Source organism: Leptinotarsa decemlineata, unplaced genomic scaffold (assembly GCF_025532065.1).
Source record: "Leptinotarsa decemlineata unplaced genomic scaffold, Ldec_3_MD MMD2_tig00000008_RagTag_RagTag, whole genome shotgun sequence".
Lineage (NCBI taxonomy): Eukaryota > Metazoa > Arthropoda > Insecta > Coleoptera > Chrysomelidae > Leptinotarsa > Leptinotarsa decemlineata.
In genome coordinates this window covers 1,833,757-2,373,799 of record NW_027412537.1, presented here as the reverse complement: position 1 = coordinate 2,373,799, position 540,043 = coordinate 1,833,757, and the positions used below count along the sequence as shown (strand labels likewise).

Here is a 540,043-nt window from a genome sequence, read left to right as displayed (position 1 = left end):
CAGTGTTTCAATAAAATTATATGGTTAGCCACCAGACGAAAAAACCCTAAAACTCACTTACCAATAGCTCTATTCCTCCGTTCAGCTATAGAACGCGGCTAATCCTTTTATGGTTCACTGAATCTAACACCAATTCCGAATTTCACTCGTCGAATTTGCAACCCGAAAGAAGGAAAGGAAAATCGGGTTTTTCCCAAACTTCCAAAAGTACCTTGAATATCACCCTTTTCGAATAACTCGCGACTGAACTCTCGGTTACCCCTTTCTTTCTACTACTTAATTAGTTTTCCGACTTTATCTCAAAAAAAATTCTCCTCTAATTGATTTTGCTCAAATCGACCCTTCGACGACCCAAAATCACCGACGGACACCTCACGACTCCCCGAACTTAAACCCTCTAATTATTTTCTCTCAAATCGATCCTTCGACGACCCAATATCACCGACGGACACCTCACGACCTCCCAAACTAAAAAAAAAAGAAACCCCGCGTTCCATCTCTCGCGACAAAATTTTTTCTGAGTCAGCGGATATTTCCCTTCTCAAAATTGAATGGCAAAGTTACGGCCCATACATCCAATCAGAGAATTCAATTCTATCATTTAGTTCTTTCAGTCGCTTCGTGATTCGTTAAGTATTTAAGTGGTTTTTAGCATAACGTTCCCAGCTTATCGCTGACTTTTCAAAAGACCCAGCTGCGTTTCATAAACAAAGTGTCTCCAGCTATCAATAATAATGAGTTTTTTCGTCTGGCCCTTACAAAGTAACTATGAATAAACCCACTGTATTTTGTGGTTAAGAAATATGCCTTTAGCACGTACAAATCCTATATACATCCGTTCAGTAAGATATCGTATCCCCATGAACTTCAATTTTTCCTATTCAGATAAATATGTGAGACCACAAAATTAAAAATAAAATACAGGGCGTCTTCTCATAAGGCGAACTGTTACAATACTCCCTCCTTTGAAAAAAAGTCCAAGGCTACATCTTGCCTTGACTTTTTCCCAAAATAAGTGATTGGGACCTGTATTTAATAAAATGATAAAATATAAAACCAAAAATTTTAACTGCCCACAATCCTCTAGGGCCCTACACTAAAGTTAAGTCCGGTCCTGTTCACTATATGGAGGTTCCTCTTACCTCTGAGAGACTCTTATCTTTCTATGACCTAATTAAACACTATGTTTATATTATCGGACGCGGGTATCGGCATTTTAAGAATTGACTTTTTCACTTGACATTCCCGAGCTTTCGACGCACTTTTGCTGAAAACACTGGCGTTGTCTCGTTGCTGGAATGCTGTGTTATAAGGCGACCTTTTCTGACTTTTCGCTGATATTTAGTCGATTTAATTCCGATTCGTTCGAACCGCACTAAATTGCCGTTTGACATTACTAAATTAAGAGTTCATTGTTTATTTTGCCTCGTTTCGTTTCGTCCAGTGGGGTTCGACGGATAAGTCCGGATAGACTTTTGTTCGCGGTATGGGACTTCCCATAGGGGTTTTCCCGTTTTCATTATCTATGTTTTCCGCATTAGAATTTTCACCCGGATTAGTTGGCGGTGTTGATTCTCGTTGGCGATACATGATCCACATCGTAAGATTGCTCCATAAGCTTGCTAGTAGGGTGATGCCACAACCTACTGTTTTATATAAATGTAGTCCGTTCAGGGTTACTCCAACTGCATATTTAATTACTTTGAATATGGTATAGAATCCTATGAGACCACTCATAAACATCCCGACGTCGGTAAACCATCCCCATATTTGTTTCATTGTCGAATGGGCTAATTCCTTCATTTCTTCCGAATTGAATATGTTCAACGTTGAAAATCCTTGCCCTGTCGTCTCGAGTCCCACAACTCGCCTGGAGATTATATTTTCCACTGCTTTCCTTTCGGATCCAAATGTTAGTATTTTCTGCGCTTTATGGACTTCGTCTTGGGTATATAACCCTGCTGAACCTATTGGTAATATAGGAGAAAAATTCAACTTGGGCGATGTCTCTACTTCTAGTTCCTTTGGCGCCCTTTTAATCGTGGGGTATGGCGCTAGGCCAATCCATTCATTGTCTATAAAATACAAGGGGGGAATAAGTCCGTTACAGTCTATTTCCTCCGCGTGATCTTGAATGATCCGCGTCACTGGGGCTATAAACTTGGATTGGTTATTTACTTCTATGGGTAATTCGTGGTAACATTTGTCGGTTCGCCTAATACTTGCGGATTTTGGTACACACCTCATAATGTAGAGTACTTCCCCTAGTACACGTCCAACATGTCCTCCATCCTCTTGGACTATCTGACTAATCAAGGTTGGTATCAGGGGTGCCATTAACAAACGGTTTCTGAGTACTTCTCGATGTACCAGACATCTCCGATGAATTGTATCTAAATGGAGTTTTTCCAGATTCCTCTTATACGCTTGCTCTACGTATAGGAATTTACTGTTTACATAGGTCATCAGGTCCGTATTGTATGGTAGTATTTCCATATGTGGGTCTAATACGTTTCCTGTTTCTTTCATCCAGATTACTATCCTAGGGTGCTCGGTTTGCCAGATTTCGGCATGACACATTATTCCCTTTTTCAGTAAAGTAAGAGCAAATATCTTGTCTTCACTTTCCACTACTACGTAGCGTTCCCTATTGCTCTCATTGGTTACCACTTCCGCTTTTCCTTGATAAAGTAAGCTCAATTTATCCTCACACGGGATTTGGGTGTTATTTCTCCAGACGTTCTCTCCTAGCGTCGTGTCGAAACAGTATCCTGTTAGAAATGAACAGGTTACTCCTCCTACCAGCTGTATCTGGTTTTCGTCCATTTTGATTCTTGCCCAATAATCACTCGCTTGAATTTTTATAGAAGCGGTAATGATTACATCTTCCCAGGTGCGCCCTCCTTCGTGGTAGGTAGTGCCTTTACAGGTACCCTCAGCATTCACCGTCCCAGCGATGGTCAGCGAAGCTGTGGTAGTCCCGTTCATCGCTATACCTCCTATATCCTGGTGATACAACCGTATGCTTCGATAACGATGTAAGGATAAACATTCGTCTGCCCCGATTCGGTGCACAAAATTTGAAAGTCCGCCGGCCACTACCGAACTATGGCTATGCATTCCGCAATGGGTGATTAACCGAGTTATTTCGATTAAACAAGTCCAGACCTGTATGATGTTTATTTCGTTTCGCTGAATCACTTTAATTTGGGCCTCGACACTCGAGTATTCAGATTCCGGTTCCGGGCATTGCGCCACGTCCCTAATTGATACCTTTATAATGTCTGTATTGTAGTCATTACAGTCGTACACAATTATTCCGCGACACTCCAGAATTAGCAGAAAGGTCAGAATAAAGGTAATCGCCTTATAGTTGTTCCCGTTGCTGCTATCAGTTGCTGCTCTACGGAGTTGACTCATGATGTGGCACTGTTTGTTTAATTGGTTTCTTTCCCGATTCGCGCACCACCTAAGAATAGATTACAATAATGATTATTCAGCGTACAATGAGTCCTTATATAATTGTTCTAAGGCTATTCATACATGATGTTGCAGGCTGTCCCTACAACTTGATGTCTTTGAGCAAAATTGTCCTTTTCATTATGAAGGATATCAACCCGTACCTCCACACGAGAGCCTATAATTGCTATTATAATATCGTTACGCAAGCAAAATCAAAAATACAAGTAAGAATATCAGTTCTTCAGTTACAATTAACACAAAATATCGACATATTAAATATAACAATGGCCAAACTTCTTCCATAGAAAAATCAAAACAATCATTCCTTACCTAAAACTTTGTCAAAACAGTTTTTCTAACGTTTTTATACCTAGCCTATTGCCTACCCGTGGTCTGATCAGGTAGCCATTAGGGTCTCCATTGAAGCTTAAAGGGGCTTCTCCCTCTTTAAAAGAAATTCGCTACACGCGATATTTTGAAGTGTTACTTACTTTGAGATTTTTTTTTTTTTTCCATCAGACAATGTCGGCCCTGGTAGATATATTCTTGGCCCCCTCCACGGCGGTAGTTTTTTTTTCTTTTTTCTTAACTTTGTCTCTAGGGTGTATACCTCTCCGGAGGTTTGCGAATTCTTGTGGATCGCCTTAGAACCGGTTCAGGTTCCTCCAGTAAATTTTCTTCGGAGCCTTCTTCTGATGATCCCTCATCACTACTTGTATTGGGGTTGCTCTCTCCTCTTAGTAGGCCAGGGGCCCAAAACTGTGGAATTACTGCAGGTGACCATTTTGAAGTTTCCTCTTCCTTGTCCTCTTCTTCCTCTTCTTCCATCACTCTTTCCTCTTTCTTTCGTCTAAGAGGTGTTTCCGCTTCCTCTGGGTCCTCTTCTACTTTCCCGTGAAATGCTTTCAGTCTATTTACATGTACAATTTGATTTTGTCTTGTTCCCACCTTCCTAAGTTCGTATGTTACGGGACCTATTCTTGTCATAATTCGGTATGGTCCTATCCATGGTTTACTCAGCTTCTTTGACGTCCCAATTTTCGTGGCCATATTTTTAAGGTACACTAAGTCTCCCAATTCAAATGCTCTCTCTTCCGATTTCTTATTGCCATGAATTCCGAGACATAATTTTCGTCATAATCATACTTCAATCTCTGGGATCGAATGAAGCTATCCATAGGAAGTACCTGATCTCGGCCATGTAAAAGAAAGTATGGGCTATAACCGGTTGAACTGTGAATACTCCCCCGATAAGCCATCAAAACAAAGGGTATCCAATTATCCCAATCTCGTTGACTTTCACAAATATATTGCGACAACATATCCTTAAAAACACGGTGCATTCTTTCAATCTGCCCGTTTGACGTAGGAGCGTAACTAGAAGTTTGAATTTTTTCAATATTTAATACTTCACACACCTCTTTAAATAGGTTGGACATAAAATTTGCTCCTCGGTCTGTCAGTAGCCTTTTAGGTGTTCCATGTCTCACAATGATGTGCTCTACGAATATCCTTGCTATTGTTTCCGCTTTTTGATCCGGTATAGGTATAGCTTCAGGGTATTTAATACTTCACACACCTCTTTAAATAGGTTGGACATAAAATTTGCTCCTCGGTCTGTCAGTAGCCTTTTAGGTGTTCCATGTCTCACAATGATGTGCTCTACGAATATCCTTGCTATTGTTTCCGCTTTTTGATCCGGTATAGGTATAGCTTCAGGGTATTTCGTAAAATAGTCTTGGAATGTTAATAAATACCTATTCCCATTCATTGAAGTAACTAGGGGTCCCACGATATCCATTGATGTTAATTCCCAAGGTTCTCGTGTAGGAGTAAAGTGCTGTAGGGGAGCTTTCTTCTGATGTGCTGAAGTTTTTCTCCGATTGCACGCATCGCATCTCGTACAATAATTAATAATGTCCGTCCTCATGCCTATCCAATAAAATCTTTTCCTTATATTCCACAAAGTTTTTTGTTGTCCCTGATGTCCAGCGAGTGGTGAGTCGTGAAAATCTTCTAAGACTTTCTTAACATATATCTTGGGTACTATTAATTTATCTGTATTATCCTCTATTCGATATAATATTCCGTCCTTTGAGAGATAGTACACATCGTCCATCCTTTCCTCTGTTTGTCCTAGTTGTTCTTTTATAGCTTTGCAGAATGGGTCTTGTGATTGCGCTTTCTTCAGTAGTTCTCTATCCCACTCTGGTTCGATAATTTCTTCTTCAATTCGTAAAATTGCTCCACTTTCTTTCGGCAACGTATAAATAAACACTTCTATGTCTGTATTATAAAAAATGAATTCAATCATTGCTTGTATTTTTTCCCAATTCAATCCGTCTAGTCCGCATGCTATTTTTGGCATTGCTAATTTCTTATCTTGATTATCTTCGCATGTCTTCTTCAAATTCCGCAGAGCATTCCACACCGTTCGATATGATGGTTTATCATGATATTTAAATTTCGTTATTAAGTAATACACGTTTCTCTCGGGGAGTTTCAACTCCGCCACTTCTCCTACCATTTTCTTCTGTTCTAGTAGAACATTCACTGATCCAAATGATTCTCTGAATTGTACTGCGATTCCTTGTCCCATAGCGAAATCTTGTGATACGCAGTGCGCGAGGGCACACGATTCGGGAGCTGAAAATAAGTCTCCTTGTTTCAAGATTAAATTCTTCGTCTTCAGCGGCTGATGAACTGTTAAGTATTCTTCATACTCTTCGAATTCTATATCGAAGTAATGATCATCTTTAGCATACATCCTACTAAGTGCGTCCGCATTCCCATGAAGTCTTCCTCGTCTATGTATGATCTCAAAATCGTATTCTGCTAATGTCAAGGCCCATCTGGTCAATCTCGACCCTGGGTCGTTCATCGAAAGTAGCCATTTAAGTGGTCTGTGATCCGAAATTACGGTAAATTTTCTCCCATAAAGATAGCATCTGAACGTTTGAATCCCAAATATTACTCCTAACAGTTCTTTTTCTGTTGTTGAATAATTCAATTCTGCTTTTTTAAATTTTCGACTTGCATAGGCGACTGGTTTTTCATAACCATCCCTCATTTGACTCAGAATAGCCCCCACTCCTAGTCCTGAAGCGTCTGTGGATACAATAAATGATTGCTCGAAATCTGGAAAGATTAAGACAGACTCTGCCGTCAAACTTTGTTTTAATTTATCTATTGCTTCCAACACTTCTAGGGAAATTTCAAATTTCACATCCTTTTTCGTTAAATTCACTAAAGGTGCTGATATCTCTGCGACGTTCGGTATAAATCTTCTATACCAATTCACGAGTCCCATGAATGCTCGGACTCCTCTGACATTTCGGGGTATTGGGAATTTTTTAATGGCCTCAATTTTCTCCGGATCAGGAAGAACTCCTTCTTGTGTAATCATATGTCCCAAGTATTTCACCTTTTTTAATAGAAAATTACATTTTTTCGGTTTCAATTTGATGTTTACTTCTCTTAGTTTCTCAAAGACCTGTGCTATTTTTGCTAAATGATCTTCTTCTCCTTTGGCGTTGAATATAATGATGTCATCCAAATATACCATGCAACTTTGTCCTGTAAGTCCGGAAAGCGTCATATTCATAAAACGCTGAAAGGTACTGGGCGCATTGACTAATCCAAATGGCATTTTGGAGTACTCGTAATGACCTTGAAAGGTACTGAACCCAGTCAAAGGTATATCTTTTTCCTCCATATCTATCTGATGATATGCTTCTGCAACGTCAATCACCGAAAATAAGACCTTATTGCCTGAACTATATCCTTGAATTAAATCTGATATATTTGGTAAAGGGTAATATTCCTTCTTCGTGACGCTGTTGAGTTTTCTGTAATCAATACACATCCTCACTTTTTCTTCCCCAGTCGGTGATTTTCGTGTCACTAATACCACTGGTGCCGACCATGGGCTGTAAGATGGTCTAATGATTTTTTGTTTCAACAGCCTATCAATCTCCTGTTGCAACACCTCCCTTTGTCCATACGGTATGCGATATGGCGCTTGGCATATGGGTTGTGCTCCGGGTTCTAGAGTTATGCTGTGTTTCACTTTCGTAGTACTAGTAAGTTCGTCGTCATCGTCTCTGAACAAATCCTTGTATTGTCTCAGTAATTTGATTAAGTTTTCCTTATCTCCCTTTTTTAGATGCTCTAGTTCAAATCCGTCTTCGATCCATTTGTCATTTGAAAAATCAAATCCTTGAATTTTCAACCTCTCTCCTTCGTTTCTCTCCTCTTCTTCTTCACACGTCACTGCATGCGCAATTTTTTGATTTCTTCTTATATCAACATTTTTCCACGACAAGTTTATCAGTCTTATCGGTACTTGACTACCATTTTCCGTCAAGGTTTTTGCGGTAATTACGTGAGAGTTTCCTACTTCCACCGATTCGCATACTAGAAATTTTCCTGTTAGATTTTTCTTCAAGTTCCCCATTATCACCACTTCTGACCTGGCCGGAATATCCAAGTCATACCCTGCTACTACGTCCGTTTCCCATCTGTGGAGTTCCTCCCCTACTATCAGCTCCTCCATTTGTTTAACCGCTCTTTCTTCTCCTGTTCCCTCCTTTTCCATTTTCCATAAAATTTTCTTCCTTGCTTTGTCTCCTTCAAGATCGTTTTTCCTGGGCTCTCGGATTTCCTTTTGTTCCCGTTGCAACTGTTCTTTTTTCTTTCTTTCCTCTCGCTGGGGGTTTTCCCTCTTTTTCTTCATTGTGAATCTTGGTCGGGTCATATTTTCATCGTACCCCTCGTAATCTGAGTCGTCTTCACTCCGTTCTCCATATTCTTGAATGATTACTTCCACCTTGTTCAGATGTTCTCTTTCCCGGCTCAATTTTTCATCCGATTCCCGGACTTCCTCTTCTGTTTCGGTTTGGGTTTGTGTCCCCATTTCCTGGACTAATCTCTTCTCCATTTTTTTAGTTTTCTCTACCAAAACTGTAGGTTCCAGTAGTCGTTGTTTTTCTTCCGAAGTCTTCACCTCGTTCCATTTTGACATTTTATAAAATTGTCGAACTTGCCCAAGCCACTCGGTCCAACCATTTGATGTTCTCCGCCCATCTTCTTGTATATTTTGATTTTTTCCTTCAATGTTTCTTTTTCCATAAGTTTTTCCCTGCGAATCCTCGCGTATCCCATTCCAGAAACAGTGTCTGACTTGTTTCTCAATTCCACAGATTCCGTCCTCTACTTCATTTCTCGAGCGGAAACGTACAGTACGTTCCCATAGACGCATTACAGGCTTTGGTCCATAGATCAGATGTACATTATTTGCAACAAAAAAATCTCTTCCTAAAATAACAGGCGTAATTCCCGCAGTTTCGTCTTCGCATACATATGCTTCAAAGTTCGTCTCTTCCATCCCTGGTTTGATCCCAAGAGCTAAGGTCGTTGTTCCAAAAATTTTCAGCTGATGTCCGGTAACGCTAATGAGATGAATATCTCTTCTTCGCTTGTAATTAATATCGATTTCTGGCACCAGACTTCTTCTTACCAATGTGACCGCCGCTCCAGTGTCCACTAAACAATTACAGGATTCCCCATTTACCTGAAGAATCACTATATAGGGTATCTCCTGTCGTTCCACCTGGGGTATTTGCAAAGACTTTTGTTTGCTGCCCATCCTTTGGCTTCTTTCTCTTCCACGAGGGTTTCGTTTTCTTCCATTCTCGCCTTTCCAATTCCTTTCTCCTGCATCCCAACATCTTCTTGCCGTTTCTAGTTTTCCCCTATAAAAATACCTACTTTGGCCGCTTTCTTGGGGTTGAAAAGTCGGCCTACTTAGTTTAAAGCGTTCTTATTTTCTTCGCTTCTCGCTGAAAAGCGTCCATCAGGTCTCGATTGTCTTGGAATCGCCCCGGTATGTCGACCATTTTCAAAGTTCCTGAAATCGACCGGCCTCTTTCCGGTTTCTTCGGTTTGTGGATTTAATACCTTCCTTGTATTCTCTCTTCGCCCTTTTTCATAAGAGTCATATCGTCTCCGTGGGCTCAAATTTCCGGGTGGATTCCGTTTTTCTGGACATACATTCGCGTAATGTCCTACTTTGTTACAGTGGTAACAAGTCACCTTCCTTACTGTTTCTTCGCTGCCACATTCTCTTGACAAATGCCCTATTTTTCCACACTTGTAGCAACTAAAACTCTTGCTCGGCATTCTTTCTCGTCCACTTCGACAAACTGTAGATAGATGTCCCATTTTCCCACAATTGAAACAGATCTTTTCCTGATCGATTTGCGAAACATTCGAAGAGTTTCTTTTCCCTTGAATCATCATAAGTGTAGTCTCTTGTAGCCTCACAAGTGTTTCTGCCTTATCCAGGTCCAAATCTGGTTCCCTTAGCAACAAAATTCCAACTTCTCTCAATAAATCCTTCCGTAGTCCTATCTTAAATTGATTCATTATAATTTCCTTATTCTTTTTCTTCAATCCCGCAATTTCTGTGGCTTCAGCTCTTTCCAAATCTTCGTTTAACAGCTTGGCCCCTAAGGCGCGTAACCTCGTACAATAAGTTGAGACATCTTCTTCGTACCTTTGATAACACCTACTCAACATCAATTGGTTCTCCCCTGGTAATTTAATCGGTCTAAATTTTCCAATAAATCGTGCTTTAAGATCGCTGTAAGACAATGTATCCAAATTTGGATCGGCTTTAAAAAAATTGTAAGCTTCACCTACTAATTTAAATTTCAATAACTTGACAGTTTGGTCCTCAGACCATCCGTCTAAGCTAGACCTTTGCTCTAGTTTTTCAAAATATTTAATAACCTCCTTTCCGGAAAAAACATCCAGGGTTGACGCAATCATTCCCAATGAGTACGCCATTGGCATCATCATTTCGGCCCTCGTATATATCGGTGAAGTACATGTGGTACTAGTTGTTCCTGTGGTTGTAATCATTTTTATGGGTTAGTATAAGTGGGTGAACTTTACATGCATCAAAAATTATAGCTAGAAAGCGATACTACCTTTATTTTTATTTTTTATTTTTTTTTTTGGCTTCTCTCCGACGAACCTACTCTGAAAATCCCTACTTGATTACCCGATTGAAATCAACTTTTTATTTACTATTTCTGATTTCAACTTCTTACTTCCATTTTTTCACTCTTTATTTTAAAGGAATCGGCTTTATTTTTTCTTTAGGGTGTCCCTTCAACTGTTTCTGTCATCCGACTTAACCCCAATTACTTCAAAAGAGAATGCAAAACAATGGGTTCAAATCAGGTTTTTTCATTCAATAACAATCATCCAACTTACTTTTTCACACAACAGTAAAACAAAAAAAATTATATTCAATTCAACTTTTTATTCAATTAATTTCGTTCAAAAAAAAAATCCCAAATTATTCATTTCAATGTGTTATTTCCTCGAGTTCCTTCAACTTTTGCTTTCGCTCCAAAATTAAAAAAAAATAATTGATTCAACTTTTTATTTCGACGTTATTCGAAAAGAACACTTTCCAAACCTAATTCAATTCATTTTTCGTTCAATAAAATTCTTGATGCTTTGTTTCGATATCATTTCATACTTAAAAAGGTTTGTTTCCCAAATGTTTTCAATTAAATTTTTTCTTCATTAAATAACGTTTTTTTTTTATTTTTATTAAACCCTATTCAATTCGTTTCGACACATTCAACAGGACATTCTCTTCAAACCCCCAACAATTCTACAAAAAGAAACTTTTTCATGTGATCTGACAAGGTACCATGTAAATTTTTACTTTGTCAATTCCACAAAATTCACTTCCACCAGTTCGATCAACATCATTCAACTACACTTCCTCAATCTATGGATCTTTATTTCGTCCTATCTTTCTGAACCATTCACGTTCTAACGAAAATTCCTGTTCTTTCTCAAAATATTATTCAATATTTAGTTCCCTCACCCAATATTCTTTTCCCTTCAAATTTCCTTTGAAAAAATAATCTCAACACGGCTCAGTCGATTGCATAACTTCACCTATTGATTTATAAGAAAAATAATTTTGTTTTCAACAAAAACTTCGACAATCCAACGTCTTGAGAAAAATAATAACCGTTTCGTCTCCACCTTCTGAAAAGAAAAATCCCCAAATACAAAAAATCAACAGAAAATCTCCCCGTCGACAAATTCAAAATATCTCCTTCAATAGAAAAATTCAAAGTGTCTCTCCCTAGGAAAAATTCAACATAAATCCCACCGCTGTCACCATTTGTAACCCCTATGATGGGTTTGAACTCTGTATTTAAAGCGGAAGATACTTTTTGCTAGGGAAAACTATAGCCAAACTTAAAATTAGAGCAGCCGCTGTCACCATTTGAAATTTAGAAACGAAGAATGATACTTACCAGAGAACTATCTTAGATGTTGTCTGCAGAAGTAATCACCCTCCAAAGGTTTGGCTTAGCTTCTCCTATCAAATAGGCACTGTTTTAGTATAGAAAACTTCTTCACTTAAGTCCTTCCAGGCGCTTTGTCGGGATATGCCATTGATACCTCTTATGAACTTTTCCTAGTGAGTTCTCTCATGTATTGTGAGATATAAATATACTCTATGTTCCCCTTTTTCCCCTGCTCTCCTACCAGTATAATTACCGGCAATAATACACCGCTTTCAAAGTTGATAAGTATAATAAAAAAATTATATAAGAAATTCGAAACTTACAAATTAATATAATATTAACGACAAAAATAAGCAAAAAGAAACCAGACCATCAAATTAACAACCAGACCATAAGAGCATGCTCAACCGGCATTCGATTTAATATTCATAAGCATACCCTTTATTCGGTAACTCTATATGAGACAAACTATTTAAATAAATATTCACCCACAGTGTTTCAATAAAATTATATGGTTAGCCACCAGACGAAAAAACCCTAAAACTTACTTACCAATAGCTCTATTCCTCCGTTCAGCTATAGAACGCGGCTAATCCTTTTATGGTTCACTGAATCTAACACCAATTCCGAATTTCACTCGTCGAATTTTCAACCCGAAAGAAGGAAAGGAAAATCGGGTTTTTCCCGAACTCCCAAAAGTACCTTGAATATCACCCTTTTCGAATAACTCGCGACTGAACTCTCGGTTACCCCTTTCTTCCTACTACTTAATTAGTTTTCCGACTTTATCTCAAAAAAATTCTCCTCTAATTGATTTTTCTCAAATCGACCCTTCGACGACCCAAAATCACCGACGGACACCTCACGACTCCCCAAACTTAAACCCTCTAATTATTTTCTCTCAAATCGCCCTTCGACGACCCAAAATCACCGACGGACACCTCACGACTTCCCAAACTTAAACCCTCTAATTATTTTCTCTCAAATCGACCCTTCGACGACCCAAAATCACCGACGGACACCTCACGACTTCCCAGCAAAACCCACTCTCTCGCGTTCCATTTCCCGCGACAAAATTTTTCCTGAGTCAGCGGATATTTCCCTTCTCAAAATTGAATGGCAAAGTTACGGCCCATACATCCAATCAGAGAATTCAATTCTATCATTTAGTTCTTTCAGTCGCTTCGTGATTCGTTAAGTATTTAAGTGGTTTTTAGCATAACGTTCCCAGCTTATCGCTGACTTTTCAAAAGACCCAGCTGCGTTTCATAAACAAAGTGTCTCCAGCTATCAATAATAATGAGTTTTTTCGTCTGGCCCTTACAAAGTAACTATGAATAAACCCACTGTATTTTGTGGTTAAGAAATATGCCTTTAGCACGTACAAATCCTATATACATCCGTTCAGTAAGATATCGTATCCCCATGAACTTCAATTTTTCCTATTCAGATAAATATGTGAGACCACAAAATTAAAAATAAAATACAGGGCGTCTTCTCATAAGGCGAACTGTTACACTATTTCATACATAATACAGAACAACTCAGGTGTCCGGAACAGTTTGTCCACGCGAGTTTTCGATTATACAAACAAGAGACTTTACTTATAAACAGATTACAGATCATACATAAAAACATCTAAAAGCAATAATAACAAGCGGTTTGATGAAATATAAAATCTGAAAATACGCATGCATACATAAAATATAAAATCAGTTAAAATCTGTGTCTGCCAAATACTCACTTATAGAGTAGTAAGCTTTTTTTAATAATATATTTTTGACTACTATTTTGAATTTATTCGAAGGAAGATCTTTGTAGCAGTTTGGTAGATGATTAAACAAAGTTATTGCCATGTATTTTGGGCAACGTTCTGTTTTTTGGAGACGGTGATTCGGCACTTCCAGGATTGCTGCATTTCTTGTGTGATATCCACCGTTTCCAGCGCTTTGAATGAGGCCAACTCTGTTTTGGCATGTATCAGTATATGCATGACATATGCAGCTGTACAAATATATTCTTGCAGCTCACTCTCCTGGCCACTCCAACGATATTTCTAACGGCTCTTTTCTGGAGTTTGAGTCCCCTATCGGCCTCCTGTGATACTCCCCATACTATGATTCCATATGTCATTACTGACTGAAAGTGTGCAAAATATATTATCATCAGTACTAATTTTTCGACGGTCTTCCTGAGTTGGTACAGGAGATAACACTTTGGAGCTAGTTTTTTGCACACTTCATTTATATGGGTAGTCCATGTACAGCTTTCATTCACATACAGCCCAAGGAACTTCTTAGAAGGTGCTTGAGTGATAGATCTCCCGTTACATTTCAGCAACAACTTGTGGTCGAGTTTATTATTTGAGTGACTAAATATTATGAACGTTGTCTTCTCCATGTTGAAAAGTAATTCATTTGAAGAGAACCATTCCTCAGATATTTTGATTTCTTCATTGGCCTTCAGGACTGTTTGCTCTACATGGCTCCCTGTAGCTATGAGGGAGGTGTCGTCTGCATACATTATACAACTTTCATCAGAAAGGTCATTCACGTATATCAAATTTAACAGAGGATCTAAAACAGAACCCTGGATAACCCCTACATCATTTGTTGTTTTCAGCGAAGTGTGATTGTTTGCTTGAACATACTGCATCCTGTTTATCAGATAACTTTTTAGCCAATCATGTACTACTCCTCTGAAACCGTACAGTTCTAGTTTTGTTAAAAGAATTTCATGGTTGACAAGATCGAATGCCTTGCTTGAATCCAAAAAGGTGCAAACCACTATGTTACCTTTGTCTAACTCCTCCGAAAGTCTATTTACAAGCGTCACCATTGCATTTGAGGTTGATTCGCCTTTTTGGAACCCATACTGATTCGTGTTCATTAAATCAAACCTATCCATGAATTCTGTTATTCCATTGGCAACATATTTTTCAAAAACCTTTGCAAAGGGACCCAATAACGCAATTGGTCTGAAATTTTGAAAATCTGTGAATGTTCCTGATTTGTGAATCGGAATAATTTTTGCCATTTTGAGGCATGATGGATAAATACCTTCTTCAGGAGAACAATTTAATAGATAAGTTAATGGTTGCGTCAACAGATTTGCACACTTTTTTATTAGATTGGTTGTTATATGATCATCTCCCTGTGAGTAAGAGCTCTTTAGATTCAGGATAATGTTAAAGATTTCTGATTCAGTTGCTGGAATATAGAAGAATGTTTCAGGATGTCTATTTTTCAGTGTCTTTCGAATGGGTTTGTTTGTTCGGTTGATTAAAAGGCGTGGAATATTTTGGAAATAGTTATTGCATTGATTAGAAACTATTTCTGGGTCATTGGTCAAATCATCATTTATTTCAAGTGTTATATTCGTTTTTGAAAAATGGTTGTTACTTGTAGTTGGCTTAACTATTTTCCAAGCTGCTTTCGTTTTATTTTTTGACGTTTTTATTAATTGAGTATTGTTTAGTAGAGTAGAAGCTCGCCTGTTGATCTTTGTTTCCGAAAGCCATATTGCATAGTAATTTTGAGTTTTATCTTCGAATGAGATAATGTGAGTGCCTTCTCGTGTTCAGAGGGACGGGTACCTACACTCCTTTTCGTGGTTCCATTGTAGACCAACCGGTATACCCTGAGTATTGCTAAAGGTTCTCTGGGATGCTTAGCTGATCTTAGACTCAGTCTGATAATTCTTGTTGGCCTAAATATTGGTTTTACGTCGTGTTTCTCTAAGATTCTCACAATCCGGTCTGTAACATTTTAACATAGGGAAGGGATGCTTGTTCCTCGATAAAACTTGAAATTACTATCCAAGGTTATATATAAAGGCAATGGAAATTCAAAAATACAGGGATAATTACGATAGAAACGAAGAGGCAATGAACATCAATGAAGTCTGGCTACTTGAGGTACACAAATCATCACACACAGATCATTTAATCCAATGAAGAAAAACCAAGCCATGCCCACTTATGAGAATATAGAATCAGAGTCAAATACTGGCATCATAGTAAATGTGTTCGTAATAACGGAAGCACCAATGCGGGCACTACGACCATTATCATTACGCCTTTGGTAATGTCTACTGCAGTAGTAGACGAAACGTGCAGAACACGGACTGAAAAAACACGAAAAATAGCATTCACATAGTTATTTCCTGCCGTGACTGTTTACATTCTTTATGCAGACTCCTAAAAACGGACAAAGCTTCCAAACAACTTAATATTTGTCCCAAACTGGGAATACTAATTATGATCTAGAAGACGAAGTTCGCCCCTTACAAAAAAAAAGAGATAGAGATATACTACCCATACATTATTGCGTTAATGATATAATATTCAAGTTGAGATCATGAACTTTAATACGAACATGACGAGACATATCAAAATATGTGCCTCTTTATATATAATTCGATTTCTCTACTGAAAAGTACTCCAGAGCGTATATAGTGTCCTGGAAAGGATATACTTCGTTTCGTTTCCATATACGTTTCTAATCTGTGGTAGAAGTCCATATCTCAAAGTGGAGTGCAGTAGGTTTGCGAAAAATTAAAACTCAAAGTCGTCTTCACAATTTATTATTACCCTCGGATGTTAGAATGGTAAAATCATAAATTAGTACATGTTTCGAATCTATATAAGTTCATCATCAGCTAATTATTCAAAATTATGAAGAAGAAAATATTTTATAATGGAGAAAAGAAAATAGTCAATTGTTACGAATGAATAAATGGGCATAATGACATGTTGATAATAATGAAAAACATTTTTTTTTCGATGTTTTGTAATGTTATAAACTTCCGTCGTTTACTAAATTTGAAATATATATTTTTCATCATTATTAACATGTCATTGTGACAATTCATTCATTGGTAACATGTGACAATTTTCTTTTCTCCATTATGAAATATTTTCTTCTCCATAATTTTAAATAATTAGCTGATGATAAACCTATATAGGTTCGAAACATGTACTGATTGATGGTTTTACCGTTCTGACATCTGAGGGTGATAATACATTGTGGAGACGGCTTTGAGTTTTTATTCTTCGCAAATATACGTTTCTGTACTTATTTATTATTCAGAAATCACAAATTACTAATTTAAACTTGGAAAAAAAGTAGTTTTGATACAGAATATTTTGATGAGGCTTATTTTTCACTCTACTTAGACAATTCATTTTGTTTATGCTAAAAAAAAATTGAATTTTATATCATACCGACTATTTCAAAGTTCTCGTGATATTGTTTGAGCCATCAAAAATTGATGTGAAAATTAAAACGATATTAATGAATTTCCTGAATACACCATAATATCCACCATTCTGTATATTCATTTATATAAAAAAAGTCATAAATTGCATTACAAACAATCTCGAATGGTAAAATGAAAAAAATTATTTATTTCCACTTGAACTATCCAAATGGTTCAGGGATCTCGCTTGTTCAACCAATTTATGAAAACATCCATTTTTATCCCTCTGCAGGATCGCTGGTTCTCCAAATTCAATAATTCCACCGCCATCTAGGACCATCACCTCATCAAATTCCAGAAAAGGTTGCACTTTGTGAGAAATCATCAATATTGTACAATCTTGAAAATTTTCATTTATGATATTTTGCACAATGACCTGCGTCTCGTAGTCCAGATATTCTAGTGGCTCGTCCATAATAATAATTTTTTTCTTTCTGAGGAGAACTCTGGCTAAGGAGATGAGTTGTTTCTGACCAGAACTGAAGTTCAACTCACTCGTGATTTTCAGATCCAACTTTGAAACGAAATCTTTCATTTTTACTTTCTCAAGAGCTTCTGCCAGATCTATGTCAACGAATTCACCATATGGGTCAATATTAGAGCGAACTGTTCCAGAAAATCTCAGTGGATCATGTGGTATTACAGCAAGATTTTCCCTGAGAAATTTCAAGGGGAGCTTTTTTATATCAACTCCATCAATACATATTTTTCCCTGATGATCGTACAATCGGAACAATAATGAAATAATCGAAGATTTTCCTGCTCCTGTTCTTCCCATCACTCCAAGCTTCTGTTTCGGTTCTGTTTTGAAAGATATATCTTTCAGAATAGTTTCTTTGCTGTACGAAAGTGAAACATTTTCAAACGTCACATTTCCCTCCACTGGCCAGTTATTTTGTACTTCCCCCTCACACGTCTCCAAAGGAACTTCTGTGTACTCCAGGATCCTCTCTACAGACGTCATAGAGTTTTCTAATACTGACAATTTTCGAATTGCGTACTGAATGGTACTTCCAAGCATTGAAGCTTGCGTCAATGCAAGACCCACGTTACCAGAACTCGCACCTATAAAAAATTATGAAATGAAATACTTGTTAGATGAAATATAAAGAAATATTTTGCAAAATCTGATTAAAGTAACTTTCTGCAACACCGTAAATATAAATTGATCAAGACACTGAGAAGTAGAGTGTAGGTATCAACTCGACGTGAAGACCCATAAAATGATACATCTCCATAGGAGTTTGGATTCCAAATCATCCGTTCCACGGTCATACTTCCCTTGTCCACATGAAGGCTGTGGACTTTTGAGTTTGGAGTATCTACATCACAGAATGGTACTGGATGGAGCCTGTAAAGTCATCAAGAGTTCGGTCTCTCTTGGTCCGCGACCATGAGAGAGCAGGAGTTAGAGTATTCATCTTTGTGACAGCTGCCCGAGCGGCTAATGAATTCGGTTTAGTTTTCGACACTGAACGAGGTTTTCACAACCGAGTTGGAACCCGTCCAGCGGAAGGTCTATATAAAAACCGCAGAGATCACTTCACCCCTGCGGCAACATAAAGATGAGGTCTTCTTTAACAACATTGAAGACTTCAACTCTTCAAAGCTTCGCTTCGCTTTCCTCAGGTCGAGTGGGGTAAAGTTGGAAACCGAGGGGTTCATCTTGGGCTATCAGACTGTTTTTTTCAACACCGCAGTCGCGTAACAGGTATACAGGTTCCAGGCACACAGTGCATGGCTTGCCGCGAGGCACCTGGAACACCAATGCACTTGCGGTCAAACATGTACAGCAAATGCGGTCCCAGACTATTTTCTTTGACATAATGTAGCCCTCAGAGTGATTTACTAGCTTCAACGGAACTTTTACGGTATTGACGAGGCACCGGTGTTGCCCTACGCTCCACGGGATATTGAATCCGTTGTGGGGAACGAGAAGTGCTGCATTTATAGAAACAATTCGTTTCCCACCCTCAGGCTCATACAAGCTAATATGCCTGATAAATGTTGATTCATAATAATGTTTATTCATTTATATAGATTCGGAATAAATACAATAAATTTCACAAATCTCAATGACTTGAATGAACTCAGGTAGCCCACAGAAGCATTAGCAAGAACAGTAGTACTGGTATGTGTGAGTAGTTCAAGCATGTTTCGAGAGATAAAGTAATTACGAATCGATAAAAACAGACAGTTTTTTTTCTAGTTAGATGTGACAAAATACTACTGAATAACATGAAATACATTTAATAGGGCTGGAGAATAAAACAAAGGAACATATCCATAAATACATAAAGTAAACTATAACATTCATGCATGAAATACCTACTTAATATGATTCATAAATTGAAGCCTTATATTGAATCATTGATTGAAAAAAATGAAATTCGGCTTAGCAAGTACATAAAATGTACTAGGATGATAGTAATCAGGAAATGAGAAACTAAGAATGAGGTGAGCAATTTTTTAATCATTTGGATTCGAGGACAGATAAAAGCCCAGGATTTCACATATTTCTTCTCGAAATAAGATTTCGAAAAAAATTATGCTTCTTTCCATGTATAATTTTTAATACGCTCTTATGGAGCGTTTCGAAGTTATATAGAAAGGTTTTTCCAACACCACTCCACCCGATGATGCCATAACACAGATGTGACTGCATAAGTGAGCAATACAATAAAGCAAGATGTTTCAACCCTTCATATTCCTTGAGGTAATTTATTTTGGTAAAGACATTGTGACTTTTTCATAACATTATCTTTTTGGAGAGTTCATTTGAGGTGTTTATCGACTATAGTGCCAAGGTATTTTATACTGTCCGCTACTATTCTCCATATTGGTATTATCAATATTTTCACCCATTTTCGAAGAGAAAAAGTTAGGTTAGTTACACTGACAGGAGATGTTTCGTTTTGTTAGCACTCACTGTTAACAGCTTTTGGTCAAACCATTTTTTTATTCATTTGAAATCATCTTTAGCAACTACTTTGACATCATCTTATGAGTGTGAGGCGAAGCTGACCATAGTACGCCTGGTGATGATTTCAAAAATATCATTCAGGTTGGAAAGGATTGGCCTCGGTACGGTACCCTGTGGGACACCAAATTCCATAATAGTTGGTTTATTGGTAACGTTGTCTATTTCTACGTATTGCGTTCTTTCCTCAAGATAGCTCTTAATAAGGTCGAATGACTTCCTCTGCAATCCCATTTTTTACAGCAATTTAGAATGACTAATTGTGTAGAGAGCTTTCTCTAAGTCTTTGGCTGATTATTGTCTAGTTACCGATACATATAATCAATCACATGAGCTACAGCGACCTGAGTTGAATTTCCACTAATGACATCAAATTAACTACTCACGAGTATATTATTTTTTACAAAGTAGATATCTTCTTTGATATCTTTTATGCTATTGGTTTGAAGAGATCACACATTAAACTTGTCATTGTTTAAGTGCATCTACGACTGTGGTAGGAAAAAAGGAAAGCTTTTTATTTTGTGCTTTCGTTTTTCCATCGTAATGTTGAAGCTGCGTGGTTTTTCAGCCAGTTTGATGCCAACCGCAGAAACTGAAGAAAGGTAGGTATCCGCGATCGTTTCTTCAGTAGGTACTTTTTTTTACCATCTTTATAAAATTTTTCAACAGATTCCCAGAGGATTTTATTACATGAGCTGCTTTTTTCTATGATATATTGGTAGAGATTGGTTTTTGCTTTTTTCAATAATAAATTCAGTTCATTTTTATATATTCGAAATTCTGTTTTTTGTTCTGTTTTCTGGGTCTGTTTTGTTTTCCTTAAGAGTCTATTTCTTACGAGTCCCTGCGTTATCCATTCCTTTTTTTAAATTCTTTGTTGAACCTATTTTTTTTTTGTATTTTCATTCATTTTTTCAACTTACCTACATATGAGTAAATTATTATCTTTATCTGCATTATCGGCTATGTAAATGTCTTGCCAGTCTTCTTTGTTCAATTTTTTTCGCAATAAATCATTTTCAGTGATTCAAGTTTGTTGATGGCACTTTGTTACTTTGTGCTTATTTGATACTATTATTGAATGATGATCAGTTATTGCGGTTAAATATACTCTCAGCGTGTCGCTCAATATCAATCATCAATATTATTAGGTTTCTGGAAATGTAATAAACAGAACCAAATCATATAGATACGCAACATATGGAAACCTATAGGTAATCAAGCGAAACACGTCCAACTACCGCCAAACGGTCAGCTCCCGCTAAATCCAATGAAGCGGTGAGAGGGAAGAGGCGATAGGTGGAAGCACTCGAATGACCTATAAATAGTCAGATCTCGAAGGAATAAGTCCAGTTATCACCCGAAGATGATTATGGATACCAACAATCGAAACGTCGTGAAGTATTTGTCTTGGAATCTTTTGATTTTTTATTTTTATTTCTTGTTAACAATTTTTAATTTTCATCTCGTGTTGTTAGTTCATTTTTTTGATTTTTGATTGTTGCTTGTATTTTGTTTTATTGTAATTTCAGTTTTGTTACTATAACTATAATTGTTATTTTTCAGCTTTAGTTTTATAGATTTTTTCAGGAATTTCAAATCAATTTATATCATATTAGACAATGAAAGTTCGAACCAATGAAATGCACCACGAAAGATTGTCAACCACCTTCAAATAAACCACCTTCAAATAAATAGTCTACATTGAACTACTTCTGTCTATGAATTGAGCTTGGGCAGATAGAGAATGATGATATGATTCATGGTATCGAAGCTAGTTCCAAATTATGATTACAGTTACTTGATACAAATTGATAACACTATCCATGATAATAGTAATGATAGAATTTTCACAGTAATTTGCATTCAAGACGCGTTTCGCTACACGGTATTTTCGTCAGTTGGGCGGGTGAAGCTTGCGAGGGTATCGGTTTTGATAATGGTTGAATAAATGCTTTCGACAGGTATTCTTACTAGGTAGGTAGCGGGGCAGGCACAAAGTATATGCTCTGCTGTTTTATCATTCTCCAGACAGAGGCGACACATACTGTCTTCCGACAGTCCAAGTCTCTTCATATGATGATTCAAATGACAATGACCTGTGAGAAGGCCTGTTAGACATCGTAGTTCATCCCTACTTTAGTCCAACAACTGTTTGGTAACAAACTTTGAAGGGTGAATAAACGCCTTGGAGTGAGCCAATCCTAGAAGATTCTGCCAGAAGTCCATAAATCTTCTTGCCATCCAGGTGTTCAATTTTTGTTTGGCAAAGCCTAAAGCGATGACAATGATAGGTGCTGGTCCGATGAAGCTGATTGCAGTACCCTCCCTTGCAAGGGAGACAGCAGCCTCATTGCCTTTCAAGACAGTATGGCCAGAAATCCAGACCAGAGACAATCTGTTAAGTCTTCCTATCGAGGAGAGTCGTTTTCGGCAGTATGCTACCAATTTAGACGTTGCTCGGTAGTAGCCAAGAGCTTCCAACGCCGCTTGATTGTCCGAGAATATTTTTATTGACTTGTGTGTGAGGTTAGATTCATCCAATCTCTCCGCACACAATTCAATAGCGTAAATATCTGCTTGAAATACAGTCGCATAAGTTCCTAGGAAGGTAGATAGCTCTGTTCTGGGTCTGCGACTGAAAACACCAGAACCGGAAGGTATTTTTGATCCATCTGTGAACCAACAACTATCTGCTCTTAATATTTCCTTCTCCCGGAGGATCCAGTCCTCTCTACTCGGGAATAGTACTTTATAAGGCAGTTCGTAGTTGACAGTTGGAGGCATAAAGTCAGAGGTTATTTCCAGAATGCTGTGACTTCCATTATCAACCAACAGTCTGTTCTTACTAAACAAAGAACGACAACGATCGGAAAATCATTCAATGAAGTATTTTACTGGATATCTTACCTGTGTCTATGAAGAGAAAATGGATAACCACAACTATAATCAGAACGCAACTAGCTAAATCCATGAAGAAGGTGAATGCGCTCATTGCGCAAATTGATGTGTATAAGGCTGATGTATATAGATTTTGATGACGATCAAACTCGTTCTTGAGGATATCTTCTGCCTTCGAAGCTCTGATAGTTTTCAAGCCTTCCAAAGAAGCATTCAGATGGCCAACCATAGGACTTCGAGCTAGAAAACAAAATATTCGTTATTCAACCTGAATATTTCCAAAATTGAAGTTCGAGATGTATAACTGAAGGTATACAGGGCTACAAATTACTTTTACACGATACTCGTGGTTCCATTTCGTGGTTCTCTCCCCATCTTTGAATGGCAGTACATCATGTACGATATACTACCAGCTGAGAGATTCCATCAAGTAAAATATCATTACGAAACTTCAGATCATCCCAAGAGCACATTTTATGTTTCATTGAAGATGAACTACGAATATATCCGAAACGGGTGGGTTTAGGAGATGATTTCCATTTCATTAATTCGGACTTCCATCGTCTAATATAATATAAATTTATTTGAAATCCCTGAAAGAATCTGTAAAAATTTAAAAAGTTTAGCTGAAAAATAACAATTATATTAAGCAAAGAACTGAAATTACAACCAAGCAACATACCAAGTAACAACCAAACAAAAAAAATTGAACTATTAACACGAGCTGATAATTGAAAAATTATTAACAAGAAATGAAAATCAAAAGATTCCAAACCAAGTGACTTCACGACTTCGGGTGACAACTGGACTTATTCCTCCAAGATCTGACTATTTATAGGTCATTAGAGTGCTTTCACCTATCCCCTCTCTCCTCTTCATCGCTTTCAGCGGGAGCTGACCGTTTGGCGGAAGTTGGTCGTATTCCGCTTGATTAGAGGTTTCCATGTGTTACGTATCTACACGCTGGCTTGGCTAAATGCGTTGTTGGACAACATTTATGCGACTTCTTTGAATTTTCTCCTGAACCAGTGTTCCTCCTTGTGAATAATTTCAGCTTGAGCCCACTTGATATTATGTTGATGAGTCCAAACATGCTCTGCTATTCCGGATTTGCTGATTTCTCCTCGCTGTGTGTGTTTCTTGTTCTCGTCAATACGATCTTTCGATGGCCTCTTAGTTTCACCGATGTATGATTCTCCGCACTCGCAGTGTATTCGGTAAATGCAATTCTTGGAATCGCATTCCTCGTTTTGTGGCCTGGTTTTCGTGAGGCTGCTACGGATAGTGTTCCCAGATCTGAAGCAGGTTTTGATGTTATACTTGGACCCAATCCTTCCTATCCTTTCCGACAATCTTCTAATATAGGGAAGTACAAGTACTGATTGTGACGACATCTCTTCCTTGTGGGAGCTTTTGCTGTCTTTTAGCTGAAGCCTGTTCCACCATCACTTTGGAGTATTTTTCAGCTAATCTTTTTAGTTTTTCATAGATTCTTTCAGGGATTTCAAATCAATTTATATCATATTAGACAATGGAAGTCCAAATTAATGAAATGCACTACGAAACATTGTCAATCACCTTCAAACAAAAGATGATATTCCATTTTGTAATTGGTTGAATTCATTTGATATTTAAAATATTTTGTACCTATGTGAGTTTATGTTTTGTACATTTGTGTCAATCATATTTCAACTTTCTCATAGCAACCTTCGTTGCTAACAATTGATAATTGTTAACAATTGACAGCACAAAATATAGTGGTGTATTTTTACCAAGAACACTTATAAATGAATTATTGCTGGTCTTTCGACCGGATCTGATTAGATATATCCTTTTTCAGATAAGACAAAGTGTACAATCACACCAGCTTGAAATTCAAAAATAACATAAACGATTATCTAAAGAGAGAGCCCAGCTCTTTCTTTGATTATTCAAAAGGCAACATACCATTTGCAATATAACATTTGGAGGTCTTATCGTAATATTTCAAATCATGGACCAATGTCATTGTATTTGCAAAAATATAATTTATTGATAAACAATTTCATTTGAAGAAATATGGAAATTTCGTCTTCAGCTAGGTCACATTCGTCTCATCTCATCTACCAACTGATGAGTCATGTCCTGTAGGTAAATAAAAGACTCAAAGTTTGAAGCACAATCTAAATGACTGCATATCATAGGAGAAAAATTGTGATGGTAACAATTTGATGAAAAAATAGAAAACACTAAATGGATTTTTCGAATTCTCTTCTTTGGTACCAACAACAACCAGATGTTTGTACCACCAATAGATAATGATAACCCGTAGCATGTCTCTAGGAACCCTGTAAATGTTACGGTTAAAGTATTCACTTGGCTATTATATAAACTTGTTGGATAGTATAGAAACTATCCAACTGCCTGGTTATTTTGATGAAAAATCATATTTTCACTAAAATAGCTACGAGTAATGGCTGGTTTGTATACTATCCAGCTAGTTTATGATATAAACTATACAAAATTTATCGCTAACACACAAACCACAAGGAAATTACACAAATTAGCTAGCATTTTTGGCTAGTTTGTAAACTATCCACATTAGTTGAATAAAGTGTGGACCTGATATTGGTAGTAATACATAATAACCAACGAGTTGGTTAGTATGTAAACCAACCAACGCGAGTTGGTTATCATGTAAACCAACCAATTCTCTTTGGGTAATTTAGTGGGGTTGTGTTTCAAGTTTTGTGTGTTGTGACGGTGTACAGTTGTGTCTCATGAAATTTGTTTAAGAATAGGTAAAAATGAATCAACAGCAACAGTTTGAAAACCTATTAATTATTAGAAGTTTACGACCAAAACTCGCGAAAGTTAAAATTGATGAATTATTTCGAATATAGTAAACTTTTGTAACGCATCAAGAGAATACGTGAAACTGGACCTGACAGTAGTAACAAGAGTGATTATCATGTGATAAATATTTATGATTCACAAAGAATCGAATCATCTTATGTAATTCCACATAGAAGATCTGGAAATATTATTTTACGTTTGAGTGAATGTTATGATGCGATTAAAGCTGCCCATCAGGAAACTGGGCATGAAGGGCGTCAAGCAACAACAAAATTATTAAACGAAAAGTATTACAACTAAACACAGGAAATGGTAAAATTGTTCATTGAAACGTGTGAATGATGTCAGCCTTAACGGAACAAAACTAAAAAGGGAATTGTTGTTAAACCAATTGTTTCAAATCATTTAAACTCTCGATGCCAAATAATAATAATAATAATAATATTTATTTGTAGTTCCATATAAATACGATAAATATACAATCTATAAAAATGATAAAAAAAAAACAAATAAAGCTAGAAACAACATGTACCGGAAGGGTACTGTTGATCTAGTAAATGATTGGAAAGTTCGACCGTGGTGCTTCAAAAGACGTGTATAAAATCGTGACAGGTGACGAATCATGAATATATGGAAACAAAACAGTAATCGACTATGTATGTGAGTTCCGTAGTGGCCGTGGTAGTAGACAGACGTGCTGATAACGTCCGCCCACAAAGAAGGTACGCGGATACCATGTGCTATCGTGGGGCTCCGTTTTGTGTTGTGCTAGTCCATTGTGTTAAATACGGAAATGTTAGAGTGTCTTTAAAAAAGTAATGAATAAAGGGCCCTCTTTATTCACGCCGGTATCCAGGCCGGGGTGGTTCGGATAACCACGTAAAGGGGGCTGTATATGTGAAAAAATAAACCAAAAGGTCTCCCAAGCAGGAGGCGACTTCATAAAAACCAAATTGTTTGTATCATTCAAAGAATTGTTTTTATAATAAAAAAGAAAGTTCGAAAAAAAATGAGTGGCAGCATTGCTTCGTCTAAGACCGCTGCGCCCCCCAACGAAGATCCTGTTAACCAACAGGAGTAGCATTGGTCTTATGCGCCTGAAGGTACGAAGCAACGACCATCCAAAATAGAGAGAGAGAGAGGTACTATGTAAGTATTCCAAGACGAGCTGAATTCAACAGAAGTTGTTCGTGGAAGAAGCACAGCGGAGCAAATGGTCCTCTGTTTCTTCGGCCCAATGAGTCATGTGGTCACTGTTCCTCTTGAGCAACGTAGAACGGTCACGACCATTTGTTTGCCGGAAGTCTCCAGAGAAATTCGTCAAAACTAACCACAGAAGACGAATTATTCTCCATCAAGACAATGCGAGCTCGCACACATGTCATCAAACAGGTGAATTTTTGAACAGTCAAAACATCGAATTGATCACTCATCCTTCGTACAGTCCTGATTTGGCACACAATGACTTCTTCTTGTTCCCGAATATTGAAGGTAAACTGCGTGATCAACGATTTCGAGCGCCGAAGAAGCAGTTGAAGCGTTCAAAAACCATGTTTTGGAGGTGTCCCATGAGAAATGGAAGAACTGCTTTGACAAGGAGTTTGAGCAAATGCAAAAGTGTATTGATCATCAAGGGAAATATTTCGAGAAACAATAAAGCCATTTTCATTAAAAAATGTTTGTTATTATTTGCTATACCCGAAATTTATTTATTTATACACTGTTCTACAGGTTACACCTGTAATAATGCATCATGGGGAAATCCAAATGATGGATAGATATTATCTGATCTGTAGGAGAGAAGTTTTAGGAAACGACGTTGTACTGATCCAACTTCCTCTGTATACAACTGATGAGATGGATTCCAGATTATGGATGCATATTCTAATTTTGATCTGACGAAAGCATGGTATAACGTTTTTGATGTAGATGGATCCAAGAAATCTCTGGACATCCGTGCAATAAATCAATACATTCTGTTTGCAGCAGTGAGTATGGCTTCAATGTGTGGTACGACGTAAAGTTTTGTGTCGAAGGTAACACCTAGATCGGTGAATGTGAGAGGCCGTTGAAGTGGAATACCGTTTATTAAATATTGATATGAAAATGGACGATTGTTTAGTGTGTACGTTATTACATTACATTTACTCGCGTTTGAAGAAAGAGTATTGCGAAATCACCATTGCTCAACACGTTTCAAATTGAGGGAGAGTTGAAAGCAGTCCTCGATGCCATTGATCTCACAATATAATTTCAGGTCATCCGCGTATATCAAACAGTTGATGTCAATGACCTCAACTATTTCGTTTATGAAGGCGTTAAAGAGAAGTGGACTTAGGTTGCTTTTTTGTGGAACACCCGAGATAGCTGCATATTCCACGGACTTGAAGCCATTGAATATTAAAGTTTGAGAAAAAATCAGCAAAGCTCTCAAGAATATCTAAAGGAGTATCTGAAAATTGTCCTCGGTAGGACATTTTGTCCGTAATACTAGTAGAACCTTTTTTGTTATTTATATATGTTATTTATATATTTATTTGTATTGTCTTTGATGTCATGTTCAGCGGATTTGACAAATTTTTTGTACACGTTGTCCACGTCCGACTTAATCTTTATATAAACAATACACCTCTATACTCAATCAATTGAGCTGAAATTTTCCATACACGTATTTTTGCACATCCATTGTGGCGGACTGCCTAAGATAGTGGAATATTTTTTATAGGAATGAAAGATATGGAAAAATTGTTTTCAAAAATGTTTTTTTACTATTATCAATTTATTATTGGTGCATTATTCTTCATTCCTCAAATTCAATATATTCCGACTAACCCTGTATGCTATTTGATTCAAAGCCATTCTAAGTGCATTACAGAAAGTTATCGAAACTTCCATTTAATGGACCACTCTGTATACCATAATTTCTTAAGATTTTACGTTTGATTTTTGGGGTTATTTTTTGATTTGAGCAAAGCTTTTGACCTCGTTGACCATGACATACTGCTACACAAATTGCAGTTTTATGGTATACGTGGTCCTGCATTGAATTGGGTTAGATCTTACCTAACTGGCCGTAGTCAGCTGGTCTGTGTGAATGGAATTAACTCTGTAAGTAAATGTATAGTGAGAGGGGTACCTCAAGGCTCTGTTTTAGGACCTCTTTTATTTTTGGTTTTTATTAACGATCTTCCGAAATTTTGTTCGAAAGCTTCCATTATTATAATTTTTGCGGATGACACTAATATCTTGGTATCTGCGGAAACTATGTCCGAAGTAATTGTCAATGCTAATGAAGTAACTGATCAAATTGAGGAGTGGTGTTCTACAAATGGTCTGCTGCTAAATTCTGCCAAATCTCAAATGCTCAACTTTGTTACTAAAAATATAACTATTGATAAAAGCTATTTGGTAAGATTAAATAATGAAACTTTACATCAAGTTAATTGTACTAAATTCTTGGGTGTTGATATTGATAATAAACTTACCTGGAGTTTCCATGTTGATAGTGTCAAACTGAAGCTCAGTAAACATATATATTTACTTCGTAGGTTGAAACAAACAATCTCTTTTGATGTTCTCATGCTTTTATACCACAGTTTAATTCAGTCAGTGATTTCCTATGGTCTTGAACAGTGGGGCTTATCAACTAAAGCTGATGAAGTGTTTGTTATTCAGAAAAAGGTAATCAGAATTCTGGCTGGGGCATCTTCAAGTGCAAACTGCAGGCCATTATTCATTCGTTATAGTGTATTAACAATGCCTAGTTTGTATATCTACCAAACTCTGATATATATATATAAGAAAAAATATTTCAATTATTTCTAGAAATGAGCAAATCCATGAACATTTCACCAGAAATAACCTTCAACTTTATCAGCCTTATAGTAGATTGACAGTATCGAAGAATCACCCCATGTGCTGTGGGATTAAACTATATAATAAGCTTAGTAATGACATTAAGTCCTCAAACATCAATGTCTTTAAAAGGAAGCTTAAGGTTTTTCTATTGCAAAAAGCATACTACTCTGTGGATGAGTTTCTCCTTGAGTCATAATCTAAATTTGATTGTAGCTTAGTGATTTTATTTTTATTTAAGTTATGCTTTGTATTTGTTTTTCTATAATAGTTTGACCTGTTGTATCAGCCAGTATTTTATGATGATGTTTGCCTAATGTGATTGTAAATGAACACTGATTCAATAAATGTTCGATTGATTGATTGATTGATTGTTAACACTCAATAACTCACTTGATGCTTCCAGCCTCTTCAAACTCCGCCCAGAAGGAATATACACTTTCCCTAGCATAAGAAGCACAATGAATGCGATGGAAATATACCCTAGGAAATATTTATCAACAGTTAGTACCAGACTTATCTGACCTATGATTGAAAACATGTCCTAAAACGGAAAAATGTGTATATTATTTTCATCCTTCAAGTTTCTCAACGCACCTCCAGTAATTCCCGGAAAATGAAAGGAAAGTTTTCATCTAGTTGTGCCAAATCCTCTGAAAATCTGTTCAATATATTACCAATATAACAAGAATCGAAGAAGGAAGGAAATGCTCTCATAATGCTGCGAACCAGAACTTGGTGAATTTTAATGGATGCTCGTCTACAAAAATCGAAATTCACGTACGTAGTTATCAGTACCAGGACAGTAGCTGTGAAAAGTAGAATAGAATATAGTCTCAAAGTGTGATTCTCTTGTGCTTCAGCTTGTACTAATGTCTGATTGATAGTGATATTCTCGGTGGAAAAATTTGAAAACTGGTTTCTCAACGTCAAAATTTTCTGTTTATCGTCCACCCTGAAAAAATAATCCAATAAAATCAGTTACTTTCCATGCATCTATATTGATAGTTTGATTATCAAAAACCAACAGCAATTAAAACCTATCTGGACTCACCACATGGTCAGAAACTTATCAGCGAAACTTCCAGAAATCTGTGTAAGTCCTCCTAACGCTAAATTCATCAGAAGTAAGATATATCCTCCTCCAAAAATAACATACTTGTGGTATACATCGATCAATACCTTCCCCTCTTTTTTCTCTTCCCTATAAATTAGATTTTTTCTTGAGTCATCTATTTCTATCAATAATGCAGTTTCATCTAATTCGTCCTCAATACTTTCATCACTTGCTATTTTCTTTACATTTTGTTCCTCATAACGAACTTCTTCATCTTGTGACGCTTTTCTATTAAATCTTTTAATTTCTTTTATTTTTCCTTCGTCCATAATAATGACAGTATCTGCTTTGTTGACATGAGCCATATTTTGGCTGACAAGGATACATATTTTATCCTTCAGAAAAGTTTTGATACATTTGTTGAAGACATAATCTTGGACACAAGAATCTAAAGAACTCAAAGAATCATCCAGTAGATAAATATTACTATCGTTATAAATTGCTCTGGCCAAATTTATTCTGGTTCTTTGTCCCTTACTCAAATTTGCTCCATTATCAGTTAAAATAGTTTCATCTGATTTATCCAGCAGATCAAAGTCATACTGTAGAGCACATGTTTGGATTACTCGTCGATATCTGTTAAAAAAATACCAGAATTATCTCTATTCAAAATTGTATTGGAACTGAAATGTTGTCCATCTGAACAATTTCTCTCTGTCTCCTTGATTATGTTACAAATCAAAAAGAATCTGAAACTTCAGTAAGGTAAAACAATCCCAAAGAAACGAAATGTCATAATGAATCATAAGTGATCTGAATTGCCAACAGTTGCTTGAAATTACTGTATTCATATTAAGTTTCATTATTCATTCATTCACTCATTCATTCATTAAATTTTTTTGTCACTGTTTACCAACTTTTGGAATGAAAAATTTAGTCAACTTCTTAATATAATGCATAATATGATTGTAATACGAATATTTCTATGTTCAGCAATAAACACTATGAATCTATCATTATTCTTACCGGTTCTCATCAATTTTTTTTCCAAACAAAATATTTTGCCTGATCGTAGAGGGAAACAACCATGGATCTTGTGATGCATAAGAAATACTACCACGTATGTGGACTTTCCCTGAACTCAACAGGTTCTTTTCCAGGATAGTATTTAAAAGAGTACTCTTGCCAGATCCAATCTTCCCAGTAACTATTGTTAATCCTGCACCGACCTCAAAGGAAATGTCTTTCAATATTTCCAGTCCTCCTACATGAACTGTAACTCTCTTCAGTTCCACAATTGGATTGTCAACATGAAAACATGAACTGCAATGCGACTCGTCTGCAGACAGTACCTTGTTTATTCTAGATGCTGCAGAAACCATTTCTGCAGCCCTTCCTATATTCCGAGGTAGATCAACACCAATAGTTCTCTTCAATTCTTTGAAATTAGTGACGAGGTAAACCACAATTGATGTATCTGCTGAGGAACCCATCCAGATATAGGCTATTATCAGAATGTATAACCCAATATTCGAGGACAGAACACCGACCACAATCAGGAGAGATCTCATGTAGAACTCTAGAAGCATCCTAGTTAGTTCTTTCCTGAAAATGGTATATGGAGTGGTGAAACTATAAACTCGTGGCAAATTTATTGATTTCAATTCATTATATATATATATATATATATATATATATATATATATATATATATATATATATATATATATATATATATATATATATATATATATATATATATATATATAAACAATCATATTTCGTATGAAGCAGAAAGTTACATGGAACGCCATCTATTGAATAGAATAGAAAGTGTTTTAATGTAACAATCGGTTTAAACAGTGAAAACTGAAGATAGAATAGAATAGAATAGAATAGAATGGGATGAAATGGAATGGAATGGAATGGAATGGAATGGAATGTAATGTAATGTAATGTAATGGAATGGAATGGAATGGAATGGAATAGAATGGAATGGAATGGAATGGAATGTAATGTAATGGAATGGAATGGAATGGAATGGAATGGAATGGAATGGAATGGAATGGAATAGAATGGAATGGAATGGAATGGAATGGAATGGGATGGGATGGGATGGGATGGGATGGGATGGGGTGGGGTGGGGTGGGGTGGGGTGGGGTGGGGTGGGGTGGGGTGGGGTGGGGTGGGGTGGGGTGGGGTGGGGTGGGGTAGGGTAGGGTAGGGTAGGGTAGGGTAGGGTAGGGTAGGGTAGGGTAGGGTAGGGTAGGGTAGGGTAGGGTAGGGTAGGGTAGGGTAGGGTAGAGTAGAGTAGAGTAGAATAGAATGGAATGGAATGGAATGGAATGGAATGGAATGGAATGGAATGGAATGGAATGGAATGGAATGGAATGGAATGGAATGGAATGGAATGGAATGGAATGGAATGGAATGGAATGGAATGGAATGGAATGGAATGGAATGGAATGGAATGGAATGGAATGGAATGGAATGGAATGGAATGGAATGGAATGGAATGGAATGGAATGGAATGGAATGGAATGGAATGGAATGGAATGGAATGGAATGGAATGGAATGGAATGGAATGGAATGGAATGGAATGGAATGGAATGGAATGGAATGGAATGGAATGGAATGGAATGGAATGGAATGGAATGGAATGGAATGGAATGGAATGGAATGGAATGGAATGGAATGGAATGGAATGGAATGGAATGGAATGGAATGGAATGGAATGGAATGGAATGGAATGGAATGGAATGGAATGGAATGGAATGGAATGGAATGGAATGGAATGGAATGGAATGGAATGGAATGGAATGGAATGGAATGGAATGGAATGGAATGGAATGGAATGGAATGGAATGGAATGGAATGGAATGGAATGGAATGGAATGGAATGGAATGGAATGGAATGGAATGGAATGGAATGGAATGGAATGGAATAGAATAGAATAGAATAGAATAGAATAGAATAGAATAGAATAGAATAGAATAGAATAGAATAGAATAGAATAGAATAGAATAGAATAGTTACATCCTAGTTACAAATATTTGTAACAAGTTATAAATATATCGTCATATATACAAATAATAAAGAAATATCACAATGCTTGTATAACAGAACAATGTACACAATAACAAATGAATACAATCAAACATCAAACGACTAATGTTAAATATGAGATAATCAAATGGTCTAGGAGCAAGGTACAAATTTGGTCAATTATTTCATTTCGAGTGAAACTTCGTAAAATGCATTCGGGATTTGAATTAGTTAATAATGAAAAAATCAACTAGCTGTTAGTCGAAGTAGTCGTCTGCTGATAAGATTCAGTAAGTGATAGATGCTGCTGCGGTTCACCTTTCAAGGTACCATCTGACAAACTTTGCACTGAGATGTAGCAAGCTGACATTAATTTTCTTTGACAGTAGCATATGAAGAAATCATTGAAAAATTTTTTTCTTCATGTTCAAGCAGATAGCAAAAATGTTAATCCACCATGTTATAATCGGCTGACTTTGTTTTTAAAATATGTTTAAATTATGTTCAAATATGTTCAAAATATGTTTTTTCCGTTAACCAGCTATCGCACCCCTACGAACGATAACCCTCAGAAGTCGAAACTTGTGCAAGCCATGGACTAACGAGGTCTTACCTTTAAACGTGTGATTCCTAACACGGGTTGGACGATAGCAAGTGAAAATCGAGCGTTCAGTCTGGGGCTTGAACCATCGACTCACACATCGGCCGATTGACTGAATGAACAAAGCACCCACGTTGAACCGCCCGGCTACCTACCTACCGACAATCAAGACATTGAATAAACTGAAATCCGAAAAATTTTAAAATAGGAGGAAATGACAGAAACCTTTTTTTTTTCATGCGTCGGAGGCTGCCACTGGCCGCCCCACCCACGGAGTCGCAGCTGACGGACGCGAATATTCATAATATAAATACCTAATGCATTTTACGAAGTTTCGAGTGGAAGGGAATTGTCACTGGCTCCCACTCTGAAAGGTGAAGTTCAGATTGAAAATTATTGGAATGTCAGCGGCCAGAGAATAGAGTTTCATTAGTATTGTCACGACGTGGTCCTTGTATATCCCACTGGTACTGACACTGGCAAGTCTGACAATGTATTCTGACATCACATTGCTACGCATATGCGTAGCAATATTTGCTACGTAAAAATACCCGAATGCGAATGAATGACGAATAGTCTCGAGAAATTATTGAACATACGAAAGTGTTCGAATAGGATGCAATGGAACTCGTCAGCCGCCAATATCTTATTTATTCTAGCCCCACTGGATACGGGAATGACAGAATCACTTCTGGTTCGGTTATTTCCTAACGGAATGGCATCCCAACGATGGCTTAATCCTAAGGTGTGTGTATCCGTACCGAGAGGATGAATGACACTGAGCCTATCAGCTGCCTCTACGGAACCTTCAAAATACCGGGCGCCCTCTTGTCATAGCATCGCCTTGTCACGGTAATGCGTGGCTCTGCCGTGATTGACCTTCTTTTCCTAGCTACTCGTGGGACTTTTATGGACAGAGTAAACTCAAAAATTATTTCTGACGCTGAATTCATAGAAGAGATGGATGTCGAGTTTACGGCTCCAACTGACCTCCCTGTAAATTTAATTCTGGAGCGAATCTACAGAGGAGATGGATGCCGAGTTTATGGCTCCAACTGACGTCCCTGTAAATTCAATTCTGGAGCGAGTCTACAGAGGAGATGGATGTCGAGTTCACGACTCCAACTGACCTCCCTGTAAATTCAGTTCAGGAGCGAGTCTACAGAGGAGATGGATTTCGAGTTTACAACTACAACGGACCTCCCTGTAAGTTTAGTTCAGAAGCGAGTATGCAGAGGAGATGAATGTCGAGTTTACGACTCCAACTGACCTTCCTGTAAATTTAGTTCAGGAGCGAGTCTACAGAGGAGATGGATGTCGAGTTTACGACTCCACCTAACCTCCCTATAAATTTAGTTCAGGAGTGAGAGCTTCTCAACTCTCCAACTCCTGATCCAACAACTGAACCTTGAAAAAAAGGTTTGGTGGTGCAGCCAGGAAACCACTGAGTCGTCTCCTCAAGAGCGGGGTACCTTATAAAACCGCCTTGCACCAAATTCTTGAGCGGCGTACGCATAATCTGTCTCAGGCGGAGGAACAAACTCCCCATGAACAGGTTAGCAAACGTTTGCACTCAAGAGTTGATTCACCAAAGCCAGAGGCCAAAAAGCCCTATACGGTTGAATCTAGGGCATCATCAGGTGTAGCTGACGTGCAAAAACCCTCATATGGGAAGGTTGTCGCGGGTATCAAGATGAGAATCTTGCACCTTCACAATCCGACTACCTCATTAACGATGGAAAAGCAGATCATGTACTTTGTGCCTGCCCCGCTGGGGACCGAATCAGGTTTTCATAGAGTTCGGCAGAGCCGTACTCTTACCATCTAACCTGAAATACCATACAAACTAATCGGCTATGTTAAAAAGCTGGGTTTATTTGCTCGAGTGTGAATAGGTGTGAGCCACAATAAACCCTTTCGGGTTGAAGTGGAGGCTCGAATAGGCCCACTCACTTTGGACCTAACCTAACCTAACCTATTGACAAATAAAACATTTTTCTTTGTGAAAAATACTATGAATTTACACAGTATTCACTAAAAACCTACCCATAAGATTCATTTTGATCATCAATAGCTTTTTCAAGTAGAATTTTATAGCGAAACACGTGTGGTTTGTAAACCTCTCATTGTGAAAATTGAAATGAATCTTATCAGTAAGTTTACTTCATGAAATATTTATATCACCAAATGCAAAATATGAATAATTTGTTTATTATCAAACAACTCCACTCAACTCAAATATTCGACCTATAATCCGACCTTGACCACCAATATCTATACTTATAAATGTGTAAAGTCACCTAACACTCATTCATCTGTTGTTTCTCCGTACGGGTGAGTCCTAGGAAATTAAAATTTGATCTATAGGCGCTTCTTAGATCTTAGATGCGCATTAAGAAACGATTTTTGAATATTCCAACTGGAGCACCTCTAGCGATAAAAGGGGCGCGTTCACATATAAAAATTACCTGTTCATCACTGTTTCTCCGTAGCGCTATATTTTCGGAGGTTGAAATTCTGTATGTGAATTCGTTTCATGATTTTGATGTGCAATAAGAAAAGATTTTTGAATATTCCAACTGGGGAGTCCTTCCTGGAGGGTTACATATTGAAATAACCTTTTCATCACTCTTTCTCTCTACCTAACGCTATATTTTTGGAGGCTGAAATTTTGTATGTAGGTTTGTTTTATGTTGTAGATGTGCAATAAAAATACTTTCTGAATATTTCAACTGAGAATCCCTCCTTATGGATAGGAAAAAGGCCTTTATGAAAATCAATTTTGATCACTGTTTTTCCGTACCGCTATATTTTTGGAGGCTGAAATTATTCATTTCATAATGTAAATGTGCAATGAAAAAGAATTTTTGAATATTTCCTGGGGAGTCCTTCCTGGGGAAGGACTTCCCCAGTTGAAATATTCATATGAAAATTACTTTTTTCATCACTGTTTCTCCGTATCGCTATATTTTCGAAGGCTGAACTTTTGTAAGTGGGATTGTTTTATGTTGTAGATGTGCACTAAGAAAGGATTTTTGGATATTGCAACTGGGACGCCAGTCGCAACGGAAGAAGGAACGTTCATAAAATAAAGGTACTTTTTCACTGTTTCTCCATACCGGTATATTTTCGGAGGTGGAAATTTTGTATGTGAGTTCGTTTTATATCGTAAATGTGTAATAGAGAAGGACAGCCACGGAGTAAAAAGGCGCGTCCATAAAACAAAATTATCGAACTAATAAGTACAGTTTATTGTATGATTTTTACTTTTTCCAGTGAAAATCATACAATAAACTGTATTGATTATTTTTTCAATATGGATTTTCATCGATTATTTATCGGCCAGTTCTATTCAACAAAATTATCTTTTCATCACTGTTTCTAGCCCGGTCAAATTAGACCTGGTGTAATTGTACAAAACATAGTTGAAAATGAGATTTTGAGATTCCGAATGATTGCGATGCCTGGGAAAAAATTTATTCGAGGTCAAAGGTTAAAAATCTCGAAAAAAAATGGTTTTTCACGATTTTCAGGAAAACGGTGAGTTTTATCATAAAATAATTCCAAGTAAAAATTGTAGATCATAAAATTCTCTACAAAAAAAGTATCAATACTTTTTTTTATTAGAGTCACCGTTTCTGAGATACGACGAGTCAAAAAGTTGTAAAAGTTGTAATCGTCATTATATGCATGAGTATGCCACGTATATACATCTCTGAAGTTGTAATTTGGAATGAATACGTTCAGTATGTACCTAGACGTAGACATGTGCGTGCCAGAATTACGGTCGTATTTGATGGCTATGATGATTGCACGAGAAATATTAAAGCTGCAGAACAACGTCGTCGAACTTTAGCAACATCTTCATCTTCCGATATTCTATTTGATGAACTTATGACAGTTTCTACCAGTCAACAAAAATTTCTTGCAAATACTCACAACAAATCTCGGTTCATTTCAATGTTGAAGGATAAGTTTATTGGCGAAAATATATTGGTTAAACAGGCTAATAAGGATGCCGACGTACTGATTATTGAAACAGCTACAGAGCAATTTAATTTGCTTACTGCTCAAACTCCACCTGAAAAAACTATTTTCTTTCTAAAGCCAGGAAAAGCTCAAAGTCAAACCGAAATACATTTGTCAAAAATTTTATCTACTTTTGCAAAGAGTCAAAATCATGTACTATTTTTACACGCAATAACTGGCTGTGATACGATGTCTGCATTTTACAGGATGGGTAAAGCAACAGTCTTTAAAATCTTTGAAAAACAAAATTTAGTTCAATGTGCTGAAGTTTTCAAATAAAGTAATTCGACTCAACAAGAAATTATCACCGACGGGATTCAGTTTCTTCTTTCTATGTATAAAGCTCCGAAAAAAAAACACCTGATTAGATAAGTATCAATATGCATGTTTCGTGAAAAACACTAAAAATAAGACACAGGTGCAATTAGCTTTCTTCCTCCAACCTCAGTTGCTGTTCATCAACATCTTTTCCGGGTATATTACCAAGTTCAAGTGTGGCTTGGTTATTAGCTAGACCCAAAAGACTGGTGTTGGAAGTTGGTCGACAATGCATTAGAACATATTCAGACTTTACTCCCACCTGCGCCGGAAAAACTGCTAAACACAATTTTTTGCAACTGTAAAAAGGGATGCAGCGCTAAATGTGGTTGTGAAAAAGTTGGACTATTGTGTTCTCTGGCATGTATACATTGTCAAGGCCAGTCATGTTTTAATGCTGAATCACCAATAGTGGAGGATTAATTTGATACCAACGAGGAAATATACGATACATCAGTTTACCTACACCCAGGATGAACATCAAGAAGAAAAAGAAGATCAAGAAGAAGAAGACCAAGAAGAAGAACGACAAGAAGAAGAACGACAAGAAGAAGTATTTGAAGGTAATGACTCAGATGAATACATTTTTACATTTTTTTTATTTCAATCGCTTTTATAATTTCCAACCCTTCCTGATATATTTTATTATGCAAGTTTTCAATTTGACAGAATCACAACAGACATGTGGAATAGGCCTACTAGGGAAACCACGTTAAAAAAAACCCGCTAAGTACACTACCTCATAGGTGGCGTGGAAACGTGTGCATATAATAACGATTACAACTTTTACAACTTTTTGACTCGTCGTATCTCAGAAACGGTGGCTCTAAGAAAAAAAAGTATTCCTGAAAATCGCGAAAAAACAGTTTTTTTCGAGATTTTTAACCTTTGACCTCAAATAATTTTTTTCCAGGCATCGCAATCATTCGGAATTCCAAAATTTTATTTTCAACTATGTTTTAAACAATTACACGCGTTTGCAGCTTGTTGTGAATTTATGTACCTTCCAATGTCTAGATTTACCGGATTATTCTCCATGCCCTTGAATTTTCGGTGGGTGAATCTATATTTAATATCAGCATTGCACCCGTGGGGAGCCGAGGCGGGTCGCTAGTCTCGCTATACGAGAGAGTTGGACTTTAGCAAATTTGGCGGCAATATAAAATTCCATATATTAATATCCTGATCTTTCCATGAAAAATATATATGTATGAGCAAGTGACTTGACAGTGACTCACCTTCTAGCACTATTAATTCTCTTTTCAAAAAATGTTTCCCATGCATACATTTTGATTATTTTGATTGCCGACAGCGCTTCTTGAGTCACTTGAAGTCGTTCATCTGTTTTTTTCCCAGTCTTGAGTCTCAGATTCTCAACCCACTTTCCAATGAAAACTAAAAAAGAAAATGAATATATTTCATAATCAAGTAGGTTGGAAATCGAATGATGACAGTTCGCTAAAATACAGTTGAGCAGTGGAAAAAAGTGGATCAAAATGTGTCTGAAAACTGTATCGAGGAGAGATACATACGTATAAGAAAATACAAATTTTGAAGTAAATTTTCCTTTTTAACAACGAGTTATACAAATACTACGCTGGATATTGAATTATATCCAAAAGATATTTATGCAAAATGCCTCACAGGGGTTACTCTCGCAGATGTTTGTCGTTCATATATGAAACCTTCGTCTAGAACGGGGGTCTCCAAACTACGGCCCACGGGCCAAATCTGGCCCGCCAGTGTCATCAGTCCGCGTATATGTTGTCCAACAACGCATTTAGTCAAGCTAGCATAGAGATACGTAACATATGGAAACCTCTAATCAAGCGAAAAACGACCAACTCCCGCCAAACGGTCATCTCCCGCCAAAACCAATGAAGCGGAGAGAGGGAAGAGGGGATGTGTGAAATCACTCGAATGATCTATAAATAGTCAGATCTCGGAGGAATAAGTCCAGTTATCACCCGGAGACGATTGTGGATACTAACAATCGAAACGTTGTTTGTTTTTTCATTTTTTGTTGATAATATTTCTAATATTTTTTTTGAATTTTTTCAGCTTTTATTATTACTTCAATTTTTATTTGTTTGGTTGTTGTTGTATGTTATTTCTTTGTAATTTCAGTTTTTTGGTTAATAAAATTGTTATTTTCGGTTGATCTTTTTTATTTTTTTCAGGGATTTCAAATCAATTTATATTATATTAGATAATGAAAGTCCGAACTGATGAAATACAGCTAGTAATGATAGCTAAGCAATAGCTAATTTCGCAAAACTAACACAACCGTTAACGTCATCTGCCCTCAAGCGTCTGCCCGCGTTCTCGGCGATGGCGTTTCATTACTCAGACCGCCCCCTACCCGGCGCTTCATCCCCCGTCGTCTTACAGTAGACGCAACGCGTAATGGCTTACTCCGTTGCGTCAAGTTAATCTTGTCGTGATATATTGGAGCCCATTTTAGAGCCATTTTCAAGAATTTGATGTGACTTGACGCCAGGGCCTCTACCTGCCTACTCCTTAGATTGAACTGAGGTGTCCATGTGTGTTCGGAGATATTTATATCGGCGGAAGCTACTGAAGTGGAAATGTGGGGGCGGGGCTTCAGGTGATTACCACCACAGGACGTCTTGGTGGGGGAGTGAGCATCGGAAAATTAGGGGTTTCCAGGCAGTAGGCGATACAACTGCCGCAGTAGATTTTCAATTATTGGAACACACGGTTACGGACTGTTTGGCTACTCGTCAGTTCCAGGTAGGGTCTATCATCAACATAAAGTCGATGATATAGTCAGTGGGCACACTTGAAGACTGGCTATAAATCAACGAATTGTTCTTTTAGATGATTGCCAACAGCATATGCAGAAATAACTTCAGTGAAGAATCCTGCACTGACACCTGTTGGATATAATTCAACGCCCTTCGTGGTATTGGCCAGGGGAGTAGTTGTTTTCTGATAGGCGTCAGTCCATTCAACCTTCCGTTTAGTTATATTCGAGGCTGGCCTGAACGAATTATTCTTTTAGATGATTTGATTTATAGCCAGTCTTTAAGTAAGGCCACTAACTGAGAAGTTCAATCCAAGAGCGACAGGTAGACAGCTGTTTCAGGCTATTGGGCATCGTCACTACCGGGCAAAATAAGTATCCGAATATATGAAAAAATCGTAAAGAACATTTCACCAACTCCTGATCCATCCGCCAGTAAAATTTTGTCTTCATTGTTTTTGATGAATTTGCTTCAATTATTATTTTTCCGATAAGCCACGTCCAAGTCAGGTGATGCATATATATGGAAAAATACGTACCTTGTAGAGGCATTGCAGCAATCAATATTCCGATTCCATAAAAAGATGCCAGTCCAATTTTTCTGAATAGCAAATAGCATATTACGCATACTTGCACCAATCCACTTGCCATGCTGCTGACTATGTAAACAGATTCTTTCAGCATTTGTACATCTTTGGTAATCAAGGTCACCATATTACCTTTCGCAACTTCTGATATTGAAAAAGTTGTGAGTTTCAGTGATTTTCGATATAGTAAAGAAGTAAATGATGCCTTTATTTCAACCCCCAGTTTCTCCAACCAGAGTAAAAAATTGTTGAAATAAAAACGATGGCCTAGATTCACAGCAATCACCAAAGCACCATAATAATATGCATCGTATATTGTCATTTTGGTTTGTCCTTGACTGAAGAAGGAAATGAAGTTTGTTAATGCATATGGCTGGATGACGCTGAAAATTCGAATTAATTCTTTATTAGTCATGACTAATTTCTAATATAGCCCACGACAAAAAAAATATTTTCCCAAAATTACTAATTGGCATTTTTGACAGGTTGAACAAGACCTTGACCAGTGTTACTATTTTCATTCGGGTTTGAAGGCCGTCATAGTTTGGAACTGCATCATAAAGTTTTGCCAGCACGAGTGGCTAGCTTCTTCAGAGGTCTATTCATCTTGATGATTCTGGTTCGTCGGTTGTATTTATGTTAACTCAGGGAATTTGCCTCTCTTGTTGATGTGTTGCTATTGGCCGAAGTGTTATTACCTGTTAATGACGTATCTACCAATAAAAACCCGCCGTATCTGTTAGCGGGTTGTTATTGGTTAAGGTATCAATATCTGACTTACGGAGTGAGCCGTAACATTGCATTGCGCCACTTTAGCATCTTTGAGTATGGGATTCCAAAACCGGTTAAGCATTACCACCTCCTCTTTTCTGTTGTGGTTTTCCATAAGTTTATAAATTTTTATAGATTCTCGTACAAGCCGACTGTGGTATTCATGATCGGGGGCAACTAATTTCACATCTTCATATAGTGTCGTGGGATCTTCTTCAGTAAGCGCGTGTTCCGCTACTGCCTATTTGTCCATTTGACCTAATCTACAGTTTCTTCGATGAATATCACTGGAGTTTTTTCCCAACATCAAATCGTTATTTTTACACCTCGACACGTGTTTCGATCACCAAGTGATCATCTTCAAGAGGAAGATAAAACTAAAAACTACTCAAAACTAAAGCTACTTATACTAATCAGGTACATCATACAGGTAGGTAATCAGTAATACCACCCATACAAGTGTACCTTATGTCCTTATGTATGTTTAAATGTTACAGCTATATATAGAACAATTTTCAGCTATATAAAATTAGTTTCACAATATTGCCTATCTAAATATATTTACAATGTGTCTTTTTGTAGTAATCAGTAAACCCAACAATATTATTTCAACAAGCTATATAGTATGCTATTTGGTATTGGTCCATTATCGTTATTCATTATATTATTATGTTTACTTATTTCTACACTCTCATAGGCATCTAGTTGCCTGTTGTTGTTAACTTGTCTAACTAATCTTCAAGAACTAAAGTCTATGGAATGGTTTCGTTGCAAAATATGATGGGCGACTGCTGATTTTTCAGGTCTTCCATATTTTAAGTGTGCTATGTGTTCCTTATATCTCACTTCAATAGATCTTTTTGTCTGTCCATAATATTTTGCATCGCAGTCCTTACATTCAATTTCGTAAAGTCCAGACTTTTCCGAATTCTCGACTTTGTCTTTTGGACTTCCCAAAAGGCTCTGCAGTGTATGACTTGTTTTAAAAACCACCTTCATACCTAGTTCCTTGAAAATCTTTCCAAAGTTCTTCGTATATTGGTGGTATGGAACTGAGATGTATTTATCTTGGTTTTTGTCCTTTCTGAAAGTCGAGATTTCGTTGATTCTTAACCTAAACTTCTTTTTCCTAATTATGTCATCTACAATATCCCTCGGGAAACCGTTAGTGGCTGCTATTTCCTGTATTGCACGTTTTTCTTTTGTGAACCTATCATGTGTTAGAGGGAAAATAAGGTAGTTGTCCCTTATTTTCTAATTCATACTTGAATTTTATTGATGGGCATCTATTATTTAAAAAGGAAACAAAGTCCTCGATATTCGATTTTTTGGTATCGAATACCGCGAAAATATCATGCACATACCTTAGCCAAATCCTAGGAAAATATTTTGACTTTTTTTTAGTTTCCATTTCGAATCTGCTCATGAACAGGTCTGCCAGGTAGGGGGACAAAGGATTTCCCATGGCCGTTCCTTCCTGTTGTTCATAAAAGCAACCTTCTACCTGGAAACGATTTTGTTTCATACACAAATTGGTAAGAGAAACGAATTCATCGATTTCGTTGCTATTGAAATTATTTTTCTCTAGTAGTTCCCTGAGGTATTGCAAGGTCTGTGGAATTGGGACGCTAGGAAATAATGAACTAACATCAAAAGAAACCAAAATCTCACCTTCTTGCAGAACCATGTTTTTTGTATGTTGTATGAACTCTAAAGAGTTTTTTATACTAAAACCTGGTTCCGCAATAGACAAGGTTTCAAATTCCTTAGTGAGCCATTTCGCTATTTGGTAGGTAGGAGCTCCAATAGCTGACACGATGGGGCGCATTGATTTTCCCGGTTTATGGATTTTTGGGAGGCAATATAGTTTTGACACCGTTGGGTTGGAAACTTGTAACTTCCGTTTCAGTTGAGGGGTAAGTATGTTGTCACAGAAGTAAAAAACGTCCTAAAGAAATGCGACAACATACTTACCCCTCAACTGAAACGGAAGTTACAAGTTTCCAACCCAACGGTGTCAAAACTATATTGCCTCCCAAAAATCCATAAACCGGGAAAATCAATGCGCCCCATCGTGTCAGCTATTGGAGCTCCTACCTATCAAATAGCGAAGTGGCTCACTAAGGAATTTGAAACCTTGTCTATTGCGGAACCAGGTTTTAGTATAAAAAACTCTTTAGAGTTCATACAACATACAAAAAACATGGTTCTGCAAGAAGGTGAGATTTTGGTTTCTTTTGATGTTAGTTCATTATTTCCGAGCGTCCCAATTCCATAGACCTTGCAATACCTCAGGGAACTACTAGAGAAAAATAATTTCAATAACAACGAAATCCATGAATTCGTTTCTCTTACCAATTTGTGTATGAAACAAAATCGTTTCCAGTTAGAAGGTTGCTTTTTAATGAACAACAGGAAGGAACGGCCATGGGGAATCCCTTGTCCCCCTACCTGGCAGACCTGTTCATGAGCAGATTCGAAATAGAAACTAAAGAAAAGTTAAAATATTTTCCTAGGATTTGGCTAAGGTATGTGCATGATATTTTCGCGGTATTCGATACCAAAAAATCGAATATCAAGGACTTTGTTTCCTTTTTAAATAATAGATGCCCATCAATAAAATTCACGTATGAATTAGAAAATAAGGGACAACTACCATTTCTTGACGTTTTGGTAATGAGGAGCAAAGATGGAGAAAACGATATATTTAGAAAAGAAACAAGCACGTACAGGTATATTCCTGACAGTTCACATCACTGTGGACAGCACAAACGTGCTGGGTTGAATTTTTTGGTGCATCGTCTTTTGACTTTCCCTCTAACACATGATAGGTTCACAAAAGAAAAACGTACAATACAGGAAATAGCAGCCACTAACGGTTTCCCGAGGGGTATTGTAGATGACATAATTAGGAAAAAGAAGTTTAGGTTAAGAATCAACGAAATCTCGACTTTCAGAAAAGACAAAAACCAAGATAAATACATCTCAGTTCCATACCACCAATATACGAAGAACTTTGGAAAGATTTTCAAGGAACTAGGTATGAAGGTGGTTTTTAAAACAAGTCATACACTGCAGAGCCTTTTGGTAAGTCCAAAAGACAAAGTCGAGAATTCGGAAAAGTCTGGAATTTACGAAATTGAATGTAAGGACTGCGATGCAAAATATTATGGACAGACAAAAAGATCTATTAAACACGTGTCGAGATGTAAAAATACGATTTGGTGTTGGGAAAAAACTCCAGTAATATTCATTACTACACCAAAGGTTCCAAACAGTACATCACAAGTTTCTCCGATGTTCGTTTAGCCTTGTACCCATGAATCTTTTGGTGGTACCGTTACAAACTTTTCCGCAGGTGCATGTTATACGATATACTCTCGCAGCTGATAGTGGGTCTCTTTTGTCTTCCCCAGATGTAAGGCATTTTCCGGGTAGGCTTGAACACTGTTTTTATTTTATGCTTTCCTAAAATTTTTTCGATTCTGTCTGTATCCATTCTATCTCAAAGCCAATTGAAAATGCTCCAATTTTGTTCCTGTTCACATATTCTACGTCTTTCAACGAGTACATCTACAAAAGCAACCCGTTGTTCCCGTTCAATCTCCATGGTGAACTTGATACTAGGGTGTTGAGCATTTATGTTTATGTGGTCTAGAAATCTGCCATCTGCCATGTCTCCAGATGACGAAGGTGTCATTCACGTATCGTAGCCAAATGGTTGCTTCGAAATCGAAAACGTTGATTGCCTATCACCGGTCTGAGTGGACTTCCCATTGCTACGCCTTATGATTGATCATAGAAATTTTCTTTACATTGGAAGTAACTTGCCCGTGAGGCAGGTCTTGAAGAGTCCGACAATATCACAAGGAATCAGGTTGACTATCTCTATCAAAGAGCTATTCAGCGTGAACAAGGACACAACGTCGAAACTGTCAAGAATATCACTTGGCTCCAAGGTTATATTCCCAATTTTTTCCACAAAGTATGTCGAATCCTTGACGTACTAAGTTGTTTTTCGAATATGAGGCTGGAGGAGCGATGCTAGGTATTTTGATACCTGCGAAAAAGTTTGTATCGGTACCACCAAAAGATCGTGGATACAAGGCTGAATAAACATTGGAGAAACTGTAGATTAGTTCAAATAGACAAATCGGCAGTAGCGAAACACGCGCTTAGTGAGGGAGATCACATGATACTGTTTGAAGATGTGAAACTATTTGCCCCCGATCAGACATACCACTGTCGGCTTGTACGGGGAGTCATAGAAATCCATAAACATACGGAAAACTAAAACAGAAAAGAGTAGGCGGTAACATTTAACCGGATGTGTAATCCCATACTTGAAGATGTTGAAGTGGCAACAGCGCAATGCTATGTTACGGCTCTTAGAGACAACAGGTCATTCAATCAGGTATTAATACCTGGTCGGTCGGTAGCCAAGCGGTTCGGCTTGGGTGATTTGTTCACTCACTCGAATTGACTGCCGTGTTGGTCGGTGGTTCAAGCCCTAGTCTGAACGATCGATCTCCACTTGCTATCGTCCAACCCGTGTTAGGAATCACACGTTAAAAGGTAAGACCTCGTTAATCCTTAGCTCGCACAAGTTTCGACTTCTGAGGGTTGTCGTTCGTAGGGGTGCGACAGTTGGTTAACGGAAAAACATATTTTAAACAGATTTTAACAGATTAATACCGTAACCAAAAACAACCTGTTAACAGGTACGGCGTGAATAGATACGTTATCAATAGGTAATAACACTTTGGCTAATAGCAACACATCAACAAGAGAGAAGAACTACAACATAAATACAACCTACGAACTATAAATCACCAGTCGTCGGTGTATCATCAAGGTGAATAAACCTCTGAAGAAGCCAGCCAGATACGGCGGGTTTTTATTGGTAGATACGTCATTAATAGGTAATAACACTTCGGCCAATAGCAACACATCAACAAGAGAGGCAAACTCCCTGAGTTAACATAAATACAACCGACGAACCAGAATCATCAAGATGAATAGACCTCTGAATAGCACGAGAATAGACTCGTGCTGGCGAAACATTAGGATGCAGTTCCAAACTACGACAACCTTCAAACCCGAATGAAAATAACTGAAAATCTCGGACGCGAAAACCTTAACTAATGTATAAGACCTTGATTGTTCACCTTCGAGATGTTTTATAAACCACGTTTATGGAACACATCCATAAATATCTCCAACCAAATCTTCTCCATAACAATGCAACAATGGATGAATTTATTCGTTTTCCGGTCTTTATCCATAGCTTTTCAAGTTTTTCCCCACATCTTTTTGAGTTACAACTGTGAATAACTTCGTATAAATCTTCCTGTTGAAGATCATTTTTAAACGCTTTCTTCAGGAGAGGTATTATGTATCTGAAATAATTTATTAAGATAGTTTTGAACTGACAGGAAGAGAATGTATGATTGTAGAGTGTTGGGATATCAACACAGTTTCGATATTTGGTACTTTATTCATGCAAATGATGGAGTATCAAGAATTAACGATCATCAGGGCCGTGATAAAAAACAGTAATTTTCCTGCTGATCCTCAAATTGCCGAAACTTTCAGAAATATCAATATGATCAATTTCGAATCGAAATTATCGTTTAAAAAATGGCTACCAAAAATAAAAGTTTGTGTTTAAAACTTGAGTATTGAGGGTAGCAGGACATCATGTGTGAAAGTTATGATAATATTAATGAGTGATAGTCCGATGAGTTTCCTCAACAAAGGGCTTATATATTTTCAACAGCTCTGCGAAAGAAGATGCTAAGAGTGTAAACTTTTACAGCTGGAGATAATTGTTTCGAAGCTATTTTTCGGGTTTATTGGCCGTAGTCATCAGATTTTTATGCCTGACATTTCGTCTACCACTGCGAAAGACATCGGAAGCGATGAGGCAACGGTCAAAATATTCAATTAATACTGCATTGTGAGATTTTCACTGGACAGTTTACAAAGTCGCTACAAGTGTTTCGTCGCTGTACAATAGCTGCTTCAAGCGTCTTTATACTCAATGTTTGAAAACTAAACATAAATAAGTCGGTATTGGTTATAAAACTTCATCATAATCCTTCGAAACAGCGATTTTTTATAAGTTCGATATTTGTGTCGAATCTTGGTACCACTTGGTCTTGAGCATTCACAATAAATAACTTATCGAAGTAAACTCTAATTCGACACTGATGAAGTTCAAGCGTGATTTAAAACTGGTTTCAATCAAAAATATTAATTAAATGAATATTCCTCGATTCAAAATTATCTCATTGTTTTAATTGTGTATTTATTTCTAATTCATAAGTAAATAATAATCTGAATGATTTCATTTGTTCTCTCTACATCCCGGATATAACGATTATCATTATTATTTTCTAAGGTTGCTGGTCGAGCCCTATTTCTGGAGCCTCTACATATTCAGAGAGCGCGCCAGCATCATCAACCAATGATCATTCCCCACACCGTAAGGTAAGAGATCATGTGTCCTAAGAAAACGCATGGAGCCAAGAATGGCAAGCCTGGCAAGGATATTCCGGCCAGATATCTACCTTAGTACGGCAAGTCGGCATGATCTTGTGATTCGAGAAAAAGTAAGTGAACATTCCACCAAGGACTACAATGATCAGAGCAACCATCGTAACAAAGTCTGAGGAGTTCGAAGAGAAAATGTTCCTGGTTATATTCGTCTCACCCGGAGCTTAAAACTCCACGTCGAAGTGGAGTTGCCACAGCCTGATTGCGGAACCAGCCAAATGTTACACTCATGCTCAATCCCCAAAGAGATGGGATGGAATCAAAGGATCCAATCTTACCAGGATCAACTTGGCGATCCTGGGAAGCTGGTGCCGAAGAAATATCTGACGATGACCAGGAAAAATCTACGCTTAACAGTAGGATTTCTGACTGGCCACTGTCAACTAAGGAAACACCTTCATAATATGGGTCTAGAGGACACACCTCTATGCAGGATGAGTAAACAGGAAGATGAAACTGTCAGGCATGTCCTATGCGAATGTCCGGAGTTATCGTCAATAAGAGAGTGTGTGTTCGGCGAGTCTTGACCTACACGTGCCGATATAAAGGAGATGTCTCCCAGAGACCTGTCCACCTTCCTGGAAAGGACAGGATGGACGATGATCTAGGAGGACAACTCCTCGAGAAGATGTACAATGGGTCACATGTGGCCCAAGTGCTGTGGGCTTACACTCACCCTCCCTACTCTACAGATACAGATCATCCCACCCCGATGGTCGAAAAAAATATCAAGCTCATCAACTTATATGAGCCTGAGGATAGACGATCGATAGTCCCAAAGAATACCTTACTTTATATCCTCACAACGAATTGAATATCCCTCGGAGCGTGAAGCACCACAGATTCCTCGTTGATACCGGTAGGAGTGTCAAGGATGATAATGTAACTGGTAATACTTCGTTATCGATGAATATGCCGAGAGCAAGTACAGTGAGGTTTCAAGCGCCTCGTGGCAGGCCTTGCCCTTGGTGACAGAACCTATATTATCCATCACGCAAGTGCGGCAGATTAAAGAATTGAAATTATGATCCTGGAAGGCCATGATGAACTTCCCAGTTTCCAACGTTATGCTACACTTACTGAGAAAAGCAAAGGTTAGAGTCTTTAATAAACCGAGATCTTCAATGATGTTGAAGAAGACCCCATACATCCGTCTATCTCTGTGTAGCCTCATAAGTGAAATGATCTCTGCGGATTTGATGTTGGCCTATTTCTGAACTGGGTTTCAACTGGGTGATAAAGCTGGGATCACCTCGTTCTGTAAATTTTTTGAGGAAATCAAGTTTTAACCTCTGTCGAGGACGTTTGAAAATGAAGCGAATCAAAGAAAAACTGCAAGCATCATTGCATCTTTTCGAATTCTGAAAATAAAGTCAGATTTCAGTCTCCAAAACGTTAATATAGGTATTCTTTTGTAAGACAGTAGCTTCAAACACGACAAGTTACTCGTAAAAGGAACATTATATTTGTGAAGAATACTTCAAATCACCGTAGCAAATGAAATCAAAAGTTCACCCCTTCTCCATTTTTATGAAATTCTCCATTATAATTTTGTTTTTTTAGATAATGAAAAGCGAAAATTCCCTAAAAAGGTTGGTAAAAACTAAATCAAGTTCAACGGCCACTCGAGCAACTGCCTTAAAAAAGGATGTTTCCATTTCTGCTTCCTCATAATTGCAGAACATGTAAAAAAAATCCGAACTCTTGACGACTGGTACCAATCTGTCACGTAGACTCTCAAAAGTCCATAGTCTCCGAGTTGTGAGGAATATTATAACCACTCCAAAGGAGTAGAGTGAGATCGAGAGAGCAAGCATATTTTTTTAACCTGATTAGGCTCTATATCCCGAAACCCCGATACATTCGGGAGGGCGCGCCAACATTATCAACCAACGATCACACCCCACACCGTGGGGTAAATGATCATTGGGTCCGAGAATCATGTGTCCTGAGTAAGCGCAGTGAGTCAAGAATGACAGCCTTCTGCATCTATCGAGAGAAGAGAGGGCATCATTCCACCAAGGACCCCAATAATCAGAACAAACATTATGACATCCGTTTTCCCTCCACTTTGCTGACGATATACGTCTCGCCAGGAGCTGAAAACTCCACGACAAATATCGTTTTGCTCTGATGGTCGAGAAGGACTACATCAGGCTTATTAGCTTGTATGGGCCTGAAGGTGAGGAACGAATAGTTCTAATGAATTCGGCACTTCTTGTTCCCCACAACGGATTCAATATCCCCCGGAGCGTAGGGCAATACCGGTGTCTCGTCAATACCGTAAGAGTGCCGTAGATGGTAATATAGCACTCTCAGGGCCGCGTTATATCGATGGATACACGACGAGACTGCATATGATGAACATGCTGACAGCATGTGTCAGGAACCTCTATACCCATCACACGACTGCGGTAGACTAAGGTTTTGAAGACATCCTGGCAAGCCATGATGAACCCCTCAGTTTCCGACTTCAGTCCACTCGACCTGAGAAAAGCAAACGTCAGGCGCTTTTATGAGCCAAGATCTCCAATGTTCTTGAAGAAGACCCCATACATTGGCTTATCCTTATCTTATCCTTATCCGCAGAAGTGAGGTGATCTGTGCGGCTTTTATCTGAGCTTTCAACTGAACGAGTTCCAACTCGGTGACAGAGTTGTGGTCACCTCGTTCAGTGTCTGAAAAACAAAACCGAGTTCATCAGCTGCTTGGGCAGCTACCCTAAAGAGAAATGCTCCAATTCCTGCTCTCATTATTATTATTACTATTTATTTTTTCTGATCACAAAATGAAATAAGGGGAAATTACGCTGACATACGATGTGACAAAGTGGTTTTTTGGGTTGTCTTTTCAGATCCATGACATACCGTGAGATATCCTTGATGAAAAATATTCTCTCCTTCAGGATAAGTTCGAAAAATCAATTTTGTAAGGGTGGAAGTTAACAATCACAGTGTGACAGACATCTTATATCACAAAATTTGAAATGAAAATTATTTGAATACTCACGAAAAAGTAACCAAGGAAAAAATGTTTGCCGTTTCTCTAGGATTTTTTTTCCTTTCCTCGTTCTCACAGTGATCCATTTTTCTTAGCCACAACAATACTAGTTATACGTCACCGAATGATTCATTTTCATAAACTGCAATGTTTGATTTCCGTGCCTAATTACATTAGAACATTATGAAATATGACAACTTGTAAAAGGATAATTATGATTTTTTTCAACTTCACTTATACGTGGTTACAATAATTCGGAATGAATACTGTATTTCGTTCATTAGTGGTGGCTTATCTGCATACCATGATAAAGCTAGTGAAAACTTCTCGCAGTTAATTGATAATTGTTTTTTAAAACGTGGTCATTTGAATAATGAATACCCACCAAAACCCACTTTTCACAATTGAATTTTTCTTCAGGGCCTTGTAACAATGAATTTTCATGAAACTTATATGACTATTATCGTTTCAATTCTACAAGTAATAATGAGTTCTTAATTAAATTATCCACCGAAAAGTAGTTTCTTCTGTTTATAATATTACTATTTTAAAAACTATTAGACATTTTAGATACATATCAAAAAATAAAAAACATTGCAACAGACAAACTTCCGAGACAACACCGACACAAAACGACATGAAACAAACGAATGGCTTTATCTGTGATGAGGTGGTGTCTGTTTTTTTATTAATGACAAATGGAAAAAGAATGAAAAAAAGTAAATATTTAGGTATTTTACTTATTGAATTGAAATATGCAGTATTGAGGCCATCAACATATCTTCTATTGTTACCACTATCGCATTTGAGGATATGTAACATTTCACTTAAAAGTATTTTGGATAAATATGGTTGAACATCTAGAATAGTTGAATGATTAAAATAAAAAATGTGTCCATATTCTTTTTTATGTTCAACGAGGGGTGTGGGGTTTCTTAGAGTCTCTCATGTGTTCTAAAACTTGTGTTTTAATGTATCGTCCGGTTTGACCAACATAGCATTTGTGACAGCTTCCGCAGTTCAATTTGTTCATTATATTGGTTTGTATCACCACCAGAGATACAATTCAATAATCCAAATTGATCGTGTGGCCCAACCAACCTTTCTTCAGAAAAATTATTGAATTACTAAACTAGTTAACTGAATAATTCTTTTATCGATAGAAATTACGTTATCGATATCATTATCATTATTTTTATAAGGAAATTATCATGTAACCTGAACGTTCCGACCCTTGCAAAGAATATTTCAATAACCTAGGAATTTTAACTCCATCTTATTTTGCTGTGATGAGAGCCCTATATTTTGTTCCCAAAAAACAATATCTCTTCAATTTCACTTCATCACCAGCAACGTCATTGAATGATGATACTTCTTCATCACACAATTTCTTGAACACAGCGTTATGAATATGAATCATAAAAGTATTTCGATGATAATCAACAATTGCAACTACATTCTTGAAGTACCTAAGTTTGGTTTCATTTGTGTTCCTCATATAGGGTGTTTCATCAAGCGCTTCCTATCTTTAAATTTAAATGAAACAAAGTGTGTGTGATATATCATCGAAATGTTTTTATCGTTTGAAAGACCTATTGATGCCATTATCTGTGGCATACAACATCGTTCAAATGTCTGTCACGGCTTCTATGGATGGAGCGCATCCGAAACGTCCAATTTTCCGAGACTCTGGCTGAATTTGACCAATGACCAATAGGTTATGTTGGCTTTGAGGACCGCTATGGTTCGTGGCTCATTCGCATACACCCGCTTTTCAAGGAACCCCCACAAAAAAAGTCTAATGAGGTCAAATCACACAATTTCGGATGCCAGTTCACATCATCTCCATGTGAGAGGTCCATGCTCTCAAATCGCTCGTGCAGGTTATCCAATGTGGACACGTAGAGTTGTACTGTTGAAACCACATGTCGTTAGTGTCCATATCATCCAGTTCAAGCCAAAAAAAGTTGGTGATCATCAACCAATAGTGCTCGCCGTTGACAGTGATGGCCTGGCCAACGTTGTCCTCAAAGAAATATAGACCGATGACGCCGTCAGCCCCAAATTCACACCAAACTGTATTTTTTTCGGGATGCGTTGTATGCTTTTTGGTCTTTTGTTTATTCACGTACCCATTCAGCCAGAAATAGGGTTCATCGCAGATTATTTTTCGATGAAAATTAGGGTCAGATGCCAACTGCTCCGGAGCTCATTCAGCTCAAACGGCGTAGCCTTCAGTCGTTTACCTTCAGTTCCTGGGTCAGTTGAATTTTGTACGGGTGCAGGCCCAAGTCACGTTGTAAAATTCGCCAGGTTGTGGTCTGCAAAAGGCCTTGTTTTTTATTTTTATGAATTTATCACCAGTTCGAAACATCAATTTGATGCTTTCAATGAAAAAATTTGGAGGCTAGGCCACCAAAACAGTTTTACATCGATAAAACGCTTCTCATCAACAGCGATAAAACTAACAGCCTTAAATATAACATCCAGGTGTTTTTAGAAAAATTAGAATCGGGGCAGCCCTTAGGCTCCGATGAATATGACATATCTATATGAGCATGGATTTTCCTGAGTCAGGAGGGTAGCTTTGTAGTGGTTGAAATCATATAAGAAAAATTAGCAAAAGTTGGCACCTGAATGAAACATTTCATAAACAACAATATAACTGATTACAACTCGAATGATACAGAAACTTCCACAAGGTTCTAGTTTGGGGCCAACACTTTTTCTCATCTATGTCAATTATATTGCCTGTAACTATAACTCATGTATGATATTGTAGTGTATTAGGGAAAACTTTAGAGTACGCTCCTTAAAGAAAAAAAATGTTCTTTTTTTCAAGACAAGGTCATGTATCTTGGGCACATTATTGATAAAAACGGGTTGAGAACTTCTGAAGAAAAGACACAGGCCATTGAAAAGGCAAACATTCCAAAAAATGTCACAGAGTTGAAATCGTTTTTGGGAATGTTTAATTTTTATTGTAAATTTATTCCGAATGCCTCAGATGTGATGCAACCTCTATATGAATTATTAAAAAAGAACACCGAACGGAACTGGTCAAAAAAGTGTCAGAACAGTTTTGAAAATATGACTTGCTCATTTTGACCCCGATAAAACAGTAAAATTGACAGTTGACGCTGGTAAATTTGCCATCTCAGCCGTGATTAGTCACGTGTATGAAGATAAAAGAGAGAGACCATTTGCTTTCGCGTCGCGTTTACTAAACTGAGCGGAATTAAAAGAACTATGTGCTATAATTTTCGGAGTAAAAAAAATTCTTCCAGTACTTGTTTGGCAGAAAATTTCAGCTTTTCACAGACCATAACACATACCACTACTAACATTATTTAGTCACAAATTCGGAATTCCAGTATTTGCCGCCAACAGACTGCAAAGGTGGGCACACATACTTTCTGCTTTTGACTATGAAATACACTTTGTTAATTCTGAAAATAATCAGGCAGATTTTCTTTCACGATCACCAGTTAGTGGTGAGTGCGAAAGAATCGCAAAAATATCATATTCACATTGTCTTGAAAATCACGATAGTATTTCATATTTAGATTTGGTATCAAATCAAAATATACCTCTAAAGTTTAACGAAATAAAACTGGGCACACAAAAGGACCCAATTTCGAGTAAAATAATGGCCAACAAAATGTACGGAGTCACATATGCAACAATATTGTTTGCGAAAAAACGAGCTCAACGTCGAGCAAGATTGTATACTTTGGGGATACAGATTAGTCATTCCTGGGAAATTTCAAAATTATATCATTAGACAATTACACGAATGTCATATAGGTATAGTAAAAATGAATGCGCTAGCTCGATCTTACTTTTGGTGGCAAGGCATTGACAAAGATATAGAGAATATCGCAAATTCTTGCGAAATTTGTGCTAAATTTTCAAGTTCTCCACCAAAATCAAGTTTAACCGTTTGGGAATGGCTTAAAGATGTTTGGACAAGGCTCCATCTTGATTTTTTCGGACCTTGTTTAAGCAAATACTTTCTAGTTTTAGAAGATGCAACATCAAAATGGATCGAGTGTAGCGAAGTAGATAATATGACCGCTTATGCCACGATACGAATTTTACGGGACGCATTCGCAAGGTTTGGATTACCAAAGGAAATATGTACAAATAATGCTCCAACATTTTGCTCTGATGAGTTTCAAAAATTTCTGAAAGAGTGTGGCATTGCACATTTAACAGGACCACCCTACAGTCCCCAACGGTCAGGCCGAAAGCGCTGTTAAAATCATGATGAAAGCAATTTTGAAGGGCCATAGCGAAGGTACAACCGATGTAAATTTTGTAATAAATAGGTTTCTTTTCCAGTATCGAAACACTCATCACTCTACTACGGGTGAAGCACCTTCAAAATTACTTTTGGGCCGACGGCTACCATCGAAATTTGATCTATTACTCATATCAGTTAAAAACACAGTATATAAAAATCAAGATAATCAAGAGAAAAATTATAAAGGAATATTAAGGCCATTCTTTGAAATTTCCGATAAAGTGTGGATGAAGGACTATAGATCAAATTCTCAAAGATGGGAAAAAGGGCATATAAAAAAAAGATCGAATCTAGAACATATTAAGTGTCTTTGGACGATGGAGAAATTACTTGGAAAAGGCATATCAATCAGTTAAGACCGAGAATCGAAAGAAAATCGTTCCAAGTTATTCCGACTACTACAGAATATGGGGAACAAGTCCTTTCTCAATCATCCGAAGAAAATGATCAAATTCTGAAAAGTCAAGACAGTTAAAATTGTCCTGACCATTTGAACGACGGTATTTCACCACCAAGGCCAGAAAACGCTAATTTAGAGATAGAGTCAAGTTACCGTCAAACTGACATTTCAGAAAATGACCAGAGTAATAGCGACAGATGTCTGCGAAGACGGAGTAAGTTGAAACCTTCAGAACGATTTACTCCATTGTAAAAAATACATTTATACATTTATACATTTTAACGTGTATTTTCTGATTTTCTGTGAGGAAGAGATGTGTAGTGTATTAGGGAAAACTTTAGACTACGCTCCTGCACTTCGCCAGGTGAAAAAAGGCTCTCGGGCCTGAATGTATCGCAGACCGAATATATGGCTAGTAAGTAATAAACGAGAAGCATTAAACACTTGTTTGATTATAACCTTAAACACAACATCAGGAATTGTAATGGAATGAAACAGTTTACACCGGAAAAACATTTATTTTTCTTTCTCATTATCAAACATATATTCACCTTGATTGGCCAGTTTCACCATTTTGAAAAAAAATCCGCCTCTATTCCTGAGTAACGTAGATGGAGCGTCATATTCCAAAATAACACCTTTACTCAAAATCATTACTCTCTGACATTTCAAAACTGAATGTAATCTGTGTGCAATAATAAATATCGTACAGTTTTGAAAATGCTGTGTGATAGTATTATGCAACATTACATCTGTAGTATAATCCATATTTGCTGTGGCTTCATCCAGAATGACGATTTTGTTTTTTCGTAGAATAGCCCTAGCTAAACAGAAAAGTTGCTTTTGCCCGGCACTCAAATTTATTTCACTTATCATATCCAGAGTCAAACTTGGAACCAAATATTTCAAGTTCACTTTTTCTAAGGCATTCCATAAATCCACTTCTTCAAATTCTCCGAATGGATCGAGATTGAAACGAACAGAACCATGGAATATTACTGGGTCTTGGGGAATTATAGAAATATTTTTGCGAAAAAATTTCATGGACACCGTTTTAATGTCAACACCATCAATTATAATTTTGCCCTGAATATCGTATAATCTGAAAATTGTCGATATCAATGATGACTTTCCAGCGCCTGTTCTTCCCACTATGCCAATCATTTGCTTTGGCTCTACTTCAAACGACAAATTCTTCAGGACAGTGGATTTGCCATAAGTGAGTGAAACATTTTCAAAATTCATGCAACCTTGATTCGGCCAATCATCCAATACCATTCCTGCCTCTGATTCTGGCGTAACTTTTGTATATTCTAACAGCCTTTCTACGGATGTCATATAATTCTCCATTACTGACCACTTTCGAAGTCCCCATTGAATGGTGTCCCCTAGCAATGATACCTGTGTTAGAGCTAGACCAACATCACCTGCACTTGCCTCTGAAAAATTACGTTCAATAGTTAACAGCCACAAAATTTTATTGTTGAAGTAACAGTAATTAGGTAGAAGAAAATACTGATGAGATTGGTATACAATGTGGTGTGAAAAAGTAACAGTCATACCTTTCATGGACGGTTTGGAGTAATTTAGATGGAGGGCAAAAAGTGATGGACTTGAGAAATCGAAGTTAAATGTGATTTTGGTGAGACATGCTTTCCTGTGATTAGAGTTCCCTGACTAAAACTTTCATAACAGCTATGGAAGTCCCTCTAGATCTACCTCCTCTCCACGTATTCTTGAAGAGAAAGGCTAGATGTGCATACAGAAGTGTGCATATTGCCAATTGTAGGAAATAGGATTAGGCAGAACTTAGCTTCTGACAGCGAAAGTCACATAATTCGGGAAACGACCTCCAACTCCTCAACAACGATTCGCTCTATATTTTCCTAATCCCAAGTAGAGAACACAGGTTTTCCAAAGAGGAGGACTCACTGAGAGCAGATAATTTGAAAACACCTTCAGATTCTAGTGCCGGTGCATACAGTCTCAGATCCAGAGTAGATATAATAACCTCTCTATGGAACTTTGTGCCTGTGTTTCAAGTTGTATGTGGGAAGATTGGCAGAAACGAAACTAACACATGAATCAATAAAAAGATTCTCGGACAGCCGAGCGGTTTTGAAGAATTTGGCTTCCACCGAGCAACATGCTAATTGGTAGTGAACTGCTAGAATTCCAAAATAAAGAATCAACACATTGTCTCTGGTCTGGTTTCTTCGCCACAGTGGTGTTAGAGATTATGAATCTGCTGACACAAGGAAGGGCGCTACCATCTGACATGATTTCATTGAGAATATGTTTTGTATGATAACAATATAACAGAATTCGGATTAAACTGATGGAAAATTCACATTGTTAATTCACCATCTCATCAAATAATCAACTTCCACATCAGAAAACAGATTCGAAAGAGGGAAAGAATTCAATTATATTTGGTAATTTTTTCAAAGTTCTCAAATCCAATAATTTTCAAGCATTCCAGATTTGATACTTCATAGTCGTGTTTGAACTCGTGCCCCTTTACCAAAATATGGTTCTCAAATGTGGAATTGATTTTCATAATCTAGAAACTATTCTTATGTTCTTTTACTCTTCGTGTGAAGGTTTTCTTCGTTTGGTCAATATAAAGTTTCGGGTAAGAACTACAAGGCCACTTATATATGAGTACTTCTGATCTATCTGATACCGGAATATTTTCTATTGTTTCTGTTAAATATGCTTGAATTATTTTTTGTTCTATAGGTCACGTCTAAGTCTTTCATCTTTGAATAACGAGCGATGTGATTGGTAGGTTTACCAAAGTGTGATAATGTCCTATGACGCCTATTGTCGTGTCATGAAGTAGGTAGATCTACAATTTCCTGTATTCCGGGATTGATCGAGTTTAAATAAGTGGGTTGCAAATAGGAGAAACAGGCCCACTTTCAGAGCATCATTCAAAATAACTCTAATGAATAATAAGATTATTTTTCCATGAAAATTCGGGTCAGTTGCCAACTGCTCCAGTGCCCATTCAGCGAACACACGTCGTTGTCTCCAGTCGTTTACCTTCAAGACCACTTTTATTTGCAACTAACGTTACTGCAGGTCCGTCCTATAAGGACATTTTTAAACCCATATCAATGTATAAAAACATAGAAATTTCCAATTCCATTTTTTTCAATTTGATGCTTTCAATGAAAAAATTGAAGGCTTGGCCACCAAAACAGTTTACATCAATAAAACGCTTCTCGCCATCAGCGATAAAAATGACAGCCTTGAAAATAACATTTAGGTGTCTTCACAGAAAATAAGAATCGAGCAGCACCTATCGAAGGCTTTTGTCTCCGGTATATATGACATTCTTCAATATATGCTCGGATTTTACTGAGTCAGGAGGGTTTTAGAGTGGTTGAAATCATATATGAAAAATCGAAAAATTTCAACCAGAATGAAACATTACATAAACAACAATATAACTGATTACATATCAACTGATACTGAAACTTCCACAAGGTTCTAGTTTGGGGCCAACAATTTTTCTCATTTATGTTAATGATATCGTCTGTAACTATGATTCACTATTCTTAGCTTCAGAGGATGATAAGATAATGAGTTGAAAGTGAACTTAGGAACAGTAACGGGATGACACAATGAGTTTTACGGTAGAGCTGACTTTCTTAGAGCAAAGTGATGATCATAGTACAAAAACATTTACTGACAATATTCTTCCGAAAACACGGTTTTTCACCCCAAATATTTATTTTCACATCGCTATTTGTAACCTGCTCTGTGGAAATATCGTAATTAAGTGGTACTTGAATACGTTATATATTTTCATCAAGTATCGGCATTTACATCACATATCATCCGGTCAGATTCATTCTGGTAGATTTTTCGAATAACTCACCTGTATCAAAAAAGATGAACTTTATTACTACAGCAATAATCAAGGTACATCCCGTACAATCCATAAAAAAGGTAAATGCTCTCATAGTGCAAATTGACGTATAATATGCTGATGTGTATAAATCTTGATGACGATCAAACTCGTCTATAAGTATCTTTTCTGCATTATGAGCTCTGATAGTTGTCAAGCCTTCCAGTGATGCATTGAGATAGCCTATCATAGGACTTCGAACTAAAATGTAAGGCAGATATGTAGTAACAATCAATGAAATATCAACCCGCATCAGTTGCGTTGGGTAAAATTCTTGAGAAAATTTCCTATCGATCCGGATTCATTTATTTTTTAAACCTGAAAACATTAGACATTTACTTCTACACAGAAATGTCTTCCAAAGGAAATATATCAGAACTTTCAAATTTATTGAGAATTTCTATCCATATTTCATTTCCTAATTTATTCACAATACTACTAATGAGAATCTACGTATAAGATTCAGTTTAAGGTAGAGCCATTCAACAAAAGGACTTCTCCTGCACTGTAGAATTGTAACTCTCCTTCAATTCATAGGATGTTTTCGTAAATCTTCGGAAAATCCATGAATCAAAGATTATTACCATTCGATGTGAACCAGGATCCACTATTGGTGTTGATCGAATTTTAAAAAAGTAGCTTTCGAAGCTGATTGTTCACTCCACGAGCCCAGTGAAGCGAGATGTTTAATGGCCAAACCATTCAATACCAACTCTATTGGCCATTTCTTCTAATGTGACTACAGTTCAACTGCAGATTTGAAATGTAATTCGTTATCTCTTGCTCCAAGCCAGTGTGTGATGTTAGATTTACCGATACCTATCCCTGTTATCAGTATCTAGCTGTAACAGTTCACCGTGCTGTGAATCGCACGTTGAAAAATAAGACCTAATTGGTTAGGTTAGGTTGGGTTAGTTCCAAAGTATGTGTTTCTATTTAACCCTCCACCGCAACCCGCAAGGGTTTATTGTAGCTCACACCTATTCACACTCTACCAAATACACCCAGCTCCTTGACGAAGCCGATTAGTTTGTATGGTGAGTGATCTTTCAGGTCAGGTGATAAGAGTACGGCTCTGACGAACTCTGAGCACCTGATTCGGTTCCCAGCGGGGCAGACACAAAGTATGTGCTCTACTGTTTCATCGTTTTCCATCAGAGGCGACACACACTGTCTTCCGAAAGTCCTAATATCTGCATATGATGATTCAAATGACAGTGACCTGTAAGAATGCCTGTCATCGTCCAACAACTGTTTGGTATCAGGCTTGGAAGGGTAAATAAACGCCTTGGAGTGGGCCAATCCTGGAAGATTCTGCCAGAAGTCCATAAATCTTTTTGCCATCCAGGTCTTCAATCTTTGTTTGGCAAAGCCTGAAGCAATGCCAATGACAGTCTCTGGTCCGATGAAACTGCTTGCAGCAGTTAGCATTTCAGGCCAGTATAGCCGGGAATCCAGACTAAAGATAATCTGTTAAGTCTTCCTATCGAGAAGAGCCGTTTTTGTAAATTTTCTACCAATTTAGACATTGCTCGGTAGAAGCCAAGAGCTTCCATCGCCGCTTGACTATCCGAGAATATTTTTATTGACTCGTGCATGAGGTTGAATTATTCCAATATCTCCGCACACAATTCAGTAGCGTAAATTTTCGCTTGAAATACAGTCGCATAGGTTCCTAGGTAGGTTGATATCTCTGTCCTGGGTCTGCGACTGAAAACACCTGCACTAGGTCTGGGCCGTTTTCTGTAAAGCCTTCGACCGCTAGGCAATTGCACCATAAGTGATTATTGGTCTGACAATCATCACATAAACCATAGATTTGTTTCGGATCTAAACCCCAAATTTCATCACAAATCCTTCAACATGTCCATAGGGACAGTCTGGCTTTGTGTAAAACTTTTCCAAAGTGAGCGTTCTAGGTTATTTTTTTATCAAGGACAATGCCAAGATATTTCACCTCCGTTCAATTTTCTCCTCCTGGTGAAAGGTATTATCACAGTTTTGCTAGGGTTGACAGACATCTGCTTTCTCTGGCACCAACTGTGAACAACGTCCATCGTGCTTTGGAGGATATTACAAGCTTCCCTTATCAAAACAGTAGATAAATTTCACAAAAATTTTCCTGAAAAATCATTAATGTCTGACCAAAAGTAAAAATGTGGTTTTATCGCCTTGGAAACGAGTAGGGTGAATAATTATTCAGGTACGTACATCCTCCAACAGTCTTTGAGCCATGTGAACGCCCTCTCATACAGGAAGCTTCACGTATCTCGTTCCCGAGAGAGAGGGGGGCTCTTAGCGCGAAAATGCAACGAGTCCAATGGAGCTTTCAGACAAAGAGCGGGATCCGCCACATCTCGGGAGACGAGAGCTCTCACTTCTCCTGCACCTTGATCAGGGGAGCAACATCTCCTCCTCGAAATGCAAAAGGACGAGTCGGGGCTTCCACATGATGAGTGAAAACGGCTCTTCCTATTTCACGCTTCACACTATCATGGCAGATTATACGATGTGCTGTCTGCAACCGATCAGCTCTTTGGAATAAAAGTCTCGATATTTATAAGGACCCAAATGAAGTCGTAAAAAGTTGGGTGGAAGTCTGCAAGGTGCTCAACTCAGATTTCGCAATTTCAAATATCCTATTCTTGATCGTTGACGTTTCTGTAGTCGAGATTTGTGTCGACGGTAGAGAAGGTATAGGCGACAGCTCGCGTGCGATCCATTTTACGGCTGACCTCAAGGAGCCAGGAACTAAAAAGGCTCCCGGTGTAAACGGGCGGTAGGTAGGAGTGATAAACGATCCCGTATTGAGTTTCTGATACCTCATACTCACAAGAAGCTTCTAATCTTTTCAAACTCCTTCCAGCAGGCATATATATTCTTCCAAGAAATATCAGTATCATAAAAACTATGATGATGAATAGTATAAAGCTTTTGTCTACTGTTAAGACAAGACCAATCTGACCTATTGTAGAAAACATTACCTGAAACGCAAAACATGATAAATCAAGAAGTATGAACTGATATTCAAGCTGAACTCACTTTCAAACATTCTCGAAAGATGAATGGCAAATTCTCATCGATTTGGGCCAAATCTTCAGAAAATCGGTTCAACACATTACCAATGAAGTGCGTGTCAAAGAAGGACATAGTCGCTTTTGTAATACTGGCAACTACGGCTTTGTGGATATTTATAGATGACCTTCTGCAGAAGTCGAAATTGGCGTAAGTTGTTATCAAAATCAAAACAGTGGCAACAAGAAGCATAATAGAGTACGTCGTAAAAGTTCGTCGTTCTTTGGATTCAGCTTCCAATAGAATTGTCTGATTGAAAACAATATTAGGCACAGTGGAATCCCGAGGCAGTAGTGTTTGATGTTGAATGAAATCTTCCTTCATGTTGAGAACTTCCTGCTTCTCATCTACCCTAAGTAAAATCATTTTCAATTATTTGAGGTTTTCCTAACTCCACAATAAACATTCCATAAAATAATAAAATATAAAATGTGCTGTCATGTGCTGCTATGTTCGAAAAACATATTTATACTTTTCTATAACAAAATAGCATCGCATCTACTGAACCTTAGAAAATAAAAAATTTATGGAACTTTGAAAAATTATGAACAGATGCATACGAGGTCTGATCAAAAAACAAGGTGAATTTTCATTTTTCTCGAAAAATAGGTATTTATTCATCAATTTATATTCTGTCCCCTTCCAAATAATCCTTGTGCTAGCGTTTTTTTTTTTTCGATTTTCGAAGCATCGATAATATGCACTTTTTGGTAAGTCTTTGAGATATCTCTTCAACTCAGTTTTCATATCCTCAATCGTTGCAAAACGCCGTACTTTCATGAGTCCCTTCAATTTTGGAAAAAGTCGCAGGGCGACAAATCTGGTGAATACGGTGGCTGAGACACATTAATGGTGTTGTTTTGGCCAAGAAATTACGAACAAGCCATGAACGGGTGCATTATCGTGATACAAAAGTCATGAATGGTTTTTCGACAATACAGGACGTTTTCCTCGTGTTTATTTTCATAAACAGCGCATAACTTAAGATAATACTCTTTATTGATCCTAAGACCATATGGTCAAAACCCCTGGTGCATTACGCTACGGTAATCGAAGAGATGAGTGAGCAAAAACTTGAATATTTCAAGTATTTTTGAGCACTTGATCCCATTTCTTACACAAAATTTTTTGCAAATCCTCTGATCCATTTTTTTAGATAGCAGAGAATCGCCAAATACGTAAAACAGTTCTAACTTTTATGACACTCACCGAAAAACTAAACATCCTGAACATTCGGAAATTTGAATATTCACCTGATTTTTTGAACAGACCTTGTATGTGAAAAGACGATTCTGAATTTGATTGCAGTTTAAACAATGTGAATCGTTTCAGTAGCTTTGGTTTTCCCACGTTTTCTACACAATACTCAGGAAAATACATCGTTTTTCACTTTATTTCAGAATACAGGTGTTTTTTTCTCAATATTTTTGACATAACTCACCATCGGGTTAGTAGTTTATCAGAATAACTTTCCGAAGTCTGAGCTAGACCTCCCAAAGCTAAGTTGATAATTAGTACGATGAATCCACCGCCAAATATCAAATATTTATGATAAACACGGAGATTGACCTTTCCTTCTTCTTTTACCTCCTTGTACATTCTATTGTTCTTTGTTTCTTCTTTATCTATAAGCCTTTCATTTTCTTCAGATTCATCATAGTCAGCAACTACTTCTTCGCCAATTTCCTTTTCGAAAACGATCTTCTCAACCTCTTGTAATATTATTCTGGTAGGCTTTCCGGAATATTTTATTCTGCCTTCATTCACCATTACAACAGTGTCCGCTTCGTTTATATGATTGGGTGCTTGACTAACAAGGACACAAATTTTACCTTTCAAATATGTTCTGATACATTCTTTGAATATATAGTCTTGAACACGACCATCTAAATCAGTCAATGAATCGTCTAGTAGGTATATATCGCTGTTTTTGTAAACAGCTCTTGCCAGATTTATCCTTGTTCGTTGCCCTTTACTCAAATTCAACCCTCCGTCAATGACAATAGTGTCATCTGATTTTTCTAATAGGTTGAAGTCTACTTGAAGGGCACATACTCGTATAACTTCGTTATACCTGTGAATTCACGAGACATAATAATTAAAAAATATATTCGTGGTATAGTGATGATGTAGAAAACTATTCAATTTTTAAAATAATAATGTCGAAAGCAATCAATGCAAAAAGCAAAAAATTAGAACAATTAGATATCTACCGAGAAAGTTCAATACTAGTACAGTATAGGTGAGTGCAAAACAAAACATAAATGCGAAGAGTCGTAAACAAAAGGTAACCCAATATTTGCATATTTGTAGTTGAGTGGAAAAAATACCTGCTATCAACAGGATGATATTTCGCCTCAAACCACAATAAGTGTCGATAGAATTCAAGAAAACATTATCTTTGTCCACCTTGTTGTCCAGACTTGATACGCCTAGATTGTATTTTTTAATTTTTTTTCAAATCATATACATCAAGTAACTATCGAATGACACGAAACGAAGTAGTAAAATCACTGTGAATTGTTTATCATCTTAACAGATACAGCGAGCAACTATCGATTACCTTTTATTTCAAGAATGCCATTGAATGTTCAGTAGGAAATGAAAGCATATTCAGGTACCTGCTGTATTGGGATTCCTATCTATTTCAAAGATGTTTTATGGTAGACACAAACAATTTTGAGTTCAATATTCGATACTTCTTTTTTGACTTTACTGAACGTATAAAACTTCTTTTTTAATATTTTCGTACAGAAAAATGGAAAAGCCATAAAATAGGTAAAATTTGAAAACAGAATTTCGTTTCATATCACTCCGATATCACTCCGTAGTACAAAACAAAGTTGCTTCCTACTGTCTGTCCCTATGTATGCTTAGGTTTTTTAAAGCTACGCAACTGATTTTGATGCGAGTTTTTTAATAGATACCTAATAGAGTGGTCCAAGGGGATGGTTTATATGTATACATATAGCATCCATAATACAATAGAGAAACACTGATAATTTCAGCGGTTTCTTATGTGATGTCGTGAATAAACACATTTTTTTGCGCTTACATTGCAAACGCTGGCAGAAACCTACGAGATAAAAATAGTGTACTGCAGTATTGTACACCATAAAAAGGTCTACAAAAAACTCTGCGATGGTACTTTACTTTTTTACGAAGCGAAGCAATACAGCATTAATCCTTATCCATTTAACCCTTTCACTCCTGTAGGGACACATATGTCCCAACAGTTGTTCATAAATTTCTAAAACGGGATCCTCATATCGAAAACACGTTGCGCTGGGACACATCAGTGCTTTATGGTGTTGCGTAAATATCCTGCGATGTGGCAACCTCGGCAAATAAAACGACGACCAGTCGAGCACGTTCTGCGAGTCTGTTTACATGTAAACTAGCGTCCAACTTACTATTATTTACATTTACTGTAGTTTATTTCCATTATTTTGTGCTGATTTGTAGAAATTCGGTAACGCAAAGCGCATAGGTAAGTAATTTTACAAGATTTTGAATCAAATAATGGTTTAGAGTGTTTTATCGCATGTATTATCTCTGGGTTATATATGTCCCAACAGGTACTTATACTGGGACATATATATCCCATTAGGTTAGTATGCATTCCTAACCTCTTCTTATATTGCAGCATGAGTGCCAGAAGAAAAGCCCTCACAGAGGACGAACTAGCATACTTTGTTGAAAACTTGGATAAGATAGAGAGTGAGGAAGATTCAGATCGCTCCGAGCCATATCGTAGTGACGACAGTGTGCAAGATAGAAATTTTTCTCCATCATCTGGGTCAGAAGAGAGTGAAAGTGACTCTTCTGATGACGACAACGAAGACATATAGATTCCGAATGCTGCCGCAGACACTGAAGATAATCAACAGCTACCCAATGGGAATATCTGGTGGACTACAGTTAACAACAATTTTGTTCCTAGGAAAACTATACCGCCTACAGTAAAACCAATTATCCAGTGTGGTCTGAATCGTAGCAGTACGGAATTAGATTGCTTTCTAAAGGTCTTTCCAAAAAGTTTGTTTCTTTATATAGCCCACTGCACAAATCAAAGACTAGAGATTCTTGAAAAATCTACAAAAAAAAAGTATGAAAAAACCAATGCCAGAGAAATTATGCTAGTTACTGGTGTCTGTTTGATTATGCATTATAATAGAGTTCCGACATTTTCCATGTATTGGTCAAATAATGCATCTCTTGGTAACGAAGCGATAAAAAATTACATATCTAGGGATAGATGTCAACTACTTTTATCAAAATTATATTTCAACGAACCTGAAAAGCCTGACAATTCGTCAAAGACCTACTATATGGATGAAGTTTTATCGTGCTTCAAAAAGACATTTCCTCAAGCAAGAAGCGACTCAACGTTCCAGAGTATCGACGAATCCATGGCAAAATTCAAAGGCAGATCGTCTCTGAAACAATACATGCCCCTAAAGCCAATAAAACGTGGAATAAAAATATGGACAAGATGCGACTCGTTAAAAGGCTATGTGTATGATCTAAACATATATAGTGGTAAGGAGACTGAATACTCTGAAGGAACTCTGGGTGAACGGGTGGTAAAAAAGTTGACCTCTTTTCAATTTGCCAAACAAAAAATGTAGTTCTCTGTTTTGACAGGTTTTTTACATCAGTCAAGTTGATGAATGACATTGAATTTGCTGCAGTGGGCACTTGCATGAAAAGTCGCAAAGATGTTCCGAAATTTGAAGGAAAGCTAGAAAGAGGGGAATCCCAAATAAGATGTAGTAATCAGGGCACTTTAGCTATTAGATGGCAAGATACTAAAGACTTTATTGTGATCTCCAACTGTCATAACCCTGTAATAACATCAGTTTCAAGAAAAATGAAAGACGGATCAACGTCACAAATTCCCTGTCCTGAAGCAATAGAGTTTTATAATAAATACATGGGCAGCGTGGACCATGCCGATCAAATGGCTTCTCTATATGATATCAATAGAAAATCTGCCAAATGGTGGCGAAAATTTTATTACAAAACTCTTATGATGGCTGTTCATAACTCTTTTATTATGTTCAAAGAAACAAATTACGAAAAGTCTACCTTTATTTAGTATGTTGTCAAACTAGCTGAATCAATGATCGCATATGGCAGAACTGGTTTCAAACGTAAAAGAACCAGAAAAGTTGGCCGACACTCGCAAGCATGGACGGATCAAACCAATGTAGGTGATCATTTACCTGAAAGCGGTCCCACAAGAAGAAGATGCTATCGTTGCTCTCAAAAAAAAATTGAAAAGAGAACCAAACTCTTGTGTAGAATGTGTAATTTACCATTGTGTTTAGATTGTTTTACACCATACCATACTTAAATAAATCACTGTTGGGACAAATATATCCCAGCAAAAAACCCTGTTGGGACACTAGCGTCCCATACTTTAAAAAAAACTATTTATAATAAAAATAAATAACGACATTTTTCTGTTATTTAACCCACTTTTACACATTTTTGCCAAATTTCAATAAAAAACCATTATGAAATCAAATCCGTATTGAAAGGGTTAAATACGTTAAACACATTGTGCATTCAATATAGATCAATATGACCCTTCACAGAATGTAATTTTAATAAATATTTTCGAAGATATTACAGATTTAAAATTCAGGAACATATCGGTTGCGGCGGTACCGGCAGGGGGCCGGCGGCGCGTGCCCCTGCCGGTACTGCCCCTGGCGTCGAAGGCCGAATTTTATATAAAAACCTTATTGAAAATATTAGAATATTTTTATTCTTTCTTTTTTTATAAACAATTCAAAGTATGAAAAATCAAATCAAATTGATATCTGGATTTTTATTGTCTGAACAGCAGAATGCAATATGAATAAAAAATTTATGTTTTCACACCCATTGTAATGAGGAAATGATTCATTCGTATATGAATTATTCAAATGTTTGTCTCAAAATTCAAATATTGGTGTAAATTTTTAAGAAAAAAAAATAATTTTCAAAAATGTTTTCATTATTTGAAGACGCATTTGTTGATTGATACTGGTTTTTCGTATTTTTCAATAATTTTCGGCTAGTATTTTCTAACTGAAAAAAACAAAAACAACCATGTATGTCACTTTAATTTTTTAATTTTTCTATTTTGGTGAGAAGTAATGATTTTTTTATATAAAGTTTTTACTCTTTGAAAATCCTTTGAATTTTTGCATCAATAATTTTTTTTCATAAACTCAGGTAAAATGATTAGTCATTACGTAGGTAGAAGGGTACCTATATGATTCAAAATTTTATTTTAAAGAGCACAAATTCATTCAGAAATTAAACTTCTGCTCATATTGTTGAAGGTAGCTTTCCGATCTTCAAGAATAGAATCAGAATACCGTAAGTTTGCATAACATTGCAACTCTCTTAGATTCTCAAAAAAAAAACTTGTGATGCACTGTTTGGAACCGTTAGTGTAGTGATGAATATTACTGGAGTTTCATCCCAACACCAAACCATTATTTTAACATCTCAACACGTGTTTCGATCACCAAATGATCATCTTCAAGAGGAAGATCAAACTCACGCACCCATATTGAGTCGTAAGGCGCAAATTCTTTCGGAGTTTTTTACAAGTCTCTTATTGTGACTATAGTATAAACTTTATTTTTCATTTGATGAGAAACATGGAAAATCAAATTCAGTAGACATCCGATGCACTCTCAATGAAGAAAAAAGTTGTGAGATACTCTTTCTCACAGAGTACATCACTTATTCAACATATTGTTTTTCAATTTTGTAAATTTTGGTTTCTAGGATTCGATACTACATATAGTAAGTAGGATGAATATCAAACAACAACTCAATGATGTTGAAAAATACGGAAGTCTCTGTGAACTAAAAAAAATTATTTAAAAATGAGCTTATATTTTACACTTCCTAATATCACTAGAGAGCGGCTAGACTTCTTTAAATAATGACAAAAGTTCAACTCACTTTTTTGCGTCAAATGTTTCTCCAAATATAATATTTTGTCTTATGGTTGAAGGAAAGAGCCACGGTTCTTGCGATGCATACGAAATGCAACCATTCAAGTTTATTTTTCCTCCTGTCAAAGGGTAATCCTGTAATATCACCTTCAGAAGTGAACTTTTTCCAGACCCGACCGGTCCAGTTACTACTGTCAATCCAGAATCCAATTTAAGAGACACATCACTCAGTATTATTTCATTCCCCATTTCAACTGTCACCTCCAATAATTCCAAGAATGGATTGCATTCCGCGGCATCTTTGAAAGTATATGGATGGAATTCTTCAGCTCTGATTATTTTATTTATTCTGGTTGCTGCAGAAACCAATTCTGCAAACCGACCTATATTCCAAGGTATGTCATTTCCAAGAATTTTCCTCAAAGTTTTGAAGTTGGTCAACAAGTAAAACACCATCGTAGTGTCTGTTGGAAACCCCATCCAAATGTGGGAAGTTATTAGAATATACAGTCCAAAGTTACTGGAAAGTACACCAATCAAAAGTAAAATGGCTCTCAGATAAAAACCCAGAAGCATTTTGTTGACTTCTTTCCTAGAAGAGTTAAAAAGTATTTATTATATCGGAGTCAACCTTAAAGTCCAGATTTCTGAATAGAAAACCAAAATATTCGAACAAAAAACAATCCAGATGCAATTGAAAATTGATATTCTCTAAGGATAAAGATAGAATCAAGCACCTATATTGAGTCGTAAGTCGCAAATCGTAAGTAATGAGATGTAACAAGTCGAAACATTGATTTTCAATAGAAACTTTCATGCACGGATCAAGAATCAAGTGTGCTAACATGATTCCTTACAACTGAAAACTCTCGACCTTCAACTGAAGAGTGGTGCAGTCATCTGTTGAAAGTCAATCACAGCAGGATGGACTGAATATCACCTCATAATTAGTGTGATTTTCAATCTCTAAGAGAGGTCACGTTCAGCATAAAAAAGATGTATGCATTGATGGTTGGATTAAGGTAACTTTGGACATGATGTAAAAGAAGAAATATTCAATCATTCATGAATAGTTTAAGATATTTTCGAGTAACGAACAAAATGTAGAAAAGATCAAATTTCCTCTGTCAAACCCGATAAATTTTGGGTTCAACAAAATAATTGAACCAGGGAAGTCAAAAATGAACGACGGTGACCCGCTGGAAACACAAGTACCAATAAGGAGATCTGTGACAAATCGAAACAAAGCTTCTCTTATCGGATGATGGATGTAACGCTTTCAGGCTCAGAAGGAGGATTCGGAACTACTAAAAGAGCACTGGAAATTTTGACCTTAAGTGAATCCAACAGAAATTCTGCTCCGAGTACCAGAATTGCAAAATTCTCTTTGAGGTGCGTAAAACGCCTAAGCTAGGTTAGGTTAGGTAAGGTTCAAAGTGAGTGGGTCTGTTCGACCCTCTACCGCAACCCGCAAGGGTTTATTGTGGCTCACACCTATTCACGCTCGGCCAAATAAACCCAGCTTCTCCACGAAGTCGATTAGTTTGTGTGGTGAGTGATCTTTTAGGTCGATAGTAAGGCTCTGCTGAACTCTTAAGAACCTGATTCGGTCCCCAGTGGGGCAGACACAAATTATGTGCTCTGCTGTTTCATCATATTCTAAACAAAGGCGACACACACTCTCTTCCGATCTTCCGACAGTCTAAGTCCCTGCATTCGATGATTCAAATGACAATGACCTGTAAGAAGGCCGGTTAGACATCGTAGTTCATCCCTACGGTAGTCCAGCATCTGTTTGGTATCAAGCTTCGAAAGGTGAATAAACGCTTTGGAGTGAGCCAATCCTGGAAGATTCTGCCAGAAGTCCTAACCTAACCCAACTACATATCTAACTTAACCTGATGGTTAGGTTAGGTTAGGTGGCGTCGGATTTGTTAATTCAAGATTCAAAAATGAAACAAGAAGGAACATTTCACAATTCAAAAATTTTCGAATAACTATTTCAGAAAGCATAATGGTATATGTGAAAGGAGACGATTGATTCTGAGCCTTAAGCACATTCTCATTTGGAAATGTTAGTTCTCAAGAGGGATATGGATCATGGGGTAATACTTGAGTCGCATTCTGGTCATATTCTTGAAAATTGGGTGCATTCATTTCTGAAAAATGGAAAAATCGCCCATAACTATTAATTTTTGAAAATATCTGTTCAAAGTTCAAGAGCAACTATGAATATCGGTCTTTGATGAAATATGTAAGTTGAAAGTGGCTACTTTAGAATATTAAATAATTTCAAAGGAATGGGAAGGACACAAACTGTTGAATATCTTACTGTCTAGCCTCATTGATTCTATCGCCAAAAATTTTCTCCCATGTGTACATTTTGATTATTCTAATTGCTGACAACGCTTCTTGAGTTACTTGCAGTCGTTCGTCAGTTTTTGCTCCAGTTTTTTGCCTGAGGGTATTGATCCATCTTCCAATGATTGCTGAAACGTATATTCGAAGGTTGAAGTGCAATTAAATAGCATCGAGATTCAGTCAATCATCCAAATTTATTTCAAATCATAATCTTTAATTCTAAGAAGTAGACAATAAATAATCAATTCATTCAATTCTTGTGTGTGGATTTCCTAATAAAACTAAAAAAATCAAAACCGAGTGACTTTTCCTGAATTTTCGATAACGAAGATTATGAAAAAGTGAACTGTAGAAAATTATTGTCAATCAAGTTGCTAGATACTGAAACCTCCAACTACTTCAAATACTGCTATAATACCAAGCCAATGTTTTGATTGGCTTCCGGGTTTTGCCGTAGTCTTCTTTGGTTATAATCTCGTTTCAACTGCAACTGCGGCAGTCATCTTCAGTGGCGTGATCGAAATACTATCCTTGATGTATCAACTGAAACTCAAGAAGACTCAGTAGCCGGGCGGTTCGACATGGGTGCTTTGTTCACTAACTCAAATCAATCGCCGTGTTGGTCGCTAGTTCAAGCCCCAGGCTGAACGATCGATTTTAACTTGCTACCATCTGACACGTGTTAGGAATCACACGTTAAAAAGTAAGACCTCGCTAGTCTTCAACTCGCACAAGTTTCGACTTCTGAGGGTTGTCGTTCGTAGGAGTGCGACAGTTAACGGAAAAACAGATTTTGAACAGATTTTGAACTTCTCTATATTGTTTTCGTCATAAGGAGGGAATCGTGGACATGACACTCAAGAAATATGGAGGCAAACCGCGGACACGTGTTTCTGGCTATTGGCCTCATCAGCGCGGTGCAGCCAATTGCAAAGGTGGACAACAACTGGTTACCAAAAATGGAAAAAAAAACATCACATATACACGGTGTCACCAACAGGAGCCAACCGCACATTTGTGGTTTCAATTAGAAGACCCAGCATTCCCAGGCATCATCTAACATCACCACGTAGGCAGCTATAGCTACCTGCGTGACTTCCGGATCCAGGATATAGATACAGAGATATATATATTATTGAGTGTGTATGATATAAATCAAAAGGAGGAAATCGTGGACATGACACTCAAGAAATATGGAGGCAAACCGCGGACACGTGTTTCTGGCTATTGGCCTCATCAGCGCGGTGCAGCCAATTGAAACCACAAATGTGCGGTTGGCTCCTGTTGGTGACACCGTGTATATGTGATGTTTTTTTTTTCCATTTTTGGTAACCAGTTGTTGTCCACCTTTGCAATTGGCTGCACCGCGCTGATGAGGCCAATAGCCAGAAACACGTGTCCGCGGTTTGCCTCCATATTTCTTGAGTGTCATGTCCACGATTTCCTCCTTTTGATTTATATCATACACACTCAATAATATATATATCTCTATATATATATATATATATATATATATATATATATATATATATATATATAAATCGAGAAAGGTTAATGCAATCAAGCTGCTGGAAAATAATTCCATAAAAATCAAAATATGAATAGATAAGTACTCTATGATCATTCCCATATTGATTTCAATTCAAGAGCCACCGGTCCTCGATTGAAGACACAATGTGAAAAACCAGAAAAGTACTTGATAAAAATAGCTGCGTAAACGCAAGCGAAACATAAGTGGAACCACCTATTGGTGTGACAGCCAAGTCAACTGCCCGATACTGACGATGACCAATAGGCTGAAACAGCTGTCTACCGGTGGCTCTTGAATTGAAATCAATATGGGAATGATCAGAGAGTACTTATTTCTGTGTAGCTTCTATTGCAGGAAGGCAGCTAGATGATACCAGAGATGAAAGAGTTGCATCCATGATCTCTTCAGTATCATGATGGTATAGTGGAATTATTTCATCTCATTCGGCTGTCATTGTCGAAAATTAGTTTTGCAATATACCGTCTTGAAACGTTCGTTTATTTTTGATATCAGAAGAGTTCGAACATAGCACCCATGATAAATCCCAATACTACTGATGTGATATATGGAATTTCCAAAAAGGATTGTCTGGTTACTACGCTCTCAGGCTTTTGTGTATCAAAAAATTTCCTTTCTTTCACTTTTGTTATTCGTGGATTCAGTGTCAATCGATCTCAAAGCTGGTGTCTTCAAAAAAGAGTCATCGTGGTTACAGCTTACTTTTGCATATTTTTCCAAGTCATAACAAATCACTGAATGTTTGTCTCTTAGTTTGTTTCGTGTTTTACGATTCACTTTCTCCTTCATCGTTGAAGCAATAAAAGCCATTGTTTCATGTTGTTCAAGACGAAGATTCTGTTGGATTCCGATATTGCTCGATATTTTTTTTAACTCTGCACTCCGATTCGTTCCATAAACTTCTTAGATAAAACTCGCGCTTCGTCAATCAAAAATTTTCAAATTTGTTTGAACTCCTGGATCTCGTTCTTAGATTGAATTCGGTAGATCCAACTCCAAAGTTTTTACAGTTTTGATTTGTAACTGAAATTTGATGACAACTCAATTCTTTCATATTCAACTTTATCTGAAGAGCGTCAGGTGAATTTACCTATTGTTCAAGACGGTACTTTCAGGGTTTTGGAATTAATTTGGAGAATGTCGAAACTCAAAACACTAATGAAATGCACTACGAAACATTGTTAAACACCTTCAAACAAATGTTGAATACCCGGTACGGACCCGGAACCAGCGACTTATTCCGAAGATATGAGAATACTATGGTCAAGCTTATCAAAGAAGAAACTCACCTCAGCTTCTTGTGCAGAGCTAGAGACAGTAACATCATACCCAAAATTTTTTTGATGAAATCGCCAATCCCAAGCGAGAGCCAAACGCATATTGGAACGCGCCCGCCGAGCACTGATAATGTCTCAAATCAATTACCACCGTTGGAAGATACCACAGAACGATTCGAAGAAATGAGAAGAGAGACCTTGGAAGAGGATCGTTGACCAATCTTTGCCAAGATTGAAAGCACGTGCTTGAAGATCCGACAAGACATGGAGAATACCCACAACAAGAAGTGGGGAAAGTTGGTGAGAAAACACTAAACAAATAGACCGAAAACAGGACATATAGGAATCCTTGTTGAGGAAAGGTCTGAACTTCGCTATTGCACAAACATCTGTGCCCACTTTGGAAATAATAACTGCAGTGGAATCCACCAGGAAGAGAAGCCGTAACAACTACTACTTGTACTTCCCTACATCAGAGGATTGTCGGAAAGGATAAAAAGGATGATGTCCAAATATAACATCAGAACCTGTTTCAGATCTGGGAACACTATCCGTATCAGCCTCATGAAAACCAGGCCACCTAACTCTAACTGCGATTCCAAGAATTGCATTTACCGGATACCCTGCGAGTGCGGAGAATCATACATCGGTGAAACTGAGAGACCACTGAAAGTTCGCATTGCCAAGCACAAGAAACAAACACATCGAGGAGAAACCAGCAAATCAGGAATAGCAGAGCATGTTTGGACTCATCAACATTACATTAAGTGGGCTCAAGCTGAAGTCATCTACAAGGAGGAATACTGGTTTAGGAGAAAATTCAAAGAAGCCGCATATATGTTGTCCAACAACGCATTTAGCCAAGCTAACGTAGAGATACGCAACATATGGAAACCTCTAATCAAGGGGAACAGGAGCAACTCCTTCCAAACGGTCAGCTTCCCCTAAAACCGATGAAGCGGAGAGAGGGAAGAGGGGATAGGTGAAAGCACTCGAATGACCTATAAATAGTCAGATTTCGAAGGAATAAATCCAGTTATCACCCGAAGACGATTGTGGATACTAACAATTAAGTAACTTGATTTGGAATCTTTTAATTTTTATTTTTCATCTCGTGTTCAATTATTTTGATTTTTTGTTTGTTGCTTGTATTTTACCTCATTGTGATTTCAGTTTGTTTGCTGAATATAATTTTCAGCTATAATTTTCAGATAATTTTTTTTAATTTTTTAACTTTTTTAATTTTTTACAGATTATTTCAGGTATTTCAAATCAGTGTATATCATATTAGATAATGGAAGTCCAAACTAATGAAATGCAACACGAAACATTGTCAAACACTTTCAATCAAGACACAATTTCAAAATCATATTGATAAAAGCAAATTCATCCAGTGACATGATTTGTGATAAACAATAGAAATTAGTACTCACCTTGAATAGGCAATGCAGCAATCAATATTCCTATACCAAATAATGAAGTAATCCCGACTTTTGCAAATATCAAATAGGAAATTAGACTTATCTGAACCAAACCGCTACTAACATCGCTGATGATCCAAACGGATTCCTTGAATGTTTGAACATCTTTCGTAATCAAGGTTACAATATTACCTACCGTTGTTTGTGATAAAGTGCTAGATGTAAGTTTCAATGATTTTCTGTAGAGTAACGAGGTGAAAGAAGTCTTTATTTCTACTCCCAGCTGTTGAACGCACAATATGTAATTGTGAAGGTAGAGGCGCTGGCACAACTTCAAAGATATCATCATTACAGCATAAAAGTATGCATCATATATTGTCATCTCGGTCTGTCCTGGTTTGAAATACGAGATAAGATTGGTGATTACATATGGTTCACAAATGCTGAAAATTGTTATACAATTATTCAAATCATCATATACAGTAGTGGTGCTTATATTTGAATCCTAGTTCAGGATTAAACCTTAATGCACGAAAATTCATCTCTGTCAACTTTACTGAAATGTCTATACACTTCATGTAGTGTATTTAATGTGTTTGAAACAGTTACGATAATTCAGAGACGAGTAATGTTCTCGAAAACTATACACTATAAAATAATATACATTGGCGGGTAGTTGTTGAATAACATTTCAGTTAGTTATTGAACATATGTACAAAGAACAAAAAAAAATCAGAAACAATTAGTATTTACATAGCACAATACATTACTTGCACGAATATAACCAATAAGAGTTTATTTGGAAAGTTTTCAATATTAATTACATGAAACGAGTCAGTCACAAGTCGAATCAAAAAGTATCTTGATAAGATGTCAGCCTCACAGCATAAGACCCTGAGGATAACTTTGATTTGAGACTCTTGATATGGTTTTCAAATTTCAAATCAGTGCCAATGGATAGTCCCAGAAATTTGTTTGATGGTTAATTCTCAACAAAGATGTTGTCAATTTGTAAATTGCTGATGGAACATTTGAAGCAAAGTACGTTCGTTTCAGAGATATTAAAGGCCATCTTTTTATATTGCTAATATCATGAATTATTACTGTTTCAAGTTCAGAGGGATTTTGATCATGCCATAAAATTGTAGTGTCGTCACCGAACAGTGTGAACTCTCCTTTAATATCAATAGATGTCAGATCATTCATATACAAAAGAAATAATAGTGGACCTAGGACTGAGCCTTGTGGAACTCCACAGTTTATTTTTCCTTTCTCAGAATAATTAGTCGTTTTAACAATTTGACTACGCTCAGATAAATAAGATTCAAACCAATGGAGACTTACACTTCTTATACCATACTGTTGTAATTTCCGAAGCAGTGTATCATGACTAACACAGTCAAACGCTTTCGAAATGTCACAGAGCACAGCAGCTGCAATCTCTCCATCATTTAATTTGTTATATAGACTGTATATAGACGTAGACAATCTCCCCCACTCAACTTTCGTACAGGACAGAATATCAGAGTCGGACAAAATGTTTGTGAAAATGAATCATTTTCAGTACTTTTTGATAAAAAATGCCAATAGAGTGAGTTGTCGCCGAGAGGATGCTATATCGTAGACCGGTCGCACATCAGCAGCGAGTCTTTTCCAGGTAAATATTACTGAAGTTTTTTCCCAACACCAAACCGTTATTTTAACACCTGGCACGTGTTTCGATCACCAAGTGATCATCTTCAAGAGAAAGATTACTTGGTGATCGAAACACGTTATTTTAACACCTCGACACGTGTTTTGATCACCAAGTGGTCATCTTCAAGAGAAAGATTACTTGGTGATCGAAACACGTATCGAGGTGTTGAAATAACGGTTTGGTATTGTAAAAAAAACTTCAGTAATATTCATTACTACACCAAATTTTCCAAACAGTGCATCACAAGAACATCAAAGTTAACAAACTGATAATTATTTGCTTGTGGTTTTTAAAGCTCAAACTTTCCTTTGGAAAGTCATTGTTTGTGCCTGCGATTATTTTAGGTAGGTACTTAACATATTATTCTTAACCCAATGCTAATGACGCCAAGTGCGGCATCCGGCCATATCACTTTGTGTGAATGAAATGTATCACTGTAAATATTCGAAAATTGTACACTTGCTGAAAGACTTCGGTTGATGGCCTTTTGGTATTCACCAATAAATGTCTTTTATTATTATTATTATTTTTGTGTTAGTATTCAGTCCGCACTAGACAGAAGTGGTTGAATTGCAGTCCGCACATTTAAATAACATTGTTCAAGGAGAAGGCCATAATAAAAAATACATGAATTTTGTGGAATTAGTGTTGATGTTCATTGACCTCTCAGCAAGCACTGCGTTTTGTAAACCAACTCTGCTCAACGTAGTTTGGGGAACTCTTTGACACTTTGTTGTAAAAAAAGTATAATTTCGTGTTTTAAATGAAAGAACCGTTTCTTTGCTTAACCATCTGACGGTCGTTTTTGCAAGAAAGTTTTTGAATTTTCGATGAATATGTTGGCGCGAATGCGCGACGACAGTTTCCCGGCATAATAAACAAATAGCAGTACCTTCCTAATATCCACTTATAAAACAAAATGTTTCCTTCCATTTTTCTTAAAAGTCATGAAATTTATTTATGACAAATTGATTGAGATAATTTACATTCTCTCTCTGATTGTTTACTATTCTATGGCGTGATGTTGTTTTTATTTCATATATAAACTCATACATACGATATGGTTGTCACAAGAAAAGGTTATTGTGATAGCAAAGGCACAAAAAAGTTGAAAATCAGAATTGTCACTTCTGAGACTGAAAAATCTGTTCAAGACGAATTTCCCATTTATGAAGGATGGTAGGGAGAACCATCTCCAGTGTGGATGTAGCCGAAAAAGTGTCCACTAGTGAACGATAAATTACACAACACAACAAAAAAATATTTTTCGAATGTTTCCTACACTAAATTAGTCAATTTCTACTAATTTTGGGGTGATAAAAACGAAAATAACAATGAAAAATTTTTATTAGCTCTGGTTTTTGAGATACACAGTACTTAATCTTAAAGAGTAGTTATACTATACGTGAAAAGTGAAAGTACATAAAACAATATTGTTATGTTTCTTTTAGAATATTTTAAGTACAAAATTAATAAAAAAACATTATTCTTAGTGTTTTGACAAATAAAAGAAGTTTGTACCACCAAATTTCAATTAAGTCCATCCGATTCATTGTAAGATCGCTGTCGTTTAGCTTGTCTTTTATAAAACACTTCTGGAGCATCCCTACACACAGACCAGCAGTAGTCTGCAAGCATTGCTTCATTCCAACGGTCCTAATATCTCTGTTCCATTAAGGCAATGTCTTGATGGAATCTTTCTCCATGTTCGTCACTCACAGCTCCACAGTTTTGTGGGAAGAAATTAAGATGAGAGTGAAGAAAATGAATTTTTAAGGACATGTTGCATCCAAGTTGGTGGTAAGCTTGAAGAAGCTCTTTAACCAATGCTGTGAAGTTATCATCTCTTTTGTTACCTAAAAACCCATGTACAACCCCCTTAAAGGCTTCCCAGGCTCTTTTTTCATTTCCTGTTAAAATCATGTCAAAAGCAGGATCATTTACGATTTCACGGATTTGAGGCCCAATAAAGATGCCTTCCTTGACTTTAGCATCACTCAACCTGGGAAACTTTGCTCTCAAGTACTTAAAAGCTTGTCCTTCCTGGTCCATGGCCTTCACAAAGTTTTTCATCAGTCCCAACTTAATATGTAATGGGGGAAGGAGAACATCCTTAGGATCTACAAGAGGCTCGTAAACTACATTTTTCTCATCAGGGTTTAGGTCTCGTGTAGGCCACTTCATTTTTTTATAGTGAGATTTTCTATCTCGACTGTCCCACAGACACAAAAAACAACAGTACTTGATGAACCCTAATTGCATTCCTAGGAGTATAGCAATGACTTTCAGATCACCACAGATGTGCTACTCGTGTTGTTCATATTTGATTGATTGGAGAAGTGTTTTCATATTTATATACGTTTCCTTCATGTGAACTGCATGACCTATAGGAATAGAGGGTAGCTGATTTCCATTATGCAGAAGTACAGCTTTTAAGCTTAGTTTTGAAGAGTCTATAAACAGTTTCCATTCAGATGGAGTGTGATCCAAATTCAAGCAGTCCATCAAACCATTAACATCAGAACAAACTACGAGGTTTTCTTTTTTCTCAAAAAAAGGAAGCAAATCTTTTTGCGCTGTCTGTACTGAGATATTTTCACATCATGTTTTAGAAGATTCCACTGTTGTAGTCTTGACCCTAACAGCTCAGCCTTTTCCTTAGACAAGCGAAGATCTCTTATAAGGTCACTCAACTCTGCTTGACTAATTCTGTGCGGATCACTAGACCTATCGCTTACCTCAAAATCAGGGTCATAGGATGTAGAAGGATGGGTTGCTCCTTCTAAACAGTCTTCATCACCTTCCTCTAAAATTTCATAGTTTTGGGGTGGAGAAGGGACTGGCAAATTGTCTGAGTGTGGTACAGGCCGAAGAGCAGATGGGAGATTAGGGTATTTAACCGTTCCTCTTTTCTTCATAGATAAACCTTGCTTAATGGGAGGAGTTAAGCAGAAATAACAGTCGTCTGTATGATTGGTAGGCTCACGCCAAACCATAGGTACTGCAAAAGCCATTGCCCGGTTTTTATTTTTCAGCCACTCTCGCAATATGACGGAACAAGAATTACAACATATATGAGGAGCCCATGATTTATCTTGGTCCCTTGGTCCCCAACTTTCACACCAAAATAATGTTCATAGGCTGTCTTAACGATAGGTGTCATTTTACGTTTCTGAGCCTTAAATGTTATTTCTCCACATGCAGGGTGTCCCTGGACTTCCCCTTTTCCTCTCGGGAATGTATAGATGGGGTCAAAATATCACCAGTACTTCATATAACTTTTTTTCCTAAAATCCTTCGTTACCAAGTAACGGGCCCTCGAAGTTACAAAATGAAAAATGTTTTTCTTTGATAACTTTTCAAGTGAATATTCAAAATCATCCAAATTTTGGTAATTGACTAAACAAATGAATTCCTTCGATGAGCTTTCATGCAGGAGTCAGTTGTTTTGCTACAAAGTCAGGAACGGACTACCCCCGATGGTCCACATCCCAAAACCTTGAAATGACAGATATTTTTCAATATTTTTCAACAAATTGAGGTTACTTGGACAATTTTATGAATAAAAGTACTCGTGTGGAAAGTCGATCGGAGCAACGAGTCTTGATAAAAATGTAGTTTCACTCGACGACATCAAACCCGCTCGTCCACCATTATTTGAAATGAATAATTATCAAAGCAGAAATAATAATGATAACGTTGATTCAACAACATTTATCCTGAGATGTCTACCATTATTCGAAAATATTAGTTTTTGAGGAAAATGGAAATGATAGGTAAAATGTTCATAACGAATTTTTATAATGCAAACACGTTTAACTAACGAAACTCAAGAGCCTCAAGAGCAAACAGAAATGCTCGATATGACCACCTTCTCTCTCTATACATTTGCTTAGTCTGCGAAGACACCCTCTCTGTACTTGAAATAGCATTCCAGGGTCGTTTCGTATGGCTTCACAATGTAATGTTATTCTATTCAACAATGCATCTCTTGTGTGAATAGGTGTAGCGTAAACAAGGCTTTTTAGATGCCCCCACAGAAAGAAATCCAATGGATTTAAATCCGGAGACCGCGATGGCCATGAATATGGCCCACCTCTACCAATCCATCTATTGTGGAAAATATGGTTCAGATGGTCACGCACAATCAAACTAAAATGAGGAGGAGCGCCATCATGCATAAACCACATATCTCTTCGGGTTTGCAATGGAACATGTTCCAAAAGTCCATTCAAATCGTTCTGAATGAACTCCAAATAACGTTCTCCATTCAATCGGTCCTGTAGAACGAATGGTCCTATAAGATGGTTTCCTATGATACCAGCCCAAACATTCACGTTGAATTTCCGTTGGTGTTTGGTTTGCAATATCCCATGGGGATTTTCTTCGGCCCATATATGGAGACTATGAGAGTTGATAACTCCATCTCTACTGAAACCTGCTTCATCAGTGAATAAAACTCGATTAATAAAAGTCATATCCTCTCTTTGCCTATCCATGAACCAATTGGCATATTCCAGTCGTGCTGGAAAATCTTGAGGTGTCATGGCATGTACCTTCTGGATGTGAAATGGGTGGAGCAGTTGTTCCCTAATTATTCTATGAATAGTGGACTTGGATGTATGGAACTGTTCTGATAGATTTCTGATGCTCATTGAAGGATCATCAGCGACGGCTTCCAAAATATTTTCCTCCAATACAACGGTACGTACAGTCCTAGGAGCGCCCTCACCACCTCGTTTTGGCAAAACTGTACCTACAATAATATCGAAATGAAACAAAGTGCTCAAATTAATTATCAATTATTACATACCTGTCTCCCTCAAGCTGCGATCGACACGCTCGAATGTTTCTCTTGACGGTACCGTTCGATTGGGAAAATGCTCGGAATACAGACGACGAGCTTCTGCAGCATTACAAAATGCTCGTCCATAAAATACATGCATATCTGCATATTCATTGAATGTAAACTGTTCGGCCATATCAAAAAAATTCAAAATAGCCTATAGAATATTGACAATACAATGATAGTCATATGACAACGCACCACTCAACAAAACAAAATCGCATTCCAGTTTCTCATTTTTTATCAAAACTTTCTAAAAGGTTTTTTTGTCAACATCTGTGAAAGAAATGGAACATAATTATTCCCTGGATATTTTTCACCTGATCATGTGCAGCCGTTTTTGTAGTTCATTCGTTTGCTTTTTATTAGTATAGTAAATATTTTTTCCGATGTGCGTTTTTTCAGCTAAATTTAGATTCGTGTTAAAGAATTTCTCCCATAAAATTATAATTATCAGTGAAACTCCTCAACAGTTTAGCTGTGAAGAAGAATTTGAAACATTCGAATGTTGAGTTTCATGAGATTCAGATAACTGATCAAAACGCAACGTGATTATTCCACACGTATTATGTACATACAAAATATGGAATGAATTCGATATTTCATAGTAGAGTAGCTTGTTAGTTTAAAAACACCACGAATCTACAGAACTTGATATTTCTTTTGAAAAAATATCTGCTATCACAATTAAACTTCCATATAGGTACTGTACTTTTTGTTTACGACTTCATTTTAGCATGCTTTGTATTATTCCTGTTATAAATGTTGTTGAATTAACGTTATCATCATTATTTCTGCTTTGATAATTATTCATTTCAAATAATGGTGGACGAGCGGGTTTGATGTCGTCGAGTAGAACTACATTTTTATCAAGACTCGTTGCTCCGATCGACTTTCCACACGAGTACTTTTATTCATAAAATTGTCCAAGTAACCTTATTTTGTTGAAAAATATTGAAAAATATCTGTCATTTCAAAGTTTTGGGGTGTGGACCATCGGGGGTAGTCCGTTCCAGACTTTGTAGCAAAACAACTGACTCCTGCATGAAAGCTCATCGACGGAATTCATTTGTTTAGTCAATTACCAAAATTTGGATGATTTTGAATATTCACTTGAAAAGTTATCAAAGAAAAATATTTTTCATTTTGTAACTTCGAGGGCCCGTAACTTGGTTACGAAGACTTTTAGGAAAAAAAGTTATATGAAGTACTGGTGATATTTTGACCCCATCTATACATTCCCGAGAGGAAAAGAGGAAGTCCAGGGACACCCTGTATATAGCAAAAGCTATCGACAGAATTCACACACTTTCGAGGCATTTCAGATCAGCACTTAAATTAATTTAAAAATCAACTTCACACGATAATTTCAATAGCAACCACGTGCGTACAATTGACAAACTCACATAGGTTATGTTTACTACTTAAGAACAGCTGATGAGAGGGGTGTTATGTAAACAAACATGTGTACCAACTGTTGGTGATGAAATATTTCATTTGTTGAAAACTCAATATACATATATATATAATATAATGATATTATATCTTGAAAACAAGAGCTAATATATAATTTTTATGGTCACTTTCGGTTTTAACACGTGGAAATACATTAAAATCATCTAATTTCAACCCCGAAACAAAAACTTTGTTGTGTTGTGTTATAGTTCAAAATTAGACCAAAATGGCGCTAATATCAAGAGCAAATATTGATATTTTTAATGATTTGAGTTGTTAATGATATTGACGCTTATAGGAACGTATCTAATTCTTTGACTTTTAACGCTACATTTGAAATTTACACTCTTGTACACTCCTTAATTTAATGGCTTTGGACGAACACTGATACACAGAGATGGTTCTCTTTTCATCTACCCTCCATATTCTCATTTATTGAAGCAGATTAAAAATTCTGGCCACAATTGGACAATGGAAGTCCGAACTGATGAAATACTTTATTTTTGAACTCATTTCAAACATTTCGTAATGTTTCTAGGTAATTCTAATATAAATTTTGATGATTCTATTTCAAAAAAAAATCAAGAGAAGTCAAATCTGACGAATGAGCAGGCTGTTTTAACGGGCCGCAACCACCAACCCATTTTTGAAGATTTAAACGAAGCGAACTTTGGACCTGTTTTTATCCTGTTTCCGTTGCAAAATGTCCGATTCATACTCCGCAACCGGAATTGCAGAGTTATATAGAGAATTGAGATACCTGTCGAGCGAAGGATCACAAGGGCCCTTTTCTGTTTGGAACCATTGAGTTGACAAAATCCTCTCTGAAGCGAGTTATCACACACTATTGGATTTTGTATCGGAAAATACTAAAAATGATTCTTTCACGTCTACGTTACTGTTTTTATCAAAGATCAGTTAACTCTATGGAATCTTGGAATAGTGACTTACGTTCGAAATATTTTCCAACATATATTTATAGTACATATGCGCATATATCTCCAACCAAACCTCTTCCACACCATTTTAGCTAGAGATGCTTCATTATTATTTTTAGTTTCGTCTCTCCATTTGTCTTCTATTTTATCTCCGCATCTTTTCGAACCGCATCTACTGAGTACTTCATACAAGTCTTCCTCTTCAAGGTCATGTTTGAAAGATTTCTTAAACAGGCTTACTACATACCTAAAAAGTACATCATCATGTACATGTTCATCAATTCTCTATTTGGTGGTTATTTTTGAAACGAATTGCAAGCTAAGCTATTATTGTCAAAGGGAATCAAATAAAATGGGAGTTTCATATCTACATGGATTTTTAAAGACAATTGATGAATGTTTATGCGCTATTTAGACTTTTGTCATTTGATACCATCAATCATAAACTGCTTCTGAAAATTTTCAAACATGTAAGGTTAGTTTTCTCGTAATGCTGTAAACTCAGGTTCTAACACATGGGCTCAAAAGTTCCGGGCGTAAGAAAGAAAACGCGTTTTTTTTTGTTAAAAATCTCCATTAAAAACAACACAATTATTTCAGTATCGCTCTAACATTTCAATACCATTTTTGTAGACCGATTTATCGTTTGCCTCAAAATGGGCCTCTGTTTCAGCAATAACCTCTTTATTCGAGGAAAGTTTCTTTAGGGTGAGCATTTTTTGAGGTCTGCGAACAACCAGTAGTTAATGGCTGCTAAATCTAGCGAATACGATGGATGTGGGAGCAATTCGAAGTTCGATTCTTGTAGTTTCGTCATTGTTTTGATTGACTTGTGACACGGTGCGTTGTCTTGATGAAACAAACTTTTTTTCTTTACCATATGCGGTCGTTCCTTTACAATTTCGGTCTTCAAAGGCTCCAATAATGATACATGATATTAACTGTTGATGGTATTTCCCTTCTCAAGATGGTAGATGGATATTAAACCACGCACATCCCAAAATACCGAGACCATAACCTTTCCAGGCGATTGTTGTGCTTTCGGACGCTTTGGACGAGGTTCACCAGTTGCTCTCCACTCAGATGACGATCGTTTTAATTCCGGGGTACAGTGATGGATCTATGTTTCATCCATTGTCACATATCGATACAAAAATTTCTATTTGGTATGTTTAAACATGACCAAAAACTGGTTAGAATCATCAAGACGTATCACTTAGATAAAAGACACTTCGGGACATTGCTCGACATTGTAAATATGAACTGATATAAAATTGAAAAGTGTGAAGCTTTATTATCTAGCATATTCAATTTCCTCTAATGCCTATGCATGAGTGTTTTTGATTATGTTTTTGAGTAAATACGTAATGGTAGTTGCTTTCTTCAGAATATTTTATACATTGGTACAGTCTATTTTGAAAATGAATTTGTAAAAATCACTTCAGAATTAATTAAGCAGATAAGTAATATTTAAAAACCATTTTTCGATAATTTATGCAGTGAGAACAACAAAACCTAACAGTGAAATACTCACGAAAAAGTAAGCAAGGAACAGATATTAGCTGTTTCTCTGGGATTTGTTTTTCTCTTCAGTTTCTCACAATGATCCATTCTCCACCAAGTCTTCACTGCACTGTTTACCATTATACCAAATCAATTGTAATGATATCTAATCGACAATGCATTCCTTGAAAACAAATAATCTCCTTTGTTTACAAAATTCCATTATATTCTGCCTTTTTCAAACTGATTACAGAGAAACATAAGATCAGTTTAATCAACCAGGTTTTAGAAAAAAATGAAGCCAAAAATTAATTCAGTTGCAAATACTGTTTCTTTTCGTTATGAATCTTAGAACATAATTGAGTTTCAATATGAAGAGATCAGATACAGAAATTCCTATTTATGAATAGACAGCGAGTAATATTGGGATTATGCTTTGATAATGTCATAAAAATCAAGTAATATCAATGCGTTCCTAATTATTGATCTCATTAGTTACCTTTTCTACTTTTTGTCTATGGTGTCGAAAGCAATTCATTAAAAATAATTTTGTTGTCTTGGTTCAAGGCACAAACATATCTAATTGTGAATACTTATCTGCCATTGAGTAAACCAAGGTTTATGAGTCACTACCTTGTATTTTGTAGATACAAAGGCACTTTTTTGATTTTCTGATTGATTCAACCGTTACTTAATGAAGATCCATAGTAATTTCATAAACTACAATTCACGATTTGATCTCCACAAACTTTGTGATATCAAATCGTAGTTTATGAAAGCACTTTTTGGCTGAAAAGTTCGTAGGCTAACATGGAAAAAATGTTTTGATTGAATTTTATTTTATTATTCGATATAGTTACCTTCGAAGACGATACAACGATTATAGTGGTCATACAATTTTTCAATAGCTCTTTAGCCTCAACATAGGGCTCAGTTTCGACGAATACATCTTCATCGGCGCTAAATTTCTTTCCAGCAAGCATTTTCTTAAGGTCTGACAAGAAAAAGTCACTGGGGGCCATATCCGGAGAATATGGTGGATGCGGAAGCAATTGGATGCCCAATTCAGGCAACTATGCCATCATTTTCATTGATTTGAGACACGGTGAATTGTCTTGATGAAACAGCATTTTCTTTTTCTTCAAATTGGCCATTTTACTTCGATTTCGTGCTTCAAATGCTCCAATAACGATATGTAAAAGTCGCTGTTGATAGTTTTTCCCTTTTCAAGATAGTCGATGAATATTATACCATGCGCAGCCCAAAATACTGATACCATAACTTCGTCATCCGACTGTGGTGTCGGTTTCCAACGTGCAGTCCACTCAGAGGCCTCAGTTTCAGTAATAACCTCTTCATTCGAGCAAAATTTCTTACTGGTAAGCATTTTTTTGAGGTCTGCTATAGCAGACTAATAGCTGATAAAGGATAATGAATCTGTCACCTGTTTACCTGTAAATGAGACAAACAAAGATGACATATTTCAGAGGCGTGCTGTTCTGTTTACTTATGTTCCGAGACATTCTGTGACATATGACATTTTGTGCACCTAACCTATCTTCCTTGATATAAATAAATAACAAAACAACTGTTGTTTATGTGGCTTGTGGAGGTGGCATTGAAATATAATTTATATTTTGCCTCAATTGTTGATTTATAAAGATAATTTTCCTTTTTTAAAGTAGAATATCTAGGTACGTATAGATTATTTCAACTTGATATAGGCGCTGTTGCCAATGCGTGAATTAGAAACAAATTCCTTTAAAAATTAAAACCCAACATTTGAAACATCAATTTGAATACTTTTCGAAGTGAATTTGGAAAACTCATAAATCAAACTCAACTTTATTTTGTTCAAACTTGCATTTGATGTAATAACCCAAATTGAGGAACATCCCCCATTGGGACTACCTCCGTCACCTTACCTAAACCTCTACAATTCTTATATACCTGAGGTACCTTTTCAAATAGGATTACCTGTAGCATATTACCTCTCTTTTACATTAATAATAATCCTTCTTCGGTTTTTTTAAGAAAACAAGTTCAATAATGGTGATCTATTCAAATCCAGTTGGTCATTCATTAGATCGTTTGAATTTTTCAGTTTATTAATTTCCATTGCTTCCAAATAATTCAGTTTCAATCCTTTATTTTCTATGTGTAAAATTTCGAACTCTTCGTTAAAGATATGATTTTCTACTAAAAGATGATTTGAATATGTTGAATTGTTTTCTCATTTAGATAGCTCATATGATGCTCCTGGATTCGATTCCTGAATGTTCTGTCAGTTTGACCAATATATACCTTAGGAGACGTTCCACACTCTAATTTATATACTCCTGAATTCTCGAATATTGATATTTTGTCTTTATTATTTTTTGACTATTTCTTCTAACGTATTACTTGTTCTATATACAATTTTAATTTCTCGTTTCCTCAAAAATTAAGCCACTTTTTTCGTTGTTTGTCCAAAATACGTAAAACCTCTATAATTTTGATTATCTAATTTATCAATAGGAAAAACGTCTCGAATTGCTTTTGCGTAGACTTATTTGGAAAGTATTTTGTTTATTAATTCGACTTCAAACCCATTGTTTACTGTAGGTTGCTTGATGAAGTTCTTTATTGAAATTATCTATTAAAAGAGGAACATTGATTAATCTGTGAATCATACTATTATAAGCTGCTACTTTCTGTTAATATGGATGGGTAGAATCGTAATGTATAGTAATATCCGTATAGGACGGTTTGTGATAAATTGAAAAATCATGTTTGTTGTTCATTGAGTTGTTGAGTTGATTGAGTTGTCTGCTTCTACTTCAATAGTGAATTTAATGTTTTCATGAATTTTGTTAATATCCCTATGAAAAGTATCTAAAACATACCAAAACGTCATCCACATATCTATGCAAATACAAGAAATTCTTAATCAAAGGATGTTTAAAAATCGACTTCTCTAGGTTATCCATGAAAATTTCCGCAAGTAAGGAGCGGATTTCCCATATTTTAACCTTTTGAAAAGGAATAAATATTGCTGTGCTTTCAGGCCTTCTGAACTTTCATAATAATTTGCCCTACTCAGACCAGACAAAAAAGTTCAAATCAACTCCTATTTTCAAATCTTCACATACATTAAGTGACATATTTACAAATTCTCAATGGTTCTAGGAAAAATCGGTAACCGATCAAAAATACGAGCCAATCAACTAAGACGAATTCTTTTCAGAGCAAGATTTATAGTATACTCCTGATGTCGCCATTCATGTAAAATATTTTGTCAAAACCTCCCGAGCTACGACACTCTTTATGAAACACCAGTCATTTTGTTTCATAGCTTTTGCCAATAAACAAAAGAATTAGCAAATTGTTACAATATATGTAGGCGAGTGAACGTTAATGCTATCTATCAAATAATATTGATTCTAATCTGACAGGATAAACAACGAAAAACAAATAAAAATACCATTGTCTGAAATGATAATATATATTCCAAAAATTCAGATAAGGGAACATCATGACTTGATTTCATGATATGCAATCAGGACAATTGAGGGCAGACTTAGAAAATGATCAATAGAAACCCTGATGTCTAAACCAATTCAGTTTTGTCTTGTCAAAATCTTTTCACGCGAGTAATAAGATTGACCCAGTCAGTGTATTCGTGTTACGTGTAATTACATTGAGTACTTATAATTTTAATGCATTGCGTGTTCTTTTCGTGTAATGGAAATATGCGTGTAATTAATCGAAAGGTAGAGTAATCGTCATAAAATATAAATTTTTTCCAAGTTTCATATCGAGGTGGTCTGCACAGAACAAATTCGAAAACTAATATCACAGATACAACGATGTAACAACGAACATTATACCTGGTGGGAACAAAACCTATGTGCCATAGTGGATGTCTACTCAACTACACTCTAATAGATAAAAAAGGAAACTGTTTAATTAATAGTGAAATTTTGAGTTTTCAACAAGGATCTAGATTTATTAATTGGAAAAATCTGTTATGTTAGAATTTGCTATATTTTGAGTTGCTATTCATCATTTTCTGTCCAACAGATGATCAATTCAAAAGTTATACAACGTTCACAACTTAGTCTGGAAAAGAATTGAGGTTGTATCGTTAAAACATTGTTGATCAGAAAGGCAAGTAATAGAAAAACTACTGAAATCAGCAAAAACCAGTAAAGTATATTCTTCCATTGTGTAGTTTGGTCACTTACAATGTTACTGCCAAGAAAATCTTCTGTTTGTTTGAAAGTAGTTGACAAATTTTCGTGGTGCATTTCATTAGTTCGGACTGGAGGATGTTCCTACTCAAGGACGAACACTGGTTTAGGAGAAAATTCAAAGAAGACGCATATAAGTTGTCCAACAACGCATTTAGCCAAGCTAGCGTAGAGATACGCAACATATGGAAACCTCTAATCAAGCAGAACACGATCAACTCCTACCAAACGGTCAGCTTCCGCTAAAACCAATGACGCGGAAAAAGGGAAGAGAGGATAGGTGAAAGCACTCGAATGACCTATAAATAGTCAAATCTTGGAAAAATGAGTTCAGTTATCATCCAAAGACGATTGGGGGTACTAACAGTCGAAACGTCGTAGTAGTAAGTTGGTTTGAAATCTTTTAATTTTCATTTTTCATTTCTTGTTAATATTTTTTTCAATTTTCATCTCGTGTTAATAGTTCAATTTTTAATTTCCATTTTTTGGTTGTTGTTTGCATTTTATTTCACTGTAATTTCAATTTTTTTTGCTAAACATAATTTTCTTCTTCAACTAATCTTTTTAAATTTTTACAGATTATTTTAGGGATTTCAAATCAATTTATATAATATTAGACAATGAACTGATGAAATGTACAATCTTCTGTGTTATCAGATGTCAAAAATTATTTATTCCCTTAGTAAGAAAAACGAAAGGTTCCTACATAAAAACCAAAAACTTGGCTTCTACGGAAAAACAGCCATATAACACATGAAGGTCAATAAACAATAACAAAAACAAAACACACAACCAATTCACTGGCGACACAACACATGGATTCAAATATAAATTAATGTCAAATGACGAAACAAATTGTTTCGATTGTGCCAACTGCCATCTATTCAACAATGATAGTACAGCGCTCAAGTGGATGTATAAGGAAGTAAACAAAAAAGGCGGGAAACTGTCAAGATACTAATCTAAACGTAGTTGTTGTAATTTGTAACCAATACCAGACGTAGAACACAATCACAGAGGAACATGACATTCAACAAATGGCATATTCCTCAGGTATCATAGGTTGTTATGTATATTAATGAACTAAGTGATGAAGTAACTGGAGAATTCATTCGGCTCATACATTTCTGCGTTAAATAGAATTTTTCTCCAACGTACAGCCTATCGAATAGTGAAAAAACTTAACCTTTTGCCTCTTGATTCAGAACCATATGTATTTCATCCGTAGACTTGCAGATATCAGTCCTACAAGTATTAAATTCATTAATAAAAGCCTTTGAGACAGTTGAGGCAACGTTTCTATCTGTTCTGATTTTTAACTGTCCTCAGATGCTACAGTCTTTATATTTTGTTAGATGATATTCTGACAGAATGATCATGTGTTTTTGTAGCATTATAACTATTAGTGGTTTTGTTTACGTGTTATTTATATATGGGAGCGTGTTTCATGAAGTTCTATTCTCATTTCTTATGAGATAAAATAATAACATCTAGAACGAATAATTGACGTGGTGATCTAGAGATCGAGAGTTCGAATGCGTCTTTGATAAAATATGTTTTTTGCGTAAATTTATCTCTTCGAGGGTTGATTAACTCTGCTACGTTACATGGTGAACAGGACTTTGAATAGTCATGAGGCTCTATAGGTGCCTCGGAGAGTTTTCAACAAAACTGACCTAGTTTACGAGGCTAATGGACAGAGCATTCTATGCCATTAACATACTATGAAAAATAATGTGAAAAGAAACTTTCAGTTTCTATGATCGTCATGATCCAATTAATTTTCTATACAATATATAGAAAATATACAATATATTTTCTATATATGTCTTTTTGATGAGGTATTTGTCTTCATTCATTCCAATAAGTATCACTCAAGTTTTCATCCCAATTAAAAGATATCCTCATTAACCAATTTGATTCAATGTAAATATTACACAGGTAAGTAAAAGAAACAAAGATTCGCCACAGAAGTAATTTTTATTTCTGTATCATTTATCACTCCAGAATGAAATTGTTTAGTTGAATTTTTCATTCTCGTGATTCCAAACAGTCTATCAATTCTTTTTTCTGATCCGCATTCAGATTCGGCAATTTATAAACATGATATTTAACAAATAATAACACGTTTCCATCAAGCATGTGGTCTCCTGCTACAAACAATAGTTTCCGATAAACATCATCACTCATTTTTGTTCTGCACTTCAAGAATCTCTGGAAAAAAAAAGTTTCCTTTTGGTAGTTGACAAAAATGTACAGTTGAATATTCATTCAAACTATAGTATAGTTCAATATTGAAATTACGTATCTATTCAAAAAAAAAACTGTAATTGTCGATGTATTCTTGTGAAGCAGGCTATAACATCGTCAACATACTACGAGTTTTATGAATGAAAAAAAATATCTATGTTTAAAATACGTTTTTCCGTTAACCATCTATCGCACCCCTGCGAACAACAACCCTCAGAAGTCGAAACTTGTGCGAGCTAAGGACTAACGGGGTCTTACCTTTTAACGTGTAATTTCTAACACGGGTTGGACGATAGCAAGTGAAAATCGAGCACCCACGTCGAACCGCCTGGCTACCGACCGACCGGTCGTTATAATTTCCGAAATCAACATGCATCATTCAATCCGAAATCTTCACGAATGCTGATTTCGAAACAGACAGATTATTTTTATTACTGATAGTGATGCATCATTCACAAGAAACATTACATGTTTATGATAGAGAATTCAACAACTGGAATCTCAGGAACTATTGGGAGTATAATGCTGCTGCTTCTTCCAAAATCTTTGTTGCAGCGACCTCTCACAACCATAAAATATCGCGAAGTATCCATTCATAGAATATACATGGGTTCTACTTCAAAATTCGATCATTTCAGACCCCGAACTAACAATTGACTTTTCATGCCACAAACCGCGTGCTTTTTCGTATTGATATCTTCATTCGCTAATTGACCAATAGAAAGAGTATCCTAGAGGATTGTTTGTTTTGGTTTAGTTATCGTCGTGGTTTCCATTGTGAATCTATTTCAGTGTTTGTTTACTGTGCCTATCCCGCACATTCCATATGTTCGAGCGCTTTTCGGAGATAAAAGATGCATCAGGTCTTTATGCGAATGAGAGTAACAGTTGCCAGAAGAGTGGAGAATAATGGAATGTTGTCTGCAACTTTTGAAATATTCTGAGAAAGCCACTCGTGAAATGAGAAGCTCCCAGACACACCATCTGTAAAGCTTCTCGTCCACTAAGAGCTGAAAGCTGCGATACCTTGCGAAATCAATTCTTCAGAATTCACACGACAACGCACGAACGATTCAACCACATGGATCGGTCGGGAACCGCGTCCACTTGGCACGTATCGTTTGTCAGTTTTCGACCAACTAGATGCGAATTGCGAACCGATTCCGTTCTGCTTAGATTTCATTGCTACCTAGTGGGAAAATAGTTATAATAATGTATCAAAATGTGTCTTTCCTAATTCGAAACTAAAAAAAGTGTTGATCATCGTTGATTTGAAGATCATACCACAAATGAGAAAATTCACCGAACTCTTTTTTTGGGCAAATGGGATTCATCCACATTTCCCGACTTGGTCGATATCGCCTGTGCCTGATACGACGAAGAATCAAGATCATAATTCCAAAGCGAAAAAGTATTCATCAGAATAATTGAAAAACCTGTTCCAAAGAATCATCTCACCTACTAGGAATCCGGACGAATACCAAGGCAAAGGACGCTCCCAGTGGACGAGAGGCCTAATTACTGACATTCAAATGCTTATAGAATGTTAAAATCAGGATGTATCTACCTCGATCCGAAACGAGCACTTTTCTCAATCGCTAAAAATGCAATACTCTTCTCAACGCGCGTTTCACCAACCAACTTGGCGTCTTCAGTTCTTGCTTATCTCCTGAAGACGCCAACTTGGTTGGTGGAATTCGCGTCAAGAAGAGTATCGCATTTCTGGTGAATGGGAAAAGTACTTGTTCTGTATTCATTCTACGCCAGTTTTACTTCGAAATGAAATATCTTCAAAATGCTCCGAGTTCCGTATCCGCATTCGTATTCGCGGACACGCTACACTAAAAAAAACCGTATCCGCATCTGCGGATGTTGAAATTTTTGCAAGAGTAACAATCCTAAAACATACCTATACCATTGAAAGTCCGTATTGCTAAGTACAATAGAAATACATACAGCGAGGAGAAACCAGCAAATCAGGAATAGCAGAGCACATTTGGACTCATCAACATAATATTAAGTGGTCCCACGCTAAAATTATCCAGAGGGACGAACACTAACTCAAGTGGTAGTTTAGAGAAGCTGTATATATTTTGTCCAACGACGCATTCAGCCAAGCTAGTGTAGAGATACACAACATATGGAAACCTTTGATCAAAAAACGGTCAACTCCCAGTGGCGCAGTGGGTCAAAGCGATAGAACCACCACAACAAACCACTAGAGCTATCCCCACTCAAAATGGATTCACAGACCATCAAATTGACAGATCCATCCGTCGTCAACAAACTTCTTCGTCCAGTCCCATATATCCAAAATCCAGTAACGTTCCCCACAAAGCTTTCCTTCCTTACATTAAGGGTATAACTGACAAAATTGGCCGGATTCTCAAAAAAAACAGGACATAAAAACGATATTCACCGCCAAGAATCAAATTTCCACATATCTCCGTTCTCCCAAGGACAAACTTGTCAATGAATCTCAGGGTATATATGAAAATCCATGCTCCGATTGCAATGGAAAATTTGTAGGCCAGACCAACATATGTGTGACAAGTAGAATATACGAACATCAACTTGCTGTCTGAAAGTCAGACCCATCCTCAGCCTTGTCCAAACATCATCAAGAGACAGGACACAACATAGACTTTGCGAACACAAAGCTCGGATAATTCGAGAGACCATCGAAAAGCGACCTTTCTGCCTGAACAAACGTGATGACAGTCAGAGACTTCCAACTACCTAGAAACCCCTAATTTTCCAATGGTCACCCCCATCAAGACGTCCGCTAATGGTCATCACCCGAAGCCCCGCCCACACCTTTCCACTTCAGTAACTTCCGTCGATTTGAATAAATACTGCCGAACACCCTTCGACACCCAAGTTGTGACACTGATTCTAGGGAAAGGTCCCCCAATAGAAAACAATGGCGAAGGAATCAGGACCAACTGGGAAGCTCTCAAATCGTATTTGGAAGCAATCCCCGGCATAGAACGACCTCCGGAAACCCCCAAAACCTTAGATGCTACGGTAACACGGTTTGAGGAAAACATCAGAAATACACTCGCAGCGGTTACCACGACGTACGTGAAACCAAGGAAATCATACAACGAATTTCCTTGACGAATCAAAACTCTAATTAGAGAAAGAAACCGTCTCAGGAGAAGATACCACAGGACTCTATTTCCAGGAGATAGAGCCAATGCGAATGCGGAAGCCAGTGAAGTAAAACGCGCCATTCTAGACATCAGGAATGAACGCTGGCATGAATACCTCTTGGGACTCGAGCCCGGAGATAACTCTCTTTGCCGATTAGTCAAGAGCAGAAAAAACAAAAGAGAAGCCCCGACGCCTTTACACGACCAACGAGGTGTCTGTTTCACAACGGAAGACAAAGCCTTAGCCTTCGCGGATACTATGGAGAGCCAATTTAGGCTGAACATAGACCCAAACGATGATATCGATAGAGATATACGAATCGAGGAAGCAGTGGAAGAAACACTGTTACTCAATGACGAAGACATCATCAGACCAGTATCAAAAGAAGAACTGAACGGACTGATAAGCTACCAAGCCCAAAAATGCCCCAGGAGCTGACGCAATAACCAACAGGTTATCGAAGCAGCTGCCAGACAACCAAAAAACGACGCTCAAAAACATTATTAACAGCTCGCTGAATCTCAGATACTTCCCTAAGACCTGGAAGCACGCTGAGATTATAGTGTTACCTAAAAAAGGACAAGACCCGAGATTCCCTTAAAAATACAGACCCATAAGTCTGCTAGGTTCCATGGCCAAGGTCGCGAAGAGAGTAGTCCTGCAAAGGTTGGACGAGGAGATCGAAGACAGACAACTCCTACCGCACGAGCAGTTCGGCTTCAGGAGAGACTATTCCTGCGAACTACAAGCCCTAAGACTGGTTGAAAACTCATTCCAAGAGATGAATAGGAAAAGACACGTTCAAATCGTTAGAATCTTGAAGGCCTTCGACCGCGTCTGGCACGAAGGTCTTCTACACAAAATGATTAATTTCAACCTACTACTGGGACTAGTCAAGTGGATAGGGTCCTACCTGAAGGACAGAACTTTTTCGGTGAAGCTTAACAACATACGCTCGCCGGTAAGACAAATAGAAGCTGGAGTACCTCAGGGCGCAGTCCTCTCACCCACACTCTACAACCTATATGTCAGCGATCTCCCGAGAACCGACCACGTCAAGGTCTCTCTCTATGCAGATGACACCGCCGTGATGTCCTAGTCCATGGCGAGAGAATTCGGAGTAGCCTGCATGCAAACTGCAGTTGCAGCTCTCGAGACCTGGTTGCTGGACTGGAAAATCCGTGTGAACCCCGCAAAAACGCAAGCGATAGCATTAGCCAGGCAAAGCGCCCACCCGAATCTCAGAGTTATCATGACAGGACAAGAAATCGCCTGGAGCCCACAGGTTAAGTACCAAGGTCTAACGATAGACCGCAAGCTTACCTGGGAGAAGCATATACAATCGGTGAAGACTAAAGTGAGCGCGGGGATGGCACATCATTAGAATAAAATTCTAAGGATGGCAACAAACGCTCCGTGGTATGTACAGAACGCAAACATCAGACGGGATCTGAATCTCCCAACCATTCGGGAGAGTATACAGACTCGAAATAGAGGAGTTTTCGAAATGGCGGAAACTCACGAGAACCCCCTAGTCGGGACCGCGGTAGATTATGATATCGACGACCCTTCCTGCTTCAAAAGGCCTCGCATCTCCGCGAGGTGAGGTCACAGAGTTCAACAAAGAACACGGCGGCGAGAATTTAGTCTCGACCGTGCAACGCACCTCTCAGAGTTTTAACTAAGCCTATATCACAGGCAGATAACACGAAAGAGTCAGGGATTTGAAATCCAACTCGATTTAGCAGAAGATAGGGATTGCCGACACCCAAGTTCAATCTAAGGAGTAGGCATATTGAGACCTTAGAGAGATCTCGTGACGAGACCTGGGAAGTAGGCAGATTGAGGCCCCGGCGTCAAGCCACATCAAATTCTTGTTATGTGGTATTTATTATATCGGTGTTGGCAAATACATTATGGCTTTGTTAGAAAGATATCCTGAAATTCAATATATTAGTTTGAACGTGAATGTTATAGAGATGTTTGATTTTCTTTCCGTCTAAGACCTTGGAAAAATTTGCGCGTCGCTTCTACGCTGAAAAGCACAAAATTATTCAAGTGAAAACTGAAAATTTCTACTCAACTTATCCGTTTAATAAAACTGAAATAGTCCAGACAAAGTTTATACTGGTCGAGTTGGAGAATGGCTGAGTAGACATTATTAATATATAAGTAGATTACAGATTTGAACATTATTACAAATATTACAGTAACTGAATACAGTTCTGCTTCAAACGTTAAATTTATTTTGAGTTGTATTGACACATAGAAAGTTTCAATTCTCTTTTCTTCATTTTATCAATTAACATTTCCCATAAAAAATATCTCTTCTGTTCTATAAAAAGTATCTATAATAAATCAAAATGTGAGTGTATTTTATTTTTTTATTATGAGCGATCAGAAACAGTTTCAAAGACATTTTTTGTTACTGCTCATAATAATATTTATTATTCAACTAAACTACCTTGTAGATGAAAAACAAACTACTTCACTAAAAGATTAATCAATAACTTTTTAACAATAAAGCTTAATTGAACCAACTTGAATCGGGAACACAGTTTTCCAACGAAAAAGTCAAATAAGCTAATATAAACCGAAAATACTTACAATTTGACTGTACAATTACTATAGATGTGCGACAGGTCATTCTTCAACCATACTACAAATCAAATGCAATCGAGGAGTGCAATAGCAATAGAGGAGTGTTGAAGCGTGAATTCGTAATCTGCCCCGGTATGAGTCATAGCGGGTAAAAAATCAACAAATTTTAAAACAAGTAATCCTGTTTAAAGGACGATAAATTTCAATCACATTCTCCATACCTTCAGTTCAGGAACGGTATCAGGATTTTTGCTGTTCATACATCGATAAAAGTATGTGACAATCCTGCTATGTGATTCTTTGTAATTGAAAAGTTCTACTTCCGCCTGAAGAAGCCGAAAAAAATCCTGAGCGTTTCGACGAAGCCAAAAGTTCTGCTCAAGATCTCGCTGTATTGACTCTGTAGTACTCGCAAATAAAAAATACCAGCAGGTATCAACTTTCATCAAGTTGTTGTCATCTCCTACTTCAATATGACGGTCATCTCCAGAAACTGAAAAATCATCAATTGTTAGGATAAAGGTGTTTCCATAACATGAAATTGTAGTACAATTGCTGAGGAGCAATACCGATATAAACTCTGTCCATCCGACAAACAAATAAATTCAAACAACGATAGATGCGTCATCGCCACGAGATTACCACGTAAATTTGCATCTACTGGATGAAATAAACAAGCCTCTTCACGCTGGCCAATCAGATTTAACTGCAATCGGTTGACGGAATTCATTCAGGTATATTGCTAGAGTCGGAGTGGAAAGTTACGTTTTAACACCTTTGGCACAGTAGAATAATACAACCAATAGGCTCTCTTATTACGTGATCCACCCGAGGTGCCGGGGACCTTCAACCGCTCCTAGGATGAAATTCTCATCCAACGCGTTCAGTGCTGTAGTATCGAAGGATTCGTCGGTCCACGGGCATCGGAGTAGTTATAATTAACTGTGGGAAATTGATATTGTGTTTAGTTTATTCGCTGTTGTTATTATGGTTTTTAGTTGGTTATAAGTAAGTTTTAGTTGGTTATAAGTAACTTACCACAAAATCTTCTATAATATCCTTAAATTTCGTTTTTATATAAGCGCACGCTTATGGTAAAAGAACGAAATTGGCTCCGCACTTCGTTTCGAGGTCACCGAGAACTTTGTGAATTTATGAATGAAAGTAGTGGGAGTGGACTTACTGGTTGATTTTTACTATGCCTATGGTGTATACATATATGGTATTCTGAAGTTTAAAATTTTCTATAGTACTGTCTATAGTACTGATATGGCTGAAGAAACTGTTAATTTGTATCCCTACGCTACACCTAAAACATTATCCTATACCCAGCCGCATATCATTAGATGGACAGAGTTTAGGTACAATGCACTGAACTCAGTTATTTAAATCATTTTTAGATCGGGGTAGAGACACTCAGTCAAAATCAAAATAACCGAAAACAAATTGATCTCACAGTACAAACTAGCAGTGACAATTGAAAAATTAATAATGATATGAACTAACAGAAACGAAAACTATTTTAAAAAATTTTCAGTGAATTGGCGCAGTGGTAGTGCGCCCGACTCACGATTGAAAGGTCGTGAGTTCGATCCTCACCTCAATCAAATATTTTTTCCGAGATAATTTATCTAGTTGAAGTTGAAATATTTTTGCAATGTTACATGGCTCCTAGGTAGCTTCCTAGGTAGCTCGTGCTGTTATTACCATTGCCAACCCATAACACGAGGCTAATAACAAAGGAGTCAAAATGCCGTGAAGACTTCAAAATGAAATTGACTTAAAGTTATGAATGATTATTTTTATATACAAACGAATATATCCAACAAAACGAAACATGAGTTACTCAACAAAACAAAACATGAGTAAATAGGAAATAAATTGAAGGCCTATATTTTAAGTGCCAGCACTTAAAATAAGTATTTGTTGAATACGTAAATTGTAGTCCCTAATTTGTTTCATAATACATAGTTTTGATTTCGATTTCTTGGTAAATTTCGTGTATATCTGTTAATATTACATCATAGTTTTGAATTAATTTCATTTCAGTCATTTCATTTTTCAATCACTTTTTATTTAAAACCTCAATCTGAGGAATATGTCCGATACTAATTCATCATTCGATAAGTATTGTGGACTTACATATTTATTCCAAAAAATAAAGTATAATTTGAGTAGGAGTAGTAGAAATTTATTTATATTTATCAACTTTAAAACAGATATTCATAATTTCTGAAAACATTGGGAATATTGCTTCATGATCATAAAAAATCCTCACCTCCAAGAAACAGCGAACACGTAAAATAAACCGTGAATATTGAAATCAAATTGAAATACATGTTAAGGATTCACTGCTTTTACTAGTACTTACCTTTCCGAAATAGGTATATATATATATATATATATATATATATATATATATATATATATATATATATATATAGGTATATATATATATATATATATATATATATATAGTTATATATATATATATATATATATATATATATATATATATATATATATATATATACGTGTGCCAATTAGTAAATTCTTATCCCACTATCTCTACAATTTCGGATAAATAACTGCCATTATTCAAATGGTTGAATATTTGTTCGTGATTTTTGACCATTAACTGGTTGTTGTAAATCACACAAATATGAAGTTAAATATTACTGGAGTTTTTTACCCAACACCAAATCGTTATTTTTAACTCCAGTAATATTCATTACTACACCAAAGGTTCCAAACAGTGCATCATAAGTAAATACGAAGTTGTCATCAAGTACACTCATTCTACAGGAAAAGAACATTTAAATATGAATTTTGATTTATCTGGAATAGTTACTATACCCTCGGAAAATTAGATTAAAAGCGATAGAATGAAAAGTATAATTTTTTTAGGTGTTGAATCAGACAGATTTTGTGTTTCACATTAGAAGCCTCTGTTTAATGTCATTGAAAAAAAGCACTGTTATAGAATATAACTATGCATTGAAAACTATTTATTTCAAACGGATACTTTCGAAAAACAAGTATATGAGATCTTTTTTTGAAAAGAATTTTCGTATTCATTACAGATCGTCGATGTCACTTTATCAAACCTGTAAGTACCTATATCTCAGTTTTTGAAAAGCAACATAAAAATAGTATTACAGCAAGATTCAATTTCATATCTGATTCAACTCAAAATAATAATAATAATTTTTATTTTCCTTTAGGCAATAAGAAATTGTATAGGAATTGTCTTAAATGTAGAAAGTAGATTAACAGAAGTTAGGCATACTAACAGTACAAACCACAGTCTTATTCTAAAGATAATTAGATTACATAAAAAATAAGATATCACAAAATTTTCACACTAGAGTTAAATTACATTACATTAGCTTGCAGAAAAAACGAATCCACGTCATAAAAACACTTTTCGATCAAGTACGATTTCAAGCGAGATTTGAACAAAGGTGCAGGTACACAATTTCGAATATCATCGGGTAGAGAATTGAAGACTTTAGGCCCCATTACATTTGGCGACTTCGAACATAGCATTATTCTGCAATGGGGAATATCTAAATTATTTTTTTGTCTGGTATTAAGATGGTGAATATCAGATCTCAGTATAAATTTAGCTTCATTTTTAAATACGTATAGACAAGTTTCAAATATAAATGTAGAGGACATTGTTAAAATTCCCATATTTTTAAAACTATAGCAGCAGGATTCTCTTCTTTTCAGACCAGTCATACTCCTTATGACTCTTTTTTGAGCAATAAATACTTCATTTGCCAAGGGGGATACGCCCCAAAAACAAATTCCATAACGAAGTCTATTTTCGATTTGTGCATAATAGAGTTGTCGTAGCATATCAAGACTGAGGATATGTCTTAGGTTCCTCAGCTGGAAGGATATAGTATTCAAGTGGGAAATCAGATGTTCACATTGAATTTTCCAGGTGAGACCTTTATCAACATGTAAACCCAGGAATATTACACATTCTTCACCCGTCCTAAGATTATGAAAAAATAGTTCTTCACATTCTCTCTGTCTATTATGATACCTTATCACCTGCATTTTCTCCATGTTCATGAAAAGGAGGTTAGCAGCAAACCACTCTTCCATATTGGTTACTGTTAGTTCACATTGTTTGACTAATGTTGCATTGTCATTAGATGATAAGACAACGGACGTGTCGTCTGCATATAAGGTAAAAAAAGCGGGAACGTCCAGTTTGTCGATATCATTAATATATAATAAGAATAATACAAGTCCCAAGACGGACCCCTGTGGAACCCCTATAGGTATTTATTGTGATGTGTTTTGTGACACAAGTTATCTATATCAATATTGTTAGATTGGCTACAGTGACTGTCGGAACCTACCTGTCATATTGTAAGTCTACAGAGATGAATAAAGGCAGTTGCTCATGGACATGCGACTAGATAGTATCACGAGTTTCATTCAAAATATAACGTGGCGCAGTCGAACAGTCACATGTGGTCAGACATCTTGAAAAAATTGAAATCATATTAATAATTCTTAGTGAAAGGACATTTTGATTAATTGCTGGTGACATTTTGAGATAATTATGGACTTCAGAGGAGTTCCACCCATGCTGCACTCTGGAAATCTCTCGGAAAACTGGAATTTCTGGAAGCAACGTTTTTTAACGTATTTGAAAGCTACTGAAATTAGCAAAAAAGAAGACTCCACCAAATGTGCTCAGCTTCTAACACTAATTGGTGAACAAGGTATGAGAATTTATAACACTTTCTCATTCTCAGAAGAAGACAAAGATAAATTCGATATTCTAATAGAAAAGTTTGACTCTCATTTTCATCCGAAAAAGAACGTGACATTCCAAAGACATATATTCTTCACTTGTAAGCAAAAAGAAGGCCAATCTATTGAAGAATATACTACTGAACTGAAGAATTTATCACTCTCTTGTGAATTTTTGACATTAAGAGACAGTCTAGTTAAAGACATTCTAATATGCGGTTTGTGTTGTGAAAAAATGCGCTCAAAACTACTAGAAGATGATGCTAAAACCCTTGAAGAAGCTGTACAAGTCTGCATAAACATAGAAAATACCCGTAAACATAACCGACAAATTACAAATGGTTTGGACAACGGACAGTTCAATGCAATAGATCTCATTGCAAGCAAAAATATCAAGAAACATAACGCTGGCATTAGTCATCAACATAGGACCACCAAAGTGAATCAAGGAGTTCAGAAAAACCAATTTCACAGAAGTCAAGGTAGCAGTCAGAGACGGGGACCATTCAAATGCCTGAAGTGTGATCGAACACACAGTTACGGAAAATGTCCTGCGTTTGGTAAAATTTGTAACAATTGTGGAAATGAAAACCATTTCTCATATATGTGTAAAAATTACAGAAAACCATTATCTAACAGAAAAGTTCATGCTCTTGACAATTATGATTCTGATAATCTTAATCAGGATTATGCTTATTCTTCAGAAAATCCTTTATTTGTAGGTAGTGTTGAAAAGGCAATGAACATTATTTCAGAAGATTCGTGGATGGTAAACTTAAAAATTAATGGAGCGAAAATAAAATTTAAATTAGATACTGGCTCAATGGCAAATATAATTCCTATAGAAATATTGAAAGGTATGAATTTCAATTTCAAAAATATTTTTAAAACAAATGAAAAGCTTTCCTCTTATACACGGGACCATTTACCAGTGATAGGAAAAACCTGTATTACATGTATTCATAATAATGAACAGAAAAATATTGAATTTTATGTAGTAGACATGAATAGCTGTCCAATTCTTGGACTGCAAACTTGCATTGATTTGAATTTAATAAAAAAAATTGATTCAGTTACTTATAATGAAAACAATCCTTTAAAATATAGGGAGCTAAATGATATCTTAGAAAAAAATAAATCTTGCTTCGAAGGCATAGGTTGCTTAAAAAATTTTCATACTATAAATTTGAAAGAAAATGCTCAACCTGTTATTCACGCAGCGAGGAAAATCCCATTTGCAATATTAGACAAATTCAAACAAACTTTAAATGAGCTAGAATCTCAAAAAATAATTGAAAAATGTACTCACAGTACTGATTGGGTAATGCCTGTAGTAATAGTCAGAAAACCGAATGGGGATCTACGTTTATGTTTAGATCCAACCGATTTAAATAAAGTAATAAAGAGACACACCTATAAAATTCCAACTTCAGAAGAGTTGATTGTAAACTTCAGTGGAGATCAATATTTTAGCACACTTGATCTAACTCAAGGTTTTTCGCAAATTCAACTTGACAAAAAAAGTTCCAAAATTTGTACTTTTGCAACGCCTTTTGGACGATATTCATTCTTAAGATTACCTTATGGTCTAATAGATAGTAGTGAGGTTTTTCAACAAAGAATGGCAGAAATATTTCAAAATGTAGATGGTGTTGAAATTTACATAGATGATCTCATAGTAAGAGGTAAAACAATTGAGGAACATAATAAACGTCTAGAACAAGTTTTTGACTTAGTAAAAAAACATAATCTTAAATTCAATAAAACCAAATGTAAATTTTTAGTTACAGAAGTAAAATACATGGGACATATCATCTCCAAAGATGGTCTAAGACCAGATGATTCTAAAATAAGTGCAATAACAAACATGCCCGAACCTCAAAATTTAGGTGATGTTCAAAGATTTCTAGGACTCGTAAATTATCTCGGTAAATTTATCTCTGGGTTGTCAGAAAAAACTTCAACTCTCAGACAACTTTTAAAGAAGAACACTTTATTCTTATGGGATAGCAATCACAGCAAAGCTTTTAATGATCTTAAAGACATAGTTAGTAAAAGTCCATGCTTAAAATTTTTTGACTTGAAAAAACACTCAACAATCTCAGTAGATGCCTCCAAAAATGGAATGGCAGCAGTCTTATTACAGGATAACATGCCTTGTGCTCATGCATCCAAAGCCTTCACGGAAACACAAATCAGGTACAGTCAAATTGAAAAAGAACTCTTAGCTTGTTTGTTTGGAGCACAGAGATATTATCAATATGTTTTTGGGAAACACTTTACTATAGAAACCGATCACCGTCCACTAATTCATATTATAAAAAAACCGTTAAATTCTTGTCCTCCTAGATTACAAAGAATATTATTACAACTAAAAAAATATGATTTCTCATTGGTATATAAACCTGGAAAACAACTAATATTAGCCGATACTCTTTCACGAGCATTTGAAAAAGATTCTGTTTTTGATGAAAACCTTGATGTTGAAATCGAAGCCCAAGTATGTTTGATTTCATTTAATTTAAATGTAACTGAGAATAAACGAAAAGAACTTGTAAGAAAAACAAATGAAGACAATGAGTTAGTGACTCTGAAATCATATTTGAAAGACGGCTGGCCTAACAACATAAAACATTTAACTGAAACACAAAAATTCTATCATAGATTCAAACATGATATATCTGAAGTAAATGGTTTGGTGTATAAAGGACACAAATTCATAGTTCCAAATGCATGTAGGCAAGAAATATTGAAAAAATTACATTATAGCCATATGGGCATCAATAAAACTATAGCCAAAGCAAATTTATCATTCTACTGGCCAGGAATGAACAAACATATACAAGACATGGTGTTATCATGCCACATTTGTCAAACAAATGCAAACTCTCAAAGATCAGAACCACTCGTATCTCATGAAATAGTAGAATTGCCATTTCACAAAGTAGGTTGTGACATATTTCACTTACTGAATGAATCATATATACTCGTGATTGACTACTATTCAAAATATGTCGAAATTGCAAATTTAAATAAAAATCTTTCTAGTAATAATGTAATTTCAAAATTGAAAACAATTTTTGCTCGATTTGGAATCCCAAAAATTGTTGTTTCTGATTCAGGACCAGAATTCTCTTCTCATGAATTTAAATCATTCTCCGAGAAGTGGGAATTTCAGCATGTTAGAGTTTCACCTAGATACCCACAGTCAAATGGTCAAGTTGAGCGAGCCATACAAACTGTAAAAAACATGTTGAAAAAATGTCATTATGATGATAAAGATCCATATTTAGCTCTTTTAGAATTAAGGAATACACCTATAGACAAAGAAACGACACCAGCTAATCTATTGATGAACAGAAATTTAAGAGGAACACTTCCTCAAGCTAATATTCACTTCAAAACAAAAAATTATAATAAAAAATATAATGCTTATTTAAAAGAAACAAAAGTATATCAAAAAAGGTATCATGATAGAAAAGGTGTCAGAGCCTTAGATGATTTAATAGTGAATCAGAAAGTTAGAGTTCAGATCAAACCAAAAGGTCCTTGGAAAAATGGTAAAATTCTAGACAAAATAGGTATTAGGCAGTATAAAATTCAGTTAGAAAATGGTGCAACATATATTAGGAATAGAAAATTTATTAAAAAATTGTTCCAAAATGTAAATTTGACTAAGCCATTTCAGAGTGATCATCAACAAATTGAAAATGACTATAGGTTAATAAGAGTAGGTGAGGATGGCAACACTATTAGAAACTTATGTAATAATCAACAAGAAACATCACAAGATGTTGAAGTTTCAAACAATGACTCTTGTAACAATAGTTCACTTTCAAGTTTTCTTAACGATAACTCTAGTCAAGGAGTGTCGAATGAACTTAAAAAAGATAATTATAATGTAAACCCAGATACTATAGAGCATAATCTAGTGCCAACAATTAGCGGAAACAATTCAATACAAAATGAGCAAATCTCACGAATTGTAACTCGATCTGGCAGAATTTCGAGACCGCCCAGTAAATACGAAATTTATGATACATCTAGAAATGAATAATAATCAATGGCTAAAAAAAATGTACAATACACATTGTATATTACCTTTAAAACATATCGTAACTAGGCAATAGACAATGCTCAATAGTATTATTATTTTCAAAAAAAAAAAAAAAAAAGGATGAAAGTATGTATTTACACACACAACTTGGGCAACTTTTTATAAATGTAATGTATATAAATGTAATATGTTACTGAAACTGATTAGATGTAAATAATATTGAGACTCTGCAACTGCATTGAATTTTAGAGATATAAAATGTACATATCATTTTCTTATTGAATAGTCGAAACATCCTGTTATGAAAGATTTCACATAAGGATATCAATCATATCTCAACAAGGGGGATGTGATGTGTTTTGTGACACAAGTTATCTATATCAATATTGTTAGATTGGCTACAGTGACTGTCGGAACCTACCTGTCATATTGTAAGTCTACAGAGATGAATAAAGGCAGTTGCTCATGGACATGCGACTAGATAGTATCACGAGTTTCATTCAAAATATAACATTTATGTTTCTTATTTGAGACGATGCATTATTTACTTTAATGTACTGCTTTCCATTTTGAAAGAAGTTTGAAAGCCATTTTAGTGGTAAACCTCTTATCCCATAACGAGATAGTTTTTCTTTCAAGATATCATGATTGACACAATCAAATGCCCTGCTGAGATCGCAAAAGATCCCAACAGGACACTCGCCGGTATCAATACATTTTATGATTCTATTATAAAATGAATGAACTGCAGTCATGGTTGACCTATTATTCACAAAACTATGCTGATTTTCTGATAGGATTTTCTCTTGTTTGAGAAAATTAAGCAATCTATCTAGGTATGCATATTCAAATATTTTGGAGAATCCATAAGGGACCGTTATGGGTCTGTAGCTCTCTGGTAAAAATGAATTTTTCTTTTTAAAGATGGGATTTACTTTACCGATTTTCAATCTTTCTGGAAAGATTCCTGTATGAAATGAAAGGTTAACCAGAAATATAAGAGGTTCAACCAAAATTGTCAATGCAGTTCTAATAACAAAGAGTGGCACTTCATCATGTCCAGAAGGGAATTTGTTTTTCAATTTGCAACTGAGTAGAAGGAATATTTCATTATCAGTATAGGGATATAAACACATAGAATTGTGATGATTACCTAATTTCTTCATCAGATGGTCACAATTTACTTGAGGGGGCATAACAATTTTTGATATAGTTTCGGAAGTGACGTGTTCAAAGTATTCGCTGAATATTTCAGCAATAGATTCATCATCTTCTATCAAGTCATTATCTATTTTGAGGTTTATTTTTTTTTTTTTTTTTTTATTCAAAGAAAAATATTGCATCGACCACGCAGGGTCATTAGCAATCAACATTACAATTTCAATTTACATATAGTGATTGTTTTAACGCTACGTAACAATAATTCCATTTTCATATTTTGTCTATTAGATGAGTTTCAGTCAGAAATGCTATTAAGTCAGAAATATCCGAACGGTTTTCTAATAGGGTTTTCAGGTTGGGCTCCAATTTATATTTTCTACGGATGTCATCATATGCGGGACACTCTACTAGTATGTGCCTAACGCTTACTGGCACCGTACAGTTTACGCACATTTTTTCTGGTTCTTTTTTGAAAATATGGTCGTGAGTATATCTAGTATGCCCTATTCTTAATCTTGATATAATTACTTGATGGCTTCTTTTCGCCGGAAGATTCCTCCACGGTTCCACAGAATTTTTTATTTCTTTGAGTTTCGATAATTTACGTTGCCACTCATTTTGCCATTGTTCTTTCATTTGAGCTTTGATAAAGGATTTCACATCTCCAATCCACAAGCGATGCTCGACTGGTTTGACCCACTCATTTACTGCTTCTCTAGCCACTCTATCTGCATTTTCGTTCCCTGAGATACCCACATGTGATGGCACCCATACTATGACGACTTCTTTGTTTGATATTGTAAGTTGGTGTAGAATTTCTTTAATATCTAGTATGGTTGGGTTTTTACTGTATATTTGTTGAATGCCTTTGATGGCACTTAGTGAGTCGGTGATGATGAGAGATTTTTCTGTTTCTAGAGTGGATATATGTTTGACAGTTTGAAGTATAGCGAGAGTTTCGCCACTGAAAATGCTGGAATTTTTTGGCAGGAAAAATTTCTGGGATTCGTTTCGATGAACGAAGGCCGCTCCAACTTTGTCTTTTGTCTTAGATGCGTCGGTATAGAATTTATTATGATCAGGAAAGCGGGAGAGAAGAATCTGGAATGTCTGGGAGATAATATTGGCAGGAGTGTTGGTTTTTTGAAAACTCTGCAGAGATAAGTCGAGGTTTGGCTTAGATATTAACCAAGGAGGACTGATTGAGAGGTGTGTTTGACAAATTTTTGAAAAGTTGATTTTATGGGTTATTGGGAGGTTATTTAGGCGTTCATAGAATGGAATAGCTATTTTGTTTCGACTCGAAAAAAGGGTTTTGTATCTATTCGAAAATACATATTTCTCTGTAGGATGTTGTTTGTGCGAGGCAATAGTTGCTGCAAACGAAAGGCTAAGGTATTGACGTCTCAACTGCAATGGGGGTTCTCCTACCTCACAGTAAATACTTGGGATTGGGGAGGTGCGATGTGCTCCTAGTACGGTACGGAGCGCTGAATTGTGGATTGAATCAAGTAGTTTTAACAATCTCTTACTTGCCGAATCATATGCTACAGAGCCGTAATCTATCCTCGATCTCACAAGAGCCCTGTATAGTAGGAGTAAAAGCTTATTGTCGGAACCCCAATGATGGTTTGAAAGTACTTTCAGGAGGTTAAGACCATTTTGGGACTTTGTTATGAGTTCTTTGATGTGATGTTCCCAGGTGAGCCTATCATCAATATTCATTCCTAAATACCTTATTTTTTCCACTGTCTCTATGCTATTTCCCAGCAATTGTAATGTAGGTTTCGTTGTTTTTTTCTTTGCAAAAACTATACATTTAGTTTTATCTGTATTTATTTGAAATCCAGTGATAAATAACCAGTTTTCTATTTCGTTTATGGTCTTCTGTAAGCTAGATTGAATGGTTGTTACATCGTTTCCTTTCAAATAAATTACTAGATCATCAGCAAAGAGACTCACTTTTATAGGTTGGCTTATGTGTGTTGTCACCTCGTTTATGGCCAGAAGGAATAATGTTACGCTAATTACTGATCCTTGTGGGACTCCGTTTTCTTGTATTTTCAGTTGTGATAATTCTCCTTTGTTTCTCACTCTGAAACATCTATCCGCCAAGAAATTTTTAATAAAGCTAAGTAGATGTCCATTCACTCCTTTCGATATAAGCTGTCGAATTATATAGTGTTTCCATACCATGTCATAAGCTCTTTTGATGTCGAAAAATACTGCAATACACTTCTGTTTGTTTGCCATACCTTCATGTACGTAGCTCTCTAGGCCTACAAGGTTATCTAATGTCGATCTGCCCTGACGAAATCCGCTTTGATAGCATGATAGGTGTCCGTTACTTTCCAGATGCCATAACAGTCTCTTGTTTATGATTTTTTTCAATAAGTTTGCACATTGTGCATGTTAGAGATATCGGTCTATATGATTTTGCTAAGGTTTTTGTTTTCCCTGGTTTAGGAATTGGTATTACTATAGCCTCTTTCCATTTTGCTGGAAAACATCTTTTAGTCCATATTCTGTTAAATATTGCCAGAAGGGTTTGCTTTGCTGTAGAAGGAAGCTTACAGAGAAATATGAAAGGTATGTCATCAGGTCCAGGGCTGGAATTCTTGGTGTTGTTCAGAGCGTCCTCAAGTTCTTCCATTTTTATTTCTTTGTCGAGGGGATCTTTTTGCGTTTCACTTGATTCATTGAAGTGAAACGAAGATTCCTCTTCTTTTTTTCTGCTTAGAAATGTTTCAGTGAAATGAGTATTGCTTGAGTTATTCTTGTAAGTTTCTGCCATAATCTCTGTAATTTCTACTGGATCTAAAATGTATCTGCCTTCATATTCGAGTGCATTTATTCCGTAGTTATAGTTTGTTCCCTTGATGCGATTAATTTTATTCCATATACTGGCAATTGGAGTTTGGCTATTTATAGACGAAACGTATTTAGTCCAGGACTCTCTTTTACTTTTCTTTGTTACCCATCTAGACTTTGCCCTCAGTTCTTTAAATTTAATCCAGTTTTCTGTAGATTTGTGTCTTTTGAATCTACTCAGAGCATTTTAGTTGTTTTTATAGCGATATCACATTCCTGGTTCCACCATGGTACTGCTATCTTGTTTCTCAATGTTTTCGTTTTCCCAATTGACTTATATGCTGCCTCTGTGATGATGCTAGTGAAAGTTTTTACAGACTCGTCGATATTTTCTGATATTTGAAAATTTTTTATTTTCTCTTCAATGGTGGCTGAAAAAAGGTCCCAGTTCGCGGTTTTCAAACGCCATTTAGGAGTTACTATCTGAGCTTCATGGTTTCCGTCTATGTCAGTTATTTTAATGGGAAAATGATCACTTCCATAGGAAAAGGATAGGACTTCAAAAGCGTATTGTGATATCAATTGAGGATCACAAATACTAAGATCCAATACGCTTGAATTTCCTGAGGGGTTCAATCTCGTTATTTCACCATTATTGAGAATTATTAAGTTTTCATCTTCTATGACTTTCTTCAATATGCGGCCTTTGGTGTTTGTTGAAGTGCACCCCCATAGAATGTTGTGAGCATTGAAGTCTCCGATGATAATTCTAGGTTTTGGAATTTGTTGTAAAAGTTCTACTAAATTTGTGTTTTCAATTTCTTTGCTTGGCGGTAGGTAGATATTACAGATGTTGAGATCTTTTCTTCCCCGTATTTTTACTGCTATAGCTTCAATATCCGATGTAAGAGGGATTTGTTCTACATTCAGTGACTTTTTTGTATATATTGCAACTCCTCCGCTTGCTCTTTCCCCGTGTTCACGATTTTTGGTGTACACATTGTAATTATTAATTGAGTATGAGTTTTCATTCTTTAAATGAGTTTCTTGAAGGCACAGTATTGATGGGTTGTGTTCTGCTAATAAGATTTTTAGCATTTCTAATTGAGTGTAGAGCCCGTTTAGATTCCATTGCAGAATAGAGAACATTTGTGCGCTTATTAAAAAGGATTATTTGGATTAGTTTCCTAGAGATGATTCCTCGCTTTCCGTGTCAGACGCGGCTGATTTTGGTGTTTCTTCTGCTAGTTGTTTCAGAAGTTTTTTTTGTAATTTTGAACATCTAGTTTTGATTCCACGTTCGGTGAAAAATGGATAAACTTTAGATAGCATAATTATTAGACCGTGTATGTCTTCTGTGTATTCTTTGGCGACACTCAGTGGGTCGCTATTTCCATAAACATTTTCTAGGAAGTCTTTCAACTGGTTGTAATTCAATACAAATTTATCTGTGCCGTTTTCAATAAGTCCTTTGGATGGTAGCAGTTGTTCTTCAATTGATGATGCTAAGTGTTCCCTTGAAGCGCTGAGTCTATGTTTTTTTAACGTTTTATTTTCAGGTGTACGGAAACTATCAAATGAAATTTCTTCATTTTGTTTGAGATCGACTGGTGGGCTCAGTGTTTCTGAAATATTTCTTTTGTGAGATATTGTTTCTGGTAGAGGTTTTGTGGTTTTCTTAGATGTTTTACTTGGTTGAGGCACTTCTGGAGGGTTAGGTTGATAAGGTTGCGACGTACTTGTTTCGGTTTCTGGTTCAGTTTGTGGGGCTTCAGATGAGGATGTGGTTTGGGGGCCATGCTCACTTGAAGTTTGTAGTTCCGGGCATTGGGAGGCAATATGGCCGTCTCGTTTGCAGTTATAGCAAGTTATATTATCTTTTGATAAAAATATACGGTAGGATGTATCATCATTTTCTATTATCAGGGTTTCAGGTATTGTGACATCTTCAGGTGGGGAAATGTATACCTGTCGCCGAAAACTAAATACATGGGAATATTGGGGGTCAGACATATTAATTCTTAGGAAGGTTATGGGAGAAACTAATTTAAGTCCTGCTTGTGTGAGTTTTTGTTCTAGAGCATTGTGGGGAATACTAGGACAAACATTTGAGATGATAATTCGTTCTGACGGGGTTATAAGTCTTCTAGCTCTGAGAATTTCTTCTTGTACTATTATGTATCCATTGGTGTTTGAGAAATCATCAACTATAGAGGTATTTGCCAGGTAAATACATATTCGGTTGTTTGATATTTTCGAGGCAAATAAGATATTTTTTGGACTAATCCGTTGCCCAAGGGCGAGAATATATTCCTGAATTTTAGCGCCTTCCGTTGCGGTGAAAATAATTGCCTGCTCTCGTTTTGGAAATTTATTTATTTGTTGTAGGGTCACTGCTGATGAGTAGGAGGGTCTTGGTAGTGTGTTCTCTGAGTTAGATTGTTGTTGGAGGTTCCTGTAGTCAGAAACCTCCTCTCTAAAATTGCATCATGTTATCGTTGGTTCGACACGAACTTCATCGAGTTCTTAGTCCGGCCCTGTCGCCTATGAGAAGCGAGCAAGCGGTTTTCGATCCCGGTTCGTATTTGACGGTGAGGTGGATATAGGTTATGTTGCGAGTTAGGTGATGTTTCAATTCCACAGAATAAGAATTTCGACTTACAGTATTGGAATTATCAGCTGAATGGTTTCAGTATACTTTCACTCACTATTTTTATCAAGATAATTTGGTTTTTCGTTCAAATCTGAGACTGATAGCGATAGATATTTATATCAAGCCAGTCAGGTCAAGACTCATGATTTTGAGGTTTATGTTTCGTACATTCTTTGTTTTATTTGAGAGTTCGGATACAATATTCCATGCAGTCTTTGCTGGATTGTCCGATTTATCAATTTTCTGTTGATAGCTTCAAACAAGCAACTGGACTTGACCGCTGCCCACTGACCATAAAGGACAATTTGTTATCACCAATGAAGCTTCGGAAATTTGCAAAGAAATTCATACATTTTGTGTTACCAAAAAAAATCCGTAAAAATTTTAAATTTTGGTGTGAATTGGAGTTATCCAGATACTGAACAGGTTGGTATGAATCGTTCCTCAGGAATCCTTATACTTGTGAACTTCATTCAGATATATTTTTCTCTTAAAAGAAGTATAATTTCAAAAATAACTTGAAATTTACATGGTCTGATAATACACTTACGGAAAAAGCTTACTGAACTGCAATAGACCAAGCCAGCGACCTGTCAAAACGAAGGCAATATGGCGGCGTAGGGCAAACATTGTATTTTATCATATGCGACCATAGTAGTTATTTTTTCTTTTTCTGATTTCCTGTGCGTATTTCCGTTGTGTTTTTAAATTTTAATTAATAATTAGTGCTTTAACTAAAGGGAAATACCCATTACGTGCATTGTGGTTGACTGTGGATCTCGTAACAACAGGGATAAAGTCGGGTTTACTCTGTTCTTACTGTTTGAAAACACAAGTTCTCAACTAATAAAAATGAGTTATCCAGAAAGCGAAGAGCCCTATGGTTAGCTGCAATCAAGCGAGATGATCTTACCGATTCGAAGATCAAGTATCAGAAAGTCTGCAGCATAACAGGCGAGTCTCTGGATACTTCAGGTCTCCACTGAAAGCTATTTTGCGTTTCGTGAAAACTACTTGATAATATACATATTATTTTCAAGCTAACCTGCTTCTTTAGAGGATGGGTTCCTTCGCAGAACACGGGACATTCAACACAAAATGTTCGAAAGACTTGTAAAGATGTTGAAAGAAAAGCGAGGTTCGATAAAAGAAAATTATCTCAAGTGAGTGGTGTTGTTTCAGGTGAAATACTTATGTATTAACATGATTTTGAAATGTATTTTGTTGACAGAATGAACCCGTCTTATATGGATATTGACTTTAATAATGATGAACCTAGAGATGGACAAGAAACAGGTATTTTAACACGGACTGATTTAACGATGGAAGAAATGGCTCTAAAATTTGAACTGACTGAAAAGACTTACATAAATTGTATTTTGAGTGTTGTAATATTGAAACTCTTATTATAATATATTCTTAATAAATGTAATAATTAAAAGTCGATATTCATGGAACACAGCACATTTATTAAATAAAAACATAGACAATAAACATATCTCAAGAAAATTCAAAACAGAGATTTTCATACCAAGTTCAACAATTCAAAATATTTTCAATAGATGAAAATCCATAGTAATTTTAAACTCACAATCCATTTCATGTACCTACTGGTACAATTGGGAACGTCTGTGTCATGGATGGCATTGGCCACACAGCTTCTATATCTGTGCATAACATGTACATACGCTTCCATCTTTTGCTATGATGCACCAAACATCTAAAGGTTTCTCATTTGCTTTCTGTGAATGCTTGACCTGAAAATAAGTTATTAAAATTAGTATCTACTGTAAGAATCACTCTTGATCAACAAAGAAGACAATAAACATAACAAGTCACGGGTATAGCTGATTGTGGATGCACACAGTTTCACTTGTATCGCTTCTTAGATGAATTAACTATAGGTACCATTAGGAAATCAGAAAGTTAGCATACTGCTAGCTTAGAAAAACTCATCTGTCCAACTAAAATGTATAAATTGTTCTCAATCTATGTTCCCACCTTCACAACGAAGCCAGATTCGAAATATTTATACAATTCCAAACCTTTATATGCCTTCATCTGCACATGCGAATAAAAACTGTGGGTAAAAACCAAATACGAAGCAATATCCACACATGTAACTGGAGGAACACCATCAATTGAATAATCCAGATTAGAAACATTCAATGAGAAAGGGTCTAAACCATTATATATCTGTAACACAATGATAAAAATGTAAACCATATGATGGTGTATTTTTTCGAACATACGTTTAGCAACGTTTCTGCTGTTCAGCAATAGTGATTTCAAGTATTCACTTTCCATTTTGATTGAATTTAAACACCACAAACGCTCAAAAAGTGTGAAAAAATACTCCACAATAGTGAACGACACCAAAACCAATGATACTCTTATGACAATAATTAGATTGTTTGCCCTACGCCGCCATATTGGGTCACGTGGTTTGGATTGCTCTATGAATACGGAAGAGATGACAGGACAAAGAGTGAACGACTTTTTCTGCAGTATAGCTGAAAATACTATTGGGGTTTTTTTCTATCTGCAGAATTAGTCCCACTAGAAATACACGTCTGTTTCTGACTTACAGGGGTGTCAAGTTTTCTTTGGAACGCCCTGTATATCCCGTTTATCTTTCCAATTTCCAACGTGAACCCATTACGAAAAAACGATTTATTTTCTCCTTGTTTCCATTTTAAGATAGTAACGACTTTTGGATTTGTTTTGCGTTTCTTGTTTAACAAGTACAATAGGTATTTTTCTCCACAAACATTTCGGCTCATTTCGTTCTATTGTGAAGATTATCAATATACAATGAATGTCCTAAATTCAGTGTATCAGATCCACAGGATTCATCACTTGTTATAAATTTCTGCGCCAATCCATCAGCTTCACTTAATATGTATAGTTTTATACCATACTTATGGCGTTTATTTTTAATAAACTGCATGTCCTCGCCATAGAACCATTGATTCATCACGGGAGAGCTCTTTTCCTGGACAATAAATGAATTTCATCTTCCTATTAAAATTATCCATATTTCCTAATCGATCGTTGAAGTTATAGTCATATAGAGCAGTTATAAACGCATAGCAATGATCATGAATCCAAAACCAGTCAAACCGTATCCCCTCATTGAATTCATAAAACCAAATTTTCAATTAAACCAGTGGTGTCGTTTTTAACGGCAACACCCGTATAAATTTCGGAAATGCTCATACAATTAATTGAAACCGATACTCACTTCAAGCCGCGATTCAGTATGAATAATGAAACGTTTTATTTATGAAGCCGAAAGTTTCATGGATAACCTTCAGAATGAAATCCATAATAATCAGTTGATTAATAGTTTTTTATACCGGCACAGATATGTAGATGATGCAGATAGGCAAAGGCAGTTGGTCAAGTTTGTTGAATATGTCAATTACATCATCCATTAATTAAATTCACCACAGAAATGGCAGTAAATAATTCAATGAATTTTCTAGTTCTGAAAATTATTAATGAATATGATTTTGTGATTTTCCACAAACCATCTTATAAGGACATTATCATAGATAAGTAGCAGCAATCAATAGTACAGCATTCTACTGTGCCCCAGTTTTCTCAGAGCCCCTTAAGATTCTTGAGAAATGACCCCTCAAGCACCCTAACGACCCTGAGAGTACTTTGACCTGGCAGACCAGAGCATCCAGAGGGACACAAAGTGTTCCCAGTGGGCTCCAATGACTAATGGACCTTTTGACCCGGCAGACCAGAGCATCCAGAGGGACACAAAGTAATATGTCCAGTGGGGTCCAATGACTAATGGACCTTTGACCTGGCATCCAAAGGAACACAAAGTAATATGTCCAGTGGGGTCCAATGACCAATGAACCATTAGTCCATATCATATCACTTTGTATCCCTCTGGAGGCTAGGTCAAAGGTCCATTAGTCATTGGACCCCACTGGACTTACCACTTTGTATCCCTCTGGAGGCCAGGTCAAAGGTCCATTAGTCATTGGACCCCACTTGTCATATTAATTCATGTCCAATGACTAATGGTCGACTAGTTATTGGACCCCACAGGACATATTACTTTGTGTTCCTCTGGATGCTCTGGTCTGCCAGTGCAAAGGGTCCATTAGTCATTGGACCCCCAATCAACCTACGCTTCACAGCATCCTATTGATTGCTGCCTGAGTAAATTTTTTTTCATTAAGGTCCAATAAAGAATATTAATATAAATACCCCCATATTGTTTATATATGACTACCATCATAACAATTTATGACTAAGCAAGCAGGATATTGAAGTAATTTCAGATATCAGTCATAATGTATATTTATATTTGCACACAAGACGTTCATTCTTGTCAACATTCATTAAGTGTAACAAATATTCTAAAATAAAATATTAAAAAATCCATCCCTCCCAAGTACCTACACACTAGGTTCTGGTAAATGACTGCCGGAAAACAACTACTGTCCCGGCTAATACCACGCTGGATATTTTTACAATACAATACAACACATTTATTTCCAAAAAGACCTGTAAAGTACAAGTGTTGGATAATATAAAAAAAGATACATACATACACAAAACAATCGTTATAAAAATTCTAACAATCAAATAATCCCTTAATGGAATAAAATGCATGGTAGGTAAGGCGACTTTTTAACATAAACTTGAAGTTGTCATAACTATTATAATTTTTTAGATCGGTTGGTTGCTTGTTGAATAGTTGAGCACGTAGTACTACAGGACTATGTGAAACCAGCGTTAATCTGTGACTGGGGATTTCCAAATACTTTTGATGGAATTGATAGGGTATTGAATCGTAACTTGAAATAGAAAATCTGATAGATTCTCTCTGGCATGTAAAATATATAAACACGGCATATTCAAAAAGTTAGCATTTATAAATAAATGGTGACAAGAATATTGTTTAGTCGTAATCGAAGAAGATTGTGGACCCTAACAATCGAAACGTCGTGAAGTAACTTGGCTTGGAATCTTTTAGTATTGTTTAAGTTAAAACGACATTGTTCTTATTATACTTTTTGTATCATGAAAACTTCCTTACATCTAGTGCTGTTTCCTCAACACAGATTTACGTAGTTAAGGCATGATTGTTCGTAAGAGTAGTAATATAATTAGAGTAGCCCAAATGAAACCTGCGTACGGAGTTTCCATACGACAAAACAGCACACCAACATCAGTTTACGTAGAATATAATCTATTTGATTCAACAAGTTAAGTTGTGAGTCTAAGTAAACTCCTAAGTACTTAGGGACGCCTTTTGTGCGATTGAGTTTTCGTGAACGTGTACCAAAAGGTTGCTATTCAAGTCTTTCAATGAGAATACCATTATTTTTGTCTTTTTATCATTCAGTATTATTTTATTACTGTTGCAATAATGTTTCATGGAGTTGACGATCTCATTTAATCTTAAACTGAGCTCTGGGGGATTTATTGGAAGTGGATGATATCGAGTCACCAGCAAATAATACTAGATAATCTCTGGCAAATAGAGGAAAAATATTGATGAGTTATAAATAATAGTGGAGCCAGGAGACTGCCTTGTGGGACACCATTCAGAGAGAGTTTTTCAATGTGATTTGTAGATTTTTGAATTGATACGTGAATAATTCTGTTTTATGATGTCTGTGGATTAAGAAGGAACTGAACCAAAACAATGAAATGCCCCTGATACCAACACATTTTATGAAATGAAATACTTTATTCAAATAGGGTACATCATCCTAATAATATATAACAATTATATAACAGTTACATACTTATAAACACAATAATAAAAAAATCTACTAATATTTGTTAATAAGTACTACCTACAATAATTAAAAATCCAAAAAAAAAACACAATAATTTGGTATCACCTTAATGGTCTCTAAAATGGTTTAATAAATTACTTTTAAACAGAATGAGACTGGTATTAATGAGATAACCATTCTAGAGATATAGGGGTACTCCTGTCACATCTCAAAATAATCCATATTGCGCGATTCTGAAGATTCTGTAGTGTTCTCATTTTATTTAAATCAGTTGTGTATAGAAGAGTGAGACAATATTCGAAATGTGGTTGTATAATGTTCTCAAGTATACATTGTTATTCGTGATTGCATAGTTAAGTGTTGAGACACTCTTGCAAAGAAATATAATTTTTTCAATTTTTGTTCTGTATTTGATTAAAATGGTTACACAATGATAAATGCTTGTCCAACATAAATCCTAGATATTTAAATTTACTAATAAGCTCCATTTTGTCATTTTCTATTTTTATTTCAATTCAATTTAAATCTAATTATCTGAACTTAAACAGTGTAGTTGACATTTAGCTTCAATTTATTAGTTTTTTGATATGTAGCAATATCATTGAATGCTTTATTAATTTTTTGACTAGCTTTATCTATATATTTATCACAAATCGATACTGGAGTATCATCAGCAAAATAATGTTCATAATTACATTCATAACATTTGCTAGTATCATTTATGTAGATTAAAAATAGCAATGGCCCTAGAATACTTCCCTGCGGTACCCCATGATCTACGCTTATTGCTGTTGAAAGAAACTCATTAATTTTGGTTGCCTGCTTCCGTTGTATAAGGTAATCACTGATCCAATCAAGTACTCTTCCTTTCATGCCATATTTTTTTCAATTAATATTTCATGATTAACAGTTTCAAACGCAAGTTTCAGATCTACAATCAATTAAGGACTTACTGTTATTAATAATTCATGTAAAAGAAGGAACAAAACAATCGTGTTTATCTACTGTTTATCACTGTTCATCTAGTTTCTTCAATAGCAGATGTATATCAATCACATCAAAAGCACAACGCAAATCAGGATATGCAAGCCGTGGCTTCTATGTTATCTAAGTTTGAGAGAATTTTTTTTATAAAGAGATAATAGTCCCTGTCGAAAACAAAATTGTTTATCATCAAAGAAGTTGATAGAATCCAAGGATAGTAATCGTTTATAGAATGCTCTTTCAAATATCTTTGATAAGACGGATAAAAGAGCAATAGGTCTATAATTGTTTGAGTTATGGACGTCATCTTTTTTATGCACTGGCAGAATAATGTCCTTTTTGAAAATATCAGAAAAGGTACCTTCTGAGAAAGACAAGTTCACCAAGAAGGTGATTGGTTACACACCCCTGCGTGGGACATGCTCATTTTTCTTCTGAATGAGGTTTATGGGGCTGTATGTGTTTTTTAATATGTTATTTGTGAAAACTAATGATTAATCAGTTATATAGAAATCAGACTCAGACGCCTGCTGGCATTCTACGGAATATGCAGATGATGTGTTAGTAGGTAAAAACAAAATGAAATGAAATTACATTTGCTACATTTGGTCAAAAACGTGATGAAACTCTATTCGATTTTTCGGTGAAAATTACTAAAACATTGCTCATCATACAGACCTGGTTTTATCTGGTCGTCTTACATTCACACTCACTTATTTGTGATGTACTGCCGGAACAATAGTCTACCTCGCTACAAAACAACAGGCCTGATTATTGTCTACTTCAATCACATTTAAAGTTGCCTTGAAAAGTTTTAAAATTCACGAAATTTTGAAACACCCAAAAACCTTCTTGAACAATGCTATTTAAATGTGCAGACTGCAATACAACCACATCTGTCTATTGCGGACTTAATACTAACACATTTATTTATTTACGGCAATGCCTATTTTTTACAAAATCCCAATGAGAGAGATATACAAAGTGTAATGGCCAGATGCCGCCGCTTGGCATCTATCGCACTGAATGTCTTAACATCCTTCAACCACTGAAGTCACTCCTCAACTTCAGATGTAGTGTTCACAGTGTTGACTATAGCTGCTAAATCTCCTTCTCCACTTGATGCTCTCAACCGCTCTCTGATGAGTTCAGCAATAGCTTTTTGAGTCTTATGTTCCAGCTTCTCCAACTTTTTGGCTACGTCCCTTTTTAGATCCCAATTTGGTTTTCTAGGTGCTAATGAGGTAACATCAAGCTGATCAATAACAATTTCAGATTTTGCGGATTCTAGTTGATCTTTTACCTGGAACAGAATTGAGATACTGGAGTAGTAATCTATTCAAACTATTCACAGATATGAAAAATGAGATATAAAATTCCTTTGTTTTTTTATCACTTTTATTGGTAACTAATGTTACTGTAGTTTCATCCTACAAGGAAATTTTCCAACAATTACAATAATAGGACGAAACTGCAGTAACATTAGTTACATATTAAAGTGGTAAAAAACATAGAAAGCTTTATTTCTCAAATATCATGATGATCTGGTTACATCCATCAATTTATTCACAATTCATTTCATCACACCGATACATGTTTCAAAGAGTACCATAACTGAAGGAAAAATTTGAAGAACAATAAATATAGCCTCGAAAAATAAAGATAGCCTAGATGGAAGAGGAACGTTTTGGAAACTGTTCCATGGAAAGACAAGCAATACAATACAGTTGCAAGAAAATATTGTTGAAAATGGTGATTAGCAGTGATATATCATTGGAAACTGTAATTGAAAAAGCAAATAATGGAATGTGAGAGCATGAATTCTGCATATATGATTTAGCAACAGATTTGTCTGATTTAATTCTGAGAGAAAGACTGAGGAGCATTGTCTTGATGAGTGGAAAAATGACTGCATATTGTTGAGGATTGTTAAATTCAAGATTTTGGTGATAGAAATGAATGAGCACGAAATTTTCGTTGCATGTTGAGTGAAATAGTAAAAATACTATGATAGTTTTTACATCGAATCACATAGACAACTTTATAGTCAATACTAAGTACGATTTTCATTTGTGATTACAAGGGTGATAACATGAAGAGTAATATTTCTCATCATCGTGAAGTAGAATTAGAAGTTTCAGAGATGCCTATGTGAAGTATGTGAAGAGAACTATTTCACACCATTGAGGTGATTTGAATTTGTACACAATTATTTATAAATTTTTCAACTCTACTCATATGTACAAATTCAAATTATTCAAACATTTTAACTGATTTAATTTTCATTGACATATAAGTGATCCAAATAATACTGATATAGACTGGTTGAACACCAAAACTTATATAAAAAACTGTATGGAATCCAGATCCAACTGTATGCATCCAGGCTTCTAGAAGAGGTATCGACAATACAAGGCAGGTGGATATGCATACTAAGATTAGAATTCATATTCACATTATGCGAAACAGCAGTAAATATCATGTAATGATCTATGCAGATGACTTAGTCATTCTGAATCAGGCCAAATATAGTAAGGGAAGGCACATGATTGAGTGACCGACTTTTGCGGCCGACTTAACTGATTTATCAGACGCCTATACAGAATGGAAACACTAAGTAAGAAAGGTTCAACATAAATCAATCCAAATCAACTACATTAACATTCACTAAGAGATCCAAGACAGAAGGACCATGCACTCTGCCACTCAGAGGTTGAGAGATACAACTTTCAGGAGCTAGACATTATATAATGGATTTGGGTTCCTTTTCTTACAACATACCTCTGATGTAACATCTCCAGGTTTAGTGGGATCCAAAACAAATTCTTGCAATGTTTCATGTGTCGGTTTGTAACTCCTGAAATGAGGTTTTGGTAAAGATAAACCATCTGCATTTGAGTTTTCAGAATTACTTTCAGATCTCATTTCCCGTTTTCTTTTAAGAGCTATCAATTTTTCTTTTCGTTTCAAGGCTTCATCTTCAGCATTTCCAATATTTGATTGTGCCGTTGACATCTTGAGTTTTTCTACCGTTTTATAACAATAAAAGTATTCCAAGCACTAACTAGACCCGACACATAAACATAAATAAATATAAATAGGTTATGTATGTCTTGCAGTGCTGCTAACGATGCGAATAAAAAATCAGTACTGTCAACGATGTAAACGCAAAATGAATCCAGACCTCAGAGCAATAAAATACCAAACCACTGAAAAAAGAAATTAGCTAATTTCGTTGACTTTTGCCAATTTGTTTCGATGGAACATTGCGTTGTCGATATCGAAGGAACGAGACAGGTCCAGAGAACAAAATAGTTTAACTGAGAATATATTGACTCTTCCTGTGCCACAGACAGACAGTATTCAATTTGTGACGCAGACTTAAATATTATCCTTGTTTTGTGGCCAGAATTTCCAATCTGCCTCAATAAATGAAAATATGGAAGGTAGAGGAAAGGAGCCATTTAATAGACCTTTCCATAATACGTAGAACAGAGTTGGAAAATATGAACTGAGTTGGTCTGAGAGATAAAATAAACAGGTATATTTCATGCGCCACTTGTGTGCAGCTTTAAAAGATGCGCAAACGTTAGTGCGCATCGAGAAAGGGCACGAGAGGGCACATCGAAGCATTTTGTTCCTTGGAGTATATTTTTTATTACTCTGAATTTTGTTCTGTGATGTTGTCCATCCTGGTTTGGAACAGTGTTGTCAACTGTAGCAGAATTCCGTTACCATAGCGGAATTTACACGACGGTAGTGGCGTAGCGGATTTGAACATAAAGTAGTTGAATTTTCTACAAATAACCAATATGGAAAAAAATATTGAAGAAAAAGAGGCAGTAGACAACACCCGAAGCTGACAGCTGACAATTGAATGCACAGTCAATACAGAGTTGGCAACCGTAGCGGAATTCCGCTACCGTAGCGGTCGAGACGACAGCTTTAAAAAATTAACTGCTGTAAATTTAGAATATCAAGTACCATCTACTGAGTTCCGCGGTTGAAAGTTAGCATGATCCTGATTCCTGACATTAGTGACAGTTCAGTTTTGTGGTACACAAACTACAAACTGTAAGTTGTGTGGTATTTAATTATGAATAGGGCGCATGCGCGAACTGATTGCGTCAGATATACAAGCGTAGCGGAATATGAACTAATGTGAAGCAGTGTGGCGGAATTTTGGTTCATGTGTAGCGACTTTATAGTTCATCCAGTTGGCAACATTGAGTCAATACGTCTTAATAGCTGAGGCCATTACACGATGAAAAAAGCGTTTTGAATATTTTTAATTTATATTTCAATATTTTGAAAGAAAATGTGTCGGATATTATACATTATATGGAACAAATTACAGTGGAAATGAAAGATGAAGATAGTTTATTCGATTATAGCTCAAGCGAAGAGCTACCGCAGGATTTATTTTTACTCATATAAAACAAATAAGTATATACATATTCTTTTGATCTCTTATAAGTACCTGATCATAATAAAATTGTGATGTGATGCAGTTTGTTCAGTTTTCGTTGATTTTGAGGTAATGCTCTTCTGTGATGAATCTAATCCAACATGAGATAGAATCAACAACATTAGAACATTTAAGAGAGAATATCATGAGGCATTGCAGAGAAACCACTCCCGAGATTCTCAACCATGTGAGGCCGGCAATGGAAGCTTGTTTGTACCATTATATGGAAGTTATTAGAAACATTTTTGAACATTTACTATAGAAAATTTTTTTCTTCTCATTGTCCAGTCATCAGATTAATTTATTAATTAATTAAATAATCTCCTTTTCTGATTTATTGCTTCCATATTTGTCTCTAGAACGATTATTTCAAAATTTGGCCTCCGGTGTAATTGTGGACCTGTTTTTATTTTTCCTGCAAATCATTGTTTCAAAAGTTATTCAGAGTGTTTCGTTTTCAATTCAAATAATTTGTAGCTCCAGAACCATAAGGTTCAGGCTATATGTTTTATACTTTATTGAAATCTGCTCATCATGTAGCATCTGATAATGCGAAACAATATAGGGTGATCTATTTTTAAAAAAATGGTGACATGCTCTGGGCATTATCAAGACGAGTCACTGCTTCGCTTCGCTTCGCTTGATAATGGCATCTGAAATGATGGCGAAACGTCGACTATCGAATAGTACACAACGGATGAACACCCGAAAAACAACACATCATATTCTACCATACGTGAAAACCTACATTGTAATATATATATATATATATATATATATATATATATATATATATATATATATATATATGTTAACTCGAAGATTCTCACGGATAAAGTATGATGAGCTGTTTTCTCGGGTTTCGCTCCGTGTTCTGTGTATTTTCTCCCCATAAGGATTATTTTCACAACGTTTCGGCAAAGTCTCATTTGCCATCTTCTGGTGATGTCTAGTTGAAAAAACCAGACATCACCAGAAGATGGCAAATGAGACTTTGCCGAAACGTTGTGAAAATAATCCTTATGGGGAGAAAATACACAGAACACGGAGCGAAACCCGAGAAAACAGCTCATCATATATATATATATATATATATATATATATATATATATATATATATATATATTTACTGGCAGTAAACAAATCTAAGAAATGTTCAAGCCAGTCTCAAATTTACCTACATAGTAGGTTGAATGGACTGACAGAAAACAACTACTCCCCTGGCTAATACCGCGAAGGGCGTTGGATTATATCCGGCTGGCGTCAGTGAAGGAATCTTTACAGAAAATTTCCTGCATATGCAATTGGCAATACAACTGAAAGAGTCGACCATCAATTTTGGAACAGGCACACTTGCAGACCGGTTTCGGGCTCATTAGCCACTCATCAGTGCAAGATAGTGGCCATCATCAACCTAAAGTCAATGATATTCCATAATTGAAAATTGGAATTCTTTCAGAGTATTTCATTCCTCTTCCTAAGTTGGAGCGAACAACAAAATGTCATTCCATCTAGTGGACGAGGTGCTAGGCAACTGCATATCCGAAATTTGCCCGATTCCTTTGAATAAGGAAGAAAAACTTTCTTATTAGTCAGTGGGCTATACTTGAAGACTGGCAGTAAACAAATCTAAAGAAACCAACTTTCGAGTCAGTCTCGAATATACCTACACAGTAGGTTGAATGGACTGACGCCTATCAGAAAACAACTTCTCCCCTGGCTAATACCACGAAGGGCGTTGGATTATATCCGACAGGCGTCAGTCCTGATTACCGATAAAAAATTACTTGATACATCAGGTCCGTATTCAAATTTTCGAAGTTGTGGATGTCCAAGTCTTACCTCAGCCTGTATAAAGATTATATGATCATATTCTTTACTAACCAAAAATATTTTAACAGATTCACCAGGTTTCTTGGTATTATTCTGTAGCACCTAAAACCTAGAAAGTTCACCTCAATTCAACCTGCTTTCTGTCTTTTACCGTTTACGAGATCCCCTTCCAAATAGCAACATTATCAATAGGGTCCAGAACCGGTTCTCGGTCTTTTTTGCTTGGTTGGATTTTGCTACCTCAACGATACATCTGGAAAAAAGTTGAAAAATTCGGGAATTGGGTACGAAAAGAGACTTTTCATAATTTGAATTTAAAGTTTCAAAACAAATTTCGAATTCTAAAGTGGTAAGGCTAGCTGAACAGGGATTAACAAATAGGTAAAATACGTGTTTATAAACATGCCAAATCAAAGAAATTTAAAAAAATGTAATCATTCAATATCATTAAAACCAAGAAAATATCCAAATAGGTAAATTATTTTCTTCGAGTTACGTGGAAACAAGCATAGCGTTGTTTGAATTTTCTGAGTTTTAATGAGGGGTAGAGGATATATACTCGAATTCCGAAAGTAATATTTAATTTTACCTGTTGCATAAACGTGAAATTTAATATATTTCATGTCCGAATTTGTTTCTAAATTGGGTTCAGAAAAAATGTCTTCAAATTGTAATTTGTTTTATATAAAAAATATTCGTTCATGTGATGTCAACAGCATTAAAAACTTATTTTCTTGTTACTTCAAGTATTTCAGAAAAGAAACTCAAAAACTGAACAGAATGTAGTATTTCTGGTTCTCAGCTACACCTCACAATTCTATGTTATTTTTATACTGGTTCTCGGCCATCCAAAATTCTATGAATCAAGAATAACTATTGTAATTCTTCGTAATGAAAACAATTCGTGAAAAAAATTGTTATTACCATTACTTTTATAATAAATTTTGGTTGAACACAAAAATAATTTTCACTGAAGTATATCAAATATATTTTTGAGATCAATAAACGAATAATGAATTACACAACTTGAGTCAAATTTTAAAAAATGAATAAAATTCACCAGAGCCTATTGTCGGTCGGTAGCCAAGCGGTTCGGCGTGGGTGATTTGTTCACTCACTCGAATTGACTGCCGTGTTGGTCGGTGGTTCAAGCCCTAGCCTGAACGATCGATCTTCACTTGCTATCGTCCAACCCGTGTTAGGAATCACACGTTAAAAGGTAAGACCTTGTTAATCCTTGGCTCGCACAAGTTTCGACTTCTGAGGGTTGTCGTTCGTAGGGGTGCGACAGCTGGTTAACGGAAAAACAGATTTTAAACAGATTTTTTATTGTCAAATACCTAATGAAAGATTTAAGTCGAATCCTAATTTGGTAATCCAATTAATATTGATTTTTGTATATTTGCATTGTATGTCATACAATTCTATACAATTTGCTACCCAAACAGTTTTTTGCTACTCTGATTTCAATCGAGCGACTGAACAAATTCACATCAGCTGGTTGCAATACTTGATTCGTATTAGATTCGTAAATCATATAAGATTATTCGATAATTAATAATAATAATAATAATAGTATCGTCTTTATTATCTTCTAATACATTTAAAGCAAATTAATCATGTACAGTTCATTTATTTTATAAGAAGATAAAAGACGAAGTTCAATTTACATGATGACAATAGTCATCATTCAATTGCTCTTCCACTTAACCTCAAAAATGTCGGCTAGTACGCAAAGGAATAAACAAAAAAGATTTTTAAATATCTTAAAACATTATGACTATTTATAGATTTGTAATAGGTAGTTAACTAATGGTCGTTAATAGTTTGAAGATAATAAGAATCATTTGAAATTGATATTAAAATGATTGAAGTCATCTCGTTTCCTGGGCCCGGGAATGTCATTATAAATTGCACTGATCTGGTAACTGAAACTCCTTCTAAAGAACTCTGTGCGGAAGGATGGCGGAGTTAGTCGGCCTTTATACCTTACATTAATATTATGCACATCAGTTCTAAAAGTAATTTTCTGGTGTAAGTAAGACGGCACTTTACTATTAATTATTTTATGAAACAAAGTTGCAGCCTGTAGGTAACACTCTCCTGTCGTTCATATTCAACCAGTCGGTATCCTTCAGTTTATGTGATATTCTTTCTCTTCTTCTAATACCAAGAATTAACCGTAAGCAGGAATTCTGAACTTTTTGTATCTTTTCCTTGAATTGGTTGGTTAAACATGGACCATACAAAACATCAGCATAATTGAATATAGATAAAACTAATGATTCGCCTTCACCTTCATGGGTAGGAAATTTCGGTGTGCATATATAATTTTAAGCGAATAATATGCACCCCTAATAAACTAATTAACCTGACTTTCGAATTTCAAGTCCTTATCTAAAATGATGCCCAGGCTTTTGGCTTCTGCGACAACCCCAAGTACATGATCATTTACTACTACTTTGACAGATTTGCAAATATCATTTCTAGGGCATTTTGGATTTACTACAATTTATATTTGAACAGTGATCAAAAACATTTTTCACAAATAATTTTAAGTCACTATTGATTTGAGTACGCGCATTATCTATCATTTCAGGCGAGAAGCTATAATACAACTGGGTATCGTCTGCATACAAATGTATATTACAAAATTTTAAACATTTTGCAAGTTGAGATGTATAGATAGCAAACAAAAGTGGTCCCACAATAGAGCCCTGTGGACTCCACATATCAGCTTCAAATATTGTGAGCTGTTTCCTTCTATGGTAACCTTTTGTTGACGGCTGGTGAGATACGATCTGATTAGTGATATAGCATTTTTAGAGAGTCCTAATAGCCAAGAATCAATAACATAACTACTAAAATCAAGAAGTACCAATACTGTATTATTTTTTGCGCCACGTGCTCTTATAATATCGTCCACTATATGGATCAAAGCAGTTGTACAACTATGTCCTACTTGTTTCATCTTGATTTCTTTCAGGTTGGAGCCTAGCTTTCTTACCCTTCACACTATGTCCTTTACGAAATTATGACACCACTCACTTGTTGCCATTGTAAAGTGGGATTTATGCCAATCTACAAAGAGAATAACATATTTTAGGATACTTTTTCACACGCTTTATATTAGTTTCACCTGTATGTACCTATGTATATTTGTTTGTTTGTAACTCTCAAGCTCGAGATCTTTATTTGACAGAATTATCGACATTATTGCTTGATCTATTCGCGGGCAGATGGCGCTGTACGTAACCTCTTTGATATATCGACATTATTGCTTGATCTATTCGCGGGCAGATGGCGCTGTACGTAACATCCTTGATATAATTCGAACTCACTGTACATATATTTCTTCATTTGAAAAAGTATTTTTTTTATTAACACGCGCGCCTGCTGCCTTACTTGTAACCCTCTTTTGCGCGCCTGCTGCCTTGGGCTTGGTAGCTGATTTTCAGGCTCCCTCTCTCCGGATTCGGAAAATATCAATGGTCATTTATCTAAACAATATACGGCTGATTGATCCCAAAGTTTAGATGAAATAAAGTTTAAAAAGACTAAAAATCACGCTTTCATAGTATACGAAACTAAAAAATTAAAAGTAAATGTAGTTTAAAAAACTAAAAAACACGAACTAAACAGTTAAAAATATTTTTTTAAATAAGCTTGAAACAATAACGAACGAAAAATTCTAGTATTATTGTGAAAAAAGCGCTTTGTGCCACCTTTTTGTATATCAAGCGCCCGTCACTTTTTTCACAAAAATACTAGTATTTTTCGTTCGTTATTGTTTGGAGCTTATTTTTTTCAAAAATAACTTTTTAGTTCGATGTTCTTTAAAAGCGTGTTTTTCAGTTTTTTGAACTATATTATTATCGACCAGATATTGAAGACGTTTCTCAGGAACTCAAAAATCAAATCGGATGTCATCGATCCTTTATCTGATTTTCTCAAAATCCAGCCACTTGGCATCTTATCCATGGCAGATCGAGAATACCTAACATAAGGAAATAAAACTAGGAAAGAGGTAAATTTTTATTCTGCGTTGAACATAATTTGAATTGTTATTTTACCTTTCCGTTTTCTTCTAGGTTCCCTAGGCTTCTAAAACCTTTCGGGACCAAAACAGACAGAGAGCGAAACCTGACTCATCTCCATTAAATATCCTTCTAGGATATTCTAGTATATGAGATAATTCATTGTCTTTCAGAAATTGTTCAAATTCCTCAAACCACTTCCTTATAAACCGTTCTGTAACTGCTGCTAGAGATTTATTCATCTCTTCTGGATGCCTTTTCATGAAGTTCATGTACCACGTTTGTTTTGGTGCTCCACTTTTAAATTAATTCAGACCAGAATCTGCATTCATTTTAGAAATTGTATCCAATGGCATTTGTTCTCTTATCGGAAACCTACATTTAGCCAGGACAAATACCCATTTTTAATTTGTTCCTTTCAACGGTTAATAGAGGTAGTGGTCCTGGTCGTCTATATTTATCTTGGTACTCTTCTTGTCAGTCTATCGTGAACGGTTGCCGTTGGGACATTGAGTCTACTGCTTTAGCTTCTTTTATTTTATTTTCAACTCTAACTTCATGCAAGGCATTTCTTCAATCTTCTTCCAAATATTGATACTTTAATTTTATCGTTTTTGGTCTAGATGGAATCACCACGGCGTCTTCAGTTCTTGTTCTGTTTTTCTCAGCTCTAACCACTGAAAATTTAATGGAATCTCAATCAAAAAATATTTCAAATCTTACTCAATGACTATTATAATACGTCCATGTTCAAGGCTGACAAATGAAGTCACTATATATTTAATTTTTTGGCCGAATACCTAAAGCTAGTTCTTGGCCCCTGGGCCAAATTATTTAAGATCTAAATAAATCGGATGATGGAAATCAATTGCCGGCCAAATAAGTAGAAAGAGCTCATGCAAGTATACAAAAATTAAAATTTTTGACTATATTTGGTGAACCTACTCAAACAAGTTGATTGAATTTTGAATTGATTTTTTAACCAATTCTCAGCCCATTTGGCTGAGAACTAAAAAGTATTTTTTTTCATACCAGTCCGCGGCCACCGAAAATTTCATATCACAAACCACTGTTTGCTCAGTTATGAATAGACTCGAGATGCCGAAAACAAGTAAAACTGTTGTAATAGGCCAGGAAGAGTCATTTATCTCAATATTTGACTCTGAATGCCAAAAAGGTCGAGATTTTGTGCTGACCAGATAACCAGTTCACTCATCTTATATTGAGCAAATACGCAGTGTTGGGACACCCGGTAGATTATCGGAATTTGATAACAGGGTATCATAAATAAAGTCAGTTTTCTTTTTCATTATGTCTGATGTTGAGCGGGAGATCAAGTAGAAGGTAATCTGAGTGGGAAATTCTTTACATTTCTAAACACTCTTCGATTTTTCAAATTGGTTGCATTTCCAGTTAGAAGTCGCGTTGTTCACGTGCCGATTGGCAGTTAAAAAATACATAAACAGACAAAGTAAGTGGGCGCAAAGTGTGTCATGCGTACGAATGTCTTATCTTGAGGAACATGTGTGAAGGAAATGACTCATTCAATCTCAGATACACACCAGGACGCCTGCTGCCTGCAATCTTCGCTGGCGAAAGATAAAACACTTTTATTTATTCACTTGTTTCTCATTTCTCAGTGTACGTCTGGTTGTGCGACTTGACGGTTGTTTGTTTTTATCAAGATCCACCGTTGATTGTGACTTTCACCAGTGAACCTAGGTTTCTTTGTTTATTTGCAGGTGGATACCGGTTTGGGTCTCGTTTTCGACGAGTTGCAGGTAAGTTGAATTTTAGCGGTTTTGAGATTTATTGACGATTTTATAGGTCGAAGAAACATTGCTTCGTCTTCTTTCTCTAAAATAAAGAGGATGTTGCTTTTTATCCATATTCGCCGTAGAAACTGCATTTCCTGTGGTATCGTGAATATTTAATGAGGAGATTTGAATTGATTTGATCATGACCCAAAACTGACATTTGCGATGAAATAAAATATCAAGGGATTCTCGATATTTGAATCAAACGTAATTATAAATTGTTCAAAAGATGAGTACTTACTTATTATTTTTCAATTACCTATTAAAGGAACCAAATTTTTTTGCAATTCAACAATGAATGTTAGTTATTAAACTGAATTGATTTTATAGTTTTTTTTTGGATTATAACCCACAATCGGAAAAAATAAGACATAAATTAACATTAAATCTTCTGAAGTGTTTGAGGCAGGATTTTTTTTCATAGCGAGTACAGGTTTTGAAAACGGAAAAGGATTGTTTTCCGAAACGTTAACCATTATTTATGAATACGACAAGTTACTGACTAATTGGACTTTCCAGTAGTTTATATTAGACAGTAACTTTTCAGGGTGTACTTTTCAGTTTGCCCTTTTCCTACTATACTTCAGCTGATTGTGGAAGGTTATTTACCCAAAAAAACACTATAAAATATTGAGTCCCCCACAAAAAAGTGTCGTTTAAAAAATATATACTGAAATGAATTTAGAAAGAATTTTCTGAACTATAATTTTGAACAAATCGGTTTTTTGTCTTGATGGCAACATATTTTTTATGGAAATGCTCAAACACTGCAGGAAAATCCTGAGAGTACTGTGAAAGCAAAGCCTGTGCAAAAATGCCTATTTGGGTATGATGAATTCAAATCGCTGTAGATTAGCAAAATCATTTGGAAAATAATGCAAAAATTGTTTCTTGTTTTGTTTTTGGAAAGTTTATTCTACAAGGTCGCCGTCCTCGATGAAAAAGTTTCTAAAAAGTTAGGTACTGCTTTTTTACTTTATAACCTTCCACCTGGAAAACAAGCAAAGCTAAATCAACAGCGAATATACTAAACTGTAATAAAGGATAAACCGAATAGTTCACCCCGAAAAGTTACTACGTAATATAAATCACTGAAGATTTCAATTATTCAGTAACTTGTATAGGTCCTATGTTTGTTTCAGTTCTCGATTTTTTGTTGGGACTGGTGATAGGTGAATTATTAATCAGTCGAACACAGCGTTTACAAATAATAAAATTTATTAATAACACCAACAAAACGACAAAAAAAAAGTGTGACCTCGTGGCGAGGAGAATCAAAATTAGTATTAGTTTCCGGCCGAAATCTCGGAACAGAATGAATGAATGCCTCGGCTAAAAATTGTACTCGAAGTAACTTTCTCACTGACAATGGTCGAGTCTTAAATATCGTCAAGAAAGGTCAACCACTTGGACCCTTGTCTTAATCCATAAAAGTGTTAACAATGAGTACTTTCTCGAAACAATAAACTCTCGTTTATTGCCGACAATTTAAAAAAAAATAACATAAGAAACCCAAGCGCATGGATATTTTGGACGACTGCTCGATAATAGAGTTATGAGAAGTTAATTTCTTTATAAGAATTTATGATACAGAAATTAAAATCAATAACAAAATGAAATGTTTCAAAACTAAATAGTTGTAGAAAAAACCCTACAAGTTGATTAAGCACTTTCCTTCCTAAAACTAAGGTTAATTTTATTGTGGTATCTCTTATATTCAGATAAATCAAAACAGTGTTGATGTACCTAAGCTGGGATATGGTCCCTGATAGCGAATACGCAAAATAGTATGCGCAGGAAATTTGTGTCCAATCATTCAATGTCATGTATCTATTCATTCTAGGACACTTTATATATATATATATATATATATATATATATATATATATATATATATATGTATATATATATATATATATATATATATATATATGTATATATATATATATATATATATTTCCGAACAAATCGAGATCCTTTTAAGATATAAAACATACAAGTAGAGATCCATTTTTCAAGGCGAGATCCGATTTCGGATCTCGTCTTGTATCCCTGTGTATATAGAGTTCATCAGGTGTAGGAAGGGTGGGGAAAGGCACGATTGAATTTTTGTTGGGATCTCACATTGGACCCATTTTATGCAATTTTATACTTCAGAAGTTCCTCGATGTTGCCTACAGAGGGTGTGGCAGTAACATACACCGGTATCAGCTCAATATGCATTTTACGGTAAACCTGAGATCCGGTAATTTTGACGTTATTGTGGATCTCGTATCACCTTGCATTCCTCAAGACATATGTTAACATTACATCCTAATCTTTTGTGTTCATTATAATTTGTTTCGCAATTGTGCTTTTGCTAAATGGTGAAATATGTCATTCTACGTTGTCGAACGAGAATGCTGAAAAGGACATGTCTCTTGATACATGCAATTCTGTAGGTCGTCAGATTTCCTAAATTTTTAGATATAGGTATTATTTCAGTGATCAAGAAAAACAATTTTAGTTCGTAGAAGTTTTTTGTAACTGGACAGGGCGAGCCACAAAAAGCATTAAATGTCTAATATATATCAAGAAATTTGTCTACACATGCGTATTTTCTGTTGATTTTTGGATTTTATTTTCTTCAGACAAATCTGATCGAACTTTTTAGAAGAATTATTTCGTTGAATTTCTAGTTCGGACTTCCATTGTCTACTATATAAAATGATTTGAAATCCCTGAAACAACTAAAAAAGGAGAATTGAAAATGAATAACTGAAAATAACAATTATATTAACCAAAATAAACCTGAAATGAAATAATAGTGAAATAAAATATAAGTAAAAATAGAACAATTGAATGAATAAAATGAAAATAAAGAAATGAAAAAAGAAAATAAAAATAAAAAGTGGAGAGATTCCAAGTCACGTTAGTTCACGACGTTTCGATTGTTAGTATCTACAATCGTCTTCGGGTGATGACTGGACTGATTCCTCCGAGAGATGACTATTTATAGGTCGTTCGAATACTTTCACTTATCCCCACTTTCCATTTTCCGCTTCACTGGTTCCGTGGGAGATGACCGTTTTGGCGGGAGATGGCCATTTTTCGCTTGATGATGGGTTTCCATATGTTGCGTATTTCTACGCTGGCTTGGCTGAATACGTTGTTGGACAACATGTATACGGCTTCCTTGAATTTTCTCCTAAACCAATGTTCCTCTCTGTGCAAGATCTCAGCTTGGGACCACTCGATGTTGTGTTGATGGATCCAAACATGGTCTGCTATTCCTGATTTGCTGGTTTCCCCTCGCTGTGTGTGTTTCTTGTGCTCGGCAATGCGAACATTCAATGGCCTCTTAGTTTCACCAATATAGGATTTTCCACACTCACAGGGTATCCGATAAATCCAATTCTTGGAATCGCAGTCCGCGTTTGGTGGCCTGGTTTTCGTGAGGCTGCTACGGATAGCGTTACCGGATCTGAAGCAGGTTCTGATGTTGTACTTGGAACCAATTCTTCTTATCCTCTCCGATAATCCTCTGATGTAGGGAAGTGCAAGCACTGGTTGTGACGGCTTCTCTTCCTTGCGAGGCTCCTGCTGTCTTCTAGCCAAAGTCTTTTCTACCATCGCTTTGGAGTAGCCATCCCGTTGAAGATCATTTTTTATAATGTCTAGTTCCTTCTCGAGACCTTCCTTCGTGCTTTTGGGCTTTGTAATACGAAGGAAGGTCTCGAGAAGGAACTAGACATCATCAAAAATGATCTTCAACGGAATAGCAAATCAGGAATAGCAGACCATGTTTGGACCCATCAACACAACATCGAGTGGTCCCAAGCTGAGATCTTGCACAGAGAGGAACATTGGTTAAGGAGAAAATTCAAGGAAGCCGCATACATGTTGTCCAACAACGTATTCAGCCAAGCCAGCGTAGAAATACGCAACATATGGAAACCCATCATCAAGCGAAAAATGGCCAACTCCCGCCAAAACGGTCATCTCCCACGGAACCAGTGAAGCAGAAAATGGAAAGCGTGGATAAGTGAAAGTACTCGAACGACCTATAAATAGTCATCTCTCGGAGGAATCAGGTTTATTTTGGTTAATATAATTGTTATTTTCAGCTATTCATTTTCAATTCTCCTTTTTTAGTTGTTTCAGGGATTTCAAATCATTTCATATAGTAGACAATGGAAGTCCGAACTAGTGAAATTCATCATGAAACATTGTCAATCACCTTCAAAAAATTTATTTCGTTCGTGTGTCTACAGGGTTGGCCAAAAAAGTTGTTGAATGTCGATCACCTCTTATGAGAAATTCTGTCTATGTTCCTGTGGATTGTTTATTGAATTATCGATATGATTTTTTTGTGCAATTGACAGAATTTTTGTTCAGTGTATCAGAATGTATTATTCGTTGGTAAAATTTGTATGCCCATATACAGGGTGTCCCACAATAAAGGGGACAAACTTTGATGGTAGGGATTTTAGGGATAAAAGTTCCAATAAACATATACCCTAAGATGAATAATAACCGAGTTACTGGGTGTTGAAAGCGACAAAAAATATATTTTTTCAGATTGACTCCATAACGGCTCAACTTCTCTTAATGAAATTTGGTATGTCACATGATAGCATTCAGTTCCAAATTTCAATGCAAATCATGTGTTCGTAACTTCAAACAGGAGCGTACGGCAGGTGGGTGCCCCTAATCGCCCCTCCCCAAATTTCACAACACTGGATTAATATCGATTTCGTCTTCTTTTTCTTAATCCCAAATATTTCCTACACAAAAAAGGGATGGGTTTTGTTTCACAAATATCAACGCTTTTCAAGATATTTTAAGTTGAATAAGTGCGTGCGTATCAAAATCTCCTGATTTTTTAAAGGAATGTGTGGGTTACTATTTATAACATTATAACCAACAGATTTCGTACCTTGCAATGAGTATGACTTCAAGTATATAGAAAATTGTTGGCATTTTTGAGGGATTTTGTTTACAAAAATTTCCCGATATAGAAAAACTTACATAGCAACTAATGAGTATCCCTATAACATACGCATACACTTATTCAACTTCAAATATCTGGAAATTCTTATACTTTCATTGGTCTTTGAAATGTGTGCCAAATTTTAGATTATTCGGAGGATGAGATATGGCTAAAAATCAAATTTCAAAATTCTCAACATTATTATTACATTAATAATAATGAATTTTTGTACTGTCGTCGGTCCTTGATGTGTAAGCCGAATTTTAGATTATTCGGAAGATTGGAAGCAGGTGGAATTTATAATTAATAAATTCACATCATTATTATTTTTTTCCATAAAAGGATGTCCCAGTCAGGCCCTAGCTCCGGAGCCCCGATACTTCCGGAGGCCGCACTGGATCATTTACTCTGATAACCACTCCCCACGTCCGTGGGGTGAGTGATTACTGGGCCCGAGTATCATGTGCCCTGAGTAGCCGTAGTGAACCAAGGATGACGGCCTTCTGCATTCTTCCGGCTAAGATTTCTGCCGTATCACGGCAAACCAGTATGATTTATAGATTGGAGAGCAGCGTGTCCATCATTCCACCAAGAACCCCTATGATCAGAACCACCATTTTTACAGAATGGTTTGGGTAGAGCCTGCGGAGTTCAAAGAGCAAGTCTCGATATTTTGTCCGTTTTTCCTCCTCTTTTCGGACGATGCGATGTTCGATTCGCCAGGAGACGAAAACTCTATGACGAACATCGTCTTACTTTGATGGTCGAGGACATCATTATTATTATTATAATTATTATAATTATCATTATTACATTCTCATCACGAAATTCTTGTATTGTCATTGGTTCTTGATATGTGTGCCAAATTTTATATTCTTCAGACGATTGGAAGTAGGTGAAAATTAACTTCCAAGATTTTATCACATTATTTGTTAGTTACAGGTGAATCAAATAAAAGCGTGTTAAAAAAAGAAATAATTTTTTGCCACCTAGCATGGGTTGATAATGAGTAGCACATCGTCAACAGGAAAATGTGATTATATTACTGCAGTCATAATTAAACTTTTTCTTGAATGTTAGAAATCCTTATTTAGACACATTTCATATTATTGCTCGTGTTCTCTTGTAAAAGTAGAGTAGAAAGGTTAAGTCTTTTAGTCGATGATGAAATGGTAATAATTCTCTAGACTGTAACGGAGTAACAATGTCCTTGGTGAAAAGGAATAACAAAATTATAGAAACTATCAATTTCCTTATTTGTTTCCACTTGTAATTCCACCAACTTCACTATATACTTTTCCCGCGACATTTCGCATTTGTCTTCAATATATCTTTAAATTCAATTGTGTGTTTAAGGGCAACTAAAATTGACCTGTTCCGATGCGAACTAATGTCTAGCACGTGGTCTTTTTATCAAGCATCTGCTAAGGGTTCGCATTTTAGTGCCAAATTCAACAATGGCTGCGCACTACCGACGGATCTCACGTTGGTGTGAGTTTACAGAACATACAAAACTAATACAACACGTGGATAACTCTTTCTATGGATCTCGTTTCGAAACTTTTTTAACAAAAACCCAAAATTCAAATCTGTTTCCCCTCTCAAGGGATAGAGGTTTGATGAGTCATTATAATGCTACTAATTATAAATATACTTCAGAATTTACACTCTTTCAGGTAGATCTCGGGTTGTCTTAATTTTAATAAGATCTCATCTTGTAAGGAAAACGTATATATATATATATATATATATATATATATATATATATATATATATATATATATATATATATATATATATATATATATATATATATATAAAGAGAGAGAGAGAGAGAGAGAGAAAGATTTTATCGAGTGTGTATGATATACAAAACAAAAATGAAACAATTAGTGGACATAACACCCCAAAAAGGGGGGCAAACCTTGGCGGTGCAGCCAAGTGTAAAGATGGGCAACACTTGTTTGCCGAAAACAGGAAACAACACTTAGAATTCTAGGTCTTTTAACTGGAACCACAAATGTGCGGTTGGCTCCTTTTGTTGACTCCGTGCATATGTGTTGTTTCCTGCTTTCGGCAAACAAGTGTTGCCCATCTTTACACTTGGCTGCACCGCGCCGATGAGGCCAATAGCCAGAAACACGTGTCCGCGGTTTGCCCCCTTTTTTGGAGTGTTATGTCCACGAATTGTTTCATTTTTGATTTATATATATATATATATATATATATATATATATATATATATATATATATATATATATATATTTCAATATTAAATTCTACAAGAAGGATTTGAAGCTTTATATCTTCTATTAATTATCTGCGAGCGCTTTCGACAGTTGGTAGTACTGTCATCATCTGGCACTCCTCAAACAGAAAATATAGAATATCAAATAGAAGATATAAAGCTTCGAATCCTTTTTGTAGAATTTAATATTGAAATACTCAAAATAAAGGAAAATTAGTTGCATATTCTTTACTAGATATTCTTTAACTCCGAAGGTATTTTGAGTTTTCAATCAGGATTAATTAACTTGTGATGCACTGTTTGAAATCTTTGGTGAAGTAATAGATATTACTGGAGTTTTTTCCCAACACCAAATCGTTATTTTAACACCTCGACACGTGTTTCGATCACCAAGTGATCAAATTCAAGAGGACGGAAACTAACAGTTTAGTTTAATCTTCCTTTTAACACCTCGACACGTGTTTCGATCACCAAGTGACCATCTTCAAGAGGAAGATTACACTGAACTGTTAGTTTCCTTCGTCTTGAAGATGATCACTTGGTGATCGAAATACGTGTCGAGGTGTTAAAATAACGGGTTGGTGTTGAGAAAAACTCCAGTAATATTAAAGGTTAATTAATTCAATATATTTTCACTTTCTGGAATAATATATATAATCTACCATATGTACTCATTGTTCCGAAATGTTATAATCAACAAACAAATAATCTCTTTGAAAAATATTCAATAACTGATTATAAAACCACTATCAACAGTTTTCTTCGAACAATCACATTCCGTGATCGTAAAATGCAATGTTTATTAATTCAATGGCTGTGTTATAATAATCATTACTATTGTTTAGTATCCCAAGGTCACGGCAATATAAATACTGTTTCTACTTGATGGGCGTTCAATAGATTTATTGAATAATGTCATTACTCAAATAATTTCTTTTCATTATTCATCGAACCGTTTCTGAATGAACTGCGACATATCTTGCCAATGTGGATATATTACTTTTAGGCTAGCCGCACACTGGCAACTTTTCAGTCTCGGCCATATTCTAGCCGGCTGAATGTGCATTTCATTTTCCAACAACAATTGAGACTTCAAAAAGATTTAACGTTTTGGAATTTTTTAGGTGCCGCAACCGAGTGTTAGGTTAGATTAGGTTCAAAGTGAGTGGGTCTATTCGACCCTCCATAGCAACCCGCAAGGGTTTATTGTGGTTCATACCGATTCTCACTCGGTCAAACAAACCCAGCTTCTTAACGAAGCCGATTAGTTTGTATGGTTAGTGGTCTTTCAGGTCAGATGGTAAGAGTACGGCTCTGCCGAACTCTAAAGACCTGATTCGGTCCCCAGCGGGGCAGGCACAAAGTAAATGCTCTGTTAATGAGGTAGTCGGATAGTCAAGTTGCAAGATTCCCACCTTGATACCCACGACAACCTTCCCATATGAGGGTTTTTACACGTCAGCTACACCTGACGATGCATTAGATTCAGCCGTGCAGGGCTTTTTCGCCTCTGGTTTTGGTGAAACCTCACTTGAGCGCAAACGTTTGCTAACCTGCTCATGGGGGGTTAGTTCCCCCACCTGAGACAGAGTCTGAGTACGTCGCAGCACTCGCTCCTGAACTAAATTTACAGGGAGGTCAGTTGAAGTCGTAAACTTGACATCCATCTCTTCTGTAGACTCGCTCCTGAAATGAATTCACAGTGAGGTTCGTTGGAGTCGTAAACTCGACATCCAGCTCCTCTGTAGACTCGCTCCTGAACTAAATATACACGGAGGAGTTTTAGTCGTGAACTCGACATCCATCTCCTTTGTAGACTCGCTACTGAACTGAACTTACAGGGAGGTCCGTTGGAGTCGTAAACTCGACATCCATCTCTTCTGGAGACTCGCTCCTGAACTAAATTTACAGGGAGGTCAGTTGGAGTCGTAAACTCGACACCCATCTCCTCTGAAGACTCGCTCCTGAACTGAATTTACAAGGAGGTCCGTTGGAGTCGTAAACTCGACATCCATCTCCTCTGGAGACTCGCTCCTTAATTGAATATACAGGAAGGTCAGTTGGAGTCGTAAAGTCGACAACCATCTTCTCTGTAGACTTGCTCCTTCCTGAACTAAATTTACAGGGAGGTCAGTTGGAGTTGTAAACTCGACATCCATCTCCTCTGTAGACTCGCTTCTGAACTAAATTCACAGGGAGGTCAGTTTGGGTCTTAAACTCGACATCCATCTCCTCTGTAGACTCGCTCATGAACTAAATTCACAGGGAGGTCCGTTGGAGTCGTAAACTCGACATCCATCTCCTCTGTAGACTCGCTTCTGAACTAAATTTACAGGGAGGTCAGTTTGGGTCGTAAACTGGACATCTTTCTCCTCTGTAGACTCGATCCTGAACTAAATTCACAGGGAGGTCCATTGGAGTCGTAAACTCGACATCCATCTCCTCTGTAGACTCGCTCCTGAACTAAATTTACAAGGAGGTCCGTTGGAGTCGTAAACTCGACATCCATCTCCTCTGGAGACTCGCTCCTGAATTGAATTCACAGGAAGGTCAGTTGGAGTCGTAAAGTCGACATCCATCTCTGTAGACTGTAGACTCGCTCCTGAACTAAATTCATAGGGAGGTCAGTTAGAGTCGTAAACTCGACATCCATCTCCTCTGTAGACTCGCTTCTGATCTAAGTTTACAGGGAGGTCAGTTGGAGTCGTAAGCTAGACATCCATCTCCACTATAGACTCAGCATCAGAAATAATTTTTAGGTTTACTCTGTCCATAAACGTCCCACGAGTAGCTGCTAGGTAAAGAAGGTCAACCACGGCAGAGCCCCGCATTACCGTGACAAGGCGATGCTACGACGAGATTGCGCCCGGTATCTCGAAGGTTCCGTAGATACAGTTGATAGGCTCAGTGTCATTCATCCTCGGCACGGATACACACACCTTAGGATCAAGCCATCGTTGGGATGCCATTAAGTTAGGGAATAACAGAAACACAGGTGATTCTGTCATTGCCGTATCCACCGGGGCAACCAACCCGCTGCAACTGAGTGTACGGGTTCTCATAAGTAATAATATATTTCATTTTTGCAATTGAAATGTTGTTTGAATGAAATTTTCATTGTGCGGCTAGCGAAAGATATGAATAAAAATTTGTTATTGGTAATTAGGGTGTACAGGGTATTCCTAATTAAGTCTACACCATTGCCAACTCCGTTATCATTGATGCTACAAATTTGATTAAATGAGCAAACTAGTAGTATTTTTGATGGCCTTCTCGATGCCGAAAACAAAAAAATATTCCATATAATGGTATATTTTCAAATGAAACACCCTATATTTGCATTTCGATTCGTAAAAACATTTTCAACAATAAAGCTCATATCACCTTTCTTCCTAAAATTGAAATATAAATATTTATTTATTTCATGAGTACAAAACATGTCTTTGTTCTGGCAAATGAAGAGCTATAAAATGTCGAGTAAATATTCAAAAACACCACCTTCTTGTTGAACATATATTTGGGCCCTTCTCTTGACACTACGTGTTGCTTTCAAACAATTCGTCCATCTATTCTATTAATTATAGTTTCAGCATAACTTTTCACTTCATCTTTTTTATTATGTTTAATTTTGTACACCTCATTTTTCAGAAATCCCCACCATCTGGAGAACGATATCTTGAATTGTTTTTTTCCTAACACGAGACACGGAAAACTATTAAATGAGTTGCAACTACTGCCTATATAATCGTCTATTATAATTTCACATACAATAAAAATGTATGTGTAAATGATGCCTTTGGTAGTCGATCGACCATCTATATCTATATATACTTTTAAATGCGAAAGTCACTCACTTAACCTCTGGTAGGAATGGAGGATTTTGAGTTGTTATTCTTCGCCAATCACTTACTTAACTCTCACTCATTCGTATCTGTTTCTCCGTACTGGTGAGTCCTAGGAAGCTACATATGAAACTTACTTTTCATTGTTGTTTCTCCGTACCGCTATATTTTTGGAGGCTGAAATTTATTTATTTAGGTTCGTTTTATATTGTACCTAGACGTGCAATGAGAATGTATTTTAAAAAATTCCTACTGGAGCGCCCCCTCTGTGGAATAATGCATATGAAAATTAACTTTTCAACGCTGTTTCTCAGTACCCCTATATTTTCGGAGTCTGAAATTTTGTATATGTTCGTTTCATGTAGTAGATGTGCAATAAGAAATTATTTTTGAACATTCTGGAGCTGGAGCCCCAGCCACGGGAGAAAAAGAGTGTTCATAAAATGAAGTTACCTTTCATCACTGTTTCTCCATTCTGCTATATTCACGGAGGCTGACATTTTATATGTAAGATCGTTTTATGTTGTACCTAGATTGCACATAAGAAAAGAGAAATATTTCAACTGGGGCACCCCCTCTGTGGATAAAAGAGGCGCGTTTACATATGAAAATTAACTTTTCAACGCTGTTTCTCCGTACCGCTATATTTTCGGAGGCTGAAATTTCTTATGTTCGTTGTATGTAGTAGATGTGCAATAAGAAAGGATTTCTGAATATTCCAACTGGGGCTCCAGCCGCGGGAGAACAACTACTCCCCTGGCTAATACCACGAAGGGGCGATGGATTATATCCGACAGGCGTCGGTTCAGGAATCTTCACAGAACATTTCCTGCATATGCAATTGGCAATACAACTGAAAGAGTCGACTTCAATTTTGGAACGGGCACACTTGCAGACCGGTTTCGGGCTCATTAGCCACTCATCAGTGCAAGATAGTGGCAATCATGGACCTAAAGTCAATGATATTCCATAATTGAAAATCGGAATTCTTTCAGAGTATTTCATTCCTCTTCGTAAGTAAGTTCGTGGTATCAGTCAGGGGAGTAGTTGTTTTCTGATAGGCGTCAGTCCATTCAACCTACTGTGTAGGTATATTCGAGGCTGGCTTTTACGTTTAAAGTTCATTTCTTTAGATTTGTTTACTGTCAGTCTTCAAGCATAGCCCACTGACTAATAAGAAAGTTTTTCTTCCTTATTCAGAGGAATCAGGCACATTTCGGATATGCAGTTGGTTAGTTCTCTAAAAGAATTCCGATTTTCAATTATGGAATATCATTGATTTTAGGTTGATGATGGCCACTATCTTGCACTGATGAGTGGCTAATGAGCCCGAAACCGTTCTGTTAGTGTGCCCGTTCCAAAATTGAAGGTCCACTCTTTCAGTTGTATCGCCAATTGCATATGCAGGGAATTTTCTGTGAAGATTCCTGCACTGACGCTTGTCGGATATAATCCAACGCCCTTCGTGGTAGTAGCCAGGGGAGTAGTTGTTTTCTGATAGGCGTCAGTCCATTCCACCTTCTGTGTAGTTATATTCGAGGCTGGCTCGAACGTTTAAAGTTCATTTCTTCAGATTTGTTTACTGCCAGTCTTCAAGCATAGCCCACTGACTAATAAGAAAATGTATCTATTTGGTCTAAAGTCATATCGCCTTAAGCTCATTTCGTTCATAATCCATATGATGATTTTTTTTTTAATTTCACCCACTGCTCATCGCGATTTTAGTAAGTTTTTCATAGAACACAATATGAACATCTTCATTTTCTATTTCTAGATCCATTTGAATGCATTTTAATAAACATTTTCATTACTCTTCAACTGCTTTTTATTTTTTTAATTGTATTGAGTATAAAATATCTATCAATTCAGGTATTACAAAAAAAAACTTGACCAATAGTACTTTTGAATTTGATAAAGTTGTAAGAGGGAGAGAGTGGGTGGGGTATTGAGGAGGAGTACATTACCAAATGACAGTTCAAAAATTAAAATTTAAAATGAAGGTTGTCGATTTAAAAAGTTGAAATTGCACATACATCCTTTGCCTATTTCTTCATCAAAATAGGCAAATTTTCTACCATCTTTCAGATGGTAAAATTGTTATTTATTGATTTGTAATTATTATCATGAATAGTGTATTCGAATGTCACCAAATAAGTAATTGAAGATATTCCGTCCCATACCACAAGACGAATTGGAAGACAACATACATTTCAAATATTTTTGACCTGTATTCATAATTTGATTGCTTTCCGTGATGTGAGGTTGAATTGTTAAGCCTCAATCTCATCTCTCAGTATCGTCAGTGACTAATAAACTCGAAGAGAATATCAAAGTTTTTCCAGCTACATTCTAGCCACTATACATTCTCAATCAGGATCTACATCACCGAGCTGCAATCATGATTTATCCATCATTCCACAAACAATGAAAAGTACGAATAATCCTCACTCAATCTTGACATTTTCCCACGCAAAAATGTTCGAATGGAGAGGTCTCACCACCATTCTAACATGAAAAAACATTGTCAATTTTCAATCCCTACAAAAAAGTTCCATTTCATTTTCAAGAAACAATCGTCAGAAAATTTTGTCAGCATTTCGACATATGATGAGTTATCAAATGCGGTTTGCTAAAGTATAATACTATAATCTATATTTAAACATGACGGTGATTATCTTAATGTGGTTCAGAAATCAGACCACTATATGACGCGAATGGTAGATTTTCAGAAAGGCTTCAAAAGTTGAAAAAATTGCCAGTTGATTTCCCTTCCCATTTAAGATATCAAGGTATCTATACCTCCTGAGGGGGTTGAACAACAGACTAAACATTTTCTTTGAATTTGTTCTCATCGGAAATGAAAATATTCAAAGTATCTTCTTATTTTTCAATATAATGTGTGGCAACTTCTGAATTAAGTCAAAAGTGAAACATTATGAATATTGCGATGTGATGAAGATATCGGCCTATAATTCACACAGCCTTCTAATGATCAGAGACAATTTGACAAGATATTCATTAATCATAACAGAATATCATAAAAGTAGGGGTTGGAAATATATAAAAAATTTTGATAATTCTTTATAAAAGGTATTTATTCAATCAGCCAGTACAGAAATAATAAATAAATTTTTTTAATTAACCTTCTAACCTAACCTACGAAAAAGATTCAGAATCTTCCGTGAGCATTCAAAAACACACCAGCTTCAGGCTTTCCAGTTCCACCTGGTCCTCCAAAATGCCTGCCGTATTGCCCGGTTAGATCCACTCCAAAGTTTTTACTTTGGTGAATGTTATATCTCCCACCAGCAGCGACGTCTGTGCCCCAACCACGTGTTCTGTCAGCTCCTATAAAGGCAGAGGAGCCAGACGGCTTGTGGTTGTAGTCCAGCCGGCCACCGATTTGGTCAGGCCTGAGTCCATGCGACCCGAAGTTTTTGCCAGCTGATGCAGTGCCGTCCAATCGGTGACGATTGTTATCAAAGAGGGTTCCTCTGTGACTAGCGCCAAAGCCTGTGTTCGATATACCCCAGTTTGTTTGTCTGTAATAAAACATAATTGTTGCAAATAAATCAATATTATCAGCAAATGTAAATTTCAATTTCATATTGATACATAGTAATAGCTATTTTTTAAATACCATAATCGTTATATCTTCAGAGTATATAAAAGATATATTGGAGATACAGAAGTTGGGCATATAACAACCCTCAGAAGTATATATGAAGTTTCGAGATTGATGTCGAATATTCTTTAAAAATAATAAGATTCTCACCTCGTTTGAAATTTTCATTCTGAAGAATGTGAGCCGGTTTGATAAATATAGAAATGAATTTGAGTGAAACAACATAAAAAATAGCCAAAGAATATCACTCTTCCACTACCTGGTTCATCGCTAAAGAAACAATCTTTAACAGGTATATTAGATCCAACAATAGTATAACCACTTATCAAAACAAATAACAGTTATCAAAGACCTGAAGAAATTCAGAAAGTGTGTGACTGATCTCTTGGCAGAAAAAAGCTTCGAGGAGGAGAATTGAGGAATAATTTTCATTTCAGTTTTAGTCTTATCATGATATTTCTCTCGATATTTCTCAATTAATCCAATCCAATATTGTGAACATGTGATTATGATTTATAGGTGTATATTTTATTTTGTCATCAAATTTTTGATCTTTTTATAAACTTTTCACATATAATCAGTGGGCATACTTGAAGACTGGCTATAAATCAAACCATCTAAAAAAACAATTCGTTCAGGCCAGTCTCAACTTCCTACTTCCTATACCGTAGGTTAATGGACTGACACCTATTAGAAAACAACTACTCCCCTGGCTAATACCACGAAGGGCGTTGGATTATATCCGACAGGTGTCAGTGCAGGATTCTTCACTTCACAGTTATTCCTGCATATGCTGCTGGAAGTACAACTGCCGCAATAGATTTTCAATTATTGGAACACACTTGCAGACCAGTTTCGGGCTGTTTGGCTACTCGTCATTGCAAGATAGTGTCTATCATCAACATAAAGTCGATGATTTCCGATAATTGAAAATCGAATTCCTTCAGAGTATCATTCCTCGAACTAGGCTGAAGCAGACAACAATCAACACGTTTATCATTGCCCCATCTGCCTGTGAACGAGGCAACCAACCGCATATCCAAAATTTTCCCAATTCTTCGTATAAGGAATGACAACTTTTCACATATAGTCAGTTGGCATACTTGAAGACTGGCTATAAATCAATACATCTAAAAGAATAATTCGTTCAGGCCAGTCTCAACTCCCTACACTGTAGGACTGACACCTATTAGAAAACAACTACTCCCCTGGCTAATATCACGAAGGGCGTGGCATTGCTTCAATTTTTTTCATTTATGGAAAACTTATGGGCATATAACAGGTATCATCATAATATATAACCAGAGAGATTTTTTTCTCTTTGTATATCGTTCAATTTGGAAAAAAGGATTTTTTGTGTTGAGAAATGCACGATGTTTTTATATAGAGTCCTTCATTAAGCGTTTTCTATCTTCAATCTTAAATGAAACAAGAGTGTGTCAGATATCATAAAAAAATATTTTTCATTTTAAAGACCTATTGATTCCATTATGTGTGGAATATAACATCGTTTGAATGTCAGCCACAGCTTCTCTGGGTGAATGCATACGAAACGTCTAATTTTCCATGACTCTGACGCATAAATCAGGCTGAATTTGACCGATGACATAGGTTATGTTATCTTTGAGGACCGCTGTGGTTTGTAGCTTATTCCCAACCACCTGCGACTTGGGTCAAATCGCAAGGTCTCGGTGACCAGTGTGACCTCTTCATATCACCTCCACAAATCGCTTGTGCAGAATATCCAATGTGACATGAGCTGTGTGGCACGTAGCGCCGTAGTGTTGAAATCATATGTCGTTAGTGTCTGAATCATCCAATTTAGGCCAGAAGAAGTTGTTAATCATCGACCTATAGTGCTCGCCGTTGACTTTTTGTTCACGTATCCATTCATCCAGAAATGGGCCTCATCGCTGAAGATGATTTTTCGATGAAAATTAGGGTCTTTATCCAACTGTTCCAGATCCCATTCAGCCAACACACGTCGTTGTATATGATCGTTTACCGTCAGTTTCTGTATCACATCGCAAAATTCGCCACATTGTGGTCTATACGAAAGGCCGAGTTCTTGTGAGCGAAGCGGAATCGACTGCCCGGGTTATCCTGCACACTCTCACAGACATAGTCGATATTTTTGGCAGATCTTGCGTTTTGCGACGTACGAGTTTTGGTCGGTTGTTTACTGAACCAGTCAACTCAAATTTATTCACCACATTGCTAATAGCTATAACCATCCATGATGATTTGACAAAACAGACTGAATAAATGACAACTAATTTGACAGATTTAGCTTTAACAAAATGGCCATTTTCAATTGTCAAAGTTCGGAAGTTCTTGTTGGAAGACGCTATAATTATTATTTTTATTGCCGGCGGAAAAAGCTAACACTTTCACCGCTGTCGACACTAATCATCACCGTGACCGTGGTGATAATGCCTTGAATTTATAGAAAATAAACAATTTAACTTCAGGAATTATGTCTGTTTGACGAAAAAAATATTTTTCAACCATTTTATAGTTTTCATCTGAGGATTGGGTTTACAGTTATTGTACATCTATTTCGTTGAAATAGATTGTTTCTATATGGCTACTTTATCTTTGTCATTTGTTGACAATCTTCGAGTTAGGTTGCAGTTTCCACGCCAAATTTATAATCACTAAGTAACTTTCACTATATCGTATTGGAAGTGATAACACAAATATTGTTCGTGAAATTCCCATTTATTTTTTATATAGCTTTGCTACTAGCTCCACCTTCACATGGATATCATCATATTCCAACCAAAACTATAATGAATGATATGCATAAACCTTCCTTTTGAATAACTCCTTTGAAAATACTTTCGGCATTTTTTGTAAATCATTTTACGAGTATATTAAACCTAAGACGACGTGAATATTACTGGAGTTTGATCTTAACACCAAACCGTTATTTTTAGAACCTCGAAACGTGTTTCAATCACCAAGTGATCATCTTCTAGACGAAGATCAAACTAGTTCAATCTTCCTCTTAAAGATGATCACTTGGTGAACCTCTTTGAGAATGATGATTGAAACACGTGTCGAGGTGATGAAAATAACGGTTTTTCAACACCTTGACGCATGTTCCAATCACCAAGTGATCATCTTCAAGTGGAAGATTAAACTAGCTTAATCTTCCTCTTGAGGATGATCACTTGATGATTGAAACACGTGTCGAGGTGTTAAAAAATAATGGTTTGGTGTTAGGAAGATTAAACTAGTGTAATCTTCCTCTTGAAAATGGTCACTTAGTGATTGAAACACGTAATATTCAGTAATATTCATTACTACACCAACGGTTCCAAACAGGGCATCACGAGTTAAGACGACGTGATGATCGAATGTTTTTTAAAAATTACGAAAATTACTCAATATTCAATGTGAAACAATTCTTATAATAACTCACCTTTTTTCTCTACTAACTGGCACGATGTAATACTGCTCTCCATTTACATCTTCAATAAAGTCCAAGGGAATAGCTGCAGAAAGCGCCAAGCACAAAATTGTAAATACAAAACACTTCATCTTTGTTCTGAAAAAATTTACCAAGTACTTGATGTGATCATGAACAGAATCACAAAAACTATGTCCCCTTCTCGTTTGTACCCTATCTTATATGAAGTATTTTCGCGGTTCTTCCCCATTCTTTGGATCGTATGGGATTTTGTTAGTAATAACAACAAAGGAACAAAGTGACCAGTTTATGATCATTCTCGGCAGTTGAAACGCGATAAGAATGTTTTCTTTCGAAAAAATTAATTACATGTGATAATCACTAAGTGAGTAATGCTAAGTAAATTTTGGGAATACGGTGAATTACAGTTTCAGACATAATGACTTGATGTATTTTGAAAAATATTTGTGAAATTAGAAGTTATTAAGGTGATTTAATTCTAATCTATCTCACCTTGACTTGACTTGAAATTTTATCAATTTGTCCTCTAGTTGACTCTGATAAGTGAGAAGTATTCAGTATCGAATAAAGAAAACGTTTGAGTCTATTCTATCATCCTCAGTCTGTCTGTACACTATTATCCGTAAGACTTGACTTTGGTCGTGGATATTTCTCGAAAGGACACAGATATCGATTCAAAACCTTGAATAGGCGTCAGTGTCCAGATATGAAAAACGCCAGTTGATTTTCAGGAATCAAAAACTAGAAAGCTGTTTTTTTTTTCAGGAAATTTGTGAAGAGGGATATAATCTTTTTTTGTGTATTTCAAAAAATTTTTGGACAAAAGCGGTGCATATAATTTGTATCATTAACTTTGAGACTATCAAAAATTAACCTAGTTCAATATTTGATTCAGCTCGAAAATCCTCTGAAAGTTTTTTTCATAGATACGAATAGTTCGGGACATATTTGAGATAAATGGAAAGTCTAACATCACTTTGTGAATATAATATAAAGTATCAAAATGTTTGTCCTTTTTCTGCTTATAATCCCTTATATAGTAAAAAAAATGGATACCGTGGTCGTAGTATTCACATTATTGGTACTAATATATTAAGGTATCACCATATATAAGATATATAGTGTGTAACAACGAAAACTTAACAGAGCCGTTTTTGAATATAGAAAGTAAGATTTTTAAAAAAAGCTCGGACACGTCGATTTCTAATTAAAGGGGGAAACCTTTCAGAATAATCAGATTTTTTGTAGTACGCACCCCCTCGGAGGGGTGCGTTCTACGACACTTATTTAGATAGGGAAAGTATGTCGAGTGGCACCTTGTTTTGAAGGTCTTTCGAATATCTCTACATCTCTGTTGAAAGAAAATTTTTGTAACGATTAGTTTTCGAGATAATTTGAAGATTTAAAGGTATTTTTATGAGTTCAATTATTTTTAAAATAAATCAAATTGTTTTTAAGGTACAATTTACGTTCAGAAAAAAATTTATTTTTGCTTTTTATGACAACACGTATTAGCAATACGTGTCCATTTGATTTCGTAAAAAAGTAAGAATTATTTGTTTATTACGAGGAGATTTTTTCGGGGGATGGGGTTGGTTACCACCCTTACATTTTAGATAAATTGAGTGGCACCTCCTTATGCAGGTTGCCTTTTGACGTGGATATTTTATGCTTCTGATAAAAAAGTGAATCATACTAAAAACTTACCTACACAACGAATACAACCTCCTGATTTTCTTGAATGCTGATGACACAGAAAAGTTTAAAAAACTGTTTTCGGGTTAATAAATCCCAATAATTGTTTTTAAAGCACACACAAAAAAGTAACACCTAATAAGGGTAACTCACATAGGAAATTTAGAGTAAATGTTCAAAATGTGCGCCATTTTGCTCCATGCAACAATAAAGATTTTGTTCGAATTTTTCTCTTACATTATTCAACATCTCAGGAGTTATAGCTCGGCATTCATCAATGATTCTACGACGTAATTCATCCAAATTGGCTGGCTGTGTAGCATAAACTTTAGGCTTTAAATATCCCCACAAAAAGTAGTCCAGTGGTGTTAAATCTGGTGATCGTGCTGGCCATTCAATTAGACCTCTTCATCTTGACATCTTGGATCATGTTCAATTATTTCAACTATACGAGGTTGTGTTGCCTCTTCAAGAAGTTGTAAATAAGAATCACCGGTTAAATTTCCATCAATGGAAAATGGACCTGTAATATAATTGCCTAATATTCCGGCCCAGACATTCAACTTTTGGGGATGTTGGGTATGTATTTCTGCGTATTGTCTTGGGTTTTCATCCGACCAATAACGGCAATTGTAACGGTTCACGCAACCATTCAAATAAAATTACCTTTCGTCCGAAAAACATATGTTATAAAGCAGCTCGGGATTTTGCAATAATCTCTCACTCATGCCCTCACAAAACTCCTGTCTTCGGTCAAAATCATCCTCATTGAGTTCATGAACAAGTTTAATTTTTTAAGGATGGAATTTGTGGTTTTTAAGGATTCTCCATGCGCTCATATGACTTATTCCGGCCAATACCTCTGGTATTTAACCTGGGATTGGCGATGACTTGACCAATCACTCCAATCGCATTATCGTCATTCACTACCCTTCTCTGAACATTTCTTTTCTTATTTAAAACCGAACCTGTCTCCCTGAATTTTGTGACCAAATCCAGAACGTGATTTCTGCTTAGGTGTTTACCAGGGTTTTGCTCGTTGAATAAAATTGATGTTCTATTAGCATTCTGGTCGTTGCCAAAAAATAAAGCAATAACTGAAACTCTTTCAGCAGTAGTGTAAGGCATTTAAACAAATAACAATACACGACTCGTTTAAACAAAACAATCGAACGATGTACTAATGAAAACTGGAAGAAGAGGAGTGGGTATTGATTTTAAAAAAGGAATTTTATTTAACAAAAAACTGATAAGAAGAACTGCTCGAAAATTTTTTTATTTAGGCGTACAAGTTACCGAGTGGTCTGTCTAATGTATTATCAACATGGCAATTTTAACTTCAAATTATCTCGAAAACTAATCGTTACAAAAATGTTTTTTCAACAGAGTTGTAAAGGTATTCAAAAGACCTTTGAAACAAGGTGCCACTCGACCTACTTTCCCTATCTAAATAAGGGTCGTCGGACGCACCCCTCCGAGGGGGTGCGTACTACAAAAAATCTGATCAGTCTGAAAGGTGTCCCCCTTTAATTAGAAATCGACATGTCCGAGCTTTTTTTAAAAATCTTACTTTTTATATTATAAAACGGCTTTGTTAAGTTTTCGTTGTTACACGCTGTATAAGACATGCAAGATTGGTTATAGACGACTTGTTTTCTACAAACCCATGCTGATTGTCTGATATGATATTTCGGATTGTACTGTAAATATTGGAGTAAAATAATATTTCAAATAATTTGGAGAAATTGCTCAGTACTGAAATGGCCCTATAGGTTTTTATTGATGTAATATCACCCTTTTTAGAAATTGTACGTACTTGAGCTTTTTATATTACAAAATATATAATAATGAAGTATTTTTTACCGATGAAATACATTGCATATTACATTCAAAATATTTGATGGTTGTGTGTGTCATGTTTTGAATTATGATTGTTCACTATGCCTCCAATCACTTCCTGTTTCCCGTTTAACTTTTTGAATGCTCAAATTATAAACATTGGGCTACCCTGTTTCAAGTTCATCTGACGAAATAACTTTTTCTCAAAGAAAATCAAAATATTTGAGAAAACAAGTTGTTCAACTCAACCTTACTTCTAGAAAGAAACATGAATTTTTAGTAAAAAACGAACAATACAGTTTCAAAAGTGAGACAGAAGAAACTTGAACTTCCGGCTACGGAAAAAACTATCATGAGAATTTTGTGGCCTTGTATATACAGTTATTGATGGAATTGTGTGATTTTATCGTCAATTTCGGTTTTGACGAAACCTTGACATACTATTGTTATTCATATCATACTTAAATTTGATTGACGGAATGAAATATTGCGTAAATATTTGAACTTTGATTGCTCCCCTGGGTTGGTAAAATATGTCTACAAAAACGCTGACTATTTATGTCACTGACACCGATACAGTTATGGTTACCTTTTATAAACGATCAATTGATAATTCTTCACCATTGCTTCCACCTCGACCATATAGGTAAATGAATAATATTTTCACAGTGGCTGACTCAGGGGTATAAACGAGGGACAAATGTAATATAAGTAATATCTTGTTTTCACCAGGTAAATTTTTTGTAGGAGTAAGAAATTCTACAACAACAAAGTCAGAAATCTTAGATGATTATCCTAGTCCAACAAGAAAAATAGGATATATGCTCTTTCTATGTGCAAGGAAATATTTTTTTCATGAAATATAATAAATTTGTTGTAACAATATATTTTTTTTTAAATCCGCAGCAAGATGATCAGACAGTCAAGAAAGGTTCCAATACATTCAATTAATGTGAATTATCAGCTTTGTCATAACTTTTACATCACCAACTGCTTTCATTCTCGATAGCCATCTCGATTTCGAACAGGTTGGAGTCTGGCTCCCTTACCCTTTCGACTGGCGTTTGTTAGAAGGACAAATGGGTCATAACTGATCATGGGATGGCGACATGAATGTCCTCAGACATCAATACCGCCCTTCACGGTGTACCCCTACCTGGCTGTAGTGAGATGGATGAAAAATTGTTCATCTATTAACGGGAGACATGGGGGCCTCATTCGACGGAGTGTTTGGGCCTTCTATATGGGGAGGGGTCGTCTACACCATAGTCTATAGCTTCCTTAACTTACGAATCATTGTGAGTTTCCGCACAATTAAAAACTCGCCGATTCCTCGACTGAATGGACTGCTGAATGGAAGGCAGCTGAAAATATCTGTGGATGGCTTCGTTCCGCACGAACCACGGAGCATTCACAATCATCCGTATTAACTTATTTTGTAGTCTCTCCAGGGTGGAGATGTTACTCAGAGCCGCTTGTTCCCAGACCCCTGAAGCATACAAGATGACAGGCTTGAACATCGTATTATAGATTGTAATTTTGTTCTTCAAACTCATTTTGGATTTTCTATTGATCAGAGAGTACAGACTTTTGATCCAACCCTCGATCTTTGCCTTCACGGTTATGATGTGCGGGTTCCAGGTGAGCCTACGGTCTATTAGAAGGTCGAAGTACTTTACCAGTGCTTGCCTGTTGATCTCCCTTCCAGAGACCCCCACTTTCCTAGCCGGATAAGATATCGTTCTCTCCATGGTTATCGCCTGAGTCTTTTCCTTTTCTTTTCCTTTTCCTTTTTCTTTTCCTTTTCGAGGTCGTCAAATGCACGTTGCATGTAGACGACGCCGAGCTGCTAACCCATGGAAGATGAGAGGAGAGCCGTGCCATTGGCGTAAAGAGACACCTTCACACGCTCGGACCTCGGGAGGTCGCTGGTGTAGAGCGAGTATAACGTGGGAGAGAGCACAGCTTCCTGTGGCACTTCAGCGAGAATCTCAATGTTGTCAGACATGGAGCCCTCTACTCTAACCTGGAATGTTCTGTCTTTTAGGAAAGACTCAATCCACCGGACCAGGCCCTGAGGCAGGTCGTACGCGACTAGTTTGTGTAGAAGGCCTTCGTGCCATACTCGGCCGAAGGTCTTCGAGATGTCTAAAACGACAATGTGAACTTTATGGTTGCTGTTGAGCAGAACGACTTTGCAGAACGACTCTTTCGGTCAGCTTAGCCGCCGATGAAAGCAGACTGATAGGGCTATAGTTCTGTGGAAACAGCGGGTTCTGACCCGGCTTCGAGAGCATGACGACGATCGCACGCTAGGGCCAACGAACTGTTTATTATATTTAGTAGGTTCTCGACGCAGTTGTACTGTTTCCATGAACAAATGAACTCTTTATATATTTTGAAAAACTCAAAATTGGTTTGGTATGTCAAGACATGGACGTGGTTTACAAAACAAATGATAATTCAAGCAAATTTATTGAAAACAACAGAGGCAAATAGATAGATTAGGAGTATATAAATTAACTTGTAGTTCTTGCCCATAACTCTATATTGGCCAAACGGGGATCACCTTTTCCCAAAGAATAAAAGAACATTGCACTAGTTTGTTGAATGTGCCAACTCTACATTGTCAAAACTTCTTTCGGCAGGGGAGCATGAATTCAATCATGGTTCTGACCTTTTAAGTTTGGAAGAGAAAGGTTTCAAACTCAATTGTTTGGTATACCTGGAAAATGATGTCTTGAAAATTTGAAAAATCAATTATTTTTCTTCGTTGAATCTGATTTCTAATGAGTTGGTGAGAGAATTTTATATATAATGTTTAAATTTTCAATTAGTTTGTACTCTAACTCTGGTAAAGTTCTTGGTTATTAACCGGGTAGCTATTGCATATTGAAACTCGTTTTGCGGGTTTGAAAATTATGCAGTGGAAATGTCACAATACAATATCAATTGAATACGTTATGGCCAAGTATCGGCCATTTTCATCACATTACTTTTCTTCGATCTTAGTTCTGTTCGAACTCTCGATCTTTGGAATGTGAGTTAGGCATACTATTCCCTCCTCAAATACCAGCTTCCAAACAGTGGAGACGAGACTGGATATAAATAAAGAAGAAAGGAGTGAATAAATTGATAAAAGTTATGGGAAAGAGAGCGTCGGTCAAATATAAAGAAAGACAGTTGCTATTTCAACAATAATAGAAGGCCAAGAAAAATCGTATCGAGAATGGTCAGTTCTAACTTCAGGGAACAATCTACAAAAGTTGACTCATTTACAAAGAAAAATAAATGATACTAAAATGAAGGATTTTTTCACAATGATATCTTAATTTTCTTATTCAACTGATGAATTGAATTATCTACCCTCTAGTATACCATCAATTTAGTTGTTCAAAGGTAGCTGAGGAAAGGCTTTGGAATTTCAATACAACACTCTAAACTAATACAGTGCACATCATGAGTGTTACGCCCCCCCCCCCCCCCTATCTAACTGGTTACTGGACTCTTGTTAGGAAAATCGCCGAGACACGTCAATTTTTGATTTCGACAATGCACATTTTGGTATGACCAGTTCACCCCTAATTTCATCCCTTACTGAAGGGGGGCAACCCTTCAGAAACATTTAAATAGCATGGGGTGGCGAGTGACAGCTCATTTGATGGTGGGCTTTATTCTTTATTCAACCGTTCAAAGAAATTGAAATCTTCTCCATTAATTCAAGAGTTATGATTGTTTAAGAATAACGATGATTAACGTAGCGTAATCACCCTTAGAATTGAAAATTTGGCCCTGTATGATTATCGGTTTTGGTTCAGACGTTGTGAGACGTATTCGTCATTTACGTAGATAATAACTGCACGTTTTTATAGGTGTTTTTGGATGTGTTTTTGGATGTTTGAAGATAAATGGTCAATACAAGAAATTGATATCAGAACTGGCCGATACTTGTTGAAAATCCATATTGAAGGTAATTAATACAGTTCATTGTATGATTTTTACAAAAACCACGACACGTGTTTCGCTATACAATAGCTTTCTCTAGCTCAAGCTATTGTATAACGAAACACGTGTCGCGGTTTTTGTAAAACCCTTTAAAGTGAAAATCATACAGTAAATTGTATTAATTAGTTTTTTCATAGAAAAATTACTGAAGTAATTACTAACATATTTTATTATGTTATATTTAAATTCACCTGATATCGTAAAATTGCTTTATATTTCAGAGGATTGCAAATATATCTGAAATCAGTTTTTTATCTATTGTTCGTGCTTTCGTTTTCATTACTTTTTCCACTTATTTCGGATGCACAAATTGATGACACATGCGGAATCTTTTATTGCCTTAGCTGTATTTGTAGGCACTACACTTTCATTCATCTAATTTGATACAGTACAAGCTACTCGCGTAACCGTTGAAAATAAATGATGAAATACTGTCTTCTCGAAATCGTTTTTATTTTAGAAGTGAATCTGTAATAACTAGAATAATAATAGTGATAACGTTTTCATCGAATCCGACATCAGCAAAAATCCCACTGTCGTAATATTTTATCTAACGGAAGCCTAAAGTTTGAAAGACGCTATAAGTGAATATTCATTCCGTTATATAATATTTTTTCACCGACTGAGTTTGAACTGAGAACAAAATTCTTTTTGCTTGATAAACATAAACTTCAAAAGATTTGTTTTGATCACACTGTTCTCATTTCAGAGGAATGCACTACTGACATTTCCGTTTTGTATGAGATAAGCCATTCCTACGATAATCGTTCACACTTCTAGAATTGTATAAACACCCGTAGATTGTTTATTGAAGTTCTTTGCCTGGTCGAAATTCCGATGAACAGTATTTTTCCTTCGAAAAATAATATCTAATCAGCTTTAGTTTGAACCTAATTCATTCAATCTATCAATATCCCATGAACAAATATCATATCATAGTTATATCGTATCATAGTTTTTTAGTAATTTCAGAAGTGTGCGATATTATTTCATATATTTAGATTATAAATTAGTCTCCTTATCACAGGTTTTTCGTGATAAAACGAACATTTTCACAAACTCCTATCTCGTATAACAAATTTATCAGGAATATATTATTGCTTACAGACGTCACAGATGAATGTTTTTTATTTTACACATACGATATATTACTAGAGAACAACGTAATTACAGAGTTGCTTGAAAAATATTTGCACAAACCTCACTTTTTTCAGAATCACTGCATGAAAGGCACGATTATCATAATTTTCTACAGGGACTACTCGCTATCAGTAAGAAATATAAAAAGTAATAATAATGAAATATTTACTGTTTTATAAAATCAGAAAAATGCATTTTACAAAAGATTTTTTGTTTTATTAGTTAACAGTAATAAATGATTTAAGACAAAAACTTGGCAAACTGACTTGGGTGTCACACCAATAGGTGGTTCCACTTATGTCTCACTTGCGTTTACGCAGTTTTTTTATCAAGTACTTTTATTGGTTATTCACATTTTGTCTTTAATCGAGGACCGCCTGCCCGGTACTGACGATGCCCAATAGACTGAAACAGCTGTCTACCAGTGGCTATTAAATTGAAATCAATATGGGACTGATCAGAATAATTATATTCAGAGAATATATAATCTGAAATGAGCACTGAATAACTAAATTAATTAGCTCCTTGAATATATTGTTAAAGGAGAGCTGTTGGAAGGTAGGTTGCACTATATCGTTTACTTGAACTATACAGGGTGTCCCTGGACTTCCTCTTTTCCTCTCGGGAATGTAAAGATGGGGTCAAAATATCACTAGTACTTCATATAACTTTTTTTCCTAAAAGTCTTCGTAACCAAGTTACGGGCCCTCGAAGTTACAAAATGAAAAATGTTTTTCTTTGATAACTTTTCAAGTGAATATTCAAAATCATCCAAATTTTGGTAATTGACTAAACAAATGAATTCCGTCGATGAGCTTTCATGCAGGAGTCAGTTGTTTTGCTACAAAGTCAGGAACGGACTACCCCCGATGGTTCACACCCCAAAACTTTGAAATGACAGATATTTTTCAATATTTTTCAACAAAATAAGGTTACTTGGACAATTTTATGAATAAAAGTACTCGTGTGGAAAGTCGATCGGAGCAACGAGTCTTGATAAAAATGTAGTTCTACTCGACGACATCAAACCCGCTCGTCCACCATTATTTGAAATGAATAATTATCAAAGCAGAAATAATAATGATAACGTTAATTCAACAACATTTATAACAGGAATAATACAAAGTATGCTAAAATGAAGTCGTAAACAAAAAGTACAGTACCTATATGGAAGTTTAAGTCACAATTGTGATAGCAGATATTTTTTCAAAAGAAATATCAAGTTCTGTAGATTCGTGGTGTTTTTAAACTAGCAAGCTACTCTACTATGAAATATCGAATTCATTCCATATTTTGTATGTACATAATACGTGTGGAATAATCACGTTTCGTGTTGATCAGTTATCTGAATCTCATGAAACTCAACATTCGAATGTTTCAAATTCTTCTTCACAGCTAAACTGTTGAGGAGTTTCACTGATAATTATAATTTTATGGGAGAAATTCTTTAACACGAATCTAAATTTAGCTGAAAAAACGCACATCGGAAAAAATATTTACTATACTAATAAAAAGCAAACGAATGAACTACAAAAACGGCTGCACATGATCAGGTGAAAAATATCCAGGGAATAATAATGTTCCATTTCTTTCACAGATGTTGACAAAAAAACCTTTTAGAAAGTTTTGATAAAAAATGAGAAACTGGAATGCGATTTTGTTTTGTTGAGTGGTGCGTTGTCATATGACTATCATTGTTTTGTCGATATTCTATAGGATATTTTGAATTTTTTTGATATGGCCGAACAGTTTACATTCAATGAATATGCAGATATGCATGTATTTTATGGACGAGCATTTTGTAATGCTGCAGAAGCTCGTCGTCTGTATTCCGAGCATTTTCCCAATCGAACGGTACCGTCAAGAGAAACATTCGAGCGTGTCGATCGCAGCTTGAGGAAGACAGGTATGTAATAATTGATAATTAAGTTGAGCACGTTGTTTTATTTCGATATTATTGTAGGTACAGTTTTGCCAAAACGAGGTGGTGAGGGCGCTCCTAGGACTGTACGTACCGTTGTATTGGAGGAAAATATTTTGGAAGCCGTCGCTGATGATCCTTCAATGAGCATCAGAAATCTATCAGAACAGTTCCATACATCCAAGTCCACTATTCATAGAATAATTAGGGAACAACTGCTCCACCCATTTCACATCCAGAAGGTACATGCCATGACACCTCAAGATTTTCCAGCACGACTGGAATATGCCAATTGGTTCATGAATAGGCAAAGAGAGGATATGACTTTTATTAATCGAGTTTTATTCACTGATGAAGCAGGTTTCAGTAGAGATGGAGTTATCAACTCTCATAATCTCCATATATGGGCCGAAGAAAATCCCCATGGGATATTGCAAACCAAACACCAACGGAAATTCAACGTGAATGTTTGGGCTGGTATCATAGGAAACCATCTTATAGGACCATTCGTTCTACAGGACCGATTGAATGGAGAACGTTATTTGGAGTTCATTCAGAACGATTTGAATGGACTTTTGGAACATGTTCCATTGCAAACCCGAAGAGATATGTGGTTTATGCATGATGGCGCTCCTCCTCATTTTAGTTTGATTGTGCGTGACCATCTAAACCATACTTTCCACAATAGATGGATTGGTAGAGGTGGGCCATATTCATGGCCATCGCGGTCTCCGGATTTAAATCCATTGGATTTCTTTCTTTGGGGGCATCTAAAAAGCCTTGTTTACGCTACACTTATTCACACAAGAGATGCATTGTTGAATAGAATAACATTACATTGTGAAGCCATACGAAACGACCCTGGAATGCTATTTCAAGTACAGAGAGGGTGTCTTCGCAGACTAAGAAAATGTATAGAGAGAGAAGGTGGTCATATCGAGCAGTTTCTGTAGCGGATTTTTCATTTCTGTTTGCTCTTGAGGCTCTTGAGTTTCGTTAGTTAAACGTGTTTGCATTATAAAAATTCGTTATGAACATTTTACCTATCATTTCCATTTTCCTCAAAAACTAATATTTTCGAATAATGGTAGACATCTCAGGATAAATGTTGTTGAATTAACGTTATCATTATTATTTCTGCTTTGATAATTATTCATTTCAAATAATGGTGGACGAGCGGGTTTGATGTCGTCGAGTGAAACTACATTTTTATCAAGACTCGTTGCTCCGATCGACTTTCCACACGAGTACTTTTATTCATAAAATTGTCCAAGTAACCTCAATTTGTTGAAAAATATTGAAAAATATCTGTCATTTCAAAGTTTTGGGGTGTGGACCATCGGGGGTAGTCCGTTCCTGACTTTGTAGCAAAACAACTGACTCCTGCATGAAAGCTCATCGAAGGAATTCATTTGTTTAGTCAATTACCAAAATTTGGATGATTTTGAATATTCACTTGAAAAGTTATCAAAGAAAAACATTTTTCATTTTGTAACTTCGAGGGCCCGTTACTTGGTAACGAAGGATTTTAGGAAAAAAAGTTATATGAAGTACTGGTGATATTTTGACCCCATCTATACATTCCCGAGAGGAAAGAGGAAGTCCAGGGACACCCTGTATATAGATAATTCTTAGATCTTAGATGCGCACTAAGAAAGGATTTTCAAATATTCCATCTGAGGCGCCCCACGTGGGGGTAAAAGAGGAGCGTTTACATATGAACAGGGGAGCCAGAAAGAGGGGAAAGTGCATTCATAAAATAAGGTTACCTTTTCATCAGTGTTTCTCCATACCGTTATATTTTCGAAGGTCAAAATTTTGAATGTAGATTCGGTATATATTGTATAACTTTTGGAGCTTTCCTGCAGGAGTCAGTTCTTTTGCTGCAAAGTCAGGAACGGACTACCCCCGATGGTCCACACCCCAAAACTTTGAAATGACAGATATTTTCCAACAAAATCAGGTTACTTAGACTTAATGAATGAAAATACTCGTGTGGAAAATCCATCGGAGCAACGGTTTTTGATAAAAATGCAATTTTGTTCGACAACATCCAACCTGAGATGTCTACCATTATTTGAAATGAAAAATTTTCACAGTAGAAATAATTATGATAACGTTAATACACATAACATCAGGGAGAATACAAATGAAATATCAAGTTCTGTAGATTCGTGGTGTTTTTCAACTAACAAGCTACGCGAATATCGAATTCAGTCCATATTTTGTATGTACTTGTGGAATAACCTCGTTTCGTGTTTTGTTATCTGAATCTCATGAAACTCAACATTTGTTGTCATTGTATTGTCAATATTCCATAGGATATTTTGAAATTAGTTGATATGGTCTAACAGTTAATATTTAACGAATATGCAGAGATGCATGCATTTTATGGACGAGCACATTCTAATGCTGCAAAGCCTGTCGTCTGTATTCCGAGCATTTTTCCAATCGAACGGTACTGGCAAGAGAAACGGCCAAGCGTGTCGATCGCAGCTTGAGGGAGACAGACATCAGAAATCAATCAGAACAGTTCTATACATCCATCCATCCTCATTTCAGTTTGATTGTGCGGGACCATCTAAACCATACTTTTCATAATAGATGGATTTGAATCCATTGGATTCAATACATCTTCGGAGACCACGAAAATGTATTGAGAGAGAAGGGTGTCATATCGAGCAGTTTTTGGTAGCGGATTTTTCATTTCTGTTTGCTCTTGAGTCTTGCGATTGGCATTTACACCACGAATTTTGTTAAGTTGCATTTTGTTTGTGTTTGCATTATAAAAATTCGTTATGAACATTTTACCTATCATTTCTATTTTAATTCAAAATTAATGTTTTCAAATAATGGTAGACATCTCAGGTTGGATGTCGTCAAACAATAGTGTATTTTTATCAAAAATCGTTGCTTTGATCGATCTTCTACACAAGTACATTTATTAAGAAAATTGTCTAATTAATCTGATTTTGTTGTAAAATATTGAAAAAACCTGTCATTTCAAAGATGTGGAATGGGGTAGTCCGTTTCTGACTTTGTGGCACTACAACTGACTCCTACATGAAGGGTATCTCGTAAACGATAAGAGATAGAGAGTCGGGTAAATTGTGGCAAACTTGTGTATTTCAGAGACGTATTCAATGATCTGAAGGAATCCAATATACCTCTTTTGGTTCTGAAGATATACAGGAAAAACAAAAAAATCCCAAATCATTTTTTTGCCTATATATTCTTTATTTGCAGACATATTGAAAATCAGTCCACATTTTGCTATTGGCACTTGATATGCGCTTTCAGAATATATTCATGAATCTTTTATACAGGGTGTCATCTGACTTGGGCGCCACCCCCTTCTTTGAATTTTTAAATCCGGACCTGTATTTTTGTTGCAGTTTTTGGATCGTAGACGTTCACTTCATCCTGAGAAATTAAATTCACTTCTATATTTCGGGATGTTTCGGTAATATTCGATTATAATTGTGTGAATTATTCCCTTTCAAATTACGGCCCTGGAAATTGGTTGACTGAGTTGAATAAAAACATAATAGCAACTTCCACGTCTCCCTATGTATCGTAGAGTTTGTCGAGAGTTTTTTTTTCATTTTTAGATACCTATTCATATTTTTTCCATTGCTCTGAGCTTTTTCTACAATGAACTTCGAATAAGAAAACCTTCTATCAATATTTGAAACATATATATGTGTTAATATATATATATATATATATATATATATATATATATATATATATATATATATATATATATATATTATATGTGTTTTGATAAGCAGAAAAAGAAATGATAGTAATAATAACATCGGAAACGAACACTATAATTGTAATGAAAATTAAAATGAGGTAATTTATATAGGTACCCAAAAAATTATTAGCCCAATAAATGTTCGAATTGAAATCCTTCCATGTTATGTTATTATTGATCCAATTTTTTTTTGTTCATTAAAACACATATAATATATTTTTGTTGTTGATATGTTTCAGATAATCATAAAAGGTTTTCTTATTCGAAGTTCATTGTAGAAAACGCTCAGAGCAATGGAAAAAATATGAGTAGGTACCTAAAAATGAAAAAAAAACTCTCGAAAAACTCTACGGTACATAGGTAGACGTGAAAGTTTCTATTGCGTTTTATTCAACTCAGTCAAACAATTTCCAGGGCCGTAATTTAAAATGGAATAATTCACACAATTATAATCGAATTTTAACGAAAAATCCCGAAATATGAAAATGAATTTAATTTCTCAGTATGAAGTGAACGTCTACGATCCAAAAACTCCAAAAAAATACAGGTCCGTATTTAAAAATTCAAAGATGGGGTGGCCCAAGTCAGATGACACCCTCTATAAAATATTCATGGATATATTCTGAGAGCCCACATCAAGTGCCAATAGCAAAATGTGGACAGATTTTCAATATGTCTGCGAATAAAGAATATATAGATAAAAAAATAATTTCGGATTTTTTTGTTTTTTCTGTATCTCTCCAGAATCAGAACTATATTCAACATCATTGAATATGTCTCTGAAATACGCAACTTTGCCATAATTTAACCGACACTCTATCTCTTATCGTTTACGAGATCCCCATGTACAAAAACGAATTTGAATAGCCCTGTATATTTTACGAAATAAATATTATTATATGTTTTCAAGCTTTTTGTTGTTTAGTTTCCGATAATATGATAATCCTATTATCTTACATGATACATAAGAAGTTACAGCTCTGATAAAAAATCGAATAATATTGAATAATTTTCGATAGCTTTTGATACTGTACGGAAAAATGTATCGTTTTCAAATTATGGTCCTACAATTCCGTTTCAGTTGATTTGTGAAAATCGTCAACGCGACTGCTCACTTTTTTTTCGTTTGTTATATTTTCCGAACAAATTGTTATCTGAACAGAGCCTGAACATCCACTATCATGAAATCTTGTTAATCATCCGCTCAGCTCAGATGTGCCCACACTTGAAAGATATTCTTCTTCTCGGTTTGATCATTAATCATCGTGAATGTTTTCGTCAACCCGAACCTACAATTCAACTAATTCAACTCACGTTAGTGATTGTACGGAGTAAAGAGAAAGTTCATTACTTTTGTGTCGAGCACACCCATGCTAAATTCAAGTTCTCTGCCGGTGATATTTATATTATTCAACCATCTTCTTAAACATGTATTTCCATGTACTTGCCATTGACTTACTGAAATAGAAAGTTCATCCGGCCTGAAGCTTTTAAATCGCGATCTATAAGACTCTCGTATCATGGCACCTTCCGTTTTGTTGGTTTTTGTGCCACAATGAAACCGGCTATCGAAAATACTTTTACAAATCTAAAAATAACAAACGACGTACTAAAATAAACTACAGCATTTTAGAATTTTTCGGAAGAGGGTTTGTGTTGAGATATCCTTCCCTTATTCCCGTTCGAATATTTTAGGTGATAATCTGATTAGAGTCGGACAATTTCTTCAGTTGCTTCTGATGATAATGACTATACAATACATAACAGAGGGAAAGTGCCCATTTGACATGTAGAGGATTGCGAATACTAACATTCGAAACGTCGTGAGGTAGCTGGATCTGAGCCTTTCTCTTATCATATTCGTCTAAATTTCTTTAGTTTTTTGAGAATTTTCCTTCATTTTTTATTTTTATTGTTTATATAAATAAGATTCTCCTCATACTTCTGATGAAAAAACTAAATTTTCAAAACAATTTCATAAAACAAAACTGACTCTTGAAATGATTTTTCAGTGATACTGTTGATACGGTTGAATAGATCAACTTTTGAACCTTATTTTAAACCCAATACATTTAAACCTTAAACTTCCATACGACAAATTTTCTGATTACTCCACTTCTCTATCTCAAGGTCGATGTGACACCACCTTTTTTTTACCAAGTTATTAGCCTTTTCCAGTTTTTTTTACTTTTGCTTTTTTTACTAGAATACAATTCTGAAAATTCAGTATTCATTTAACATCATAACTTTAAAAATTTACACGATTAATGCACGAATACATTATTAACATGTGGTAGATATTTTAATTCTCATATTCACAATTGTCTTCGGTTAAAGTCTGACGAATTTGTTGATAAATGAATGTTTATTGGCTGACCACATTGGGTTAAACAGCGTTGACGTCAAATCTAAAGCAAACTCCGTCACACACAATGGCTAACCCGAAAGAAACTTGGTGTAAGTGATTGGTAGCACGTTTTTGGATAATTTTAATGGAGATACACAAGCACCGTACGATAATCCCCAAAACGATCAAATAGCGGTGCCCATCGAAAATAGTGATGAAAGAAAATTGAATCGCTGGACTTTAAAAAAACCTAGGGAAGTTCATTCAGCAAGCACTTCATCCTTCAAGTGAAATAATTCTCAAAAATAGTTCGAGTTATTTCAAGTTGACCCTTCAAGCGATGGCTAGTTGTTGCGTACTTCTGACATATTTTATTCTGGGTCGAACACTTTCCTTGAAGGTATATACTGAGGAGACACATCTTTAACCTTCTTTTGATGTTCTAGACTATCAAGATTGCTCGTGATGTTCAGGTGTCCAGTAAGGTGAATATTTTTTTTCAATGGAATCTAGCAGCGTCAGCGATAGTAAATTTATAGTTACTTGGAAGATTTTTCAAGTTCTTTCTGAGTATAGGCAGAACTTGAACCTTGTGAAACGAGTTGAAGAGCCTACAGAACATTGGTGCAAGTTCATTGATGCATTTTTGAAAGAACGATGATGGATATTGCATCAGGGCTAGAAGCTTTGTTAGTGATGAACTATTTTAGTATTCGTCTAATAATACGCTGTATTAATAATAATATCTTGCATTGTGCATTGTGAAACCTTGACCTCATAGCTTGTCTTACCTGACACACTTAAATCCGGCTGTTTTTCCCCAATCTAGCGCCACCACTGTCAAAGGAACCCCGACTCCTCCTCTCCACTTTCCGAATCAACAGCAAAAAAATCCGGCTTTTTCCATAATATCATAAGATATCATTATAGTTCAATAGAAAGAGAATACAAAAAAAAACTATTTCTATACCTAACTTGACAAACAGTTGCCTGGTCAGCTTAAAAGGATTGACAGGTCTGAAAATCCTACTCAAACAATCAGGAGTCAAGGTGGCCGCATCCTCAAAGTTGGTCTACCAGCCATTCATCTGTTTTCTTCGGCCCTCATTTTGTTCTATACTCATACATTTACGTATCGGATCCATTCATCCATTCGGGTCTCTGACTATAAAGTCCTCTAAGGTCCCCGCTTTCCGACTCTAGCCTCATCCAAGAAACTATTAAAGACATATTCTGCCATTTCAGGGTCTCCCAAGCTACAGGAGTACGTCAACTCTGGACCCATGTTGAACCTGAGGTATTCTGGGAAATTGCAGTGCCATGTTAGCAACTAAACAGTCGTCAAATTCGGAGACTTATGCTCGTCTGTTCCACAGTTCTTGTACAGAAGTCCTCCCATTTCCATTGACACTGATCTTCAAATCTTCTTTTTTATCCTTTCACTCCTTTCTTTTTACATTCTTTATGTGCTTTCCTCAGATGTGAACAGTCGTGCCCTCTTCTCCATACAATACTGATCTGTTCTCCCTATCCCATTCACATTGCTCTATCTGTGGATCCTGTCATTCCCCAATGTCCATTCGCCCTTAATATGTCCAGACTTTGCCTAACCTCTATCCTCACTACGGAGTCCACGTACAACTCAATCACTTCGTCACCTTTCTCGTGTGCCAACAACATACCTTGTACCCAGAGGATCTGGATCCATTCAACTCTCGCTTCAACCTTTCATCATTCATCATCTATTCTTGATACCTGATAAACATAAAAATTATTTGAAAATAAAATGAAGTAAGTTACTTTACACTCGTCTTAGGATAATAACTGAACTATTCCTATTCATAGGTCTCTGTTGAAATTCAATATTAACTTATTTCATGTAACAATATTATTCGAAAATGATACAGTTACATTCTAGTCATGTAATGTTGTCACAATAATGTTCATGAGAAGCCTTGTCACAGGTCACAGTCATAGTCACAAGTCACACAGTCACAGTCACAAGAGCGGGTTCACCCCTTTCCACTCGCCCTGCTTCTCACTTTTCCCTCTTCTCTCGGTTCCCGAATCAGTGCAATGTAGACTGTTTTTCCGCTTGATTAGAGGTTTCTATATATTACGTATTTCTCCATTAGTCTGACTGAATGTGTCGTCGTTGGTCAACATGTATGCAGCTTCTTCGAATTATCTTTCAAACCAGTGTTTCATCCCTGTGGATGATTTCAGTTTCAAACCATTTGATATTATGTTGACGAGTCTAAACATGTTTCGCTATTTCCAATTTGCTGGTTTCTTCCCGCCGGGTGTTTTTCTTGTGCTCACCAATACGGACTTTCAATTTGGTTTTGCCGATATGGTATTCAATAAATAAAATTCTTGAAGTCGCAGTCCCCTTTTGGTAGCTTAGGTTTTGGGAGGTTTCTTAAGATGCCGTTTCCGGATATGAACAGGCTCCAACAGTCTGACGTAAGAAAGGAATAGCACTTGGAGTACCCATTTTGCTGAAGATCCTGATGTGTCCTGATTCCTTGTCGATACATTCCTTCGTGTTACAGAGCCTGAATGTACGATCAATTAGGTCTTGACAATCCCGCTCTTTATTTTTTTTGAAGCCATTACTTATTTCTTCCTTATTTACAGTATTTGTTTTCATTACTAACATACGAATATTTAAATCCAGTTGTTTTGTAGTATTTCAGCATTTCATTCATTTCTATTTCATTTGTTTTTTTTTTCTTTAGATTTGAAATCTGGTAATACTTTTTTCAGAAGCTGAAATCCAAACTTCTAAAATTAACCACTTTCAAACAGAATCACTTACTTAGAAGCACAGGTTGACGGATTGAGAAGCATACATTTTGAAACCAGTAAATGCTTTACTGGTCTCAAGATCAAAATGGATTTGATTGACTATTTTCGAACAGAATATGATTCCATAGTTAGCGTTTCTTTAAGGGGAAATGTCATGGCTTTACATCCTCGTTGCTATTTTACTAGATTTCATGTACCATCTGAACTTATAACGGTTTCGGGTATTTCTACAAAATGTTACTCTCAAGTTCGACAACTTTTTAATTCACTTTCTGTATATCTTTCCGTTTACAAACGCATATGTTACCCTATTACAGTATCAAATGAACTGATGTAAGTATGTTCTGGAAAGTAATAAATTTCGATTTCTATAAACATATCATTTCCAAATCTGGATTTTTAATGGTATGTTGAGTGATTAAATGGTTGTATCACGTAAATAAGGTGCGTTGCTGGTTTTTTTCTAATGGATCTTGAACTCTGGTGAGAGTTTCATTTGTTGATGAGGTAACTGTTTCTCTCACTTGCCACAAATAGGGTTATAGAAAGAATTACCTTTAAGATTCGTCGAAGAGAATTTGTAGTATAGTTAACCTATCAAGAACTCCCTAATGTCTAATTCATAACATTGATTATACAGGGTGTCCCAAACAGAGATTTGTATTTTTTAGATAGAAAACTCCGAAATCTCTCATCACTTACATGATATAATGCGATCTTCTGTAGTTTTCTAATTCTGTATATTTGAATGTTTCTAGAAAACTCCGAAATCTAACATAATCACTTCCATGTATATTATGCGATCTTCTGTAGTTTTCTAATTATGAATATTTCAATGTTTCTGTGAGAATTTTCGGTGGGGCAAACTCACATATTTTCTAATTTTTTTAGAGAGTTTTTTATATTTTTTTGCTACACGATTCCTGTCGTTTTTCTGATTACTGTTCAACTGAGGAAATATAACAATGAACTTTAAGAAAAATGTCATATTTTTAGATATTTGAAAAGAATCATGAAGTTTCTTCAAAACAGCAGAAAGTTTTCCATGTTTCAACCAGTCTGTATAATATTTTAAAGGATTTTTTCAATATTCATCTGAGAGCAATTTTGATGCTGAATACTACTGCCATAATTTATTGATAACTGTTGAAAAGAACATCAACTTTACCGTTTCTTGTTAACTGAGTAGCTTAAATGATCCATAACTCATTATAACCAATCACAATTGACCAGATTCATAACTTACTCTCTCTAGACCAATCGCAGATGCACAAATTCATAGTTATCTTTCAACTATTTTCAATCGATAGTAAGCCTACTACAAAATATGTTCTCAAACGTCAACTTATCATTAAATTGATAGTTCACTTCAAAATATTCCTAACGAAAAACAAGAATAAAAAAATAAGATATTTGATTAATTTATAGTTTCGTTGTTACCAACTGGGTATTTTCCATCCTATCAGTTCATTTTGTATCATTGTTCGCTCATGACATCAGAAATAATGAGTTCATTGTTCGAGATATGCCAATTAAATATTTTAATGAGAAGTGGTTAATCTAATTATGGGACGGATTCTCTTCTTAAGAGATAATAGAACATAACGCCTCCGGAGCCCGAAGTCAAAGGCCTTCAACTTGATCTCGCGTTGGTGGTGGTATAGTTCATACAGGGTGTCTCGATAGACTGTAATTTGAAACAATTAGAGAATAATAAAAATAATATAACTTTATTCACAAAAGATACAAATATGTTACAATATACAATGAATGAATAAAGCGATTTCAGGACATATTTATGAATGGTATTATGTACAAAAAACATATGCATGCAACATTCAGAAAGTGGTGCCATCAGTACCACACCGACAGCGGCCATGGAGATCCTTCTAGATCTACCTCCTCTCCACATTTTTCTGGAGAGAGAGGCTAGATGGACTGCATACAGACTTGTGCACATTGCCAATTGCACAAATTAATTTAATGCAGAGTGCAATAGACTGTTGGTTGACACTAGAAGTCACAGCATTCTGGAAATGACCTCTGACTTTATGCCTCCAACTGTGAACTACTAACTGCCTGGATTGGACTGGATCCTCCGGGAGAAGGAAATATTAAGAGCAGATAGTTGTCGGTTCACATATGGATCAAAAATACCTACCGGTTCTGGTGCAGGTGTTTTTAGTCGCAGACCCAGGACAGAGATATCTATCTGCTTAGGAACTTATGCGACTGTATTTCAAGCGGAAATTTACGCTATTGAATTGTGTATGGAGAGATTGGATGAATCCAACCCCACACACAAGTCAATAAAAATATTCTCGGATAGTCAAGCGGCGTTGGTAACTCTTGGCTCCTATTGAGCAACGTCTAAATTGGTGGCAAATTGCCAAAAACAACTCTCCTCGATAGGAAGGCTTAACAGATTGTCTCTGGTCTGGATTCCTGGCCATACTGGCATGGAAGGCAATGAAGCTGCTGACTCCCTTGCAAAGGAGGGTGCTGCAAGTAGCTTCATCGGACCAGAACCTCTCATTGGCATCGCTTTAGGCTTTGCCAAGCAAACATTGAAAACCTGGATAGGAAGAAAATTTATGGACTTCTGACAGAATCTTCCAGGATTGGCTCACTCCAAGGCGTTTATTCACCCTTCGAAGTTTGATACCAAAAAGTTGTTAGACTACAGTAGAGATGAACTGCGATGTCTAACAGGCCTTCTTACAGGTCACTGTCATTTGAATCATCGTATGCAGAACTTGGACTGTCGGAAGATAGTGTGTGTCGCCTCTGTTTGGAAAATGATGAAACAGCAGAGCATATACTTTGTGCCTACTCCGCTGGGGACCGAATCAGGTTCTTAGAGTTCGGCAGAACCGTACTCTCACCATCTGACCTGAAAGACCACTCACCATACAAACTAATCGGCTTCGTTAAGAAGCTGGGTTTATTTGGCCGAGTGTGAATAGGTGTGAGCCACAATAAACCCTTGCGGGTTGCGATTGAGGGTCAAATAAACCCACTCACCTTAGACCTAATCTAACATTTAGAAAAAATGACAAAGTTAAAAATGTTATACAAAATTATGAAATGTGGAAATTGTAACAATTTAAGAATGAGTGTGTATATAAATAAAATGAGTCAAGCATCATAAAGAATGCACAATGCAATAATAATTATAATAACTTTGTTCACTTAACAGATAGCTGTACGTTTTATAATAAACATGTATTTTATCAAATATATCAAATAATGATTTCATGAGAAGTCATTATAATATGATAAAGGCAAAAAAAAATGAATACAAAGTTTATGCAAAACTGAATCTCCTTTGATTTCATGCTCCTCAAAATTACTTCACTCAATTTTTTTCAGCATTGAATAGAAAAAACTTTACTGATTTGATTAAAACGACTTTTATATATAGTTCCGCTTGGTAAGAAGTAGTGAAAGCATATATTTTTTAAGGCTCATAGTATGGTGTGCCCTTGTTTACAGAATGCTCATTTCATTAGAAAAAGCTCTACTAGGTGAATTTATGAGTAAGAGATATTTAGTGCTGAAGAAGTTGCATGGTGTAGAATGATCTCATTTTCTTCTAAAATGTATCAAAAGCATTCATCTCATTAGATGAAATATTATTCTGTTAAAATAAGAGAGAATTGTCCGAGAGTTTGTCCGATATAGAATTTGCTGCAGTCCGAGCATTGTATACTGTATATGCCGTTTTGGTTTTTGTCTTCTTCTTGTTCATAGTTGTTTATTTTTTGTGTTATTTTCGTGTTTGGCTTGTATGTGATTTCGCGTGATTGCGTTATTCTAAATATGGGTGACATACGATAGAAGGTCGCCTGTTGATCTTTGTTTCCGAAAACCATATTGATGTTCGCTGAAAATGTTGAAGCCTTTCAAATATTTAAAGATATGGGGTTAACGACTTTCTCCATGATTTTTATATCACTAGCAAAGCGACTGACACTGTAAAGTGACAATAATTATATGTTTTTGGAAATTCTGAATAGTGTCTGTGTATCTTCCAGAATGTTCACTATATGTATCTCTTCACTTCTCTATATCCATCTTTATGTTAATAAATGTTTCATTGCAGGTGAACCATAATGTCGAAAAGATATACTACAAGTATAAAACTAAATGGAAATTCAAGTATCCCTTTGAGAAGACCGCTTAGCAGACAAGTTTCGTCTCCAGTGAACTCGTCAAAGATCCCTATCAATGACCCACAGGTTCATAGATGGAAACAAAAGTACGAAGAATCGGAGGAAAGAAGAAAGCTATTATTGACTGATAAGGAAAAAGGTTCTAGTTACAAATATTCATAAATAAATATAATAAACGTCATTTTTATATTCCAGCTCTTAGAGCTTTGAATGAAGTAGAGAAGAAATATTTGAATTTACAATTGAAACATGACAAATTAGAAACGGATCTTTTCGAAAGAAATGAGGAGTTTACAAAATTGTCCACAGCCTCCAAGAATCTTTTCATGGAGTATGAAACTCTCAAAAATCAGTATGAAACGGAGTCGAGGGCGATGTCAGGGTGAGTTGATAATATTTCAGATTGGAAAAAATTACTGATTATGGCGGAATTAGATAATTTTCCATTTCAGAGGCATATTTATTGCACTAGCTTAATTGTGATTATGAAAAGCTGAATTTCAATTGTGTGTGATCCTGAAATCACAATAACTGAATCGCAGTGAAAGTTACATAAAAAGGCACAGGTCAAATCTCATTCGATGGTCGGTCGATCCTACAGATAGATTTTCATGAGGGAAGATATCATCGTCGTATGATAAAATATTTATTTATACTCATAGATAGAAAATCATTGGTCCACAATATGAGCCAAAAAGGCTGAAAATGTTTGCATGGTTTCATTAATATGAATTCATTTATGAGAACACTGTATAATCTCAATCCCTTTATATCAAGCTATTTTTAATAAATATACGTGGGTAGTCCCAGAAGTACCCCGGCCAATAAAGAAAACACATTTTTTTAAAAATGTATTTATTTTTCAACATAAACTCCCTGCAGATCTATACACTTTTCGTAGCAACGTTCAATAAGTCAGATACCATTTCTATGATAAAAACTGTCTTGCTCCTCAAAATAGCTATTAATTGCCGACATTACTCCTTCATCGTTGAAAAATCTTTGAGCACTGGAGCATTTTTTAAAATTTGGGGAGAGAAAATAATCCGAGGGGGCTAAATCTGGCGAATAGGGTGCATGAGGTAGCAATTCAAACTTTAATTCGTTAATTTTGGTCATTGTGAAAAGGTACTTTTGAGTTTTGATGAAACAGCACTTTTTCTCAGCCAACTGCGGCCGTTTTTGGTTGATTTCTTCACTCAAACGTTGCAATAAGTTCGAATAATAATCGCCGTTTTTAGTTTTACCTTTTTAAGATAGACAATGAATATTATCCCACGCGCATCCCAAAAAACCGATGCCATGACCTTGTCTGCAAATTAAAACATCTTCACGACACTGTTTTTGCCCGAGTGTGAGCAAACGCGGCACCCATCTTGCACACAGCTTTCTCATGTCAAAATTTTCAGATAATAATCGATGTACGCCCTTTCTGAAATGTCTACTAAGTCTGCTAGCTCGCGCACTTTCAGTCGACAATCATTCAGTACCGTTTTGTAGATTTTCTTCACCGTTTCTGGACTTGTCACCACATTTGGTCGACCACTGCGATGCTCGTCATGGCAGCCCAATACTTTACTGGTGTAAACGGAAAGGCAGACTCACCTAGAGTAGGATCCAGTGCAGCTTTTATACAGTGCATTTCTTTAATGACCCCCCTCCCTTTTATTTTTTGAACGGGTCAACTCAAAAAATTTAAATTTGGAATAATGAAATGAATGCATGAATACTTTATTTTAAAGTGGAATTGACAGATGAAACTTTCGAAATAGCGACTGGGCGCCATCTGGGGAAAAAATCAAATGGATAGGGGGTCTTGTGACACATGTTTTTGAAGCTCCTGACAAATGTCACAACCCTAGAATATAATGTCAATATCTTCAACTACTGCAAAATGGCGAACTTTCAATAATTGCATGAACACATTGACATTTAACTACATAATATAAAGTAATAAGCTTGAGGTCAGTTCAGAAGATGCTCGAAATGGTTGCCTTGAACTTCTCGATATATGAACAGGGTATCCGAACATTTTCGAGCACAGTAACGTCAATATCTCTACAAATATTCATTATTCTGTGTCGTATATACAATACTGAAGCAGGTTCAGTTTCGTACACCTTTTGCTTCAGGTAGCCCCATAAAAAAGTCCAAAGGTGTCAAATCTAGCGAACAGGCTGGCCATTCTGTAGGACCTCGACGGCCACTCAAAACACCGGGAAAAGTAGTATCCAAATATTTTCTTATTTGTCTGGAGTAATGTGTAGTGCTGCTCCATCTTGTTGGAATACAATATACATATCGAATTCTTCAGGATTCGCTTTGACGATTTCAGTGATGAGAGGGTCAACAGTAGTTTCCAGCATATTCAAATACAGTTCCCCTGTTGAATTTTGATCAATAAATAGAGGTCCTACAATATGGTTTTCCAATATTCCTGACCAAACGTTAATTTTTTTCTGTATCTAGGGTATGTGTTTCCCGGAAAACGTGAGGGTTAGTGTTACTTCAATAACGACAATTTTGTCTATGAACATTTCCGCTTAGAAAATGTACATTCGCCACTAAAATAAATATTGTGGAGATAGGTAGGATGCCTTGCTATGATTTCCGTCATGATTCCGCAGAATTCTGTTCTTCGATCAGGGTCATTTTCAGTTAATTGGTGTACCATTTTGATTTTGTATGCATGATACTTATTCCTCTTCAAAAGTCTCCACAGAGTAGAAGGAGACACGTCACAAATATTCACGACGGAATAAGTAGACTGTTCAGGATTTACTACCATTTCACCAATTCCGGAATGGACGGATGACCTGGGGGCTTTCTGTTATGTACACTACCGGTAGTTGTGAATTTGGATACAAGTTCCCTCACCGTAAATAAAAATTGCTTCATTTTTTTCCAGTAGACGAGAATTGACCATTTTAGAGATTGTTGACGTGGTACCGTTCTACTAGTAAAACCGAAAACTAAATGAGAATATTCAAACTGAACAATGATGTTCTTTGTCGTACTGACGTTTTTTTTATCATTTTTATTAACAAAAAATAACTTAACAAACTTAATCGGGTTGTTGGAATTGTCGTATGGCAGATAAGAAGGAATATTTCTTGAAATATCTGTTTGTCTTCAGGAAATTATTAAATGTTACGCCATTTTGTATTAGGTGAAGATATTGACTTCATATTCTAGGATTGTGAAGTATTCGTCCATTTAATTTTTATTTATTCAGATGGCGTCCAGTCGCCATTTTGAAAGTTTCATCTGTCAATTTCACTTCAAAATAAAGTATTCATGCATTAATTTCATTATCCCAAATTTCAATTTTTTGAGACGACCCATTCAAAAATTATAAGGGGGAACATTGAAGAAATGCACTTTATTGGTTGGGCTGAGGCTTTTCAAACAAACTTTTGTACCACATACCGATGACCAATTTTTTCCATTTTCAAAAATTCACCAATAACGTTCACTATTTGTGGCTGCCAAACAAATACTAAACAACGTAGCGTCTTCAAACTTGAAATGTATGCTTTATAGATTGTGTACTTTCTGATACCGTGATATTTTTCAAACAACTACTGCCATCTCTAGGTCAGGCCGGGTACTTCTGGAACCACACTTATTCACACGTTAACTTGGTAAGTAACATTGGTTTTTCTTCCTGGTATTATCCCAAATGTAAAAAAATAGAGGGGGAAATGCATAACAAGTTTCCTAACATATCTTTACATGAGTTGAGCGTGTTTTGAAGCAAATACATCTTCGAGTCGTACTGCTGAAACAGCGTAGTTTTTTATATATAGGTTCCGACAAGTTACACAAAAGAAAATTAACTAACGTGTTTAAATAATTTTTTTTAGATTTGACTGAAAATATTCATTCTCAATTTTTTGAGCTACAAAATTATCGAAAAACATCACTCATTTCTGTTGTAAAATATGTAGTTTCCTCTTATATAATTGATGATGAAATAGAAGGACTTCCGTTGGTTACAAAAGGTAACGCATTTTGTCATCAACAACAATTCTAAAAAATTCCACGTACAGGTTGAAATTCAGAAAAGTCCTTTCGTTGTACGTCTCTTATAATTTCTATTATGAAGAAATCAAAGTTGACTAATTTCAAGTAATTTTCACAACTTTCTTGAAGGTGTCCACGAAGAAATCAAAATATTCTGAAACGGGGACGTGTATGCGAGTTCCCTATTCCTCAGTAAACAAGATTGCCATGTGAATACTCAATAAAAAGTGAAATAAATGAAAACCACTTTTAGTTTTTCCATTACATTTGCCAGAATGAAATGCCATTTCGGAAGTACACCAAACAGATATGACTCAATATCATCATCAATAACTTTTTTCGCCATCCTCATGAAGATATCCTTCGATTATTATTTCAACAGGTAACAAAATGTCGATGGACATTATACAACATTGATTTGACATTCGCACAAAAATTTCACTTTTGACAGAAGATAAATTTGAAATGAAAATTTTCACCACAAAAATCAAATTATTCAGGGCTCTCAAGGATGCGGCGCAGTGGTACAAAGAAAACAAAGTGCTGAAGAGGAAAACGCTGCTACTGGACAAAGATGCCGTAGACGAAGGAGTTGACGCCGGAGACGGAGAATCAAACTCCGATACCGATATAGAAAATTTGAATAGGACCATCAAGCAGCTCAGTAGTGAAGTTGCAGAGTTGCAGACTGAAGTAGATTCTTTGAAGCAGAGTGAGTTCCAGACTTTAGAAGAAAATGTGAGATTGTCCGAGGTATGTGCATTCATTTTATTCAATCATAACAATTTTTTTTCGGAACAAATTACGGAAAAATTTTACTTTATGGGATACTTACGGATTTTCGCGATTTTTTTGTGTGATGATACTACGTGATGGTAGGAATTCAGAACACTTTTTATTTTTCTCGTACTCAATTAGTTTTCGATAGCCTGTCAAAGTTTGTATGATGTCATATTTTACCTTTTTTATTAAGCAATAAACGATTGCAATTCACATATTTTCAATTCAAAACATCTTGTTCCAGATCATCGACCTTTTTTTTATTCCTTTTCATTCACTTTTTGCCAAGTATCTCGAAATTAGATTGAAATTCCATAATTTGTCACATCCTAACTCAACCTAACCTATGTATCCTCAACATCTAACCTGACCTTCAAATTCTAAAAGGAACATATTCTTCACATTATTCTTCAAGTTGTTTCAAAATGTTTGTCCGTTTTCATGGGCTTATTTCAAACTGCGATATTATTGAATACTTCTTCATTATAATCGAAAGGAGGCGCCATTTGAATCAGTACATTTTTGCCAACGTAACACAAGTCGAACAATTCTGTCAGCATAAAAATTCTGTGCTCGGGATTCGATAAAGTCCATGAAGGCCGTTTTTGCCTGGTCCTAATTGGCGAAGGTTCTACCGGTGCGAAAGTTATCGAAGTGTTGGAAAAGTTTGTAGTCGATGTATTTTATTGCATCCCAATCTAATATGTGTAGTATTTGTCTCTCGATGGATCCTAATATTCTTAAGGCTTTGTTACAAATATTGTTCACATGATTGTTGAAGTTCAGATCCTTGTCAAAGACAATACCCAGAACACAAATATTATCTACAAGATGTAAAATATAGTCATCAATGAAACATTCCAGCTCAAAAGTTTAATGTGATTTAGAGAAACGCGGTAGGTACCTTGCATTTTTCCACATTGATGTTCAGCAGGTTTATTTTACAGTAGTTGGAAAAATTAATTATCTTTATCAGTCTGAATCATTTGACAATTTTCTATGGAGGAAACTTCCCTGAAAAATTCGAGATCGTCAACATCGAGGGAGACTTTGGAATTTTCGAAGACGTCAGTTACATCATTAACGAATAATAAAATAATATTGGGCTAATGTGCGTTCTTTGAGGGACGCCTAAGATTACTCTAATTGCATTGGATATACTGTTAGCTATTTTCACATACCGGTTACTTAGATACGAACTGATCAATGACAGTTAGCTGTCAACCACTCCGAGGCCCTCCAATTTAGAAATTAAAAGCCTGTGATTAACAGAGTCAAAAGCTTTGACGAGATCGGTGTGACATCTACCTGGAAGCCTCATCCGAGTTTATTGCAAAAAAATTTGGAAAACATTCAGGTTAGTAACAGTAAAACGCCCTTCATAGAAACCATGTTGCTCTTCAGAAATGACATGCTTGTAAATATTGAAAATTTCATCGGTCAGAATATGGGAGAGAGGAAATAATTCTTCCAAACATTCGGAAAGATCCCCTGGTCAAATGAGTTTTGAAATATTATTTTTAGTGAAAGAGGAAGTGAAATAGTTGATTAACAAGACAGGTAGGATTCTATCTGGACCAGTGTATACCACGACAGAGTAAAATGAATATTTATTGAGATATGGAGCTACAAAAATACATAACATTGAAACTGTCAAAACTTTTGAAACAACCGTAAAATGGTACCCTACTTGGTACTCTTGCCACACATTTTACCTTTATCCGCAAAAAATATATCTAGTACTACTTTTTTTGTACAATTGACAGAGTTGAGGTTAAAAATATACAACTGAAAAGTATTACTAGAAAAGTTCGTTTTATTCGCCAGTGTATCATTTTATAGCCCGTCTAATTTATTGAAACTTATTAATCATAATCACTTCTCGAAATACAGGATGAGTCAAAAAGATTCCTTCGGCCTATGGTTGTCAGGGAAAACAATTTTTCAAATTGCTCAATTTTTTTCGCTGTCATATCAGAAAATACTATCTTTAAAAATTATGTTCCCGCATACTGGGCGATTCAGCCGAGCAAGGCTAACCAAAGTAATATTTTTTTACATGGAACGCCCAGTATGTAAAGTAATTCGATTACATATTTTTTAAATTTTAAAAAAAATTGTTTTTCGAATTTCCATTGCGGCATTGCCAAGTTATCCCAGAAAAACCTACTTTGCAAACAATATTTTTTTAATTCACCACCCGTATGTCTACAGCAATTAAGTGTTTTTTTTAGGAATAGTTAGTCAACATCACTATGATAATTTTGGGAATCTCTACTTTCGGTAAAACCGGTCACGTTTCATTCATCTTCAAACAGACATAATTCAACTTTTTCAAATGGAACACCCAGTATTTTTTCATTTGTATGAAATGTTTTAACATTTCACTACATTTTTTATCAGAGGTATACTATACGAAAAACTGATATTTTACAAATTATACCCAGTTTTATTAATTGTTATAACCACGAAAAATTCATTTATTTACGAACACTTACTTTTTCAATGAGAACAATAACGCCTGAATTTTTTTATTGAATAGAGGAGTCCACAAGAAGTTCAAAATGGCGACTGGCATTATGCAATATATAATGCCAGTTTTCTTTTAAACGAATTCTCTACACGTTCCAGCATATACTCTGGGATTTCCCTGAAAGCTCTAGTGATTCTTCGTTTCATGTATTCTATAGCTGTTGGAGGAGTTTGGTAGACCATCCATTTGATATACCTCCAAAAAATCCGTTTTGGTCAAGTCAGGTGATTTGGGTGGCCACGCCACAGGCCCACCCCTACCTATCCATTTTCGATTGAAATGATCGTTAAGGTATTCCCGCACCTCAGTTCTAAAATGTGGTGGTGCATCGTCTTGTTGTAGCCCGTCCAATAAATTCGAAAACTCATGCCAGAGAAATCTTACATATTTTTTTCTAGTGAGATGCCCATCTAAAAAATACGGACCGATAACTCTTTTTCCGAGAACTCCATCCTAAACATTCAGTGACCAACGCTGTTGATGGTTCAGGCAACGAACTAAATGGGGGTTTTCCACTGCATAATTGCAGCAGTTCCATTTTTATGAAAAGTCGCTTCATCAGAAAATAACACGAAATCAACAAAATAATTTTCCTGCTTGTATTTCGTTTAAAAAATATATTATTGGTTGTCCACGCTCGGATGAATCACCCAGTACGCGAGAAAATAATTTTGAAGGATATTTTTTAGCGATATGATTGCAAAAAAATTGAGCAGTTCAAAAAATTGTTTCCTCTGACAACAATGGACCGAGGAAATCTTATTGACTCACCCTGTACACAGCCGACAAAGTTCCGACTTGAAATATGCAGCTTTATTAATGATCAGTTTAATTTCCGTGAGAACAACGTTCGCTAGCCATAATAAACAAATATATCTACTTTCGATAACCTCCTTTGAGGCGATCTATTTTTGTCCCATTAGTTTCAATAGAGGTGTGGCTCAACACTTAATTCAGATAAATGTAATGATTATTCAAATTTAATTATTGTGGTAACAGAATTCATCTCCCATTTGTCACAATCAAATATTGGTTGAAAACGGTAATTTCTGAAAAATTCTTTTGACATTCGGATGTGATCAAAGTGTGTAATCTTTCAGACATTTATTGGGATTGTTGGCAGTGCTCTGCACATTTTAATGCCTGACGGTTCGTATACAGCTGCGGCAGAAATTATCAAAGGCATTAAGGCGACGAATGGAATGTTCCAGTTTTCCTCGCAGCACATACTATTTCCATAGTAAATGAAACGTCAGGCATGGGAACCTGCAGACCATCATCAACAAACCCGCAGAATAAATTTTGCAAAACAATCGGATTTTTTGAAATGTTCTGGTGAGTGGCACATTATTGTGAGATTTTCACTGGAAAATTATTCAATAGCTTCAACAAGCATTTCCATACTGACTAAATTCTCCTTAATTTGTGTTTGATATAATTCATTCAACAAACAAACTAAATGTTCAAAAGTTCAACAAACTAAATAAATGAATAAATTCTATCTTGCACTCGAAATGTTTTGTCCTCATTGAAGAAAGAAGAGTTCAAACGTTGAAGTCATGCCCCAGACCAATATTACTAATAAGATCTGTGGCAGATTGAAACTGCGCACTGTCCGTGTTATGAATCACACGTTGAAAGGTAAGACCTCGTTAATCCTTAGCTCGCACAAGTTTCGACTACTGAGGTTTGTCGTTCGTAGAGGTGCAACACGACAGCTGGTTAACGGAAGAACAGATTTCAAAACAGATTTTTTAAATATCAATAAGGTTATGCATCCAAAAACAAACTTTTTCCCAATCACCAGAAATACAATATTTTTTCCGACGTTTCACCAACCAAGTTGGCGTCTTCAGGAGATGAACAGATCTTTCAAAGAAAGGAAGAAAACAATTAATTTCGATAAAATGAACCCTTTAGATCATCCAAAAAAGTTACTTTTACACAAACTGGAAGAAAAAGCCCTCTCTAAAAAATACTTCCATATGAAAATTGAATTATACAAAAAATACTTCTGCCTATTCAGTTTTTACTCCAAACATTCGTTGTGGAATTGAATCAGATGTCATTCATATGATTCCAACACAGTATAGTAAATAAAATACGTAAAATTTCACTTGAATGGAACACTGTCATCCTCAATGACGGACATTCGATGTTTCGGAATAAGACACCGTATTGCCTCTTCAGCACAGTACATAATGATATTCATTCGTTTTTCCGTTTGAATCCCAGCCATAGGAATTTTGTTTAAATTAAAGGGGGTATAATTTTAGAAGAGATTAATTTTTGGGAATCGAACGTTTTGGTTTTCTACTTCTCCATCTTTATCCAAAAATGGAGAAATCTTCCAGAGAAAAGAAGAACGCAATTAATTTCAAAAAATGAACTCTTCACAAAGATGTGTAGATGATGTAAAAAACTAGATTGTGTTAGGTTAGATTGGGTCTATTCGACCCTCCACCGCAACCCGCAAGGGTTTATTGTGGCTCACACCTATTCACACTCGACCAAATAAACCCAGCTTCTCAACGAAGCCGATTAGTTTTTATGGTGAGTGGTCTTTAAGGTCAGATGGTAAGAGAACGGCTTTGCCGAACTCTAAAAACCTGATCCGGTACCCAGCGGGGCAAGCACAAAGTATATGCTCTGCTGTTTCATCGTTAATGAGAGAGTCGGATAGTTAAGGTGCAAGATTCCCACCTTGATACCCGCGACAACCTTCCCATATAAGGGTTTTTGCACGTCAGCTACACCTGACGATGCCTTAGATTTAACCGTGCAGGGCTTTTTGGCCTGTGGTTTGGTGAATCATCACTTGAGCACAAACGTTTGCTAACCTGCTCATGGGGGGTTTGTTCCACTACCTGAGACAGATTCTGCGTACGCCGCTCAAGAATTTGGTACAAGGCGGTTTCATAAGGTACCCTGCTCTTGAGGAGACGACTCAGTCGTTTCCTGGCTGCACCACCAAACCTTTTTTTAGGTTCATTCATTGGATCAGGAGTTGAAAAGCTCTCGCTCCTGATCTAAATTTACAGGGAGGTCAGTTGGAGTCGTAAGCTCGACATCCATCTTCTCTGTGGACTCAGCGTCAGAAAAAAATTTTAGGGGAAGAAGGTCAATCACGTCAGAGCCCCGCATTACCGTGACAAGGCGATGCTACGACGAGAGGGCACCCGGTATCTCGAAGGTTCCGTAGAGACAGCTAGACTCAGTGTCATTCATACTCTCGGCACGGATACACACCCCTCAGTATCAAGCCATCGTTGGGATGCCATTCAGTTAGGGAATAACAGAACCACAAGTGATTCTGTCATTTCCGTATCCAGCGGGGCTACGTGGAAGCAGGCATCCGATGGCCGGTTTGCTCAACCCCCACATCCAAAACCAATGCACTCGCCAAAAATAGCATGCACAGTGGTTCAGGCAGTGAAAGATGAACAAGGACAGCCAACCCGCTATCCAAAAAACTAAAACGAGATGTCCCTTTTCTGTCTGTCTGTTTAAAATCTAATTTTCCGTTTATCAGTTGTCGCCCCCATACGACCGACAACTCTCATAAATTGACAAACTTGTGCGAACTAAGGACTAACGAGGTCTTACCGTTTAACGTGTGATTCCTAACACGGTTGCAGAATCATCCCAGCTTCAACCAGATAAATTCTCTCGAGAAAAATATCTGGTCGAGGCTGGAATCGAACCCACGGCCTTGCGATCGTGAGTCGGGCGCACTACCACCGCGGCCAATTTTGAAGATCCTAAAGTCGCCAACTTTGTTGGTGAAATGCATTAATGAAGTTTTCAGTTTTGAAATAATCTAAATACTTTTACTAATTAGATTGATGGAAACCGTATCTTGTGAAGTTGTCTCGTATGCAAATATTTTCTCGTAAAAATTCAGTTAAACCTAACGTTTTCCCTTCAAAAATCTTTTTCATAATATCTGCAATGAATGAATGTTAACTTATATGAATGTGAATATGAATTTTCAAATTCAACCACTCAGGAATTAAAAAAAATATCTAACCAATTATAATTGACAGATATAGTTCTCCTAGAGACATTTTCATCGTTCTATCGCTTTCCGTTTCTTTCAGTCAACGAAATTGCTGCACTACTGCATTCGTTTACGGATAGTCAGTCAATGGTATTATTAAAATACCAGACATGACATGAGGTTATTTTTAGAGGAAAGAGAACTCGAACGGACAATTAAAACAGCATAAATCTCAATGATAAAACAGAAATAGAAAAATGGGAATGAAGAAGTGACGAGATGACTATATTTCTCTTCGAATTAACTAAAAACCCGTTAAAAAATTTAGCCAGTGGAAAACAAAAACTTTTACTGAACATATTTACTATATACTGGGTCCTATCAGTTTCTATGTAACATTTTCTATGTGCGTTATAAATCATATTATTCACATGGAATTTTTATTGATACAATTTTATGAAATATTTCATAGTTGATGCTTGAAGAGGTTCAATAATCAAAAGAAACTACCCTCATGCTATCTCTGACAAATTTGAAAATCGGGTTGTTTTCAATAATTTTGAATAGTGAAAACTTTTATTTTCCAATCCTTCCCTCATAAGAAAATAGATATTTCGAAATAGAATCTCGAAATATTCATCTCTTCCAACTACCAACACCGTAGGTTCTGGAAAAAACGTGCTGGTAAAAACTACTTCCGTGGCTAGTACCACGCTGGATATTGAATGTAAGCAAGATACCTCACAGAGGACAGTCTCGCAGATGATTCTCGTTCATATAGCAGCATGCTGAAATCATTCGAGTGGATCACATACAGACCGGTTTCGAGATATTACCTCTCATCAGAACAGGAAACATCCGACCCAAACAGCAGTGTGTCTACCAGAACCTACGGTGTAGGTAGTTGGGAGAGGAATAATAATTTTTTATATGTATGTATCTCTTGTTTGAAGATAGTTGACAATGTTTCGTGGTGCATTTCATTAGTTTGGACTTCCATTGTCAAATATTATATAAATTGATTTGAAATCCCTGTAAAAAATTAAAAAAGAATAGCTGAAAAATTAAAATTATATTGATTAAAAGAAAACTGAAACTGCAATAAAATAAAATACAAGCAACAACTGAAAAATAAAAAAAAATGAACAATCAACACGAGATGAAAATCAAAAAGTTATCAACAAGAAATGGAAATTGAAAGATTCCAAACCAAGTTACTTCAGTTTCGATTGATAGTATCCACAATCGTCTTCGGATGATAACTAGAGATCTGAGATCTGACTATTTATAGGCCATTCGAGTGCTTTCACCAATCCCCCCTTTCCTCCCTGTGCTTCAAAGGTTTTAGCGGAAACTGATCGTTTGGCGGGAGCTGGTCGTGTTCGGCTTGATTAGAGGTTTCCATATGTTGCGTATCTCTACGCTAGCTTGACTAAAAGCATTGTTGGACAACATATATGCGGCTTCTTTGAATTTTCTCCTAAAGTAGTGTTCCTCCTTGTGGATGATTTCAGCTTGAGCTCACTTGATGTTATATTGATGAGTCTAAGCATGCTCTACTATTCCTGATTTGCTGGTTTCTCCTCGACGTGTGTGTTTCTTGTGCTCGGCAATGTGAACTTCCAATGGCCTCTTAGTTTCACCGATGTATGATTCTCCGCACTCGCAGGGTATCTGTGAATGCAATTCTTGGAATCGCAGTCCGCGTTTGGTGACATCGTTTTTGTGCTACTATGGAAAGTGTTCCCAGATCTGAAACAGGTTCTGATGTTATACTTGGATCCAATCCTATTTATCCTTTCCGACAATCCTCTGATGTAGGGAAGTACAAGTACTAGTTGTGGCGGCTACTCTTCCTTGTGGAAGCTAAAGCCTGTTCCACCATTATTTGGTAGTAACCATTCCGTTAAAGGTCATTTTTGATGATGCATAATTCCTTTTCTAGACCTTCCTTTGTATTACAGAGCCCGAAAGCACGGTATAGTAGAGTCCTAATGATTTCTCTCTTAGTCGATTGATGGTGGTTGGATTCCTGGTTCAGATACTGTCCTGTGTGAGAAGGTTTTCGATATACAGATGTTTCCCATTTAGTGTCGGTCCTCTTCACCAATACGTCTAAGAATGACAATTCATTGTGGACTTTCTTCTCCATTGTGAAAGTGATGGAAGTGATGTATCTCTTCGCGATACAGTATTCAAACTTATTTTGATTTCTATCAGAGAACTGATACATGGGATATTTCTTCCCCACCTGGGACTCCGTTCACGAGATGGAGCTAGTTAACGATCTTCCTCTTAGGCAAAGATTTCATACAAGCAGTTGAATCACCTTGATATTATTTGAATCCCAGGTACTTTGTTGTTTGGGTTGGATCTTTGCTACACTGATGAGAGGTAATACTTCGAAACCAGCACATCAACAACCGATGAAAATGTTGAGGAAGGAAGAAAATTGTTTCGGAGAACCTTCGAATCACTATTAGAGAAGTTGCTGAGGATGTCAGGCATGAATCGTGTGACAGCGAAGTTCGTTCCAAAATTGTTGAATAATGACCAGAAAAAACCGTTGCATGAGCATCCATATTTGCTTGAAAGGGTCATAACTGGTGACGAATTATGGGTATGTGGTTATGATATCGAAACCAAAGAGTCCAATTGTCCCAATGGAAGAGCCCAGGACCCGAAACCAAAAATGCGCTCCAAGTTCGATTAAAAGTCAAGGTTTTACTCACTGTTTTATTCGATTACCGTGGCGTAGTGCATCAGGAATTATTTCCACATAGTCGTACGATCAATAAGGAGTATTATCTTGAAGTTATGCGCCGCTAGCGAGAAGCAATACGAAGAAAACATCCAATAATGTGGAAAACAATTCTTGGCTTTTGCATCATGATAATGCCGCTGCTTTTTCATAATTTTCTGGTCAAAAACAACACCGTAATCACACCTTAGCCATCTTATTCACCAGATTTGGCCCCCTACGATTTTTTTTAGTTCCCAAGATTGTAGGTAACATTGAAAGGATGCCGTTTTACGACGATTGAGAAGATAAAAACCGATTCGCTTAAAAAGCGATTCGCTTTGAAAAAATGAAAATTCACCTAATATTTTCAACAGACTTCGTATCTCTCCTCGATACATTATTCGAACTTATTTTGCATTCGGCACACGTATACAAATCGATATAAAATTTCTTTCAAGTTATATTTATAATAATTCCACTCTTTTCATTTTTGAGTTATTCGTTCATTCTTTGGATTTTTCTGCAAGTTTGTCAGTATTTAGTCCAAGCCAAAAAATACCAAAAGCATAATAGTAGTAATAATAATGATAATAATAATATTTATTTGACTACGTTACATAATATGTATAATATGTTTGAAGCAAGTCATGTTTGGCTTCACATTTAAAATGTACAAGTTAACATTTACACAACATTTACAAGTTAAAATTTACACAACAATCACATATGTAAAAACTTTGAAAATCAAAAAGAAGTAGTGACTTGTATGTTACCACAAAAATGTATTCTGAAGTCATCGACAGAATAGAAGCGATGCCTCAACAAATAATTTTTCAATTTTCTCTTGTATGTGTTCAGACTGAGTTCTTTGAAATCTTGGGGCAAAATATTGTACAGAGAGTAATCTATGAAATTTTCTGACGATAAGTGAAGACGAAATCTATTTGTTCTAATGTGGTGAGCGTTTCGTGTGTTATATTCGTGGATATGACATTGTTTCGCCAAGGATGGTTTCTTCTTATGGATTTCAATCAATACATAATAAAGAAATAAAGTTGGCAATGGCATAATTCTAAATTTTTTGAAGTATTCTTGACAGTGATCCCTGTATCCAATATTAGCCAGCACTCTCAGTGCCTTCTTTTCCATCCTAAATATTTCAATGTCGTACATCTTAACTAATAGGAGAGTGAAAGAGTGAAAAATATGAGGTTTTTAATATATTTGCGCTTGTGATGTACTTCAATTGGCGAAGAACAATTAGAGAACCCGAGAGTTTTCTCTTCAGTTGAGAAATATGTGCAGACCAGTTGAGTCTATTATCTAATGTAATGCCCAGTAATTTAACTTCAATAGTTTCACAATTAGAGATGATTTGATTATTAGCAGAAATCCGGATGTATTGTGTTTTCTGTAAAATTAGTTTCAGCTTATTAGATAGAAACAACTGATTAGCACTATTAGATACCTCGTCGAGTTGAGACTGTAATATATCATTATTTTCATCAGACAGAATGAAAGTGGTGTCGTCCGCAAAGTCATTCACAGGAATGACCAATGAGAGCGGGCCCAAAACAGACCCTTGCTGAACGCCATGCTCAACAGTTTGATAAGGTATCGTTGAGCATCACTGCTTGTTGACGATTAGAAAGATATATTCCCATTAAGTGGAGCGGAATACCTCTAACTACATAATAGTTTAATTTTTCCAATAGAATTTCATGTGAGACGCAGTCGAACGCTTTCAACAGGTCACAAAGAATCAACGCAGTGTGATTGCTCTGCTCAAGTTCCTCAATCACGCCAGACACGACGTCGAACACTGCATCTATTGTTGAGCGTGACTTTCTGAAACCATATTGTGAGTTGCTGAAAAAATCATTATTCTCAAACTTCACATTTAAATTTTTGAATTCATATTAAAGTAATTGAATAGAACTGGCCGATACTTGATGAACATCCATATTAAAAAACTAATCAATACAATTTATTGTATGATTTTCACTATAAGGGTTTTACGAAAACCGCGATACGTGTTTCGCTATACAATAGCTTCTTCAAGCATAAACTTCATGAACTTGAAGCACAAGTTTATGCTTGAAGAAGCTATTGTATAGCAAGCATAAACTTGAAACACAAGTTTATGCTTGAAGAAGGTATTGTATATTGAAACACGTGTCGCGGTTTTTGTGAAACCATTATAGTGAAAGTCATACAATAAACTGTATTGATTAATTTTTTTTCATATTAAAGTAATGAAAATGATCTCAGTACCAATCTATTGTTTGTTCTGAAACATCTTCAATACAGATTTCCATTATTTAGAGACAAATTGAAACAGAATTATTTATCAATATTTTTTAATCATTCAATAAATAATACATACATAAATAATAATATATCTCACTCATTCTCATTCTTTTCATAAAAAACAATCAGAATCTTCCGTGGGCATTCAAAAATACACCAGCTTCAGGCCGTCCAGTTCCACCAGGTCCTCCAAAATGCCTTCCATATTGTCCGGTCAAATCCACTCCATAGTTTTTACCTTGGTGAATGTTATATCTCCCACCAGCGGCGACATCTGTCCCCCAACCGCGCACGTTATTAGCTCCTGCGAAGGCAGAAGAGCCGGACGGCTTGTGGTTGTAGTCCAAGCGTCCACCAACTTGGTCAGGTCTGAATCCGTGTGATCCAAAGTTTTTAAAAGCGGATGCAGTGCCGTCCAATCGGTGACGATCGTTGTTGTAGAGTGTTCCTCTGTGACTGCCTCCAAAACCCGAGTTTGATATGCCCCAATTCGTTTGTCTGCAAATAAAAATTTAGGTTTCAAATGTACGAATTCTGAATTTTGTTGAAGCTTCTATAGCATCGAATTCATTAGGGATTTATTATTACTCAATTATTATGGATAGTCAAAACATAGTAATGTTTTAGTCACGATGAACAATTTTTCATCAGAGAACACAAAGAAAATAAACTACTCAAAATGAATATAGAGACATGTCCTTAAAATGCAATAACTAAAAAAATATGTATGATTTTGTCAAACATTTATATTTATAAAATAGTTTATAGGTGCCTTTATTAAATTCAACTTACATTGTTTTCAAAATGCTGTTTGGTAATACGATTAAAAAGAAATACAGAAGAGTGTCAAAAACAAATAAAATTCATTTGAGAAAAATGTTCATTAATAGTGAGTACGTCTACCCCTTGCTCTAAGAAGTTCGGCACAACGACGAGGCATGCTTTCCACTAAATTTCTAATTATTTGTTGTGGTAACTGCTCGTAAATGGTCAAAACTTGTTTCAGATTTTGGAAGGGTTGATGATCTTTCAAACGTCTTTCCAGTTTATCCCAGAGCTGCTCAATAGGATTTAAATCCGGACTATTAGCTGCCCATCTCATGACATTAATATTGTGCTCCTGTACGACATTTCTCAAGACCCTGGCTACGTGTGGCCTGGCATTATCTTGTTGTAAAATGAACCCAGCGCCCATATTTTGGGCAAATAGGACGACATGAGGTTCCAATATCTCCTCTATGTAACGGTCAGTCGTTAAAGTCCCTTCCTGAAATACCACAAGGTCCGTGTGTCCTGTCGAAGTTATACCAGCCCATACCATTATCGATCCACCTCGAAATGGAACAATTTCTTCATCCAAATAGCGTTCACCGGAATGTCTCCATACCTGAACACGTCCGTCATTGTTGAATAATATGAATTTCTTTTCATCTGTAAACATTAAATTGGCCCATTGCTCTAAATTCCAATTACGATGCTCTTGACAAAAGTTTCTACGGTTTCCTCGATGAGTTGGAGTTAATCTAGGGGCTCTAGCAGATTGTCTTGCATGGAGTTGTACTTCGTGAAGTCGGTTTCGTATCGTTTGGTTCGAAATTCACGTTCCCGTAGCTTCTATAAGGCGATTTTGCAGTGTTCTAGCAGAATCGGTGCGACCCCTAATCGTCCAAAGTCGTAACAAATGATCCTCTCTGCGGGTTGTTGCCCTTTGTCGATTGGGATAAGGGGCTCTTTTTAGTATGCTGTGAATTTGGTAGCGATTCTAAGCTCTGGAAACCGAAGAATGACTCACATTAGGCATTTGGGCCACACGACGCTTTGAATACCCTACTTCGATCAATGCCACTGCTCTAGCAACTTGAGCTACACCCTACGTATCCTTTTACCCATTACAAAAACATTCATTCTTTAAATTTTAAAATTTAGTACCTATCACGAACTAAAGTAAAGTGAAACTAAATACAGAATTTTTCATATTAATGATTTTGTAGCTAAAAGTACAAAAAGAAGTAAAAAAAATAATAAACAACCGGATGGAACATGATAAGTGTAGTATGGACTACACACCAGGAGTTTTTATCATGAAATAATACATATTTTTTACATATTGGATTATAAGGATGTGTCCCTATATTCATTTTGAATAGTTTATATGAAAAGAGTTATCAAAATAATATCAAATGCTTCATCAATAATGTAATTATTATAATTTCAGTTTTCAAAACCATTCGTTCGAACATAGTGTAAACGTTTGGTGTGGTTTGAGTGGTTTGAGTTTGAATTTGGATAACCTAATTCCTCACCTTTTCTGTCGACTAATTGGAATAACGTAATATTGCTCTCCATCTACATCTTCCACAACATCGAAGGGCATCGCAATAGTTGCTGCCACACAACAAACTGCAAACACAAAACACTTCATTTTTATTTCGATGAATGAATGAAAATTTCGGATGTATAGTATATCTCGTTGAACTAATGAAATATCAACACTACAAGTTCTTTTATACCCTGCCTTTAACCGGTAGAAATTTTTGGAGATGGTACTTCCCCATTTTTAGATTCATTAATGATAAAAAGATGTCATTTTCGGTTAATGACGAAACATGATAAGAATGTTTCTTCTTTTGGGAACATTAATTACATGTGATAATTATAAACTAGATAAGTGTGGAGTAATAACAGGCAATATGATGAATCACATGATCTGGTGAAAAGAGGATCATGTACTCAACAGCTATTGAAAAAAAATCAGCATATTGAAAGTCGATTAACAAACTTTGTTTCTTTCTCTCTTTTTGTTCCAAATGTCATAATTTTGCTGGTATCAAGAATTTTTGTATTTTGAAGAGGATCTGAAGGAAATTTTGACTTCAGCCATCAGTGTTCGCTGAAAGAACGTGAAAGTGACCAAAATGTATGTAATAATTTTGGACACATAGTTTCTCTAGAGGCATCGATTAACTTTTTAGGAGTCAGACTGGATACTAATTTGTTTCTTTCCAGAAACAAACACATCTTAACACATCTCAAAAGAGGATTTATAACAAACGATATTATTGAAACTAAATTATATGATAATTATTGTCAACAAACCGGTTTAATATAGCTAAACTTTTCGGAAAGAGAAGAGTTTTCATTAGTAGTCTTAACACCTACGTTGAGCGGTGTAACAATTTAGTGATATGAAAATTCCCCAAAGATAGATAATTTTCTTTTAAAATAATTCCCAATTAAACCAGGTACGCGTAAAATAAGACTTCTCTGCCTGCTTGACTTGATAAGAAAAAGCAAGTATGGGATGCAATTATACGGGATAAGCTTTAGGTTGATTTAATATTTTTTCACTTAGAACCTGTGCAAGGAATTGCCAAATATATGCTAACACGTTATACCTTTTTTTGTGAGGTACTCTCTGTGCCTACGGTTTCTCAGTATTTTTTGAGAGAAAATGGGTCGCGAGTTGACAAAAAAAAATAGAAGTTGAAATTATTTCTAGTTAATGAAAGGGCACCAATTAGTTTGAGCTCATACGTGAAATTTAGACTATACATAATGTATTAACTGATAAATTATAATTATAAATAGATGGAGTATCAAGAAAAGAAAGAATATTGTTGAGACTTATAATATCTTGAAATAAAAATGTTACGTATATACAATAAAAAAATTATTGTATCATGAATGATTCGCAAGATGTCGCCAATAAATATGAGTGATGACCATAGCATTCGCGTACGTATGATTATGTTTTACACATTGCAAACCTGATGATTGAAAAATTGCGGACTTCATCCATAAACCATGTCGTAGATATTGACATTGGTACTTCAACTCGGTGGTCTCAATAACTCTGATTACATATATAATTTTTGATGGATCAATTCTCTATCCCAATCTTTTCCTTGAAGAATGTTGTGTGAAATTGAAACACAAAAAAAGAAAAGGGACCTGGAAGTGGAACGAGGATTCATAACAGATTGACTTGAATGAAGCAAATTCAACAACTTGAAATTTCTTGTATGCACTCAACAGTTTTTTGATAATTCCTTCTTCGAATCTCGGAAACAAAAATCCTCTTATCAATTCTCGTATTTCTCCAGCAGAAACAATTTGCAGAAACACCATAGGTTTAAATAAAAGATGATATACCAGTGAACCTCACAAGTTCGAATTGAATCATTCCAATGTTGGGGTATGGTTGAATGAATTATTTTATTTTTTTTATGATGGAATTGGCCGATACTTGATGAAAATTCATAACTAATGTATTTAAAAAACACTTTATTGTGAGATTTTCACTAAACGATTTTACAAAAACGCAACACGTGTTTCGTGTTGCGTTTTTGTAAAAGCAATGGCTTCTTTGGGCGAGTAAAGACACGCCCGATTCATAATATTGATATGCAAGTTCACAATCGGTTTAGAAATTTTTGTTATACTGAAAATCATATTGATTTAACCCATTTTGGGTTTGCTCTGAACCATATTCATAGATGCTCAAATTGTTTTAGCTTTGCGTTTCATATAAATGAGTACTTCTTTGGAATATTGCTACGATATACAGAGCTCCACTCCTAAGCATACTCTGAGACTGGTATCCAGAAAAAAATATCTGCTTGATTGAACCCAAAACTCAATAATTCATAAATAACTTTATTATTACGGTTTCATCACAGGCAATAAATCTGTTCAAATCTAGAAATTAAAATCAATGAGAATGAAAACACACTTTCTTTATCCAATGAATGTAAATTTTTGGGACGCTAGATAATTGTATGAACTGGAAGAGTCATTGTAATTAACTGATATTGAAACTAACTTCTGTTTCGTATGTGATACGATATCTTAAGCAATATTAACCACTGAACAGTTAGTAAATTAATACTATGCACATATAGAATCTAGAATCAGATATGGCATTTGTCTTTGGGGAAGCTCTTCAATGGCTCCAAATGTATTTATCGCCCAAAAAAAGATTATACGAATTTTAGCAGGTGTTAATCAGAGAACCTCCTGCAGAGATTTATACACACATTTGAAAATTCTAACTTTCCCGGATATTGTCATTTTTGAAATGTGTGTATTCATTCACACCAATAGGTCGAAATATGATCGCATTTCATCTTACCATAATGTAAATACAAGAAAGTGCAATGATTTTTACATAAATTCAGGTAACCGCTGACTTACCTCCTTACTTGGGGCTAAAACTTCATTACAAACTGCACGACTCATTGGAAACTACTGATAGAATTCAGGTTTTCAGAACCACCCTTAAAAGGTTTTTATTAAAACATAATTTTTATACCCATAGATGAATTTTTCAATCTTTCGTAATTTTATTTCTCTATCACATTAATTTAATAAAGCTGGGGTTGAATGAAGTTGATGTGTTTTGTCCATTATTGTATACATATGACAATTTTTCATCTATGTTTGGTTTAATTTTACTTTAAGTGTTATTTTATGTATGTACAAAATGCTTTTTGACGTATCTTATAACTTTGTAAGTTCTACAGGTTTAATAAAGTGATTTGATTTGATTTTGTCTATCCAGAAGTATTGCACCATCAAGATATTCAAGTTATTTTGAAATAATATTTTTTTTGAAAACTTCATTCGACGCGGTTTTATGTCAGATGCCTGCTAAATATAACACACACTATATGTTCAAAAAATAAGAGGAATATTCATTTTTCTCAAAAAATATTTATTTGTTCATCAATTTCTATTTTGTTCCTTCCACAGTATTCCCCTCAGATATAATACAATATAATCCTCGATGCAATTTTGGGTATGTCCTTGAGCTCTCTCAGTTATTAGCTTTTTATCTCCTCTCATGGGTCTCTTCAATCTTGGGAACGGAAAAATTACTGTGGCTGAGGCATGATGACCAACAAATTATGAACAAGTAATGACGAGTGAGCAGGTGCATTATCGTGATAAATAGTAATGAATTATTTCTCCACAATACCGGACATTTTATTCGTATTGCTTCTCGGAAGCAGCGCATAACTTCAAGACAATACTGTGTACTGACCGTACGACCATGTGACAGGAACTCCTGATGAACATCGCCACGGTTTTCTAAGATAACAGTGAGCAAAACCTTGGTATTCGATCGAACTTGGCGTGCTTTGTTTAGTCTTGGCTCTCCTCGGCTCTTCCATTGGGACGATTGGACTTTGGTTTCGATGTCATAACCATATACCCATGATTCGTCACCAGTAATGACCCTTTTAAGCAAATCTGGATCGCGGTTGACGTTATTCAACAATTCCTGAGCGATGCCCATGCGACGGTTTTTTTGGTCAAAATTGGGCAATTTTGGAAAGAACTTCGCTGCCACACGTTTCATGCTCAAAATTTACGGAAAAATTGCATGACATGAGCCAAACGATATGGCGACATCCTCAGCAACTTCTGTAATAGTGATTCGACGATTTTCCGTAAAACGTTTCTCCACTTTCTCAACATTTTCATCGGTTGTTGATGTGCTGGAACGTCCAGGGCGATCGTTGTCATTCACATTAACTCGATCTTCTGTGGAAAGCTTGTGCCATTTGTAAACATTTTTCATACTCACCGTATGCCACAGTTAACGTTTCAAGTGTGTTTGAGTTTATTTTTCACACAAAATTTGATGCAAATTCTTTGATAAATTTTTTTCGATAGCAGAAAATCGCCAAACAGATGATGGTTATTGAATAAAATTGCTTTTTGTAAATAATTAGTTTTATATAGTCATGGTTATCCAATCAAAATAAAATGAGATACAATGACAGAAATTAGTAATATGGCAATTTTAAAGAAAGGGGAAATCGGTTCTTTCAATGCAACATGTGTACAAAAGAGCTGGGCTTGTGTTATGAAAGAGCTGGGTTCCTCTTTGCAAAAAAAGTCCTTCAGCAAATAAAAATTACCTAATAAACTATTTTTCCGTTATATAAATCCTATCAAACTGTAAAATGGCTTTTTTCCGTGAAAATCAGTTATTTATCAGTCTCAAATCACAATCTTTCAACAATCTTAAGCAATATACTGTATATTTTTTTAATAATTAATTAACTAAAAACCTTGTAATGCCAAAAGTCTCTTTTTATTTTTCTTCTCTTTTTCCTATTTTTATTTTTTTCTGAAGCTGGATTAGGTCTGTCGGTCACATATGATGCAAGGAACGCATCGTCAGAAAATATGTTAGAATTTAAGGGATATATGCCAGTTTTGATGAATCATTTAGTAACATTTCTTAGGCTGAATGCTGATAAATAGGCATCTCTAACAAACTTCGCAATTTGGTATTGTGTATTGAAAGAACCGGCTCTTTCAAAGCCTCCACAAGTGGCTCTTTCAAAACATTTTGTCATTTAAGTTGTAACCTCAAAATGCAGCTATTTCGCGTAAACATGATGACATCAATATTATCGTAAAATAATGCTAAATATATGCCTAACAATACAACATATCAATTTCATGAACTCATGCTGCACTTTGTAAAACAAATGAAGTAAACGCAAACAAACATACTTTTTGGTCCTAAAATTTTTGATGTGTTCTACTGACGCCATTCGTTTTCGCAGAACTGTTAAATGTTTGTGGATGACAGCTATTCAGTGTTGCCATACAAACATTAAAATTGAATTATGGTGGGATTTTGGTAATGGGTTAGAAAATTACATCGGCTCTTTCAAAGCCTGGCTCTTTCATATACATTCTCCTGTAGCTCGTGAAATTTGAACATTCACTTTATTTTTTGAACTGTCCACTTACAATATTCCAGCTGACATGCTTATTATGGGATCCTCACAATATCTATCAGATTGATTGTCCCAGACGAATAATTGGATCCAATCAATGATGACGAGAATATCAGCTTTTATAATCGAGTTATTCACAGCTTAACTATAACTTCTCTCCAAAAAAATGGTAATTGACTACCTTCATACTTGTTGTACTATAAATGATTGAAACTCTATTCATCTAGTAATATGAATGATTGATAATAATTGATACTATGTATGTTATTCACTACGAAAAAGCTACTGTGATACCGAAACATGTCGTGATATTTTTGAAAATACAGTTTGTGAAGATCAAACCGTCTTCGGTGTAGTTTGTGAAATTACTATGGATCTTCATCAAGTAACGCCAAGTCAGTGAGAAAAATAATACAATCTAGGTATATTTGAAGAAAGGAGAATTGAAACTTTCTATGTTTTTTACCACTTTTATTTGTAACTAACGTTACTGCAGTTTCGTCTGATAAGGACATTTTCAAACTTATACATTAAGAGTTCAATATATAGGTTTGAAAATGTCCTTATAGGACGAAACTGCAGTAACGTTATTCACAAATGAAAGTGGTAAAACACAGAGAAAGTTTCAATTCTCTTCTTCATTATGATCTCCTACCACGTAGTAACGGCTACATCCGTCAACTATGTATATTTCATTATTATTCTAAACTTCCCCATTTACTCTCATCCCAAAAATCGTTTACGGCAACATAAAACTTTTAAATTTCAAGGATAATTTTCCAAAACTACTGGAAGGTGAGAAACACCTTGGTTTTCATTCAATCAGCCTATGAGAAATATATATAATTATAGAGCATAGGAGAGCCGCACTATCAAGTCGTTATTTTACATAATACCCAAACCTAACCTAACCTAACCGCCTAATCCAACCTGATCGTATTCATTTTGATTTGGCATTATTTCTAGTCCAGACTCAGAATAATGAAAAAAAATTAATTTTGGAGTGGTATGATGCTTTTATGCTTTCATATATAATATGTTCACAATTTGATAATGTTCTTCAAAAAGTACTAGGCCCCTAAAATCTACGATTCTCGAATTTCCTAGTGTCGCCTGTCGTGTTGCTTATGCTTGCCGTGTTTTCCGGTGTGGCCGATTCGGGAGTTGTCACCTATAATGGCGAAATTTGGGCCTGAACCTTGTTTGTTAGATAGTGGTGGAATGCCAGATCGCTTGTACCGGAAGATTTGTCCACCACTATTATGACCAGGTCTTAGTACGTCGGTTCGAACATTTATTCTGAAAAAAATGATATGAAAATAACATAACTGTTTCAAAGGAACATTGGGATTATCTGATCTCAATTTCCGAGATCAACTATCTTTACACAAAAAAGTGGGGAAGGGAATAAAGCCATTGAATCCAACAGGAACTCTTAATAAAGAAGTAATTTTCAGACACAAACTGAAAGAAAAAGATCCCTCAAAAAAACTACTTTCATATAGACATACTTTTATATGAACACTGAATCATACAAAAAAAACTTTTCTTTATCCAGTTTGTATTCCAAACATTCATTATGAAATTAACTTAGATATCCTTCACATTTTTATGGTATTTCGAAATATATCAGATAAAATGTTAACGAAAATTATAAATTGAACAGAATCTATAATTTGTGTCTGTTATTTCGTCAGAAGAAATATATTTTCTCGGCGGTTTTATCACTAACCATGCGTTCAAATTATTTTTCAATTCAGTTCATTACCATCAAAAAATCAAAACTTACTTTTCCTTTGGCTGAATTTGAACTAACTGTTGTTTGTCAACGGTTCCAGTGTTTCCAAAAGGCATTACAAAAACAACGACCAGGCAAAAAACTGCTAAAACGAAACACGTCATTCTGTCTTCTGAGGAATCTAGGTGCTTGTGTGCTTTGAAGATTTCACAACCAACTGTCTAATATTGATGACTTTCGACATTTTAATACCCCCAGTTTGAGATTCGGGTTTTTTTGTTTAGTGGTTCTTTTCTAATTTGAACAAAAGGAATGTTTTCATTAAAAACGGAGGTAGTAAAATCTTTTATATTTGTGAACAATAGAATCACATTAATTTCTGAATTCTCATAATACCTGGTAATTACTAATTCAATTGCTCAAGATGCCAGACCTGCGTCATTTCACGCAACTAATATTTTTACAATAAATACTATAACATGTATATTTATTTGCTAACTTGCAAAAGGGCCCCTTCACGTAAAACAGAAAATTTATCGTTCACAACTCACATTATATCTATTATGAATTACTTTGAATTTCACTAGTTCGGACTTCCATTGTCTACTATATAAAATGATTTGAAATCCCTGAAACAACTAAAAAAGAATAATTAAAAATGAATAGCTGAAAATTATATTAAGCAAAAATAAACCTGAAATGAAATAATAGTGAAATAACCTACAAGTAAAAATATAACAATTGAATAAATAAAATTAAGGAATGAAAAAAGAAAATAATAAAAAGTGTAGAGATTCCAAGTCACGTTAGTTCACGACGTTTCGATTGCTAGTATCTACAATCGTCTTCGGGTGATGACTGGACTGATTCTTCCGAGAGATGACTATTTATAGGTCGTTGAAATACTTTCACTTATCCCTGCTTTCCATTTTCCGCTTCACTGATTCCGTGAGAGGTGACCGTTTTGGCGGGAGTTGGCCATTTTTCATTTGATGATGGGTTTCCATATGTTGCGTATTTCTACGCTGGCCTGGCTGAATACGTTGTTGGACAACATGTATGCGGCTTCCTTGAATTTTCTCCTGAACCAATGTTCCTCTCTGTGCAAGATCTCAGCTTGGGACCACTCGATGTTGTGTTGATGGGTCCAAACATGGCCTGCTATTTCTGATTTGCTGGTTCCCCCTCGCTGTGTGTGCTTCTTGTGCTCGGCAATGCGAACATTCAATGGCCTCTTAGTTTCACCAATATAGGATTTTCCGCACTCACAGGGTATCCGGTAAATGCAATTTTTGGAATCGGAGTCCGCATTCGGGGGCCTGGTTTTCGTGAGGCTTCTACGGATAGTGTTACCTGATCTGAAACAGGTTCTGATGTTGTACTTGGAACCAATCTCATCCTCTCCGATAATCCTCTGATGTAGGGAAGTGCAAGCACTGGTTGTGACGGCTTCTCTTCCTTGCGAGGCTCCTGCTGTCTTTTAGCCAAAGTCTTTTCTACCATCGCTTTGGAGTAGCCATTCCGCTGAAGATCATTTTTGATGATGTCTAGTTCCTTTGTATCACAGAGCCCAAAAGCACGGTCTAATAGAGTCTTGATGATTCACATTTTTATGGTATTTCGAAATATATCAGATAAAATGTTAACGAAAATTATAAATTGAACAGAATCTATAATTTGTGTCTGTTATTTCGTCAGAAGAAATATATTTTCTCGGCGGTTTTATCACTAACCATGCGTTCAAATTATTTTTCAATTCAGTTCATTACCATTAAAAAATCAAAACTTACTTTTCCTTTGGCTGAATTTGAACTAACTGTTGTTTGTCAACGGTTCCAGTGTTTCCAAAAGGCATTACAAAAACAACGACCAGGCAAAAAACTGCTAAAACGAAACACGTCATTCTGTCTTCTGAGGAATCTAGGTGCTTGTGTGCTTTGAAGATTTCACAACCAACTGTCTAATATTGATGACTTTCGACATTTTAATACCCCCAGTTTGAGATTCGGGTTTTTTTGTTTAGTGGTTCTTTTCTAATTTGAACAAAAGGAATGTTTTCATTAAAAACGGAGGTAGTAAAATCTTTTATATTTGTGAACAATAGAATCACATTAATTTCTGAATTCCCATAATACCTGGTAATTACTAATTCAATTGCTCAAGATGCCAGACCTGCGTCATTTCACGCAACTAATATTTTTACAATAAATACTATAACATGTATATTTATTTGCTAACTTGCAAAGGGGCCCCTTCACGTAAAACAGAAAATTTATCGTTCACAACTCACATTATATCTATTATGAATTACTTTGAATTTCACTAGTTCGGACTTCCATTGTCTACTATATAAAATGATTTGAAATCCCTGAAACAACTAAAAAAGAATAATTAAAAATGAATAGCTGAAAATTATATTAAGCAAAAATAAACTTGAAATGAAATAATAGTGAAATAACCTACAAGTAAAAATATAACAATTGAATAAATAAAATTAAGGAATGAAAAAAGAAAATAATAAAAAGTGTAGAGATTCCAAGTCACGTTAGTTCACGACGTTTCGATTGCTAGTATCTACAATCGTCTTCGGGTGATGACTGGACTGATTCTTCCGAGAGATGACTATTTATAGGTCGTTGAAATACTTTCACTTATCCCTGCTTTCCATTTTCCGCTTCACTGATTCCGTGAGAGGTGACCGTTTTGGCGGGAGTTGGCCATTTTTCATTTGATGATGGGTTTCCATATGTTGCGTATTTCTACGCTGGCCTGGCTGAATACGTTGTTGGACAACATGTATGCGGCTTCCTTGAATTTTCTCCTGAACCAATGTTCCTCTCTGTGCAAGATCTCAGCTTGGGACCACTCGATGTTGTGTTGATGGGTCCAAACATGGCCTGCTATTTCTGATTTGCTGGTTCCCCCTCGCTGTGTGTGCTTCTTGTGCTCGGCAATGCGAACATTCAATGGCCTCTTAGTTTCACCAATATAGGATTTTCCGCACTCACAGGGTATCCGGTAAATGCAATTTTTGGAATCGGAGTCCGCATTCGGGGGCCTGGTTTTCGTGAGGCTTCTACGGATAGTGTTACCTGATCTGAAACAGGTTCTGATGTTGTACTTGGAACCAATCTCATCCTCTCCGATAATCCTCTGATGTAGGGAAGTGCAAGCACTGGTTGTGACGGCTTCTCTTCCTTGCGAGGCTCCTGCTGTCTTTTAGCCAAAGTCTTTTCTACCATCGCTTTGGAGTAGCCATTCCGCTGAAGATCATTTTTGATGATGTCTAGTTCCTTTGTATCACAGAGCCCAAAAGCACGGTCTAATAGAGTCTTGATGATTCCTCTTTTTGTCCACCACCATCAATCGACATTTTATATAGTAGACAATGGATGTCCGAACTAGTGAAATTCATCATGAAACATTGTCAATCACCTTCAAACAAACGATGAATTACTTTCTTATTAGTCAATGGGCTCTGCTTGAAGACTGGCAGTCAACAAATCTAAAGCAAATTAACTTCAAACGTTCAAGCCAGTTTCGATATACCTACACAGTAGTATCAATGGACTGATGCCTATCAGAAAACAACTACTACCCTGGCTGATACCACGAAGGGCGTTGGATTATATCCGACAGGCGTCAGTGCAGGAACCTTCACAAAAAATTTTCTGCATATGCAGTTGGCAATACAACTGAAAGAGTCGACCTTCAACTCTGGAACGGGCACACTTGTAGACCGATTTCGGGCTTATTAGCCACTCATCAGTGCAAGATAGTGATCATCATCGACCTAAAGTCAATGATATTCCACAATAGAAAATTGGAATTCTTTCAGAGTATTTCATTCCTCTTCCGAAGTTGGAGCGAACATCACAAAATGTCACTCCATCTAGTGGACGAGGTAGTAACCAACTGTATATCCGTAATTTGCCCGATTCCTCTGAATAAGGAAGAAAAACTTCCTTATTAGTCAATGGGCTATGCTTGAAGACTGGCACTAAACAAATCTAAAGCAAATGATTTTCAAACGTTCAAGCCCAGTCTCGATATACCTACACACCATCAGTTTAATGGACTGATGCCTATCAGAAAACAACTACTCTCCTGGCTAATACCACGAAGAAGAGTATTTCATTCCTCTTCCGAAGTTGGAGCGAACATCACAAAATGTCACTTCATTTTCAATTGTACTTTTGGCTTGAACGTTTGAAGTTCATTTGCTTTAGATTTATTATGAATTACACTGTCCTAAAAATCTGATAAAGCTAGACGTTTATGAAGCGACTGTTTAAATAAATTATCTTACACAGGTGAGACAAATTCTGATTGCTAACGAAGAAAACTCAATGTAACCGAAATTTTCTGATTTAGTTTTAATGATTTTCTCACTTTTTTTCGAATACATTTTCAAGTTCGGAAAAAAAATTAATGAAACAAAGTTGATATAATATACCATTTTTATTTGAGCAGTCAATGAAAAATAAATAAATTAATGATTTGAAAATGTAGTGACAATCTTTTTAAAAATCTGCATGAGCATTCAAAAATACACCAGCTTCAGGCTTTCCGGTTCCACCTGGTCCACCATAATGTCTGCCGTATTGTCCGGTCAGATCTACTCCATGATTTTTACCTTGATGAATGTTATACTTTAAACCAGCGGCAACATCTGTACCATAACCACGCGTGTTATCTGCTCCTATGAAGGCAGACGAGCCGGATGGTATGTGGCTGTAGTCAACTCGGCCACCAACTTGGTCAGGTCTGAGTCCGTGTGATCCAAAATTTTTACTGGCGGATGCGGTTCCATCAAATCGGTGACGATCGTTTTCGTATAGTGTCCCTGTATGACTAGCGCCATAACCTGAATTGGAAATGCCCCATTGGGTTTGTCTGCAAAGAAATGAAATTAGAAATGAAAATGAAATTCGAATTAGAATTTTTACAATTCTAGTTTTGAATAACAGGAATAATAAAACTATTTTCAGTTCGAAATAATATTTCTTCCGAATCGATTATGTGGATTAGTGCAACAACTGCGTAGTTCTTGTTCTAATTATCAAGTGATGGCTTGATACCATTTTCGGATTTAACCAAAAGTAATCAAATATATATCTCTCTATGAAGACGTCATAATATGGCGTCTTTATCGCATATATTATATGCGATCGACTAATCTTATTCATTCAAAATAAACAAGAAGCCTTACGGCTTCGTATTCGGATTTAAGTTTTCTGTCGATACCATATATTTCTCAATCATTACATTAACATTACTTTTATAGAATTGTATGATTCACGTATAAAACTTTCCAGAAAGAAAGGTGAACAACCATTTATATTGAACATATTCCAATGATGTTTTGCATGTGTATTTATGTTGAGGCCAGTGAAAAGCCAGTAAAATTACAGACGTATCCGAAGCTATTCTGACCATTTATCCTATTTTTATTCTTATTTGTGCTTTAACTGGTAAAGAGTTTGTTGTAAAGTGTTTCGTATTGTTAACACTATGCCTCGAGTGCGAAGACTTTGTCGTATTTCGCAACTTACGTGAGGCAGGTTTTTCAGTTAGAGAAATTTCAAGAAGAATAAATCGATCTTTGCGTACTATTCCAAGATGTTATCAGGCATCGACCAAGAACGTCAAGTATATGGAGCTAGGGGCACCGGTAGTCGTAAGGGAACAACAGCGCGTGAGGATCGCCGATTAAGAATTTTGGATCTTAGGGATCGGTTCATTTCTACTAGGGCAATTGCGAATCAGTTGTTTGAAGAACACGAAAGGGTTGCGCACAGTATAACGGAAATAAGAAGTTTCGGACTTTTTTCTTATCATCCCCATTGGGTGTTGCCACTGACTCTCGAGCATGGACCGACTTCACTGGTTCAGAGACAGAATAAATTAGGATCAACAGAGGAACCGCGTAGTCTTCAGTGATGAATCCCGCTTTTGTTTGGGTATACACGATAGACGAGCAAGAGTAAGAAGGCGTCGTGGTAAAAAACGAGATCCCCAGTTTGATGTGGAGAGGCATGCTCACCATACTGTTCGTTTAATGGTATGGGGTGCCATTGCATGTGGTAGCAGGACACCTTTAGTCTTTATTAGAGGCAACATGAGAGCTCTTTGTTACATTCACGAAGTAGTGGAGCCTCATGTCCTTCCATATCTTGAGACCATCGAGAACCCTATGTTTCAACAAGACAACGCTAGACCGCGTGTGACTAAAATAACTCTAGATTTCATGGATCAGCATGACATTAAGGGTTTACCATGGCCACCCAGATCGCCCGATCTTTCACCGATCGAACACGTGTGGGATATTCTTGGTCGCAGACTGCTGAATTTACAACAGCCCCCCACAGATTTTGGCAGCGCTTAGACATTAGTTAGAAGTAGGGTGGAATGATACCTCAACAGGATATAGACCACCTTATCAGGACAATACCCAAACGTATCCACAAGTGTATAAGCCATCGAGGATCTGCAACACACTACTGAACTTCACTGGTTTCACGATTATCTAATTTCTCTGAAAACTTACACATTTGTTTGCTCTTATCTGTCAAGTATGTAAGTAAATAAGTATTGAAATATTTTCAATATAAATGGGTGTTTACCTTTCTTTGTCACTCAGTATATTATTTACTATTTCTAATCACAAAGTCAAAATAAACCAATAAAGTCAGCATTCCTGCTGGACATGAGAAACCTAACTTGGGATTAGGCATTCAATTCAATTGACAATATATCTAATAGTATTATTTTCTTTCTTAAATGCTCAAAACTTACCGTTTTTCGCGATGGATTGGAACTATATAATACTGTTGTCCATCAACGTCCTCTACAACTTCGAAGGGCATTGCAGCTGCAATAGCCAGACAAAAGGTTAAAAACACAAAACACTTCATTTTATATTAGAACTACTGATGTATTGCGTATAACTTGTTTGGTTAGAAGTTAGAAGATTTCTCAACAGACTGACCGGTATCTTCATGTTTTATACGCCTCATTCGAGTTTTGGGTATTTCTTGAAGCGATCCTTCCCCTTTTTGCAAGTCGCGGGAACTTTCATATCGAAAACAAAGAAACAGCGACTCCTTGATTGGGGTCATCTTTGTTATACGATAAGAATGTTTCATTTCCATGAATAACTTTCAGTTATATACGCATACATATTTCGTTCACAAACTATATTGATTCAGATGAATGATCTGGTGTAGTGATTACTGACCTTTGCCAAACTATATCTGCTCTTTTTTTAAAACGAGTGAATAATATTAATATTAATGATTCACACGTGTCACCAATTTCACCAAAATCGCTTGTGAGTGGAGATGCATACATCCTCTTTTATGAAAAGGAGGAAACAAGTTCGCACCTTTGAGCGTTTGGAAATGTTATTTTTGTACTGTTGTTTTTAAATGTTATAATGAATTAGTTATGTAAGAAAAAAAAATGCTTTAGGTATTGACAATAAATATTGTTGACAATATTAACATTACGATGAGTTGTTACCCAAAAACTGAAATTATTCAAAATTCAACAGCCATATTTCTTTTACAATTTTTCTTTTTCGAAAGTTTGACATTTCTACTATCTTAATTCATTTCTGTCTTTCTTAAAATGCTGCGTTTTGATCTCTGATTTTTGGCGACAGATAACTTTCACTCCCAACCTTGAGGGGTAACAAACATTAATTTATAATTTATAATTCTTTATGACTACTTTTTAATTCGCTGTTCTATCTAAGGTCGGGAATATTGCATCAAAGTGTGTCCAAGTCACTAATTCGATCGATAATAACGCTTAGTGGTTCCTTCATTCACGCAGAAATTGATTTGACTTGAATACATATTCTTCTTGTCACGATTCGTAATTATAATGATCATAGTTAAATTTGAATAACACAAATATATCAAAATTCAAAATTGTCAATATTTGTTATCCAGACCAATTTAGATATTCTGAACTCTTATACACACTTGTAAGATATGAAATGACAGTCATTCTTTTTCATTCCGGTTTATGACTTGATATAATGAAATATCTTCATACGAAAAACTACAGTTAACTAGATTGATTCAGAAGAAAATAAGTTTGTATAAAACAGTGATCGTTGTGAAATTAACACACATTTTACGACTTTTTTTTCTGCTGAAATATTTCCTTTTCGTTTCACAAAATTCTGAAATAAAAAAGCATGGAAGTACGAAATTTCAAGATAATGAAATAATAACTGTTTTTCTATCATTCATGTATGTAATGTTAGTAGCTGGAGATTATAAGAGAAATTTAAGAAGAAACTAGGAAATACTCGACTTTCCAAAATTTCTCAAATTTAATATTTTAAATAAAATCAGCGACATTGCTCCTTATTTCGAAACTTTTACTTTCGATACAGGAGACATCCGGATATAAAATCCACAGAAAATTGTCTCAAACTGGTAACATTTTTTGTATCATATTGATTATTTCAAATTGAACGAAAATTTCACTTGTACAATCCAACAAACAAATCATAACACTTTAACTACAATAAAGTTGTGGAAACAGAAATTAAATCAACAATATTTCAAAATTAAAAGAGCAGTAATAAGGGAAAATGATTAATGAAAAATCCAAATTAATCGAGGGACGAGTCTGGCAAAATACCGAATACAACTAAAACCATTCCTAGGTGATGATATCGTGTTCTCAGACACGTTTAAAGTGAAATTTACTGAATAAAATCAAACTTTTCAATTATGATGACCAAGAAATTTCAAACCCATCGAAAATTTTATATTAAATGTTTCGTAGGTGAACTTCCATTATCATTCAATTTTGTACGATTCATCAGTAAGTGATATATAGGGTGTTTTATAACTACGGTTCGAACCTTCAGAGGGTGATTCGATAGGTCGTTTTAAGAATGAAAGTTCTCATGAACATGTGCATTGTTGCTACGTTTCTGAGATACAGGGCGTTGAAGTTAAAAAGAATGGTAGGTATCTATAAAATATCGTAAATATTCTTTTACAGATTTGTTTGAAATATGCTGCAGTTATTTGAAGTGCAGTGTTGCTACGTTTCTGAGATACAGGGCGTTGAAATTAAAAAAAATGGTAGGTATCTATAAAATATCGTAAATATCCTTTTACAGATTTGTTTGAAATATGCTGCAGTTATTTGAAGTGATAAGGCGCTCATTTAGCCCTAACTAGATTGAAATTATTAGGTCCAGTGGAGTCTCAGTGGGCACCATAAGTGAGAATTTTGGGAAAAAATTGTTGTTGTAGTTTTCTGTTTTTTAGATTAATCAACCAAAAATATAACTTTTTCGTGACCTGCTTTGAAGACCAGCTGACAGTGATAGTGTCGTCATATTAAGTGAGAGTTGTCGATTAACAGTGATTTCATCATGAATAGCCAGGTCGGTAGCCAGGCGGTTCGACGTGGGTGATTTGTTCACTCACTCGAATTGACTGCCGTGTTGGTCGGTGATTCAAGCCCCAGTCTGAACGATCGATTTTCGCTTGCTATCGTCCACTCCGTGTTAGGAATCACACGTTAAAAGGTAAGACCTCGTTAATACTTAGCTCGCACAAGTTTCGGCTTCTGAGGTTCGTCGTTCCTAGGGGTGCGACAGTTAGTTAACGGAAAAACAGATTTTTTAACAGAATTTTACTAACGCTGAAATGACTGACTTGCACTTAGCGAATGGAAATGCGAAAGAATCACAGAGAATTTACCAGGCTAGAGTTATTCCATGTGCTAAAACATTTAGAACGCTACATGCAAGAATATGTAAAACTGGAAGTTTTAATAAAAATGCAGGTTGTGACAGAAACTGTGACAATGCCTGAATTAGAAGAAGCTATACTTGATGTGATAGAAGATCCTCCAAATAGTACCAGGAAGATTGCACTGCAGGTGAAAGTCAGCCCAAAAACCTTGGACAGTTTTAAAAAGGAATCTCCTATACTCATATCATATACAGCGGGTCCAAGCTCTACTGCCTAGGGATTTTCACCCAAGATGAATGTTTTGCAAGTGCACTTCCACCGCGGCCAATTCCACAAGGAATGATTGGTGACTACCTGATTGGTCCATTTTTTCTTTTCTACCAGCAAGATTACCAGTTGAATCCTACACGGACTTTTTCGAGATCATATTTTGTGTCGGTACTTGTAAGAGGCAACATGTGGATTATGCACGAGGGGGCTCCAGCTCATTTTAGTGTTCATCAGCATCTCGACATGACATATCCTAATTGCTGGACTGGACATGCAGCACCTCAAAATTGTCTAGTTCGCAGTCCTGATATGAATCCTCTAGATTTCTATTCATGGGGTTTTTTTCAATTTGTCAGACAATCAATGATACTCGGGTGTAGTCGTGTATTTCATCAGATGGTGGATATTTTGCTCATTCACTTAAAGATCGAAATTGTTTATCATTTATTTTTGGTATTTCATTTTATGTTGTCCCATGGATAGTTGTGATAGAAGTGATTTTTTTTTCTAGAAAACGAAGCATGATTTTAAGAAATAAAACACAAGTGACGAAAAAGTTGTATATTTAGTTACTTAATCTGAAAAAGAAAACTACAAAAAAGTCAGTGGCATTCCTTTTTTTTCAATACTGTTGGCTGTGGTGCCGACTGGAGCGCCACTGGACCTAATAATCTCCATCTAGTTCGGGCTAAATAAGCGCCTTATTACTTCAAATAACTGTACCAAATTTCAATCAAATCGTTGCAAATATATTTATTATATTTTATAAATACCTTTTTTTTTAACTTCAACGCCCTATATCTCAAAAACGGTCTGACGGATCACCCTCTGAACTTTCGTACCGTAGTTAGGAAACACCCTGTATTTATCAAGTATTGTGAACATTTTTATCTTTCTTCAAGTATTTGACTGGAACAAAACAATTATAATAGGTGAGCCCAAGCGGGGATTTCGGGATTTACTGAAGCGCGGCAGATTAATATACAGGGGGATACCTTGTACCCGGTTAAGTACTTCCACCAAATATAACCCCATATATAAGGCCGCCCGTGAAGGATGAAGGATCAGATTAGTAAAAAAAATTGAGCATCAGAAATTGTCGAGCGCGTCAGATTAAGGTAGGGTGAGTTAATTACATGCTAAAAAGTGTATATTCCAGTAATCTGACAATTTAAGAGTGACGTAAAGAAAGAGGAGGGCAGCAAAGTTGTAAAAAAAACGTCATCTCGACATTCTCGAGCGAAGCCAATTTTTTTTTTTTGGAGGAAAATAATTCAAGGATATCGAAAAATATATAATCTGACGATTTCCGCAAGCCGAAATAGCAAAAATTCGTCGAGAAAGTTTAATGCGTGCAGCTGCGTGATGCCTATATTTCCCTTTCCGCGTTTCTATTCCTTTTTCACTTTTTCTCTATCCAGTACTCTCTCACTCCGTCCCCACTCTGAATTCTGTTGCCATGACGCCATCACAGCTGATCACACAGACTCGTTCGTGATGAAGATGATGATTAATTAATCAATTAATTGATGGATGTGGTAGGAAATCATAATGAAGAAGAGAGAAATGAAACTTTCTATGTTTTTCACCACTTTTATTTGTAACTAACGTTACTGCAGTTTCGTCCCATAAAGACATTTTCAAACTTATATATTGTATCATCAGTAACTGCTGTAACGTTAGTTACAAATGAAAGTGGTAAAAAACATAGAAAGTTTCGTTTCTCTTTTCTTCATTAATTGATCAATTGGTTATAAAAAATTAAAAATTTTTGAGCATTTTTTTTATTATTTTTTTATAAATACAAGTATTCTACTTGAAAAACATACACTTATTTATTTGCATGCTATTTCCTGAGCTTTTCAATTAATTGAGTTCAATAATTGAAAAAATGAATTAAAAAAATATTTTTGTCAGATTAGGCGAATCCCTCTAGATAATCCTCAGATTATGAGACAGCACGTCTAAAACATAAAGATGAACCATATATATCTCAACTTGACGCGCTTGAGTATTTCAAAATGACAATTTTTTTTGCACATTATAATAATGGCCGCGAGTTTGCGTCAGATCAAAATCGTCAGATTATTGAATGAGAGCTTTTTTTGGTGCAATTAACACCCCCTTAGAAAATCTGACGCGCTCGATATTATTTTTGGTTTCATTTTTAACCCTTACGTACAACCACCTACATCATGCAAACGATCAGATTAACATACCAACGTTATTTAAAATACGTAGGACATTGATGGTATCAATATCTAACGCGTTCGAGTATATCCATGCAACAGTTTTTTTACATATTCAATAATCTATGTCGCTCTCTATGACGCTCGAATAAATCCCCATTTTGCATCGTGGGCTCCCCTGCTATTACATATTAGTCAGGTTCAGTCCATTATTATTGAAAAAAAATAATTACGAAAATTTTTCAAAATTTTTGTTCTGAATCATGTCCTGAAAAATTTTCTTTTGAATATTCTCGGAAAAAAAATCACCTAAACTGGTTTGTATATAGATTAACAATACATGAATTATTCAAAATTCAGGAAATAGTTTTTTTAATTTAGTATTCAATAGACGTTAAAGATGCACACCTGCTGATGAAGTGGCAGTCAGCTGAAGTTTTGATTAAACTTTCGTTTTATCATGCAGCTTGAATAGTCTGAATATCAGAAAAGAACACCTTTTAATTTTTTTTGCTCTATCAAATTAAAAAAAGAATTGTTCTTAATATCTCTAGAATTATAAGTGATACATTAGTTATTACTTTCTTTCAATTATAAAATTATTTATGTGGAATGTACTTTGATTTGTTTAGAAAAAAGTTTCCACTTTTCAAAAGTTTGGCGTTCAAATCATGATTTTCATTAATGACATAAAAAATCTGCAACTGAGCATGAATTTACATGAATAACAGAACACAAGTTTCAAGTTTTCTTTAATATATATTTCTGTAACTTGTTCATTATCAATTTAGAATCAATTTAATTGTCACACCGGACCTAGTGTCGAACATAGCAAACTTATGTTGAAGTGAGAAAATCATCCATTCATTTGGAAAATTGCTCATGGATATTGGTTGTTAGAAATACTCAACTCTGGATAGAATTTTACAAAATTTTTTTTGCCTTTCATCTCCTATGTACTCCTGAAGATTATTGTGTACCTACCTACCTGTTTCTGGTACTTCGAGGTAAATTTAAAAGAATGGTAGTAATTTTTAAATACGTTGGTGACCCCAAAGACATATAATATGGTATCTTTTTCTTTTTCTATTTTTTTTAAATTTTTGTATTCGTTATATTTTTTTGGCAGTTCTCGTAGCTGACTGTGGATGTTAAATGTAGAACAAACCTGTAGTGTTCTACACTGCAGTTTTGAACTTCGCCTCTTGAATGTTATATTCTATTTCACCCTATAAAGACCATTGTTATTATTATTATACATACATTGTCTTCAAAAATAATCGTAGCATTTTAATCTATTTTCGAATAAGGACTTAGTTCTCTTTCAACTCTGAATAGGAACTCTGACTTCCAGAGTCAACTTCTTTTAAGAACAAAAAAAAAGAATAATAAGGCAACAGTTAATAAAATAAAATTTATTTCATCAATCAACAGAAAATAAATAAATCAATAACTTTAAATGTATTGGCAATATTTTTAAAAATCTGCATGAGCATTCAAAAATACACCAGCTTCAGGCTTTCCGGTTCCACCTGGTCCACCATAATGTCTGCCGTATTGTCCGGTTAGGTCTACTCCAGCGTTTTTACTTTCATAAATGTTATATTTGACACCAGCGGCGACATCTGTGCCATAACCGCGCGTGTTATCTGCTCCTACGAAAGCCGACGAGCCGGATGGTATATGGCTGTAGTCAACTCGGCCACCAACTTGGTCAGGTCTGAGTCCGTGTGATCCAAAATTTTTACTGGCGGATGCGGTTCCATCAAATCGGTGACGATCGTTTTCGTATAGTGTCCCTGTGTGACTAGCTCCATAACCTGAATTTGAAATGCCCCATTGGGTTTGTCTGCAAAGAAGAGAAATAATGAAAGAAAATTTTAGAATTAGTCGAAATCTGAATGTCGGTTATTAATTTGTATGAAGGATTTGTAGTGCAACTGGTAGATAAATAATTGAATTTTGTTCTACAGTTCAGAGGGCAACTTTACATTATATTTCACTACGAGTCATTATATCATTCAAACATAAAGTGTGAACGATAATGCGAAAAACGAATTTTGCGTTATCGTTCACATTCTAAAAGAATTGGAGATTCCTACTATTTTACTTTCCTTATTGTTACAATTAAATGTATTAAACAATAGAAAATGAATATAAATCAAGCAAAAAAACAATAAATGAAACCATAATGTTATTTTCTTAGTTTTTGAACAAATTCAACAAACAAGCTATATACGAACAGTAGAATTGTAAAAAATACCAAATACATTTACTGTCCGTCATAATATATTTATAAGTAAGATACTGCATTTTTCTGATACTTATTATTCAAATTATTGTTCACTCACCTTTTTTCGCGATGGATGGGAACAATATAGTATTGTTGTCCATCAACATCTTCAACAACTTCTAGGGGTACAGCAGCAGCAACAGCCAGACATAAAGTTGCAAAAACAAATCTTTTCATTTTGCTTTATTAATGAAGTGAATATTATGTGTTCTCAGACCTTCTCAGTTGTCGATGAACTGTAACTAATATTGTGATCCTGCCTCTTTTATATCCCCCGTTCTAAATTCAAGTATTTTTTAAAGTTGGTTCTTCCCCATTTTTTGACTTGCTGGAAATATCATAACATAAACAAGAAGTGGTGAATTTTCAACTGGTCCTTCTCTCATACTGCGATAAGAATGTTTATATTCGAAAGTTAAATTACATTCAAAATTGATCAAGCAAGAGTTGAGTAATACGGTGAACCACACTGTGCATCTTCCATATCTTTATTAGTATTTACGAGAATTGTGATATTGATTCGTGATTGACGTTTAATAATAAAGTATTGGAGTTTTAGTATTCTAGTGGTAGAATTGAAAAGTACAGAAATGATTGATATATTGACCTATTGATAATGGTTGTGGTAAACCGTCAGTGAAAATCTCACAAAATCTGATTTGAATAAGTTATAATGGAATTCCATTATACAGTATGTTTCCTAACTACGGTGCGAAACTTCAAAGAGTGATTCGTTAGGTTGTTTTAAGAAAAAAACGACATAATGTTCGGAGTTGCTTCGTTTCTGAGATACAGGGCGAAGTTAAAAAACCGTATTTATAAAATATCATAAACATCTTTGGGGAAATAAAGGTTTTGGCTTTCCACTACTCCATCTTGATACAAGAAACTGTGGGAATTTTCCAAAGAAAGTAAGGAAGTAATAAATACATGGATGTGTAGATCGTGCATAGAAATAACTTTCAGACCCAAACTAGACGAAAGCCCTCCTGAAACAGCTTCTTTCATATAAACATTGAATTACACGAAAGAAGAAATCTTTCGAAACAAATACTTTCATATGAACACTGAATTATACAGAAGATACTTTTCTCTACTCAGTTTGTATTCCAAACATTCGTTATGGAATAAAATCAGATATCATTCACAGGAGATCAAGATGGAGTTGTAGAAAGCCAAAATTTTTCTTTCCCAAAAATTAATCACTCCTAGAAATATAACCCCTTCAATTCAAATAAGATTCCTCTTGGCTGGAATTTAATCAAATAAGGTGAATGATTGTCATTACGATGTCATCGATGACATAAGTAGATCGAACTTATTCCGTGGCTTTAAAAATCCTAATTCATGAATTAATTGTGTGTATTTTCTATAATGTTTTCCAATTTGGTACTGAAGAGCCTTAAGGTAAGTGTCTTACGGCGAAACATCGATGTCTACCAGTGAGAATGGAAGCGTTCCATGTAAGTGAAATTTTTTGTTACCATTCATTTAAAGTAGAACTTCTGTGAATGATATCTGATTTCATTCCATAACGAATGTTTGGAATACAAACTGAGTAGAGAAAAGTATCTTCTGTATAATTCAGTTTTCATGTAAAAGTACATTAGTTATTACTTTCTTTCAATTATAAAATTATTTATGTGAAATGTACTTTGATTTGTTTAGAAAAAAGTTTCCACTTTTCAAAAGTTTGGCGTTTAAATCATGATTTTCATTAATAACATAAAAAATCTGTAACTGAGCATGAACTTACATGAATAACAGAACACAAGTTTCAAGTTTTTTTCAATATATATTTCTGTAACTTGTTCTTCATCAATTTAGAATCAATTTTATTGTCACACCGGACCCAGTGTCGAACATAGGAAACTTATGTTTCAGTGAGAAAATCATCCAATATTGGTTGTTGGAAATGCTCAACTCTGGATAGAATTTTACAGAATTTTTTTTGCCTTTTATCTCCTATGTACTCCTGACGATTATTGTGTACCTACCTACCTGTTTCTGGTACTTCGAGGAAAATTTAAAAAAATTGTAGTGATTTTAAAATACGTTGGTTACCCCAAATAAACATGGCATCTTTTTCTTTCTGTATTTTTTTTTATTTTTGTATTCGTTATATTTTTTTCCCAGTTCTCGTAGCTGGCTATGGAAGTTAAATGGTAGAACAAACCTGTAGTGTTCTACACTGCAGTTTTGAACTTCGCCTCTTGAATGTTATATTCTATTTCACCCTATAAAGACCATTGTTATTATTACATACATTGTCTTCAAAAATAATCGTAGCATTTTGATCCATTTTCGAATAAGGACTTAGTTCTCTCTCAACTCTGAATAGGAACTCTGACTTCCAGAGTGAACTTCTTTTAAGAACAAAAAAAAAGTAATAAGACAACAGTTAATAAAATAAAATTTATTTCATCAAGCAACAGAAAATAAATAAATAAATGATTTTAAATGTATTGACAATCCTTTTAAAAATCTGCATGAGCATTCAAAAATACACCAGCTTCAGGCTTTCCGGTTCCACCTGGTCCACCATAATGTCTGCCGTATTGTCCGGTTAGGTCTACTCCAGCGTTTTTACTCTCATAAATGTTGTATTTGACACCAGCGGCAACATCTGTACCATAACCACGCGTGTTATCTGCTCCTATGAAGGCAGACGAGCCGGATGGTATGTGGCTGTAGTCAACTCGGCCACCAACTTGGTCAGGTCTGAGTCCGTGTGATCCAAAATTTTTACTGGCGGATGCGGTTCCATCAAATCGGTGACGATCGTTTTCGTATAGTGTCCCTGTGTGACTAGCTCCATAACCTGAATTTGAAATGCCCCACTGGGTTTGTCTGCAAAGAAGGGAAATAATTAAAGAAAATTTTAGAATTAGTCTGATGTGAATTTTGGTTATTGTTTTGTATGAAGGATTTGTAGTGCAACTGGTAGGTAAATAATTGAATTTTGTTCTACAGTTCAGAGGGCAACTTGACATTTCATTTCACTAGGAGTCATTACATCTTTTTAACATAAAGTGTGAACGAAAATGCGAAAAACGAATTTTGCATTATCGTTCACATTTTATGAAAATTGGATATTCCTACTGTTTTACTTTTCTTATTGTTGCAATTAAATGATTTAAACAATAAAAAATTGATATAAATCAAGCAAAAAAACAATGAATGAAACCATAATGTTATTGTCTTAGTTTTTTAACAAATTCAACGAACAAGTATTTTTCTGAGACTCTCATTATTCACATTATTGTTTACTCACCTTTTTTCTCGATGGATGGGAACAATATAGTATTGTTGTCCATCAACGTCTTCAACAACGTCTAAGGGTATGGCAGCAACAACAGCCAGACATAAAGTTACAAAAACAAAACTTCTCATTTTGCTTTATTGACGAAGTGAATATTTTGTGGAGTTCTCAGACCTGTTTTTCGATGAACTGTAACTTATATTGTGATTCTGCCTCTTTTATATCCCCCGTTCTAGATACAAGTAATTTTTAAAGTTGGTTCTTCCCCATTTTTTGACTTGCTGGAAATATAACATTAACGAGAAGTGGTAAATTTTCAACTGGTCCTTCTCGCATACTGCGATAAGAATGTTTATATTCGAAAGTTAATTACATTCAAAATAGATCAAGCAAGAGTTGAGTAATACGGTGAACCACACTGTGTATGTTCCATATCTTTATTAGTATTTACGAGAATTGTGATATTGATTCGTTATTGACGTTTATTAATAAAATATTGGAGTTTTAGTATTCTAGTGGTAGAATTAAAAAGTACAGAAATGATTGATATATTGACCTATTGACAATAGTTGTGGTAAACCGTCAATGAAAATCTCACAAAATCTGATTTGAATAAGTTATAATGGAATTCCATTATACAGTGTTTCCTAACTATGGTACAAAACTTCAGAGGGTGATTCGTTAGGTTGTTTTAAGAAAAAAAGTTCCCATACATACAGGGCGTTGAAGTTAAAAAACCGTTTTTATAAAATATCATAAATATCCTTACGATTTGGTTGAAATCTAGTACAGTTACTTGAAGTAATGAGGCGCTAATTTAGCCCGAACTAGATTGAAATTATTAGGTTCGATGACGTCTCAGCCAACTATTTCGAGAAAAAAGAACGCCACTGAGTTTTTTAGTAATTTTTTATCTTTTTAGATTAAGCAACCAAAAATACAACTTTTTCGTCGCTTTTGTTTTCTTCATATCAAGCTTTGTTTTCGAGTAAAACAAATCGCTTCTAAAATCCATCCATGGACAACACAAAATAAAAACCAAAAGTAAAGTATTTCGACCTTAATGTGAATAAGCAGAATGTCCACCCCCCGATAAAATACACGACTGCAATTGAGATGTCATTGATTGTCTGACGCGTTCAAAAATGCCTGGAGTATTCCTTATGACATTGCAATTGTCAGTTATTTAATTCCTCAAGTCATTCACATCTAGCATAGAAGTTCTATAAACAAGAGTCTTTGGGTGAGCCCATAAATAGCAAACTAGAGGATTCATATCAGGACTGCGGGCTGGCCCATTTTGAGGTCCTGTACATCCAATCCAGCGATTAGGGTAGGTGATGTCGATATACTGACGAGCAAAAATTTACCTGTTGATCCTGCTGGTAGAAAAAATGGGCCATTTAGGTAGTCACCAATCATTCCTACCCAAACATTCAGCTAAAATTGTTGCTGAAAACGATTTTTTTTAATAACGCGGGAATTTTCGTCAGCCCAAAAATGATCAAATATTTGGTAAACAATCATCATTGTGTGTCATCGTAGGAATCAATCACCTGCAAAACATTATTCTTGGGTGAAAATCCCGAGGCAGTAGCGTTTGGACCCGCTGTATGTGATATGGGTATAGGAGGTTTCTTTTTAGAACTGTCTATACGGTTTTTGGGCTGATTTCTGGCTGCAGTGCAATCTTCGTGGTATTATTTGAAGGATATTTTTTATCGCATCAAGTATAGCTTTTCTAGTTCAGGCGATGTAACAGTTTCTGATCTTTCACCACCTGTATTTTTATTAAAACTCACAGCCTCACATAATCTTCCATGTAGCACATGGAATTACTCTATTAAGATACCTGTCCTGGAAAATTATTCGCATTTCCATTTGCTAATCTATAAATAAAGCACATGTCTGTCATTTCAGCGTTCGTAAAATTATTCATGATGCTATTTGACAACTCTGACTTTCACTAATATGACAACATTATCACTGTCAGCTGGCCTCCAAAGCAGATGTTCATGATATGCAAAGTGCCTTCAATTTTTATTCTCGAAATCGAAGCTAGATATGAAGAAAACACAAGTGACAAAAAAATTGTATTTTTAGTTGATTAATCTTGAAAAATAAAGAAATACAACAACAAGTCAGTGGCGTACTTTTTTCCCAATATTGCTGGCTGCGTGCCCACTGGATGAATGCTGAAGAATAAAATTAAAACCACTACTACTATACGGTTTACGTATTAGTAACATGTGAAAAATTACTTGTTTCGAGAATTTCAAGCTCTACCATTTCCACGTAGCGGTTTGTTAACATTTCTGAAGCAATAATTGCACCAATAAAGAGACGATTTCTTCAATCTAACATACGTTTATTTCCAGTCATGGATATAAAATTGAATCAATGAAAATTTTGGATACTTTTCGAACAGAAAATGTGATTTTTCAATATTTCAACCAACCGTTCCTGTAGCAAAATCATTTTGTTGTGATGATGTTTTGTTTGCCTCAATGCCTATGAGTTTTTTCGATATGTTCGATATGTTTCATTAGTTTTTTTCAATATTTTCTGTTTATATTTTCAACTTTTCTCATATTTGAAATTTAGACAAAAATTCACATTTTGTACATAATCACTAAACAATATTATAGTAATATGTTTTTTGTAGTAACTTTTGAGGCAAGCAATATAATTATGTTCCCTGTTTGGATACCTGCAGTGATGTCATAGATAAGAATGGAATTATATTTTCTAGAAATCATCGATATTTCCGATTGAAGTTAGAAAAAAATGTAACTGATTCCGATTTACTTTTTTGTAAACGGTCCTACGAAGTTTTGGCATTCGAAACGTTTGAAAAATAATAATCAGAAAATGGCCGAAAGTTCCCTATTTTTGGAGTTTTCTTGAAAATCAATGTGATCTGAGTCACATAAGACTCTATAACTTGAGAAATTTTGAATATAATTTTATTTGCAAGATAATGGATGTTCAAATTTTGATACAACAGGTGAACGGACTAATCCAGTCATTTAAGCTTAAATTAGGTAAGAATCTCGGAATTTGAGATACCCAGCTGTAAGTCTGTAAATACTTGTATATTGACACCCTAAAAGTTGTCTCGAAACCTACATATGGTAGGGTGTAAGCAATTATTAAATTTCAAGGTCAATGGTCACAAAAATCGGTTTTTTGCGCTTTTTTTGGAAATATCTCATTTCCTATGGGTTTTTTGCTATTTGTATTTATTATCAATATTTTAGAATACAAAATTCTCTACAAATTTTGTTTAAAACAATTTTTATACGGTGAACCGTTTTCGAGATAGAGGGCGGAGAGCGCGGGGTCACAGCATCACTACAGGTCAACCGGTGCCTCCGGTCGAAAACGCGCCATATATAGTTGATGAACTATCGATAAATCAATGATTATAAATATTTGTCAATTTTTATTAACTATTATATTATATTTTATCATTTTCTTTATGCATTAAATTTATATCTATTCAATAATACTGATAACCGTTTACTAAAATTAAAAAATAATTAAGAGAAAAACTTAAATCATATGTATATTATCAAGTTCAAACTTGGTAAGGACATGATTTGGAACCCCAGGTATGGGGTTGGGCAATGCGAAACGATTTTCTGAAGCCTATCATGACAATTTTACCACCTGCTCCAGATTTGCTAAATACAATTTTCTGCAACTGCAAGAGTGGTTGTGGTTCGCGATGCGGATGCAGGAAAGCGGGCTTGCAATGCTCTTTAGCTTGTGGCCAATGTAATGGGCAAGCTTGTCTCAATGCTCTACCATATCAGAGCGACATTAACGAAGATGGAACCTTTGACCCCAAAATCATGGAAGAACTTGAGACAAATGTCGTTGAAGACGATAATGAAGACCAGTTTGAAATTTACCAGCAGCTAGAAGACGACGATGAAGAGGAAGAAGATGATTAAAATTGTAAATTGTAGTTTTTGTACCCTTTATTCCATTTCTTTACTTTCAATAAAAATAAATGTATTCAATGATATTTTTTAATAAAAAAATTAATTCATAATTTATTTGATTTTCTTTCATCATGTAAGAAGTTATGAATATTAATTAGGTTAAAATTCAAATATAATTCCTATATTTTCATTAACAATTCTGCAATTACATGGGCAGGTAAGTGTTGTTAAATAAATTAATACTGAATAAAAAGTGGATAAATTAGGAAAAAAATGATAAAATATAATATAATAGTTAATAAAAATTGACAAATATTTATAATCATTGATTTATCGATAGTTCATTAACTATATATGGCGCGTTTTCGACCGGAGGCACCGGTTGACCTGAAGTGATGCTGTGACAGCGTGCTCTCCGCCCTCTATCTCGAAAACGGTTCACCGTATAAAAAATTTTTTCAAACAAAATTCGTAGAGAATGTTGTATTCTACAATATTGATAATAAATACAAATAGCAAGAAACCCATAGGAAATGAGATATTTCCAAAAAAACCGCAAAAAACCGATTTTTGTGACCTTTGACCTTGAAATTTAATAGTTGCTTACACCGTACCATATGTAGGTTTTGAGACAACTTTTAGGGTGTCAATATACAAGTATTTACAGACTTACAGCTGGGTATCTCGAATTCCGAGGTGAACTTACTATAATGACTGGACTAGACAGGCTGCCAGATGGACAGAGTTTTTCATTTTTTTCTTCGATTCTGAAAAATTTCTTCAAACTAACCATGGGGTCTATCTCGTTGAATAAGTTGAGGTCCGAAATGAGGATCGTAGTAAAGTACTTTCGAAATGTAGTATATATAAAGAGTTTTTCCTTAAGCCCAGAGAATAAAAGTGATACTAATGAGTTGAATTCTATATCAATACTTTTCAATTGATACGTTGTGTAATCAAATTGATATGTGACAAAAATATATGTAGATGATCTACATATTATCTTGAAGAGTTTTCATTAATTTGTGTTTTTCAAGCTCTCCATTTTCTTCTGAATTTCAGAAAAAATAAAAAACAATGAAGCGTTTTCTAAATGGTAATATTGCTCGTGAAATCTTTATTCGTTTGATTGTATTTGTTATCGTATAAACCTGCTTCGCTTACTTCGAAATGAGTGAAAAATAACCCAAACTTTCATCCTTTTTGATGACTCCAAACAAACTGTTGCAGCGAACAGACAATCGCTTTATACTCAATTGCCTTACTTATCTCAAGTCAAATCTGGCGAGCGGGCTGGCCATTCTGTAGGACCTCGAAGGCCAATCCAACGACCGGGAAAAGTAGTATCCAAATAGTTTCTTACTTATCTGGAGTAATGTGGTGGTGCTCCATCTTGTTGGAATATAATATCCATATCGAATTCATTAGGATTCGCTTCAACGATTTCAGTGATGAGAGGGGCAACATTGATTGAAACATATTCAAATTCAGTTCCCCTGTTGAATTTTCATCAATAAATAGAGGTTCTACAATATGATTTCCCAATATTCTTACCCAAACGTTATTTTTTTTGAATATTGGGAATGTGTTTCCCGGAAAACGTGACGGTTGGTGTCACTCCAATAACGGCAATTTCGTCTGTGAACGTTGCCGTTCAAAAAAAATGTACATTCGTCACTGAAACAAATATTGTGGAGATAGGTAGGATGCCTTGCCATGGCTTCCTTCCTGATTTCGCAGAATTCTGTTCTTCGATCAGGGTCATCTTCAGTTAATTGGTGTACCATTTTGATTTCGTATGGATGATATCTATTCCTCTTCAAAAGTCTCCACACAGTAGAAAGAGTCTCCTCTCCAAAAATCTCCTCACAAACATTCGTTCAGGATTTACTACCATCTCACCAATTATCTGCATTTGCTGTTCTTCTGGAATGAACGGATGACCTGGGGGCTTTTTGTTATGTATCTATACTACCGGTAGTTGAGAATTTAGATACAAGTTCCCTCAAATACTTTCTACAGAAAGGACGATTCTAAAAACGTTCTTTGAAAATCCTTTCGGTCTCGTAAAAGTTACGCGTCGCACCATAAATAAAAATCGCTTCAATTTTTTCTTCCAATGGACGAGAATTGACCTTATAGAGATTGTTGACGTGGTAGGTACCTTTCTATTGGTAAAACCGAAAACTAAATGTTGTTCATCGATGTTTATTGTCGTACTGACATTTTTTGTCGTTTTTATGAACAAAAAATAACATAACAAGCCTTGTCGGATTGTTGTTATTGCCATATGACAAATAAAAAGAAATATTTCTAGAAATATCGATAGTAATGTGTTTGTCTTCAGTAAATTGTTACCTAAATGTCCCGCTATTGTAGGCTTCACCTATTGTATTAGGTGAAGATATTGACTTCATATTCTGGGGTTGTGAACTATTCGTCAGGAGCTTCAAAATGATGTGTCACAAGACCCCCCTTTCTCTTCAATTTTTTTTCCAGATAGCGCCCAGTCGCCATCTTGAAAGTTTCATCTGTCAATTTCACTTCAAAATGAAATATTCATGTACTAATTTTGTTATCCCAAATTTCAGTGTTTTGAGTTGACCCGTTCAAAAAATAAAAAGGGGAGACATTAAAGAAATGTACTGTATAATCTTCAAATAGTATTCCGCTATTTGATTGGATGCATTGGCAAATTGGAAAAAAATAATAACGTGACAATATTAATAAAATATACGATTTTTATTTTATCAGTCAACAAAAGTTAATAAATTAACGATTTAAAAATTAAATGACAATGTCTTTTAAAAATCTGCATGAGCATTCAAAAATACACCAGCTTCAGGATTTCCGGTTCCACCTGGTCCCCCATAATGTCTGCCGTATTGTCCGGTTAGGTCTACTCCAGCGTTTTTACTTTCATAAATGTTATATTTGACACCAGCGGCGACATCTGTGCCATAACCGCGCGTGTTATCTGCTCCTATGAAGGCAGACGAGCCGGATGGTATGTGGCTGTAGTCAACTCGGCCACCAACTTGGTCAGGTCTGAGTCCGTGTGATCCAAAATTTTTACTGGCAGATGCGGTTCCATCAAATCGGTGTCGATCGTTTTCGTATAGTGTCCCGGTATGACTAGCGCCATAACCTGTATTCGAAATGCCCCATTGTGTTTGCCTGTAGAAGGAAATAAAGAGTAACAATTTGGGGTTCATCGATTTCCAACCCAAAAAAGATATCAGTCAGATAATGATTTCTATAAAAGTGTTGTAGTACAACAGGTGGATTATTAATTGTATTAGGTCATCACTTTGTTCTACAGCCTAGGATCCAAGTACATATTAGATTTAGCCCACATTAATTATATCATTCCCACATGTTGCAGCTGAATATTTGAAACATATAAAAATATCAAAAAATTCTATGAAATCGTTATTATCTTGGATTTTCTGAGATGAATATGGACATGTGTACTATGTACTGATCATAATATATCCATTCATAAACAAATAATTCCATAGAAAGGTTTTCTAGAGGTTTATATTATTTGTATTATCATTACAAACCCTAATTTTTGGTCTACGTTTTATTACTTCAATTTCAAACTCACCTCTTTTCTCGATGGATGGGAACCATATAATATTGTTGTCCATCAACATCTTCAACAACCTCTAAGGGCACGGCAGCAGCCGCAGCCAGACAAAAAATAGCAAACACAAAACTTCTCATTTTATTGTTGAATATTTTGTAGTATTATTCTAAGACTTATTTCATAATGAACTGTGACCTGTATTGACTACTCTACCTCTTTTATACCACCCGTCCAAGTTTTAAGTGTTTTTAAGTTGGTTCTTCCCCGTTTCATGTATCGCCAAAAAAACAAACGAGAAGTAATAAATGTTTCTAATATCATACGATAAGCATGTTTTTTTTCGAGGAATATCTTAATTACCATCAAAATTGAATAAGCAATAGTTGAGCAATACAGTGAACCACACCGTCTGTACTCCATATCTTCATTATTTTTTTAAGAATTGTGATATTGATTCATGATTCCGGCTCAACAATAAAATATTTGAGCTTAGGACTTCTGATGGCAATTTCAAAAACATGAACTATATAAATGGTAAAATAGAAAAATGCAAGAATTGATAAAAGGTAAAAGCGATAATTAAAAATGTATAAAGGAAATCAAACATGTTTCCCAATACTACAGAACAAAATAATATCTCTTGACGATAGTAATTTTTTTGTTCTGGTGTGAAAGAAGAGTTTTCAATAGATTCATTCAATACCAGAGTTTTCAGTTCTACTTATCAAGTCTTGTTGAAATGTAAACAATAATTTTTAACTTATGATGAACTGTTTGGAACCTTTGGTGTAGTAATGAATATTACTGGAGTTTATTACCAACACCAAACCGTTATTTTACCACCTCGACACGTGTTTCGATCACTCCAATAAACTCCAATAATATAAATCATTTCTAACTTTAGCTGAAAATAAATAATCAACATTCTTGATGAACTGTATTGTTTTTGGCCTTCGAGAGTGCCGACAACTTTAAGAGTGCACCATATCGTTTACTTCGACTATAAAACTGGAACCTGTGGCTTAGAATAAAACCAAAATAAGCACTTTTTCCTATCACCAGAAATGCAATCCACTTCTCGACGCGCATTTCAAGTTGGCGTATTCAGGAGATTAAGAAAACTATATTTATGATCAAAATAGTATCAAATTTTGAACTCTTGTTCATCTTATAAATGTTTTCTAACCTCTCAAAACATGGAAAGTAGATTCAACTTTCTGAGATCCAATTTTAAAAATTAATTCGTAACTATCTATTCAGTTTGGATTTGTTTTAGCAATGAGACAATATAGTTACACTAATTTCTTAATTTTTTTCAGGAGTTGGATAAACAAAAACAAGACAATGAACAGCTAGAGCATACGATATCGGAGTTAAAAAAAGAACGCGAACAAATCATGAGGGTAACGGAAATGATGAAAAAAGAATTAGAAGAATATAAACTACTTGAGGAACAACAAAAAACTAACTTAGCTAATTTGAAGTAGGTATAAATTCTCACATTACAATAAAGTGTATTAACAAAATCTAAATAACTATTTTTTTTTTCAAATAAGGAAAGAAGCTGAGGCTCACAAAAGGGAAAGAAACGTCTTAGCACATCAGAGCACTTTGATTCTACAAGGTCTCAATGAAAACTCCGATGGGGTAGAGAGCATGATGTTGCTTCAGGAAATAGAGGAGCTCAAAAGGATAATTGAAGACGAAAGAAGTAAGGCAGAAGAGGAAATCAATGCTTTACAGGTAAGCACTGTTCTAACATTATACATTCCTCTGTGATATTATTTCAACGCTTTCTCTCTGAAGCTGGATTCATAGATGAAGTCAAAACGCAAGGCAAAAGGTAATAAAGATAAATGTTCATTCTATAAGTCAAGCACCGTTACGATTCACCAAAACCAAAAAACTTTCAAGATTATTTCAGTTTTACACATGCTTATTAAAAATGAAGTCAAAGAACGGTGTTAAAAAAAGTAAGGTGAATAACCATAATATTGTAAGCTGACCAATGATTGGTGCTCTGATTGGTTGTCCATAAAGACACCTAACATAAACATCTCTTTGAAGATTAAGTAACGTAAACGTAACGTAAACTGTTCCGTAATAACACGGCTCCGTGCATGTTAACGTGCATTTATGGTTATGTTTGATCTCTTTCTGAGTTAGAACACGGAATTCCTACTTTCAATAATTGGTTGTTTGAAATCCTATGTCAGTTTTTCATTTTGAGTTCAGTTCACTTAGTATTTATTCATTTATTGTTATCAGCATGTGTGAACTTTTTCTTGTTTTGGTTAGGCGTTACGGAGCGTGATTTATGAAACCAACATTTGTCATTGTGTGTCAATGCTTACGTTACGGTACGTCTTGCGTTGCGTTACTTTATCAATTCAGATTCAGGTTACGGATACGTTGGAGGTGGCATGAAATGGCTTGAGTTTGCATTACCTAATCTATAAATGAAGCTTTATCCCTCATCAATAATCGTTACATGTCTTAAACGTTCTTCTCATTTCGTCAGTAGTAATTCATCAACAAAATTTTGAAGATGACTTGATGCTAGAAATTAGCATCACATGAGTGAAATTCACTTAGGATTCATATGAACCCCAAGGTTTTCTGTTCAACACAACACAGTCACATGAAAGTCAATTTAGTTCAATTATTGATGTATAAGTTTACCAAACATCATCAATTTGGATTCTACTCACCCTCTGCTTCGAAGATCACCTCTTACTGGAGGTTTCATTTATTCTTCTCGGAGATGAAAACATGTTTCTTTTCGGTTTTCGCAAATAACTCTATAGTATTTTTCGAAAAATAAAAATTGAGCTTATTTAAACACCAAACGAATAGTGGATGCATGGTGTCTGTTAACGCAATAGAAATGAAATAAAGGTTTGTTGAATGTTGGTTCTTATTCGTCAAATGCCGCATTGAAAGTTTTGACATGAGTTTACCAAAAACAACGCATTCTTCTAAGGAAACTCAGTTACTTCTTTGAAGTGTTTGGAAAAGTCTTCATATTTGTTTTTGTGGAGGTTTATTCGAAAAAATTAATATATTCACTCGTGAATAAGTTGAAAGATAGTAACTTTTAGAAAAATATTTACGGAGAAAAGTTTTGGAATTAGTCAGTCTCTCCATTCCCGGACTCATTTCTGTTAAAAAATATTTTTTGTTAGTGGAATTTTCCATTAGTTAATAAAGCATACTATTCAGTGGTATTGATATTGATGTGTCGAGGAATCATGCATGTTCATTATTAGTTTTAATTATAGTCAAGAATAGACCATTTATTGAGTTATTCACGCATTCTTCTAAGGAAACTCAGTTACTTCTTTGAAGTGTTTGGAAAAGTCTTCATATTTGTTTTTGTGGAGGTTTATAAAAAATTAACATATTCACTCGTGAATAAGTTGAAAGATAGTAACTTTCAGAAAAATATTTACGGAGAAAAGTTTTGGAATTAGTCAGTCTCTCCATTCCCGGACTCATTTCTGTTAAAAAATATTTTTTGTTAGTGGAATATTCAATAGTTAATGAAGCATACTATTCAGTGGTATTGATATTGATGTGTAGAGGAATCATGCATGTTCATTATTAGTTTTAATTATAGTCAAGAATAGACCATTTATTGAGTTATTCACGTTCGCTTCAGTGGTGAGGCGAATTTAATGGTCAAATAAAATTGATATTGATTAAATGAGGAGAACCTTTTTCCAAAGAATGAAAGAGCATAGGAATAGTTTCTTGAATGTGAAGACCAATTACACATTTGCAAAACATCATTTGGCATTGGAGAATGACTTCAATCCCGACTATGACATATTACATTTGGAATAAAAAGGTTTAAAATTCAATATTTTGGAATGTTTGCAAATGAATAGAATTCAGAACATTCACTGAACAACTGAGTTAAAATAATGATTTCACTTCATGGTTTTTTTTCTAATGTTTACATTGGCATTCAGTTGATACGTTAACGTAATTTTCATTTCAAAGAATGTCCATTTGAATGAGTGTGTTTGTTAAATTTGTTGTTTCAGGAAAAGTTATATAACTAATTCAAATTATTAATGTATTCAAAGCACTGAGTAAGTAGAATTCAGTTGGTATGAACACGCCTACAGAAGCTATTGTATTGTGAAACACTTGTTGAAATTCTCATCTTGAGAATTTTACTTGAATATGTTAAGGAGTCTCATTTGGTGGTTGATGAGGCATCTTACAAGGGGCTCTGATTTTGTCTACATTCACAATTTTAACCGGAATGGTCAGCTATTAATCCGGTCAATCCAGACATTGGAAGGTACATAAATTTGCAACAAGCTGCAAAAGCGTGTAATTGTTCAAAACATAGTTGAAAATAAGATTTCAAAATTCCGAATGATTGCGATGCCTGGAAAACAAATTATTCGAGGTCAAAGGTCAAAAATCTCGAAAAAAATTGGTTTTTCGCGATTTTCAGGAAAACGGTAAGTTTTATCATAAAATAATTTGAAATAAAAATTGTAGATCATAAAATTCTCTATAAAAAATGTATTAATACTTTTTTTCTTAGAGCCACTGTTTCTGAGATACGACGACTCAAAAAGTTGTAAAAGTAGTAATCGTCATTATATGCACAGGTTTCCACGTCACCTATGAGGTAGTGTACTTAGCGCGTTTTTTTAACGTGGTTTTCCCAGTATGCCTATTCCACATGTCTATTGTGATTCTGTCAAATTGAAAACTTGCATAATAAAATATATTAGGAAGGGTTGGAAATTGGAAAAGGGTTGGGATTGAAATTAAAAAAATGTAAAAATGTATTCATCTGAGTCATAACCTTCAAATACTTCTTCTTGTCGTTCTTCTTCTTGGTCTTCTTCTTCTTGATCTTCTTCTTCTTCTTGTTGTTCATCCTGGGTGTAGGTAAACTGCGTCAAGAGTGATGTATCGCATGTTTCCTCGTTGGTATCAAATGAATTCTCCACTATTGGTGATTCAGCATTAGAACATGACTGGCCTTGACAATGTGTACATGCCAGAGAACACAACAGTCCAACTTTTTTACAGCCACATTTAGCGCTGCATCCCTTTTCACAGTTGCGAAAAATTGTGTTTTTCCGGCGCAGGTGGGAGTAAAGTCTGAATAGATTCTAATGCACTGTCGACCAACTTCCAACTCCAGTCTTTTGGGTCTAGCTGATAACCAAGCCACACTTGAACTTGGTAATATACCCGGAAAAGATGTTGATGTGCAACAACTGAGGTTGGAGGAAGACAAGCTAATTGCAACTGTTTCTTATTTTTAGTGTTTTTTACGAAACATGCATATCGATACTTATCTAAGCAGGTAGTTTTATTCGGAGCTTTGTACATAGAAAGGAGAAACTGAATCCCGTTGGTGATAATTTCTTGTTGAGTCGAATTACTTTTTTTGAAAACTTCTGCACATTGAACTAAATCTTGTTTTTCAAACATTTTAAAGACTCGTGCTTTACCCCTCCTGTAAAATGCAGACGTCGTATCACAGCCAGTTATTGCGTGTAACAATAGTACATGATTTTGACTCTTTGCAAAAGTAGATAAACTTTTTGACGAATATATTTCGGTTTGACTTTGAGCTTTTCCTGGCTTTAGAAAGAAAATAGTTTGAGCAGTAAGAAGTACGAGTAAGTCTACATCTTCACCAACGACAATAGTTGTATTTGTCAAGTTAAATTGCTCTATAGCTGTTTCAATAATCAGTACGTCGGCATCGTTGTTAGCCTGTTTAACCAATATATTTTCGCCAATAAAATTATCCTTCAACATTGAAATGAACCGAGATTTGTTGAGTATTTGCAAGAAATTTCTGTTGACTCGTAGGAACTGTCATAAATTCATCAAATAGAATATCGGAAGACGAAGATGTTGCTAAAGTTCGACGACGTTGTTCTGCAGCTTTAATATTTCTCGAGCAATCATCATAGCCATCAAATACTACCGTAATTCTGGCACCAAAATGTCTACGTACATACTGAACGTATTTATCTAAAATAATGCTGAATGTTTCTTCACTATCCCACACAACACGATGTAGTAAGTATCCATCGTCAATGATGTATATACGTGGCATACTTATGCATATAATGACGATTACAGCTTTTACAACTTTTTGACTCGTCGTATCTCAGAAACGGTGGCTCTAAGAAAAAAAAGTTTTGATACATTTTTTGTAGAGAATTTTATGATCTACAATTTTTATCTGAAGTTATTTTATGATAAAACTTACCGTTTTTCTGAAAATTGAAAAATCAATTTTTTTTGAGATTTTTGACCTTGGACCTCGAATAATTTTTTTTTTATCGCAATCATTCGGAATTTTAAAATCTTATTTTTAACTATGTTTTGAATAATTACACGCATTTGCAGCTTGTTGTAAATTTATGTACCTTCACTCTAATTTTTTAGTCTAATTTAACCGGACTATATACGCCTGACAGTATTATTGACTCCAGAATATCAATATACATTTATTGAGTTAGAAGAATTTCCTTTCTTGATGTTTCAATTAGTTTTTGCCTGAATTCAGGTAAAAACACGAAACACATGCTGTGGTTTTGTAAATTGTTATGGATTTTCATAAAGTATCTGCCAATTCCCTCACATATCTGTTCCTTTATCGTATATTTTTCACATTCTATGTTTTTTATAATGATTCTAAAATAATTCGTTATGAGTATCCTTTTTCATTATACGTAACTACCGCAATTTTTTTTTATGAAGACATTACTAATCGTGGAAATATTAAAAAATCAGGTCATGTATAAATGATTCACATATTTTCTTCGAGTCTCAAAGGATGTTATTTTTCTTTCCATCTTAAAAATTTGTCACATTTTATATTTCAATAGGTATTGTGTAACCATCTAATATTCGAACCAACTTTGCCGTTAATGTATTTATTACTGTCCGATAAACACAAATTCAGAATTTCCAAGAAATACGGCAGAGTTTGGATAATCTCAAGTGTAAGTTCATTAATGGATACCAGTTGAAAATTACCCAACCTATAACTATTTTAGTACCAATAACGGCCAGATAAATATTTACTGGCTGTAAACTTACTAATGAGGTCTGGGAACATGTAATCTCTCAATGTAAAATGCCCCGTTTATTTTTAGTTTTTCAGTTACGTGTCAACATTTTGATGAGTTATTCCACAGGAAGAAAATGCCGCAAATTTTATTGGGAACCTCTGAAAATGAATTCATTATAAATACAAGTACAAGTATATTGGATATTATAATAATAATTTTCGGTAGGAAAGAAAATCAGTCTATGAAAGAAATAAAGTCTTCACCTGACTCAATACTAATGAATGAAAAGCAAAACAATGCAAAACAATGCAAACTGATTTAATTTTTATTCAGATATTCATTTTGATTGTTTTTAGCAAACTTTATTCCACCCAGAGCGGTACAAGTCAATAGTTTGTGCCAAAACAGAGTTACTTATAGCTTTGAAGTCAAACGTAATACACCTCGAACTATAACTTTTTAAGAACTCTTTCATTCGGAGAACAGGAAGGTTTTGGATTTCTATGTCTCTATCTTTCAACAAAAAAATTATCAATTGTTATTGTTGGTTTAGATAAATTGTGTGATGTGTTCCAACCAGATTAAAATAATTTAAACTAGTGTTTATAACTTTTAGATGAATAAGAATTCATTTGATGAAGAAACACAAGAATTTTTAGTGGAATAACGACTTCTTGTGAAATATGTAAAAAATAGAAATGCCGAAAAACGTAACTAAAAGAAAAGTTGGTATGGTAATTATTTCTAAGTTTGTGAATTGCTAACCAGTCCAATATATTTTTTTTTTCATCAAGGTAACAGAGTCAGAGTCAGAAATGCTCTATTGTCATAAAAGTTTAGGTTTTGTTGACAAAGAAGGCTTAAGAACTGAAACAATCTGAAACATTAACATAAAGGTCAAGAATTTAGAACAAGATATTAATATGGCTCAAACACACTTCAAAAAGTTTATGGTAAAAGTCTGTGATAAAAATTTTTATATGTTGACAAAACAGGCTTAAAAACTAAAACAATCAGAAACATTAAAATAAAGGTCAATAATTAAAATAAGATATTAATATGGCTCAAGCACACTTCAAAAAGTCTATGGATAAAAGTCTGTGATAAAAATTTTTATAAGTTGGAATTATAAGTTGCGAAGTCATCCGAAAGAAATTCCTCAATAGTATAATAAGCTTTTCTACTCTTTTTCGACTGTTTACCTGTTTGTAACATATTTGTAGCATGTTTGTACCTGTTTGTAGCATGTTTGTAACTTTCTGATTGAAAGGGGAAGATGATTGAGGTATTTTTTACAATTATAAAGAATCGAATTTCGTGCTGTACACGGGATAGGGAGAGGAATATTGAATGTGAGATGAGTGGCATAATTCTGAGTTGAGTTCGAGATGTTATCTTTGTGCATTAGGCAGACTGTTTCTAAAATAAAGAGGCAGTAGACTGTTAAGATGTGATGTGCTAAAAAAGAGGCTGACAGGAACCTTGCACTCTAGCTCCGGTAATGAATCTCACTGCTTTTTTTGTATTGTGAAAACTTGACTCAATAAGTTTTGACAGCTGCTCCCCCAGAAACAAATTCCGTACCGCAAGTGGGACTCGAAAAGTGCAAAATATGCTTTTCTAGCAGAGTGATAGTCCAAAGATTTAGAGATAGACCTTATCGCAAACAACTTGAGGATAATTTTTTGCATAGTATACTAATATGCGTTCCAAATTTTAATTTATTGTCTAACATAATCTCAGCTCATCTTTTTTTGTGCTTAATCATTCATTGTCTTTCCTTTCTTTGCTGCTGCGGAATAAAACACAATTGAGATAAAAAATTGTTGTTTAGAAGAAAGAGAATTATTTTTCCGCTTTCGCGTATCTCCATTCGGGTTTAAAGGCCATCGTAGTTTGGAACTGCATCCTAACGTTTAGAAGTTTATTCATCTTGATGATTCACGGATGACTGGTGATTTCTAGATCCGTCACCAGTCACGGATGACTGGTGACGTAACATTGCATTGCGCTATTGCCACTTTTACATCTTTCAGTATGGCATCAGCGCAATGCAATGTTTCGTCATTAACAGGTAATAACACTTCGGCCAATAGCAACGCATCAACAAGAGAGGCGGTCTACCTAAGTCAACATAAGTTACCAGTCATCGGTAAATCATCAAGATGAATAAACCTCTGAAGAAGCCAGCCACTCGCGATGGTGAAACGTTAGAACGCAGTTCCAAACTACGACGGCCTTCAAATCCGAATGGAGATAGCAACACTATTTCTCCCGGTCTTTATCAGTCCTTTTGATCCTCATCTCTTTGTTTTTTGAAATTATTTTTCTATTTTATCTTTCATTCATTTCACTTAATGGTTTTGCCTATGTGACACATCTCATTTTTTTTTTCATAATTTTTGTCAGTTCAATTTTTTTGAAGTGAAAACTTCACTTGGGGAGTAAGCTGGTGAATGGGTGACGAGAGCATTACGAAAAGTGTGATTGGGCGACGCGAACGGAAGTTGAAAGGGAGGTATAAGTTAGTGAAGATTGAAAGAGAGAGAGTTACGTTTCGTATATTACTGTAGGGGCAACAAAGAGAAGTGCGAGCACACATTTAGGCTCTGAAGAATTAGGATAAAACTATCATCATTCGTTGCCACAAATTTCAGCAAAAGATTTCATTAGAGGCTTCGCTCATTCGAAAATTCGATTTCACATATAAATGAATATTTTGTGAATAAATATAAACTTAGATGTAGAATTAATGATTTCTTTTCTTTCATTTCTGAGTTGGTGGTAACAATATTAGCATTCTGAAATTGCTTTCTATGCATTGCTACAACTTGTAATAAGTATTGTTTCTGTTTCCCATTATATGTTGAACTCCTATTTTATGATTCCATCAATTAAATTCTCGTTCAGTAGTATCATTTACGACGCGTAAATTTTTCAAAATTGTAAAGCATGTATCATATGTAATCTTTCTCATTTTAGAAATGCAGTAGGAAGTTGAAGTCGCTCAAATCGTAAAAATGTCATTAAAGAATCAATCTTGACTTTTTTTATATCAACACGTTTTATATTTGTAGTTTCGCTAGATTTTTAATTCATTGATTCGATAATTTCAATTTCGGAGCTTACATCGTCATCGAAAAGTATTAAACAAATAAGTTCTTCAAACAAATACCAGAGATGAGTACTAAATTTTTTTGTCGTTGCTTCTGAATTTTTTTTATTGATCCTTTTATATTCCAATAATTTTTTTTTAATTCTAAATCTTGTCGCAGAGCTTGAATTGACAAAGGTGTACAATGTCATGCTTATACATACAATAATGTTATAAAAATACAGATATGACGAAATCCATGGCTTTCTACTCTGCTAATTGAAAATTGTTCCTGGAACAGGAAAATTTTCAAGCAATAAATGGCTTTCGAAAGCCATCGTGCATGTTTTTTCCGCGAAACAGTTTCCCAAATACACTGACGCTAGTTCGAGTAAAACTAGAAGTTTGAAAATTGAAATTTGCCCGAAAATTGAATTTTAGATCATTGATATTTTGATTTCATAGTAATTATGGATTTAAATTTATGGACCTATACAAAATGCCGTTTCTAAAATCAACAAACAGGTACTCTGTAGAATTTATTGTAAATAATATTTAATGTAAGATCAAAAGTTCCAATTTAAAGTTCAAAAACTGTTGATCGGAGAGTGGCAAATTCAATTTCCTACAAAAACTTCATATTCATTTTTTCTAAAAAAAAAATTGATGCTGAAAAATCGAGTTGAAACCGAAAAAAATTGTCTTTTGTTATTCATGTGTTATTCATAAGGGAAATCGAATTTTTGAATGAACTGAGTCTGTATATTATTCAACTGAAGGGAGAGTCAGACCTTAACAAAGAATGAGATAGTTTCAGGAACGTAGGATTAGGAAATACCGAGAATACATCAGCTAATTTATTATTTTATAAATTTCTTTCGGATTTTTCGGAATGAAATATTTTGTTTGTTGTTTGTACTTATATGGAAATTGGTTTTTTTGTGTGGCTCTTTTTGTACATTGGTATATATACTGTGAGATTATCCAGTGATCTGGTACTATTTACAACTTCCATGGGGCGATTGAAATGATTTAGGTTATGAAACATCCATTCTAAGCATTGATAGGCATACAAGCTTCTAATATCAAGTATTTGCGACTGCTCATATAGATGTGCAGTTGAATGAAGTTTTGGTTTTTTGAATTGAAGTTTTGTTAAATTATTGCGAAATAAACCTCCCCATGCTTTTATACAATACCGTAATATGGATTCAGCTAATGAATAGTGTTTTATCATTCGGAAATTTTCTCAATTCATATATTTATCTAGTTAGCTGTCTGAGTCTGTTAGTCAAAGATACAACATGATTTTTCCACCTTAAGTTTTGGTCTATCATAATACCTGAATACTTGATACTATTATATATCTCAATTTTCGGACAATTGCATGTTAAACGATTTTGACAATCATTATCGTGTACTTATGATGCACTGTTTGGAACCTTTGATGTAGTAATGAATATTACTGGAGTTTTTTCCCCAACACCACATCGTTATTTTCAACACCTCGACACGTGTTTCGATCACCAAGTGATCATCTTCAAAGAGGAAGATTAAAACTAAGGACTAGTACGAGCTAATCCTATTTGTGATATAAAGGTAACTCATACGGGTAAACCATCCAGGCATACCAACCTAAATTAATTTTACAATCTATTATTTTACAATATATGTTTATATAAAACAATTTTCAGCTATATAAAAATTAATTTCACAATATTGCCTATCCAAATTTATTTTTTCAATGTGTCCTTATGTAGTAATCAGTAAACCCAACAACATTATTTTATTTTAACAAGCTATATAGTATGCTCTTTGGTATAGGTTCGTCATCGTTATTCATAATATTATTGTGTTTACTTATTTCTACACTCTCATAGGCATCTAGTTGCCTGTTATTTGTAACTAATATTAGGTGACAACCATGAAAAGAACACTTCTACTAACCAAATAATAACAAATAGCTTTGAATAACAAAATAATTTCGCTTCAGGAACGTTTGGAAGACCAAGATAACAACGCGCAAATAGAAATTCTTGAGGAGCGCCTCAAACTGGTAGAATCAGAGCTGCAAGCAGCTAATGAGCGAGCAAATAAAGCTGAAGAGGAACTTAAGGCCAGTTTATTACCACCGCCTCCACCACCTCCCCCACCACCACCTCTCTTGCCCCCCGTTGGTGGTGAACCCCCCACAGTGCCACTCAGAAGGAGGAGGAGTAAAGTGGCTCTGTCCGATCTTGCCGAAACCATCGGAGTTCAGGAGAGTTCTACTCCCGAGAAAAAACCAGCAGCACCTGGTGTGAACGAAGACATCATAAACGCCATAAAGTCGGGACAGTTCACGTTGAGGAAAGCAAAAAAGGATAAGGAGAAACAGGATAAAGAACCACCCAAAGCTGTGTCAGAAATGCTCAATATTTTAGGTACTTTGAGGAGAGCACCAAAAAAACGAAAGAGTTTGTTTTTTGGTGATGTTCAGTTGTAATCTTTATTTGAGGATCTCCTATTGAAACTGGAGTAATTTCATTTAACTCATACCTACAGTAGTAAGTTTAAGAAATTTTCATTTTCTTCATATTGATCCCATTACCAGTCTACCAATAAATTGGTTAGTACCACTGAGAATTCTCGTTTATTTTTTATTCTGAAGGACTACATTTTTTGTTTATTGAATTTTGATATGATTGAATAATCGATTACTTAAGTAACAGACAACATTTCATTCATGAATGCATACATGAGACCTGTGGCTTTTTGAAAGGGAGATCCTCATTTACATCAGTATTCTCAGATGTTAACCATAACTTAGTCATGTTTATTTTATGTATATTATTAATTTTCTACGAATTTTTGTTAAACTTAAACTAATTTTATATACATTTTTGTTATAATAAAAATTTAAATAAAAATACTGGTAATGTACCAAAAGCCCAAAAACAATCCAACTTCAGAACGCACTGTTTCGACCTGCCCAATATGCATAGACATTTCTCATTGATGTTCATGATGTTTCTATTTGGGAATCGAATGAAATGTGACTTATAAGGTAAGGCATAGTGTCATTAATGAAAATAATTTTTATTCTTCACTTCCACTTAACTATTAGATAAAAGTTGTTGTGATCACTTGAATCCCTTCCTCATGTAAAATATTCTGACAGAAATTTCTGACCCACATCACTTTTGATAAAGAAATAAATACAGAGATGCAATGAATTTTAGCATTTTATTCACAGAAGTGCTGAATACAACTGCATAAACAAGTGACGCAGTTTTACAGTGTCGCAGTTTGACAGTGGCAGTTGACAGTTGGCAAGTCTATTTTCAATATTGTTAATATTTGGAATTGAATCGACATTAGGTCCATGGTCCATGTCACGCGACATATTTAGATTCTCGCATTATCCGTCAATATGTATGTAGAGTTGGGACAATCTTATTTTTCGCGTCGAGAGTTTGACAAAACAAAAGCGAATCAGTTGAAACACCAGGGTTTCTATGAATATTTCTAAACTTGTTACAAATCTTAAATCACAATACGCACATCAAAAAGTATTCTGAAATTATAAAATAAGTACTAAAATCTATTGAAAATTTCGCAGATGTCGTATACAGGGCTTTTCATGATGAGCGTTAATTAGCCGTTTCTGAAAAACTATTTAACGGATCGACCTGAAAATTTCACAGTATGCATAATCAATATGACCTACACGCCTAAAATATTTTAGACGAAGCGGCGTTGTCGCTTTCACTATAAAGTAGCGGCTTCTTTGATTTTTCAAATAGAACACCCCGTATATAATATCATATTATGATTTATTATCACTTTATCAACAAATTCATATACTATTTCCCTATACCTATCTATTACCGTTTAGAAGATATAAATTAATTTCGATATTTTTTTTACCAAACCTGAACTTTTATAAATGCTGATAATCTTGAACTCTCTTGCACTAAAACGATCAAATTTGAAATAGAGTGGAGTGTTACTATGAGGATCTTCACTCCGAATCATATTTTCATTTGCCTCATACAGTGTCTTCAAAAAATGCAGATACTTTGATCTCATGAAAAAAATGGAACACCCTGTATATTTCAACATTTTTGAGCTCTACATCCAATTTTAGATTAACTTTGTTCAAATACTATTTCTATTTTGAACCGTTTTCGAGATAAACTGTTTCAAACGGAAACTGACGTGGTTTTCTTGCTCATTTTTTTGAATTCATCACTTATTTTGGATATTCAACATTTTTTTTTATACTTAGTAATATTTCTTTTTGATCCAGTTTTTTTACTGTCTCAGATTAGTCAATTCGAAATTGGTATGTACCTACCTTAGAAAAAGTTACAATTTGTATACATTGAGGTATTGGTCTCTAACGTACAACAGTACACATTAATATTTTTTAATAAATTTCTAAAATGATATAATATAATAAAATAGATTTCTTGAATTTATTAATAATTTATGGTGAGTGCAATAGAATTGCAAGTAGAACATGCCGAGTATTTCATGAAAGATATCCACAACTTCCCAAGCCGAATAATAATGTGATAAATCGACTACTAAAAACTGTAGGTTGAATGGAACCTTCCGTCCAAAAATCATTCGTAAGAAGACTAAAGTGGATGATGATGACAATGGTATAACAGTTTTGGGATACTTTCATACATTTCCTAATGCTTCTCTGCACGAGGCTGAAAGGGAGATAGATATACCCTACGTGATAATTTGTCGAATACTTAATAAGCATAAATGGCATCCCTACAAGTTCTACTGTGTCCAACATTTGAAAGAGACTGATTTACCTCGTAGAGTGGAATTCTTTGAATGGTTACTTGTCAAGACTCAAGAGGATGAACATTTCCTTGACAATATCATATGGACAGATGAAGCCAAGTTCACAAAAAATGGAGTTTTCAATAGACACAACAGTCATTATTGGGTGCCAGAAAATCCCCATGTTGTCCGCCTAATGAGTTTTCAAGAAAGATGGCAATTCAATGTATTTTGTGCCATAAAGAATGAGTCAATTTTTTATATCGAGTTTTATAATGATGATTTGAATGCATCAAAATATGAAGATTTACTGATGAATGGAATTCAAATGATTTTAAATAATATACCAGGAAGAGGACGTGTATGGTACCAAATGGATGGTGCTCCACCCCATAATTCTCATTCAGTCAGCGAAGCTTCAACCGAAGCTTTAACTGTCTTCGAAGACAGATGGATTGGTAATAACGGACCTTTTCGTTAGCCTCCTAGAACACCAGATGGCAATCCATTAGATTATTTCGTGTGAGGTTTCATTAAAAATATGGTTTACTCTACTCCAATAACAACAATGGAAGATATGAAATCGAGAGTTACAACTGCTTTCAATAGTTTGACTCCAGACTTGATCAGAAGCGCCACACATGACAATCTTTTGAAGAGATTACATATTTGTTTAAGTAGAAGTGGAGATGTGTTTGAACATATTCTGAAATACACTGACAATTAAATTAACTCATTAATTTATGGATTTATTATTTTCAGTTCGTGTTTCAGCGTTAATAAAACTATTCTTTGAAGAGAAGTTTCATTCGATGGTTGAGGAGTATTTTAATAATTATCTTTTCATTGTACCTATTATCTGTGACTAATTGAGAAACATCAAACGAAATCTGTTTTACAAAAATGAGTGATGAACAAGGAAACCATGTCAATTTCCGTTTGAAACAGTTTATCTCGAAAACGGTTCAAAATAGAAATAGTATTATCTGAACAAACTTAATCTAAAATTGGATGTAGAGCTCAAAAATGTTGAAATATAAAGGGTGTTCCATTTGAAAAAATTGAGTTCCACTCATTTTTTCATGAGATCAAAGTATCTGCATTTTTTGAAGGCCCTGTATGAGGCAAATGAAAATATGACTCGGAGTGAAGATCCTCATAGTATCACTCCACTCCACTCCACTCCACCACTCCATAGTATCAGCATCAGTTCATGTTTGGTAAAAAAAATATCGAAATTAATTCATATCTTCTAAACGGTAATAGATAGATATAGGGAAATAGTATATGAATTTGTTGAAAAAGTGATAATGAATCATAATATGATATTATATACGGGGTGTTCTATTTGAAAAATCAAAGAAGCCGCTACTTTATAGTAAAAGCGACAACGCCGCTTTGTCTAAAATATTTTAGGCGTGTAGGTCATATTGACTTATGCATACTGTGAAATTTTCAGGTTGATCCGTTGAATAGTTTGCCAAAAACGGCTAATCAACGCTCATCATGAAAAGCCCTGTATAAATAGTACCTACTGAATAGTGTACAAGTGTACACTTATTTCAGTTTTCATTTACCAGATGGCGCTTACTTATTGATTCCCATAAATTACAGTGTTTTTGACCAAGAAAATAGAAGCATTGTCTAAATCCTTAGACAATGATAGAAGTTCATATATTGGATAGGTATATACGAAGTAAAGAATAACTAAAAAAAAATTGGGATTGTATAAACTTTTTGTGGAATTTTTGTAAGCAAGTTTATTAAGCTTATTCAATAAACATTGGAGTAGTTCCTTTAGGTTGAAGGATAATGGACGTTTGTGTATAAACACTAAAAGTGCATGAAGTTTTTAAAATAGTGTTTTTCAATAAGTCGTAAAAAGATAAATGAATTTCAAACTCCTCAAATGAAAAAAAATGTAGGTAACTTAAAATTTGACAAACTTGTTAATTCAATATCTTCTTCATATGTAGGTATAATCACACTTCGAATGTTCATCAAAATGTATTCCTAAAATTTTTTTCTAACACGTTTTTCAATGCTCATCATAGAATGTTTGGACTAAACAAATAAGTTTTTAAAGGAGCATGAAAGGTTTCTTAGAAATTTAGGAGAGTTTGTAACATGTCAGCTGAAGAAACAAATTCCTTCAAGATCTTTGAACATTGTAATTTGCTCTCCTGGCTGCTACCCAGCAAATGTATCATCGTCTTCTTCTCAAAATCGATGCAGTTACAAAGCGATGCAAGTATATTAGGAATATCGCAGGGATATATGCTAAGTAAAACGTTGAGTTGCATATCATGTTACATTATACGATAGGTTTTTGGATGTAGCAATTTCCATTCAAATTGACTTTTGTCGGTGTATGTGTGGATGAGTCTGTATCGGACAAATATCCTGTTTTTTTTTTGTTCTCCTGCTAATGAAAATTTTGATGTAATGCAAATTATACAACACAGAATTCAGAGTACAGTGAGGGAAGCAGAACTTTCTTGTATTCAGATATTTTCAATGTTGAACAAAAATATTCCCAACGACATCGCAAAACTTGTCGCAACAGTGCATTGTGACATATGTCGCAGCGACGTCGCAATTTTTTTCTCAGAAAATTTGCAAATGTTGTCGCAACAATTTCGCAAATTTTGTGGCACAAGAAGGACAGAAATACGTCGCTGTAACATCTTGACCGCTTGGACGTGAAATCATACGTCACTTTGTGATATACACAGAACACTGAAATATAAATTCAGTGAACTTGGTTTCTGTAATCTGTGGTAACACAGATTATGGATTATGGAGAAGTTACCATGTTTACTGGGTGGTATTTAATTTTGTGTTATAAATTTTCCATATGATATTTGCAAATATTTCTTTTTTATATTCAAAACTAAATTGGATAGGGGACCCATGAAGATGAGTCTACGATTATGGTAAGTTTGTGCAACTCCTTATAGGTACCTGAAAATAAAACAAATGTAACCAAGAACCATCTCAGCTATATAAAATGATGTCCCTTTATGCACAGGGACAAATAAGAGGAGTTATTCAAATTTTGATATTCTCCTATAATAATTTCCATTGGCTCACTCTACAAACATAACTATTCGAACTATGCATTTTTAGCATTTGAAAAATCAAAAGTTTCATAATTTCTTCATTTATGATGACGGTTTACATACTGAAATTGACGCATGCTCGTTTCAGATTCAACTCCAATATATTCTTATACAATCAACTTATTAGGCATACATCTCAGTTGTAGTTGAGTTTTTTCAAACGTCTCCATTGATTTGACAGGTTACATTTGAGTTTCAAGGTATATTTCATTAAAATGCTATTAATGTATCCTACTTACAATCCAACATTAGAATTTGCATAAACAATATTTCTTATTTCAATCATCAAGCAAATATCTAGTTCTTGAGGTTCAAAAGTGGGTTGAGTTATCAGAGGAACTTTATGATGAAAAATGGAGTGCGAAATCTTTATATTTTTTTCAGTCAAGTAATGCATTATGTTTCAAAGAAGCGTAAAAACAATAAAATAGTGAATGAATATCAAAAAGATCAATAGATCAACTTATCTTAAGGAACAATTTGTTCAGGCCGGTCTCAACTCCCTACATTGTAGGTTAATGGACTGACACCTATCAGAATACAACTACTCCCCTAGATAATACCACGCAGGGCATAGTGGATTATATCCGACAGGTGTGAAGGATTCTTCACTGAAGTTATTTTTACATATGCTGTTGGCGATACAACTGCCGCAATTGATTTTCAATCATTGAAACACACTTGCTGACCGATTTCGGGCTGTTTAGCCACTCGTCAGTGCAAGGTAGTGTCTATCATCAACATAAAGTCGATGATTTTCGTGAATTGCAAATGGAATGGAAAGGAAAAAAACTTCACATCTAGTCAGTGTGCATACTTGAAGGCTGGCTATAAATCAATGGACTGACACCTTAATATCACGAAGGGCATTGGATTATATCCATCAGTGCAAGGTAGTGTCTATCATCAACATAAAGTCGATGATTTCCTTCAGATGATTTTATTCATAGCCAGTCTTCAAGTATGTCCACTGGCTATATGTGATGATCAATAGATAACATAAGAATTCAACATATAAAAATAATTATGCTCCAGATACTAAGAAATGGAAATTTTGTATGGATGCTTGGTACATATAAAATATATTATAGAAAGGGCCAGATGTATCGCTGAATGGGGCCCGGACCACGTATAAGATGAAAGCAGGAGCCTGAGATGTTGATGACATCACACATACCTTCAGATACGTTTCAGAATAAAATACAATGCAATATTTCGAAAACACTTTCTCCGCCAGAACAAAAATACTGTCCCTTGACACGCTTTTCGCTAACCAAGTTAGCATCATCAGAAGATGTAAGATACTAACTTGGTTAGCTAAACGCGCATGGAAATAGTGTTTTCGTTTGACAAAATTTCATGCAATCCTTTCATGTGAACTTTTCCTTTTATTAACATCGTAATGACCATGTATAACCAGTCGGCCAGATAAATAACTGGTAAAAAATCGAACCAGTCTTTGCCATCTAATTGTTCCAAGTCTTTCGCATTTAAGAAGTTAAAAACTCTTGATGAACTCATTACCTGTTCTCAAGTTTTTCACTTGTGAAATAACGAAAGTCAATTGAAATGAATCAGAAGTATTTGCAACTTTGCCCTCTCTGAAAAATATATGGTGCAGATAATCGTCACATAGAGATTTCTCAATAGAGACGAACCTGGCGTGGAAAGATAAAATCTTTTGAATTCACGTTCATTTAATTAATTTTATTTCAAAATGTACTGGTGTAAATTAGGCAAGATTCATTTTGGTTTAGCAATTATTATAATCTACATCCTTGGGATATACACTGAATTCAAAATGAATGTTTCTGATATTGAATAAGGGGATGGTGAATTTATATTTTTCATTCGTAATATAATTGAATTATTTTTCAGAAAAGGCTTCGGAAAAAATCATATACACTTGAGAGGAGACTTAACAAAAATCATATACTCTTGAGAGGAGTGACATGGCATCCCAACCAAATTTGAATGAGTTTTCAGCTTCAACTTCGCAATTCTAATAAGTTCAACAAAAATATAAATTGAAGTCACATTTTAAAGAAACTGTAGATCCTCCAAGGCATTGGCATTATCCAGTTTATCTGCATTATCTACAATGAGTCTTTCAATATTCACTTGGTCGAGAGCTTCTTGAATTTTCAACTTCAGAGGTTTCTCTAAGGCATCCAGTATTTGATATCGTAGTAAATTCGGAAGAACATTGACTCCAAACTCCACTGCATAATCTATAGTTCCTAACCCGTCGAATCTAATCTGAATATTCCCTAGTTCAACTTGTATGTCGTCCAAAGCAGGGGGTTTGCTGGTATCCATACTTTGACTAGCATTAATCTGAACCTGAAAATATCAAAACAATTATTTTAAAACTTAAGTTGAAGGATACGAAACTATCATGAAAAGTAAAAAAATTATCTGATGCTGTAATATATTGATAATATAATTTATATACAGTTACCACTAGTTAGTACCACTGAGAATTCTCGTTTTTTTTATTCTGAAGGACTACATTTTTTGGTTATTGAATTTTGATATGATTGAATAATCGACTACAGTTTGTAATGATATTGATTGAATTGGAATGAACTACATGGATTCCTTTAGAAAGAAACTCAAAATTGAACGTACAATATGGTTGTTACTGATATTCGACATATCAAACATATGAAAAATCAAAGCAGCAGTCATTGTGAATAGGATTCACAATAGAATCAACATGGATAAAGGTAATCTTCACAGATATATAATAATTATCGATTCTAGTTGCAGCTGCAAGGAAACACATCGAATTTCATCATGAACAAGATTAACAAATAGTGTAGAAATCTCAAAGACCAAGATTCAAATTGTCTAAACTCCTTAGAATAACTTCCAACATCTTTAGAGGATAATTACACGCTAGAAAGGCAGGTATGTATTCAGACAGCAAGACAATGCTTATGGCTCAAAAGTCTTACACCATCTAAACCTAACTTTAAGAAGCAAATAACCTTGATTAAGAAGCCAGATCATAAAGGAATATATTTTGCAGAATTTTTTTTAAACCCTCAAAAAATACATGGAGGAATAACTAAGAATTAGAAGATATCACAGACAATCAAAAATATATCTGTTTAAAAAATCCATACGCCCCCATACGAACGACAACTCCCATAAGTTGAGAAACTTGTGCGAGCTAAATACTAACGAGGTCTTACCCTTTAACGTGTAATCCCTAACACGATTGCAGAATCATTCCAGCTCCAACCAGATAAATTCTCTCGAAAAAATTATCCGGTCGAAGCGGGAATCGAACCCACGGCCTTCCGATCGTGAGTCGGGCGCACTACCACCGCGGCCAATTCTTCAAAGCATAATGCCTTTTGATTCGAAGATAAACAGTATAACTTTTGCCGTAGTTCTAGCATTTTTGGCATAATGGTAGACCAAGGAAGTCTTTCAATTCGAGATTTCCAAGGGCCAAAGCAAAAATACAGGGGTTTCACAAAGGGGCAGCTTCCGAAAACAAAAAAGACTTTCAGAACAAGAAATGTAGTGTAGTAACATAAAGAAATATTGAAATGGGCATTCTTATCCTTCTGTTCATTAGTATTGAGTTTGGTGTGTAATGCCTATCAGTTGCGTCAAATTGTTGAGAACATAATATATCCAGATACAGCAAAATAACATGTTGTGCAGTGAACAGTTATAATTGAAGTGTACACTTTGATAAAATAGATTCATGAAAATACTCATATGAGCGGCTCACTTGTGAATAGGATTGAAAATATAATTGTTCCTCTTCAATGATGAAAATGAGTTCAGTTTTATTTTTGAGGAGATTGAAAGTCGCGATATAAACGTAATTATTATCATAGTTTTCAATGTCAGTCATCATTAATCTGTTAATTTGACAATGACATAATTATAAACTGAAAAGGAGAATGACATCATGAGCATGTTGGCATCAAAAGTTAGTTATCTAAACTATTTAGAATCCAATCAATAAGTGATCAGAAGAGTGTTTTTCGTACTCACTTATAATGAACCAAAATTTAATGAAATAATTGGTACTTTACCCTGATATAATTGACACTAAAAGACACCGTCCCAACTTGAGACACCATTCCTGCTATCAGAGACACCTCCCAGTTACTGGTTCCTTCCAGAGTCCCAGTTCCAACCTGCACCAGCATATGTACAGTCTTATTTCGGAGTTCGAATATAATATCTTTCGTTCTGTGGAATGAAGAGAGCCCATATAACCACGTGTGAGTGAGGTAAATATCTAATAAACCCACACTGTTGTTGTAATCGGGAACATGGTAAGGATCGTAATTCATCGATATAACTTTCTTCCTGACTTCACAAATCAGTTGATCAAATGGCGAGATGGAGTTGGGAAACTTCTTGGGAAACTTTCTCAGTTCCTTGTTGATGTCGCTCCTCATATTTGTATTGGCCTCGCCTAAGACGAAGGGTTTGATAGAATCGAAGACAAAAGTTCCAACAGAGTTCATTACTCCTGAAAATAATAAATGTTCAGAAATTTACTTATGAGGATTTTTTTAAGTCACCTTAAGTTAAGAATAATTGATATTTACTTGAATTTGACAATATTCTTCATTTACAAAAATAGAGAGGATTCTCTTATAGTAATTTTGAGTCATTTGTAAAATTGCAACAAAATTATTGCCTGCACAAGATAACAATTTTGGGAATTTGGAATAGTACTGAAGATATTTGTACTAATGTATTGTTAAGAAATAAAGACTTTGATTGGATATCAAAAATGAGAATACTACAGTCACTCTTGAAAGTTTAGAAAATATTCAAGTTAGTTACTCGATTTTCTAATATTTGGCAAATAATTCCTGAACTATGTACTATGAACAAAATGTGAACAAAAACATCCCATAAAATTTTTTCGTTCTTTCTATCCTTAGAAAAGTTTGTAGGAAATTGTCGGAAAATTATCAGAAAACCTGTTTTCAGATTTCACGAATCTGAGGTGTTTTTGTTTCGATCTGAAATTATCAAAATAGTTTTTTACCCATTTCTAATTGAACCGAGTAATCAGAAATTTTACCGCAAAAAAACCTTTGAATCCCAGCCCACAATCACAAATTGTTTACCAATTAAATACATTTCCAGCTCAGCAACTGTCTTGATTTGTTTACCACAGAATAGTTTTCTCTCTCAGCCAATTGTCGCAGGCTGGCTTTCAATTGTTTACCACAAAAATAGTTTTCGTACCCGATCGACTGTCCTCAATTGTTTATCACAGAAAAAACGTACCGAGATCAGCAGACTCTCTTAAACACTCAACTATGCCAGAAAATACGTTTCTAGCTCTACCGACTGTTTTGAACTTTCTACATAAAAATGCGTTCCAAAGTTAGGCTGCCCGGAATCGTTAACAATGAAAATACGCATTTTGTGGAAAAATTCAAGACAGTCAATAAAGCTGGGCATATATTTTTCGGTCGAGATAGTTGACTTAGCTATTTTACAGAACTCGTTGAAGTGAAGAAAATTGTTTCGATAGAAATTATCGATATTCTCCACCTTCATTTGGACCAATTCAATGTTTGCCCCTTTTCAACAATATTTCCTGAACTATAACAATCAATAGATAACTATACGATGCGATTTGAGAGAACTGAAAAAGTTCGATAGAATTATTCCTTTACAAAATTTCGGTATTCAATTCAATTCAAACTATACTTTATTGTCTGAAGAATTAATTCTTATTGACAAAGCTATGTGCAAAATAAAATAACATAAATGAAATCACAAAAGTAAAATCACTAAATGTACGTGATGATATGTAAAAAACCATAAGCTAATACAAACGTTCAGGATATAAGAAAATAGTCAATAAAAAGAAATAAATCAATTCAAACTAAATGAATCAAATCAATAAAATAATGTAGATATTACAGTTAATCATACTCAATTAAAATTATCATCGCAGAATTCTGCTAAGCTATAATAGAGTCTCACAGAAAGCAAGTCTTTCAACTCTTTCTTAAGAGCGCTAAGGTCATTTATGGTTCCTATAGCTTGAGGAAGGTGATTGAACATTTTGAGACCATTGTAAATAATGGAATCTTTAACTAGGGTCGAAGAAGGCAACAGTAATTTGAAGCTGAATCTTTGCCTGGTTTGATACATTGGCTCGTCCAAGTTGTTAAACAAATTCCTATTTTTAAAGAGTAGGCAGATTGTCTCATATGTAAATAAGGAGACCACAGCTAGGATTCTGTTAGAGGCAAAAAGAGGCTGACAAGAGTCCCTACGCTTGGCTTCGCATGTACATCGTATTGAAAGTTTTTGTATCAGTAATACTGATTGAAGGCACACCCCAAAAGCAAATACCATAACGAAGATTGGATTCAAAAAGGGAATGATAAACCATTTTAGCTGCTGCAGATTCCAGCTCAAATCCAGTTACTCTTATTGCCTAACATCCAGAGGATTTCAAACTATCTACATGTTTGTTGAATTTTAAATTATTGTCAATGAACAAACCAAGTAATTAAGAAGTTGGTACGTTGTCAATTTAAATATTATTTAGATGTACGGATGGAATCTGGCAACGATAGGACATTACCTTTGTTTTTGATAAATTTAAGCTCAAGAGATTTGAGTCAAATCAGTCTTTCACTTTCGTGATGTCATCCTCAATAACTTCTTACAACGACTGGTTTTTAGGAGTATGCCATAAAATTGTGGTATCATCAGCAAATACAGTAATTTTTCTTTGGATGCTAATAGACGATAGGTCATTAATGTAAATTAGGAATGAAAGTGGGCCCAGTAGCGAACTTTGTGGGACGCCGCAAATAATTTTACCTTCATTTGAGTATAAAATGGTTTTGACCATCTGGGTACGATCTGCTAAGTATAACTCAAACTTCTTAAGACTTATTCCAGTTATACCATATCTACTGAGTTTCCGTAAAATAATTTTATGATTCACGCAATCAAATGCTTTGGCTATATCACAGAAGATCGCAGCCACCGTTCCTTTGTCATCTATGTTGGAATAGACATTGTAAAGAAATGAAAGTATGGCATCGGAAGTGATTTGTTGCTTTTGAAAACTGAACTGGCAATCACTCATTATTTTGTTTTCATTCAGAAAGCAAAGGAGTCTTGTTTCAACTAATTTTCTATCGATTTAGCCATTGCATAGATAAGAGAAATTGGACAAAGACTTGATGGACCATTGATGATTTCTCCCTTTGACAGTTCTAACACAATCGACTTCTTCAAAAAAACTGGAAAGATTCCTTCTCTAAATGAATTATTTATTAGACCAACTAATATATCAAGTATTCTTATAGGAATATTTTCTAGAATTTTATACAGATTTCATCTGAACCTGTGGAGTTTTTATTTTCAATGGAAAATAATGTTTCATGCAGTTCGGTAATATTTGTGTCATATAAAGGTGTTCGTAACTTCAATTTTCACATAGTCTAAGGTCTAGGGGGTCACCGGCTGCTTTTTAATTTTTCGTCAAGCCTTTGGCAATAGAAGTCATTAAGTGTATTAAGTGTAATATGGAGAATAGTTTTTCGAATATGAAAAATAAAATTTTCCTTAAATCCTCAATACTTGCTAAACTACTGAAGTAGTGGAAAACTTGTCTCTTGCTTGCTCTACTGTAGAACCGTTTGTGATATTTTGGAATATTCTGATAATAGAAATGTGCCTGTAGTTTCTTTATATTACCTGAACTAATGACGATATCGAAAAGTACCTTCATTATTTATTTCAAATATTGATCCTGTTAATCATTTGTCTCGATATGTTTCAATATTCCTAACCTTCAAGGAGTTATTGGCGAAATTATCAAGTATTTAATTTTTCAGAAATACGGAAATATCATTCTTACTATTATTATATTAATCGAGGAAAGTTACTTTGTCGCTTCTTAAGAGAAATTATAGTCTAGTGTCGTTTGTGAAATAATAAAAAAATGGCATTTTCATTCTCCACCATTTTTCAATTTAATAAAAAACAAACCAGATGAAAGATTTTTTATGTACATTTTCATATTTTTCTATATCCGCTATCATAAACGCCTGAAAAATAGTTTTTTCTTTTTCAACTTTTTTCATTTTCTAAACTACTCAGCTACTAAAACTTGTGAAAGTTGCAGATAGACGGACGTATGGTCAGACAGTCGGGGTCCGTTCGGAGACCCGTAGTACACTACTATCAAAGGTTGCAGTATAAAAAAATGTTCTACTTCTACTACTTACCCTGAAACATGCTCGCAAAGAACCCTAGTCCTTCGAAATTCATTGCAATTTCTTTGAATTGTATATCCATTTCCATGGCCTGAGCTTCAAGCATTCCATTAACTTCCACTTTCAAGGATGCTACGGCCACAACTCTGACCTTCTTCAAGTTAACTGTGAAAGGACCATGTGCCTTTGATAACCATGTACTCAGAGTATAATTCCCAAGAACATCTAAAACGTCGATTGTCAAAGCTGCCTGGACTTTCATCTGTGTTATGTCTACTACGACATTGTCTATTCTGAACTTTTTCAACCCGTATAATTTCACGTTTTTAAAGTTCATTCGGCCTACTGAAAATGACTGTTTCATGTCGGGAATGTCCATTGGGTCTGGTATGGGGGCTCCCGGTAACCCAATAGGATCTGGTTGTTTGTAGTGCTCCAGAATTTTCAAAACAGTCTCACTGAGTTTCTTTTCACTTTGCTGGGTAATCTCTCCAGCGTTGTCAGCTGCCAGTTGTGGGGGTGTTCCTATAAAAAGTAAAATATTTATTCAACCGCGTACTTTGGATTGTTGTTTTGCCTAAAAAATTTCGTTGTCTCATTAAATATCGTCATGTTGATATATACTATTCAATTTACAAGATATAAAAGTATGTTGAGTATAAGAGTATGTTGCAATGTAAGTGATTTCGAATTGGGGTAAAAGTAACCAGGTTCAATTCAATGCCACAAAAACCCAGGCATTGGTTTTCTCCAAGAAGATACATGTTTCAGAACCATATATAAAAATATCAGGTCAGAAAATTCCGCTTTCTGTTTCGATAAGTTTGTTGGGGTGAAAATGGACATCAATATGTCTTGGCACAATCATGTCGCTGGAATTACAAAGGCTGCTTCTCAAAAGATTGGAACACTGTTCCGAACCAGAAAACTATGCACACCTCAGCAACTTTTGATACTTTATAAAGCTCAGATCAACCCTTCTTTGTAGTATCGTTCTCATGCATGGAGCTCTGCCCCCAAACATTCCCTGAAGTTGCTGGATTCCATCCAGAAAAGAGCCATCCGCCTGATTGAAGATGCGAACATCACGTGCAACCTTGGTAGCCTGGATCATCAAAGAAAGGTTGAAGATTTGTATCCCTTCTATAGATACTTTCACGGGAGGTGTTCAAGTGACTTGGCACATTTAATTCCACCAAGAGCGGTACACATCAGAAAAACGCGACGGACTGTGGCTGCTCATCGTTTTGAGGTTCGACTCAGCACACCTCGAACTCCACTGTTTAAGAACTCTTTTATCTGGAGAACTGCGATTATGTGCAATGAACTTTCTGAGAACATTTTTCAAAATGGTTCCAACCTCCAGCCATTCAAATCCAATGTGAATTGCTACTTTCGCACAGACACCGCTCTGAGAGCGCCTTAAGGATTCTCCTGTAGTGCTTGTGTTTTGTCCTTAAAAACAGATTTAAGAAATAGCAGAATATACTCGCATATTTCAGAAACTGGATTTTCAACCGTTCGATGTTTTTGTTTTGCTATCATCGCAAATGATACACGTTTCGGTGAAGAGGACCAACACTAAGTGGGAAACACCTGTATACCGAAAACCTACTCACACGGGACAGTATCTGAACCACGAATCCAACCACCATCAATCGACCAAGAGAGGAATCATCAAGACTCTATTAGACCGTGCTTTCGGGCTCTGTAAACGAAGGAAGGTCTCGAAAAGGACATCATCAAAAATGATCTTCAACGGAATGGCTACTCCAAAGCGATGGTAGAAAAGACTTTGGCTAAAAGACACCAGGAGCCTCGCAAAGAAGAGAAGCCGTCACAACCAGTACTTGCACTTCCCTACATCAGAGGATTATCGGAGAGGATAAGAAGAATTGATTCCAAGTACAACATCAGAACCTTCTCCAGATCCGGTAACACTATCCGTAGCAGCCTCACAAAAACCAGGCCACCAAACGCGAACTGTGATTCTAGGAATTGCATTTACCGAATACCCTGTGAGTGCGGAAAACCCTATCTTGGTGAAACTAAGAGGCCATTGAATGTTCGCATTGCCGAGCACAAGAAACACACACAGCGAGGGGAAACCAGCAAATCAGGAATAGCAGACCATGTTTGGACCCATCAACACAACATCGAGTGGTCTCAAGCTGAGATCATACACAGAGAGGAACATTGGTTTAGGAGAATTCAAGGAAGTCATGTTGTCCAACAACGTATTCAGCCAAGCTAGCGTAGAGATACGCAACATATGGAAACCCATCATCAAGCGAAAAATGGCCAACTCCCGCCAAACGGTCATCTCCCACTGCACCAGTGAAGCGGAAAAAAAGGAAAGCGGGGATAATGAAAGTTCTCGAATGACCCATAAATAGTCATCTCTCGGAGGAATCAGTCCAGTCATCACTCGAAGACGATTGTAGATACTAACAATCGAAACGTCGTGAAATAACTTGGCTTGGAATCTCTTAGTATTTTATTTTATTTTCTTTTTTATGTCTTCATTTTTATGTTTTTGTTCAATTGTTCTATTTTTACTTGTATTTTATTTCACTATTGTTTTATTTCAGGTTTTTTGCTTAATATAATTGTTATTTTCAGCTCTTCATTCTTAATTCTTCTTTTTTAGTTGTTTCAGGGATTTCAAATCATTTTATATATTAGACAATGGAAGTCCGAACTAGTGAAATTCAATTCAAATTTACTTGTGATACACTATTTGGAACCTTTGGTGTAGTAATTAATATTACTGGATTTTTTCCCCAACACCAAACTGTTATTTTAACACCTCGACACGTGTTTCGATCACCAAGATGATCACTTGGTGATCGAAATACGTGTCGAGGTGTTAAAATAACGGTTTGGTGTTGGGGAAAAATACTCCAGTAATATTAAGGTGAAATTTATTCAGTATGAATACACATGAGGAAGCTCTTGTATAGAGAAACACGTGTTGCGGTTTTGTAAACTGTTTACTGAAAAACTCACAATGAACTGTTACAGTGAATGTAACAGTGAATAGCTCTGTTTCGATTTGCCATAGATATGAGTTGAAAGAAATCGAAGAAGCAGTCAACAGCCTCCAGAATACATTTTGTAGAAAAACATGAGAATTTTTTTTGCATTTGTTTCGAGTTAGCTAATTTTTTTTGTACACCTTTTCTAACTTCTTACATTTCTCGTTGGCTATTTAAAAAAGAAAATATGTTTCACAGTGATCACCCAAAGAGAGGTGATCATTTTATACTAATGATTGAATTGTGACATTTTGATTAAATCACGTTCAGACCAAACTTCAAAAATTTCACGTCAAACACAACTGGTGGTAAGCAGATATGATTTCAGTGGTATTTAATACCGAATAAATATTCAGTAGTTTGAACTATTTAATGAATATATGGGTAACTTTTCAGCTGTATCGGACTTCAGGATTACTTTCTCTAACTTGCGAATCACCAATATGAATATTGTGCGTAAATGTCTCATTCGAAAATTTTTCTAAAAATAAATATCTTACTCACCATCACTTTTCCCGGCAGCAAATAGCACACACAAAAAACATAAAGCTCCCCTCATATTCCTATATTGAAATTTAATTTAATCCTACTACCCGTACATAAAGTTGGGTTGTTGATTTCGGGACGAAAGCTTATCAACTAACTGGGTTTCACGAAGTCTGTGTCAAAGTTCATAGACTCGAAGGATTGTTATCTTAATTGACGTCTTTCATAATGCAATGAAAGCAACGAAGATGTTGTATTAAATCAGTCACACAGATATTCAACGTCGGCAAATTTTTTATTTTCCTGGCTATAAAATTGGATAGATGTGTGTTTTTCATCATGATAAATAAGTAAGAAGTTCTTTTCATCCAACTGAATCTCGATCTCAACGTACATCCTGGTTTTCGTTTAAATAAATAAAGTTAATTGCATGAACAATGAAGTCATTTAATTATATCGACAATTAAATAGTGTAGTTTGCAAACCTTCAGAGTAAAGGCCTCCTGATTTCAAATTAGAGAGTTCTCAATAAACTACTAAATTCAATATATACTTTTTACATAATCTTAAAAGAGAGGAACTATAAATAATAATAATAATAATAATAATAATGATAATAATAATAATCAGCAGAGATCACCTTACTTCTGCGGAAACACAAGGATGAGCCAATGCATGGGGTCTTTTTCAATAAAATTGGAGATCTCGGAAATCTGAGAGATCTGGAGATCTGAGAAAAGCGCCTGACGCTCGCTACCGCAGTCGCGTGATGAATATAGAGATTCCTGACACAAGGTGCAGGGCCTGCCGCGAGGCGCTCGAGACCCTAATGCACTTGATATCAGCATGTCCAGCATATGCGGTCTCGGCCTATATCCATCGACATAACGTGGCCCTAAGAGTGCTATATTACCATCTACGGCACTCTTACGTAATTGACGAGACACCGGTGTTGTCCTACGCTCCGGGGGATATTGAATTCGTTGTGGTGAACGAGAAGTGCCGAATTTATTGGAACTATTTGTTCCCTACCCTAAGGCTCATACAAGCTATTAAGCCTGATGTAATCCTTCTCGACCACCAGACCAAGACGATATTTTTCGTGGAGTTTTCAGCTCCTGGCGAGACGAATATCGTCCGAACTCTGCAGGCTCTATCCAGAACACTCTGTCAAGATGGTTGTTCTGATTATTGGAGTCCTTGATGGAATGATACCCTCTCTACTCTCGAATCTCAAAATCATACCGGCTTGCCGCACTAAGGCCGAAATCTGAGCCGGACAGATGCAGAAGGCTGTCATTCTTGGCTCACTGCGCTTGCTCAGGGCACATGAGTCTCGAATCCAATAACCACTTACCCCACGTTGTTGGGAGTGGTCGTTGGTTGACAATGCTGGCGCGCCGTCCCAAATGTATCGGGGTTTCGGGGGATAGGGCCTACCCCTCGAAGACCCCCGCAAACTTTGATTTAAAGAAATAATATTAATAATAATTGATTTACCCTGAAATAATTTTACAAATTTTACATCTAAAAGGTATAGATCGTAGATAGAAGATGAAAGCAAAATCCACAAAAACCAAGAGGGTGTCAATGGTTTCAGTATAACATATAAAAGTATGGTAAGGATATAACATATCTAAGCTAGTCTCATAAGGCCATACTGTTGGTATATTATCTTGCTGGTGGGAAAGCAAAAATGGATGTTCTCGAACAGCATATAACATTGATTTTATTAAAGGCAAGTGAATGGTCAAGGATAAGAAGAATAATTTGTGTATGATTAGTACAAAAGAAGAAATAACATTCAATTGCATGAATCACATTTCATTTCATGTTTCGCCCAATAATATAAAATAAAATTCAGATATGTCGTTAACAACATATCCAAAACATTAGCGGTTTTTGCATAAACTAGTGTTTCAACAATACTTTCAAATCATTTTAACTCACAATAACTATTAACGTGAGGTAGTTTATACATTTATTATTATATAAACATTATATATAATAAAACAAAGTCTGTCTGCATGAATGCGACGAACTCAAAAAATAACGAATAGATTTTCATCAAACGATGGCGTGTTTCAGGAGGAAAGTGCTTTTTTATAGTTCAACAATTTTTTTTTTGTTGAATTATGAAAATAATACTTAGGGTGAAGCTGGGTAGATCGATATCAATATATTATTATTACAATTATTTGAAGATGATCACCTGGTGACCGAAACACGTGTCGAGGTGTTGAAATAACGCTTTGGTGTTGGGATGAAATTCCAGTAATATTCATTACCCCACCATAGGTTCCAAACAGTGCATCATATTGAATTACTTCTACCTACTTACTTTAAAGTTGAACTATGCATTGACCCCCACAATTCCCAGATCTGAACCTCTTTGATCGGGTATGAATTACGATACAAATACATGTCATGCAGGGAATAATAATATCGACAGTGTTGTTTCACCTGCCGTAGGATTCATCAATGGTACTAGGTCGAGTCATGGATACACTGGAACGTACACTTAAATGGGTAACTATGAACATCAAATTCAAGAGAGTGAGCGTGTTGTTTTAAGTATTTATTTATCTGATCACTAGTTGAATATGTGGTTTTTCTTTTTTTAAGAATATTTTTTTAATATAGATAATTGTATCACATTAAAATCACACGAAAATGATCCCACAACCCTATATCTTTCTTTTCACGATTTCAACAAATGTAGAATATTATTGAAGTGTATTTTTGATCGGAACTTTTGAACCGGCAACACTGTCAAGGAATATAAAATGAATGAATTTAAGTAATAGGTACTCTTGTTTCCCGGTGGGTGGATACTGAAGATAAGCCATTTGTCGTTTTATATTGAGTTCAGTGTTTGATTCTATACCTAAATATGGTACTAAAACATCACATAGAAGGCTATGAAAATTTCTGTGACTTTTTCAAAAACTTTGACAGCAAAGGACAGTTGGTTTTTGTGTACTTTTCAGGTACTAAATTACCAAGTGGGGAGAGTTGGTGTGATGATTGTCAAAGAGGTAAGTTGTTTCGTTATCTTGTAGGTATTTGATGAGATTATGAAGCGTATAAATTTATAGGTTAGGTATGCGAAATGTGACATTAATTCTCATAGAATGCCAGCTAGTCAGCCGTGTTGCCAGAATTCTCACGATGACTGAAACTATAGAAACTAGATCATTGTTTTTGTGAAAACTTCCCAAGGAGGACCTTGTTCAGGGTCTAAACAAAGAGTAATGGAAAGGAGAGGAGCCAAAAAATATAAATTTGTGACGTCACTCTCAATGGTGTTTTCAATTTCCACTGGCGTTTTCAACTGTCAAAACGTGTATAGTGTGTATACAAAGTAATGCTTAGATTAACAATCAAGAAATTTACCTTTCTCAATCCACTGTAACATTTACACACGAAGTATCGTTCAAATTTTTCATAATACCAGTAAGCAAGATATTATCTTTGTTAATAAAAGAACCGTGAAAATGATGTATCAAACTTCAATTTTTTCTTCATGTTCATCATTATTCGTTTTTGTTATTTTCGAGATTCCGGAGTTCTAGTGACCGCCACTTTCATCATTTTTGGTGTCAAAATGACCACCCCAATATATGAGGGATCATCATTTTGAATCAAATTTAAAAAATATACTCCTTATTTCAGCATGGCCTGTAGTTCAAGAAGAAGTTGAGAAGGCTGATCCCAAGTCCCATTTCATCTATGTTGAAGTAGGCGATCGACCTACGTGAGTATTCCCAATCAAGTTCGGAAAAATATCAAATTATTTCCAAAATGAGGCATTAGTTAGTATCACTAATCGTATTACGTACTAATCATATTTTTTATTCCTCAAATCCAGTTCAGTAGTTTTGACAGATCCAAAATGTATTGAAAAGTGAGGGAAATAAAAAATTAAAATTTTATTTAATTTTCAAACGTTCATATCATTCATTATCCATACAGTGTCTAACATATTCCTTCGGTTTTGGCCTGACGTTTCGTCTGCTACTGCGGCAGAAATCGAAAGCGATGCGGTAGTGGTCGCGTATCACAGCAAGGCGACTATCATTTCGACATGTACATTGCATTTGATATCTACCGCAGGTGCAGACGAAACGTCGGAACTACAGCTAATAATCCCGAAAACATTAAATAATTTCATTCAAAATATTTATATTTTCAGATGGAAGGACCCAAACTGTCCGTTCAGAAAGGATCTTAAAACAAGACTTATGGTGTTGCCAACAATAATGAGATGGGGTTGTCCTCAAAAATTGGAAGGTGACCAGTGTGAGAAAGCCGAGCTTCTGTCCATGTTATTTACTGATGAAGATGACTAAAATTCGCATTCCAGAATGATGCCTTATTTTTTTATCAAGTAATTTTGCCAGTGGATGAATAAAACTCAAATTTTGTTCAATTATGTCTATCATTTGATAAAATCGGATCCTCATGTATTCTAGGTGATACGTGCAATACTTATTGTAACGCAAGACTTAATAAAAAATCAATATTCAAAGTCACTGTTGTCTGATTTACAAAATTCAGTCTATTTTAGGAAAAATGTTTTCTAGAAATATTTTCATAGATAGTTAAAAATCCATGGAATCCGTTTCATCAAGAGCAAGCGGGAATAGTAAATTATTTTTATAGTGTGTTTATGTGCAACATTATGACATCTTGAAACAAATATTACTTCAATCAATTGAAAACATTTTTCCCAAATCAGAACAAAAGAACTATCTCTCGACGCGCCAATTTAGCATCGTCAGAATAAGATGCTTCATTATGTCATTATTATTGTCAACTTACAATTTAAGAATCATTCCGATAGCATTCAGTGTTTTGTTCAAAAATAATTATTTTCTTTGGATCCTTCTTTGTATTTATAATATGGCAACAACGCTCGTCAATCCACCAATACATTATCTCAGCGGGATATACGGGGAGAAGGACTTGATTGTAGCTCCGTGGTGGTTGTTTGTATATCGTATTAGTCATTATTTTATGTTCGGTGTTATCAGACGCAGTTACTCCAAAATGGTTCAGAGGCATCTTGTGGAAGGCTATGAGCAGTTCTGTGAATTTTTCAAAACATTCGACAGTCAGGGTCAATTAGTGCACGTACTATTTTCAAGCAATAGTACGCCTGACGGAGACACTTGGTGTACTTATTGCAAGCAAGGTAAGTTGAAATTGTTTGAGGTTAAGTATTATGAACAATAATCTCTATCTTTCGGACACTGTTGACATAAAATGTAATCGAAAAACATGTTTTTTGTCATCTGTGCTTTGACTCAATGCTTCCTAATATGTAATAGGATGCTGAGACATTCTCAACAACTTTTTTATAATAAAATGTTTGTTTTTCAAGAGTATACTCAGTCATTGTTTGATGAAATAGTATCAATTTTTGAATGAAATTTTGAGCACTGTATTTGATTTGTCACATGAGTATTATTCAGTGACATGTGATTAACATTCACTGAAGGTGATCCTAATTACTGAAAACCAGTGTTGCCAATCAGAAATTGGAAAAATAGCTGTTTTCTATAGATATATCTCTTTTTCACACTAGTGTAATTTCACGTATTTTGGTTTAGAAAAACGAGCTGTGTTTGAAAACTAAAAATATGATCGAAAATCTAGATAATTACACGGTCTGATGGTTGTAATATTTTACCTATGAAACAAATATAAACTTACAATGTAAAGATCTTTATAATTCAGAAACCAATTAATTAATCTTAACAATTTTGTGTTCTACAGGAGAAAGAGGATACACGATTGTGAAATACGTCAGTGAAACGAATTCATAAAAACAGAACATGATTCGTGAACAGTAATTGGTTTAAACTTTATTCTTCGGAATGTGCGAAAACATTGACATGTAATTCAATCCGACATTCAATATGGGTGGATGGCAATTGGCAATGATTTTTAGGAAACAACCTTTGTGAGGCGTCAAGGGGAAGATTCACTATACTAATATGAGTTTTTCTTCATTTTTTATTAATATTTCCATTAAAAACGTAAAAAAACACAAAATAGAAACTCATTCATACAGTTTATTGTATGATTTTCAGTGTAAAGGGTTTTACAAAAACCGCGACACGTGTTTCGCTATACAAGAACTTTCTCTAGCGTTATTAATAAACTACTTCTGAATTAATTCAGAAGTAACTTTTTAATTTAGAAGTAACTTTTTTTTATTAACGCTTGAGAAAACTATTGTATAGTGAAACACGTGTCGCGGATTTTGTAAAAAATAATATGTTACTTCTAAATCAATTAAAAAGTAACTTATTATTAACGCTTGAGGAAGCTTTTGTATAGCGAAACACGTGTCGCGGTTTTTGTAAAAACCTTTACAGTGAAACCTTTATAGTGAAAATCATACAATAAACTGTATTAATGAGTTTTAATATGGATTTTCATCAAATATCGGCCAGTTCTATTCAATTAGTAAAAAAAAAATTTTTTATGTTGCATATGGCAAATAATTTTTCACTACCCTATCTTCCCCCTAACGCAATACCCTAATTTTTCAAAAAAGAAAATTGTATTTCTTCAGACTATCAGGTCAAAATATAATGGATAAATCTCGGAAACGAAATATTTATGATATTTCTTCACTTCATTTCCTGACATTTATGGAAAACAGTCGAAAAAATCCTACACAAGCCTATTTCATTCCTTGATAAAAAACATTAAGTTTTCTGGTAATACGCTTTTATCTCTCGTTCATTGTTGACAATCACTAACTGACAGGACTAGCTAATGGATATTGATATAACACTTGAACAAACAATTCCACATGTTGATATTGTACTCGATTATAATCATTAAATTGACTTACCAAACCATGCCAGTAAGTATCCTTATCAACAGTGAACTTTTTTATCAGTTTATTTAAAACCTAAAACTAATTGTTAATTATTGTTGAATGGTTAAATGGCGATCAAATATCATTTCCATTATTTGAATGCTCAATTCAAAAAATGTCATGTAAGTTTGCTTAAAAAGTCTCAAAACAAACAATTACCACAATGATTTCGACGAAAATTGAATGTATTTGCATTTGAATAACCTGAAGTACTTCGGTACGAGCAAGTTTGAAAAACCGAGTTGTCATCATCGTGAAATTATAAACAATATCACCTCATGATGCCCTTGTCATAAAATAGACTTATGTGTTTAGAAAAAACTAGAATATACTTAGAAAGGGCGATATAACTTAAGATACCGTAAGAAGATTTTTGAACACATCCATTTTTATTTTCTTTAAGAGTATTCAGTCATTAGTTACAGCAGTCATTTCTATAAAATATTTCCCACTTACCGTCCACTGAAGAAAAGTATAGAACAAATTAAATGCATATTTCAACTCTGTGGAGAGCGCGGAGTGTGCTACTCCCCCGACGATAAAGCGTTGACCTTTGCCGACACGATGGAACGTCAGTTTCAACTTAATGTTGACGACGACGACATCGACCGCGATATTCTGTTGGAAGACCGGGGTCACCGTATCCCCAGGGAAGATGACGACGATTACATCCGCCCCGCTTCTGTGGAAGAGCTGAAGGGTTACATTAGGGCCGCAAAGGCCAAGAAAGCTCCGGGGGTCTATTCATAGATGTTATTGAAGAGGCTCCCGGAAAACTGCGGTGAAAGCCTACTACTGATTAGAAACAGTTCGTTGGCCCTCAGAAGTTGAAAGCATGCGATCGTTGTCATGGTATCAAGATAGAACCAGCTGTTCCTACAGAACTATCGCTCGATAAGTCTGCTCTCGTTGGCGGCTGAGCTGGCTGACAAAGAAGTCGGGGACCGAAATGTTCTGTCCGACGAACAGTTCGGCTTCAGGAGACAACACTCCACTGAGTTATAGGCTCAGAGACTGGTCGAAAACACCATCGCGAAACTGAATCAAAACAAAAAAGTCCATGTCGTTTTACTAGACATCTCGTGCGTATTGCTCTGTCTGACAACAGAGACATCTTCGTTTGAGTGCCACACCCACGCTATACTCCCTTTACACCAGCGACCTTTCGAGGTCTGAGCGTGTAAAGATACGACATGGCTCTTCTCTCATCTTCCATGGGTCGGGAGCTCGGCGTCGTCTACATGCAACGTGCATTGGACGACCTCGAGCGCTGAAACCTCGAATGGAAGATCTAAGTGAACCCAGAACTCAGGCAATAACCATGGGAAGAATGATATCTTCTCCGGCCAGAAAAGTGAAGATCTTTGAAAGGGAGATCGACTGGCAAGCGCGGGTAGGGTTCCTCGGTCTTCTAATAGACCGTAGGCTCACCTGGAACCCGCACATCACAACCGTGAAGGCAAAGATCGAGGGTCAAATCAAAAGTCTGTACCTCTGATCAACAGACGTTCCAAATTGAGCCTAAAGAACAAGATTACGATCTATAAAGCGATGTTCAAGCCTGTCATCATGTATGCTTCAGGCGTCTGGGGACAAGCGGCTCCGTCTAATATCTCCATTCTGGAGAGATTGCAAAAAAGTTTAGTTAGGGAAGCTATAGATTATGCTGTAGACGACCCCTCCCGATATAGAAGGCCCAGACACTCTGTCGAATGAGGCCCTCATGTCCTCCGTTAAAAGATGAACAATATCTTCATACAGACACCCCATCCAGGTAGGGGTCTACGTGGAAAGCGGTACTATTGTCTGAGGACATTCATGCAGCCATCCCATGATCAGTCTTGACCCGTTTGTCCTTCTGACGAAGACCAGTCAAAAGGGTGGGAGCCAGGGTCCAACCTGTTCAAACCAAGATGGCTGTCGGTTTCTACACTATGTGGTGTGGTTGTGGAAACTAAGCTATTGAACTGTTTGCCAGAAAGGATATTTTATGCATTTAAAGTTTGCATAATCTTATGAAATATGAAATTTTATGCATCTTTTATAATAATTCCTAGTATGCATGACCAAATCGCAATATTTTCTCTTCCTGATATCAAGTTGTGCCTGAATACGTGGTCTGTTAGAAAAATACCATTAATGTTCAAATTTCGCGAGCTACATAGATTCGATTAGCGGTTTTTTATGTTTTCAAGTGGGTATTCCCATCTCGAACATATGTTCACAGCCCCAGCACATCAACCATCGATGAAAATGTTGAGTGAGCGAAGAACATTTTTTTAGAGAATCATCGAATCACTATTGATAAAGTGCAGAGGAAATTTTGGGTATGAAGCGTGTGGCAACGATCTTCGTCATTCAACATTTTTGAGCATCACTCAGGAATTGTTGAATGATGTCAACGGCAATCCAGATTTGCCTAAGGGGTCATAACTGGGTATATGATTATGACATCGAAACCAAGGTCCAATCGTCCCAATGGAAGGGCCTAAAAAAGCCAAGACCGAAAATAGCACGCCAAGTTTGATCCAATATCAAGATTCTGCTCACTTTGAATATCATGACGTAATGCACCAGGAGTTTTTGCCACATAGTCGTACGGTCAATAAAAAGTATTATCTTGAAATTATGCACCCCTTGCGGGAAGTAATACAAAGAAAACGTCCACTATTGTGGAAAAACAATTCATGGCTTTTGCATCACGATAATGTACCTGCTCACTCGTAATTGCTTGTTTGTAATTTTTTGGTCAAAAATAACACCATAATCATGCCGCGGCCATCGTATTTACCAGATTTGCTCTTTTGCGACTTTTTCTCGTTCCCAAGATTGAAGAAATCCAAGAAAGGACGGTGTACCTCAAGTTGAAAAAATGACAATATTAGCTCTTTGAAAATCTGAAAATCTAAAACTATTTTCGATTTTTCGGTCTTTGTTGGCTCAGTAGACCAATCTTAAAACCTAAATAACGTAAATAAATGCCCTATTGATACATCCTAAACACGAATCATGAAATTACTGAATCATTATAATTTTTTTTGCAATCGTCTTCAATATGACGTAATGCCCGTTTGTTTATTATCCGTATTATTCATTACAATTTCAGTATTCATTCAGTATTTTATTTTTCAGCGTGGCCAGTTATAGAGAAAGAGCTGGAGAAAGCTGATCCAAACTCACATTTTGTGAAAGTAGTTGTAGGTGATCGTCCATAGTAAGTATTTCACTTGATCAAAACTAGTGTTGCAGATGTCAAAAGCATCACTTTTTGAAAACATTTTCGAATAAATAAACCTCATGTTTTTCAAGTAAAATCATTTATTGGTCTTCTGTATTACACTGTTTGAAATCAATTCCGAATAAATACTCATAAATACTGATCATACTTTTTTAGATATCTCGGATACAATATTCTTTTGTCACAAGATGCTGTCATCTTTTCTGTAGGAGATATCAAATAATAGAGTAGTACTATGAACCTACTTGATAATTAGAAAAAATCGTAGAATCGATAAATCATTTGAAAAATTAGAAAAACATTTGTATCACATTGACAATTTTCATTTCATGTAGCTCGGCTACTTTGCGGGATCTCGCTATAATCGTCCTACAGAGCTCGTTATACAAACTGAAAGTTCTCAATACATTACATAAATAGTTATTCATACGGAAAATTTTAATGTTCATCAAAATATCAGTATTTTATTAGGTTTAAAAGCGCGTTTAAAAGCGCATATCCATATGAGTAACTAGTCTTGCTAAGGGATGAACGAACGCTGTCAAGGCTCGTATTTTTTTTAAAGTCCGGTTTTTCAATGGTTTTGCACCTTTGTTATTGATAATATATGAGTTTGAAAAAAATTCAATAGTTTTTAGCCATATATTTGAGTTTTGAATAAAAGTGTTGGTGAAGTTCTTCAAAAACGGCAATAATTTGAAGTGTGAGGTGCTGAACCACTTGCTATAATAATAATAATAATAATACGTATTCATTCAATGATAATGAATAGATATGTACGGTTATGCATGTGAAAGTGCTACAGAGAAAAGTGCCATAGTACTTCGTCTCCATTGGCCGTAACTTAATGTGTTGGCAATTACGTTACAGGTCATTTGTTAGAAATTTTTCGTAGCATTTAGTGACTTTCTTGTTTGAAAATTTTTATTTTCAACATTAAACCTTTACAAAGTGAAACTGACGTACATACTTAAATGAAAACTCAATTCTAAAATATGAACCTAGTAGTATATCAGATTATCGTTTTAAAAATCACGAACTTTAATCCACTTCATTGATAATTATCATACAAATATTCTCTTCTTTTTTTTTCCAATTTCAGCCATTTCAGTTAACTATAATATTACAAAAGTCTTGCATTTGATGTACCAAATGAACGTAAGTAATGGCTGAATTTCATGTTGTTTCCTGATATTGATATAATTCAAATGATATTCATTTTCAAAGGAAACTGATGATAAGCGATCTACCACTTAAAAATGATAATTAAGTTTTATAACTGAATATATCCATATATGTATTTCTACGGAATTCGGAAATGAGGTCATGTCAGTTTTTCAATTTTTTATTTTCGAATCAAAATAATACTATCTTTGAGAAGTTTCTGTCAGCCCCAATTGTAATTTATCAAGTACCTTTTAGTTCGTGTTGAGTGTTTATGTATGAAAAAGAATCATGAACAGCAGACATTATTCTTATCTCAAATCTATTAATGTATCCCTATCGATTTGTTGTTAGGTAAACAGGCGAAACGATAAGTATAATGGAATGAGTATAAAGAAATCTGTATATTTCACAAACGCTATTTGATCATACATTCAATTAATTATCTATCAGAAGGCATAATTTTTTGCACGCTTTCAATGAATCAACCACTTTTCTTAAATTCAAATTCCCGAATAGTCTAAATTAAAAATTCAATACAGTTTTCTCGAAGATTATTGTAAACTCCAAACTGAAAATATTGGATTTTGGTTAATGTTTCAACATTATATCGGAGAAATGATATGAATCAATATTGATGTTTCAGTTGGAAAGACCCTGAATGTCCATTTAGAAAAGATCCAAAAACAAAGTTGAGAGTTCTACCAACAATGGTTAGATGGGGAAGTCCACAACGTTTGGAAGGCGAGCAGTGTGATAAAGCTGATTTGGTAAATATGCTTCTGAACGACGAAGAGGACTAAATTGTTATGTACTTATCAGCCATATGGATATAAATAAAACATTTTCGTATTGAAGCTATGTATTAATTTCTAGAAGTTCTTTCCAGCTAAGTTACCTGATCATCAGAATACCTTTTGAATTCCACCACTATAAATATGACAAAAAAATTCTAAACATGTACTATTCGTGTTTAAGATCATGGCAGATCATGAATTAAAAAAGCCAGTTCTTCATATGTAAAAAAGTTATAGACTAGACAGAAGTTTCAAAATAACGTTGTAAAAGTCGGATTATTCCATTTTATTCTAATAAAAATTTCCATATCGAAAATATTTCACCACGTTTTCAGAGGTTTATTATACACACTTTAACAAGATCAGGAAGAACACATGAATATTCTTATCTCGACTGATATCACCTTCCACATAAGAAACAAAGACAAACTCCACTTGATATACGAAAATATTCTCTCAATTTTATTGATCAACAATGAAGTATTTTGATTGATCGAAAAATATAGGTTATATTTCGAAAAAGCTCACAATGGTGATAGATCATATTCTTTTATTGAGCAAAAATATGTGTGAAAAATAAAATCTGAAAAAGATTAGCCACTTCAATAAGGAAAAACGAGATAAAGAAAATCCATTTCTCATTCTCGAGGAATTGATGATTCTGAAGCCTCTGGTACTTTATTATTAGGAGTGGTTGAGGAGGTCGCCGCTAGATCTCTATTCGAATTCAGATCTTTTAGTTCTTCATCCGTAGGTATAATATTCATTTTATCCAACGGCTGCGTGACGAAAATACAATACTGCAGTTTTTTACTTCTGAGTAAACTGTAAGTGTTGTCAAAAGTGACGGTATCTGAAAAAAAAAAAATTTGAAACGATTATAAGAAATCAATAATAGCCGGAACAGATTAGAGTAGGTTTGATCTATTTCAATGAGGCAGTTGTAAAGTGCGGTAGTCTGTATAAAGGATGACCGGTGCTTGGACGTACTTTCTGTGAAATATTCTTGCAAGTTGATAAGTGAGAGTCTTACATCTCAATTTACAAATTTCGGGGCCATATTCAGATAAACGGTACTATTAAAAACAATATTTCCGTACCAGAACAGCAATACTGTCCATGCACATCTGAACGAACCTTTCCGTACTTAATGAGGATTAATTGTATAACTTATTTTAATTGTAATTGTAGCTAATGTTAATTACTACTTGGAATAATACTTTATTTTCTACCTGGAATTATTAGGTAAGAGAGTAAACAACGCATTTTTCAATTTTTAAACTTACGAAAGCATCTAAAAACTGGTTGTCATGTATCGGTCTTGAAAGTTTTATATATTCCTCACTCATAACAAGGGTTATGAAAAATCCCGGGTCTAAGAAAGAAAACGCGTTTGTTTTTGTTCAAAATTGGCTTCATCCATCAATATAATCTAAATTAAGAGACACACAATCATTCCAGCGACGCTCCAACATTTCAGTACCATTTTTGTAGAATGATTTACCTTTTGCCTCGAAATAAGCCTCAGTTTCAGTGATAACCTCTTCATATGAACAAAATTTGTCACCGGTGAGCATTAATTGAGGTTTGCGAACAGCCAGTAGTCGTTCGGAGCCAAATCTGGCGTATACGGTGGATGTGGGAGCAATTCGAAGTTCAGTTCATATAGTTTTGCCATTGTTTTGATCGAATTGTGACACTGCGTTGTTTTGAAACAAAATGTTTTTCTTTGCCATATGCGGCCGTTTCTTTGCAATTTCAGCCTTCAAACTCTCCAATAACGCTATATAATATTCACTGTTGATGGTATTTCCTTTGTCAAGATAATCGATGAATACACCACGTAAATCCAAAAATAGAGAGACCATAACCTTTTCAGTCGATTGTTATGCTTTCGGGCGCTTTGGACGAGGTTCACCAATTGCTCTCCAGTGAGATGGTGATCGTTTTGATTACGGACTGAAGTGATGGATCCATGTTTCATCCATTGTCACATATTGTTTTTGGTCAACAGTGAGCTCGTGTGGCACCCACTTTGAACAGAGTCAAATGTTCATGCAATATAAAAAATGAAATCTTGAGTCTTCGTCTTTTCCAAATAGTCGAAGACACACTCTGGTAATTTTCGTTTCTGTTGAAAGTTTTTCAAATGTAATCAATATCAAGAGTGACAATATTTCACCAACAATTTCGTGCAGTTCTCTGGATATGAATACAAATTTTTTTTTCGAAGTAACTATGTCGGGAAGGCATATATTCCGTCACGATAATATACGAGAAGTTCGAAATCATAGCTTAGGAATTGCATTTTGTACGGGTTGGTATTTAGAAGTTTTCAAAACACTAGAAGTTATAATTTGTCTGGTAAATTCGTGGACACCCGGTATCAGGAAAAATACGAATATTTCGAAATTATATTTTTGTCTTTTTTTTACGCGGGAACTCATGGCCACCCTCAATTTACACAATATGTGAAAATTGATAATTTGTTGAGCATGCAAGAAAAAGGTGGAAAAAAGTGACTGTGTTTTTTTAATTATGCTATATCAAAGGAACCAGTGAATGATATGAATAGACCGGGTTTGAAGATGCGTCAAACACAGTACGCACAAATGTGCATACAACCCATTTTCGTTTCCACGTCAGTTACTGTATTTTAGCATGAATCAGTCCAACTGTACTACTACAATTTTAATAGAGAAATTTGGTTCTCTTCGATATTCCTTCGAGTTTCGGTAAATTTGGTAATATAATAACTATCAGATGAATTACTGTTTTTTAATATAAACCTTTACGTATTCTATCTAATTCTTTGCTTTTGCACAACCAAAACGATCCTTTTTTGGATGTGATGAAAACTATGTACACGAGACGCACTTCCCTGAGGTGGTGGTCAGCGGCTGGTGTGATTCATTATAACTTTCTGTAACCGGGCCAAATCATCACAGCAGATGCCTATTGTGATGAAATTAATCAAATTTTCCGATAATTGCGTCAGCAGTAGCCGGCACTGGTCAACAGAAGGGGTCCAATTCAGCTCCGCGATAACGCCCGTCCAAAAATCACCATCCGAATATTAAACGAATTGAGCATCGGAATTTTGCCCCACCCACCATACTCTCCAGATCTCTCGCCAGTTGGCTACTATCTCTCACCGGTAGAATTTTCGCCAATCAGGACTAGGCAAAAACGGCCTTCGTCGACTTCACCGAATTGTGAGCACACAATTTTCATGCTGACGAAATTATTCGATATGTGTTACGTTGGCGAAAGTGCACTGATTCAAATGGCGCTTATTTTGATTAAATTGAATAAGTATTCACTGAGATATTACAGTTACATAATAAAGGATTAAACGTTTGAAACAACATAATACACATATATCTATGAAATCATCAAATTTGAATAGCAATGGGAAACTTTCAAATGAAGAAAAGTCGACGAATACCAATGGAAACTCTCAGAGGAAAATTAAAGATTATTTTTTTTAGTCCATTTCTGAAATAAATATTACTAAAACATAGTAAATGAAAAGAGTATCAATATAAAACTCGATTCACAATAATTTCTTCTAATCCTAAACTGAACCAAGGGTTTTGGATCACTTTTCAACTTTTTGGATAATTCTAATGATGATTTACTCAAGTGTTTCAACAATTCGTTCATGTTATTCTAACAAATCCCGAAAAAGAGAGTTATCATTCAAAACCCTCCTCGGGCCAGTTACAGATTAGAAGCTGCATATATATAATTAAAAGAAGAAGATTATTCAGTTGCGTTAAACAACGAATACTTTTGTTAATTCCTTATGTACGTGTACGTGTATGTTGAATAGTTTTTCAGGGAATGAAAAATTTTCATCCGTGTTCCCTCAATGTTTCTTCTTTTAAAGCTGAAGCAGGTATATTCGATTTCTAGCAGAAAACTCACATGTTGCTGGTGCCTGACACGCTATTGCACCACTTTCATCCATTTGATGTGATGCTACCCGCCTGTGTCGCACTACAGGGCTCTCCACTCCATGCTCATCCTTCAAAGTTACACCAAATTTTATGTCGTGTCCATCTGTTTTGAACTCCCACCTGAAAAAATTACTGTTGTTCTCCAGATAATAGATAATTCGCGATGAAAGCGTCAAAAAAGTGACTTGTTCTACAGATAGTGAAGGTGAATTAAGTGATAATCGATATTAATATGATGTGGTGAACAAAAAGTGAATTTCCCTCGAACAGTAGGCAAGTATGAAAATTTGATAATATTGAGACTCTTCAAAACTGAGTAAAAAAACGATGATGTATCGCATTGTATTGTATCGTTTTTATTGTCCCAAGAAACATTGAATGTTCATGAAATTGAGATTAAAAGCTGATTTAAAAGCAGAAGGAAAGAATTCAATTCTATTTAGAAATTCAGTAAATTTTCCAAACTGTTGATTCTATCAATTTTGAAGCATTCAAAAAGATTGAGTTTCAAATCTTCCTCTGTCATATTCGTGGTTTTCACATTCAAGAACCTACGCCTATGTTATTTTATTCTTTGGGACAAGTTTCTCCCCGTTTGCCCAATATAAAATTTTGGCAAGAACCACAAGCCAACTTATATAAGTCCTGATCTATTCGACACTGAAGTTTTGTCTTAATTGTTTTTAATAAATTTGCTTGAATTATCATCTGCTCTGTTAACCCCTCCGAAATCTGTCATTTTCAAAAAAAGAGCGATGTTATTGTCCTATGACATCATTATCGTTTCTTGAACTGGTATAGACTTGGTAAATGGCTTGTTTTCGTAGTTTTTTGGAAAGAATGGAGTCAGTAATATCTACCTTCTAAAGGTTATTGACAGCAATTTGTTTGATGAAGCCCAGTATCTACCCTCTGAAAATGACTTTCTGAATAGTGGAACAGCCAATGTGAAGCATACTATTAAGTGCTTCTACTTTATGCTGATAGGGATGTGTCGAGGAATTGTATATGAGAATGTCCGTATGAGATGGTTTGCGAAAAATGTCAAAATCATGTTTTTTATTAATTTCAGTAATAGTTTAGTCTAGAAAATTCATTAAATTGTTTACCTCCATTTCAGTGGTGAATTTAATTGATGGATCAATGCCTACCTGTGGCAGTGAAATATACTAAGATATTTACTCATCTGTACCTGTATGAGAAACTATTAATCAACTGATTATTATGAATTTCATTTACAGGGTCATCCATTCAGCCCTTCGGTGCATGAATGAAACTTTTCAATGAATTGAAAATAATTTTGAGATATAACAGTAGATCTAGAATCCATAAATTAGTTGAAGTTTTCGTGACCGAGAGTTTCATTCGGGTTTGAAGGCCTTCGTAGTTCGGAACTGCATACTAACGTTTCGTCAGCACGAGTGGCTGGCTTCTTCAGAGGCTTACTCATCTTGATGATTTACCGATGACTAAGGATTTCTATAAATTTGTATAAAGGCAACCTACGAACTGCATCCTAACGTTTCGTCAGCACGAGTGTCTGGCTTCTTCAGAGGTTTATTCATTTTGATGATTCACCGATAACTGGTGATATACAAATACAACCTACGAACTAGAAATCATCAGTCATCGGTGAATCATCAAGATAAATAAACCTCTGAAGAAGCCAGCCACTTGTGCTGACGAAACGTTAAGATGCAGTTCGTAGGTTGTATTTGTATAAATAGAAATCATCAGTCATCGGTGAATCATCAAGATGTATAAACCTCTGAAGAAGCCAGCCACTCGTGCTGGCGAAACGTTAGAATGTCACTCGTGCTGGCGAAACGTTAGGATGCCATTCGACGGTCTTCAAACCCGAATGAAGATAGTAACACTGGAGATCTAGAATTTTCTGTTTTACTACAAGATCAACATGGTTTTTTTCTAAGAGACGCTCAACAAGCTCAATTGTTTCAATCGGCGAAATACTGGGAAATTAAATCTAACGATATTAATTTAACTTTAATGAAGAGTTATCCACTAATTGATATGTATTATTCATAGTGAATCGCGGTTTGAATTCAGTGTGAGTTTTAATTGTTTGCATAGGCATTTCTGAGATTTTTACAGATGGAGCCGTTGTAAATGACACCACAAGTCAAATTCGAACATTGGTTTCATGCAATTCATTAAGCCGTGGGTTCATAATCACCGCCTTGCGTTCATCAATTCCATTCATTACCAGCTTTATTGTCTTAAGAGTTTCCTTCACCTCTTTCTCTATTCCTATAGAGTTGTAGGATAATACCTCGGAATAGTGTAGGTGTCTGAAATAATAAAATCTAGAGTTTTACTAACGTATTTTTTGTTTTTCGCAGTAAAAGATGTTCATCAAGGATCGGCTAATTCCATCATATGAATAAAACTCATATATTGCACTAGAATTATAAAATCAACATTTATGTCGTTTCGTTTCCAGAAAACTCAATTGCATTATAATACCTGTATCAGGCAGCTAGCTACAAGACAAACATGACATTGGATCTTCTATTTTGTCTTTAGATGATTCGCTGACTCGGATAGATTGGTTTATCAAACATGAACTTTTGTCGCAATGAATGGTTGTAGTTTTTTTGTAGAAAAAGTAACAAAACATTTAAACTCGTTAACTTGACGATGGTAATGAATTATTAAAGATTACCGTTCAAAATAGCTGATAGATATAGCATGTATATCCTCAAAAGGCCCGATCAAATTGATAACCTTTCCTCCTGCGAATATATTCTTGAATATATACATATTATGCAGTTCATTTAAAATGATTTGATTTTATAATTACCTGAGGAAACATCCTTCTTCGGCCACAATGAAATGTAAACATAATTTTTCACCTTTCTTTATCACAGCACTTTTGAATTCTCTATTTTGTTCCTTTTCAGGTGCCTCCAAGTTTCTCAAATAACATGATGTAGGAACTTTACCACCTTGTTTGACCTTAAAAATGACGCATATTTTCATTTCTATCATTTATGGAATTCAACAGACTGACATAAAAAAAAATGAGATTTCACAAAAAAAGGGGCTATTGATACTAAAACTATAAAGAGAAATAAAAAAAATATTGTTGAAGAAATGGAAATTTTCAACGGTAAATCTTCATTCATTACACTCTATTGGCAAATGAAAATTTGTTTTTTCAATAGTGAATATTTCAAAATCAAATAAGGTAGGTGCTACCTACCGAACCACTTTAACAAAAATAATACATGTATTAATAACTCAGAAAATTAGTTATTTTCGTGGTAGATATTTTGATAACTTGTGATTGCCATCTTGAGAAATTTTTCATTATTATGAACTATCAAATATTGAAATGATGAGAAATTGAATATATTAAATTTTTGTGCCGCTATTCATGATGGATATCAAAAAGCTTTAAGGCACAGCATTCATCGCGCGGGGCCCTTTTGAACGAAAAACAAAAGAACTAGAGATACTCGTAGTTGCAGTAGTCGATATTATTGATTCAAATTCTTTTCTCTTTTATAAACATTTTTTTTTACTTTCTGATCAAATCAAAAGTCGGAAAAACGTATTATCAACTTTTCGTAATGTTAAACAGCACGAGAAATTTTCCATAATTTGTACTTTATACTACTGTACTTGTTATAGCAAAGTCTAATCCAGTAGACCACAGTTATAAAAAGTTCTATAGGTGTTCAAATCTCATCTGAAATCGACCGTAAAAAGCCACATTCAAGAAAGCATAAAAAGTGATTACCGAATTCAGTATTCAACTTCAATACATGCATTGAAATAAACGGATACCATTTTGGGCCCTGTCAAAAATTAGTTTCAGTATTTCCTTTCCTTTTTCCAATCCATAAACTGGGATCTATTAAAATGCGACACTAAAGTGTGATTATAACTTAGTTTGGTTAAACCATTTAGAAATTTTGAAGTAAAAATAATTATGGTACCATCATTGATAATGGTTGTGATGGTAAAGAAATTTAGCAACGACAGAAAATGTAGGTCATATTCAGCAGTTTGTACCTAATCATACCCCTGATGATTTTTGGTAAGGTCAAAATTTAAATTCAATATCTACTTAAATGTAACCTTGACTTCATTCACAGTTATGAAATATTTATACGAAAAATATTGAGAAACCATAAGAAATATTACTATTGTCGTGTATCGTGGATTTCCATCGGGGTCACATAAACTTCCTCCATAGTGTTTCGGTATATTTTCCGGGGTGATATTTTTCAGTATCGCGGCTTTCCATTTTTGTGGATTGCTTTTGAATATTTGAATTTTTCCCAATGTATAGTCATTCAAAAATTTCTTCACTACACCAAACGCTATGGCGAATACTCTTGGAGCTGAAAATTAAATAATAGTTCAAGATACCGATTCTTATTAAATCTCATGAGAAACAACATACCATTTATAATAAAACAAGCTTTTAGAATTTCGGGGTAATTTGCTTCATACATTTGAATCAGTGAAATCACCATTTCAGCAGCTGAAAATTATTTGTTCATTATAATATCGGAATCAGGTTATGGAATATGTGATGGCTTTTTATGATGCTATTGCTATTGCCAAATCGATACAAATTATGTCACACTTAGCCTAATAAAGATTCAATAATAAGTGAAAAATTATATATATATATATATATATATATATATATATATATATATATATATATATATATACACTTTAGTACGCCTGTGTGTTTATAATTGTTTGAAATTTCAGTAAAAATCAAATAGTAAGTCACACTCGAAAAAATGAATTTTCAGTTCATGTACAACCGGTTTTTTTGTTGGATCTGTTATAATAGTTTTTTTTTTCGGTGTTCTCCCAACTTTTTTGTTAATTTTCACCAATTTGTTCTTCGTACGTTTACCTTACTCAAATAATAGTTATTTATGTATCTAGGACGTAAAATAGGCTTTTATGGACGCCTAGCTCCATAAAAGCAAATTACGCCTGAAACAAATACCTACAACATTTTATTCACGACCGGTATATTTGATGTGATGTAGATAGATATATCTAGAACATATCATATCGGAAATAGAATAAATCATGAAGTGATGGATCACTTTTTGTGACCACAGATTAGTGACTTTGAAGTGGATTCAAGCGACGAAGAAAGTGTTAATTTGTCTTTTACTAGGTACATTGTGGTGAGGTTGAAGTATCAAAGTTTATAACGTTCTTGAATGAACATGCATAAACTTAAATAATTTTCTAAATTTGACGAATAAGTTAGTCAATAATATTGCAAATCTGGAACAACTTTCAACCCATTTAATGTTTTCTTCACTATAATTTTTTTTTGGGTGCTGAGCAGGTATTCATTTGATAATTTAGTCCTTCAATTGACTGAATATAAATTTTTATTTGAATTGAAGGGGTTATATTTTTTAGGAGTGATTAATTTTTGGGAAAAAAATTTTTTGGCTTTCTACTACTCCATCTTGATACAAAAAAAAGAAGGATGAGCCAAAAATTTTCTTTCCCAAATAAATTTTTATATATAGTAATTACTTCCAAACGGTTTCACAATTCGTTATCATCGGTACGTATATACGTTAAACTTCCTGTCGATTTTGGTGTTAATTATTAGAACTGTTATACTTTGAAATTCACTGAGTTATTTCTATACCTGGTCTCCAAGCATATTGGCGCAAATTGAAGCCCTCCATATCGAAAATGACCACTACTTGATTTTCACCGGTTTTCGCAGCCATATCTAAGTTCTTTTCCAGTATACTAATGGTCATTTTGATCAAATCTTGCCTTGTAGCCGAGTGTAAAAGTCCAACAACGTCGAAACCCACGAAAGGAACACAAATAACTGCAAAAAATAACAGGTAAGTGGATTCATTGGAACAAACTACACATCTGGTATTCTGATATTTCTCTATTAGTAACGAATTCAGCAAGATGCCCAAATTTTTCATATACTGACCTGGAGCACCATCCTTATCAAATCCAGTGGTGCCACTCGGGTGATAAAGGGTGATGACATCTGGAGGTTTCCATTCTTTCAATGCTCCATCAACTTCCCACTGTTGCCTCCATTTCATGGACTGAAAAATTAAATAATTTATATTTATTCGATATTACCGTTACAAAGGAAAACCTTCGTAACTTTCAGTATGTTTGAAAATTCTCTGAAGACTAGTAATTCATTAGACAATACATGTTATTATAACTCTCAAGTTGGGAAACCTTTATTAAATTAGTGTAGATTTCTCCTCCCCCAGAAAAGACACAATTTTAAATTGCGCGGATGACATGTAAAATGAAAATTGATTGCAAACATGTGGAATATTCTCAATTTACACAATCTGAAAAAAATGAAAATTGTAAGGGAGAACTTTACAGACGTGTAGAGATTTTAGTTCACCTCGATAAATTACTACGTAAATTCAAAGTATTTTTCACGAAAACAAATTTCCTATTTATCATATTATTTGTCGTATTTGAAGTATATTAGCAGTCTTTTCTTCGCTGATTCTCTTCATTTTTGTACTTCCTCGACAGATATCAGAGAAGTTTTGGAATGTGAAATATGTCGATGTTGTTGATTAACTTCTGAAACATTCGATATAGAACAGGTGTTCTCTTATATTAGTCTCTTGCTAGACAGTCGATAAAAACTTTGATTTTCTCTATAAAAATGACTTTCGATAAATATGTGTGGAACAAGTTCCAACAAGAACTCCATCAATAGTTAGTGAAATCAACCAAAAATTCAATTACTGTAGAAGCATGACATTGTATTGAATTCAAATAATAATTGTATCATTTGGTATCAGCTATTCGAAAAACAAAAAAGTACGGAGTACAGCTACCTCAAGAACTCAAAGAATATGATGAGGTTCTTTGTATTGAATTGTATAGGATCTGCATTATAAATCATGTTCCGTTAAACAAATTGTTTCCTCGAATAATCTTAAGGAACATTTCATTCAGGTCAGTCTCAACTCCTACACTGTAGGTTAATGTTGTAAGATTGTTTGTCGTCCGTTTCAACCTAGTTCGAGGAATGATACTCTGAAGGAATTCGATTTTCAATTATCGGAAATCATCTACTTTTATGTTGATGAAATACACTACTTTGCACTGACGAGTGGCCAAACAGCCCGAAACCGGTCTGCAAGTGTGTTCCAATAAATGAAAATGTATTGCGACAGTTCGCATATGCAGGAATAACTTCAGTAAAAAATCCTGCACTGAAACCTGTCGGATATCAACACCCTTCGTGGTATTAGCTAGGGGAGTAGTTTTTTCTGACAGGTATCAGTCTATTAACGTACAGTATAGCGAGTTGAGACTGGCTGAAACTGTTTCAGTTGATACGTTTCAGAAATTGATATTGACAATTTTGCCAAATTGAGCATTGAAAAGTAAAAGCGCAGGTATCGAACATTTTGTATCAATCGACGAGAAGATCGACTTTTGAAGCATTTTCTTGCTTTTAACATACATTTTTATTTGAGAACGGCGACTTTTTGAAAATGCTGGGTCCTGGCAAAAATTTGATAATTTCGAACACACTTGTGGGTTACTTGACGAATCATCAATAACAGCACTGCTTACGAAATTCATAGGGTCCCGAACTGTTTGAGGATCTTATACGTAGGTGAATGTATAAGGTCGTAGTGATTTCTCTGGATTGTGAACTTTTGACAGACCATATTTAGGTACTGTCGGATAAAATACTTGCAAACTTCTGTCCAAAGTCGGGGTTATCAAGTTGTTATACTTCTTGATTGTAATTTTCACTTCTGAAACCATCTTAGGCAGTGGGTCCTTCGGAATCTTAATAAAATTATCAATTCTATCGTAATAATAATATTTGTCCAGGAATACAATCTTATTGCCTTTGTTTACTCCCAAATAGAAAACCTCTTCTTTTTCAATATCTTGATAACGTTTCATCCATTATTTGGAAATTGTCAATAATTTGTTTCTTAACTTTACCAGCAACCTGTTTTTGGAAAGCACTATCAACACATGCTAAAACATCTTCCAAGATTATTTTCAGAAGGCCAGATCTCAAACTTTTGTTCAGAAGATTGAATTTTTTTCTATCGAAGGATTATTCGAGAGATTTTCTAAAATGTTGTTTTTTCAGTTTTTTATAAAATGACAATGTCTCAATGCACCTTGATAATAAATATTCATGTCTGCAAATTATCTCATTGTTCCATCTCTTCTAACTGAGAGTTGGAATAATGACAGCTGATATGAGAGAAGTGTTAAAAAAAATTGATTATGATCAATCAATAATCAATATATTTATTATGAATAACAGGATGATATCAATGATTTAAAACGATGTCATATTCATCACTCTGAGATCATGAAACATTCAATATATCTTCCAAATGAACCTTAAAAACCCTTACCTGTCTCAACATTTTCTCCGCAGCTTCTAGGTTCCAATTTCTGGCTGGAATAATAGGAAACTTGTTATTTTTCAATAAAATAAATCGCGAGATTGATTTTATAATTAAGATCATGTTATGACTACATGAATAAGTGAAATGCTTACAGACCAAATACCTAATCAAAATGCAATAATAATACTTGATGCAAGAGCAATAACGTGCTTTCTAATATTGCAAATTATACCATACATTCCGTTTATGGTACAATTAAGGAATCGAATCATAATAATCGTCAACGGAGTGTTAACCAATTCAATTAATAGTAATTACACAAGAAGTAAACCAACGACATATTTTGGTTGCCGGTCCAGTCAAACATTGGGTATGTTATTTTATCAGGCAGAAAATACGTGATATCAAAGGCAATTAACTCTTAAGAAAGAATCATAAAAACTTAGTACCATAAAATACTTGAAATTGAAAGTATAAAAATTACAATAAAATCACGATTGGCAGATATTATTACCTTTTTGACATAAATATTCAGATTGGTATCATTTCTTTCAATGCTGAATCCGCTATCGCAATGATTTAATTAGTTATTGACTCATCTTATCATTCATTAAAGCAGCCAGTTATAATGTATTAGCAAATACTGATGAACGAGCAATTTTGAGGAAGGTTCGAAATCGTTTGTCTCTTGATCAATTTCAAATTCAAATATTGAGAAATTATTGAACAATAATGGGAGATTAAAGATCACAACCCAAATCATCACGATAAAGTTGTGATTAAGGACGCAGAAGTGAAGAAATTGTCAGTTTCGTTTGTTGTACTATCCAGCATGGTAAAGATCACAGTGATCCGAGGCCATGCTAGGTACAGGACCTATTGGTGGGCTGGCAAAGACAAATATAAAGACTTCTATCAATTCCTGGATGTAAGCCAATTCGCTTAATCTGTAGAACAAGATTTCAGGAATAAAGCAGGCAAAGAAGTTCACAAAGAAACCCCCGTTCAGATTCACGAAAGATCAGCTAAACCACAACTGCAAGGTTGTAAGGGTAGTAGAAGGTCTCCTAACTGGGGGTTGTCGACTTATAAAACATAAGAGCATTATGGGCCAATTCGCTTAATCTGTAGAACAAGCTTTCAGGAATAAAGCAGGCAAAGAAGTTCACAAAGAAACCCCCGTCCAGATTCATGGAAGATCAGCTAAACCACAACTGCAAGGTTGTAATGGTAGTGGAAGGTCTCCTAACTGGGGTTGTCGACATATAAAACATAAGAGCATTATGGGCCAATTCGCTTAATCTGTAGAACAAGCTTTCAGGAATAAAGCAGGCAAAGAAGTTCACAAAGAAACCCCCGTCCAGATTCACGGAAGATCAGCTAAACCACAACTGCAAGGTTGTAAGGGTAGTGGAAGGTCTCCTAACTGGGGTTGTCGACATATAAAACATAAGAGCATTATGGGCCAATTCGCTTAATCTGTAGAACAAGCTTTCAGGAATAAAGCAGGCAAAGAAGTTCACAAAGAAACCTCCGTCCAGATTCACGGAAGATCAGCTAAACCACAACTGCAAGGTTGTAAGGGTAGTGGAAGGTCTCCTAACTGGGGGTTGTCGACTTATAAAACATAAGAGCATTATGGGCCTGGCGGAAGAAACTCTATACAGGTTCTATATGGGAGATGTGGGAATAAGGAACACACTTGTAGACCGGTTTTGGGCTGTTTGGCCACTCGTCATGGCAAGGTAGTGTATATCACCAACATAAAATGGGTGTTTGAAGGTGGTTGACAATGTTTCGTGGTGTAATTCATCAGTTCGGACTTCCATTGTCTAATATAATATAAATTGATTTGAAATCCCTGAAACAAATTAAAAAAATTCACCGAAAAATAATAATTTCATTAAACGAAAAACTGAAATTTCAAAGAAATAACATGTAAGCAACAACAAAAAAAAATAAAAAACTCAAAAAAATTTGAAAAGTTAATACGATCTAATATTCATTACTACACCAAAGGTTCCAAACAGTGCATCATAAGTACAAGCTGAAAATTAAAAAAATTAAAAAATATTATTAACAAGAAATCAAACTAAATAATAAAAGATTCCAAACCAAGTTACGTCACGACGTTTCGATTGTTAGTATCCACAATCGTCTTCGGGTGTATTAACTTTTCGATTTTTTATTATTTTTTTGATTGTTGCTTGCATGCTATTTCTTTGTAATTTCAGTTTTTTGTTTAATAAAATTGTTATTTTTTGGTTAATCTTTTTAATTTGTTTCAGGGATTTCAAATCAATTTATATTATATTAGGCAATAAAAGTCCGAACTGATGAAATACATACAGTCGGTGCTTTCCGATAACTGAAAATCGAATTCCTTCAGAGTAGCATTCCTGGAACTAAGCTGAAGCGGATAACAAACGACAGGTTTGTCATCGCCCTCTCTGCCTGTGAAGGAGGCATATCCGAAATTTTCCCAATTTCTCGTATAAGAGAAAAAACTTCTCACATATAGTCAGTGGGCATACACCGGGAAAAATGATTGAAATTTACCTCGGAATTTTCATTTCGAACGAAGAAAATTACTTCAGTTTTATTGAAAATATACTTTCTCTATTGAATAATTCACATCCCCGAGCGTAATTTCAGTAGGCAATGTACTTTTCATTGAGAATTAAATATTCATCTAATTTATGTGTGAAATCATAACGTATTATTTCATGTGAAGAGAAGAACTACCTCGACGATGGGTATTCCCCCTTAGTGAAATGTAAATTTTCGCCATCTCTTTATCGAATGTAAAATTACGCTTGTATTTGTGAGTGATTATTGTATTGTTCATTCTTGTCTACAGAAGCGCATCGGTTTGTCTGACGTGTGCATTAGAATATTTTTGTTGTTGGTGAAAATAAGTAAAGAAGGTGAGTACATTTCTTGTAAAATTTCAATAACTAGTCCAATAAACAGATGAATTCATTGAGTTTTCTCGTTATGCATTATAGAGTGTTTTTTTATTACAAGTATATCCTAACCTCACATCGCGAAGTATTTCATACTGTATGGAATAGTACAACATATTTTAACTGATTTTCAAATAATTACAGAACATATATTTGAAAATGTTTGTGATAATTACTGAATGGTATTGAGAAAAAGAGATATACTCGATAGCAGTGGCGTGAATCGTCAGTGACGCCGTATGCACTATCCATTTTAAAAATGAATTTCGATGAGGAATAAAGTTTCGTATTGGTGGTTGCAAATATCGGACAATGTTAAATCGTAATTTCATTCACTTAAAAAATATCTGAACGTTTTATTCGTATCTCTCATAATTTTGGAAAAATTTGAGGATTTGTGATTCTTATTATTGAACTTGAGAACATTTTTGCGATGGAAGGCAAGTTGAAATTGAAGGAATCGAGAAACACTTTAGGACCTTTTTGTTTCTGTTGAAGAGGTGATCAAAACACTTCATACCATATCATTATAGCTACATTTGCTATATTTCAGAAAATGTTGGAAAACATTTGGAAAAATCAAATTTTTATTATTCCAAATAATTCAAATATTATTATTCAAATTATTTTATTCCAAAATTTTATTTTATTTAAACGGTTGAATATGTATCAAAATTTTTTGAGAAATATTAATATTGAATTCAAACTAGTAGTAGTTTTTCTCTAGGAATGTGTTTTCGTCAACTTACTGTGTTTTTAGATTTCTAAACCTATTCATTTGATGATATTTCATTTCTCTTTTAGGATAATACCACCATGAGCAAGAAAGAAAATGTGATAATTTGAAGAATGGTTTTTTATTTTGTACTGTTATTTGACTTTTTTGAAAATGAAAAAAAAATGTTTTGTAGAATTTCATTTCAAGAATGTATATGAACTTATTTTGTATATACATATTTTTTTTAATATATCAATGTGTAATATGTCTTGGGCATTCAATTATCTAAATTATGAGGAAAAATGGTCACTTAAAAGTCAAGAGTCAACATCCGATTGAGGTATATATAGGTATATAAAGTGTATTCAAAACTATTCTGAATACGGATCTTCTTACAACGGAATATCCCAAGGTAATATAACCCGTAAATGAAAAATTACAATGTAAAATTTTATCAGACTAAAGAATTCCACTGTGAAATTATATAAGAGTGTAAAATTCTACTGTAAAATTCTGTGAAGAGTGTAATATCTCTATATAAATTTATACGCAAATTTACCCTATAAAGTTTTATTTCAACACAAAAGTACACTCAAAATGAAAAATTACACTGAAAAATTCCACACTTGTCTTCGGGGTAGAATTACAAAATAATATTCCGCATGGAATGTGAGATCACACACGAAAGTAATTTCTCGCTAATATGGGCGGTAATTAAATTGCCACCGGTACCGGTGGAAAAATTTTTACCAGTGTACTCCCTACTGTCCCTACTGTCCCTACAGTCCCCACAGTCTTCAAATATGCTCCATTAACTATATGTATAAAGTAAATTTATTTAAAACACTTTCCCCACACCAGAACAGAAATGCAGTTTCTTGACACGCTACTTTTTTTACCCAACTCATCAATACTTCACCCTAATAGAGAGCTTATATGAACTGCATTCAATTTTTTTCTTCATAAGACCTGTTAAAGATATAAATGTAACGTATTGAAATGAAGTTTCCCATAGGTACAATGAGAGGAGGGGACTAACTTAAAACTTTCAAGTTTATCCCGACCTAGTAGAACTTGGTCTCTAAATCGTTAAGTATTCATTATAGGGACTATTCAAAACATTTTTCATTTTAGGATTTATTCTAACGTAATGCTGTGATGATACTAAAGATCGCGATATATCCTACGGACCTCTACCCAATATCATTTTTTCCTACTAAAGATAATGGAGACATTGTAAAACAATTCCTTTGGGGGTGTTTTGCTTTTGTAAACCCACGAGTTGACAAATTATCGTTATTCGTGAAAAAATTGAACGTACTCGTATTTCATAATTTCATAAGAAAATCACTTTGTCAATGGAGTCTTTGATGTAATTATACTTCGTCCATGGTTCCAAAATCTCTCAGTTCATCGAAGAGAAAATATTATTGGAAAACGTAGAATATCTATCATCAGAAAAATATGTTCGGTGATGATAATGTAACCATATGTACCTTGTCATGAAAAAATAATCATTTCTTCAAAATTTGATCGTTTTGGCATTCTGATCTGGAATTGTATAATACAATATAGCAGATGTTCCGTCTCACAATTATTGAAATATGTTGAAAATTTCAACCGGAGTTCCTGAATAATCGATTATAGGTTTGTTCTGATTCTGAAATGTTCGGTCTCGGTGAGTCAGGCGCAACTGCTATTGTTCAGAACTATTCTTGTTTTTTTAATCAGTAAGGTATTTGTCCTCAACGTTAAGCAAAAAATGTGGAAACTCTCAAAGAAAGGAAGGAAAAAATAACTACAATAAAAACTTCTTACAAAAATATGTAGCGCATACATAGAAGTTTCTTTTAGACATAAACTGGAAGACAAAACGCTTGAAAAAGCTATTGTATAGCGAAATACGTGTCGCGGTTTTTGTAAAATACTTCATAGTGAAAATTATACCATAAACTGTATTAATGAGCTTTTTGACGAGAAAGTTGAATTGCACGATTGTGCAAAATCCTTACAACTACAATTACACAAATTACTAGAAATATTCGTGATGAAATTGAAACAGATATCATTCAATGTCACTTACATAGAACACTATCATCATTATCAATGGTGTACTTCGAATTTTCGAAACACGAAACTTGTTTTATCACCTTTCGCAAATTAGATAAGATTCAGTTCTTATGGTAATTGAACTATGAAGTCAAGAAAGTTTCTCATCATGACGTATAATATTGCATATCTTCATTATTCATTCGTTTTTTATAAAACATATGTTTAGGGCTAGAATTTCCTTGAATTGAAATGAAAGGAGTGATATTTAGAAATTTTTTGCATATCGTATATTGAGCGGTTGGTGTTCCTCCTTATCCATTTACGTCTCATCAAGGAAAACGTAAACATTTGAAATCTTGATATGTGTGTGGGAAAATTTTTGTTTGAGTATTGGAAAATGAGCCAATCATAAAATTCAATTAAAAGCCTAGGAGTCTAGGTAACGCTGTAATTCGGGTATTACTACCCCTAACAGGATCTTCTGTAACGAAAATTGGTTATTTAGAAAGGTATTCAAACTCCTTTCTGAAATATTTTGAAACGATGCGAAAAGAAAAAAACCTCCACAGATTTCGAATTACCACATATGTTGGAAAAATTTTACACTCTATTAAATATACAATTTCATTAATATTTGAATGCAAATGCCAAATGCGGCTATGAGAATCATAAAGTCGACAAAATTTCAAGCGCATAAAAAGTGGGTGGAAAAATAAATAGTTGAAATCTAGTGACTTTACTCGATTTGGTCTATTTCTTCTTTTGTTCTGCTCAAATTTGTTCTGCGGGTGGTGAAATCACAGTTTAGTTCAACAAATAATTTCGCACTGTCCTGAACTATCAGGTATTAGTCTATCACGTATCCTGTTGTACGCAGTTCAAAAACATTCTTGGGTGCAGGAACCAGAACAATCCTTATGTGTATATAAATTGAAAATTTCACTCACCTCTCAACCATCGCAGAAGGAAATGATCATCATGGTGTGCTTGAAGTACATCTGCTACTGTCCTACGAAACTGAAAACAAAAAGCATACCTGTTATTTATAATAAATTCTTAAAAAAAATTGATCAACACGGCTGTTGAGCTGAAATTGTGAGTATAAATGATTTTTGCGACAAATCAAGCAATCAATCAATCTACTTCATTGATTCAAAAATGAAAAACTAGCTAACAAGACAATTGCAATGAATGTTTGGAGAAAAAACATAAACATACTTGAAATTAGAAACTTCATATGGGTGAAATGGGTTGATGAATCAACTAGTTTGACAAACAAGTAAATTTTTTTTATACTTACTATCTCAAGATTTTACAAAAATGTAATGTCTTGTTACATCAGCATGTCAAATGTTGATGAAAAGATACTACTACAAATAAAATCAAATATTTGTGTATAACACAATGAAACAATGATGTTTAGCAAATGGTTTATTGAATAAATTCAATTGTATACACTTTGAGTAAGTTTAGTCATAAATGTGTCGTTATAGTTGGTAACTAACGAACTGATTCTTGGAATTAGCATAAAAATATTCATTTGTCAAGGAAGATTTCTGAATTCAAAAAAATCACCTCATGATGGATTCTATTTTTCCCATAAGATTGAATTAAGATCTATCTCAGTAGTTACGATTGAAATTATTCAGCAAACTTTTTTCAAAATATGTACTTTTCGCCTAAGTGAGCCCAATGATATTTAATAACATAACATATTAATTCAACTCGTAAGCCTAGTTTTCATCAATTCAATCAGTTCCACAATCGATTATCACAATTATTGGTGCACTTTTTTTATGTAAATTCCTTGATTATTTCCTCCTTTTGGAATTGAATAATCAAGTTATGCAATTTAAACTTTTTTGTAGCGCAGTGAAAGTGGTCCATAATTCAAACGTGGCGCATCCATTACATTCACATTTATCTCTGTAGGATTGCAAACGGTACCTGTTATATGAGAAATAAAGCAGGATAACCACCGAATGCATAACGCAAAATGAACTTTCACTGAACATTCATAAGCATAATAATAATTGTTCATTTTCTCTGTTAGAAAGTTAACATGTAAGGTAGATTCTATCATCTCAGTTTTCAGTCATCTCTAAATGGTATAATTCTGAAATTCTCCCTGAATCAAAGCTGTTTCACATTCGTTTATGATGGGTAGAATTAAGGAGAACCGTCTCATATGGCAGGAAGCTTGAAAGTGTTCAACTTTCAACAGTAAATAACAGTTCAAAAATCCTCCAGAATGGCGCTAGCATAAGCCCCGGGTGTGATATGAATTGAGCAGTTGAGTATGCTGAGTTAGGAAATTTAATGACAAGAGTAGTTAGTGACAGTGTAATATACAAGACCTCACATGTTTACGTAGCTCAAACTAATATTGTCAATATATCCTAAAATTATTGCTATGGTAAAACGTGGAGACATCGATTGTGAATTTTCTTATGAGCTTTAAATAATACTATTTGTGATTTTGTAGTACTCACTGTAATAATACATTGTAATAAATTGTAAGCAATATTTTCTTCATTAATTATTAACATGAACTTTTACATCTATTTAAGAACTGACATTTATGAAATTTACTTTTATTATTTTGCTTTTTAAGAACTTTTATTCTCTATTTTCTATATATATATATATATATATATATATATATATATATATATATATATATATATATATATATACCGGGTGTCCCACATTTTATGTGATAGGCAATATCTGGTTTGTTGAAGGAGATACACAAAAATGTTTCATACAAAAGTTTTAGGAGTTCATGAGAGCTATATTTTGATATAATTTTTAAATATACAGGGTGTTTGGTGTAGGTGCTACAGACCAAAATTCCATTTTTTTAAATAAAACGCCCTGTATATCATTACATATTCAGATGCTACGTTAAATTCTGATATCATTTCATGTTTGGTTTTTGAAATTCGGTTACGGCGTTGTTGAGTTATTGCTTAAAATGAAAAGTCTTGAGAACGACTATTATTTTTAAAAATATCTCATACAATTATTCTCTCTGCATCAGATCACATGAAAATTAGTCAAAATTTTGGGTGTTCGAAGTAATGGTTTCAATTTTAAGTTGTGGAATTCAGTCAGGAATCATTTTGAATATGAAACAATTGCGAAATTGAAAGAGGTGTATTCGAAAACAAATCTTTAATTAATAACAATGTAAATAATATAACTTGATAAATCATAATCATCATCATCATCAATATCACTGCACGCTAGTCGAATTTTCATTTTCAGATCATCCAAATTCAAAGGGGGAGTAGTGAAAACAATATCTTTTAAATAACCCCATAGGAAAAAATCAAGCGGTGATAAATCTGGGGAACGAGCCGGCCACCGAATTGGACCCTTATTATCAATCCATCTATTTGGGTACGTTCTATCCAGATATTCAGTAACAACCTGTGAATTGTGAGGAGGAGCTCCATCTTGTTGCCACCAAATTCCTTGTCGTTCTGCTATGGGAATATCTTCCATCAACTGGATCAAATCATTTTCTAGAAAATGTAAATAAGTTTTTTTGAAACTTTATATTTAAGGAAAAGTGCAATAACTCAACAACGCCGTAACCGAATTTCAAAAACCACACATGAAATGATATCAGAATTTAACGTAGCATCTGAATATGTAATGATATACAGGGCATTCTATTTTAAAAAATGGAATTTTGGTCTGTAGCACCTACACCAAACACTCTGTATATTTCAAAATTATATCAAAATATAGCTCTCATGAATTCCTAAAACTTTTGTATGAAACATTTTTGTGTATCTTCTTCAACAAACCAGATATTGCCTGTCACATAAAATGTGGGACACTCTATATATATATATATATATATATATATATATATATATATATATATATATACCATCATTTGAGGTGAACTGGTATGATGAAATAAAGTTACATAAATCATTCATAGAAATGATGAATAATAACGGGGCGAAATTGGCTTTGAATCTCACTTGATATTGTTGACGTCGACGCACTGATACCTGTTTTGAAGATAAGACCCTAGCAGAGCATATTAACTCAATTTTTGAATGAGCATAGAGTGGAAAACATAGTCGAAAGCCTTGGTCAACTCACATAGGGTAAGTGAAGTATGTTTACCCTGATCGAGACCCTCGACTACGTTCGTCACAACTTGGTAAGCAGCTTGAGTAGTGGATCTATTTTTACGAAAACCGTATTGGGATTCGCTAAAATAGAAGTGAAAGAATACAACCGATTTTTAAGATAATCTTTATTATCTTTCCAAAAATTGGAATAATGCTAATAGGGCGGTGGTTAACAGCTGAGCTTCTACATTCTGCAGCCCTTTTTGAACAAGGGTATAAACCTGGATATTTGAAAAATATCAGGAAATATTCAAGTTGAAAACATTTGATTTATTATCGATGTTAAAGGCACTACGAGTATATTAGCCACCGATTTTATCATCTGACTATTTAAGTCATGTTTATCACCAGAATTTGAGAAAGGTCCACAAGGTGGGGAAAACGTTTTAAAATGATTCAATTCGTCTTTTATCGTTTTTTCAGCCATATTACAGGAAATTTCAATTTGGGGAGGTTTACGTTTGACTACATTTCTCATTTGCTATTTTTTTTTGTTTTTGCATATTGATTTTTTTTTCTTTTTTAGTAATTTGTAGGCTTTAAAATACTGAGGGTTTTGGGATACGTCTGCTTCTGATTATGAAACTTCGGTTTTTATTTTATTCTTATTTTGAAAAGTGCGCCATAACGGGACGGAAGTTCTATCGTCCATTTTTATTTATCTATACCAGTGGTTCCCAAACTATGGGTCGCGACCGTCTAGTGGGTCGCAGGAGCAATTTGGGTAGGTCGCGGAGACAAATTAAAAAACTTAATACTTTTGAATTGTTTTTCCCATTTTTGATGAAGGCTAGGGGAGAGTATCCAGTTTTTTCGAACATAGCCTTGAAAGAACTGATGAGGTTTTCAACCACATAATTGTGTGAGAGGGCATTCTCCACTTTGGTAAATTTAAAAAATAAATATAGAAATAGGCTTTGTGTGGAGAATGAACCTCGTTTAAAGTTTTCAACTTTGAACCCAGATATAGAATCTCTTGTAAATCGTAAGCACCAGCTCCACAAGTCACATCAATTACATAAGTATCATTTTTTTATTTTTTGTATTTGTTTAGTTTTAAGATTCTGAATGGAAAATATTTTTTTGTGCTGTATTTTATCTCCAATTATATCATCTTTATCGTGTTAGGAATCACACATTAAAAGGTAACACCTCGTTAGTCCTTGCCTCGCACAAGTTTCTCAACTTCTGAGGGTTGTCGTTCGTATGGGGGCATCAGCTGATTAACGGAAAAACATATTTTAAAACAGATTTGTTTTAATCATTTTCTTCTGGAGGTGTATTCCTCAATAGTGACTTTTCACGATAATAATAATAAAAATATTATTAGTTATAATATAATCACTTAATATTATATAACATGTGGGTCGCGAAAAATGAAGGTGGGTCCCCAGGAAAAAAAGTTTGGGAAACGCTGATCTATACTATCCTTATAACTTTCCGCGCCTTTTTTAAACTTATACTGTTGCTACTATAGCGCCACCCTTATTTATCACATTTTAACGGACACCTCTTCACACACAGAAACGGTTCTCCTTACCTCTACCCTACATACTTTCGTTGTAGGAAATCAAGGTTTCGATGATGAAATGTCTGTCAGTGTCAACGATTTGACTTGATTATTTTACAATGAGTTTATTGAGAGTGTCTTCTGGCGATCGTAACGGAGAAAATCTAAAATGTGGACTGAGAGAAGTAATCGTTGAAGAACATACTGACAGTGAAGATTCTTCAGAAGGAAGGTAAGTGGCAATGCAACTTCAGAATGAAAAGAGTAACAACGAGCACCTAAAATAAGAGGTCCCAACTCCAAAACTATTGAAACAAAAATGTTTGTCATTACAATTACTACGACAAAACCTAGGAAAGCCGATTGGAGTTTATTTCAATTTCATATAGGTCTTATTATATTATATAATGGCCATTAGCCTCGCCTTCTGGGTAGATTAAGTTGATACCTTCTCGAACCACCTAGAAGGCAGTGCCATCAGCCAAGTAATGTAGCAAAATCAATCCACCATCAGTTGGAATGGTGTCCAACTAATGAAGCTTCTGTGTGGCGAAACGCATTTCAAATAAAATCAATATTGTGAAAATTGTATGATTATCAATATGGATAGAAATACTATATTTTTTATTTTATTTACTTGAATGAGATTTGTTGATAACGATCCAGAAAATGTTTTTCAACTCTCCTCTTGTGAAACCTTGAGGGGCAGACCCCATTAACAAATGTCAGTGTCTACCTAGTCTTTTTTAAATGGCTAAATATAAAGACATAAAAATTAACATTAAAGTAATGTTCACTTTATAACTTTCATCGAGTACACCAAAACTATTGCATAATTTTTCTGTTGACTTTTAGATTACATAATGAGGCAATTCAATTTTTTATAACCCAAATGCAGTTGAGTTATTACGTTTCATGTGAGTGCAGTATATTTTGCAATGGGCGAGTTTTATCGAAGGTCACATCAATTAGTTTTCACGGTTAAGTCTAATAGGTCGAATAAATTTATGATGTTGATAGTATCATATAAAAAATATGCCTCAAAGTTTTGTTACCTTGAATGTTCAAGTTTTTCGACAGATTTTAGTATACCTATAAAATGATGAATCATGAGATATTTTCGAATAAAAGTGACTATTTAAAAACACGTTCAATTTGTTACTAGTATCAGAAAGACATTGAGAGGATCTTGGTAGGGAAAAAGATTGAAATTTTCCGCATTACTTATGAAGAAGAAAAGTAGGAATTATCAATCGTGATGAATGATATGATTTATAATAAAACTTATTCCATGAAATTAAGTTCTTTTTTTAACTGTGAAATAAGAGAAAACAAACTATTTGCCACTAGTGAGAGTTTAAAAATAAATAAATATGTAGTATAAATAAATATTCAGAATTGGCAGATTTAATAACACTTTATTATGAAATTTTGTTAAATAGAATAAAAAGAGTACCGTAGTAATTCAATTATATATTGTTATATATATTGTATATTATTATATAATATATAATAATCATTATTTTAAGTATTATTCACAAATGAAGAGAGTGAAACACGTGTTTCTGCTTGGTGAACTGTTTTGTGAAAAGTTTTGTTACATATTTTCAGTATAAATTTTGATCTAGTCATCACATATATGAAAAACTGGTATATACCAATCTGGTAAATGTAAAAAACATAAAAAATGTCATTTCTCCATTAATTCATTCATTTCAGTTCTGATGATGAAGACAGGAGACCTGAAAGACCAAAAACTGACATACCTCCAGAATATTGGCACATACAAAAACTAATAAAATATTTGAAAACTGGGAACCAAACGGCAACTGTCGTTGCTCTCTGCTGTCTCAAAGATCATGATCTGACCACAGAAATCAACCAACTTGCCATACAAGTAAATCATCCAAATTGAAAAATCGTTGGATCTTGTAACTTCTACATTTTAGGAAATTGGAGGACTCGAGATTCTCATAAACCTTCTAGAAACCAAAGATCTCAAATGTAAACTGGGAGCACTAGGAGTTCTCACCGAACTGTCTGTCAACCAGGACATTCGACGTTCCATAGCAGACTTGGGTGGCATACCATTATTAGTTAAGAATTTAACAGAGCCTGCTAGAGATTTGCAAATTCTTGTTGCCGAAACGATATATAACGTTGCTCAGGTCAGGAAAGCGAGGAAGCATGTCAGGAAATGCAACGGCATTCCAAAATTGGTGGATTTTCTGGATGTCAATGAAGCGTTTTTGATGACCCCAAAAGAGCAGCTACATCAAGACGACCAGGAGTTGGTCAATATTGCCAAGGCAGCTGCTCGGGCGCTATGGTCAGTTTCGAAAAGTAGCAAGAACATACAAGTAATGATGAAGAGCGGATCTGTCCCGTTACTAGCTAGACTTTTGAGGTATCGTTTAGAAGTATTGTCACGAATATTTGGAATGAAGTATATGTCCATAATGCAAGTCACCCTATACAGGGTGTCCCTGGACTTCCTCTTTTCCTCTCGGGAATGTATAGATGGGGTCAAAATATCACCAGTACTTCATATAACTTTTTTTCCTAAAAGTCTTCGTAACCAAGTTACGGGCCCTTGAAGTTACAAAATGAAAAATGTTTTTCTTTGATAACTTTTCAAGTGAATATTCAAAATCATCCAAATTTTGGTAATTGACTAAACAAATAAATTCCGTCGATGAGCTTTCATGCAGGAGTCAGTTGTTTTGCTACAAAGTCAGGAACGGACTACCCCCGATGGTCCACACCCCAAAACTTTGAAATGACAGATATTTTTCAATATTTTTCAACAAAATAAGGTTACTTGGACAATTTTATGAATAAAAGTACTCGTGTGGAAAGTCGATCGGAGCAACGAGTCTTGATAAAAATGTAGTTCTACTCGACGACATCAAACCCGCTCGTCCACCATTATTTGAAATGAATAATTATCAAAGCAGAAATAATAATGATAACGTTAATTCAACAACATTTATAACAGGAATAATACAAAGTATGCTAAAATGAAGTCGAAAACAAAAAGTACAGTACCTATATGGAAGTTTAAGTCACAATTGTGATAGCAGATATTTTTTCAATAGAAATATCAAGTTCTGTAGATTCGTGGTGTTTTTAAACTAACAAGCTACTCTACTATGAAATATCGAATTCATTCCATATTTTGTATGTACTTAATACGTGTGGAATAATCACGTTTCGTGTTGATCAGTTATCTGAATCTCATGAAACTCAGCATTCGAATGTTTCAAATTCTTCTTCACAGCTAAACTGTTGAGGAGTTTCACTGATAATTATAATTTTATGGGAGAAATTCTTTAACACGAATCTAAATTTAGCTGAAAAAACGCACATCGGAAAAAATATTTACTATACTAATAAAAAGCAAACGAATGAACTACAAAAACGGCTGCACATGATCAGGTGAAAAATATCCAGGGAATTATTATGTTCCATTTCTTTCACAGATGTTGACAAAAAAACCTTTTAGAAAGTTTTGATAAAAAATGAGAAACTGGAATGCGATTTTGTTTTGTTGAGTGGTGCGTTGTCATATGACTATCATTGTATTGTCAATATTCTATAGGATATTTTGAATTTTTTCGATATGGCCGAACAGTTTACATTCAATGAATATGCAGATATGCATGTATTTTATGGACGAGCATTTTGTAATGCTGCAGAAGCTCGTCGTCTGTATTCCGAGCATTTTCCCAATCGAACGGTACCGTCAAGAGAAACATTCGAGCGTGTCGATCGCAGCTTGAGGGAGACAGGTATGTAATAATTGATAATTAATTTGAGCACGTTGTTTTATTTCGATATTATTGTAGGTACAGTTTTGCCAAAACGAGGTGGTGAGGGCGCTCCTAGGACTGTACGTACCGTTGTATTGGAGGAAAATATTTTGGAAGCCGTCGCTGATGATCCTTCAATGAGCATCAGAAATCTATCAGAACAGTTCCATACATCCAAGTCCACTATTCATAGAATAATTAGGGAACAACTGCTCCACCCATTTCACATCCAGAAGGTACATGCCATGACACCTCAAGATTTTCCAGCACGACTGGAATATGCCAATTGGTTCATGGATAGGCAAAGAGAGGATATGACTTTTATTAATCGAGTTTTATTCACTGATGAAGCAGGTTTCAGTAGAGATGGAGTTATCAACTCTCATAATCTCCATATATGGGCCGAAGAAAATCCCCATGGGATATTGCAAACCAAACACCAACGGAAATTCAACGTGAATGTTTGGGCTGGTATCATAGGAAACCATCTTATAGCACCATTCGTTCTACAGGACCGATTGAATGGAGAACGTTATTTGGAGTTCATTCAGAACGATTTGAATGGACTTTTGGAACATGTTCCATTGCAAACCCGAAGAGATATGTGGTTTATGCATGATGGCGCTCCTCCTCATTTTAGTTTGATTGTGCGTGACCATCTGAACCATATTTTCCACAATAGATGGATTGGTAGAGGTGGGCCATATTCATGGCCATCGCGGTCTCCGGATTTAAATCCATTGGATTTCTTTCTGTGGGGGCATCTAAAAAGCCTTGTTTACGCTACACCTATTCACACAAGAGATGCATTGTTGAATAGAATAACATTACATTGTGAAGCCATACGAAACGACCCTGGAATGCTATTTCAAGTACAGAGAGGGTGTCTTCGCAGACTAAGAAAATGTATAGAGAGAGAAGGTGGTCATATCGAGCAGTTTCTGTAGCGGATTTTTCATTTCTGTTTGCTCTTGAGGCTCTTGAGTTTCGTTAGTTAAACATGTTTGCATTATGAAAATTCGTTATGAACATTTTACCTATCATTTCCATTTTCCTTAAAAACTAATATTTTCGAATAATGGTAGACATCTCAGGATAAATGTTGTTGAATTAACGTTATCATTATTATTTCTGCTTTGATAATTATTCATTTCAAATAATGGTGGACGAGCGGGTTTGATGTCGTCGAGTGAAACTACATTTTTATCAAGACTCGTTGCTCCGATCGACTTTCCACACGAGTACTTTTATTCATAAAATTGTCCAAGTAACCTTAATTTGTTGAAATATTTTGAAAAATATCTGTCATTTCAAAGTTTTGGGGTGTGGACCATCGAGGGTAGTCCGTTCCTGACTTTGTAGCAAAACAACTGACTCCTGCATGAAAGCTCATCGAAGGAATTCATTTGTTTAGTCAATTACCAAAATTTGGATGATTTTGAATATTCACTTGAAAAGTTATCAAAGAAAAACATTTTTCATTTTGTAACTTCGAGGGCCCGTTACTTGGTAACGAAGGATTTTAGGAAAAAAAGTTATATGAAGTACTGGTGATATTTTGACCCCATCTATACATTCCCGAGAGGAAAAGAGGAAGTCCAGGGACACCCTGTATATATAAAAAAGGTTGTGAACTCAATGGCATTGTAGCCATAAAGATATTTGATCAACAATATCCATTGTAAATCGAAGTTGAATCATCAGCAAACATTTGTGACTCACCAAATAAATTTATTGTAGCCAAAAAATTGAAATATATAAGCAACAAAACAGGTCCAAGTATTGATCCTTGCGGTACCCACATTTTATGTTTTTTTTTAACTGATATATAGATATATTGCTTTCTACTCATTAAATAATTTTGAAACCAATTATAAACTGAATCTCTGATACCTATATCAAGCATTATTACATCAATCGATTGATAATACTTTTCCTACACTAGAACAAAAGTACGGTACTTGATTGGCGAAAAGCGTGTAGGAAAGTGTTTTCAATAGATATATTTCACTCCAGAGGTTTCAAATATATGAGTACCTATCAAATTACTATTATTTTCAAATAATTTTTGACCCTACACACTCATTTACAGCTCGAAACGCTATTGCTCACAAAAATTCAATTACTACTGTTTTTGAATTATCTATTTACAACAACTAAATCCGAAACTAAGGAATGTAAAAGATAGACATGATCGTTCATCAATTAATTTGTTGCTTTTATGGACAATTGATTGCTTTTTTCATATCACCCCGCTGTAGTTTCATATAAATCATACCGTTGTCCAATTTTTGTACCGAAAGAAGCATATTTTTTAAATGCAAAATATTCACATTGCGACAAATATTAGTTTCATATCCTTGAAATTTTTGAACATTAAGTAGTTCTCACATGTTCAATTATTACTACTCTTCTAATTTACTTAGATCGATACATATGGACGTCGTCATACCGACTATTGGAACAATATCGCAATGCGCAAGCGACCCAAACTACCAACTAGCTATCCAAACCGAAGGCATGATCAAAGATATAGTCAGGCATCTTTCAGCAGAGGTAAGCCTATTGGAATATTTCTTTATACTTATGTGGAAAATAGACGGGCTGAAAAGTTTCGAGTCTAACACATAGATGGCACTAGTCTTATTGCGTTCACCTCTTTTTTAGTTAGTACTAACCTTTAAAATAAAACTGTTGAAATTTCATGATTAGTCTAGGCTATAAGTTTAGATTCGTGTTAAATGGACATACTTTTAGTAAAATTAAGTGGTTAGGCTCATTCGATCCGGAATATTGTCTAGATCATTGTGCAAAATAGTAAATTAGTTCATAAAAAATTCTAACAGTTATAAACAATTAAAGACCCCAAAAAGAAGTGTTCAGTTTTGTTGTTTACAGTTCGTAAATCATAAATATTTTTGAATTTTGAACAAAAGATCCTTGAAGAGGAAGAAATTTACTAGAAAAAGTTCCGACTCCCGAAACGGTATCTCCATTATTTATAATTTTAATTTAATACTGAAAATAGCCGTCCGCGCGCCATTTTTAGGAATAATTACCGTAAAATGTTTTCGTTTCGTTGAGCCCTCCTTAGATACATACAAAAGAAGATTGCATGATAAAAGTTCTGAAAATTTTAATACTTTGTTTATAATAATTTTCCAAAGTAGGTAAACAAACAAAGAAAAAACACAATAATGTTGTGAATTTTTTTCCCTATTTATCATTATTTTATCGTTTTTATGTCAATGAAAGGCATTCATAAACTGAAACAGCGGCACTGAAATGATTGTGTGGCTCTTGATGGAGATTATGTTGATAAATAAAGCTAATTTCGAAGAAAAACAAACACGTTTTCTTCTTAGATCCGGGACTGTTAAGCCCATGTGTTGGAGGAAAAACCAAGCCTCAGTAGAGTAATACTGTGTGAGGTACTACAAAAATCTAAACCAGGTCCAGTTTTTTTTCTCACACAGGGTGAAAAAATATAAGGGCGTATTCAGGAGATGATTTTATAAAACTTAGGTCCGGAGATAATTATTTCCAAAATATAAGATGTTGAACTTTTCTTTAAAGAATTTTTTTTTAATATTGTACTTATGCCTTATTCAATTTTTATGGAATCTGGCAATATCATTTCCAATGATGAAAGGTATTTTTAGTCTTAATCATTTGCAAATTATCGAGTTCGGGAGCATAGTTCAACCAACATTATTGAACAAAAATATATATCAAGATACGTATTAACACAAAAAAGGATTTTTTGTATCAATATGTATCTTAGAAACGATGCTTCTCTGGACCTATGTACGTACGTTTTTATATGGTGAGTTCCTGAATTCGCCTTTTCAGCACAATTAGGAAATACCCTGTATACATAAATTCTATACAATACCTGAACCATTAAAAAACATGATATATTCAGATGATACTGTAAAGAAAATAAAGAGATGGCAAACGATTTGATTACATCTAAAGATCTTTGTCCGATTTGTATAAAAATCCCGATACATCTAGAAATGAAGAAATCAGATGTTTTTCCATTAACATCCAATTTTTGCATTTATATATTGAGCAAAATTTTATACGGTCCAAACACGTTAATACGCTGCAAAAAAATCTGTTCTCTATCCCAAACTTCTTGTTACTATTTAACAAAAAGAACACTATTATTATCATCATGCAGATTTTGAACTTCATTTCAGGAATTTCCAGCTTTGAGGAGGTATTGCGCCGAAACAATCTTCAAATGCAGTGAAAATGCATCTACCAGGGATATGGTAAGACAGTCTGGCGGTTTGGATCCTCTAGTAAACATGGCTCGAGACCCAAAAACGAAAGAGGATAAATCACTATTGGCTGCAGTCACTGGTGCCATCTGGAAAACTGCAATCAGTCCAGAGAATGTGGAGAGATTTGACCAGTTGAAAACGGTGGAGGTGATAATAATAATAATAATAATAATAATAATAATAATTGTTCATTTCCAATCTGACAATAAAATTGTGAGAGAAGTTTCAATACAAAATACAAATTAAAAAGAAAAGGGGAGACATATTCAGACTCTGAAACTAATATGAATATGAGTTATTCAAATAATTCCCACAAAGCATAAGAACATTTTTCAAGTAAATAATTTTTTAATGATTTTTTGAGCAAGGCGTTTGAATGATCTGGAAGGTGGTTATTTATCTTTGGACCAATGTATTCCGGTCCACAAGACGTTACTTTGAATCTAGCTAAAGGCAAATGAAAATAGTTCATGGTTCTACTATCATGTTGATGAAGTCTTAGATCTGTTTGTGAAATTGGATTTATTTTTGAACACATACGTACACTGTTCAACAATATAATCCGATGTCAGTGTTAAGACACCATACTCCTTGAAAAGTGGTTTGAATGGTTCTCTAAACAATTTGCTATGCACCTCAGAATCCCTCTTCGTGCTATGAAAACATTCCCTACTGTGGAAGATCCACCCCAGAAACAGACCCCATACCTAAGTCTAGATTCTACTTGAGCATATATATTGTTCGTAAGTTGATGAAGATATACTACAATGAATTATGTTTTGAAATTAATTAGTAACAGTGAGCTTTCGAGTTAAGGAACTCATTTAGAATGATTCCCAAGAATCTTACATTGTAATAGTAATAAAGGTAGAGAATCAAGATGCTAAAGTCACAAATCAGAAACAAAGAAGTGATGAATATATAAGCCGTCTAGAATGAAAGTGGTGAAAGTCACTGTATCAGAAATAACACAATGTATAAACCATATATTTCAAGTTTGAAGTCGCTGCGTTGTTTAACAGTTATTTGACAATCATCAATAGCGAAAGTTTTGGGTGAATTTGTGAAAATTGAAAAAATTGGTCATTGTTATGTGGTACAATACTCTGGGTGAGTCTGCTCCTTCGTTCACAACAGTAAAATATTGGGTAGCAGAGTTTAAACGCGACCGAACGATCTGCCTAGGCGCAGTGGTCGACCAAATGAGGTGACTCCAGAAACGGTGAAGAAAATCCACAAACCGGTACTGAATCATCGTCGACGGAAAGTGCGCGAGCTAACAGACTGAGTAGGCATCTCAAAAAGTGCGTTACATCGTATATTATCTGAAAATTTGGACATGAGAAAGGTGTGTGAAAAATGTGTGCCACGTTTGCTCACACTCAAGCAAAAACAGTGTCGTGAAGATGATTCAATTGAGAGTTTGGTGAAGTTTCACAGCAACAAAACAGAATTCTTGCGTCGTTTCATAACCATGGATGGAACATGGGTCCATCACTTTACTCCCGAGTCAAAAGACAATCAAAACAGTGGACTCAAAAGGAAGAATCGGCTCCAAAGAAGGCGAAGACCGTTTCATCTGCAGGCAAGGTCATGGCATCGGTAGTCATTGACTATCTTAAAAAACGTAAAAATATCAACGGCGAGTATTCTGCGAACTTATTGCAATGTTTGAGAGAAGAAATCAAGCGAAATTGGCCGCTTTTGGCAATGAAAAAATTATTGTTCCATCAAGACAATGCATAGGTCACAAATCGATTATCGCAATAACCAAAATGAACTGATTAAAGATTCATTTGCTATCCCATGCCAGATTTAGCCACCTTGGATTATTTTCTGTTCCCAAACTTGAAAAAATGGATCAATTTCCAAAGATTTTCCCACGATGAAGGAGTCATGTCGGCAGTCAATGTCTCGTGGTCCAAGTGTAGCCTGGCTGTCTGTGACATTATTGATCCGTTCGTTGAGGCCGTTGAGGCCTCAAATTAATTTCTGTTGCGCAAAATTGCATATACTTCAGCGAAGAAGACTGATAGTACCTATTGACCAAGTGGGTAGCTGAAATGAAGATTTCTTCCCGCACAATAAATTCCAGCTCCAGTTACTTGTTAGGTTTACGACCCGTCTGCATACCAGATGTTCCTGCTGAGCATGTTCTCCATTCTTTGCGGTTTGAGGCTTCAATCGCAGAGTTTCAATTTCAAGAAATCTTCTTTCATGTTAATTTCGTATTAAAACAAGCCACGGCATTCTAATCCACTCTTCAAAAATAATGATGAGACAAATACAGAGAAATTATGCAATGAAATACCAAATTTAAATTAAAAGGGGTTATTTTTTTTGGAAAGAAATGTTTTGGCTTTCTACTTCTCCATCTTGTATCTTTATATTGAGATGGAAAAATAGAAAGCCAAAACCATTCTTTCCCAAAAAAAGAAATACCATATATAATTTTAAAAAATGTAAAACTGAAATTTAAAATAAAATAGAAAAAATATTTGTGGCGATAATTACTTTTTTCGCCGGTTAACAGAAAAACCGATTCTTTAACGGTTATTAACCTACTGCTGATACCTGATTTTCTGTCTGGAATATTCATTTATTCATTACTTTCTTGTTACTGTTTGTATTGTTATTGACTTGTTAATTTCCTCTTTATGAACAAATTTTATGTTTCTTGGGAAATAAATGGTTAGTTAATAACGCAATGCCACATAAGCTTCGTAATAATCAAAATTAATTAGCAAGAATATAACCATTCGTTTATATTTTCAGAACCAACAGTGAATATACTTAACAATGCAGTTCATGACTCGTGGTATTGAGTTTCATCATTATTACAATTATCGTCTGAATTATATATCCGTAGTAATTGAAAAATACTACAATTAATTATTTCATTCGTGAAAATAAAATAGAGTGATACCAATTTCTGGTTAAATATTTTGTCTGTTAATATAATCACTAAAATAATTGCTGAATATTTCATTTACAGTTGAAAAATATTTTTAAAAGCTACGTATTGTTATCCTATTCCACTTTCAATCGTTGGTCATTCCATAAAACAAAAATTTCTACATTGTATAATCCTGTTACCTTATCATGATGTAATCTTGAGGAATCAAAGATCGCAACTAACAAATGTTTCGAAATTCTTGTTATCATAGTTTATGACAACGTTATGAATCAGGAATATGTCTACAAGCTTCTAGTTACACTTTCAAAAATAAATGAATCATTATTTGTTTCTATCAATATCATATTTTGACCAACAAATGCTTCATTTTGTTATTATAGTCACTGATGATTTTATATATATCAAGAATATTTGTACAAACCTTACTATCTAATTCTGAGAATGAATGATGAATTGCTATTTGTTTCCTTCAATATTATAATTTGGAATTGTTGGCCTTCGTCATTATTTTTCAGTGTTCCGCAGCGATGAGTGGTTGACATTTTCAAAAGTAGTAACTGTCACTGAGGCTTTATGACATGAAAATGTCAAAAACTTATGAAGGCAAAACATTGAAAATTATGCAAATAGATGATCCACAGAAATAGAAATACACGGATTATCAGCAAATTGAAAACAGCTATAAAATTTTTTGGCAAATCTGCTCGACGTCATCAATTTAAGGTTACTGAGATATATCAGTTAATTACCAGTTCACACATTCGAAATACTATTCAGTAACGGGGAGATATTCAGTTATATTTGATCATTCAGTAAATGACCCGAATTCTTAAATCTATTTGTTTCTAAATATTCTAAAAGATTGAGTCTCAATACTTTCTCTTCTGAAATAAACATGTCTTAGTCGTGATTGCTCATGTCCTTCTGCTAAAAGATAGTTTTCAAATGTGCAATTGATCTTTTCATCGAAGAAACTACTTCTAAGCTCTTTAATTCTTTGGGAAAAAGTTCTTTCCGTTTGGCCAATATATAGTTTTGGGCAAGAGCCACAAGTCAACTTGTATACCCCTGATCTATCGGACACTGAATTTTTGTCTTTATGGTTCCAAATGAGTTTGCTTTAATTATCATTTGTTCTATGAACCACGTCCAAGCATTCCTTTTTTAATTAATTCAAGCAAATTTTGTGGAAACAAGACAAACCTTCAGTGTCGGATAGATCAGAAGTATTTAAGTTGCTTTGGCCCAAAACTTCAGTTGGTCAAACGGAAATAACTTTTTCCCAACGAAGTAAAGAGCATATAAATAGTTTCTTGAATGGAAAGATTAATTCCACATTCCCAACGATCTTTCAGCAGAAGGACATGAGTTCGATCATGAATATGACGTGTTATATTCAGAAGTGAAAAGTTTGAAACTCAGTCTTTCAGAATGTTCAGGAATAAATAGATTCAGGAATATCGGATAATTAACTGAATGACCAAATAAAATTAAATAACTCCCCGTTATTGAATATTTTCTGAGAAGTGGAAACTGATATATCTCAGGTAATTTCATTCATTACATTTTTATTCAAATGAGTTTGTACTCTTTTTCTTCTTTTTCTTTTAATGTTAATCGCTTTTGATGCACTGTTTGGAATCTTTGGTGTAGTAATGAATATTATTATCCCAACACCACACCGTTATTTTTAACACCTCGACACGTATTTCAATCACCAAGTATCACCTTCAAGAGGGAGATTGAACTGAAAAGAAGATTAAACCGTTATTTTTAACTCCTCAACACGTGTTTCAATCACCAAGGGATCACCTTCAAGAGGAAGATTAAACTGTTTCAATCACCAAGTGATCACCTTCAAGAGAAAGATTAAACTGGAGAGAAGATTAAACCGTTATTTTCAACACCACGACACTGTTTCAATTATCAAGTGATCATCTTCAAGAGGAAAATTAAACTGGAAAGAAGATTGAACCGTTATTTTCAACACTCGACACGTGTTTCAATTATTAAGTGATCATCTTCAAGAGAATGATTATTCTTCTTATTTTTGTGAAAGTGGAAATTGAAAATCTCACAATGAAATATATATCGAGTATATTCATAAAGAAGAACAAAACACAATTATCCAATGAGAATATACCAGTGAATCTGATATTATTATATCTGGGCCAAAAAAGCTAGTTTGATTTCTGGCTTGGTATAAATATCAACATATTTAATAAACCGCTGGCACTGGTTAATGCAGGCAAATTTCTTGCTATTCAACCTATAATTCGAAAATCAATCAATTTTATATTACAATGAATTTTAAAATGCTATACAACAATAAGAAATCTCCATTAAATTGAAAGGGGTAGGTATATTTTTAGGAGGGATAGGTTTTCACGAAAAAAGCTTTTTGACTTTCATTTCTCCATCTCTAAACAAACAATTGTGTGTATTCAATAGTTGTCCCGATAATAATTTGCTATACTCTTTCTGTTTTGGGGTACAAATAAGATGTTATAGGTGTTGGTGAAACTGCTAGAAAATGTAGAAGAAGATGAAAGGGTCCTGAGTAACGTAGTTGGTGCTCTTTGCGAATGCCTCAAGTTTGAACATAACCGAAGCACTTTGAGAAGGGCGGATGGAATTCCTCATTTGGTGAACCTACTCAATTACACTTATCCACCTCTGCTTGAGAACGTACCGATGGTTCTGAGGGAATGTGCCGAAGATGAAGATTCTATGAGAGTCATTGAAGAGTTAGATGGGGTTCGGCTCATTTGGTCTTTACTCAAGAACGATTCGACTAAGGTTGGTAGTAAAACACCTTACTGTAAAGTTAAACTGGAATTTCTGGCGTAGAATCAATCCAAAATGAACACTGCTGCTCCATATCAGAACTGCAACAGTCTTCTTCACGTGTGTTTCACCAACCCAGTCGGCGTTATTAGAAGTTGAAAATAAGTTACTTCGGGTAAAACCGAAAGAACATTTGTAGTTCTGATGTCTGGGAGTAGCATTTGTTTTGGAGAAAATATCTCATCAAATAATTGTAAGTGAAGATTTGTTCGTTTCTGTAAAATGAATGAATTGTTTACTTCAACATTGCAAAAGTATGAAATAAAAAGTAGACAATATGCAATATGGGTCCTACATATATGGACGGTATTCGAGAGAAACTCACTTTAAAAATGAAGCATTCTCGTATTTTTTCATTGTTTCCGGAAAATATATTGTGTTAGTGGTAAAATTCTGGATAGCCAGTGTCCAGAAAGTTATAGATCCATAGAGTCTGGCAAGCACATTATTATCTGGTTGTGCAGTTCTTTATTTTCATCCATTATTATTTTGCATTTATTGCGAGCAGTAATAATACTGATAAGGTGTTCGACGAAAGGAGTTTTGCTTGCAATTTTATTGCTTGATTTTTTATCGTAAGATATTAATTGAGAAAAGAAAGAAATATAAACATTATACATCCATTCCTGATGGAATAGCCTCAATAACCACCACATGATGAAGTAAAATTGGAGTTGAAATACATGTCAAGCGCTGAAATGTTATTGAAGATATTCCCATGCAGTATTTTTGTAATTTCAGTAACCTATTTTGTATTGTATACATCTAGTTCTATGAACTACTTATATTGGTTTTCATCAGCTTACATTCACATTCTTCAAACATCAGGAATAATATCCCGAAGTGAATTATCAGATTAGTGATGCACTTTGTCTTTATTTTCAGTTTAGGTCTATGGTATAATTTTATAGTGAACATAAGAATAATAAAAATTAATTTTACGCAATATATTTTGATAGTGAAATATGTTTTCGCTGTGAAATTCAAATTCTTTTTGAAGAACTACGGAATTTTCAACATTCGCATTACGTAACTTGATATTGGTATGCAAAAAACATAAAATTGGGAAGAAATATTCATATTTTTCACTGTTATTCAAAATATACTGCTGACATTCTTAATCAACTGAATCTACAGATACGAATAATAATTTTTGGAAACTTTATATATTTTAACGAAAAATGACGTATATGACAAGATAGAAAATTATTAAGAAGATATAAAATATAATATAATTAACAATAGTTACATTTCATAGACCATATGTCAACGTAAAACAAATGGACGTGTCGCCATTTAATTAACGTCTGATAAAACTCCCACGTTTCAATTATACAATTGAGAGAAAGAAAGTAATATTCATTGGACTCTTCAATAGTATTTTGATTGCCTTTGAAAAATTATTCTTTGGAAAATTTTGATTTCAGTTTGACCTAAATTTTTCGTGACATCGTTTTGTGATTGAAAGAATTAAGAAAATATCGATAAAAACGTAAACGACAATTTTGGAAAGTGGTTAAAACCATAGTAACTCAAACAGACAAATAACATGTCATAACTATTTGTAACGTCAGAAGGAATGTACTCATAAGTGAATTTGGCGTGATACTATATCCCTTTCTTGTAATAGAAGGAAAACTAATTTCATTGAAAATTTCAATAACTATCAAATATCACGAACAGCAGCTGAAACTTTCATGGTCGAAGATCTTCGTGAAGAAATACTAATGAAATCAGCTGTATTCTCACATCGAACTGCCAAAAACAACGATCGAATGTTTAAAAAACGTATATCTCTGATATACGTTTCAGTATACGTATATACGTATATATATATACGTTTCAGTATATCTCTGAAAACACCTTACGCTAAGGTGTTTTCAGAGATATACTGAATTAACTGTTTGATCCTGAATAATGAAAGGAATTCGACAGGGATTAAAGTGAATTGTTTGTTGGAAGACGACGTGCAACCAAATGAGTAGACGTTTTCAATAATTAACTGTAATTCTTGTCGAGTTCAGGATTAAATTGACAGTTTTATATATCTGAAAACCATATACAACTCAGTTCGTTATCTTCGACAGAGGATTCAGCAGAATATTCGAAACCAATCATAATGAATAATCGATTGAAGTATAATTCAAACATAATCTCCGTTGAAGATATGATTTTCTTCTGATCTAAAAAATGATATGAATATATTAAACTTGTTTTCTCATTCTGAATGTTCTGCCAGTTGGAACAATATATATCTTAGGACAAGTTCCATAATTTATATTACATTATTTTTAAATAACTTTCCCGACGTATTACCTGTTCCACATTCAATTTTAATATCTTGATTATTTAAAAACGAAGCAGTGAACAACAGATCCAAAGCTGAATTAATGAACAAAATACTTTTCGAAAGAACCTGCGTAAAAGCGATGTTTTTCCAACATATAAATCAGATGATCGAAATTATGAAAACTTTAACATATTCAGAAAAAGTGGCTTCATTTTTTAATCATCCAGGAACATCATATGAGCTATGTAAATGAGAAAACAAGTTCAACATAGTTAAATTATCTTTTGGAAGAAAATCATATCTTCAACGGAGATTTTGAAATTTTACACATAGAAAATAAAGGTTTGAAGCTTAACCATTTGGAAACAATGGAAATTATTAAATCCGATAATTGAATCTCTCTATGTTTTTTTCCACTTTTATTTGTAACTGACGTTACTGCAGTTACGTCAACTTTTATAACTATTCCAACTAAAAATAATTTACCTTAATTTTACGTTCTTGAACGTTGTTTATCGATACAAGGTCGATATTATTTCCAACGGTAACCGCTCATCAATCATTGTTTTTTACATATTTCCTCATGGTCGCCTTTCATAACCAAAACTATGTAGCTGATATGACTGTATGTCGTAATGTCTGATAATTTTTACTATAAACGTAGGTTAATGTGTATGCATTTCAAATAACAAGAAAAACTAACTTTGTTCGATGAAAATGGTATATTTATCAAAAATGGTTTCTATAACTTCTAAAAAACAATCGAAACTTCTATTTCAAAAACTGTGTGAGATCCTCAGAGCTTAGCCACAGAATAACTCACGAAAGAGATACTTATACTTTGATGTAGAAGGGTCATATTTCTCATAGCACTGGCTACCAGACCACTATATCGAGATCAATGTGCGTACAAAACGAGTATAACAACGGAAACAGAAAAAGTTAAATTAGATAATATAAGGTATTTTAGTGCCAAAAAACGCAACTTTTCCGTGTTAGATGTGGTTGATATCATTTTTAGCGGTAAATTCAACTTAATAGAAACCTATCCGATATATAATTTTATTGCAATGGAGAAATTACCACAATCCTAACATTTCAACCATACTAGCTTTATTTTACATGTTCAGGTTCACTAACAACTCAATGAAATTTTTAGATTGACAACTATCACCTTCAAGATTGTCAAAAATATTAATGGTTACTGTTTCGTTGTGAGTGTCTTTTCAGTGGGGTATTCTGTGGTTTGGCACTTCTAGAATATTCATGCAGAACATGAAATCAGATTCAGTGGAAGCTCTAAGATCAATTAGAGATTGAAAAGAGAGTACTTGACAGGCATAGCACTGGCTACCAGACTAGTATATCGATATCAATGTGCATACAGCGTTCAAGACGAGTGTGTCAACGTAAACGGTTTCATCGGATTACAAAGAAAGTGAAAAACGTTTTTCTCAAGGAAGTAAGTACGTTTAGCTGCTTTGTGATCGACGAGACAAGCTACAGATGAATAATTAGCTTACATAACCATTATGAGGTGAACGGTAGTAGCCTGAGTAAGTGGCTGTCTTCTGGAGAGTGTTTGTAGTGACCATGGAAACATTCAACCAGGATAATTTGATATAATTTGAAACCAATGGCGTGAAATGAATCTATTGAAAACACTTTTCCAACACCTGATTGTATTTTTGATCCAATGTGAAGAAAGTGTTTCCAAAAACATCACATCCTATGAGAATTTGAATCATTAGATCACAAGACAAGCAATTTATAAGCAACCAAAATTATGTACAGTAATATAACAAACATCCAACAAAGAACTGTCTTCTGGAATGTCATGAAAAAATGAGATGAAAAACACAATAGGCCCACGATTTTGTTGTATTTTTCAGAGACTTGCGAAAAAACAACCAGTCAAATGGTTTTCAAGTAACAGGAAAAGTGAATTGGTGAATGTAGCCGTTATTACGTGGTTAGAGATCATCATGAAAAATGGGAAATAAAACTGTGTTTTTTGTATTTGTATTTGCAACTAAATTTACTGAAGTTTCGTCCTACGTAGACATTTTCAAACGAATATAATAAACTAATGTATTAGTGCCCTAAGTTTGGTACTTCCGGTATATAAAACTACTGATTCTAGACCTAACTCGGTCATAAAAATGTCATATAAGCAAGATCACAGTGCAATACCTTCATATAATGGTGCAGGATACTCCTTTTTGGGGACAATGTTTTGCACTCTTCTTTCAGCCAGATCACTGGAGCCTTCATCATCACCTTTTCTGCTGCTGGTGTTTTTTATTCTGGTTGACGTATTTCTGGGTAATTTTTCTTCTCAGGCACTCTCGGTTGAACCATAAGTTCTGCAGTGCTTGATGATACCTCATTTTCAGTTTGAAGTAGTATGTGGCTTGTCTAGCTGTACTTGCTTTATCGTAATCTTTTGAAAAATATCCTTATAGGACGAAACTGTACTAAAGTTAGTTACAAATAAAATGCATTCTGAATTCAGCAGTTATTTTTTTTTAATTTACCGCTAACAAGAATTTCCTAATTCTCCTCATTATTACAGATTTGAAGTGTTAGATTCCATTTATTCATATGTTTTGAACATCAACTAATGTCAGTTCGTCATAAAACAAATTGACAATTTAATACTAAACGAATATTTTTCAAGGTACAGGCAAATGCAGCCTGGTCCCTGGTACCATGCATCCGATACGCAACCGATTCGGGAGAAATGGTCAGATGTTTCGTGGGCGGTTTGGAGCTCATCGTCAATCTCCTCAAATCCTCTGACACGCATGTACTAGCAAGAGTGTGTGCCGCTATCGCCGAAGTGGCTAAAGACATAGAAAATCTGGCTGTGATCACAGATCACGGAGTCGTAGGAATGCTAGTGGATCTGGTAAACACAGAAGACGTGCAGTTAAGGCAGCACTTGGCTTCAGCTATTGCGTATTGTTGTGCTTGGGGGTCTAACTGCAAAATGTTTGGCAGGTGAGTCCACTAATAAAATAGTTGTTAGTCTTTTAGTGATACGGGTCGATTGCACATGGAGTGTTTTGTTTCACGAACGGTCTCATGAATATTTCCAGTTGTATTCTCTATTCAATCTTTTCGACAACCATAGAAGACGCACTTGTGTCATCTCGTAGGAGACTACTGGAGTCGAAGGTCTTTTTCCCAGATGAGTAGACATGAATAGGAACTTTGAGCATCATTCCATCAAAGACATCTATGATGAAAACCATCGTCTTGAGTATGGTCAGCGTAGTGAAAAAATTCGACCGATGTTTGTCACACTTGAAACCGAAACTCAAGAAGAATGTTGGTCTTATTGGTCATGAATATCAACTACTACGTCCAGTAACCTGTAGCTTCGACAGGCCTATGAAGGAAATGACACAGGATGAAGTCGACTTTACCAAGTGTCACCTCCATTCCGGAATAAATTTCACACTTCAGGTGAAGAGTATGATTACCAATTCAGATACAGATTTATGCGCTACCTGCGAAAGTCCACAGATGACTTTGAAATCTCAAGACGATAACTAATATCACTAGATAGTAAAAATCTAGTTCAATAAGAGCTATTACTGAGGCACTAGAGAAAAAACCTCGAGGCGCTTCGAGAGCGGTGCCTGTGCGGAAGTAGCGATTCACCTTGGATTTTAATCGTTGTAGATTAAATCCATTTGTAATAACGTTCGCAGGAAGTTTATTCAACATAAACGCAGTTCTTAAACAGTGAAGTTCGAAATGTTCTGTGTTGAACCTCAAAACAATGAGCAACCACAGTCCGTCGCGTATTTCTGATATGTACCGCTCTTGGTGGAATCAAATATACCAAGTCATTTGACCACCTCCCGTGAAAGTATCTGTGAAATAGAGACATATCTCCAACCTTTCTTCGATGTTCCAGAGTATCAAAGTTGCAAGTGATGTTCGTATCTCCAATCACGTGGATGGCTTTTTTATGGATGGAATTCAGCAGCTTCAGGGCATGCTTAGGGGCGGAGCTCCATACATGAGAACAATACTCCAAAGAAGGTGTGATCTGAGCTTTATAAAGCATCAAAAGTTGCTGAGGTGTGTACAGTTTTCTGGTTCGGAACAGTGTTCCAAGCTTTTGAGGAGCAGCTTCTGCAATGCCAGCGACATGATTGTGCCAAGACATATTGGTGTCCATTTTAACCCCCAATAAGATTATCTAAGCAGAAAGCGGAATTGTCCGTCCTGATATTATTACATCCGGTGCGGAGAAAACCAATGCCTGAGTTTTTGTGGCCCTGAGTGCAATTCAGGATACTTTCACCCCGATTCGAAATCACCTCTATATCCTCATTAAGATATGCAAACTCCTGCTGCCGGTGAAGATGTTCATCTGCAGCCAATGTTCTGGAATACAAATGACGAACAAGTTTACTGTCGACAGCAAAGCAATTTATTGGATTCTTGGTTTTTTCCAATAATTCGTTGATATACAATATTTAAGACCCGTTGGAGAACCATGATGAATCCTACGACTCATCGGCCGATAAAAATTCAACAACCACTACCATAATGTGAGTTTTGTGACTATTGAATCCAAAAAGCAGACAACCTGAGAAAACGCAATGACAGCTTTCTCCATTTGTATGGCAGATTTATAACCTTTCACGACAAACTGGTATAATCTTAGGAATAGAAAGTAGGGAAGGTATCTTTCAACAAAGAAGTCTTAGAACAGAGATGTCACGGCCGAAATTATTATTATCATCACTAACTCCTTTGGCGTCTTGAATGATTCTCAACTCGAAGCTTCTTTACAATATGAATCATATGAAATAAGAAATAATAATCATCATAATAATTACAAATTTTCACAATATGGAGTTTATTTTCAATACGCGTTTTCACTACAATAGTTTCCGCAATTGGACTGGTGAACTGAGGAACTGGACACCAGTTCAACTGAGGAAACTTCTTTTGTAATGAAACGCATATTGCAAATAAAATCTATATTGTGAAGGTTCATAATTATTACTATGAATAGTGTTGAGGATTTCCACCAATTAACAGGTCAGCGCATTCAAATTATAGTTATTTATGTATCAAGGGAATTAGGAGGGCCTTAATTACCGATGGCAAAGTTTGCGTCCCGAGGGCCTCTGGCCCGAGGGACAGCAATTGCCTGAGGTTATTAAGGCTCATTAATTTCCGTGGTACATAGATAATTTTATTTCTGACCGATTTCAATAAAATTTTGTTCATTTTTGAAACGGAAAAATGTACCAATTCATTACCTTCCCGGTATATTTGAATCAGGTACCGTTGATTATAGTAGAGTTTTCTTATTGCTAGGTTGTTGCTATGTTACTTGTTTATAAACAGAACTTTGTTATCAAGCTGTGTTTGCGGTGAAAACGTGTTTTCTACCCCAAATATAATGGAGGATATTTTGAAAAAAGCTGAACAAGCAAGAGAATCATTAATTCCATCGAAAAGTGAAGCCGTATACCAAAAAGAATACAAGATATATCTGTACTGGCTGACACGGAAAAATGTTATGCCAAAAGATGTCACTGAAACTGTATTTCTGGCATATTTTCAAGAACTGGTAAGGAATTTTCTATGTTTTTCGGTAGATTTGTTAGTAGGTAATTGTGTTTATTCGTTTCAGTCAGAAACGTATAGTCCGAATTCTTTATGGACTAAATGGTCAATGCTAAAATCGATGGTGACTATACATGAGAAACGAGATATCACCAAGTTCAATGAACTACAGGAAGAAGAAGTGAAATGGAAGAGTAAGAGTTATAAGCCGAAAAAGTCTGCTGTTTTATCTCCTAAAGATGTTATCAGATTCCTAAAGGACGCTCCTAATGATATTCATTTATTGCATAAGGTAATTTTTTTCTTATTTTCCTTTTTGTGTGTATTTATTTCCTTTTTTTGTAATAGGTTGTTTTGATTATGGGTTATTTTGGAGGATGCAGAAGTCAGGAACTTTTGAATATGAAGATATCGGATATAGAGGACCGGGATTCCGTTATGGTAGTGAACGTACCGGAAAGTAAAACTGGTGTATCGAAGAAATTTACAGTTGTGGATGAAAAAGAGTTCTCCGCTTTGCCTTTATTAAGACTTTATATGTCTTTGCGTCCTAAAGGTATTGAACGATTTTTTTTGAGCTTCCGACAAAATAAATGTACATCTCAGCCAATTGGAAAAAACATGTTTGGGAAAATCCCCAGCAAAATCGCAATGTATTTAGGATTGCCAAACTCATCTTCCTATACGGAACATTGCCTTCGTCGCACTTCTGCTACTGCTCTAGCCAATGCAGGAGCAACTATGACTAACTTAAAAAGGCACGGAGGTTGGAAAAGTTCCACGGTGGCGGAGGGGTATTTGGAGGATAGCATCGAATTGAGAAATAAAACGGCGCGTATGTTGTCTACTTTGTCATCAGAAGAGGCAGGTACCTCGACTGTAGTGAACAGAAGCTCCAGCCATACAAAAGAAGAAATTGTTTCCAGTGGCGGAAGTAATTTTCAGGGAACATTTCAAAATTGTACATTTATTATTTGTAATGACGTGAATAAATAAAATATGGTTCAGTTTTCATTTCTATTTATTTTTACTTGTGAAAGGTAGAAGGAATTATAAAATCTATAATGTTCCAAGGGAGTTATGACCCTCTTTATTGATAGCGTAACTATGACGATATAAGCTTATAATATCCCGGTCAGAAATAAAATAATATATTCTTCTCTTGTAATCCATATTTTTTGACGATGGAGTAATGTTGTTTGAATCGTATGGATTTCTTCATTAAATTATAGTCTTCTTCAATTCAGCGATGAAATTCCATAAAATCCAACCTCGAATTTCATAATGTAAATTATGAAACCTAGTGATAGAAATATATAATTGAAATTTATTATCGTTGCAAAATTTATGAGTACATAAAGAGTTTCAAAAACTAGAGAATCAAACAACCGAATTTGTAATTATAATTAATAGATTTTCGCGTTGAGAAATTTTCATTTTTCACATATCACCAAAGTATCTGACACATTTTCTGCTGCTTTCTCTGTAAAATCACTTTTTATCAAGTATTTGTGAGATATTCAAACTTGAATATTGATGAAGGTTAAAATTAATGACTTCCTGAGAAATAAACTGACGCACAAATAACAAAAAACAAAAGTGTGAACATTTGAACGCACCAATCGATTCAAATGATTATGAAATTATGGAGTTTAATATTTAATATCTATACTAATATAAATGTGAAAGTTTCTGAGGATGGATGTATGTATGTACGTTTGTGGCTCTTTCGCGCATAAACGACTGAACGTATTTAGATGAAACTTCACATAAATACAGCTTACACATCAGGCTACACATATAGGATACAATTCACGAAGATTTTGTGTAATTTTGGTCATAATATAACGATAATTATTGAAGTAAGTCGGAAATATCCTTGCTCCCTGAGACCTATCTTCGCGTGCGTTGCCTATACCTTTGGAGTTACATGCAGATATTGTACCATAAGATTGTTTACCTTAATTATTTCTAAATAAAAGTCAGCGATAGCATATATCTTCCTCTTATGTGTTAGCTTCTATGTGCAAAATAGTGAGTCATAAATACAAATAAATTGTATCTATTTTTACAATGCACATTTTAGAAGATCTGTCAAATTCTTATGAAAATTGATACAATTGTCGTTTCAAGTATTTCATATACATGAACTTTTTCTTCACACTAAGTAATTTGGACGAATCGTTTGGAAGTTATCACCATAAGATTAACTTAACGCAACTCCGTAAGCCATTACGCGTCGCGTCTACTGTAAGACGACGGGGGGACGATACGCGGGGGTAGAGAGGCGGTCTAAGCAATGAAGCGCCATCGTTGAGAACGCGACCCGAACGCGGGCAGACGCGTGAGGGCGGACGTCGTTGACGGTTGAGGTTTAGGTTGATAAAAATATTGTAACCATTTGTTCAAAATGGTCTGTCACGAAACGTAATGTGACAAACCAAATTCTACGCAGGCGAAGCCGCGGGCAATGAACTAGTATTCAATATAATACATTTACATGCCGTGTTTTACCTGATACCACTATCTCGGAAACGGTAAGACCTATATAAGGTCAGTTGAATCGTACAAAAGTTTCCTATTTTTGGTGGCAATAGAATAATCTCTTTTCAGATCCAGAATATCAATGATCGTTTTTAAAATATTCGCCAAAAAATAAAATCCTATAATTTCGTTTTTCAACTCTATTATTTTCATATTTGCTATAATCTTATATAAAACATTTTATGTATGTTGTATGTTGTTTTCTTCTATTTATTGGAGTTGCACTTATATTGCAATGTATTTTTCAAACTAGAAATTTTTATTTTCAATTTTGAACTATATCTACATTTTGAGTTTTTATAATTATTTTCAAATTCTATAATGTTTGTAATATGTTTTTTATAATATTGTATATTAGGTGTAATGTTGAATGTGATCAACTGAGTTATGTGGTAAAATTTAATGAAAATACCACTTCACTTATGATATGTATTTTACAACTAAAACGTGAACAGAGTAACAAATAAAGTTTAACGATGTTTATGCAATGAGTTTCGCATCAGTACTGCCGCCGCATGTTGTCCTTTCGATGAAGTGCGCAGACTTCACGGCACACAGCGCGGCGTGGTGAAAATGTCTATGCATCAGGCCTCCAGAGGCGTCGCACAAAAAAATTGTCTAAGTAACAGTTTGACTGAACATGCCGCCTCCCTTGAAAGAGTTTACCTTTCAACCAATAACAAAACATTAAAAAAAATCAAAATATTGCAAAGGAGGTTTCCGCAGCTAAAAGTACAACAGTAAACATCACTTTACAAACTAGTCCGGGAGTTCTATCGGTAAAACACAAACCTTCGAAGCAGCACGTTTAAACACTCCTTTAGAAGTCAAAATCGATACTACACGCACCACTCCATCATCGCCAGGATGCACTTGTACAACGCGTCCCAGCTGCCATTTCAGTGGAGGTAGGTGATCCTCCTTTAGGATTACCATGGTACCAGGCCGAAGAATGCTTTTGGAGGAAGAAGCACGCCACTTGCTCCTCTGCTGAAGTTGCGATAAATAGTCCTTGGACCACTTAGCCCAGAAGTGCTGTACCATTTGAGTCAGTTGGTGATATCGCTTGAGTTTGCTAACGTTTAGTAGACTCATATCTTCTTGCGGTAGAGCGGACAAAGATGAGCCAATTAAGAAGTGCCCAGGTGTGAGTATGTTTAGGTCATCAGGATCCTCGGATAGGGGGATAAGTGGACGGGAATTTAAACAAGCTTCTACCTGTGTTATGACAGTGTTAAATTCATCATAGGTGAAATTATTATTTCCCATAATTCGTTTTAGATGGAATTTTGCAGACTTTACTGCTGACTCCCACAGACCACCAAAGTGTGGAGAATGTGCAGGGATAAAATGCCAATTAATTGATGTTTCAGTAAAATAGTCTGAAAATTTTGACTGCGTTGAAGGATTTTGAAGAAATCCATAAAGTGCCTTTAGCTCATTACAAGCGCCCACAAAATTTGTCCCGTTATCAGAGTAAATATTTTGTGATATACCCCGTCTAGCAGTGAACCTTTTAAAGCAGTTCATAAATGCTTCTGTAGTCAAATCATTAGCCAACTCCAAATGAACTGCCTTTGTGGCGAAACAAACAAAAACGCACAAATACCCCTTAAGGACCTTGTGTCCCCTCAACTTATTAGCTTTAATTCCAAAAGGACCAGCATAATCTATTCCGCAATTAGTGAAGGGTCGACTGGGTGTTATACGAGATTTTGGCAAATCGCCCATTATATGTTTAAAAACTACTGGTCGAACCCTAAAACAAGTGACACACTCATGTAAAACGCGTTTTATAGTGCTTCGTCCAGACAAAATCCAATATTTTAAACGAACGTTTGCCAATAAAGCTTGGGATCCAGCATGCAAGTGTTTATAATGCTCGTGTAAAATGATAAGTTTTGTAAAAGAATGATTTTTTGGTAATAAAATCGGATGTCTTTGATCGTAGGAAATATCTGCGTTGCGTAGTCGGCCGCCTACTCTTATGAGACCCATGTCATCCAAAAATGGATTGAAAGCTAAAATTTTGCTTGAATTCGGTATTGGTTTGGACTTGCGTAACACATACATTTCCTTTTCGAAACCTTGCTGTTGAGCTAGCCGAATTAATGCTTTAAGAGAATTTTGCATTTCCTCCACAGTTAAATGTCCTGAAAACCTGGTTGATGAGGAAGATTTACAATTCCGAGTAAACCTTATACAATACGCTACAACCCTTTGTAATTTCGTAAGACTAGAAAACCTCTGAAATAAGTCTGTTTCAATACTAACACTAAACGCTTGCCGAATAACCTTTACTTCTGGAATATCTACGGGCACCTTGAACCTAGAAATTGGCCATGACTGTTCGTCATTTACCAACCATTTCGGCCCATTCCACCATAAGCTGCATGATTTCAAGACTTCTGAGTCTACCCCTCGTGATATGATATCAGCTGGGTTGTCCTGAGACGATATATGATGCCATTGATGTCCCTGAGTTAATTGCTGAATTTCAGCTACCCGATTTGCCACAAAAGTTTTCCAATGGTATGGTTCTTCACTTAACCATGATAACACGATAGTAGAATCGCTCCAAAATTGAACCTTGTCAAACCTTATTTTTAAAGAATCCAAAACTTCGCGTGCCAACTTGGCTGTTAACAAAGCAGCACATAATTCCAACCGTGGCAAGTTTAGCGTTTTCACGGGAGCTACCCTTGACTTGGCGCAAATCAATTTCACCTGGGACCCATTTTGATTAGTGGATTTAATATAAATCACTGACCCGTATGCAAGTTCAGACGCATCTGAAAAACAGTGCAATTGAATTTCTGTAGGATTCGTACAAATAGTTTGACGTGTTATTTCCAATTCATCCAATTTCTTTATACCTTGTTTAAACCTAACCCATGACGTGTGTAGATCAAGGGGAAGTGACTCATCCCAACCTAATTGCATTTTCCAAAGCTCTTGCATTATTAACTTAGCCCTTATGATTGCAGGTCCTACAAGCCCTAAAGGATCAAATATTTGCGCTGTAACGGATAAAACTGTTCGTTTTGTCGCTCTAGTTTGAGAATCATCAATCGATATTTTATACTGTAAAATATCCCGTTCCGAATTCCACAACAACCCTAAAGCCTTCGTAGTTTTATCGTCTGACAAATAATGTTCTATTTCCGATCTGTCCTCTTCATCGTTGAGAACTTCCGTATGATTTGAAGTCCATTTTCTTAAAATGAATCCAGCTTCTTTCAGAATTTTGCTGATTTGAACCTTCAAATTTTTGGCTTCATTGACTGATTCCGTGCTTAATAGCAAATCGTCCATGTAAAAGTTGTTCAATATGGCCTGACTAGCCATGGGAGAACTTTCTTTATTATCAATGCCCATTTGTTGCAAACACCTCACCGCTAGAAATGATGCAGGTGCCGTCCCATAAGTGACGGTATTGAGTCGATAAATATTTATCGGCTGATCTGGAGAAAACCTCCAACATATCCTCTGAAGGTCACGATGTTCTTCTTTAATGTACACCTGCCGGTACATTTTTTCAACGTCTCCTGCTATGACTATAGCATGTTTACGAAAACGAAGTAAAATGTTGAAAAGATTATCTTGTAATTTAGGCCCAACCATCAAAACGTCATTCAAAGAAATACCGGTGTCCGTGCATGCAGACCCATCAAACACCACCCTGCACTTTGTTGTCAATGAAGTCTCTTTGAAAATTCCATGGTGTGGCAAATAGTAAAGTGGATAACCGTTTTCAGAGCTTTTTCCGAACTCTTCTGAAATTCCTAAACATGTCATATGACCCAATTCGATATATTCCTTAATAAAAGCATGATATTGAGTTTTCATATAATCATCCTTGTTCAACTTATTTTCTAGCTGTCGAAATCTTTTTAGAGCTATACCAAATGAGTCACCCAATTTCGAAACATTGTCTCTTGAAGGCAAGTTTACAATAAATCTTCCCTTTTCATCCCTTGTTGTTGTTTCCCTAAAGATTTTTTCACAGTTAAGCTCTTCCCTTGACAATGGTTTTTTTTGTTGGTACTCTTCCACCTCCCAAAACTTCTCGAGTTGTTTTTGTATCTGTACATTCGATGATAAATTACATGTAACCGTATTACTCCGTACTTCCGAGAAACCGAGGACTGGTCCCGAAATTACCCAGCCCAACTTAGTTTTTTGAATAACCGGTTGATTTTTACCCAATTTTATTTGCCCAACACAAATTAAATCCCAAAATATTGAAGCACCTAATAAAAGATCCACCTTACTAGGTTTACTAAACTCAAAATCTGCCAGAGTGACATTTGGAGGAATTTTGAAGCAAGTTGAGTCGATGTCTAACGATGGCAAATTTCCCGAAATTTTGTCAATTAAAAGAAAACTTGATTCAAATTTGAAGTTATTGAACTTGGAATGAACTGTAGTTTTTACCGAATTTGTGATATTTGTAATACTATGTCCGATACCCGCCACTGGAATTCTGATTTTTTGTGTAGGAAGTTGTAGTCGTTCCCACAATTCTTTTGTCATAAAGTTAGATTGTGAACCCGAATCAAGTAATGTCCTACATTCTTGAAGATTACCATGACCATCTACGATATGTACTATTGCTGTTGATAAAAGAATTTCCGTCGAAGTAACAGTTGCTGTACACTGATAATTTCGTGAAACCGTTTGTATTTCCGACTGTTGATCATTCACCGATTGCATTGAATTCTGATCTAACCCCGCAGATGTACCTACCGATTTACCTTGTACTTGCTCGCCGCTATGCAATAGAGTATTGTGCTTTTTTCCGCATAATTTGCATCCCCCAACGGGACATTGCTCAACCCGATGGCCGTATTTTAGGCAATTCCAACAAGCATTGGATTTTTTAATTTCGTCTCGTTTTGCTGACATACTCAGATTCTGAAATTTTTTACAAGAGAATAGGAAGTGATTCTCCCTGCAAATACCACAAGGTTTGCTTACAGTTACAAATGACCTAGATACGTGTTGTCTATCTAATTTACCCTTTGTTTCCATAAATTTATTTAATGATTTATGCTCGTTTTTTCCTGAATCAATAGCCTCCAGAAGTTGACACTTCTTTTCCAAAAAACCTAGAAATTCTGTCATTTTAGAAAATGCATTACTGGGAACACTTTTTTGCCATTCTCGTTTTGTTGTCGGATCTAATTTATTTTCTAAAATATAAATTAATAGAGTGTCCCACGAGTCAATAGGCTGACCTAAAGATTTCAAAGATCTAGTATCTCTATTTATCACGTCCACCAGTTTTCTTAATTGCTGAAAAGATTCCTTTTGTATTTGAGGAAAATTATAGATCGAATCTATATGGCTTAAGGCAATGAGCTTTTTATTTTCAAAACGATCTCTCAATAATTTCCATGCTTCCACATAATTTTGTTCAGATACTTCCAAAGCCCGAATAACTTCAGCTGCATCACCTTTCAGTGAATTTTTGAGATAATAGAATTTTTGAATGCCTGTTAGATTTGCATTAGTGTGAATCAGCGCTTTGAAAGTATCATGAAACTCCAACCACTCTTTATAAGACCCCTGGAACGATGGAATTTCCATTACTGGCAATTTTACGTTTTTATCTATTTGATTAGTTTGGCCAATGTTTTGACTACCTTGTGCATTCGAATTTGTTATCGAGACATTGCTCACCGTTAACTTACTTTCAGCTATAGTTATCAGTTTGAAATATGTATCTTCAAATGCTTCTCTCTCACTTTCCTGCTCCGGAGAATTATCCAATTGTTCAATACTAGTTTGTAACTCGTCAAATTCATCCCAGCATTCCCTACACTTTTTTATACGTGCCGGTAATTGACCCAGTAAATCTTCTGTTATTGACGTGAGAAATGAATCAAATCTTGTCAACCGCCCTTTAACTATACCTCTTTTACGAATTAAATCATTCAAATCGACCGACATTTTGAGTGATCAAATCTTTGTAAAATAATTCAAAATAAAACAACGTAATAATCAAAACACAGCCAGAAACCGTTTAAATGAAATGGAGAAGGATAAAAAGGAACGTACTCACTTTACTTCTTCCGTACCGCTTTTTCGTGCCTAGCCGCCTTGAAACTCGAAGGCGATGAATTCTGAATTCCCTCGTCCGAAGTCCGACTTGCGCCGTCTCTGCTTGGTGCTATTTTAAGAACGTGGAGCACTGATGCCGCCGAATGCCTGGCCACGTTGTTGAATTGCGCGCCAACTCCTTCCACTTGTTTGATTACGCTGGAGCCCCTTTCTCTGCTCACATTCGCCGATGGTTGTTTGCTACTCCCGAAGTCCCCTGACCTTGGATGTGTGAATCTGCTCCGATGCCGCTTGAAATGATAGGTGTAAACTATCCGCTCGATGGACCATGTAATGTTGAATGTGATCAACTGAGTTATGTGGTAAAATTTAATGAAAATACCACTTCACTTATGATATGTATTTTACAACTAAAACGTGAACAGAGTAACAAATAAAGTTTAACGATGTTTATGCAATGAGTTTCGCATCAGTACTGCCGCCGCATGTTGTCCTTTCGATGAAGTGCGCAGACTTCACGGCACACAGCGCGGCGTGGTGAAAATGTCTATGCATCAGGCCTCCAGAGGCGTCGCACAAAAAAATTGTCTAAGTAACAGTTTGACTGAACATTAGGGTTACCTATTTCAATTAATATATTCCTCTTCTTCTTCTACAATTTGCAAAGCGACTTTTATTTCATTTGATTTCAACATCAACTTCATTTTTTTAATACAGACCTTTTCATCGATTTTTAGAGCCACCGTCATAACAAAGTCAGCAACGTATTACAATACATGTGTTTTCCGGCATTTTTTTCCATCATCACTGTATGGTCATACAAATCCCGGTAAGAAGTACCTCAAAAAAATAGGAACTAATATTTTTTGAATCTAGAACTCAAATCTGCATATAAACTACACATATCAGAAGAAAATGTAATATACCAAGTAACAAATAGAAAAAAAATCAGTCAAAATACTCCTAACATCTACGTTCTTCACTATATCTCATTGAATGTTCAAATTGCCATCCATCGGCCGCCAATAGTATTTTTACGGTAATTTTTCAGCATTTGTGGAGTTATATCCATGCAAACTCCCTTCATTTTTTTTAAATTCGTCAATATTGCCAAAAGTTGAGCCAGATACCTTGCCTTCAATGAAACCTCACAATGAAAAATCCAGAAGGGTCAGGTCAGGTGAACGTGGAGGCATTTAATGGGACCCTTGTTTCCTATTCACCGTCCTGGCAAAGTTGTATTGAGAAATTCTCTGTAAATAGTTTTGCAATGTGACGGAGCTCCATCATGTTGGGAATACTAATATTTTCTCAGAATATTCAGAGGCAATTCTTCCAATAACTCAACTAGAGTCTACGACAAGAATTCCAAATATAATCCTCCCGTCAAAGATGTCTCAAAAACGCAGGGACCTATTATATTGGTGTCTAGCACAGCGAGCCAAACGATAACTCCATCCTTTTTGAAAATTATTAGCTCTATAAAGGCAGAAATTCCCTTGTCGTCGGGGATAATGTATATTTCTGCTAAACCATCCGTTATTTGCGAATCTACTCTCCTCACACCATGAAATTTCATTACAGATTTCATTGTCCTGACGATGATGTCTGAGTAGCCATCTACAAAATATTTTTCTCCTATCATAGCCTATTATACGCAAATTAGGATTTTCCTGACCTAAATTATTTCTTTTCAAAATTTATTGAATTGACGAAGTCGATATAGCACTATCAGGTGCAATCTTTTTATCCCAATAATACTTTTTTTGTTCTCAACTTTTCGGTATTCCACAAATCCTGAATCTTAAACATATCACTCCGAACCGGATATAATGAGGTCAGACAATTCCGCTTTCTGCTTCGATAAGTTTGTTGGGGGTTAAAATGGGCACCAATATATCTTGGCACAATCATGTCGCTGGCATTGCAGCGTTTGGAACACTGTTCCGAACCAGGAAACTGTACACACCTCAGCAACTGTTGATGCTTTATAAAGCTCAGATCAGACCTTCTTTGGAGTATTGTTCTCATCTATGGAGCTCTGCCCCCAAACATACCCTGAAGTTGCTGGATTCCATCCAGAAAAGAGCTATCCGCCTGATTGGAGACGCGAACATCATGTGGAACCTTGATAGCCTGGAACATCGAAGAAAGGTTGGAGATTTGTCTCTATTCTACAGTGTGTCCACAAATGACCACCTGGAACGACACCTAATATTTACCTATTTTCTACCTGTAATGATTATCGAAGAGAATAAACAGCGGGCTGTTCAGAATGGACTTCTTTGCCGTCCGTAGATGTCATTTCATATTTTCCAAAAATTTGAAGCATTTTTCACTAATTTTGGAGTCGTTCTCTAAGACATTTTTTAAAAACATACGAGCACTACAGGAAAATCCTTGAGGCGCTCCCAGATCGGTGCCTGTGCGAAAGTAGCGATTCACATTGGATTTGAATTGAGATTATTTCCATTTGGGAAAACGTTCTCAGAAAGTTCATTCTACATAAACGCAGTTCTCCAAATGGAAGAGTTCTTAAGCAGTGAAGTTCGAGGTGTACTGAGTTGAACCTCGAAACTATGAGTAGCCACAGTCCGTCGCGTATTTCTAATATGCACCGCTCTTGGTGGAATCAAATGTACCAAGTCACTTGAACACCTCCCGTGAAAGTATCTATACAGTGTGTCAATTTGAAAACTTCCCACCCTCAATATCTCCCTTCCAGTACATAATATGAAAAAATGGTCAGACAGGTCAACTTTATTTGCAAGGGGGACACTCTGAATGAATATTTTCAACCCTCGGGGTTCAACCCCCTAGGAGGGGTGGATGTTACCCTCAGAATTTCAAATGGAAAGGGGGGTCAAGTGGCACATCATTTTGAAGGGCATTCAATTCTCTTGCCAATGATACCTTTTTCATTAGTTTTTGATGAGCAATTTTTGAACAATAACGTTCCAAACGAACGGTGATTAGAAGTGAATAAGAATAAATGATTAAAACTCGCCCGCACTAGATGTTTGGTATTCAGGTTGGTATTCAAAACAAATGATTGTAATGGACTATTGGAAAAGGTGAGCATCGTACTAGGTAGCATCGTTCCAACCCTTGAGTAATATTCGAATTCGTGGATGTGAGAGGAATGTAGAACTACTTAGTTAACGAAATACGCATCGAGTGCAAACAAAAAATACTAAATTGCAAAAAACAAATTTCAACCATCTTGTTACGCTTTATCTGATAATATGTTCAAAATGTTGTCCATTCTGCTCTAAACAGTAATACAGTCTGTTTTCGAACTCCTCTCGAACATTTTGGAAAACTTCACCACTAATTGACCGGCATGCTGCTGTAATTCGTCCTTTGAGGTCATCCATATCAGTGGGCTGTGTTTTATAAACGACAGATTTGAGATATCCCCAAAGAAAAAAATCTAATGGAGTCAAATCCGGTGATCTCGGTGGCCACTCAATTGATCCCCTTCTGCCAATCCATCTCTCCCGGAATCGCTCGTTCAACCATTGTCGGACGGGGCGAAAATAATGAGGTGGCGCACCGTCCTGTTGGAAATGTAACAAATCTTCCTGCAACAGTAAATTACCGTGTGCATCAATTTGAGTTTCGAGCTCGTGAGTTATAAGTGGATCGATAGGTGCTTGAAGCATATCTAGGTACAGATCACCATTCAAGTTTTCTTCAAAAAATAAAGGTCCGATAATGGCATTTCCAAGAATACCAGCCCAAACATTAACTTTTTGTGGGTGTTGTGTATGTCCTTCTCGAAAATTGTGAGGGTTTTCGTCACTCCAATAGCGACAATTTTGCCTATTAACATTGCCATTCAGGAAAAATGAACATTCATCACTGAAACAGATATTGAACAGAAGATTAGGTAAAGCATTGATTCGAAGAGTCATGATTTCACAGAATTCTATTCTTCTGTCATAATCATCCTCATGGAGCTCGTGGAGAATCTGCATTTTATATGGATGAAATTTGTGCATTTTCAGTGCTTTCCTTACAGTCTCGTGTGACATTCCCGTCTGTTCTGCTACTGATCGTAAGGAGCTAGTCGGCTCTGCAGCAAATGTTCCCAACACCTCAATTTGAGCATCCTCATTCAGTACTCTGGGGTTATTCCTTTTTTTATTCTTCACCGAACCAGTTTCGGAAAACTTTGTCACCAAATCAAGCACATACCGGTGACTTATATTAAGATTTGGATTTCTTTCATTAAAAAGAGATGCCGCCCTTCGTGCGCACTTGCCCACCTCTCCATAAATAAAAATTATTTCAATTCGGTCTTGGATAGTGTAAACCATTCTTACAATTTATACACTTTCTAAGGTATCGCTGATCAGCTCAACAAATGAAACTGAAATGATAGTACTACCAAATGGCTTGAATGCGATGAACACCTTTTTTGCTCAAAAAACGATACTTTTTATAGCAGAAGTAACAAAAAAGGGATAAGAGTTTTAAATCCGATAATAAACCCAAATGAAAGTCACCGAAATCAGATAACTAATTAATGTAAATTTTTTGAGGCTTGTCTAATTTTACCCCTGATGGAAAGTTGAAAAGCTGACCCGTCATCACAAGTTTTACTTATAAGAGAGTCAATAAATTGTATTTCTTTGCATACTAACTTGATAACCAGGCATTTTAGTATAGGCCAATTCTAATTACTTCTATTAGTTTAGAACTACATTTTCGGATACTGCTGATCGGAAAATAATAAATGAGGGCACCGTCGGCAAGCGAATTGAATGCCCTTCAAAATGATGTGCCACTTGACCCCCCTTTCCATTTGAAATTCTGAGGGTAACATCCACCCCTCCTAGGGGGTTGAACCCCGAGGGTTGAAAATATTCATTCAGAGTGTCCCCCTTGCAAATAAAGTTGACCTGTCTGACCATTTTTTCATATTATGTACTGGAAGGGAGATATTGAGGGTGGGAAGTTTTCAAATTGACACACTGTATAGATACTTTCACGGGAGGTGTTCAAGTGACTTGGTACATTTGATTCCACCAAGAGCGGTGCATATTAGAAATACGCGACGGACTGTGGCTACTCATAGTTTCGAGGTTCAACTCAGTACACCTCGAACTTCACTGCTTAAGAACTCTTCCATTTGGAGAACTGCGTTTATGTAGAATGAACTTTCTGAGAACGTTTTCCCAAATGGAAATAATCTCAATTCAAATCCAATGTGAATCGCTACTTTCGCACAGGCACCGATCTGGGAGCGCCTCAAGGATTTTCCTGTAGTGCTCGTATGTTTTTAAAAAATGTCTTAGAGAACGACTCCAAAATTAGTGAAAAATGCTTCAAATTTTTGGAAAATATGAAATGACATCTACGGACGGCAAAGAAGTCCATTCTGAACAGCCCGCTGTTTATTCTCTTCGATAATCATTACAGGTAGAAAATAGGTAAATATTAGGTGTCGTTCCAGGTGGTCATTTACAAATAAGTTAGGAATTACAGTACAATAACAAAAAGACAAAAACTATTGTAAGGAATTAATTTAATGACACTCATTTAATGACGCTCATTGTAAAAGGTGATGGTTTTTCTAGATTTATATAGGAACTCTAACATAGCTGTGTTACGTTAGAGTTTTTATATCAATCTAAACAAATGAACGATGTACGATGCTAAATTTTTACCATCGTAATGTCAGATCACTGCTAATAATAAAGAGCACTACTTATACTCTGACAACCTAAGCACCGGAGCGCTCAAAAACATTAGCATGCATAGTGCACGTGATCTCCCAGACAAGGCTGCTTGTACAGAGTCGCATTTACAAACGACCCAATTTTGTTAATAATAGGCGGCTGGGTATAGGACATTTTTTCGTGTGGAGTGCAGGTACACAAATTAACAGTTTCTTCAGCCATATCAGTACCTGACATTTTGAGAATTTCAAACTTTAAAATACCTTATATATAGAGACCACAGGCGTTAAAACGTAACTGATCACTCCGACTCTGTAACATGAATTCCGCCAGCCGAATGCACTGAAATCTGATTGGCCAGCTTGAGGAGGCTTGTTTATTTTACCCAATAGATGCAAATGTGCTTGGTGATCATGTTTTGATCACGCATCTATCTTTTTTAGGTTACTTTGTTTGTTGGACAGATGTAGTTAAGATTGTGACAATACCGCTCGTTTTTCAAGCGAGACTCGACAATATATAACACAAAGGCATTGCACATAGACATTCTAATGTTATCATTTTCTGCTAGGTTGGGAGCTATCACACCGTTGGTGCAGTATATGGCAGACGGAGATCCGGATGTACACAGAACGACAGCCCTAGCACTGTTCCATCTCTCTAAGAATCCATTTAATTGCATAACAATGCACGAGAGCGGAGTCGTCCCCTTTCTTCTGAAAGCAGTTTCTTCTACGGATTGGAAGTTACAAGAAGCGGCTGCTGGTTGTCTAGCCAACATCAGGAAGTTGGCGCTGGAAGCGGAGACTGTTCACTTGATAAGACATAAAGACTCTAGCGATGAAGAAGACGCAGATATCTGACTACTTAATCTATTTTTACCTAGATTATTAGCATTATATTTTTAACCAGTTTCATGTTTTATTCGATATATATACAGAAGTTTTCGATATATATACAGAAGTTTTAAACTTCCACGGCCGGAAGTAAAATTCGAACTTTAATTATCAGGGCCTGAATAGCCGTGATCCAATGGAGAGATTCACTCTGAACGTTTGGCCCACTACTACGGCGGTCATCTTCAGCGATGGTTGGCGACCTCCTCGTTGGTAGAATCGTTAAAGAGACACTACGTTATATGTCACTGATATTTATAGAGAGAGCTCCACTACTGCCCAGGGTCTGGCTTCACTATGTGGACTACACTTTTGTAATCTGGCCGCATGGACGTGTGACGTTGGACGTGTTCCTGAGTCATTTGGATTCGATGCACCCAAAAATCCAATTCACGAATGAGGTCGATAAAGATAACGAACTGCCAAGGTGTTTTATACCACTCACCATTATCATAAGCTTATGAACCATGAAGCCATAGAGATTTGAAAAAATCGAACAATTCCGATAGAAAAGAAGAAATCACGAAGATCAACAAAATATGGTATATCCAATCTAACCCTACACCGCCCGAGCCAATCAAGAAAGTCTTCTCTACCTCTCTTTCTATAAATATCAATGGCAATCAACAAAATGGCTCATTAACGACTCTACCAATGCGGAGCTCGCAACGGAATGCTGCCAATTATCGCTAAAGATACCCATCATAGTTATAGTCGAAACGATCAGAGTTTATCTCTCCAAAGAACCACGGTTACCCAGTGTTTCAATTCCATGAGGTCATCAATGAAAAACTTTTCCGATCTTTATAATACGGATTTAAGCTCATATCTTGAGCTGAACGCGAAGTGTTCAAGTGATTTGGCACATTTGATTCCACCAAGAGCGGTACATATAAAAAAAATCGCGACGTTTTGAGGTTCAACTCAGTACAACTTGAACTCCACTGTTTAAGAACTCTTCCATTTGGAGAACTGCTTTTTTGTAGATTAAACTTCCTGAGAACGTTTTTGCAAAGAGATTTGATCTCCAGCTATTCAAATCCAATGTGTATCGCTACTTTCGCATAGGCGCGTACATAATTTTTTGTAGTGCTTGTGTTCTGTCATTAAAAAAAAGTTTTGCGGCCGCTTCTTTTGTTCAACCACCAGATCAAAGACCATCATTGATTTCTGCGCATTCTGCAGAAATTTCATGCTATTCAGAGATTTTCTAGAAATCGCGAAGATTTCGAGGAATTTAGTGAAGAATTGCATGAAATTCTATAAAATTAGTATGTTTTTTCAAAATATTTCTTTTCATTTGAAAGAAATAAAAAAATGACAGTGGTAAGACAAATTTCAGTGGTATTCCATCTCAATGCATATAATAAGTCTGTAATAACTGATCGCTTGTCTTGCAGTTGTGCTAACAGTTTATCCGATTGCGAAGTAGTTTTCACTAATATACTCGTATTACGGTAAACTTTACTCCACATTTAGTATTAGTTTCATTTCAATCGGTTCACAAATAAAAAAGTTATGTCAATTCAAGGAATCATTCAAACATTAGTTGGTGAAAAAATACTGTAAAAATAACGTTCAGTTGATTTGGCTGAAAGTGTGGCTGATTATATTTTTGGTTTGTTAAAATATTTTCATGTAAATCAAAGGTAGGCAAATATATAGGAACATTTTAGTGTTGAAAAATCTTGGAGACCCCACAAATTGAAAGTCGCGAGTAACGGCTAGTTCTCAAATAATTGTAATGGTATGATGCTAGAATGATATTTATTCCAATTTTCAAGAGGTATAATTTGATCCTGAATCTCAATAAATAAAAAACGACAAATGAAAGTGAATTCGTTTTATACAAAATTGTCAGACCTGGTCAGAATTTGATTCCAAAGAAATTGGCTTTTACGAATAAGTCATACATTTTTTTGATATGGAAGAAAATTGAATAAGTTTGAAAAACATTTTTTTCAGTCTTCAGCTGTAAAGCAATAAAATAATTGTTGATTTATGAAAAAGCACTTATCAAAATTTTGCGGTGCGAAACTTCACAGGGTGAATCGTTAGGTCGTTTTAGAAAAAAAAGTTCTCATGAACATATATCAGGAATTGCTTCGTTTCTGAGATACAGGACGTTCAAGTTTGAAATTATTAGGTCCAGTGGTGTCTCAGTGGACCTCAGTGGACCTCTCAGTGGGAAAAATCTAACCTAACCTAACCCAACCTAACCTAACCTAACTTGGAAAGTTGTAACTAGGTGTGTGATTTTTCATTAGATTGTATTCATACAGACAAAGCTTATGTGAGCAGTGATGGAATTTTCAACCGCTCTAATTCTCATACTTGGGCGTAACAAGATCCTCATTCTATTGTGGATCAGAGAAGTCGAGGAAGATTGGGATTTGGTGTGTGAGCTGGTGTTTTCAGGGGTAGAAGTATCAGCTCTTTCATTTATAATGGCACTTTTACAATATTGAACCCCTTGTTGATGAATTGCCACTAATGGAGCTCAGAAAATATATTTCCAATAAGACGGTGCTTTGCCTCACAACACTGTAATTGTCACCATTTTTTTCTGTTGTAAATTTTGGTAATAACTGGATAGCCAACCAAGGATCCAACCATTGGCCGGCCAGATAACCGCACCTAACGCCTATGGAATCTTATCTTTCGGAAAGGTTGAAATATCTTATTTTTGAATTGCCGACCCATTATAGATACAAATTGGAAGCGGCGTTGATGCAAAGTTTTGCTTCTCTCACCCCTATTTCACTCATTAATTCGGCAAAAAATGTTCGGAAAAGATGTCGCCTGTGTGTAGGAGAAGCTGGTAGACATCTCGAACACCTTCTCTGAATAAATATATTTAAATGATTATTCTTTATCATTATTATTATTTACATGTGATACACTGTTTTAGAACCTTTGGTGATCGAAATCTTCATCATCTTCAAGAGGAAGAAGAAACTGAAGATGATCACTTTGTGTTTGAAACACGTGTAGAAGTGTTGAAATAACGATTTGGTGTTGTGAAAAAACTCCAGTAGTATCCATTATTATTATTGTTGAAGTTTCATTTATTAGTAGTAAATATAGTATGAATTGTTGTCAGTTTTATTGAAACTATTCGTTTCAATTACTGCTGTAAAAAGCTTTTTCAACATTTAGTAGCTACTACTGAACAATTTTATCGCCGCGTCGTCTAAAGTCTACTTTATCGAAGTTTCAAAGTCTACATGGAAACACCTAAAAGCTTTATATTTCAAAGATGACTCCAGCAAACCATCAAGTGTGATACATTTTTGGAAATGTAATTTACAGGAATATACAGGGTGTCCCAATAAAAAAATTGTTTTTCATCAATAACTATTGATATCTCATTTGCAAAAATATTTTTTACGCCATTGAATTCTACGTGAAAAGTGCTTCGAGATAATGCTTTCATAGAAACAATAAATTTTCGACAGGTAAAAAGTTACAGCAACTTTTCGAAAATGGACATTTTCGTAAAAGATGCTGTAACTCAGAATCGATGATAGATATCGATATGCGGTTTTCACCATTATGTTTGTCATGAAATTTGACCTTCAGACACAGCCATCAGTTTTCATCTATCTACTTTGAAAACAGGAGTTTTCCTTCAAAAAAGTCCAATTTGGCCCACTCTGTACAAACCAGGCAGGGTGCAAAACTAGTTTGTTTGGGAATTGCTTGAGCGATGAGAACCAAACCAACAGGAGCATTAGAGACACTCTAGAACTATTTGAAATAATGGAAAAGACAGTGTTTTTGTTGGATTATTTATTCAGTTGAAATAATTCCACTGAATTGTTTCATGAAAAAGTTTGAATGTCTACGCAATCAACAATGCGGTTTTGAATATTGTATCTACGAGTATGTGATAAAAATCTTTTGAGATACAAATCAGATAAATATATTTCAGAATACTCATTAAAAATGTCATTAGAATAATCAAGTTCAGAACAAGATTGTCATGTTGACGGCAACGGATCAAAGTATTCCTTATAACGATAATTGTCAAGTAGATAACCCTCAAGTCATACACATTAGTTATTGATAACATTAGTCGTAGAAAACCGATCTGAATAACTCATCACGTACCAACTAAGATACTTTTTACTAATATGTAATATAAATTTCATTTGCCTTTTTTCAACCAAAAAAATTATATATTAGATATACCTGGTCTTTCACGTAGTTGAATATATTGATATCCTAACTGAACTTTAGGTAGTAGGTACACTATAGACACTATAAAATTGTTGTGAATTATACGTTACTGAATATCTATGTCCGTTCAAGAAAGCTGTTTTATAGCGATGATACACGTGTAGCGGTTTTTGCAAAAGCTATATAGTGAAAATATTGCAATAAATTTGATCAGATATTGTTGGTATGGATTTTCATCACGAATTGGCAATTTTAAAAAAATGAATACTCAAAAATAATCAAAAAGAAGCGTCCTGCATTTGTTTTCTCAATTTTTTTTTCGAAAGAATGTTTTCTTCATGTAAATGATTTATTGAAGTATCTACCTTCTTTCAGACACTTCAGTTCTATCATTATTATATCCATCAAAAACAATTTTGTTACTGTTTGAGGTAATTATTACGTGAATATCTAGTACACTGTTTTTGTATTATACGATATACGAGATTCTTTCAACGAAGAAAATCAAGGCAAAAGTGCATTTCATATACGAATATCATATACAGGGTGTAACATAAGTACGTATTCCTGTGACAATTTTGAGAAAAAAGTCTTTAGAAACTTGTGTGCGGAAATGCTTCGTTTTGGAGATAGAATATTTTTGTTCGTTTTTTAAAAATAACCTTTGCAAAACATGAGTTATTTGCACGAAATTTAGTAGCCGGGTTTTTTTGTCCAAACTTTTTTGACAGTAAACTTTGTTGCTGAGAACAATACAAAAACTAAGTATGTGGTGGATCTCGTCAAAATAAACAACTTTTTCCTATAAGAAGTTCATCTAAAAATAATTCGTTTTCAAGATACAAATAACTAAAATTGCAAAAAACTTATGACAAAAACCAACCATGTTTTGAAAAATTTCAACAATTTGTATCTCGAAAACGAATGATTTTTCGATGAACATTTTGAAGGAAAAAGTTGTTCATTTTGAAAAGATCCACCACATACTTAGTTTCTTTAATGTTCTCAACAACTTCACTTAGCGCCCTTTTTTGAAAAATTTCAACAATTTGTATTTCGAAAACGAATGATTTTTTATGAACATTTTGAAGAAAAAAGTTGTTTACTTTGACAGGATCCACCACATACTTAGTTTTTGTAATTTACTCAGCAAAATCACTTAGCAACCTTGGAGCTAAGTAATATGCATCGATATAGAAAATTATAATTATCTCGAAAACGATCACCTCCAGCGTTGTTGAGGAGGTGTACCATTTTTACTTGGAAAATTTGTGGAAATTACGTTTTTTCATGAAAAGTACCAAAAGTTTACTGTCCAAAAGTTAGAGCAATTTGAAATATTTAATAACAGAGTACTCAGCGCCCTCTAAATATTACATGGAAATTAATACGAAATTATGATTTCCCACGTTAAAAAACCCCGAGTACCAAATTTCGTGCAAATAACTTATTTTTTGTATAAGTTATTTTTAAAAACGAAAAAATACTCAGTTTCAACATCCTGTATCTCCGAAAAGAAGCATTTCCGGACGCAAGTTTATATAGACTTCTCTTCTTTAAATTGTCTCATGAATACCTACGTCACTTGAATATTTTAACGTACTTATGTTACACCCTGTATATTGTTCAAACAATATTAAAAGTTATGTGCCCGCTTCAAAAGTTTTTTGATTTCGAATAATATAAAAATTCAAATTAACATTTGAAAAAAAAGTCATTAACCTACCTACATTGACGCCATTGAAAGTCAACTCTTTGAAATACAATTTTCTTTGATTATTACTCCCCCTCAGCCGGGAAAAGTCGGAAGTGGTATAAATAGTTATACAAAGGGGATTTTCAAAGATACAACTTATTTTAATTTCTCCACCCCATTTCCACCTCGTCAGAAAACATGAAAAATTCGTATGTGCTATTTCAGCGATATTGAAACCTTCATCTTCATCGTTTTGAGTACCGCCTTCCTGGTTCAAATACATCAGGAACATGTTACACATATTGTTACAATGAAAAACCAGAAAAAAACTAATGCATCCCATGGTCTCCGAGGATGAACTCGAAAGTATTCAAAATTTGGCGGAAAAATAGTTCGCCTAAAAAGGATGTTAATTCATGCGAAAAAAAATGCATTAAATCACTATTTCAAAACTCATTGATTCAAAATACTTCTTCGGAGTTAGCTTTTCTTTTCAATTGACGAAATAAAACAATTCTCACCTTCATCAAAGCAAATTTCTGATCATCGTCCAGGATAATCTTGGCCGGCGGCATGATTCAAAACAAATTTTATGTTGTCACCAACACAACACAATCGAGTGTACTGCCTTGCCTGCTAGTTACTTGATTGATTGTGAAAATCAGCTGAGCGCACTGCAACATTACCCGTTTGAGGACTTTTACTCGCTTACCTTGAAGCTTTCGGATATCTACCATCGAATTGACCAATATAACAGAGTTGCCAAATGCTCGGATATTTCTTATTTTCTAACTATAATCTAAATATCAACTTTTCTATAGGGTACTTTTCGCATTCGAATATGGACGATGTATATGCCCGACCTCGGACATACTACCGGAGTAAAAAAGACTAGATCCGCCGGGAGGAGGAAATATCAAGAGCAGATAGTTGTTGGTTCACAGATGGATTCTGTGGTTCTGATGCAAGTCCAGCCGGAGTCTCCTGACGACTATCGGCGTCTGGCAAGGCTTTTGATGGAGGAGAAAATCCCTCACCATACTTACTCGCCCCCTGAGGAACAGCAAATACGAGCCGTTTTCAGGGGAGTGCCAGAGCACTTGGCAGTCGACGATGTGCGTGAGGAGCTCGAAGCAAAGGGCTTTGACCTCGCCAGCGTCACGCGCATGAAGCGCGCTGGCAAACCTATGCCTTTGGTCCTTGTTTTGGCAAACAGGGACCAGAAGCATATATTTGAGATCAAAGACCTCTTATGTGTGAAGGTTCAGGTTGAATCCCAGCACGCAAAAACTTCGGTGGGCCACTGCCACCGATGTCAGCGCTTTGGTCACTGCCAGCGCAATTGCTTAGCAGTGCCCATCTGCGTCAAGGGCGCTGGCAGGCACCTAACCAGTGCCTGCAAAAAGGCCAGGACTGACCCTCCGAAGTGTAACTGTAAGGGGGTTCACACAGCCAATTACCGCGGATGTCCCGCGTACCCCAAGGTACAGAAAAAGGGGCAGACAACAACATCTAGAAAACCAGCCTCCTCAGGGAGACCTGCGGGGTCTGAACGCGTCCAGGAGGGGGTCAGCTTTGCAAAAGCTGCATCCAAGGGTGCAAGTACTTCTGCAAAGCCCACTTTCCCTCGACCTGAACCCTCACCTCAGCCTCAAGGGGTTTCAGACATCTGTGCCGCACTGGACCAGATGAAAAAGTTATTCGTCAAATTCCCTGTGCTACAGACAATGTTCACGGTGAATACTAACGTGATGACCGGAACTGCCAATGTCTAGACAACCAATGTTGCCTAGATATCTGAAGATAGTTTTTTTGGATGCTAATGGCATTCGTTCAAAAAAGTTGGACTTTGATAACTTTCTAACTGAAAACAACATAGATGTTGCTCTAGTCCAAGAGACACATCTGAGGAACGAATCTCTTGTCATTCCAAACTACAGATTCTTTCACAGAGAACGTGTTGGACATACTGGAGGGGAGTTGGCATTTTTGTCAAACGATCCCTACAGTGTGTCCAATACGGCATTGACAGTGCTCGATTACACGGTACTGAGACCGTCGGGGTCGAAATTCAACTGAGCAGAGGTTGTCACAGAATAATCTCGGTTTGCAACCCTCCGAACATTCGTCTACTCTCAGAATCTCTGGATGAACTGCTGATGGGAAGCAACATTCCGACAATTGCTGCTGGCGACTTCAATGCCAAGCACAGACCTTGGAGCAGAGCCACAAATTGAAACGGCCAAGCGCTCCATGCGCATGTTGACAGGCATGAATATCTTGTGCTGGGACCAGATGAGTCTACGTACTATCGCGGGCAGTCTAGGCCTGATGTACTAGACATCGCGCTTCTCAGAAACGTCTCTCTGACTAGCGAAATTTACGTTCTGTCGGAACTGGATTCCGATCATAATCCAGTAATCCTGGTATTGGGCGATGATCTTCCTCCCCCTGATTATCGCATGATATCCAAGACGGACTGGGATGTCTTCACAGCCCAGCTCGAAGAGATGCGCGCCCCTCCTGAGGTACTCGATTCTCCCGACGAACTTGACGCGGCAGTTGAGCGTTTCGAGCGGCCACATCCAGGGAGGAGTGTCCGCTAAAGAGCTACAACGAGTTTCCCCCTCGTATCAAAGCCTTGGTACGAGAGAGAAATCGCCTGAGAAGGCTCTATCAGCGAACTCTTTTCCCAGGGGACAAAACAGCGGCGAACAGGATGGCCAACCAAGTCAAACAGACCATCATTGAGCATCGAAACGAAAGGTGGGAAGAGCTTTTGGAATCCTTCGAACCTGGGAGTGACGAGCTTTGGCGAGTCACTCGTAGGCTCAAGGGGAAGAAGACTGCTCTCTCACCCATTCACGGAGAGCGCGGAGTGTGCTACTCCCCCCCCCCATGAGAAGGCGTTAGCCTTTGCAGACACGATGGAACGTCAGTTTCAACTTAACGTTGACGACAATGACGACATCGATCGCAATATGCTGCTGGAAGACCGGGTTCACCGACTCCTCAGGGAGGATGACGACGACGACATCCGTCCGGCTTCTATGAAAGAACTGAAGGGTCATATCAAGGCTGCAAAGGCCAAGAAGGCTCCGGGGGCCGACTCAATAACCAACAAGTTGTTGAAGAGACTCCCGGAGAACTGCGTTGATTAACAGTTCGTTGGCCCTCAGAAACTTCCCTAGAAAGTGGAAGCATGCGATCGTCGTCATGCTCCCAAAACAGGTCCGAGCGAGTGAAGATATCCCTGTACGCCGATGACACGGCTCTTCTCTCATCTTCCATGGGCCGAGAGCTCGGCGTCGTCTACATTCAACGTGCATTGGACGACCTCGAGCGCTGGAAGATCCGAGTAAACCCGGAAAAGACTCAGGCGATAACCATGGGAAGATTATTATCTTCTCCGGCCAAAAAAGTGAGAATCTCTGGAAGGGAGATTGACTGGCAAGCGCGGGTAAAGTACCTCGGCCTTCTAATAGACCGTAGGCTCACTTGGAACCCGCACATCATGTGCGTTAAGTCTAAGATCGAGGGTCGGATAGCCAGTCTGTACCCTCTAATCAACAGAAAATCAAAAATGAGCACGAAGAACAAAATCATGATCTACAACACGATGTTCAAGCCTGTCATCATGTATGCTTCAGGCGTCTGGGGACAAGCGGCTCCGTCCAACATTTCCATTTTGGAAAGGTTGCAAAATAAGTTAATTAGGATGATTGTGAATGGTCCTTAGTTCGTGCGGAATGAAGCCATCCGCAGAGATTTGCAGCTGCCTTCCTTACGGCAGTCCATCCAGTCGAAGAATCAGAGAGTTTTTGAAAGAACGGAAACTCATTACCCGTTAGTTAGGGAAGCCACAGATTATGCCTTAGACGACCCCTCCCGATATAGAAGGCCCCGACACTCTGCTGTCGAATGAGGCCCTCATGTCCCCCGTTAACGGATGAACGACTTTCTCATCCATTCCACCCCAGCCAGGTAGGGGTATCCCGTGAAGGGCAGCACTGATGTCTAAGGACTACATGCCGTCATACCATCAGTCATGTACCCATTGGTCCTTCTTGAGACCAATAATCAGTCGAAAGGGTAGGAGAGCTGAACTCCAAACCTGAAGGAAATGAGGATGACCTTCTGAATCAGTCCAGTCATCACCCGAAGACGGTTGTAGATACTAACGATCGAAATGTCGTGAACTAACGTGGCTTGGAATCTCTCAACTTGTTATTTTTTTCTTTTTCATTTCTTTATTTCTATTTATTTTTTGTTCATTTGTTCTATTTTTACTTGTATTCTATTTCACTATTATTTCATTTCTGTTTTTTTTTGCTTAATATAATTGTTATTTTCAGCTAGGTATTCATTTTTAATTCTTCTTTTTTAGTTGTTTCAGGGATTTCAAATCATTTTATATAGTAGACAATGGAAGTCCGAACTAGAGAAATTCATCATGAAACATTGTCAGTCACGAATTTCACTAGTTCGGACTTCCATTGTCTATTATATAAAATGATTTGAAATCCCTGAAACAAGTAAAAAGAATAATTAAAAAAGAATAGTTGAAAATAACAATTATATTAAGCAACAATAAACCTGAAATGAAATGATAGTAAAATAACCTACGAGTAAAAAAATAATAATTGAATAAATAAAAATTAAAGGAATGCAAAAAGAAAATAATAAAAATAAAAAAGTGTAGAGATTCCAAGTCACGTTAGTTCACGACGTTTCGATTGTTGGTATCTACAATCGTCTTCGGGTGATGACTGGACTGATTCCTCCGAGAGATGACTATTTTATAGGTCGTTGAAATACTTTCACTTTCTCTACTTTCCATTTTCCGCTTCACTGATTCCGTGAGAGATGACCGATTTGGCGGGAGTTGGTCATTTCTCGTTTGATGATGGGTTTCCATATGTTTCGTACATCACCATTAAGATCCTACCTGCAGATAAAGGAAACGCTACTGTGGTAATGGATACCGTTCTCTACGAACAGAAGATCGAAGAGGTTCTGCAGAAGGGACGATACACAAAGATCGTACGGGACCCAACTGCATCAATCGAAAGGAAGTTGTACCAGATTTTGAAAAAACACCAAGTCTATTTTTCGGACAAGGAAAGATCATGCCTAACACCGCACCACAGTAAGCCCCCTCACTTGTATGGTCTACCCAAAATCCACAAGAAGGACGTTCCGCTTAGACCGATCATCAGCTCCAGAGATTCGGCTACTCAAAACTTGTCTAGATTTTTACTTCCCTTAATACAACCATTACAAGGGAAAACATCGTCTTTTGTGAAGAATTCAAGACATTTTGTCGAACTACTAGGGTCAATTGAAGTCACACAGGAAGATCAACTAATTAGTTTCGACGTGGAAAGCCTTTACACCAACGTTCCGGTCGAAGAAGCACTCCAAATCATACAGAGAAAGCTATCCGAAGACGGGAACCTGAAAGAGAGAACGAATCTACCTATAGAAGTAATTATGGAATTACTAGGATGCTGTGTACGAAACTGTTATTTCCAACTGAAGGACGAATTCTTTACACAAGATGAGGGACTGCCAATGGGATCGCCACTTTCACCAGTCATAGCCAACATATATATGGAGTGGTTTGAAACTCTGGCCATTGAAGAAGCCCACAAGAAACCTCGAGTCTGGTTGAGATATGTTGACGACACCTTCATAATATGGAACCATGGGAATACTGAACTAGACGCCTTTCTGAAACACATCAACAGCGTGAGACCTCCCATCACTTTCACAATGGAGAAGGAAATCCACAATGAATTGCCATTCTTAGACGTTTTGGTGAAGAGGACCGACACTAAGTGGGAAACATCTGTATACCGAAAACCCACTCATACGGGACAGTATCTGAACCACGAATCCAACCACCATCAATCGACAAAAAGAGGAATCATCAAGACTCTATTAGACCGTGCTTTTGGGCTTTGTAATACAAAGGAAGGTCTCGAGAAGGAACTAGACATCATCAAAAGTGATCTTCAGCGGAATGGATACTCCAAAGCGATGGTAGAAAAGACTTTGGCCAAAAGACAGCAGGAGCCTCGCAAGGAAGAGAAGCCGTCACAACCAGTGCTTGCACTTCCCTACATCAGAGGATTATCGAAGAGGATAAGAAGAATTGGTTCCAAGTACAACATTAGAACCTGTTTCAGATCCGGTAACACTATCCGTAGCAGCCTCACGAAAACCAGGCCCCCAAACGCGGACTGCGATTCCAAGAATTGCATTTACCGGATACCCTGTGAGTGCGGAAAATCCTATATTGGTGAAACTAAGAGGCCATTGAATATTCGCATTGCCGAGCACAAGAAGCACACACAGCGAGGAGAAACCAGCAAATCAGGAATAGCAGACCATGTTTGGACCCATCAACACAACATCGAGTGGTCCCAAGCTGAGATCTTGCACAGAGAGGAACATTGGTTCAGGAGAAAATTTAAGGAAGCCGCATACATGTTGTCCAACAACGTATTCAGCCAGGCCAGCGTAGATGTACGAAACATATGGAAACCCATCATCAAACGAGAAATGACCAACTCCCGCCAAATCGGTCATCTCTCACGGAATCAGTGAAGCGGAAAATGGAAAGTAGAGAAAGTGAAAGTATTTCAACGACCTATAAAATAGTCATCTCTCGGAGGAATCAGTCCAGTCATCACCCGAAGACGATTGTAGATACCAACAATCGAAACGTCGTGAACTAACGTGACTTGGAATCTCTACACTTTTTTATTTTTTTATTATTTTCTTTTTGCATTCCTTTAATTTTTATTTATTCAATTATTATATTTTTACTTGTAGGTTATTTTACTATCATTTCATTTCAGGTTTATTGTTGCTTAATATAATTGTTATTTTCAACTATTCTTTTTTAATTATTCTTTTTACTTGTTTCAGGGATTTCAAATCATTTTATATAATAGACAATGGAAGTCCGAACTAGTGAAATTCATCACGAAACATTGTCAATCACCTTCAAACAATTGTCAGTCACCTTCAAACAAACATCAATAAAAATATTCTCGGACAGTCAAGCGGCATTGGAAGCTCTTGGCTCCTACCGAACAACGTCTAAATTGGTAGCAAATTGTCAAAAATGACTATTCTCAATAGGAAGACTCAACAGATTATCTCTGGTCTGGATTCCTGGCCATACTGGCCTGAAAGGCAATGAGGCTGCTGACTCCTTTGGAAAGGAGGGTGCTGAAAGCAGCTTCATTGGACCAGAACCTGTCATTGGCATCGCTTTAGGCTTTGCCAAACAAAAATTGAACACCTGGATAGTAAGAAAATTTGTGGACTTCTAGCAGAATCTTCCAGGATTGGCTCATTCTAAGACGTTTATTCACCCTTTGAAGCTCAATACCAATAGGCCTTTTTACAGGTCACTGTCATTTTAATCATCATATGCAGAGACTCGGAATGTCGGAAGACAGTGTGTGTCACCTCTGTTCGGAAAATAATGAAACAGCGGAGCACATACTCTGTGCTTGCCCCGCTGGGGACCGAGTCAGGTATTTTGAGTTCGGCAGAGCCGTACTCTTACCATCTGACCTGAGAGACCACTAACCATACAAACTTATCGACTTCGTTAAAAAGCTGGGTTTATTTGATCGAGTGTGAATTGGTGTGAGCCACAATAAGCCCTTGCGGGTTGTGGTGGAGAGTCGAATAGGCTCACTCACTTTGGACCTAACCTAACCTATTACCGTAGAACTCTTCAGTGTCATGGCTTTGTTGACATCCGGTACGGAGCTAGCATGTACCTATCCGTGTGCGTGGTCTTTTGGTTCACTTTGTGGGTTAGTCTACCACCACATCGTTCGATTAGTACATCTAGGAATGCTATCTGCTGATCCTGTTCAGTCTCCATGGTGAACTGGATGCTTGGTTGTTGAGCATTCAAGTGGTCTGGAAGAAGGTTCAGAGCGTTCCGATGTGGTGATAGACTAACCCACGAAGTGTACCGAAAACATATGCACAAGGATAGGTACCAGTACGCACTATTGAACCACCATCCTATTCAAAAGAAATGAGTTATCTTCACTCTAACGGAACGAGCTCAAAAAATATGTGGACCAAAACATCTAGAGAAAGAACTGGAATATCTTCAAGTGACCTTGAGAGCAAATGTATACAGTGTACCTGAGACATGACACTGAAGAGTTCTACGGCACAAAACCGGAAGAAGGCTCAGATAGTGGCATGCGCGTTACAGATATAATTGGAAAACTATTGGGAAACACAACATTAAAAAGGTTTCAAACCCACCAAGAAGATACACCAATACAACAGAGCCTCAGGTCGGCTACAGACAAAAGGTACCCAATATCAGCCAGGTACAGGTATCAGCACACCAAACTACCTGAAGTGAGAAAATGAGCTTCAATTTAATTACATTACCCAAGTGATGATATTGAACAAGTAACATTGTAATACAAATTGGCAACGTTGTGGTAGGTAGAACAAGGTAGGCACTTAAACTAGGCAACTTTTCATACCGTCTTGAAAAATTCATGTTATTATGATCTGTTGTACATATTTTTGTAGAAATTAGCGATCTGATGCTCAGAAGTCCGGATTCAACCGCGTCTGGTGTTTTTAGTTGTTTGTCGTTTCTGCTTCGACTTTGAAGGCATTTTCAAAAAGCTATGACTGCACTGAAGCCCCAATCTGCACCAGGAAAATGCACCAGGAAATTCATGGACAAGTTGTGAGGCTGCAGACCTCAGAAATATGAATTTTTTTTTGTTAACGAAATACTTTTCAGAACTTCATGAACATTCAGTAACACCATTTTTTCATTTTCATATTTTTATTTGCAGAGCTTTCTTGAATAAAAAGATTACTGGATGTTATGAATAACATTTTTTGCTTCATTCTACATAAATATTTAGTGAGGAGCTAAATTAGGGATCAAATCAGATATTTCGCTACATGGATTTTTGTCAAAAAACCTGATTTCCTAATGTATATTCGCGAGAAGCTATATAATTGATTCTTAGCTGGTGAGGTACTATTTTTTTCAAATTGAAGTTTTCCAATTGAATTGAAATATTATTTGTGTTCTCCTATACAAAATAATCAACTGTTTTATTGATGAGTAATAAGCACTACTTCACAATCCGCTACATAATATTGAAAATTATCTCTGTCTGTCCAAAATCTGATTCAAGTCGTCTCCTTGTGAACGGCAACCCTCAGAAATTCAAACTTGTGCGAGCCAAGAAATAATGAGGTCATATTTTTCAACGTGTGATTCATAAGAATAAGAATAAGAAAACTTTATTGACTACATTGTGAATAACTTACACGAGTTGCAGGTCAGTAACAGTACACATATAAATAATGTAAAAATAATAAAAAGATATATATGAAAAGAAGGTGAATATATAGCAATGGACCAGTGAATTGTGGAGTTCATGTATTCCTCTATTGAATAGAAGCAATGTTCAGTCAATGTTTTTATAATTTTTTTCTTGAAAAGGTACATGCTGAGCTTTGTTAGGCCTTCATTAAGTTTATTGTACAAATTCAAGTTGGGAGAGTTGGAAGAAGACATTTTCAGTCTGAACCTGTTTGGCCTCACCTGCCTATTATTTCGGGTGGCATAGTTGTGGAAGTCTGAGTTCAACTTCAGTTTTCCCCTATTTTTGTGCAATTCAATAAGGGTTTGATATATATATATATATATATATATATATATATATATATATATATATATATATATATATATATATATATATATAGAAGCAAGGAAGTGGCATTATTCGATTTTTTATGAAAAGTGGCCTACAAGGTTGGTCGTAGCGCGTACCTCAATGTGCTGCGCTTTTTTGCAACTTGAATACTCTTGTTGCCTGACTAGAATTTCCCCATAAAATGGTACCATAGCTTATAAGCGAATCGGAGAGGGAGTGGTATGAAGTCAATAGCACATCTTTGTTCACAATATTTTTCAGTTTACGCAGCAAAAATAGTTGGCTAGAGAGTCTATTGCATAGATGGTTTATGTGGCTATTCCACTTTAATTCATCATCGAGAGTTGTCCCTAGAAGTTTAGCAGTGGATCCATTCGAAATGTTTTTATTAGAGGAGAATATGATATGCTGGGTCTTATCATTGTTCATTTTGAGTTTATTTTTCGTAAACCACAGTTCTGCTTTAGAGGCAGTATTCGCCATAAGTTCATTGAGTACAAGTCGACTATAATGCGAATTTATCAATGAAGTGTCGTCAGCAAATGCAATACACATATCCGGAAACAAGTAATGAAATATATCATTGACATAAATGGTGAACAACAATGGCCCAAGTACGGATTCCTGTGGCACGCCATGATCAGTACGAGCCCGTAGCGAAGTAGTTTCGTTGACAGATATCACTTGTTGACGGTTGGTTAAATAGGACTTCAATAGATTCAGTGGGGTTCCTCTTACCCCATAGTGCTCGAGCTTTGCCAGCAGCAGCTCATGTGAGACACAGTCAAACGCCTTAGATAAGTCACAGAGTGTGAGACCTGTTAACTTCCCAGTCTCAAGGCCCTCAACCATTCCTCCCACGACTCTGTTTACCGTCTGGACCGTGGAACAGTTCGTCCGAAATCCATATTGACAACAGTGAAGTGTGTTGTATTTACCAAAGAAACAATACAGCCGATTTTTCAGAATATCTCAATAATTTTTCATAGAATTTGTATTATGGATATAGGTATGTAGTTGTCAGGAAGATATCTGTCTCCTTTTTTTGAAAATGGGAACAACTTTGAATATTTTAAAGGCATCGGAAAATACACCATCAGTAAAACAAATGTTAATCAGTTCCGTCACTGGATTTATTATCGCTTCCGTTATCTCCTTCAGTATTTTGCTATTTAAAAAATATACATCAAAGCTAGAGGAATTTTTTAGATTTTTGATTACGGACAACATTTCGTTTGTTGTGACTGGCTCAAGAAAAAAAGAATGCTGAGGTTTCAAGTTGGGATCTAAAAAATCAATCGCTTCATGATGACTTTCGGGTAAACTCTCCATGATGTTTTTGCAACCATAGAGAAGAAGTTATCAAACTCATTTGCCGTTATTGTATGGTCAATGGGAGAAACATAAGATTCTGTTTCAAAATTAATTAACTTCCAGCAGTCTTTACTCTTATTGTTTGAAGTAGCAACAAAAGTGTCATACGCATTTCTTTTTGTCGCAGTAATTACTAAAAGATAGTGATTTTTAATTTTCCTATAAGCAAGCTTGTCTACATCAGCGCCTGTGCAATCTGAGACAACTTTCACGGCCTGAACTTGTCTCTTGTCTCATAGATACGTTATTGTGTTTATTACATCTCAAGGTCTTTCATTTGAAAGACTCATTGCATGTTACTTTATATAAATGATCGTCTGGTCCAGAGAAAATGGTGGTGAGTCACTGAAGGCGGAGAAGGGGGCCTAATCTTCATTTCAGTTACCCGCTCCGCCAGTACATATCAGTCTTTCTTGCAGAAGTAGGATGCAATCTTGCAATGCGCAAGAAACATTAACTTGAGGCCGCAAATGAGATAATCAATATTTTTATAGACAGAAAGACTGCACTTGGAGCAAAAGCAAAAGTGATTTCAAGAGTCCTCATGGAATACCGTTGATAACTGAGGAAACTGGCGGAAGGGAATATATTGACCATATACTGGATACCCGGACACTCAGGTATCACATGCAATGAAAAAGCTGATGAATGTGCCAGAAACGGATCTTCAATTTCATATAAAGGCCTGGAACCAGCTGTGAGTACCCAGTCTTTAGTGCAGAAACAGATTGGAAAGTCGATAAAGGAAATTGGAGAGTACTGCGAAAACATATCCGGCATTACACACGAGAAAACCTTCATAAAGGGACCGTCTGATACTAATCGTTTCGTCTGATACTGCAGCACACATTAGTACGTGCGTTAACTGCCAGAACGAAAGTTAGATATATCTTGAAGTTTATCAGTCGTTGCTGAGACTTCGAGATATATATATATATATATATATATATATATATATATATATATATATATATATATATATATATATACATATATATAACCTTCGTCCTTGCAGTCATCGAATATACTACTGATGATGTCTACTGCAGTAGCAAACAAAAGTTTGCTATTTCAGGTTTCATTCGACCACCGCCTACCAGACCAGATTTCGTTGTCTTCGACTGAAGAATAATTGTAGGGTTATTCGCTGGAAACTTGAACAAACTAGGACTATATATTGGAGACTTCGCTGCAGGCAATGCAACAAAGAAGAAGAGATAGTTCGACAAATTTTATGTGAATATGGGGCACTGGATCACAGGACAATATGACATAAATACATACAGCATAGGATGTACAGAGATCAAGATTGTTGGAAAGGGTGTCATAAAACAATGGGAGGAAAACGCAATTGAGTTCATGGGGCTGCAGTGTTTTTTGAAATTTGGAAGAAACTGACAAATCTGGTGGCACCCAGGCGGAAAAAAAACGGCAGCGATAGTGTAGACCTGCAATCATAAAGAAAAAATAAATTCCTCAACCGTCGAATACAACAACAGAAAGGTTGTATTGAGAGAGACCAGGTTCATGAATAATGGAGGAGTTAAGAGAAAGCCGGAAGAAAGGTGGCTTTCTTGAATCTGGCTCAAGAGTGGAGTTCGACCTGATTAGCAGAGACAAAGCATACGTCGTAGTTGTGCTGCACCAACTCTTTAGGTCGATTAAGGCTTCAACTAGTTTCTGTCATGAGTCTAAGAACATATCACACCACTCTTCCTCGTCGCCGTGAAGTGGTGGCCTCGTGGTGCAAAGAATTCAACCTATCTACCTCGAAAAAAAGGCCAGTAGTGAGTTTGTTAAACGAACCAAAGAACGACAAAAAGTACGCTAGAGAACAGATGAGGCTGGTCTGGAAAGTTGAGAATACAAAAATTACGTCAACCAGTTATTCAGCAGGAAGGTACTGCGAGCCCAGCCGCGTGTCCATCTTTATCATATGTAAAACTGAACATATGTAAAACACTGAATCAACCTGTCCCAACATCTAGCTACTGTCAGACCTATCAAAACTTCTTCAAGAAGAGGGGAAATGTAGGTACCAAAGAAAAATATAACAAGTTATTATATAATAATAGTTAACAATTAAATGTGCTTATACTAAGCTCAATGAGGCTCTTATTTCCTGCAGTATAGAGTAATAAGAACGGGTGAATTTCTATGGAAAATCTCTTTCGTTCATCTACCAAAAAGTACTATAGTTGATCAAAACTGTAATTGTTTCATATTCATATCTGTCTTTTATTAACCTCCTAGGGTGGCTCCAGTTTCGACTTATGAATGAAACTATCCACGAAGATGATTATAGAATTTTCACATTAATAAATGAGTTGGCGAATATCAGATATTCGTGTTTCTGAAAACAAATTATCATTTGAGTGAGTCCATTTCAATTTGAAGTATTTTTCATAATTATTAACAACTGAAGTCGATTGTATTATTATTGACAATTACTTATGATTTTATTTGGATTATCAAAAGGTTCATAAGACAACCACAAGAAGCGCTAGGGTTTGAGGGGTGTTTGTTATTGATATTCAAGGTCAAGTCCAGTTCAAATTGTACACTTTTTTCAAATTGGAAAGAACAATTAGGAGAATTTCATAAACTGTTTGAGATCTGTAACATCCATGACAATTTGAAAAAAATAAAAATGCATGCATCTTCCCCACTTTCCTTGGTTGCCTGCAGTTCTCCGTTTTCATCAAAGTCAGGTTTTATGGGTATCTTCCGGATGCTATCCATGAGAGAGTTCAGCAAATACGTTAATTTTAGAAATTTCCGAAAATCCCGAGCGAGAACAACAAAGCAGCAATCAATGAAAATCGTTTTATAGCCGGTGACAGTCGTTAAAATATTTCAGTCTGCGGCGTCATCGCATAGCATTTGAGTACACGCTAGGTGGGAGCAAAATATGAATGTCTAGGACTGTTCTCAGTTGATTTCCTGACCGCGGTAAATGCAAATTGATTGATTTCTATTTGGCAGTTCGCGGGAAAGTTGGTTTATTTTTCAAGTGGAATGAACTCTCTTGAACGAGCAGTGAGTATCATTTTTGTGATTTGGAGTGCATATCATCATATGCATTATTTTTGGCTACCGTGAAGGCAATCCACCGCTCTTTATAGATTAAGGATTTTGATTTAACACTGCAAAATACGGCAAATTTCTTACGTCGTCTGCTTGAACTTCGTGCCTATAAATCATTGGTCAAAAACAGTAAACAATTTTTAGATTGGTTCGTTACAACAAGTTTGTTATGATCACCTTCTCGAATAAAAAAAGAAAAACTTGTATCCGTTCCCTCAGGCCCAGAAGTTTATTGTGTTATATAAACATTGTGAATATGAAACCCAATATAAAATTCAGATAATTCTACAGTGTGTAACTGTGATGGATTTTGATTTTTGGCATGGACGCCAGACGATTTAATAGCCCGCAGCTCTCTTTAGCGTTCAATAGCCCATAAACTCATTTGGATACTATAATTTTTTTCACTCTCTATAATGATGCTTATAAGTGGCATATTTCTTCTTGCGGGAGGTCGTTTCACTAGTTACTGATGACTTCCTTTCTTTATGATGTTCCTATGTTCCTTTTTTCTACCCGTCGAGTCTACCTTAGTTTATCTTATGTTTGTCTCGATCGTGGGAAGTAGGTACCTATTTGACCAATAGCAACTGGCAATCCCTTTTGTCAAGATCAAAATAAAACTGCTTCAAGGTATTTTCTCCTTTGTACACCAAGAAATACAATGCATTTCTGTACCCCGCCTTATTTTTTGAACGGGTCAACTCAAAAAATTGAAATTTGAGATAATGAAATAATGCATGAATACTTTATTTTGAAGTGAAATTGGCAGATGAAACTTTCTTGTGACACATCATTTTGAAACTCCTGACGAATACTTCACAAACCTAGAATATCAAGTCAATATCTTCACCTACTGCAAAATGGCGGAACATTTAATAATTTCCTGAAGACAAACACATTTTAATACTAGAAATATTTCTTTTTATTTGCCATATGGCAATGTCAACAAGCCGATAAGGTTTGTTAAGTTAATTTTTTTATAAAAACGACATAAAATGTCAGCACGACAATGAACATCATTGTTCAGTTAGAATATTCTCATTTAGTTTTCAGTTTTACTAAAATGAAGGTACCACGTCAACAATCTCTAAAATGGTCAATTCTCGTCCATTGGAAGAAAAAATTAAAGCGATTTTTATTTACGGTGCGACGCGTAACTTTCACGAGACCGAAAGGATTCTCAATGAACATTTTCCGAATCGTTCTATCCGTAGAAAATATTTAAGGGAACTTATATCCAAATTCACAACTACCGGTAGTGTAGTGTGTGGTGAGATGGTAATAAATTCTGAACAATCTACTTATTCCGTCGCGAATGTTTGTGAGATGTCTCCTTCTACTGTGTGGAGACTTTTGGAGAGGAATAGGTATCATCCATACAAAATTAAAATGGTACACCAATTAACTGAAGAGCAGAATACTGCGAAATCATGACGGAAACCATTGCTAGGCATCCTACCTATATCCACAATATTTTTTTAGTGACGAATATACATTTTTTAAACGGCAATGTTCACAGACAAAATTGCCGTTATTGGAGTGACACCAACCCTTACGTTTTCCGGGAAACACATACCCAATATCCAGAAAAAATTAACGTTTGGGCAGGAATATTGGGAAACTATATTGTAGGACCCCTATTTATTGATCAAAATTTAACAGGGAAACTGTATTTGAATGTGCTGGAAACTACTGTTGTCTGTCTCATCACTGAAATCGTCGAAGCGAAAATTCAATTGGATATTGATTTCCAACAAGATGGAGTACCACCACATTACTCCAGACAAGTAACAAACAATTTGGATACTACTTTTCCCGGTCGTTAGATTGGCCGTCGAGGTCCTACAGAATGGCCAGCCCGCTCGCCAGATTTGACACCTTTAGACTTTTTTATGGGGCCATTTGAAGCAAAAGGTGTACGAAACAGAACCTGCTTCAATATTGGATATACGGCAGATAATAATAAATATTTGTAGAGATATTGACTGTGTTCGAAAATGTTAGGCGTGAAATATCAAATAGGATGTTCACATGTCAAGAAGTTCAAGGAAACCATTTCGAACATCTTCTGAACTGACCTCAAGCTTATAACTTCATATTATGTAGTTAAATGTCAATGTATTCAAAAAATTTTCAAAAGATTCTTCATTTTGTAGTAGTTCAAGATATTGACATTATATTCTAGGGTTGTGAAGCGTTTGTCAGGAGCTTCAAAAAAATGGGTCGTAGGACCCCCTTTCCATTTAATTTTTTTCTCAGATGGTGCCCAGTCGTCATCTTGAAAGTTTTATCTGTCAATTTCACTTCAAAATAAAGATTCTTACATTAATTTCATTATCCCAAATTTCAATTTTTTGAGTTGACGCGTTCAAAAAATAAAAAGGGAGAGGGACATTAAAGAAAAGCACTGTATGTTCAGTCGTGTTGGTAAAACTATTTGCTGCCTTATTATACCAAATCTATTGGTAATTTTCTCTCACAATGAAATGATCAACTATAGCATAAATGTTTCAAACGGTTTAATGAAGTAACAGACTATTTTAAGTATTTTAGTAGTATTGTGACATATAGGGTATTTTATATATTTTTTGATTCTGCATCCAATTTTATTTTATGGTGAATATTGTTTCAGTTCTATTGGAAGTTGTTATTTTCAAAGAACATGAATATAACACTGATAGTTTTCAATTACCTACTTATCAATCAACGAATGAAGTTGAACTCCTCAATTTACAATGAATGCATTCGTATAACCTAATTATCAATTCACAATTAACTAAAATAATAGTTGTCCAACATTCAATTGTCTTATTCAATTGTATAAAATTTGTCTCCAGTAGGGTCGTATATTATGCGCAAATCGTGGTGGAATATGATTATAACTAAACTTTTTTTCGAAACAACATGTTTGCTTCAGGATAGGTTTTTGATTTCGACTGTGACACAATCGATTGAAACGATGGATTTTTCTATCAGTCCCTATTGTTTGAAGCAATCCATCGGAATAATAAATTTAAAAATCTTGATCTTTCTGTCAGATTGGTGTACATATCAACAAACCTTGTAATATTCCATTTTTTTGGATCTTTTGACAAATCAACACAGTCATTTCTTAGGATCGTCTAATAATTCACAAAATGTTTTTATTTATTCATCACGCTTTTATTAGCTTCACCTGTACGAATTTATGTTTGTTTGTTTGTTTGTAACTCCTGAATTATCGACATTATTGCTTGATCTACTTGCATGCAGATGGCGCTGTACGTAATCTCCTTGATATAATGGGCTCATTTAACAATTTTTTTTATTTCATAATTTGAAAGTTTATGTTTCAAATAGTACATCTGCAAAAAATCTGAATTTTCACTCTTTATCTTCCCCCTTAAATTAATTGTTGAATGTGGCGTTCACCGAAACGGGGCATGGTCAAGCTTGACGTCACATCAGTCGACTCGGCGACAAGGGAGTGCTGGCGGATAAGCAAAATACGTGTGCTTAAAGCTGTAGAAAGCAAAATACGTGTGCTTAAAGCTGTAGAAAGCAAGTTGTGTGTTGTTTACTGCAGTGGGTCAACTGCGTGAGTATGAATAATGATAAAAAATAACGTTACAAGTATTGCATCGTTCCTAAATGCAAGAATTTTTCGGTAACTGCACCAGACAAAATTTTTATTTCACTGTTACGAAAGTTATGGCAGTACCTATGCGAAGGGCCGACTTTGTATCGGCCAAGGGGGCGCATTTTTGTTGCGAAGATCATTTTAATGTAAGTATGGATGATAATTATTAATAAAAATAATTATAGTTTACTCTGAGCACTATTTTGAATTTTAGGTTGAAACAGACTTAGAAAATTATATGTACCTATATCAAAACTATGAAAGTGAGAAAACTTATATTGAAACCAGGCGTAATTACGCCTATATTTGATAGCCAGATTGATAGACTGACGACCCATACATCTAAAGCTCTACCGTTTGTTCAAAAAAAGAAAAACAAATTTTGTTGAATACTTGTAACGAAGATATCGCTGAAAATCAAATCATGTCTGATGAAGTCCAAGTTAATAAACAGGTTTTTCGAAGATCAAAAGCTAAACAGATCGGAAATATTATATACCACCGAAAAAGAAATCGTTCTAAAGTATTGGAAAAAATTACTACTAAGTTCCGCCGAGGACAGTGAGAGTTTAAGTACATCGGACATGACTTCTGTTGATACATCATCAGATTCTACTTTGTCTGGAATATTAGTTGAAAACTGGAATTCGAAAAACAATATTGAGCGAAGATCTATTTACGTCCGAAATTATGTCTTGGAATCCCAAGGTACTCTTTATTTATTATAGAACTTTTGTTTAAAAAATACCAGTTACCCAGAATTGTTATATACATTACTTTGAAGAAAATTAAGTTGAATTGACGATAGCAGCGATTCATAATCTCCAACTACAGGCTCGTTTGCCTGGTGTGACGTCACGATGTACCGCGGGCGATCTCACATTTTCAATTGCTCTTGCTCAGTTGTTAATTGAGATATAAACCGGAAAATTTTTTGGGATACTTGGGAGATGATTCACTCTTATAATATATAATTTTCAATAGTAAACTAAATTAGCCTGAATGAGCTCATTCGAACTCAGTTTACATGTATTTCTTCATTTAAAAAAAGTGTATTTTTATTATTATTTTATCACGCTTTTATTAGCTTCACCTGTATGTATGTTTGTTTTGTTTGTTTGTTTGTAACTCTCCTTTTCATTTCTCATTTATTTCCGTTTGAACGCTTGGGATCTGTATTTGACCGAATTATCGACAGTATTGCTTGATCTATTCGCGGACAGATGGCGCTGCACGTAACCTCCTTGATATTATTCGAACTCACTTCACATGTATTTCTTCATTTGAAAAAAGTATATTTTTATTATTATTTTATCATGCTTTCATTAGCTTTACCTGTATGTAATGTATGTTTGTTTTGTTTGTTTTGTTTGTTTGTTTGTTTGAAACTCTCCTTTCCATTTCTTATTTATTTCCGTTTGAACTCTTGGGATCTGTATTTGACAGAATTATCGACATTATTGCTGCGCAACCAACTGCTAAACAATAATATCTCGTGTGCGCCTCTTTTACAAATGATCAACTTCCGCACCCCACGCCTTAATTCCAGATATCAAACGACATTTTACTACGATCTTGTCAGAACAAATAACAGTTTGAAAGCACCAGTGTCAATACTTTGTAACAACCTTTTACCTGTGATCCCTTTTTCTTTAAGCTTGTAATATATTTCTATTTCTACTTATTTTTCTTTTAGTTGAAGCAATCTTTTTTTTTAACTAATTATACTGTTTTGCATATATTTTCATCAACACCTTTGTACATTTCCTGTAATTGTAGTTTTTAGTTCGATGTTCTTTAAAAGCGTGTTTTTTAGTTTTTTCAAACTATATTAATTTATCGTGATGAACTGAGCTTATATGTCACCGATGTTTGCGAATGAAATATGTTGGTAATGCATTTGTTGAAAATGAAATCTCATTACCCATGGAGACCTTGGTGGAATGATGCCCTCTCTATTTTCGAATCTCAAGATCATGCCGACTTAGGAGGCTGATGTCCTTCTTATCTTATTGCGTCTACTTGAGGCACAAGATTCTTGGACCCAATGATCATTACCCCACATTATGTGGGGTGTGGTCATTGGTTGATGATGCTGACGCACAATCCCGAATGTATGGGGGCTTCGAAGACAGGGCCCTACCAGCTCAACACCCGGAAAATTATTGATAATAATGATATAATTAGAACGAACAAAATCCGGGCTTGTGGGCTGAAGTCCAGTGACTTGACAGTTATATTAACAAAGAGGAGAAATTAATTTTGTTCGCGTACGATATTGCAGTATTTTGTAATAAAAAGAAACACAATTGAAGTACATAATGATATCTTCTCTCAGATATCGTCACAGATGTAATGCATTCCATATTTGAAGACCAATATTTCCATCTTTCAATCGTAGCGTTGAGGATATTTTTTCTTTTCAAATGAAAGTGTGATACAGTGGACTATTCAAAAAATAATAAATAATGTTCATTCTATTAACCATTTTATTATTTGTTGGTACAGTGGTCTCAAACATATGTTAACACTTTCAGCTGTTCAGCATTTTCAGTTTGCTGATGAGAGGCATAAAAATGATAAGTATTTTGCGTGTTCAATGATTTTATGCTATCGAAAAAAAGGATCAAAGAATATGCATTACATTTTCTTTAAAAAATGGAATTGAGTGCTCAAAAACACTTGAAATGTTGACAGTGGCATAAGGTGATAGTACTATGAGTTGGCAGCGAAGTTTGTTTCAAATTTGCAGAATTTTGACCAAAAAACCGTCGCATAAGCATCGCTTAGGAATAATTGAATGACGTTAACGGCGATCCAGATCTGCTCAAAAGGGTCATAACTGGTGACGAATCACGGGCATATGGTTATGACATTGAAACCGAAGTCCAGTCGTACCAATGGAAGAGTCCAGGAGAGCCAAGGCCAAGAAAGCACGCAAAGCAAGTTCAATAAAATGTCACGATTTGTTTTGCTCACTGTTTTCTTTGTGGAATAGTGCATCAGGAGTGTTTGCCACACGGTCATACGGTCAATAAGAAGTATTATCTTTAAGTTATGCGCCGCTTGGGAGAAGCAATACGGAAAAAACGTCCGGTATTGTGGAAAAACGATTAATTGCTTTTGTATTACGATAATGCACCTGCCTGTTTATGATTTTTTGGCCCAAAGCAACATCTTAATCATGCCTCAGCCACCGTATTCACCAAATTTGCCCCCTGAGACTTTTCCCTGTTCCCAAGAGTGGAGAGACCCATGAAAACGGCGTTCTGCGACGAGAATATTCAAACCCAATCGCTAAGAGAGCTCTAGGACCTACCAAGCATAAGCAAAATCGCTAACGTCATTTCTAAATTACTATCCAGGTATTTCTTTCAAGTCCTTAGTTTTTTCGTTATGAACATTTTGTTGCTTGAATGTTTTTTTTTTATTTTTTATGAATCAAACTTGAAGCCCTGATATTATTTATTTATAACTTTTATATATCATTGATGTTGTATCGTAGCCATTGTATTGGAATATATAACATTGATGAAAAATGTTTATGCGTCGTGAGGTTGTTACCGTCATGATAAACAATAAACCATCAAAGAAACAATGTTAACGTTACGTCATTCCGTTTCACAATAAATATCAATATATGTTCGAGTTTAACGAATGCTTGGAATATCGTTAGAAAATGTGTGTATATTATGATTATGATCAACACAATAACGAAAGTTGGTGGAAGTTAGTTCATGATTTTTCATTGTGAGTTATTTTTGAATGTAAGTAAACATCGATTCATTTTTGATAAATTGTATATTTAAAGTAGAAGAAAAAACCTGATTCGCATGAATTTCTTGGTATAATGTTATTTATATTTATACGGTATCCAGTATTTTCTCTCCCTCTGAATTTTTTCATAAATGAGTTAGCAAACATCTGGTGGGGTGAACTTTCCATAGTAACTCCTTCTCTCTATTCAGTCCACATGAAAGATAATGTTGTTAGCTATGTTTTCCTTCGAATTCCCACACTCCAAAAAACACGTATTTTTTCTGAAGGGGAGCAAAAACCATAGCAAATCCTTCAAGTCTCTAAGTGGGATTATCATTATCAATTTTTTAATGGAAATAAAAGTTGAGTAACACAGCATTAAAAATGAATTTTCATTCCTTATAGGTTTTTATATATTAATTTTCAAATATCGACCTACTTTGATATGGCGCTATAAGATACCAACAATAGGTTGAAAAATGGAAAATGCAAACTTCGGTTTAATTTTAATTCAAACTAATTTTGTTAGTTAAGTGAATACTAGAGCACTTGCGGTGCGATAGATGATGATTCGTCTTAGCAGATCTTCCAATGTGATCGGTGGAGTGGAGTAAACTTAGTTCTTTGAATGCCTCCGCAAAAAATCTAAAGGAATTAAATCGGATAACTGATGAGGCACTAAAGTGCACACCTTTGTCCAAGCAAAGAAGATCCATCTTATTGAAAAGTCAATTCTTGACTTTCCTGTTCATAGGGTCGTTCTCTATGATACTTGTTAGAGCTGGGTCGATAACATTTCATAGTAAACTCAAATAATCCAAGGTCAATGGTGTTCGCCACTTCGATGGCGAAATGGCGAACCATTTCAAACAGACAACACAGTGGTATCAGTGTTCAACAGCTTTGCATATGTAAACTAAAGACAACGCGTTTGCTCTCGGCAGTCTTCACTAAGAATAGTGAGATGAGATGTTCATCAGATGGAACTGATTTGTGTAGCATTAGTTTTTGAATGCAACTCTTTTGATATCTTGAATCATCTGATTATCTATTTGTAGACACTGCGAGTCTTCAACCAATCAAATTTTTTTTCGACAATTAAGACGAGAAAGAATGTCAAAATGGAGATGTACTTTCTTTCAATTTGCTAATTCTACTATATAATAGGAAGAGTATTTCTGTCCCATTAGGTTTTACCTATCAGGCTGCGATATTCGTACAATTCCTAAGGTTGCTTTCCAGAACAGCAACATAGAAGATCACTGGTTCCAAGAAAAGTGTAGGTTAGGTAATGTTAGGTCGAAAGTGAGTGGGTTTATTCGATCCTCCACCGCAACCCTCAAGGGGTTATTGTGGTTCACACATATTCGCACTCAACCAAATAAACCCATCTTTTTAACGAAGCCGATCAGTTTATACATATGGTGAGTGGTCTTTCAGCTCAGATGGTAGGAGTTCTATGAAAACCTGATTCGGTCCCCAGCGGGTCGAAAGTGAGTGGGTTTATTCGATCCTCCACCGCAACCCGCATGGGGTTATTGTGGTTCACACATATTCGCACTCGACCAAATAAACCCATCTTTTTAACGAAGCCGATCAGTTTATACATATGGTGAGTGGTCTTTCAGCTCAGATGGTAAGAGTTCTCTGAAAACCTGATTCGGTCCCCAGCGGGGCAGGCACAGAGTATGTGCTCCGCTGTTTTATTATTTTCCAAACAGAGGCGACACACACTGTCTTGCGACAGTCCAAGTCTCTGCATATGATGATTCAAATGACATTGACCTGTGAAAGGGCATGTTAGACATCGTAGTTCATTCCTACTGTAGTCCAACAACTGTTCGGTATCAAGCTTCGAAGGGTGAATAAACGCCTTGGAGTGAGCCAATCCTGGAAGATTCTGCCAGAAGTCCATAAATCTTCTTGCTATCCAGGTGTTCAATGTTTGTTTGCAAAGCCTAAACGAAGCCAATGTTCTGGTCCAATGAAGCTGCTTACAGCACCCTCTGTTGCAAGGGACTCAGCAGCCTCAATGCCTTCCAGGCCAGTATGGCTAAAAATCCAGACCGGAGTCTTCCTATCGAGTTGTTTTTGACAATTTGCTACCGGTTTCGACGTTGTTAGGTAGGAGCCAAGTCCGAGAATATTTTTATTGACTCGTGTATGAGTTTGGATTCTTCCAATCACTCCGCTCACAATTTAATAACGTAAATTTCCGCTTCAAATATAGTCGCGTAGGTTCCTAGACAGGTTCATAGACCTGCACCAGAACCTGGAAGTGATTTTGATCCATCTGTGAATCAACAACTATCTGCTCTTAATATTTCCTTTTCCCGGAGGATACAGTCCTCTCTACTCGGGAACAGTACTTTATAAGGCACTTCGTAGTTGACAGTAGTAGACATGAAGTAAGAGGTCATTTCCAGATTGCTTTGTCAACCAGCAGTCTGTTGCACTCTTCATTAAATTGATTTGGGTAATTGGCAATGTGCATAAGTCTATATGTAGTCATCTAGCCTCACCCTCTAGAAAAACTGGGAGAGGAGGTAGATCTGAAAGGATATTCATAGCCGCTGGTGGTGTGGTACTGATGGCTAGACAAGCCTGTCCCTGTAAGCCAGCGACCTTTTCCTGAGCCGCTTTCTGTAAAGCCTTCGGCCACAAGGCAATTGCTCCTTAAGTGATCATTGGCTGACAATCATCATATAAATCCAATTGATTTTGTTTGCGACCTAAACCCCAAGTTTTACCACAAATCCTTCGACATGTGTAAACCTTCTTCCAAGTGAGCGTTCCAGGTGAGTTTTTTATCAAGGACAATGCCAAAATATTTCACCTCCAACCCAAATGGAATGACCTCACCATTGAGGGAAAGTGGCGTTAAATCGTCCAATGTTCTATTCCTGGTGAAGGAGAAATAAAAGTGTAACTCAAGTAATTATCCAGAGATAGTTGATTCAGAATCTTGATTAACTGATAACAGAAGTAATCATAACATGTGCATTTCAGCATATTATGTAGTTTTGATAAAACAAAATTATTCAAACCAAAACACGAAATTCATCGGTTTCATATAAAAATAATATTCGTATTTTCTTTCACACTGAACTATTTCATCTGACATCAAAGCAATATTCCTCAAATTATTTTCGATATAAATGTACGATCCAAACATTGCTTCAAACTTGCACAACCGTTGGAAACATATTTAACTTTTTGAGATCACTGTGAATATAATTTGTTTGTTATCTTTATGACGAAACACAAATATTTATATCGTTTAAAAATGAGACACTGCATGTTATATAATTGAATGCTTATATATCTATTCATTTCTAATGTTTCAAAGCCTACTTTTGTAGTTCATGCAAATAATTTTGCATTAAACCACCATCTGGCTGTGGATATCAATTTTCTTGCTTGCTGGTCTTATTTGTGATGCACTGTTTGGAACCTTTGGTGTAGTAATGAATATTACTGAATGAATGAACACGTGTTTCGATCACCAAGTGATGATCTTCAAGAGGAAGATCAAACTAATCATATTTACAAAGCTATGCTTATTTATACCATAAAGGTATACCTAGAACAGGTATCTACCTGTTATAGGTACCTGCGTCTTGAGTATCTTGAATTAATTTTACAACTTGCATTATCTACTTGTCTTAAATTAATTTTACAATGTCAAAGGCAACTGATTAGATTTACATTATTCTCGTTGCTACTAGAGCGAGTCGCTCTGAGCGACATCGAACATCGTACATTCGCGCGCTCTTAGCTACGTCACGATTGGTTTATGGTTACCAGTGGCAGCCGACGTTCTTTTCTTTAGGGCATGATTTATAACAATATTTACAGCATTTACAACCTGAAGAATATTGATGGTGATATTATTTCATTTGCCGATGGAGTCGGCTATCGCAAATGGAGTCGTTGAAAACCAGGGCAACTACAGATGAATTATTGGAAATATCCAAGAGAAGGGAAAGATCATCAATCTTAAAAATGAGAAAAAGCTCATCCCAAACAGAAGGCACAGGTCGTCAAGCTATGAGAGAACGTACACACCTACTCTTAAGCGATGGACTATTGCAACGCAAGTAAGATAGCCAAACAAGACAATGTTAGCGTACCATTTAATCTTGTAAGGAACACGTCAGAGACATCTTGGAATAATGCTATAAAAGTTAGGGAGAAGAATTTTCAGGCATCAAAAAATTACTGGCACAAATAAAATTCCGTTGAGAAGGTAGCAGTGGATATTCTAAGTGATTGATACAAGCAACAGATATCTAGTGGTACATTACTTCTCTCAATAGTCTGAGATTATTTTCATTCTGAAACAAGAGATTGGCACGGTAACAAAATGTACTTGTCCAAACTGTTTGTTAGATCTGTAATTGAAACCCGTGCTTATATCATAGACCTGAAACACCATAGATCAGAAACCAGGAAGCAGTTAGAAAAAGTGTATGAGTTCAACAAACGACGAAGTGTTAAAATTGTTCAACTAATTTATAGAAAGGTATAAGTAGAAGTATTTCAAAACGTGGATTATGATGGAGGTCACCCTTGATGGATGTAACATAATAAGTACAATTTTCAGATGAAATAGATTGGATGACATGACGTAATATCACCCTTGATTTTTTTTAGAAGTATAAAGATTCATTGATTGATGGTTTGACCGTATAAAACGGAAGTCTATCATAATAACACACACATTATCTCCTACGTAACTCATATTGTATGTTAATGATACTGACAACAAGACACGATAATTGGTCCCCAAGAAATAATTGTATCTCTTCAAATTTAAGCTTCCGATGAAAATTTCATAAAAGCTTATTAATAGTTGCAGGTTTCGAAGTTATGATCGAAACAAAATTTATGAGAATTTAACCGTTATCGGTGAAGATTGCCAAAATATGATGATATCCCATCGGTTCCTTCTTTCGTTTTTATTAAACTAATAAACACGATAAATAGCCTGGCATAAATTTTATCGCAATATGATAGCAATCAGGTTTGTAAACTTTTCTCAGATTTTATAGCATAATCAAGGAAAGTGGTCATATCATCATACAATTTTGAATATTTGAAAATAAATATCGGAAGAATTCAAGGTTACGCTTTCAATGTTGGAGGAAAATTTTAGTAGATCATTGGGTATAAATTTGTTTTCAATGTCACTATTTTTCAAGTATAGCAAACTGCATGACATCAGATAGAAAACAGCACAACTTCGCCGGAGATCATTTACCATGAGTTCAGATTCCTTGCCGTAGGTATTCGACAAAATTGTGACATCCCTTGAATGAAACTGATGTTATTCTGGACAGAACACTCGCTTTACTACAACGTCTGGCCAAGCTACAATCCAGAGCAGAAATACTCCTAGATATAGTCATGGCATTAGTCTTCAATGATGATGGAAAATTATACACAGGTTCATCAAATGAAAACATTGTTTTTTGTTAGAATGTATTTATTTTGTAGAATTTCATATTAAATTTAGGAGAAAGAAAATACTTTTGTCTAATTTCTACTAAGTGTATTATTTGTTACGACCAGTTTCAGTTTGTTAGACCATTCTTAAGAAAAATACTTTTGTCTAATTTCTACTAACCGAAACCGGTCGTAACAAATGATAAACTTAATAGATGATTTGATTCATAGCCAGTCTTCAAGTATGCACAGTGACTATAGGTGAAGTTTTTTTCCTTATACGAGGAATTGGGCAAATTTCGGATATGCGGTTGGTTACCTCGTTCACAGGCAGATAGGGCGATGACAAATCTGTTGTTTGTTGTCCACTTCAGCTTAGTTCGAGGAATGATACTCTGAAGGAATTCGATTTTCAATTATCGGAAATTATCGATTTTATGTTGATGATAGACACTACCTTGCACTGACGAGTGGCCAAACAGCTCGAAACCAGTCTGCAAGTGTGTTCCAATAATTGAAAATATATTGCGGCAGTTGTATCGCCAACAGCATATGCAGGAATAACTTCAGTGAAGAATTCTGCACCTGTCGGATATAATCCAACACCCTTCGTGTTAATAGCTGGGGGAGTAGTAGTTTTCTGATAGGTGTCAGTCCATTAACCTACAGTGCAGGGAGTTGAGACTGGCCTGAACAAATTGTTCCTTCAGATGATTTGATTTATAGCCAGTCTTCAAGTTCGCCCACTGACTATATGTAATAGAAATTATTAGACAAAAATATTTTCTTTATGCTATATTGAAAACGCTGTTATCTCACGACATTCATTTCATTAATCAAGATAGCATCATGAGGAGATGATCAAAACTAAAAAATATGAAAACTGAAAATATTTTCATTACTTTACATCAGGTTCTTGGCGAGAAATTTGGCTAAACAAATACTCAAACTCAATCTCCAACTCATGACGATTTTGAAAACAAGTAGAGAAGGCACATATCGTGAATGAAAGCATCATGCCCTATCTGGATGCCTTCATCTGAAGCAGCGGCGGCTCGTCAGAGGCGATAAGGGAGGCTTAGCCTCCCCATAAAATTTGAGGCTATTCATCGCAATAAATTAAAAGATATTGACAAATAATTATGATTATTTTTTTCTAAAAATGCTTGGGTATCATTACTTTACCATTAATTTTTAATTTAAATACATAATTTGCCCGAAAAAACACTATCACTCACTACGTAGTACGTATCACACTGTATCCTACATCAACAAAACTCAAACGCACCGCCCATGAACGAATAACGAATAAACTATCAACCCGAATTAATAAATGCCATACGTTGCAAGGGAGCCAAGCCTCCGACCGCTTTAAAAAACACAGGCTCCACGAGACCGATCCGATTTGTAATTTCAGTTGCAGAAATTATAGCGTCAAAGGAGGCTTGCCTTCAGTTGGTCTCCGTTAGTGTATGAATGTGTTCGTTTTTTATTCCATTATTCGAGCGGGATACCGTGACGGACCGGGACTAAAAAATATTCCAGTAAATCGTTTTAGTGTTTCTTGATAATATTTGTTATTTGTGTATAAAACAGGCAGTATTATATTATAGCAGTACTTCTTGGTAATATTTTCAATGTGTTTTTTAAGTGTTTTCTTTCAATTTCAAGGTGTTTTCAGGTTTTCACTTTTCGGTAAGTTTTTTTCTTGATTTATTATGGATAATTTGGACGAAATTAAAAAATCTGACGATATAGTCAGCAACCTATTGGTTGCTGACAAATAATTTTAAGTCTTTATCTTATGATAATAAATTTTACATTATTAAAACTCTGGGAAGGCCTCAACCAAATTTGATTTCAATTAAATCATCAGATAATCGACAAAATCGTGGATTTAATATTAGTTGGTACCATAAATGCGATTGGTTAACCGGCTCCATTAAATGAGAAAAAATGTTTTGTTTTATTTTTCGTACAAACCGAATACCAAACGTGGTCTAAAATAGGATACTCCGATTTTTAAAAAAATTACCTCGTGTTATGGGGCAAATATGATTCACAATTTGGCATTTTTTTAAACGGTAGCGTTTTTTCGGGCACCTCAAAAACCATCCAGAATGAGCTTATTATAGACAGTGTGACATACATTATTAAGGAACATATAAGCAAGGAGATTGAAAGTGTTTCTTTTTTTGCATGGGAACTTGATGAAACTACCGATATTTCTTGTACATCACAACTTTCAATCGTTTTTAGATATGTAAAAGATGGTAATGTGGTAGAACGTTTTATGGGATTTCATGATGTTCCATCTGGGCGCACAGCTGACGATTTGTTTAATTTTTTAATTCGTACGTGTGACACCTATAATTTTAGGCAAAAGTTAATTGCGCAAACCTATGATGGAGCTGCGGTCATGGCCGGCCTTTTAAATGGTTTACAAACTAAAATAAAGTCCATAGCTCCTCATGCACTTTTTACGCATTGTCATGCCCATGCCCTAACTTTAGTATTAAGCAAAGCGTGCAACAACATAAAAATGTTCGTGTCTCCGGCGGGCTTTTCTGTGTGTATATAGTCTATATGACTTAAGCCTCCCCTGTTCTCCAATGCACGACCCGTCACTGACCTGAAGGTAAAAGAGCCTCAGAAGAAGTAAGCACAGTGAAACAAAAACTCTCTTCCTTTGAAGAATTCTTCATTAACAGCAAAGAGTGTGTTCAACCGCCTGATTCTTTTAGTGTACTTGGAACTTCATGGACCCTATTCACCATTTTTTGTTTATATATGTGGTGGAATTATGTTTATATTAACTTTTTTCGCTTCATATTAGTGACACCAAGCATTTCACTACTGAGCTATGATATATAGCCCACAAATCATTTCCAAACAACCTTTAATGCAGTGAAATTCTTCAGACTCAGTAGCGAACTTCATCTAGGTGATATATTGGCAGTCCGTTACAGATACACAAAATAAGTAACAATGCTAATAATGATCAATATATACGAGTAGGTATACCAGAGTTCAAGGTTGCTTTCTAGCACGTAAATAGACTCAATTTTCCATTTCCTTCAACTCGTTCTGAAACTGTGACCAGACTTCAACAATATAATCCGTTCTATTTCAGGTAACCGTCATGATGTAGCAGAAATTTTCACAAGATCTTCAGGACAAGACCTTTTGTAAAAAAGTGTTTCACTAAATATACGAAGACTAAAAGCGTAAGTTCTTTAAAATATCATTTTTATCAGAGCAGTATGAATGCAATATTGAATTGTATACCCCAAATAACAATCTCACATTTTGAGCACATACTTGTTGTCATGTTGTTTTTTAGAATGCGCCAATGCTAAGCATATGCCTTATTATCATTGATAACATGAATAGAATATGCTATGTTGCTATGAACAAGTTAGGTTAGGTCAAAAGTGAGTGGGGCTATTCAACCCTCTGCCGCAACCCACAAGGGTTTATTGTGGCTCACACCTCTTCACACTTGGCCAAATAAACCCAGCTTCTTAAAAAAAGCCGATTACTTTGTATGGTGAGCGAGTGAGTGAGAATACGGCTCTGTCGAACTCTAAAAACCTGATTCGGTCCCCAGCGCGGCAGGCACAAATTATGTGTTGTTTCATTATTTTCCAAACAGAGGCGACACACACTGTCTTCAAACATTTACTCACACAATACACAATAAATAAAACGACAAGAATCAATAATAATGGGGAGTATTAATACACTTCTTTATTTTCATTTCGTTTTCAACTATCTATATTTTTAAAAATATTGAGTTTAATTCTCGCTCCTCACCAAAAACTGAAAACAAAAACGAAGTTTTAATTTGAATTGAAAAAAAAAACAATTCTTTAGCATTCTTAGGCACATTTTTCTTTTTCTGTGTCTTATTTTCTGTACATAGGGTCAAGATGAAAATTTCCAGAAAGCTCGTTTATTGATGATTTTATAATTTATATCGAAGTATGAAGTAAATCATAGATTTTCTAGAAAATACTTTTTAATAAACGGTTTTTGAAAAACTTTCATCAACATACCCACCCGATCAATTGAATCTGTCTGTTTAAAATCTGTTTTTCCGTTAACCAACCCTACGAACGACAACCCTCAGAAGTCGAAACTTGTACGAACTAAGGATTAACGAGGTCTTACCTTTCAACGTGTGATTCCTAACACGGGTTGGACGAAAGCAAGTGAAAATCGATCGTTCAGACTTGGGCTTGAACCACCGACCAACACGGCAGTCAATTCGAGTGAGTGAACAAAGCACCCACGTCGAACCGCTTAGCTACCAACCGCTAGTGAAAATCACTAAGATTTCTTCTGCTTCAGAAATAAGATATTGCATCTTCATAGAATATAAAATAAAAAATAAAATACAAATTGAAAAGACAAAAAAATGCGATGTATAGAAACCAGACAATATTTATTTTTTTACCTACTACGACCCTGCTCAATTTTAAGTCTTTAAATGTTCTTTCATTCTTCCCGGTCATTATTTTCTTACTTTTTTACGATCAGTACCATTTACTCACTGCGTGATGCAAAATTTATCTTAGAATAATTTTCTTTCACTATTCAGCTATTCCTATTGATGAATGTTCACCGTTAGGACAATCAATCAAAGGAGATTTTGTGTTCGGGTATTCCTATCTTGTTTTGTAGTCGTACTATAAACGTAGTTGCTGCTATGAGTTGTCGGCTTCGAATGCAGGATTGCCAGATGCAAATACATTTCTTTATATTTGAGGAATTTCATTATAACTTGAAGAAATTACGATTTTCGGTTCATATTATGAAAAACCTAAAGCATTTTCCCAAATACCAGGACTGCAATACTCTTCTTGACGCTCGTTTCACCAACCAAGTTGACGTCTTTTAATTTTCTTCATCTTCCGAAGACGCCAATTCGGTTGGTGAAACGCGCGTTGAGAAGATTATTGAAGTTGGGGTGTTTGGAAAAAGTGCTTGCTCCGGACTTATCTCAGGATGAACGTGAGTTCTGTGATAATATCCAGAATCATTCAATTGTCACTAGTCTCAGTCTTCTTTTTTAGTTCATGTTCAGCTTTGAGACCAACTCTCCTTTGATTATTCCATTGATAATAATCATGAAGTCTGTGATGAAATCCAGAACCATTCAATTGTCACTAGTCTCAGTCTTCTTTTCTTATTCATTTTCAGTTTTGAGGCCGACTCTCCTTTAATTATTCCATTGATTTCGACGTCATGTAATTATGAAACAAAATCTGATGATAAATGTAAACAAACTATTTTCTGTTATACTGAAAAGTACAAACGTACAGACCTGCAAACTTTATGTCCCATTGCTTTTAGTTTTATGTTTCTCATGTGACACTTCAGCTGTTTAATGTCAACTGCAAACGAATTTCTCAATTTTTCATACATATAGACAAATGTTTGATGCTTTGGATTGATTACCTTATAAAATACTTTGAAATTGTTCAAGTAGTTTTCGAGTTTATCAGTTACAAACAAACAACTTTTATTTTTCTCTCTATAATATTAGTTTAGATGAACATCAATTGAGAATTTTTTATTGAACAATTATTCGGTTATTATATAAAGTACTGTAATAGGGAAAACGCATATGTAAATAAATACACGCGTGTACCTACCTAATTTTCAGTCCAACGTCAGATTAATGGTCCCGCATGTCTTTCATAACCTTTCTTCATTAAGATCCAAGTGCAATGGGAACACCTAGTAGGTATAATACTCAAGTTTTACTTGTAGTACGTATTTGTATGTAGGCTCTACATTTCTGGATTCAATACATTTCTGGACTCTAAAAATCGTAAGCATTTTTTACGAAATTCTCAAGAGAATTCAGAAAATATCAGCAGGCAACACTGTTCACAAGGGAACTAGGCTTAAAGTTTGTTATTGTTCTGTCAAAAATGTGAAAAGGACATCTATAATGTTGGTGTAAATAATCATTGCAAATCATTGGACATTTTTTATTTCTTAATTTGGTAGTTAAAAATAGACTATTCGGTTTATATTAAATCATATCTGTATTGAGCTTTTATTTGCCAAACGTCCAAACCAGAGTTAAACACCGTAAACAAATCGGAACGGAAAGTATTACGTATTTATTTATTTACCAACTATGATAACATCGTAAGGCAATCGCAATATTCGCACAGTAGCAAGTGGTTGATTTGTCAAAATATCATACCCATTGTGGAAGTATTGCTGTTGCGGTCCTAATCTTTTGAAAATATTCTTTAATATGAAGGTGAGTTATTGATAAACAGATGTACATATTATTGGTGCTTTTCATTTAGAGAAATTGTTTCTTAAGAGGCTCAAATTTATAGAGGCAGGACCGGCTTCAAAACCAATTGAAAGCAAAACCTGACAGTGGAACATACTGGAAGGAATTAATAATCATTCCACTGGTTTTTCAATAATAATTGACCATGAAGTAATTCAAGGAAACTACGTTGAGGTTAATTGTGTATCATTCTTTTCAGCGTCAGGAAGTTTTATTCATTGAAAGTCTAAAAGATATTTCAAATTTGGGATTAGTTACCCATTGACATGGTAGGTATTATTGCTGAAATAGCAAAGTCACATCTTAGCGATTTTTAGTGCTTCATAATACCCAAATTAGACCATCTTTGTAGTATTGCTTACATATAGGGAACGCCACCTCAAAAGCATATATACCCTGTGAGGCTACTGAAATGTTTCAAAAAGAACTTCAAATAAAAGTTAAGGATTTGTTTTTCTATGAGAAATTTTCAACTAACATAGAACACTTGAATTACTCAGAGAAAGGTGTATATGAGAAATATATAACAAACTATAATGGCTCATCTTATCGGAGACAATTTGATACAAAACTGCACATTTTGAGAATTATTTCATTTGGAAAACTGTCTTATTGTGTAATATGATACCAGATTGTCTTTACTACACACTAATTAAATCTACAAAAATTTAAGTCCTATGTATATCGCCATTGTCATATAGGTACCGCTCACAGGTTATTTGCACCTTGTGCATATCCATTAAAACCTTTAAATGTAAGAATTACCCCTTGAAGCAAAGACCTTCATTCATATGTGATAGAATTGGCTAATTCTTGATGACAGTCCATGATAATATAACAATTGTGATATTTTCACTATATACTTTAGAAAACCGCAGCAAGTTTATCAATATGTAATACATTCTTCAGACTGTTCAATAGTGATATGCCTGTATAGTGAATAGTGTGTTGCATCTCAAGCAAGAATGAATCATAATAGTTGTTTGTTCTAAATAATAATTGAAATATCTAGGAAATTTTCAGATTGTAACATTTTTGCTTTCAAAATCCAAAATTATATGTATAAATTGCAACAATATGTACCTGCACCTTTGCAAATGGTCAAATAGTAACTCACTTTAATCCTTCTCGAGTATCTATCTGGTGGTTTTATCATCAAGGTTTAAAATGTCAGTTCATTATATATCTGAAAACCCTATACACTACGAAACTTTTTAGTAAAAATGTTATTTTTTTCTAGGGGCATAACACATGTCTATTTGGAGTACAAGCACAGTTTGCCTAGATGTAGGGCTAGCATCATCAAATAAAACCAATATAGGAACTAGCTTCAAAAGATTACATAGCAGATCTGGACATACGTTAAATGTAAGTTAAAGCAATTTCATTATATCAAATTGAAATTGGATGAAGCTGGCCGATGCTGGCCGAGTTGGAAATTCAAGTTATCAATTATTAACCAAATTTTTTCAATATTCATTCTTTCTCCACAAAAACAGTTCAAATAAATTCAATCAATATATATTGGGTCAAAGTACACTGTTCAAGTTTCAATATAGATAGGTAGGTAAGTTTATTCAGTACATTCAGTACATTCAGTGATAAATTCACTCATTGACTGAAAAAAAAATTGTGAGAATCATTGACTGGGTATTGGAATGTATCCAACCTGTCATTTGTCAAAATTGACGTTTTCACTATTTTTTAGGTATGATTTTTATTGTTGTGATTGATCAGGAGATAGAAGTTTGATTAGATTTTTGTAGTATTATTGATAAATCAAAACAATTGAAGTCGGATTCGACTGAATGTTCATAATACAATCACGAGTGAAGATGTAGTTTACAAGGAATTATTTCAAATTCATGGTAGCATTGAATTTAAATTCTAGATTATTTTCAATTTTGAATATTTTGAAAAGAAAAGTGATTAGAGACATTTTTTCTGAGGCCCGATCCTCGATTTCCATTTAATCCAAATGTATCTAGTCATCTAGTTTTCAATTAATAAATACACTATGAAATCGTTTTTATCCCAATTGTTTTTAGTTGATATTCAACTCGTCTGATGCAATTATCTATAAATGTCAATTGATTTCGATTCTTCTATATTATGTTACTTTGGAATGTACAGTAGATATTTTGTTTGAATGTTATTGATTTATATGCTCGTGAGCATTACAATAATAATAATAGATCTTTATTTCCCATAAAAATAAAGTGACTAATAGTGTGACTATGTGACTAATAGTATATAGCCAAATGGTGTGCAAAAATTAAATTTCATTAACCATTGCATGTTGATTTACTGTATATGCTAGGTTGTTGAATGAATAAAGTGAATTAAACTATTTAAATTTTTACTCAAGATGAACTGTTTGAAACCTTTGGTGTAGTAATAAATATTACTTGACTATTTTCCCAACACCAAACCGTTATTTTAACACCTTGACACGTATTTCGTGTCGAGGTTTAATCTTCTAGTTCAATCTTCCTCTTGAAGATGACCACTTGGTGATCGAAACACGGGTCGAGGTGTTGAAATAACGGTTTGGTGTTGGGAAAAAACTCCAGTAATATTAAATTTAAATGTTTAGTAATAAGCATCTTAAAGATATCCTGACAACTAAAATCGAGAGAAAACAATAAATTTCACAGAAATTTGTTTAAAATTTTAATGATAGGCAGAAATGAATTCTGAGCAAGTTCAGATGTATAAACTCATCATATTTTGAGGTTTATCCAAGAAAAGATTTGTAAATATATGTGTAAGGCCAATCTTAAACACTGATTGATTCTTAATAAGAAGTATTCAATGACTGTCTGCCCATGCGAAAATAGCAGTATACTCTGCATAACGATATAAAAAACATCATTGTGGACAATTAGTCACCTATATAAGTAAAAAATATGTAATCATTTACCAAACACTTGAAAGAAACAAAGGATTCAGAAGAGTATTGAAGGTCTACCTTCAGTTACCTTGAATACTTATTGTACAATAAATGTCTACATCCTGTTTCTAGTATTCATTATGTTATGATTTATAATTATTCAATTAAAAAGATGGATATAACTTCTTAGTGATTTTTGTTAAAAATTCTGTATTATTCTCTGAGGAACGGTGTTTTGCTACTAACAGTAGTAGGTATCTGTCTCTTGAACCATTTTCAAAAGATGTTATGCTTTTTGAATAATAATACAAATAGTTATCAATATATATATATATATATATATATATATATATATATATATATATATATATATATAAGATTATGATAACAAAATCAAAAGTATATCACAAGGAATCTTCAGAGTATAATATACTTTTTTTAACAAAAGGTTTTTCACTGCTTTTTTAAACTCAATAAAGGATTCAATTCAATTCACCATGTAAGTTAAATATACTTTAGAGACACTGTAAATAAATGAGTCCTCATTCAAAGTTGTAGAAGGAGGAGGGAGTTTAATATCGTTATTTTGGCGAGTATTGTATTAAGTTGGATGAGAGGCAAACCTGTCTATATGTTTCTTCTATCAATACTGTTTCTAAGATACATAATGCATCTACGGTTATTATTTTATGGAATTTGAATAAAGGTTTACAGGATTCTTCACGAGGCTAACTTATTTCTGCCGAGATTAGTTTGGGCCTTTTTTTCATACCTGTTAGGAAATTTTGCAATTTTGTATTCACAATCACTTCAACTTTCTATGGTAAAGGCAGGTTTTTCATACAAACATACCAAACAGAGGTATAGCGACTTTTTTCCCTCGTAAAAGATCCATCATTGTTAACAGTAAAAATTGACCGAACAGATAGAGATAATATTGACAAATACACGAGATTATTGAATATTTTGGCTACAATGTAATAGAGAAATATAATATGCATCAAATTATTAATAAAATGTTTGGCATCTGATTTGTGTACAGAACACACCTCAGTCACTTTCCAAATATCAGAAATTACACAAGATTTGAGTATTAATTGAGTAAAGTTTTCAATGGATGAAAGAAAAGTTTCAGGCTCTCTACTTCTCCATCTGAATAGGAAAACATTTTTTTCTCAAAAACTAATCTCTCTCAATAAAAATATACCTCTTTCAATTTATTCGCCTATTCATTATAGAAATTTATGTATTAGTGGCTGATATATGTAGCCTCGAAAAATGATTGTTCCCTTGCTCTGTCAATCACTTGATAGATTTTCTGGATCCTATATACAGAGATAGAGGTGTATAAATGAAACCTGTATAAATTAATATTAAATTAAGCATGGTTTTACACAAAAACAACAAATGTTTTAACGAAATGTTGTATTTTTCGGTAATCAGATGAATCTGAGGAGTACAGAAAAGACATTTTTTTAAATTTTTAAGTGTGTTTAACTGCAATAAAGTTATAATGTTGTATTACAGACTTTCTTCAAATCTAAACTAATCACTTTCCTACCTCAACAAATGATTTTATGGGGAAATATTTTTGAACGCAAAAAACCATGCGCCGTTTCATACACATATTGTATGGTCTCAATGAAATACTCTCAGCCGATATGCTTTGAGATCTATAGTAAAAAACAATTTCTCAAACACCATTTTACTATGTTGAGGAATATTTAAAGACTCTAGTCTCTAGTATCATCAACATATCTTTTCTCGCATGCATGTAATTTTACAATGTTTCCCTTTTTTACTTTTATTGTAACTATTTATGGCATGTTTGAATGTTTTTAGTATTGATTGACTTTGTTCATAGATGTGTCCCTTCTGTTTAATAATTTTTAAGTTGTGTTGTTTACATGTAACACATGGTTATTAGGCAAGAATCATATTTATATTGGTTTTCTTTAAGTGAGTAAAATTTGACCTGCGGAACAGCCTATGTGAGTTAATACAAAAGTTGAAAAATAGTATTTTTCTGTAATTAGTTTAAAAATATGATTTGTTAATAAAATATATATGGCATCAATGAATCTATCCTTAAATTATAAGATGATTACATATAAATATAATGGCTGTGGTATACATTTCATTTACTTTATACATTCTATACATTTTAATGTGTTATGACAAAACTTTACATTTGTCTTTTGTATCACTTTTTTATGTAGCTGACTAGTCCGATATATTTCTTGCAGGATGTAAGTAATTTCTATTGTTTACATTTGTGTATGAATTTTGTGGATGAAATAAAGATTATGATTTGAATCTATCATAGCCACTTTCATGAGATATGTAGGTAATTTTTGAGAAAGGGTTTACAACAAATACCGTTTTTGAATGTCAAGTCAAAGGGTTTTCTCGGATTTTCATATTATTCACTATTGTGTTACAATCACGAAATGAGAACCAACTATTTTTTTCAGTGCAAGAAAATGTCCAATCCGGTCGATGCCCTCCACACTCAACGCTACCTTTCGTGGCGGAAGTTGCACCTATCTAGAGCCAAACTGAAGGCTTCGAGTAAGACATCTGCTCTTCTCTCTGGTTTTGCTATGGTTGCAATGGTGGAACTGCAGATCTCAAATCCTGAGGAAATTGACAGTGTAGTAATTGTTTCGTTCGCCATCATCACCACCCTCTTGGTTGCTGTCCATATGTTAGCACTTATGATAAGTACATGCATATTGCCGAATATCGAGGCAATATGCAGTTTGGAGTCCATTAATTTAGTGGAAGAGTCTCCACACGAACGACTACATTGGTATATTGAAACTGCATGGGCGTTTTCCACATTATTAGGACTTTTGCTATTTTTAGCCGAAATAGCTATTTTGTGTTGGATAAAGTTCACAGGGACCAATAAAAGCGCAGCTTGGTCAGCGACTGTAATCCTAGTGCCTGTACTGTTTGTATTTTTAGCATTTGCAGTACATTTTTATAGATCACTTGTGGCTCATAAATATGAGACAACCTTATCTGGAATAAGGGAGCTGGAATTGTTGAAAGACCAGATAGAACAAGGTGATTTGGATGGACACAGAAACGGTGTTGGGGAATTGATACAGGGTATGCATATTGTTTAGCAGTAGTGCTTATGTTGCATATGGTTATGTATAAGTATTTCTTGAGGAGATTGAATGAATTCCTGAACTGTGATTTCGATATTTTTTACAAAAGTTTTTTACTGCAGGCATATACTTAACAAACAACAGTAAGTGCCTTAAATTAGTTTATTCGTCTATAATATGATTTCCCAATTATGATGTTTTGTTCTTGGGATTAGATTTTGATTCATTCTAATATTGTAGAGGGTGTTTTTAATATTCAGTTCTAATAGAATTTACTACATACATCCAGTATTTTCAAAAATTCAGCTATGGTTATACAGTGTGACCATCTGTGGAATTTTTCACTAGGTATACATTCGAGAAGTCTACTAGAATACCAAATTTCATAAATGAATCTTCATTTTCAGTGTCACCTTCTTTTATTTTCAATGACAAGAATAAAAAAACTATTAGCATTCAAAAAAAATCTGATCACACCACTATATTCAAATAGATATGAGATGGTTTATATCAAAATTACTTCGAAAAGCAATCATCATCAAAAAAGTTGTAATGAAATAAACAGTTATAAAGGAATGAACGATATGCAATTTACTTATCTTACCAATACAATTCTAGAACTTTCATCAATAATCAGACTACTTCTCCGGATTCAGTGGTTTTCGATTTATCACTGTTCAGGATTTCATCAAAATCAATTCATCATCAAAAATTATAAATAAAGTTTGAAAAATATATCATGAGCCATTAAAATATAGTTTTTTCAAACTTTTTTTACTTGTAAGTTTATCAATAATGAAGAGATTTTGATGAAATTTGAACAGTAGCGAACAGAAACCTGTTGAATCTAGTGGAGCTGTCAGAATTTTGATGAAATTTCTGAAATTGAAATGATAAAACAATTAAGTGGCATATTTATCAAATTTCATTCCCGTATAACTTTTCAATGACGAATGCATTCCATTTTGACATAAACTATTTCAAAACTACGTGTGTCAGGTGGTGTGATTAATTAAAAAAAAGTGTTAATATTGTTTTTCGATTTTTGACATTGAAAAATAATGAAAGTTGGCTCTGAAAACTAGACTCATTCATGAAGTTTTGTTTTCTAGTAGACTTATCAAATGTCTATCTATTGAAAAAAAATCCAATTGGTCGAAAATTACATTTTGAATGGGTCAAACTGTATTAACATGTTAGTAGTTCTTTCTCAAAACAATCTGGATAGTAAGGAACACATACCCAAGGATATATTTTTTTAAAGTGAGACATTGCTCCCAGTATTGTTTTTATCCAGTCTTTCAAACTGTTCTGACAATTTCAAATTTGTTGGTGATGGGTTATTAAACCTGAAAGTCTGGTCGTATTTCAATATGATGTAGTATTGAAGATGTAAATGAGATAGTACCTACTCGCAAGTGGCTCCAAACTTTCCTATAATGCAGAAAAACGTGAGAAAGTAGTCAGAACACATTGTTGGGAGGCACCCCAAGAGTTTGTAAAAACTGAAAATTTTTTCAACACTAAATTATTATGTGTAATTTAATGACAGTGGACTTCATTTCAAAACAAGAGATATTTACTCGAAGTGCCTTTATTGAGTTGCACAACTCCACAAAATGTTCAAAAATTTAATCATGAATAAATAATTGATTGAATAGATGAATGATAATTAAAATAGTTTTTATTTATGTACTTTCACTGTACTACTCAAAACATACTTTTATATTTTTATGTAATTTTTACTTAAAATGTCAGTAAATTGTCTTTAGTGAATTGAATTTCATCAAATTTTCATCAATTTCATCATTTATTAGATTTCAATTATGAATGAGGTAAAGTTTAAGAAAACGGTTTTATATTTGTATATGAAATAGGCATTGCTGTCTCTTCCTCATAAACAAAATATCTGCAAACAACTATAGAAACAAAATACATAAATAGTAATCAATCATTTGGACAAGAAACCTTCATTAGATCTTTCAGGAAACAAAAAACGAGAAAATTTTGAATTGTATTCGATGTTCAATGTGTAAAGCGTAAAGTGGATGAGTACAGAACTACAATCTAAATATTAAGATTACTTCAATATTATGGAAGACAAAGGAATTGTTTTAAATGTAATTAGAAACTATCAAAGTTTTAATGACGGAATTGTTTTCTGTCTAATTCGCTACATTTTGCTATTGTTACTATTCATATTTTTCTGATCAGTAACACTATCAACAGATACCCTCCATGATGATATATTTTTGTGAAATAAATATTTAAATAATATAAACAATAATGATAATAATGATACAATTTATTTCAGTACGACTTTGCATTGAAATATAAATAGAAATTTCAATTATTTCATTTATTTGAATAAATTTATTCAGCAAAAGAAATTTTATTATTAAAATTTCTCTACATGCTTCATATTCCGATAACTTTTGCGAAGTTCATACTTGCTACGTTTCAGAACAGTGTAGTCTAACATCTTATTCACTCAAAATCATCGCCAAATATTACTGATTACTTGACCTTGAATCAGTCGTTTGAGAAACTCTTCTTGTCCGCAAACTAAAACTCGTGAAGACACAAAAAAAATTCAAAACTCAACAAATTTTGATTTAACAAAATGTGTTTCGACAAAAAGAAATGTTTCCCAAATAACTTGTGAAAATAACAAAATAGTGTCTCAAAACCTGCAAAATTTTGATGGGAACAATATAATGCCTTCGGATAAATGACTGATTTCATTTAACACCACCTGACCTTGCGAGTTGGTACAAGATTATATTGAAATATAAGGCATTACAAAAGTCTGGTTTTAGCTATCTATAAGCATTTCCCTTGTTTGATTTTTTTTTGTTCTGCTTTTAAAAACCTTTCACCCAACGAATCTCACCTCGTGTTAATGGCTTTTCTTATATATTATCTAGGTATAAATTATATAAGACCTACTGTCTTAATGAATAAAGTTTAATATATTTTCATATCTTTTCATCCATTGGTTTATATATGCTCTATTTTATAGTGTTATATTCTTATTCTTATGTGTATAAATATTCCCTATGAATTTATATTAGGAACGAAGGTTGAGATACGTCATAAAATTTCTATGGTTTGCCTAGATTGCACTCTGGAATCTCTCTGTATATTTAGTTTTTGTTTCATGAAACAAAATGTGGAAATGAAAAAACTCCAAGAAGAAAATAAAGTCTTTGGGATTTTTTCCTCATTTCGTTTCATTGAATTCCAATTATGTGGTAGAATTATTTTGGTTCTTGAAAAGGGAAGAAAACCTTCAGGCCACACAATTTTCCATTACTTTTATTTGCATACTAAGAGTTAGTTCATACTGAACTTTAATATTGAACTGTGATTTCCATTAGATTGGTACTACATTTTTATTATCTACTGTTCTATTGATATATGAATAAATATATATTTTATTAAGTTGATTTTTTGGTAATGGATGATTCACTAACACTATCTTCCTCCTCTGGGTTTAGACATTCTTCGTGTTCCCCCTTGAGAGCCTTTTCTTCCAGTTTCCTACATACTTCGTCCATATTCACCAAGTAGTTCTGAAAATATATTATGTGCTTGTGATTTGAATGAAATTCTTCCATTTTTCATTTATTTATTCAGATGCTATGGTATAACAAAAGGTATAAAAATTCTTCAACATCCTTACTTAGACGATTTTGAAAAAAGAATTGAATTTTGTGAAACAATAACGAATTTGGTAAATGAAAACCATAATATTTTGCACAATATTTGCTTTACTGATTAGAGTAGGTTTTTTCCTTAATGGGCATGTTAACAAACAATAAAGAAAGTCAACGTTTTGGCTAGAATTCTTGGGAATAGCTTTGTTGATTAAGAAAAATTCAACAGGTGAGCTCTATTAGAATCTGCTTGAAGAAATAATAGACCCCTCAATAACAACTAGTTTGGAAAAACAAATTGATGAGGTTGGTAACATGATTTTGCAAGACACTTTCAACAAAATGGAGCTTTTTTTAGTTAGACAGTGGCTAAATAATAAGATTTCTTGGCAGATACATTGGCCGAAGAGGAGCAATAGAATGGCCATCACGTTCACCTGACATATCGCCATAGATTTCTTCCTATGTTCTTCCCTGTGTTCCTTTATAAAACACACTTTGAGGGCTGGGAGATTTGAAGAAAAGAATAACAGTTGCGTGTAAAAAAGTTCAGACAGAAGTTTTTTGGAATGTTATAGATGACTTTGAGAGCAAACTTTGTTATTGTTCATAAAGTAATAGTAATTTCAAACATCTAATAAGATACAATTCTTTTCAATAATTTTTTTTGTTACAGCAAAACACTTGATACTTGAATATCTTCACGGTTTTACTTGATTTCTCCAAAATTACTCAAGAGGAAGGTGAAAGTATGTGTTTTTTTTTGAAAAGGTAGCTAAATGACCTTTAAAATGAGATATCACACAGACCTCCTTTCTGTTTAAGATTTCAGGTGTTGTGTCCGTCCCTGCTTGAAGGTTTATGTGAGTTAATTGAAAACTAGCCTTTCAAAATGTTCTGTTTTGAAATAAGTTTGACATGATTTTGAATATATTTAGACTTTACTTTACTCACAGGGGGAATGGGGAATTTTGATGGGTTGATAGCAGTTTGTCGGAAGGGAAGCATTGATATTGTGCTAAAAACGCATATGTTGTTCCTCCATATTCCATGCTGTACTTGTCCCGCAGTCAGAAAATACATTATGCCTCTGCCGTGTTTTTCACTGTTTTTCCAGGATCCATCGTATTTATTTCCATTCTCGTATACAAGAACTCCTGGAAGAAATTCGATATCAGACTTTCATTACGTAAAATAGCGTTACTGTGTTAAAAATGTGATATAACATTTAAGGAGGTGATTCCTCATCAAAAAAAAGATAGGATCTTTCATATAAAGAAATTTCATTGGAGCATCCCTTGTTAAGGTTCAGCCCCTTAAAGGGGGTACATAAAATTTGTATAACAATTTTTTTCACAACCACTGAAAAATTTACAATATTGAAGTTACCCTGACGTTTTGTACTACCAAAAAGACACTTAGCCAGTAATTTATTTGGTTTACCCCGTGGTTGTAAGGGGTGGAAACCGCAACTCCTAAAATTTATTTCCAATGTAACTTTTTGTCTTATTATTTGTTTACCATTTAAAAATTTAATTTCGATTGCTTGTTTCATTCTAAAGAAAAAATGTCTCTTGGGTTTTTTGCCCAAAATAAACCAGTTCGCACCAAAAAATTATTTTACGAACAACTACAGAGATACATCGATACTGGATTTATTGTTATTTTGTAGTTAGTACCTGCATTAAACGATTAAAGGGTAATAAACAAAACTAATTTATTAATAACAAAATATACAACATGTAGAAATCATAGTAAATGTTCAATATGTCTACCTTCAGACATTACGCATCCGTCTAGACGTCGGCGCATTGAGCCACGTATTCGCTAAAATATTCCTGGAGTCTCTCTGATTATCCTGCACGCATCGATGATGCAGTTTCTTAAGTCCTCTACATCGCGAACAGGAGTATGATAAACCAAATGCTGTAAATTGCCCCAAATAGAGAAATCGAGAGAATTGAGATCCTCAATCGATCCGGGGATCGAGCGGGCCAGTTCTGTGGTCCTCCTCGACCTATCCACTGATTTGCATACGTTTCAGTTAAATACTGACTAAAATGGGCGGAGGAGCCCCATCATGCATAAAAAACATATCCCTTCTGATGCCCAAAGGAACTTCCTCCAGCAGTACTGGATGCACTTCTCTTAAAAATTGAACGTATGCCTCACCATTTAATCGAGGAGGTAGAAAATGAGGCCCAATTAAATCATCTCCAATAACTCCAAGCAACACGTAAAGAGAAAACTGTTCTTGATGGTTAGTTTCGACAATAGCGTGAGGGTTTTCGTCAGCCCATATGTGGTAATTATGAAAATTAATAATCTTGTCCCGAGAAAAACTACATTCGTCTGTGAATTCTATCGTATTCAGAATGTCACAATTTCTCCTAATCATTTCCAGCATTCAATTGCAAAATTGAAGACGGTTCGAAAAGTCTCGCGGTAACAGTGCCTGTACTCGTTGCAGATGGTAAGGGTATAAGAGTTGTTCCTTTAAAATTCGAAATACTGTCATATGATCAACATTTAGCTGGAAAACAATCTTTCTAGTACTGGTAGTGGGTTGTTCTTCAATCAAATTAAGTACTGCTTTCTCAAGCTGTGGTGTTCGTACTTCTCGATGGCGACCACAATCCTGCGTTCTTTTGTCGAATGAACCATATTCTCGTAATCGTTGATGAAGTCGAGCAAATATTCTATGTGAAGGATGCTGCCGTTGAGGATACATTTCAGCATATCTTCTAGAAGCTTCTAACCCATTCCCCTGCGACAGACCGTAAACGTAATGCATATCAGCCATTTCCTCATTTGTGTATGCCATTTTAATAACAAGTGAATTATTAAAGTAACAAATTAAGAACAGAAGAACAACACACAATTAGTATTAATTAAATTTCGAAAATTCACAAACTGACAGCGTCATACCAATCTAATTGTTACTATCGCTAATAGCGACCTACTAGATAGATTAGTTTCGTATTTTCGCATTTATGACGATGTTTCTCTGTAGTTGTTCGTAAAATAATGTTTTGCTGCGAACTGGTTTATTTTGGGGAAAAAATCCAAGAGACATTTTTTGTTTAGAATGAAACAGGCTATCGGAAATGGTAAACAAATAATAATTTATTGGAAATAAATTTTAGGGGTTGCGTTTTCCACTCCTTACAACCATGGTGTAAACCAAATAAATTTCTGGCTAAGTGTCTTTTTGGTTGTACAAAACGTCAGGTTAATTTCATTATTGTAACTTTTTTAGTGCTCGTGAAAAAATTTGTTATATAAATTTCATTTACCCCCTTTAAGGGGCTGTATCTTAACAAGGGTTGCTCCAATGAAATTTCTTTATATGAAAGATCCTATCTTTTTTTCGATGAGGAATCACCTCTTTAAATGTTTTACACTTATTTAGTTACACCCTGTATATATTTTGAATGATACAACTAATTTTCCTTTATTTTCAGTATTTTAATATTAATATATGTTACAAAAAAGATTTGAAGCTTTATAACTCCTATTTATTATATGCGAGCGCTTTCGACAGCTGGTCGTTCTATCATCATCGATGCTCTACTCAAACTCAAGGTGAACTGAGTTTCTTCAACATCAACTTTCCTCTGGAAGGTTTAGACCTGAGTAATTATGCAGCAAATAATGTAACTTGTCATTATAATCTGTAAGCAGTGTTGAATCACACTGGAACACCTTACAATGGGCATTACACGGCATACTATAGTCACCCTACATCAGAACATGGCAAAGCCCTCTTTCGTGTATACTCAGAAATGGCGATGAAAATAAGACATTTCAGTATTCTCACGTGTGTTGATATGTTTTAGTGTTTTTTAATTTTTTGTGTAGTTTTTCTTTCTATTTTATACATATAAATTAATTGAGTTTTTATTCGAAAACTGTTAATTTGTAGTTAGGGTGCAGCCGCAACGCAAATTTCTATAATAAGATATAATCTTCACATTATTTGTCTAGTTTTGGGAGTGTGGTAGAACTGAAGCTGCAGGGGGTCCACAGGAACCAGCAAAATTGTTAAAGTGGCCCATGATAAAACCGCTGACTTAAACAAATCTTTGAATTTTCATGAGCTTTGTAGAAATTGACTTGAATCGAGGTCAAAAAATAACTACTTACCCAGCCCTTGTCTGACGCCTTTGCTCCATTGTCCCTCAAAGTAGGAGCCATCTGTATACCACATTTGTCCGTATCCATCTCTCAAGCCTTCTTTCCAGTTTCCAATATAAAAACCTCCATTTACGTAGACCCTGACACCAGTTGCATCCTGTTTGCCACATTTCCAAAATCCTCTGTATTTAGTCTCGAATACATTCGTATTGGGTATCTTATGAGCCGCAACACCATATCCGTGTGGATAGTTGTTTCTGAAGTCTCCTTCATATATTACTTCATTATTGTTTGAAATTAATACTCCTTTTCCTTGAAAAAATATCTCAATGAAATATACACATGAGTGCCTTCGGTATTCAGTTCATTATTAATTCTTATTTCAAAAAGCGTTTGCATCACTAGAAGTCCAAATCATCATAGCAAATATCTCTCATGGTTTTATGAGCCTTGGCTATGAAAATATTGAAAACAGACAGATGTGCTGAAGATATGAAGAGAAAACCCCTAAGTTCAAAGAAGTTCAATTGATGTGGAGCCCCCGTAAAAAATGAAAATCATCTCTAATGAAGATTGGCTTCAATTCTAAAGGAGTTTATACGGTGACACAAACATATATTTAAAAAAGTTCACCCATCCTCTAGAGCAGGAGTCTCCAAACTACGGCCCGCGGGCCAAATCCGGCCCGCCAGTGTCATCAATCCGGCCCGCGACAGCCAATGATTTACTGTCATCAATCTGGCCCGCGACAGCCAATGATTACCTAATTGTTGTTACTATTGCTGTGATAAGTCGAAGAAGAAAACACAGAATGATAAGTACTCGTTTTTACTTACTTGCAAGGTAAAACTTAACGACAGAAATGATGACAAAGAAAAGTTAACTCAAGTATCTAAGTTTAAGCATTTTAATAACTAACAAATAATTGTAATGAATCACAGTAAAACAAAAACACCAATGAGATTTATGTAATTGTTATTTTCCACCGACAATACTTTGTAGTTATGGATCAATTTTACTTGTACCAATTTTCGAAAGAGATTTAAGATGCTCATCGATTAATTGAGATCTGTAAACATTCTTTGTTTACTTCATCTTGGAAAACGTTTTCTCACACAAGTAAGTAGTACCAAAAACAGAAAACAACCCACGAGCAAATTTATGCAAATTATCAAATTGTTCCAGTGGAAGACTCTTATAAAATTCCAACAAAGATAAATTTTGATATTTGTTCTTAAGCATATCACTGCACCGTAAATCAATAATTTCCATTTGGACTTCCGGAGACAGGGTTTGAATGTCAGAATCAAAAGGATTTTGAAATAGCTTAATTTCATTCGCAATGACATCAAAATCTGAAAAACGAGTTTCAAAATTTATCTTCAAAGCACTCAAAGTTTCGATTGCAAAATTGACGGAAAATTCAGTCGATGGAGTGTGGCTGAATATTTCACATGTTTCAAAATGTGTGAAACATTTTTCACGTAATTGCGATTGAAATAGAATTATTTTCTGCCTGAAGGATTTTATATTGGTGTATAAATCAGGGAGAAGCTGATTTTTTCTTTGCAATCTCAAATTCAGTTCGTTCATATGATTTGTCAAATCGACATAGAAGGCTAACTTCCACATTCATTCACTATTTTCTAAATCGGCAAAAGGGCGCTGCTTCTTATTTAAAAAAATTTCGATCTCTGCTCGAAGTTCAAAAAAGCGCTTAAGGACTTTTCCGCAACTAAGCCAGCGTACGGCAGTATGATATGGTAAATCATTTTCTCCAATCTGTTGAATAAACTCGCGGAATTGTCGGTGATTCAGCCCAGTGGATCTGATGAAGTTAACAACTGATATGACTGGTTTTAGAACTTCAAACATTTTCCGCACAAGGATTGTTGATGAATGATACAATGTAAGACTAATGGTTTTGAACCACCATCATTTTCTACAGCCTTTGACACAAGTGCAACCACTCCTTCATTTTTACCATACATATTTTTGCCTACATCAGTTGTTATAGATTTCAAATTTCTCCATCGAAGGTTTTTTTATTAATGACATTTTCAACTCCCTTGAAAATATCTGCCCCAGTTGTCGTGCCGTGAATACTATCAATATCAAGAAGTTCTTCATACACTTCATAGCTTTTATCTACTCCGCGAATAAAAATCAACACCTGAGCAGTATCTGACACATCCGTTGACTCATCCAACGCTAGAGAAAACCACTCATGATGTCCATTTTTGTCAGACAGTTGAGATGATATATTTTCTGCGATGTCTTGCCTCCTTCGAGCCTAGGTGCTTGCTGACAAACTGACACTTTTAAATAAATTTACCTTTTCGGGGCATATTTCTTCGGCTACTGCAATCAAACATTCTTTTATCATTTCTCCATCGGTGAATGGTTTGCCACGTTTTCCGATTTCAAGAGCCACACGAAAGCTGGCGCGAGTTGCAGACTCTTGTTCAGTATTCGCTTTGGTGAACAAAGATTGCTGCGATTTGAGTCCGCGTTTCAAAGCTTCAAATTTTTCCTTCCGCAAACTTCCTGTATACTTGGAGTAACTTTGAAGATGTTTCGATTCATAGTGTCGTTTAATGTTATAGTCTTTGAAAACAGCTATGGTTTCATTACAAATTAAACATAGCGCCTTATTACTGGACTCAATCACAAAATACTGAAAGTTCCATTTTTCTTGGAACGTTCTGCATTCACTGTCGATTTTTCGCTTCTTTTCCATACTAACAAATCACACAAAAACAATAAGTCAAATCAAAATACTTTTATTGACGGGTGTTACTTTATTTCACAATAGACAGTTTCGCTTCCTTCGCCTTTCCTACGCAGACTAACTCGCAGTTGCGCCGCTAGCCTTTCTATATGCAATTATTACTGCCATCTCGAGGTGATCGGGATACACTAGCTAGAACCAGAACTTTCTCGAACCAACGCAGTAATTCCAAATATTTAATTACGCCTAATTAATTAATTATGCCACCTAGCGGGTAGCTGAAAAAAATAGTACATAGTACCACTACTCGCCACTAGATGTCGTTAAGTGTCACAATACACAATAATAATTGAAATGCAAAAAAGCGTAGTTTACTTAGGTCACGCACTTTGCGACTATCCTAGTCTAGAAATATAGTTAAGGGCAGAAATTGGCCCTTGGAACAAACTGAAAAAATCTTTTTGGCCCGAAGGCTTCAAAGTTTGGAGACCCCTGCTCTAGAGCAAAACGACTAACCCATTATTTCATTTCCAGATTCGGGGTAGAAAATTAAAAACAAACCTGCTTGTGATCGTAAAATACCATTAAGTTTGATAAAATTATTTACTGATGATATCACAAGATCATTTATATAAAATGAATACATCGTTAAAACGTATGATCTTTCCTGAACAATTGGAAGTTGCTCAGATAACATTCATCGACCTATAAGCGTTTTCACCATTTTTTGCTAATTTTTTAGATAGAGACATAAAATAAATGAAAAAAAAACTCAACCTGCTAAGTTTCTCTCAACATGGGTACATGAAAGAACGATCAGTACAAATTGCAAAAATACAGTTCTCTGAGAGAATTATTCAATAATTTGAAAATAAGGAAAAATATGCTATTTATCTGGACCTATCTGAAGCCTATGATTGCTTAAATCACAAATACTTATCAACAATAGTAGTACAATAAAATTGAAGATAATAATTGGAAGAGATCTGAGTCATACCTATCAAAACTTCTTAAAAAAACTAAAATCATGAAGAAACATTCAAATCAGACAAGTGAAAATACAGTGGGTAAGCATCCCACAGAGAAGTGTGAGATGAATATTTTAGAAATCCTTACTATTTATATCAAATTTTGTCAAGTCACTAATTATACTGATGATACAAATTTATTAGTACCACGTTACTACTATCCATATGTAAATGAAAACTTAAGGTGATATGATTGTTACAACATTCGAGAAAAAAAGTCCTGGGATTACCAGAGCACCAAACTGAAATGACCCAAACTGTTCACCTTGATGATAACCTCTCAATTTTAATTTCTGAAATATTTGGTGTGCCTCAAGGTTCTGTTCTTGTTCCCCTCATATTTCAGTTTACATCAGCGACTTTCATGAATTTGTTTACCACAGTAAAATAAATCACTACACTGATGAGACACAATTATATTGTTCATTCAATTGCAAAGACCTTTCACAAGTTATTGATAATATTAATAGAAATAGTATGGCATATATTGTTCTCATACTTAAATATCAACCCAAAAAATCTCAGGTCATGTTATTTGGTCCCATTTAATTCTTCCTTCAATATTTTTAGACAACTTTACACCATGAGGTAAGTGATCAGTGGGTCCGAGGATCATGCGCCTCAAGCAGACGCAATGAGCCAAGAATGGCAGCCTTGTCAATTTCCTGGCCAAAATTTCTGGTTTTTTCACTCGTCAACTTAACCTTAGAGAGGTTGTTCACCGTATTTAGAATAATTTGTTGTACAATCTATACTCGAACCGGTCTGACGGTTTACAATATATTTTTGCCACTCGCGCCAGCGAAACGTCAGGAAGAAATTCCAAAAACCGACGGCCTTCAAACCCGAGAAATAGTGACACTTTCTTTCTAATCTTCAATGAATATTTTTCATGAATTAATAATTATATTGAATTAATAAAGAACTCGGGGTTTATATATAATTTTATGTCGTAATACACAACCACTTGTATTCACATCATATTTTGAATTTGCAGTTAGTTTCTGCAAATTCTGAAATCAAAAACAACTCACCACTTTTTTTGTTGTTTCGCCATTCACCCACATATTTGTCACCTGCATCACTGAATATCGCATGTTTCAGTCCGTTTCTCTGGGCAAGAAGTTCCAACTTTTGTGAATGAGTAAGATCTGTTTTTCCCTTTTTGTAAAAAGGCATTGATGTATGTGTCAATGGAATTAGTTTAAACTTCAGAAACGTCACTAGCGTTTCGTTTGTCATGTTTGTCTGAAATATTTGAACGTGAAGGGTTGCTGTTTCAACCGCGGGTTTTTACAAACGTTCGCCTGAAATTGTGATGTGCCAATTTGAAATAAATGTTTATCAAAAAGAAGCTATTATTTACTTGCTACAGAAAAAAACTTCAAATTTAATTAAAACTATTAATTCGTAAAGCGGATTTCCATCGAACGAACTCGCTTGCGATTAGTTTCGTTTTCATAAATACAAACAAAAAACTTGTTTTAGTTTCGAAAACAAACAAACAAAAATTTTTCTGAGATGCATGTTTTGTTGTGAACTGTTTTCTGTTGTTTCCACTATAGTACAACCACTAAATTCTCATAAATATGACTGCATTAAAACGAAAATATTGTTGGTCTTGGTCAAGGTTGTGATTCTATACGGTGTGTCTCACTTTTCATGGAATCACCCCCGTAACAACGTAATTATCGAGGTAGAATGATGAAACTCGCAGGATTAATGGAAATGCTAAAATTACACTTACTGACTATGTGGTGTTGGGTAAGTGATATACACTGCCCGCCAGTCGCGACGGACGAACTCATTTTTACGGTACGGTAATCAGAACCCCAATATTACTAGAGGTATACCTTTTTCCTGGAAAAATGCAAATAATTATCGAGGATGAAAATTCACTTACCGGCTCAATAGTGTTGACCCAAGTGCTATACACCGACCGCTAGCCGCAATAGAACTGCCGACTACTGTGGAGGTTCCGGGGCTACTGCCCCTCCAAGGGACACGGGCTCCACAATAAAGATAAAAAATATTCGAATTTTGACGAGTCAACAACTTTTACGTTTTTTCTCCCAAACGTTTTTTTTTTATTTTTACTGAGAATACTTGCATAAACAATAATAGTAATTATCAATATATCAGGAAGCCCTGATTGCCAGTTTCCATTCACTATCAATTTTTGATTTGATCCAGCATTTCAGTGACACTACTTATTTTTGATTTGTAATTTGTACCAATGAGCTGAAGAGAAATAAAACAAGTAAAAAAATCCGAAAAACAGTTGACCCTGCAGGTCATCCTTACAACTTCTCGCTTCTTCGAGCTCAAAATTTTAAAAATTACTTTAAGAAACCGTTTGAATGGACATTTTCAAACTTCCCCTTTTTTGAAAATTTTTAATTTCCTTAGCGGGAAATCAAAAATTCAACTTTTATAAAAAAAAAATCAAGGGGTCCATAGCAAATCAATTAGGGGCCTCCACTCCTTCGTTTCCTCCAGACTTTCAAATCCGGCCCTGATCATAATAATAACAGCTTTTGATATTCCGACGTTATTTCGCAAATAATATATCTAGAAAATCATCACCTCAACCATCCTCACCAAAAAAGTCAGTAAGCCACCAGCCCCTTGGCTGACTTACACTATCACGGAAATGATTGCTCTTAGAGTCCGTGCCTTCAAGAAATTCAAGCGAGCTCATTCTCTTACTGCTTGGAAAAGAGCATAAGTACCTCGATTTTATTCTTGCGAAAAAAAATTCTAAAGGAACTTGGAGCACATTGAGATCACTAGAAATTTTGAGAAAAAGTAACAATTCAGAAATCCCGAATAACTTGAATGACTCGAACCTCATTAACATCAGTTCAATTCTCCAACCTGAGCGTTCAAAATATTAAATTTCATTATTATAGCAGGGAAGCCCACGATGCAAAATGGGGATTTACTCGAGCGTCATAGAAACATTAGGTTGCAAAGCTTAGATGATAAGAAGAAAACAAATTTATATATATATATATATATATATATATATATATATATATATATATATATATATATATCTAGAAAGGTTAATGCAGTCAAGCTGCTGGAAAATAATTCCATGAAAATCAAAAAATAAATAGATAAGTACTCTTTGATCATTCCCATATTGATTTCAATTTAAGAGCCACCGGTATACAGCTGTTTCAGCCTATTGGGCATCGTCAGTACCGGGCAGGCGGTCCTCGATTGAAGACAAAATGAGAAAAAACCAAGAAAGTACTTGATAAAAATAGCTGCGTAAACGCAAGCGAAACATAAGTGGAACCACCTATTGGTGTGACACTCAAGTCAACTTGCCAAGTTTTTATGTCAGTGTTGGTGGTTTGACCAATAAATCGACAACTGCGGTAGCAGAAATTTGGGAAGCTAACCTGAAATGCCATCGGAAAACGAATCCACATGTTTCTAGAAATGATATGAAATCTAGAAAGGTTAATGCAGTCAAGCTGCTGGAAAATAATTCCATGAAAATCAAAAAATAAATAGTGCTTCCCAAATTTCTGCTACCGCAGTTGTCGGTTGATTGGTCAAACCACCAACACTGACATAAGAAACTTGGCAAGTTGACTTGAGTGTCACACCAATAGGTGGTTCCACTTATGTTTCGCTTGCGTTTACGCAGCTATTTTTATCAAGTACTTTCTTGGTTTTTTCTCATTTTGTTTTCAATCGAGGACCGCCTGCCCGGTACTGACGATGCCCAATAGGCTGAAACAGCTGTATACCGGTGGCTCTTAAATTGAAATCAATATGGGAATGATCAAAGAGTACTTATCTATATATATATATATATATATATATATATATATATATATATATATATATATATATATATTTATATATATGTATATATTAAATATGTAAAAAAATACTGTTGCATGGACATACTGGAGCGCGTCAGATATTGAGAGCATCAATGTCCTACGTATTTTCAATAATGTTCGTATGTTAATCTGATCGTTTGCATGATGCGGGTGGTTGTATGTAGGGGAAGTACGTCCAAAATGACATATCGTTTTATTAATCATCAATAACTTTAATATTATTCATAATAGGAACATATTTTTTTCTTACAACTTTGCTTATATTAATTGGTTAACAGGAATCATATAGATTTTGTCAGAAAAATCAACACTTACAAAAATATTTAGTATTAAATGAAGATCAAGAAAAATCCGTTTTGTCCATACCGTATGGACAAAACGACACGAGTCGTATGGACTAAATGACATACACAGCCATCAACATAACAAAAATGAGTAGTTCACGTTCCTCATGCTCACCGTGGCTCATGCTTTTACACAAAAGGTTTGGTGACTGAATAATAATCAATTTTTGAAAATGTGTATATGTAGGTACTGTATATTTCTTTATTCATTTCAAATGTCATTTTTTTTCTCGAGGGTTGAGTTTAAAAACAACTTTGCTGACATACATGCATGTTCTTACTTCAGGTGAATAAAGAAATTTTATTATTATTATTATAAAATGAAAATAGTCGAAATTCAGAGCGTTCTATCTATTAGAACAAACCGCATCAAAATCCGTTGCATAGTTTTAAAGATCTGAGCATACATAGGGATAGACAGCGGGAAGCGACTCTTTGTTTTACTATGTAATGATAAAGAACTGAGATTTCCATATGATAGGTGCTACAATTTTATGAAGTGTTTATTCTTCTATTGGTACATGAATGATTTTATTTTCAAAAACTTGATTTATTTGTACTGGATGATTCGGTAATAGTAATAATGTCTTTCTCGGGTGGTAGACATTCGTCGAGTTCTTCATTGATAGCCTTGTCTTCCTGGATCCTGCATATTTCATCCATATTTACCAAATGATTCTGAAAATATATGACAGATTCATATAATATCAAGAATTGTATTCATTTGCAAATGATAAATTATATGACTTTTTTATGGTGGATCGCGAAACTCACATTATGCAAATGACATTATAAAACAAAAAGTAATAATTCAATTTGATGGTGATTTGATGAAAAAATTTTCGATATGGCAATTGTTTTTCTATTACCTCCCTTTTTTTGAAAAAGAAAACACGAGAAATTCTATGAATGTAACATTTATATTACATGATGGAATTTCCTGATACTTCATGAAAATCCATGATAAATGCATTTAGTTTCCATAAAATTCATCCTATAGTTGCCAACATAGCACATTTTTTATAATATCAAATCAAACTGAAGTTTGATTTTGTTACCAAATTAAGGATTTAAATGATATCGAAGATATCCAGCTATCTCTAGAAATCGAATCCTGTTCAGTAGTGAAACTACAATAAATCAAGATTTCTCAACCTTTCACTATCTTTTTCACAGTAGACAAGTTGGTGATATCCATGATGCAAAACCTAACAGGCTAACACTTGGTAAGGCAGAAAGCTTATTATTTTCACATCACAACCTACCAAAACTTTAGTATCATTATTAACGAATTCATTTTGCATTTGTTTTGTTTTTTCATTTATTTTCAATTTATAGCCAAAGAATAATTATACTTTGAACTTATGCGTTGTTCTACAACACAGATGTATTTTGGTTTTTGTCTCCTCATATATAAGTGTATCGGCTTTTGATATCGGCCGATGCCGATAATCAACAATATGGCCTTATAATGTACTGTTTGGAACCTTTGGTGTAGTAATGAATATTACTGGAGTTTTTGCCCAACACCAAATCGTTATTTTTACACCTCGACACGTGTTTCGATCACCAAGTGACACGTGTTTAGATCACCAAGTGATCAAGAGGAAGATAAAACATCTTCCTCTTGAAGATGATCACTTGGTGATCGAAACACGTGTCGAGGTGTAAAAATAACGATTTGGTGTTGGGAAAAAACTCCAGTAATATTCAACAATATGGCCGATATAAAAATCGCTATCGGTCGATCCCTAAGAAATACTTTTTTTACACGACAGAACCGTAAAACTCATAGGATTTTTCCTGATTATACCAACTTGGATGATGAAATGAGGATCGAGAAAATTGTTGAAGAATGTTCATAGAAAGAGTACTGATTTATATGATCTTACTCACAGGAGGAATGGGAAATATGGTTGGCTTGATAGCAGTTTGTCTGAAGGGAAGCATTGATATTGTGCTAAAAACGCACACATTTCTTCTCCATATTCCTTGCTGTAGTTGGCCAACTGTTAAGAAATACATGATGCCTTTGCCATGTTTCATATCGTTTTCCCAAGATCCGTCATATTTATTTCCATTCTCGTATACTAGAAGCCCTGGAAAAAATCCGATATCATGTTAAAAATGTTACACTGATACACACACACACACATCCCGTTCTCCTTACTTCTCAGGTAGTGACACGCTGCAAGGGTTTTGACCGCCGGGGCCACAATCTGCCTATCCCCAAGCACAGGTAGACCGACAGTCGACTGACAGTCGATACATGTTCAGGTGGATATTCAAAGTGCAAGATTTCCAACTCGATTCTGCAACAACCTTTCTATATAAAGGCATCTGATTATACATGCATGCTTTTTGCCTTTGATTTGGATAAATCATCGTTTGAGCTTATGCTCTTGCATAGCTGCGCAGAGAGAATTCTTCTCCTGATGCAGATTCTGCTTCTGCTGCTCTAGAATTTGGATCAAGGCAGATTCATAAGCACCGATTCACCAAAAACGGTCGTCAGGCGGAGAAGAGGTGCGGACGTTAGTCTCTGTTGCGCCTCTTCGTTATAAACAAATAATCCAATGCACAAAGAAGCAACATGGCCACCGTAGGATACAGCTATCGGTGGGATGCTATTCGGTTAGGGAATAATAATAGCACCACGAGTGATGGATTTGGCCGATACTTGATGAAAATCCATTAATTATTCAAGCAACACTTCATTGTGAGATTTTCACTGGACAGTTTACGAAACCGTAACATATTCCGCTTGAGGAAGCGAAACACGCGTTGCGGTTTTATAAACTGTCCAGTGAAAAATTTCGCAATAAAGTGTTACTTGAACTCGAGTGAGTGTTGTTTCCATATCCCATATCTATAAACGAAGTAACACTTTTGTTGAGCTTACCTAATCCATGTCTGAGACCCTTGCTCCATTGACCCTCAAAGTAGGAGCCATCTGTATACCACATTTGTCCATAACCGTCTCTCAAGCCATCTTTCCAGTTTCCGATGAAAAATCCTCCGTTCACAAAAATCCTGACACCAGTCGCATCTCGTTTGCCATATTTCCAAAATCCTCGATATTTAATCTCGTAAACATTTAAATTGGGGATCTTCTGAGCCGCAACACCATATCCGTGTGGTAAGTCATTTTTGAAATCGCCCTCATATATCTCTTCATAGTTTTTTGTATATAATACTCCTTTTCCTTTAAAAAATATCTTATTTGAATGTGTAAAAAGTGAAAAGATGGTCAGAACTCCTGATAATTTTAATGACGATGTTTTTCCGGGACTCCAAGAAACTGGCCAGTCCTGAGGAAAAGTTATGCTAAAAAGCTACAGCTGTAGCGTAAATGATAACCATGTTGTATCTACAAATCCTATAGGTATAATTCAAATAATGACTTCTTGTGGGTTTACAACATCAGCAGGTTCGTGTATATACAGTGTGGTCCAAACCATGATGTCAAAAAATTACCTTCCTCGCATCAAGGGGCATCCAAATATGTCCCATATATATTATCTGATTTTTTGTAATTTTCGAGTGTTTTTTATGGTTTTTTATGGTTTCGCTGTAATTTTTTTTTTCGATTGTTTTTCTAGTTTTTTCAAGACTTTCTATTCGACACATGATTCTTATGAATTGTACTTCCACGTAAAACAGTACTCAGCTTCTTAATATCCAGGTTGTTGAAATATTATTCAAAAATGAAAATCTCACATTCAGGCAAGGTTGAGTTGAATTTTCAACTTTAAATGAAAAATCTGAAACAAAAGTTCATATAGTTTCTTGATAATTTTTAAAACTTTGCGTGACCCTAAACTTCCATACAACTACAAAAAATCGGATATTTGGATACTATTGATGCAAGAAACCCAGTTTTTATTTACATCGTCATGGTTTGGACTAGCCAGTATAATATTTTGAAATATACTGTATGTTGCTGTGGGGAAGGGCCGCAGGATTTTAATAGTTAACTTCTGTAAAATGCAATGCTTGCAAGACAAAATCAGCGAAACAGTCGGTACATAAGCATGATATTTGCTTTCGTATAAAATATTAAGAAAATTCTAGTAAACAACTATTTTTGGGAAAGTATTCTGCAAAATTGGATCTCGCATAAGCATCAGTACTGGTGAACTTTTAATGTACGTGGAAATAGATGCAGAAAGATAAGAAATATGCCGTTCTAACCAACCCCAGATCTAGGAGGGGGCAAGTCGGGCCTATGCCCCAGGAGGCAAATTCAGATGGCGGCCAAATTCATACTTCACAGACGAATGGACAACTCATCATTTACCTAACTTTGACCTACACTAGGCACGAACATAATTATTCGCGAGGCGCGTACTTCATAGATAGAAGAAGTTGAGCAAACTTCCCATGCTTCAGAAGCCAAGTACGAGGCAGGTCATCTCTTAACTGCTATAATGAATTTTAAATTTGTTCTTAATGTACCTATTTGGGAGAATATTCTCGAAATCAATCGAGTGAATATAGAAATTCAGAAAGATATTTCTCTTGCCCGAACAAAAGAGGCTGGAGAAGTTGCTAAAAAAACTTATTATGAGTCTATTTTGCAAAACGAACGAAATCTGAAACGTTAAAAAACATTTCAATGAAATGTGTGAAGACGAATTACAAATACTACAACCGGTTCAACTATTTTCTGAAGAAATAATGATGGTATTTGAGCGAATAATATCAGCAATTTTAAATAGGTTTGATTGTGCTACCATGCTAAATTTTGCTTTTCTCAATGGTACTAATATTTTGAAAATGTTAATTGAAGCACTGCAAAAGTATGGATTTGAATCTAAAATACGAGCGAGATTCATGCACCGTTGAATTCTGCCAGGAACCCTACATTTTTGAAGAGCAAGCTCCTATTTTATTTGGTAATAGCATAGTATAAAGATCATTTTTATACTATGGTGATATAGAAAAGGCTAACGGTTTCTATCTCTTGCAACAGATCCATGCACATGACTCGCAGAATGCTTTTCCTAATATTTGTATTGCCCTGTGAATTTACTCTACGCTTCTTGCTACATCCGCAAGCTGTAAGCGAAGTTTTAGCATACAGAAACTAATTGAAAGTTATTTGCGATCTTCTATAAGCCAAGAACGCTTTTTGCTGAACAATAGAGAAATTGTAACTTCAGTTCACAATATGCAATAATGTTTTTTGGGAAAGTAAGTTTTTGGCTTTCTACTACTCTATCTTGTTACAAAAAAAAATCCCAGAAATTAATCACTCCTAAAAATATAACCCCTTCAATTCAAATGCAATAATATATATTTGATTTTTCTTTTCAATAAACATATTTTCATTTTGAATACTATTCCTGTGCTAACTATGAAATATATATCCTACACGTTCGTGTCTATATATCTGTAGTTTTATGTCCAAATGTCAATCAATTAGTGGACATTTGACAGATGAAATCATAAAGATGATAGATGATAAAGGCAAAAATAAATACAAGTGGGCTTGGGCGGGGTTTTTCTGTTTATGCCTCGCCTAAAAAAAAATTGAAGATTCGGGGCTGGTTGTAACCTAGTCAAATTCTACATTTGCTATTTCCATAGTGATGCTAGGTTTTACGATTCGTATTAGTCTGTATTGAATTATATCCGGCAGACAGTTATGGAAGATACCTAACAGATGATAGTCATGTAGATGCTCTTCGTTCATCCAGCAGCAGTCCAATTTCAAACGAAGAAACGATGTATGGTTGTACCACCCCAAAGGAAAACGGATTTTTTCCAAAACTGCAAAGAAGATGAAAAGATTTTGCATCATTTTTGCGAAGCCGACCCTGGCAGTAGAAGGAGAACGTATTAGTTTTCGTATTTTAAAAATACATTGGAAGCGATGATGAATCTTAAGGGAGCTGATAATGAACGCCTCGAAGAATATTGGTAAATCCTTCCATTGCTGTATTAATTACAGCGGAGTTGTCGAGAGTAACATATCAGGATTTTTTCACCAGTCAATATTCAAACTATTTGAAAATGAATGAAATGAAATAGGAAATATTTTTGGATGTTTTTTTTAACGGTGTCGAACTAATATAATGTATAAATACTAATTTCAATTTGCCTTTTTTTTATGTATTACCTTCTACATATCGGACAAAACTCACCATTTTTTTTATTTTTTCGCCATTCGCCTATATATTTGTCGCCTGCAGTATTGAATATCGCGTGTCTCAATCCGTCTTTCTGAACAAGAACTTCCAATTTCTTTGTACGACTAAGGCCTGTTCGGCCCTTTTTATAAAAAGGCATCGATGCTTGTACCAATAGAATCAATATATAAACTTTTTATAATTTGCTTATTAAATCAATGATGAAACGTCATTTGGGTCTCGCATGGCATTTATGTCATTTCATTCATTTCTAAAGTACATTTCATGGAGAAAGATTACTGTTGTACCTCATATACAACTATTGTTATCAAATACTTGATCAGGTGAATTTGAAAAGCCTAAGATGATGTTTTTCATTTGAATATTATATATAATAATAATAAAAATTAATTATCACCTAGAAAATAGACTAATGAATTACGTATCTTATAACATAGATTTGGTTATATTTTATTATAAAATATAACATTTCTGGCTGACTGAAATCTGTAAAAAACAGATTCGTATGTCTCTTTATATCATCTTCAAATGATATTAATTGTCTTTCTGATGTTCCCATTAAACTTTGTCGAGAAAAATAATTATACAAAAAAACCAATGAAGAGTTTGATAGGTATACTTTTTCCACTGATCACTTTTGAGTAACTGGTCCATCAGTTTCCATTTGTTTTTTCTAAGACTAATTGGTGAATAATTAGTTGAAAAGTTTTGTTCCAACGGCACATTAATTGATGGTCTATAAAATTGACAAATCGATTTAGTTTTATTTTGTGTAACTTGATACATGAGGTCTTGCCTCACTGAAGCTGAGAATATTGTGGATAGTCGACCCCTTTTACACGTTCCTATTGAATTTCCGGAAAATGAGGCGCTTACCATTTTCTATTGGTAACATCTAGTTCAGCTTGTCCTTCCAAAAATTTTCCAGAACGTTTCTTGGTATTTAAAAGAAACTGGAAAATATCCCAATTTTTAAGGTTATTTCTTTTGGACAAGATGGATCATGGAATATTTGCCAAACCTAACAAGACGAACAAAATGGTTGTCCCCGAAGCCAAGAGGAGTTCGAGTCGGAGATATGGTCCTCATTGTAGATTGTAGATAGTAATCTACTTCGTAACCAGTGGCCGAAGAGAATAGTTCTCTCTGTTAATCCCGGGTAAGGGTATGTCAAGGCAGCTGATATGAAAACTCAGTTTGGGACATACGCAGACCAATTGTCAACTATGTGATTCAGATATTGTTTGATTTTATTCAAGGGGAGACAATGTTATGAATAGTTATTTTGCTGTGTTCATCGTTAGGGCTATGATAGTTTTTGTTCTGGCCTATAATTTCAATGTTACTTGGTAAGATAAAAATTACATAAAAATGGTTTTTTGATAAAGTCGTATGCAAAAATCTATTTGAAAAAACTAATAACTTGGAGTATTGGCTCAATAATACTAATAAAAAACTTCGAAACACTGGTTTCAACAAAAGAATTTCTTCTACTTACATTTTTTTTGTTATGTTCTGTGTTATATTTGATATGTTCTGTGTTTCGATTAAATTATTATTATTGCTGGGGTTAAGATTATTATGGAATTCTGGTTTTTGTCTTTCTTTTCATAAGTATCTGCCTTCAATTATATTTTACAAAAAAATTTACTCACGATAACTTTGTTTTGTACTAAATTCGTTAAAATATGTTTTTGATCAGGTAGGTACTCATGCGGAGCAAGATACAAAAAAATGAATTACCAACCCCAGAGCACTTTTATTGTGACGTTTATAGCTAAAATTTTTATTGTCATATATCAGATAAGCTCAAAATAATTTGAATATACCGCTAAAAAATTACATTGAATGCCTCCATCACATTGCATGCATCCTCAAATGAAGTTCTTACTGGTATTTGTAAAAATGTTCGTGAAACACTGTTCAATGACGTAAGAAGCACACAGAAACTAGGCTGCGCCACCGTATAGAGATAAACAGTTTACTTATATACTGTGGCTTCACGCATAATTATATCTCAGGGCTAGAATGCGCTTTCAATATAGTGGATGAACAAATCGTGTAATCGCTGTATTATTGTAATACAATAGATAATAGCTTACACGACTGAAAGAACAACACAATTATTTAAAATATTGCAAAATGGAACCCTTTCAACATGAATGGACTCATTTCGAAATATTGCACCATAGGACTGTTTACAACTGAAGTTTTATTTTCTAACGACATACATTCCGACTTCTTCTCACTTCCTCTCATTCAGCTAATAATGACTAACAAGTTTGATTAGCTCTCAATGTTCACTCGTTTACCAATGGTACATTAGGTGTGTTCGTTAAACACAAATCTGTGTACTCGTTTGATAATAAGAATCTATTATTTCAGTCACGTCTGCTTTGTACGGTATTTATAAAAGCGAGAAAAAAGTTATCAGTTGGCTCCGAGATCATCTTTGCAAAATACTTTCTTCAGAAAAAGTAATTTGTTCATTGTTATTGACATAATGATGCCTGCTTCAACATCAGTTATTCTGGTCTACTGTGCCTTAGAGGGAGTAAAGAACAAAAAATAAAGAAGAATAGAAGAAAATAGAAGAAAAATATTTGTATTTTATGAATACAATCATAAAATACATGTATTCGAAGTTTTGTGATAACCAATAATACTACGAAATGTCGACTCGTTTCCAAATAGAATCGTGCGTTCGTTGAATAAATTTCGCTCCGTTGACTCTGTGATCACGTGGTTCAAATCTGTATTTGCTAGCTAGGCTTCAGATTTTTAAACCGGACACACCTATAGTATATGCACTCGTCACCTGACATGGGTTTAACTAATGGAAAACCCTAATGATTACGAGTTCCCTGTTAGGAAGGCTATTTAATAACTTCAGCCTTCTTGGTTCCATGTGAACCACAGAACTATATGTGAACCCTCAATATCAAAGTACCGCCAGATGAGGAGTGTCTATTATGTAGGTCTGTGTCATACGTCATTTTGTACTTGTCAACAGTCATCACGTCAAATCGATAACGAATGCCAATAAGCATAATAAGCAATAATCGACGGATTTCATTTTAAAATAAAATAGGGTAAAGCATTATTGTAATTCGATGGACACTAATAAAGTGATGAAAAGAAAAAGTCCTTCAAAAAGTGCTGTCTTTGAACTCAGCGATAACGATGTGTCACCAGACCATTCCGACAGTGATTGTGATCAACCAAAATCCAAACTCATTAAAACTCAAACGGACTTTGTTGATTCGGTAGTACTCGCATTCACTAAACTCGAAAATGAAAATAATTTAGAAACTAAGCTCGACAAACAAACTGACGAACCTGTTCCAAAATCAATTGAAAGTGATGATGTTTTGCCAACAATTTCTGAAGTTTTACAAAATAAAGAATTGGAAGAAGGAGAAGTTGATGAAAATTCAGGCTCACCTAGACCTCCACTACCTGCAACAAACAATCTCGATTCGGAAAATTGCCTGACTATAACTTTCAGCAATGAAAACATGTCAGATTTTTACAAATTAAAATTTCTGAAATTCCTTGAAACCTTTATAGAGTTGGAAGTTATGAGTGAAGACAAATTATCTCTCAAAGTTAAAAGAGATCCTCTATTATTGCCCACTGAATGGGTTGTGGTTGATGAAGTTATGGATACAAATATTGCCAAGATGAAAGATGTTGAAGAAAAATTATGTTCTCCATTGCCGCCAACCCCTCTAAAATCTAAGAAGAGAAAAAAGCCAAAAAAAGAAAAAAATCTCTTTGTTGTTGATACACAACCACAGAGTGGAACTAATGATAATTCTTGTGCTAAATATTCCAGTAAATTCAACATTGAAATCAACGAGATTGTAGAAGAAGATACTGTTAAAGCCTCAGCCCAAACCTGTTTTAACTGCGATGAAAACCATGCTCTCAAAGACTGTCCAGAACAGAAAAATTATTTCAAAATAAATCTTAGAAGACAACAATTCAAGGCGCAAAAACTTGTATCGTAAGTATTATCATGAAGACCTTAATTCTAAATATATTTATCATATGAAAATATGTTTCAGTTGAAACTCTGTACGAGTAATTTTTCAGTTATCAGGCTTATGCTTAGTTTCAAATTTGTTGGTGTAACTCACGTTTTTGTATAAATTAAAAATTTGTCAGTTGCATCAAAATTTTTTGAATCAGATTTGGTCAGAACTGTGAATTACTTTTCCCAACTCGAAAATCTGTCTTCAATTCGATTTAGTAGAAATTTTCCAGCTATTGCAAAAATACAAATGAAGTACATTACACAACATGCATGCAACAACTACAAATATTGCATATCTAAAATTTCAGTGAATAGTGTACATCTCATACATAGATACTTAGGTGTGACTTCCATAACATTCACAATGAGAAAGAATTTTCATTTCTAGAAGTGATGGCGAAGAGGACTGACAACAAATGGGAAATATGTAGAGAAAATCAACTCACCTTGGGAAGCACCCTAAGTTCATTGCAAGAACATATACATTTTCAAGTACATACAGTTGACTCGCGATAGTTCGATACGCTCGGTAGTCTGACGTTGCGCTGTATGAGTCATCGATCAGGTCTAGTCGGTCATACCTTAACCTGTAAAATCAATTCATATTGTGTTACGATTTTAAAATTGAATGAATTTCTTTTTTTTTGTTAAAACTAAAGCCTGACTTCATTACATATTTTGAATCTTTTTTAGTCAAATATTTCATAAAAATTCATCGGTAACTAGATTTCAAAACTTATACACTGTAAATTCAATTGAATAGAGCCAATCTTTGTTAATCCAACATTTTAGATAATCCTACACCCCCGCGGTTCCGTAGTGTCGGACTATCGCGAGTCAACTGTATTACACTATTTTCCAAATGTTAGCTTCACTAAAATTACTTTCTCAGGTGATTCTGGGATCTTACTTTTACAGTAATATAGAAATTTATTTGTTGGTTAATAAATATCGGTTGAAACTGCCTAACTTACAAGATTTTATTGTGATTTTATGCAAGTTCTGATAACGAAATACTACTCAGGATCGTAAAATAAATATCTCAAATTTGGTTGTTATTTTCACTTGCTTTAGGAGGGCTACCAGGCATAGGTGTTAGCAATATTGTATTTCCAATGCTTCTAATTTGTATCAGATTTTCCACAAGTGAGGTGTTCTTACACTGCATCTGATTTTTGATGATTTTCAGATGGATAAGACGCCTGTTCACATTGAGCAAGTTTCAGTTTCCTGGCTGATTGTTTCGACCTGAATAGAAAGGCCTAACGGAAATGTTCAATAAGCTTCCTCCTATCATTTGGATATGGTGAGGAAGCAGGATTCAAAATGCACTTACCAATTTTAATCATTTTCAGGCGGTACCATTTAGAGGATGAACAGAAATTTAGTCATTTGGTTCCGGGCAAGATTTCTGATGGTCTGAGAGAGGCACTTGGTTTGAGAAAAAATCAGTTACCTCCGTATATTTATCAAATGAGATTATTGGGTTATCCTCCAGGATGGTTGGAAGAAGCAAAATTTATACATTCAAATTTGAAGATGTTTGACTCTGAAGGAAAACATGTGAAAGAAGGTAGTTCTGGGAGAAGTCAAGGATTAAATTCTGACAAAATAGTCGATTACCCTGGATTCAATGTACCGATCCCAAAAAATTTGAAAGATGTGAGTATTATGTGATAATGATAATATTTTTTCAACCGGTTTTTTTTATACATTTTATATAAATAATGACCTATTTTCATAAGGACTAATTTGTTTGTTAATATCATACAGTAATAAGAAAATACCATTGTTGGCTTTCTACTTTAGTTGAATGTATAGTAATAAATTGATGGACGCAACTATTACTATATGGTAGATCATCATGAAAAATGGAAAATAAAATTTCACATGTTTTTTACCACTTGTATTTGTAACCCTTACTGCAGTTTCGTCCTATAATGATATTTTCAAACGAATACAATTTAATTTGAATTCGTTTCAATTCGTTTGAAAAAGTTCTTGTAGGACGAAAGGATGGTAACAATAGTTACCCATACAAGTGGTATAAAAACATAGAAAGTTTTATTTCTCTTTTTTTAGAATATATAGTAATATTTTGTACAAGTTTTGTAAAGTTCAGTTCTCTCAGTTAGTTATCTTAGTTGTCTTTAATTCAAGTTTGATGTTAAAGATGTTAAAAAATCGAAGAACAGTAAAAAACCAAAAAGTTTCTGTTTCCATAAGGGAAAACTATACAGATTATCCTTTCTCTTTTCAATCTGTAAACGAATTGATTGTAATGGATATTTTTGGTTTCTTTTTTCATCATTTCATACAAATATTATTTGATGCTGATACTTAGAGATACTACACTTCCTCGCAGTCATTGCTTACACTACTGAGAATGTCTGCAGCAGTAGCAGAAGAAACATTTGTTTTTTGTCTAAGTCAATATTTTCATTTTGGTTTGCCAGTCACGCAAACGAAGATATCAAACATATACTGTCTGTCCAAAATGAGGAGTGCCAACGTAGGAAAATCAGAAACCGTAAGAGATACAAAGTCTATTAAATTGTGAGAAAGCTACCTATTTTAGGGCATATTTGAATGACTTAAAAATTCAGGCAATTTGAAAAAATGGAAATTAATCAATTTCATATGCATTTTCAATCCAAAGTTTAGCAAACGATAAACTATTACTAATTTAATTCTCTTATATGAGTCAATAATAAAATCAGCTGGTATAAATTAGCTTTTTTTGACCACAAATTCACAATATTGTATCCATTACACTGTTCGATTTTCTAATGCTGGCTTTTTTATTTTGGATACAATGTATATTGTGCAAAATAAAAACGTTCCATCATTCACAGTTCTCAGATTTACGGTAATTATTATAGGAATTCAGACAACACCAAGTGCCACCTTATTCTGAAAAGTACAGCAAAACAGTAATGTTGGAATATTTTGCAAACCAAGTTGTAAATAATAATGACAATGATGATATGGATATAGAAACCTCTGTAGAAATGGATGTAACAGAAGATTTGAATTGCAGACCATCTTTACCTAGTGCTGTAAGTATAAAAAAACAATTTTATCTAATTTTAAATGAATTTAAAAATAAATTTCAACTTGATTTTAAAATTTTTGGATTTGTTTTTTGGTTATAACTATTTATGAAAAACTAAATTGGGAAATGCATATAAATATTCTTGTAAAGAAACTTAGTAGCATGTGCTTTTAACAGCTGAGGCAAACTGTGTCTCTGGAAATTATAAAAAGTACTTATAATGGACTAGTGAACTCCCTGTTGAGTTACCGTTCACGTTATGTATAAAAAACTCATATCTGGTAACAATGGATATAAAAAAAGGAGTAGGAATATACCAAAAATTTTGGAACACTGTTCCGAACCAGAAAACTGGATACACCTCAGCAACTTTTAATACTTTATAAAGCTCATATCAGAGCTTCTTTGGAGTATTGTTCTCATGTATGGAGTTCCGCCCCTTAGCACACCCTGAAGCTGCTGGATTCCATCCAGAGAAGAGCCATCTGCCTGATTGGAGACCCAAATAGAACAGAATATCCTTTATTCGCCATATAAAATACAATAGTATCATAAGGTTTTATCAAATATCATATACCATAAGAATACCATAAGAATGCCATAAAAACAATAAACGAATTAATAAAAAATAAATAAATACGGAAATGAGATGTGAACAATTTCAATATAAATATCACTATCTACGTATATTGTAAATTCAAAATATTAGTCGGTGTTGAAGTCAAATGATAGGAATTCGTCAATACTATAAAAAGCGTTTTCCAGGCAGATACTCTTCATATAATTTGTAAACGAGGCTGTATTTAAGTTTTATATATCTTCTGGTAGTTTATTAAATAAAATAGGACCATAATAATTTTTCAAAAAACGGCAGTGATTTAGTCTTGTGAATTCAATTTTAATCTGTTGTGATTGTCTGGTGTTATGTGAATGAACATCGTTTTGATTTAGATATAAGTGAGGATATTTTTTACATAATTTATACACAAATAGACATAAAAATAAGGTAATGTAAACATGTTATTATTAATAAATGTTATTTTAACGTCTTCTTGATAACCCAGTTTGAAGATAACTCGCAAAACTTTTCTTTGTAGTCCAAACACTCTTTTTGCATGAGGCGAGTGCCCCCAGAGTACTAAACCATAAGACATATGGGACAGAAAAAGTGAATGATAAGCAGCGATAATGGTTTCAATAGATACGATGCCCATTAAACTTCTTATAATATAAATGCTCGTTGCCAATTTTTTGCAAATGAAATCTACATGTTTTTCCCAAGAGAGCTTTGAATCCATTTGGAATCCAAGAAATTTAATCGATTAATTTTGGTCTATAGGTAGTTGTTTGTGTGTAAAAAAGTGATGTTGCGTTTTATTAGTATTCAATTTTAATTTATTATTTGTCAGCCATCTATTAGCATTCGACTCTGCTACTTTCATTTCTTTAACTATAGCCTCGTAGTTTGTATTTTGGAGTGTTAATGATGTGTCGTCAGCAAATTGCATAGTCTCAAAGTCATCTTCCCTCTTGAAATCAATCACATAAATCTAGTATAGAATTGATCCCAAAACCGAACCTTGGTAGACTCCGTTTTTTATTTATTTGGTATCAGATTTAAAAAAATGTATTGTCTATGTTCCGATATATATGATCTAACAAGGTTAATTGAGTTTTCCTCAAATTTGAACCACTCCAATTTTTTAAGCAGGATTTCATGTGACACACAATCAAATACCACCTGAAGATCGCAGAACACTGTTCCTGCGTGAACACATTTCTGAAATCGTATGACGATTTTATCTACTAGCTGCGTTACAGCGTCTGTGGTTGATTTTCCGTTCCAGAAATCATATTGGTAATCTGGGATGATGTTATGTACTTCAAGGTATTCTACTAACTGCTATTTCAGAGCAGCTTCAAATATTTTGCCGATTACGGGAAGTATTGAGATGGGTCTCAGTTTACACAATTCTTCGTCATTTTTTTCTTTTGATATTAGGATCACTTTAGTAATTTTAAGGCATTCAGGAAAAGTTCCGGATTTTATTGCTTCGTTTATCAACTTTGTTAAGGATGTGATTATGATATTTTTGATTATTTTTGTTAAAAAGATATTTAGCTCATAATAGTCAGCACTGGTTTTATTTTTCATTTTATTTATTATATTTCTAGTTTCGTTAAAAGTTACTTTCCTAAATTTAGAGTTTGGGAAACAGTTAAAATTTCCTGGCAATGGAGAAGTTACATGTGATTGGGTTTGTACTATACTGTGATATATATCGTCTGCTTTGTTGATAAAGAAGTCGTTTATGTCATTTTCGTTTAGATTCATTTCTGGGTGTTTTTTTGTTTTGCCCCTCTCTTCATTTATTATATCCCAACACGTTTTGTTAATATTATTCGAATCCTTTATTTTTCTGTTATTTCTTTTTGTAATTTTCTTTTTTTGTTTGTATACTTTGATATTCTTTTTTTTAGATTTTTTATATGCATATCATTAGAAATTTGGCATAGTTCTGATATGATCTCTAATTGATTTTTCATGGTTTGGAGCTCATTTGTATACCAGGATTTTTTACTGCTTTGTTTGTTATTATTTTTTATTTGAGAGGAAAACATCACTTGCAACCTCGATAGTCTGGAACATCGAAGAAAGATTGGAGATTTGTCTGCTCTGAGCGCCTTAAGGGTTTTCCTTTAGTGCGTGTGTTTTGTCCTTTAAAAAAATACATGAGTTTATGTTCCACTTTCCTGGCATCTGAATTATGTATTTTTGTAAAATTATTTATTATTTGATTTGATGTATTATACATTGTGGCGAGAACATATAGAACAAATGGAGGATGGATGATTGTGTATTGTAAGCATATATGAATCTTGACCAGTCTGATAAGTCTTGTACTTTTGTATGAAACTTCATTGATAAAAAATAAAGTATGTGTCTACCTATAGATAATTTCAAAAAAAATTGTTACCAAAGTGACAGTTGTTTCCTGAATGAGCCTGTGTAATTTTTGTGGATGAGAGGTTTATTAATTTCTAGGTACTGGATGTCAAGAAAACTGAAGTTGGAGCACCTTCTCCTTCTCTGACGGATTTAGAGAAAGCAAAACAAAATCTTTTAGCAGAACTGAATGACAATTCAAGTTCGAATCCCAAGTCGGAGGAGAATACAAGTGAAATACCAGACCGCAAACCATCAGACAGTTCTGAGGAAATCGATATTCCAGAAAGTAAAGACCTAGAACCCTCTGAAGAAATTTCAAGAAATGATACTCCCCAAATCGAAAAAGAGTCATCAGAAACTTCTAGCTCAAGTCAAATATCACCTCCTGTCAATATCAGTTTCAATAGTGTTAAGGATAGTTCTTTTGGAACTCCAATTCTCAAAAGCAATTCCTCTTTCTCACGTTTGCCCAAAGCAGAAAATTTCATGAAAGATGTTAGCCCTGTTATAAATTTTGAAAATTTGCCCAATTCAACAGGTAAGTATGAACAAATGACGAATGTTTTGCAGAAAGTAAGGAATACAATGAAACATTTGCAAAACTGCAAATCATGATATTGTGAAAAATAAAAGTGAACAAGATGTACAAATAACCTTTTGTATAAAAAATTTTATAAATATTACTTTGTTATCATGCGTGATCAAAATAACACTGACGACATGAAATCATAGTCACAATTGATGAATCTAATATCAAAATTTTTATCGTTTTTGTCACTGTCAAAATAAATACTACACAAGAAAACTTTTTGAAATCACCCTTTTGTTACTTTTTGAATCAATAAATTTATTTTAAGAATCCTGTAAAATTGCTTCATTATTTTTTATGGAGGGGTTTAAATTTGTTTAGAGCTACATCTGAATATTAGTGTGAAAACTTGAAGATAGATATTAATAGCATACCTAACAACATATTCTAAACATACTGCAAACAGTTTGCAGATTTTCCAAAAATGTTTTTGAACAATTCAAAAATGATGATTTGGTTGATAAATATGATTGTTGCATCATATACAGCTTTTTAATGAGACAATTTATCAAGAAAATTTACCAAATAAGCCATAATTTTTAGTACTTTTCAAGGCAATACATTACTCATCGTCGAGAGGGTGATACCAACTTTTTTTTACAATGGAAAGAGGGGGTCGTGATACCTTGTTTGATAGGTATTTTTATTCACTATGAGACATAGACTGAGAAAGGTCTGCAGCTGCTTAGGTGATGATGTATGGTGTATTGTTTTTTTTTAATTTGTCCATATGTTAATATAGAATTCATTTTAATTTTTGTAAATAATTTATATGTTGCCTTTGGTGGAAAAATGGTGGACTTCAGTTATTGTTATTGAATATATTTATGTTTTTACATTTGTAATCTTCAACTGATCAAATCAAATTTCCGTCGTGACATTAACCAGAAGTAGTTGATTTGCAGCAAGCATTTGTCAGATCCCACTGTGTACAATTATTTCCTTAGTATATATGTATCTCTCCTCAACACAATCATCAGAATTGTTTGTTATGAGAGCAGTTTTCACATTTGTAACAGAAGTATTAGAAAAAAATCTTCTAATGTATCAAAACATTCTACTTACTGGTTTTTTGGGTATATAACCTTCCACAATCTGAAAAATAAACAAAGCTTAATCAAAAATGCTGCTGAAGTATGATAAAAGGCAAACTGAAAAATTCACCCCATATTTAGCTTTAGTGGTCGACATTTCGGATGTTTTTTCCGTTTTCGAAACCCGAAATTCACTTTCAAACCTTCGCCTCGAATTGTGAAATGTTTTATACCCAAAAAACCAGTAAGAAGTATTGAGAGTCTTCCACAAAAATGTCTGTCAAAGAATAAAGCTTTCTAATATTCAATTATGTCAAGGTGTTTCCTAACAATTCAGTTTCGAAAACTTATTGTAACCGGTTACATATATATGAAAAATCGGCTCTTTTCTCTGAAGATTCTTTGAAAATATAATAAATGCGTCTCCCTATAATATCGACGCTTCTTAAGAAATTTCATTCATGGTTGACTTATTTATGACTGAAAGTAGGTACAATATGAGAAAAAATGCAGAAAATCACAGTTACTTCAAACTTTGAATATTTCCTTCAATAGATATATTAAAGATGTTGTAGGTATAGAAAAAGACATATATTCATTTCAACATGTATTCTATACTCATTGGATAGTTGTTGTCATGTTGGACGTATGTATCAGGTAGACCGTTTCCAAGATTAATATGGAGTACAGAGTTGATATTCCATGTCTAATAAACAGAGGTTTGCAGTGAGCCCTGCGCTTAGTTCTGAAAATGTACCGAACAGCTCTCTTCTGAGACAGATATTTCAAATTCATCAACTGGTTTGTGCAAAACCCCCAAAAAGCAATATCATACTCGTATCTAGATGAGATTCAATAAGTGGGAAGTTGGCCATTCTAACTGCGTAGCAGCCTGAGGCGTTTTTTATTCAAGTTTCCTATGTGTTTCTCAAAATTTAGCTTTTCATCTGAGTAAATACACAAATATTTTGTACATGATTTGTTGATAACATTATGAGTGCCTAGATTAAAGACCATTATAGATGAATTTAAATGTCAATGTATTGGTTTTGTCAATATTAAAACAAAGCAAATTTGAATCGCACCACTGTTTGACCATTTTCAGATCCTTTGAGATGTATGCTTTTAGAAGTTCAATATTATTTTCATGCCGCATTAACGTAGTTTCATTCGCAAACATGGTTAATGATCCTTGAATGTTTAAGTTACCAATATCATTCAGATAAATGGGGAAAGGATTGGCCCAAGTACGGAACCCTGGTGGGACACCACATTGAAAATTTTAAGGATCAGAGTATTTATTTAACAATTTGAGTTTTGTTAGAGAAATATGATTTCAGTCATTTGTTTGCTATTCTTATAAACCCATAACAGTTCAGTTTTCGGAGCAGTATTCCATGATCGACGCAATCAAAAGCTTTGGAGAAATCACAGAACACAGCTCCGAAAGCTTCATAATCATTCCATCCTATATAAATATCATTCAGCAAATTGAAAATTGCGTCATTGGTGCTTCTCTTTGATCGGAAGCCAAACTGAGAATTCGACTAAATACTATGTTGATCTAAAAACGTTAGTATTCTTTTCATAACTAATTTTTCTATAAATTTGGAGTGAAGCGAAAATTAGCTGGTTTGTCCAGTTATGCATTGGGATGATGACTGCAGTTTTAGGACACAATGGAAACACGCCTGTTTTGAAAGACTTATTTATTGCTTTTACTAACACCCATAGGTGTTTCATCCATACCACATCCATACGAGAATTTAAATTTCTTGTATTTGTAGCGCAAAGGTTACAATGTCTATGGTCAAATTTTAGTTACCCTGTAATAGAATTCATGGGATCTTTATTCATTTGAGCAGAGAGTTTTGAATTATTTATTTTGGGCCAATTTTCCTTCATTTCGTTTTTGCATTATCTATCCTATTTATTGTGGAATTGGCCGCGGTGGTAGTGTGCCCGACTCACGATCGGAAGGCCGTGGGTTCGATTCCCGCCTCGACTAGATATTTTTCTCGAGAGAATTTATCTGGTTGAAGCTGGAATGATTCTGCAACCGTGTTAGGAATCACACGTTAAAAGGTAAGACCTCGTTAGTCATTAGCTCGCACAAGTTTTACAACTTCTGAGAGTTGTCGTTCGTATGGGGGCGACAGCTGATTAACGGAAAAACAGATTTTAAACAGATATAATACAACTCTTTAGCAGTTCTAATCACTAGCTTAAAGATACGATTATTTTTATGTGTCAGGTATAAAAATCTGCAGACCACAAACAACAAATTATCTCCGGTTATGAAATTTCATTCTATATGGTCAGAAGTTAAATCTGGTGGTATATCTTATGTCTGTTTTTACTCTATTGGTGAGGAAATTGTGTAATTTTTTCAAATGTCACAATATGTGTTGAGTATCATTTGAAAGTTATAAATTTAATCTCCCCAATAAAAGAAAATGTTCATATCTAATAGTCTAGAGTTCCATTTTCTTGTGGGTTTACCCGTGTTGGGACTATTTATTCAGGCAGTAGTAGAAATAATGATATAACTTATAATGAACATTCAAAATAATATATTCCATGACTGTCTTCAATTACCTCCTATACAAGTAGATTTTTTTACTTTAAAAGTATCAATAGCAACTAATTGGACCAAAATTCTAGGAAATTGTGAAATATTCTTGATTATATAGGTTCTTAAATGAGAAGAGAAGGCGATGACATCTCTCCTTACAAAGACGCCAGCCCAAATACAACACATTTATGATTCAACTCCAGACAGGGCGGTTTCGACCGACCATAGGTATCATTAATGCTGCTAAGCTGAATCACAAATACATTGCTGGACTCAACTGTCCTTGAGAGACAAGTCTTTGTGAGGGCGATGACGTCTCTCCTTACGAAGACTCCATCTATGGTAGTCTTTCTAAAAGTGGGCGATAACGACCCCTTGTGGGCGCTGGAGGCCTATAGGGGGGCAGTAAAGGGCACAGAGAAGATTAGGGGGGGAGCGATGGCTAATTTAAAATTATTTTTTTTACTTTTAACAAAAACTTTACCGCTCCTTTACGCTTAACGCGCGTTTCCTCGCGTTACGCCATCTAGGGGACTAGACGGTAACTATTTCCTGTCCGATAGTTGTCAAATTGTACAATAGATGGCGGTAAGCTTCAATGCGAAGCGAGAAGTTTCTAGTCTCCATTCTCGAAAGTACTAGGCCCGCCCTATGCCTCACATAAAATCTCGCGCGCCATCCAGCCAGGAATGTCATTCGACGATATTAAGAAAACAAGTGAATTTAGTTAGCGACTAGCTAGGTAAAGTGCTGTACGTGCGGTGGTGAGTACTGTGAGTGGTGTCATTAGCAAGTTTTTAATACTCGATTCTTTACTTCGGCATTTTTGTAGACAAAATTATGTCGGAAGCAAAAAAGAAGGAACGGCAGTATAGCGCGGATTTATTGAAATGTTTGTTTTAATAACATGAAATGAAGTTTTCCTAATATTACAAAATGGTGTTTTACATTAAACTCATCAGAAAGTCTTATTTTCACATGACACACCTAATTTAATTATTGAAATAATGACTGCGATTGTGTTTCTTAAGATATAGTAAAGTAAAAAAAATTGGGGGGCGCTAGAAAATAATGAATTCTCGAGAATTTTGAGAACCTCCGATCTATGTGATGGACAGAGAACTCAATCCTGGAAGGTCAAAGATAAACGAGGTTCCCCAGTTGAACTAGTTGCCTTGCAGTAAAAGCTGTAGTGGAAGCTCGAGGACGAATCTCGTCGGCGGTCGATGTCGAAGCTTGGGATTGCAACTGACTATTTTGGGGATCTTCCTTTATCTTTAATATTCGAGGATTGAGTACTCTGTTGATCCCATAGATCATGACTTCATAAGAGGAGATGTCATCTCTCTTACTTATTTGAGTGTTTCCTGTTAGGCAAGTAGGGAAAATGATTCGTAACTCACATTTTCGAACCAATCACCATTGATCACTACCTTAGAGGACAAAGTACATCACTTAATAAAATAAAATTATCTTAAAGAACAATTCGTTCAAGCCAGTCTCAACTCCCTACACTGTAGGTTAATGGACTAACACTTATCAGAAAACAACTACTCCCCTGGCTAATACCACGAATAGCGTTGAATTATATCCGACAGGTGTGAGTGCAGGATTCTTCACAGAAGTTATTCCTGCATTTGCTGTTGGTGATACAACTGCCGCAATAGATTTTCAATTATTGGAACACACAGACCAGTTTCAGGCTGTTTGGCCACTCTTCAGTGCAAGGTAGTGTATATTATCAACATAAAGTCGATGATTTCTGTTAATTGAAAATCAAATTCTTTCAGAATATCATTCCTCGAACTAAGCTGAAGCATACAACAAACAACAGGTTTGTCGTCGCCCCATCTGCCTGTGAACGAGGTAACCAACTGCATATCCGCATAATTTTCACCTGTCGGATATAATTCAACGCCCTTCGTGGTATTAGCCAGGGGAGTAGTTGTTTTCTGATAGGTGTCAGTCCATTAAGCTACAGTGTAGGGAGTTGAGACTGGCCTAAACGAATTGTTCTTTTAGATGATTTTATTCATAGCCAGTCTTCAAGTATGCCCACTGACTATATGTGAACAATAAAATAAGATTGATTAGATACTCAATTAGCTAATTTATAAGGATCTACGTGGAGTAGCTTTGAGTTTGTATACCGGTGGTCGTGAATCCAATCCATACCAACAGCACTTTTTCGATTTTCTCATTCCCTTATTTCTCAAACTGTTAAGTAAAAATAACAAAAATGGGAAATATTTTTTTAATGCCTTTTGTAATATTTATTGACAATACTCTCGTTTGAGATATCCTTCAAAAATGAATCTTATTTTGAAATATTCCTTATGTTTCATAGAAAAAGTATAATATTCTACTCACAAAGAAATGGCCACTACCGCTTGATGATTTTCACAACACTCGCTTTCTGCTCGAGTCGACTAACTTCATTCTCGCCAGTAATGGGCACATTTCACGTTGGTTGAATAATATACTATTAACTCACTGTATTTTTTAAAGTTGCTGTACCAGCTACATTCATATACCTTTACATAGAAGACAGAATATTGAGAAGATCGGGTTTTGTAAGATGATGACGTATCATATTAATCAAGACGTTTGTTTATCAAGCAGGAAGTAAATGTACAATTGGCAGTAGGAATGTGATGACATTCCCTAAAAAGCAACTCCGCATCTTATGTGTGATTCATTCATGGTGGGATACAGATTTGAAAACCAACCAAAGACGGACGCTGCTAATGTACATACAGAAGAAAACGATTTGAATATTCTACTGTCGAAAATATTTTTGAATACCTCTATTATGCGAGTTGGATAAACCAAACATGTTTCTCCAATATTCGTAGCCAAAACAAATGATAAATCTCATTTTCGAAACCATCGAAACAGTCCTAATTGTTTAAAAAATTCTCCATAGTGCTGTATTAAAATATATTTATTTTCATACAAATTTTATACATTATCAATGTTGAATATATTAATTTTTTATTTACATCTATATTGCAAATATTTTATACAATGGAGAAAAGCGTCGCTAATTGCAGAAAGGAATGTGTGCATATTGCAAGAACACTGTGCAAGACCTATTGTTGAATGTAACGCATTTATTGCCCATTAATAAAGCTGAATTTGGAAATACTTAAGTTTATAGTAGAAAGCACCCACTTATTTTATTTGGACTTAAATGACAAGAACAAGAGAGACCATCCCCAAAAAAATAAGATTAAATTAACCTCAATTGCAGAGATGTATATTTCATAGATACTAGTTAGTTGCTGGTGGTGGGCTTGGTGGAGCTCCATGGGGATTCTGAAAAGAATAAAATGAAATATTATGAAATACCGACTGAACCAAACAGCAATATGTCATATTTCACTTGACAAAAGAGAAGGCATTTCATGTTTTGGCTACCCTATTGAAGACGAATTTCAGAATTCAAGTACCAATTCAGAATTTGAGTATACCATAACAAATGTGCTTGATTGAACACTGAATAAATAAGTATTAGGTAATTTGATATTGTATTTGATATTTTATACAAAACAGCAAATAGAATGGCCCTTTTTATATGGCGAAATATGGTCTAATTATCACATTTGACAAGCATGAATTGTTAATGCCACTCAAAATAATTAAGAAATTTCACATATTTGAATCATTTCATTGATTAGAGTTTTAATCAAAATATAAAACTTGGCCACCATTTGACTCTTGATCGAATATGGTTGAAATAAACTAAAAATTCCATGTGATATCATCTAATGGAAAAGCAGAGAGTTGAAAGAATTGACACAAATTCAGAGTTGTAAACTATAAAATATTGAACCCGGCCATATGATTCCGGAGTCGTTAATGTTGTTTTTGCAGCCAAAACACCTTTGAAATAATGAAAAGTTATTGAGATGGTAGTGATCAGTCAGTCAGTCAATATTCATAATTTAATGAAATATAAAAAACTTCAATAATTTGGCTTTCGTTGAGTTGCTATTACATATCAATTGTCAGACTTTTTTCTAAAATGTTCACGTAGTTCCTTGTTTTATTTTCTTTGTCTCATTGATAAAATTGAAGTTATCAATTAGACATCTGAACGCAAATCAAAGAATACAAGCCAAGCTTCAACAGGGCCATCTGCAGTGATCACTTCCAGGTATCAATTTCAATAATTATGATGATTAACACTTAAGCGATATGCGATGTATCGTAAACGATATACAATACACAACAAGCACAGATACAGACAGATAGTTCTTTTGAAGGAAGATTATAAAATAGGTTCACCTCCCCACAATTAGGCAACATATCACAAGTGACATCTCTCGAAGTGCTGCTTGCCGGTTGGTTGCTCTTGCCATTAGTTTCCTACAATATTTCGAACAGTAACAAGATGACAGAAAGAAGAAATAATAATTTTGTGATTTCTTTTATTGATTTGGTTAAAACAAATGAGTGTCTCTAGAATTATCACATTGACACATACAGCAAGACAGATGTTACTAGTGCCACATGGAGGGAAATCGCCTCAGAACTAAAATACACAGGTAAATTCTTTCGTTATTATGTAATGAGACAAAATGAACAAAATGTATACAAAATATCTTCAATGTAAATTTTTATCTCAAAGTGCTCATTCCTTTCTAATTCCTATAAGCCTGGTGTCCCATACCGCCATGTGGAGATTAATTGTTTTAATGGAAAATGTTGTTTACCTATTTCTTCTTCCCTACTTCATTTTCCAAAACAAATTTTCGACTAAAGAAGTACTGACTGGATGGGTCTTTTAAACTGACACATCTTCATTATATAGGGATTGCTTGTGCCTGTGATTGAAATAAAGTAAAATCGTGCCCAACTGTATTTTTATCGTTCAGAACGTACTGATTCATAACCTGCTTCTTAGCAATATATAGTTGCAATGTATTACTCCCGACATTAAAAATATATTTCTGATAGTATTGCTTACATTTTCCCCACTGAATGGTTTGGATGGTCCGTCAACTTCTTGTCGTCTTGGGCGCAAATAGTACAGAAACAAAGCAGCAACAAAGAAAATACTCATGAGCAATATTCCATCGGGATTGGTTTGTTGTGGAGCATCAGGGTCTGAAAATATGATTGACAATTCTTTTAAATTGAAACATTAGGTCATCAACGGAGGCTGTCCTTTCTGATCAAAGTTCATATTCTATCAATAAATATAGTTATTTGTAATCGACATAGGGGAAAATGATTCCAGGTTCACTCAAATTTCGTTCTCAATCGATGGTATGAATTACTCTGATTTTAAATTTCTGAATTGAACTTGCAAGAAAATATCATAGAGTGTTAAAAATATTATAGGGTATTAAAAACTTTTTTTGTCTCCATGATCTACTTGGATGAGACATGGTGTCTTGGCATCCAGTTGACACTGGTGAAATAGGCCTGATAAAAATAGCAGAAAGAAAAAACTCAAGTGACACCATGCCATTTGAAATTTTTTAACAGAACAGTAGAGCATGTAATAGCCCATTTAAAAGGGTTTTCAATTCTCTATCTACCAATATGATTTTTCATTTCTCTCATATTTTTATATTAAAAAACATCAGATTTTGAAAAAAAAAAATACTGAGACTTCGAGATATAACCTTCACTCTCGCAGCCAACGCACATACCAATGAACACTCAATAGTGAAAAAGAATTATTTGTATCTCTTGCATTGGCCCATACAAAACAATTATCATCAGATGGAAACATCAGTTTGATGGTTCACCAGTCATCACCCAACGATGTTTATTATCGTATATGAGAAATGAACTACATTACAATCAATTTTCAAGGTCAAAAAATCAATTGAAACGCAGGTATACCTATTGTCAATAATTTGAAAAACCAGATTTGCTAAAAAACAACAACATATTTTAGAATTAATAAATAGCAACCCTGTGGAATTCCGGTATCGGCATCAGAGTATTATTTACCAACTAAGGAAGTTCTTATCAGCAGATAAGTTATCAATAGATACTTATGAATAATTATTTGCGAAAATTAGCATATTTCAATTTATAAAAAATGCTACAAAGTTGTTCATGTTGGAAACTTTTCCTCTATTTCCATATTTAGGAAATATATGCTTTTTTTGGATATGAAAAAAAAAATACAACTAAGATTTGTAAAGATGTAAAATGAATCTATTGAAAACAGTTTCCCAATGCCAGTACAAAAATTATGGTTGCTCGAAGCGTATTTCGCCAACCAAGTTAGCGTTCTCAGGGGATCAGTATGACTAAATTTTACTACGTTAGTGTTTTTATATGCTAGTAGCTTAACTACTACCTGATATTGATCCTATGCTAAACTACCTGTTTGGCTATTTTTTATGTATTTTCTCTATGTTATTGATTATCTCTAATATTTGACTGTTTTTTATTTATAATTATTACTTAGAAGACCAAACAAAGGACTGTTTGAAATAGGACCTTTGTTGCTATTCATAGAACTCATGCGGCACTTTTCGATTATAAGATCACTAATAGAAATTTTGTATGTTAACTTGAAGTTCATCACCCAACCATTATAGGTATGATGTTCATTAAGCATTTAAAATAATATTTCATTTCTTGAAAGCAAATAACTATTTCATACTGTTATATAAACTTCCAATCAAATCAATAAAGAATCTGCTGAAGTGTAATGAAGGGCAATCTGAAATACTCACCTTAAAAAGTCACTGCATTATTTAAACCACAAAAAATATCTCAAAAATATCTCAAAGACAAATAGCAATATTTTACATGATTTCACATAGAAAAAAAACTAATTTTTAATGAATTATGACATACTAAAGATTAAAAAATGTGTTGTTCTCAATAAACGACAGTAAGATTTCTTGAAAAAAATACGAGCCCCAAGACTTCTTCATTGAATTCCGTTGTTTGAAAATCGTGAATGGGTTCAGGTTTTGTTCAATATGATAAAACAAAAATAGTTGAGATCACACAGGTTTAGTTGTGAAAGTTAAAATTAACACATCTATAGAAAAGAATCTATAGGTTTGAAGGAATTATGTATTTTTATTCAAGAATCATTGTAAACAGGGAGGAGGTTGATTTTTAGCAAAACCTCTTGAATTTTGATACCCTCAACAATTTTTGAGGTTATTGGAATTTTTGTAACAATTTTCTCCATCACATAAATGTCAGGTCATAGAATTAATTCATGTCACAAATTTTGATCCTCATTCACGGAGCTGCTGATTATCAGATCTCACGTTTCATTTTGTCAAATTCATGTCTGGAAGTCCTAGCTGTTTTCACACTGATGACAATTCTGTATATATTGTCTCTTAAAAATGAATCTTATTTGAATTAATGCAAAGTACTTACCATCTGTAAAACATTCATTGTCAGTGCAATATGACTGTGAATTCCTTATCTGAAAAAAGGAAATGGTACTATCTAGAATTATGAAAAATTAAAAATATGCATACCACATTCAAAAGACGCCTCATTGCCATTTCAGGGTTCCAAACACATTCGCAAGGATCAAAGCCTCCGCCTTCTTCACTCATTTTGTAGATTTATTTACCTTTAAGGTGTAGCCTAAAGAATAATATTGCCATATTCAATTATATCTTAAGTCATTTCATTACCTTCAGTAAAACCAAAAAAAATATCACAGATAAATTTTTCTAGAACGGCAATAAAAACCAATTATTTCTCTTATCGATGTAATAATTTTTACACCATATTGGACATGTAAATTGTTTGTTGTTTTCTTCGTAAATGTCAACGTCAAAAGGATTTGCAACAATTTGCATTCGTTTATGAGCATGAGCAGTCAGCGGTCAGCTGACAAGTAAGGAATGTAGGTCTTACTTGGGGGATTTTGATTGGTTGTGGTTGTCCGGATGAGATTGGTCAAGAAATAAATGACCTTAAATGAAGGTGCGTTTTTTTGGTACGGTTTCCATTCTGGAATAACCATTCCCGTCATTTTTACTTTTTATTTATTTTAGTTGCAAAATTTCATTACATCTCAATTGATTAATTCTTTGGAATAGTGTGATGTGATTTGTCAAAATTGTTAACTGTCAATCAAGATGCAGAAACCGTGGTGTATAAACCAATTCGCTATTTTTCTGTCAGAAACTCTAGACAGAAGTAATGACATTGATCCAATACTGTACACATGTTGATAGATAGTGAAAGATTCGAAATCTTTCCCTCGTGTTTTATTCAGATCTTCAATTTATGGAACATAATGTGATATCACATTATGTGAATAACATCGAAAGTCAAGCACTGTCACTTGAAGTTATCTTGAAGTGTACTCGGCATCCCTGTGAATGTGAGGCTGAAACTCCAGGATGATAGATGGAACAAGAAATGTTTCCAAATGTAAACAGTGGTATGTGAATGAAATGCCGAAGTACGCTGGATATCTCTATTTTATAATCAAAAGCGCCGTAGATCGAGTGTTTTCGTCGAAATGTTTTGTAGAGAAAGCGGTTCAAGTGATTACAGCATGGTATTTCCAAGCATCTTGAGATTTCTTCATTATTTCTTTTCCAAAATTTAACATGGGGAAGGGGTCCAAGTTATCACACAGGGACATTCTATGCATCGTGCTATCAATGTTATTCTCAACGTTTCTTGATTGTAAGCAATTCTGTTTATTCTACCTAATCCAATTGAAGATTTGAAAAGCATCATTACAGAAATCGAAAATCAATAGTGTTTTTCAAAAGCACTTTTACTTATCACTCACTTATTCTGCTAGTTGCTTATATGAAGTAAACGAAGATATTATTCCGGTGATGAAATATATAATTTAAAATGAATGTATCACCAAGTTCACCCCAGCATTGCAGTAGTCCTTATAATTATTGCCATAAATCTGTAACACTTTCGTCTGTAAAAAGGAGATTGTTTAAGTTACAAATCATTATGACATCAAAAAATTCGATGACATAAGAGCGGCTCCCAATTAAAAATGATGTAACTCATTTGTCAAATTATAATGCTTAAATTAGGAATTTAACCCTCAGGTAAAGTCGTCAACGTCATTTTCAAATCCCTGGTACCTATATCCTTTAAGTCACTTTTTATCTACCTCAGTATTTTCATTATTAAACGTTTTTGTTGAATATATCTCAGAATAACGTTTTGTACTATGATGGATGCAGCACTGGCTGCAAAGTTTATTTCTTAAACTCATTGTGTTCTGTCTTTTAATAAAGAGTTATGAGTTATTTGTTTGCTGATGTTTGAATGTAACAGTTGTGTATTATTATTTCACTGCTCGCCTCCATTCCTGTCAGTCTGCCTAACAGTTTTAAATAATATTTTGAAACTCTGAAGGACCCCGCAAAATCCTTATGGAATTTGGGTTTCGGTAAATTTTTTGAATTTCTGATATGTGTCCATGTAATTCTCAACCAATGTTACCATTGCGCCAACCCCCTAAAATGAACATTTTTGCCGCTAGAGGTCGTTTAAATCATCCCTTCCTCAGAATAGACTATTCATTTTCGAAACCGGAAACGACATTTTCACCTGTTTCATTGTAGATATTGTTGCATATGATTATGCCCATCTCCCCAACTATTATAAAACGCAAAAAAAATGATATATGGATTACTTTGAAATGACACATCTACAAGTAATAAAGTCGTCTATTCTGAGCAAGGGATGATTTTAACGCCCCCTATCAACAAAACTATCCATTTTTGAGGATTATCACTTAATTAATTTCAATTCTCAATGACATGAACTGCATTATAATAAAAATTCAGAAAAATTTACCGATTTTTTTTGTTAATAATATGAAAAAGTGCGATTTTCTCAATTTAAGCTTATTCAAACATCCGACGATGCATTTCAAAGTAATCCAGATATAATTTTTTGCGTTTCATAACAGATGGAGGGGAAGGAAAGGTGAAGAATTTTTTTATAAAAGAGCCACCAGGTGCCTGGCATTATTTAAGGCCTCCAGCAGTAACTGAGAACAACCTGATCATTTCGTCCGTTGCCTCTTATCGCTTTATCGTCTACCGCCGCCGTAGATGAAACGCCAAACATATAACCTGCAGACGACGGCCAACAAACCCATTGTCTAATATAATATAAATTGATTTGAAATCCCTGAAAAATCTGTAAAAAATTAGAAAGATTAACCGAAAAATAACAATTTCATTAAACAAAAAACTGAAATTATAAAGAAATAACATATAAGCAACAAACAAAAAAAAAATTAAATATGACCTAATACAAGCCGAAGAAAAAAAAATACAAAATAAAAAAATATTAACAAAAAATGAAAAATTAAAATTAAAAGATTCCAACCCAAGTTACGTCATGACGTAACAATCGAAACGTCGTGACTTTCAATTTTTTAATTTTTTTGGTTGTTGCTTATAGGTTATTCCTTTGTAATTTCAGTTTTTGTTCAATAAAGTTGTTATTTTTTGGGTAATCTTTCTAATTTTTTACAGATTTTTTAGATATTTCAAACCAATTTATATTATATTAGACAATGGAAGTCCGAACTGATGAAATACACCACGAAACATTGTCAACCACCTTCAAACAAACCACTGATAAAACCTATGGCTTGTTGAAACAGCGTTATTTACTGTTGAATGAAGAAAGTTTTATTTTTTATGGGCCAAGTTTCTATGTTGGTCAGACTAACCAACTTTGAAAACTCGTTTCAGTTTTGTAGAATTTAAAAGTTCATTGTCTGAAATTGTTTTAATGCTGTGTTAGTGTTCAGAAATCGTTTATAAACCCTGACAAGAGTCATGCGATACTGTTCACCCGGAGGCTGGTACAACCGAAGGCTGGTACACCTGGACGGAAACGTCATCTTCAACGGTCAAGAGATTCCGTGGACCAATGAAGCAAGATACCTGGGAAACTGACGTTCAAGTTCCATATACGGCAGAGACTAGGGCTGGCGAGAGCCACCCGACAAAACCTATACCCAATCATAGGCCGCAGGAGTAACGTGGGTCTCCATGTGAAACTGCTTCTCATCAAGACCGTACTACTTCCCATCATTCTGTATGTTTCCACTGCCTGGGGTTCGATTTCAGATTATTTGCTCTTCATCAGTACAGAGCCGAGTCTGTCATTTTGTATCTCACAAAATTCACTAATATATCAATTGTACAAGTGTAGGCAATTCTCACTATCAATATATTATTGCCATCATATAAAAGTGACTATATACCATTTGACTGGAACTTATCTGACTTGTTCACTCTTTCGTGATATATTTCAAATTTTTATTCTTCTGGTTTGAAATTTATATTGCCATTTGCAGATTTAAACCATGACATACACGTATACAAAATTTTTATAAATCTATGTGGTCCCAGAAGTACCTGGCCTAACCTAGAGATGGCGTTAGTTGTTTGAAAGTTGTTATAGAAAGTACACAATCTTTAAAACATATGTTTCAATTTAAGCCATAAATAGGAAAAGTTTTCGGTGAATTTGTGAAAATGGATAAAATTGGTCATCGTTATGTGGTACAATACTTTTATTTGAAAGGCGTCGGCTCAATTTATATAAAAGGTGAACTGGATTCTACTCTCGGTGGGTCTGCTCCTTTGTTTGCTACAGTAAAATATTGGGTAATAGAGTTTAAACGATCAAATGAGGTGACGACTCCAGAAACTGTGATGAAAATCTACAAAGCGGTACTGAATGATCGTCGACTGAAAATGCGCGAGCTAGCTGACTTAGTAGGTAGGCATTTCAAAAAGTGCGGTACATCGTATATTACCTGAAAATTTGACCATAAGAAAGCTGTGTGCACAATGGGTGCGGCGTTTGCTAATACTCGAGCAAAAACAGTGTTGTGAAGATGTTTCAATTGAGAGTTTAGCGAAGTTTCACAGCAACGAAGCAGAATTCTTGCGTCGTTTCGTAACCATGGATGGAACATGGGTCGATCACTTTACTCCCGAGTCAAAAGACAATCAAAGCATTATGCGAACTTATTACAACGTTTGAGTGGAGAAATCAAACAATTTGGCTAAGAAGAAAGTGTTGTTTCATCAAGACAATGCCCCAAATCCATTATCGCAAATACCGAAATTGACGAATTAACGTTTGAATTTGTTTGAAGGTGGTTGACAATGTTTCGTGGTGTATTTCATCAGTTCGGACTTCCATTGTCTAATATAATATAAACCCTGAGAAAAATTGAGAAATTAAAAAAAGATTAACCGAAAATAACAATTTTATTAAACAAAAAACTGAAATAACAACGAAATAACATACAAGCACCAACAAAACAAAAAAAATTGAAATATTAATAAAAGCTGAAAAATAAAAATTAAAAATATTAACAAAAAAAAAAAGAGAAATAAAAATTAAAAGATTTCAAACCAAGTTATGTCACGACGTTTCGATTGTTAGTATCCACAATCGTCTTCGGGTGATAACTGGACTTATTTCTCCGAGATCTGACTATTTATAGGTCATTCGAGAGCTTTCACCTATCCCCTCTTCACTCTTTCCGCTTCATTGGTTTGAGCGGGAGATGACCGTTTGGCGGAAATTGGTCGTTTTTCGCTTGATTAGAGGTTTCCATATGTTACGTATCTCTACGCTAGCTTGACTAAATGCGTTGTTGGACAAAATATACGCGGCTTCTTTGAATATTCTTCTAAACCAGTGTTCCTCTTTGTGTATAATTTCAGCTTGAGCCAAGTTGATGTTATGTTGATGAGTCCAAACATGCTCTGCTATTCCGGATTTGCTGGTTTCTCCTCACTGTGTGTGTTTCTTGTGCTCAGCAATGCGAACTTTCAATGGTGTCTTAGTTTCACCGATGTGTGTACTGTGTACGAAACTGCTACTTTCAACTGAAGGACGAATTATTTGCGCAAGATGAGGGACTGTCAATGGGATCGCCAATGGGAGTGGTTTGAAACTCTGGCCATTGAAGAAGCCCACAAGAAGCCCCGAGCCTGGTTGAGATACGTAGACGACACCTTCATAATATGGAACCATGGGAATGCAGAACTAGACACTTTCCTGAAGCACATCAACAACGTACGTCCTTCCATCACTTTCACAATGGAAACGGAAGTCCACAACGAATTGCCTTTTTTAGACAGTATCTGAAAGAAATCCAACCACCATCAATCGACTAAGAGAGGAATCATCAAGACTCTACTAGACCGTGCTTTTGAGCTCTGTAATACAAAGGAAGGTCTCGAAAAGGAACTAGGTATCATCAGAAATGACCTTCAACGGAATGGTTATTCCAGAGTGATGGTAGAACAGGCCTTAGATAGAAGACAGCAAGAACTCCACAAGTATAACATCACATCCAAGTATAACATCAGGACCTGTTTCAGATCTGGGAACACTATCCGTAGCAGCCTCACGAAAACCAGGCCACCAAACGTGGACTGCGATTCCAAGAATTGCATTTACCGGATACCCTGCGAGTGCGGAGAATCATACATCGGTGAAACTAAGAGGCCATTGAAAGTTCGCATTGCTGAGCACAAGAAACACACACAGCGAGGAGAAACCAGCAAATCCGAAATAGCAGAGCATGTTTGGACTCATCAACACAAAATCAAGTGGTCTCAAGCTGAAATCATCCACAAAGAGGAACACTGGTTTAGAAGAAAATTCAAAGAAGCCGCGTATATGTTGTCCAACAACACATTTAGTCAAGCTAGCGTAGAGATACGTAACATATGGAAACCTCTAATCAAGGGAAAAACGACCATTTCCCGCCAAACCGTCATCTCCCGCTAAAACCAATGAAGCGGAAAGAGTCAAGAGGGGATAGGAGGAATCACTCGAATGACTATAAATAGTCAGATCTCGGAGGAATAAGTCCAGTTATCACCCAAAGACGATTGTGGACTAACAATCGAAACGTCGTGACATAACTTGGTTTGAAATCTTTTAATTTTTATTTTTCAGCTTTTATTAATATTTAAATTTTTTTTGTTTGGTTGTTGCTTGTATGTTATTTGGTTGTTATTTCAGTTTTTTGTATAATAAAATTGTTATTTTCAGTTAATCTTTTTTTTATTTTTTTATTTGTTTTCCAGGGTTTTCGGATCAATTTATAATATATTAGACAATGGTACAAAGTCCGAACTGATGAAATACAACGTTTGAATTGCTACTTCATGCACCCTATTCGCCAGATTTAACCCTCTCGGATTATTTTCTGTTTTCAAACTTGAAAAAATGGCCCAGTAGTCAAAGATTTTTCAACGATGAGGAAATGGCCTCTGCAGTTAATGGCTATTTTGAGGGGCAAGACAGTTTTTATTATAAAAACGGTATCGAACTTTTTTGAACGTCTCTGGTAAAGTGTATGGAGCTGGAAGATTGTGTTGAAAAATGAATACACTTTTTCCCGAAATCTTTGTGTTTTTTCTTTGGCCGGGTACCTACTTCTGGGACCACTCTCGTATTTATAGCATACCTCGCGGTAGTGTTGCAAAATGACTTGCAAAATTAGGTACTGAAAATGAAGAAATTAGAATATTCGAATGTTGACAATGTTTTTTGGTGAAAGTTCAGACTTCTGGTGTCTGAAATGGTGTGTATATTATAAATTCGAAATCTTTGTAAGAACAGCTGTTACAATTTTTGAAAATACTGATAATAAATAATCGGAAAAAAATATTTGGTTGGGTTAAACAGAAATAATATATAAAAAAATTACCAAAAATGCATAAGAAACATTGTAAAATTTGTAAAAAAATATTGTGACCTGAAATGAAAATTAGTTGATACAAAAAAATCAAAATAATCGGAAAAAATGATAAATAAATACCAAAAAAAAAAATTAAATGAGAAAATATTTCATTATTTAACGACATTTCGATTGTTTGTATCCATAATCGTCTTCGAGTGATAGCTGGTCTATTCCTGATAGTTGTCTTCTTACTCTGCCCTCTCTCCTCCCGCTTTCCGGCTCAGTGCAATATAGACTGTTTTTCCTCTTGATTAGTAGTTTTCATATGTTGCATATATCTACACTAGCTTGACTGAATACGTTGTTGGTCAACATGCATGCAGCTTCTTCGAACTTCCTCTCAAACCAGTGTTCCTTCCCGTGGCTGACCTCAGCTTCGGACCACTCGATGTTGTGTTGATGAGCCCATACATGCTCCTTTATGTTTCAAAATCACTGCCTCAAAGATTGTGAAATGGGTCACATTTGAATAAACCCCAGTAGATTTCATGATGAAGAAACATTTCATTTCGTATTATGATGTAGTAGTCTGTTTTGAGGAATGAATATGAGAACATCATTGTGTCCAGTTGATTTATACTTTGATTTATCTAGTTGTATATACTCAGTTGCTATTGTGTTGATATGAAAAAACAGTTTTTGTTAATACAAGTCAAAGGGAACATTTCATTTTTTGCAATTGAGAAAAGTAATTATTTACAAAAGGTTATGGTCCCAGATGAATTCGTCAGTTCGATGGTGAAGATTTCGACCATTGAAAATTTCGAAAGGAATCACTTTTCAAAGAACATGAAGTTGAAGATGTGATTAATGAAGCAGTTCCCTTGCCGAAAGACTCCATTTAAAATGAAAAGGAAATCAAATGCCAGAACATTATTGTAAAGTGCTTAGCTAATTCGCGCTTGGAATTCGTTGAAGATAAGAAATATGCGAAAGAAATGTGCGAAGCACTAGAAAATTCATATCAAAAGAGAGGACTTGCCAGTGAGATATACATATTTACGAAAGAAGTTATCAATGCTGTCAAAGGAAAACAAAAGTATTGATTGCGTTCCCATCACCGTATGATAGTTCAACTATAGCATTAGAGACATTATCTAAAAAGATCTATGAAACGCAGTTACTTATATTACACATTTCCAATGTAAATAGCTGTAAATGTCTGTGTCCTTATTAATAATAAACTAGATACATTTGTGAGAACTTCAATCAATCGCTGCCTATTATCTTATTATTTCAAGCAAATCTAACTTGAAATTTAGTCCAAAGCATGCAAAGAATGCCTTGAATGCTGAAAATCTAGGAATATCGATCGATGGCAGTTTGATATCAGAAAATCACGGAAAAAAAAACACATTCAACGTGCAAATTCTTCTATTAAGCAAACTCATGGCTTAATATTTCAATCAATCAGATACTCTCTATGGTCTAAATCAACGGTCAGCAACAGCTTGATCTGCTTATGTCATCGATGATATCGTAATGACATTCATTCACCTATTTGATTTAATCCCAGCCAAGAGGAATCTTATTTGAATTGAAGGAGTTATATTTTTAGGAGTGATTAATTTTTGGGAAAGAAAGTTTTTCGCTTTCTACTACTTCATCTTGATACAAAAAAAAAGGATGAGGGAATATTCCAAAGAAAGGAAGGAAGTAATCAATTTGAAAATAAGTAACTCTATACATGGATGTGTAGATCATGCAAAGAAGTAACATTCAGACACAAACTGAAAAAAAGTCCTCCTGAAACAGCTACTTTCATATAAACATTGAATTACACGAAAGAAAAAAGAAAGTAGAAAGCCAAAAACGTTCTTTCCCAAAAATAATCACTCCTAAAAAGATAACCCCTTCAATTCAAATAAGATTCCTCTTGGCTGGGATTGAATCAAATAGGTGAATGAATGTCATTACGATGTCATCGATGACATAAGCAGATCAAGCTTATTCCGTGACATTAAAAATCGTAATTCATGAATGAATTGTGTGTATTTTCAATAATCTTATCCAATTTGGTACTGAAGAGCCTTGAGTCAAGTTTCTTAAGGCGAAACATCGATGTATACCAGTGAGGATGACAGTGTTCCATGTAAGTACAATTTGTTACCATTCATTTAAAGTAGAACTCATGTGAATGATATCTGATTTTTATTCCGCAACGAATGTTTGAATTACACACTGAGTAGAGAAAAGTATCTTCTTTTTTGTATCAAGATGGAGTAGTAGAAAGCCAAAAACTTTCTTTGCCAAAAATTAATCACTCCTAAAAATATAACCCCTTCAATTGAAATCAGTATTATGTTCTAAAATGTTCTGAGGCCACCTAGATTTGATACAAAATTCTTCAAGAAATATTTCATCTACCAAATTTGTAAAAATTATAATATTTCGACAAACATCAAATGTTGAAACATTTCAAAATTTAAATGAGAACATTAACAAGTCATGCAAAAGTATTTGACACTTAACCATTGATTATATCTATTCCTAATTCCTATCCGTTCTTATTTGATCACTCTATATTGAGTTTCCTTCACATATCTTTTAGATTATTCAACTATTATTTTCGTTTTTACTTTCTTTTCTACCTGTTTTTTTAAGACTATTTTTAGGCGAATTGGAAGAATAGTTTTCATTAGATTTCATTTAAAGGAAAACTTAACTTCGCTATTTATTTTTCAATAGTGTTTCAAATTATAATACTGTAAGTAAGTATATTTTGTTGGAAATTATAAAGACGATTTATTATTTTGCTAATACTATTTCATTTTTCTCTTCCAGATTTCGACAAATTTCGACACTTTTTTATGCAATGAAAGTCCGAAGTTCCAAAATTCTACAAAAATTTTTTTCACCCACGTTCAAACAAACATTTCAAAGTATACTTTGACCTTTACTTATGTCCTCAAATGGATGTGCCCACCGTAAAATAAACATCGTTACTAATTCGCACATATCAAACGAGTGATTTTCTCAACAGCCGCCTGAGCGTCCTATCAAACCTCTCGAAAAAATGCCCGCTACACGTCCACTATCAAATAGCATCGCAGGATCGGGAGTGGTGGATGCTGGAGGATGGACCGTCAGGAAGAGCAGGAGACACGCATGCGATGTTATTTCTTCGCGTACACCTTCCTCCGACAGCGACATTCGTTCGTCGATTGTGATCAGCAAAACGCCGAAGAGCAAGAATCTGCATGGGCCAGTGCGACTCCACATTTACCTTCAGCTACACCCTTTGGCGTTAGCCAGAGATGCTCAAGGCACTCGGTGAATATCGGTGAGTTTTTGTTTTTTATGATCTTACATGAAAAATGTACTAGAACTGAAAATATTTTCGAAATATACAAAGAAAACAATCCGTAAAGAATATCAGGCCTCGTTTTTTCTTATAAACTTATACGAGAAAGGTGGGTAGTTGAAAAAAAATTGGTTTAGTTCTGAGAAAAACTTTTCAATTGAGTTCAGTTCAAAAAATACTAAACAATAAAATCTAAATATTCGTACCTTTTTATTTATAGACTTAGACTTCCCTATCTCGATGACACATGCATCGCATAGAGCCGGGCGGCGGTGCATCGTTTGAGGGTCATCGTAACATATTATATTACAGAAGAAGAAAAACTTCATTTCCAGATAGGCAAGCCCAATATAATTATTAATGTATTTTATCTAAATATAATACATAAAAATCTAAACAAATCAGTCTATTATAACCAAATAACAAAAAAGAAAAAAAACTATATCGCACATATTCTATATAGGATACACGTTTACATATTTACTTATATATTCATTCAAAACAAAGTCTTAGTTATTATTATATTTTAAATATAAATTAGTTTCAATTCAGTTTTTCGTTATGAATATTACCAAGTCCCTCTTGAATAGACGGAGAGAAGAAGAGTTTTTATATTATTTGGTAGTTTATTGAAACTGTCCAGACCTTTGAAAAATAACGAGTTCATACTGCTACGTGAATTTGTGCTGCTACGTGATGATGTATTTCACTATTTGTGTTTAAAAGGTTTACTAAGTATGTTGGTTGCAATTCATTTATTATTTCAAATATAAATATCATAGTTTGATAATACAATCGTTGAGAGACATTAAGCCACCTTGAACTACAGAGCATATTATGTATAGGTGTCATTCTATTGCAGAGTAATATTATTCGCATTCCACGATTTTGTAATTGATTTAATTTGTTCTGGTTCAAGAGATATAAGACAGTCCCGCAAAAATCGTAATGAGGTTTTATTTTGCAATTATAGCACGTTATTTTGGCGTACACATTGATAATACAGATGCCATTCTAGAAAAAATACAGTTTCTTTGATATTTTGCTTATTACTTAGTCAGCATGATCATTCAATGAAATTGTATTATCTACAATGCACCCTAGATACTTAATTTTACTCACTATTTCTATTTCGTTAATTTAATTTTGTCTGTTTTTCTCCCAATTTTATTTTGTTTATACTTTGTTGTAATGATCATCGCCTTAGTTTCAGTGATATTAAGTTTCAGTTTATTTATTCCAAGGTACAACTCAATATTTTTCAATGAATTATTCATCTTTTCAATAGCGACTTACAAGATTTTATCGTAGGTATATATTAATGTATCATCTGCAAATAAGTTAATCACATGATCACCATCTAAGTAATTGATATCATTTATATACATCAGAAATAGTAAAGGTCCTAATACACTACCTTGTGGAACTCCAAAATCATTCACTAACTCTTATGAGTAGCACCTATTAATTTTTGTTATTTGACTCCGCGAACTGAGGTAACTTTTCATCCACTTCAAAACTACATCACCAATACCATAATATTTGAGCTTTTGGATTAATATATCTCTGTATATCATTTCGAATGCCCTCTTTAAATCCAAGAATGTATAAACAACGTAACAGCAATCATAGATCTTTGATTCTTTCGGAAATGATATACAGGTCATTTTAATCGCTGATAATTCAGCTTTTTGAAGATGAAGAAGTTTTTGCAAACGGTTTGTTGGTTTTTGAGTTTATCTATTACAAAGAAACAAATCTTTCCTATTCTTAATATTAGTTTAGGTGATTAGCTATACAGTAGTTTCTTTAGGCGTAATCAATACTAAACTGAAACTAGTAAAGTTTGAAATTGAACATGTTGCAATCAAATACATACAAAATTCAATATCTTAAAACTGAGCGACTTGAAAGTCATTTTCGTCAATAAATGCCATTAAATACAAAAATCTACACATATTCTAGTGGATATTCTAGTATAAAGGAGAGCAATTTGATTTGGGTGCCAAAATCTTTGATACGGAACCATATTGGGAAATGGGTCTTGAAAGTTCACCCCAAAAAGTAACTGCATAATATAAACCACTGAAGAGTTTCATTAATCAATAACTTTTGCCTACAAATAAAATGAACGATTGAAAAAACAAAATTTCATAATTTTTTCAAAACAACTAACGTTTTGGAAAGTAATTTCCCCTTTTCATTCTCAAAATCAAAAAAATTCAATTGTGAGAGGCTCCACAGATTAAACACACATCGAAACCTGTTACACACATCAAAAGAACGAAATATCCAGATGTCATATTTCATAGTCTACATAAATACCCAAACACATGTATGTTTTCCGGGATTTCAGTTCAGATTCATAAATTCGTCCTCGATTTCTCGCATTACGAATCGCAAACAGGTACGATTCATTTCCACAGGACTATCTGTTACTTGTTAAGAAAATATATTCGGATTCTTTGAGACTTCTCATTTTATAATGTATAAGAAGAGCTAAGTTACAAGTTGAAACGGTTTCAAGTCTTTGACGTGTACGCCTTTCACAAGTTTATTGGAATTACTTCTGAGGTCATAAACTACGAAGGAGATAACTTTTGACTAGCGTAAATGGACCGGAATATTTGAAGGTAAGCTTGACAGCATGTCCCTGAACTTATACTCTTTTTTCATTACTCTATCTCCGACGTTGCATCTCCAGTCACACCACCTCAAGTTATAGTAATGATTTTGCTTGGAGAACACACGGACTAGGTTAACTTTCAGTAAGTCAAAAACCTCACTGTAACCTTTTCATGCGTTTGGTTCACTGAGATGGTGCCGCTTCGAAGTGGGTCCAAGGGATGGTATAACGTCTTCAGTGGTTCCAACTCTCTTTCAAACGTCAAAAAAGCGGTGGAATCATTATTTAGAGTTAATTGTAGTTACGGGAGAAGATGATTCAATCAACGGTGGTCATTCTCACAGTATTAGAAATAAGTAGGTACCTTTGTAGTATTGTTGGCTCTTTCTACAGGTTTCACTTGGGGGTGTAAGGCGGAGGAAAAAGTAATACGTCTTTATTCTTCATAAAAAGTACAATCAAAACATACAAAACAAATAAAAAGAAAACAACTTTCAGTATGAAGGCGAATAGGTTGAGTTGGAAACAGCCAAAACATACAAAACAAATAAAAAAAAACAACTTTCAGTATGAAGGTGGGGATAACAATAATGAAATAACAATAACAAAAAAAGTCGAGTTCACTGTGATATTGTGGTGACGAAATCAGAAAATTAGTTAATGCAACCGCTGTAGAAAATAATTTTTTTATTGCTAAAGTCTGTTTAAAAAAATCTGTTTAATTTTTTTTTCCGTTAACCAGCTGCCGCACCCCTACGAACGACAACTCCCAGAAGTAAAAACTTGTGCGAGCTAAGGATTAACAAGGTATTACCGTTTAACGTGTGATTCCTAACACGAGTAGGACGGTAGCAAGTGAAAATCGATCGTTCATCCTGGGGCTTGAACCACCGACCAACACGGCGGTCAATTCGAGTGAGTGAACAAAGCACCCTCGTCGAACCGACCGGCTATCGACCGATCTTCAGTCGGTCTGGGACGTCGGAGACGAACAAGAGACTAGACAATTAAGTAAGTCTCTAGTGCAGCCAGTGATACAATTGAACCCAGGTTTGTGTTTAATAAACCCTACAAAATACAAATGAAACAGAACACAGAGTCATTTGCTACAACTGCAATATACGCATATACAGACGGCTCAAAAACCAAAGAAGGATGTGGAGTTTACTTCAGATCACTAATCCTAAGTGGAGAATGGGAAAAAATACCAGCGTAGTTCAAACAGAACTGGCTGGTATCTTAATCGCCACAAAAGAAAAACATAACAATCTGCACTGATAGTAGACAAGCCTTATTAGCCTTGAACAATGTGTTACCTCAGGGCTAGTACTAGAGTGCCACCAAGATTAAGCGAAAGCCTTGGTAGATAATAACATTATCCTGAGGTGGATTAAAGGGCACGACAGGAGTGAAGAATATCGTATTGCCGACTCTTTAGCCAAGGAAGCGGCTGGACTAAGAATTTTAGTACCCAGTGACACCAACGGCCTGATTTCGACAATTGCGGAACTAGCCAAACGTCACACCCATGCTCAATACCTAAAGAGATGGGATGGAATCAAAGGATTCAGTCTTGACAGGATCACCCTGGGCGACCCTGGGAAGTTGGTGCCGAAAAAATATTTGGCGATGACCAGGAAAAACCTACGCTTAACAGTAGGATTTTTGCCTGGCCACTGTTAACTAAGGAAACACCTCCATAATATGGGATTCTATGCAGAATGTGTGAACAGGAAGATGAAACTGTCAGGCATTTCCTATGTGAGTGTCCGGAGTTATCGTCAGAGTGTATGTTCGGCGAATCTTGGCCTACAGCTGCCGATATAAGGGAGATCTGTCCACTTTCCTGGACGATGACCTAGGACGACAACTCCTCGGGAGGATGTACAATGGGTCACAAGTGGCCCAAGTGCTGTGAGTCTACACTCAGCCTACCTACTCTACAGTTACCAGATCTATGGATCGGAATATAAAATAACTATATAATAACACTCAGCCTCCCTACTCTACAGTTACCAGATCTACGGATCGGAATATAAAAATAGTTCGAATTTTTAACAACAATGTTGGAGTAAGATCCTTTACCTGCCAGATGTACCTAATTTCAGCAGCGGCGTTATTTTGGCAACAAAGTCTAATATGAACTTAAAAAACATAAGTGGACTTGACAGCTTTGAGTGGTCCTACACTCACCTTTCCTACTGTTCAGATACAGATACACAAGTCTCTAGTCTTTTTTTGAAGTTTCCAATTGTATGAGACCGAAAGTCACAGTACTTGATTATAATGTTTGGGTTCATTTTACGAGAAGCAGGGCGTAAAGAGGGAAGATTCGTGATTGGGAATGAACTGCTCCGTGAGGTGAAATTATTAATTGTTGAGAATGTTCTAAGCTTCTTCAGTAAGTAATCAGGTTAACGAGATATCAAAATGAATGTGTGTTGGTGAGTAGATGCAGGGTTTTAGGTTTCTCCACTTTCAACCATCCAGAATATGGTCATATTTCCGGATACCAAACGAGGAACGTAGACACCTATTCTGAATACGTTGTAGTCGAAGAGCATCTGATTGTCTTAAAGCAGGTCCATTCCTGGAGGTAGAAAATGTTCAGTACCACTCCTAATTTCACTCCAAAATTCAATTGAGGAAATTCAACTGGAATCTATAATTCTAAACATTTCTAAACGAATAACAACATGAAATAATATTTTAAGTTATTATCCTTTTTGTTCACCATTTATAAAAGTCATTCGTGTTTGGAAATACGATAAAAAGTAATCTGCTTCCTAAGCAGAATGTTCTCAGGTTTAACTTCTGATGCATTTTTCACGGAATTTTATAATTTCGATAAGTAGAGTAATTTTCTTTTCACACCTCCGCATCCGGCACACTTTTAAATTAAATTGTAGGATCATTTAAACTATAAAAACCAGCAAAGACGGAATGATTGAAGTGCTGTTATACATGGTGATCTCACATATAACTGTTCATAAATTTATGTACATATTCACATGGAAACGGCTGATATTTGAAAAGTTTTAGGTGATTTTTAATGTTTACACAGGGCGTTTCGTAAGTTTTGTCATTGATTTTTAGGGAGAGGATGATTTCTTTTGATATGTAATGCAGAATTTTCAAATTTTTCAGTTTTGAAGGTACGAAGTGTTGAAAGTCGCAGTTTAAAATGAACTTTTTTTTAGATATTCTGAAAACTACTTGAAATGAAATAGTTATTATGCCATTAACATTACTCATCCCATATATGAATGAATGTTATCAATTCAACCTAGTTGAGCCATATACAATTTTTTAAATTTCAATGAAAAATCAACTTTTGGATTTCTACAGAAAGCCGATTATCTTGTTTATACAAACGTTTGCAAAAATAATGCAAATAATCACTCATATTCAAAATTTTGAGGAACGGATAAAATTTCAGGAAATGTAAGAGAGATCAAAAGAATACAAAAACTATCATTGTTCATCGATATTTTACTTTCTATCTCATTTGAATAAAAAACTTTGAATCAGAATTACCTTCAGAACAGCAGCATGGCGAGTACCTCGACCATGAATAACCAAGTTTGTTATGCACAAGTCAGCGTTCATATGCACAAAAACGACACATTTCATTATATACAGGACATTCCAACGAAAACTTGACCCCCCCCTGTAAGTCAGAAACCGACGTGTAGTCGAAAATTTCAAAAGACACGTCAATTTGTATTTCTAGGGGGACTAATTCTGATATGGAAATCATACCCGAAACTTCACCCCTCTACGGTCAGCAACAATCCCCCCTAGTTTTTTCAATGGCATGGAGGTCGAGTGATACATCATTTGAAAGGTCTTTCATCTCATTATTACTTCAGTAATTTTTTTCAAAATTGGTTCATTCGTTATTGAGAAATCGAATGTTGAACGTTTTATTTAAGAAAAAACAGAAAATTCGCTGTCGCTCATTTTATTGAGGAAATCAACAAAAGTAATATTAATGGCAACACAATCAACGGATCAAGTGTTCAAAATGACCTCCATCTAATTCCATACAATAATACAGTCTACTTTCGAAAGCGTTCCTTACATTATTGAAGATGTCCGTAGTCAGAAATCGGCATTCCCGAACAATTCTCTGTCGCAGGTCTTCTAGATTTTTAGAATTTATTTAATTAGTAGTAGACGTTTTGAAATGGACGACACTGTTAGTTTTTTCTGCACTGGTATTTTTTGTTGAATCTAGTTGTCGCAGAACAAAAAATAGATACTTATGATGCACTGTTTGGAACCTTTGGTGTAGTAATGAATATTACTACAGGAAGATTAAAAAAAGTTTTAATCTTCCTCTTTGAAGATGATCACTTGGTGATCGAAACACGTGTCGAGGTGTTAAAAAATAACGATTTGGTGTTGGGAAAAAACTCCAGTAATATTCAAAAAGTAGATAGTTGGCCACTGTCACTTCACGAATTATTATTCAGTCATCCTTGCTCACTGTATTCCAACATGGTTTATTCTACTGAAGAAAGAATAGAAATTGTTGCGACCTATTATCGAAATAATGAATGTGCTAAAGCTGCTGTAAAAATGTGTAATCGAATCATCCAGACCACAACGTGAGACATCAATACGTTTAACAGTTAATGGATAAGTTTCGAACTTCAGGTTCTGTTCACAACAGAAAACATAAAGTATACCGTACTGTCAGAAATGACGGAGTTGAAGTTGCAGTTTTAGGACATGTACAAATGGATCATCGATAATCTATCAGACAAGTAGCTGGAGCGTCTGCTGTATCAGTGTTTTTCGGATTTTGAAAGCCTACAAATTCCATCCTTTCAAAATGAGACTAGTTCAGGAATTGAACGAAGATGATCCTGATCGTCGACTTCAGTCGACGTGTGGTGTTCAGCGAGAAATTGACCAATAACCCAAACCTATTATACGAAACATGTTTTTCAGACGAAAGTTCTTTCATGTTGAATGATGAAGTGAATACACATAATTGTTGTTACTGGAGAGATGTGAATCCTCATTTGGTGATGGAAACACATTCATAAACTCCACAAAAATTGAATGCCTGGGCCGGCATTCTTGGTAATCATGCATATTGTTGGACCATCCTTCATTGAAGGTTATCACAATGGAGACACATACTGAAATCTATTACTAGACTGTGTTATTCCTATGATTACACAAATTTTAGAAAATGATGACAATTTAGTAGAAAATGACATAACATTCCAATAAGATGGTGTACCCCCACATTTTGATGTTCGGGTAAGACAGTTTTTGGACGAACGTTTTCCAATGCATTGGATCGGCAGAAGGGGTCCGGTGGAATGGCCAGCTAGATCACCTGATCTTACACCGATGGACTTCTTTCTGTGGGGACACCTGAAGTCGAAAGTGTATTCTACTGAGCCTACAAATCTAGAAGACCTGCGACAGAAAATTGTTCGGGAATGCCGATTGCTGACTCCGGACATCTTGTATGATGTACGGAACGTTTTCGAGAGTAGAATGTATTATTGTATGGAACTAGGTGGAAGTCATTGTGAACAATTTATCCGTTGATTTTGTTTTCACTGATAATATTTGTTGTTGATTTTCTCATTAAAATGAACTACAGCAAATTTTCTGTTTTTTTCTTGAATAAAACGTTCAACATTTAATTTCTCAATAACGAATGAACCAATTTCGAAAAAAATTACAAATGTAATAGAGGGACAAAATACCTTTCAAACGATGTATCACTCGACACCCCACGCCATTGAAAAAAATTAGTCCTCCTAGAAATAAAAATTGTTGTGTTCTTTGAAATTTTTGATTACACGTCCGTTTCTGACTTACAGGGGGGGTCAAGTTTTCTTTGGGGCGTCCTGTATATGGCGGGTGCAGTCAACAAGCGTTCTCTTTTGAAAATTGGTCTACATCTTTATTGGTGCCCCAGATTGAATATTAATCTTATCAGTCCTTTCTGGGCGATGAAGACTCCAGAAAATTCCTTCGAACAACCCCAAGCCATTATGTTTTAACTGATGTGGAAGTATGCATTCGCATAATAAACATTTAACCAAACCAATCCAAACAATGTTTCACCTCTGGTGAGATTCTCACATGAAGTATTTCCTAGAAAATTCACTTCCTTCTTTGGATATTTTGATGTCATTCAAAGTGAATGAATTAGAACAGAAATCCCTTCTAACAAATGTTTTCATCAGTTCTGATTTGGATTCATTTAAAATCAGTTTGTTACATTGACACTAAATTAGTCAACAATTCATTCTCATCAATAACTTTTTGTTTTTCCCAGAAACAGTTATTGTAGTATCGTCAGCATACATAGTAATTGATGATTTGATATGTTTTTTGTTTACTTGTTAATAGTAAATAATTTCAATTTACTTTTATTGCTATTTTGCCGCATTGGGTCTAGAATTTCATTTCTGTTTTAATTTGAAACATGCTGTGTATTTCAAAAACTTTTCACATTCAAGAATTTGCCGCCCCCAGAAAACTGCCGAGGTTGCCTGCCCCTTGGGCCGGACCTGTACTAGTTGTATGTAGTATGGGTGACTACAGTCGATCTTCACCCAAAACTCTCCAAACATTAAACTGACTGAAAACGAACTGTTGTCTATATTCCTGGTACTAATAGAAGGGTTTTCATCCATATTTTTTTTTTTAATTAACACCCCCCTGGCATCAACCGGAGTTTATTTTGAAACAAAATTTTCGAATCAATCGAGTTACTACGTTTTATATTGATATTTTAGATTTAATTATGAATGTTAGAATTATGTTGTATATTTTTTCATTGAGTGTAACTGAAAGGATTGTTATATCGGTTGGAAACGAAACATTCGAGGAAAGCAAATTATTTACATCCATATCTTGAAGAATGACTTTCCTAAGGGCTAGTTTATTAGGTTCAGTTTTGTTTCTAGATTGGATTTATTATAATAATAATAACAAAAGTATTCATAATAGTACTACGGCATATCATAATCTTTCTACTATTTGTCAAAATTTTATCCAATAATGAAAAACACATTTTAACAAATTTTAGCATTTTTAAACATATATTTGAAATTTCGAAGGGAAAAAAAACAGCTTTCTAAAAAATTTCTAAAATCATGACAAAAATTCATTGAAATTTTGGAAATTTTATGTTCCCACCGTTGACTTTTTATTTCTAACACCTATCTATTTATATCTAATACTACATGCTACTACATTAGTAGGGATAATAAAAAAGTGGCCAGTAATCAAAATATGTATAAAATAACTGTTAGTTATTCATTTCTGAACCAAATAAAAACAAATCTTGATTGAAAACAAGTATAAAGTAATCACTTTTAGTTTTTGAATCTGTGAATCATTTTTAGACAATGATTATCCAAACCTCGATATATTAAATAAAGGCTAGAGTGAGCAGATCAAGTAAAGAAGCTTTTGATGAAAATTTTGCAAGTTTCATAGTGGAAAATTACCTTCAAAAGTGGAAAAACATGATAGCTTGATCTCTACAGCATCAAATAGAAAAAATAGGAAGCATTGAAAATATAATTGCATTCCGTCCATTCAAAGGACGTATCGCTTGATGCCTAATCCTTATTTACACACATCGGAAAAGTCTATGGATATTTTTATAACATACTAAATATCATAAAAATAAATGCATGAGGTCGTTTAATTTCGATTAAATTGGTACACTCGACCACCAGGTAGATTTCTATGGGTTGAACAATGCCTGCAAAAACGGTAACTAATCTTTTATCAAGTTTTTTACAAACTGTAGGTTTTCAGCTAAAATGAATAATCTGAAAGTGTCGAGTTTGTACATTTTATGCAGTTCTTGCTCAGCAATTAAACTGGAAATATTGTGCTTTAACATGGAATGCCATTACTTACCATTGGCTGAGATGAATAGAGCTGTAGGGCTTCTTCAAGGTGGCATGCGACAAAATGATGTAGCTCTTCGTTTGGGGGTCTCCCAAAGTGTTATCAGTCGATTGTGGCGGCGTTTCCGTGAAACTGGCAGTCCAGCCGAACAACATCCAGGGCGAGGACGCGCTACAACTGCAGTTCAAGACCGATTTTTGGTCTTAACCGCAAGAAGACAACCGACAATCACAGCACCTGAGTTGGTTAACGTGTTGCAGCAGACGCACCAGGTAACCATTGGTCGTGATACTGTCAGAAATCGACTGCATGAAGCAGATCTCCACAACAGAAGGCCACTTAGATGTCCACCTTTGTCGAGAGGCAATCGCGGTAGAAGATTAGAGTGGTGTCAAGAACATCAAAACTGGGATGCAAATGATTGGGCCACAGTTTTGTTTACAGACGAATCCAGATTTGGATTTCATCCAGATTCTCGTCGAGTAAGACCATGGAGACGACCTGGAAATAATGAACGTTTGAGACACGTCCAGGAAGTCCACACATACAGAGGTGGTACAGTAATGCTATGGGGCAGAATCATGATCGGCGGCAGAACCGATCTCGTTTTTCCAAATCGCTCCCTCACAGCTCGACAGTACCTCGACACCATTCTTCTACCTATCGTCCGTCCGTTTGCTGGTGCTGTTGGTGAAAACTTTCACCTAATGCACGATAATGCTCGTCCACATGTCGCGCGTCTAGTGACTGACTGGCTCACCAACGAAGGAGTTGATGTATTGCCATGGCCAGCACAATCACCGGACCTGAATCCCATCGAGCATGTGTGGGACATGCTTCAACGAAAAATTACTCCGCATATGGGGAACATTCACACAACGTTTCAATTGAGAGAGGTTTTAATCGCTGAATGGGCAAATGTACCTCAACAAGACATTGACAATCTCATTTTGTCGATGCACGATAGATGTAGGGCCGTAATAAATCAGCGTGGAGGCTATAGTTTGTACTGATTCCAATTTTCTTTATATTATAATGTTTTTCGGGATGCCAAAGAAGAGCCATATTTTTTTTTAGTTTTGCTTATATGCGCACTCAGTATTTTTGACCATTTAATAAATTTTGTTGTAAGTTACATTCGTTTGATAATCACCCGTCAACTTTTTTTTCCCTGAAACAATCTAAAAAAATTATTGCCTTTTTCAAAAATATCCCTAGAATTTTCCAATGTGTGTATATATCAAGAGTTGAATCTCATCCCGCCAAAGTGGTAGAGGTGAATATTGATAATATGCGCAAATATTCACCCTGAAAATGAAAATCTACATTTCGGGTCGATTTTTCATTGAACGACAACTATTTGAGAAATCCGTCTTATTTAATTTCAATTTTCATTATCCTACCCTGTAGTAAAGAGCTCACTGAAGTTGCTAACGTACTGGCTTGCTAACGTACTGGCCAATGCTTAAATATTCCACATATCCGTACATACACATCGCATGAGTGACATTCTATTTCTTGAATTGACGGAATTATGGGGAATGGAACTCAACCTCAATCATCTACGGACCATTGAAGGGTCTCTGCCTTACAATAATTCAGTAAGTAGAGAAATATTCTTTTCCGAAAATTCACGAGTTCATTATTATTATTATTAATAATGTTACTCTCTATTTCAGTAATATCAGAATGAAATGGTATTATAAAAGTCAATATAAAAGTACAGCACTCACAAATAATTTATCTATTGTGTATCTTAAGAACTTTACATAAATTCATCAAACACTAACACAATTGAGTCAAGTTGTAATAATACAAAATAAAACAGAAACACTTTCAGAAATTGTATGAATAAATTGAATAATAGTAATAATAATAAATTGAAAGTGATTATTGGGACATAAATATGTAGATACCTACTTATACATATGAATGAAATATTGATATCAAGCAATTTATAATATGATAGATATGTGTAAAAAGTATTGGTATCTGTGCATCTGATAATAGAATACAGTCAGGGCCGTCGTGGGATGGGGGGGATGGGGGAGCCCCCTGCTTTTTCGACTTGGGAAAAAGTTGGGAAATTTTGGGCCATGAAGATAGAAAAAATAATAATAAAAAAATAAATAAAAATTAAAAAAATTAAAATGAGAGAAAATAAAAGCAGAGGTAATAAGAAAAGGGAAAGAACCAGGAGAAGGTTGGGATTTCCCAACATGCATAACTTGAAATAAATTCTGAGTTGTTTGAAATCTTTAAGAAAGTTTAATTTCTCCCAAGTAAGAGAACAGTCCACAAATTTTGAAGTGACAATTTTACAAAATTCTCAACTTTTCGCTGTTCTTCCAACTTGGAAAAGTTGGGAAATTTCGGGCCGCGAAGATATAAAAAATAATAGTAGAAAACAATAAGCACAATATTATTTAAGTGTTGTTTCCTTTCATTTGTATTGAATATTCCTATACATTGTGGATATGGTGGAAAACCAAGGACCTTGGTCCAAAGTAGAATAATTTTCATTATTATTTTTATAATCACCAAAATTTATTTTTCTTTGTGCATACCCTAACGGGCATAATCATTCAGCCAATCTTTGGATAGCTAGTAACTAATCCCTCGGCTTTCATTTCTTCGAAAGTTGGGAAATTTTGCTGGTGGAGTTGGGAAAATTTGGATTCCCTCCCCCCCTGGTTTTTCTTTTCGCTACGGCCCTGAATACAGTAAAATATAGTTAGTTATATATAGGTATCAATAACTGCATAACAAGGCAACGTATACAAATTTGAAATGCAGTAGATTTTATTGTACCTATTATGTGATGGATATGGACTCTTGAAATGATAAATATCATTTTTAGCTTTTTCTCGAACACTACTTTGGGCAAATTTTTTTACTCTCCAGAAAAAATGTATTCATTCGACCAACTAATTGTTCTATAAAGGTAATATATTGTTAATTTCTTGTGTATTGTAATCGTAGCTTAATATAATATGGTTGGTTTTATGATATTATCTGTTTCTGTTTTTTTCCGTTAATCAGCTGTGGCTCCCCATACGAACGACAACTCTCAGAAGTTGACAAACTTGTACAAGCTAAGGACTAACGAGGTCTTACCTTTTAACGTGTGATTCCTAACACGACACATCTTCTGAAAAATTCTTGCCTGTACTTGTGTAATTTTGTATTCATATCGACTCTGCTGGATAATCCTTTTTTGTGTTGCATCAGTGTCATACATCTCCTTCGCAGAATTTCTAGTCAGTTTCAGATCAAAATACCGTATTTCAGGTGACTTTCAACAAGTCCATAATATACAATTCTCAATTGGTTTTGTAGTAACAAGTCAACTTTGTATCGAAATTTGTAGAGCACCTACAAACTATCTAGTGGACATTTTTTGAAAGGTGGTTTTGTAAAAAAATACATTGAAAGTAACACAAAGGGTGGCTGAATGAAAACAAAACAAAGCCGATGTTATGAACTGCGAAAATATTTTAGAATAACGTAGGTTTTTTTGACTCAGCCACTCCACGGGCAAAGGTGAGTACCATTTCAAAATATTGAAGGGATTATATCTTTAGGAGTGATTAATTTTTGGGAAAGAAAGTTTTTGGCTTTCTCTTACTCCATCTTGATACAAAAGAAAAAGTGGGAATCTTCCAAAGAAAGGAAGGAAGCAATCAATTTTAAAAGTAGTAACTCTATACATAGATGTGTGGATTATGCAAAGAAGTAACTTTCAGACACAAACCGGAAAAAAATGCTCTCCGGAAACACCTACTTTCATATAAACATTGAATTACACGAAAGAAAAATTATTTCGAAACAAATACTTCTGGCTGGGATTTAATCAAATAAGTTAATGAATGTCATTACAATGTCATCGATGACATAAGTAGATCAAACTCTTTTCAAAATATTTCAATGGTATTGGAAATCAAGTGAAATATAGTTCCAAAGCCACCGAATTTCTTTTTATACTTTTGACTTTTCGTTTAATATATTTGGGCTTCAAAACCCTGAAAAAGATTCCTTCTTTAATCCAAAATCGACGGGTCTCTGTCTTTTTCTACTGTACTGCTACTCGTACTGCTCGATACCGGTTCTGTTTCTTTTGCCACCCTGTATACATAAAAACAGAATGAAAATAGAATAATATTCATTTTGGTTAATAAATGTGCTACATCTAAATGTGGAATGTCACCCCTTTCGGAATGCATCTGCTGATTAAAAATAATTCTACAAAATGTGATTTCATTGTTTCCTTTCACATGAATATTGAATTATTATTATCCCTTCACAATTTTCTTTCTCCAGCAGAATAGTTCAGAACACTCCAATTTCAAGTGGACGTACGGTAGTTCACTATGATATCGTTAAAAAATATGAAAGCTGCAAGGTTGAAATTGATTTGCCATTCTTGAAGTATCCATAAAAATTACCGATGAAAGAATATTTTATGAGTTCCCTTTATGACCCTGGTTGTAATAATGGGAATTTGATGGTGTAGAGCTTGGATCATTCCTTATGTTTTATAAGTGTGATTTCGATAATATGGCTCACATGATAAACTGACCTTTAATACAGTTCCAAACTTTTTTATGAAGTAATAACTTACGAAAGTCTGGTGCACCGTGCATAAATCATATTTTACTTGTTGCTTAGCAGAATGACCTGAAATTCTAAGGCTTTGTTTCATAGTTAGATCTAACAAGTGACGATTTTTTTAACTTATTAGTTTTTAGATCGTTAGCATAAATTAAAAAGAGAAGTGGTACCAGTATGAATCCCCGAGGAACACCCTGTTTTATTATTATTGATTGACTTTTCACGCCTTGTAAAATGACTTGTTTTTTCCTATTTTGAAGATATGTCTTTATCACATCTTGAGCAATTTCCCGCACCCGGGAAATTCATTTCAAAATTCTATTCATTTTCAAAATTAAGAAACTCGTGATCTACACAATCGAACGCTTTTGAGACATCAATGAATAAATTGCAGATTTGAAATTTGTAGAGAAGTTATTTAATGCTTATTGAAATCATATAGCGCTGTTTCAGTACTTTGATTATTTATAAAACCATGCTGATTGGATAAGAGAGGGTGACTTGCTGTTAAGAATGATATCAGTTGATTGGGCAACATCTTCTGAATAAGCTCTCTCATTTTTCCTCATAAATATCGTGCTAACTATAATACGTCCTTTAAAAAAATATAAATTTGAGTAGTTTCATTCTGATTCTTCTGCCACCGCAGGGGGAAGTCACGCATTCATCTGAATAAGGTTCGTCCATTATCGTTTTCCCAATATATCGTAAATAACTTCTGAATATTCCTCTGTTAAAATGTAAAAGACAATAGCTTCATTATTTATATGTGCTCCATATAATTATCAATCAAATCATTTTATTGCTATTTTGTTAGCTTTTTGGCACGTCCGTCAAAAATGTATTTGAATAACCATGAATTTGCTTCATAAACAACATTTCTGTTATTAGCCGAGTTATATTAGGTACCTTTTGGATAATGCATATTTGTAAATCATGCAGTCGGACCATACTAACACGGCCAGTGTTGCCAGATCTTTTTCATACTTGGCAGCAGAGTTTGTGACAAAAAAATTAGTAAACTGATACAAAAAACAGTAGAAAATATAGTTTATACTTTATACATGGTGATTTCCACTATTTACAGTCATTTAATAATTATTTTAGAAAGTAAACTGAGTCAATACGCGCATCGCCCGCTTTTAGCGCTATTTTCGCCTCTAAATTAAAATTATAAATATCGGTGATAGAGTTTCGGGAGGTGGCACTTTTTTTTTAAGAATGTTCCTTCTCTTTAAGGATCTTTTTTCAAATTTCGGACGTCTTCAATATTTCCCAAGATATTTGTAAAATACCAAATCCTCTCTTTTTCTATCAAATTGTTAATAACTTTTGCAATTTTTTCGAGCCCCTCTGGAAATTTTTCAAAAAGTTGCTAGAGGTCATTTCGAATCGAATGAACTCTGGATCATAATTTTCGGTGGCCTTGGACAGAAGCCAAAATAAAAGATCTTGTGACCCAGACAGTCAATCAATGGAGTTACATCACGATTTTCCTCATACATTAGATAATAGTTTCTATTGACTTTTACCGAATAAGTTTTGCAGAATATTGAGAATATTTTGAAACGTTCACACAAACGATGATTAGAGGTAAATACTAATTGTGTTCCTTGTCGAAACTCTACTCTCTACTTTTTGACATTGATTGAAAAACGAACTAGTCATTATCAAATATATAATATAAAATCCCCTCTTTTCCACAGTGCATTTGTTGATTTCGTATGATGACTCGAGTCTATTATAACTACTGTTTTTTTCAATGTCAATGGCAACTATGCCGAAAACTATGGCAATTAGTTCAATGACCATCTTATAACACAGTGAGCCACTACCGATCATCACGGCTATACAACGTAACACAATATACTGAATAGATTCAATATTCAACAGTCTCACAAAAAGATCTGCTCGAAGGAGGATTCGAACTCTTGATCTTAGGATCGTGAGTCTGGTACAACTGCACTAAATATTCAATTCCTTCGTTATTAACTAATATAGTTGTAGAATTCCAGATAATTCTAATTGAAAAATAATTATTCCAATTATCCAGCCACCAGAAGATTCGAAGGTGACAAATGATAGCGACACCTAATTGGAAAAATTCATCCATCGACGAGTAGGTCATGATACTCATTGATAGCTCGTCATAACTTGAAAAGTATACTTGATCAGGAAATAAATTTAGCACTTCAATGCCAATCGAAATTTCAATAACGACCATTCATGACACATGTCCATTGCAGCTGCGTCGAACCCTTTGTTAACAACAAGAACCCTTGAAAATATCCAATGCTGTCGGTTACTCACTGAGTTCATTAGTTCAGCCTCAAATTCGCAATTGAGTGGTATCGTACTCTATCCGTAATTGAGATTGTGAAATGCTTTCTCATCTACAGGGATAAATACTGAGCTTCATTAGTTGAAGTGTCAATGCCACCGTACAGTAAAAATTCATTAGATTCAAGAGTGATAGAAAAAGTGAAAAATTAACAGGGTTTTCTACTCCATCCCCTCTTCAACACAGATCAAACTATCAATTTTTTACAAAGGGAAGAAGTTTTTTAATCATCTTCCTTTATCGATTAGAGAACTTGAAAGCAAGCTGCTTGAAAAAGTATGCTACAACACAAATGAATTCCTTGAGGATGATCTTCAAGATATTGCATTTTGAATATGACAGAATCTTATTTTTTGATTGTATCATATATATTTGATCAAATATTCCAATTTTTCAATTCACATCTCAATGTATTACCGTCAAATACGTACCTCAACTGTATTGCCATTTGCTTGCAAATGAACCCAATCTAGTGTTAGTATATACTAGCTAGTACCAGGGTGGTCTAGAGATGCCAGTAGTTGTTTGAAAAATATTACTGTATTATAAATTGCACAATCTATAAGGCATTTGTTTTAAGTTCAGAGATGAAGGTAGTTATTTGAAAAATATCACTGTATCAGATAATTGGGTTAGATTAGGTCCAAAGTGAGTGGGTCCATTCGTTCCTCCCCCGCAACCCGCAAGGGTTTATTGTGGCTAACACCTATTCACACTCGACCAAATAAACCCAGCTTCTTAGCGACGCCGATTAGTGAGTGATCTTTCAGGTCAGATGGTAAGAGTACGGTTCTGCTGAACTCTAAAAACCTGATTCGGTCCCTAGCGGGGCAGGCACAAAGTATGTGCTCCGCTGTTTCATCATTTCCCAAACAGAGGACTATCTTCCAACAGTTCGAGTCTCAGCATATGATGATTCAAATGACAGTGACCTGTAAGAAGGCCTGTTAGACATCGTAGTTCATCCCTACTGTAGTCCAAGAACTGTTTAGTATCAAGCTTCGAAAGGTGAATAAATGACGCCTTCGAGTGAGCCAATTCTGGAAGATTCTGCCAGAAGTCCATAAATCTTCTTCTTGCCATGTTCAATCTTTGTTTGGCTAAGCCTAAAGCCATGCCTATGACAGGTTCTGATCCGATGAACTTGCTTGCACCACCTTCCTTTGCAAGGGAATCAGCAGCCTCATTGCTTTCCAGGCCAGGATGGCCAGGAATCGAGACCAGAGTCGCATATGGTACTAGGAAGGTTGTCTGCCTGGGTCTACGAGTGAAAATAACTGCACCAAAACCGGAAGGTGTTTTTGATCCATCTGTGAAACAACATCTATCTGCTCTTAATATTTCCTTCTTTGGAGGATATTACAAGCTACCCTTCCCGACGTGATCTTGCCAAGATCATTAGATACTACACAATGTTTTAAGTTTGAAGACAATGCGTTGTTTAGTATTTATTTGGAAACGCGAGCTATCAGACCTAGTAGGCAATTCAAAAAGTGTTAACTTGCGCTTGAGAAAGCTATTGTATAGCGAAACACGTGTCGCGGTTTTCGTAAAACCTTTTTTTAGTGAAAATCTTACAATAAACTGTATTAATTAGTTCAAGGAAAAAATGTTGTTTCATGAAAATAATGCACCAGCTCACAAATCCATTATCGTAATGACCAAAATTAACGAATTGAAGTTTCAATTGCTACCTCATGCACCCTATTCGCCAGATTTAGCCCTCTCGGATAATTTTCTGTTCCTAAAGTTGAAAAAAATGGCTCAGTGGTCAAAGTTTTTCCAACGATGATGAAGTGATGTCGGCAGTTAAAGCCCATTTTGAGGAGCAAGACAGTTCTTATCATAAAAACGGTATCGAACTTATTGAACGTCGCTGGGAAAAATGTATAGATCTGCAAAGAGATTATATTTGTGTTTTCTTTGTTGGGTCCGGTACTTCTGGGATCACCCTCGTATATACTAAATAATTATTTTTTTTAATTATATAATCGTAGTTAGCTTCATGAATAGAGTTGTGTATTATTCGACAATAAAGCATTATTGGTTGATTGATGAGGATAAAAACTGTGAGCAAGGGTCAACTCAAAAAACATACTTTTGTTTATTAAATGTGGTCGTTGTTATTTTCATACTATCTTTCAGGTGGCTTATACATCGACTCAATTCATTACTGCTTTACCACGGCACTTTTTACATTTTCTCGTCTTTTTTCTGACATTTCTTATATATTCGAACACCCATCTACCTTCTTCGCGTTTACTTTTTATGTGGTGGTAGGTAGTGAAGGTGACTTTTTTATATTTCCACCTATCGACTTCATTCCTCGAGTACTTCTATATATCGTGTTTCTAATTTAATTTTAGTTATATTTTCTATAATTTTTATAAAGCTCATTTCTCACAGCTGGCATTTTCTTCTTTTTTCTCTATCTTTGTCCATATTAGTTTCATAGGAATGAACGTTTGATATTATTAAATAACTTGTTGATTTTTTTATCTCTTTCATCACATTAATAGTATGGAGCTTAGGCTCCTAGGCATTCAACTATTCTCAATGTTGTGATTATAGCTCATTTTCATCAAGTGCTAACATTCCTCTCCCCCAATATCTTTGTTTTGATCTTCTCCTTTCACATTTATCTTTTACAGAACTTTCCATCCTCAGCTACCATTATCATGTCTTCTACATAACATAATTTTGAAACGTCAATATTTTTCATTTTCCAATATCCCACCTTACATTATTTTTCCCTCTTCTTATTATCGATACATCCAATACTGTCATAAACAGTAGAGTAGTTAAAGATGCAAATATGTCTTACTCCCAAAAGTCACAAATGTTTTCGATGTTCCTTTTTTGAAGTAGTTTTCCTATACAAACTTTGTATACATTTTATCAATGTTATTGATTCTTCTTTCTTTTCTTCATATGTCATCTCGATTTATTTAGTCAAAAGTCATTTCCAGTTTTATAAAACCCAAATAAGTTTTTGGCCACTGATCTTATCAGCAAATGGCGTCGATAACCCATTTGCTTGATTGAAAACCAAAATGTGATTTTTTCAGTCATTTGTAGCCTTTCTTTTATTTTTTACAGGATTAACATATTAGATCTTACTCTACCTATTGACTGATATTCTGAACGCAATAAATTAAAAAATGATATAGCTTCTTAAATAACTAACGATGCATAACACCGACATCTGCGAGCAGGAAACAACTCTTGTTCGTCATTCTCACGTGTGGTGTACTATAAGGTTAGGTATTTGTCCACTTGAGAATGAATCATTATATTTAATTTATGTCATTCTAGATGAGACTAGTAGAAATAGTGAATGCGATAGGTTTTTTCATCTGCCTCAAACTGTCGATATGTCACCACTAGTCTTTCTTCTCTTGTTCATCATTCTTACGAGTGCCACTCTGCCCATTTGAAATATCTACTACTTTTATCATCATTCTCATTTGGACAAATTCTCATTTTCAGTGTTCACGGCACACTCCATCACCTGCCGTTAGACAACGATGTCCTTTAAAAAGGGCCTAAATAGTCCTCGAGGTCCACCAGAAGTTCTCCTGACCACAGACGACCGGGAAACATGGGGAAAAAAGGTAGACTTCTTACTGTCGGTCATCGGGTTTGCTGTCGACCTGGCGAATGTATGGAGGTTTCCCTATTTGTGCTACAAAAATGGTGGAGGTAAGTCGTTTTTTATTAGAACTACTCACTTTATAGGTTAAAATCAGGAATTCAACCGATATACAAAGTATCGGTTAGCTATTATATGAAAAAATACTATAATATTTTCAAAGTACAGAGACACATTTAAAGAAAATAGTGGAAAAAACGATCTGGGTTCGAAAGATTTTGAAAATGTGTATCTTCAGAAAAATATATGTGAATTAGATTTTGAACAAAATCAGAAATGCTACCGCTGTTTGTATTAAACTCCATACTGAATTTCAATGTTAATGTATTTTATGAAACTACAGATATTCGATCGGATACCAAATTTCCCAATTTTTTTCTTTCATTGCCACTTACAATCAGTAACTTTTACAAATCTTTGAAAAAACTATAGGTTACTTTTTTCAATCTTATAAATGTTCAAAATTTTAAATAAGTAGTCACAAAGTTTCAAACATTGAAAAGAACTGGCCGATACTCGATGAAAATCAATATTAAAACTATAAATTGATAGATGTAGTACGTGGTAGGAGATCATAATGAAAAGAGAAATGAAAATTTCTATGTTTATTGTATTAGTTTGAGAATGTCCATATAAGACGAAACTGCAGAAACGTTAGTTACAATTAAAAGTGGTAAAAAACATAAAAATTTCCATTTCTCTTTTCAATATACAAACTCATTGTTTGTTTGAAGGTGGTTGACAATGTTTCGTGGTGTATTTCATCAGTTCGGACTTCCATTGTCTAATATAATATAACTTGACTTGAAATCCCTAAAAAAATAAAAGATTAACCGAAAATAACAATTTTATTAAAACAAAAAACTGAAACTACGAGGAAATAACATACAAACTACAACCAGAAAATAAAAAATTGAAATATTAATAAAAGCTGAAAATTAAAAATATTATTAACAAAAATGAAGATGAAAAAATAAAAATTGAAAGATTCCAAACCAAGTCCCGACGTTTCGATTGTTAGTATCCACAATCGTCTTCGGGTGATAACTGGTTGTAGCTTATATGTTATATCCTTCTAATTTCAGTTTTTTGTTTTAATAAAATTGTTATTTTCGGTTAATCTTTTATTTTTTTCAGGGATTTCAAATCAATTTATATTATATTAGACAATGGAAGTCCGAACTGATGAAATACATTAAAACTCATTACCTAATACAGTTTATTGTATGATTGTGTGAAATCATACAAGTTTTTACACTTGGATTGATTGAATTTACGAAGAAATAAACAGACCAATAATGTCAACTTCCTGTTCGAAACAGGATATTGTTCTAAATTGATAAAATTCAATGTGTGATCATAAAATTGTGAAAGAATTCAAAAGAAAACAATAATTTTGATAGGTTACAAATGAAAAGGACAAAACACAATCACTGCAGCAAAATCCTTAGGGTGCTCCAAGAAAGTAGCGATTTATATGGATCTTAGTCACTTGAGATTAAATTCATTTGGTGAAACGTTCTCAGGGAGTGTATTCCACATAAATGCAGTTCTCCAAATGAAAGAATTCTTGAACAGTGAAGTTCGAGGTGTACTGAGTTGAACCTCAAAATGATGAGTATCCAAAGTAACAAGCGATATCAGAGTTCAATTTCATGGAAGTCTGGTGAAAATGTTTCCACATATTGATACCATTAATTACGACACCGTGTTAATTACTTCTTGTTGACCGTATATAGGGTCTTACAATAGGGACTTCTGAACTTTGACAATTGATAACGGCTATCTTATTGAAGCTACATCTGCCAAATTAGTTGTCATTTATTCAATCTGCTTTGCCAAATCACCATGGACGTATGTAGCATACAACAACACGCGCCAGTATTAAAAATATTTCATCAAAATGGGTGTTCTCGTCCAGCAACGTATCGCGTACTTCACCCATTTTACGATCGCCATAATCGTCCTAGCAAGAGGACTATTCGCAATGTGGTGGATAAATTTGAGTCCACTTGTTAGGTAAACGATTGACAAACACCCGTACGTCGACGAAACACTAGATTTGCGAAATACATCGCCCCTGTCTGTGAGAGTGTACAGGAGAATCTGAGGCAGACGATTTAGAGTCTCTTATAAGAACTGAGCCTTTCGCAGACCACAGTTTGGCGAATTTTGCGTCGTAACTTGGGCCTGTACCCAAACAAAATTCAACTGACTCAGGAACTGAAGGTAAACGACCATAAAAAACTGCGTGTGCTTGCTGAATGGACTCTGAATCAGTTGGCAACTGACCCTAATCTCCATCAAAAAATCATCTTCGACGATGAGGCCCATTTCTGGAAGAATGGGTACGTGAACAAACAAAATTGTCTTATTTGGGACGATATCAATCCACATGAGATCCAAGACCGTCTAATGCATCCTGAAAAGTTAAGTGTGAATTTTGGGCTGACGGTGTCATTAGTCCATATTTCTTCGAAAATGACGTTGGCCAGGTCATCACTGTCAATGGCGATCACTATAGGTCGATGATGATCAACTTCTTTTGGCCTGAATTGGATGATCTGTATACCAACAACATGTAGTTTCAACAGGACAGCGCTACGTGCTACATTGATATTTTGCACGAGTGATTTCAGGACATGGTCATCTCACGTGGAGGTGATGTGAACTGGCCACCGAGATCGTGCGATTTGACCTCGTTAGACTTTTTCTTATGGGATTTTCATATGTTGCATGTGTATGCAAATAAGCCACATACCACAGCGATCCTCAAAGCCAACATAACCCATGACATCGGTCAAATTCAGCCTGGTTGGAGGGAAGAGTATTATCTGCCTTTATCATGTAAGATGTTGAATTTTGCCATTTGTTAGGTTAGATTAGTATCTCTTGTACAAAGCAACCTTTAAATAAAAGCATTCGCTATTATTATTATTTATACGCCAGAGTCGTAGACAAGTGGAAGTTTCGGATGCGTTCCATCCAGAAAATTTGAACGATGTTATATTCTACACATAATGGTATCAATTGGTATTTCAAACAATGAACAAAAATTGATGATATCTCACACACACTTTGTTTTATTTAAATTTAAAGATAGGAAACACTTATTGAAAAACTGAAGGTAATAAGTCAAATTTTCTCAAAGTGATGTCAAAGAATTAGACTCATGGTCAATGCAGAAAGCACAGTATTGGTACAGTTTTTTTCAAGAAAATATGTGGAACATTCTACACACGTTCTTATAAATAATGTCGCAACTTCGTACTCGCTTGGCTTATTAACGAGAGGATTTTATTCGCTCTTTCACCCAGTTATCATTCATCCAAATAATAAAAGAACTTATTTAAAAACTTCATTAAATATTTATTGTAACAAAATGAGGAAAAAACTTCAGGAATAAACTTACACTAAAATGTTAATCAAAAATACAATAAATCACCAAAAACGTACATTGTACTGCCACCCAGCAGGATCGAAAAAAAGGAGATGTTCTGCAATGCTGGAACTTTTTCTGAAGATCAATAGATACTGAATGAATTTTTCAATACTGTCTGTTGATGATCTTGACCTTCCTCAATATTTATGAAGATTTATACGCTGACATTGCAACTTTGATCCGGTCACTGTTCTAAGGTAAAATGAACAGTATGCAATCTATGCAAAGTTTGCGTATTTGGAGATTGTTTTATATTTCTGTATCCTGTGATCGTATCGATTTTGATGTCTATGAACTTGGAATATTAAAAGATGGAATTGTGAATTAGATTTTGAACGTGTTTTTGTTTTAGAATATTGAAGTTGAGGTTGGAAAACATGCATTCGCTTATAGTCTATTTCAAAAGAGTGTAGAGTAATAAAATCTCATTAAGTATTCAAAAGCGCTACAGGGTGATCCGTCAATAAATTCTGTCACTTCCCTAGTCCGCATTGCAAAATTATGTCGTTTCATAAAGAGCAGGTAGGTATCACCCTGTTTTAAGGGATTTGTCCATTGTTATCGACGGATAAATACTGAGCCAGAGGCGCGCTAGTGGGATAATTGCCAAAAGAATATGCATTCATAAAAATTATATTAAAGGAAATAAAAATTTAATACAGCAGAACAGTGTTATTAAAAAAATATAAAATGTAACAATAAAATATATACGAACCGAAATCGGGAAATACTCACAAACACACACGAACGAACTTTACGTATTGAAACACTTGTGGGGACTTTAAATCAATTTATTCACAAAAACGACAAGAACTTTACTGGATACGTTATTACAATTTGACACTTGAACAATACTAAAACTGTGAACTTCCCTTAACGTTTAACAACACTCTATTTATACCCTAATTGAATGTTCTAGAGATTACTAGGTACAATTTTCGAGAACCTTCCGAGAAAATAATTATTCAGACTACCCTTAATTCTAAACCCTAACCTAAGCAAAAGTGTCACTGTCACTGATACACTGGTCTCTGTCCAGATTGCTTATCCCGCTACAGTATATTTACAATTCAATTAAATTATTCTACATCAGTATAGTCTTCATCCGAAGAACTGTCATCATCCCCTGGTGTTATAATTATAGGGTCAACCACCTGATCGACCAAGTTGTCCAGTTCCCACATTTTATCTTCCTCTTTTAAAACATGCTGGATTGCTTTTTGCCAGTTTTCTGATGTGATTTCCATAATGGCTTGATCAAACAATACCTTGACATCTTTCATTTTAAATGTGGTATTGTGCCTTGCAACATATCCTTTAACTTGTGCCCATATAAGTTCTATAGGATTTAATTCGCAATGATATGGCGGTAGGCGCAGCACAGTTACTTTATACTTTTCTGCTACATCTTCTACGGCATATTTCATGAAGCGAGATTTATGTTGTTTTACTATGGCTAGTAGTTCCTTCTTTACTGAATTCGTCTCAAACTGAATACCTTTATTTGACAGCCAGTTAATAATTTCTTGCTTTCTCCAAGCTGAAGTTGGTACCTTCTCTAAGCGCCTTGAATGGTAGCTTGCATTATCCATAACCACGACCGAATCAGCTGAAAGAAATTTTAACATTTCCCCGAAGTAGTCTTCGAAGACATCCGAATTCATGTCCTCATGATAATCTCCCGTCCGGCACGACTCAAAGCTTAACAAACCTTCTTTTAAAAATCCGTCTTCGCTTCCAATGTGAGCAATTATAAGCCTCTTCCCTTTTCCCGAAGGCACTTTAATACCCGTCGAAAGGCCTTCTATGAAAGCTTGGCGAGAACTTGTTATATTTTTATCTTGCCACATTTTTTTGACTATATAACCTTCGTTTATCCACGTCTCATCAAGATAAAAAATTTTCTTTTGCTCTCTGCGGTACTGCTTTATAGTTGTCAAATATTTTCGTCTCCAGCAAACAATTTCATCACTTTCCAGTAATAGTGCCTTTCGATTGTGCTTTTCCCAGGCAAAATTCATACTTTTTAAAGTTTTCCATAAAAGTTTTCTGGATATCAAAGGAATATCGTTATCTTGGCTTATCTCGATAAATATTTTTTCAAGAGTGGGTATTTTCTTTTTAAAATAAAACGAATGAACTTTTCTTCGAATGTCACATTTGGTGTCTTCATCTAAGATTTTTATTGGTCTTCCTGATTTTCTCTTGCATGGACTTACCTGGCCTGATATCTTTCTTTCTCGCAATAATTTAAAAATCGTGGACTGTCCAATTCCAGTCATTCGGGCACATCGCTCAACACTTTCTTGCACAGACAAACTAGGGTGATCGTGTTTTATGCAGTCATATACATTTAAAATTATAACTTTTTCGCAAACAGATAGCGGAGAATTTTTTACACTTCTTTTCTTTGGAGTAAATGTCCCCATTTTATAACTTTTTCACTATTTCTATATCACAATATCACTGTACGTTTAATTGGTGTAGTAACAATTACTATTATAACTCGAATGTTTAAGACACCATTACAATATATTTAAACCCTTTTTCTTAATTACCTGGGTTTAATAGGTATTGCATGATTGGTGGGCAGGGTCAAAAAGGGATTATTATGATGACATGGCACCTCGGAACTAAGTGTTAACCCTTTTTTGAGAAATCATGCTCAAGTATATGAACCCAAATTGCATATTAAATAAGTTTACAAGAACCACTAAAATTAATCTTAATCTTTTTTTAAGAAATTTTACTTACCTAAATACATGTAGGTACTTAGTTTTAGACCAAATTACTTCCCAAAAATGGCCTTTTATTATTATCTATGTCTGTAATTTTTAATTTACTTTAATTATTAAGTTTAATAATCCTAAGATTTGCCTACGCCCATGGACGACAACGAAATTCAGGCAAATTTTATGACACTTCATGATTTATTACTCTACACTCTTTTGAAATAGACTATAAATGAATTTGAATTATTTCATGAAAATTTTCCATATTTTACAATAACATGAAGCTAGGCCCTTCAGAATCCGTGAAGTTTCTAGGAGTTCACATTGACCACGATTCGAACTGGTAATTTCAAATCGACTATGTGGGATGTTTACTATGCTTTTGTTAATTCTGTTCTATCTTATAATGTGGTCCTATGGGAGGATGCAACAAATATCAACAAGGTATTTGTTGCTCAGAAACGAGTAATTCGTATGCTTTACAATCTACATCATACTAATTCATGTAAACCTGTTTTCAAGCAAAAGAAGATATTAACAGTACCTTCTCTCTATATTTATAACTGTCCGCTCTTGGAAAAAAAACGCGAACTTGAATTACGCAACCAGGAACGGGAATTTAATCAAACTACACCAACATCGTACCAAATTATACGAAAAGACGCCATTCCTAGCAGGCTTGAAATTTTTTCAATTGTATATCTTACAACATAAAAAGTGTAGTATCAATTTTAGTATTCAAACGGAGAATCAGAGACTATCTCGTAGATCAGCCATACTCAACCTTTATTTTTAATAGAGCCACAAACACTTTTCGGTCTTGATGTGCAGGCCGCAAAAAATATTTAAGTGTTAATGAAAAAAAAGGTGGTCACAATAAAGCCGTCTATACAATACATGACCTTGTAACCTTTATAATATAAGGTTATCATGAAGCCACTTGCGATGCAAATTTTGAAAGAACTAACAATGACTTCAGGTTTTAACAAAGATATTTCGGTATGAAACCATTTTGTTTTAATGAATTTTTGATACTGTCAACACTTTTTGAAAACTTTGTCAAGATCTGGCTTATTGCTGCATGCTAACCTTATCACATCATCCAGATAAGAGTCTGTAAATTTGTTTTTGTACATATTCTTTGTGTATTTCCATTTCGAAAAAGACGATTCACACACGAATGTAGACCCAAAGAATGTTGATAAGATTTGGGCAATTCTTTAGACGCTTTCATATTTTTGGGGAACAATACTACAAAATTTCGCATATTCCAACCTTCTAGATTGGTGACGTTTTTAAAATCGATGAACTCATCGAACATCTCTGAGTAATTACAATTTAAAACTAATGCTAGCTCTGAAATAGTTGTTGTTTCTAGATGCCACGAATTTTCAACAATTAACAAATATTTTTTTTATTTTTCTTAGATCTTGGAACCTATTTTGAAGTTGATTCAATAATGCAGTTATGTAATTTGAAATTATGGAGCAGTTTTGCTCAAAAATGTCAAAACGATCCTCTGTAGTCTTTATCGTAGTTGGGAAATTTTGCAGCTGTTTGATCTGAATTTCTTCATGATATGATAAATATTTAGCTTTTCCTCAAAAGCAAATACTTTATTCGCCATCTGTGAGATTATGTTATTTTCACTTTGTGAATTTCGATTAAGGCTATTTAGTTTTTCTGTAATAATAAAGGCTAAAGGACCCCATCATCCATCCGTTTGCAATTCAGGGTACTATTTTTTATATTGCTCAAAAATCAGTAGTATTTCATGGCGTAGAAAGAAAACCTCCCCAAAACTTTTTCCCTATTAAGCCATCGCACTGAGGTATGTAGAAGGACGTCGTTATACTCACTTACCAGTTCTTCCAAAAAGCTTTCAAATTTTCTGTGATTCAATTCTCTTGCTCGAATATAATGGGAAATGTTCCTCCTGACGAAAATCAAGTAGTTTTCATAAAAGAGCTCTAAAACAACGCATTTTATCATTTCAACCTTATTTTTTTAAATTATTTAAATACTTAAAAAAGAGGAATGAAATAATGCATTCAACATTCAAAGGGATTCGTTTCTATTTCACCATTTGGCAACATCGGTTATAGCTAATAAAGGACAATGAATCTATTACCTGGATGACACAAACAAAGATGACATATTTCAGAGGCGTGCTGTTCTGTTCACTTATGTTCCGAGTTCCGAGACATTTTGTGTACCTAACCTATCTTCCTCTATATAAATAAATAACAAAACAACTGTTGTTTATGTGGCTTGTGGAGGTGGTATTGAACTATAATTTATATTTTGCCTTAACTGTTGATTTATAAAGATAATTTTCCTTTTTTAAAATAGAATATATAGGTACGTATAAATAATTGCAACTTGATATAGGCGCTGTTGCCAATATGTAAATTAGAAACAAATCACTTCAAAAATTAAAACCCAACATTCGAAACATCAATTTGAATACTTTTTGAAGTGAAATTGAAAAAGTCATGAATTAAACTCAACTTCATTTTGTTCAAACTTGCATTTGTTGTAATAACCCAAATTGAGGAACATTCCCCATTGACAATATTGATAACGGTCTTCAGCACTGCTTCTATTTAAAGATTTACAGCACGCGCCGCCAGGTTTTCTAGGAGGATAATGCAATGAAATGTAATTAAATTTGTTAGATTATAACTCTATAACTCTGATGGGCACGAAATTTAAAAAAATTACACTCCAGGTGGGCCAATCACAAAGGCCCGGCGGGCCGCAGGTTGACAATGGCTGTCGTAGATGGTTAATGAATATTTTGAATATCCATATTCGCCAGTCTACAATCAGTTTTATGTTTGATATTACCTATTTCAACAATTATGTGTATGTATAAACACTTTTGATTGTTTTTTTGTTCTATACGAGCACACTCATGTATTGAATTTATGTATTGTGTAATATTTCGTTTATATACATTTCATGTTTCACCATTGACTACTTCTATTTTAAGGAATGAATATATTGTTTTGTTTATAATAACTAACTCATAACGTGCCATTCTTTTTTCGAATTCATATAAAAATTGGTCATAATTTCTCGGAAACGCCATTATGTATGGGTTGGAAAGTGGAAATGAGGAAGTGTTTTTGTTTTTTGAATATCTTCATATATTCGTAAAACATCAGATAAAAATAAAACGAAATTGGCAAGTTTTTCCCAATTAAACCGACTTGGTATCCCTGACGGTTTCCGATATTCCATTATATCGTGGACTGAAAGTAAACAATGCGGAGAAATTATTTTGTTTTTCAAATTAACGTTTCTGCTGTTGCTACTGAGCATATACCAAACTATCAAAACAGATATATTTGAACTAATCTATCATACATTAAACGAACATAAGTTAAAACAAACGCTTTTTTTTAAATAACCCTCAGGCTTTCCTTCAACAATCGGCATGATGTTACCGAGTAAGTAAATTCAAGTGAAATCTAAAATATGAGACCCCGGAAAGCTCTGAATCAGAAGTGGTGCTATATATCAGGAAATTAGATAAATCAGCTTAAGGCACTCAGAGGCAGTTGACAACCGGACATTGTGAAAGCCTTTCTCAGAGGTTGGTTCACTCACAGTTAGGTCGGTTTTCTGAAATCCATTCCATATTTTATTCGGGGTTGCGATCATTTCTTTCACGTTTCCACACTTTGAAATAAAGGATAACTTGTAGAGAAAACATATTCGATGTGATAGTTGTTATTCATTTGAATATATTCAATCACATTCAATAAATCAGATTTAACGATTTTCAGGCAGCCACTGTTACATTTAGAGATGGCATTTAGAATATTATTTATCTGCAGAAAGGAAAAGTGTAAACTTTATCGATTTCAAACTGCAAAGTTATATGGAGTTTTTTCCCAACACCAAACCGTTATTTCAACACCTCGATACGTGTTTCGATCACCAAGTGATCATTTTCAAAAGGAAGATTAAACTAAATATACTTACAATGTTATCCTTATTTATAGCATAGATACCTCTTCTAGGTATCTGCGTCTAAAGTGTCTCAAATTAATTTCACAATATTGCCTCATCTACTAGTCCTAAATTGATTTTACAATGTGTTATAATCAGGTAAATCTAATAATTAAAAAAGATTATTTTAACAAGCTATATGTATAGTATACTATTAGATATTGGTCCACCACCGTTATTCATAATATTATTATGTTTACTTATTTCTACACTCTTATAGGCATCTAGATGCCTGTTGTTGCTAACTTGTCTAACTGATCTTAATGAACTGAAGTCTATGGAATGGTTTTGTCGCAAAATAAGATGGGCGACTGCTGATTTCTCTGGTCTTCCATATTTTAGGTGTGCTAAGTGTTTCTTCTATCTTATTTTATTAGATTTTTTTGTCAGTCCATAATATTTTGCATCGCAGTCCTAACATTTGATTTCCTAAATCCCACACTTTTGGATTTCCTGAAAGGCTCTGTAGTGTATGACTTGTTTTAAAAACCACCTTCATGCCTAGTTCCTTGAAAATCTTTCCAAAGTTCTTCGTGTATTGGTGGTATGGAACTGAGATATATTTATCTTGGTTTTCAAAAGTCGAGATTTCGTTCATTCTCAACCTAAACTTTTTCTTCCTTATTATATCATCTATAATACCCCTCGAGAAACCGTTACTTAATACCCCTCGAGAAACCGTTACTGGCTACTATTTCCTGTATTGTATCTTTTTCTTTTGTGAACCTCTCATGTGTGAGGGGAAAAGTCAAAAGACGGTTGCACTAGAAAATTCAGTCCAGCACGTTTGTGCTGTCCACAGTGATGTGAACTGCCAATAATATACTTGAACGTGCTTCTTTCCTTTCTAAATACATCGTATTCTAGCCTTCCATATTGTCTCCTCATTACCAAAAAGTCAAGAAATGGAAGTTATGCTTTATTTTCTAACTCAAACGTGAATTTTATTGATGGAAATGTGTTATTTGAAAAGGAAACAAAGTCCTTTCAAATAACAGATTCGAAAGGGTTTATTCTTCTAGTTTCTGTCTGAAGGGGACTTCTTTTTTAAATTAATTGTTTTTTTCCATTCTTCAGGAGATTTCCATATTTGGAGAGATGGAGAAACCATAGGAAAATAATAAAAAAAGACATAATTGAAAAAATAAACTGAGAGATAAGTTTTGTAAAATTACATGACATGATATACGAATTTTCTCCAGATTTCTGGAAATTATTTAGCTCGATTAAATTTTGTTTCTTTTTGAAGTCATTCGACAAAAGTAGTAGAGAAAATCCATATTATTTTAAGTTACTCTCAAATCGTGGTTGATGAAATAATTCCATTTTTAAGTTAATGCGATTGACAGTGAACAGAGACTATAGTAAAGTATTTCACTTCGACAAAGATGTTCGAATTGATTCGCCTTTTACTCTAAGAGGATAAAAGAAAGAAAAAATTAAATTCAGTACGCCAGGGATTGCATATCGAACTTCATTGATATTGAGAGTCAGATTGTATTTGAAATATAGATATTCTCCATGGAAATAATGAGATGAAATAACTTTACTTTCTCTCTTCGCAGAATCGGTACAGGGACATGCGAATAACTAGAGACCATACCATCATTTGAAATTTAAAAAAAAAAATGTGAATATTTGAATTTCCGTTGTCTGAAAAATGCTAACTCATTTGATATCTAAGAGAAGAAAAAATGAATGAAATATTAATAATATTAGAACCGAAATAAAAGAATGAGGTACTTGAAAAAATTATTTAAAAAACCGGGAAGAAATGATCAATGAGTATGACATGTATAAAATTTAATAACACTAAACTGGAAAGAGAATATTTTTTAGGAGATGCGGTGGAATTGGTTGATATTTGATGAAAATCCATAACTTAATTATGATATTTTCACTGAACAGTTTACAAAACTGTTACAGGTGTCTCTTCATTGAACAAAGTGTTACTTGAATTTTTCAAGAGAAATTATTTTTTGGAAAAAAACTTTATGTCTGTCATTATATAAAAAATGTGGGATTTTTCTGAAGAAATAAACTCTTGATCATACACAGACATTTCTGAAAAACATATCCGGAACAACAACTTCGGAATATAAACATTGAGTTACACTTTTTATTATTCAGCTTGTACTTTATTATGGAATAAAAACAGATATTATGTGTGATTGATAACTTGTTTACTTTATGGTTTTTCATGATTACTCAAATGAAATGAATAAAAGCACTTGAACACCTTTTTGGAAAGACGAAACACTCATTTCCTTCATAAAACACTAATTGAAATTTACAAAAAATGGTTAAACTATGAGTGGAAATTAAATAAATAGGTTTAAAATTGAAACAAGAATGATAAAAATTCAAGAGACTTCAAACCAAATTACTTTGTTATTCCTGATATTCAGACAATGCGTAATTTCCATATCTTCTTATGGTTTTCGTTCAATTCACTATAGCTCATTTTCCCACTCGATTAGAGGTTTCCCAACTTAGCAGACTTCCACAATAGTCTAGTTGAATGCGCCATGGTTCAATACGTACGCTAAAGACATCATTTCAACTCAGCAGATTCGCTGATCTGACCTTTTTACCGATCTGTCCAATTAGTCTTTGGGGGTCATCTGATTTTTTGATTCGAATCCGTGCGCTATGCTTTCGTTCACGGTCAAAGGAAAATTATAGGATTCTAAGTATCACCTCCTCCAATGTCTGTCTAATGCCTGCATGACCTGAGAATTCGGTAGTGTGTCTAAATTGTTGGCAAAACGAAACTATAATTTACAAATTTTCCAAATTTGCGCTTCCACCCTCCCCAACAAAAGTGTTTATTACCAAATTTTCAATTCAACTTGAACAATTTTTTATGGTCTTTGCGATAAAATAATCGAAAAACCTACCACTGCTTCCAATATTTTCTGTGTTCAATTATTCTTTTTGAGCGTGGATTTTCAAATAATGAACAAGTGGTTTGCTTGATCAATATTTTCATTTACTAATTGAAAATAAGCACTGAACAATATACTTCAATCACACTTTATAATTGCCGTACATATTTCAGTTGTTGACTGTCTTTACAATGTTGTCGCTTCTTCGAACAAATCCACGTCGTTCTAAACTGATCGAAAAACTAATCTGAGCTGCATCTGCAACTCGACGCCCTCGTATATATACTTCGATCAGAGGCATAGATATTATCATATATATTCATATTGATATATATATATATATATATATATATATATATATATATATATATATATATATATATATATATATATATGTATATATATGTCCGTAAAGTATGGAACAAATTCATTTTTAGCTAAACAGGTCATTTTAAGAAATGATCCTGAAACACGTCGATTTTTGATGTTAATTTACCGTATTTCAAAATAATAATCTAATATACAGGGTGAATTACGTTCGAGTAATGACGTCACCGTCATTTTTTTTAAATAGAACACCCCCATTTTGTCTCAATTTTCGGGTTACTCTAGCTGAGCTGATTCCAAAAATGTATCACATGTTGATTCCAATTGGTACAGGGTGGACAAAAATACAGTAGTTGTGTGTGTGCTAATGAAGTAACGCGTAACATTCTTTATTAGGTAAATTAACAATATTATCAAAAATACTTATTGTCTAGCGGCAATTGGTTTAAATGTAACACCCCGTAGTTTGCTACATGTTTAGAGTAATAAAAATGAGCTGTTTCCAAAAATGTTTGGTACTTGTGGTCTAGCAGACAGAATATGAAAGAAATTATTTCTTATCTACATTTATAAAAAACATAGTCGTCTAGTTTTTTGTGAAATATCATTATTTGTGAATATTCGAATGATTGCTTAGATTTAATTGGAAGTAGAAATGGAGTTAAGTGTAAAACAAAGAATTGAAATACTCATGATGATTGGGTATGGAGACAGATCGCGAACTCAGATGGAAGTGTGCAATTTGTTTAATGATAAATATCCAGAAAGACCTATAACGCCTTCAACAGTCAGTAAGCTGGAAACGAAATTTCGAGAAACTGGTACGGTTACAAATGTACGCAAATCAGGTCGTCCCTCTGCAAATGCTGATACAGCATTAGATGTTTTACTGTGTTTTGAAGAAGATGCGCACACTTCTGTTCGTAAAGTTAATCGCGAAATCGGTGTTGGCAAAACAACGGTACACAAACTATTGAAGCTTGAAAAATGGCATCCTTATAAAATCAAACTTGTGCAAGAATTAAACGAAGATGATCCCGATAGACGACACCAATTTTGCGAAGAAATGATGGATGAATGTCACCGAGACCCTCTCTTGATACAAGACATTATTTTTTCTAATGAGTCCACTTTCACGTTAAATGGTGAGGTTAACCGTCAGAATTGTAGATACTGGGCAAAAGAAAACCCCCACTGGATGCGTGAGCATCATACACAATACCTTCAAAAGGTAAATGTATGGGCTGGAATTGTACGAAATCGAATCATTGGACCCTACTATATTAAAGGTAATTTAAACGGGGCAAAGTACCTTGAGTTTTTAAGGAGGTATCTCGTACCTACTTTACGTAATTTATTTCCCAGCAGACGTAATCCTGGAGGTTTTGATGAAAGTTTATGGTTTCAACAGGATGGTGCACCTCCACATTATGCTGTAGATGTTAGAAGGTACGTAGATGAAATTTTTCCGAACAGGTGGATTGGTAGACGTGGACCCACTGAATGACCAGCGAGGTCACCAGATTTAAATCCTTTGGATTATTTTCTGTGGGGCCATCTGAAGAATGTTATTTATAAAACGAAATCAGCAAATATTGAAGATGTACAAGTGAAAATTCGAACAGAAATTAACAATATTACGCAAGAAACCATACACAAGGTTCAACAAGAATTTGTACACCGTTTGGGTAACTGTCAAATACAGCAAGGGCTGCAGTTCGAACATTTAATATAAAGTCATGTATTCCAGCATATTCTGTCCGCTAGACAATAAGTATTTTTGATAATATTGTTAATTTACCTAATAAAGAATGTTACGCGTTACTTTATTAGCACACACACAACTACTGTATTTTTGTCCACCCTGTACCAATTGGAATCAACATGTGATACATTTTTGGAATCAGCTCAGCTAGAGTAATCCGAAAATTGAGACAAAATGGGGGTGTTCCATTTTAAAAAAATGACGGTGACGTCATTACTCGAACGTAATTGACCCTGTATATTAGATTATTATTTTAAAATACGGTAAATTAACATCAAAAATCGACGTGTTTGAGGATTATTTCTTAAAATGACCTGTTCAGCTAAAAATAAATTTGTTTCATACTTTACGGACCAGTGTATATGCCATCTTCAGAGAAAACAGCTCATCATACTTTGCCCGTGAGAATCTTCGAGTTATGTATATATGTGCTAAGTTGTGTGTCTAGTAGAAAAATGAGAATTTTCAAATCTCAAAATTTGTAATAGACATCCACCGTGATCAACATCTTCGAATTACTCCATCGTTACTTGTCTGCTCATTTCTGAGATGACCATTTGGTAGAAATACTGAAATTGTATTGAGCAATCTTTCTTTGTGTATGATCAGTGATTTGCTCCGTAGAGTCAGCTGAATGTCATGATCCAAGGAGTTCATCTTTCCAGACACCAGTTAGGGGCCCTTTCGTCATATTTGTAGTTTGAATTTTCTTATGAGGTTAGTAAAACCACACAGCATCTCCTCATTTGAAATATGTGTCCCTGCTTCATCTGAGCGATGATAATTCTTAGGCGTTATCTTGTGAACTCTCTCATCGTTATGTGGTCCCCACGACGAGCTTTCTAAGTGCAAAAGTTGCATCGTTACACCAGTCTTCCATGTCACTGTCGAACTCATGCCAGGGTTTTGTTGTTGCTTAAGTGTTCTCTCACTCGACTATGAAGTTCATCTAGCACATATGTGTGCTTTTGGTACGACCAATTGCCTCTGAGTTCAATACTCCATGACAACTTTCCCACGTTCACAGATCAGCTGTTGGGCCATCTTTGAATCAGTTTCACAATACAATCTTTTTTCTGTCTTATTCTTACTTCTTCCAGGGTCCATTCTAAATACGATCTTCAGGTTGTTGTATGTCTCGATTGAGCAATTTGTTCTTTCCTCTTGGTTGCAGGCTCTAAACAATATTCTGATTCCTTTTTCAATCTCGTTGATCCAATTATCATTTAGAAGCTTCGTATTCTTTCCTGCGTCAACGATCTGTGTCTTATCTGTGGTGTTGGCGATCTGACGTTTGTCCTAGAATCATCTATTATTTCTTCTATTTCGCTTTGACCTAGGGGCACCCTGCTCTTTCTCCTCATTTGAGAACCATAATAATGATAATCATAAGGACTGTGAAATGCAAATCAAAACTCACCTGGCATATACACAAGTCGTCAAAAGTATTTCTGAAAGCAAGAAATATTTTGTAAAGTATTTCGAATGGTGTTTTTATAGTATCATTTTCAATTCATTCACATCTGATAAACCTTTGAAATTTTCTTGAACTAGATATAACATCCACGTATCAACGGATCCATTTTTAATTCAGAGTAATCTGAATATATATACCAGTTTCAAAAATCATTTCCTTCTCATATAACACGATATCTTGGTCATTCCCAGGAAATCATCCACAGGTAGGTACCCTAGTTTTTTGCAGTTGTAACGTAGTTTTTTCTGGAAAATTTAATTTTTTTGTACGCTTTGCCTGATTTTTTGAAACATTTTTGTATCAGCTTGTTGAGTTTGTCGTTCAACAAAACCTGTTTGGACGAGTTGCAACTGCATTTTGGTCTGTACGAAGCCGTTTTCACTACTATGAACACATCAAATATTATACTAAAAACTCATTTGAGACTCACGGATGGCCTTGAGGATAGCTTATTATCTACAGAAGTCTGATCGGACCCTTCAGTGGTGGTACATTGAGGGAAGGTGTCACCTTGAACAGAGAATAGCTATTGTTTGCTCACTAATCCTCACACACTTCGAGTGTTTTAGAGGACATAGATAGGCCAGTTCGATTTCAAGGACAAGTAAATTGAATCAGCAAACAGACTCTCAAGTTCATGTAAACTATCAGAAGCAGAAAATACCCCACTGCAAAACGTAAAGCAACTGGTATCGTTATAATAATACAAGCGTACGAGAAGAGGTGAGAGGCAACACTAATGGCTTCAAAATCGAATTACCGATCATAGGGATAGAAAGAAGCCGCCACGCGATTGGCACTTTACAAGATGACTAGATGCTCCATGCTTCTCGCTAATTACGTCCCGACTAGCACACTTTCGGGACGGGGCAAATTTCTCGAGCGAGGCCCAATTACTCCACCTCTTGCTGGTCTGTAGTGCTTCGTCATACATTTCCTGGTTTCGTGATTTCATTGAGGATATTATGTTAACCGGCGTTTCATGTCCAAATGTTTCTGCTAATTTCAAAAAGTAGGTCTTTACTTTTGAACAGGGCTTAATGAGACGCAATAATTTTGAGAGGATTGGTTTGAAAGGCTTTTAAAAAATTATCAACCTTCTCTAGTTTCTTTCATTCGATTTTCATAATTGTGGGAATATTTTTGTTGAAACAGAGATATCAAATAACCGTTAAAATGTCTATTAAAAATATCCTGTTGTTATGTCTCTTAAACATTTGCTCCAATCTAAGAAAACAGAATCCGGGCTAGTAGCCCATGGTCAAGTACAACCTAAAGTATCAAACCTCATCAGTGGAATGTGCAATTACTGCGAGGACGAAAATTATATGTTGAAGTCTCAAGAACGAACGATTCGTTCTGGACTTGGAGATAAATCTGTTTCTGTTTCTGTTCTGTTTAAAATCTGTTTTTTCCGTTAACCAGCTGTCGCACCCCTACGAACGACAACCCTCAAAAGTCGAAACTTGTGCGAGCTAAGGATCAACGAGGTCTTACCTTTTAACGTGTGATTCCTAACACGAAAACTTCCGCAGTAAACGCAAATACCACTGATGATGTATATCGCAGTAGTAGACGAAACGTTTGATACCACCACAACCTAATAACTCAGATTTTGTACTTTTTAAACGTGACTCCGGTCGTGAAAGCCTATGTTCGTATATTTGCACTCACATTCTACGTCTCTTCTGAAAATCGCTGATTTTTTAATTATTATTACTATACTTTCTTAGATACTTACAAATAAATATGAAATTCCTATTTCTCAAACGAATTGCTGAATAGTTTCACTAATGTATCCGGCTCGAAGGACCACAACATATTTACCCATGATAATAATTATAAAATTTTGACAATAAATTTTATCCAAGACGAATCCAACTGATGGAGTTACCGTGTTATTAATTTCCAGAAAGTAACAGGCCAGTGTATTCATAACATGTTTATGTAACTTGAATTGAATAATTTCAGCTCAATTATTTTTCTGGTAGACTGTAAGGTAATATATATTGTAGCAAACAAGTGAAAGCAATTTTTATATTATATTGTATTTATTCATAATATTATATTTATTTATTATATTATATTTATATTTTCGAATATTTACATCAAAATTCAGGAAATAATTTCAGATTGGCCAATATTTCAATGAAATGAATATTATTTTGGAAATGAGTCCTTTGTTATTCCAAATCAGTAACACATTACAATTTATAATCCATTGTTTTTCTGTCAAAATTTTTTTTATATTTGATATCTCGTAATCTGCAGAAGTTTGATATGGTCTCTTTTGGAAAGAAGAATGTGATAGTCGGCAAAAGAAAACATATCAAGTTAAGTTCCGCAAGGATCTATTCTTATGAAAATCTGTGAAGCATAAATGTATTTCACATTCGATTTTCATCAGTGAGTAACAGCCCAATAGACCATAAATGAATATTTTATTCAATTGGTAATTTTGTCAAAAATGCATAATCTGCAACTTAATTCTCTCAAATCTAATATAAGGCATTCTGGCAAAAATGATAATTGTTAAGGATAATCAATTACATTCTAAAAAGGGAAGAAGTTTGAGCTTATATTGAGATACATACGTTCAATTTAAATTCAAGTATTGCAATTACTGATTGAAAAATCTCTTACTACATAGCAATTTGCTATCTTCATTTAAGTATACACTTGTCGATTAGAAAAAATGTGACTTAGATTCATTTATAGGATTAAAAACAATTAGCTACTCAATTATCTCTCATTCAACTTGAGTTGTGGAAAAAATATTTCTCCAGAGGTAATATTTTTATTTAAACAAATTTTGTTTTTTTATGTACTATAGACTTTGGACTAAACAATATTTTTTCTTATATTTAAATTGAAGTGTTCAATATATCAATAAATATTATTAGTATGTTCAATATTCTCCTGGAAAATATTTAACAATCATATCACTTTTTTTAATTGTGTAAAATTTCAATGCCTTGAATTTGACGAAGCACATAATATCGATCATTTGGTTTGATTAAATTCAGAAATTTGGCTCACTTGGGGCACTCCTCACATTGCCTTCTCTCCTTTAATGTTTTGTCGTATTTTCGAATGAAATATAAAAATCTACACACTATGACTGACGAGTCTGAAATATGATTTTAATACAGCTTACTCCGGCCATAAAAAGTACATTCTTTTATAATGTGGTTATCTATACTTTGTCATGTCATCTATGCTAAGTATAATATGATAGGAAAGTGCAGGAGACAATTTGAGTAGGGCTTGGTGAGGAAGGTATTCAAAAACAAATTATTTCAAACAAAAATCATCTGAAGCAGTCATTCCGACAGACGTTTTGAAATATATTCATTTGATAAAATAAGAGATGAATTCATCTTCGTTAATTCGATAAATTTTCAGGTGCATTTTTAGTTCCGTACTGTCTCATGTTGGTTATCGGAGGAATTCCTTTGTTCTATATGGAGTTAGCTCTAGGACAATTCAACAGAAAAGGTGCTATAACATGCTGGGGAAGATTGTGCCCTCTTCTTAAAGGTGAGACAATGCACGTTTATGCATGTTTTGTAATTTTGTTACATATGTTGAAGTAAAAGTAAATATCAAATATCAATATATATCAGTATCAATATATATATATATATATATATATATATATATATATATATATATATCTATATATATATATTGATATTGTTAGCCTTTTTTAATATTGTATGTTCATGCTATATTTATTATTGATTCATATTTTATATATTTGTTTTTTTAATATCTAAAAATGTGTTCATATATATATGACCTGCTACAAACATTATATAACGTAGATAAATAAACGAATCTATCTATCTATCTATCTATCTATATATACACAACACTTAACTTTTCTCCAACAGAAAACATCAAACTATAAGACATAATGAAGGAAACCATATGAACATTTGGGAAAACCTGAACATCCATAAATAAGTCATAATTTACCTATCAAACTTTTTTATCAAAATAAAACAATTTTATAACTTTTTTGTAATGATTGTACAAAAAAGATTGAAGATTCATGCTTGTCAAGCTTGCAGTTGGATGTGTAGCCACCTTTTATTTATGGACGCTCATTCATCATTCGATTATTAACTAACTTCTGGAGACATGACAGGTAAACATACTGCAGTTTAATGACAGAACCTTATTTGCCCTTTTTACAACAATATTCTTCAGTTTCTCAATCACAACCATTTATGCCGTTTTGAATATAACTATTTATTTTTTGGGAAAGAAAGTTTTTGTCTTTCTACTACTACATCTTGATAAAAAAAACGTGGGAATCTTCCAAAGAAAGGAAGGAAGTAATCAATTTGAAAATAAGTAGCTCTATACATGGATGTGTAGATCATGCAAGGAAGCAACTTTCAGGCACAAACTGAAAGAAAGCCCTCCTGAAATAGCTACTTTTATATAAACATTGAATTACACGAAAGAAAAAAAATTCTTTCGAAATAAATACTTTTACATGAAAACTGAATTATATAGAAGATACTTTTCTCTACTCATTGTTTGTATTCCAAACATTCGTTATGGAATGAAACTCAGATATAATGGTAATAAATTGCACTTACATGGAACACTGTCATCCTCACTGGTATACATCGATGTATTGCCTTAAGGCTCTTCAGTACCAAATTGGATAACATTATAGAAAATACATACAATTCATTCATGAATTACGATTTTTAATGTCACGGAATAAGTTTGATCTACTTATGTCATCGATGACATCGTAATGACATTCATTCATCTATTTGATTAAATCCTAGCCAAGAGGAATCTTATTTGAATTGAAGAGGTTATATTTTTAGGAGTGATTAATTTTTCGGAAAGAAAGTTAGGATGACATAAAAGTTCATCGAGAAAAAGTGTGGCAATTAGAATAAGTAGTTTCGTTAAATTCCTTCTAGGAGGTTTATCATCATCACTATACCTTCATTGAACTCATTAAACTTCAATATCAAAACAATATCAATATCGAAAAATGATTGCAGCAAGTTCCACCTATTGATGAAAAGTATCCACTGGCAGTCGAGTTTTCCTCTAAGTTTTGAAATAACGACTTTCGCAGGTTACATATGATGTGAATAACGACTACATTAAATGCTCATATCTGCAAATTCGTAAAGTGACAGAAAAGGAAAAAAGCAATTTAAAACCTCTCAACACTCGCCCTGAAGAATCATGAAATATGTTACGGTCGAATAGCCCCATTCTTTCGAACAATTTAGCTTTGATTTTACCAGTGAAAGCATTTTTGAATGTCGACTGTTCGTTTATGATATTCTGTTAACAAAAATTTGATATAAGACTCAGACTTTGCCCATAATTTTGTTTGAATATCATTAGGGCTGAACATGGAATTTTCAGTTCACATAAAATATACCTAAAAATTACCGAAAAAACTGTCTGCAAGTTTTTCGAATTCTGCTTCACTTTCTTCAATTTCTGACATTATCTTCAATTGAATGAATCAATAATGTGAATCCCTGTGGTGATATTAATTACTGTGATGACTCGCAGTTTTTACTTTTTTATGAAGAGTTAAAATTTTCTGGAATTATTCGTTTCGAAGAAACGAATAATTCCAGAAAAAATCTGACAAATTCAGAAGAAATCTGACAAAAAGTCATGTCAAATGAAAAAATTGGGTTTTCCCTTGAAATGAAAGTTGTTTCCAAAGACTATGCTAAATAGTCATACATCTTATACGTCTTATACAGGGTGAAAAAATTGAACATTGGATTTAAACACGCAAATTTGATTTTTTTGAAGATACCACAATTGAATTTTTCAAGAATGTAATTTTTTGACGATTGTTTGAGTTTGTGGAAAATGCTTAATAAAAATGGGCTTGTACATTGTAAAAATAACCAAATTATTCAAGGTGGCTCATTCGACCTGCAAAATAGATTTTTGGCGAAAACGGTTCATTAAATTTACGTTTTTCATACACCGTTGTGAAGAGGCTTCCAAGACCTTTCAAATAAAGTATCACTCAACATCTCTCCCCTATTCAAGTTTGAGGGGTTGAAGAGCCCCCTATTAGGAGGTTGCTGGTTCAAGCCTAAAATATACGTCAAAAGATATCCCCCAAACAAAACCATTCGACATATTTCGGGAAATTTTTTTACTCACTATGGAATAAGAAATATACGAGGAGGCTCGTCTGAGATGGAACACCCTGTATAAAAGTTGAAAAATATTGAGAACTGCAAACCATATTATAGCATGATTGTGATGAAAATAGTCAAATTTATCGCAACTACTGAAATTTCTCCAGTAAAAAAATCAAATCGAAACACGAACCATAAAAAAAATATATATATAATTTTACCATTTTTGGAGTTTTGAACTTCACAAGATCTGAAAACTGAATACCTATATGAAGTGTAATGAAAGCCGAACTGAAAAAAACATAAATTAAATGAAAGTGGAATTTTCATTTTCATTTTCACTTTAAAAAATGTTTCCAAAACAACAATACATGTTTTGTTTGAAGGTGGTTGACAATGTTTCGTGTTTTGCTGTACAATAGCTTCCTCAAGCAGGATTGTTTGCAAGCTATTGTATAACGGAACACGTGTCGCGATTTGTGAACATGATAATCAAAATGAAAGTTTCATTAGTAAATTTTGGAAAGTTCATCTCGAAATATCTTTGAAGAGTTCAATTCCATCATTAACTTGTCGTATTTACAAATTTTGCCTATAAATAAAATGAATTAATTTTACGAATAGCTCACATACTCAAGCTTTTTTTGCAAATGGTCGACATGGTTTCTCTCTGTTCTCAGAATCCAAAAGTATTCGTAAGTGTGCTGCATAATTAAATCGATGCCGTTTTTACAAATAATTTTCTGTTTTTAGAAGCACAAGAGGATGTTTTCTGAAGCATTAGTTATTTGTAGAAAAATCTGATTTACTGAGTACCTAATTCACTCTTCAGAAGTTTATACTACGCACTACCCAGTTACTTTTCAGGATGAATTATACTTGACCAGATTTCTGTTGATTACATCCAAATATTTTTTTTTGCTATGTACCTACAGTGTCATCCCCAAAGTATGCACCATTTAGGAAATTTATTCATTAAGGGTTTTTCGACAAAAAGTTATTCCTGATAAAAGTTTGTGCATCCCCTAAAACTAAACATGCACCAACAAAATATAGTACAACACACGTAATATACGAGGAGCCTTCAAATAATATATGATTTTGTGACAAGAGTAAAGTACTCTCATGTTGAAAAATCTCAGGAAATGTTATTCAGAAAAGTTGTTCATCATTGAAAAATTCATCTAGATTTGAAGTCATGGCCATCTGAGTGAAGTTTCGTTTTTTTACCCATTTTTTTTAATGGAGACTACGAAAAAAATGTTTTTGCTAAAACGATACATAGACAGAATATTGTATACGACGGTTCATCTTGAAAGCCTGTAATATTACAAATTATACAACTGCCGTATTAACCACGGTCAATTTTTTTGAAAAGTAAATTAATTTTCAGAGTTTTTGGTGCAGTTATTTTTATTTTTGGTTATCACCGAAAATTACTCAAAATTATACAGTATTGTAACAAGAACTCAATATTCAATAATATCAAATCACAAAACGTCAAAACAAAATAGGTATTTCGAAACAAACTCATTGATTTCCTGAAGAATTTCTTTTTCAAAATGAGTGTTTCAAGTTGAATCACAACACAAACTAAAACAAATGCTCATTGCAGCTGAACCATATGGATTGGAAGATATGGATGAGGGCACTTTCAAGAGATAACTGTCTCTAGCAATATGTTATATGTTGTTCGTAATCCTTTCAATGTTTTGACAAATCACTTCCCGATGTAATGGGATGAAAATGTACACTATTCCTTTTTACTTGTACTATACAAATTTTGTAATTTGTCCCTTGTGCGAAATAAATATTCTATTCTATTCTATTCTGTATAAAAGGTTAATAGCCCAAACACACCAACAAACAGCAGTGAAAAATCGCCGAATGTGCAAGGCAACGAGACAGTTATTGTCAATATCCAGAAGTGGTGTTGATCTGAAACTATTTTCAATGAATCGACTAACCATTATCAATTATTCCTTTCTCAAATTGAAATGGGTGTATTGTTTTTGGAAAAAAGCTGTTTGTAATAGTGAAAGCTAAAACGCTTCTGATCTCCCCTAAAAATATACCCTTTTCAATTTAAATAAGATTCCTATAGCTGGGATTGAATCAAATAATCGTATGAGTGTCTTCAAGTACTGTCATCTTAGATTTGTCTTATCCGTGACATAAAGTGCATGAGCTTTGATATTATCAAAATAGGTTCTGAAGAGGCAATAAGACAAATGTCTTATTCCGAAACTTGGAAGTCCACCATTGAGGATGATAGTGTTCAATGCAATATATTATATTGTGTAGCGTGCCAATGAATGACATCTGATTCGATTCCACAACGAATGTTTGGAGTAAATCAAATCAAATTTATTATTAATTTGAAGACCACAAGTGGTATAAGACATGTCAAAAGTTTGGGTTATAGAGACAAAAAGCAAAATTACAGAGTAAAAAGTTAAATGTCAAAATGGTAAGTACAAGTACAGACAAAGTAGGTACACTACAATTTAAATATCAATATAAACATGCAATTACACACAGAGTATGTCAGAATATACTATCAGTGATTTATATACTAATAACTTCTTCCACCCTCAATTAGTAATTTTTCATCTTTGATGTTTCGAGGAATTTTATTAAAAATTCGAATTCCGATGCTTAGAGGACGGTTTTGTGATAGGTTCAAACTGTTTAGAGGAGTATTCAGCAAATTGCGATTCCTGGTGGAACGACCGTGAATGTGATTACGACAGAGTAAAGAAAAATAAGGGGTAATACTTGTAGCTTTCTAAAGAGAGGACTACTAGATTCTGTTTGGGGTTTGCAAAACATGGAACGAATGCACTTTCTATGTAATGAAGAGACGAGCAGGTGATTGTCATCATACTATGATTCCGTATGCCAGTCCCGACTGAATTGCAAATAATAATTTTCAAATGGAAAGTTACCTATTTAATTTTCTGATAGCCAAGTTTCAGTTGCCGCAATGAACGGTGGATATGAGTAATGCTGAAGTTCTACTTCTATTAGGGTTTGTTTGTTTCTGATACTTTGGACGTTGAGATAAAACATAAAATGTACATGTTCCAGTTCCAGCGCCTCACTTGTCTCTATATTGGGATGATTCATGGTAAAAAATAATTTTCTTCACTTGTTCTATTATAGTTATTGTATCGCTTGAAGTCGAATCTTTTGAATCCAATCGTATAAGGTTTCCTTGTGTATAAAGTCGGTGCCTACCATGAAACATTTAAGACGTTGCTCATCAGTTGCAAGTTCCTTCACTATGACTGTTTCATTGTTAAGTTTTTATATTGATGTCCTTCACATTTCTCTTGACTCTGTATAAATATATCCAGACTTTTGATTTTTCTCCAGTGAACTCTTCGTCATTTTCAACTGCAGAGCCAATATTTTTATTTTTTGTTTTTTTGCGTGTTTTTCTATTGTTTTTAGGAAAGATGAAAATGTCTTCAGGTTTTTCACTACTATCCTTGTTGTCGGAAGCGGTTTGTAGTTCAATTTCACTTTCTATGTATCCCGTTCTTTGTTTATTTATGGTATTTATGATTTGTGGTTGATCTCCATATGAATCACTTGTTGTTGTAGTATTTAGGTATTCCAGTTGTGATATTTCGTTTTTGTTAGCAGTAGATCTCATTTGTGTTTTAATCTGTTGGTAAGTTTTTCTTGGTCTTTGTTAAGAACATCACTTTTCCATTTCGTATTTTGCGTCTTTCTCGACAATGAGTTTCCTCAGCAAATCAATTTCCATTAATAAGTTATTGATGTTGCTGTCACCGTTTGTACCTTGTGATTGACCTTGTTGCCCTGCTGCCACATATCCTTGGACGTTTTTTGATTGTTTATCACTGCAGCACACTATTCTTGTTTCATCTAATGTATGGTATTGTTTTCTTTCCACACAACTTTTGTGAATTGCATTCCCGCCTTTTTATACAAACTGAAACAGCAACTAGTTTGGATTTACAACATTCAAAAGTCTTACTGGTTGCTCTTTTATCACAGAGCACTTTACCAGCTTGTTGCTGGTCAGCCATTTTGTTTATTTGTTTTCATTTTGTTTTTATTTTTGTTATTCTTGTTTCATCTAATGTATGGTATTGTTTTTCTACACAACTTTCGAGAATTGCATTCCCGCATTTTATACAAACTGTAACACCAACTAGTTTGGATTTACAACATTCAAAATTGTTACTGTTTGCTCTTTCATCACAGAGCTTTTTACCAGCTTGTTGCTGGTCAGCCATTTTGTGCTAACAGAATAGGTAAAAGTGGTTTTCGTATGATTCAACTTTCATTTGGAAATAGTTGTTTCGAAAGTATTTTTTATTTCCTGTATTTCAATGTTCATGAGTAAGTAGTTGTTTTGGTAGGGATTTATCTTCCAGTTGGAGACTGAGAAATGTAGCCAAATAGCTTTTTTCCCTATTATTCCTTGTTTATATTTTGAATCGCCTAACCTTTGTCAATAATTCAGCAAGTCTAAAAGTATATCAGTACAAATTTTGCTGGATTATCCAGCTGATTGTGATGAATTCTGAATGGATATTCACCTTTTCCAATCCCATTTCTAACGAAAATTTCCAGGAAGGGTTATACGGTATACACATTTTCAAATTACCACACAGTACGTCAGCTTGCTGATTGATGATTGTTTGGACGCTAATGGAAAAACATCGTCAAAACGAGTGCTAGTATTAATGTTTCGGTCACATTAAGGGTCATTACGATCAAATATATACGTACCCTAGACATTTTCTTGGCCTTATAATTATACACATTTTGAAATGCGAACTGAAAGAGGAAAGATTTTTAAAATATCTTTCAACTTCTGGCAATATGAAATTCACTTGACTGAATATTTTGGAAACATGCAAATCTAACGTTGATTGGATTGATAATGAATGAGTAAGAATATCACGAGAACTGAAACAAATGATATATGAGTTCTCTTTATATATTTCTTTACAAATTATTTTGCAGGAGTTTTTTTTGCTTTACCTTCTTCATATAAATTAGTTTGAAGAGCAATCTCGTTAAATTGGTAAAATTGGAAGTTTTTTGAAAGATAGAAATTGAAAAACGTCTAAAGATATCGAAGATGTTTCATTGAATAATTTTTTTTTTAATAATTTTATGGGAATGTTATTGTTTTGGATTTTCTAAAAATAAGTTGCTTGGAAATATCTGAGCCCTCCACCAGTCAGCATTATCATTTGTGTATAGTAAATATGGCCCAAAGAAGAATATCATATATTTGAATTGAAATGGTTATATTTTTAGGAGAGATTATTTTTTTTGGGAAAGAAAGTTTTTGGCTTTCTACTACTTCATCTGATACAAAAAAAGGGATGAGAGAATCTTCCAAAGAAAGGAAGGAAGTAATCAATTTGAAACTCTATACATGAATGTGTAGATCATGCAAAGAAGTAACTTTCAGACACATGATCTACACATTCATGTATAGAGTTTCAAATTGATTACTTCCTTCCTTTCTTTGGAAGATTCTCTCATCCCTTTTTTTGTATCAGATGGAGTAGTAGAAAGCCAAAAACTTTCTTTCCCAAAAAAATTAATCACTCCTAAAAATATAACCATTTCAATTCAAATAAGATTCCTCTTGGCTGGGATTAAATCAAATAGGTGAATGAATGTCATTACGATGTCATCGATGACATAAGCAGATCAAGGTTATTCCGTGACATTCAAAATCGTAATTCATAAATGAAGTGTGTGTATTTTTTATAATGTTATCCAATTTGATACTGAAGAGCCTTAGGGCAAGTGTCTTAAGGCGAAACATCGGTGTATACCAGTGAGGGTGACAGTGTTCGATGTGAGTACAATTTATTACCATTCATTCAAAGTAGAACTCATGTGAATGATATCTGATTCTTATTCCACAACAAATGTTTGAAATACGAACTGAGGAGAGAAACGTATCTTCTGTATAATTCAGTGTTCATATAGAAGTATTTGTTTCGAAAGAATTATTTTCTTTCGTGTAATTCAATGTTTATATGAAAGTAGCTGTTTCAGGATGACTTTCTTTCAGTTTGTGTCTGAAAGTTACTTCTTTGCATGATCTACACATTCATGTATAGAGGTTTAAATTGATTACTTCCTTCCTTTCTTTGGAAGATTCTCTCATCCCTTTTTTTTTGTATCAGATGGAGTAGTAGAAAGCCAAAAACTTTCTTTCCCAAAAAAATATCATATATGTTATGTGAGATTATATGAGTGTGTAGAAAACCTATTTCAATGTTGAGAGACTAGTTATGTCTTTACCGTTATGATCATAATGTGAATTGATTTTTTTTTCATGTTCAAGATGTGATAATATCAGTTCAGTCTGTAGTCAAAAGTAAAGCCTAAAAACTTGACGTATTAAAATTGTGTCAAATTAATGTAAGTGAACACAAGCATTTTTAGAGAAATACATTCATTGACAGTTTGTCAACTGTGGAACACTAAGTAGTATTTTATAATAATTTTCCTTCAAGCTTTTTAAAAGTGAAGTATTTATCTGCAATATCATCAACAAATGAATCGATATGATATGGTTGAACGTATTAGTAAAGGTCGTATCTGTATCTGTAGAGTAGGGAGGGCGAGTGTAGGCCCACGGCACTTAGGCCACATGTGACCCATTGTACATCCTTCCGAAGAGTTTTTCTCCTAGGTCTTCGTCCATCCTGTCCTTTCCAGGTCGGTGGGAGACACTCCTTTATATCGGCGGGTGTAGGCCAAGACTCGCCGAACATACACTCTCTTACTGTCTTACTGACGATAAATCAGGACACTCGCATAGGATATGCCTGAGAGTTTTATCTTCCTGTCCACACATCCTGCATAGAGGTGTGCCCACTAGCCCCATATTATGGAGGTGTTTCCTTAGTTGACAGTGGCCAGTCATCCCATCTCTTTAGGGATTGAGCATGGGTGTACCGATTGGCAAGTTCCAGAATTGTCGAAGTCATCAGGCCATAGGTGTCCAGCCGCTTTCGTGGCTAAAGAGTCGGCAATGCGATTACCTTTATTCCTGTCGTGTCCTATAATCCACCTCAGCATGATGTTATTATCTACCGAGGCTTTGTCTAAAATCATGGTGGCACTCTAGTACTAGCCCTGAGGTAATACGTTGTCTGTTGAAGGCTAATAGGACTCGTCTGCTATCAGTGCAGATTTTCATGTTTTGCAGACATTCATTTTCTGGTTATTTCTTTTGTGACGATGAGATACCAGTCAATTCTGTTTGAACCACGCTGGTATTTTTCCCATTCCCCACTTAATCCTCAGGCCTAGTGATCTGGAGTACACTCCACATACTGAGCTTTCTGTGGTTTTCGAACCATCTGTATATATGCGTATTGCATTTGTAGCATCTAACTGTGTTCAGAACAGAACTGTGTTCTGTTTTATTTGTATTTTGTAGGGTTTATTAAACACAAACCTAGGTTCAATTGCATCACTGTTGGCATGCAGCAGATGTTGCGCAGTGAGCGCTTCTCGCCATTGGCTCAGCCTCAATTGACCCATTCCTACTTCGAGGTTTACACCAGCCATTAACGCAACCTCCTTAATGTACAGCCGCTGTTGGTGTTGTTCTCGTGGCTCCTGTTATGTTTAAACAAGCCAATTGCTGTATTTGATATAATTTTTGGATAGTTGTTGCTTGTAGAACTTTCGCTCCCCATGCAATGACTCCATACGTTAACATAGGTCTTATTATTGCAGTGTAGAAAGACCCCATGCGCCTCCCACTGTCCTCCGACATTGTTCTTAAGTCACATATGCTCTTTTTGCTCTACTCTTTAGGTGATACTTCCATGTTAGCTTCCTGTCAAGGATAGTACCAAGGTATTTCACCTCTTCAGAGAAGTTTAGTTTGCCGTCGTTGATGCATATCAAACACAATACTGGCCCCAAGATAGGCACTTGTAGGATGCCTAAGTTGACTAGGTTCTGTTTCGATAACTCATTTCTCTGAAAACGATTCAGAAGTACGACTTCATGAGATCCAGGCATTTCCTCTCACGCCATATAATCATAGTTTTTCTATCAGAAATTCTTGAAAAGCACAGTGAAATGATAAACTAACAATAAAAACTGGCCAGGATGGTCAGAGAACAGTAGTTCATGAACCGAAGTATCTATTATCTAAATTACTCAAAATTCAAACAAGAAGTGTGCCTTTGAAACAGTTCTTTTTTCATTGGCACAAAAAAATTGACCTCATAGTATTTTTGAATTTTTTTGTACTACAAGAGGTATACTTCAATGTTAAGGTTCAAAATATACCACATCTTATTAGGGTTTTCTAAATGAATGAAGTAATAAATGGTAAACAATTAATGAAAAATACGTGAATTGGTGAAAAATTTCAATTTTTAAATTTATTGTTCCTCACAACATAAAGTTGTTTGACAATATTTCTATAGATGGCGTCATTGTTTTTTCATTAGTTTCGGCTGAAAATTGCGCTACCATTGCGCATACCAGGTGACATTCATTTCAACTTCCCATTGAAAAAAATTGTGTCCTCTGCGAATGCACTGCTGCATGAACCCTGAATCCTCCTGATCATCAAAGACATTTCTTATTTTCAGTGCAGTTATTGTGGATTTTATTTTCTGATATACATGTCGAGATCCTTTAAAAAATGCTCATGCTTGGTCGGTAGTCAAGCGGTTCGGCGTGGGTGCTTTGTTCAGTCACTCGAATTGACTGCCGTGTTGGTCGCTGGTTCAAGCCCTAGTCTGAACGATCGATTTTCACTTGCTATCGTATAACACGTGTTAGGAATCACATGTTGAAAAGTAAGACCTCGGTTATCCTTAGCTCGCACAAGTTTCGACTTTTGAGGGTTGTCGTTCGTAGAGTTGCGACAGCTGGTTAACGAAAGAACAGATTTCAAACTGAACTGAAGTTCAGTTTGAGTAGAGCCAAGAAGATGATAGCACAGCCAATTATTGAAAGCGCTCGCATATAATAAATAGAAGTTATATATTCAGTTCAACTGGTGCTCTATATAAATCAACAATTTGAATCAAATGACCTTCTACCTTAATAACTTATAATTTTACCCGAGTTTCGATATGAACCAATTTAAAAGTTTGAGCATTATGAGAAAACTAGCTATTTAGGTAACTGTTAATTTCACCAGACTTTAGCTATAAACTAATTGAAACTTAATTACCAATTTCCACGCCCGAAAACAGATTCAACAGATTCAATTCTATTTGATGATTTAGTGAATTTTCCTAATTATAAGACCTATCAATTTCCAAGCATTCCAAAAGATTGAGTTTCAAGCCTTTCTCTTCCAAATGTAATACTTTAAAGTATACTCCTCTGTCAAAAGATGGTTTATAATTGTGGAGTTGGTCTTCACATTCAAGAAACTACTCCTATGTTCTTTCATTCTTTGAGAAAATGTTTTTCCCGTTTGACCAAGAACCACAAGTTCTGAAGTTATTTTATATACTTTATAAGATGACAGTAAATCCGCCACAGTACACCAGTCAGTCGTAAATTCTTCTGCTAAATAGATATGTTCCATACTATTCCTCCCAGTTTTGAATGAGAACACTGAAAATGCATCTGTATTTTGATTGGAGTTTCAAATGGAGATAAGAAATAAATAGTTTTTTCAAGAAACTAAATTTCTAACCAAAGTCAACAATAATTTTTGCTACACTCTAATATAAACCGAATCAAACTAAAGCCACAGGTCTAAGAAATCATTAGAGACGCTCCTTGCTCTTGTAAAAATTTCAAGCTCGCTGTTCTCTCAATTATCCACTCCCGCTAATCTGCGGAAACTGGGGTGGGAAAGAGATGGTGGAATGCATTGAAAGTTCTTCTTTACGCCACAAAAGACATTTCTAGTGTTGGCTGCCTCCGAAAGCGGCTGGAGAGCCAACAAGGATCATTAACGCATTCGAGGATTTCAAGAATGATGATGTATGACATAATGGGGGATTTTTGTATCGAAGTGAATGGAGGAAAAAAATATTATGACGCGGACAGTTATGTAGATGAATTAAAGCAACTGATGAGCAATTGATGTGTGATTGTTTTTGAAATATCATTAACATTCAGTCACTTTTCTATTCCATAAATGCATCAGCATGAGAAGTTCTTCTGCAACCATTCATGCATTGATTTTCAATACCGGATAGGAAATCTTACAATTAAAACAGTGGATGAAGTACGCGATTTAGGAATGATGATGGATTCCAAAATGATTTTTGAATCTCACATAGAGAAAGAAAACCGTTAATATGTGTAGTGGTTCATTGGGATTCGTTATCAGAGACATACTAGACATTTCAAAAACGCAAAATCTATGCTAAATCTATATTACTCTATGCATCTGTCGTTTGGAATCCGCAATATACGATTCACCAACAGAGAATTGAAAGTGTTCAAAATAAATGTGTCAAACAATTAGCCCGTAAAACATACGTTTCCATAATCAATGGAAATTTCTGTTCAGTTTTCAAAAACTATTCTCTGTTATCTCTTACAGATAGAGGAAAAATGTCAGATAAATTAATGTTGTACAAAATATTCCATAATCGTGTCGATTGTCCAAAGGTATTAACGATATGGTCAGCCAAACGTTACTAATATACATGACAATATGAATGACATCATATATATATATGTTACGGTAAAAGTACATAATTCGGTAAATATATACAATTACCGGTAATTGTATACATTTACCGGAGTCTTTGGTAAAAGTAGGAAATAATCTAAAAAAACCTTCTATTTCCTGCTTTTACCGGTAATTGTATACAATCGCCAGAGGAGCTTGGTAAAAGTAAGAAATTTACATTTCAACGATAGACACGCAAGCGCAGTGTTACCACGCAGTTGTTTACCACGAGCATGTATGTCGTCTCAGTCTCAGTCGTTTGCTATTTCTTGGAAAGTGTTCGTATCCTTTTAGCGAGTTATCTTTGTGTTTTGTTTTCCTACATTTTTCGTTTTGTGAACTGTAAATTACATTATTCTGGAACTGATTATTTGTGATTTAACAACGGAAGAGCGTTTAAAACCAAAGTACTTGAAGTGATGAGCAGTAAAAAGCACAATACGGTTTTGCTTACTAGAGAAAAGTACCAAATGTTAATAAACAGTGTAAATGTAAGTAAATCTAAAACCAGTAATAAATTACCAGATGACTACAGGCTGTTGAAAAAGTATGATGTCATGAAGGTTGGGGAAACTGAAAAACTAATTTGCCCCCTGAGTAAAGATGTACAGGAAGGAAGAACTCTTTGTATTGATTGACGGAGCACATAGATCTATTGGACATGGAGGTAGAACAAGAATGTTGAAGGAATTACAAAAGAAGTACAAAAACATTACTACAGAAATCATAAAGATCTATTTAGATCTGTGTGAAACTTGTGAGAAAAAATCCAAAGTTCCCAAAAAGGGTTTAGTAGTCAAACCTATACTGTCAAAAGAAATGAATAGTAGATGCCAAATAGATTTAATTGATATGCAAGCTCAAGCAGACAATGATTTCAAATTCATTTTTGTCTATCAAGATAATTTAACGAAATTTGTTCAGTTACGGCCGTTGAAAAGTAAACGTGCAGAAGAAGTTGCAAGTGTTCTTCTTGATATATTTTGTGCCTTTGGAGCTCCCAACATTCTTCAAAGCGACAATGGACGAGAATTCTCTAACAAAATTATAGAAGAACTGTGCAGTATGTGGACAGATTTGAAGATAGTACACGGTAAGCCCAGACACAGTCAGTCACAAGGATCCGTGGAACGTGCAAATAAAGACATCGAAAATATGGTGAGTACCTGGCTGGAAAACAACCAAACAAACAAGTGGTCAGAGGGTCTTCGATTCATACAATTCGCCAAGAACCGAGCATACCATTCTGGAATCAAGTGCAGCCCGTATGAAGCCATGTTTGGGGTTTTCCAGAACATCACTGCCTGATGATGTTCTGGAAAATATTTCAACTGAAGAAGATTTGGAAGAGTTGGTAAAACAAATAGAAGAAAACCAGTCGAGTCCTGATTCCGTAGAATATGAAGATGCAGAAGTGGATAAACCAAATGAGCTTCTATTAGCACAAATTCCAGAACAGCCATCAGTAAATGAGCCCAATACGATTCCAGAAGAACCAGCTTCTAATGAAATTACAGAGAGACAAGACTCTGTAGCAATTAAACGGGCACATGCTAAGGAAGGTCTTGAAGAGCAAGCGAAGAAAATGCTTAAAATATCAAATGTAAGATTTCTCCCCGGAAATGTAGGTGATACGGTAAAATTAAGAGTACCCCATGTTAACAGGGCAAGAAGTGATTGTAGAAATGTTTTGGCTGTTATTATGTGTGTTCAAAATGAGTTGTATGAATTGGGTACTAAAGAAGGGCGACTGCCACAGATGTATAGCAGGAATCAATTTACACTCTGCAAAGAATTATTCATTTCTCTAGACATGGTTCCAAATCTTCACATTTCATTGCGCGAGTATGTTAAAAAAACTTCATTGTCGGGTGGGCAAGGCTATCAGAGATGTGTTTGCAAAACTGAGTGTAAAACAGACAAGTGTAAATGTAAAAAGAATTGAAAGCTGTGTAATTCCAAGTGCCATGAGAGTTTGTCATGTCAAAACAAATAGTACAAATGTCATACAAAATTTGCCTCTTGTTATTAATTTAGGCAAAAAACCTCTTGTTTTTAATTTAGGTTCAAAAAAATAAATAAAATTAAATTACTTGAAAAACTATTTGATTTTATTGTTTTTATTTCTTATTTTCATTTCATTTTCTTACTTTTACCGCTGAACCTTGGTTATTGTATACAATTGCCGGTAAAAGTAGATAATTGACAATAATTTCGTACATTTACCAGTGACTTTGGTGATTTTATACAATTACCGGTGATTGTATACAATCACTAATTATGTACTTTTACCGTAACATATATATATATATATATATATATATATATATATATATATATATATATATATATATTAGTGTATATTAATGAAAAACGTACCTGAATAGGTGAAGCTATTTTCTAAATTAGCGCGCACCAACGCACAGACATACATACAAAAAGGACAGCGGTTAGTTACACTTTCATTATATATTTTTGATAATCCATCAAAAATGAAAATTTGAGAACTATCGGAAATAACAAACTGGCTCACTGTTTACCTTTAGTGCGCTAGTTCAATAATGCAACTAGATTAGGGAAAGGCAGTGTCTATCGTTAAAGCCTGTCATGTGTTAACGTTGTTATACAAGCACGCCTCCCTCTTGAAGTTCATTATCGCAACATGGCGTTCCTGAAACGTAGCTTTCCGAATTTGTTTACCTGTAACACCTGGAACATATTTCACTTTATTGAAGATGTTATTAATAGGTGTTTCTGTTGCGATAAATTATATACTCCAAACACCTCATTGATGCTGTTTACTATTTTGGTAAAACTATTCAAGGAAAATAAGATTTCCAGTGAATTGGTTGAATTATTTGAAATTAAAGTATGTTGTTGCTCCCTGAAGTTTTTTCAGTTCGTAACCTTCCATAATCTGAAAAATTATTGAAAATAGATCAACAGATACCGGCTGACGTTACGGAAGAAAGACCTTTCATTTCATTGCGTGGTAATCATTCAATTTAAGAATGTGCTCCGCTATTGTCGATCCTGTTATCGTCTTGTCATGTATTCACGATGGTCGTTTGTTCTTATATTTCGGAGTCTTGACGTTTTACTTATATAACATGGTTGTAATATCTTTCAGAAAATATGTTGTTGTTGTTTGAGTGAAGATTTTCAGAAATATATTCGAGTAATACCAATGACATTCAATGGACGGTAGCCGGTTGGTTTCGACGTGGGTGCTTCACTCACTCAAATTGACCGCCGTGTTGGTCGCTGGTTCAAGCCCTAGTCTGAACGAAAGATTTTTACTTGCTATCGTCCAATCCCTGTTAGGAATCACACGTTAAAATGTAAGACCTCGTTAATCCTTAGCTCGCACAAGTTTCGACTTCTGAGGGTTGTCGTTCGTAGGAGTGCGACAGCTGGTTAACGAAAGAACATATTTTTTTAAACAGAATGGCGAAAGATATAACCTGGGCTGGAAAGTCCCCGGCCTAAAAAAGATAACGTGTTTTTTTTTCGAAATTGACTTTATATATCGACGTAATATCCATCAATCATTCCAGCGCCGGTCTAACATTTCAATACTACTTTTTTAGAACGATTCAACTTTTGCCTCAAATTAGGCCTCAGTTTCAGCCATAACCTCTTCATCCAAGCGCAATTTTTCACCGATCAGCATTTTTTTGAGGTCTGCGAACAGCCAGTAGTCGCTGGGAGCCAAATCTGGCGAATATGGTATATGCCGGAACAATTTAAAACCCATTTCATGAAAGTTTGCCATCGTTTTCATTAATTTGTAACACTGTGCTTTGTCTTGATGAAGCAGCACTTTCTTTTTCTTCAAATGGAGTCGTTTTTCCGTAATTTCGGTTTTCAAACACTTCAATAATGCTATATAATATTGACTGTTGATGGTGTATCCCTTCTCAAGATAGTAATAATAATAATAATAATCCGTAGTGTGCGCTGGTCAGGCCCTATCCCCCGAAGCCCCGATACATTCGGGAGGGCGCGCCAGCATTATCAACCAATGACCACTCCCCACACCGTGGGGTGAGTGATCATTGGGTACGAAAAGCATGTGCCCTGAGCAAGCGCAGTGAGCCAAGAATGACAGTCTTAGGCATCTGTCCGGCTAAGATTTCATCCCACCAAAAACTCCAATAGTCAGAACAACCATCTTTACAGAGTGATCTGGATAGAGCCTGCTGAGTTCGAAGAGAAAATCTCGATATTTTATCCGTTTTCCCTCCTCTTTTCTGACGATATTTGTCTCGCCAGGAGCTGAAAACTCCACGACAAATATCGTTTCGCTCTGGTGGTCGAGAAGAACTACATCAGGCTTATTAGCTTGTATGAGCCTGAGGGTGGGGAACGAACAGTTCTAATAAATTTGGCATTTCTCGTTCCCCACAACGAATTCAATATCCCCCGGAGCGTAGGGCAACCTAGGTCTCTCGTCAATACCGTAGGAGTGCCGATTTTTCTTTCAACATGATTGAACACGTATAGAAATCATCAGGTACATAGAAATTAGCATACGTAATGATAGTAAAAGTAATACATGTTATTAAAATAAGACAGTAATTAGTCATGTTTATAATAAAATAGAAATATATAACTTTTATTTATGTATACACGTATTCACAGATGCACACACACATATACATATACATAATCTACATATACATAAGAATGTTTGCACCGCTACTTCTAACAGGAACTCCTGAGTATTGAGTATCGTGTAGGGATTTTTATTGATTAAAAATCTTTTTAATAGATGAATATTAGTCGATGAATATTACACCACGCACATCCCAAGATACCAAGGCCTTAAATCTTTCCAGCCGATTGTTGTGCTTTCGGGCGCTTTGGACGAAGTTCACCGTTTTCATTTTGTAGCGAAGTGATAGATTCATGTTTCATTCATTGTCACAAATCGACGCAAAAATCCCGGTTTGATAAATATGTTTAAACATGGCCAAACACTGTTCAGAATCATCAAGACATTCTTGTTTTTGCTCAACAGTGAGCTTGCGGGGCACCCACTTTGAACAGAGCTTTCTCATAGGCAATATAAAGCCAACGCATTCTTTTGATATTTATATAATGTCAGCTAACTCACACAACTTATTTTTTAGATTATTCAAAACGATTTTGTGGATTTTTTCATGTTTTCTGGTAATACTGCCTCATTTGGACGTCCACTGCGTTCTGCGTCATCGGTGTCTCTATGACCACGTTTGAAGTCAGCAAACCAACGTTTAATTGTTGTTTCTGATGAAGCGGAGTCCTTATAACACTTTTCAAACAATTGCTTCGTTTGAACCGTATTTTTCCCATCAAGAAGCAGAGTAAAATCAAAACACGAAATTGTTTTTGATCCATTGTTCTGAAAATAACAAAAGTAGTGTCACTCTTAGCACTATAAGATAGATAAGATAAGATAAGATATATATTTCATCTTTTTAGGTACACATGGTATACATAGGACAGGTCAATATAAACAAAAACATAAAAGCTGAAAATCGAAGATAATTGTAGAAAACTATAAAATACATACAGCCACATTTATTTTAAAAGTAATATAACAAAAAAAAACATAACTCACTTTTCTTTATGATTTAAAAATTCCCCAAGTGAATAAAAATTGTTTTCCAATAAAAATGTCTTCAATCGTTTTTTAAACTTTTTGTGATCGGGAATATCTTTAATTTTTCCTGGAACGTGGTTGAAAGCATATCTTGGCGATTTTTTGTATTCCGAAAGATAACATTTTCTAAGATGAATTTCATGGTTTTGTCTAGTGGGGTAATCGTGTATTTCGCGAGATCTAGTGAATGAAGACAAATTTGAGTGGATGTAAGACAGTAATTTATAAAGATAGATACCAAATACCGTCAGAATTTTATTTTTAAAGAAGACTTCTCTACATGATTCGTTGTATTTTAGATCGAAAATTAATCTTACAAATCTTTTTTGGATAACAAAAACTCTTTCTACTTCCACTGATTGTCCCCAAACCATTATGTTCATACAGAGAGTTGAATAAACGAGAGAATAATACAAATCTAGCAAATGCCCTTTATTGAAGTTATTTTTTAGAGTCGCAAATGCAAAGAACGTTTTACCGAGTTTTCTGCAGAGAAATTCGATGTGTTTTTTGAAGTCAAGTTTGCTGTCTAGTTGTGTTCCTAAAAATGTTGTGAGAGGTGAGGTTGTCAAGGAAACCGAACTAATATTTAGATTCAAGTCATGAGACTTCCCCATCTTGCTAGTGAATTCAATGCAAACTGCTTTAGACATATTGTTAATGGGATGGTTTTTTTGGCTCCATGCTGTGAAGTTGTTAATTACCTGGGTTAATTTTTCTTTCAAGAGGGATACGTTCTCCGCTATTACTATGATGCTTGTATCGTCGGCATACATGAATGGCTTACCATGTTCAATGAAACGGGGCAAGTCATTAACATAAAGAAGGAAAAGAAGAGGTCCCAATATTCCTCCCTGCGGCGTACCAATTTCGGTCTGCCGTTCTTCTGAGCACGTCTCATTTATCTTCACTTTAATTATTCTTTCAGTCATGTATGAGTGAATCCAACTGTTGATCGGTCCTCGTATGCCTATTTTACATAATTTTTCACACAAGAATTTAGGATTTATGGTTTCGAATGCTCGTGTGAGGTCAAAAAAGATTCCACAAACATGTAATCTATCATTTAAATTTTCATGAGTATATTGTATCATTTCGGCTGAGACAGTCTCGATCGAGAAATTCTTACGAAATCCATGCTGTTGTGGGGAGATGATATTATTTTTATCGAGAAAAAGCATAATTTGTTCATATACGGCTTTTTCTATCACTTTGGAGAATGAGTTCAAGACACATATTCCTCTGTAATTTCCTACATTAGTTCTCTCTCCTTTTTTGTGGACTGAAACAACCTTTGATATTTTTTGTGCAGTTGGGAATTTCCCTTCACATATGGATGCATTTATAATGTTGGCTAAATGTTCAGATATTATAGAGCTACTTTCAATCAATAGTTTCATAGGTATTTCATCGATACCCTTGGAATTTTTTATTTTTAAAATTGTATAGGATTTTTTCAACGTCAATATGAGATATCGGCGAAAAGTACATAGAGTGTGAGAGTGAGAAATCCGTGATTGTACATGAGTTTTTTGGTAGGTTCATGCCATCGATTTGGTTTTTCAAGGAATTAGAAAAATGATCTGCAAAAATATCTGATATTTGTTTATCATCTGAGGTTATTTCATTGTTGAATATAAGGGAGATTTTATCGTGCATTCGTTGTTCTCTACCGAGTGTGATGTTTACCATTTTCCACAGAGTTTTAGTTTTGTTATTAGAGTTTATAATCTTTTGTGCTGTGTATATTTGCTTTTCTTCTTGAATTTTTTTATCGACTATTTTCTTGTTCTGTTTATATGTTTCGCTCAAAATATTGCTCCCAGGAAAGCAATTTTTTAACCAATTGAGCGATTTTAAGTTTTCTAGCTCAAATGATAATTCCTCAGAGAGCGGTATTTTTGGGGCCTTGTAGCGGTTTCGTTTAGGACTAACTTGTTGCTTCCCAAAACAAATCTCAAAACACCAAATGAAGTGGTCGACAAATTCTTTCATCATGTTATAACTCACAAACATATGAGTAGAAATCATGAGATTTCAACAGCTTCCTTTTGAAGGTTAGTACCAACTGAAAAAGCTGTGAATGCAGTAAGGCTAGCGCCATCTATGTGTTAGGCCCGATACTTTTCAGCCAATGTGATAATTTCGAAAGCTGGCGCATTCGCCAATGTTATCACCACCATTTCTACACCGAGCAAAAGAAGGTAATTGTTGTAATTGTCGTAAGAATGTATTTTTCTCAATTTCTTGTTAATTTTTTTCGAAAGTGTTTATCAATTATTTGATTTTTAAATTCCAACCAATTATTGTAAAGAAAAGGTATTGAAAGAATAGAATGAAAGAAATCAGACCGATTATATACATTTGCATTATTTACCTTTTGTGGTGTGGCAAAAAAATATGATTTCGTAGGATTGGGAGATTCTAATGATTGACAAATAATATGTACACAATTATGTAATAATATCTGATCTACATATAATTAAATTTATTGAAAGTACAGACAGCGTTATCTACGGAAATTTGTGAATAAAAAAATTGATGGTTCAATCAAAGCAGCTGAACATTTTTTTAAATTTTGTATACAGCCTCAATTTTGTCGTATCATGAGCACGAAAGGTACATTCCTTAAAAGAAAAAAGGGATTCACTTCACAAGACTGACTTGTTTTTTAAGAACTGAAAATACCTATCCTCGAATTCCATCAAGTAGAAATAGATCTCAAAGTCTCAAAATGAAATTAAAATATGTTCGGTTCATCTCTCTCTATTTGTAACATGAATCTTGGAACACTGTGCTCTATAATATCTCATGATAATTTCAGGTATCGGATACGCTGTGGTTTTGATAGCTTTCTATGTGGATTTTTACTACAATGTGATAATAGCCTGGGCTTTACGTTTCTTTTTTGCATCATTCACCGATTTGTTACCATGGACCACTTGTGACAATCCTTGGAATACTCCTAATTGTCGACCAGTAAGTATCTCTATTCCGGATATGCATCTAAAAATTATCAATTTTGACTCAAAGTATTTGTATTCATTATATTAACAAGCATTAGAGAGATGAATACTTATACTTTCGAAAAAGAACTATATATGGTTTCAGTTCAAACTCTACCTTTTTTTCAGTTTGATTTTCCTTCGAGAAACTACTCGGAATTCAATAGATCAGAATTAACCTTACCTGCACCATCAGATGCTAGATTCGCGTCAGCAGCTTCAGAGTATTTCAAGTAAGTGAAAACTATAATTCAGTTATAGTGAATACTATAGATCAGGGGTGAGTATATAGGCAGCAGGGCTTCTAGATCAAAACCCCATGTATTTTCTTATGGAGGTTCATTCTGCAATTTTTGGTTCCTTTCAAGGTCACGCGTACGGCAGAGTCCAATCAGAGCGCTCCAAATTGTCACGTGACCCAGATGCATCGTCGCGAGTACACCACACTGGCGCCACCTATGAGTCACTAGCTGAACTATCTATTGGTTGAAGAAGGACACTGTGAACACTAATCCTAGCGCCACCTATGAGTCACAAGCTGAACTATCTATTGGTTGAAGAAGAACACTGTAAACACTAGACATATGGGTGTTGTCATGCGACGCAGTATGCGCAGTTGCCGGTTTTATGATGTCTATCAATACGGATCGGTGTCTGTGCAACTGTCAAATGTCAATGAGGGTGCAGGACGGTGTCTGTGAGGGGGAAACGTGTGACGTCATCGACGCAGGATGGAACGAGTATAGTAGCGATTTAAGCGTAGAACTCCGCCCCTCGGCCCCCTTGGTACTTCACCTAACCTATCGGCCCCCTTGGTACTCCACCTAACCTATCAGCTCCCTCGGCCCCCTTCAGTCACGTGATTTTAATTAAAAAAAGTTTATAGTTATGAGATTCGAACCTGGGTCGTCCGCGCCGTAGACATTGTCCTTAGCCTCTACACCATCGTAAGATATTGAAGTTAACTGCGAATGTTGGGTATTTACAGCGTTAGTTTTGTCGGGACCGAAATTGACTCAGTCATTATACTTGACAGCATTTTTATTTTTGATTTCCATAGAATGTAATCGTCATTATCATATTGAAGATAGGAAAATATACTTAGATTTGGGAAATAATTAATATTTCATGTAAAGATGTGTATGTGTGTGTAAGAGCGAGAGGCGCGTGTGACGTAATCGATGCAAAGAGAGATGGAGATCGAGGTTTTACCGGTTGCTAGTGCAAGCAGGTGTTGTCAGTTGTACAATAAATCAATGTTTATGGAGTAATGTAGCGTTGCCGGTTTGAAAATTAAGTTATAGAACACACAGAGTCATCTATGAGTCACTAGCTGAACTATCTATTGGTTGAAGAAGGACACTGTAAACACTAGACTCATAAGACAGCATCTGTCAAATGTTAATACATGCCAGCATGGCAGGTTCGGCGTTGCCAGTTGTACAATAAATCAATGTGTATGGAGTAATGTAGCGTTGCCGGTTTTGGAATTAATCGTGAACTACTCGACGAAAATTGGAAGCGTGAAAGTGATATATTTTGTAATAATGAATTAGATTTAAGAAAAAATATGACAACCTGCGATCCGTCATTGTATACGGGGTGTCTCAAAATACATCATTGAAAACAAACATGACGTTGAAGTGTACAGGGTGCGTCAAAATATACTATTTAAGAAAAAACATGTCGGTTCAACAGAAGTCTAGCATTCCAACAAGCCAAAAGGGCACTACATCTCGTATCTTTGTTAACCAAGTTAGCATCGTCAGGAGAAAGAGGAGATTCAAAAGTATCGAGAGGTTAAGCGTTGTGGACTCAACGTGAGGGCAATGGGAGAGCGAAGTATTCGACAATGACATTTCAAAATACTTCATTTTTGCATAAGTTTCGAAGGAAAACGATCTTCCGTACGTCGTTGGTAAACAAAAATTAGTATTATAATGGCATTCAGAGAATACAGACGTAAAGTAGAGGAATTTGAGAGACGTGTCCAACAAATAAGTAAAGATATTCAATTATATGAGGAAAAGAAAATGGTTCTCAAGCAGTTGAATAATTTACACATTCAAGACAAAGTGTTCCAGCCTCAGAGTGTAGAATATGTCGTCAACGATGCTGAAAAACAAATTTTGTACTTCCGACTACAATAATTTCTGTTCAATACGTGAACGTACCGAATATGGGTGAAATTCCAAGGAAATATGCGATAAGGCTAGTATAAACAATGGAAATCGATTCATTCGACTAGCTGTTTATCAATAAAAATGTTCTCCACTCGTTTTCAGTTTCGGATATGCTCTAATTTCTCTCAGCATAATCTAAATCTAAAATGGTTTTGATCATTCTCACCTCCATTGCAAGCCGTTCCGATTTGACTACTCTCACCTCCATTGTAAGCCGTTCTGATTTGACCACTCTCACCTCCATCGCAAGCCGTTCAGATTTGACCAGACTCACCTCCTTTGCACGCTTTTCAGATTTGACCACTCTCATCTCCTTTGCAAGCTGTTCAGATTTGGCCACTCTCACCTCCTTTGTAAGAATAATGTTGATCGAGTTCAATATATAGTTTTACACCGCCCAATCCTATTGATGTCCATTTCCACATCACCCATGAGGTAGAACTATTGATGCGTTACCTTTTTTTAATGTGGAAGTCTCCCCAGTAGGCCTATCATAACCACAATCTTTGCTTCAGATTGACATCATGGAAATAAAACCGTGAATGTTGAAAGATATCTTTAATATAGAAAAATATATTTACAAAGTTGTATCCATCATATCTTCGCCGATTAAATAATGTCCCCATGGTAGAGTTTCAACTGAGTTTGGTATGAGGTAGCGCTTATCATCCATTGAACTCAAAGCATTTTTCTGCTGTTCTATCGTGAACACCTGATGTTTATCTGCTTTAATGAGATGCTGCTTCACACATTTCACCATAGAGCTCTCTAGGCAGTCAATGTAGTCTTGGAAGGTGATATCGGTATTCATGGTAGATTTCTTGACTCCCTTTGCCTTTTTAGTCATGCCGTAGTTAGAGATTATATTACGAATTTCGTCCTCTTCATATTCATCAAGTTCTAACTTCCGCTGCAGTTTTATTATGTTAGCTTCAGTTGTTAACCTTTTAGTCGAATACAACTTGGCTCGTAAACCTACAAAGTCCGTCATCGGAATACCATTGTTCTCATCCTTCATAAGGCCGGGAACTTTTTTGTTGACGCAGGGTATTCCATATATATTGTCAGAGGGATAATCTGAGGTATCGAAAAATATATAGCAATCCTCCTTCATAACTGTATAGGGGTCCTGACGCAGCTCATAGATGAGGGAATCCGTATCAGTATACATAACGGTGCAGTCCTCTCCGAAACGCTCAGCCATATACCCATAGTGGAAAGAATAGATGGTAGTCTTTGCTAAATCCAAAATAGCCTGTCCTACATATATAGGCTTGTTAAGAAAAATTTGCAGCTTATTAAGCTCAACCGCTACCAAGTTTTCATCGAAAACTGCAGCAGACTTGAACTCGGGTTTGGCAATATGCGCTTCTGCTCCATACCTTCCACACCACTCGGTTAGAAGGTGGATGTTAACCCTCTTGCGGACGTTTTCCATAGTTTTACCGAATACTGCATTATTCATCAATTTGTACAGGTTTTTTTCGAACTCATTGGTAGCCTTCTTACGGAGCTCTGTATTCAAGTCGATGTATGATTTGAGCCAAGGACTCTGCTTGAATTTCAACACACGAAGAATTTTTTTCAAAACCAATCCATTTGCTAATGCCTGCTTCAATGCTCTATAATGTATAACATATTTCTCCTTGGGTTTCAAAGTAGCCATCAGCTTCGAAATTTCTCTAGGTTTCGTCGGTGGCATCATGGTTTTCGGATTGATATGCTCCGGACAAAATGGAATATCTCGATGTTTGTCATGCAAGTGTTGAGGATACTCCAAATCTACTTCTAGAATGTAACCCTCATCGGCATTATCAGGTATGTCCATTACATCGATATTAGTGTCGGTCCATTCAAAACCTCCATATGGCAAGTATTGACTCATTGCCCATCCATACTGATTATTCACATCATAGTACATCTGATAAGTTGAGGGTTTAGACGAATCGTAGTTTGGAAGGTATTTGTTGTTTGCGTGAGCTCTTCTCTTCGAACAAACTTGACTAAGACCACCTCGAATACCTCTCTCAACAAAAAGAAACATGTCTTGATCGGTGAGTAACTCTAGTTGTTGCTTGGTATGTTTAAGCATACAATCCCAAGTGTAGCCTGGCAATGTGTAATAGTGCGCAGGGTCAAGTCCATGCGACTCGAGGATACAGGTTCTAAACCTCTCAAAGACATCAGCCAGCAGAAGAACATCGGTTTTCATGTATATGTCGACATATTCTCCTAAGTTTGAGATATTCAGTTTGTTCCATACCTCTTGTGCTCTTATGTACCGTCTTCGGGGGCAGGGTTTGTTATCGAGTTTATTGAAGAAATGATCAATGGACGGTAAATTGGTTTCTTCGAATTTTTCGAAGGAATCAAAGTAATCGTATGACATAACTCCTTTGACGGTGAGAAGATTGAATTGTTCAGGGGTGAGATCAGAGAATTGGGATTCCAAATTTGGGAATTCTGGAAGATTTGATGCTAGTTTATCGAGCGAAGAACCCATAAACCGGAAACTATCGATGAAACGGAAATTGATTCTGAAATCGGCTATCTGTTTCGTAAATGAGATATATTTTTCTTTGGTTATAGGTAATAGATCGACCTTTCCATCCATTCTTGTTGCGATATCTTTAACAATGAAGTGTGCATCATAACCGCTAAGATTATGGAAGACAACAGGGATGGTGTGTGAGTCCGTGAAGTTGACGTTGCACCCTTCATGCGCGGGGCCACGATAATTATCACATGGTATCAGGTGATTATGGTCTCGAACTTTCTTATCTTCAGGCGTGAACGGTTTTTGACATATATGACAATTTGAGGCTTTTCTAAACTCCATTTCCTGATCGAATGTCATATTTATGTCATAAGGACACCAAAACACTGTCGCCACATCCTCAGCAAGCTGATTCATCTCATCAGCAAACCATTGCATACAATCGATACCTCGATGAGCACGGTAAAATGATAGAGAGTCATCATAGCTACACTTGAGGTAATATCCCACAGCTGCTGGAACGTGATGCTGCGGCTTCTTTGGGTTATCTGTACGCTCGAGTATGCTTTCCAAGTCTGCATAAACAATGAATGGTGCCTTTTCCTTATTCTTATAGTTTTTGAATTCGAGCAGATTTTTACCTTCCTCAGGCATTTTTATAGCTGTCTCATTGATTTTCCCGCAATCTAAGATGTGACGTTCGAGAATTTTTTGAGTTCTGCAGTACCGGAGACAGCGATCACAGAAGAACTTTTGACATTTTTCTCTACTCAATTGTCGTGAAAGCAGTCTTGACAAGTTTTTGATCCATACAAAATGGTGTTTAGCAGGATCATCATCATCTTGTATGAGAAGTAGATTGATGTGTTTTTCCTTCTTATCTTTAGTTAGATATGATGGTAATATCTCTAAAGATTTCTTGATCTTTTCCAACACATAAACATTAATGGAGACATTATTTTGCTTTTCAAATCTCGGAATTTGCCGCATGGTCATTGGGAATTGAATACCTGTAAGCTTCAAAACCTTCGAGTAATGAGGATATGATGATATGCGTGATGTATTGATTCCAGCTGGATGAAGCGCTGAGGTAACGGCCCACGCAAAACATGCCTGATCATTATTCTTAACATTGATGCAGGCCTTCTTCTGTCTGATTTTACCAGGCAGCTCAATGAAAGAAGAACCAATCTGAGGAGTGAACTTACTGATGTTGACCCCCAGATTAACTACTTTTTTCAGAGCCCATCCACTGTCACGTTCTTGGAACTCCTCGAGATCTTTCATTATTGGCTCAATAATGTTATGGTGGAACCATTCATCCAGATTGGTGTCTCGGTAAATTGGGGAGTTAGAGGTGGTGAAATACTTGTGATCTCGTAGTACTTGCGCCCCTTTCGCTATTTCAAATTCACCACAGAAAATCATATTAACTTTCACAAATTCATCCTTTTTGAGGGCATCATGAATGCGGCGTTTAAAGATAATATTTGAGTCAATCAAGAAAGACCTTGGGTCCTTATGTTTAAGATTTGAGATTACGCCAGACTGGATTCGGCTACTGAAAGCTGAGTCAGTGTCATCCCAATGAACACGATTCCATGCTGTTTCATGTCGAGAAGAATGCCCTGCCCCCTTTTTCTGCATATCTTTGAATTCATTACGCATCGTTGTAATGTTCCTCAAACACGCTTCTAAATGTTGCTTCTCCCCCACAGAAGTTGCATTCTTCATCGCTTTGCGAATCTTCCTCATACCCTTGGTACACTCGTCAAGGCCCTCTTGAGCAATCTTATCATCATAATTTGGGGTTATGAGCCCCAGGATGGTGGTAATATATCGCACAAGATCAGCAAACATTGACATGCTGTAATTACAAAAAAGTTAAGTGTTGAACATTCAACGTTCTAAAGAAGACTAATGAATAGCGCAAAGCAACTGAATACATATCGCTAAACTACATATTATACTGCTTGATATAAAAAGGGGGTGGGGATAATTGTGGGTTTATTTCATAAATAAAATCCGCATCACTCAGTTCATACCCAGCTATTATCAAAGATGGAAGCAATACGGTTATTTTTCGGTCATCAAGCTGCTAAGAAAATTAGACAGTTGAATATTGAAAGTGATTTTATTCGACAGTGGTATTGCGATAAAACAATCTCCTGTTACATTATTAACGTCAACGATAAACCAATAGCATTTGCGCTGCTGTCAACCATGGATTTCGACCCTTTGAAAAAACATTCTAACCCGAAAACTCTCAATTATATTCATACGTTGGAGGAGTACCGCAGAAACGGATATGCTACAAAACTTATCGCTCACATTAAGAATCACGAAGAATTTACAGCTTTTTGCAGTAATAAGGAATCTGAATTTTTATTTGAAAAATGTGGTTGTATATATTGGGATATAATGATGTGTTCAATGTTTAGATATCCATAATAAAAAAATATAAAAATATTAGACTTTTTTTTTCAATAACTTGACAAAAAATTTTAATATCATTCCTATGCAATTACACTGTAAGAATATAAACCAGTAGATAAGGAGATTCATTGAACCAATGCCTTTGCAGAACGATAATTATGATTGAAAATTAATATTTTATCATTTTTACTCCCTCTTGAGTGGGATATGAGATATAATAATTGACATGAATTTATATGGTGATGTAATTGAATGCTCGTAGGTGGGAGTGGTTTTCTCCTAACGATATTCAGACTTTGTCGAGATTGAACGGCCAATGACTACCCTCAACGAGCGCGGTATAGTTTGGTGTTGCGCAGTTACGCTTTGCGCAGTATGGCTTGGTTCGGTGTACTAAGTATCAGTTTCGCTAAGCGCAGTTGGTCAAGTATGTGGCGGTTAAGCATATATAGACTTGTTCAATGAAAATAATTTAGTTGCAGTCAATATGTCAGATAACACGACATTCAATAAATGCGCGGCGAAGGAACCAGTTCCCCAACAAAAGGGGATTTCAGAACAGCAAAGAACGATCGAATCTGATATATATGGGCTCCGTTTCGAAAATGGATATGTTATTGGAGATACCCCTGTACAATATGAAAACGATGAACTTGTTATAAAAAACGAACATTTCAATCTTTCGCAAGGACTACTTCAACTATTATTGAAACGTGTTCCTCGACATTATACAGCTAAAGACTTGATTGTATACAAAAATATTTTAAGAATCACCAATGCTCACAAACAAAGATATAAATCCAATGGACTAGTGAACGCCAACCGCTCATGGAAGTATCGAAACATCATTTCATTATTGTTTCCACCAAAAAGAAGAAGGAATACTCAACGCAAAACCCACAGTGAGCAGCGCATAAAGAATACTAATATAAAAGCTCACAGTTATGTTGATGACGTAGAACAACAGGGTAATTCAAAGTCAAGTAGTTCCAAAGGAGAAAATGAAATAATCGTGACTCATAGATTATGTAGAGGCCCTCTTGTATTCAATACATATTAAATATTGCTCATTTAAAATGTGTTTTATTCCAATCATAGTTTTTTACCAACAACCTCTTTTCGAATAATGAGGATGCATAGAGGAAACGTTTTACTTTTCTCAACATTTGCGAATGCACACTCACCAACCCCTTTTTTTTAATCAGATATAAAAATCATTGATCAACGTTGTATGTTAACATAATTATTCAAAACTCATTAGGGAATGTTATTTCGAATCGCTAGTTAATATTCAGTACAATTAGTCCTTATAGTTGAAGGTTTCCATTCAGAGAATATATTGTGTATATTTGTAGTTTTTGTAGTGACATATATCAATAAAAATGTTTTGAAGTGAACAAACAAAAAATGGATGTAAGAATGAACTCTGCTTACTAAAGATGAATAATGTATTAAAACATGAGCTCATCTGAATGGACATCAATTAAAATTTTGAATGAAGCGGAGAAAAAATTTTGTATTGAGGGATCACACATTCGAAACTGAGGTCCTCGTCATCCTCCAGTCGCCATGTTTTTTGCAGACGGCCTGTATACATTGTTTTTTTTTCAATGGGATTGCACACGGAAAACTGAGGCTTTCATCAAACTCCAGTCGCCATGTTTTTTGCAGACGGCCTGTATACATTGTTTTTTTTCAATGGAATTGCACACGGAAAACTGAGGCTTTCATCAAACTCCAGTCGCCTTGTTTTTTGGAACGTTCTGTATATGATTTTCTTCTCAATGAGACGTCCTGTATACTTCGTTTATTTCAATGGGATTGCACGTTGAAAATTAAGGCTCCCGTCACACTCCAGTCGCCTTGTTTTTTGGAACACATTAATGCAGGCATGTTTTTTTGGAATGATGCATTTTGAGACATCATGTATACATTGAGGGATCGCACGTTGAAAACTGAGATCCGCGTCATCTTATATTATCATTTTATTGTATTATATTTTGAAACACCTTGTATAATTTTTCTTTTAACAAACGTCAATGAAACATCCTGTATACACTTTTTTAAAAGGTCATGCTATATATTTTTCACTTCAATGCGACATCTTAGACAATTTTTAATTAAACATTTTCTCTCTGCTTCGAACGAAGCAGAGAGAAAATGGTGCATTGAAACACGACTTTGGTGCAATTACGCATATAGACTTGTTGGAGTGAAAATAATTCAATAAAATTGTTTGAACTGAACAATGAAAAATGTTGTATCGAAATACAACTTCATATGGATAGTATCATGCCTAAATTATGAGGTTTTCAAAATTGCCTTGAATAATCGTTAGCTAAAAGGATGTGTATACATATAAACAACTAGAAAAAATACAGTTCTTTAATAAACTTCAAGTAACAATTTCTCTGGATGAAAACCACTGTTTATACCTGACTTTTATCAGGGAAAGGTGAATGAAAATCATTATTTATACCTGACTTTTATCAGGGAAAGGTAGGTTCTTCTAACACATTTAAAAAAAAAAACCTGAAGTTTTCGAATTTACCTAATGGATTTGTGAAACACGTTTCGTCATCGCTGTGTAAAAGTGCTGAATATAAAAGTTCTTGATGACAAAATGATGCAATTGTCTCATGGATACTAAGAGTAATATCTTAATTCTGACTTTTCAAATTGCAAAAGTTACACGAAAAAACTTAGTACGCCGAACCAACCCATACTGCGCAAAGCGTAAACTAAATAGCGATAAAAATTATTTCATTTACACATGAAAAATATTTTCAATGTTCCTTTCCTCTGTTGAATTTTTAATAAATATTTGTGCTTTTACATTTCACTTTTTTCACTTCCCACTCCTCAGTAACAGCCCTATTATTTTGGTTTATTAATCGTCATAGTACATAGTTTCAAACTTTATCAAAGTCTTTATGAGATTTTCAACATGTTTGTTATTTCTTCATCATCAGCACACACCGTTTTGAATTCTATTTAAGTCTTCATCAAAGTTATAACATTTTGGTTACTTGTTCAATTATCAAGGACCCCCCTGCTTTTTTTATTTGTATCTTTTATCCCTTCTCAGTCCCCATCAAAAGTTATAACGTAATATTTTCGAAACTACTGTGGTACACTATAATTCACATATGTAATTTATTCTTGCTGCATATGAAAATGAAATAATTTATACTATAAAATATTCGTGAAACTGAGCCTTTGGGTATACCGCGCTTGTAATTTATAAAAAGATTATGAAAACTGGCACATCACAATTCACCGATGTAATTGAACCTTGAGGCATATCAAAATGCTATAATTTATACTATAAAAATGTTTATTGTATAAGTTTGAAAATGTCTGTATAGGACGAAACTGCAGTAACATTAGCTACAAATAAAAGTGGTAAAGAAGATATAAATTTTCATTTCTATTTCCGTCTAAAACCTAGCAACATTCTAAAAAGTGGTAAGCAATAATTCCCCTACCTACGTAATTGATCCTTGTAACCTACCATAATACCAAGATTTATACTATAAAAATATATAAAAACCGATTCTTGCGAAATACCATATTCATGCTTTCAATATGTGGGGGGTTGATAAACAAAGTCTCCTATTTTTCTTGTTTGCTTTAACAAAGTGTCGTGACATTTCACGTACATTTGTCTGCGACGGAAATATATGTGTTCACACAAAAAACATTTGAGCATACATTGGAGACTGTAGTTGAGTTGTGTAAGCAATAGACATTCTGTCACGATTTTTTCTAATATTTATTCAATTATCAAATCAGTTTTCAACAATGCCAGGCTGAAGTTTGATGAACAATTTTTCAAACTGCTATCTGTATATGAAAGTCATAAATGTACCTTAAATTCAATGAAATTTTCTTCTCTGATGTATTAGAACAGTAAAACTCCCTGCACTGTATAATCATTCGTTGTTAAATGAGTACCCAACTAATGACTCATAGCTTTAACCTTCAACGTGATAAAAAATTACTTCGAAAAATGTTTCAAATATATGACTTTAATCAGTATACAAACAACAGCCCAATTCATTGAGACAAAATATTTAAACTGCTACAATTCTAAATATAGCGTATGCATCTCATCTGAGTGCGATTATAATATTTTCAAGTTGGAATATGATTCAATACATACGTTTTATCAGTTATAACCGGATAATGTTTGCAGTCAATGATGGCGAAAAAATATACGTTTGTTCCTAAACTTTATCATGAAAACATTTTTGCTCATGAGCGTTCATAATACTTTGTTTTCATAGATTTTTTTTCAAATGAACAAAACTTGTTTTGTAATAATAATAACATTTCTAACTCTCATATATACCTACAACATACGCTTATTATGGTAAATACTCATCAGAAAACTACTTTTTCGGCTATTACCACGACGAGAATTGAATCAATCAATTTTCAAAACATTCTGTAGTGAAATAGGGCAAAAAAATTTTTACAATTTTCGTATTGTAATTGTTGGAGAATGTTACAACTTGTATTTTTTCCATCAATTTTCATAAATTTGGTTGTGAAATTTGTTATAAAATTAGTTGTAGCTTTCATATTTTTTTCCACATCATAAATCTTGTACTATAATATTGGATCTCCTAGTGAGAAACATTTAACAAGTATCTACGGAAATTTATTTCACTATTCCTCAACTCCTTATTTTATAGTGGAATTTTAAAAAAACGTTTTACAAGTCTTGTTGATTTCTACACCAAATAATTTTGTATGTTGTTTTTTGTTGTTACTTTTCAACTACTATCTACACTTGGAACATTTAAATTGTTACTTGTTACAACTTTTGTGGTTTTCATATCCAATCAGAAGGTTGGTCTCATTATTATGAAAAATTCTACCACTTCATCACCACCTCCATAATTATGATAATAGTTTGACTCCTCTCTCGTAAAATGTTCACCATAGTATTTGTAGTGTATCAATTCGTTTTTTATGTAGATGACCTAATAACCGTGACAATTATCCGCCTCATACTTCCCAATATCATATTTCATTCTCGACTTGAAATGTGAAATGAAACGAGAATTTCTGAATATTCAACTATCTACTATTTGAAACCAAATTTCACATTAAATTTCATAACTATTTCCTGAACAACTCTAATCAAAATATATGCTAATATCGTAGATACTATAATGAGAATTCTATAAAGATTAAATTCCATTTGGTATGGCTAAAAAATATACGTGTTTCTGAACTTTATAATGAAAACATTTTCCATCGTGATCATTCATAATACTTAATTTTCATAAAGTTTTGTCAAATAAACAAAAATTATTTTGTAATGATAAACACATTTTTTTATTCTCATATACACCTATTATGGTGAATACTCGTCAGAAAACAACTACTTCTTCAGCTATTACCACGACGAGAATTGAATCAATCAATTTTCAAAACATTCTGTAGTGCAATTGGGAAAACACTTTTTTACAATTTTCGTATTGTTGTTGAAGAATGTTCCAACTTGTATTTTTTAAATCAATGTTCATAAATTTGGTTGTGGATTTTTTTATAAAATTAGCTGTAGCTTCCATATTTTTTCCACACCATAAATCTTGTACTAGAATATTAGATCTCCTAGTGAGAAACATTCAACAAGTATCTACAGAAATTTATTTTACTATTCTTCAACTCCCTATTTTGTAGTGGAATTTTGAAAAACTTTTCATAAGTCTTGTTGTTGATTTCTTCACCAATTAATTTTGTATTGGAATTCTTGACTAGTGTTGAATTCTATAGTTTTTTTGTTGTTACTTTTCAACTACTATCTACACTTGGAATATTCAAAATGTTATTTCTTACAACTTTTGTGGTTTTCATATCCAATCAGGTTGGTCTCATTATTATGATAAATTCTAACCACCTCCATAATTATGATAACAATTTTACTCCTCTCTCATAAAATTTTAACCATAGCATTTGTAGTGTATCAATAAGAGTAAATTTGAATCTACTCACTTCTAATATTTTATTCTTTGGATGTCACCTCAAATATGTTCTTGGATATGTCACTAATGCACACCCACACACACCCACACACACACACACACACACACACACACACACACACACACACACACACACACACACACACACACACACACACACACACACAAGTCACTCGAATTAAAAGGGTTTCTCAATACGCGTCAACAGGGAATAGTTATAGCCATAAATAATTCTTTAGCGATAAGTGACTTCAGACCCCAGATATATGCATAAATACATGTTGCCAAGTTTATTAGCGAAACATCCTAAATAACGATCAGGTTTCCAATCAATTTTCAAACGGAAGCTATAAAAAGACGTACTACTCGATATTTCAATTTCCCAAGTCGTCGAATGATAAATACGATTTCACTATAAATAATATATTTACCAATCGATGGTTTGAACATATAAAATGGAAATATAAAATCATAGTGTTGATGAAAAATACATCATTGATTTGATCTTCTATAAACAAAAAAATTAATTATATTTTATTCTATCAAAAATCGGTTCTAGTTCATATCATAAACGATTTTTGATCTTTCCGTCATGCGTTATTTGTTTGAGACGTTTTTTGAAGCACTAAGCCACTTTGTATACGCGTATTTTGCATTGTTTTACTCACTATCAGGTATTGTCAAAAAGTATTTTGATACGCCTTGTATACGTTTCTTCTGTAAAAAAATCAATCGAAAATTTCCTTAATCTAAGACGTCCTGTTTCATAAAACATGATATGAAGTGCTCTGAAACATATGCACCGTTGTCATATATTTTCTTCACACAATGAACCTAACATAAATTTCTTGCTCTATATCATGAAATTGAATTTCAGGAAATCCACCTGCGAGAAACCAAAAATAAAAAACAATGTTTCAAATTATACGAACACTCTCTCAATAAACGACAACATGAATGAAAGTTATTCGTAACTTACTATGCGTTTTATTCAACTAGAAAGCTGCTCACAAAATGAGCTTCTGTTTACTACATTATAAATGTGTATATAGACAAGATATGGCATTGTCAAAGGCGACTAGATAAAATACGAGAAAAACTCTTATTCAGCTTGGATGATTTTCAAGTAGAATTCATAATCACGTTTCCCGATTCTGAGGCTGCCATCTAACATCAAAACAAATTGTGCGGTACAATAATTACTGTAAGAGATAGTATTCGAGAAAAATGGATGTCAGCAATTACCGGTTCTTATCTTTTATTCATTATTAAAGATTGAGAAATATCAGTAATTGTTATTTCTTATCTTCTGATGTATGTAGGATAAGAATAGTTGCCCAGGGTTGGCTTGAGGAATACGTAAATACCTCTGAACCGTTTTGTATTACAAAATAATTGAAAAAAACGTTAATCCTCAAAAACTATGTATAGAAAAACACTCAAGTATATTTTGGAAAATTAATGATAATTCAACAACAACTCTCACGACCTTTGAATTAAATTAAATTTGAATAAATTCTTTTGTGAAAAAGTCAAAAACGTATAAAAAATCTTGCAATGAAAATTCATAAAGTGAACATGAAAAACACTTACGTTCAGATAAAATCGTTGCACTTGTCACTAGTATCACTGATACAACTAACTCATCATTTTGCCTCGCAGGAGGTATTTATAGGAAAATAAGTGATGACATATTTCAAAACCAAACAAAGAGCCTTTGTTCCGTCGCTTTGAGAACTGCATATCTCTGGGTGCTGATTCGGCATTGACAGTGATCAATGTCACCTTGGCTAAGAAAAGGAAAATAGGTGATGACATATTGTGCAATCAAACAAAGAGCCTTTGTTTCGTCACTTTGAGTCACGTGTCTGGCTTTATCGATAAGTGATAGCGATAATGCTGCATACCTATATTATATATTTTTACCAACTTGAAATAAAACAAAAAATTTACTGTTTCAATTAAAATATTCATTTTTTTATTAAAATTCATAATTGTTGTACAAGTCTAATTAGAATACATACTGACATCGTAGATTCTATGATATCTCTATAAACGTCAAATTACATTTGTGACTTCTTTTCCTCTTGCCTCGTTGTGTGTTCTGGAACAAATTCAACAGTTTTTTTTAATGACGAAGATCTTGAAATATATTTTTCAATTCACATTTGAATGGTGTATTCTTTGGAATTGCGCCTGCGCAAATATCCTCATTGACTGATGTCGAACGAATCGATTTCCATTGTTTACGCTAGCCTTCGGGCATATTTCCTTGGAATTTCACCCACATTCGTTTACATATTGAACAGAAATTATTGTAGTCGGAAGTACAAAATTTGTTTTTCAGCATCGTTGACGACATATTCTACACTCTGAGGCTGGAACTCTTTGTCTTGAATGTGTAAATTATTCAACTGCTTGAGAACCATTTTCTTTTCCTCATATAATTGAATATCTTTACTTATTTGTTGGACACGTCTCTCAAATTCCTCTACTTTACGTCTGTATTCTCTGAATGCCATTATAATACTAATTTTTGTTTACCAACGACGTACGGAAGATCGTTTTCCTTCGAAACTTATGCAAAAATGAAGTATTTTGAAATGTCATTGTCGAATACTTCGCTCTCCCATTGCCCTCACGTTGAGTCCACAACGCTTAACCTCTCGATACTTTTGAATCTCCTCTTTCTCCTGACGATGCTAACTTGGTTAACAAAGATACGAGATGTAGTGCCCTTTTGGCTTGTTGGAATGCTAGACTTCTGTTGAACCGACATGTTTTTTCTTAAATAGTATATTTTGACGCACCCTGTACACTTCAACGTCATGTTTGTTTTCAATGATGTATTTTGAGACACCCCGTATACAATGACGGATCGCAGGTTGTCATATTTTTTCTTAAATCTAATTCATTATTACAAAATATATCACTTTCACGCTTCCAATTTTCGTCGAGTAGTTCACGATTAATTCCAAAACCGGCAACGCTACATTACTCCATACACATTGATTTATTGTACAACTGGCAACGCCGAACCTGACATGCTGGCATGTATTAACATTTGACAGATGCAGTCTTATGAGTCTAGTGTTTACAGTGTCCTTCTTCAACCAATAGATAGTTCAGCTAGTGACTCATAGATGACTCTGTGTATTCTATAACTTAATTTTCAAACCGGCAACGCTACATTACTCCATAAACATTGATTTATTGTACAACTGACAACACCTGCTTGCACTAGGAACCGGTAAAACCTCAATCTCCATCTCTCTTTGCATCGATTACGTCACACGCGCCTCTCGCTCTTACACACACATACACATCTTTACATGAAATATTAATTATTTCCCAAATCTAAGTATATTTTCCTATCTTCAATATGATAATGACGATTACATTCTACGGAAATCAAAAATAAAAATGCTGTCAAGTATAATGAATGAGTCAATTTCGGTCCCGACAAAACTAACGCTATAAATACCCAACATTCGCAGTTAACTTCAATATCTTACGATGGTGTAGAGCCTAAGGACAATGTCTACGGCGCGGACGACCCAGGTTCGAATCCCAAAACTATAAACTTTTTTTATTTAAAATTACGTGACTGAAGGGGGCCGAGGGAGCTGATAGGTTAGGTGGAGTACCAAGGGGGCCGATAGGTTAGGTGAAGTACCAAGGGGGCCGAGGGGCGGAGTTCTACGCTTAAATCGCTACTATACTCGTTCCATCCTGCGTCGATGACGTCACACGTTTCCCCCTCACAGGCACCGTCCTGCACCCTCATTGACATTTGACAGTTGCACAGACACCGATCCGTATTGATAGACATCATAAAACCGGCAACTGCGCATACTGCGTCGCATGACAACACCCATATGTCTAGTGTTTACAGTGTTCTTCTTCAACCAATAGATAGTTCAGCTTGTGACTCATAGGTGGCGCTAGGATTAGTGTTCACAGTGTCCTTCTTCAACCAATAGATAGTTCAGCTAGTGACTCATAGGTGGCGCCAGTGTGGTGTACTCGCGACGATGCATCTGGGTCACGTGACAATTTGGAGCGCTCTGATTGGACTCTGCCGTACGCGTGACCTTGAAAGGAACCAAAAATTGCAGAATGAACCTCCATAAGAAAATACATGGGGTTTTGATCTAGAAGCCCTGCTGCCTATATACTGGGGTGTCCAACTTGCAATGCCTCAAGGGCCAAAACTAAAACCTTTGATGTTGTCGCGGGCCATATAATAATTTTGTAACAAGTAATAACAAAATAAAGTGAGGTATAAAAATAATTAAAACAAAAAAGAGTATTATTTCTTTTATTGCTCAACAAATACATTTTTTGATAAACGGAAAATTTATTGATAACACTTTTTAATAATGAAGACAAACATTGCAAAAGCAACGAAAAAGATGTATCAATTAGTGTGAGGACTGTGGTCGATCGGCTTCATCCACCAATGAGGAAATGTCCACCTCCAGTTCAGTTGTAGACAGTCTCATAAGATGAAGTAAGGAAAAATCGGTTAGGTTGCTTCTGTTTTTGTTTTTAATGTATTTCATGGAGGAAAAGGCACTTTCACATGTATATGTGCTTCCGAACATTGACGTCATTTTCAGTCCAAAATCTCGCAGGTTTGGGAATTTCTCCTTTGGCAGTAATTTGAAAAATTCAGGTCCCTTTTCTTGTTTGGTGATTAGGTACATGTCTGCTTGAAGATCACATAACTCAAGCTGTAAGTTGGGTGGTTGATCATCAATGGTTGCTCCAAGAGGGTTATTATAAAGTAGTACACTGCTTTTAAGACTTTCAATTTCTTCAAATCTTGTATTGAATTCATCAATAACTTGTTCAATTTGTGAAATGCAGGATGAAAACTCAATATTTTCCTCACCGTTGAATTCTTCTGCTATTTGCAGACAGCTAGGGAAGTGTGTCAGGTTGTTCTTTTCCAAAGCACGTTTAAACACGTTCAGCTTATTCCGGAATCCGTTTATCATTCCGATCAAATCTGAAACCGTCTGGTTTCTTCCTTGGAGACTCAAGTTTAACTTGTTAAGATGATTAGTCAGATCTGTTATAAATGCTAACTGTCTTAAGAATTCTGGATCCTTAAACTTCTCTTCCAGTTCAGTTGTGTCAGATGAAACGTATTTGTTGAGGAATGCAGGGATTTCCTTTCTTATGGCAAAAAATCGTTCCATGCACTTTCCTGCACTCAGCCACCTTACATGGTTGTACATTAGCAAGTCTCCATACTCAGCCTCTGTTTCCACTAAAAACTGCTTAAGTTGCCTGTGTAAAAGAGATCGATTTCCACCTCTAATCATATTTATAACCTTAATCACGGTTTGGAAAACTTGATCTTCCTTGACTGATTTTCCACATAAAGCTCCCTGATGTATAATACAATGAATTGTTGGGCAAGTGACACCATTCTCTCGAAGCAGACCCACTAATCCAATTTTTTTACCTGTCATTGATGGGGCCCCATCTGTTGCTATGGCTGAACATTTATCAAAGCCTCCAATTCTGTCAACTGTTTTCTTCACAGCCTCATAGATGTCTTTTCCTTTTGTTGTTCCATATACTATCTATAGTATAGATAGCTGTAGCTCAGCTGTTCACATCGGATGTAAGTGAAAATGATAAACATCCCATTTATAGATCATTTTTTAGAGACTATGTGTATTCTTGAACAATTATTAGTCAGTTTCAAATTATAGGCACCGTATTGACAAAATTGAAATTCCTAGTTTTGTCCTTGGAAATTTATTTTCTGTCAGTTTTCTTGTGCCTAATTATAATACAAAAAAACTAATTTCAAATTATTGTATTTTTTGCACCTTTTCGACCTAACATTTACATATTTCGTAACTCCGTCGAGTGTATAGATGTTTACTATGTTTTTTCAATCGCAAAGGTAGAATGTTAAATGTCATTTGAATTGGGTACCTATCTTGCAAACCTTATTATGTTTAGAACGAAAATACTATGTAGTAGAAACCGCAGTAAAAGCTGCAGAAACAATAGAAAGCGATTTCTATGTCGAGGTTGGTGGAACTTTTATTCATCTTGGATAAGCAAGGCATGGGTTTTCTGTCAATCTCATTGAAAACTTTTTTGTAATGGGGCTTGTCAATTATTACTTATACCATGTGAACCAAAAGAGATACTAGATTTCTACATATTCATCTTAATACCAAAACTGGAAACTTTCTTTTAGAGACCCTATGCCAATACATATTCCATGCATATCTAGTCATACAGAATTTAGAAAGGCTGTGGAATGTTTATCGCTAGATCAGAATATTGAAATTTCAGTATTTATTATTAGGTTGTTTCAGAAGGTTTGTCCGTTTTAATGTCATGTGATTTTGTAGCTCCATATCTCAATGAATATTTATTAAAACTAATTAATACAGTTTATTGTATGATTTTCACTATAGTTTTACAAAAACTACGTAGTACTCTAAAAGTCACTTATAAATCATAACTATTTTATACTCTAACATATTACCTACTTGTATTCCTACTTTCTAATGAATGAATCTATCTGAAAAGGTCAGGTATGAATTCATCAACTATATGTGAATTCAATCAATTCTCTCCACCCTTCTATCACATTCACTATGGAGATGGAAAAGAACGACTCTATAAATTTGTTGAACTTGACAATAACGAAAGTTAACATGATTTTTCAATTTATCGTAAACCAGCACATACAGATATTATCATTCATAATTCGCCCACCCACCCGTATCAGCACAAAGTAGCAGCATTCAACAGTATGATCCACAGACTGATACATGTGCCTTTGTCAGAGGCGAATTTCAATAAAGAACTGGACATAATAAAACAAATAGCCGTCAACAATGATTATGATAGCAGTCTAATACATTCTTTATTATCACAAAAGTTATACAGCCAAGCTTTGAAGAAAGTTTACCCAATTCTAAGAGAAGAACATAGAAGTTACCACACCTTAACCTACTTATAGGCCAACCCACTACAAATATTTTAGATTTTCTGCACAACAAAGGTGTAAATATTGCTTTAAAAACCAACAGCAACTTAGGTATGCACATTAAGAATAACAAAGATAAAAATTCAGTTTCAGAAAAATCGGGAGTGTATAAATTATCCTGTGGGTCATGTCCAATGTTTTAATATGGATTTTCATCATCATCATCATCATTTCAGTATCGGCCAGTTCTATTCGACTGAATATTTATTGTACTGTGTTGTGGTATATACTGATCGATAGAGAATTCTGTTCTCTATCTATACATTGATGCTGTTCACTTTTTTTCCCTTCGAATTCGAATTGAACAAAAGAGCTGCCGAAACAGCCTGAAAAAAAAACCAGGCATTTGGAAATGATAGTGTTCGACATTTCATTCCGGAGATTTTAGCCTCGAAGATGACCCCGAAGTAGTCGACCTACGGTAATATACAACGAGGATTTGAGAACCCTGGTGGAGACTGACCCATCACAAACGATGCGTTTGATAGCGGAAGAACTGGGAGTCAGCTCCCGATCGGTTTTTGATGGTTTTAAACGTATTGGAAAGACAAAAAAGCTCTAAAAGTAGGTGCCCCACGATTTGAACGATCGACAGAAATTGTCACGTTTCGAGGTTTGTTCTTCTTTGCATTTCCTTAACCAAAACGATCCCTTTTTGGATCGGATCGTCACGTGGATCCACTACGACATGAGGAGACGTTCAGGACAGTGGTTGGACACCGATGAGCCACCCAGGCACTTCCAAAGGCAAACACCCACCAAAAAAGGCCATGGTTACTATATGGTTGTCAGCGGCTGGTGTTATTCACTATAACTTTCTGTAACCGGGCCAAACCATCACATCAGGATCCTATTGTGAGTAAATCGACGAAATTTACCAAAAACTGCGGCAGCGGCAGCCGGCACTGGTCAACGGAATATGTTCCATCCTTCTTTACGACAACGAATGTCCGCATGTTTCAGAAATCACCGTCCAAAAATCAAATCAATTCAGCGTGAAAATTCTACCTCACCCGCCATACTCCCCACGCCTCTTGCAATCGACAACCATCCTTTCAAGCACTTCGATAACCCTCCCACCGGTAGAACCTTCGCCAATTAGGAACAAGCAAAAACGGCATTCGTCGACTTCGTCGAATCCCGAGCACTCAATTTTCTTGCTGTGGAATTAACCAACTCATGTTACGGTGGCAAAAGGATGCTGCTTCAAATATCGCTTGTTTCGATTAAATTGAATTCGTATTCACCGAGATATTACAGTTTAAAGTAGACTCATAAAAACGGACAAAACTTTTTTTACCAACCTGATAGTTTTGTTGATCTGTAAATTTAATAAGTTCAGTTTTATATTCAAACTAGCAAACTAGCCGCGGCTTCGCTCGCATTTATGACATTAAATAAGTGTCAGTATAATAGAAATGGTTTCTTATTATAGTCAGTGGGCTATGCTTGAAGACCAGCAGTAAACAAATCTGAAGAAATGAACTTTAAACGTTCAAGCCAGTCTCGAATATACCTACATAGTAGGTTAAATGAACTGAGGCCTATCAGAAAACAACTACTTCCCTGGCTATTACCACGAAGGGCGTTGGATTATATCCGTGTAAAGTTCATTTCTTTAGATTTGTTTACTGCCAGTCTTCAAGCATAACCCACTGACGAATAAAAAAGCTTTTCTTCCTTATCCAAAGGAATCGGGCACATTTCGAATATGCAGTTGGTAAGTACCTCGTCCACTAGATGCAGTGATATTTTGATGGTCGCTCCAACTTAGGAAGAGGAATGAAATACTCTGAAAGAATTCCGATTTGCAATTATGGAATATCATTGACTTCAGGTCGATGATGGCCACTATCTCGCACTGATGAGTGGCTAATGAGCCCGAAACCGGTCTGCAAGTGTGCCCGTTCTAAAATTGAAGGTCGACTCTTTCAGTTGTATTGCCAATTGCATATGCAGGAAATTTTCTGTGAAGATTCCTGCACTGACGCCTGTTGGATATAATCCAACGCCCTTCATGGTATTAGCCAGGGGAGGAGTTGTTTTCTGATAGGCGTCAGTCCATTTAACCTACTGTGTAGGTATGTTCGAGACTGGCTTGAACGTTTAAAGATCTTTTTTTAGACAATAGAAATGAATCAATATGAGAACTATATGATGTTAAAGTAGCTAGATTTTGAGGTTTTTTTATCTCACATAATAGTTAATTTTAGATTTTTATATTAACTTCTTGTTTCAGTCGTGCAATACTAGAACTCCATCAAAGCGCTGGTTTGCATGATCTTGGCGACATCAAATGGGACATAGCTTTGTGCCTTCTAGCTGTTTATATCATTTGCTATTTTTCGTTATGGAAAGGTATATCAACCTCTGGAAAAGTTGTGTGGTTCACGGCACTCTTCCCCTATGCAGTATTGCTGATACTGCTGGTCAGAGGTATCACTTTACCAGGTTCTGCAGAGGGGATTCAGTATTATTTGAGCCCGAATTTCAGTGCAATCGGATCAGCAGAGGTAACATATAGGGTTTAATCGAAATGAAAATGATCAATGTTAGCAACAATAGAAGAATAGTGTTCTGAGATTTTTAAAAATGTCATATAATTTTGTACTATTTATTGAAATTGAATATTATGACTATTAAGTATATAATATACAACAAAAAGAATATCAACGAAGCTTTATTATGTAGGGTGTTGATGATATTCAAAGTGAACATTTCACATATTTAGAGTCTCAATAATTAATAGAGTGAAATTTCAGAACTTTCATCTGCTCAAAAACGGAAAAGGGGCAAGAGTAATTGGTGAAATAATAAGAAACTGGAAACATAGTATTTACGAGTACTATATAACATTTTCCTTAGAAATTGAATTCTTATTTATTTGTTTGATCGAAATCAAACAAATTTCAGATCTAGAGTTTAAGAAGTTGAAAACAAAATGAAATGTTGATTATATATTAATTTAAATTCACTATTATCTACACAATATCATTAGGAATTGGCTAATGAGTACATTTCAGTGCATTGAATATATTTAAATAAAACATGAAAAATATAACTAACCATATATACTGTAAGTTGTAAAATAGTGAAGGAAGATGATGATAATAATGTATCATATATTATGTTGATTTTATCCGAAATTTCAATTGTAAAGGTCATATCTACGAGGTAGAGACGGGACAGTGTTAAATACAGAAGTGTTTTTCGTAAAAAATGTAGATTCAAAACATTCTAAATAACAGTTTCCAAATATTGTCCTAGATTCTAGTTTGAAAACAAACAAAAGTGTAACTAGTTATGATTGCAATGTAATAAAGAAACAATTCAGTTCAGTTTCAGTTACAAAACTATGATGACTAATTTATGTCAACTATGATTTGAAAAACACATGACGCTTTATATTGACAATATATATTCTCATATTAAAAAAACACTTTATTTTGAGATTTCCACAACAGTTTACAGAACTCCGCACTATACAATACGATATTCTTTGGGTTTTATACCAACTCACCAGCAAAATTACGAAAACTGAAATAGCAAAATACCGGGTGACAGCAAAATTATTATATGCGGTGCCATTTAGTTATTTATGAGTTGAGAAACTTGAAATTCTGAATATAAGTATATTTCATCGAAGCCGATATTTTTTTTTATCAAACACTTGTAAATCTATACAGGGTTAATTGAAAATGAAGACAAGTAAAGAATTTCTAATGGAATCCTTACCATTTAACGATATAACACATGTTGCCATTTCTATTCAATATGGCGATACTGTAAAGTCATCTATAGAAATATTACTCGATCTAGGGAGGAAAAAATGCTGTTTTCGAATAAAAATTCAAAAATTTAAATTTTTCACATAACCATGTACTTTTTATCTCTAAAATCTTAATGAGTAGTGATATTTTTCAACTTTGACGACGAACTATACCACTTTCAATACAAAAAATGTCGAAGATACTATACTGTTCATTTTTCTGTACCAGTGAAAAAGTGAGCAAGTAGTCGTTAACTTACTATGATATAGAGCAGTTTTGACACTTTCACCTTTTCACCAGTACAGAAAAATTAAAAGCGTAGTATCTTCGATATTTTTTTGTAGTAAAAGAGGTTCACTTCGATGACGGAGTTCAAAAAACATCATTTCTATCAAGATTATGTAGATGAATGGCATTCTGGCATTTTGGCATTTTGAAAAAAAAAAAGGGTAAAATACGTGGATTAGTGAAACATTTCAACATTTGAATTTTCATTCAAGAACTTCGTTGTTTTTTTCTACATCCAGTTATTTGACAATATTTCTATAAATGACGTCATAATGCCTCCATATTGAATTTGAAGGAAACGGCTCCTACGCTGCCTTTATGAATAGAAATTTTAACATATTTTATATTATTGAAAAAAGGATTTTATATCCGATTGCGTAACATGTGTTATATTGTCGAAAAGAGAATTTTATATTCGATTGAATGGTAGAGAAAATATACAGGGTTCCATTCAAATTTCTTTTAATAGGGTTCATTTCTGGTAAACCCTGTACAGATTTTTGAGTGTTCCATCATTAGCTTCGATGGTATATACCCTCTGCATCTGTATCTGTAGAGTAGGGAGGGTGAGGGTAGGCCCACAGCACTTAGCCACATGTGACCCAGCCACATGTGACCCATTGTACATCCTCCCGAGGAGTCATCCTCCTAGGTCATCGTCCATCCTATCCTTTCCAGGAAGGTGGACAGGTCACTAGGAGACATCTCCTTTAAATTGGCAGGTGTAGGCCAAGACTCGCCGAACGCACACTCTCTTATTGACGATAACTCCGGACATTCGCATAAAACATGCCTGAGAGTTTCATCTTCCTGTTCACACATCCTGCATGGAGGTGTTTCCTCAGTGGACAGTGGCCAGTCAGAAGTCCTACTGTTTAGCGTAGGTTTTTCCTAGTCATCGCCAGACATTTCTTCGGCGCCAGCTTCCCAGGGTCGCCCAGGGTGATCCTGGCAAGACTGTATTCTTTGATTCCATCCCATCTCTTTAGGGATTGAGCATGGGTGTGACGTTTAGCTAGTTCCTCAATTGTCGAAATCGTCAGGCCGTTGGTGTCACTGGGTCCTAAAATTCTTAGTCCAGCCGCTTCCTTGGCTAAAGAGTTGGCAATGCGATTACCTTTACTCCTGTCGTGCCCTTTAACCCACCTCAGGATAATGTTATTATCTACCGAGGCTTTGGCTAAATCTTGGTGGCACTCTAGTACTAGCCCTGAGGTAACACGTTGTCTATTCAAGGCTGATAGGTCTTGTCTACTATCAGTGCAGATTGTTATTTTTTTTCCAGAAATTCCTTTACTGGTTTTTTTTGTGCCGATTGAGATACCAGCCCGTTTTGTTTGAGCCACGCTGGTATTTCTCCCATTCCCCACTCAATCCTTAGGTTTAGTGATCTGGAGTAAAATCCACATCCTGAGCCTTCTTTGGTTTTTGAGCCATCTGTATATATGCGTATTGTATTTGTAGCTTCTGACTCTGTGTTCTGTTTTATTTATATTTTTTAGGGTTTATTAAACACAAGCCTGGGTTCAGCTGCATCACTATACCCTCATTTTTAATTTCAAATTTAGTTGATTTCGTTGTAACCAGGTATATAGCATCTAGCCAATATATTACTGATAAATAAATCACTTGCCTCTATTCATAAAATGATCAATAATGTTGATAATAAATCTTTTCTTAGGTTTGGGTAGACGCTGCTACCCAAGTATTTTTTTCATTGGGGCCTGGTTTCGGTGTGCTACTAGCTTATGCATCCTACAATAAGTATCACAATAACGTATACAAGTAAGTAGAAAAAGTTTACAATTTCCTCATAAGTTCCGAATCTAAGTAAAATGTGAAAGTAACATTAACTGTAAGATTTGAAAGCCAACAACTAATGTTTTTTCTAAACAAACTATTTCTGTTCGACTGAGATGGTACATACAGAAACAAGCGATAGATAAGTGAAACTTATTTGGGTTGAAATACAATACAATGAATACATATCTCACATTGAATAATTCTTATTCAGGATTCAGAATATAATGAAATTCCTAGTCATATGAAATTCAAATGAAGGTTTTCTACCTCTCTATCTTTATACAAAAAATTGTGGGAATCTTTCAAAGAAAGGAAGAAAGCGTACAATTTGAAATTAAACTCTTTCATATACTATATTGCTCAGCAATCCCGTGTATGATATCTGATTGAATTCCACAACAAATCGTTGTACCTAACGTATGTTCATATTTCGAAAGTGTTTTTTCTTTCGTACAACTCAATGTTTATATAAAAGTTTGTGTCTGAAAGTTACTTCTTAGCATGATCTACACCTCCTTGTGAAGAGTTTTTTTTTAAATCAATTGCTATCTTACTTTCTTCTTCCTCTTTTTTCTATAACGATGAAGAAAAAGAAAGCCAAAACATTTCTTTCCCAAATATAAATCTCTCATAAAAATATACCCCTTTCCGTTTAAAATGTAAACGTAGGTATCTCACATTTCAAATCAGCATTTGAAGTTTACTTACAACTAACTTATCACTCAAATCGGATCTGACTATATAAATACATCTAACCTCTTCTTTACCACTTCTAATATTTATTTCACTTTTAAGTGAAAGAACAAATTCAATGGACTTTCTACCTACAAAAATGTGATTGCACCTCTTACTTTCAATCAATGATATACTCCCTAATATTAATAATAATAATAATCTATATAAATCTCAAGAAACAAGAATGTTCATAACGGGGATGAAATTTAAAATAGTAATTAAATAAGTTATTTGAATACTAACACAACAATTAAATGTACAGCACATTATTTCTTTAAATTAAATTCGAAGTAATAAAGACGATTACTTCGATGTCAAAGGCATTGAATGCTTGGTCATTAGCCTCGATGATATTATTAGGAAGATCCATAATTAATGTAGGTACTTGTATAGCCTGGTGCGGCTATTCGTAGTCCGTCAGATATGTTAAGTCGCAGAATAATTCTAAAACTAGATAAATTCTTTCGAGGAAAATATCTGGTCGGGGTTGGAATCGAACTCACGACGTTTCTATTGTGAGTCAGGGGCACTACCACCGCTATATTATTATAGCAGTGAAGGTTGCGCTAGTCGGACCCTATCCCCCATAGCCCCAATACATTCAGAAGGGCGCGCCAACATTATTTTTCAACGACCACCGTGGGGTAAGTGATCATTGGGCTCGAGAGTCATGTGCCCTGAGCAAACGCAATGAGCTAAGAACGACAGCCTTCTGCATCTGTCCTCATTATTATTTCAAAACCACATTGGGGTTATTAGGAGATGACAGTGTTACAGTTCAGGTGTATGAAAAAAGTGTAAATCAAATGTAATTCATGCATTTTCTATGCAAATTGAAACCGTAAAGTCTGATTTTGTACTTTGAGTTTAATCACAATCTTATCAAAAGAAACTTTCGAATTTGTGTAAACAGCAGTGCATACAGGGTGGCCAAAAGTTCTGAAACAGTATGTTGATTTGTAAAGCGATTTTTTCTCAAATTCAGTGTGTTAAAATACTTACAAATTCAGTCTAAATTGCCAAAAAAACAAATTCATTGGTTTTATCACATCGGTATATGTTTTTTCTAATTCTTTGAGAACTAGTCTTTCACATTTACAATAGTGAAAAACTTTTGAATATACTCATGGAATATTTGAAAATATAATTAACAAAAAATGTGTATTACAATCAATATTATGGTATGTGCATATCAAAACTGAAAAAATGGGATTTTTACGGCAAACTGTATATTTCATCAGAAAATGAACCATTTGGATTTTGAATGAGCGTGCATAAATCATTACAATGAGACGGATATAGACTACATAAACTATTATAATATATAGTCTAATATTTCTATTGTTTTTTTCTCAAATAATTTCGAATTTGGAAATCGAAATTTTCACTTTACTATTCGAAATTAAGACTTCAGTATCCGAATTTCGACTATATGAATCGAAATTTCGAATTATAAAGTCAAAGGAAAATTGCCTGATCGGTGAAAAATTAACAAGAAGAATTTCCATAAAATAATATAATACAATATAATATAAATATTTGTGCACAAATTAGTGATAGTAAATTTATGAAAATTTGTAATGGTTAATTAGTATTCCAAACAATCGCTTCCTTATCATGTACAATATAACTGAGCAATTGCTTTTTGATATTAAAGACGCATTTTCGAGATTGAAGTCAATATATGTATCTCTCCTGCGCTTCAGTATGGATATATCGATACCATTAACACATTTTTTGTTTCAGAGATGCTATTTTAACTAGCATTATAAACTCAGCAACTAGTTTCGTAGCAGGATTCGTTATATTCTCGGTTTTGGGTTACATGGCACATGCTGCAGGTCGACCTATTCAAGAAGTAGCTACAGAAGGTCCTGGTCTGGTCTTCATAGTATATCCTGCTGCGATAGCCACGATGCCAGGAAGCATATTTTGGGCGCTCATTTTCTTTATGATGCTATTAACTCTGGGATTAGATAGTTCGGTAAAGTATACAAAGTGTTCTCAGTTCTTATTTTCGATATATAGGGTGTTCCTCAATGTCATGTAATGTATATGGATGATTCTGAGAAAAACATGAATTCATGTCCTAAGTTGGTATAACAGGGCGCTAAACTTTCATGAATTATTACACAACTCTGAAGCCATAACGTTCTTCCATCGATATCCATGAAATGACTATAAAGAAACTATTGAACTTAGATTAGGTCAGCTTATACCTAACTTTTTATGGGGTGTTAATTTTCTTAGATCCTGCATTACTGACTACATTTACTAAAAAAGAAACAGATGGCTCGTGTTCAAATATTTTTATATCGTTCTTGATTTCTATATTTTGCACTGTTCAAGAGATATTAGGGGAAATGGCTTGAATGTTGAATGTCTAATAAGGAAGGAACAGTTACAGGCATTCTGAAATATTTCTGATGTTATGTTCCGACGTCCAACAATAATGGGTTGACAAAAATCATCTGGAGATGCTGTTTAAGTTTCATAAATTGTGATTTTCAAGTGAATCTACAAAAAATCTATAAGACATGAGTCGAATGACACTGCGAGACACTTCACTGATCTTTGATTGATTCATCTGAACTCAACTCTGTACTCATTATCATTGTAAAGGGTTGTATTCTAAAATGTTTGTCAATTTCAATGTCAAAAATATCATTAAATGGAATGTTGATAATTTATCTGCTGCCATAATATGTTGGTAAAGTTGTAGTAAGGTTAATATATGTCTCTTGTTGAAACAGATCAAAGCTGTCAAGTCCACTTAGGTTTTTCAAGTCAACATTACACTATTTGTTGCCAAAATATCAAGTAAATAGTATAATATCTACTAATTATTATATAGAATAGAAAGGTTTATTTAAATCTCATAAGGATACGACTGAATTTTGTACACGTACAGAAAAAATCGACAGGTTTTGAATATAACCAGCAACAAAAAACCTTTTAGAAATATTCATTTCACAAATATCGGTCATACTATCCCAAAAAAATCCCTTGTAGACTTCTAAATATTGCCTTACAGAAAAAACCCATTTCAAGCTGTGGGGTACCAATTAAAAGAATTTATTGGATGAGCAAGGGCGATGACATCTCCTCTTACGAAAACGCCATTTATTGAATCGAAATATCAAAAATAAACCAGTCAGTTGTCCAACCAAGATTTGCCATTGACCGGCGACGAGGTTAGTCCTGTGTTTCCTCTGCAGCTCCACCACAAAGTAACCAGTCAAAACTGGAGCCCAAGCGTGATCCAATACAGCGCTATCTGGTGTTATATCAAGTATGCGTTGTCTTCTGGCTCTAGTATTGACTATATGATTGGATATTTTTCTGTAACTTTATTTAAAATGTTTACAACTATCGGTGATAACAAGATATTTACGGCACCTTCATATAGGTATATTAAAATTGTATTCAAAATGTATGTATTTCTTCGTCAACCAGCTGTCACTTCCTTACGACAACCCTCAGAAGTCAAAACTCGTACGAGCTAAGGATTGAGAAGGTCTTGCTTTTGAATGTGCGATTCCTAGAACGGGTTAGACGAATCAATTCACCACTTTGTGAAAGTTGCTTTGATACGATTTCAGTTGTGAGATTTTCGATTTTCACTGAGTAATGCCTCGTTAGTCCTTAGCTCAAACAAATTTTGACTTCTGAAGGTTTGGTACGTAAGGGGCCGATATATGGTTGCCGGAAAAATACATTTCAAACTTTTCTAACTATAACATGGAAATAAACCAAAATGATCCGTTTGTTATTGTTTTGTTTTTTTTTCAGTTTGGTGGTTCAGAAGCGATAATAACTGCGTTGAGTGATGAATTTCCAAGAATCGGCAGAAACAGAGAAATTTTTGTAGCATGTTTGTTCACATTATACTTCGTAGTGGGATTGGCATCATGTTCCCAAGGAGGTTTCTACTTCTTTCATCTACTGGACAGATATGCAGCAGGGTATTCGATGCTTTTTGCAGTGTTTTTCGAAGCCATCACAGTTTCTTGGATATACGGTAATTTAATTCCTTTTGGGTGACTAGTATATTTTCGCAACACAAGGGTAATGAGTTTCTACATACTCTAATCACACTGTGATCTCTTTTACAACATAATTGATAATAACTTTGAAGGTTAGGGTTAACTAAAAGTCATATAGTCTGTTAATTACAGCTTGTCAAATCTAAGAAACGATTTCAAAGTCTCTGCTTAGGACCTCCCCTAAGAATGTCCATTCATTTTGAGACTGTATGTGTGAAAGAGAGAGAGAGATATATAATCAACAAGTCTTTTCCTAGTTTTGACAAGTTGTAGGTTCAAAGTGAGTGGGTTCATTAGTCCCTCCAGTGCTCCGCGAGGACTTAGTGTGGCTCACACCTATTCAAAATCGACCAAATGTATCCAGCTACTTAACGAACTCCAATAATTTATTTGGTGAGTGATCTTTCAGGTCAGCTGGCAAGAGTGGGACTCACACTAAACACTGAAAAGCTGATCCGTTCCGCGGCGGGGCAGGCAAAGAGTGTGTGCTCTGTTACCAGGGCCTGAATTTTTTTTGTGAAAAATGATCCACTCCAAAGTTGACAGACTTCATTTTTTTCAATCTATTTACGATCAGTACCTGATCGCCTGTCAGTCTTCAACTTCCTTCATCAGATAGATGAGCAACAAAATGTGTGGTTTGGAAAGTAGATCAGGGAGAAGGACCTGCTCCTCTACTGATGCAGATTCTGACTCAAACATAGAGATTCTTCCTCAAGTAGGCAGAACCGAACTTGTGTTTTCACTATATGTTTTAAAGTTTCGGTTGAGCAATTTCAGTTCCAAAATTATGATTTATATTCATCAATTATTTTGATGTCTATTAACTAACATGCAGCACTTCTTATTTCATCTATGAACTCTGCAATGACTACGGTTATGTAATGTTTACTTCAGATTTCGAGAATCCCAAAAAAATCTAAGGGCTTCATTTCAGGTGATCTATTGGGTTATAACGTCAGGTTTGATTATCCATCGATTTGGATAATTGCTATATAGCTAGTTTAGACCTAGCCTATCGTATTGAAGAGGTACCTTATCTTGCTGAAACATAATATCAGCTGAAAACTCAACTCGATCTATTATCCAAATCAGTAACTAGGCTGATGTGATCCGTTTAAATGGGCAAATATCTAACCTGATGTGACACGTGTAGATGTTTTTAAGGTGATATGTGACTGTTGAAATGTAAAATACACAACCACATTTCAGTTCGGAACTCGGAGTTGTTTGAAACGAAATTACCTCATGAACATTTCACAATATAACAAATAATGGTGTTAACAGACTTCGTTATTGTCAGGATGTCAGTAAAACATTTTGAACATTCTTTGGAATGAACCAGAATGAGTTTAAAATGCATTTCTTCTTGAAACTATGAAATTCATTGTTTGTTTGCGGATTTTCCGATTTCCGGAACACTGTATTTGTCGAATGTGGAGGATTATTTTGTTGTGGACTGCATTATTGTTTTTCACTAAAGCCTCACCGTTATTTGTAATATACACTAGCAATGAGACTATGCATTTGATCAGCTACTCTTCAGTTTATTAAAATGAAAATTTGCATGAAATTTCAGGAACCCAACGATTTTGTGATGACATCCAAGATATGATAGGTTTTGCACCCGGATATTACTGGAGATTTTGTTGGAAATTCGCCGCTCCGGTTTTTCTGCTATTCATCATCGTGTATGGTCTTCTGGGTTATGAGCCACTCAGTTATGAAAACTATGTGTATCCTGGCTGGGCTAATGTTCTAGGCTGGATGATCGCTGGATCTTCGGTGATGATGATTCCTGCTATTGCTGTATATAAATTTGCCGTCACATCAGGTTCATGCTACAAGGTATATTCAATTCAGTAATATAGAACTTGCATGAGTAGTACCTGATACACAATATCAAAAGTTTTTAGCATTCTCAAGAATTGTATAACTTGTAAATTCTTTTTGGGACTACGGTTGGTTGAAATTAATTATTTGAGTACTTTTAATTATCTATGACAAATTTTAAACTTAAACTCAGAAACGAATCCCGTTACGATCAAAGGAGTTATATAGTGTGGTACCCCTATTCCCCGTCCATGAGTTTTTTCCTGAAAGGGGTACCTTTGAAAATAAGGCTGGAAGTTTAGCCTTCCAGAAATTTTCTAGAACAGTCCAAAACATTCTGGATTATTCGGAAACATTTCAGAACATCTCAAATTATCCTGGAACCTTCCAAAATACTATAGAATGTTGTGGAATATTCTGGAACATAGTTGAGACTATTTGAAGCATTTTTTGTTCACTAAGAGTGATGGAAATGTTGTATTGTAAATATTCAAAATATGTTTTCAATGAAAATGTTTCACCTCTTATAATTTAAAGTTTGTCCTTTTATTCCAACTACCACACAATCTCATATCAAGCCCTTGGTCAAGGCTGTTTAGCAAAACCGAACAAGATGCATGAGCCTTTTCAAATACATATCTAATGAAAACTTTCTAATGAGCTCGAGTTTACCCCAAAACTAGAACTTGCTTTAAGACATCAGACAATGAAAACTTAAATATTAAGAAAAAAACATTTAATCAGATATCATTCACAGGATTCCTATACAATTTAATTAATGAAAGAAATAAAATTTCAGTTACATGTAACATTCTCATCCTCAATGCTAGACATTAATTATATTGTGTAGCAATCCTGTGAATGATATCTGATTTGATTCCATACGAATGTTTGGAATACAAATGGAATAGAGAAAAGCGTTCATATAAAAGTATTGGTTTCGAAAGTTTTTTTTTTCTTTTGTGTAATTCAATGTTTATATGAAAATAGCTGTTTCGAGGGGTCTTTTTTTCCCAGTTTGTGTCTGAAAGTTACTTTTTTGCATGATCTACACATATTTGTATAGAGTTAATTTCTGAAATGTTTTGTATCAAGAAGGAAGTAGAAGGCAAAAACCTTTATTTCCCAAACAATAATCTCTCCTAAAAATATACCCTTTCATTTCAAATAATTATGTTCATTCTCTAAGATGAGAATGAATGTCTGAAGTGACTTTGGCATAACTTTGTTTCTTGCTGTTTTTTTTTTTATATTTAACCGTCCACGATCTGTAAAATAAACAAAGCTATAGTGAAATGTTGATACAAAAAGTACGGCTCTATACAAAATTTCAAAAATATTCAGCTCCTTTGATTGAATCGTCAATATTCTCACTCACAAATTTATCGCAGATAATGTTGTCGAGTACTTCGAACAAATTTATTGTACATAGATCAATGATACCATTACATTCTGTAAATTTCATTTAGTTTGGACCTGCTGATCCTACCAAATTATCCTTTTCTGCATTTGTGATGAGAGTGAGACCAGACAGACCACAAAAGGTCGTGATTAATTCAAACGTATATAATCTGTCTTTCTTTCTTTTCACTATCTTTCAATGCCATTTCTTTCCTCCAGTTAGTTTGCATTGAAGAAATTAAACAACTGATGAACAATTCTCGATAGATATAACGTCTTAATAAATCAGAAGTTGAAATGTGCATTTTCACGATGATTACCGAAAGAAAACATGTTTTACTGAAGAAATTGTGGATGATATAATAGTTATGGCGAATGCGCCAGTTCTCAAAGTTCACACTTTTGACATTATTTATTATATTGCAGCGGCATTGGCATTGTTCAAATACGATTCTAAAAATCTTCACCTGAACAGCAACGAAATATTTTAAAAGAACACTATTTATTTTGTGTTCCTTGGAATTTTTTGGCTTTCAAGACTTTCACAATCTGAAATCTGAATGAGCAAATTGAAATCACTGAAGAATCCTATGTTTCAGTAGCTTGTATTTGTATTTACAAATTCTGCCTGACTCCGGTTGAACTTATCAAATTATCTATTGATATAGCTTTGTTCATTCTTCTGATTGTGGAAGGGTAAATGACTTAAAACAGCCTGAAACATCAACTTTCAAATGATGAATATAGAACAATTTCATAATAGTAGGCACTGAATCCTCAGAGATATTATTGCATTTAAACAAAAATATTTTTGTCAAGGTTATATAGAATATATATAGAATATATATTTTTTAATCGTTTTTACTTGTCTGTTCAATATTATTTCTGTACGCCACTACAAGAAACATATTAAGGCAAAAACTTCAGTCACTTGTAGTAGACAGTAGAATTTTCGCAGGTCTAGTGACACAGAGTGAGCTGTATTAGATAAATTTTCTAAAATTCAACTCCACTTAGATTCAAATAATGTTTGTGGTATGTTATGACTTGATTTGCGGAAGGTATTCGATACAGTAAATCATGATATTCTGCAAAAATTAAACTCAATGGCATCAGAGGAATTGACATGGTATCAAAATTACATTAGCAACAGAAAGCAGTATACTTATATACAGAGGAAAAAGTGTTCATTGAAAACCATCAAGTGAGGGGTTCCACAAGGTTCTGTTTTAGATCCGACTCTATTCTTAATTTACATCAGTTATATTACAGAACTGAATTTATGTGGTTCTATCAGTCTTTTTGCTGGTGATATAACCCTCATTTACTTTTCCAAAATTTATCATTGAAAAATCGATTTTATCAGACTTAAAGCTAATATTTCTTAGTTTGGGATCTCGTGAGTTACATTTGAATTTGGAAAAATCTTGCTATATAATTATATCCAGAAAAGAAAAGATTACAAAACGTTTTTTCTAAATTTCAATAAAAATTCGATAGAATTTAAGAAGAAAGTCAAACTTTTAGGTTTATATCTGGATCAAAATTCATCTTGGAATTCACATTTCAGTCGATTCAGAAAGAAAATTGCACCTCTTGTAGGTATCTTTTATGAAATATGAACTATAATTCCTTTTAAATATTTGAAAACAATTTATCTTTCTTTAATTCATTCGAATTTTCTATACCTAACATTAGTTTGGGTAACAGCTAATTCCTCTTATTTGAAACCTTTACAACGGTTACAAAATAAAATCATAAAATGTATGTATAAGCTGAATCAAAGAGAGAGAGAGAGAGAGAGAGAGAGAGAGGACCAGCAATCTGTATAAACCTAGAAAATTATTATTATATTAGGTGAATACACCATTTCAAAATATGCATGTTCATTCACAATGTAAAGACTAATAAAAAACATTCAGTACTATGTTGTTTTTACATAATACACTGCAAATACAAAATATAGTTTGACAACCGCACAAAAGTGAATTTGGTCAAAAATGTATTTTTCATGATGGAGTTAATTTATGTAAAAAAAATACCTAACAATATTAAAAAAATTAATTATACGAAATTCAAAACACAACTAAATGAATATATCCTGAAATAGGTTTAACATATTTTCATTATTTTTTTGTTTTTTTATTTGTTGTATTATTCTCAGTATATGTTTTTTTTTTCAATTTGAATATTACATTGTCCTTCCTACATCCATGAAACATGTTTCATAGATTTATTTTCTTATTATTTTCATTTCTGTGAACTTAATGCCTACTATTTTGAAACTATACTATATTAAACATTAAATGTTTATGAATAGGGATTACCTAAATTATCTAAAGATGAAAATTTAACAAAATAATGAAATATCGAACAAGAAAACATGAGCAGTGAACATTAAATTTGTTAGTAGGCATTAAAAACTACAATATAAAAAATTATAAATGATTGAATAAGAAAACAGGAGTTAAATAATCGATATGGGCAAATAGTCAAATGTGAAATTTTCCATAATTGACATAAAAATATTTAGATGATTCTGGCTATATGAAAATCATATATTTTTGTATTTTCAATTCAATTCATCAAATACTCTTTCAGTTGATTTTTGGATTTGAGAGCAGTTTTGGATTTTTTTTCTCCTCAGGAATTGTATATTATAATTCCATCATGATAAATTGATTTCTGTACAAAATTAGATTTGAAATTACTAACTGAATATCATTTTTCCATTTAGTTCATGTTTAAAATTTGATCTATTTGTTATTGAATGAATAAAAGAACTTTTTGTTTGTTTGTATAGTGTGTTCAAATCTAATATTTTTTTGGTTTATAGAAATTCACTGTAGATTCTGAGTACAATAATTTATATATGCATTTCCGTGTTAGGAATCACACGTTAAAAGGTGAGACCTCGTTGGTCCTTAGCTCGCACAAGTTTCTCAACTTCTGAGAGTTGTCGTTCGTATGGGGGTGACAGCTGATTAACGGAAAAACAGATTTTAAACAGATTTAATAGTTTTATTTTGTAAAGAGTTCAGAATTTTTATTGTGTATCTATTGGCTGATCCCCAAATAGAAATTAGATAATGCAGTTGTGAGTATGTAAGACTGAAATAAATATTATTCAAAGTGGTGGTTAGTTTCTTAGTGGCCAAAAGCTCAGCACCGTGAAAGCTATTCAACGCGGAAATTGAATATTCAAGTAAAATTTTATTGTGAGATTTTCACTGAATAGTTTACAAAATCGCTACACGTGTTTCACATACAGTATGAACTGTTTGTTGTATAGTGAAACATATTTTTTGGTTTTGTACACTGAAAATTCAACAATAAAATGTTACTTGAATAGATTATTGTTCTTCAACAAATTACATAAAAAAATTATACTGAAAATTTCGTCTGTTCTGTAAGTACATTCAATTAGGTTTTTCTTGATCATAATTTTAAATATTGAAAACACAGGTTTGGACAGAGGCTGTCCTCAATCAGCGTACTTGAATATAATTTTTTCTGTCACAATCTTTCAACACTAATGAAAACCCCTTTTCCTCAAAAATGTATATTGTCAAATTGAAATTATTTTTCTTTTGTTTCAATAGCGAATGAAAGTTCTAACAACTCCATGGGTTGATACTCAAAGGGGACTCCAAGTTAATGGAATTGTTCAATCAGAAAGTACCCAAGTGCGTTTAGCGGCGCCTGAAACTCCAGATCAGGCTCCAGCCGAAGTGTGAAATAAGAAATTGTCGAAGTTCCAAGAGTACTATGTTTAACAGTTTGTGAAATTTGTATCCGCTTTATAAATCTATATCTCTCCAATATGTAATTGATATCTCGTAGTCGATACATTACATTAGATAGGTATACTTCGTAATCACATCAAATTTTGCAATTATTTTAATCCCCATAAATAAATTTATTGTGTTCACGTTCCACACTGAGAAAAAATCCAAACAGAAAATAGAATACTATTTCACAAGCATTAACTTTTCCGGAGTTGAATATTTTGTTTTGTACCTGTTGTTCCTGAAATCATACAACAACGTATAAAATAGATTGAGAAATTGGTGGGATGCAGTACTAAATTGAATAAATGCTATTATTTCCATTCGACAATCAGGATATAAGTAATCCAATAGTTGACCTATTTTATATATCAGATCATATCAGATTCAGCTGATAGTCGGTATAAGAACCGACTCTCTAGAAGAGGTTATATATTTTAAGCTTTTAGGGTGACATTCATACCCGTGATTATTTCTGGATTAAAAATTTTATGGTATTTTCTCAAAGTAAAACTGGTTATGTAGACAAGTCAACAATGAGTATTCAGCATTTTTCAACGATCATGTAGAATATTATGATGAAGATAAATAAGTGTTGAATTCATCCACACCAGGGGAGACCGGGTTCCAGTCTCATCAGTTTACTAGAATTTCCGATGATATATATCATTTCATGTATTTTTGATGTGACATCTTTGGTTCATGATATTACTATCCGTTTTCATGAATGAATATTGATTCGGAGTTATTTCAGGGGGTTATGTTTTGAAATATGTTTTGGGGATGGTTGTCTCAACTTGACGGGTCTGGTAGTCACATGTGACAACTAACACCATATATATGTGCTGCATTTTCTGTTGACTTTTTATGCTTCTGCTGCATACAATCTTGTTTTTTTTAGAGAAAATCGTAGAAATGTCACAGCAACATATGAGAAAATCTGATTGACTAGTATGACACGCAGTGATACTGCGTACTGCAGGAGAAGTGATTTCGAGATTAATTATTATCGCACTCTGACACGGTTTTGTTACGGTTTTTAGTTTACAAGCATTGCGGTCTGTTGAACCAGTAGAAAGTTATTTATTTGGAGCAAATATGTTTTTTTTACAAATGGGACACTTTTCTTTTCTTCTTGGATATAATAAATTACTTATATTGTTCCTCTTTCAATGAATATATTAATTTGAATGTTTTTATACTCCTCAATTACATATGTGACCACTGCCTCAGATACTGTGACAATCATCCCGGTCTGGGGTTAAAAGACACACTTTTTCTTTTCCTTAAGAATTGTTATATTTCCTCTATGGATGATATTGAAGAAAAAATTAATATTTCTTTGCAAAAGAGTAAAAAAACACAATCTATTTATAAAAAAATCATTGATAATCTATAAAAAAGGACACTGAATATGCACAAGACAAAAAATGTGACTTCCAACCCCGGTCTTCCCTACTGTAGACATTTATTCTACGAAAAATTCGAAATTGTTCAATGCCAACTTGATACTGGTAATAGATTTGATGTGAGGAAGACTACTAAAAGTGTCTTCCGGCTGAGTGTTATGGCTGATTCATAAGCCAAACTTTTACTTAGATCACTTTCATTGTTTTATATTGTGGAAAATTTATCAAAGGAAAATTAAAAGATAAAATATTTGGTGTATGAATCAGCCAGAAATTGAACTTTTGGTAGTGAACTGATCAGTTAATTCTCTCATATTGTATAACGTACTATAACTTATAATGGCAGATTCGTCAAATATTCAACATCAATATCGACTGAACGCTCATGGTGTATATATAGAACTATCGACTACGAAATATTCAATAATTCAAGTCAATGTGAATACTAATCTCCAGAAATGCTAATGAATGATTTAGCCAGTAAACATTAGAATTATTTGCTTGTAAATGCATGTACTCAATGTTTGATGTTGAAAAATGTCACATTCCTATTATGTTCCAACTAGTACGTGTGAACTAGTAAAATTCCTTGGTGAGAAATACAAAATTCTACTGTGAAAAAGTATTCACTTGTCTATGAAACTTGTGTAATACAGCCAGCATCTGGTGATAATATTTTATTATTGGATGATTACACAGTTTTTTTATAAAGCGATATTGGTGGATAAATTGAAGAAAAAAAATCAAATTTTCTTGTGTACTCCCAACCAGTGAGTTTTAATGCTGACGATAGGGCCCGTGCAGTCTAAAATTCACACAAAACGGTTACTTACATTCAAAGAACTTAAAGAACAAAATGGAACTTATTATTCATTTTTCATAAAGAAAGTTTCAATCGTATATGATTTTTTAATTACTCAGTACGTTTCAAATAGCATTTTCAACTCCAACTACGTGTAAATATCCCCTTATATTCATTTTGAAGAAAATTATTATAAAATAGTTTGAACTTGTTTCGTATTGTTACCAAGGAAAGTTATATGTAAAATGCATAAAGTTTAGAATGATCTGTAGATAATAAATTAGACAATGTATTAGTTAGCAATATTATTATCTAAGACATTTTAGATGAAAATGTTGTACAGTTACAATAAGTAATTTAAGCTCAGTGAGAGGTATATAAACTAATACCAATAGAAGAAAAACAAGTCGCATTCATGTTACCACTTTATTAAACCTAATTTATAGGAATTTTATACTTTTGTGAAAATAGTCTGGAAAACCAGTTTTGTAAGTAGTAGTGGAACCTCGGGCATAAAATGAATATGATGAATACATACATCGTTTCCTAGCAAAAAGTCACAAAAACATGTTTTCTTTCATAATTTACGAATATCATTAGGAAATTATTGTTATTTGTTGGTCTTGGGTATTGTAGAAAATTTATAAGACAAATATGTATCTGTGCCTGTGAAGGTAGTTTCGTAGTTTTTATGCTGGAAAATGAAGTTTTCGTCAGATTTGAAAAAATGATACAAGACAGCTAAACAGCCATTTAGTTGTCTTCAAGTAGAAACTGCCTAATGAGGTAGAAGTTTTAAAATTTGAGTACTTTCAACTTTGATTTTTAAAGTACGCATTTTTCTATCTATGATGCACATTTTACTTTATGAAGTTTCTAATATCATGCTTATATTTCATTTGAATTTATTAGGAACTGTTCCCAAATCCATTAGTTTTGGACAAGCAGTTTGTAACAGCCATTACAAACGGCTTGCCACCAAATTATTTTTGATATTTATTAAATTAATTTATATTGATAACGCTTTGTTTCAGTTCCTTGCCTATCATTTTTTGCTTTTCAGAATAGAATAGGAATATCTTGTGGTTATCTGTATTCTGAAGTCAGAAACCATGAGTATCCTCAGTCAGATACAAGCTAATAAGGATTTAGTTCTCCTCGATCATCATAGTAAGTCATGGAGTTTTTTCTCCAGGTAAGAAGAAAATCGTTCGAAAGTATGATGAAAATTTCTTGGAACTCCGTGGGCTCTCTCTCTCTCTCTCTCTCTAAAAATTCTGTTGAAATTGTAACTGTGATTAAGTCAGAAGTAAGTGGGTCTATTCGACCCTCCACCGCAATCCGCAAAGGTTTATTGTGGCTCACACCTATTCAAACTCGACCAAATAAATCCAACTTCTTAACGAAAACGATTAGTTTGTATGGTGAATGGTAAGAGGTCAGATGGTAAGAGTGTGGTTCTACCAAACTCTGAAAACCTGATTTAGTCCCCAGCGGGGCCGGCACAAATTATATGCTCTGATGTTTCATCATCAGTCGTTTTTGGCAATTTGCTACCAATTTAGACGTAACTAGGTAGGAACCAAGAGCTTCAAACGCCACTTGACTGTCCAAGAAAGTTTGTATTGACTTGTGTGTGAGGTTGGATTCTACTAATCTATCCGCACGCAATTCAATAGCATAGATTTCTGTTTGAAATAAAGTCGCATAGGTACCAAGGCAGGTTGATTTATCTGTGCTGTAACTGAAAAAACCAGCACCAGAGCCTGAAGGTATTTTTGATCCATCTGTGAATCAACAACTATTTGCCCTTAATATTTCCTTCTCCCGGAGGCAGCGGCGGCTCGTCAGAGGAGGCAAGGTAGGCTTAGCCTCCCTATAAAATTTGAGGCTATTCATCGCAATAAATTAAAATATATTGACAAATAATTATGAATATTTTTTTCTAAAAATGCTTGCTTATCATTACTTTACCATTAATTTTCAATATAAATACATAATATGCCCGAAAAAACACTATCACTCACTACGTAGTACGTACCACACTGTATCCTGCATCAACAAACCTCAAACGCACCGCCCATGTACCAATAACGAATAAACCATCAACCCGAAATAATAAATGCCATACGTTACAAGGGAGCCAAGCCTCCGACCGCTTTGAAAAACACAGGCTCCACGAGACCGATCCAACCATCGACATACGTCCCGATTTGCAAAAATTATAGCGTTAGAGGAGGCTAGCCTCCAGTTGGTCTCCGTTAGTGTACGACTGCGTTTGTTTTTTATTTGATTATTCGGACTGGATGCCGTGACGGACAGGGACTGAAAAATATTTCGGTGAACCGTTTTATTGTTTCTTGATAATATTTGTTATTTGTGTATAAAACAGGCAGTATTTTATTATAGCAGTACTTTTTGGTAATATGTTTAATGTGTTTTTAAAATGTTTTCTTTCAATTTCAAGGTGTTTTCAGGTTTTCACTTTTCGGTAAGTTTTTTTTAATTTATTATGGATAAGTTGGACGAAATTAAAAAATCTGACGATATAGTCGATTGGTTGCTGACAAATAGTTTTAAGTCTTTATCTTATGATAATAAATTTTACATTATTAAAACTCTGGGAAGGCCTCAACCAAATTTTATTTCAATTAAAACGTCAGATGATCGACAAAATCGAGGATTTAATATTATTTGGTATGATAAATGCGATTGGTTAACCGGCTCCATTAAACTAGAAAAACTTTTTTGTTGGCCCTGTGTTTTATTTTCTGTACAAACCGAATACCAAACGTGGTCTAAAATAGGATACTCCGATTTGAAAAATTTACCTCGTTCTTTAGAAAGACATTTTAAATCTAAGGAGCATTTATTTTCGTCTTGTAAATTAAAATTGTTTAGCAAACAAAATATAGCAACAGCTTTCGATACAGCTCAAAAACAGGCCATAATTTCTTTTAATAATCAGGTTAGGGAAAATGGGTCGAATTTAAAAAGACTTATCGATATTACGATTTATTTGGGTTCCCAAGAATTAGCTCTTCGCGGACACGATGAAACCGAAGATTCGATCATTCGCGGCAATAACAAGGAACTTTTAATGTTATGGGGCAAATATGATTCACAATTTGGCACTTTTTTAAGCGTTCTTTCGGGCACCTCAAAAACCATCCAAAATGAGCTTATAAACAGTGTGGCATATATTATTAAGGAAAATATAAGCAAGAAGATTGAAAGTGTTTCTTTTTTTACATGGAAAATTGATGAAACTACCTATATTACCTGTACATCACAACTTTCAATAGTTTTAAGATATGTCGAAGATGGTAATGTGGTAGAACGTTTTATGGGTTTTCATGATGTTTCATCTGGGCGCACAGCAGACGATTTGTTTAATTTTTCAATTCGTACGTGTGACACCTATAATTTTAGGCAAAAGTTAATTGCGCAAACCTATGATGGTGCTGCGATCATGGCCGGCCATTTAAAACAAACTAAAATAAAGTCCATAGCTCCTCATGCACTTTTTACGCATTGTCATGCCCATGCCCTAACTTTAGTATAAAGCAAAGCCCAGCGGGCTTTTCTGTGTGTACCTATATAGTCTTTATGACTTCAGCCTCCCCTTTTCTCCAATGCACGAGCCGTCACTGCCCGGAGGATCCAGTCCTCTCTACTCGGAAAAAGTACTGTATAAAACAGTTCGTAGATGACAGTCGGAGGCATTTCCAGAATGATGTGACTTCCAGAACCAGCAGTCTAGTTTACTCTGTATTAGACTGATTTGTGCAATTGGCAATGTGCACAAGTAGGTATGCAGTCCATCTAGCCTCTCTCTTTCCAGAAAAATGTGTAAAGGAGGTAGATCTAGAAGGATATCCATGGCTGCCGACGGTGTGGTACTGATGGCATCACAGATATCCAGACAAGCCTGTTTCTGTAAGACAGAGAGCTTCGCCTGAGCCGTTTTCTGAAATCATATTTTCTAGCTTTCAGATCATGAAAAAGGTGAAGGATCATCTGGCTTTCCAGGGCATACAGAAAGACGCTGGTGTTGTGAATAGTTAAGATGGCGAAAAGTATAGCCTACGATCTTGGTCCCATCGTTCTTTCAGCAGAGGCACTACTCGTATTTTGGCAATAAATATGTACTCGTATTTTTGGCAATAAAAATGCGTACTTGCTACCTTCAAAGCAAAATTACTGTTATAAATAAACGACTTCTTTTGGAAAGTGTCAATGTAAAACAGTTCTGATAAAAAGTCTAGACAGATCATAAATATATTGCTAATAATCGTACTGTCATATTTTAAAAAAGCCCTGCTTCGAAGGTAGTAAGTAGACGTTAAGAGCTATGTAAAAGAAGTATCCAATAGCTAAATAAAATATACACATATAGAGACATATAGAGGATGATTCGAGAGGTGATTGGTACTCCAATAATCAAAACGACTGTTTTAACTTATCAATTTATCGAAGATACCATCCTGGCAGGCCGTAAAATGAACCTCTCGGTTTCTACTTAACCTTCTGCCAAGCGGTTTTCAACTTGGTGACACGTTTGTGGTCACCACGTTCAATGTCGAAAACTAAACCAAATGTTTATCCGTCGCTCGAGCGCTTAACTTATAAAAAATACTGACCAATTCATTTCTGCTCACTCATGGTCAAGAACCATACAAGAACTGTGCACTCCTTATAAGTGTGCAGGCTCCATTCAGTACCGTTCTATCTCAAAAGTCCATTTCTCCTCATTGTCAAAAAAGTATTATTGTGTTTAAAACACTATATAGGAGGCACATTTCTGTAGGTTTTCATGCTAATTGTTGTCGCGGGGATTTTCACTGAGGCTACCTCTTGTGAGTGATGTTGTTCCACCCCGAGGTAACTTATACGTCCCTTCGGCATCCAGGTATTCCCCACATCGTCCAAATAAAAACAAATTGGTAATATTTTGCTTCCAGTTTCCGAAGGTTCCAGTTATTTGCAGAGTAACGAATAATAGCATTAGTAAGACCCGAAAAAAAGGGACTGAGGGAATCGCCCTGAAAATATTCCTTCTGAAAATGAGATACTCTTTCCGAACTCTATCGTGACCAGATATTATAGTGAAGCAAAGCCTTCAGAGTTATATCAGTTGTTGAAGGCATGTCACTATTTTGTCGGGTACCTAAACCAAAGCTCTTCCGGTAATCAATCCAGACCATAAAGATGTTATGCTTATTATGCAATAATACTCCGTAATACGTCTTTAGATGAGAAGGGTGTCCTTATATCAATCAATCAATTTATTCATTGTAAATGAAACATTACAACGTCGTTACTTCCTTAGTATTAAAATTAAAATACATATACACAGAGATGCACAGATCAAAGTAAAATAAATATATACAAAATTATCATGCACATGTAAACCTACAAGAGATGTAGTACATGTATTATTCATTTATAAAATCTTCTATTGAATAGAAACATTTTTCTATTAGGACATTTTTCAGCCAGATGGAGAATTCATTCGAGTGTTTCTTTTTTGCAAAGTCTGGAATTTTATTATATAATTTTGCGCCCCAATAATCGCATCCTTGCTGTGTTTTCTTCAATCGATGAAGAACTTGCAGTAAATCTTTATTTCTGGTATCATAGGAATGATTGAGTACATTTTTTGAGAACATCTCTGGATTCTATGTTGACGAAAAGCCTCTTTGCAGCTATCTCTATATGCAAGTCCGTATAGAATTCTGATGGCTTTTTTTTGCTGAACAAATATTTTGTTTGAATCAGAACTTGTGCCCCACAAAAGGTTTCCGTAAGTTGCTATGCTGTGGAAGTTTGAAAAATAGGTTATTATAGCCGCTTGATGTGTTGAAATTGTTTTCATTCTCCTTATACAATGTATTACTGAATTGAGCTTCTTACTCATTTTGCTTATTTGTACCTTCCAATTTAGTTTTGAGTCCAGATGTATTCCAAGGAATTTTAGTGATTTTTCCTCTGTATTGTTTTTGCTTGACATCATTAGCCTTTGAGTTTTTTCTTTGTTTAGCAGGAGTATATTTGCCGTAAACCAAATATCTGCTTCGGCTAGAACTTGCTCTGTCTGTTGTCTTTTGTCACCTTCATCTTTGCCTTTAACTAGAAAAGTTGTATCATCTGCATATGCACTTGATGCATAAACCTTGATATTTTCGAGAAGATCGTTTGTGTAGATGATAAACAGAATTGGCTCTAAAATAGAACCTTGGGGCACTCCTTGAGTTACCGGAATTGTCTGAGATAGTGAATTTTTTCACCATGTCGATTAAAAACGATTTGACAGGTATGCCTTGAGCAGTTTATATGAAATTCCTCTTACTCCATAATATGATAATTTCTCTAACAGTTTTTCATGGTCAACAGTATCGAAAGCTTTACCCAAGTCACAGCTTAATATCTGGGAGTCCTCTTGATTATCAATGGCATCTATGATTTTTTGAATAATCTCTATCATTGCTGTCATTGTAGATTTTCCTTGCTGATATCCATGATGAGAGCTGTTGAAAAATGCTGGACTGTCAAAGAACTGGACTAATCTCTTTTTGATTACCATTTCGAAAATCTTTGATATTACTGGTAGAATTGAAACGGGTCTAAAGTTATTTGGAATATCTTCCCCTTTTTTAAAAACTGGTATAACTTTTGCATGCTTTAGTTCATCTGGAAACACCCCTTCGTTTATGCATTTATTGATTATTAATGCAATAGGTTGCGCTATTACATCACCTAAGTCCTTCAGAATTGTGGTTGAAATTCCAAATATATCTTCAGTTCGTTTACGTTTAATTTCATTTAAAATTTGTTTAATTTCTTTTTCATCCGCTTCATAAAAATAGATTGATCGGACATTATCTATATTATCATTTCTCAGCATTTCAATAGC

General features: G+C 35.0%; 23 protein-coding genes and 4 long non-coding RNA genes across 41 annotated transcripts; 10 read left to right on the top strand and 17 right to left on the bottom strand.

The window, feature by feature from the left end:
• Nucleotides 1–17,124: 17,124 nt before the first annotated feature.
• LOC111512607 (probable multidrug resistance-associated protein lethal(2)03659) lies at nucleotides 17,125–52,961 on the bottom strand. The gene is made up of 10 exons (XM_074170863.1): nucleotides 52,385–52,961; nucleotides 47,986–48,216; nucleotides 41,999–42,429; nucleotides 39,931–40,087; nucleotides 31,724–32,302; nucleotides 30,695–31,333; nucleotides 30,238–30,595; nucleotides 30,034–30,184; nucleotides 22,960–23,190; nucleotides 17,125–18,131 (listed from the first exon to the last, which is right to left on the bottom strand). Exons 1-10 carry the CDS (start codon nucleotides 52,459–52,461, stop codon nucleotides 17,209–17,211), a joined length of 3,777 nt encoding a protein of 1,258 aa, XP_074026964.1. The 5' UTR covers nucleotides 52,462–52,961; the 3' UTR covers nucleotides 17,125–17,208.
• Nucleotides 52,962–57,579: 4,618 nt separating this feature from the next.
• Nucleotides 57,580–88,279, bottom strand: LOC111512633 (probable multidrug resistance-associated protein lethal(2)03659). 2 transcript variants are annotated; one of them, XM_074170858.1, is made up of 10 exons: nucleotides 88,118–88,274; nucleotides 86,597–86,830; nucleotides 77,661–78,091; nucleotides 73,373–73,529; nucleotides 71,048–71,632; nucleotides 65,517–66,149; nucleotides 64,043–64,427; nucleotides 63,834–63,984; nucleotides 60,971–61,201; nucleotides 57,580–58,520 (listed from the first exon to the last, which is right to left on the bottom strand). In XM_074170858.1, the coding sequence occupies exons 1-10, from the start codon at nucleotides 88,225–88,227 to the stop codon at nucleotides 57,598–57,600; spliced, it is 3,840 nt and encodes a 1,279-aa protein (XP_074026959.1). In that variant the 5' UTR covers nucleotides 88,228–88,274; the 3' UTR covers nucleotides 57,580–57,597. The 2 variants fall into 2 exon arrangements, with proteins under 2 accessions (XP_074026959.1, XP_074026960.1); XM_074170859.1 differs by lacking the exon at nucleotides 57,580–58,520 and having other exon boundaries at nucleotides 61,182–61,318; nucleotides 88,118–88,279.
• Nucleotides 88,280–94,279: 6,000 nt separating this feature from the next.
• On the bottom strand, nucleotides 94,280–102,697 carry LOC111512505 (uncharacterized). Its single transcript, XR_012464472.1, has 3 exons — nucleotides 102,604–102,697; nucleotides 100,547–100,818; nucleotides 94,280–94,532 (listed from the first exon to the last, which is right to left on the bottom strand). It is a non-coding gene; the product is annotated as an uncharacterized lncRNA (long non-coding RNA).
• A 7,627-nt stretch (nucleotides 102,698–110,324) lies between these two features.
• On the top strand, nucleotides 110,325–117,245 carry LOC141480656 (uncharacterized). Its single transcript, XR_012464471.1, has 3 exons — nucleotides 110,325–110,459; nucleotides 115,940–116,949; nucleotides 117,018–117,245. It is a non-coding gene; the product is annotated as an uncharacterized lncRNA (long non-coding RNA).
• On the bottom strand, nucleotides 117,235–125,649 carry LOC111512648 (coiled-coil domain-containing protein 12). Of its 2 annotated transcripts, XR_002723102.2 has the most exons (3): nucleotides 125,329–125,649; nucleotides 123,226–123,850; nucleotides 117,235–117,543 (listed from the first exon to the last, which is right to left on the bottom strand). XR_002723102.2 is itself a non-coding variant. In XM_023168797.2 (2 exons), the coding sequence occupies exons 1-2, from the start codon at nucleotides 125,560–125,562 to the stop codon at nucleotides 123,602–123,604; spliced, it is 483 nt and encodes a 160-aa protein (XP_023024565.2). In that variant the 5' UTR covers nucleotides 125,563–125,649; the 3' UTR covers nucleotides 118,515–123,601. The 2 variants fall into 2 exon arrangements, 1 of the variants encoding a protein (XP_023024565.2); XM_023168797.2 differs by lacking the exon at nucleotides 117,235–117,543 and having other exon boundaries at nucleotides 118,515–123,850.
• Nucleotides 125,650–134,418: 8,769 nt separating this feature from the next.
• Nucleotides 134,419–240,774, top strand: LOC111512661 (uncharacterized). 2 transcript variants are annotated; one of them, XM_023168809.2, is made up of 7 exons: nucleotides 134,419–134,666; nucleotides 176,452–176,660; nucleotides 176,717–176,903; nucleotides 181,048–181,300; nucleotides 229,021–229,184; nucleotides 229,258–229,444; nucleotides 239,859–240,774. In XM_023168809.2, exons 2-7 carry the CDS (start codon nucleotides 176,462–176,464, stop codon nucleotides 240,348–240,350), a joined length of 1,482 nt encoding a protein of 493 aa, XP_023024577.2. In that variant the 5' UTR covers nucleotides 134,419–134,666; nucleotides 176,452–176,461; the 3' UTR covers nucleotides 240,351–240,774. The 2 variants fall into 2 exon arrangements, with proteins under 2 accessions (XP_023024577.2, XP_023024585.2); XM_023168817.2 differs by lacking the exons at nucleotides 134,419–134,666; nucleotides 176,452–176,660; nucleotides 176,717–176,903 and adding an exon at nucleotides 180,778–180,929.
• Nucleotides 148,842–153,005, bottom strand: LOC111512704 (attacin-A). The gene is made up of 2 exons (XM_023168856.2): nucleotides 152,817–153,005; nucleotides 148,842–149,306 (listed from the first exon to the last, which is right to left on the bottom strand). The coding sequence occupies exons 1-2, from the start codon at nucleotides 152,933–152,935 to the stop codon at nucleotides 148,934–148,936; spliced, it is 492 nt and encodes a 163-aa protein (XP_023024624.1). The 5' UTR covers nucleotides 152,936–153,005; the 3' UTR covers nucleotides 148,842–148,933.
• On the bottom strand, nucleotides 192,947–195,410 carry LOC141480654 (uncharacterized). Its single transcript, XM_074170855.1, has 2 exons — nucleotides 195,217–195,410; nucleotides 192,947–193,411 (listed from the first exon to the last, which is right to left on the bottom strand). The coding sequence occupies exons 1-2, from the start codon at nucleotides 195,333–195,335 to the stop codon at nucleotides 193,039–193,041; spliced, it is 492 nt and encodes a 163-aa protein (XP_074026956.1). The 5' UTR covers nucleotides 195,336–195,410; the 3' UTR covers nucleotides 192,947–193,038.
• Nucleotides 201,670–204,838, bottom strand: LOC111512725 (uncharacterized). Its single transcript, XR_012464470.1, has 2 exons — nucleotides 202,463–204,838; nucleotides 201,670–201,972 (listed from the first exon to the last, which is right to left on the bottom strand). It is a non-coding gene; the product is annotated as an uncharacterized lncRNA (long non-coding RNA).
• Nucleotides 206,858–209,396, bottom strand: LOC111512695 (uncharacterized). The gene is made up of 2 exons (XM_023168844.2): nucleotides 209,210–209,396; nucleotides 206,858–207,307 (listed from the first exon to the last, which is right to left on the bottom strand). The coding sequence occupies exons 1-2, from the start codon at nucleotides 209,326–209,328 to the stop codon at nucleotides 206,935–206,937; spliced, it is 492 nt and encodes a 163-aa protein (XP_023024612.2). The 5' UTR covers nucleotides 209,329–209,396; the 3' UTR covers nucleotides 206,858–206,934.
• LOC141480655 (uncharacterized) lies at nucleotides 216,005–217,144 on the bottom strand. Its single transcript, XM_074170856.1, has 2 exons — nucleotides 216,956–217,144; nucleotides 216,005–216,453 (listed from the first exon to the last, which is right to left on the bottom strand). The coding sequence occupies exons 1-2, from the start codon at nucleotides 217,072–217,074 to the stop codon at nucleotides 216,081–216,083; spliced, it is 492 nt and encodes a 163-aa protein (XP_074026957.1). The 5' UTR covers nucleotides 217,075–217,144; the 3' UTR covers nucleotides 216,005–216,080.
• On the bottom strand, nucleotides 219,299–220,386 carry LOC111512686 (uncharacterized). Its single transcript, XM_023168834.2, has 2 exons — nucleotides 220,172–220,386; nucleotides 219,299–219,747 (listed from the first exon to the last, which is right to left on the bottom strand). Exons 1-2 carry the CDS (start codon nucleotides 220,288–220,290, stop codon nucleotides 219,375–219,377), a joined length of 492 nt encoding a protein of 163 aa, XP_023024602.2. The 5' UTR covers nucleotides 220,291–220,386; the 3' UTR covers nucleotides 219,299–219,374.
• Nucleotides 226,833–227,907, bottom strand: LOC111512714 (uncharacterized). The gene is made up of 2 exons (XM_074170854.1): nucleotides 227,720–227,907; nucleotides 226,833–227,286 (listed from the first exon to the last, which is right to left on the bottom strand). Exons 1-2 carry the CDS (start codon nucleotides 227,836–227,838, stop codon nucleotides 226,914–226,916), a joined length of 492 nt encoding a protein of 163 aa, XP_074026955.1. The 5' UTR covers nucleotides 227,839–227,907; the 3' UTR covers nucleotides 226,833–226,913.
• Nucleotides 240,775–246,980: 6,206 nt separating the features above from the next.
• LOC111512732 (uncharacterized) lies at nucleotides 246,981–257,719 on the bottom strand. The gene is made up of 4 exons (XM_023168887.2): nucleotides 257,561–257,719; nucleotides 254,031–254,543; nucleotides 249,834–250,279; nucleotides 246,981–248,115 (listed from the first exon to the last, which is right to left on the bottom strand). Exons 1-4 carry the CDS (start codon nucleotides 257,613–257,615, stop codon nucleotides 247,813–247,815), a joined length of 1,317 nt encoding a protein of 438 aa, XP_023024655.2. The 5' UTR covers nucleotides 257,616–257,719; the 3' UTR covers nucleotides 246,981–247,812.
• Nucleotides 257,720–260,323: 2,604 nt separating this feature from the next.
• On the top strand, nucleotides 260,324–262,077 carry LOC111512750 (thioredoxin domain-containing protein 17). The gene is made up of 3 exons (XM_023168910.2): nucleotides 260,324–260,580; nucleotides 261,218–261,299; nucleotides 261,738–262,077. Exons 1-3 carry the CDS (start codon nucleotides 260,436–260,438, stop codon nucleotides 261,892–261,894), a joined length of 384 nt encoding a protein of 127 aa, XP_023024678.2. The 5' UTR covers nucleotides 260,324–260,435; the 3' UTR covers nucleotides 261,895–262,077.
• Nucleotides 262,078–262,432: 355 nt separating this feature from the next.
• Nucleotides 262,433–269,699, top strand: LOC141479859 (thioredoxin domain-containing protein 17-like). The gene is made up of 3 exons (XM_023168902.2): nucleotides 262,433–262,739; nucleotides 267,573–267,654; nucleotides 269,489–269,699. Exons 1-3 carry the CDS (start codon nucleotides 262,448–262,450, stop codon nucleotides 269,643–269,645), a joined length of 531 nt encoding a protein of 176 aa, XP_023024670.2. The 5' UTR covers nucleotides 262,433–262,447; the 3' UTR covers nucleotides 269,646–269,699.
• Nucleotides 269,700–270,172: 473 nt separating this feature from the next.
• Nucleotides 270,173–336,960, bottom strand: LOC111512452 (SEC14-like protein 2). Of its 2 annotated transcripts, XM_074170850.1 has the most exons (10): nucleotides 336,773–336,956; nucleotides 288,702–288,771; nucleotides 282,025–282,068; nucleotides 279,576–279,696; nucleotides 279,270–279,461; nucleotides 278,034–278,114; nucleotides 277,772–277,971; nucleotides 276,423–276,577; nucleotides 273,570–273,721; nucleotides 270,173–270,492 (listed from the first exon to the last, which is right to left on the bottom strand). In XM_074170850.1, exons 1-10 carry the CDS (start codon nucleotides 336,824–336,826, stop codon nucleotides 270,278–270,280), a joined length of 1,284 nt encoding a protein of 427 aa, XP_074026951.1. In that variant the 5' UTR covers nucleotides 336,827–336,956; the 3' UTR covers nucleotides 270,173–270,277. The 2 variants fall into 2 exon arrangements, with proteins under 2 accessions (XP_074026951.1, XP_074026952.1); XM_074170851.1 differs by lacking the exons at nucleotides 270,173–270,492; nucleotides 273,570–273,721 and adding an exon at nucleotides 275,595–275,910 and having other exon boundaries at nucleotides 336,773–336,960.
• gudu (Armadillo repeat-containing protein gudu) lies at nucleotides 293,484–330,390 on the top strand. Its single transcript, XM_074170849.1, has 8 exons — nucleotides 293,484–293,653; nucleotides 295,141–295,318; nucleotides 295,371–295,828; nucleotides 299,660–299,789; nucleotides 301,439–301,672; nucleotides 306,954–307,241; nucleotides 312,260–312,582; nucleotides 330,049–330,390. The coding sequence occupies exons 1-8, from the start codon at nucleotides 293,541–293,543 to the stop codon at nucleotides 330,338–330,340; spliced, it is 2,016 nt and encodes a 671-aa protein (XP_074026950.1). The 5' UTR covers nucleotides 293,484–293,540; the 3' UTR covers nucleotides 330,341–330,390.
• On the top strand, nucleotides 314,509–316,198 carry LOC141480653 (uncharacterized). Of its 2 annotated transcripts, XM_074170853.1 has the most exons (3): nucleotides 314,509–315,184; nucleotides 315,248–315,472; nucleotides 315,529–316,198. In XM_074170853.1, exons 1-3 carry the CDS (start codon nucleotides 315,014–315,016, stop codon nucleotides 316,174–316,176), a joined length of 1,044 nt encoding a protein of 347 aa, XP_074026954.1. In that variant the 5' UTR covers nucleotides 314,509–315,013; the 3' UTR covers nucleotides 316,177–316,198. The 2 variants fall into 2 exon arrangements, with proteins under 2 accessions (XP_074026954.1, XP_074026953.1); XM_074170852.1 differs by having other exon boundaries at nucleotides 314,512–315,472.
• Nucleotides 336,961–350,242: 13,282 nt separating the features above from the next.
• LOC111512783 (calcium release-activated calcium channel protein 1) lies at nucleotides 350,243–379,064 on the top strand. 7 transcript variants are annotated; one of them, XM_023168939.2, is made up of 4 exons: nucleotides 350,244–350,404; nucleotides 366,415–366,508; nucleotides 370,844–370,971; nucleotides 374,971–379,064. In XM_023168939.2, exons 3-4 carry the CDS (start codon nucleotides 370,855–370,857, stop codon nucleotides 375,628–375,630), a joined length of 777 nt encoding a protein of 258 aa, XP_023024707.1. In that variant the 5' UTR covers nucleotides 350,244–350,404; nucleotides 366,415–366,508; nucleotides 370,844–370,854; the 3' UTR covers nucleotides 375,631–379,064. The 7 variants fall into 7 exon arrangements, with proteins under 7 accessions (XP_023024748.1, XP_023024707.1, XP_023024716.1 ...); XM_023168948.2 differs by lacking the exon at nucleotides 350,244–350,404 and adding an exon at nucleotides 357,752–357,841; XM_023168956.2 differs by lacking the exon at nucleotides 350,244–350,404 and adding an exon at nucleotides 365,961–366,295.
• LOC111512773 (MORN repeat-containing protein 3) lies at nucleotides 378,113–388,418 on the bottom strand. The gene is made up of 4 exons (XM_023168928.2): nucleotides 388,205–388,418; nucleotides 383,421–383,723; nucleotides 380,229–380,431; nucleotides 378,113–379,190 (listed from the first exon to the last, which is right to left on the bottom strand). The coding sequence occupies exons 1-4, from the start codon at nucleotides 388,410–388,412 to the stop codon at nucleotides 379,056–379,058; spliced, it is 849 nt and encodes a 282-aa protein (XP_023024696.1). The 5' UTR covers nucleotides 388,413–388,418; the 3' UTR covers nucleotides 378,113–379,055.
• A 3,440-nt stretch (nucleotides 388,419–391,858) lies between these two features.
• On the bottom strand, nucleotides 391,859–397,785 carry LOC111512511 (uncharacterized). Of its 2 annotated transcripts, XM_074170847.1 has the most exons (5): nucleotides 397,530–397,785; nucleotides 397,042–397,155; nucleotides 394,283–394,585; nucleotides 393,277–393,479; nucleotides 391,859–392,058 (listed from the first exon to the last, which is right to left on the bottom strand). In XM_074170847.1, exons 1-5 carry the CDS (start codon nucleotides 397,672–397,674, stop codon nucleotides 391,918–391,920), a joined length of 906 nt encoding a protein of 301 aa, XP_074026948.1. In that variant the 5' UTR covers nucleotides 397,675–397,785; the 3' UTR covers nucleotides 391,859–391,917. The 2 variants fall into 2 exon arrangements, with proteins under 2 accessions (XP_074026948.1, XP_023024416.2); XM_023168648.2 differs by lacking the exon at nucleotides 397,042–397,155 and having other exon boundaries at nucleotides 397,530–397,782.
• Nucleotides 397,786–400,521: 2,736 nt separating this feature from the next.
• On the top strand, nucleotides 400,522–408,448 carry LOC111512821 (zinc finger CCHC domain-containing protein 8 homolog). The gene is made up of 4 exons (XM_023168990.2): nucleotides 400,522–401,544; nucleotides 402,930–403,236; nucleotides 404,457–404,633; nucleotides 407,676–408,448. Exons 1-4 carry the CDS (start codon nucleotides 400,649–400,651, stop codon nucleotides 408,192–408,194), a joined length of 1,899 nt encoding a protein of 632 aa, XP_023024758.2. The 5' UTR covers nucleotides 400,522–400,648; the 3' UTR covers nucleotides 408,195–408,448.
• Nucleotides 408,449–414,703: 6,255 nt separating this feature from the next.
• LOC111512831 (small integral membrane protein 14) lies at nucleotides 414,704–419,582 on the bottom strand. The gene is made up of 5 exons (XM_023169001.2): nucleotides 419,418–419,582; nucleotides 419,256–419,367; nucleotides 419,152–419,200; nucleotides 416,750–416,889; nucleotides 414,704–415,095 (listed from the first exon to the last, which is right to left on the bottom strand). The coding sequence occupies exons 2-5, from the start codon at nucleotides 419,334–419,336 to the stop codon at nucleotides 415,051–415,053; spliced, it is 315 nt and encodes a 104-aa protein (XP_023024769.1). The 5' UTR covers nucleotides 419,337–419,367; nucleotides 419,418–419,582; the 3' UTR covers nucleotides 414,704–415,050.
• On the top strand, nucleotides 415,945–426,178 carry LOC141480652 (uncharacterized). Its single transcript, XR_012464468.1, has 2 exons — nucleotides 415,945–416,327; nucleotides 425,859–426,178. It is a non-coding gene; the product is annotated as an uncharacterized lncRNA (long non-coding RNA).
• A 3,133-nt stretch (nucleotides 426,179–429,311) lies between these two features.
• On the top strand, nucleotides 429,312–531,346 carry DAT (Sodium-dependent dopamine transporter). 2 transcript variants are annotated; one of them, XM_074170844.1, is made up of 11 exons: nucleotides 429,312–429,800; nucleotides 450,794–451,006; nucleotides 471,013–471,147; nucleotides 492,927–493,081; nucleotides 493,237–493,340; nucleotides 515,492–515,765; nucleotides 518,992–519,095; nucleotides 521,595–521,832; nucleotides 523,641–523,869; nucleotides 525,474–525,742; nucleotides 530,731–531,346. In XM_074170844.1, exons 2-11 carry the CDS (start codon nucleotides 450,832–450,834, stop codon nucleotides 530,863–530,865), a joined length of 1,818 nt encoding a protein of 605 aa, XP_074026945.1. In that variant the 5' UTR covers nucleotides 429,312–429,800; nucleotides 450,794–450,831; the 3' UTR covers nucleotides 530,866–531,346. The 2 variants fall into 2 exon arrangements, with proteins under 2 accessions (XP_074026945.1, XP_074026946.1); XM_074170845.1 differs by lacking the exon at nucleotides 429,312–429,800 and adding an exon at nucleotides 441,820–441,953.
• LOC111516858 (uncharacterized) lies at nucleotides 494,555–506,675 on the bottom strand. Of its 2 annotated transcripts, none has more exons than XM_074170842.1 (2): nucleotides 504,095–506,098; nucleotides 494,555–499,654 (listed from the first exon to the last, which is right to left on the bottom strand). In XM_074170842.1, exons 1-2 carry the CDS (start codon nucleotides 504,160–504,162, stop codon nucleotides 495,868–495,870), a joined length of 3,855 nt encoding a protein of 1,284 aa, XP_074026943.1. In that variant the 5' UTR covers nucleotides 504,163–506,098; the 3' UTR covers nucleotides 494,555–495,867. The 2 variants fall into 2 exon arrangements, with proteins under 2 accessions (XP_074026943.1, XP_074026944.1); XM_074170843.1 differs by lacking the exon at nucleotides 504,095–506,098 and adding an exon at nucleotides 506,233–506,675 and having other exon boundaries at nucleotides 494,559–499,654.
• Nucleotides 531,347–540,043: the final 8,697 nt, after the last annotated feature.

Coding starts and splice junctions, on each gene's coding strand:
- LOC111512607 (XM_074170863.1), bottom strand. CDS start 52,461: ATGGATCACTGTGAGAACGAGGAAAGGAAAAAAAATCCTAGAGAAACG. Junction 40,088..41,998: donor TGCTGCAATGCCTCTACAAG/GTACGTATTTTT, acceptor TTTCTTTTTTAG/TTTTCATTGGAAAGTGGGTT. Junction 32,303..39,930: donor AGAATTAATAGTGCTAGAAG/GTGAGTCACTGT, acceptor TACCATTTTCAG/GAAAGAACTAACTAGGATGC.
- LOC111512633 (XM_074170858.1), bottom strand. CDS start 88,227: ATGGTAAACAGTGCAGTGAAGACTTGGTGGAGAATGGATCATTGTGAG. Junction 71,633..73,372: donor AGAATCAATGAGGCTAGACA/GTAAGATATTCA, acceptor TAACTCTTCTAG/GAAAGAAGTCAACAAAATGC. Junction 64,428..65,516: donor GATAAACTACTAACCCGATG/GTGAGTTATGTC, acceptor GATTTTACTTAG/GGTAGATGAGAAGCAGGAAG.
- LOC111512648 (XM_023168797.2), bottom strand. CDS start 125,562: ATGTCAACGGCACAATCAAATATTGGAAATGCTGAAGATGAAGCCTTG. Junction 123,851..125,328: donor CTGGAGATGTTACATCAGAG/GTATGTTGTAAG, acceptor ATTCTGTTCCAG/GTAAAAGATCAACTAGAATC.
- LOC111512704 (XM_023168856.2), bottom strand. CDS start 152,935: ATGAAGTGTTTTGTATTTACAATTTTGTGCTTGGCGCTTTCTGCAGCT. Junction 149,307..152,816: donor CCAGTTAGTAGAGAAAAAAG/GTGAGTTATTAT, acceptor GTTTTATTACAG/ACAAACAAACTGGGGTATAT.
- LOC111512661 (XM_023168809.2), top strand. CDS start 176,462: ATGTCGAAAAGATATACTACAAGTATAAAACTAAATGGAAATTCAAGT. Junction 229,185..229,257: donor ACTAACTTAGCTAATTTGAA/GTAGGTATAAAT, acceptor TTTTCAAATAAG/GAAAGAAGCTGAGGCTCACA. Junction 229,445..239,858: donor AGGAAATCAATGCTTTACAG/GTAAGCACTGTT, acceptor ATTTCGCTTCAG/GAACGTTTGGAAGACCAAGA.
- LOC141480654 (XM_074170855.1), bottom strand. CDS start 195,335: ATGAAGTGTTTTGTGTTTGCAGTTTGTTGTGTGGCAGCAACTATTGCG. Junction 193,412..195,216: donor CCAATTAGTCGACAGAAAAG/GTGAGGAATTAG, acceptor TTTTATTTGCAG/ACAAACGAATTGGGGCATAT.
- LOC111512695 (XM_023168844.2), bottom strand. CDS start 209,328: ATGAAGTGTTTTGTGTTTTTAACCTTTTGTCTGGCTATTGCAGCTGCA. Junction 207,308..209,209: donor CCAATCCATCGCGAAAAACG/GTAAGTTTTGAG, acceptor ATTTCTTTGCAG/ACAAACCCAATGGGGCATTT.
- LOC141480655 (XM_074170856.1), bottom strand. CDS start 217,074: ATGAAAAGATTTGTTTTTGCAACTTTATGTCTGGCTGTTGCTGCTGCT. Junction 216,454..216,955: donor CCCATCCATCGCGAAAAAAG/GTGAGTGAACAA, acceptor TCTTCTTTGCAG/ACAAACCCAATGGGGCATTT.
- LOC111512686 (XM_023168834.2), bottom strand. CDS start 220,290: ATGAGAAGTTTTGTTTTTGTAACTTTATGTCTGGCTGTTGTTGCTGCC. Junction 219,748..220,171: donor CCCATCCATCGAGAAAAAAG/GTGAGTAAACAA, acceptor CCTTCTTTGCAG/ACAAACCCAGTGGGGCATTT.
- LOC111512714 (XM_074170854.1), bottom strand. CDS start 227,838: ATGAGAAGTTTTGTGTTTGCTATTTTTTGTCTGGCTGCGGCTGCTGCC. Junction 227,287..227,719: donor CCCATCCATCGAGAAAAGAG/GTGAGTTTGAAA, acceptor TTCCTTCTACAG/GCAAACACAATGGGGCATTT.
- LOC111512732 (XM_023168887.2), bottom strand. CDS start 257,615: ATGAGGGGAGCTTTATGTTTTTTGTGTGTGCTATTTGCTGCCGGGAAA. Junction 254,544..257,560: donor TGCTGCCGGGAAAAGTGATG/GTGAGTAAGATA, acceptor TACTTTTTATAG/GAACACCCCCACAACTGGCA. Junction 248,116..249,833: donor TTAGTGTCAATTATATCAGG/GTAAAGTACCAA, acceptor TGATATTTTCAG/GTTCAGATTAATGCTAGTCA.
- LOC111512750 (XM_023168910.2), top strand. CDS start 260,436: ATGGTACTAAAACATCACATAGAAGGCTATGAAAATTTCTGTGACTTT. Junction 260,581..261,217: donor GTGTGATGATTGTCAAAGAG/GTAAGTTGTTTC, acceptor TCCTTATTTCAG/CATGGCCTGTAGTTCAAGAA. Junction 261,300..261,737: donor GAAGTAGGCGATCGACCTAC/GTGAGTATTCCC, acceptor TTATATTTTCAG/ATGGAAGGACCCAAACTGTC.
- LOC141479859 (XM_023168902.2), top strand. CDS start 262,448: ATGGCAACAACGCTCGTCAATCCACCAATACATTATCTCAGCGGGATA. Junction 262,740..267,572: donor GTGTACTTATTGCAAGCAAG/GTAAGTTGAAAT, acceptor TTTATTTTTCAG/CGTGGCCAGTTATAGAGAAA. Junction 267,655..269,488: donor GTTGTAGGTGATCGTCCATA/GTAAGTATTTCA, acceptor TTGATGTTTCAG/TTGGAAAGACCCTGAATGTC.
- gudu (XM_074170849.1), top strand. CDS start 293,541: ATGAGTTTATTGAGAGTGTCTTCTGGCGATCGTAACGGAGAAAATCTA. Junction 299,790..301,438: donor TCAGGCATCTTTCAGCAGAG/GTAAGCCTATTG, acceptor ACTTCATTTCAG/GAATTTCCAGCTTTGAGGAG. Junction 301,673..306,953: donor ACCAGTTGAAAACGGTGGAG/GTGATAATAATA, acceptor AAGATGTTATAG/GTGTTGGTGAAACTGCTAGA.
- LOC141480653 (XM_074170852.1), top strand. CDS start 315,014: ATGGAGGATATTTTGAAAAAAGCTGAACAAGCAAGAGAATCATTAATT. Junction 315,473..315,528: donor ATATTCATTTATTGCATAAG/GTAATTTTTTTC, acceptor TTTTTGTAATAG/GTTGTTTTGATTATGGGTTA.
- LOC111512452 (XM_074170850.1), bottom strand. CDS start 336,826: ATGCCGCCGGCCAAGATTATCCTGGACGATGATCAGAAATTTGCTTTG. Junction 276,578..277,771: donor ATCCACGATACACGACAATA/GTAATATTTCTT, acceptor GTCATTTTTAAG/GTCAAACAAGGTGGTAAAGT. Junction 273,722..276,422: donor GAAGAAGGATGTTTCCTCAG/GTAATTATAAAA, acceptor TAATTTTTTCAG/GTGGGAGTTCAAAACAGATG.
- LOC111512783 (XM_023168980.2), top strand. CDS start 370,855: ATGTCTATTTGGAGTACAAGCACAGTTTGCCTAGATGTAGGGCTAGCA. Junction 370,972..374,970: donor GATCTGGACATACGTTAAAT/GTAAGTTAAAGC, acceptor TATTTTTTTCAG/TGCAAGAAAATGTCCAATCC.
- LOC111512773 (XM_023168928.2), bottom strand. CDS start 388,412: ATGACAAACGAAACGCTAGTGACGTTTCTGAAGTTTAAACTAATTCCA. Junction 383,724..388,204: donor GCGAAACAACAAAAAAAGTG/GTGAGTTGTTTT, acceptor TATTTTTTCAAG/GAAAAGGAGTATTAATTTCA. Junction 379,191..380,228: donor CAAAATTCCCCATTCCCCCT/GTGAGTAAAGTA, acceptor ATATATTTTCAG/AACTACTTGGTGAATATGGA.
- LOC111512511 (XM_074170847.1), bottom strand. CDS start 397,674: ATGCCTTTTTATAAAAAGGGCCGAACAGGCCTTAGTCGTACAAAGAAA. Junction 394,586..397,041: donor ACATGACTATCATCTGTTAG/GTATCTTCCATA, acceptor TATTTTTTAAAG/GAAAAGGAGTATTATATACA. Junction 392,059..393,276: donor CCATATTTCCCATTCCTCCT/GTGAGTAAGATC, acceptor ATATATTTTCAG/AATCATTTGGTAAATATGGA.
- LOC111512821 (XM_023168990.2), top strand. CDS start 400,649: ATGGACACTAATAAAGTGATGAAAAGAAAAAGTCCTTCAAAAAGTGCT. Junction 401,545..402,929: donor AAGGCGCAAAAACTTGTATC/GTAAGTATTATC, acceptor AATCATTTTCAG/GCGGTACCATTTAGAGGATG. Junction 403,237..404,456: donor TCCCAAAAAATTTGAAAGAT/GTGAGTATTATG, acceptor TAATTATTATAG/GAATTCAGACAACACCAAGT.
- LOC111512831 (XM_023169001.2), bottom strand. CDS start 419,336: ATGAGTGAAGAAGGCGGAGGCTTTGATCCTTGCGAATGTGTTTGGAAC. Junction 419,201..419,255: donor TGAGGCGTCTTTTGAATGTG/GTATGCATATTT, acceptor TCCTTTTTTCAG/ATAAGGAATTCACAGTCATA. Junction 415,096..416,749: donor AACCATTCAGTGGGGAAAAT/GTAAGCAATACT, acceptor TATTCTTTTCAG/AATCCCCATGGAGCTCCACC.
- DAT (XM_074170844.1), top strand. CDS start 450,832: ATGTCCTTTAAAAAGGGCCTAAATAGTCCTCGAGGTCCACCAGAAGTT. Junction 451,007..471,012: donor GTGCTACAAAAATGGTGGAG/GTAAGTCGTTTT, acceptor ATAAATTTTCAG/GTGCATTTTTAGTTCCGTAC. Junction 525,743..530,730: donor CATCAGGTTCATGCTACAAG/GTATATTCAATT, acceptor TTGTTTCAATAG/CGAATGAAAGTTCTAACAAC.
- LOC111516858 (XM_074170842.1), bottom strand. CDS start 504,162: ATGATTATACAGTGCAGGGAGTTTTACTGTTCTAATACATCAGAGAAG. Junction 499,655..504,094: donor AAAATTTCATTGAATTTAAG/GTACATTTATGA, acceptor TTGTAATTACAG/CATGTCAATGTTTGCTGATC.